The following is a 406523-nucleotide window of genomic DNA, read 5'->3' as shown; positions in this document are numbered from 1 at the left end:
CATATAAATATTTACTTGAGCTTCGGATGAATATTTTTGTATACATGTAATTTTATATTGTCTTTATACCGAACCATCGGCCTCATCATATCAAAATTACAATTTTTGAACAATTTAACTGTAGATCATCTTACCCGACTGCGAAAGAAGGGTTACGTTTTCGAATCACTCTTCGATGTGCACATCGTAAAGCGTATACTGTCGCTTAGTTTTCAATGTTTATGGTAATTTAAATTCGAATAAGGTAAAAATTAGATATGTACTCGTCTATTCGACGCTGGTATGCTAAGTAACTTATAATATAGACGTAAGGATTTATATACTTACAGTAGAGAGTGGATTATCCGGATTTGAAGTATACGGGTATTCTATATCCGGATACTGAGGCGGTTAATCGCGTATCCACTGTAATAGTAAATTGTTGAAGTTATATTCGCTTCCTTGTGCTCAAAGTCTAATACGGTCTAATTACTTCGGTGTATATTATGTAATGCGCGGTCGCGATCATGGATACAAAATTTCATGGAAATGTAGTACATAATGCGTCTGACAACTAAACGACGGTACATGTTTAAATTGTATATTTCTTTGATAATTTTACACGTATCCATGTCAGTGACGGTGCACCGATATAACTTCTTAGATTATTCATTTACATATTAAATTATTTAATTGTAGTTTGTGGTGTTCAATCTCATAATAATATAATTGTTTAACATTGTACTAAACGTTTAATATATCGATGTACTTAGGTAGCTCAATTCCATATTTAGATAAATAATTTTGATGAGTGCTGTTGATTTTAAAATAACTTTCTTTAATTATAATAATTCGCCTCTTTCAGGTTCGTTATGCTAAGGACATAAGAATGAACCTTATTGAAATTCCCAGATAAAATAACTCTTAAGGCTGTGAATATACGCGCTGGAATTTTGGAGGCGCAAGGAAATTTACTATATTAATATATTATGTACACTTCCAATGCTTAGTTATATTTTTTCCGGAATTTTGGAATTCCGACGCGTGTAGTCCCAGCCTAACAGTAAGTATTTAACAAATAACACTGTTTTGTTTTAACTCAATAGTTAAAACAGTAACAAAATACCATTTAAACTTTAAAACTATTTATAAATTCTACGTATGACTTGAATGGAAAAATAGTTAAGCGAAAGCGTTAAGGAAATCAACAACACAAGAGTCTAAATTTATATTTTCAAATTTTATTAAGTATTTAAATTGTGTGTGTAAAATCGTATGATAATATGCAACCGTATTTTAGTTTTTAAATTTTTAATAATAGCAAGTTTTAAAAATTATTTGACCCTAAATGGAACTTTTCACTTCATTTTATTTGGGATCAAAAGAAAACGTTTTATCGCCATCCAGTAAGGCGATTATTAAAAAAAAACGAAATTTAAAAATACCTTTTCCTAACTTAACAAAATTATTAATTATTAAATATAATATTAATGTTGTTATAAAATAATAAAATAAGATTTTAATTATCTATTATGAACACAGTATCAATATATTATAATGTGAGGCTTATGACTTATCCCAATTTAGTTGTGCTTGAGATTAGAAGTACTTACCGACTAATTATTTTGCTATAGTTTATACACTATACAGGATTTTACAAAATGAGCAATGTAGGCAAAATCTGCACCTATAGAAGATAGAAAGCAATACTAACAACAGTGGCGTAATTATAACATCCGGGCCCCGTGGTAAATTAATGGGTATCAGTAATATCAGTAAAAATCGTCACGTTAATAATATTAAAACAATGTATAAAAAATGTCTGACCTCACGGCCTTTCGGGCCGGGGCCCTTTTGGGTCGAGGGCCCGTGGCATTTTGCCAGCCCTGCCACCCTATAGGTACCTTAATATAGTTACGCCACTGAATACTGAACTGGAGGCCTACCACGAAACCGTTTTGAGACTCAAACAATCGAACGAGAATGCCGCGTCCTGCTCTAACAACGTCGTTTCGCATTTGTTAGAGCAGGACGCGGCATTCTCGTTCGATTGTTTGACTCTCAAAACGGTTTGGTGGTACGGGCCCTGAACTGAAACTTTAATAATGCACAGCTGAACTGCATTATATTTTTTTCGTAAAATGAATTTCTCTGTTTATGAACTGGTAAAAAAAAACACACCCTAATCTTTTACTAAATCCCAGTATTAATTGCTATGCTTTAATGACAGGGCTAACCTAACCAAACTTAGAAAAATGTTCTGAGTAAAGTCGATAAAAAATATTTTAAAATTTCTATAATACATAACTAATTAATAATAATTATTGAAATAATAATAATAATTGTTCTCAAATAAAACCATTGCTAGGTACTTCTAATCTCAATTTCAATTTATTTGCCATTTTCGTTTAATTTGGTCATGTAATATATAAGGTTCTCAGGGCTGGTCCCTGTCTGAATGACGAGTTAAAGTTGTTGTGAATTTTATATGCTAAATGATTATTTAGGTATAAGAACCAACTAATATAATAACAATTACCTACAACACTAAACGCGCAAACGCTTCATAGGCCTGGAGATATTGACACAAAATTCTTGGTCATTTGTACCAGTATGGCGGTTTCAGGGCCCGATCTTAGGGGGGGGCGAGTCGGGCATTTGCCCAGAGCGGCAAAAATGAGGGGCGGTGAAATTGACTTATTCCTATCTTCCAACCTAGCCAAGTTTGAGAATTTTACCAGCTAACCTTTAGTTTGGTAGTGGAAATATTTGAGTATTTTACTTAAATATTCCTCCCATTTTCCCCCAACATGTTTCCTGTATATGTAAAGGGCAGCGAAAATGATCTTTGCCCGGAGCGGCTAAATGGCTAGATCAGGCCGATAATTCACGATGCCGCGTTTTTAGCAAATAGCAAAGCAATAATACTTAGCATGCTGTGACATCAAAATTAGCATGTTAATGAAATTAATAGAAAATAGCATTAATTCCCATTACTACTGTATGATCATAAATAGGAGCCTGATAATGCCATACCTGTGGGAGGTAGCGAATATGAACAATATTATTTCAAAATCCTAAGATTTTGTCAGTAATTTCAAACGGTTTTTCAAGTATTAAAATTAACGTATTCGCGTCGGTATGGCGGGCTGTAAGCCGCACCCGACAAGTATGGCATTACGCTTTCGCCTACTTATTTTTTTTCGACTATCTGAAAATACAAGCATTTTGTGGAACAAATCGTTCAACACTCGTTATATTTTATCCGACACGTTCGATTAACGCCCACGCATTTGGGCTGCCAGTGCGAGCGCTATGACCATCATTTTCCTTTTTGCCCTTACGCAATTATACCCCTGTAAAATCGCCATACTGGTACAAATGACCAAGAATTTTGTGTCAGTATCTTCAGGCCTATCAAGCACAGTCAAACATGATACATGGTATAAAATAGAAGCCATAAATATTTTTATCGTGTTTGTGTCTAATCTGAGTGTTTAGCCATAATATTGCATTCGCTAGTTTCGAAAGCGAAGTTAGATGTCAAAAATGTATGGGTATCAAATACGCATCGCTATTAGCTAATAATATTATGTCATGGCGCTTGCAACACGGTATGTCAAATCCCATATTTTCGATACCTATCTAACTTCGCTATCGAAACTGGCGAATGAAATATTATGATTATGCACTTTGACCTACACAATAATAATCTTGGTGTCAACGCATGTAAAAAATAATATGACTGTGCAGTGTGCGTGTTGATTTTTGAAATATATATTTTTAGTTACTGACGTACCTATATTGCAATTCTGTTGATGTATGTAATGTTTAGAAGCACAAATTATTATGTATCGTTACAACCCATGTAAAAATCTGTAAAATTACTATAAACATAACATATGTATTAAGAGCTAGATATTCTTAGCTCAAAATTCAACTCTGTTGATAAAAACTTAAAAATACTGCACTTTTGATTGCAGTGTTATGTAACAAAATTACTAAAAAAAACACCTTGTTGCTGGGATTGTACCTAGTTATTTTTTAAGTTGTAAGTATAAAGATCTTGCGTTATTGTATCTGGTAGTGAAAACCTTGTATGTTCTGTTCGTACCGCTAAGAATGACATTGTTGTGTTGTACAAATAAATACATACATACTGACAATATATTGTTTTAATTACTACTTTCGCTAGCCCTCGTAACTAAGATCTTTACATCTCCTACCCCTATTACTAGACCTATATTCAATTTCATTGAACTAATGCATATTTCTAGTAGAACTTGGCCTAGGAAACCGTATTTCACCCTTATCATCAAATAAAAGCTTATGATTGATAAATAAAGTCGATTTGAAAATATGATTTTATGAAAATAGGATTTGTACTGACGAAAACGCTTTTGCGGTACTTCCGATTTGGATGTGACGTCATCAGACTTGTAATTTAATATCTTTTATTTATCGCACTCGTTATATGTAAGTTTATTTGTACATAAATAATAAGAAGAGCCTAGAAAGATTTCTAAAATATATTGTCTTGAATAATTCAAATAAAGCATCAGTTTTATATATTATCTCCATTTATTGTAGACGGGAAATGAAATGGCCAAAACTTTTCTCCAAAAGTTTTCAACATTACAAATGGTTTCTAATTTCTTATTAAATTGTTTTATAATTTTTGGCCACTTTTAGAGTCGTACATTTAGCACATAAAAAAATTTTCAATAAAGAGTGTCTAAAATACAAAAAGTATGACGTCACACTATGGCGGACAGTGTTTTCGGCGCCATTTATAAGGCATATTTTTCAATCAACATTTTTATGGGTTTCTACTGTGTAAAATATTAAAATATTAGTTTTTTTTTGTGAAAATGAATGATTAAGAAGCGATTAGCATGAATAAAAAAATTAGGTCAAGTAGCCTATTCACAAAAAATGAAACAAATCAATGAATCAATGACAGTCACTAGAAAAATGATCGAATTTATAAATGTTTGAAAAAACTAATGGGCTACCTATAATTTGTCAATTCACAAGAATTAAAACAAAATAGAGAGGGGGTAACTACAAGAAAAATCTAAAAATTAGTGAGTGGGACGAAAAAACTTAATGCAAACACCTCTTCATACTTTGTGCTCCTGGTACTTCAATACTACAAAGGATCATCAAATCGACATATTTTATCCTTATTCCTTGCTACCTGTTTGCTACCAGTTACCACTTTTGAAAATTTTAGCGGAGGAAATTTTTGGGCGTCTTAACTCTTATCAAAATGAAGCTACTCACAAAAAAATAGCTAAGAGACAGACTACAGACTTTTAGTCGGCCGATAGTTTGGTCGAAAGCTTAATCAGTACGAAGATGTATGAAGGTGCGCATACTAAACGATATTGTATCAGCCGATAATAAGTAATGTACTGAAACCCCAACCCGATCAAACTATCGGCCGATAGAAAGTCTGCAGTCTGCGGGGGCTCTACGGCTCTAATAGTAATCAGATGAAAAAAATATTCTAGGGAACCTGAACTATCAGAATTTAGTTTAAAAAATATTAAGAACAAATTACAACAAATACTTGGACTTCCATATTATCATTCCAAAGAGCATGATTTAAACAAATAAAAGTAAATCCACTAATTCCATCATAAAACATTTTATTATAAACAATAATTCTTATAAAACATATTTTACAGACTGTTCGGGACGTAGATTGAAACAATGTAAAAATTCAACCATAAGGAATAGAACAAGTTTAAAATTATACATTTATTAAAGATAATATACAATCTCTGTTATAATTTTGATATTGTATATTAAATATAATATGACATATTATACAACTTTGGGTACTCATTAAAATATTTTTTTTTCAAATATCTGTAGTATCGGTTCCTAAAATTATCATAGCGCTCGGCAAAAAAAGTTTAAGAGCATCCCTCTTACCATCTCATACTCATACCTCTTTTGCATACTATTTGATTGGTTTGAGAAGAATGCAAATTATTGCCAAGTCGTCAAAAACAAGTGACAACACACGATATAAAGAACATTCCGCATAATATCGAAAGTTGTTTTAAGTGAAAATTTTTACATGTGTCCAAATATTGTTATTTATAAATAAGTTATGAAAACGGCGAACTGTTGCTATTTGCCCTATAATAAATTAGGAACCGGCACCAATTATACATTATACTCCCTTAACTAACAAACTCTTTCAAAGACTGATCAACCGTACATTTCATTAAAATATATCAAACTAAAATGATTTAACCATGAAAAAAATTGATGTCACGGATATTAAAAACAAAATGGCTAAATAAAAACAGATCCAAAAATAAAATTAGCCGAATGACATTTCCGTTAAGCAGCATATTGAAGGTAAAAAGAGAGTGTAAAAAGAACGCTAATAGAGAGAAACTACTTCTATTTGGCCCCTTCTATTTTAGAGATCTGAAAACGTTAACGCAACGAATTAAGACTTTTATGTTAAATTCGTTACGGCAAAAAACACGGCCTATGGAATGAAATCGGAGGGGTGAGCATGACTTTTCGATACGTATTCGTAGCGATATCGAAAATTATTTGTATGAATATATAATGTTCTTTCTTTTTACCCCTCCGTACAAACTTTGCGCACAGACTTTTAACCGATGGAATTAAAATTAAACAAAGACAAAAACAGAAAGAAAAAGTATTAAACAGTTACGAATTTCAAATTATTACGAATTGGAATATGAAAGATTATAATTTTTTAAAACGAGAAATGATAATTTTGCCGTGCACACGTTGAAACGTAAGTACTAAACTCCCTGTTATTTCAATTTTACCAACTTAAAGATCTACATCGTCTTAGGGTCAGTCACACATAAACGCGGCGATGTTAGTTGATGATCGCATGCAATAGAACAAGAATCAGCGCCGCGTCTAAATGTCACTTGAAATATATCAATCACTTGGCGATTTTCCTGGTAATTTTTTAGGTGATTATAATATCAAGGATCAATCGAGTAAGAAAAAGCAGAGTGTTTAGTCAAAATGCATTTGCTAGTTTCGATAGCGAAGTTAGATAATATCAAATAAATATTATATTATGGGATTTGACATAACGCATCGCAAGCGCCATGACACTTAGCGAAGTTAGGTGTAAAAAATTTATGGAATTTGACATCTAACTTCGCTATCGAAAGTAGCGAATGAATTTTGATTGTGCACTGATCCTTTGTCAGTGGGTTTTCATACGCAACAATATTAATTCATCGTGAGTTTATCATAAAAAAATAATCATTAATAACCTGCTTCTTTAAATATCTCGGTAACAAAATGTACCACAGATTAAAAATCACCCAAGTAGGAAAAATATGCCATAAAATTAAATAGTAATTTGTATTTTCGTAGTTCACGAACGATATGAAACATTGTATTTTTATCGGTGGTACATAACTTCTAACTATTAACGATATTTTAAAAAGCATTCGTAATTAAGAATTTTTACATTATAATTTCAAATGCAAATAAAAATAGTAATTTCTACGAATTTACCAACATTCTTTAGTCACTCAGTTCAGTCTATTCATTTAGCCCGGCCGCACATTATCCGAATTTCTGATCAGAAAAATTCGGACGCCCCGCTCAGAATTCTGATAGAGTGAGGGGTCCACAACAAAATGTATGAGTGCGTTCCGACGGGCGTCTTAATATTTCTGATCAGAAATTTCGGATAATGTGCGGCCGGGCTTAACATAACCACAGCATGACATATCGAAAATCCATAACAGTAGTTTTCATTTAGATTAATATAATTTTGTGAACACCCGAACAAAGGCAAGCTAGTCTTCAATCAGTCGCAAATGGACGATATCATAACTTAAGGCTCAAATTAGAGGAAAGACGTCACAGCACACATCTCAACTCGGAAAGGGATCGTCACCGTATCGCCTTTCGCCTCGCCGTCAACCAGGCTTCAACTTAACGTATGCACGTAACCAAAGCCTGTACTCGGCTACGTCTAGGCGACGCCTCGCTTACGGCTTGCCGACCGCTGTCCCCTTCCGAGGCGAGGCGATTACGTTACGGTTCCGCTTAGTGTGCGTTGCAGTAGGGAGTTTCATACAAACAATATTGAACGGCTCGAGGCGATACGGTGCCGATCCCTTTCCGGGTTGATATGTGTGCTGTGACCTTTAAGGTGATCGCACATTTATCGGCACGCACGCGCCGAACGCGTCGCATTTTAGAATTCGTTGTATGAAATGATGTGAAACCTCGCACAATCATCCGCACTGTACGCGCCACATTTCGTGTACTATGCGGTTATTATAACGCCTCTAGCTTGAGAGCGTGGCTCTTGACTCAGTGGTCGTGGGTTCGATTCCCGCGTTGGAAACATGTTATTTCCAGGTTTGGTTAGGACAATGCAGGCTGATCATCTGATTGTCTGACAAGTAAGATGATCCATGCGTCGGATGGGCATGTAAAAAGTCGGTCCTGCTTCTGATCTCTCGCCGGTCGTGTCGGTCTTCCGTCCCACTGGGTTATGAGAGTAAAGGAATAGAGAGTGCTCTTGTGTACTGCGCACACACTTGGGCACTATAAAAACCGGCCACCGTCACCGAAACCGGTGTGGGGAGTTTACTATGCGGTGCGTTGCTATCAGCTTAAGGATTTTTATAAAACCAACGTGTTTTGCGGATGATAATAAAGACCGTAAAGTTTTTGGTAAGGTCATTATCACACTGACGGTCATATTGACCGCGAAAAAGCAGCTGAAAGATCTTTTGTTCCACACATCAAACGGCAATTATATAGCATTTCCCTAGGCTCTGAGGGCTCAAAAATCACTTCAGGCGCAACAGTCTTAAAAAAGGGTTATTTCCATACAAAAACATGAAGATGCACACATTTAAACAAATATTTTGTATAGCAATAGTCTATCTTTAGAGTATCGTGCCTAAAGTGAGCGTGGGCTTAAGTTATGATACCGAACGCTTTGAGCATAAATGCACGTCATTCGCTCGACCCCTATTTTATACCATAAACCTTTAAATATGTTACTCTTTATTTGGAGAAACAGGTACTAGGTGGTCCACGCGAGTGAATTTAATCGTTGTTAAAAAATCGGTAACACACAATACAAGCGAGACGGATAAACTATATTGCCATCTTACTTGTACGATTAGCATACAAGTGAGATGGCAATATAGTTTATCCGTGTCGCTTACTTATACATTTACCCAAGTTATCAAAGAAAGAGCTTATAAAATAACAAAAATTTCTCAAATCAGTTCTTGTAATTTAGTCAGGGATCCCTAGAACATTTTTTTCTATTACTGTGAAGCAAATTTTTTGTGAGTAGCTTCATTTTGATAAGACGAACAACAATTTTATCTGCGAAAAATCTCGAAAGTGGTAGCTAACAGAGATAGAAAGGATTTCATACTTTCATTTGATGGATTCAAAATATGGATTGTTCTATTTGTAGAACAATGTTACTCTTGAATTTATTATATTAATTCATCAAGTCCCATACGGTCACCGGTGTTCCACGATCGATGGGTTAAACTATTAACCTATCAATATATAAAAATCAGATGGTTAGGGGTCCGTTTTAGGGTTCTGTAATCAAAACTTGGTTGACTATGAAGCTACTCACAAAAAATTAGCTAAAAGCTAAAAAATAGTAATAAAAAAAATTGTTCTAGGGATCCCTGACTATAAGCTTTATGTCTAAGAAAATTATATTCACTCTTGCGAACCTGACAATAATATAATAAATTCTATAATATTTTTATAATCTAACAACGATACCTACATAAATATTTTAAGGCATCAAAAATATGAACCTTGGAGACAGACACGCTCTGACGTCGAAATTGCAGTCACATTACGGTGCGTCCACATTTGTATCATTTGCGCGATCAGATCTCCGATATCTCCGTCGCGTATCATCGAAGCATGTCAAAATGATACGCGTATCATGATACGCCCCGATCGCTATTAACCGCGTATCTGATACGTGTCGTATCAAATACGCGCGTGATCGGCAGAATGATCTAATAGGCGTCCACACTATAATACGCATACTTGATACGGCGCGATGATACGCGACGGAGATCTGATCGGAGATCTGATCGCGCAAATGATACAAATGTGGACGCACCCTTATTTTGTTCTTGAAAATCTTTAATGCGTAGCATAATTTCCGGTCTGAAGAACTTTAGGACTTGGCTACGAATATCTATATGAATAATATTACTCGAGACATCTTCGAGCAACTTATGAGGACTGTTCATATTGTACAGTTATCTCAAAAATAAAGTGCTGTATCTAGATTTCAGGGCACATTTTACACGCCAGGAGTAAATTATAATCCATACTAGGATAGTTATTCCCAATATAAAAATCTGCCCTTTGGAAAAATTGTTTCGACGAAATTGATTACTGCCCATTTAATCCATTCCAAAAGTACAACCACGTTTATATTGATAGAAAGAGGCTTCGGTTAAAACTATTACTTTGTATCTGCGAGCATTTTTCTTTCAATGTAAAATATACATAAATGTAGAATGGACTAGACTAGCGCACGTCTGCGCAAATGAGCGTCATGTGACGTCATCTCCGTGTACGCTCGTGCTTGCGTGTAAACGTGCGCGCACGTATTAGCGTACATTATAATAATATGCTAGTACGCTCGAGCGTGCGTGTCAACGTGCGCGCACGTACGAGCGTACTTTACCACATGCTTGTAGACTCTAGCGTGCATGTACGCTCAAGCGGACGTCTTAACGTGCGTATACGCACAGGCGTGCGTTTATACGTCTTAACGTACACGTACGCTCGAGCGTGCGTTACGTGCGTCTCAGTGTACGCTCCGTGCTCGCGATCGCTACATAACCAGCTGTTTGTCGCGGCACTGGTCGACCACGTAGCCGGTGAACCGCTTCAGGAACTTGGGGTATTCGCGCTTGTACACCGCGCGCAGCACACCAGCCGGCGCCCAGCCACCGGGGTTCACTGTAACCAACAATTACGATGGTTATAGAATATACTATACAATGATATAGTGGCAGGTTGCTAACAGCTTACATCATATTTTTTAGAGTAAATCAGGAAAATCTTGACAGCTTACAAGGCATACGAACACAATAATTATCGAAATGAATTGAACTTCAAAAAAATAATGTAATGTATAAAATACAAGTCACGTCGCGTCTTACCTGTGCTGCAGTAGGCGATGCTGGTGGTGATGTTGTCTCGCGAGGGCCGCTCGCCCGCCGGCCACTCCGTGCGGCACGCCAGGCACACAGTCACGAACAGACGTATGCACGCGCCAGTGTTCGCCTGGAATGTTATAAAGTTCAGTTAGTGACTCGTGAAACCATAATATATAAGTATAAGAAAACCCCTTGTGGTTTTTGCTTTGTTGAGTATTACTCCAGGCCAGATGCAGAAGATTGTATGAGGTACATAAATGGAACTCGATTGGATGACAGAATAATAAGATGTGATTGGGATGCTGGGTTCATAGAAGGTAGACAATATGGCCGTGGTAAAACTGGTGGACAGGTTCGTGATGAATACCGTACCGACTACGACGGAGGCCGAGGAGGATACGGAAAAATAATAGCCCAAAAAATTGCCCCCAATACATTAGAACGCTGAAAATAATAGTGTATTAAGTGTGAGTTAATTCTACAAGACTGTTACAAATGTAATATTCGGGTTTGCATTCTACCGATCTGAATGTGATTTATAATATTATGGCTCGTTGGTTGGACGTTGTTGGACGTTGATTGATGTGTGACGAATATGTGACAAAACTGCTTCCTCGGCAATCACTAATATTGTGAACGACTTGTCGCCAAGTTATCCAAATCACAACATTCAGAAACCATCGGATTTACCCGCCGGCACTAACCCGCCAGGTTCGTGCCACCGAGCCAGTGAGTGTGTAGACAGCTTATACCACGAGATCGCACATCGATTGGGAGAGCCATGCTTCGGCACGAATGGGCCGGCTCGACCGGAGAAATACCACGTTCTGCGCTGTGTTTCGCCGAGTGAGTGAGTTTACCGGAGGCCCAATCCCCTACCCTATTCCCTTCCCTTACCTCCCCTATTCCCTTCCCTTCCCATACCTACCCTCCCCTATTACCCTATTCCCTATTAACAGGCTGGCAACGCACCTGCAGCTCTTCTGATGCTGCGAGTGTCCATGGCCGACGGAAGTTGCTTTCCATCACGTTTGCTCGTTTGCCCCCTTATTTCATAAAAAAAAATGTAACGATTTACAGTGTAAACTCCATGTAAAGTCACTCTATTTAACGACAAACTCTAAAGCGTCGAAATCAATTGACTTTGGTTGGTTTAGCATACAATGGTACACTCTACATAGCATCACACCCACTCTCAATAACTAATAAAGCATTACAACAATTGAACAATAAAAAGTACCATTTAAATCACTAAAATTAGTAAAAACTGCGCAGCTGTGTACGTTTTTTTGTCGCATTGTTATCCTAGACCGCAATAAACTCGACTTTCGGCATCATGCATACAGAACTTTCTAAGAAATTAGTCCTTTTGTTTACAAATTGAGATTGATTTGCATGTGTATGCTGTTTTAGACCCTAGTCCCTAATTACTAATAATAAGGAGTCATGGATTATTATTAATATTTATTCGTTATCATAATATTCTCAGTTATACATAAAGTTTCGAACTGTAAATATGGTTAGTAAAAGAAAATCAATGTATAATGACGAAAAAGTATTGATTTTTCTTCTCTCCATTTAACAACAACTCCATATAACGTTATAAAATTCACGGTCCCTTCAGTGTCGTTATATAGAGTTTACATTCGGACACAGTTGCTTGAGATCCCAAAAAAAACCTACCGGGAACGTGTCATCAGTAGTGGAGTGGTTGGTGACGGCGTACACGTTGTCGGGCGCGGAGCGCACGTGCGACCAGAACAGCGCGTCCCGCTGCGACGCCGGCCAGATGCGCTTGAACGTCTGGTGGCAGACTAGCGCGTCCGCCGATATCTGCTCCACTATCGTCATCGTTTCTAGAGTCGCTGTAAACATACATGGTAGTTAAAACAAGGCTTTTACCTCTTATTGTAAAGATGTCCCACTCTCGCGCTGTGTGAGGGGGACAGCAATACAATCGATGCTAGATTCGACAACTTTTGTTTTAACGGTAATCCGTATAAAAGTAAACAGTATTATGCACATCGATATAGCGTCAGCAGCGGCAAAACTTGAACGTAACTGGAAATTGTCTTACTGCTCTGTATCGCCATTTTTGCTCTGAGCTTTTATTATTATGTTATTATGGAAGTTATTATATTATTATTATGTAGAAGAGATAGTATCGGCTGTTTGCCGGGAAAATGACTCAGGTACGGACATAAGCCGAGTATCCTGATACATGTGAAATATGTGTTACGATTCGTTCATCATAGGGAAAGATGAAGATGGGTTTTTATTATTATTATTCTTGACTAGAAATTCTGCTCGGCTTCGCCCGCAAACTTAAGGAATTTCACGGACACCGTAGATTTTTTCGCAAAAAATAGCCTAGTATGCCCATTCACGTGTTCTATTCCTCATGTGTGCCAAATATGAAATAACATAAAAATTGCTCCAGTAGTTCTTAAGATAATTAGTAATTTCAAAGAATTTCCCTCGTTTTTTCCACATTTTCCTCTATTTCTTCGTTCCTATTAGTCTTAGCGTAATAAAATATAGCATATAGCCTTCCTCGATAAATGGGCTATCTAACACTGAAAGAATTTTTCAAATCGGACCAGTAGTTCCAGGGACAAGCGCGTTCAAACAAACAAACTATTCCGCATTATAATTATAATATTATATTATAGTATAGATGTAGGCTAGACGCTGTTTTGACCAGCGATCTCCAGCTTTGAGCTACAGAAGTATAAACTATACTCACTCTCCCACTCGTATCTGTATCGGGGGTTGTAGAAGTAGTGGCACATCTCGCGCGCCGACACGCCGCGCACCTTGTGCATCGCCTTCAGCGGATCCATCACCATACCGTCCACTTCCATCTCCCTGGAAATTCAAGGGAATTGTTCAAGTTCGAGTCGGATTGGGGACAAATAATGTGATGTTTAAATGTATACCAAGTAATAAGTAGCAAACTAGGAAAACCATTCGTCTTGAATTTTTTTGGTTACCGTTATGGCAATTATTAATCTGTGAAAGTATTTATCTACAACAAGCAAGAGGATGACAGACAGAAAGAGATTAAGCCAAAAAAGTTATCCTCTGTGTAAACACTTTTAACAATGTTGTTCTTCAGTTAGTTCAGACAATATTAAGGGGAAAATACAATAATTAGACTCGCTTATAACATTATCAAAATACTATTTTGCACGTAAGTGCATATTTGAATGCGTCATCCATTCAAAGCGCTGCTTTATAACTTTTTTTTCTGCGCGCAAACTACGCAGGATAACACGCATTCAGCTTAAGCATAGCATTAATGATATATTTAATCATTTGTTTCAATGATAATGGCCATCATTGGCAATATTCTGTGTGAACATGTAACGGAATTATTTGATCTACTTAACTATCTTTACTATTGTTGGCACAAATCTCAGAGTAATAAAACAAATAATTAATACAAGAATTTTAACACATTAATTAATATTTTTAAACTTAATGGCCTAAATATTAATTATTACCTAATAAAGGCTAATTCTTTTAACCTACTTAGCAAAAACGGGTACTTTTTATTTTCCCAAAGAATAATCCCAGGTAATGAAACATTATTTGGAAACTATGTAACGTTTGTTAAAATTCTTAGAAACCTCTTAACACGCATTTAACCAGTAATTAAATATTAATTATTCTCTAGCCGAATGTAATTACTTTAGTGGTTCATTATCGATTTCCAAGTGGGCAACGTTACTTGTCAAAATTAGGTAAATTACTGGTAAGTTTTACTTAAAATACCCCTAACTAAATCATGTTTTATTTGTGTTCAAAACGAATTTCCACCAAGAACCGACAGTACAATCAATTATATATATTAACTTTGTTTGGTTTGGACTTGCAGGTTCAATCATAAGTCAAAAATCGTTTGGCGAAAAAAAATTACACCTTTGCAGTGGTACGAGTATGGCGGCCATTGGGACCTGTCGGAAAAGTATGGCAAGGTGATTTTCGTGAATGGCCACTCGACGATGATTAGCATAGATTAGCAAAAATTAGCCTGGTACAAATGGTTCAATTTTTTTATTAAAATTAACGTATTCGCGTCGGTATGGCGGGCTGTAAGCCGCACCCGACAAGTATGGCATTACGCTTTCGCCTACTTATATTTTTTTCGACTATCTGAAAATACAAGCATTTTTGTGGGACAAATCGTTCGACACTCGTAATTAATCCGACACGTTCGATTAAAGCCCACGCGTTTGGGCTGCCAGTGCGAGCGCTATGACCATCATTTTCCTGTTTGCCTTTACGTAATTATACCCCTGTAGAACCGCCATACTGGCACAAATGACCAAGAATTTTGTGTCAGTATCTCCAGGCCTAACAGATATGTACCATTGAAGAAATTGATTCATAGGCAGAGTTGACAGACATATTTTGGGCGAAGTAAGTCAGTTCAATATGTTCAATCTGTCGGCTGGATTTGACATACCGCGACTAAATTACATAAGAGTCAATTCCGATAGCAAAGCGACGCGTTTTTAAATTTGTACTGAATTGACAGATTTCGTGAGCGTGAGAGTTGAGACGTGATGACGGGCCTATGTCATTTTGTAGGGTTATGTCAATTTAGTGTTAGTTGTTATCTGTCAGCAGGGTTTGACATACCGTGACCAAATTACATAAGTCTGCCATCTGCCTACGAATCAACTTCTCTGATATATCCTCACCTCCTGTACATCCTCATGTCTCCCTCCTCGGCGAACAGCTGCCAGCCGATCTGTCCCCCCACACCCTCGAACGCCGCAGCCATCTGCTCCGTAGATATCCTGTCGATCTGGAAACAACAGGGAGTATGTTAGAAGGTTCAAGAATCTAGACTTCTTTCAATGACGTCATCAAAACTGGAGTTTGAATATAATGCTAAAGTCACCCCTGAAATCATATCAAAGTGGTTTGTTACCGCTGGTTGGAGGATGCTCGTTAAAAATACTTTAACTAAGTTAATATAACTAGAGATCGCCCAATGGTCGAAATTCGACCTTAATTCAAAGACATTAGGACTTTATCATATATTTTTCAACTCTTGTCTCTGGGACTCAGCTGATCTCAGACTGGCCGTGTAAGCATTGTCTAATAGTATCTAAGATTCAATAAAAAAAACTATAATCCATTTTCAATTTGTCAACTTGTTGTCAACAGACTTCAACCATAAATAAAAGAGTATAATTCGTATGTATAGGCTTGTCACTCAAAAATCTGTCATTTTCCTAGTGTGTGTGTTGTAGTGTGTGTAATATTTTATTTGTTAAAAAAATGTATGATAAAAGCATAATTTCAAAATAATATTAGCTCGATGCACTCCTTCACCATATAAACTATAACTGTGCAAAATTTCATTCACCTACGTTTCCCCATTTTTTGTCAAAAGGGATACAAAGTTTTTGGCTCACGTATATAATACGAATGCTCTGAGTGTGACTTATGGTCACTGTATAGTCGAGCGGTAATTTAGCCGATTAGTAAAAGTTAAATCTAATTATAAAGAATCTACAGTCAAGTACAGAAACCTTGTTCATATAGAACCTACAATAATTTACCATATTATCAAGAAGTTGGACCAGATAATAAAAATAAAACTGTTAGTGGTGTTGTGGGGGCGCTGAGAACGTCATTGGCTTTAAAATGTCATACAGCTAGCATAAAGACGGCTTACTTTATAAATCAATATTTACTTTAAAATATACAGTATATCATTTATGATTCTTTAATCTTTATACATATTTATGTTCGGGTTCTGCACATTTTTTTATGAAATAAGGGGGCAAACGAGCAAACGGGTCATCAGATGGAAAGCAACTTCCGTCGCTCATGGACACTCGCAGCATTAGAAGAGCTACAGGTACGTTTCCGGCCTTTTAAGAGGGAATAGGGTAATAGGGGAGGGTAGGGGTAGGAAGGAAAGGGAATAGGGTAGGGGATTGGGCCTCCGGTAAACTCACTCACTCGGTTTTTCTGTGAGAACGTGGTATTTCTCCGGTCGAGCCGGCCCATCCATGCCGAAGCATGGCTCTCCCACGTCCACATTATACATTCCATCGCCAAAACTCTCAAAACCCCGACTCAATTGTAATTCACGGTGAATCGTAGACCGTGGTTAGCACACCTGGCTGCGTGTAATATTACATTGGCCACGCGTACCGTGGCCGAATCGTTAACGATTTGTTGACGAATGATCGATAACCTGATATAGATTTGTCATATTATTATAGGGAAAGTAGAGATGACTAGATGACGCCCGCAACACCGTCGCGTTGCGCCAAAATACGTTAATCGCGTTGGATCACATTTTTCCGGGATAAAAATTATCTTATGTCCTTACGGGACTCAAAGTTTAAGACCCAATTTCACCAACCTCTGTTTGTTAAATCCTAACAAGGCATTACTTAACGGACCTTGGAAAATTAAACAGACTGTTAAAATACTTATGTCCCACAGTAAAAATTTAACAGCGGATTAGTAAATACAACGTTAAGTGAACAACGAGTGAATAACATTCAATTCGTTCGTTCTTGTTATAAGGCGACGAAATTGCAATGTACAAGTTTAATACGACGTGTTGGCTGCAATGTGTCATTTTCACCTTATTCGTATAATACGTCATCTGGTAGATAATGCGACCAAATTAAAATATCACTGATCGCATACATTTGTTACACTACAATAGTTCTTTTTAATTTACCAGGTTAATAATTATGATCTGTCAAAGCTGAAAACATGAATCATGATACAAACTTTTATTTACTTATTTCGGCTTGGTAATTTTGATACAAGTCAGTGTATTTGCAATGTCAAGGAAAATCCGAGGGCTGAATTTTTGACACAATGAAAATAAATAATTATGCATAACATGAAAAATAATAAATAATATGTAAGGATGTGGCGAAACATGGCGGCAACACTCAAAAGTCAAAACAGATTCTTTTATTGATATTGGATATTGTCTTTAAAAAGTTGTTGTTTTGACTATTATAACGGCCTGTTATATATTTAACGGACCTCCCCAGCAGGAATTAAAATTTAACACCGTGTTAGGCGATTTGACATGACATTAGCGTATGGTGGAACGCTCGATTGCTCTAACAGGCCGTTAACTGATTTAACAAGCCGTTATTTATTTAACATTGCTTGATGAAACTGGGTCTTAATTAATGAACTTTAACAAGCGTTTAGATTAAATTATGACGAGATACAAAATAGTACAATGAAAGTTTGTCGATATTTTCTATGCACAATATAGAAATACATATTATAGTTTATACAGGTGAATAGTACAGTCACGGTAAACAGCTTACAGGCACGTAATAGAACTCCGAACATTTTGTATACAATAATATTATAAATCACGAACTGATGCAGTTTCACCGGTAATGCAATAATTTTATCGGATACTCGTTTCTATAACGTCGGTTCAACATAATTATATATTATTATGTTTTGCTTATAAATTACAAGATGACGCCAGCAACTCCGTTGCGCCACAATTTAGTGCGGGAAACGTAAATTTTTCCGGGACAAAAAATATATATCATAATAATTATACTATATGTCCTTTCCCGGAACTGAAAGTATCTCCATAAAAAAATTAAACAAAATAAGTTCAGCAGTTTGAGCATGAAGAGATAACAGACAGTCAGACAGTGTGTACAAAGACAGACGTGTATATACAAAGAATTTTTGGGGAAAAAAAGGCGTCTCAAAAAAAAATTTTTTTTTCGAGTACTTATGACAATGATTTTTCTGATTAAACGTTACAACTTATAATGTTGCATCATGAAAAAACAATCCAGAAAAAAGATAACATGTTTCTCTAAACTATTTAAAGTATAGAGAATAGCGCTAACAGCTTTTTTGTCGCCTCACAAACCGGTCATGACTCATGGGAACCCACATTAAGTCCCGTTATTTAGAACGGGATCAAATTTTGTCCAGCGGGCAGCGACCAGTTGCAGTATCTTTACATGAAAGACCGCACGACAAAGTTATATTGTGTAATATTAAAATTAAACTATTAACTTTTTGTGGGACGAGTTTTTATTTTTCAGTATACTAACGAGGACAGTTTGTTTTTATCTGGAAAAGTCACATGGCAGATAAAACAGCGATCCTTATATTATCGTTATACGCTGAGTAATTATTATGTACGCTCATTAGTAACAGGGTCTTACCTAAACTAAAGTACAAAAGGAAGTAATAATAATATAGGCTCTAAGTGAGAAGATTTCGTAACCTCTAATAGGATAGACTAGAGCAGGGGTCACCAAATGGCGGACCGCGGTTCGCATCCGGACCGCCGACCTATAATAGGGATGACAAGGTCAAAGATTAGCGAATTTTGTTAATAAAATAAAGAAATCACGATAAAAAATAAGTGTTCCCAAAATTTCAGCTTGATAGCATTTGTTTTTTTTTTTTTGTTCAAAATTCAAAGTTGGATATTCAAGTCGATTTTTTTTCAATTTTTCTTAATATTTGTATACAGTTCGATAACTTAACTTCGATTAAAAGCAACTTTTGTTATGAAACCACTTTCATAAACGCAATATTTAATATAACTGTCGAACAAAGTTGTCTCCCGATGCGTACAAACTACGAAAGACTGACGTCGTACTTTCGTAGCACTTTGTATGGAGCGTTTCGGGCAGGTCTTTTTTATGTGATATTTGAATTGTCATATCTTGGCGAATTTTTAAGCTATCAGAGTCATTCTTTCAACGATGTTTCTATTTTTTAAGTGTCTTTCAATTACCGATAAGAAAAAAAATAGTCATCATGCCTATTGTGTGCGGACCAAGCATGTTCGAAGATGATCTTCGTTCATCTTAGGACTTCAACATCTGCAGAAATTAATTTCAATATCTATAGCTTGCACCAATATTTCACTCCAATCTTCAGACAGATTATTAGCTACAAAAAATGGTTACTTTTCTGATTGATATCTAAAAATACCTTTGTAATTTTCGTAATTACCTTTGTTTAATATTTTTTTTTATATAAAACGTGTGGACCGCGAAGGTAATTTCATGTCTTAAAACGGACCCCGAGGGAACCTAATTGGTGACCCCTGGACTAGAGAGTAGAGAGGTTCAGTATCGTATTATACTAGCGTTACATCATTCTGAGTCACGCTATCTCATTAGATGTAATTACAAATCTCACTTCCTGTGTTTTGACTGTGTCTATTTTGTGTGGACTGTGGAGTTGCGTATTCAGTATTCACTAAATAGTAAGTTGTTTTAGTTTACAATTTACTATTTAGGGAATAAATATAACAATGGTGAATAAATCTGTCTCAAGAATCGTTAAATTATATCTTACGGCAGTAATCAGAGACTTTTTATGAGTATTAAGCTTCAATTTAATGAAGAGTTTGAGAGATATTATGTATACGAGGCATGTATTTTGTCAAAATTTTTATAATTACAGTCAAGTAATTTACATTCGTCTCTGAGTGCGGCAGTATAGGGGCTCTAAAGAAAAAACTTGTCGGTACCACGAACGACTAACGAGAGCAACAATAATTGGTGATGTTGACGACTATCTAGTCATAATCAGGTGACTGGTGACATATTTTAATGTCTGCCTATTTACGAAGTTCAAAATATGATAAGTACGAGTATTATGTTATTGTGACCATAGTCCATATCAAATCAAATCAAATCAAATCAAACCCATCAATCCCCAAGCCACAGCCGGCTGCCGCATAACAATTGAATGAAATCTATTGTGTCTGCGATACTCAATACTCACGATGGAGGTGCTACTAATATACAATGATTTAGCAAACTATTTTAAGCGCTGCTGAGAAAATCATTAGTCGATACCATACACTGGATGACTCACCATATTCTATGAATGAGTACAAGTTTCTCTAGAAATTCATTCATAAGATTATAACGTTAGTTCAGTTGATTGAACTCGCAAGCGTCACAAAAACTAAAATTCATTTCAGTAGTTTGGCAATTCGTCAACGAACATCTCATAATCTCGTCCTAATAGGACAACGTCCCACTTTATTTCCTATTAACTTTTTATTATTATTTTACAGATTTTAATAATGTAGATAAATAAACTAAAATTGTTCGACCAGAAGCAACACCCCAAAGAAACTACTATTAGAGAAATTGATGTACCAGATGGCGGCCCTGCGTTATTTGGGCGGGTTGGGTTAGGTATCAATCTCAGCCGGATCACGACTAACATTAACTTGACAATTGACATAGCCCGACCAACATCCACCATCAATCATTTCTCCAAGGGTACATATAATTCGTACTACACAACCTCTACAGCTATTTTAGCAGAGCTGCAGGGCGATTCAAGATTCCGATCGACACGGATTCGGTAACTTTACCGTGCGGTCATTGGTCAATGCTTAGCGCGGCGAGCGTTTATTGGATGCCACGCAATGAAGTTTCCGAATCAGAGTCGAATTACGCATTGTCAATCAGCGCTCTGGTTCCATTTGCAATTTTGCTGGTTCTCACCTCAGTCCATAGGTTGTGTGCAGTGAGACGGTTGTCGATAGCCGGGGGCGGCAGCTCGACCTGATCACGAGTGTCGCCCAACTCGTCCCGCGTCGCCGGCACGCGAGCACACCGCTCCTCCTCCATCTTGTCGAAGCCCGTCTCCACCGCATCGTAGAACTCGTCGTCGGGTAGCGTGGAGTGCGGCCCTTCCTGTAACAAGAGTATCATGAAGTTTGGGCAGAGATAAGGGGTCATTTGATATCATTAACCCTTGCTTGAGGACCGCCCATGGCGCCGCCAGATAAAAAAGGGCGCTGAAGGCAAAAAAAGGGCGCCAGTTTTTTCAGCACTACCAGCACCCTGGGCGCCGAAAAAATCTCGCTGTTAGTGCTAAAACTGGCACTGCTTGAGGACGTTAACCAGTTGATAGTGTGAGCAACAGCCTACAGTTTCTAAGGATAACAAGATTCCATATTGTTATAATTAAACTTTAAAGGTTAACAACACGCTGAACTTCTACGAATAACGAGCTCCCAAGGAAAGCCTTGAGAGCTCGTTATAAGAGTATCTAAATGCCCTTAGATTCGAGATCTAACGGCATTTACATACTCATATCGTGGCGTATGCAGCAGTTTTGACGTCACTTTCTAATGCAACACCTCATCATGCAGCCAAATCGGTTAGGTAAGCAGCCGCGACCCCGCCACGGTCTCGGCCAAGCCCGCCATTTCTATTCACGCGACGCTAACCCACATTGCGATACTGTCCGTGTTTCGCTAATCAGGTCAACCCTGTTGTAATTGTCTAATCGTTACAAGGACGCCCCGAAAAAGGTCGTGGCGGGCTCAATAAATGGGCTATCAGTAAAGGTTAACACTTTCATAACTTTCTGTAGGCTGGAACAGGTTTTTTGGTATGCGACGAAGACACGGCCCGACAATAAATAGCTTTGCCCAAAACATAATTCTTAGTTAAGAAGATCCTTCAGCTTATCAAAAATGTTGTTGGTCATGTGACTATGACTTCATCACAATAAAATCTGTCATTGGAGTCTGTCACTAAATTGTTACTAAACTGAAACTGTCGTTTCATTGGATTCATACCAATTATACAATTAAAGGATCCTCGCTATAAAATATCACTCGCTATAAAATATAAACGTTATATAAAATGCACACTTGGAATTTTAGGTATTTGTTTTATGAATTTTATTCCATAAATAAAAATTTCATAGCAAAAGATTTCCCCATGATTTGACTAAAATTTAAATGGACAAGAAATAAAATTTAACCCCTTTTAAGTTCGTAGAAGCAAAATTTCTCTAATATAACAGACGTCTACAGAATCATTAGCAGCATAGCCGATAACGCACAGGCTATTAAGGAAATGGATATTGAAAATTAAGTATGTTTTTGAAATAGATAAATATTTCTATGTTCTATTTCTTTGTCTTTGCTACCTTTAAAGCTTTAAATACACAAATTCTCATTGCAGAGTAACAATATTTGTATGTATAATGTAACCAATGCATACGAGAGAAAAATTTTATTTCCCCGTGTAACGAACATTAAATCGACTTAACTTTACAACGAAATTCGCAATCGTCGTAACATCAGTAGCGAGGCCGAGCTTTCCCTATACATTATTGCATCGTCAAAGCTCACTTCTGATGAAAACAACCACGACGCGTTCTGGCAATCACAAAAAGACCATAACGCGAAATTCGTGTCGTGGCTGATATGCTATACGTTTTTCTTGATTTATTCTTGATTGATTAATCGTCCATAGGTATGGAAGATTACATTTGAATTAAGTACTACGCGTACTACAAAATATTTTTTATTTTACTAAATCCCTGCATAACGTGTTTAACATTATTATTTATAAAATATCCATAGTTCCATACATTTCGTACTAATATTATTATTGTCTGTCTGCCTGACTGGTGCACCGCGCAACGCAGTTTTTTTAATTAAGATCAATTACGTCGCGTCTTTATATTAAAAAAAACAACAAACAACAACACGTTTCGCCAGACAGACAGACAGTAATAATATTAGTACGAAATGTATGGAACTATGGATATTTATAAATAATAATGATAAACACGTAATGTGGTGATTTAGAAAAAGAAAAAATAAAATGTAGTACGCGTGGTAATTCAAATATAATCTTAGCAAAGTTATTCTACTGTATGATTATACTGTGACTGTTATCTATTGCAAACTGACGTGCACCACGTATTAGGATTTAGGCTGCGTTTCCACCAGAGATGTGTTGAGAGGAATGTGTTTTTGAGAACCAATAGAAACGCTTCATTTGTCTGACAACATTCAGCGCAGCGATTCTATTGGATCTTAAAAATACATTCCTCGCAAGTCGCAACACATCTATGGTGGAAACGCAGCCTTATTCTGGTATTATGTGATTGACGACACCGAAGACGTTTTGTTTTGATTTTAGAACAATACTTTCATTATCATCAGCCTAGAGACTTCGCTCATTAGCCATATGAACGTATTCAACAGAGCTAGTCTAAATGAATTTTATTTTCCCTTGCTTAATTTAGAATGATGGATGGTTTTCTCCATTTAATTTAAAACGAAATGAAAATTTATTTTAAACATGCAAACGATTTTGCGTATTTCAAGCATGTTTTAGTTGTCGTTTTCTGATGTAAAGCGATAACTTAAATACGACTTATTTATGTATTTCCAAAAAAGTGAATGTCAGTAAAGAAATTATAGTACCAGTGTGGTTTTCTATTAAAGATCTTTGCTACTAAGAGAAGGTTCAACAATAAAAAGGCTCATGGTATGGCATTTTAGTAGTTTCAGTAGGTGATAAACATTGGTTTAGGAGCAACATAAAGTCTAAAAATACTTTCATTCGCGCATCAGTCATGATAAGTCTTTGATCTTTTTATAACCGTCCATCAGAGAGACTATAGATAAAATCACTGCTCGCATTTTATTGTTAGCATAACGTATTTTTAACGGGCATCGACTCACCAAATATTGTCATCACTGCAACTGTTGGTAAGGAACCACAAAAACTCTGATGTGATCTTGGAAAGAGGAGAAACAAGCTAAACCTTCTTGGACAAAATAATAAGAAAGGCAGCACAACTTTTCTTTCTTTTATGTTAGCAAATAAAAAATAACTAGCTGTTTGACCGAGCTTTGCTCGGTATTCGATAAAACACGAATAAAATGACATTTTCTAAATATGATTCCTAGCTAGATCGATTTATCGCCCCCGAATATACTAAATTTCATGAAAATCGTTGGAGCCGATTCCGAGATTCCAATTATATATTTATATACAAGAATTGCTCGTTTAAAGATATAAGATATAGACTTCTTAAAATGAATAAACAATATTAAAGACTACCAACCTTTAACTTGAATATAACGGCGCAAAAAATAGAATGGCAATTTCACTTCGCCAAGCAATAAAGGCTTTGTAAGGTTTCTATAAAAGATCAATTTCTTGGAAATGTACTAAGCACCATTAACAACGGATATAAGCCACCGAATTTAAAAGCGTAATATTTTGGCAACTTAATTAAATTCGAATTAGATTTTTTTACTTATTAATAAGTACTGTAGTACCCACACTGCTGAACCGATTTTGCTGAAATTTGGTATGGAGATACTTGAGCCAGAGAAAGGACAAATGATAATTTAATCAAGAAAAATGTACGGTTCCCGCGCGATGAACGAATTTTGACGCAACAGTCTAGTGAAAAATAATTTATGTGATCCCAGTAAAATGCCTAACAACGAATTCTCAGGAAACGAGTAAAAACTTAACGAATTGTCAAACGCCCTAATTTCCAACAGCTAAACGACTACTATTTGCCTTTCTATGGCAACAGTTAATAGTCAATCACGCATTTGAAGGGTTTGCTGGACAGTCTAGTGGTAATAACGAGTGAAGCCATCTGGGTGGAGCCGCGCCCGGCTCGCGTGCGATACTGACGTCATAGTCCATAGACACACCCCACATGTCAGATTGGACGACTTCATACGCCAGCTGAATTACAGCTGTGACGTGCGAATTCGCAAATTTTCCCTTACAAACAGACGGTATTTCTGTCCATAATAATATTATGTCAGGTTGGACTTCATACGCCAGCTGAATTACAGTTGCGACGTGCTCCCCATCAAAACACACCATCCTTCTGACACTTCGGCCAAGTTGAAAATTATGTCGATAGCAAAGTTAAAAATGAAAAATAGAATATATGAGATTTGACATTAAGTATAGCAAGTGTCACTTACCAATTCTTCACGCTACAACCCATACAACTTCGCTGCTGATGTTATCGTACACAATGGCGTAGTTCGCAGGACCGAAACAAACTTAAATAGACAAGATTTCCATCCATGAAATGGAATCGAAAAAATGGTACAATACAAAACAATGGTACAGCCGTACAATACAAAAACCGTTAACAACAAAACAAAATCAACAGGAATGTGAAAGTGGTTACATAAATGAAAGTACCAATTAGTTTAAAACACGTACAGCTTTGGAAGATAGGCCACTTAAATTAAAAGATTATTAAAAGAACACGATACATCCGGACAAAAAAATATGTAGGATAGGCTAATTAAGGATTGCGACCTTGAAATATCCCGGAAAGCGAATTGGACGACCTTAGTGCAATCGATACGGTGTGATGATGTTGAATACAATACACATCCGCTGTTATTGTTTCAGTCCAGAGATACGGGGGTTATGAACAGAATGAATAATCGGTAGACGCATTTGTAATTCATCATACTCCCGATTGATAACACGTATGACACATGTTATAAATATAAATGTGCCCTCAGTCCCTACTCTTTGATAAAATAACTATGACACTAGCCAACAAGTGATTTTTATTCCTTCTTAGGAAGCTATTTTAAAAGGCTTTGGTCCACCACACATTGCCACCGCTGTATCTCCTGTATCGCCAGGATGATCTCAGAAGATCTCAGGAAGCCCGAGGGACATGCTAAAGCTGTCTTGGGACCCGCAAAGAAATTAATAAAAAGAAGTTAGGAGGAGTAGGAAGTATCCAATTTCTTTAGGAAGCTATCTTTAGAAAGGCTATTAGACAAAAATCGCAAGGAACCGTTGCAAATTAGTGGCCGCCCTAATATCACACCATCACCGTCTTTAAAGCACATCAAATAAGAGAGCAGAGGCAACAATAAATAGACCCTTTAGGACCAGAAAGCGTTAAACCTTAAACCATTCCCATCTCATAATGACCAGGACCCGTACCACCAAACCATTTTGAGACTCAAACAATCGAACGAGAATGCCGCCTGCTCTAACAACGTCTTTTCACGTTTGTTAGAGCAGGACGCAGCATTCTCGTTCGATTGTTTGAGTCTCAAAACGGTTTCATGGTAGGTAATTTCATGTCAGAACAGTAATTTGTTTGTGCAGATTTGAATGTGGAGGTCGTTGCTTAATAACTATAACGTAGTCAATGAAGGTCAAAAAGTTTAATGAAGCATACCGATGAATAAAATTCTTGTCTGGGTATTCGTAATTAGCAGCTTTGTAATAGGTTGTTCATTCGGTTCAATACACCGATTCTAAAATTTTAAAACAACATTAATACAGCTACATTCCTTATCCGATCCAGTAAATTTCATATCCAGGTACAAAATGGAAAATTTTTTGTCAGACTACAGTACTGTCATATCAGTTAAACGCGATTGGCCAAAACCCCAAAAAAAATTAAGAGGATACACCAAGGGCTAGAGAAATGAAAAAAAAGTACGTGTAATATCTATAGCTGTCTCCCTTACCTCAAGCCTATACCGCAGAACGCGATAGAGACAACTGCAGAAAATCAACGATTCGTTGTCCCCTGATTCCTTCTCCAAAACTTAACCGATTTAAGTATTTTTCTCATTAAATATTAAAGAAGGGCTGAGCTGTGTTCCTGTTTTTTTTTTTTTTGTAAAATCTAGCCAAATCTGTTTTCTGGATGTTTGAACACAGCGGAAAATCTGGCCATTTTTTTGGTTTTTGAACGTTCATATCTTATTTAATTATTAAATTATGAAAAAAAGAACACATAGGGACATTGTATTAGTAGCCGTAGATATTCAGGAAAAAAATTATAACTGTACTTGCATTATCCAGGGAGGAAACTGGGGACAACGTTTGTATGGAAAAAAGGGCGGTGTGGACTCCTCTTAACATATTTATTTGTTTCACGTACCGTATATGACTATTTTGCTGTTGTTTATAGATAAAAATAAACTTGATCGAACGAGGAACGAAGCTGAGTAAATGTTGGATCAAAATAGCATAATCGGGGTACAGTTGAATAAACAAACAAAATCGGTAGGGATATAAGTGACGTAAGCTGAACGATTACACATGGCAACTAATTTGGTTCACACGTGGATTTGTTTTCAAGGACGAGCTAAATTTGGTGTGGCTTTGGACCCTTTTTGTAACGTTTTAGTGATTCCTTAATAATTATTCCTTATTGGAAGCCATAAAACATCATTCATATAAGGCTGCACAAAGAAAATGTATGGCTAGCAGTACTAATACACGGACGAATTTAATTAAGTAGATGTAGCTTATGTGGTCCTTTTTAGGGTTCCGTACCTCAAAAGGAAAAAACGGAACCCTTATAGGATCACTTTGTTGTCCGTCTGTCCGTCCGTCCGTCTGTCAAGACCCTTTTTCTCAGGAACGCGTGGAGGTATGAAGCTGAAATTTATATCAATTACTCAGGTTTACTGTCCCTTGAAGCTGTGAAAAAATCAAACTTCTAAGCCAACGCAATCAAAAGATACAGCCGTTTATGCCGCAAATTTTCGACACTTGCAAGGGAATCAAAACCTACAGGGTGCTTCCCGTGAACTCAGAATCTTGAAATTTGGTACGAAGCAACGTCTTATAGCATAGATAAAGGAAAAATTACGAAAACCATAAATTTTTAGTTACATCACATAATATATTTTTTTTTAATAATTTTAAACTTACTACCCATTTCCTCATAAACGCGTAGAGGTATTAAATTGAAATTCATACCAAATACTCAGGTCTATAATACCTTTAAGCTGTAACAAAATCAAACTTCTATGTCAACGCAATCAAAAGAAACAGCAATTTAAGCTGCATATTTTGAAACTCGCAAGTACTCGCAAGGGAATCAAAACCTAAAGGGTACTTCCAGTCGACCTAGAATCTTGAAATTTGGCATGAAGCAACGTTTTATAGCACACATAAAGGAAAAATTCCGAAAACCTTAAATTTTTAGTTACATTACAAAATATATATTTTTTAATAAATATAAACTTATTACTTTTTTCCTCATGAACGCGTAGAGCTATCAAGTTGAAATTCATATCAAATACTTAGATCTAATTGCCTTTAACCCGTGAAAAAAAAAAATCTATAAAAATACCATAGTTATGACTCGATTGTCGTAATGAACGAACTTTGTAAACCTTGCAGGTTTGTACGGAACCCTCGGTGCGCGAGTCCGACTCGCACTTGGCCGGTTTTTTTTGTAACCTTTTGGTAAGTCCTTAAAAGCTCCCTGTTCATTGAAAGACCATTAATACAAGCCTGCAAAAATAAAGTGTAAAATACAAATAATTTAATAAGAAAGCGTAAATTCAACTTTTTAGACGTTTGCGAACCCGTAGTAAATCCATCGTAACCTTGACATTAGGGAAAATATTTCATCCCTGAAAATTGCCCAAGCAATATCGCTAGTCGTGGCGTGGATCGTCGTTTGGGCTGACGTCACAAGCCATCCCTGCCGTAAAAGCACCCTATAAGATAAGGGTGACGCAATTCTGTTGCCACGCTCGAAATTGCTCTGATGGCTTCTTTGACCGGACATCCGATGTCTGTTGCTACCTCACCGCACCTTGATGGCCCTTTCAACCGGACAGCAATTGTTGCTGATTGTTAAAAAAATATAAAACATACCACACACCTACAAAATATCTATGGTTGTATTTGTGATGCGCAGTTCCTAATCAGAGAACGCCTTCCTGAGATAAGAGCTTGCAAATAAACGAATTAACACTATCAACAACATTAAACCAGACCATATCTTATTTTTCAGGACAAACCTCATATTGGCTCATATAAATAAGGCCATAGAGAACCCTAAGAGCCCCCGCAGACTGCAGACTTTTAGTCGGCCGATAGTTTAGTCGAAAGCGTATCAGTTTCAGTACGAAGGTGTATGAAAATGCGCACAATTAACGATTTGTATCGGCCGATAATAATGTAGGTACTGAAACTCCAATTTGGTGAAACTATCGGCCGACTAAAAGTATTTAGTCTGCGGGGGTTCTAAAAGTGTGTACAAAGTACAAAGAATACCTTCCCCACAGCTTATGAATCTATTGATTCGTCGCATCACGCGAGGTTACACTGCTAACAAGTTGACGTGCTCGGTGCCACTTCGATTATAATTTACATAAACGTACGCCTGAATAATATGACTTTTACGAAAGAAAGTGGACGCAATATAATATTGCGTATGGTAACAAACGATGTTATATTAAGTCATTTTATGTTGTTTGTTTATAAAAGCAAAATAAAAGATCGTGGCGTTTACCGTGAATTTATGCATAAGACAAACTTTTTAACAACAAGTAGTGAAGACAAGGATCGTTACGAAATAATCAATCAACTGAACGTGTTAAGGACAGCAGCAAATTATGACATGAATAAAGATACCTGTGCATACCGGTGATGTGAATTCCAAAATGGAATTTAATTAAAATTCCAAACTCGGTTAAGGCATGAAAATTAATAACTTCTTGAATATTGCATTGGAAAATTTAGCATGATTCGTATGTCACCACAAACGACAAAGCCTGAGAACCTCCACATGTCGAAGCAGGTGGAATAGATTTAAAAATTTAACAATTAGTAGATAAGGAACAGGTTCTAGAACCTGCCAGTAGAATGTTAGAAGTCGATGTACCTGATGATAATATAGAAGATTAATAGAATTCTTATTATATGTATACTGCCGAATGCCGATCAAGCAAGAATCGTTACAGGCTGACCTTTAAAACTCGTTTTCAAATCTGGATAACGTTTATAACGATACATAGAAATAATCTACTATAAAACATTTAAGTGACAGAAACATTGAGGCCAAGGGTGCGAATTTCATTCGCCGAAAAGCCATCAACCCTAATGAACACGCATCTGCAATCCATACTAGTATTACAATGCGAAATTGGTCTGTCTGTCTGACCGCTAAACTGATTTTGATGAAATTTTGTAAACAAATACTTTGAGTCCCGTAAAAGGGCGAAGGAGAGTTTTTATCCCCAAAAAATGTATATCCCGCGCGATAACCGAATTTCGACGCATCGGAGTTGCGGGCGTCATATCTAGTTTTAATAAAGCACTTCTTTCCTTAATTACTTTAGCCTTTACTTTGGCTCATAAAATTGTTACTATTGTATGAAATAACATAATGGTTGTAAAGAAATTTCTAAGCAGTCGCTTTCTTAGAATCCATGTGCAAAGACGTGTTTGAAAATAAACCTGTTGGCGTCATGTTAGCTTGCACTGTCTCATTAACTTGAGCTATTTCTAAGAAATTAAGTTTCAAATAAGCAATGGAAATAATTCACTCATGTAATAATAGCAAAGAAGCTGTGTCCTGTGTAAAAGTATATTTCAAATCGACTTCAAAAGGAGAATTATTTATTACTGTTAAACAACATACAAATTATGTTGAAATAATGTCTTTGGTACTTCGATCACTAATATACTTTGGTAGGGTAAAATCTTGTACTATTATCTATTCTGTGGTAAAATGTCTATTTGTCTTCACGAAGTTCAAAAAAAACTTTCGTTTCACGTTTCTGGTTTCAGACTTATAAATGGATTGAAATCTAGACAATGCTTAGACAAATGCTGAAGTCTGAAGAACCTAAGCTTAGACAATGTAAAACCAGGAAATTAGTTTGTTCAGTATTCTTCCAAGTCATTGTAAATACCTGGCCATTCTTAATCTTAAGCACTAAGACCTAAGTACTTAAAACTGTAACAAGATTTGAAAGTAAAGGAGATTTGCATATAATCCAATAGACTTAATTATTATTTAATATTTATTTTCACTAATATTGTTGACAACTTTTTTCTTGTAGAAAAATCAATCAGGAAAAGAGTGGACGGATTACATAATAATAAGCTATAAGCCCATGAACACAAGCAGCACCAACCCCCAGAGTTACAACAAAGATAATAAAATATTAAAGTTGGACGAGTAACCGGACAAATAACTTTACATCGTTACTCGTCCCAATAGGACGAGATCTTATTAGACGAGCAATCAATTTACTTTTTTTTGTATTGGTAAAAACGTTAACCTACACCTCAGCTTATTTTTGGCCATTTGTTCTTCATTAAACTTCAGCAACCTTTCTTTAGTAATCCATACTTTACTAATATTATAAACGCGAAAATGTGTCTGTCAGTAATCTGTTACCTCTTCACGCCCAAACCGCTGAATTGTTTTTGCACTTTGGTATGAGGATACTTTGAGTCCCGGGGAAGGACATAGGGTACTTTACTACTTTATATCCCAGAAAAATGTCCGGTTGACGCGCAATAAAGGAATTTTGGCGCAAAGGAGTTGCGGGCGTCATCTAGAAAGTTAATAACATAAACGCCTCGCAAAGAGTTAATTTTATCATTTTATCTCAAATCAGTTGTACAAAGTCAACACAAGCGATAAACAGGCATTGAAGACGGTTAAATAAATGATAGCATCTTATTTGTTTAAAATAAAATGTACCCAGTGTGTAAGAAGTCTTCAGGGCGTATTAAGTATTATAGGGGGTCGCCTCCTATAAAGTTACTTTGGCATAATTATCAGTTATCACTAAAGGAAAATGTCCATTAATTTTTTCTCAATTTTCAAATATTTTGAATATTGTTAAAAATTGTTGAAAGGTTTGACGCAGCGTCGTATTACTTCCAATAAGGATTTTTAAAATTGCTATATTACGAAATCTAGATAATATATAAAGAAAATATATAATGATTAATAACCAATTTAATTATTTTAATTAGATGAAAAACACAGACTTGGTCCAATTACAATTTTATATGTTCTGCGACAGATGTAACTAAAGGCCACAGCAGATATTTGATAGAGCATTCAAATAGCTAAATTATCTCTAAATATGCTGAATTTGATAAACGTATGATGCGATAACAACAATTAAGTTTTTTAGTTAAAATTTGTTATACAATACTGCACGACTGGTGAGACATTTGCAATACTTAAGGAGTGTATTCGGTACTCGATTCTCATTATAATTATGTAATAAAATTAGGTACATACTTAATTTTTTACCAAATTTCCCTTTAAATAAATGAATCATGGATCCTGAGTGAATTGCGCGGCTAGGCAAGTAGGCATACTATGTGGCCGGCGCGGCGGCGTGCGCCATCGAAAGAAACACCGCGCTGCTACCCTTCCTGAGCGCGGTGTCCGTGCGTTAGGTAAATAATTATTTAACTTTAAGCTACATTTACACAGTAATCAATTGATAATAGATATTATTTTTATATATTTTTTTTTTTCATCTAATATAATAGCCAAATATCATGTCGTCGAGTATTGAAAATGTCTCACCGGTCATGTTGTATAATATATATTTGAAATTAGCCTCTTATTTAATTTATATTATTATTAAGTACTGCAAATTACTGCAATGTTTTCACGCTAGAGGCAGCACCAGCTAGAGTGTGCTAGTGCTAAGTTGCTAACTGCTAGCACTCTGCAGTCTGCTCCGACCCTTACGTAATATTCCCTATTGTTTTTCGGAGATTTTTCATTATACAAGAGGTAAAACAATTAATACTGCACTAGTACTATTACTACTAGACATCAATCAAAATAACTTTTATTAATGTTGTATCTAATTGTTTTCTCCGGCTTAGAACGGCAAGAGAGCGAAGCGAGTAAGCAAAAACTTTTTAATACCACGTAGGTAACATAGAATTTAGATTAATGATTATTGATTAGTCTCCACGTAGCGCGCGGAGACCAATCATTAGGGTGAAGCCAAACGAGCGTAATTTGTGAGTTGTGAGTCGCAGAATTTCTGCCGGCAGAAATTCTACTGCATTCGGTTTCATACAAATGTCCTGTTTGATTCACACGAGCGTAATTTTGTGAGTCATGATTTGTATGAAAAGATATTTACGCGACCGAAATTCTGCGACTCACAACTCACAATTAATTACGCTCGTAATGTATGCTCGTACGCCCTTAATATAAGCCACGTACCTATACCTAACTTGAAAGATCATTGTGCACATCAAGAATACATGGCCGCGTAAAGTTTAAATTGTTTTAAACTTATTTTTTATGTTATGATGTTTGCAATGTTCCTATTTCTAGTGCTCCCAGATAAAAACCAACGGCATTCATTGCTATGCGGATGATAGTACAGGTGATGCTGTATATACCGGCTCCCCTAATATTTCTCGGTAAAATGTCACTGAGAGTCGAAACGAACTTGTGTCTAAGGTGGAGAATTCATTGGAGAAGGTCTCTGAATGGGGTAGACGTAACTTAGTCCAATTCAACCCCACCAAGACACAAGTCTGCGCGTTCACCACTAAAAAGTCACCAATGGTCGTTTATCCTCGTTTCGAGGGCACATCTTTAACCATCTCCCCTAGCATTGAGATACTTGGCGTCAACATATCGAGCGAAGTCCAGTTCCGATATCATCTTGAGGGTAAGGCCAAATTAGCCTCGAAGAAGCTTGGTGTACTTAACAGAGCGAGACAGTACCTACTTCAGTCCGGACCAACGCCTACAACTCTACAAGGCGCAGGTTCGGCCTCATATGGAATATTGTTCTCATCTCTGGGCAGGGGCGCCAAAATACCAACTGCTCCCTCTGGATCGTATCCAACGAAGGGCTGCTCGAATTGTTGACTGCCATAGTGTTTCAAACAGCTTGGACCCCCTGGAATTACGCCGAGATGTAGCTTCACTCTGCATCCTCTATCGGTTGTATCACGGGGAGTGCTCTGAGGAATTGTTCGGAATCATACCACCTGCAACTTTTCGCTATCGTCCCACGCGAAAAACATACCATCCTCATCACCGTGACGAACAAACGGGTCACCTGATGGAAAACAGCTACAGTCGCCCACGGACACTCAGAACATCAGAAGAGGTTTTAGGTGCATCGCTGGCCTTTATCTTGGCTCTCGATAAACAGAGTAAATTACCAAAATATTGGTCTCCTCAGTCATGTCCTACGCGATTAATCATGTGTCAGTCATTTAATGTTAGATTAACGTCAAAATAGCCTGTAAGTCAGTAATCGCGGTGGAATTTACCTGATAAACATTCTGTACGCGCCGTACGTACAGCGGTATGCATTACAAAACCACATGCAAATCAATAGCACTCGTTAAAATTTTCTGGATTATATTTTATACAAATAGAATGACTCTGCTCATGTTATAGAAAAGTTGGATTTTAGAAGCATGTTTATTTAAGTTTGGTATGTTTTGTATTCACTAAAATAAATCACTATATAAGTATTCACTAAAATAGGTTTGACTATTCAAAAAAAGGTAAATAAAAAAATATCAATAAAGGTATAATAGACAAGGTTTGTTATGGTATAATTTATATGCGATTTTTCAAATGATTAGAAAAAGTAAGTATTGAAAAAAATGGTTAGCTCGTAAGTTTCTCTATTTTTATGCATAAAAGCAGAGTTACTAAATTCGGAGATCCAAGCAATCCAGTTTTTTTTTTAAATAATAGGCTGACCATTTTATCAGGTATTCCCGGATTTTTGTAGCCAGTGGTCCATTGACTAGTGAATGAGTAAATCATTTTAGATCATAAAACATTATCTAATTATAAATAAAGATTGTGGGTCTCGCATTCTGGATCCAAATAAAACCGGCTTATGATCTGCTACCGTCTTATGTAGACGGCAGCAGAAGCAAAACAAAATATTATGATACCTCACAAAAATTACATCAACAGAATTACTTTTCGTTGCTGTGAATTCATGAACCAAAATATAAATAATTTGCATAGTAAATAATTACTTAAGAAAATATTACTGATTTATTGCCTTGAGAAGTTTAGTTATACTTTTACTATTACTTATAGTTAAGTGTTAACTCAAATTGAAAAATATATAAAAATCTCTTTACACATTTTAGCCTTTAAGTATAAAATCACAATTTGGGGGTAGTCGCCCTGTAAGCAGCAATTTTAGTGTGTTCCGTATTTTTTTATTCGTTTTTGTACTTAAATTAAGTTAATAAGTGATATTATGTGTTAAAGTTTGTGGAACTTACCTATACTCATTATCCAACAAACTGTTTCCTACTAATTTTGCACTCCATACAATAAATTCTGAAGTCACCGAAAATGGAAGCACATAACCTAGAAACACTGGGCAACTTTTTTGAATCCCGGATGAAAGAATATGAAATGAAGCTGCAGAAAGTTGCTCATGGGTCGAATGTGCACCCAGATGTTGCTTCTTTGTCCAGAGATTTTTCAGATTTTAAAGAGTTGATGTGGCAATTATTTTCTAAGTTCAAATCTGAAGTTCAATATTTAGCACTTGGGCTTGATAGACATGAGATGATAATGAGACGGAAAGTGTTGCTTCTTCATGGTGTGCCAGAAAGTCATAATGAAAAGCTTCCAGAGGTGGTCCATAAGGTTTTTAGTACTGACATGAAGCTACCCAGTTTGTCCAAGGAGAGTTTGAAAGTTTGTCACCGTCTTGGGGCCATCTCAGCAAACAAAACGCGACCTATTTTAGTGCGTTTTAATGAATTCAAGGATAGACAAGCTGTATGGAATTCTAAGACGTCGCTAAAGGGTTCCGGTGTGACAGTTTCGGAATTTTTGACAAAAGTTAGGCATCGTATCTTCACTGCGGCACGAAAACATTTCGGCATTAAAAACTGTTGGTCAGCTGATGGTAAAATTGTCTTAATTCTTCCTGACAAGTCCCGACGTAAAATAGAAACCATGGCAGCTTTCGAGGAAATTCTACGTCAATTCCCTGAGAATACTACTGAAACCGAAGCTCCGGTATCTGATCCAAAATCAAGCAGGACTGCGAGACCAAATAGAAGGCGACAATAAACTTCCAGCAGGGTTTTTGCTTTTGTCATATTTGTTTTGGTGTGAGGCATCTAGTGGTGGTAGTAATAATTTACCATTTTATTAACCATCCTTTTCTAAGATATTTTATCATGTAGCATGTAGGTAATAGCAAAATTACAAATTGTAAACTCAAAATTCAAATTCAAAATTGCGATTTCACTTTTTACATTTGACATTAATAAATAATGATATTTTACAGATGACAGATGGTTGACAAGTGACAGTTGGCATAACTTTTTTTTTTTTAATATTTTTTATATATACTTTTTTAATTTTTTACTGGTGTGACTTGGGACTGCTGTCAAATGTCACAAAAGTTTTTCTGTTTGTAGGTACTTGGTTTATTATAATTGGATTGTTTTCTCTTTGTGTTTTTCTGCGATATTTTTATAATAAAATAGTAATAACGTTTTAAACATTAGCACTTGTATGCCTCATATCTGATTTATTGTTTCTTTTAAGTATTATTGTTAATGCTAACTATATTTTTAGTATTTAGGTAGTGTAAATAATACTGTATGAGTAGTAAGTTCTAAAAAGCTTCTAAACTTTATATCTTATATATTTTTATACTTTTATTATATTTATAATATTATTTAAATTTTCGTTTATATAAATATGGACAGTAGTGATGATCTTAATGATTTAGATTGTAGTTTTGAATCGTGTTCTTCTTCTTGTAGTTTCAAAAGTGCTCACAGCACGTCATCTTCTACGCCTCGTACACTGCATGACGAACTTTCATCAGTATTTCACAACCACAGATCCAATCTCAATGTGGTACATATAAATGCACAAAGCGTTCCCAGTCACTACACTGACATCATGGCATCTTTTAGTGCATCGTTTATTGATGCTATTCTTATTTCGGAATCTTTTCTGAAACCTTCTCTTAAATCTACTCAGTTTTCTCTTCCAGGCTTCGTTCTTGTGCGTAACGATAGAATTGGCAAAGGCGGTGGTGGAGTTGCTGTGTATCTTCGCGCTGATTTTCAATATAAAATAATTGACATGTCTCCTTGTCACTACTCTGTTTCAGCCGAATATCTTGCCCTAGAAATTATATCTCACCATAATAAAATTCTCCTTGTCGTTTTGTATAGCCCAAATATGAATATTGACTACTTTGATTGCCTTGATAAATTTTTGCATGATCATCGTATAGCATACAATCATTTTATAATGATGGGTGATTTTAATACATGTTTAGTCAAAAATGATTCGCGTGCATTTAAGCTTCAGTCACTTTTATCCTCTCATAATCTTCACTTACTTCCAACTAGCACTACCCATCATTTTCCAAATTCCATCCCTTCCCAGTTAGACCTTATGGTTGTTTCCTCGCCCAATAATATTTCCACTCACGGTCAACTTACTGCTCCTTTCTCGTACCATGATCTTATTTACCTTTCGTACAAAATCCGCTCCCCAAAAAGAAAACCTCAATCTATGTTGCTGCGTAGTTTTAGATGTATCGATCAGGATGTATTACAGCGAGATGCTCTAAATTTAAACTGGTCGTCGGTGCTAAGCAGTCAAACTATTGACGCAAAAGTTTATTCATTTAATAAAATTATTTTAGAACTGTATGACCGACACGCTCCACTAAAAATGGTAAAAATAAAACATAATCCTGCTCCCTGGATTTCTGATTCCATCAAGGAGGCAATGGCTGCTAGAGATAAGGCTAAAAGGAAATGTAAGCGCCGGCCTAATGATGCGAATGTTACAAACTACAAAATCTTGCGAAACCAGTGCAATAGTTTGTGCCGTGCTGCTAAACGTCGTTACTTTTATTCACGCCTTGAAAACCGTACATGTGCTGACGCCTGGAAGTTTCTCAGGTCAGTCGGTATAGGGAAAGTTTCCGCTACTTTACCTAATGACCTAGACCTGGACTCACTCAATAACTTTTTTTCTAAGCCACCTGTTTCTCTTGGTCCGACTGTCAAAGATAACACCTTGAAACAAATATCGAAACTACCAAAAGCAGCCCCGTCCTTCTCTTTTTCCAGTGCTTCGGAATCTGACGTAAAAGCTGCAGTCATGGCAATTTCATCTCAAGCCGTTGGTTGTGATAAGTTGTGCTCTAAAATGATAAAAATGATACTTCCCTCTATATTACCAATCCTTACACACATTTTAAACTTCTCCTTATCCTCAAATTCTTTTCCCTCTGCATGGAAACAGGCCAACATTATACCCTTACCTAAGATCTCAAATCCTACATCCTTATCCTCTTTTCGCCCAATTTCTATTTTACCCTTCCTTTCTAAAGTCTTGGAGCACATTGTTCATAAGCAATTATCCGCATTTCTGAATAAAAATAAATTAATAAGTCCCTTACAATCAGGTTTTCGTCCAGGACACAGCACATGTTCAGCATTATTAAAGGTTACTGACGACATACGTTTCGCCATGGAGAACAAATTTCTGACTATCCTCATCCTGCTTGATTTCAGCAATGCTTTTAATTCTATTGATTTTGATATCCTTCTTGCTATCCTAGAATCTCTTAATTTATCTGCTGCGGCATTAGCCTGGTTTGACTCCTACCTTCGTGGCCGATCGCAGCGTGTACAAACAAATGTTACATTTTCAAATTGGTGCAATCTTCTAGCTGGCGTGCCACAAGGAGGAGTGCTGTCCCCTCTTCTTTTCTCCATTTTTATTAATGAAATAACTAAAGTAATTACATCTAAATATCATCTTTATGCAGACGACCTGCAAATTTATGAACATTTTTCTATGGCTGACGCTATGTCTGCAGTAACTTTTATTAATAATAACTTACGTCAAATAAGCGAGTGGGCGAAATCTTTTGGTATTCTTGTTAATCCCGAGAAATCTAAGGCGCTCATCATAGGTAGTAGACGAATGCGTGCGATTCTTGACATACAATCTCTACCACCTATCACACTAAATGATGCACGCATTCCTTTCTCCGAGTCCGCTAAATACTTGGGTGTTACAGTGGATTCTACACTATCCTGGAATGTCAACATTAATGACATCAGTCGAAAGGTCAACTATGTTATTCATCCTCTTAAAGCTATGCAAAACTTTTTACCCATCTCCACCAAAATCACACTCATGCAGAGCATTGTAATGCCTATTATTGACTATGCAGACGTCTGTTATCCTGATGCTACTGAGGAAAATTTAAATAAATTAGAACGCTTACAAAACCTCTGCATTCGGTTTATATTTGGGCTAAAGAAAGAAATTTGACCACATCTCGGACTATCGCAATAAATTACAGTGGCTTCCTATTCGCCAGCGTCGAAACTATAGGACTCTTAGTCTGCTGTTCAAAGTACTTTTCTGTCCTTCTTCCCCCTCCTATCTGCACGATCTTTTTTCTTTTCCTCATCTCCAGGACGAGTCTTGTAGAACTTTTAGACGAACTCTTCTCCAAATTCCTTCTCACCATACTGACTTCTTTTCTTATTCTTTCACAGTTCATGCCGCCAGGCTTTGGAACTCCCTACCACCAGAGATTCGTGAAAGTAAAACTTTGGCACTATTTAAGAAGAGAGTCAGGTTACATTATCTGCGTCAAAACACGTAAAATATATAATATTACTACTGTTATTCCATGTTAAGTTCATCTATAAATTATTTTTATTGTAAGTATATAAATTTTTATTATATTCAATATATGTTATATATAATTATATATGTATATATGTATGTATATAATGATATATACTTCAATATATTTTATATATATTATAATATTATTATATGTTGTATATGTATATACTTTACTATAATATTACTAAATAAAAATAATGTACTAAGTTTATCTTTACTATTAAGTAATAATAATTTAAGCGTGCACACTAATTTTTGCATATTATATTTTTACAATCACTCATTCCTATTTTCAGTCAGGTCTTCTGGAAGACATTCCATTTTGGAATAAGATGTACCTTTGTACAAACATATTTTTAGTTCTAAGCTGGTTTGTTAACTTCTATTTGTGTGTACATAAATTGTAAAATAAAAATAATAAAATAAAATCATAAAACATAATAATATGTTATAAAAGATTAACAGTATTTTGTTATGCGCATTTTAATGTTATTTTAAACGAAAATAGAGCACAATGTGTCGCTGCAACAAAATCAACATGTTACCGATAGCTCACCTGACGCAGATACTTTTTGAACAGTTTGAATTTCATTATGGCACTAATTTCTATACACACTAAAACACAACACAAACTATAAAACCCTCCAAGGTTGAACGGATAACAAAAAATAAGCGGGAAACGAAAAAATTCACGAACGACACGCACGTCCGCCCCGCGGCGCGGCTCACCGCTATATGTTAAATGTTTGCAGTTTGCGGAGAAATTATGGGCGTTTCACGAGAATGCACGCGTCGAGACTCGAGCGTAAAGGTCGCGGCATCGAATCCCGAACCAGTTCACTCATTGATCTATTAATCGGGTCCATAATCATCAAACTGAATCATAACGACGAGAAAATGTTTCTTAGAAATCATCTGATATGTCAAATGTTTTCGATGTTTCATGATTTTTGTAAACATACTTTACGGAAAACACAATCATTCGGCTAAAAATAAATTTAGCAAAAAGAACTTTCGATCTGAGAACTTCTTTCACTTAATAACCTATCCTATACATGCCTATACATATAAATTATAATTGATCCAAACCAGTGCCCATAAATACTACATTGCAGTCTGCAAATAAAATATGTAATTGATAAATTATTTCAAATGGAGGTCTTTTAAACAAATCAAATTAAAACATTGTTAAGGACTGTCTCAGTTTTTTATGAATTTGGGGGTTACTAGTCAAGCCCTGTATTTCTCTTATATTTTATCAGTTTGTAAATTTTTAACATATTACATGATTATAAGAGGAAAGTTGAAAATAATATTTTTATTTTTTCTTCTATTGGTGTAAAAAAATACTCAAGATTTTTTTTATGGACCATAATATTATTCTTGTTTTGGGAATTATAATTATTGCGTTTCGAGACTTCGAAAAACAAATGTATGTACCTACACTTGAATATTTCTATGGAAGAAACTTTCAAATTAAAAAAAATTGCTGGTTAACACACATAAGTTCTAATGTTTTTTAAGCTAGTAAAGATTCTATCTCTATATCTTCCAATCTTCCATTAAAATTTTCTGCCATCAATTCAGGTGTTTATAGTTTATCTATTCTATTAATAATAATTCACTCTTATACACACTCAACACTTACCTCGTGATCCGGTCCAGGTTTTGAAGCGAGTCTTACTTCAGTAAGCTGATTCTTCAGGGCCCTGTAGAAAAATAGCTTGTTTAAAAATGCAATAGCAAATAATTATAGGAATGAAAAATCTACAGTGCTCCCAAAGTGATAATGCGCATAGACATTTTCGTAATTTTTCGGCAACGGTCGTATTTCCCGAGCGTCGGAAGACGTCGCTGCAAACGCTGTTTTAAACTTAACTTTAAGTTTTTCTTAAAGTTAAGTTTAAAACAGCGTTTCATTTTGTTTTTTTTTTTTTTGTTTTCTTGTAAAAAAAATCTGTAGCAAGGAATTTGAGAACTGTCAACCATATCATCTTAAAACGCACAAACTATAGTTTGGTCGAGTTATGTCAAACACCGACGACAGACACCGACTTGCATTGAAGTGACAAAATCTGACCGACCGACATACGAGTATTATAATTATGTCCGTCAACTGCATATGAATCAATGAGGGTTTTCGATGTATGATGTATCATTTGGCACAAGAGCACTGACCTCAATAATTCACTGGACAGGCAATCGCTATCAATAAAATGTTCCTATTTGAAAGTCGCCATATTGGCGCTGATTGCTATGTGAAAGCAGTAGTGAGTGTACTTGGAACTACTATTTTGCAAATGGCGGTTGCAATTTTCTATGTAATTAGTTCGCAGTACGCTCACCGCGGCGCTTCAAATCGGCACAAAAAATAGCTGTCATTTTGTACGGCATAGCCTGTCCAGTGTATTATAGAGGTCAGAGGGGCTAAAATAGTCACATTAACGGCGGTTCCCAATATTTGATCTATCTCTGGTTTGGCCCTACTAGAGATAGAGATAACTCACATTAGACATTAGAGACATATATTTTATGTCAATTGTGAGCTATTCCTATCTCTAGTAGGGCAAAACCAGAGATAGATCAAATATTGGGAACGGCCGTTAGTAATTCCTCTCAATCAATTCAGCAAATGAATTGTCAAAACTGTCAAACTGACAAATGTCAAATCAGCACAAAAATACAGAAATGAATTGCAAGCAGAGTTGCATTTTGTGATTTCAGAAAAATGAATCATATTATGATTCATATCATGATTCTTCAAAGCGACCATTTTAGCCCCGCTGTGCACAAGAGGGACGGTTCACGGTAGGGTATTTCGTGTCGAATGTCGTGTCAGACATATGACAGCTATATCGTAACATGTGGAAGCTATTTCGTGACATATGACAGATGATGATACGATAGAGCCTACATAGCGCCATAAAACCTTCACTCCTTCGATAGTACTACATACATATAGAGCTCCTCCGCCTTCCGCGCCTGCCTGTCGCGGCGTTTCAGTAGCTCTAGTGCGTGCTGCAGTGCCGCGACGCTGGCGCCGCACGTCGCTTTGAACGACGCGCTCGTCGCACGCACCTCCTGCAACTGCTGCTTCACGTCCGCGCCTGAGAGATTTGAATTTTGAAATTGGAATTAAGAATACTGGTCGCCATTTTGACCGCTATATTATTTTGAAATTCGAAATTAGAATAGATGGCCGCCATTTCGGCCGCTATAGATGAATGGTGAGTTTTAAATTTTGAAGTTTAAAATTGGAATAATGGCAGCCATTTTGGCTTGCTTTTACGTGAAAGAAGGATAAAAATATGGAAGTAATAATACAACCTGCACAGCAATTTGTGTCAAAGATCGAAGCAAGCATAGAAGGCACACCAAAAGCTATATCTCTATCTATAGACCTGTCTCTTATCTTCTCTTGTTTATCTCAGTTTTGAAGTCCAAAATTAGAACTTCAAATTGAAAGCCCTAAAATTCGACTCCAAATCCATACATTAACTGACACAACAGCACTTTATTACTCTTTCTCGGAGGCGCATTAATAAATTTGGTATAAATGATTTTATAGAGATTCCTCATAAGGTGCCTATTCTTCTGAATGCAATACAAAACTGATCAGTGCCTGTAGCCAAGATTTTTTCTATATCGCTTCTCTATACATAGAATAGCTCATCAAAATGTATGGAATTCACATTAGACGAGTTGAATGTCAATGTAATATTAACGAAAGCTTATGACACTCTATTTTTTTTGCCCTTGAACAATCAATCTTATCTATTATTTATTGGGTTTTATTTTTCCAAACTCCATTAAGTTAGTCCAAGTTTGCTATATTGGCCTATTATATTGATTTTATAAATAAGCAATAAAGAAAAGGTCTTGGCTAAAGGGCCAGTAATTACCATCAGCAAGTTTGGCAGCATCAATAGTATCTCCATCGTCAATCTGTGGGTACATGGAGATGCAGGTGTCAAAGTACTTCTGGAGCTGCAGGCCCTGCTTGGACAGCAGCTCGCTGTAGGTCTCCAGCTCAGCTATTTTCTCCGTCAGCCTCCTTGAAGTGCGACCTGAAACGTTTCGTAAATTCAATTACTCTGTATACCAATTCTACTATGAAGCTTCGTTATCGTTGCATTAAGGAGTGAGCACACTGAGACGGGCCGTGCCGGGTGCGCGTATCACACACTGTGCCGGAGCGCATCGGCGCGGATTTTTGCTCGGCGGATTTCCGTCAATGCGACACGGCCCGACAAGACCCGCTGCGCCCCGGTAAGACCCGCTGCGCCACGGCAACAGGCGCGCGGATGTGATGCGATGCGGCCCGGCAAGCCTCGGCTCAAAATCCGTCAATGCGTTGCGCGCCGATCCGCCCTGGCACAGTGAGCATTAAGATCCGTCAATGCGATGCGACCCGACCCGGCAATAATGTGCTATAGCGCATTTTGCGCTGCGCTGAGCCCCGATCCGCCCCGACACGCCCCGGCACGCGCCGACAAAGTGTGCGCGAACCCTTAGGAGACTTTTAGCTTAGTTTATCCAGGCTATTGGGACATCCCCGTTTAGAAGTTGCCAGCGACAGAGCGGAGGTGCAAATGTACAGTTAACAGTGATATCATAAAATTTGAAAAATTAATATAATACTAAAAAGAATGTACTGTGTAGTTTACACCGTACATTCATTTTGGTTATAATATGTTAATTTTCACAGATTAACAATTTATTTATCACTCTGTCAGAATATGTAACAATCTTATTTTTTATCCCAGAAGCCAAAATCCATAATACACAGATCCATGGATCTGAAGTGATTTTAATTTTTTTTTCTTTATTGAAAAATCAAACAAAACCTTACTCTATTAGCCCGCCAAACTGCATAGCAGTTTGTCGGCGGGTATGCATGAATTACTAATTTATATATAATATGAAATTAAACTCACCATTTGAGCCTGTTGATTGCAAAGATGTAACTGATCCATGTCTGCGTAATCCACCACCATTTGTGCTGCTGTCCGAACTTGTTCCATAACCTGATTCTGCCTGAAATTTACACAGACTTATTGTAAGCAGAATTGTGATTGTTTTTATGATATCCATATTAATATTATAAATGCGAAAGTGTGTCTGTCTGTTACCTCTACACACCCAAACCGCTGAACCGATTTTGCTGTTGGTATGGAGATTCTTTGAGTCCCGGGAAAGGACATAGGATACTTTTCATCCCGAAAAAATGTATGGTTCCCTCGCTAAAAACTAATTTTGACGCAATGGAGTAAATATTATATAGGTACTCTTGTTTAGTTGTTTAGTTAAAGGATATTGACAGGGTTTGGCCCAAGTGGTGCCCACACGTGGGAGTAGTGCCAACTAGTTCTTCTTGGACTACAATACATTTAAAAAAAATCGGTCACAGGAGTTATTAATTTGAACACATCTTATTTTTTAAGATTTTTCTGGTGTTTAAGGTATTTTTTGTTTAATTAGTTACATTTTCACGCTCAAAAATGCAGACCTAACTCATTCCTGTCATACGTATCGCATAACTCCTTAAACCGGTTTTTTGTATGCTCCGCTCCGATAACAAATACGTACCATGTGCATAATATGGTTTTTGGGGTGGGCTAGGCATCTCGACGCGATATGGTTGCTTTATTCCTAGATAGAATTATAATCGATGACGATAACGACGACTAGTATCTTATTTGTTTTATTGTTATGTTATCTTATGGCTGAAATGATGATGATGATAATAACTGTAATGTAAATGTTGTATAGTATTTTTATAACTATACTATCACAGTACAATAAGTAATAGTCACTGCCACAGCTGTTACCAACTGATTACTTATGTTAATTATTGTAAATATGAATTGATGAATAATATTGATTTATATTAATATATGTCAAACTATAGAAGTGGACGTCCTGTGACTGACATGATGATGTAAAACTGAAGTAATAATTATGCAATAGTTGCTTTTTATTGTCAAATTCATTTTTCGTAAATAAATAATTCACTACAAACAAAAAAATTTTTCTCTTGACCCCTGGGATAGATTTTCGAGCGCTTTAGTTTACAGGTTAGGGTTGGCCTGAGGAACAAAATGCACCATGGCTTCATTGTGGGCAGCACTTGGGCCAACTTCCATATAAGGATCGGCAATGTCCTTTGATTAAAATGTAAAATATGTCAATAAATAAGTACAATGACATATCAATTTTGTTGTATATTAGTAATTTTCAGTTTTTACATTTAGATACTAATAAAAGTAGTAGAGTTACTTAAGTATTTAAATTATACTATTAAAACTAGACCAACTAGTGTAAGGCTAAAAGGAAGAGTAATGCATTCATTTGTACGAAAGAAAGAAAATTATAACGTAAAAGTAAGTTAAGTAGTATTGATTGATTGTAAATACTATCAGGTGATTCAGATAAAAACAAAATTGCTCAGATAAACACCTGACTCACACTTACTTCAGATAAGGGGTATCTTAACCTATAATTGTTATGAGTCAGTACCTATGTAACTTTGTAAAGCAAATATTATTTAATAAGGATTTACATTTTAAAAATATCCTCTGAATAAAAGAAGTTGTTAAATGTAATTTTTTTAACCATGATCTCTAGGGCCTGTAGCACCTCCATCGTGGGTATCGCAGACACAATAGATTTTCAATTGTTATGCGGTACCCGGCTGCTGCTTGCAAAATAACATAAAGTGTATGTGATAGTTGTTACATTTTTTCCACTTTTAAATCGTTAATTTTGAGGAATGTTATTTTTTAACCCTAAAAAATTTTTGTTGTGGCCCATGACACCCAGACCAAAACATGTTTGTCGCCCGCATGAAAAAAAGGTTGGGGACCACTGGGTTAAGGTGATGCTATTTTTTATACAATATATTAGTGCTTAAGTTCTGATTATAAGAAAGTAAATGATGAGATGTTTCAAATAAATGTGTTCTCTACCTCTTTGAAAGGTTTAAAAGTTAAAATATTAAAGGCTCACTACGACATTTGACTAGAAACAAGCTCTTACATACTATGAATAGGATATTATCATAATACTTACTTTAAATGACTCAAGAACATCAATCCACTGCTGCTTCTCTTCTGGATTAGCGGCTCTTAGGTACCAAACACAATCATTCACAGACACATCAAACCTGCAGTCATCAAATTCATGTGGCTGAAAAAAAAACAAAAAAAACCTAAACCATTGGCGTTCAATTGAAATGAAGTACCTATTCATCTTTAGAATTGTAAGCATTTATAAAAACTTAAGGAAGACATTTAGCTACAAGGACAAATTAATTTTATTGTCAATTTAGATTTTAAATGCAAATTGTTTAAACGCTCCCTACCTTGACTTTGGCTTTCTTCAAACATAAGGCCCCGCGACAACCAAGATTACTTTCTAGCTCGCTTTTGTAGTAGGATAAAGTAGAATCTTTCAAAACTATAAATCTATCTTGCCAACCATGAATGTAGTTAGTCCATTTACTCAAATAGCCACGAAGCTCCTGTGTATTATCTTCCAGATCTGAGTTATCACTCACTGTTATGTTTTCTTCCGTCATGATAATCCAATTGTGAATAGTAATTAATATTTACTCGAGACAAACAAAATTATTGTAAATAAACTCGTTACGCCTACAAAAAGTGTTTTGCAGTGTTTTCGTGTTTTCAATTTCGGTTTAGGGTTGCCAAAATTGTGTTAATGATTTTATCACATTCAGGGCCAGAATATACAAAATGAACGGAAGTTTTAAGGGTTAAATTAAGTTTATCAATGATCTAGAAAAATGAGCAAGGAACACTAGTTCCGTAGATTAGAACGTTACTTGTAGCTGTAGCAAAAGATTTAAGATATTATTAACATTTTTCATTTGTCTGTCAATACGTCCTGTACGGACACTACCGTATTTTGGCGAAATTTCGTAGAACTAGTAACACTAGCGTTTACCATAGATAATATTCTTATCATCTGTCCGATCTCCATTGCCTACAGACTAAAAATCCGACGGGTTTTATGAAGAACATGGACTATGGACTCCATAGTCCATAGTCCATAGTATGGAGTATGGACTCGCACTTCTCGCAGGTCGCAGCCCGCAGGCCGGCCGCCATGCAGAGATTGCAGGCCTCGAGCCGCCCTCGACACCATTCACTATCCTGCCGTGACTGCCGTGAATCATGAATAGGCCCTTTTAAGGAACATACTTATCTGTATTGTCTCATAATAGGCCATAGCAATTTGAAGCTTGGGACGATAGGTCCACTGTGATAGACGCATGTGCGGCCGCGGCATAAGACTTACAAAAGAACTTAAAAAACTATTATTTATTATAATCTGTATTGCCAAGTTTCAAAGATCCAATCGATAAAAAATATTTTTTTTTCTATTGGTTGACAAAAATTTAGCGCCAAAAATTTTGCTTTTCTACCAATGAGATTTGAGTTCTAAACGCAAATGCGCAATTTCCGTTCAAAATGGCGGACCATACTGTGTCTATTTCTGTTCCATCAGAAAAACCTCTAAAAGTAGAAAAATGGAAAATAAAACAAGGTGCATCTGTATCAACGGGCCAAATATTATTTTTATACAGTGATTCATCGGGCAAAGATACCGTAATAAAGAAATTCAAAGCGGTGCACGCTGGTACCGTCACATCCATCAAGGTGAAAGAAGGAGACATCGTCGAACCAGGGTAAGTGACGTCACGACATGTTTTTGCCGCAAAAGTTATTTACAATGTATATTTTGCATTTTTAAACAGTAATAAGAGGATTTATCGGCTATAATCTCATAGCCAAACTGTTAAAAACGTAAATTATCAATTTTAATTGATACAAAACCATAAAACAGCTGGTTGAAGTAAATAAACACTGTTGAAATTGCTCATTTCAGAGGATGCATTGGAGAGCTAAAAGTATGCCGACATCCAACTGTTATGGCAGAAATGTGCGCAGAATGTGGTGCAGATCTTCGCGCAGAACAAACCCCCAATTTCGACGTCGCTGTGGTACCAATGGTCCATTCGGTGCCTGAGTTAAAAGTAAGTAAACTTTACCGCCAATTTGTAACTTTCTCTACCTATGAATGTTTACATGATCGAACTGAAGTACCTATATTATACAGTACAAAAAAGAAACGGTGCGAATTCTCGTCATTACCATAACTTACTTAATATAATATTGATAAAACCCAAAAAAAATTTCAGGTGTCTGAGGAGTTGGCACTAAAACTAGGCAGGGAGGATGCTGATCGCTTACTCAAACATAGGAAGTTGGTCTTACTAGTTGATCTTGATCAAACATTAGTTCATACAACGAATGATGATATACCACCAAACTTAAAGGTAAGTACTTATATTATGTATTAGTGTAAACACCGTTATCCTTGAAACCCTCAAATGATTTAGATAAATACATATTATAATAATTTACTTGTAGATAAATTCCAAAATTTTATATAATATTTTGAGAATTAAGTAATGAATTTACTGTGGCCACTAATTCTTGAAATTTTTAGTGAAAATAAAACATTGAGTATAGTGTTTGTGAAGTTCTATGATATGATATTTTGTTGTAATTGCAGGGAGTATTGCACTTCTTCCTCCGTGGTCCCGGCAATCAGGGTAGATGGTGTCACACAAGGCTACGTCCCAGAACCCAAGAGTTTCTTGAATCAGCTGCGAAGAATTACGAGTTACATGTGTGTACATTTGGGGCAAGACAGTATGCTCATGCTGTCGCTGAACTGCTTGACCCTGGGAAGAAGTACTTCTCTCATAGAATACTGTCACGTGATGAATGCTTTGATGCTAGAACTAAATCTGCTAATTTGAAGTGAGTTCCGAAAGTTTTACATCTGATTTTGCACACATAAGTAGAATGCTAAGAAGAGTAAGAAGAACTACTTTTATTGCTGAAGAATGTATGGTTGCTGTGAAAATTCCAATTATATACATAAATTATTGTTATTATTGCACCTGGCAACATTATAAATAATAGCAATACTACTACTAATATAGTTAAGCCAAATGAAACAAAGCCACCTTTTTCACAGATTCTGATTTTTGCAGGGCTCTGTTTCCATGTGGGGACAATATGGTGTGTATCATTGATGATCGAGAGGATGTATGGCGGCATGCAGCTAACCTCATCCATGTCCGTCCATACTCCTTCTTTCAGTCAACGGGGGATATCAATGCACCACCACCGTTTCGTAAGTAGAGATAAGATAAGCCTTTATTCACAACAATTATTTTACATTTACATAAAATTATTTCCTTGTTGGTTGCCTTAAGACATAAGCCTGCTCCAGATTATGCCACATAGTTCTGTCCTTACAATCTCTTCTCCAGTTCTTTGGTAGGTCATCTTCCCACCTTTTACATTGCCTTCCTTGTTTTCTTTTTCCATTCCTTGGGTACCATTCTGTTAGATATTTTGTACACTTTTCTTTGTTCGACCTCATCATATGTCCCGTTTCGTAAGTACATATTAGTAAATGTAAAAAAATAGTAATAGGAGCAGACTCCCTTTGCTGTTAGTTCCTAAATCTAAAACAGGATTTTGATAATATTTTCTTATTGCTATAGAAAGAAGATAATTGTTGGATTGGGATACAAATTACAATTAAAATATTGTTGTAGTTTCGCATGCAATCCAAAAATTAAAATAGTCCTTCTGAAGACTTTCTTTACTTAAGAATTTAAAGATAGACAGTAGGGTTGCTGAGGATTCCTCTTCCGCTTCCTCATAATGAGGAAGTTCCGCAATATTTTGGGTTCCTCAACCGTTACCGCATCCTCATAAATAAAAATAAAAAAATCCTCTTCCGCTATCGCTTCCTCAAAATTTAAGAGGAATTTATGAGGAATTTCACTGCGCATGCGCGTCGCGTATCCAATCATGGCAATGCACTCGGCAGAGCCAGAGAATTGTATCATTCACTCAACTTTTTTTGTGTGCGTGTGTTGTGTATGTTTTTTTTATTATTGCTGAAGGCAGGCAAGGTATCTATTGTGACTCCTTCGCATTAGAGTGCTGTACTCGTAGTACCAACCCAATGCTGCTCATAAATTGAACGATGTGGTTAGGGTTGGTGCCACGAATTTTCTCTGTGGATGAGTATTCGTAGCGACCAAGGTACCTGTTCCTGCTCTGTAGTAGAGCAGGACAGTCAAGGAGAAGGTGTATAGGTGTCTCATCCTCCTCCTCGCAGAATCTGCAAGTCGTTAAGCTACTAACACCTATGTTAAGGTGCTTATTGAGCTTGCAGTGCCCAGTTAGGCTTCTGGTAAGGATTCTTAATTGATTCCTACCCATGGTAAGCACTATTTCTGACAGTTTCTTGTTAAAGCCAGGAATTTGTACCTTGGAGTGTTCAAGGCCAGGGCCTGTAGACAAGTGGCAAAGCAACGCTAACGCTAGCGTTAGCGTTAGCGTTTTGCCACTTGTCTACGGGGGCAGGGGTCTCACCCCATTGCTTTCTGCCTAGTTCGCGAGCCCATTCCTCGAGCACTTGCTTTGTAGTACTGGGAGATATTCCGCAGACCGGTTCTGGGCCATATATGAGACTCTCGGCCCCAAGCCTAGCCAGTTCGTCTGCGGTTTCGTTGCCGGGGACGTTACTGTGGCCCGGGACCCATACTAGGCGTATTTTGTTGTCCATTCCTAGCATGTTAAACGTCTCAATGCATTCCAGAACCAATTTCGACGAAACTTCTGCAGCAGTCAGTGCTTTAAGTGCAGCTTGACTATCAGAAATCAGAAAGGATAAAAATATTTTTGTTAACTAGTGCCATCTCTAGGCTTTCTAGTAAGCAACCGATGATTGCGAAGACCTCAGCCTGAAACACGGTCGCAAACTTCCCCAAACTGGCATGTTTGCCTCTTGGTGGCTTGTCCCCGTAGAATCCGGCTCCCGCACGGTTCTTTCCTTGATCCATCCGTGAACCAAACTATATCGCTAGAGCGAACATCAATTAGGATTTTTCCTTCCCAGTCCTCCCTGGCAGGTATAAGAACCTGATATTGCTTCGAAAAGCTATGACATGTCCATGATGGGTGATTCACGAAGAGACTGTTCCAGCTGCCAAATGGGGTGGAGGCCCAATTCGTCCTGCCCGCCGTCCTGGCCTTGAGAGCCGCCTTTCTGGCCTCTATCTGAACAAGCAGAGGAAGCGGAGTTAGGTTGATCAGGGCATCGAGGGAAGCGGTGGGTGTTGACGAAAGCGCACCCGTGATTATAAGCCATGCCAGTCTCAGGACGCTGTTCAGATTTTTGCGACAGTTTACTTGTTCAGCCTTTTTTGCCACACTACGCAGCCATATGTGGTTATCGGTCTCACTACGGCTGTATAAAGCCATTGTGTGTTACTGAACTCCTGCTAAATTGCTGGACCGATTTTGATGATACTTTATTGTGTGTGTTTTGAGAATGGTTTAGATTCATAGTTTGGTCACTGGAAAATGCCCTTTTAATAATTTTTTGTGAAATGTATGTACCTAGTTATGTACAAACAGGACAAAGACTTTTGGGTTGGGTCCGCAGTCCGCTAGTATTTATAATTTCCTATCATCCTCTTCCTCATCCGCTTCCTCTTCCGCTTCCTCATCCGCATCCTCTTCCTCAAAAAATATCCTCTTCCTCATCCGCATCCTCTAAATTTGCGCGTGACAATTCCTCTTCCTCCTCCTCTTCCTCATAATCACTTCCTCAACAACCCTAATAGACAGATACGAGGATGACACTTATAATTCTTATCTTATATTATATACAGTGTGTAACAAAAATAAGTGATAATACTTTAGGGTGTGAATGTGTTCCTTGTAGAGAGTTCACTGTGAAAGTAGCAGCGCTGAATGACGAAATTTTTTTTTTTCACTTTTGTATGGGCAAGGGCCTGAGCGTCTCGAGTTTCCCCATATAAAAGTAAAAAAAAATTTGAAAGTAGCAGCGCTGAAAGACCAAAATTTTTTTTTACTTTTGTATGGGGAAACTATATATATATATATATAATTGAAATCTCGGAATCGGCTCCAACGATTTTCATGAAATTTAGTATATGTATATTTAGTATATGTATTGGTTTCGGGGGCGATAAATCGATCTAGCTAGGAATAATTTTCAGAAAATGTCTTTTTATTCGTGTTTTATCGATAATCGATAAACAGAAAAATATTACTCTTCCTGACATCTATTGGCGAATGATAATACTATTTTGTAAGCAACTAATTGTTTTAACGACCAGCAGATGGCGTTATTAAGTAACGCGAAGTCAATGAGTGTTCACTATACCGAGCAAAGCTTGGTCATCCAGGTACTGAAATTTATAAGAAGAGCAAGAAGATGGAAAGATTTTACTAAGTGCTTTATTTAATAAATAAAGATTGAGACAGGACTATTGGTCAAATCAGCAGAATGTTTGCTGTCTTTGTCTTATATATACAATTAAAAAGCCATACATATTTTTTTTATTTATTTATATCAGGCTACATACATAGGCCTATACAATATATACCTTAACTAGCTGTTGCCCGCGACTTCGTCCGCGTGGACTTCAGTTTATAGCGCGCGATGTCAACAAAATTGGTGTCAAAAGCTTTTATTAAAAAAAACCCTGGTACCCCTTTAATCAAAACAGCTGTGCAGCGTGTACATAATATTTCATTTTTTAAAATTAAACTTTATATTTTATGCCAAATTTTAAAGCTTATTTAGCCCCCCAATTACACAACTTTACCTATAAACTATTTATCATTGATAGGTTTAAGGTTACGTCACTGTATATAATATAAAGTACTGACTTATTAAATAACGTAAAAAAGAAATAGCAATCGAAAAAAATTAATACTCGAATGTACGATGATTACACTTCTTATAGAAAGATGTTGGGCAAGCGTTAGCGCGATGTAAGAGACAAACGGCGCCATCTAGTATGAATTTTTGGAACTAACTTAATTTGAACAAATTTTCGTATTTTCGCCCCCTTACAACCCTTTTTTCCAGTAAAAAAGTAGCCTATGTCCTTTCTCAGGCTTTAGACTATCTGTATACGAAATTTCATTACAATGGGTTCGGTAGTTTTGGCGTGAAAGCGAGACAGACAGAGATACTTTCGCATTTATAATATTAGTATAGATTCATGAATCCCTAAGCGGCCGCATCCGGCCGCGATAACAATAGGTGAGCTATTGTGTCTCGTTATTCCACAATCGATGGGTTAATGACTAACATACATAAAAATTATATACACTTAATAACTACACTTCATATAAGTGAACATTTCGTTTGCAGTTGAAGAAAAAAGTAAACTAGGCGGTAAAAATGGATCACAAGTTAATAATGATTTACCAACGCTAGATGCTGAGCCCATAATAGAGAAAAATGATACAGAGAGTAAAGAAAATATAGATGTAAAAGTAAACGACGGTGACAATGGTAAGGTAGTGGATAAAGATAAATCAGAGAAATCTGATAAACCAGAAATAACAGAAAAAATTGAAAAATCAGAGAAAGTAGATATACAAGATGCTCCAAAACTGGCGGCCACAGGTCAAGCTTGGATAAAAAATGCAGACGGTGAGCTAGAGGCGGAAGATCCAGATGATTATTTAATATATTTAGAAGATATTCTAAAAAGAATACATAAGTAAGTAGATTTCGAAATGATCATTTACTTTCTCAAGTAAAAGTAAAGTACAGAAATATTTATCGCCTTTTTAATAATAATAATAATAATAATATCTATGGACACTTCACACCACGTCAGTCTGGCCCCATGCTAAGTACTTGAAGGACTTGTGTTATGGGTACCAGACAACGGAAATATATTTAATACTTTTATACTATACATATATTTAAGATTTTTATTATATTATACACATATTTAATAATGTGTATTAAATATGTGTATAATATACCACGACCCAGGAACTTTGAAAAATTTTTGTTCCGTCGGCGGGATTCGAACCCGCGACCCCCGGCTTGAGCTACCAATAGCCCACCAACTGAGCCACAGAGGTCGTCAAAATTGGCCTTTGATACAAGGAATCGTTGTGCAACAAATTTGCTTGTAACATCTAGTTATTTGTGTAACCATTCGTCAAGCCCCATACGCTCACCGGTGAAGGAGAATATCTATTGTGTGTCATTTTCCCATGATCAACGGGTTAAGCTGATGTGTGTGTGACAAATCGTTTGAAGATTCCATCTCAAAAATTGGTCCAGTTTGTTCTTAAAGCAGTTCACAGAGGTTGCCATTACAACACTTTCAGGAAGTCTGTTCCATACCACTTCCACTCGGTTAGGTAAAAAGTGCCTTCTAGGTAATTTCTTGCTGGGATTTTGGCATAATTTTAAAGGACGTCCTCTTATGGCCGTTCCCAATATTTGATATATCTCTGGTTTTGCCCTACTAGAGATAGAAATAGCTAGCATTAGACATTAGAGACATATATTTTATGTCAATTGTTATTATTTATTATTAATTAGATTTTTATTCAGGCATTTCTATGATGTGTATGACAAAATGGGCAAGAAAGAAATACCGGACCTCAAGTTTATCATACCAGAAGTCAAAAGCAAAGTATTGTCCGGAGTTAGTTTGGTATTCAGTGGGTTGGTACCAACGCATCAGAGGTTAGAGACGTCAAGAGCTTATCTCGTCGCTAAAAGCTTGGGTGCTGAAGTAACTCAAGATTTTACGGAGAACTCTACACATTTAGTTGCGGTAAGATCTGGTATGTATTGCAAACATATTTCTCAAATAAATGTTTCTTGTAAATAACGAAAAAGATAGAACCACTTTCAAAATAAAAAAAAATAGGTATTTCTAAATAGGTTAACAAAGTTAATACTTGTTAACCATACGTGGGTGAGCCATGCTTCGGCACGAATGGGCCAGCTCGACCAGAGAAATACCACGTTCTCACAGAAAACCGGCGTGAAACAGCGCTTGCGCTGTGTTTGCCGTTGTGAGTGAGTTTACCGGAGGCCCAATCCCCTACCCTATTCCCATCCCTACCCTCCCCTATTCCCACTTAAAAAGCCGGCAACGCACCTGCAGCTCTTCTGATGCTGCGAGTGTCCATGGGCGACGGAAGTTGCTTTCCATCAGGTGACCCGTTTGCTCGTTTGCCCCCTTATTTCATAAAAAAAAAATACTTTTAGAACGTCGTGTCTACATGAGGCCTAGTGCCTACCACCGGTTCGGGAACTACCCCGCCGAGAAGAACCGGCGTAAGACACTCGCAGGGCACTTTGAAATAAATTTTAAGCAATATCAAAAATCAATGCGTGATTACATTTAGGCAAGTCAGCAAGTTATTCTAAAATGCGTTATTTCCAGGCACAGCTAAAGTAAATGCGAGCAGAAAAATGGTGGAGAGTAAAAAGCTGCAAGTAGTAACACCAGAATGGCTTTGGAGCTGTGCTGAGAGGTGGGAGAGAGTTGATGAGAGGCTATATCCATTGCAGAGAGGGGGACAGGTAATTTTATGTTAAATAAGTAGACTAAGACTTAGGAATAGTACTTGAAAATACATTTTTTTTAGAAATACGAAAGTGGGCTCGATTTAAAAAAAATCGTCGATTCTATTGTAATAATATTATATCTGGCCTGTGATCATGATGTGACCGTCACATAAATATTAATAAAAACATTGTACGAAAAGCAGAACATTTATTTCTATTTGCATTGCATCTTAATTTTTAATCGCATGACGCACCAACCTTATTTGCTTACGAATGCATAATGTCCATACAATGATTTCATAATAGGATGCTGAATATTTGATGTCAAATATTGTACCATCAAGGAAATTAATTCCTAGGCAGTTGACAAACAAACTGTTTTCAGAGCACAGCGCGTCGGCCGCCGGCGCACTGCAGCAGTCCGCCCCCCGCGCCCGCGCCCCGCAAGCGCACGCCGTCCGGCCGCTTCGCTGACACCATCAACCCCTTGCTCGTGTTCTCCAGCGACGACATAGCAGACATGGATAGGGAGGTACTGATCTATAGATGCGTATCAACTTTGTGAGACATAAGCATTCTTGGGTCACGGCAGCAGACCTAAAATGCTCACATTCTGCAATTTCTCTCAAATTCAGAAAGTGTATTATCAAAACGAATTACTAGACAAGAATTGCAAGCAGAGTGACCATTTTGCGGTTTTTAAAAAATTAATTATATTATGATTCATAATATTATGATTCTCCAAAGCGACTGTTTTAGCCCCGCAGATCTCGGTTTTGGCTTGCGAGCAAATGTAGCCCAAAAACCAATATGCGTGGCAGCATGAAACCCATAGTGTGCAGCTCCCACATGGGCCAATACTGGATGCTTTGCTCAAAGTTGATATTTACTTTAAGAGACTGACATTATCAAGAAAATAGTATGAAATGAATAAAGTCCACTTGCTCTGTAGAGAGAAATTGTTACCACTATTTTTTATTTTATTTTATTATTTTACATATGTAGTTATATAGTAATAACCATATTTTTTCTCTTTTTTTTTAACGTGGTGTTTAATAACCATATTTTTTCTCATTTCTAAGGTGGAGGATATATTTAATGAATCAGATGAGAGTTCGTCAGATGACGGCAAAGATCCAGATGACGTTGATGACGAGGAGAATATACCAGAGAACAGGCTTATTAACATAGAAGCAGAAATTAATAACAGTTCACAAGACGGGTGAGCATTTTTAACTATAAAATTTAATACTCACTGACAGGGCCGGATTTCTATTTTTTATGAGTATATAGGCCACTTAACTTTCCTAGCCGCCATCCTAGGATGCTATAGGACGCCGCCGCCCATAGGCCATGGCCTATACTGCCTATACATAAATCCAGAGCTGCTCACCGTTAAAGGGATCTATGCTTTGTATAAAGATTACAGACGGTATTGTTATGCAATTTTTTGTCCCTTTCAAGCAGCTTTTTAGGGTGGGTTGCACCAGAGGCGTGGTTAAAGTTATGGTTATAGTTAAGGCTAACTTTAACTTTAACCTTAACTTTGACCACAGAATTTGACAGATGACAGCTGGTCTGACAAGGCTATAAATAAATGTGGGCGGGGGCGCTGCTGGTTAAGGAAAACTGTCAAAAATGGCGTTTTTGTGATGACAGCGTTAGTTCCTTTTTTCGCCACATTCATCTAAAGCCTTGTCGAGCTCAAGGTTATGGTTAAATATGGCGTCCATTTTTTACTTTAACCAAAGATTTGACATTTTGCATTGTAGTTATGGTTAAAGTTACAGTTATAGTTAAAGTAAGTTGGTGCAACCCATCCTTAATGTTTTAGAAAAGGATATGTCGCAGCCGACTGGTTAAAATAGCCGTTCAATCAAACAGCTAGCCCTTTGACTGAACAACGCCATTCAATCACACGGCTAGCTTTTATATTGAATATTTTAGTCGCTCAAAACGTTCAACACTACAGCTGATTCTAAGTCTAATTGAAGTAGTTCAGCGCGCACCCCACAGTTTTATTTACAATATGGCGTCAACTAGCAGGTGTTTGTGGTTGTTTTTCGGAAAGAAAGTAGTTAATAAAAGTTACAAGTATTATTAAAGAGACAAAAATTGTAGAGGCACATACGAGTGAATCAAAATTTCAACAAATATTCGAGGAGAAATTACGGGATTATGAAATGGATGGACGCAGCCCACCGGAAAGGGGGGTTCGGGGGGTACAGCCCCCCGTCAAAACAAAAACAATCCAGAAAGTCCAAAAGTAGGTTAGGTTAGAACTTAGACCACAACACAGAGGGAGCCGAGCGAGCGTGCTGCGGCAGCAGCCGGCGACCGTCGACAAACAAAAGGGGGGCTCGGGGGGCGCAGCCCCCCGCCAAAACAAAAACAAACACAATCCAGAAAGTCGAAAAGTAGGTTAGGTTAGAACTGTGACTGTGCTGCGGCAGCAGCCGGCGACCGTCACAAAACACGCCTCAGAATTTTTTATTTTTACATATTGCATTAAACTTTTGGTCACCCCTTAAACTTAATCCGAGAATAATCTTTCATTAAATACAAAAAGTTTTCCTATTCTCCCAAATTACATATTAAGCTAATGGTCGCCTTAGTTAATTTGCCATTAAACCAGTTGGCTAAGCGTCGTCTAGCTGTAGTGTTGAACGTTGTAGTCGACAAGTCGGCTAAACGACGTGTAGCCGTGTGATTGAATGGCGTTGTTCAGTCAAAGGGCTAGGCTAGGTAGTTGTTTGATTGAACGGCTATTTAACCAGTCGGCTGCGACAGATATATTACATAATTAGGATACATTTATAACATATTGTATACTTAGTACTGTCTGTAAGAACTGACTTCTGATCTATTAGATCTAGTATTATTATTTATATTTTCTATTTTAAGGTTACCTGGAGATGATGATTCAATGGATTCAAATACAGGTAAATTTTTGAGCATAATTTTAGTATCTAAAGTTAAACTTAAAACAATAAAATGTTTAATTATCATGAATTGTAAAAAAAAAAAATACAATTACACTTTAAAACAAATTGTTTAAACTTGCAGAAGACGGTTTGAGGCCAGCAAAACGACCAAGGCCCTCAACACCTCCTTCAGATGACGATGGACCACCAGACGACGATGATAGCTCATGGAATCTAATGGGTGCTGCACTTGAACGGGAATTCCTAGCGCAGGACTGATGCCTGCAATGTTGTGAACAGATACTAGCTGTATGGTTTTGGAGCAATAAAGCTTTTGTTATATGTTTTAGTTTTATTTCAATGTTAACAAATAATTTATTGTATAGATAGTGCAATCCACGAAGACGCGCCCCACAATTCCTCCTAATCGCTTATACTTTCGTTTCGAGTCTAGATTTTTGCAACATAGACTGTACTACAGCTAGTGCACATCGGTTCGATGATCGAACCGCTGACGGTTCACGAGTCACGACTGATGCTCGCGTCTCTATATTATATAATATATTGTATTATCTATGCGCTCGCGGCTCGGGTGTAACTCTTCGTACCCCGCGATCTCCTCACCCAAAAAATTGGTGGGTGAATCCACATAGTGCAATCCACGAAGGGATTGCACTATCTATATTCAAAATTATAATACAGTTAATATTCCTTGTGCTATTTACGAAAGTTTTATTTTTATCCCACTACCACTGTTATAGTGCCTATGCCCTATAGTGGTACTAAAGGTGGTACTCAACTCTTTTTTTTTTAATCAAATTTTTGACGAGGCTTATAGATGCACTTGGCATATCTCTGCCAGCCTCATAGTATTATTCAAGAAAACATTAAACAAGCTATTGATATTATACAGGTGTAACAAAAATAAGTGATAATACTTTAGGGCGTGTACGTGCTCCTTGTAGAGAGTTCACTGTGAAAGTAGCAGCGCTGAAAGACCAAAAGTTTTTTTCACTTTTGTATGGGGAAACACGTGACGCTCGGGCCCTTGCCCATATAAAAGTGAAAAAAAAATCGTCTTTCAGAGCTGCTGCTTTCACAGTGAACTCTACAAGGAAAACGTACACACCCTAAAGTATTTTCACTTATTTTTGTTACACACTGTATAAGACCATTCTCAAACCCATATGGATCTACGGCATAGAGCTGTGGAGGAGTGCATGCAACTCCGGCATTGCCATTCTGCAAAGACTACAGAACACTATCTTGAAAAGTATAGCTAATGCGCCATGGTTTATCACCAATGAAATACACGAACAACTTGATATGAGAACAGTAAAAGAGGAAATTAAACACGCCTCTACTGCCTATAACTAACGACTCGAAAACCATCCAAATGACTTGGCCAACCAACTATGTTATACCACTGGTAAAACTGAAAGGACTCTCCTGCTCCTGATCATGAAACAACACATTTGCATAAAGTCAAGAGACTGATTGCAAATTAAACCAGAAAAAAAAATCCAGCAACAAGTGCATTATCTTCTGTAACCCTACAGTGAATACAATGAGGGGACTCTTTCTTTCCTATCATATAATTAAAGTTGTTGAGTGGAACATGTCGATCGCATCCTCAATAGCCAATGAGAATATAATCACTATTTTTACTCATAGGTGCAACCAACCTAAACCTAGAAATATTAACGCCCTCAAACCATGGGCTCAAGCAAGGCTTACAATTAAATGTCCTCAGGTACCTTTGGAGGAAGAACAATCAATAAAAAATTTCCTCCACCTATCAATACAAATTTGCTTAGCTATATGAAAAAAATCTGTATATGAGAAGATATATCCCGACCATAACAGATAGCCTCTTTTGCCAGTTGGTTAGCCATCTCGTTGCCTAGTAAACCTATATGGGAGGGTATCCATTGCAGTCTAACTACTAATGTAAGAATATCGTATGCAATAGGTACTCCTCTAGCTCCCGAGATGCAACGAAAAAGGTGCTGAAGTGCGGACATTGAGTCTGATAAAATAACAACCTGACTTAAATCATTATTCTGAGCCACAGATAACCCCTGGGGGTTATCTGTGTTCTGAGCATATCAAAGTACTTCTAGAATTTCAATAAGAATCCTTTCTTTTTTTTTGTTTATTTTAGTTTTATTAGAGTAAGTAGGTATAGAATAGATTTTAAGCCTTATTTTGTGGTGAAGTCACTCATTGGCCCTGGCAGAATACCAGTGCAGCGAGCTAGCTTGCTGCGTATAGCTGAGCCTGGGCCAATTTTGACATCACACAATATATTATGTATTGTAATTTGTAGGTATGGTAGAAATATGCTCTTCAGCTGTAATAATGTTTGATTTACATGTGTTGTGTGGTGATAAAATAAACTTATTCTTATTTCTTTATAGTGGTCACAAATACATTTTAGTATTGATGTTCCAGGCCTAGATCTATCAAACAAAAATAGTATTTCCATATTCATACATCAAACAATTGAGGAGAACATAAAACAATTTGATCAGTATACTGCTTATGAAATAGACTGAATCTAATGGAAAAGTAAATAAATTAAACAATGTTCCTAAAACTACATTTAATTATCTATATATTCTTTAATATCTACACAGTTAAATAGCATATGGATCATTCTCATCGAAAACATGGAACTTTGTGTATGTTGGTTTTGATGTAAAATCTTTTTTCCCGTCCTGCCAGCCTCTTGGAGGTGCCTTCTCATAATCAAAACTAGACTCAAGTTTGCCATACAGCTCTGATTGTTTCTCAATATCCTCACGGTATCTTTCTTTGGCAACTTTTTTACCCGTAATAGGATCAGTTATGTCTCCAAAGGGATATACCACTTCTTTGACTTCATGCGTAATGAGTTTTGTCAGTTTGTGTGGCAAAGATTGTATTAGAACTATATCTCCAGTCTTGCACTTCTTGTCTGGATCATGGCAGTAGTAAAATTCATCTTTTCTGAAGTACTAAAAAGTAAAAAACTTTGGTTTATTCACGTCACAAGTCAGATATAGGCAAAAGTTTTAAACTCATTTAATTTATGATTAAAAAAGTAATATTTGTGTTAACATTAATAAATGTATAACAAATAAATGTGTTATTGATATCTTACCATCAAAAGATTTTCATCTAGTTCTAACCTCTTCACTCTAATTTTTGCTGCATTTTGTTTTACAGTTGGGACGCACTGACCTAGTAACAGAAATTTTTTTGCAGCATCGAGTGCTGTTTTAGACATATTGATAATTTAACGTAATTTAATGGAAGAAAATATTATTATTGGTAAATTCTGAAAAATAACCACAATATCCAATATTTTGTTGACTTTTGACTTGACCAAATATATACTAGTAATCTGTGGATTTTTTTTTTTAATTTATTGGGAGCTGGAAACGAGTCCTTTGCTCAGTGTTGCCAGACGGCCAACTCGGTTTCTCCCCAAGTGTTCCCCGAAATCCCCCCAAAATTCGGGATTTCAAGAAAAATCCCCCCACAAATTATAAAAGAAATTTTTTGTTCATTATGAATGGGAATTTCACAAATGGATACGATGAATGTACACTATTTTGGCAATAGCGTCCAATCTTTACAGAATCAGCATCTTCGCGAGCTCCTTGATCATTTTTATGGTTCCGTAAGTCGTAACCTAAGGGTAAAAACGGGACCATAGTACTTGGATTTCGCCGTCTGTTCCCAGATTTTTTCCTCCAACAATCCCCCCAAAAAATTGTTCCCCCCAATATTCCCCCCATCACCTAAAATAACCCCCAAATTTGGGGGGATTCCCCCCAATCTGGCATCACTGCCTTTGCTCCAAAAAAAATACAATAATAATACAAAATACAACAGATTAAAATTAAAAAAAAGGAATGTCTTTCTTCTATGTTGGTTCTCACCACAGGCTCTCACCAATGTTCACACTAAGCACTATTTACAAAAAAAAAAAAAAAAAAAAACAAAACACTACGGTACCTATTTACAATTATTTTTAAACTTTTTCCATCGTTGAGCATATATAACGGTATAAACATTTGAAGAAATTGTAATTAGACAGTAAATCTTCTGGGCGGCGGGGTACACTTATATCTTCATCTTTACAAATTTTATCTATTTCAGAGCAGAGTAAAATTCTGTCCAGACCTAGTGCTTTGCAATCAAAGATTATATGTTTGAGGTCAGCATCATTTTCTAAGCATTTGGGGCATTTTGCATCATCTAAAATTCTTAATTTATGGAGGTGGGAGGGGACCAAGCAATGTCCAAATCTCATCCTTGTTATTACTGATGTGAATTTTCTTGATTCAAACTGTACAGTGTAATACCATGGGATTGAAAAATCTTTCTTTATGTCACTGTACCATTTACCCTTATTAACCTTTACTATATTCCAGATTCTTTTCCATAGCTTAAACATTTCATCTTTGACAGTCAAAAAGAGGTCTGTAAATGGCACTTTTATGATGTCCTTATGATCCTCATCTGGTGGTCCTCTAGAGGCTGTATCCGCCCTCTCATTTCCAGCAATTCCTCTGTGGGAGGGAACCCATAGAAATTCAATATTAATGTTATTACTGACTAATTCATGTAGAATGTTTTTGATCTTAAAAATTAAATAATTACTTTTGAAACTTAAATTACTATTATCTAGAGCTACTAACACACTTTTACTATCTGATATTACAAGAAAATTATTTACATATGACAAAGTTTTTATATATTGTAATGCCATATAAACAGCATAACATTCGGCTGTGTAGATAGAACACATATTACTGATTATAAAACATTTGGTAACATCCAGAAATTCATCATAATAAGCCGATTTAACCTCATCTATAGTTTTCGACCCATCTGTATAGATTTTGTAAAAGTCTGTTTTCTTTTCTATAAAACTGAGAAAGTCGGTCCTACCATAGATGTCTCCAGTTGTTACCAAATATTTTTTCTCTAGAGAACCTTCAAAGTTGTCATAAATTGGCCATAGATCACTAGAATAAATGTCATTTGTCATATTTAAAACCAACTGTAACAAAGTCGGCTACCCGGCTTTATTTTTAGAGTGGATAATTAACTCTAAAAATAAAAATCAAACTTCGTATATATAAATTCATTTCAAGTTCAAAATTGTCGAAATTCTCTGTTTTTATACTATTTTTATTTTTACTTGACACTGGCAGAATGGTGCATCACTGCATCTATGGGCGCCATTAAATAAGAAGAAGAAGAAGAAGAACAAAGTCGGCATCTGTGGCAAAATCCTTGTAGAAATAATTTGTGATGTTATTACAGAAGAATCTAATAAACTAGTTATTTCCTCAGATACTTTAAGTTTTCTTACAGGAAGTGAGGACTTAATTGCAATCATCTTAACAAAGTATTTCTTAGCTAACATGAGTCGTCTCAAGAATAAAGGAGGAATATAAGTTTCAACTTCCATTGAGTTTATAGGGGTGGATTTCATCGCACCAGTTATAATGCGCAGTGCTTGATTTTGAATGATATCTAACTTTTTTAGAAGACTATTTAAGTTTGTTATCTAAAACTATCTAGAAATTTATGTTCATTTACTAGTGAGATGATTTCATTATTACATTTAACTTGAACATTACATTGACTTTTACCAAAAGTCATAACTGAGCTTTTTGAAGAATTAATATTTAGTTTTAGTTTGTTATTATAATAATTTAACAGTTGCTTAAGAGCTAAATTAATATTGGCCGAGCGTAGTAGACGATTAATACAATAGATAACTATATCATCAGCATATTGTAGAACATTAACACCTAATACTTTTACATAAGTATTTACAAATTTGTGATGTATATAAATTATACAGGATTGGAGACAATATCGCTCCTTGCATTAAGCCTTTATGTGCAAATTTTGGACCATGTAGTATATCATTAAATTTCACATAGACAAGACGGTGATTTAAGAATCTATATATCCAATTTAAAAACCTACCAGGAATCCCCAATTCACTTAAAACCTTAGTAAGTACAGACAAATTAACATTATCATATGCACCTTGCACATCTAAAAATACACAAATTGCATTTGAATGAGCCATTATAGAATTCTTAATATCATTTATAAATGAAACAAAGCCATCAACTGTACTTTTTCCTTTACGGAAACCTAACTGAAAATCTGGTAATATTGAATTAGTTTCTGTAAAATAGTCCAACCTAACTTTTATCATATTTTCAAAAACTTTTCCAATGCATGAAGTGAGTGATATTGGACGGTAAGAATTATGATCATGGATTGGCTTATCTTTTTTCAGAATGGGCAAAACACACTGAGTTTTCCACTCGTCGGGAATAACTTGTTTGGACCATAGGTGATTGTAGATATTAAGAAGAACTGCTTGTGCATTTTTGTGTAAGTTTTTAATCATTAAATATGGAAAATTATCCAGTCCAGGAGTAGAATCTCTTCTTGACATTAAGGAACTATAAATATCATCCCAGCTAAAATCTTTCATAAAGAAGTTGAAATATTCACTATCATTATTACTTTTAAATATATCTTCTAATGAACTTTCACATTCTTCATCATTTGTAAATTTGTCTAAAAATTCTGGTACAAAACTATCACATTTACTATGTATGCTAGAATCTACACGCTTATATTTTTTGATAAAATTCCAAATATACATATCTATTAAATGTAGAGCATAAATTTTGCCAACTTTTTCTCTTTTCCTCTTTTATAATCCTTTTTTTGAGTGCATCTAATCTCTTATAATTTATACAGGGTGTAATAAGACCACTTCCGATAACTTTGGGGTATGATTATACTACATTTTCTGATTACGAATATGTATTTTTTTTTAATTTTTTTTTAATTTTTTTAAATTTTTTATTCTTTATTTTTTTATAATTAAAACCCTTTAAACATGATAATAAACCACATAGAAAAATATTTTAAAATATTTTTTTAATTTTTATTATTTTTACCCCAATAAGCATTTGCAAGCGCGCGGTCAACGTTCTCGTGTTCCGAGTACATACCCGAGAACGTTGACCGCGTTAATCAGCTGTTAGCTCCGCCCTACGCACGCTAAGTCGAAAGGTCGTATGCGACGAATGACGATACACTACTACGAGTTACGACTTACGACAGAACACACAGAAACCCTAATGTATGTCTTTTCAATTTCAAACCCATGAAGGTCACCATGACGTGGAACTTAGAACTCTGACCTCTGACCTCTCATCTAAGCTACTTGCAGTGTTAAGAGTTTAATGGTAGCTCATGTAGAAAACTGTAAGTAACTGTCTGTGCATGTGTAACAACTTACGACAGTATGGCAAACTTCTAAGATTATTAGACTAGTTAAAAAGTTCATCATAAGTAACGAAACCTATGCGGATGAACTGTTTATCCGCAATCGTCACTTATCAATCGAAATAACAGATGATACACGAAAAAACCTCATACATAAAACTGGCAATTAACTTACGTGAAAAATGTTTAGTTCAAGTGTTCTTACTTCTTTATGCATTTTGAAAATAGTCCTTAACACCAAGCAATAAGACCAGTCACCACCAAGAACGTCAAAAAAACTTCTCGTTAACGAAATGTATCACACCACAAAGTATTTTATTACAACTGAAATAATAATCAATTATTAACACTTTACACAATACTACCACGTTTTGATACTTGAAGTAATTGTTAAAAAATCAAACTTATCTCCTAACAACTCTAACAACCTATTACCTCAATGCTCAAATGGCTACTAAATTAAAAAATCTATTTTAATTTTTGAAATAATGTTCGTCGTGTATCGACTTTCGGAAGTAGTCAAAGGACACCGAACCGGCGGCTTGCTTTGATCGCGGCGCCGACAAAGCGCGCCGCTGTGCAGGTGCCCGACGCACGTGTCGCTAATCCATTTCAAGGACAATCTAAGTGTTGTACCCTATAAATTCAATACTATTTAGTCGATATTTAAATTACCATTAAATAATAAAAATTATAACTATTATTTAGTAGATCTCATCTCATTTTTTTAAATTCGATACCTACATTACCGTGATAAAGTGATTGTTATACCGTGGTACGCGTTATGCGCGTCTAAAATACTTTAATACCTAATTAATTAAATAACTTTTAATTATTGTCGCTTTTCTTAATATTGAGTAGGTATTTGTTTATTTTTAGTTTGACAGTAATCAATACGTACTCGTATGTAAAACAATTAATACGATTTATCGATAAAAAAATTATCGATTACTCAAAATATTCACATTGCACAGGGATACATCCCTATTATTTTACAAAGTTTTTTCTTCAATTTTGTTCAGTCGGCTGTCTAACACGCGCCGTGCTGGTGTAGGTACTGTGACGTTTTTGTTTAAGTTTTGTAATTTTACGTTTAGATGTTGTCATATTATTGCTTGTTTTGTGTATTGTTAACTATTTTTTTTTATGTTTGTAATTAATAACGGGCCGTGACAAGATACGTCCGATGAATGTGCGATGCTTTAAGGAACAGGTGAACATCGTCGTCGATAGACGATAGTGCGGTTTAAACAGTGGAATAAAAAGTGTTTAAAGAATTGGAATGTCTCCTGTAATTACTTTTGTTAAGTGTTGAATAACTCTGCAATCTACATCGAGTTAGATGGATCATGGAGCACAGTTCGAACTGCATTTCATAAAAGCAGACAGCTGATCACAGGTCAGTGAACATGTTATCACGTATGTTTTCCATTGATAGGTATTGATAGGTGCAGTAGGTAACTGTGTATGTATTTTTACAGATGTGTAAATCGGATGATGATCGGATGTGAATTATGATTTCTTTTCCTTTTTGGCCGGAAGTAAAAACTGAGTATTTTTGAGTAAAAACCTGAGAAACGGTAATTAATAAATTGTAACATTTTGTTAAATCGTGTAAACTATTGTAATTTAATAATCATTACAATATTGGTGGTTTATTCACTACCTACGGGCTAGGGTATAGGGCACACCACGATCAGCTGTTTTGTCTTAACTCATGACTAGCGCAGAGCCGCGCGCGCGGTATTCGGCGCGGGCGGCGCGGGGGGGCCGGCTCGGCCCGGGGTTTCATTCATCGGCGGCGGGCGATATTATCGCGCATTAACTGCACGTATTATACATTACGTGTTGAAAATTTTGACTATTTTAAAAACTGGCGATTACATGAAAATTTCTTGCACCAATGGATATATCTCATGCCCTATAATAACCCCACGAAGTTATCGGAAGCGGTCTTTTGACACCCTGTATAATTTTCCATACTTAAATTACTTCTATATTTTTCCAAAGCTTCTCTACAATCCTTTACAGCCCTATCACAAATATCATTCCACCACGGAGCAGGTACCTTTTTTTTAAATTTTTTAGATGAATTAGTTATTATAATTTTTGGAACACATTCATCTCTTAAAGTGTTTAGTAGATCACAGAAATGATTATAACTTTCTAAAGGATTTTGTAAATTATATTCAAAATCTTGAAATAGATCTTTTGACATATTAAAGAACTTATCCCAGTTAGCTTTTTTGAATAAATACTTATTTACATTTTTATTTATGTCATATTGCATAGGAGAAGTATTAAGTTTTGTAAAAGTTGGAAAGTGATAACTTCCCAACGGATCGTCACCGACATGCCATTCACAATAGGGAGCCAACTCTGGACTCACTAGTGTAACATCAATTGCAGAAGTGTTATTGTTTGGTCTGCCTACTGTAGTAGCACAACCTGTATTTAAAATACATAAATTATATTCATCTATAACTTCATACAAGTCTCGTCCTCTTGTATTATTTATTGTACAACCAAAAGCTATGTGATGGGCGTTACAATCACCCGATATGATAATAGGTTTAGGAAGATTATTAATTATTCTTTTTAATTTTGTTTTATTAATTTTGTTTCTAGGTGGACTGTAAATGCAAAGGATTGTAATGGAACCTATGCCTGTTTCTATGGTTATGGCAATAGTCTGTATATCTTGATAATTTGGAGTCGGATGCTGCACATACTTTATAGAATTCCTAATAATTATTGCCACTCCTCCGTGTTCATTTGTAGCATTTTTATAAATGAAATTATACCCAGGGAAATGAACCCGAGGACTTGAAGTTTTAAGCCATGTTTCAATTAATAAAGCTATATCTATTTCTTTATCTATTAAGAGTGATTGAAGTAAAGGTTTTTTATTATTTAAACTCTGGATGTTATGCTGTACAATATTAATACTATCCATTACTTATTAAAGTTTTTAATGAATGTTTCTTTAATATGTGTTGTAGTCTTAATCTCATTAGAATTTCCTATACTTACAATAGTGCTTATTATGGCTTCTAAAATTTTTTGATTATTAATAATGTCCTGGGCTGATATCTTTTCTGGAACAATTTTAACATTTTGAGGATTAGCTTTTGTAAGAGGTGGGAAAGATGTTAAATTATTTGTTATGTCTGCATAAGTAGAATTATTAACTCTCAAAGATATGTTTTTCTTAATTTTAGAAGCCTTAATTGGGCACTCCTTAGAAATAGCTAGGTGATTACCTCCACAGTTTTTACATTTTAAAACTTCTGATGTGCATTCTTTATAAGAATGATTCTCTGCACATTTAGAACATGCTTGTTCATTAAAACAATATTTTGCAGAGTGATTGAAAAGTAAGCATTTAAAACATTGTAAAACTGGAGGTATATAATTATGAACCTTATATCTCCATCCATCTAAGAAAATGCATTGTGGTAATACAGTGCCAGAAAAAGTAACAGTAATAGTATTTAACGGAACAAATGTATTATTTTCTTTTTTCATAAACCTACGTACACCAATAATATCAAGATCACTACTTTAATTTCTTTAGGAATGTACCTGACTACCCCAACCCTTTCCACAGAGGCAGCTGGGATATATGCTCTTAAGTTATTCTCTTGTATAAATTGGGCATTGAGGAAATCATTTGCTAGTGCCGCTTGTTTGAATATTATTTTTATTTTGCGGGCGCTTATTCTAGATCTTTCATGGACCCCTTTAGCATTTTTGAAAATTTTTGATAAATTTAGGGGGTTCATATTCCCTATTTTGGTGTCTTTATTGCAATGCTCTACGAAGACTATGAATTCTCCATTGGAGGTAGTATCGGGATATTTTCTTGTGTAAGAAGGCTTTTGAAATGGTTTATACTTATCGCCTGGGCTGTCGAAAATTTTTCTTTTCTTTGATGAAGACGATTTGTAACTACTTGCATCATCTCCATCGCTTTCACCTTGCATTTTGTTTGTTTTTCCTTTTATTTTATGTAAGAAAACTAGCAAATAAAAATTTTAACAAATTTTTGTTCAAAAAAGGCGCCTTCCTCTTCCCGCCAAAAAGAGCAAGTCTCAGTAATCTGTGGACTTGACACAGTGTTGCCAGACGGCCAACTCGGTTTCTCCCCAAGTGTTTCCCGAAATCCCCCCAAAATTCGGGATTTCAAGAAAAATCCCCCCACAAATTATAAAAGAAATTTTTTGTTCATTATAAATGGGAATTTCACAAATGGATACGATGAATGTACACTATTTCTGCAATAGCGTCCAATCTTTACAGAATCAGCATCTTCGCGAGCTCCTTGATCATTTTTATGGTTCCGTAAGTCGTAACCAAAGGGTGAAAACGGGACCATAGTACTTAGATTTCGCCGTCTGTTCCCAGACTTTTTCCTCCAACAATCCCCCCAAAAAATTGTTCTCCCCAATTTTCCCCCCATCACCTAAAAAAACCCCAAATTTGGGGGGATTCCCCCCTATCTGGCATCACTGACTTGACATGGACGGACAGTGGACTTGACAGTTGACATGGATGATGGACTTTACAGTCGATTTTTTAAATTATCCCTTTCTTCTTTTCCTTCTTTTTATTTATAAACAGACCGTCTTAAATAACGGTACCTAAATGATTGAGGGATTTTCCTATATTTTTAATTTCATTGTCAAACAGTTTCCATTTCAGTAACTAGATGGCGTATGGGTAGACAACTATCGGTAATACCAGGGAATACCATCAATAATTGCTACAAAACTGGGCAAAAGAATGTAAAACTTGATATATTTCAATTTGAAAAAGACGCAATAATATTCCAATGAATAGGATAATAAAGTTTATAGGCGTGGGTGCCAGATTTAGTACTGGGAACTACCAAAAGGGATGCGCCACTGCCGGTAGGCAGAAAATGAGAACTCAGGGTGTGGTTTCAGGACTTTACTAACTAAGCAAAGTTGTGGATCAGTGGTACAGTTTGTTACAGTATTTACACTTTACAGTAGGTATATAGTTACTACGATAAATTATTAACACAACGGAAAGACGATGTTGCTTGCGGTGCGAACGTCGTGTGTATTGCGCGGGAGACTGAAAGGTACGTACGCGCAGTCTCACGGCTCGAAATCCACTGAAAACAAAATGGCGGGCGGCGCGTGCCGTCCGTTTTCAAAAAGGGGCGCGGGAGGCGAAAGGGGAGGTGCCGCGTTTACAGCGCATTACCCTGGCACCACACTCACACTCGCAGCATATCTAGCTGGCATGCGTCGTCGGGAGGCCCTCTTGGGCAAGACGCGGTTATTTGTATTAACATGATTTGCTATATACTCCCCCTCTAGTTCAGGTGTACGCCCTCGTTCCTGGACTAGCTGCTCATCAACCTTCTTCGGTCGTCCGCGTTTCTTGACGGGGTTAACTGGTTCAGGCGGAGTATCATCGTTACCAATGAACCGAGTCAAATCTTGAACATGGTACTTCCCTATAATCTCATGAGGCAGCTCCATACGCGCAATGTTGTACGTCGTAGGGCTTATCTTCTTGGCGATGACGTAAGGACCATCACGTCTCGGCATGAACTTTGCAGTGAGTGCCTTTGAACCTTTGCTCAAAAGGTGTGATTTTAGGAGGACCTTATCACCCACTTGAAAGTCCACCTGACGACGCGACTGATCGGCGTATTCTTTCGCCTTATCCTGCTGCTTTTCGACTCTTTCTCTAATCGCCGATAAAGAGTTTAGGAATCGTCGTAAGTAGGGTGTAATTTGTGGGACAAAGTTATCTTTGTCAAGTATGGCACGTTGGTTCATGACGGGCGTCTGGAGGAGGCCTGGAGGCTTGTTATTGCTGGCCTTATATCTTTGGCATTGAACGCAAGCTTTCACGTAGTCAGTTATTATCCTGCGCATTCCAGTGAAGTAATACAGCTGCGATACTTTTCGGTAAGTATTGTCAATTCCAGGATGCCCTGCTACCGCAGAGTCATGACATTGCTTCAAGATGTCTTCCTGTTGGTCAGCTGGAACTACGAGTTGTGGTGATTCACTGTCTGAGTCGGGGTTATACCGGTACAACACTCCTTGATCCATCATATATCCCCGCTCCGTCCAACGCTGGGCTGCGACTTCGTCATTGGCTTCAAGTTCTTTGACAATCTTCTCCAGTTCTGGATCTGCCAGCTGCTCCTGCCTCAACAGATCCGGTTTCTTCACAGGTACGTCTATTATTACAGAGCACATGCCGCATTGATCGCGGGTTTCTCCCGAGCAGATCGGCCTACTTAAGGTGTCGGCCACAACATTTGCTTTACCTGGAGTATACTGGTATTGTATATCAAATGACTGGAGTTTGAGAGCCCATCGCACTAGCCGACCGGTTGGTGATTTTAAAGTCAGCAGCCAGCGGAGTGGTTGGTGATCACTTCCTATTATAACGGGTTGCCCATCGAGGTAGGATCTGAAACGTTCGACTGCCCATACCACCGCCAGAGCTTCACGCTCGGTGGTAGAGTAGTTTTGTTCCGCTGAGGTAAGGAGTCGACTCGCGTACTCAATTGGTCTTTCCTCTTTTTCCTCCCCCTGAAGTAAGACAGCTCCTAATGCGTAATTACTGGCATCCGTTCGTAAAATAAAAGGTCGACTAAAATCAGCTTGAATCAAAATGGGCGCTGAAGTCAGCAACCGCTTGAGTTCATTGAACGCTTGTGATTGAGCTGCGCCCCAAGTCCATGCTTGGTTCTTTCGTGTCAAACGTGTTAGTGGTTCAGCCACTTGGGAAAAGTTAGGAATAAATTTCCTAAACCACGAGCACGTTTGAAGGAAAGTTCTCATGTGCTTGAGATTGGTCGGTTCCTTCATCTCGAGTACAGAACTGACTTTATCATTGTCGATGGAGACGCCTTCCTGTGTGATTATGTGTCCAAGGTACTTTACTTTCTCCCTTGCAAAGACACACTTCTCCCTATTGACACAGAGGTTGTATTCAGTCAGGCGTTCGAAAACGGCCTCGAGGTCTTTGAGATGCTGTTGAAACCCCTCTGAGATTATGAGAAGGTCATCTAAGTAGGCCAATAGAACTACATCCTTTAAAGATGAGCAGGAGCGGAGGCGGTCGATGAGCCGCTGGAATGTGGCAGGCGCGTTCTTGAGGCCGAAGGGCATGCGCTTGAAGCGATATATGCCGAGAGGAGATATGAAGGCCGTCTTATCCCTGTCTTCTTCTCGGACGCTAACTTGCCAGTAACCCGATTTAAGGTCAAGCGTGCTCATGAAGCAGTTCCTTTTTGTTGATTGCAGCAGCTCATCAATCAGCGGCATGGGGTACGTGTCCGACCTGGTAACAGCATTCAGGCGCCTGTAATCTACACAGAACCTGACGCCGCCACGAGCCTTTGGGATCATCAACGCCGGAGCGCACCATGCGGACTCGCACTCTTCAATTATATCTTCCTGCAACATTTTCTCGATTTCTTTTTTCATAACCTCTTTCTTCGCAGGATTCAGACGGTATGGGGGCACTGCTATCGGTGGGTGCTCACCCGTATCTATACGGTGTTCCGCGAATGGCGTAGGCGCTCCCCCTGGACGAAAAATGTGCGCGTGCCTAACGAGGATCTGGGCGAGTTCCTCTCGCTCTGCTGACTCCAGCTGAGTACCCTCGTCATCCCGGAGAACGTCTGTGGAGGCACAAGTAGTGCCACGCGAAGTTGGTTCGAAAAGTAGAGTATGTTTAACACGAGGATTCTTGTCAAAATACCATATTTCTTTGGAGAGATTAATAACGACACCCATAGCCCTAAGGAAATCTATACCCAGCAACGTCTCGTTGTCGCCGGACTCGGGGAAAATAAGAAATGGTATTGTGATGATAACGTGTTCCAACCGGACCTGCAACGTGGTAGTGAGAACGTTCATCTCACGTGCGTGGCCGTCGGCGAGTTTAATCTGCCTCGTCGAAGGCGTGAGCGGGTGGCCTTTACGTAGAAGGAGAGCATATAGCGTGTGACCGGCAATACAATGTTTCGCGGCAGTATCAATTAAAGCTGTACCATTTACTCCCAAAATCTCGATTTTGAAAATGGGACGTAAGTCGCGACGTTTGACGGGACTATCACCGACGCTACATGCCAACAAGTCGTCATCGTCCTTAATACGTACATAATTATCATCATAACAGTATAGTAAATTAACATCATCAGTAAAATTACAATTTTTGACATATTGAGTCGATTTTTCTGAAAAATCTGACTTATTACACCTTTGCAATATACCGTTACATGTACGCTTACCCTTAGCGTTATTTTGAGAAAAAACATTATTGTCGGTGTCAACAAAATTTTGTAAAAAATCAGACTTATTACACTTTTGCAATGTACCGTTACATGTACAAGCACCCTTAGCGTTATTTTGAGAAAAAACATTACTGTCGGTGTCGACATGATTTTGTGAAAAAACTGACTTATCACACTTTAGCAATGTACAGTTACATGTACGCTTACCCTTAGCGTTATTTTGAGAAAAAACATTATTGTCGGTGTCAACATGAATTTGTGAAAAATCAGACTTATCACACTTTACCTGCGGGCAGGTCATCGTAGCGTAATTGAAATTGTCAACAAAAAATGTACTACATTTGCATGCCAAATCGGACTTGTTGCACTTTAGCATTACACCGTTACAACAAGTAAACGGAACGTTATGTGATAAATCTGAGTTACTGCACTTTCCCTCGGGACACATGTGCGAAATTATTACGTCATTAATTTTGTGACTACGAAATTTATAAGAATTTTGTACAAAATCGGTACCGGACTTTTTACATTTCGGTACAGTACCTTTACAAGGCGTAGGTACGTTTTCAATATAACTGGTATACTTGTCGTTAACACTATAGAATTTATTTACGGCATTTTCACTCGCGTTATTAGTGTCTCTGAAAGACTCACCTCTGTTCTCCAACTTTCGGCACTGTTCACGGCGGTGACCGTAGCGCTTGCAGTAGGTACAGTATGGTCGAGCGGGACCCGAGGCGGAGGCCGAGGTCGTCGGGGACGCCCGAAAAGGCGCGTTCACGTCTGGCACGCCGCGCTGTTGCGGCTGCGGCTGCGCGGGTGCGTGCAGGGCTGCGGCAGCGCGGGGCGGCGGCGGCAGCGGCAGCGCGGCGGAGGCCGCGGGCTGCGCGCGCACCGCGGGCACGCCTCGTGTCTGCGCGCCGACAGCGGAGGGGGCCGGGGCGGTGCGGAAAGTACTCGCGCCGGCCGGCGATGGCCTCGCTGTTGATGCTCGTCGCTCCTCTTCTCCCATGGAGTCTTCTATGTTTCTAGCATGTTGTAATAACTCGGCGAATGTAGTAAATTCCTCTCTGCGGAGTCGTTTTCTTATTCGCACGTTTAAAAGGCCGTAAATCATGTCTAATTTAACTTTTTCAGTCAAATCATTCTGTGGTAGCCTTGATAACAGGTATTCTCGATCTGTTGTTCGGTTGCGAATAAGTCGCGGTAAATTCTATGGGGCGGCCGTCGGTCGCCGTAGGCGCTCCGTAGGTTAATTACGACCTCGTCCCATGTAGTCACTTGATTTTTAATGCCCTGCCACCAGGTGGCCGCGTCATGCGTTAGCAACATTGACATACCTTTTATTGCATTACTATCAGTCACGTTGGCACACTCTTTATAGCTTTCTACTGCGTCTATAAATCCTTCTATGGACTCGGTAGGTGCGCCGCTAAACACAGCCTTACAACGCGCAAAATTCCCACTTTCAGTAGGCACCGGCGCGGGAGTCGAGGTCAACGTGCGGTGGCCGAGAACGCTGTCTAGAATTTCCTTTATAGCGTTCGTTTGCGTTCTTTGTAGGCCTTCGAGGAGCATAGAAACACTCTGCTGTGAGAATGTTGCGTCAGCAATGTGAGGGGCGGAGGGGCGGTTGGGAATGCGTGTTGCATCATCACCCTCGGCGTCATTATGCTGGAACTCCTGGTGTTCATGCTGATGCGGAGGTGGCACAGAGGAATGGGGAATGCTTGATGCATCGTCTCTGTTGCCATGTGAAAATAATGGCGCGGGCGCGGCCGCCATCTTTTGCGCGGGAGTCGCGGTTTCTAGCTCCTCGTCGCTGTAGATGTCTTGCGGTTGTTCCGCGTTCACTTTACTTCTTGTACGCGTCATTACTATTATTACGCGGAATTATAACGATGTTTTAGCTAAAACTCACGGAAGAAATAGCCCTATTTACCGATATTCACACCAAATGTCACAGGAATTATACATTTTGGTTTTGACAACATCTTACCTGCACTTGTGCAAGATAACGGATATTTAATGGGTAGTATTTTAACATCAAAAACCCAAATAATACAATTTGGGAAAAAATAATAAAAACCACACCAACAATAAAAAGTAGAAGTTTGAAAGTGACATGCCCGCCGAAACTCTTTCAGTTGTCAGTTTTCAGTTTGACGTGTCAGCGTGTTCCTAATAAATAAATAAAATAAAAACGGGCTTTGGCCCACCACACATTCCCACCACTGTATCTCCTGTGTCGCCAGGATCGACAGCGTGTTCCTAAACTGTTACCAGTTTAGAGGACCAGTTGGTCTCTCTAAGAGTTCACTAGAGGTCGGAGGAGTATAGAGTAAAACTCGATATACTGTGGTGAACTGTAGTGATTTATTTACAAAAATGTGCTGCTTATATACAAAAAAAATGAGATAATTATTATTATTACAAAATGTACACGAAGTTAAAAGGTTGATTTTCATTGGCTATAGCCAATTAGAAAGAGATGTACAGAAAGGGATAAAAACATTTACAAAAATTAGAAAGGGAAAAAAATTGAATAAGAAATAATTACAAGGTAATTATGATTGCCGCGCCAGAAACTGGCCGCGCCGCGGCTCGCGGCGCTGGCATCGCCCGAGTATAAATATGGGCTCTCGCGGCCTGCCCATGACCACGAGCACTGAGGACGTGACTCAGGAGCTCGCAGACTTAGGATACGAGGCCCTTCACGTATCCCGCATTTTCGCCCGTCAGGGCAGACCAGGGTGCACTTTCTTCGCACTCCTGAAACGCACCCCCGGCCTCACCCCCGGCATATTTGAAATCACAGAGCTTCTGAACATGCCGGGCATCAAAGTCGAAGCCTGGAAGAAGAAGGCAGGTCCAGCGCAGTGCTACCGCTGTCAAAAGTTCCGGCACTCAAGCCAGAACTGTCACAGGAAGGTGGCCTACGTTAGATGCGGTGACGAACACGCCGCAAAGGACTGTCCCCTCCCCCCTGATGGAGAGCCCCGTTGCGCGAATTGCAAGGGGCCCCACCCTGCTAATTCCAGAGATTGTGAGGTGTACCAGCGGGAAGCGAATAACAGGTACGCAGGCCCGCTGGCACAGACCGCTCAAACCCAGCCCCCCCTACCCCCCCCCCCCCCCCGCACGAGGGACCCCCCCATACCGGACCAAGAGGTTCCCCCCCTACCGCCAACAGCCACTTCTCTTATGGCCGAGGCCAACCCACCGACTCCTCGCATTGCCCCCATTACCGCGCCTGAAACACAGGAGCGGAAAAAGAAGAAAAGGAAGAAGTCCTCCAAAAGGAGGAAGTCCAAGTCGGGTGGTGCGACTTCCACAGCCGCCACCGACTTAGAATATGAGCCATCTGCTCCACCACCTAATGAGGCGACCTTACTGCCTACCCCCCTGCCACAGCGCACTCCGCGCCCCCCTCGTGCCTCTCGCACCCATGCAGCTAGGTCTGCCACTACAACTACCGAAACAAACTCGGTTAATTTTGCCGCTCTGCCGGCCAATACCCCCTCTCGCCCCCCTCCCCCCAGACGGGAAAGGAGCAGGCAAAGTAGGGGTAATGCAACCTCCTCCATAATGGACACCATACAATCTCTTCTTTCTCTGGCCATGGATACCTATACAAGGATCCAGGCCGACGACGCTATTTCTTCCGCCTTTCTACGGGCGCTCCCTAAGGGACTGACTCTCATTTCCAACCTGGTTTCCCAATGGCTACCACAGCACCCACAGAATTAAAGGTCGTGCACTGGAACGTCCGGGTAGTCCGCGGCAAGGCTGTCCACATAATACATGTCCTAAAAGAATATGATGTGGATATAGCCTTGCTGAGTGAGACCCTCCTGTCCCCTCCGGACCGTTTCAGAGTGCCGGGATACCATGTATACCGGCAGGATTTCCTGGGAGGAGACAGAGTCTGCAGAGGTCTCGCTGTCCTGGTAGGCAGGAGACTTTTGCACCAACTCCTCCCAGCTCCCAACGTTTCCTCCATCTACGCCCTCGGAGTAGAGGTACTTCTAGGCCATACCCGTACGCATATTTACGCGAGCTACAAACCACCCGGAAGGCGTTTAGATATCTCCGACATCACCGGACTCCTATCAGAGGAGCCCACAGTGATTGCCGGAGATCTAAACTGTAAACACCCTGGGTGGGGCTCGCGTACGGCGAACGCGGACGGCCACCGCCTTTTTGCCGACGCCGAGAGGGCCGGGTACTCGGTGGTGGGCACTTACACGCCCACCCACATTCCAGATAACCCAGCCCATCTGCCAGATGTCCTTGATGTGGCTATTGTTAATAACCTGTCCGGGGACATCCATCAGGAGGTACTCGAAGAGGCACACGGCTCGGACCATCTCCCGGTCCTGGCCATCATTTGTGCAGCTCCTGCGAGCATTCCACCGTTGCCTCCGCCCCCTTTTCGTGACTGGGAGAAATTCTCCTCTCAGATGCACGGGACAACGCCTAATTTCCCGGTAGATTCTGTAGAGTCAGTTGATGCTATGACTCTGCAGATCACCGAGGCGATCTCCGCGGCTCTAGATGCGGCAACTCAGCCGCCTCGCCGCAGGTTCAAACGCCCCTCCCTGACTCGCCACGTAGCTGAACTCCTAGCTGAGAAGCGTAAGGCTCGCCGGCTGTGGCAATCAACTCGTTGCCCAACCGCTAAAAACCGGCTCAACCGGCTGAACGAGCAGGTCAGCCAAGCGCTTCATGACCTGAAGGCGGCAGACTGGACCCAGCGCATCCAGGAGGCAGGTGAGGATTGGCCGTCCCTGCATCGCTTCTGCCGTAGCCTTACTAACACAACTCCCCCTGTCAGACCACTTCTGCACCCGGACGGCAACCTTCGATACCGTGCCGAGAACAGAGCAGAGATTCACGCCAACCACCTTGAACGCCAATTTTCTCCACTATCGACCACCGCAACGGACCACGCCCAGGCTGTTTCCGAGGAGGTAAGGGCAGCCCTTCTCTCCCCCCCAGGCCCCCCCAATTTTAGTTTCTCCCCGAGAGAGGTACAGAAGGTACTCTCTCGGTTGAAGCCTCACAAGGCTCCCGGGGCGGATGGTATTTCAAATTCCGCCCTACGCCATCTCCCCTTCAGGACAGTGACCGCCCTGACCCGTCTTTATAACGGGATAGTAAGGACCGGCCACTTCCCTACCGCCTGGAAAAAGGGGATCATAATTACCATTCCCAAGCCCCATAAGGATCTCAAACGGGCCGAGGGCTACAGGCCCATAACCCTCTTATCAACTCTCTCTAAGACCTTTGAGGTCCTTCTCAAAAAACATCTGTCCCCCTATCTTCCTCCTCGAGAGGATCAGTTCGGATTCCGCTCCGGGCTGAGCACAACTCTCCAGCTGGTGCGCGTGGTTAACCATCTTTCCGTTGCGGCCAACAAGAAGGAATCCACGGTCGCAGTTTTTCTCGATATGGAGAAGGCGTTCGACAGCGTGTGGCACGACGGCTTGCTCTGCAAGCTTATCCGAGCAGGTGTCCCCCTCTTCATTGTAAGGCATCTTTCCTTTCCGACCGGACCTTCCAGGTCCGTGTCGACGGGGTCCTCTCAACAGAGCACCCCATCACCGCAGGTGTCCCCCAAGGGGGCGTTCTTTCCCCAGATCTTTACAAGCACTACGGTAGCGATGTGCCTAAAGATCCGGGCACCATAGTGGCGCTGTATGCCGACGATACGGTGTACTTCGCCTCCTCCCTCACGGTAGATCATGTGGCCATCAAGATCCAGAGGACGCTGGACCTCCTCCCAGACTGGCTGAGCAAATGGCGACTGGCTGTCAATGCAGCTAAGTCCCAAGCGCTCGCCGTCACCAGGAGTCGAGGATTTCCGGCCCCCCTGAAGATCGGAGACGCCGAGATCCTGTGGGGCAGAACGGCGAAATATCTGGGGGTAATTATCGACCGCTCCCTTTCCATGACAGCCCAGTGTCAGGCAGCGGTGAACGGAGCCAAGGCAGCGGTAGCCCAGCTGCACCCGGCCTACTCATCACCGCAGATCCCGCTCAACATGCGCATCGCGCTGTACAAATTGTATATTCGCAGCCGCCTCACGTACGCAGCCCCAGCGTGGCACCATCTGCCCTCTGCTTCGCACAAGCGAACGCTACAGAGAGTGCAGAATAAGGTGCTACGCCGAATGGCCGGAGCGCCGTGGTACATGAGGAACGACCTCGCGCCTACCTGAGTTGGCCAACCTGGCGCCGTGGCATGCACGACCGCCGGACCGCCACCGTCTGCCCAGAGACGCCGTCCCAGAGGACATCGCCGATGTTCCGCCCACCAGCCATTGAAGAGGAGGAGATTGTACCGCGGCACCCAGCCGCGGTGCCTACTATCACCGTGGGATCGTTCTCCCCCCTCCTATCCCTGCGCCGGCACTTTACATGTCGGCGTATTTTTCTATTCCGCCTGGGGCCTGACGGCCGCGACAGCCCTATTGTCGTAACCGTCGACCCCATGGCTCAACTTCCCCCCGTCCACCGTAAATAAAAAAGGCCGAGGTTCGGAAGCTTTTCCTCTACCCTTAAAATTTCCCAGGTCGCTTAGATCCGCAGGCGTGATAGCATGGTGTGTGCGGGAGTGGACCCATACACGCTCCCTTGGTCCCGGCCGGGGCCCGCACGCACCATTTGGATAACCTGCTGCGTCTGATGTTCGTTTGTGGCCTGGTCAGGCGTGGTATGGTCTGTTGCTCATGGTCTGGGTTTTTCCGCAAAACGGTATATATAAAATGATATTTTCCCATGCAGAGGGGTATAGCCCCTGGACATGGTTTCCCACCCGGGGCCCCTTCGCGGGACTCGGCGTGTGGGAAGTTACGACGGAGGGCTCTCGCGGGCCGCGAATTCAGTCCGCGCGCGAATTCCATACCAACGTCGTGTCCCTGTCGCTTGCCGCCGCGCCGGTAATAATATTAGTGCCGCCATTTTGTGAAGTTGTTCTGAAGCTCTGCAAACGCCATGAAGACCGTAGCCACGCTGCGAAGATCCCTCGCTCGACGTAGCCTCGATGTGAAACCGCGTAGTGTTGTGTTGCGAAGAATTCTTATTAGAAAAATGCCTTTTTCAAGGCCGGTTCATGTCCGGTATTATTACACGGACAGTTTCTCTCGTCATTGCGAACGTACGTTCTTTGCAGAGCGATTTTCTTCTGTGTTTCAACTTCTATAACGAACGTATACAAAGACGGCGTGCGTTCTTTTCAGAGCGCGTTGTTTTCTTTATTTCAATCGGCGAACGAAACGTAGGTACTGCTACACCCATAAACCTATAATGCTATATTATATTAAGTCTATGGCTACACCAGTATACTGACCTAATAGCTTAGGCCAATGAACGCTTAGGTTTAGGATATTTTGATTTATGTCACACTTGACAGTACACTGATATTTTTTGGAAACACAATCCATATGTAGTCAGTGGTGCCAACCTGCAGATAATTTCAGATCGGTGAAGAACCAATAGAAAATCTAGAAGTGTTTATCCTTACGCCATCTAGTTAAGATTGTTAAAAATAAAATTAAAAAATATAAATGAAAATCCCTCATTGCCTGATGGAAATTGGGAAGTTCAAAAGAAAAATGAGAATGTGTATTTTATGCTTTTCTTAATTTAGTACAGACGTATTAGCTTAGATTTTAAATTATAATATTATTATGAAGATATTGTTTAAGTCTGTTCCACATTATTGATTAAGAGTATATTGATTTATGAGTATAAGTAGCCATGTTCGTTTCATTTTTTCGCAGTTTGGCAGCTGACTGTCAACTTCATAATTGAGTGTCATGTTCTAACAATTTCTGTCAGATTTTAGAACATGACACACTGACACTAATTTTAAACTTTGCGCATGCGCAATGTGCATTGAAAAACGAAACGAACACGACTAGTAAATGTTTCATTTAGCCCACAGATTATTTACGCCTCTAGTACACCGACGACACTGTCACCTGTGGAACGCGAAACGACGGCGAATCGATGGTCTCACCACTTTCACCAGTCACCCGCCACACGACAGTGCGTTTTAATAATAATTTATTGCAGGCAATAAACCTTTTAAAAAATTAAAATATATAAAATTAAAAAAGTTATAGTCTGTCAAAAAGTGAAGAAATTAAAAAGTGGCAGCATCGTAGTCTCATCCCTTTTTTCGTAAGTTGATTTGAAAGGGATGACACCACAATGTTGCCACTTTTTAAATTCTTTGCATCTCGCTCTATTCCTGTTTCGCAGAGTTTTCGCGTTTCGCAGCGTCGCGCGTTGGTGTTAGAGGCGATAACAATTTTTACCAATATATATTACAGAACGAGAAACATTTTTTTCATTTTTATTTTAATGACAAATAAAGAATTAAGAAACACATTAAAAATATAAAATATTATATTATTATACAGTCAATAACAATGTTTCAATACCTTACTCTCATTCAATAACATTTAATATTGTAATATGCACTATAAACTATAAAGTCTTGATTGTAATAAATTGTAGGTAAACAGTTTTAACTCTAATTTAAATTTTATTGGTTTTTAGTTCATAGAAACAAGAAAAGAAGATTTGTTTTATAAACCTATTATAATTATAATTATAGTAAAAGCTAAAAGGTAAGTTATACCTAAAAATATATATTACACATTTCCCATACCCACAAAAGATACATAAATTAAAAAATAATAATATTATATAAAATTAACACTTTTGTTTTTTACATAATATAAGCCATGTGTAATTTTGGTGACTAGTTTTTAGTATATTGGAAGGCATAAATCAATTATGAGGAGGCCAATTTATGCAATGGTTTTACAATAGTTGCCAGTGCAGCTATAGACGAAATTGCACCAAAAGCACCCACAGCACTCGGGCTGAATCTGGTGAAACCCAACGCAGTCAAGGGTATGAAGATGTCACAAGAATTCTTCAATGTATCAATAAAAACATCTTGATGGCAATTAAGAAATGTTTGCATATGCTTTAGTCTTGTGTAGAAATCTGTCTTCAAAGCATTGTTTAGTAAATAAGATGGTCTCAGCAATTTTGAGCTGTTAATATCAAGAATGTGCATTATTTCGTAGACATCTCGGACTAAATTAGCTATGATTGAGAGCAACCAAAATTTATAAGCAGTTGTGTTCCAACTATCTGCATCTGTTTTCAAAAACCCACTTTTTGTGAGCCATACAATGTGATCCGCGAATAGAAATAACCCATGAGCAACTTTACTTAGTGTCATTGATGTCCTTATAATTGGGTCATCTATACTCATTGTATTTAATGCAATATAAAAGATGTCGACACACCTTCCCAATCTTAGAACTGAAAAATTAAAAATTAAGTATATGTAAACTTAGTTTAATGGATAATGTATTATTGATACTAAGTTTTATACCTTTTCTAAAAGTACTGAAAGTATTCTCGAGGCTTTTAATCCTGTCAACAGAGTATTTATTTGCGTGTCGAGACTCTAGTTGATGCCATACAAGACGACTTGTGTACTGTATTAACCTGAAAATATGAAAAGTGTTTAATGTCCTCTATTATTTCTTGTCTATTAAATATTGTGTACCTACTAGTAAACATAAAAAGCATACCTTGCAAGTTTGTCTCTCCCATTTGATTGGTTATTAACTTTTATAATGATATCCATTGGTTTTAAAATATAAATAAATTCTTTTAAATAGTTAATGCTCTCTACAAACCGCAAACACTTATTGGGGTTGTAACTTGTACCAAAGCTACCTACTTAGTAATTATTACAATGTTAATGTAAACAGGAAAATACTACACAAACCTACGACGACTACTACTATAAGTGAAGTGTCTTTCAAGTTAACGTTTTATGTGTCTAATCAATGCACTTTTGTGATGAATATTTTATAAATTAGTTCAGTTTTTATCTTATATTTTAAAATTAAAAACAACGATAACCTTTAGAGTTTAGACTTTGTTTTGACTTTGATTTTGAAATTTGACATTAAAATTATTATCTATGAATTTGACAATAGTTGACGTCATGTTGACGTTGACAAATGTTGACAAAAAACAAGAATCATTCACCGTTCACGTCGGATTTTGGAGGCTGGAAATTTCGCTTCGCTTCGATTCGCTTCGATTAATGTTCGCCGCGCGGGAGACCAATCATTAATCTAAGTGAATCACTATACGAATTGCATGCAAAGTGGAGTTTAAAAATTAATCATTTTATGATTAATTGTATGATTCTCCAAAGCGACCTTTTTAGCCCCGCAGAAGTTTTTACACACAGATGAAACCAATTTCGGTTTCGTTTGACAGCTCGAGATTGTAGGTTTGCACTTTGCGCTAGGTATAAAGCCGGCGCCAGACATGGGCTTCAAAGTTTGAGCAAACTTTGCACAAATAGGAAAATGCCAGCAATTAACTTTGCACAAATAGGTAAATGTCAGTGCCACACTTGGCGAATTTGCGTATTTGATCACATGTCTGGCACCCCCCTATTATTAACTTTATGCCTCCAACTTGGAGGCTGGGGCCTGAGGCACAGATTAAGGTAGGTAACGACAGTATACAAATAAGTCTATGGTATGTATATATATATAGGCTTGGGGACTGGGGTCTGCCCGGTCTGGGCAGTGGGCAGCGTAGCCAACCCCCTCAGTTTTAGCTGTAGATCTACACTTTTCGGAAATCCTCTCAGTTTTCAGTTTACAGCTAGACTTTAGGCCTTTTCGAATTGGGATGTGGTTGGTAACACTGGGTCTGGGGCACGGAGCTCATACAAAAAGGAGCTGGCCTAAGCAACTGTGCACTGTGATTTTCAACTAGGTCCTGACGTCATCATTGTGGGCGGGGCTTAAGTCAGTGCACTTTCAGCGTTTGTCAGGTGCACACGTAACGAGACTCCCAATAAATTGGTGTTTTCTGCGTATTTAACAAGGAAAGGATGAAGTATTGTGTTTTACAATGTCGAAAACACTCAGACAGACGTTCTGATAATATAAATACCATCACATTTCATTTGGAAATAATTTTAAATGTAATTTAAATATAAAAGTTCTAGAACATTTCATCTTTCAGCGTTAATTATACTACTTGACACTAGGTGGCCAAACCTTTGAAAGATAATACAGACGTAAATGCGTATAATTTTGCATAAGTTTATTACAATAATCATACTTGAATACTGAAAACCGTTATACACTTAGTCTTAAACACATTTAATAGCTAAAACCGTGATTATATAGCTTTTATTATTTTATTACTTATAAACCGCCATCTGTCGTCACCTATGATAACTATTTGAAACGTAAAAAATATCCAGGGCCGTAGTACGTCCCATAATATTCAAGACAAAACGACATCTAGTGTAAGATAGTTGAACTAAGTGGTAACATCAACATCGACCTAAGCTAGTAGTTTTGCTTTTAGCCGATAGATGAAATATTGAGAAGTGGGTGGAGCTTGACACCCCCTCACCTCGCAAATGGGGTTGGCAACTGTCAAAGTGGCGCTATAGTAGCTTTCACCTTGTAGTTGTCAAAGTGTATGGAATTATAAGGGAATTTTCGATTAATTTAAATAAATAACATGCCTCAGATGTGTGAAGTCCCGTTTTGTAAAGAAATAGGTGCCCACTATAATTCCCAAAAGATCCTAATATGGCTAAGATGTGGCTGAAAGCTATAATAAGGAAAAACTTTAGGCCCGAAGTTAGGCCCCATAAAAATGTAAACATTTCCATGATTCCGACTTCCAAAACATAAGTATTTATCAGGTATGTTATTATTTTAACTATATTTTGTAAGTAAATCATAATATATAAGTAGACATAGTTTGTTTCCATACATGTTTTTATAATATAAAATTATTATTTTAGGTCTCAAGAATCAACACAGATACACAGATACAGATACTACAGATACCCTGCCCAAAGAGCTACTCATTCATACTAGCTCATACAAAAATAAAAATACTATTAAATTTTTAGTAGGTCCAACCCCAGGTTTCTCAATTGTTCTCAAGGGTACAGCGGAGCAACAAGTGACCGTCAAAATATGATACAGTGAAGTCCTTTAATAGATAATTAGTGTCAAGAAGGAGACTGTATTATAATGGCAAACAGGGGTTTTAATGTTCAATCAAATCAAATAGGTCTTGAATCTTTGCAATAAAAAACATAATATTTACTATTAACATACCTACTTTTTTAAAAGGCAAGTCACAAATAGCAGGGGTTTTGCTAAAACATGACCAGAAGCTTGGAGAGATTGATAGGTTTAACAAAAACATACAAAATTTTACAAACTCTTTTTATGTGCCTTTAGCATCAGAAATATTTTTTACTTGTTTTATGTTATATAAGTTTAGGGAATGTATTGTTGATAATAAAAAGTACAAAATCAATGTATGTTTTATTTATATGATCTTATATTATAACAATGCTTTAATCCAGTTTCATCACATTAATGCTTTATAATTAATATATTACAGATATAGCTGAATAATAAGTTTTTGTTTCTTATAACTAAACTTGGTTTAGTTATAAGAAACAAAAACTTGTTTACAGTTAGATTCCTGTGCTATTCCACTTTTGTGAAGCTTTAAATTTACTTCATATTGCAGCTGCTTCATAGTTTTTTGCAATATCCTTTAATAAAGGTATTTTCCCCCATATTTGAATCCAAATCCTCTTGCTAAAACAAGGTAGGTATCGGGACTCACACAATGCCTTAGCTTCACTTATTTTCTTGTCATCACTAAAAATAGTAATAAAATATTATAGGTGATTATAGGTATTTGATTGAATTGTAATGAAAATATTTGTACTTATGTACGTGGGTTATGTATACTTACCAGCAAAATTACTGTCGTATGTAAGTTTGGGTTACATGAGGTAACAATGAACTAGCATTTATGTCCCGATATGTCCTAACATGAGGAACTTCCATCACATCGTCAATGGACTGATTCTCTGCACTTCCAAAATTGGAATTCCGGTCGTAAAGTTCCAATCTACAAGGTGAAAAAGTTAAGAATAAATAACAACAATAGAAGTTATAATTCAAGCTCCAAATTGAATATTTACTTAATATTGTTACGTAACTTAAAAATATTTGTAAAAAGGTACACATTTTTTCCATTTTTTGGCTATGAGTGCCTAATTTTATTGGAAAAAAATGCAAATCAAATATTTTAGAGGTTATACCTTTCGACTAATTCTGCCCGTCTTCCGTTAAGCGATGCGCCTCTTTTCATTAGTTCAGCTTTTAGCTCACTTACACGCCAAGACGAATACATAATGATTTCAATATAATTAATACAGAAATTATGCAAAACTACTAAATAAAATTGTTGTTGTTGTTTGACAAAATCATTGACAGGTAAAAGCTAAGGTGGCGGCATCTACGAAAAGTTTCGACCGGCCTTCCCCATTGTCACGCGTCGTTTCATAAGGAAACTTGATTACAACACCTCCTCTTAGTATTAGGTCCGTGGTCTGGGGAATCTCTATTGTCTCTCGTTTGTTGGCTTTATGGGCAACGCTCCCTTTGCCTGTCCCGACAGGGACGAATAAAAAAAATAATGTCTCTGGTTTGTGGCTGTATGGGCAACGCTTCCTTTGCCTGTCCCGACCGGGACAAAATAAAAAACAAAATGTCTCTGGTTTGAAGAAAAATATCGGATGTATCGACTATCGGCAAGCCAAAAAGCACTCTCTGTTATTAAAATAAAGTTAAAAATCGCACATAATTTTTAATTGTTTTATTGACATTTGATGGCGAAAATATTAGTTTTCGCCATGTTTCCGGTAGAAGAAAAAAAACATCATTCACCGGATTGGTCACATTGAACTATAGTTAATCGATATCATGAACTAATTGACTTTCTTTCCTGTATCATAATGTGCTTTGAAATAATCGACAAATAGAAATATTCAAGAAAATAAACGCACACTACTTGTATGAAAATAAGCACAAAATGGCCACGCGATGACGGACTAAGACTACATCTATAGTAAATACTTCATCTATGGGTCACACAATGGTCACATCCACAGATGTCACATCAATGGGTCACCGGCGTCCGGAAGGGGGGCCGAGCGGGTGGCGGGACGGGAGGGTCGACCACCGCGTCCGCCATTTTCATCACCATTTTGTTTTGCAGTTCGCAAGTTGAAGTTCGGTGGCCTTGTTTTAAATAATTATCTCAACCTGCGTTATTGCTAGAAACTCGGACTTTTTATGTATAAAATCCGTAGTGGAGTTTTAGTGGTAGCTTTTTTATTTTGTGGTAAGACTATATTAAAAAACTGTTGTGCAGTGGAGTTATTTGTTCTGGAACAAAGCGACATTTTGAAGTGACGTGTTATGTTGTGCATTTCAGATTTTCGTTCACCAAACTGAGCTTTCATGATTGGATTACCGCGTAGCGATAGAGATAGAGATCGTATTACGGTGAAAATTCGTAACATGAAGCGGAGTTCGTCAAGGGACAGTATGCCGCGGTCTAAGCGGACGCGTAGTAGCATAGGGAGGTACGACGATAGCTCTGATGAGCGCATCACTCCCGAGCGCGTTCGCCGCCGGGTCCGTTCGCCGAGCCCCCGGGGCCGGTACGTGTCTCCGCACCGCGACGATTATGTTCGGTCCCGAGAAGTGCGCGAAGACTCTGTGCGACCCTATTACAAGGTTCTGTGTGTGAGTGCTCTACACCCGAAAGCGTCCGATGAAATCGTGAAGGACACCCTATACAGGGAGTACAAAAAGTTCGGGGATTTCAGCATCAAAATATCTCACGAGCTAGACGAGAGAGTGGCTTACGTATGCTTCCGTAGTACGGAGGACGCTAGAGACGCGAAACATGCCAAGCCGAGGATAATAATGTATGACAAAGTTGCAATTGTTGACCCAGTGTATGAACCGGTCCGTTCCGAGTACCGTAGTAGACCGAGAAGTATAACCCCGCCTGACTATGATCGTCCCTACTCCTATGCCTGGTCTCCGGCTCCCGAAAGACGAAGAGCTCCTCCAGATGATCGTGCCTACGGTATTCCACCTACAGTACCTCCCCATCACAGGGACTTCCGTCCTCCCATGCACGAGTATCCAATGGCAGGTCCTCATGGGCCTCCGATGCATCACCGTCCACCTATGCATCATCCACCTCATCCCCATTATATGCCTCGACCGTACATGCCTCGACCGCACCATCCACCATTTGAAAAGCTCGAAAACAAAAAAGATAAGTTTCCTAACTATTTGCACCATGTTCAACCTGAAGATGATCCTTTGGCCACCAGGACATTGTTTGCTGGTAATTTAGAAATAAACATTTCTGATGAGGAGCTTCGTCGCATATTTGGCCGTTATGGTATTGTTGAGGATATTGACATAAAAAGGCCGCCACCCGGCACAGGCAATGCTTTTGCTTTTGTAAGATATCAAACTTTGGATATGGCTCACCGGGCTAAGGTTGAGCTTTCGGGGCAATATATTGGTAAATTCCAATGTAAGATTGGTTATGGTAAAGCAACCCCGACTACAAGAGTTTGGGTAGGTGGTCTTGGGCCTTGGACCTCTGTTGCACAGCTTGAGAGGGAATTCGATAGGTTTGGAGCAATCAAAAAGATTGAGTATGCTAAGGGTGAACCTCATGCGTACATTTTGTATGATTCAATTGATGCTGCACAGGCAGCCGTTAAAGAGATGAGGGGATTCCCACTTGGGGGCCCTGAAAGACGTCTTAGAATTGATTTTGCTGATGTTGGTAATGGTGGAACATACAGGCCCAAACCGTATGTCGCCCCAGTGGGAGAGGAAGGTCGCGCTGGGGAGGCATATGAAGGTTATGAGGGCTATGAAGATGGATATGCTTATGGTAGTGCAGGTTACAGAGGTAGGGGTCGTGGACGTGGCCGAGGCATGTATCGTGGGGTATACCATGGGGCAGGTGACTACCGTGACGATGAATGGAGACGACCAGTAGATGGCGAGTATGATGGCCGTATACGAAGGTCAGGCTCCCGGGAGCCTGGAGTAGATAGGTCGCGATCACGCTCACCCAGACGCCGGTCTCCAGATAGTGACTCAGATGGATCCCCACGAAGGAGTGGTGGAATGTTGGCTTCTGCAAGGACATTGCCTGAAGTAGTACGGAAGGCGACCACTATTTGGAATGGTGCCCTTATATTGAAAAATTCCTTATTTCCTACCAAATTTCACCTTACTGATGGTGACTCTGAGATCATTGATAGTCTGATGAAGGATGAAGATGGCAAAAACCAACTGAGAATTACACAGAGACTCAGATTGGATCAGCCCAAGTTGGATGATGTACAGAAACGCATAGCCACATCGAGTTCTCATGCCATATTCTTGGGAGTCGCTGGATCTACACAATCTATTACAAATGAAGATGCCAGCATACAGACGAGACCTATGCGAAACTTGGTGTCCTATCTCAAGCAAAAGGAAGCAGCCGGTGTAATATCTCTGTTAAATAAGGAGACCGAGGCTACTGGAGTTTTGTACTCGTTCCCCCCGTGTGATTTCTCCACCGACTTGCTAAAGAGGACCTGCCACAATCTTACTGACGACAGTCTCAAAGAGGACCACCTGGTCATAGTAGTGGTTAGGGGTGGCTCGGCTTAAATTATAAACATAAATAAGAATTAGATTAGCATAAGATTTTCTTAAACTTATATTATTTTGATTATACATTTTTATTTTGTATCTTGTGACGTGTAGTGAACTTGTGATGTGTAAATAATTTTTATTTGTGGCCCTAGTTCTTCATGTGAAGTGCTGTTCACAGTTTTGTGTAAATTTATTTGCCAAATCATTCAATAGTTTGCTAGGTAATACAAATGTGTATCACTATATCCAAAATTGTGTAAAATTTGAGTGTATGTGTAGTGTGTGCAAACACAAATAGAATATTATATCTCATGTTGTTGTTTTTTTATACCTCGTGATATGTGAGTGAGTATTGTGAGCTGGTGTTCTTGTAGGCAAAGCCAATGTACTAGAAACATTGATAGTTTACAGTGCCTGCAAATGCAGTGAGCTAGTGCAAATATTCAGTGCTGTGACAAACAGTTGTTTAGTGTAATAGTTGTTTCAGTTTATGAATAAAAACCAAGTTAAAAGTTACAATAGATTGTGAGGTAGTGGCAAAAGTGAATGCACTGAGATCAAGTTTTGGTTCTTTTTCTTTTCATGTGAGTGATTCAAAAGTCAATTTTATTGGTAAGTTGTAGAAGATGAGTTTTATTTACTAGTCTTCCAATAAATAAAATGTTCATGTAACTAACAAATAAGTAATTTTTGATTGCACTAAAAGAAATCCATATTGCCCCAAAAAGTATTCAATTTGTGGTTGAAAAAGTCACAGCAAAGAATAGGTTAATGTTGTTTTTTTTATTATCTTCAACCATTAATTACAAAAATAAAAGTAAAATATGTACGAAAATCACTATTATTTTCTCAAACTTTATATCATTCAAAACTCGATGCTTTATAATTATGAAGTTTTACTTCATACTATCTGTACTCTGTTTCAATTTTTTATAAACAAAGATGAGTAAAGGCAGTTAGAATGCTAAAATGTTTCATCTTGCTTGCATTTCAATTGAATTAAAACTGAGTATAATAACAAAGTGCAGAGCCCTATCCCAGAAAGCAAATTTTGGTGGTCACGTCCATCAAGCCATGAGGATACGACTAGGAAGGATAATCACAAAAATGCTCTGACTTCCTGTAAAAAAAGGATGACATTTAACAGATGGTGAGTGTGGTACATTAGGAGCTCCTTTTAATTAGGGTCATAACTTTAATACCAATTTAATAACCTGTATTGTTACTTGCCTACAATGTCTATATGGGAAACAAAAATCAAAAATGACCACTTGAATGAAGCAGTAAAATCTTTTAACCCTTTATTTTTATGTAAACCCCTTGAAAATAACTATAATGTTCATTTACTTCATGGCCAACACAAGTATTAAAAAAATTTCACTTTTTAAATTTACTAGTTACTAGTACATTGTAACAAGAGTAAATCCTTTAAGATATGTGGTAAACCATGAAGTCTGCCAGAAGATGCATTAACCCTCTTCAGTCAAAGATGGAAATTTACAGGTAAGTAAAATGATTCTTCTTTTTCTTAAGATTAGCTTAGATATATTATATCAAATAACAAAGCAGTTATAAAATATTTTTTAGACAATTATTAATTATTGCTTTCATGTATTTTAATTTGATACACTTTTCTTTTGGTTCTATAGAGCACAAATTATAGCAGAATTAATTGGTTGTTTAAAAGACTGTATAATATTGTGTTAGCAATATAATCAAATAAATGAATATTTAGTTTAATGCTTGTTTTATTTCTGAATAACCTACTTTAAGATCGAGTCCTCGTGGTCCTCAATTTGTAGGTTCTGTAAAACAAGTAAATATTACCATTATATCAAATAATTGGTATGAATCATTTATTCAATAGCATTGTTGATTTATCGTCAGCCAATCAAAACCGCTAGTAAATGAAAAAGCTCCCATCATAAAGTTAATATTATACCTATCCTTTTTTTTTTAACATGGGGAAATGCTTTACGCATCCCCTGCAAATTGGGGATATCGGCCGGGGTATGTGGGACTCCTGCTACCCACTAATATCCTAGCGGAAAATCAATTTCGGTTTCGTTTGACAAATCGAGATTGTTGCTCTATTCCGCTAGGTCAGTGGTCCCCAACCTTTTTTTCACACGGGCCACAAACATGTTTTGATCTTGGTGTCGCGGGCCGCAACAAAAATTTTTGGGGTTAAAAAATATAATATAGTTTGTGCGTTTTAAGATGATATGGGTGACAGTTATATTTTAGAGTTTAATTAGTATAATATCAAAATATCTATTTTTATCTGTTTAACTAGTACGAGTATTGTGTTGATATAATATATATTATATATTCATAATAATAGTGCAAGTTCTATCTGCTGTCTTAATCCTATCTCTCTCCGTAGGGCTGCTGGAAGAGATTTCTATTAGAAATAAGCAGATCCTTTGTGTCGTTTTACTGTGTATATTGTCTTATTGTAATTGTTTCTTGTGCACAATAAATTGTTAAATAAATAAATAAATAAACTTCTCATATTCCTTGCTACGGGTTTTTTTTACAAGGAAACAAAATGTAATAAATTATATTCCATCTACAAAAACAAATGTTTCCTATAATTGTAAATGAATAAAAATAAAAGTTGCTAAATGCTAACTTATTAATATAAAATTATAAATTTTAACTGTGAAAATTATTGTTACGAAAATATTTGAAAAATTTCAGATGCATGAAATGGAACTTATGCCAATAGAGATTGACACTGTTGAATCGAAATCAAATCGATAAAAAGGGTGGCCATTTTAAATCGCCGGCGCCACTCTGAAACGTCAGTACGAAATCGATAATTTCGATTGCAATTCCTTTACGAAGTGATTCGATATTTTTAAATTATCGATTAATTTTCTTAGGTAACTTCCCTACTATTGTCAATTATAATGTGTCACCCATATCATCTTAAAACGCACAAACTATAAAGGGCCCCGAAGACGATCAAACGGTTTGACTCAAACACGTAAATTTTAGTTTGACTCAAACCGATTTGATCGTTTACAAAGCTTGTTTGAACGGTTTGTCAAACATTTACGTGTTTGAAGCATGTTTGATGAAATTTCATATTTTCGTTATGTTTGACGCGCCGTTTGATCGTGTTCCGATCCCGGCTTAGTTTAGTGCTGGATTATGAAGAAGAAAAAGAGAAAGAAGCTGTAGTTTCTAGCACTTTCTGTAGATGTTCCTGGGTAAAACGATATTATGTTAGTCCATACCATTCTTTGGACCAGTCTTTTTTTTTCTCTTCTGACGGAGGACATTAACGCAGGGCCCCCGCAAGGGCTACTGGCGCCTGGGTGCAAAAAAAGGATTTTGGCGCCCCTTTAGGCAAATTTTTTGGGACTTTAGTTTTGGCGCCCCTAAAGATGGCAATTTGGCGCCTCTAGAGGATGGCACCCGTGTGCATTGCACACATTGCACATATGGTAGCGGGGGCCCTGCATTAATGTTATAAACATAAGATAAGAAAATCGCGATCCTCGTTCTAGAATCTAGAGCATCTTCTGCATTACAATTCACAAGACGTGTACTCGACAGCGCGTATTGAATGAAACTGCGCAGTGTCGTTTGACAAACCGTTCAAACCGACATCAAACGGTTGCATCAAACACGTAAGGTTTGAATCAAACCGTTTGATCGTCTCGGGGGCTCTTTACGTTCTTCATAATTTACGATTTAAAAGTGGAAACAATTCACGTGACTAACGCGACTTTACACTGTTTTGCCGGTGGGCGAGAATTTCAATTTTTTAACATCACGCAGGCCACAGATAAAAGTCCCGGCGGTTGGCCCGCATGCGGCCCGCGGGCCGCGAGTTGGGGATAGCTGCGCTAGGTATATTTTATAACTTTATGGCTTCCATCAGAAAACCTTAGAAACTGGGCACTTGTGAATTGTGATCAAGGAATTAGGAAGGCCTAAGGTGTTGGGGATTATAATAAGCACCAAGACTCAAGAGTGCTAAGGTTCACTCGGCGTAACTGGGCGGTAGCGGTCATTGACTCCCTGTCAAAAACTTGTCATTTTCTATAGGGGGGTATTACATTATCATATATATTGGATCATTTCTATGATCATATATAGGATCCAATATATATGATCATTTGATCATATCTGCGTATTACATTATCATATTTCATTGATCCTATTTTACGTCATATGTGGTTTCAATAGCCAATGCAGAGCGCTAACGCTGACAGGTATTGACGTCAGGGTTACTAGATCTCAGAGAATTCGATTTGTCAAAAGACATCGTCATTTTTATATGGCTTGTTTTTTGTTATTTCAGCAAGATTATCGAAGTATATAATTAGAAAAATAATATTTGAAACATATTAACGAACAAGAAATTAAAAACTCTTTTTATATTAAATAACTGGCAACACCTATTTCTATGACCGTATTGAATCCAATCTCTCAGCAAATGTCAAAAATCTATGATCAAGGAAGAAATGAATCATATGTCTATATTACATTATCTAATATCATTGACTCAATGATCTCGGATCCAATATATATGATAATCTAATATCCCCCTTACAAAGCCGCGATTGACAACATCTGACACCTTATTGTCAATCGTGTTTTATATAGGAAATGACAAGTTTTTGACGGGATTTTTCAATGATCGCTACCGCCCAGTTAAGCCGAGTGAACCTTAGTGCGGAACACCAAAGAAGTTTTATCTTCTCTTATGTCGCGAATGTCAATCATGAATCATGATCAGGCGATCTGACTGCTCGTTTCCTGGTTGATACAATTCTATAGTAGGGAGTAGAAGTAAGTACTCGCCTACTTCTACTCTCTACTATAAAAGTATTTGCCACCTACTACTCGGTACGGTTCATGAAGCTAATACAGAGTGGAGCTGGCCTAAGCAACTGTGCACTGTGATTTTCAACTAGGTCCTGACGTCATCATTGTGGGCGGGGCTTAAGTCAGTACACTTTCAGCGTTTGTCAGGTGCACACGTAACGAAACTCCCAATAAATTGGATGCGTTTTTAACAAGGAAAGGATGAAGTATTGTGTTTTACGATGTCGAAAACAATCACACAGACGTTCTGATAATATAAATACCATCACATTTAATTTGGAAATAATTTTAAATGTAATTTAAATATAAAAGTTCTAGAACATTTCAGCTTTCAGCGTTAATTATACTACTTGACACTAGATGGCCAAACCTTTGAAAGATAATACAGACGTAAATGCGTATAATTTTTCATAAGTTTATAACAATAATCATACTTGAATACTGAAAACCGTTATACACTTAGTCTTAAACACATTTAAATAGCTAACACCGTGATTATATAGCTTTTATTATGATATTACTTATAAACCGCCATCTGTCGTCATCTATGATAACTATTTGAATCGTAACAAAATATCCAGGGCAGTAGTACGTCCCATAATATTTAAGACAAAATGACATCTTGTGCAAGATAGTTGAACTACGTAGTAACATCGACCTAAGCTAGTAGTTTTGCTTTTAGCCGATAGATGAAATATTGAGAAGTGGGCGGAGCTCGACACCCCCTCACCCCGCAAATTGTCACGCGTCGTTTCATAAGGAAACTTGATTACAACACCTCTTAGTATTAGCTCCGTGCCCCGTGGTACGGTTCCTACGAGGGGTATGAGAGTTTGCCGGACAGTTCGAGAAGACCATCGACCATCATACGAGAGAAACTTTTTCCAACATTATTATGGGATGGGTAAGGTATGATAGGAAAATGTAAGTATGCTACTTTAAGGCCATCCCCTGATCAAACGACCTTGACCATTTGCCGCGTTGCCGAGATCGCGCGAAAATCCTTTTTTTTTTACTCTTTAACTACTTAAGGACTTTGTGAAAAATTGAAGTATGTACCTATATGTTGTCATTATTGATATAGAAAAAAGGCCAAAATAATCACGTTTGTTGTATGGGAGCCCCCCTAAAATATCAGCTATTTTATTTTGTTTTTAGTATTTGTTAATATGTCGGCAACAGATATACATAATCTATGAAAATTTCAACTCTAGCTATTACCGTTCTTGACTTACAGCCTAGAGACACATAGACAGACGGACAGACAACGACTTCCAAAAAACGAGGTTATGTTCGGCCGTGGATTTTTTTTTTACCCTTTGGGTATGGAACCCTATAAAAAGGACAAGTAGTTCACCTTATGACCTTGCATCGGGACAAAATGTACGGTTCCCATTTAATTATTGTTCAGATCTTACGGCAGCACTTCGTTAAATTTAATTATTTCTTAACTTTAATTATTAGAATAGATTTCGGGTGGGTTGCACCAACTTACTTTATCTTATAACTGTAACTTTAACTACTACAATGCAAAATTTGTTATTAAAGAGGTAAAATTTTTATGTAGTGACTGCTGTAGGCGGCGCGCTCGGCGTTATAAACCGTTTAGTGTTATTTTACCTTTAGTTTTTACGAAATGATCCTTATTTCGTCGACGTTGAGCTCCTATCAGAGATAAAATAAATCCGAACAATGTGTAGTGTAGGTTGTTGACCTGTGACCTACTTAATTTCGCGAACACGTTGACCTCTGTTGACTGCAATATTCTGGAATTAAGATTTTTGAGGTGAAATAATTTAAGCTTACAAACGGCTCACCGAAACGTAACGCTTAGTTTAATTTAGAGGCAAAATGCACTTAGCTATCATTTAGCTATTTACTTGTTATACAGTGGCTCCACAGAAAATGGAACTATATCCATTTCTGTGAGTGGCTCGAATAATCTTAATTCTATTTTAGGGACAAGGTCAAGAACAAAGCATAATGTAGGTATAGTAATAATAGCTGACCCGGTAAACATTGTTTTGCTATATAAGTACCTACGTCAATTATTTTTAGTAAGTATTAATAAGAAAAGTACCTAGATAAAAACCTGTTCTCAGGCCTGACAAATGTACTATCAGAGAAGTTGATTCCTAGGCAGATGGCAGACCTAAGTAATACAAATAAATAAATACAAATACCTACAAAAGTCTTTATTCACCATGATAATTTTACAAACATTTTAACAAATAACGGTCCCCCAAACTAAGCGAGGCCTGTCCTATGGGGGAGTTAAATTGAGTACAGTAAGTATTGCGGCTAGAACAACAGAAACATAAAGAAAACAAACAAAATAACATCCATAACAACAAATCATACTTATTCTTAAAAAATATATATATTTATAAATATAATTATAAATGTGTGTGTATGTGTGTGTGTTTCTGTCTGTGTGTGTGTGTGTGTGTGTGTGTGTGTGTGTGTGTGTGTGTGTGTGTGTGTGTGTGTGTGTGTGCGTGCGTGCGTGCGTGTGCGAGTGGTTATTAAGAGGATACAACAGGGGCTAGAGAAATGAAAAAAAAGTACGTGTAATATCTATAGCTGTCTCCCTTACCTCAAGCCTATACCGCAGAACGCGATAGAGACAACTGCAGAAAATCCAGAAAATCAACGATTCGTTGTCCCCTAGAGGATATCTTATTTAATAATTAAATTATGAAAAAAAAGAAAACATAGGGACATTGTATTAGTGGCCGTAGATATTCAGGAAAAAAATTATAACTCTACTAGCATTATCCAGGGAGGAAACAGGGGACAACGTTTGTATGGAAAAAAGGGCGGTGTGGAATCCTCTTAATTGTACACTTTTATTAGGTTTTCGGCTTCGGTGTATGACCATGACAGCAGTGATTGGGTAAGAACATTTTTAACTTTATGTACAGAGTATAATTTCAAATCAAACAGGTTTATAAGTCTATTATAGATATATGGAGACAGAAAAAATCCAAAGTGGGAGGCGAAAGAAGTGGATACAGGGACATTAGGTACTTTAAAAATTCTTTTTTTAAGCATTTCGTCGTAAGTATGTTGACATTTAACTATAGATTTATGTACTGCTTCAAACACTCTTACTAGATAAAGTTTTCTGACACTTAGGACCTTGGTATCATCGTATAGGCTTTTAGTAGGATATCTTAAGGGCTTCTCCAGTGCTACTTTCAGTACCCCTCTCTGCGCTCTTTCCAGTGAAAGAAGAGCGGAAGATGGACAGCCTCCGCAAACCAGAATGTAATAATTGATAACCGATTGGCATAGAGCGTAGTAGATAGTTTTGAGGGTCTGACCATCGACCACACCTCGTAAGTTCCTCATGACGGCCATTAATTTTCTAACACGCTTGGACGTTTCTGTTGTGTGCTGTTTAAAGGTCATTTGGTGGTCCAGGATAACACCAAGGTAGCGGATGGATTCACTGCGATGGATAGCAGAACAATTATAGCAGTTGATGTTCAGAACGGGATAAGTACACATTGAGAAATGGATTTTTAACTCATTAAGCGAGGAAGGGGCGGAGGCAGCATTTTTGTGAAAACAAAGAAACTTGGTTTTGGAAGTATTAAGGGAGAGGAGATTAAAGTTTAACCAGTTAGATAGAGTAGCCATGCCATCTTCAGCTCTCTTGCGGACTTGCTCCCATGTTGCATCATAAAAAATAATGGCTGTGTCATCTGCGTAACATTGAAGTTTTGCGTTTTTAAGAGATAGGCTTGATATATCATTAATATAAAGAAGAAAAAGCGAGGGACCCAGGATGCTTCCTTGAGGTATGCCATATTGAACAGAACACATGTTACTTTTAACTCCGCTAATTTGAATGAGTTGACTTCTGTTAGACAGATAACTTTCGAACCCATGTAATTGATTGCCTCTTATGCCGTAGCATTCCAGCTTTTTTAATAAAATAGGGATCGAAAGAGAGTCGAATGCCTTGGCAAGATCGAGGAAGACTCCAATGCATTTATGCCCATTATCGAGATTATTAACAACTGAGTTTGTAAGTAAAGCCACAGCATCTTCTGTGGATTTTCCCTGTCTGAAACCGAATTGATTATCCGAGATTATGTTATTCCTTTCTAGAAACGACACCAATCTTTTGTTTATTATACGTTCTAGGAGTTTGGATATATTGGACAAAAGAGAGATAGGGCGGTAATTGGAGGGGTTAGATTTTGTGCCGCTTTTATGTATAGGAAATACAGCCGCCACCTTCCATATTTTTGGAAAAGTTCCTGTTTCTATACTTAAGTTAAATAAAATTGATAAGGGTTCGGCGATGCATTTGCCTAAAACTTTTAGTATTTTGTTATCTATTTCATCGAGACCTGGAGAGCTATTTGGTTTAAGGCTTTTTATAATGTCAATAATTTCATTTGGATCAGTTGGAGCTAAGAAAAATAAATTGGGGAATGATTTGTTTGAAAACCAACTGGATGCAATAGATTCCTGTGTTTTATTGAGGCTATTAAGTATATTTTCTGCTAAAGACTTTCCTACAGATGTAATATGTGAGTTGAGTAACTCTAGCGATTCTTCACTAGTACCACTTATGTCTGTAATATCTAGCAGCGGGTTTTTTTTTATTTTTTTTATGAAATAAGGGGGCAAACGAGCAAACGGGTCACCTGATGGAAAGCAACTTCCGTCGCCCATGGACACTCGCAGCATCAGAAGAGCTGCATGTGCGTTGCCGGCCTTTGAAGAGGGAATAGGGTAATAGGGGAGGGTAGGGAAGGGAAGGGAATAGGGGAGGGTAGGAAAGGGAATTGGGTAGGGGATTGGGCCTCCGGTAAACTCACTCACTCGGCGAAACACAGCGCAAGCGCTGTTTCACGCCGGTTTTCTGTGAGAACGTGGTATTTATCCGGTCGAGCCGGTCCATTCGTGCCGAAGCATGGCTCTCCCACATATACAAGGTTTTTTTTCTATTTCGGTGGGAAACCTGATTTATAGCTTTCCACAAATTTTTAGGGTTACGTTGATTTTCAGCTACCTATGTAATTTTTGTCATGTGAACTTTTCACATTACGTAATATTTTTGTATAAAAAATCCTGTATCTTTTATATATAAGTTTTTTCATTTCATCATTGGGGATGCCTTTTACTATCAAGATGTAATTTATCTTTATGTTTAGCACATCTAATTAGTCCGGGGGTCATCCAGGGCTTAATGGTATACATTTTATGGCTAACGCGCTGTAAAGTTGAGCATTTAGATATAGCAGATTTCAAGGTGTATGTAAAAGTTTCAGCCATTTCATTAATAGAGTTACTGTTCAGTGTGTCAGTCCATGAGACTTCTTTAATTAAGTCTACTAATTATTCGTAATCAATTCGAAGCTTAGTTCTATTTTTAAATATCTTATTAGGCTTTGTTGTGTTTGCTCCGACCATAATGAGGTCGGTCGTGGTCTGTAAGGTCATTTGGGCATGTTACAGATTCTGCTTCTATAGTTGAAGATATAAATATATGGTCGATACATGAATGAGCATGGGTGGGAAGATTAATACAAGAAACAAGGCCATGCTCTGAAAGTAGAGTTAGGTAAGATAAAGAGTTATCACTGTTAATGTCTGAACCTATAATATTAATATTTAAAAGTAATTAATTAATTAATAAGTAATTTGGTCGCATTAAGTCAAACCCGTCCGACTGATTACAGCTAGCATTAAGCCGACCACATCAATGACGTAGGTCCGTCAACTACATAGGAATCAATTATCTCCATGGTACATACAAAATTTCATTAAAATCGCTTGAGCCGTTTTAGAGGAGGAACACTGTGACACGAGAATTTTATATAATATTATTAGAATCTAATGATTAGATGATATAGAACTACGTGGTGTAGTGCTGCAGAGCTCGGCTCTCTCCAAGGTTATGGGTTCGATTCCCATGTCTAAGCAAGAAGTATCGCCTGATTGTCACAAGATATACAAGGCGATCAGTCTACTTTGGTCTAGAGCTCTAGACCCTAGACAGACTAACGGCCGTTCCCAATATTTGATCTATCTCTGGTTTTGCCATACTATAGAGATAGGAATAGCTCACATTAGACATTAGACCCATATATTTTATGTCAATAGGGATGATGACAAGGTCAAAGATTAGCGAATTTTGTTAATAAAATAAAGAAATCACGGTGAAAAATAAGTGTTCCCAAAATTACAGCTCGATAGCATTTTTATTTTTTTTGTTATGCGCCTTCAAAGTTAGATAATCAAGTCGTTTTTTTTTCAATTAAATTTCTTAATATTTGTACTTATACCAATCGATAACTTATACAATTAAAAGCAACTTTTGTTATGAAACCACTTTCATAAACGCAATATTTAATATACCTATCGAACAAAGTTCTCCCCCGATGCGTACAAACTACGAAAGAGTAACGTCAGTCTTTCGTAGCACTTTGTATGGAGCGTTTCGGGCAGGTCTATTTTATGAGATGTTTGAATTGTCATATCTTGGTGAATTTTTAAGCTATCAGAGTCATTCTTTCAGCAATGTTTCTATTTTTTAAGGGTCTTTCAATTACCAATAAGAAAAAAAAATAGTCATCAAGCCTATTGTGAGCTATTCCTATCTCTAGTAGGGCAAAACCAGAGATAGATCAAATATTGGGAATGGCCGTTATACAATATGATAAACCAAGATTATTTGGCTAACAGTAAAATAATAATAATAATATCTATGGACTCTTCACCCCACGTCAGTCGCCCCTTGCTAAGTACCTAATGACTTGTGTTACTGGTACTGGCAGACAACTATACTTTTATAATACTTTTATACTATACATATATTTAAGATTTTTATTATATAATACATATATTTAATACACATCCAGATCCGGGAACATTGAAAATTTTTTGTTCCGTCGGCGGGATTCGAAACCGCGACCCCCGGGTTGAGCTACCAACGCGCTCACCAGTCACCACTGAGCCACAGACTACAGAGGTCGTAAAAAAAAACTTGAGTTTCTAAATTTAACCCATTTCAACATTATTTTGAATTTTTTAATCTGGGATACTACTATACTTAATAAAACAATAACACATTTAACATTCTCCATTTAATAGGTATTAGATACATGAATAAAAACCTACAACAAAAATTACAATATAGCATTTGTCTTTTAGCAAACATTGATATTTTTATTCCTCAATAGTAAATTAGTTTGGCAATTGTTAAAATACAATTACTTAGGTACTTATATACAGACAAAAATGGAATCAGAGATAATGACAATAAGTAATCATCAAAACCCAAGATTAAAATGACCCCTCAACGCCAACTATAACTGTAATTATAAAAAACTTAGGAAAATTTAAAGCCAAGCTATAGAACTCTTATTGTTCAGAGTTCTGCTCTTCATTTCATCAAAACACCACACACCAACGACAAACCAACACATCAATGTGTATAATAGAAAGAAAAAGTATGTAAAACATCAAAGCAAAATAGAGCAATGTGGCTTTGCTCTAAGAATTTGTGAAATAAACAATGTTCTTACTTATATAAAAACAATTTTTAACATGGAAGCTTACCAGCTATGATCATACCAGATAGTATGCAGTGTTGAGCTTTGAGTTTTTCATATAATATCATTGGTGTTGAGATTCTACATTTATTTGACATTCAACCATAGGTGTACCCAGGCAGGAGGGTACACACCCCCCAGAAGATAAAATAAACGTCAATTTTCTTGGCAAGTGGGATTTAAAAATGTGTTACATACTCTGCGCACAAAATTAAGTGTTGAAAACTAAATATCTTTTTTGTTTCACTATACCAGACCGACCATCTTCTCGAAACAGGTATGCTGCCCACCCTAGCTAAAATCCTGGATATGCCCATGCATTCAACTATTACAATTTTAATATATAATTTCTGTAAAATATCAAATTATTGATTGACTATGACTGTTTACATTTTGATGTCATTGCTGATAGTCAGCTAGCACAATAAAATGAAAACTATTTTACAATTTAACAAGTGTTTTAGGAATGGGGACATATTTTAATAAATATTAAATTACATTGTCAAATCAGTGAGAAACAAGAAGTAGTATAAATATTTATAGTACATAAAATTTAAACAATCAACCAACCTGTACTTTTAATACATATTTGTTTCAATATTTATAATAATATTATGACCTAATTTATTGTAGATGTTCAAGTTAAGGATTACTTATATCTTACCTCATCTAACACAATGATTTGCTTACGAACACCACTGAAATATATGCTACAAATACTTAGCAACTTTGTCAACTTTAAGTTTAGCATTTTACAACCTTATTGTCATCACAATGTTCACTGTTCACTTCTTAGTCCCGAGCTTATGACAGTAAAAAGTCTTTTAAGCATTGTGGCAATGGTAGGGATTTCACACATCCATTTTTCACATACTGCAGTATAGCATCTCTGCACACATTTTGCAATGTTTTAACTGAAAAAAGAAATGTGATAAATAAGAAAAATAACATCCAAATACTATTCCTGATGGATTATAGCCAACATAAATTGGTATTAAACATAATATTACACATGATATTTGCAATAATTGAAAAGTTAATTTGGTTTCTAACACTGTACATAAAGTTAAAATGTAGTCTATTGTATTAAAATATATTAAAAGTCTGAAGTACTCACCACCATATAACTGTATTATTTTCACTTGTTTGGTAGTGCCATAAACATCGACCACAGCATGCAGGGGCCCCGTGGTGTATGGTATACCTTTAGTACAAGGTCCTTGTTCTTCACCATTGATGATAAAATGCATTTCAGCCAAATCTGGGTCATTATTATTATTCTTCTTACAAGGAACAAACATAACACCGATTCGACTGCCCGCGTCCATAGGTAGAATACCTTGCGGCGTCCCGTTCTGTGATATGGTTTGCGGTTTAAAAACCAATTTTGAGACGTAGCCTCGGGGGGTTCTTACACTGTGACCGTCTCCTAGTACTGACGGTCTCGGCTCGGAGCGGCGTCTGCCGCTGGCGCCCTGGTTCACCAGCTCTATCAGCACGTTGTTCTGGCACTTGGATATCGGAAATATCCATGACATTCCAGTGTTCGCGAGATCGGGGAGGGCGTATTGAGGTAATCCTCTATCTCCCAGCGCTGCTGTTTGAGGATCTAAAAGCGTTAGGCCCAATCGCATGTGTCCACTCCATCCCCGTTCGGTCTTCTCTATTTCTACTAAAAATATTTCGCCCGGCAGCAAAGGTTTCTCGCTAAACGTCAATCCATGAGCGAAACTCGCTTTTCGGTATGCTACCGTATTATCCTCAAATAAAATTATATTCGATCCGTGGTAGTGGTGAAACCTCGATAACATGTTTATCTTTTATAGATGATACATTTACAATAAGTTTGTTATTGTTTTAATTGTTGATATTGGAATAAATGAAAGCTTGAATTGAAAACTATACAAAGAATTATGTCACTTTAGTCCAACATAAAGATGTTGCATCTTCTGCTTGATATAAAACATACAACAGAGTTCGGTATTTTCTTCTATTTATTTTAATTTTTCTTATTTTCTGAGTTCAAAAATGCAAGGTTTGCTCTATATTGCGATTCTCACTGAACTTTGACATACGATGCCCGATGGTCGATGACAGTGACAAATGTCAACACTCAACAGTATTTTATTTTTTTAGTAGGTACTAGATTTATGCAAAAAGGTTACATACAAGAGTAGTTTTCACTTTTCCATCCTTTGACTCCTGGCTAAGTGGCTACTGCCTACTGGGCAATGATCAAAATATAATATTATGATTAATGGATCTTCAAATTTCAATCATGTTACGACTTACATAAATTATAATGTAGTCACTTGTCGTTAGATGTTGTGACTTGTGAGTTGTGACTCGCAAAGTTGCAATTCACAACTTGTGGCTTTGCGACTAACGGGCTATGGGCTGCACTATTCACGACTCGCAACTCGCAAATCACAAGTCGCAACTCTCAAGTTGCGTTGCGAGTTGCGAGTTGCGACTTGCGACACACCACACACCCCTGCGCATTATATAGTGTCGGCTATACACTCTCGCCGAGACACAGCGAGGCGGCCCGAGTGCGAGAATGTAAATGGGTGCGTTCGCCTCGTCTCGCCTGTCTCGGACCCTCTCAGTCTCGGGAGCAATAATAAACGTCATTAATAGTCATTATCTGTGAGAAATAGAATTTGGATTATAACGATATCTTTCGATGCATGGTGAATGGTGATCAATGATAATTGATCGTAGATACGTTCGTCATTTTTTTAATTTTTATTGTGGAAATATTTGGTAATTACTAATTATTTATAATAGCTCATAGCACAGAGAGCTACGGCAGCTGCAAGAGAAGTGTTTTCGTCCATCTCATAGAGAAAAATAATGGTCCATCTTCTCTGAGTTCATAACTGCGATTGAACTAAGCGATAATGTACGTGATCGCACTCGGGCAAGGGGCTCTCACACGAGACTCTCGCCCGAGAACTCTCTGCGAGAGTGTACAGCCGACATAATATATGACCACGAATGACAAAGGTCAAAGACCTTTGACAAATGTCATTCATTTTAATAAAAATGGCTGTCATTGGAAACTTCATACCTGTTGTCACGCGGAATTTTCGTTTGCCTTTGCGAAATTCTATATTTACAAAGAATTATCGGCAGTATTCCATTCCAGTAACTAAAATTGCTATTCGGTGTTGTAACACACTTGATAGAAAATTACAAGTTGCATCTCCAACCTCCCAAATTAGACTACAGAGAGTTCATAAGTAAGTGTAAACAATGCCCTTTTCTGTACTTTCTTGTGCATAAATGGAATGGTACAATATCTACAAACTTAATTTCATGAAAATGATTATGTTAAGCTAACCATGCGAAGTAATAAAATAGGTAGAACTGCTGATTTTCGTGCATCATCGTATATTTGTGTTTGTTCTATTTTACCGGCTTTGTTGTTGGGAAATTACTTGATAACGGTGTATTATTAACAACTAACATCTATTAATTATTTCTATCATTAATCTAAGATTATCATATTGAGTTTTGAGGAATATCATAATAGAAACCTCTGTTAAACTCGGGTTTCGAGACATGATATACTTAAGCCCATACGATTTCAAGTTATGTCAATATAAATCCGAAGGCCACGAAAGTATCGATTCAGTCGCAATCTAACACCTATAAAGACATGTCCAGGTTTAGGAATAACTGATTTGTTTAAACTTTTTAGAACAATAAAAATTTATCAATAATGCATACTGTTTTAATATTGGTTATTCTTATTAATTTCAGTCAATCTCAAGTAATGGGTCCGCTGAGTCCATTAGATCCATCATCTTTCTCTAGACCAGGTAAATATTTGTAGTAAACTTATATTTATACTTATACTTATATTATATAGATACTTAAACTTTTTAATAGTACATACCTAATAATTATAAGAATTTATTTACCTTTTGGTAAAAATATATATTGACTATTTATATAAGTACTTCAAAATTTTATACCGTATTTTACAGTCTCTAAACATGTAACTAATAATACTGTGTTTTATTAAAGATTAACATTGTTCTTGATTATATTTCAGAGTTAGCTGTTATCAAGCATATTGACTTATCTTTAAAAGTAGACTTTGAGAAGAAAGTTCTTAAAGGCATTGCTAATTTGAAAGTTGAAGTTTTGGATAATATTGAAGAACTGGTAAGAAATATTGATTTTATTATGACTAGAAACAAATTTTTATTACTTATAACTAGTAAATAGAATTATTATAACTTGTGTTACATGTTAAAATATTTAAAAGTTTAAAACTAAATATATTACACACAAATTCAAGTTTTTAGCTTTAATGTTATGGTTATGCCCACTTTAACTTAAGCTAGAAACTTGGATTTTTTCTAAATTTCTTATTTTACCTAATTGCTCTTAGGTTGGGTTGCACCAGAGGCGTGGTTATAGTTAAAGTTAAATATGGCGTCCAAACACCCCATATTCTCATACGACATCTGTCAATTTTTCCAGTTATAGTTAAGGTTAAAGTCAAAGTTAGTTGGTGCAACCCAGTCTTAGTAAGGATTTTGTGGTCCATGTCCAGTTTGTGCCACAATAAAAATGTTATGCTTGTAAACCTCAACGTAACATTTACCAATTTATTGTGTGTTTGTTTATGCAGTCTATGATCCTAAAGATACAACCTTATAAGATGAAATTCAAGTAGCTCAGATAACTATTTATCTTACATTTTACAAGCAGATGTTGATATGGGATTAAAGTTTATCAAATACTGATAAATAGATTTGTAGTGTTAATACAATAGTTTGCTGGATATTTATATATAAATATCACTAGCTAAAAGCCAAGCTTTGTGAGGCTTCATGTTGTCACACCTTGACTGACTTTTTTTTATTTAAATAAATAAATAAATCTTTTCTCAAGTGATAACAATTTGCAATGAAAATGTTTCCTGTAATTATAATTGGTTACCAAGCATAATATTTCAATAATTTGTATAATATACTAATTACAACTAAAGTTCATTGTTATTTGCCATAGCACGACGAATATCGTAATTCCCGTAAAGACCTTATCTTTTTGGTTAATAAAATCATGTAAGTGTAACTCACATACGGTTTTGCTCGATCTAGCAATCACGTAGAGTAAAAACCGCGGCTTGGGCTTTCGTCCACACAATCAGCATTGCTTGAGTTCGAAGGAAATTAGCTACGAATAATAAAAACTAAGGAAGAGACTGTGTCAAAAAATTTGTCAAGCCGGCTCGATTTGAGCCTTCAAACTAGCTCGATGCGAGCCTTCGAGCTGTGAGTTTTGCGGTCCACACTCCACACGGTGGTTTTTGCTCGATTTCGAGTAAAACTATCGAGCAAAACCGCATGTGAGTTACTCAAACTTAATATCCATCGAAATCAGTTTGGTTATTTAAGCGTGAATATGTAAGAGATGGACACACTTTCACATATTTTAAGACATATTATATATAATACAATGTAATATTAATTAACCCAGCTATCCCCAAGCGGCAGCGGGCTGCCACATAACAATTGAAAAACTATTGTGTCTGCGATACCCACAATAGAGGTGTTAACATTGAAACTGTAATCTCTTTCAGGTTTTAGACTCAAGTGACATATCTATAGAGTCAGTAGAATCGGAGGATGGTACTCCACTGAAGTATACTCTGGGTGAGGTGGTACCAAATTATGGTTCCAAGCTGTCTATTACACTTCCGGAACCTGGAGTTTCGGGGCAAAAGTAAGATTCACTGATATTTTTAAGTATCTTTATAGCATACCTATTTGTATAGTGACCCATCTACATTTCGCAAAAGCACATAAATAATAATAACTCCCACACCGGTTTTGGTGACGGTGGCCGGTTTCATTGATAGGCCAGTTATGCAGGAGTGATTTTATAGTGCCCAAGTGTGTGCGCACGAATTGAAAATCGAACCTACGACCTCGAGTCAAGAATCACCCTCTTAACCACTGGACCACGGAGGTGTTACATATATAATGTGGCGACTGGCGAGCACAATTATATAAATAATGTGGTTTTAATTTTTAAATAATGATTATTATTATCATTGATTTGAAAGCAGTTACAAAAACAAGATAGGCCTATAACATTAAATAATATTTGTATGAGGATTTAGGATTGATAAAAATGTAAAATTATAGTATAAATGTAGTTTATAATATTTTTAAAGATTAACTGACGAAAAAGAAGAATCATTGTCAAGTTTTACCGAGATTTGTATAGGGATTCAAGTAAAGGATGTTTTTGATGGTACCACACACAAGCCAGGTGTTGCAATGAGTAGTAAAACCCATGTTTATAATGAATCAATAAAGGATGAAACTTTGAATCCCAAATCAAGTAATGATTCCAAATGTGTTTGTAAAGATTTGTGAGTGTGAGTTGTATTTTGTAGTCAATTTGAGAAATTTAGTAGTCGAATATTTTGTAGGAGTTATAAACATTAAAATAGTTGTAGAAAATATTTGGTTTAAGGCAACACTATAATGTTGTTACACTACACCAGAGCAATGTGAAACGTCACGGGCTCACGGCCAAACATTTTTGTATGAAATCATATTATTAGCTAAACTGCACTACGCGGCAGCAAAACTACACAGCATTACGGTATCACGGCAAGTGAAGTTTCGCGTTGCTCTGCTGCTAGTCTAAGCGATAAGTTGAAAATGGCGAAATATAGAGATAAGGGTCATAAAAATACGTGCGATAGCTCATTAGATTCGGGAAGACGTCTAGAAAAATGTATCGGAAGCGTGTATTAGCACACAAAAAATTGCAAAAGTTATAAGCAAATTAGGTTGCCAAAAAATGGTACTACGTTTTTTGTTAAAAACTCCGAAACTATTAACATTTAAGAAGTTTAAAAAAAAGATTCTTAAAGAGGAGGAAATTTCCATAAGAAAACTCCCGAGTCCCGGAATTCTATCTCTATTATTTATAACCCTAATTTAACGCTGAAAGTAAGCCTCAGCGCGGCATTTTTAGGTAGCGCGCGCGGCTTCAAAACCGAGCACGTCACACTGATTATTTTTTTAAAGGTATTAAATATTAATTTAAAAATTTCAAAAACTTATGGTGTATTCCGAACACTTCAAAGAATTTGCTCCCGTTGGAAATTTGACTTCAAGTTAATTTTTCAACAAATTAGACAAATGTTAACTAACGAAATTTTTTCGAACTTCCGTCCTCATTGTACTTTAAATAAAATCTTAAATAATTTTTGTAAAAATTTTTCACTTCGTGGAGCCCTTGATATAAACATACTTAACAAGATCACGCCATAAAAGTTTAAAAAAAAATAATACTTTGTTTATAATAATTTTTTAACTTCAACAAAAAACTAGAAATCCAAGTAATATTGTCAAAAAAAAATTTGTTTCATTTATTATCACGTAATTGTTTTCATATCAATGAAGGACATGTATTAACTAAAAAAAATTTTTTTTCCGCCATTTGCTAATAAAAAATTTATAAACCAATGGACTATTTCGATGCTTTTAAAAAAATTTTTTTCTTACCTTTATTCTCTTGAAAATATTATGATTTTTAGAAACATTTTTTTTGTTAATAACAATATTTTATTGTTTATAATAGTTTTTTAATATTTCAATAGTTTAAATTATTAGTTTAGAAAAAAAATTCCTCTTAAAAATCATGATTGATCGTCCTCAATATGGTTACAAAAACAAAAATTTTTTTATCAACAATTTCATTGTTTATTAACTTTATAAAAAAATCTGAACTTTTTTATATTCTTTTTCTGAAACTCCTAAAAAATACAAAAACAACGATGTGCAACAAAGTGCAGAATTTTTTTTTGAAAAGGTGCAATAAAAAATCGAAAAAAATAAATTTTCTGCACTTTTTTGTACATCGTTGTTTTGTATTTTTTAGGAGATTCAGAAAAATAATATAAAAAGGTTCAGAATTTTTTTTTCGGAGTTTTTAACAAAAAACGTAATACCATTTTTTTGGCAACCTAATTTGCTTATAACTTTAGCAATTTTTTGTGTGCTAATACACGCTTCCGATACATTTTTCTAGACGTCTTTCCGAATCTAATGAGCTATCGCACGTATTTTTATGACCCTTATCTCTATATTTCGCCATTCTCAACTTATCGCTTAGACTATGCAGTGTAGTTAATAGTTATGCCTAGCACGACTACAGTCTCACTTGTAGAATTGCAATTTCATTTATATTTTATGTTAGCTATAACTTATAATGTTCTTTTATACTAAGGCCGGTATAATAAGACTTAAGATGCGACCCGGTCTCAAGAAGCGGTTCGGTTCAGAGCCTGAACCGTGTCTTGAGACCGAGATGCATCTTGAGTACTGACTATTTATACCGGCCTAAGACTCTTATGTCTGTTTTTTTTTTAGGTTGAACATTAAGATCAAGTACACCACTTCGCCCTCTGCAACTGCTCTGCAATGGCTGGAGCCGAACCAAACTTCTGGAAAGAAACACCCTTACTTGTTCAGCCAATGTCAGGTAATATTTTCTATATTGTTACAGTATAATATCTTCATTTAAACGCTCCGTGAGAAGATCTACTGTCATACAATATTGTATATAGACTTAGCCGGTTCTCATCACCACGATAGTCCCGAAAATTGTGGTATAATACCTATGTAGATTTAATATTCAAAGATTGTCAAACAGATTATAACCAATCTTTTTCAGCCTGCGACGTAGTTATACGTTCAATATTTTGTCACGGCGCCTTTCTTTACCCAGCTATTAGGTACAAAAAGATACATCTATATCTACAGGGTGTAACAAAAACAAGTGATAATACTTTAGGGTGTGTACGTGTTCCCTGTAGAGATTTCACTGTGAAAGTAGCAGCGATGAAAGACCAAAATTTTTTTTCACTTTTGTATGGGCAAGGGCCCGAGCGTCACGAGTTTCCCCATACAAAAGTGAAAAAAATTTTTGGTCTTTCAGCGCTGCTACTTTCACAGTGAACTCTCTACACGGAACACGTACACACCCTAAATTATTATCACTTGTTTTTGTTACACCCTGTATAGTAATATTATAAATGCGAAAGTATCTCTGTCTGTCTGTCTGCCTCGCTTTCACGCCAAAACTACTGAACCGATTGTAATGAAATTTTGTACACAGATAGTCTAAAGCCTGAGAAAGGACATAGGCTACTTTTTAACTGGAAAAGGGGGTTGTAAGGGGGTGAAAATGCGTAAATTTGGTCAAATTAAGTTAGTTCCAAAAACTCAAAATAGATGGCACCAAGAGTCCCCTAGATTGCGCTATTGCTTGCTCATGCGTATTTCTATAAGAGGTGGTACCATGTTACGAGTAAATCAGGTATTTCGATTCTTTTGATTGTTATACACGTTATTAACTAATAACTCACCTGCCAACTTAGATTAGATATCAAATTCAAAAACAACAGCGCCAAAACTACTGAACCGATTGTAATGAAATTTTGTACACAGATAGTCTAAAGCCTGAGAAAGGACGGACGTTTTATTGTTGTTCATTTTGACGGGCTCATTCATGGTTTCAAGGATAACGGTGTTTATACTAACTCACTGTATATAAATGTATATCATAATATATGTACCTACCTATACATATAATAATTATATTATAAATATACATGTAGTAAAAAGAATAATTTCAATATTACAAACGTCCGTTTGTTATATTGAAATTCACTCCAATTTTATTTATTTGTACATATAAATATTTTGCACGTATCATTACATAATAATATAATATTTAAAAAAAAATTGCATCGCAATCGCGTGCATTTGTGACCTTGACATCGGGCACGCCCACGCCGCCGTCTATTCGGTGCGTATGCATGTTACTATAGCAAAGCAAGTTCATTGTAGTTCTGAATAATTATGACAGATGGCGTGCCTGATTTTACGTAATTTAAATCGTAGGCGCAGCGACGCGAAGCGACACAACCTCCCCCTGCAAAGGCGCGCAGCCGTCTGCCGCCCGCGTCCCGCTCTGACCCCTCTCTTCAAAAACAGCTATAAGTTGTCATATCTAATAAAATATTGCATTAAATAAAAAATGTAAGAAAACACATTTGTAAATGACATAAATACTCATAATTTGAGCGAAAATTTCTGGCAATATATTTTGAAACAACAGAATTAACACAATATTTGTGGGAAAATTATTGCGTTCAAATTTTTTTTTTCTCGTAAACTATACTTCTAAATTAGAATTTTTTAAAAAGGAAATGAAGGTCAATAAATTAGCTATCATTACGTATTTTATATTGAGTACTCTCTTTACATTTGAATGAGCAATGAAGGAAAACTCTGCGGGCAATATGGTATTTTCACGTAATGAAGCCCCTTAAGAGGATACACCAGGGGCTAGAGAAATGAAAAAAAAGCACGCGTAATATCTATAGCTGTCTCCCTTACCTCAAGCCTATACCGCAGAACGCGATAGAGACAACTGCAGAAAATCCAGAAAATCAACGATTCGTTGTCCCCTGATTCCTTCTCCAAAACTTAACCGATTTAAGTACTTTTTTCATTAAAGATTAAAAAAAGGCTTGAGCTGTGTTCCTATGTTTTGCTTTTTTTGTATAATCTAGCCAAATCTGTTTTCTGGACGTTTGAACACAGCGGAAAATCTGGCCATTTTTTTGGGTTTTAGAACGTTCATATCTTATTTAATAATTAAATTATGAAAAAAAAGAAAACATAGGGACATCGTATTAGTGGCCGTAGATATTCAGGAAAAAAAATTATAACTCTACTAGCATTATCCAGGGAGGAAACAGGGGACAACGTTTGTATGGAAAAAAGGGCGGTGTGGACTCCTCTTAACCGATGCACCGATTTTGTTATTTACATATTATTACGGAAATATGTATGTGCGTGTAAACATCTAGTATTTTTTATTTTCAGCCAATCCACGCACGCTCCATCGTGCCATGCCAGGACACGCCGGCTGTGAAGTTCACATATACAGCGGAGGTGTCAGCACCTGAAGAGTTTACTGTGCTAATGAGTGCCATTAGAGGAGAGAGTAAAGTGGACAAGACGACGTTTAAACAGCCTGTGCCGATACCGGCGTACCTACTGGCTATAGCCGTCGCTGTGTTGGAGTCCAGGCAGCTTGGGCCCAGGTGAGAGAGATTATGATCGTAGAAAGCAGAAACTTGTTAATCGCTATTATTTTTAAATCAATTGTAGCAAACACAATCAGAGATTTTTAGAATTGAAAGTATCTGAGATGGAATATCTGAAATAACAACAGTGGGCTTCAGTCTGACCTAGTATACCTCGCTCAGTTGCAAAAACTTCCTTGGAGGCTCCGAAGTATACTTCTATATTTAAAAGGACTATACTTGTATAGGTACTTGAGAGCATACTAAAAGTCTGTTCAGATGGAAGATGGATAATCTTTCATCTAAACAGACTTAGTATGTAGCATCAGAGAATTTAATTTTGTTGTATATGGCTGGGTTTGATGTAACGCGACCAAAGTAGGCCAGCAAATTTCTTATGAATGATGATTCATAACGGACGCTCTTTCGCACTCGGAGTACGACTAATAGCTTGAATTAACTTACTTTATTTTATATCCAAAAACTTGCAGGTCCCACGTGTGGTCGGAGAAAGCCGAGATCGAGCGCAGCGCGTTCGAGTTTGCGGAAACTGAGAAGTATTTACAAGCGGCGGAACGGCTGTGCGGGCCGTACGTGTGGACGCAGTATGACCTGCTAGTGCTGCCCCCTTCCTTCCCGTATGGGGGCATGGAGAACCCCTGTTTGACGTTTGTGACCCCTACGCTGTTGGTGAGTTTATACTCTATAGATATAGTGACTTAGAACGGCTGTGCGGGCCGTACGTGTGGACGCAGTATGACCTGCTAGTGCTGCCCCCTTCTTTCCCGTATGGGGGCATGGAGAACCCCTGTCTAACGTTTGTGACCCCTACGCTGTTTGTGAGTTTCGTGATTGATAGATTCTCTAGATCAGTGTTTTTCAACCTGTGGGTCGCGATCACCTGGGGGGTCGCGAAACTTCTGTAGGGGGGTCGCCAGAAGTCAAAAGAACTTTAGTAAAAAACAATAAAGATTAAAAATATTTATTTATTAAGTAAGAGAATTTTAACAAAAGGATATACTTACTCATAATTAATGTATGTTAATACAAACAAATTAACATAAAAATAAATCCTACGACTCATGTTAATGCAAAGGTTGTGCTTGTTTTTGATTAATCAATTTCCTTTCGTGGATCTGTATTTGCTACACCTAGAATCAAATCGTTCCCAAATCTAAGCGATTTCTTATTCTTAAATGCTTTGTAACACATACATGATAAAGAAGCGAAGGGTTGGGGGGGTCGCGAAATATTTTTTCATACCAACGGCCGCGGCGGTCGCATCATGAAAAAGGTTGAAAAACACTGCTCTAGATTCTAGCGGCTAGAACAATATTATGTCATGGCTGAGTTTCTACTAACGATAAAAGAAATAATGCGACCATTGTAACTATGCTCTATTTGAATTGTGACAAAAACTATCCCTTTCCTGGGCCTCAAACACCATACCACCATTTAAATTGGTTGAGCAGTTTGAGTGTGAAGAGGAAGAGATACTTTTGCATTTATAATTTTGGTATGGATAGATTTGTCACGATAATGTATAGGGATCTGCATTTAAAACCGGCAGCAGCAATAAGGTTTATTTTTACGAAATTAAAAGGTTTTTGATTTATTTTTATATTTCAATTGATTTAATGAAAGTTAATTTAAGGTTTACCATTTATGACGTATAAAAAAACTATTTGCTAGATCTCGATCAAACCAATTTTCGTTGGTAGTTTTTATAGTAATGTACATCATATATTATTTTTAGACTTATCATGCCCCTACTTTAGAGGTAAGAGGGGGGGGGGGGGGACACAAATTTTTCCACTTTGGAAGAGTCTCTCTCGCAAACTATTCAGGTTACAAAAACATTATATAAGAAACTTCAGTATGATTTTTAAAGACCTATCCATAGATACCCCACACCCATAGGTTAGATCGAAAAAAAAATTTTTTTTGGTTTCTGGTTTACCATTTATGACGTATAAAAAAAACTACTTGCTAGATCTTGTTCAAACTAATTTTCGTTGGTAGTTTTTATAGTAATGTACATCATATATTTTGTTTAGACTTATCATGTCCCTACTTTAGAAGTTAGAGGGGGGGGACACACATTTTACCACTTTGGAAGAGTCTCTCTCGGAAACTATTCAGGTTAGAAAAAAATGATACTTGAAACCTCAATATGATTTTCAGAGACCTATTAATAGATACCCCACAAGCATAGGTTAGATGAAAAAAAAATTTTTTTGTTTCAGTTGTACCTATGGAGACCCCTAAAACTTTTTTATAATTTTTCCATGTTTGTATCAAAATCTTAAGGCGGTTCACAGATTACATCTACTTACCAAGTTTCAAAAGTATAGCTCGTATAGTTTCGGAAAAGTGGCTGTGACATACGGACGGACAGACAGACAGACAGACAGACAGACATGACGAATCTATAAGGGTTCCGTTTTTTGCCATTTGGCTACGGAACCCTAAAAATGGACTATTATCTACTTAAGTTATACATAATTTATCAGTAATAATATTTATAACATATCTTATACATCTTACTTCAAGAATTTTTCATTTTCAGGCAGGAGACAGGAGTCAGGCTGATGTGATAGTCCATGAGATCATGCACAGCTGGACCGGAAATCTGGTCACAAACAGGAACTTCGAACATTTCTGGCTGAACGAGGGATTCACGGTGTTCCTAGAGAGAAAAGTCGGCGCTTCTCTCATCGAAAACGCCGAGGAGGCGAAAAAGAGCAGAGATTTCCACAGTATTCTTGGTTTGCAGGAGTTGAATGAAACTGTAAGTATTGGAGGTTAAAAGTTGTCTTTTGACTCCATATGCTATAGTATAGCATATGGAGTCAAAAGACAACTTTTCATTGAAAAGTTGAAAAGCAGCTATACAATAGCTATGTCCACACTATGCCCTTTCGTCTTCAATTTTCGTCATCCTTTTTTTTTTTTTTCATAATATGGCGCTCGGCTTTTTAACCATGGCCAGTGTCAAGTAAAATATGGCGGGAAAAAAAATTTTTCGTGAAAAGTTTACAAAATAAGTCGTTTTTTCAGATGATCGTCAAGTCGAAAGTCGTCTAGTAAAAGTCTAAAAAAGTAGTCAGTAAAGTCAACGAGTCAAGTTAGTTGTTTTAGTAAAGTGGTAGACCCTTTACTAAAACTTTCGATGGAGTTTTGGAGGGAACACAAAATGGCACGTTTCTTGAAGTTGTATCACTTGACCACATTTGCCCGCACGACAACGAATATTTAATGGTTAATATTCTACCAACATTACACATTAAAAACCGAAATAACACAATTTTAGGAAAATAATATAAAAACACAACGTCACTCTTTCGTATACCCAGCAAAACTCCGTCATCTTCTTTCATTCATCTTCAACTTTCGTTTTGGCGTCAACGAACGCAACGCCAACATTGTCATTTTTGAAGTTTTGGATACGGTCAGAGAGCATGCGTCGCGGGCATGCCTCACGTTCGCGCCTCACATTCGCTGTTGACTGCGCTATAACGCATGCCCTTGACGAACAGAAAAAGGCACAGTGTGGACAGAGCTATTAGGCGAGACATATCCAACTTCTATAGCGTATGACACGGCTAACGTGTCACGAGAAAATTGTATGCCGCCACTATTAAAAGTTTAAAAAAATGTGCGCCGCAATGAATCGCTTAACATGATAATATGATAAAAATATTTAGGCAGCTTATATGTATAATGTATATCTATGTATTCAATTCTGTCCACTTTTAAATAATATGTTGGACAAAGACAAAGAGACTCTTTATAGTTATCAATTATCATAGTGTAAATCACGGGCGTATATTATATAGCTTTGATAAGGGGGGGTCCCTAACGTAAAAAAGCGGCCAAGTGCGAGTTAGAATCGCCCATGAAGGGTTCCGCAGCAGCAAATAGGCAACGTGTTTAGGAAATCAAAAATATTTTTTTATACATGTACCGTACCGATTTTAATCGGCGAGGTACATATATTATTGTCGAAATTGGACAAGTAAGATGGATAGTAATGGGGGGAGGTCCGGACCCCCAGGACACCCCCCATATTTACGCCCATGGTGTAATGCAAAAATATAATTTTTAAGGTTAAAATATAAGAAGGTTAATAATCTTCTCAGATCTGCGACACTCTCGGAGTTGAGAGTCCACTAACTCGGTTAGTCCCCGACTTAAGTTCCACTCATCCTGATGACGCCTTCTCCAGGGTACCCTACGAGAAGGGCTCACTCTTCCTCCGGTACTTAGAAGATCTAGTAGGAGGTCCCGGTAAGAGTAACTTTTTTTTAATTTTTTTTTAGGTTGATGAGCTAGGAATTGAGAATCCTTTGACTCGTCTAGTCGTTGATCTAAAGGGGATACATCCTGATGACGCGTTTTCGTCTATTCCGTATGAGAAGGGATCGCTGTTTCTGCGGTATTTGGAAGACTTGACCGGTGGGCCGGGTAAGGGGATGTTTAGTTTTTTATTTTTATGAAATAAAGGGGCAAACGAGCAAACGGGTCACCTGATGGAAAGCAACTTCCGTCACCCATAGACACTCGCAGCATCAGAAGTGCTGCTGGTGCGTTGCCGGCCTTTTAAGAGGGAATAGGGTAATAGGTGAGGGGAGGGTAGGGAAGGGAAAAGGGTAGGGGATTGGGCCTCCGGAAAACTCATTCACTCGGCGAAACACAGCACAAGTGCTGTTTCATGCCGGTTTTCTGTGAGCCCGTGGTATTTCTCCGGTCGAGCCGGCCCATTCGTGCCGAAGCATGGCTCTCCCACGTCAAAAGTTAGTTTATAAGTTGTAAGTTTTGATAGTTTTATAATATAAATAAGTTTTGTTTCATTTTTCAGAGGTGTTCGATGACTTCCTTAGATCATACCTGAACAAGTTCGCGAGAAAGTCGCTGGACACGGATCAGTTTAAGGAGCATCTACTGACGTACTTCAAAGACAATAAGAACTTGTCGAATGTGGACTGGAACACGTGGTTACATAAGAGTGGAATGCCGCCCATCATACCTGAGTAAGATTTATACTTACTTCCAATATAATAATGAAAGATAGTTAAATTTAGTATACAAATGTATAATTGAATTTAGGTGTTAAGAGGATATTTTACAATTATTATAATAAACTACCTCTCAAGTCTCAACTACGATAATGCCCGCGTATATCATAGTATCCTAATAAAAAGCTGTACACCTTAATTGAAAATAGTAACAACATCCAAACCATCTATCTACCACCATTCTCAAACTTTTACATTTATAATAGTACTTAGCATTCTTTAAGTTCTTTCATGTGGCAGTATACTCAATAATAATATTTTTTACAGCTACGACACATCAATGACGAAAGCGGTCACCAGTTTACTATCGAAGCTCACCGAAGGCGACGCTGCTCTGGACTACTCCGACGTGAAAGCATTCACACCCCACCAGATGATCAACTTCCTTCAAGAGCTGATAGACAGAGACGCACTGCCTCTAGAAACCCTGAGAGCTCTCGGAGATGTGTACAAAGTGGCAAGCAGCAAGAACGCCGAAATTATATACAGATGGTTAAGACTGTGTATCAAGAGCAAAGACGAGGCTAAACTAAACGAAGTATTCGCGTTTGTTAACCAACAAGGGCGTATGAAGTATGTCAGACCGATCTATAGAGATCTATACGCTTGGGAAGATGTCAGAGAGAAGACTATAGAGAATTTCCTCAAAAACGAGAAATACATGATGCATGTGTCAGCGTATACTTTGAGGAAAGATTTGCATTTGACCCAGTAAATTTTACAATTTTGAATCAATATATTTTTATAGCCGGCATTTTTATGTATTGATGAATACAAATTGTTGAATATACTGTTTTTTTGTACACCACTATCCCCACCCATGAGTAGGAGCCTAGAATTGGCCCACCTACAGGTTTGCCAACACAACGATCCTTCCAGTATTTTATAATTTATACTCAGGATTTTATGAATAATAAAAACTAACGAATATATCTACCTAGCTTTGAACTCTCATATTATAACATCTTCCTTTTTGGAAGTCGGTTAAAAATTAGTACGTTCGATAATGATGAATGAATGCACTTTGAAATTCATGGGCTATGCGTATAAGACCCGGTTGTAAAAAAATATAGGTATGTCAAAACAACTGACAATGACTTATGACATGGAGTTTTGCCGGAAATGTGAAAAAGTGATGTTGTATTTTTGTCTTATTTTCCTAAAATAATTGTGTTAGATGGGTTTTTAATGTGTAATATTGGTAGAATATTAACCATTAAATATTCGTTATCGTGCACAATGTAGGAAAGTGATGCAATATCCAGAAACGTGCTATTTTGTGTTCCCTCCAAAACTCCATCGAAAGTTTCAGTACCTAAAGCGTCTACCACTTTACTGAATCGACTGACTTGACTTCTTGATTGTATGTATTGATTTTTACTTAGACTTACCACTTACGGCCGTTCCCAATATTTGATTTATCTCTGGTTTAGCCCTACTAGAGATAGGAACAACTCACATTAGACATTAGAGACATATATTTTACTAGATGACGCCCGCAACTCCGTTGCGCCAAAACTCATTTATCGCGGCGGAACCGTACATTTTTCGGGATAAAAAGTATCCTATGTCCTTTCCCGGGACTCAAAGTATCTCCATGCAAAATTTCAGCTAAATCGGTCCAGCGGTTTGGGCGTGAAGAAGTAACAGACAGACAGACAGATAGACAGACACACTTTCGCATTTATAATATTAGTATGGATGTCAATTCAATGTTAGCTGCGATCGGTTGTATGTCAAACAAGAGATAGATTGAATATTGGGAACGGCCGTTAGACAATATAGAAAAACGATGCTGAAAATTTTGATATGGAATAATATTATTTTCCCGCCATATATTTTATACTCGACACTGGCCATGGTTATATTATAGCCGAAGTGCCATAAGAAAGAAAAAAAAAAAGACTTTTGACATTTGTATTTGACACTGACACTATTTTATAACCTCAAAAATTGCTAATACAATATTTGGTGCTAATTACTGTTGATTTTTATGTTAAATATCAGTTATTTAATTATTTTTCAATAATTTAACTCGAAAAATTAATTGCAATGTCAGCGGCAAAACGCGTCCAGGTAACTACACAATTTCAATGTTAAATATCTCCGAGTACAGTGTTTTCAAAAACGTTATCCATAATATTTTAAATATCATTTCTTTATAATGTACATATTGGCTATTGCATATTCCAGCAATGGGCGACTTTTGCGCGTACCTGGCATATATTTGACTGCAAATGGCAAGATCCGTATCAATCTGCCGAAGTGATAAAGAAGTATTTGATGGGGAAGCACAAACCTATTTACCACCCCATGAATGACTGTGGAGATGTAGTGGTTTGTATAAACAGTCGGGACATCGCTCTAAGGGGTGACGACTGGCGTCAGCGCGCTTATTTCCACCACACTGGGTACCCTGGTGGAGCATCTTGGACATTGGCTTGGGAGGTCCACAATAAGGATCCTACTATGGTAAATGAGTGTTAATTAGTTATTTCAATATACTTGTTTTGCTAAGTTTTTGTAGCTTTTTCACTTATGCATTTTAAAGTAGTTTATTAGATAATTCAGTACACACTTGACACTCATGTAGGGTTACCAGGTCGCTAAACCGAAAAGCCAGACAAAGCAGCCAGCTTGGCCGGACATTTGTACAAAAATTTGTCTTGCTATCGAATATTTAGAATCTGAACTCTTAGTGTAGGAATATGTACGTAATTTTCTGTTTTATTAAGGACACAATCACAAAAATTATTACAAAAATTAGCAGGTCAGTACGAATATAGACGTTAAGGACAATAAAATAACATTCAATATCAGCGTGCCTTGTACAGTGGTGGTTACGACGCTCATCGCGGTCTTGATAGGGCGAAAATGTATGAAGAAATTTGAGAGAGTTTCTTATTTTTCTTATAAATGAAAATGTTATTTATTTTATATAAAATATTTAGCTATTCGTACAGGGGACTAAATAAGCAACAATTTTTTTGTATATTTACTTTCCTTCGTTCAGTGTATTTAGCTATAATGGTAACTAATCAAACCCTATTTTTTTACCTGAAAATCGCTGATATTTGAGAAAAAATGTGATAGCGTCCTTAAAACAATTTAACATTTTATTAGGTGTAAAACCTTCTAAAATTAGTAGATTTCATATAAAATTATTGATTCTAAGCTCCTTAAAACTCCTCTTAATTTTACCGGACACGCAATTAAAAAGCCTGACTGTGTTCGGCTTTATCCGGACGCCTGGCAACTCATGTAACAAAATTGCGAAAAATACTAAAATTGTACCTTCGGAAAATTGCAGATATTGTGTACATAAAAATGCCAAGCTATATGATATATCATAATAATACAATAAGGTACTGATCAGTCTGTCCTATTATATGAAGTCTGCTGTTCAAAAAAGTACAAAAGCTATAACATAAAATCTGATTAAATTATTTCAGATAATCAAAAAGGCTGTATACAGAGCACTAAAAGGTAACTTGCAAAGACGTCACTCGATGGAAAGGCTTTTGATCTATCCAGGGGAAGATATTCCTCAAGATATAGTTGAAAATGTCACTAACCAAATAAGACAGCTTAGAGAAGTTCCGACGAGACTCGATCACATACCCAAAGAGGAAGTCGAGAAATATCCCAAAGTTATGGAGTACCCGGAAGATTATGTTCTTAAATAAATTATATTGTTATTAGTGTAGATAAGTTTAGTTAATAAAGTTATATGAACAGATTTTTTGCTACTAATTTCTAAAGACTTATGTTTTATAAAATATGTTGTGGTAATAACTTACGATTTTTTAGCTCCTCGTTTTGTAGGTAAAATAAAAAAAATTAAAAACTTAAAACATACTAGCCCTAACATAATTATCTAAACAAACTGTTGTAGAGCTTATTCCAACTAATTACTATAGCTATATATTTTTACTACTTGATAACATAATATTATGCAGTTTTAAACTGTCGGTTTAATAAATATTGAACTTAGTTTAATTTCATCTTAAAATCAGAACTCGCGAATTAAGGCGTACAGTATCTTCGCGAGTTTTTAAAAATAATTGTTGCAAGATAATAACAAAAAAACTTTATTAGGGTACTAATATATTTTAAGTTTAAACAATGTCGTGCGCATCAATGGGTACCCTCACGTTCTTCAAGTCGAACGTGGCTGGAGAATCGACGAATTTCACGAACCTCATCTCAGCATCTTCTAAAGCTGGAAGCTCCGGTGCAAGTACATCAGCTCCGATAGGCTCGGAGTATTCCACTATGTTCACTGGCTCAGGTACAATCTCCTCAGCAGCAAGTACCTCATTAGCTACGTTAGAGGGCTCAGAATATTCCACTATGCTCACTGGCTCAGGTACAATTTCCTCAGCTTGAGGTACAATCTCCTCAGCAGCAGGTTCCTCATTAGCTACGTTAGTGGGCTCAGAATATTCCACTATCTTCACTGGCTCAGGTACAATTTCCTCAGCAGCAGGTACCTCATTAGCGGGCTCAAAATATCCCACTATTTTCACTGGCTCAGGTACAATTTCCTCAGCTTGAGGTACAATCTCCTCAGCAGCAGGTACCTCATTAGCTACGTTAGAGGGCTCAAAATATTCCACTATGTTCACTGGCTCAGGTACAATATCTTCAACTTGAGGGACAACTTCCTGAAGATCAGTTGGTGCAGGAAGCTCAGGCAGATCAACAATTTTGACAGCTTCAGGAGCAATCTCAGAATCAGAAGGTGCATTCGCATTAACTTCTTGGATCTCTGGCATGTCAAGGAACTGGACCTCGCTTATTTTGAAGTTGGGGAGATCTCTCAAGTTCCTCTTGGGAATGGGCAGATCTCTCAAGTTCCTCTCGGGAATGGGCAAATTAGGCATTTGGGGGAGGTCCCTCCACACTGGCATGAAGGATCCAGACCTGAGCATCTCCACTGGAATGGGGATCGGTCCATCGGGAATGATCACCACTTGGGCATTTTGGAGCGGGATGGCGGATGCCACCGCGAACAGCGCGAAACAAATTAAGGCTTTCATTCTGGAAAAGAGTAAAAAATCATGTAAGAGGTGTTTTTGAGATATTATCTATGAAATGTTACAACATGGTTGTATGGTAATATTCCATTCTTCGAGAAGTATCGTCGATTTTAATAATACTCTACTCTCTAGATGTCATGAGGAGAGGGGGAATTACAACTATTGCGCGAGAACCGTACATTTTGCCACAATAAAACTTTCATGTCCTCTCCATTAAGTATCTCAATACCAAATTTTATCAGAATCTGTTTAGCAATGTAGCGCCTAGAGTTACCAGTTAGGCATAATTGCGCATTCATAACATTAGTAGGTAGTACTAGGTATAGGTAGGTTGGTAAAGTTTTTTCGCTAGTACACATTCGTGTCGATTATTTCTAAAAGATAAAGCTATGATTCTTCTAGTTTTCAAACAATAGAAAATTACAGTCTGAACTTGGGTTACACAATCTTAAACAATATTGCGTATAGAACACTCACCTCATATAGTCTCTTGTTTGATGTTATTATTGCACATGGACAAACTCATATTTATAGGCAATCGATTATCTATTGAGAGCCAGATAGCTTATCTTTTAGTCCTTATTAGACCACGTATAGTCTTTAGCCATCTAGAAAGTCTATTCACCTGTTGGAAATTACGTCCACCAATAATGATTGTTTTACCCAGTAGGATTATCTTATACCTACGATAGGATTATAATAAATCAATTTGATATGATGATTGATATAATAAATCAATTCTTTTAAATATTATATAAGTAAGAAGTTATTGTTTTTTAATTATTTTCCGTTACAATAGAATATATTAAGTACTACAATCATGGGCGTACCCAGGTTCTGGGCCAGGGGGGGCAAATTAATAATTTTTAGTTGTTATAGATAAAAGTACTAGATAATATTATACTTAGTAGGGACGATCCAGGGGGGGGGGGGGGGCAGCTGCCCCTAGAGCTTGCTAGATCAATGTTGATTTGACATTTCATGAGAATACAGTTATATATTTTTTATAGAAGACGGAACGGACGGACGGAGACGGATTTTTTTTACCAAAATCACGAATCACGATCCACGTACAATGACTGAGCTTTACTCGGAAATCAAAATTTAATTATCTTGTTGTTTCCTATAGATAGTATAATCTGATTAGGGTAGATAGTGTTAAGTCTATTTACAATATTGATTCAATCTGGTAAAATGGTGATCATAATTTACAATAATTTTATTTATGACCCAAAAATAATGTCTTTTCTCCGCTAGATGTCGTTTCTTTAATTCGATTTTTTGTTGCAATGAGGGTTGTTGAAATTCTATTTGCCACCAGGTGCAGCCATCTGACGTAACAAAACTTTGTTTCTTATGTCAGAGGGCTTAGAGAAGTCGAGAGAGGCAGGAGGCTCATAAGAAAACAAATTTTCTTATAACGTCATTTGATTGAGTCGGTTAAGCAGTTCAAATCGACGTCTTTGGGTTCGGTTTAGACTTAGTGCAGCCGTATAGCCGTCAGGTCTATCATGTCAAACTGCTGTCTGCTGGTGGCAACCCTCATTTATGCGGTCTCTCCACTTTGCCACATGACAGATTAATAATTCAAGCGATTACAAACGTGTAGAGCAGGGGTTCCCAAACTTATTTTGTCTACTGCCCACTTTGAGAACAAATTATGTTTTAGCACCCCCTTTGTTTCAATTTAAAATGAATTCAGATGAAATAAATAACCCCCCCAAGCCTCTACCACCTCTACACAACAACACCCCCATTTTTTTTACAATTTACCCCTTTAAACCTTCAGCGCACACAAGGGGTCGTTATCGCCCACTCTGGGAAAGGCTGGTTTAGTGGAACATATTCGTCTGTTTGCCCATGATCGGCGTCGATTGTTTATGCTACTAACAGCTTAGCAATCATGGTTATTCCATCATGGCTTTACCTGAAGAGTCTTTAGGGTTTCAAACCGAGGACATAGCGCGGACTTTTTAAAAATAGTAATATACAGTAGGTGATAAAATAGTATGACAATAAGTATGTATGATATTTTTATTAGGATAAAAGTACAATTTTCTATTACTCCAAATCAACAGTTAATCATACTTTTGAATCTTTACCGTTTATATATTTGGCATTTTATTTATAAAAATAAAGTACATTAGGCTTAAGCGTGGCCTAATGTATTTTTTAAATAATACGGTCAAAGAGAACATATAAAAATAAAAAAAGTGGAATTTTATAGACATACAAGAGTGTTTTGGCGCGTTAATGAGCATGCCATGTAGATACAGTAAACATGTGTCACTTAGTTTTTATTACGGTCACACGCAAAATTATACTTGGACATTAAAAGACAACCACTATGTGAAACCACTATCTTAGAAATTATTTTATAACATGTCTGTCATTCCTATTTTTTACACACCAAAAAACTCTCATAAGCTACTTGTAAGTCTTAAATTATATGTTATAGAAATAATTTTTAAAGTACCCCATTGAGGTACTAGACACAAAATTTTGAATAATTAAAATATAAATTTTCACACTAGGTATGCATACTTTACAAAACTTATCAAACATATCTTTGACCGCATTATATTAATTATACTTATCTCGATTGGAATACATTTAACATAATATTATAATACCATTACGATACGTATAAACAAAACACTTATAAAAATATGATAGACGATTATAACTGTAATTTATTTTACTTGAAGAAAATTCAATTTGTTTATTTTTAAAATATTGAAGAAATAAGGCTGGACGCACACATGACTCAGACTATGAGATATTATTTTCGTCTTACATTATTACTTAACCGACTTCCAAAAAAGGAGGTTCCATGTTCGGCTGTGAATATATTTTTTATACAGTGAAAATATGTAAGTGAAATATGTTTTTAAATGAAAAAGCGATTATGACTTCACAAAATACACTGGGATTTAAAAGCTAAGTTTTGACATTGCATAGAATATTATCATAATACAGTCCTTATATACAAATGTTTTTTCTTTTGTTGTTTTAAAGACACATAACATTTACAACAATTCCACATAGTTGACACTTATTTTAAAATAATGCAAAAAAAAACAAAAATACACATTGTAAAAAAATGATATTTACTGTTATACTTACTGTCTTATAGATCTTTTAAGCGTTTAAAGTAATATTTGATATTTCTTAAAACTAATTTTATATCGAATGTAAACAATATACTTTTAAATCTCTCTTTAAAAATTTAATACTTTTTTTAATTAACTAACGCCAAAAAGTAAAAATACAACAGAATCAAAATAACCTAAATCATATTTTATATCAATAAAAATATTAATGACTCTACTTCTCAATAATTTTAAGTCATGGAAAAAACCAGCGCGGCGGCCCAATTCTCGTAACAAATCGAGTACGACATACGTATGTGAATCTAACACAATCAGTTATGAGAATTAGGCTCAGTTCCTGTATTATTAAAACACAGCCAGAGATCCTTCGAAGAAAGAGAAGGCTTACATTTTCTTTTCCCAAATGAAAAAAAAAACATCCGTACACTAAATGTTGCTAGACAAGCGTACAAAATTGGAATAAAATACTATAAGCATTCAAAAAATTAAATAAATGTTTTTATACTTTATACAGATGAAAACTTGTTCAATAGTGTACGCCTTCCCTTAGCATAGAAAATTTCAAAAAAGAGAAAGGGAGATCGCAGACGACAGACTTTTCGTGCGATCGAGTCTGCGGCGCCTAGGGAATGCAATCCCGCAAGATAATTTCAATCCCGGTATTTGCGGGACTGAATCATCACAATCCCGCTGTATCCCGGTATTTGCGGGATCTCGCAGGGTGGACATAAACTTGTAAAATAAATCGTTCTAATGACTTTACTTGATATTTTATTCTTAGAAACTCAAATAAAACAAACTTTGTTAGATACTTTTTTTACAAGGGTTTATTAATACTTCATTCTTTAGAATATATAAAAATAAAAAAATAAACTTTTTGTTTGGAAACGGCTACGTAATAATAATAGTTAAAAAAATAAGCTTACATTTTAAACTTTCGCTTTGCATTATAATTACTTTTTAATTGGGACTTAACGCGACTTATTTAAGTAGTAATGCTACTACGAGTACATACCTTTTCTCGACGTTTCGGCCGTGTTGCAACGGCCGTGGTCACGAGGGGACTGATGGTCAGTTAAATAAGTCGCGTTAAGTCCCGATTAAAAAGTTTAATTATAATGCAACGCGACAGTTTAAAATGTTATCTTATTAACCGATACGGGCCGGATATTATTAGAAAAAAAAGAGTCCCCTCGTGACCACGGCCGTTGCAACACGGCCGAAACGTCGAGAAAAAGTATGTACTCGTAGTAGCATTACTACTTAAGTAAGTCGTGGGAGAGCCATGCTTCGGCACGAATGGGCCGGCTCGACCGGATAAATACCACGTTCTCACAGAAAATCGGCGTGAAACAGCGCTTGCGCTGTGTTTCGCCGAGTGAGTGAGTTTACCGGAGGCCCAATCCCCTACCCTATTCCCTTTCCTACCCTCCCCTATTCCCTTCCCTTCCCTACCCTCCCCTATTACCCTATTCCCTCTTAAAAGGCCGGCAACGCACATGCAGCTCTTCTGATGCTGCGAGTGTCCATGGGCGACGGAAGTTGCTTTCCATCAGGTGACCCGAAAAAAAAAAAGTCGCGTTAAGTCCCGATTAAAAAGTTTAATAAAAATAAGCTTATTTATTTTCAGCTTTTATAAAAATTATTCATTTTATCCAAATATACGGAAAATTGTGCTAAAAGACCCCGTTACATACATGCAGCTCAAGCTTATAAAAGTATGTTAAAAAGTTGTGTCTGCCAAACGACTCCTGATATTCGACACAAGGTAGCCGGCAGCTGAAAAAGATGGCTCAGCTTCAACGCTGGTTGCAGGAACATTATTGTCATTGAATTATAGGTAAATTGAAGGCAAATAATTGTTTGGTGGGCTGCTAGTAGCCAGTTCACGCACCTCCGCGCGCACGTATGAATCACGCTTCTTTGTAATCCCGCCAGTCCCGCGGGATCCCGCTAAATTTTCGACCGGGATTAGTCACGCAAAATGCATGCGGGATCCCGGTATTGCATTCCCGCCGGCGCCCATTCAGTCGGCATGGCCCGGCCATGCCGACTGTATGGGCGCCGCAGACTCGATCGCACAAAAAGTCTGTCGTCTGCGATCTCCCAAAATCTTTTTTACAACTAAATCAAACATTATAAATGTTGATCGAGAAAATATTATACTCAATAATTATTATTATTAAGAGCAAAGTCTTCAAATACAAATACTAAACTATAATAACTGTTTAAAATACAAAAAAGTGCGATACTGCCAAACCAAAAAATAGAATATATTGACTTAATATTACCTTACCTAGACAATTCTTATCGAATAATGAATCTATTTAAAAATCTGACTGAATACACAACATACATTTATTTATAGATTCTGATAAGTATTGCACTTTCATAGACAGTTTGGTCATTTTAGTCTATGAATTTTTAAATAAAAGATACTTTCAATAATATTCCGTTTAGTTATTTTACACTAAGTTTTTATGGGAGTAAAATCTTTGTGAAAGGATACTAAAGGCAGAAGTATTTTATAAGCTTAGGATTATCACAAAGAACAATAATATAAATGATCAAAATGCATACAGGGGAAATATGGTTTAAATGTCACAGTTATAACTTATAACATAATATTTAAAACGGTGACTCATAAATCATAATGCATCGGTGAAAACGCTTTTATATTAAATAATACAATATTATGGGTCTATAAAAGATTTAGTGTTTGGTAGCTGTTGGTGAAAACGAACATTATAGTGCCTTAAGAAATTGATATAATATTATGATGGATTTCGTTATGGCAAAATTGACAAGATAATAAAAATATGTTCAAATTAATAAGTTGTAAGGCTCTCTGTGATAATCTTAGCCTTATGTTTTGGAATGAATAAAAACAATATAACGTTAAGCAGTCTTAAGGAGTCTCATTCACAAAACATGGCGCTGCAATATATTTTATATTTTGTTATTTTTATCATAAAACTGACGAGTTGAGATATCGATGGTAAAACACCCAATTATATTTCGAAATTCCTGGCATTTTTAACAAAAATCTAAGGTGTCAATAATATCATGACTACCAACCATTGGCCCTGCATAGAATGGAAATATAAATGTCGAAAATTTTTTTTACAGAAGCGCCATCTATTGTCGAGTGGACGAACCTCAAAACTGTTGTTGCTTTTGGCGAGTTGTCGAGTTTGGCGAAGTTTAGGACTAACTCTGGGAACCTACGTCAGTCTCCCACTCATTTGATGGCGCGCGCCTCCGGCAGAAACGCGTCCCAGTATCGGATGGCCTGAAAATGACGTATATATTACAGTATCACAAGTGGCACATTGAGTTATCCAAGTTTCTAGTAAGATTATTTTAAGTTTCTTGTGAGCCTCATTTTAACACCTCATGAAGTTCAAAAAGGCCCTGATCTAGTCCTAGAATTCACTGGTACATATGCCCGCTAATTATTTTATTTTGTAAACTTTAAGGCGTAGTTGCTGTAATTTTTCATAATTTCATACATAACTTAATATATTTATGATAATAATAATAATAATAATAAATATACTTTATTGTGCACACGTTAAGAAGAAAATTACAACATTTATTAACTAATACAGTGTACTACAATGGCGGCAATGATGACGGCCCTACGAATAATAAAAACTAAGGAAAAGTAACTCCGTCAAAAAACATGCTCCACAATACGTCTTGTCAAAAAATTGTACCTTAGGTACACATTTCAATACATTTGCAATAGGTGGCCTTGAGCGGTACTAGGCTGACGTTACAGTCATGACAGTTCGAAAGGAACCAAATTTAAAACGGTAATATTATGGGCGTTACGTTTCCTTAGTTTTTATTATTCGTAGTGACGGCCTGTAGTACCCGGTAAAGTTTTTTAAGCCTATGTTCGTACCATAAAATGTCATTGTACTTTTTTATGTTTGGTAAAAAAAAACAAAACTCTTACCTGTGCCTGATGCCTCATATGCTCCTCAAGGTACCGCAGCACAGTAGCTCGCAGCTCCTCAACCCGCGCCTCCTCAAACCGTTCCAACTCCTTCTTGATCACGCGAGATATGAGATCGAACTCCGCTTGATTACGCTCCACTTTGGCTTCCCACTGTAGGAATAAAGTTAATTTGATGAAATTTGTTTTAATCACAGACATAGATCAAGATAGATGCCGCATGTGTATGTACTTCGCGTGCCATATCGCGTCCCCAAACGACGAGCAATGCTCGTCTTTCGAAAGTCTATTCTTTAGTCTGCTGTCGGAATCGGACGTCAATCGGAATTTTAAAATGCCTAAATGTCTAAAAGTGCCATATTGAGTTGTAGAAATTCAAATAGAAACGTTGGTCTAGATAATGGACACGTTTCTTATCATCGGCACCACACAGTAGGTAGGAAAAAAGTGGCACGCTCGTTTTCATACAAATGGAGCGACATGTGGTATCTATCTTGATCTATGTCTGTGATTTTAATTATAAATTGTACGACTAGAGATAGCTGACGAATTCAGCTATCTCTTATCGTACATTTTATAATTAAAATATTTTTCATCAATCACTTCAATAGCTTTGGTTTTGAAATGAAACCACAGTTACGTCCCGCTATAATTTTTCAAACTTTTTACTTTTCAGTTTTATATTGTTACGGATACGGACACACACTGCCATCTAAACCGTCAAACCAGCGAAACTTATCGGGGGAACACAAACAACATGAAACTCCTACTCGATACTAGATGGCGTTAGGCTTCCAGAAATATTCCACACTTGTGCGCGCTTGGGTACATCCCAGAAAAAAATGTTCTCGTACAGTCTAGGACTCACCTCGGCCCATATAAATAGCCGCAGGAAGACGAGTCGGAAAAATCAGTTCAGTTCGAGCGATCGTCAAGGCGACTTCGGAGTGAAAACAAGTGATCAATAGTGAGTAAACCAGTGAAACCTACGACTTGGCTACGAACTAGGACAGTGACAGTGCTTTGTGTTAGACCTGCTAGTGATTCATAAGAGTCAGCAGGTCTTTCTCTCCAAATCCTTCGAACCCTAGCACGTAACAATATAATGCTTTATTGTGAATATAATCCCTGACAATGTTTGTATCAAAATCGGTACTGTATTCCTAAAAAACGATTTAACATTGAAGTTTCTATTATAGTGGCTCATAAGTCGTCGGGATAAACATTATTTCAGGCAGTGCCAAATCTAAGGACACTTCTATTTATAAATCCAGGGCTGAAATTAAACAGAGTGTGCCATACCTCAACAATTTCATTGGCGGCTTGTTCAATCTTTTCCTGGCGGTTGGCGAGCTCGGCCTTAGCCTTGTTCTCTCTCCTTTTGGTCAGCTGCATTTGAGCGTGTTGCCAGTTTTGGAATACCTACAAATTAAGTAAAAAATTAATAATAATCTACTTTACTTTCAGATAATATAACAGTAATTAAAATTTATTTTACAACTATAGTCTGTAAAGAAAGTCATGACAGGCGGGAATTTTTTAAAATGAAATAAAAAGTTAGAGAACTTTATATTAATTCGAGATAAAAATGTGCAAGGTGACAATATTAAAAATGTGATAAGCGTTCTCTGTGAAAATACAAAGAAAAATTTTTTAAGCGTGATTACGTTTAGAAAATTTTCCCACCTGTCATGACTTTCTTGACGCACTATAGATATTTCGCATTTACGTTGCACCAAAATTCATTAATCATCGTACAGTTTAACCCGAATAAAAAATATTTCATGTCATTTTTCAGTACTCAATGGAACTCATTAACTATCTAATTCAGAACAGCGGTCAAGGCACAAAAAGACACATTTTCGCATTTATAATATTAGTTACAACTATCTAATTATTATTAGTTTAATATAGATCTATATGGCCCTTTACAGCATATGATTTAAATGTTAAAAAAAAGATATTACAGATTTAAAATTTGCGGGACGTAGCTTTTGCGGCGGTACCAACCAATGCGGGCCACGGGTAGTAATGAATATAAATCAAAACTACTGAATCGATTTTTTAATTTTAATCATTTTTTCAGTGAGTGACATATACTATACTATAATATTTTATAATTTAAAAATAAAATTTAAAAATAAATCATCAATAGATTACGTAATATCATGTAATATCAAAATGTAGTGTAGATTTAAAAATACTAAAAAAACACTTACCTTTACTCTCTCATGGAACACATCCTTGATAGCTCCGATGAGCCCCAGGTTGTCTTTTATGTGTTCAGTCAGCACGTAGAAATCAGTGTTGGACTGTTCATTTCTCAAATGCTCTATCTGCAAAAATATATGTATACTTTATTCATGCTCTGTAAACTGTAATGCTAAGTACTCACATACGGTTTTGCTCGATAGTTTTACTCCAAATCGAGGAATAACCACCGTGTGGTCCGCAAAACTGACAGCTCGAAGGCTCGCTTCGAGCCGGCTCGATGGAATTAAATATGTAATTTCCTTCGATTCGGAGTAAAACTATCGAGCGAAACCATATGTAGTACTTAGTCTAAGAGGGAGGGCTCTGTATAGAGTAAACAAGACAGTGGTACTTTTATAAGTTTACCCTTTTTGAAAAAAAAAAACAAATTACAACCTTTTTTTTACATTACACAACTTGTGCGTGGCGTGAAAGGGGGAGTGCTTATATTGACAGGATGATATTGTGCACTTGGCAAGATGGCGCGTTATTCTGATAGTAGATACTGGCAGGATAATATAAACAGCTAATAGATGATATTAATCTATATATTAATATGCGAGCGAAAAACTTTGGAACCCTTTTTACGAAAAATGCGGAAACGTAGGAGGGTGAAATTTCGCACAGTTGTAGTTTATGTAGAGAAGGAGTGCATCGAGCTAATATTGTATTAAAATTATGCTTTTATCATACATTATTTAAATAAATAAAACATTACACACACTACAACGCGCACACTACCATGTTTTGACTGACAAGCCTATATACACGAATCATACTCTTTTGTTTATGGTTGAAGTCTGTTGTCAAATTAAAAATGGATTGTTGTTTTTTTTATTCAATTTTAAAAGTCGATACTTTAAACGGGGAGCCAAAAAAGAAGATAATTAAATTCAAGGTCGAATTTCGACCATTGGGCGTTCTCTAGTAGTTATAATAACATAAACAGCTGTCACGTGACACTTTATAAGATACAATTTTTACATTTTGCCCACTATCCTTGTAGCACTATACCTTCTCGTGCAGATCAGCCAGATGTGACAGAGCTCTGGACAGCGGTGCGTGCGGATCCGCAGCGGCCGCGGCAGCTAACGCGCGCGCCGCGTCGTGTCCCCTCGCGGCCAGTTCGCGCCGCTCGCCCGCCAGCGCCTCGCACGCGCCGCATAGACGACGAAGCCCCGCCTCTAGAGATTCGACGCGGGCTATGCGCTCCTCGAACCACTGTAAAAGTATTTAATGAGTAAAATATTTGTTGTTATTTATTAATTATTAGTTATTACACATAAAATGTAAGGACATTTAAAAATATATAAATCTCAATGAATCTCACGATAATTTAGCGTAGCATCGCTAGCGTGACAATTTGGTTAGACGATGTAAACGATTAATAGATAAGAGTTCTAAAAAATAGCCCTGTCCAAAGAGAATGCAAAGAGATCAAAGTCATAATATGTTTCCATTTAACTCTAGGTACTGAATTTAAGACATATTGTAATTTGTAAACTGTTACTAAAAATTAGTGAAATCTTTTTATTGCCTCATCTACTATGTATTCCGTTTTTCAAGCTACTACTACAACTTCGGTTTCAGTTGCTGTGAGATTTCCATGACTGTTACAAATAAAATGAACTAAAAACTCACAGGGTCAGACTCGTCCATCTTGTAGGTGATCTTGTTGACTGTCTCCCCCACCTTGTTGAACAGCCGCAGCATGCCCGCGCCGCTCAGCGCTGACGTGCTCGTCGCTTTTGGCAGCTCCGTGTCTGTAGTAGTGTTTATTTAGAGTTGAGACAACGGTAATGAAACCCCAGACAAATAGATATATAAAACATGACAACCTGTTTTTGTAAGGGGTTAAGTGAAGAATAATATTATCGTACAAATTGATGTGTGGACTAAATTAAATTCTAATCCACATCAGTGGCTTTATGAAATATTTAAAGTTATGCGCTCCACGCACTGCGACTGCACGATAGCCGCCATGTTGGATCCGTAACATGTAACAGTTGCAGCAACTCACCGGACTCGAGGAATTTGCGGAAGTCGGGGTCAATGCACAGCACGGGGTGCTGCGCCACCCGGTTGAGAAACCGCGCTCGAGGGCCGCGCGCCGTCGCTCCACGCACTGCGACTGCACGATAGCCGCCATGTTGGATCCGTAACATGTAACAGTTGCAGCAACTCACCGGACTCGAGGAATTTGCGGAAGTCGGGGTCAATGCACAGCACGGGGTGCTGCGCCACCCGGTTGAGAAACCGCTCGAGCGCCGCGCGCCGTCGCTCTACGCACTGCGACTGCACGATAGCCGCCATGTTGGATCCGCAACATGTAACAGTTGCAGCAACTCACCGGACTCGAGGAATTTGCGGAAGTCGGGGTCAATGCACAGCACGGGGTGCTGCGCCACCCGGTTGAGAAACCGCTCGAGCGCCGCGCGCCGTCGCTCCACGCACTGCGACTGCACGATAGCCGCCATGTTGGATCCGTAACATGTAACAGTTGCAGCAACTCACCGGACTCGAGGAATTTGCGGAAGTCGGGGTCAATGCACAGCACGGGGTGCTGCGCCACCCGGTTGAGAAACCGCTCGAGCGCCGCGCGCCGTCGCTCCACGCACTGCGACTGCACGATAGCCGCCATGTTGGATCCGTAACATGTAACAGTTGCAGCAACTCACCGGACTCGAGGAATTTGCGGAAGTCGGGGTCAATGCACAGCACGGGGTGCTGCGCCACCCGGTTGAGAAACCGCTCGAGCGCCGCGCGCCGTCGCTCCACGCACTGCGACTGCACGATAGCCGCCATGTTGGATCCGCAACATGTAACAGTTGCAGCAACTCACCGGACTCGAGTAATTTGCGGAAGTCGGGGTCAATGTACAGCACGGGGTGCTGCGCCACCCGGTTGAGAAACCGCTCGAGCGCCGCGCGCCGTCGCTCCACGCACTGCGACTGCACGATAGCCGCCATGTTGGATCCGCAACATGTAACAGTTGCAGCAACTCACCGGACTCGAGGAATTTGCGGAAGTCGGGGTCAATGCACAGCACGGGGTGCTGCGCCACCCGGTTGAGAAACCGCTCGAGCGCCGCGCGCCGTCGCTCCACGCACTGCGACTGCACGATAGCCGCCATGTTGGATCCGCAACATGTAACAGTTGCAGCAACTCACCGGACTCGAGGAATTTGCGGAAGTCGGGGTCAATGCACAGCACGGGGTGCTGCGCCACCCGGTTGAGGAACCGCTCAAGCGCCGCGCGCCGCCGCTCCACGAACTGCGACTGCACGTTCGCCGCCATGTTGGATCCGTTCGCTGCCTCCGTGGATGGTGTTGACGTCATCTTGAGCTTTGTTGTTCCTGTCAAAAAAGAAATGTTAATAATATCGATACAAAAATTTAAGATTAAGGAAAGCTGCAATATTAGACATACAAAATTACGTAAGCAAGTAGGCAAAGCACATAGAAATTAATAAATTTAAATATTATGCTACTCATCTTTTTCAACGACATTATTGAAATCACACTTTCAATATCATAATTCATGAGCAATAACCAATTTGTAGCATAATAAAAATTATCAAAAAACCAACTGACCCACAATACTCTTCTCAGGCGCTGGTGGTATGATGCGACCGGAGCGTAGATATTTTTCTGTCAGTTTCTCATGTAGCCCGAGGAAGTCACTAAAACGCCTGAGAACAGCAAACTCTTGCTTGCTGAATATCGGCATATTTGTTTTGGTGAGAACTCGGTACGCAACATAAGAACTCATCATGCCTTCACCAATCTTTTGAGGTTCAGTTACTGTTATTATTATATTATTAGCTCTTTCTGTTGCAATCTGAAATAGAAACATTTCTCTACAAAAAACTGAATCGTTATTATTACAACTAATTTCAAACTGTGGAGATACAAGCAATGTTTATTAGACAGTGAAATAAGATATATTCTTAAAATCTGAAATTTGAAACCAACATTTTTATGTATTGTGTAGTATAATATTTCATATACCCAGGGCCGGATTATCATTTTTTATGAGTATAGGCCACTTTAACTTTGCTGCCCCTATGTACGAACTTTGCTGTCATCCTAGGACGCTGCCGCCCACAGGCCATGACCTATACTGCCTATACATAAATCAGGAGCTGCACATACCTCTTCCATGATTGGACTGCCCATGTCGGATGTTGATATCTCCCCGATGTTGGTGTTTTCCAGAGTCTCCCTGACTCCATTCACGTCAGGATCAAGGCTGACTTCCTGTGAAACAAGAATAGATATTTCTGAATATAATCATTTATCTACAACTAGATGACGCCTGCAACTGTGTTGGTGTCTAAACACACTAGGCCGAAGTTACGTGGCGTAAATTGCGCATGATTACGTCCGCAATGTCAAACGCATACAAAATACGGACGGAACGCGACGGAATAGTGTGTCATCGGTAATTTAAAATACATTGCGGGCGTAATCATGCGGAATTTACGCCGCGTAACTTCGGGATAGTATGTTTAGACACTTACGCCAAAAGTTAACTGTTAATCGGGACTCTGGGACCAAGTATTTTCATACCAAATTCCAGAAAAAAAAATTGCGGTTTGGGCGTGAAGAGGTGACTGACAGACAGACACACTTTCACATTTATAATATTGGTATGGACTATGGACGCTACCCCCATTATTTTCTTTTAATATATTACCACAGTGAATAAGTTAGACAATTTTTTCTTTGTCTGATATGATAGAAATAAACTAGAAAACAAAGGCAAAACATCATATTGCTTATCTACTGTGTAATTATTTTTATGAAATAAAAGATTTTCATGTGTATAAAAAACAAAAGTAACATTTTCACTTGAATATTTTAAGGAATTAAGGTATTTTCGCAAGTGCAAAGCTTAAAAGAAAACAAACACTAACACAAAAAATAGGATACATCATGTTAAATGATGCTAAAGATGCACAGCCATATTCTACAGGACTAAACATTTTAAATACATATATTTCTTACTGCCCACAAGATAAACTTTATTAAAGTCAATACAAGATATTTTAATTATCTGAATAAACTCTTTACTTCTACGATAACTCTATCATGATTCATGGATATATTATTTATTATACTTTTGTTTATAACTAAAGGTTTTTGACTATTAAAAAAAAAATTTAAGTGTACAATAACATCAACAAGATAACCTGAGCTGTTGAAAGTAAACTACAAAAGATAGTTAAAGTTGTTTTATTTATTAACTATGTACCTAATTAGTCAAGGTAATTAACATATACATTTAGCTTAATAATTTTTAACTTTCCAAATGTATGATAAAAATCTTAGTAAAAGTTGGCATTTCAAAACAAATTTAATATTGCTTCAATTTCCAAGCGGTCGAATTCGACCGCGAAAACAATAGATTTCCAGGAATCCACAATTGAGGCAATATTATTGTTTAATCCAGCAGTCAGCAACAGGCGGAAATGTCGAATCTCAGACCGCGAAATATTGTAATGTATTTTAAATACAAAGTATTAATTAATACATACATAAGGTATAAGTACCTTAATAAATTAAAATAATATTTTAAGCTACATAGGACAACAGCTGTTTTTTTTGGACCTCGTTAAAATTTTCCCACAGTATCCAGACCCTATTATTGAATCGTGGCCGCTTGGGAGTTGAGTTGTGTTAATTAAGAAAGAAGCAAAAAGTTTTCTAACTACTATAAAGTCTTTATTATTTGTATCTTTGTTTCTTCTTTGGACTACAGTGTTATTAGTGTTCAGTTCTATCAAACTAAAGGCAGTATTATTCTGGAAAGTAACCAAACATGTGTTTTAGATAATAATTTATTTATCTCTAATTCTATTTTACCTTTTTGTTTTAAATTATTAGGAAAATTCTAAATAATTGCATGTATCAAAATAACAATGTTTGTTAAATTTTGTCCAAAAAAAAAAAACTTTATTACAAAATATTATTATGGAAATACGTCGATTAGACCGGTTAAGCGGCTTAACTTGTTAGTTACTGCTATAAACGTTTCTAATAATGTAATTTGTGTAGAAAATGTACATGTAGAATGATTTGTATGTATGTAGCATATTATTTCGAAGGGGCGTCAACTCGAGGGTCGTTGACGCCCCTAATAATTGTTAGCTCGTTCAACGTATACAATAGCATCTAAAGTGATTCTCATAAGATACCTGTACCGCTGAAGCGAATAGATCTTCATCATCCCTGTTTTCACTATTGATTTCAACAGTACTAAACGGAGCTTCTGTGTTTTCCGACATCGTTAATTGATGCACAAATGCTAAATGTCCACACTGTATCGGTTTTATGAGTCTAACAATCTATTCAATTGTAAAAAACAAGATAACTTTCTGAAACGATGACCGAGAAATTCAGATGTAAAATTTGACGTTTGACAAGTGACGTGCAATTGACATAGATTTTTTTGTACAAAACTGGGCGCAAAACAAGTCACTTTGTCCAAAAAATAAAGAGCATGACTATAAAACCCAAAATAAAAATTTGAACCCTACTAAAAGCCCAAACCATTAAAAATCTTCTTTTAAAATATAATATACTCATTTATTATAATCATAATTATACATTAAAATGACGTAGGTATATAAAAAGTATTTGCTAGCTCTTGCCTCTTAAAGAAAAAAACACACGACACGTCAACAGATTGTTGTTGTCAAAATTTGTCAACAAACAAATGTCAAAAACTGGTCAAAACACAAAAACCAAAAAGTCAAAACAAGTAAAAATCCCAAATTTTGTGTGTCCTACTTGCAAAATCCTTTCTAATTTAACACGAATGAATTAATAGAGCAGTAAAATGAATAATACGGAGAAGAAAAATAAGATTCCGGCGGCACCAGTTCTAGTAACCAGTGGTAATCTGCTATCAAATGTAGCTCCGCCGACGCAGCTCCCAAATTTTGTAACAAGTGCGCCAGCGCCAAGTACACAAAATGCTGAAGTAAGTTTCTTTTAATTCTTGTACTTTAGTCGTTTCATTATTCGAAGTTGTTTATCTTCCACACTGACAAGGTGTTAATCTTAGTAAAGTAAACAAAACAAATGATGATTTCAGGCAAGCTCAACAGCAGACAAACAGACTGCACAAGCAAAAGATGCAGAACAGCCTGCACCTGAACCTATGGAGCAATCTCCTCGGACTCCAGAAAACTTCAGGTACCAATTTGGTTTAAGTACTAGAGGCAATTTTGCTTTATACAGTTATACTGTTCATGTTGTATGTTGTATAGATTAAGTTATTTTTTTTTTTTTTTTTTAAAGAAGGCAGGTCACTGTAGCCCTGACGTCACTGCGACCCATGAGGATCTATTAAGTTATTTACATTGTAAATTAAATTTTTTTAAAAGACAAATTTTCCACTTTTTTACTAAAAAGTGGCCCGTGCGAGTTTCTTACGCTGGTTCTTCACGCCGGGTTAGTTCCCGAACTGGTGGTAGGCAACATGTAGTTCAACGTTGTTAAAAAACATTTGATTCAAATTTATTCAGAAATAAAACAATTTTTATTTTATTTTTTATTTTATTTATTTATACAATGTTTTTGCTTATGTCTAGTTTATATGCTAAGAATAAATTTATATGCATTATTTATTCCTATAATTCTATTGGGAAAACTATTTTCAGCCCTGCTATACCATTATGTAAAGGAGAGCCAACAATGCCGCTAAGATCTCCGGAAGACTCTCAGGAGACACTATCTACAGCTTCCTTACCAGTTACACCAGAAACAGATAGAATTGGTAAGTCTTAGAAAGCTATGTAAACTTTTTGTTACAGAAATTAATACCAGATTTAGTTAAATATAAGTCTGGTTGGTTTTATTATAGTAGCTTGAGCAATTTTTAAACTTAAATACTCCATTAGTAAATCAATTTTATTAAAGTAGTATGAAATTTTTTTTTCAAACTCCATTGATAAGAGGCAAAGCATTATTTTAATGGTTCTGTTTATACATAGTCATCTTTAATCTTTCATCTCCCAAGCAGCCTAAGTGGGCCGCGATAACAATAGAATATTATTATACTACAACTATTGTGTCTGGTTTTCCCACGATTGTGTTATTAATAAAAAAAGGACAATTATTGACCTTATTCCAGGTGACATAATGCCTGGAAGTGGTCTTCTGACATGGGTGAAGGGAGCCGTGTCTACTGGCGGTATCCTGCAGCGGGTGGCTGAGAAGGCCAAGTCATCAGTGGACTCCATGATCACTACCTTGGATCCTCAGATGAAGGAGTATTTGAGTAATAACAAACAGAAAAATATTCTTCAAAATCATTGAACTATTATTACTACGTATAGAAAAGATACAGCAAACTTGTTTTTTGCGCTGTGCATTGAAGCTGGAAGGCATCAACTCAAAATGTCACTTCATGTAAAAGTGTCGCCTCTGTCATGGTGATATTGTATTCTAATGGTATTCTATGACTAGTAGTTGGGGCATAAATTTTGTTTGCGTCGTCTTTTCTGTATGTAGTAATAATAGTTTAATGTTAAAAATTAATGTTTACAAAACAGTGTTTATTTCTTTATTCTCACAAACTGTACTGTAAATAGAGAAGAAATATTTTTTTTGTAAAAATAAACTTAATTTTTTTTATGCTTTAGGATCAGGTGGTGATTTACTAGTGGTAGTTGCTTCTGACAAGGATGTCAAGATATCACCTGTGAGAGAAGCATTTCAGACTGTGTTTGGGAAAGCTACTGTTATGTATGTACTATTTACATTGTATAGTCCGTGAAATCCACGAAGACGCGCCCCACCACTTTTTGGGTGAGCATTTTTCCCTTTGACCTTTTCTTTGCTTTTTCTTAATTGGTCTATTTAGTGTAGTGTGAGCGTGCACTCATAGGTAATTAGCGTGTACCGACAACACTCAAACATTGGCGAAAGCTTGCACACATATTATACTATAAACAATTAGGAGGAGTAGTGGTGCGCGTCTTCGTGGATTGCGCGGACTATATACTGTAGCATACATCAATTTAAGCTTGTGTTTTGTATCAATAATTACTATACTATGTTAATCTCAGCTGGCAGCAGCACTTTAAGTGTAGGTTGAAAATAATTTCCTGAGAAACAGTAATCCAAATTTAAACCTGATATGGGCCTGACTTAAATAAAGTAATCCATTATCATAAGTCATGACATTAGGTATTAATTTTAACTGATTCAACGCGCGAGAATCATGCGTCTTTTTATATTAAAAACTAACCTTAGTAGACCTTTCTCCAGTCTCAAAGGATTTGTTTCTAATTTGATAAAAATCTGATTTTAGGTGTTTTGCGCCTGTAATCTGAACCATCATAACATATTTTAGACAGACAAACCTTCCCATTATAATATTAGTATCCATTTCAGAGGCTACGAGGCTCAGAGCGACGTCACCGCGGCACAGCCAGTCAGCTACGCGGCCGCGTACGCTGCGGCGAAACAACGCGTAGCGTATCTGCGGTCCGTCCGCGCGGATCTGCATAACAACGTGCCCGTTGTCGCTATAGAGAGCTATATACAAGAGGCAGTTACAGACAGGTATTGTATAGTACAGAAAAATAGACCGATGAACAAAATATTTGTAGACAGCTATGTACAGACTACAGACTTGCAACATATTACAAATAAATAAATGTTCAATAATTTACTATGTTACCTACTACGGCTGTTTTCGCACAGGGCCTACAGTCAGAATGTAAATTATATATTGTAGAAAACATAAGAGCCAGTCCGCGCACACGGCACGTTGCGTCAGCGTTGCGTCGACGCAACGCTGCCGTTTGACGCCTAGCCGGCCACACGGGCGCTGCGTCATCGCAGCGTTATTACGAAGCAGCAGTCTTAACGTCAACACCCGCTCCCGCTTCGTCTCGAGGGCTACTGTCCGTCATGTGTGCGTTGCGACGACGCAGCGCGCCGTGTGAACACTAAGTTATTTGTATGTAAAACAATACAACAGCAGCGCTGCGTCGACGCAACGCGACGTGTGGACTGGCTCTAACCCCGTATCCTGTCATTTCATCGATGATCTGATCGTGGCTCACAAGTCACAACACACATGATAGGAAAATCTGATCGCGGCTCATGGCGGTGCTTTTCCTATCATGTGTGTTGTGACTTGTGAGCCGCGATCAGATTTTCCTATCATGTGTGTTGTGACTTTATTTAGTTATTACAATTAACTTCCAGATGGTTCGAGCAATCCCTGTTACTCCTCTCGCAGCCGTCGCTCGGCATCGAGCTGCAGCTGGTGTCGCAGGCGACGCCGCTGCCGGCCGCCGCCGCCGCCGCCGCGCGTGCCGCTACGCCCTCCGACTACGCGCACGCGCAGACCGGCTACGGCGTCACCGTCGGCTCCGTCATGGCCGACAGTCTCCAGGTGTGTACTACTGTCGCTCGGCATCGAGCTGCAGCTGGGGTCGCAGGCGGCCGCCCAGGGCGCCACATAAATTTTTTAGCTCTACCAGCTCCCTGAGCGCCGAAGAAGTCTCGCCCAGGGCACTGACAGTGCTAAAGGCGGCACTGGTTATTTGGTCAAGTTTTATTAAGTTAATGTTAGTCGAGGTTTGTCGGCTGAACTTGACCTGACATAACCCGACCGAATTTTATAGGTCATCCTTCTATCTATGAATTTTGTCTGAGCCTGTAGACAAGTGGCAAAGCGCTAACGCTAACGCTAGCGCTACAAAATGTATGCGATTTGACATAAGACATCGCTTCGCTAGCGAATACTAATGTCTAATCCATACATTTTGTAGCGCTAGCGTTAGCTTTAGCGTTTTGCCACTTCTCTACGGGGGCTGATAGTATTATTGAGGATGCAAAGATTCTCAGTGGCGTCTCATCGTCTCGTCTCGTCTCGGTGGTGTGGAAATTGTGAAATGTAAGACCGACACTTTGACAGTTATTTTACGCAATTTATGTCAGTGGTAACTGGTAGGTAGTACGCACCTGCAGGTTATATATTCACTCGTAACGTTTTGTCCAGGTACCGCACACACAGTGGCAAGAAGCGACGTGCGGGGTGTCGCGGCGCGAGCTCCTGCTGCTCGCGGCGCGCTCGATCGCCGGCTCGTACAAGAACTTACTAGCTGTGTCTGCTGCTGAAACTTGAGAGTAGTTGTGTAAGTTTAAAATTCAATTTCACCAAGCATTGTTAAAGTTAATGCTCGAATTAACATCACATTATCTCTTTTCGTCTTTCATATGAATGATAGAGAAGATATGACATTTTAACAAGCTGTTAACACTAATGTACGTTAGGGAAATTGGGCCTAAAGTGATCGCACATTTATCGGCACGCACGTACCAAACGCGTCGCATTTTAGAATTCGTTGTATGAAATGATGTAAAACCTCGCACATTCGTGACGTGAGAGAGCCATGCTTCGGCACGAATGGGCCGGCTCGACCGGAGAAATACCACGTTCTCACAGAAAACCGGCGTGAAACAGCGCTTGCGCTGTGTTTCGCCGAGTGAGTGAGTTTACCGGAGGCCCAATCCCCTACCCTATTCCCTTTCCTGCCCTCTCCTATTCCCTTCCCTTCCCATACCTACCCTCCCCTATTACCCTATTCCCTCTTAAAAGACCGGCAACGCACCTGCAGCTCTTCTGATGCTGCGAGTGTCCATGGGCGACGGAAGTTGCTTTCCATCAGGTGACCCATTTGCTCGTTTGCCCCCTTATTTCATTAAAAAAAAAAATTCGTCCGCACCGTACGCGCCGCATTTCGTGTACTATGCGGTGCGTTTGGCGCGTACGGCGCTGACAAAATATGTGTAGATCGCTAGTTTTCTAAAACATATCCGGGCAGGCCTCTCATAGAAAACAAGAAATGGAACAACAAGAAATTCGGTTATCGCGCGGGAACCGTACATTTTTCCAGGATAAAAAGTATCCTATGTCCTTTCCCGGGACTCAAAGTATCTCCATACCAAATTTCAACAAAATCGGTTCAGTGGCTGGGCCGTGAAGAGGTAACAGACAGACAGACAGACACACTTTTGCATTTATAATATTAGTATGGATGCTTGAACTAATCTATGTACAAATTTTGAAAGCTTAAGACCCAATTTCACCAACCTCTGTTTGTTAAATCCTAACAAGGCATTACTTAACGGACCTTGGAAAATTAAACAGACTGTTAAAATACTTATGTCCCACAGTAAAAATGTAACAGCGGATTAGTAAATGCAATGTTAAGTGAACAACGAGTGAACAACTATCATTTCATTCATTCTTATTATAAGGCGACGAAATTGCAATGTACAAGATTAATACGACATGTTTGCTGCAATGTGTCACTTTATTCCATAGTAGTATAATAGTAGATAACGCGACCAAATTAAAATATCACTGATCGCATAGATTTGTTACGCTATAATAGTTCTTAATTTACTAGGTTAATAATTATTATCTGTCAAAGCTGAAAACATGAATCATAATACAAACTTTTATTTACATATTTCGGTTTGGTAATTTTGATACAAGTTAGTATATTTGCAATGTCAAGGAAAATCCAAAGGCTGAATTTTTAGCAAAGTGAAAATAAATAATTATTCATAACTATGAAAATAATTAATAATAAGGACGTAGCGGAAACATGGCGGAAAGACTCAAAAGTCAAAACAGATTCTTTTATTGATATTGCATGTTAAATTGTCTTTGAAAGTTGTTATATTGACTCATATAACAGCCTGTTAAATATTTAACGGACCTCCATAGCAGGAATTAAATTTAACGCCATGTTAGGTGATTTAACATGACATTAGGGAATGGTGGAACGCTCGATAGCTCTAACAGGCCATTTACTAATTTAACAAGCCATTACATATTTATTTAACATTGCTTGATGAAACTGGGTCTAAATCACTCTCCTCTGTTGGCAAAATTGGAATCCCTTTTTTTTTTATAGAGGTCTTTTTGATTAATTATTCTGTGGGTAATTCAAAGATAAAGATATGATAAATACTGACAATGAACTTTCATTTAGCTTTAGTCATTGTTGAGAAAAATCGATATCGCTGCAGCCAAATTATCAAGGCGTCACCTTAAAGTACGTAACTCAACGGAACTCAAGAGTTTAATGACGATTTAACTTTTGTACGGGGCTTACGTCTAAATCTTCATTTAATTACAGTTTTGTAATTAATATTTGCTTCTGTTAATTACAAATTTACAATTAAATATCCATTGTAACCGTTAACTACGCAAACATTTGATTTTCTTTCTATTTGTTATAAAATAGTTTAATATACTCCTTTATTTTCAGGTGGCCATATTGTTATAAAGACTAAGAAAGAAGATCTACGAAAATATTTTAGTATGATATATCATAATGAATATTAGTTAAATATATTGTATGTTTAAACTTTTACGGTCTTACTACAAAATATTTAAACACCTGTTGAACAGTTGATTAGAGAAAAATTCAGTACAAAATGGTCTCCAAACAACTGTTCAACAGATGTTTAGTTTTTTGTGGTGAGACCGTCAGTTTTTAAGTGAGATAATATTGTATATAAGAAATATAACAATTATAATGAAAATTGTTTTTCTATAACTCTTGAGGTGGGATATGTTATTTTTAGGATTATAATTATTATTTAAAGATGATTATTTTTTACTTATTATCTAAAGATTCTTTTACCATTTTAATTTATTTTTCCGCATATTAGTCCGTGCAATGCTAGGACGTCCGCATAATTTATATCTTATGAGATTACTGCATTATACGGTATACCTAATTTACTTCATACCTGCTACTATTTTTTTCAAAGTTTTTCAATAGCTACTTGCTAGCATGAGGTAGCCTGATGATTTCCACAATCGAACTATAAAACATAATCAGTAAATGAACATAAAAATATTTATCGTAATCGCCGCAAATAAGGTAGTAAAGTATTGTAAAGATATTGAAGATTACGTTTTATTTTAGTATTGGCCGACAATGGCGAGAATTTTTTGCACTGAAGAGAGCAATAGGCCTTAAACCAGGGGTTCCAGGTATCCATTTAAAGTGGATCCAGACGAAACAAAATTACAATATCACCTCCAAAGCCTCTACACTACGCCCCCATTTTTCTGGGTCCTACGCCGCCCTCCTTTAGTCCTTCAGCTCCCACAAGGGGACGTTAACGCCCATTTTGGAGAAGGCTGGACTATTGCAATGTTTTTTCACGCTAAAATGCAATACCAGTATAGACAGTTAAGGGGGCGACTAACCCAAAATTTTCGATTTTATAATTCATTTTTATACTTGAAAATAAACCCTGAATTGTTTCATTTTCTAAAATTAGATACTACATTATATTTCCAAGAATTCGATCTGAGCAAAAACACGATATCTTAAAATTTTCTCGATAGAAAAAAATCATAAAGATGCATCTAATTTTCACAAATTTTTCATTTATTGTCATAACCGTGCATTGAACTAAGTTAAATCGGTTTCTCAGTTATAAAATTTTATAATTGAGAAACCGACCTAGCGGATTTTTAAAATGTTGTATATTTATCGAGTTATTGAGAAAAAACTAATTTGGCGATGAATCCGCGTCGTTCCTTTTCACCTGGCATATAAAAGACGGGCGTGAGTGTGAAGAGAGAAGGACGATGTTTGATTTTTCGGGTTAGTCGCCCTCTTAACAAAAAGTTTTGTTCGACGTTTGACAAAGTTCTGGACGTGTGCAACATGTCGGATTCTGGTCGTATTGTTTACTGTATGTGCTAGTAGCGCGATCTGCTCCGATCTTTGAGTAATAACTAATATGTAACTTCCAATAGTGTTTCAGGTTGAACAAATACATAGACGTCAATGTTAGTCTATGTAAGCACACACAGAAACTTTATATTAAGTCTCTATGTTGGGCTACGATTGATAACACAAATTTAATGTCGACTATGAGCAATCATAATTTAAAGATGTGGCCCATTGGCGGTTGGCCATTACTTTATTTTTCACAGAGATTAGTTCAAAGCGAAGATTTTACGATTTAATTAAGTACCTAAACTATTTTTGCCCTGAACGTCTACAAATTACATATTTTCCATCATCATAGGTAGGTTTAGACATAAAAGACGGTACAGATAGCCACAAGTTCATATTATATATTACTAGCTGTACCGGTGAACTTCGTGTCACTTTAAAACCTTCCCTGGACTTCTACGAATATTTCAAGACTAAAATCAGCCCAATCCGTTCAGCCGTTTTCGAGTTTTAACGTTACTAACACAATTGAAAATATATATTTATATTATAGTATTAGTATGGTTTGAACCTTACCATTTGTTAAGAAGCCCGACATCTCTGATGTCTATCATTGTACTTATGTACTTAGGTACGTATAAATATGGTAATGATGATGTATAATATGGAGAGTGGACATTGGACACATATATTTATTACACATATTCTTAAGAAATAATATGTTAGGTAATTAGGTATATAGCTTATAGGTAACATTAGGAATATTACCTAATATTAGCAAAACATTAGTCTCTGGCTGCAGTCGGGCTTAAATAGCTTGAAACGAAAATAAGACTGATTAATGATCATCTTCTATATATCCTGAGATAGGAAATATCTCAGATAAAATATATGGTAGAAAGTTATCAAATTATGATGCGCCTGTAAAGTTGATTGGATTTCAAGTATAAATGCTCAGATCTTCGGGAACACAGGCATATCGCTTCAACAGAGCTCGGTAAGTAGACGATACACTTAAAATTACTTTTGGACTTTGCCTATCCGAAATCTCTCCGGCCAGAAAGGAAACAATACTGAAAAGTACAATATACAGTGTGTAACAAAAATAAGTGATAATACTTTAGGGTGTGTACGTGTTCCTTGTAGAGAGTTCACTGTGAAAGTAGCAGCGCTGAAAAACGAATTTTTTTTTTCACTTTTGTATGGGCAAGGGCCCGTGCGTCACGAGTTTCCCCATGCAAAAGTGAAAAAAATTTTTGGTCTTTTAGCGCTGCTACTTTCACAGTAAACTCTCTACAAGGAACACGTACATTTCCTAAAGTATTATCACTTATTTTTGTTACACCCTGTAGAGCTAAAAATAAAAAACGAGCGTAGAGTAAATTGCTGCTGCAAGTTCTACCCCGCGTTCCAATTAGCGTTAAAAACGATCAAAACGCTCAAAATAGGAGGCATTTTGAGCGTTTTGATCGTTTTAACGTTAAATGGAACGCGGGGCTAGTGTACTCAATTTTTACCTCTATATAATATGATATCTAAGAATTTCAAAGTTTGTTCGTATAGAATAAGCTCGTAAACTACTGGGCCGGTTATGATAAAATTTGGCACAGACATAGAGTAGACAACGAGCAAGGACGTAGGATACTTTTTATCGCACAAAAACATTCGATTACCACGGCGCGTTGCGTCAGCGTTGCGTCGACACAGCGCTGCCGTTTGACGCATAGCCGGCCACACGGGCGCTGCGCCACCGCAGCGCTAAATTTATTACGAAGCAGTCTTAACGTCAACACCCCCTCCCGCTTTATCTCGGGGGCTGCTGTCCGTCATGTGTGCGTTATTTGTATGAAAAACAACACAACGGCAGCGCTGCGTTGACTCAACGCTGACGCAACGCGCCGTGTGGGCTGGCTATTACGCTGTTTGTCATCGCGGACCCGCTTACATCCCGCTTTCTCCACAGATAACCAATTATGAAATTCCTCGCCGCCTTCGCCGCCATTTTGGCGCTGTCCGCCGCCTCCTCCCGGTCTACCTGGACCCTGCCGGAGATCTCCGCCGCCTTGGAGAACCCCACCACCAACCCCGCCCTGATCCCCTACCTGGAAGCCGCCCTTAACGAGATCATGGCCGCCCTGTGGTCTGGACAGCAAGTTGTAAGTATATAAGTGTCTAAACACACTAGGCCGAAAATACGCGGCCGAAGTTCGGCATGAACCGCATAATTATGCCTGCAAATTGCAATGTATTTTTTTAACTTGCTCTGTATGTAAGTATGTATGTTATGGTGGAATTTTGGGCCTCAATTTTGAATTACTTTCATATATTTAACCGATTGAGCTGACATTTTGCATACGCGTTTAGTTTGGATGACCATGCATGATATGGTATGTGACATCACTCTAAATCCAATATGGCCGACCATCCAAGATGGCGAAATTATTTTCTATGCAGTCCTACAATATTATCTTATATCTTTAAACGAGCGATTCTTGTAATCTCGGAATCGGCTCCAACGACTTTCATGAAATTTAGTATATAGGGGGTTTCGGAGGCGATAACGATCTAACTAGGAATCATTTTTAGAAAATGTCATTTTATCCATGTTGTATCGAATACCGAGCAAAGCTCGGTCAAATTGCTAGTGGATATTAAATGAAAGGGTTTTCTGAGAGTAACTCAAAAACGAATGACATTATTTTCTTCTTTTTAGACTATTTAAATAAAAGCTTTTTTGTTTATAATTTATTATATAAATTATTGATCATACACCATGCCGAAATTACGTCGCGTTATATTGAATGCGTAGCTCATTGCTGACTTAGCGTATTGCATCGAGCCGGCTCGATGTTTCCTTCGAACTTAATTGACGCGAGCCGTCGAGCTTTACTCAAGCGTGTGGACATGACTTCGAGTGGCGCGACTCGCGAGTCGACCTTCTCCTGAACAACTACATCTTTAGCTCGAACGGTTCGGTGAATACTGAACGGCGATCTTACTCGATAGAGTATACTGCCCCCCTAGACAAGTGGCAAAACGCTAACGCTAACGCTAGTGCTAACGCAACAAAATGTATGCGATTTGACATAAGTCATCGCTTCGCTAGCGAATACTAATGTCAAATCCATACATTTTGTAGCGTTAGCGTTAGCGCTAGCGTTAGCGTTTTGCCACTTGTCTACGGGGGCTGTATGGACGAAAGCCCAAGCCGCGGGTTTTGCTCGACGTGATTGCTCCATCGAGTAAAACCGTATGTAAGTAAAAATGGTAAAAGGTATCTTATTCTAATTTTTAAACAGGGAGCCGTAGCTCTACCCCTTCCCGCTGAGATCTCCCCCGCCCCCGCGGTCGTGGAGGAGGCCCCCGCCGCGCCCGTTGCCGCCAGCCCCCTCGTCCAGATCATCATCAACGTCAACCAGCAGGTAAGTTCACAAGTTTTGAGTGAAATGAGTCAAATCAAATCAAAATATTTTTATTCAGAGTATTTTTTTTACAAAAACATTTCCGAACGTCAATACTAAGGTGCCTACCACCCGTTCGGGAACTAACCCGGCGAGAAGAACCGGCGTAAGAAACTCGCACGGGGCCATCTTTTACTAAAAAAATGGAAAGTTACAATTTAAAACATATATAGTGCACCAAGGCTTTAAATAAATATGTCAATGGGCGCTGCTGGCAGAGTAGACAGAATGATATCTATTGTGCTGCTGGTAAAGGAGAACTGTCAATTGACGTTTTTGTATGAACCAAGAGCTTTTCGAATGAAACCCGGTAAAGCTATTGCAGTTAACAGCATACGTCTAGTCGCACGCACACAAACAGCGTGCCGAAGTCTGCCGAACTGAAACGACGTTAGACGAGTGTTATGTTTTTTTCGTTACGGACTTTCTTGATTCAGTCGCCGCGCTGAAAGCCCGCGATAAAAGCTATGCAATAGTTTAACAATGTTGGTGTTCCTTATAATAATTATTTTTAACTCTCTTATAAAATGTTTCAATGGCTACAATTACACCAGTTATAGGTCAGACAAATCTTTATTTCATTTTTAACCGACTTCCAAAAAACGAGGAGGTTATATTATGTTCGGCTGTGGTATTTTTTTTTGTTATTCGTAGCATACAGCGTTTTATTACTATAAACTGTGCAGCCCGATGAAACAAAACACTGCTTTAATAATAAATATATATTCATATTCAGAACACAGTGATTCATTTAGCAATTTTTATTTGATTTTTATTACAAGCGATTGATAACATACTCCAAATCTCTTAAAACTTTACTTTGAAGTCACATCTGAAGTCTGAACTCTAAATATACTCACTTCTTGTAATTTCTGATCCGCCAAATATCTTAAGAGGATACACCAGGGGCGAGAGAAATTGAAAATAGGTATTTGAAAATGTATTGCTGTCTCACCAATCTCAAGTCTCCCACCGCAGAGCGCGATAGAGACAACACGACAAAAGTACTAATAAAAGAACAGAAAATCTTCGATTCGTTGTCCGCTGATTCCTTCTCCAAAACTTAACCGATTTAAGTACTTTTTTCATTAAGAATTAAAACAAGGCTTGAGTTGTGTTCCTATGTTTTATTTTTATATTTTAGCCAGTTTTGTTTTCTGGGTGTTTGAACACAGAGGAAAATCTGGCCTTTTTTTGGGTTTTTGGACGTTCTTATTCTTTTTAATAATAAAATTATGAAAAAAAAGAAAACATAGGGACATGCTAATAGTGGCCATAGATATTCAGGAAAAAATTCATAACTCTACCGGCATTATCCAGGGAGGAAACAGGGGACAACGTTTGTATGCAAAAACGGTGGTGTGGACTCCTCTTAAAGCATTCCGATAAGAACCTACTAGAGAAGAGACGCTAAGTAATGTAATACCGGCCGAGGCTTAAGACGAGAGCACTCTACCGGGTATTAGCTTCAGATCTCGAATTTTCAAACAAGATGTAGCGTGTGTCGAATATAAAGGTTATTTTGTAAAAGGTTTCGATGGAAATCACCCTTTAAGAAAATTGTAAAGGACTATTGTACGATAATAAATTATGAAATTAATTTGTTATAGTCCGTGCAATCCACGAAGACGCGCCCCACTACTCCTCCTAATCGTTTATAGTATATTATGTGTGCAAGCTTTCGCCAATGTTTGAGTGTTATCGGTACACACTAATTACCTGTGAGTGCAAGCGCACACTACAATAAATATACCAATTAAGAAAAAGCGTCACGGTCAAAGGGAAAGATGCTCACCCAAAAAGTGGTGGGGCGCGTCTTCGTGGATTGCACGATTTGCACGGGACTATATCGAACAGTAACATTTTCGGGATAAAAACTATCGTGACTTTATTCAGAATCGGCTCCAAAGCTTGCTCTTTCAACTTCCTCTGACCTCTGCAATCTGCATTCTTATGCAAAGGTAATAGGCAAGTAGATAGACAGAGAGGTGCACTTTCTCATGTACACATAGATGTAGTTTTTAGCAATATTTAAACGTGTTTTTACTTTTTTTAACCAATGATTTTTTTCAGTCCGCTGATGCCGTCGCTCCCACCCCTGTGCCCTCCCCCGCTGCCGTCCCCGAGATCGTCCCCACCCCCGTCGCCGTCGTCGACTCCATCAACCCCACCCCCGTCGTCGTAGTTGATGAGGAGATCGTGCCAACCCCCGTCGTCGTAGTCGAGGAGCCCGCTGAGGAGGTCATCCCCGCTCCCCCCACCATCGACGTCAACCCCGCCCCCGTTGACGTCGTCGAACCCGTCGACGTTAACCCCATCGACGTGATCGCCGTGGCCGCCCCCGAGGTCAACCCCGTCGACATCATGAACCCCATCCCCGTCAATCCCGCTGCCGTTGGTGACATCTGGGTTTAAAGACTACGACTACTTTGCAACGAATAAATGATTTTTGAAGATAACTATTATATTGTTATTAAGAAAAACCCAATGACTATAATTATGTAGGTAATAGGGAATATTATTATTATTATAAGCCTAAACTGTCCCAATGCTGGGCAAAGGCCTCTCCCAAAGATTTCCATCTGTCTGTCTCCTGCGCCACGTTGTTGTCACGGTGTGTCGGGGGACCGCCAAGTAAACTGCGACAAGAGCGACTTTTGCATTTTGTATCGCCATAATAGTCGCTAATTCTCTTCGGGTCGCTGTAAATAGGTGAAATCAAACACATCACATTAGTGGTCCCCCGTACAGTAAGTTGTACCGTGGTTGTAACACAACTTATAAACTTCCATAATAATAATAATAATAGCTCCCACACCGGTTTCGGTGACGGTGGCCGGTTTCATTGAAACCAGGCCAGCTACGCAGGAGTAATTGTTATAGTGACCAAGTGTGTGCGCAGTACACAAGGGCACTCTCTTTTCCTTTACTCTCATAACCCAGTGGGACGGACGACCGACACGACTGGCGAGAGATCAGGCGCAGGACCGACTTTTTACATGCCCATCCGACGCATGGATCATCTTACTTGTCAGACAATCGGGTGATCAGCCTGCATTGTCCTAACCAAACTTGGAAATAACATGTTTCCAACGCGGGAATCGAACCCACAACCTCCGAGTCAAGAGCCGCGCTCTATACCACTAGACCACGGAGGCGACCACGGAGGCCTAAACTTCCATAGATATCTACTAATAAGTATTAAGTACTTAATATGTGAGAGTGTATACTGCCTGTCGGTCTTTTCAATTTCACGCTTAAACCGATTTTGACCCATCAAGCCCCATAAGCTCACCGGTGAGCGAGTCACAATAGAATTCCAAGAATCCACGATCGAAGGATTAATGATGTAGGTTCCTACCCTACTTACATATTACACAATTTTACCCCCAGAAAGAATTACATGGCTATTACTTCCGCTAATAAGAAATCGTCATCGATCTGTCTGTCTGTCTGTCTGTTTCCGCTTCACGCCCAAACCGCTGAACTGATTTTGATGAAAGGTATGAAGATACTTTAAGTCCCGGGAAAGGACATATGATACTTTTTATCCCTGAAAAATTTACGGTTCCCACGCGATAAACGAATTAATTATTGTGCAACGGAGTTGCGGGGACCGGGGTCATCTAGTACTTATTTTATAAATCGTGGCCCAATGCGACGAAAGTTGGCCTTTAAAAGGAGGTAAGTACTATATTATATACCACTCGAGCTATCCTAAATTTGTCAGTGTTAATCCATACACGCAAGTGGGTCGTAATGGGGTGAGATGACACAGGTGTTTTCGCCGATTGGGGTCCATTACACGGTGCAAAGGATCGAATTCCCATGAGATGATGAGGACCCACGGGGTAGCTGAGTACAGAGTGACAAAGCACACAATACGACCCTTGATATAAATATGTAGTACTTTTACAAAAATTTATGTAAAGTTATTTTTTTAATGTATGTAGTTACCATAAGAGAAATTGATTTAAATATGCATTATATAGCAAACTAGTCGGGTTATGTCAATTCAGTATTAGTCGTGAATCGTGATCTGACGTACTGCGACCAAATTACGTAGGTCTGCCATCTGCCTATGAGTCAATTTCATTGAAGCTTTTTCTCTAATTTTCTGCAAGTCACGCAGGAGTATGTTAGGACGAGCACTTTTCAAACAGCCCTCGTGTGGTAGACGTTTCGTGCAGCTCCGCCTGTGTAAATTATGAATTTTACGAAAACCATACATTTTCCCTAGAAAAAAAATAGCCTATGTCCCTCCATGTGGTCTACTGTGCCAAATGACATATAAATTGCTACTGCAATTCGTGGGATAAGCCCATTCAAAAAATCCCCGTTCCTTCGCTCCTATTGGTCGCAGAGTGATGTTGAATTTTACGTTTAAACGCAGTTCATGCAAACCTTCAGAACTGGATATTTTCTCAAGTAACCGCCACCGAAACTCTATAGTTGCTGGGCGTTCTCACCTCTATAGGGGTCATATACATAATACAGGAAAGCTTTTAACTTCAAAATGATGAAAGTCTGACTGTCTCTTTAGTTACCAGGCCTCCTGCATCTTCTCGAGTGCGACTATCATCACTACTCCTTAAAAAACAAAGCCTTTGTATCAGTTGTGGATGATTTATAGGGTGTTTTCAGAGTGGAGTAACCACTCTTTAATTACCTACTGTACAACAACATAACAACAAAGTAATAATAATATTTATTATTATTATTATTACTTTGACGACCTCTGTGGCTCAGTAGTGAGCGCGTTGGTAACTCAAGCCGGGGGTCGCGGGTTCGAATCCCGCCGACGGAACAAAAAAAAGTTTTCAATGGGTCTGGATGTGTATTAAATATGTGTATGATATAATAAAGCCTCAAATATATGTATAGTATAAAAGTATTAAATATATTTCCGTTGTCTGGTACCTGCAACACAAGTCCTTTAGGTACTTAGCACGGGGCCAGACTGACGTGGTGTGAAGCGTCCATAGATATTATATTATATTATTATACTAGCTGTTGCCCGCGACTTCGTCCGCGTGGACTTCAGTTTATAGCGCGTGATGTTAACAAAATTGGTCTCAAAAGCTTTTATAAAAAAACCCTTGTACCCCTTAAATCAATACAGCTGTGCAGTGTGCACACAATAAGTATTTCGTTTTTTTATATTAAACTTTATATTTTATGCCAAATTTTAAAGCTTATTTAGCCCTCCAATTACACAACTTTACCCATAAACTATTTATCATTGATAGATTTAAGGTTACGTCACTGCACAGATAAAGTACTGAGTTATTTAATACCGTAGAATAGATATAACAATCGAAAAAAATCGAAACTTAAATGTAAGATGATACCACGTCTTATAGAAAGACTTTTGAGCAAGCGTCAGCGCGATGTAGAAGACGCACGGCGCCATCTATTATGAACTGTTGGAACTAACTCAATTTGAACAAATTTACGCATTTTCACCCCCTTACAACCCTTTTTTCCAGTAAAAAAGTAGCCTACGTCCTTTCTCAGGCTTTAGACTATATGTATACAAAATTTCATTACAATCGGTTCGGTAGTTTTGGCGTTTGGCGTGAAAGCGAGACTGACAGACAGAGAGACAGACATACAGAGATACTTTTGGCGTTTGGCGTGAAAGCGAGACTGACAGACAGACAGACAGACAGAGATACTTTCGCATTTACAATGTTAGTATAGATTATGTGCACACTGCACAGCTGTTTTTGGGTATTTTGATTAATTAAGGGCCGCGCTACACCGGAATGGCAGCGGCGAGGCGAGCACTTTCAGCGCTGCCATTCCGGTGTAGCGCGGCCCTAAGAGGGGTACCACTTACCAGGGTTTTAAAAAGTTTTTAAATTTGACACACATTTTGTTGACACCGCGCGCTATAAACTAAAGTCCACGCGGACGAAGTCGCGGGCAACAGCTAGTGTTACAATAAAGTAAAAAATAAAACGCCATCTGTTGAATCGTATTAGAACTAAAATGCATGCAATCATTGCATCGATATATTTCTGGATTTTTTATAATATTATACATAAAATATGTTTAAGATTTTTGAAATTTTATTTTAATACACATCCAAGACCCAGGAACATTGAAAACTTTTTGTTCCGCCTGCGGGACTCGAACCCAGGACCCCCGGGATGAGCGCTGGCCACGCGCAATGCGAATTCATTTTCATCGATATTTTCATGGAAATAAGATATTTTCCCACATCAAAATGTAGCCTATGTCCTTTCTCAGACTCTAGAATAACTGTGTACAAAATTTCATTGCAATCGGTTCAGTAGTTTTGGCGTGAAAGCAAGACAGACAGACAGACAGACAGAGATACTTTCGCATTTATAATATTAGTATGGATTATTATTCTTTATTGTGCACACGCTGAAGTAAAATTACAACATTTATTTATTACTAATACAGTGTACCACAATGTATGTAAAGTACCTGGAACAAGATTTAAATACCAGTATGGTTGCCCAAGCACATAAGGCATTCTCACAACATAGTCGGCCTAGTCCAGAGTAATGAGCAGGTCAATACGTCTGGGACCAACTAAGTGTGGGTTTCCTCATGATGTTTTCCTTCACCGTACGAGTGTCCGTAATATTATGTACTTGAGATCTGAAAATGTTTGGTACACGCCTCCACTCGGGATCGAACCAGGGCTTGTACCATGAAACTGTTTTGAGACTCAAACAATCGGACGAGAATGCCGCCTCCTACTCTAACAAACGTGAAATGCCGTTGTAAGAGCGGGACGCGGCATTCTCGTCCGATTGTTTGAGTCTCAAAACAGTTTCGTAGTAGGCCTGCTGCACCCATCGAGTGCGAAGGACGCTCTACAAGTCCCTTACATGGTCACATTTTGACCTAAGTTACTTTATTGCAATAAGAATTAGGAAGCGTTTGCTTTATTGCCATTATCAGAATGTACGTAATTTATGACATATTATAATTATCTACACGTTAAGCCCATCATAATGACGATTCCTATCAATATTTATTGTGCCCAAATCGGTATAAATATCTTACAGTTAGTTATCCTAAGCATAGTTTGAAGAAGCTAGGTAAGTCAACAAGTAGTCCGTCCTAGTCCCTACAAAAAAAAAATACTAGAGCTGTTGTACATTTGTATCTACCTATTCACGAAACCTTTAATTGTTTCTAAAGTCGTAAGTCAACCGCCTATTCTATTAGAATTAGAAATAGTAATTTGTCTTGATTCAACTATTTAAATGCAACATTAATATGGCTTCGCTCTAAGGTCGGATCCTATATTGTTTATGAATTATGAGTATATGTCACTTTAATTTTGCCGCCCCTATGTAGGAACTTTACCACCCCCCCTAGGACGCTGTCTGAGAGACAGTGGTGGCCGTAACCATTGCGAGGCCCCCCGGGTGGAAGGTCTTTGCGAGGCCCCGGGCGGCAGGACTTTACTAGGCTCTTTGCCTTACCAAACAATACCTTGCGAGGCCCCTGCAAAAGCGAGGCCTTGGCTATTGCCCTGTTCGACACCCTCTAGGGCCGCCGATAGGTCCCGGACAACAATATTCTTTACCTCATCGTTCACAGAAAAAAAACAAGATGAAATTCCTCGCCGTCTTCGCCGCCATCCTGGCCCTCACTGCTGGAGCACCAGCCCGCTCCGAGTGGACCCTGGGCCAGATCACCGCCGCCCTAGCTAACCCCAGCACCAACCCCTCTATGGTACCCTACCTGGAGCACGCTCTCAACCAGATCATGGACGCTCTGTACGCTGGTTTCCAGATTGTAAGTAATTTATAAATCGCCTGTCCATCGTTGAGAACTAAACATTTGATTTTAATGCAGTTTGATATTCAATAATTTATAATTGAATAAATTGCGAAAGTAACGTTAACACGGATAGATCTAGTGTAGCTTATGATAAAAATCATAACTCCAATTTCCAAATAGTATTGTAACAACAAAGTGCTTCTTTTTTAAATTTTAGCAAACACAATATTATGTATCAATTTACTATAACTTTATACATAATATTGGCTAGTTTGAGAGATTTTATCTCTCAAGCTATCTATTAGCCAAAACATTAAACTCCAATATCACTCAAAGAAACTATCGTTGTAACAATTTTTTGTCATATCAGGAATCCGTGGCCATCCCTCTCCCCGCTGAGGTGATCTCCCCCGTCCCCGCCGTTGTGGAGGAGGCGGTCATCACCCCCACCCCCGCCGTCGTCGCCGACTCCCCCGCCGCCCCCACCAGCGCCCTCGTCCAGATCATCGTCAACGTTAACAAAGACCAGGTAAGTTGGCGGTAAAACATCAAACTCTACTGTATAGATAAGGATAAAAAATGTATACAGATAAATATTTCAATATTCATAATAAATAATAATCTATTTTATTCCTAGGCCGCCGTTGTCCCCGCCCCCGTCGTCGTCCCCGAGATCAACCCCACCCCCGCCGCCGTCCCCGAGATCGTCCCCACCCCCGTCGCCGTCGTCGACTCCATCAACCCCACCCCCGTCGTCGTGATCGACGAGGCCATCGTGCCAACCCCCGTCGCCGTAGCCGAGGAGCCCGCTGCGGAGATCCCCGTCAACCCCGTCGATGTGATCGAGGTGCTGCCCGCCCCCGCCCCCGCCCCCGTTGACGTTAACCCCATCGACGTGATCGCTGTGGGCGCCCCCGAGGTCAACCCCGTCGACATCATGAACCCCATCCCCGTCAACCCCGCTGCCGTTGGCGACATCTGGGTTTAAACGCCAATCGAATACATAATTTACTACCAACATCTAAGTAAATAAATAATTGATTTTAGTTACTCTGTTGTATGTTTTTTTTAACACTTAATGAGAATTAGTCTTAAATGAGAAATACGAGTCATTAGTATCGAATAATAATCAAATCAAATCATTTAATTCGGGCATCAGAGGCCTATATAACAAATACCTTAAATCTAACATACATTTAATTATGTAATAATTATTTTTTATTTTATTTTATTTTATTTAGGTAACAAACAGCCATTATACAAAAATACTTAAATATAAGTTTACAATCAAGCCTAAAGTACCATTACTTAATATAAAACTAACACATATTATGGTGAATTCGTAGCGTTGAGTCATTAGAACACATTGTGTATTACATACAAAAGTTTAAAGTATATGGTAATATATAATAACACCTTACAATCATCTTACAATATTATATTATTGTACATTAAATGTTTACAACTGTACTTATTTAACATGAGTCCAAAGTTATTGTTTAAATAAATCACGCACTTTTGATTTATATGATAATAAATTGTTGCAAAATATGTCAACAGTGTTTAAATTTTTGTTATAGTGGTCACAAGCACGACGAAGAAAAGAGTTTTTTGAGTAGTTGGTTCGTGAGAGAGGGATATGAAATGTATTCTTCGATCTTGATAAAAAGTTTGGGATTTTAAAAGAAATATGTTCTAATAATGAAGAAGAATCAATATAATTGTGTAATATTTTAAATAAAAATATAGCATCTAAATATTGGCGCCTCATTTGTAATGGTTGCATGTTATGTCTCAATTGGGATGACTTGTAATCACAGAATTTAGTATTAGTTATATAATCTAATGATTTTAGAAATTTATTTTGGATTTTTTCAATTCTTGCAATGTGTATTTCGTATTGAGGGCTCCAAACCATGCTTCCAAATTCTAGAATACTACGTACATATGCATAATATAAAACTTTTAAAGTTTCGGGCTTTTTGAAGGGTTCACCTAGACGCAGAATTAAGCCTAGTTGTTTATATGCTTTCGACACAATAGTGTCTATGTGGTGATTAAAATGAAGTTTGGAGTCAACAATCACACCTAAATCGCGTATTTTATCAACGCGTTTGATTTTGATGTTATCAATCGCATAGTCAAAACAGATAGGGTTATGTCTGCGCGTAAACGAGATAGTGTAACATTTGTCGACATTAAGATAGAGTTGATTAGTCTTACAGTAATATTCAAAGTTATTAACATCCGACTGAAGTTTCGCGCAATCAGAAAGAGACTGTACAATTCTGAAAATTTTTGTGTCATCAGCAAATAAAAGGTGACAGGAATCGTTTAGTGAGCATCCTATATCGTTTATGTACAGCGTGAAAAGAAATGGCCCAAGATGGGATCCTTGTGGAATTCCTGATGGAATTGCAAGGAAACTTGATTGAAAACCTTTAATGGCAACGGCCTGACTCCGATTTTTCAAATAGGATTCAATCCACCTAAGTAGATCACCGTGTATACCGATCCTTGATAACTTGTTTAATAATAAATTATGATTAATTTTATCAAAAGCTTTAGAAAAATCGGTATACACGGCATCTACCTGGCATCCAATATCAAGAGCATTAGAGATAAAATTTGTGTAAGAAACAAGGTTAGTGTTTACACTTCGCCGCGAAGGAAACCATGCTGTTCGATCCCTATATGGTGATGGATTTGGCTTGCAAGTTCATCAGTAATAATTTTTTCTAAAATTTTTCCAAATATATTTAATTTAGAGATGGGTCTATAATTAACGATGTTACTTTTGTTACTACTTCCTTTAGGTATTGGTGTAATAAGAGCTTTTTTCCATATATTTGGGAAGTGACCCTCACTAATTGATTTCTTAAATATGATTGTAAGAGGCAGATACAGTTCTTTATACAGTTTTGTTATTAACATGGGGTGAATATTATCACAGCCTGCACCTTTATGTACATCTAATTGTTTTAAGAGCTTACTAACTAAAGTTTGTGAAATATTAATTGAATTTATATTAACCGGACACATGTTAGATTCATTTAAATCCAAGTTATGATGCATTTGATTACTAGAAACAAATACAGAATTAAAGTAAGTGTTAAACATGTCACAAATTTCATGGGTATCAGCAGAAGATCTGTCACCATATGTCATGTGGGTAGGTATGTTATTTTGTGAAAATTTTGATTTTATAAATGTCCAAAAATATTTAGGAGAAGTTGCAATTTTTTCTTCTGAGTATGAAATAAAGCTATGGTAACATTCATTTTGTAGTATTTTTTCTTTTTTGCGTAAATATATAAACTCTGCTTGGTTACGAAGTTAAAATTACGAAATAAAATTATATAATAAATACCTTAAAACTAACATACATATTTTATATATACTTAAAAACTAACACTGTCACATTTTGCCAGCGTCGTGACTCGCTTCGTTCCGGAGTCTCCCCCGGAACCTCCGATAGACTACATCCATCGGCCAGAACTCCGGCGCCTCGAAAGTCGACAGAAGATTCGTCGGTACTCTCACCACAAAGGAGCTAAAGTTAACCTTGTGGCGAGACTGCAGTCGCTCGACCCTCAGGCGCCTTCTTCTGGATGTAGTCCTCGACGTCCTCGACCTCCATGGACCAGTGCAGTCGGGATATGTACAGGGGAGTCGAGGGGACCTCGCTCCGCAGACGCAGCTTAGGTACATATGGTGCGGTGCCGCGATGGTTGCGGGCGGCGGGCTTCTTCCTCCTCTCCACCAGTATGAAGCCCTCCTCATCGCACCTCCTGCCCTCGTCCTTGCCAAGCCGAGAAGACTCCACCTTGCGGCTCTTCGTAGCCTTGCGGCTCTCATTCACCCCATTAGTTTTCGCCCGCGGGGGAGGTGCGAGGCGACCAGCAACAGTCGCAAAGACTCGGCGTCGGCGCAACCGGGAGGGGAGCGGGGGCGGGGGTGGCAGCGGCGGTGTTCGTTGACCCGTCCGATAATGCTGACGGGATAAACGTGCTCGCTTACGCGCCACAACGAGTAGTGACGGATGCGGCATCAGGTGACCTACATATTGAATTACCACTTTTTAATTGCGATAATTCAATGCGTAAGTCACTGATCGTAGACTCTGATGCCTGCAATCTACCTCGAACTCCGGCCAGCTCCTCCTTCAGGAACCTGATGTCCTTCAGTAGGCTGACGACGTCGACGTGGTCCAATGTGACGGGCGGCAGCTTGTGCAGCTCCTTTGCCACAAAAGCCGGTACCTCATCAGGATCCGTCTGCTTCAGCAGGGAGATGATGTCCTGCACGCTCCTTTCCGTTCCGTCTCTTCGTCGCGACGGCATATTCGCGCTCTGTCCGAGCGTCTCGTACAGCAGCTGCTTGCCCTTGCAAATCTCCTCGCTGGAGAAGGAGGACTTGCAGATCTGCATGATGCTGACCTCATCCATAGTGTTGATGGCGTGCTAGATAAACGCCAGCAACTCGTTGGCCACGAGCGCCATGGTCACGTGCAGCGGCAATGTGCCGCGCGATTCGCAAAAATATTACTTTTGCTGCGTGTGTAACGCGGAGCACGACCGGTCGCTAACTCAACACATTACACACTGAAATAATGGGAAATATTACATTTTCTATTCTTTTGCCACCAAATAACATAGAAGCAGATCCCAGAAGGATCAGACATAACTTACTCTCTGATGGATGAAACCATAGAGAAGTAGTGCCTCATGATCTTAGAATACCTGCGTGTTCAGCAAAATCGGATTAGCGGTCTGGGCGTGAAGAGGTTACAGACAGACAGACATTTTTACACATTATTGAAAAAAGTATGCAAAAATTTTATACGTGGGAGAGCCATGCTTCGGCACGAATGGGCCGGCTCGACCGGATAAATACCACGTTCTCACAGAAAACCGGCGTGAAACAGCGCTTGCGCTGTGTTTCGCCGAGTGAGTGAGTTAACCGGAGGCCCAATCCCCTAACCCCTACCCTATTCCCTTCCCTACCCTCAACTTTTCCCTTCCCTTCCCTTCCCTACCCTCCCCTATTACCCTAATCCCTAGTCCATGTCGATTGTAGAGCTTCACAAATTGGCAGGTATTCTAAGTACATAAGGAACTACCGATAACCAAAGGTTTCATCCATATTGTGATAGTAAGTTATGTCTTATCGCTTGGGATCTGGTTCTAACAGGTAGGTACTTGACTAGTTATATTCCCAAAAATACTCGATTGTATTCATACATAATAATAATATCTACATGTAGCACTACATGTTAGGAATGGGAGGTACAGTCTGGATAATTATGGACAGATAGACAGACGGACAGGCCGAAATATCTTTATGATCGGGTCCCGTTTTTACCCTTTGGGTAAGAAACCATAAGAGGGGAAAATTATCCATCTTTGTTATTATACTATGCTGACACGGACGAAGTCGCAGGCAACAGCTAGTACAAATAAAATATGATTGCAATATTGTTTTCTAAGGTGTTATATTAAAGGTCTACCAGAATCTGATGGCAAAAAGTCAGAAATTAACTGACTCTAGCAATACCGGGGTAATTGGAATAAAACATTTTGATCCTTTTTTTCCCACTTATTTATTTATTTATTTATTTCTTTTCATCTTATAATATACATAACTGTTATACACTTCCTGCAAAACTGCTTACGCAGTTACTTATAGCGACTTATTCAGTGTGTGAATTGTGAAACATGCAAATATAAAAAATTATCCAATGATCAAGAATATTTTTGAAAATCTGCCATCAGCCATCAGATTCTGGTAGACCTATAATTTATAAAATAAAAATAACGCCATTAAAAGCAACAAAGTTATTTTTTAAGCGTCTGATAAAAGTTAGTCCTTGGAAAGCGTCTTACACTACATGATACTAGTTCAGAATAAGATTATAAAAATTATACAGGTTGTAAAGTTAGGTATGGTTCCCCTATTTATTATATAGTTCACTGTAATAGTAGCAGCTCTGAAAGTGCAACTTTTTTCAAACTTTTGCATGGGAAAATTCGTGACGCGGGGCACTCGCCGGTACAAATCACAAAAATAAATTTGCTCTTTCAGCGTTGCTACTTTCACAGTGAACTCTATACAGGGTGTAAAAAAACTAAGTGATAATACTTTAGGGTGTTCCTTGTAGAGTAATCTATCACTTAGTTTTGTTACACCCTGTATGAGGGACATATACACACCCTAAAGTTTTTATATACTTAACTAAGTTTTGTTACACGTTGTATATAAATATTAGCCACGACAAATAAGTAAGGTAAAGTAAAGTAAAGTAAGCTTAATTTTTAGTCAACTTTGTTACCTGGTACCTGGTACACAATACACAAATACACAAGGCACTACTAAGGACCTATGGTTTCATCCATATATGTCTCCTACTGAGATCTGGGTCTTAGGATAAACTTTCTCAAAAATGTCTGGTCCAATTAAGTATATCAAGCATTAATAATATGCAAGTAAATAAAAATATTTGACTTGGCCCTCTAGACGATTAATATTACTGTGCATAATTTTATTGCACAATAAAATTGATCGTTATTATTGAACAATTGATTTCACAATAAGATTGAAAGGCGTTCAATATCAACCATAGACGGTCAATAATATTGCACAATACGTGATATTGCACAATAAAATTGATCGTCTAGAGCAGCTGCGGTCGGCAATCTTTCGGCAGGCAAGGGCCACAAGGTGGCAAAACAAGCTTTTCTAGAAAGTTTTTATTACAAAATGATACAAACAGCTACGTTTTTAAGTTGTAATAACTACTAGCAATATAAGAAAACATTTTTATACTTATAACTTAATCACAAAACATTTATTCACGGGCCGCAAGTAAAACGTTCGCGAGCCGCGTGTTGCCGACCACTGGGCCTAGGAGCCTGCTAAGTCTTCAGTGCAAATGTCCTGCCTGACTCAACTGTCCTTTCCAAGATAATGCACTGTCACATGAGAACCTGTTGAGATTACCGATGTTGCAATTTTACCCGTGTGTGCGAAATTTTCCATGATATCGATAAACATGACATGTCGTAGGCGTGGTCGCGGACTTTGGACTGCAGTTGGTATTTTTAGGTTTATTTAACCGACTTCCAAAAAGGAAGATATATATGGTCGCTGTTAAGCATTTGTGTAACCCAAATTTTTTTGTTAAATTATGAACGCAGTCTTGTTCTAATCTAAAGATGCGTTCATAACTCAATAAGTAATTTTCTTGTGTTATGGAATTTCTGATAGTATGACCTCATGTTTTTCACGGAAGCAATGGACTATCAAATGCTTCTGTATCACGCTGCTTTGGAAGAATAGCGTATTATTACCAAATACTACAAAATTGAGTTTTTAACGCCATTCAACGTAAAATGATCTGTTTTGTATACTCAGTAAAGATCGTATTTCTATAACAATTTTTACGGCCGTGGTGCCACCAAAAGACTGTATCCTTTTGGTCAATTTTGGCCTCATTTTTTTGTAGACAGCGTTGTATCGCAAGTTGTAGAAGTTAGAAGTGAACTCTAGGTTGGTTTTCTGGCATATGGTGATATTACAAAATAATACAGATTTTAAGTGCGCCTTAATCGAGAACACTGCATTATTTCGAGATGTGACACTATTGTATCAAAAAATCTACAAGAACTCTCAGACACTTCTCATAAACAAAGTATCATTTGGGATTACTACGTTGTTGTACAAAAAGTCAGTATCACTTAAACGTACTAAAATTAGTTATTACTGTTTATAACATAAGATAGAGTCGATAGTATTTATACAATCAAAATTAAAACGTTTTTCTAGATAAATTATATCGTGTTTGTAATTGTATTTTTCATATTGTAACTGTATCTGTTAAAAAATATGTTGCATTATTGGTTTTGATACAGTACTTCAGATAAAAAGCAACTCGAAAACGCATTTTTTTTTTAAATCAGATAGCTATTGACTAATCGGAATGAGCTTACAGAACTTAATATTTTAGTGGGTACATAGTGTTTTTTACTTATCAACTCTTCATAATCCAGGCAACTATTTACTAGTTACCTAGATTATAAAGTGACATAGTGATTCATCAACTCACAGCCCCAACCAGTGAACGAATCGGACTGAAATTTGACATGCAGGTAGATCTCTATGACATAAGTGTCCGCTAAGAAAGGCCTTTGATCAATTTTACTCCCAAGAGGATGAAAGTTTGTATTAAACTTGGTCAATTTTAAACCAGTCGGGCTGAGACTTTGATACCTAATTAATAATAATACTTCTTAATGCGAACTAAGCCGCGGGCAAAAGCTTGTTGACTAATATAGACACTGATGGGTCTGAACAAATGTGCTAAATTTCAAAAGTGTATGGATTTATATTTGTGTTTGCATATCTCCGAAACTACAGGTCGGATTTAGAGTATTCTTTTTTGTTGCATTAGGTATTCTTTAAATAATTGAATTCTACAAGTTTCATCAAAATTGGTCTAGTAGTTTCAGATATACTGAATTTTAATTCTTTGTAACGTATAATTTTGAAGTAGGTTTTATCTTTTTAAAATACTTTATCGAATATTTTTTCATGTTTTACGATTATGCTACTGGAAAATCAAGCAGAAGATAGAATGTATCAAACCAAATGCGTGAATCATGATACTATCTCCTTTACGACCTGAAAACAACATTTTAGATGCAGAAGATTTTAGCTGATCTTCTGCAGCTATTGTTCAGGTGACAGCGTTAAGGATCCGTCTAAAGTAAGTAATTATAAATAATGACTTTTATTCAGATTCTAATCATGGTGACTTAAATAGTAAGACACGCGCAAAGCAATTCAATAGAAATAACTTTGCTGAAAATGGCCCTAAAGGTCGACATTTTCTAAAACTATCTATACTATTCTTCGGAACCATAATATACCTCGTTGAGAAATCTTGCGTTTTGGTAGCATATGCTTAGGATGCTTCTCATAAAACCAAAATCACCATATGTTTCTATATAAACTTCGAGGAGTTCCCTCGATTACTCATGGATCCCATCATCAGGTCACCACTTTTGTGAACATAGTACCAAATTGGAGTAAAACCTAATACAACAAAACAAAAATTTCGAAAATCGGTTCACAAACGGCGGAGTAATTGTTGAACATACAAAAAAAATAAAATAAAAAAAAAACTCCACAGCCGAACATATAACCTCCTCCTTTTTGGAAGTCGGTTAAAAAAATACTAGATGACCCTTTGTATCACTTTCCTCCTAATAATAAGCCATTCCTGGACTTCCTGAATATTTTAATACAAAAATTAACCAAAGCCGTTATTGAGTTTTAGCGCGACTATTTTTTGTAGAAATACTTATTTTTGTTATTCGTCATAAAAATAATCGGAACTTCTTAATCCATTACACATCATTCAATATTTATAATACAGTCATAGTTCATCGAAAAGTAACTCCTTCTTTGGCGGGAAATATGCAGTGTTACCATCGACGTCCTTTATAGCCTAGTAAACGAATGCCAAAAATGGGGGTCTGCTTGGAAAAGTCGAAAGCAGAAATTTTAACTTTGGTACTTTGTTTAGAGTAGTTAGGAGATAAACATACTAAAAGTCCTGACCCCTCCCAGGTAGCCCGAGGCAGGGGGGGGGGGGGAGCAAAGAAGTTTATGATGAGTAAGTTTTTTGCTTACTCATCATAAACGGTGCTTCGTACGAAATTCTCTTATACTACATAATAAAAGCTAATTAAATTTTCTACAACTTTGTCCTTTACACTTTGTATCTATCTCTAATCATTGCCTCGGTATGAGCTTCTAAAATTGGCCGAGTGTGTTTTTTAGGGTTTCGTACCCAAAGGGTAAAAACGGGACCCTATACTGAGTTTTTAATGTCTGTCCGTCTTCCTAACCGTCTGTCTATCCATCTATCTGTTAAATATGGGTTGGCTTTAAATTTTGTTTAACAATGCGATCTTGAGCGAGATTTGTTATGGGGACACTTTGAGTCCCGGTAAAGGACACAGGATACTTTTCATCCCGGAAAAATGTGCGCCATAAGAATTTTAGCGCAACGGAGTCGCGAGCATCATCTATATGTAGTATAAAATAAAATCGCATTTGCATCGATTTTATTTAGGAGTGCGATCTCCCTACATACAGTACATCAACAGGATATTTGTTATCTTGCGAATATCACGCGAATAGTACCGACAGTACTGAGTCAATATCGCGGTATCGCCGCTGATAAAATTTGGTAACTTTATCGCTCAAGCCGAGCCCACAAATTAATGTGGAGTATGCATGCGTGCAGAGAGACATAACTTCATACAAAACTAGACGACGCAGCGTGCCGCGTTGAAACCATAGATTTTTCCACAAAAAGCTATACCTACTAAGTATGTCATTTTAAGAAGTCAAAACCATACCAAATTGGTTTAGCGGTTTAGGCTTGAAGAGGTAACAGACAGACAGCCACACTTTAGCATTTATTATGTTAGTTAGATATGTCAAAAATCAAAATTCGTATGATTCTGTATCTTTTTTCCACTTATGACGCCTCCCTTCATATTAATTGTGCAATAGTAACGTATGCATATAGAGTGAAGACTGTGGAGCGTAGTGTTAAAGACTTTACGGTATGCACAATCATTAACATCGATTATGGATTTATGGGCAATGAAATACGAATATTCCCCTTTACACGTTCTGCTGTTAAAACATCCGTACTCCGTACTTTAAAATGAAAAATAGGAAAGCCACCTTAATTATAATTATTGATTCTGATAGATAAAGGGCTTGTTTCAACACTTCCTGATAAAGTGCCGGATAGGCTATTCACAACTTGTTTGACAGATGTTCCATACTCTATCTGTCAAGTTAAGTGGTGGATAGCCTATCCAGCACTTATCAGGAAGTGGTGAAACAGCCCCTTAATCACTTTCTATTTTTTTGTTTCAAGTGGTATTGTAAGTTTTGTAATTTACTGACATAATATCTTCAATAAATAACACTTGAAGAAAGCTTTTCTCGCGAAAAATACTTTATACTTTATTTATAAAATGAAGCTATAATAACATGCTAGTCGAGTTTCGCGTCTACACGCCTATTTACTCACGTCTCTACTATCTCGAGTGGTTGTGGTGATTTATAAAAAGGGCAAAAGTATGTTCGCTGTCAAACGCCACCAGCAGCCCGACATATTAAAATGTAAGTCTATTTTTTGTCCCACTTCGGCAGATGCCGGGAAAAATGATTTATTGTTCGAATATAGAATAGTTTAAACACGGAGGTCGGTAAAAACTTTTTCATTTCCAGCCGGCATTTTGTATTCTTAATTTGAATTTGATTTCGCGGTATTGTTCGAATAGGTTCGAATTTTATTTTCGTCTTTTTGTTTGGTAAGTTTTTAAGCAAAAGCAATCGACACGACTATCTTTTCTGAATTGTTTAAAAAGAATAACAGTTTAATTCTTTATTATTGTAATCAATTTATTACATCTGCCATCATAAAATAATTTACAATATTTTATCACGTACTTAGTTTAGACACATATTTTGTATATTGTTCGATAATAATGTTTTTTATCGCAGTTATTAAAACGTAATCTTGTAAATCCTCCATTGTTTTGGCGGTTGAAAGTTTTTGTAATAGTACTATACTTGTAACAAGTTATAATTAATTAAAAGCCTTGATTAAAACTTAGGTACAAGTTGATAGTATTAAGAAAACAATTGAATGGTTATTGACTTTTTAAACAAAAACTCTGTGGTCATGCCTAAAGAGAATGTCTTATACTACGTAACAGTCACGCCGATTTAAATGTTCCATATTATTGATTATGTACCTATGTATTTTATATAATATTTTGTAGCTTCTGAAGTAGTTCAACCCTGTATTTCAGAAGCTACAAAATATTATAATATCTTATATTCATAGTGATAACTTTATTTTATGTGTAGACCAAAAAATGTATTAAAACATACTCTTCTTTGCCTTATGTCCTCTGTTTATTCTCCAAAAAAGTCACAATAGCTTTATACAAAACTTTAATGTACAGACTAGTTATCCATACCTACTTACTAATATTATAAATACAGAAGTGTCTATCTGTTTACCTTTTCACGCCCAAACTGCTGAACCGACTTTGCTGCTGAACCGAATTTTTTTTATTACTATCAAGCTAACTTGTTAGGGTTCTGTTATAGGGTTCTGTAATCAACAAAACTTGGTTGATTACTGAACCCTAAAATGGAACCCTAACAAGCTGTTTTTTATATTGATAGGGTAGTTATATAATTTAAGAGCATCAATTCAAAGTATGAAATCCTTTCTATCTCTGTTAGCGTAGTCTTACTTTCGAGATTTTTCGCAAATAAAAATGTTGTTCGTCTTATCAAAATGAAGCTACTGACAAATAATTTGCTTGATAGTAATAAAAACAAATTGTTCTAGGGCTCCCGTAAGTAGTAATTTATGTTGGTTTGTTTTAAAAATTAAAACTTAAACCTTAAAAAAACAAATAAGAACCCGTCAACAACTGACTGGCGAAAGTCTTAGTCACTTATTTTTTGTGGGGGGTGGATAGAGTAGAAGTGGGTCCAGACAAATTAGAATTATTACTGAGTATTTAAATTATGACCAAGTCTATGCGACAGTACTAATTCTGCCGAAACAAGAATCTGCCGTAACAAGAATCTGTCGTTACAAAAATCTGTCCAAACCAGAATCTGTCCTAAGACGAACGAGCGTTAGAATTTAGATGTTGAGAAAAAAAAACCATATTATTCTTTACAGATATCAAAATGGCCGTTCCAACCGTAACAGTCAACGAGATCTCCCAAGGCATCCAGGACTACTCCTCCAATGGAAGCGTCAAGAAGGTTCTAGAAGGTATCCTGAACGACTACATGGATCTCCAGTATGCCAAGGAAACTCCATACACCACTGGCCAGCAGATCCTTCCTACTGGCTCCACCATAGAAGATGTCCAGACCAGCATCCAGAGTAATACTGAGAAGAAATTCAATGACATCTTCGTCACCATCTCTGACATCTACAAGAGTGGGGATTTGACCCCCAAATCCAAAAATGATGGTACCTGGGACCCCAAGCTTAAACCTGTTCTAGTGTGTGTGACCCCTAACAAATAATTTAGGTATCTTTAATAATAATTTAAGGGCTAAATACTGATTATTTTTAAGGTTTTCAAAATTTATATAAATCGAATTGACTTAACTTTTTATGTCAACATAAATAAATATTATGTTAAGTTATCATTTGTCTTTTTTATCCAAAAAAGGCGTTACAAATGCGAAACCATTTACTGTCTCATGACAATACGTTATATTGCATCTCGCTCTATTCCTGTTTTGCATTTGTTTCGCCGCAATTTCGCAGCGAACTGCGTCTAAGGACTATACTCCACTCGGGCTAACTAGTCGCTAGCGGTCATTGACTCCCTGTCAAAAACTTGTCATTTTCCATATAAACCGCGATTGACAATGAAGTGTCAGATATTGTCAATCGTGTTAGCCCGAGTGGAGTATAGAGGCGTTAATGACGAATAAAAATATCGAAAGTCCAAACATTAAAGTCCATTCAATTAAAACATACTATAAATACATTAGTACCTACTACCAATTACATTTCAGTTATCACGAAGCAGATATAATATTTTAATGTCGGGTTCGAAAAGCCCAGAAACCTGTAATATCAGGTATATGACAGGATGATACGTCTGGAAGTAAAATATTTATCGTAATGGTTTTATTATACTATAATAACATTGATAAGGCTATAAATATACGAAAATGCAATTTCCTTACATCATTTGGACGTTCTTTCATAGCGTGCAGGTACGTCTTACTTATTTCTTTTTCAAATTTCTTAATAAGACCCTAAGGGTCAATTTATAGTAGCGCAGAGTGTAAGCGAAGCGAAGCGAATTCCCAAAAACTGAACACAGAAAATTTAACCTTAACTCGAGAGCGAAACGCATACATTTCTTCTGCGAGGCTAATCAGCGTTGGTCGGGCGGAGTCACACGAATTCGCGTGTATTGAATTTGTAATGTTCAGTTTGAATAATTCGCTTCGATGCGCTTCGACTCTGTACTAATATAAATTGACTCTAATATTAAATTCAATAGATAACATGCGCGGTGGCATAGTAAAATGGCATCGCACTGCCAAACAACTTGGATTTTCCGGACTTACCTAGCGTATGTACCGTCGAGGAAATTGATTCCTAGGCAGTTGACGGACCTACGTCATGTGGTCGGCTTATGTCAATTCAATGTAAGCTGTGATCGGTCGGTTGGTTTTGAGTTTTGACGTAACGCGACCAAATTACTTAGGTCCGCCATCTGCCTAGGAATCAACTTCTCTGATAGTACTTACCCTGATTGGCGAGGATTTTAGTGTGATGAAAACAAAAGTATGTATTTTGATTCCCAAGACTTAGTAACAGTACATCTATGATTTAAAAAATAACGTTACAGATATGAAAACCTTCATCTTTGCCTTGCTCGTGGCGGCGGCCGTGGCTGTCCCCACACGCAGAGACTCAATGCCAGCAGCAGTTATCACACCAGCGGAAACCTTCCCAGAAGCGGTCATCCTCCCCGGACCAGCGGTTCCCGAAGTGAAACCAGAGATCATCCCAGAACCCGTGATCGTTGCACCCGAAGTTGAAACACCTGAAATAGTCCCAGAGCCCGTTATCGTTGCGCCCGAAATTGAAACACCCGAAATAGTCCCAGAGCCTGTTATCGTTGCGCCCGAAATTGAAACACCCGAAATAGTCCCAGAGCCTGTCATCGTTGCGCCCGAAATTGAAAAACCAGAAATAGTCCCAGAGCCCGTGATCGTTGCACCTGAAATTGAAACACCCGAAATCGTACCAGAACCTGTCATCGTCGTACCCGAAATTGAAAAACCAGAAATAGTACCGGAACCCGTCATCGTTGCGCCTGAAATTGAAAAGCCAGAAATAGTCCCAGAGCCCGTGATTGTTGTTGAGGAAGCTGAAGTGGTACCAGAAATTGTCCCAGCACCAGTTATCGTTGTAGACGAAGCTGCTCCTCAGGTGGGTGAGATATTCAATGATGGTGTAGTCCAGGTGACAGTGAATGCACCACAGGATACCGGAGTGCTGGCGACCCTACAGTCCTGGTTCAGCATGGCCCTTAACTACATTAGCGGCGGAGTACAGACTACACACCAAATTGTTTAAATTTATGACCGAAAATTGTTGTAATAAACAGAGTGCTTAGTCAAAATGCATTCGCAAGTCTTGATAGCAAAGTTAGATGTCAAAAATGGGATTTAATATAACGTATCGCGAAGTGTCGCGGCGCTTGCCATGCATCGCGTCGTATCAAATCCCTAACATTTTTGACATCTAACTACGATGTTGAAACTAGCGAACACATTTTGATTAGGGGACTCGATGAAACCACATTGAACCCAGTTTATTTGGTGTATTATGAGTAACTTTTTACAAATTAACTTGTTTTTCAGAAGTTGACTACAAAAATAACTTGGTATTTACTTCATAATATTATCGCCCTGGATCGTAAAAGGTCCAAAACATTATGAAACACGCCTTAAATTTTCCCCTTAAAAAAACGTTAATAGTAATTATATGCTAGCACTGCATGTATAAACTGCTAATGAAAGGGTGTAGAGAAAAGTAAGTACATAAGAATTTAAACATTAGCGAGATACTGAAAACAATAGAGAAAACATTTTCAACAAAGACTGTGCAAACTAGAGAAAAAAATAGTAAATATAGTAGTCCGCCTGCAGGCTCTGGTCGGCAGGCTGCCTGACCGTCATTGACCATCTAACTATACAAAACTTACAAAATCGTCAGGGGAACTATGAGTGTGCGGTCTTTTCCGACTAACTGCCAGGCGACGGCCTGCCGGCGACCTGAACTGGCAACTTTACTGGCAACAGCAGGTTTTCTGAGGTAAATAAAAAGTCAGAATTTAAAAATGCATTTTTATATTGATTAATGTACCCAAATATTGTTCCTTTTTTTTTTACCTTTTTTTGGATTTCGTATTATCGTCGTAGTATCGGGGTAGCGGGCTTCGTCTAGAATTAGTTAATACGAGACGAAGCCCGCAACCCAGTTGCGCCAAAATTAGTTTCCTGTCCTTGGACTCAAAGTATCTGCACACCAAATTTTATTAAAATCGGTTCAGCAATTTAAGCGTAAAGAGGTAACATACAGACAGATAGGTACACTTTCGCATTTATAATATTAAGGGCAGTTCCATGTAAAAGTCTATTATAAACTAAGAAAATAAATACCTGATTTTGGTATTAAATATACTTAATTATAGTCACAACATTATGGCACTATTAAGATTTTATAGAAGCAACTATTTCTAAGCATTACTTTTCTAGCAAAGCTGCCATTTATGAGAAGATGTCGTGAGATCAGCTGAGTGTGGTTTTGTGTGATGAAGTTCTGACTTAGTTTTTACGCTATCTATTTAAAATTTTTGTCATATTTTGTTGCACACTGATTGTTCACACAGTTAAATACCGATATAGCTTTTGAGATTCGGGAAAATTCATTTTAAAAAGATATAATAGGCTTGTAAGATCACAGTTTCGAGTTGTAGTGTCCGTCACATAAAAAACATTACTTTTGTCTTTAACTGTAGTAAAATTACTTTTACATCAATAAAATTAGAAACTTTCCTACGTGACGCCGTTACTCAAATGATACCGCCATTAAAAATTTGTCATCTTTTTTTATAACACCTAAACTCTAAAAAATATTTTTGTAGTGTCAGTCACAATATAGAGTCGATCACGCCCAAAAGTAGCGTTTTGGTTGTTAGTTTTGGTGATAGATGGCGAAAATAGCTATAGAAAGCAAAGAGAGAGAAGCAGAAAGCTAAATTATTATTTTAAGAACCTGCCGGAACACCTCAAAGTCGAATATAATCCAAAATTTTGCGATGTCTGGAAATGGGAAGCAATTGTCACAAAAATTTGGCAGTAGGATATGAGATTCTTACAGATATCGCAAGAAAATAAGATAAAATTATTGATCTTTAAACTTTATTGAACGTAAGGTAGACCTGCAGAACTGGAAACCTTCTAAAGTAATAGCGACCGAAACTCCATAGTGTCTGGTCGTTCTTACCTCTATAGGGCTTATATAAAGGAAAATTTTTAGCTTAAAAAAATGACGAAAGTCTGCCTATCGCTGCCTCTTGGGTTATTATGTTAATAGTTTTTTAGAACATTTCGTGTTGAGTTATTTTTTGACAAATTATTAGTGATTTAATTTTTGTGATGTTTAAGTTAAAAAAAGCATTTTAATGAATTAACTAATTACTGATTTGCTTTTACATAATTTTAGAGTTCATGTTGTACGTGCTGAGATACATAAATTTTAAGGTGTCATGTAAAACTACCGACTTTTACCTGCCTAAAGTGAGTGTAGTGTCGGTCACGTTTTGGGCTGTAGTGTCGGTCACAATTTCTTTTGCTAATAAATATTTTATAATAGTTTGTTTCATGCACTTTCGATAAAAATACTATATTGGTGTTTAGAAACACTCTCGGAAACGACTTCCTTTTGCATGTAGTGTCGGTCACGTTTATGTTTGACTAAATAAATACTATTTGAAAACAACAGTGTACACCATTTTTTCTGCAAAAGTTAACTTGTTTAATCTGCTACAAAGCCATCTTAAAATTGATATTAACAACATGATAGTAACCATTATATATGACAAAATAAAACGCAAGTCGTATCAAATGTAGAGTCAGTCACATATGGAATTGCCCTTAAGTATGGATTGTTATGCAATAGAGCTATTAGGGTTAATGAACTATTTTAAAGGTAAAATAGAGAAGATCCGTATGTCGGAATCTCGGTCATAAAATACTAGACGTTCCACGCGGCTTCACCCGCGTAAATTAGATATTTCACATACAAATTAGTCCTCGAAAAATTGCCTATGACCCTTCACGTGGTCTATTTATTATCTGTGCCAAATAACCGAAAAATTGCTCCAGTAGTTCGTGAGATAAGCCCTTTCAAATAAGTTCCCCCGTTTTTTCGCATTTTCCTCTATTTTTTCGCTCCTATTAGTCTTAGCGTGATAAAATATAGCCTATATCGTTTCTCGATAAATTGGCTATCTAATACTGTAAGAATTTTTCGAATCGGACCACTAGTTCTTGAGATTAGCTCGTTCAAACAAACAAACTCTTCCGCTTTATAATATTAATAATATATAAATATATAATATACAGGGTGTAACAAAAACAAGTGATAATACTTTAATCAAATCAAATCATTTATTTAATTCAGGCATCAGAGGCCCATATAACAAATACCTTAAATCTAACATACATATAATTATATTATAAATACCTTATTTTATATATACTTAAAAACTAACACTGTCACATTTTGCCGGCGACGTGACTCGCTTCGTTCCGGAGTCTCCCCCGGAACCTCCGATAGACTACATCCATCGGCCAGAACTCCGGCGCCTCGAAAGTCGACAGAAGATTCGTCGGTACTCTCACCACAAAGGAGCTAAAGTTAACCTTGTGGCGAGACTGCAGACGCTCGACCCTCAGGCGCAGTGTCGTCTTCTTCTGGATGTAGTCCACGACATCCTGGACCTCCATGGACCAGTGCAGGCGGGATATGTACAGGGGCGTCGCGGGGACCTCGCTCCGCAGACGCAGCTCAGGTACATATGGTGCGGTGCCGCAATGGTTGCGGGCGGCGGGCTTCTTCCTCCTCTCCACCAGTATGAAGCCCTCCTCATCGCACCTCCTGCCTTCGTCCTTGCCAAGCCGAGAAGATTCCACCTTGCGACTCTTCGTAGCCTTGCGGCTCTCATTCGCCCCATTAGTTTTCGCCCGCGGGGGAGGTGCGGGGCGACCAGCAACAGTCGCAAAGTTTTTCTGAGTCGCCTGAGGACTCGGGGTCGGCGCAACCGGGAGGGGAGCGGGGGCGGGGGCGGCAGCGGCGGTGTTCGTTGACCCGTCCGATGATAATGCTGACGGGCTAAACGTGCTCGCTTGCGCGCCACGACGAGTAGTGACGAATGCGGCATCAGCATCAGGTGACCTACATATTGAATTACCACTTTTTAATTGCGATAATTCAATACGTAAGTCACTGATCGTAGACTCTGATGCCTGCAATCTACCTCGAACTGCGGCCAGCTCCTCCTTCAGGAACCTGATGTCCTTCAGTAGGCTGACGACGTCGACGTGGTCCAATGTGACGGGTGGCAGCTTGTGGAGCTCCTTTGCCACAAAAGCCGGCACCTCATCAGGATCCGTCTGCTTCAGCAGGGAGATGATGTCCTGCACGCTCCTTTCCGTTCCGTCTCTTCGTCGCGACGGCATATTCGCGCTCTGTCCGAGCGTCTCGTATAGCAGCTGCTTGCCCTTGCAAATCTCCTCGCTGGAGAAGGAGGACTTGCAGATCTGCATGATGCTGACCTCGTCCATAGTGTCGATGGCGTGCTGGATAAACGCCAGCAACTCGTTGGCCACGAGCGCCATGGTCACGTGCAGCGGCAATGTGCCGCGCGATTCGCAAAAATATTACTTTTGCTGCGTGTGTAACGCGGAGCACGACCGGTCGCTAACTCGACGCATTACACACTGACTTTAGGGTGTGTACGTGTTCCTTGTATAGAGTTCACTGTGAAAGTAGCAGCGCTGAAAGACCAAAAATTTTTTTCACTTTTGTATGGGGAAACTCGTGACGCTCGGGCCCTTGCCCATACAAAAGTGAAAAAAAATTTTCGTCTTTCAGAGCTGCTACTTTCACAGTGAACTCTCTACAAGGAACACGTACACACCCTAAAGTATTATCACTAGTTTTTGTAACACACTGTATATTATAGTAGGGAAAGAAGTATAGATGTATTAGAGTTTAGACGACGTTCGCAAATCCATTGCGCCGATCGCGCGGGAACCGTACATTCTAACGTAACAAGAACTATCCTATTCCTCAAAGTATCTCCATACTAAACATCTTAATTTCTTTAAGCGGGACGAGTTAACCAACATACGCACTTGCACACTCCTAATATTAGTATTTAGTAACAATAATAAATAATAGATTGAATTTGCTGTAGTTTAACTTCACCGTACCTTTGTGTGCAGTTAAATTAATTATATTATATTTGTATTTGTAATGTTATCAATATGTGCACAATAAAGTATATTTGTTTGTTTGTTTGTACGATGAAATGTGCTGTATAAAGTCGAGCAAACATCGCGTCGTCCAGCTCTTGACCTGGTCTCACTGGAGAATGTTCCTAAGTTTTGCGTAAATAGTATATTCCTGTTTCTCTTTTAATGTTAGTGTCACATCCAACATTATAAATGCGAAAGTGTGTATCTGGCTGTCTGTTCACGGTTAAAGCGCTAAACCGATTTTAATTACATTTTGTGTGGAGTAACTTGAGTCCCAGAAAAAGAAATAGGGTACGTTTTAGCCTGAAAAAATGTGTAGTTACCGCGCGATAACCTTATGTAAAATAAGATAAACTATTGGTGCAATGCATAGATGGGGGCTTCAACTGGTAACAAAATATAACCTCAGACACAGAAATACAAAATTGACCCAAAATAACTTTCAGGCACATGTTAAAATATCGTGTAAAATAAAATTATCCCACTTTATTAAAGTGTTATTTATTCATAATTCAATTAATTTGTTATTTTAAATGAAGTCGAGTTACCAACTATGGTTTATGCTAATGGTCTTGGGGTAAAAAGTTCACGCGTTATGCCTTGAAAAATGCCTGTCAAGAAATTATGGTTTTGTGTAGTACCTAACTAACGACGCAAATAGTGACATTTAATCATTACTATACGTGGGAGAGCCGTGCTTCGGCACGAATGGGCCGGCTCGACCGGATAAATACCACGTTCTCACAGAAAACCGGCGTGAAACAGCGCTTGCGCTGTGTTTCGCCGAGTGAGTGAGTTTACCGGAGGCCCAATCCCCTAACCCCTACCCTATTCCCTTCCCTACCCTCCCCTATTACCCTATTCCCTCTTAAAAGGCCGGCAACGCACTTGCAGCTCTTCTGATGCTGCGAGTGTCCATGGGCGACGGAAGTTGCTTTCCATCAGGGTACCCGTTTGCTCGTTTGCCCCCTTATTTCATAAAAAAATAAAAAAAAAATTGCTTAACTTTAACGACGTGTTTGACAGAAAATGTAACTTATGTTAGAATATTCACAAAATTACAATAAGGCCGGCCATAGACTGACCGCATCTTGCAGTCGAAACTGACTGCAAAATGCGATCGGAATGCGGATGCGGAAAACGTAGTATCTCCATAGCAAATTTCATCAAAATCGGTTTAGGGAAACAGACAGACGGACACATTTATTAATCCGTCGATCGTGGAGTCTTGGAAATCTATTGTTATTCTATTGTGTCTCGCTCACCGGTGAGCTTATGGGGCTTGATGGGTTATAATAGTAGGGAAGTATGAATATTTAATAATTTGAGCTCAATATGCATTGCTGGAACTGCTTGCTCTATGGAATACTTATACTCGTACAGTACAAAAAAATTAAAACAAAGTTTTTACAGCCAATGCGATATTTTCATATATAATAGTAGTTATGCGCTTCGGTAGAATAAACAAACATACAGAAAATACTCCTATATAAATGGTCGCTGTTAAGCATTAGTGTCCTAACCCACAATTTTTTTTGTTGATAAATTTTGAATGCAGTCTTGTTCTAAATCATTTATAGAACATAACTGCATTCATAACTCATAATTTTTATGTGGGTTAGTACACAAATGCTTAACAGCGTCCAAATATTCTCGTGTCACTAACATTGTGACTCGAGAATTTTTATATATGAGAAGATAATGTTTAGTAAAAGAACGGTTTGAATTCGATAGCTTTTGTGCTGAAGTGTGAATAAGACTGCGACCGATTAAACTTATACAGCCGTTCCCTACTTCAAAAGAAGCCGAAGATTTAAAAATTCATTCAATCTTTTCAGTTGAACCAGATATTTTCGAGTGAAAAGCTATACAGAAATTGAAATTTGAAAATATAGCAATGGTGCTTGTAAAGTCGTTACAGCCTTTCGTGTTTTGTGTGGTAAACATACATTTTACCATGTAATCATATTCTATATATTAATATGCGAGCGAAAAACTTTGGATCCCTTTTGACGAAAAATGCGGAAACGTAGGTGATTGAAATTTTGCACAGTTATAGTTAATATGGTGAAGGAGTGCATCGAGCTAATTTTATTTTGAAATTATGCTTTTATCATACCTAAATTTTGAACAAATAAAATATTACTGTATACACTACAACACACACACTACGAGATTTTGATTGACAAGCCTATACACACGAATTGTACTCTTTTATGGTTGAAGTCTGTTATCAAATTGAAAATAGATTTAGTTTTTTTTATTGAATCTTAAATACTGTTAGGCAATTAATACACGGCCAGTTGTCTATTCAAAGTGCAACTGCTTGTTAAATATAGGTCTACCAGAATCTGATGGCAAAAAGTGAGAAAAGAAATTGACTCTAACAATACCGGGGTAATTGGAATAAAATTGAGAATTTGGAAGTAATTGGAATAAATTTGATCCTTTATTTTCCTTATAGCGGCTGATTCTGTGTGTAAAATATGCGAATATAACAATTTATCCAATGATCAAGGATATATTGGAAAATCTGCCATCCTTTGCCATCAGGTCCTGGTAGACCTATAGATCTCTAGGTAAGCTATTTAAATTGGAGTTTTATAAAACTCAAAATTAAATAGCTTAGTTAAAAACGTTGCAGTGTGTCCTGACCCTAGGAGTCAAAGGTTATTTTTAGTAACCATTTGAGCACATAAAGTAAACAGTATTACCGAAGTCGGCGCGTTACTCCAACTTGCCCGCGTTGTGCTCGTTAACAATATAAGAAAGTTGCTCAAACTATTTCTTGTTGCTTTTCCTTTTGTTTCAGCTTTTATGGTAATGCAAGTTTAATTTCTGAAATAGCAACCGTATTAGAAGTTGAACTGTTATCCGACTGAATTAAATAATAATAATATAATATAATATCTATAGACGTGCTAAGTCCCTGAAGGACTTGTGTTACAGGTACCAGACAACGGAAATATATTTAATACTTTTATACTATACATATATTTAAGATTTTTATTATATGATACACATATTTAATACACATCCATGACCCAGGAACTTTGAAAACTTTTTGTTCCGTCGCGTCGGCGGGATTCAAACCCGCGACCCCCGGCTTGAGCTACCAACGCGCTCACCACTGAGCTACAGAGGTCGTCGAAATGAGGGTTATGTGTTTGTGATTTCATTTTTGCTTTGATTTTAAAGGTCATTTAGAGGTGGTTTAGGTCTTACGTAGTCTCTTCACGTTGGCCTGAATCATGATGGACAAATACAGGCGATTACGGATATGTGTACCATCGAGGAAATTTATTCATAGGCAATTGACAGACCCACCTCATTTGTTCGGATCATGTCAATTCAATGATAATTGTGATCTATCGGCTGGGTTTGACATAACGCGACCAAATTACGTAGGTCCTCCATCTGCCTAAGAATCAACTTCTCTGATAGTACATTTTACAGCTTCACTATCATTTGGCAATCATGGTTCAATAACCATGATTGGTTACCTATCATTGTCCTTAAGTAATACAGAGTATACCAAACCAGGTTTTATTAAATCAATATTTGGATTTGTTAATGGACCAATTAGGACTATTTAATTATAATTAATTAACCAATACAATTTATCGTCTATTGAGCCACTAATAATTTGGCTAAAGATTAAAGTGTTTTATATTCGCTTGTTTCAACAAGAGGTCCGGAGTACCGAATAATCCATTAGGTAGCGATATTATCTGTGGCAATTTTTTATAATTTTTCTTATCCTTTTGTTTACAAAAGATGAACTTCTTTGGATGTTTCTTTCGCTGGTCTTTTTTTCTTGTGACTCAAAATATTTGAAACGTTTTCATTTAAAAGTTTTAGGCATCTAAACACACTCTGTCTAGGCCGAAAATACGCGGCTGAAGTTCGCCATGATTACGCCTGCAATGCGCTACGCATACAATATTTAAAAGCGACGTAATTTCGGCATGGTGTGTCATCACTCATTAGCAATTTAAAACACATTGCAGGCGTAATTATGCCAAACTTCGGCCGCGTTTTTTCGGCCTAGTGTGTTTAGACACTTAAACGTAAATGTAGCTCACACAGACCAACATACTTTGGTATATTATAGTATATATTAATATGGCTAATAAAGTATATTTCATATGTTATTTACTTACGAAACATTTATTTATTAAGAAAATAAACAGCCATTATTACTACTTTAATACAATTTAATGCACTAGGTATAAGCTAGATTTTCTCATCATGAACTTTCACAAACTTAGGCATTTCTAGAATAGTATAGCGATTCTCCTATTTTCTGTAATTATACTATTACAATTCTGGATCCGTGCACAATAAACATTAGCTTCAGGGTAGCACAGTATAAATAGATACAGTAGATTTAGGGCAATATCACTCAAATCGAAAAACAAATGGCCTGATTACAGATAATTTCTAAGACCAATTAAAAGGGTGGTACATATTTAATTTAAAGGGTAGTTTATATTTATTTATAATAACTTCGTTAAAAGATTTTGATGATATAAATGTAGAGCTACTCCTTTTAGCCCCCTCTTGGGCTTGGAACTTTTATCTTTTTTTAATCTAATCTAATGCACTCTTAAAAATAATCCTTGTACTAACACATACATTTTTAAATAAGAATTTGTCAATTTTCAAAAAGCTCAAACAAGTTTCAACCTACACAAATACTGTATTCTACGAAATTGTTTTATAATTCAAAATTATTTCCAAGAAATATACTTACCAAGGTATATAATTTAAAGACTCAAGACTTAACAAGACTTAACCTACTGTATATATTTATATTGTGGCACTAGGGACAAGCCCACGCAGGCAGACTTGATGACGGAGATACTATCTAAATTGTATGGAGCATTATCTAAATCTTATTGCTCTGCGAGCGAACCTTTTATGTCTTTTACAAACTTAAAGGCTTATGAAAGTTAAACGCTTAAAAGCAAGTAACAATCTATAATATAATAAATTGTTATACTTAATTGCTTCCGCTAATCTATATAATAAAGCGGAAATATAGAATAGAGCTTAGGAAATTTTGGCTCCTTTTATTGCGTGAAAATGCACGGTTCCTTTGGTGTAATTTGCTCGTAGAAAGTAGGGGGAAGTTGTTACTTGAGACGTTCCCCCTTATTAATATTTAACTCATAACGAGCTATTGCCCGCGGCTTCGCTCGCGTTAAGAAGTATTATTATATACAAACTTTCATCCCCTATTTTAACCCTTTGGGGTTGGAATTTATCAAAATCCTTTCTTAGCAAATGCCTTTGTCATAACATCTACCTGCATGCAAAATTTCAGCCCGATCCGTCCAATGGTTTGGGCTGTGCGTTGATAGATCACCATGTCAGTCAGTCACCTTTGAGTTTTATGTATATAGATGTGAAAGCTACAATATTATAATAAAAATACACCAATAATCTTCGGTATATGAACGTTCCTTTCACAGATAATATATTAATTTCCTATTTTTGTTTTTTATACTCATGATATCAGCTTCCAAAGTAATTCCTTCCAAATTAATTACCAATTTATTTAAATTTAAACATACATTCAGTATCTCCCTAGTATTTACGAATGGCGGTTATTCGAAACACACGCCAATAGATCGACAATTTTATTAACTACATACTGGATGTTTGAATTTTTTTAGGTCAATTTTGAACTAAGATAAGTAAAAAAAAAATAGGATTTTGGCCCGATCTCGGCAACGCGGCAAATGTATGGTCAAGGTCGTTTGCTCAGGGGATGGCCTTAAAATGAATTTTTATTTTCTATGATCATGGCATCACGCGCGAATGACCGAACCGATTTTGATAACATTTGAAGCATAATATATTCAAATGATGAGACTACTAAAGAATAGACGAAATATTTCGTCTATTTTTTAGTAGTCAAACTAGAGTACATACTAGAGTACAAAGGATACATTTAAGTCGTGGTCAGTGGAAAACAGTTAACTATAATATAAAAAGTACCTCAGCAGTTTTAAACAACTTGTTTCACTGAAAATATTTACAGCAAGAAAATCACTTTCGAGTGTCCAGTCCTGCGAGAATAGCGCACGCCAACGCACGACAGCGCACGCACGTCACGCACGCCGCAGTGCTGGTCGATTAGCAATGTCATACTTGATACACAACACCCCGCCCCGAACAATAGCCTTTGAATAAAGGTATTTGTTCAGTCACATAAAGGTGTTTGTTTAATAACAAAGCCTTTTACGGAATTGGAATTCCGATGAAGTCTACTTACTTATTATTTTTAATAAGTATGTTAAGATATGTGAAACTGTATCTGTCTGTCTGTATGTTATATCTTCACGCTTTTATGGCTGAACAAATTTTCAGGAAAAGGATGTGTAGGATTAAGGATAGTTATGTAGCGAAAAAGTAAACTTGATAGACGAATTTCGGAACGAGTTGCAGACGTCATCTAGTCCTAACATTCATAAAGTTAACATTATACCTAGCGGAATAGAGCAACAATCTCGAGCTGTCAAACGAAACCGAAATTGATTTACGTCTGTGTGTGAAAATTTGTTTACGTATACACTTACACAAGCATGATTGAACATAAATTCTGTGAGATTAAATTGTCAACGTGCCGATAAGTGCCGACTGGACGTCAAAAAAGAGTTCTGCTGTCATGTATCACACGCCTCTTTTTACCACGCGGTGTTACTGACATCTCGCTTGCTCAGGCCTTTTTTAATATCTATGGACGCTTCTCTCTTAAACCGCTTAACCGATTCTGATAGGTACTATGTATAGAACAATATCTAGTATAAAATAAACTACTAAAAGAAATTGCTTTCAAGTAATAAGGCCGCCCTTGTGTACATGTCTCATTTATTGTTTCTGTTAATGTAAATTTTACTGAATATGTCTGTGCGCAATAAAGTATATTTGTTTGTTTGTTTGTTTGTACTACTACACTAGTTTGACTATATTTTTATAAGCCGCAGCAATGAATTGGATTTTTATTTTTTGCGTAGCGCCCTGGCGCTGACGTAGCACTTACATACGTCATCGCGTTATCTGCATTGCATTAAAATACGTACTAATATTATACATGTGTGTCTGTCTGTTACCTCTGCAGGCTTAAAAATATAATATTATGTAGTTTTTAGGGTTCAGTACCCAAAGGGTAAAAACGCGGGACCCTATTACTAACACTTTGTTGTCTCCAGGCTCCGGCTGTATCTCAAGAACCGCTATAGATAGAATTCTGAAATTTTCTCAGATTGTGTATATCTGTTGCCGCTATAACAACAAATACTAAAAATAAAATAAAGTTAATATTTCTTATACAAGAAACGTAATTTTTTTAGGCCTTTTGGCTCATAATCAATAATGGTCATACCTAGGCACTTCAAATTAATAATAAAATTAACATAAAGTAAAAATTTAAGGGGGCTCCCATACAAAACACAATTTTCAGCCTATTTTTGTCCTATTGTGGTACGGAACCCTTTGTGCGCGAGTCCGACTCGCACTTGGCCGAAGTCCGCAACTCCGTTGCGCTGACATTCATTTATCGCGCAGGAACCTCAGATACTTTCGCAGCAAAATCTATCCCATACATTTTCTCGTCTCTCAAAGTATCTCCATGCCAAATTTCATCTAAATCGGTTCAGCGGTTTAAGCGTGAAGAACCGACACTCTGTCACATAAATGATATTAGTAAGAATCTATTTTCATTTTTACTCGCACTAGAATGAGTTTTTAAAGATGCATGTCAATTTGTCTGACACATTCAGAAAATAAGACTGCGTTTCCACCAGAGCTGAGCAGAGCTGTATTGCGAGGAATGTGTTTTTGGGAACCAATAGCATCGCCGCGCTGAGCGATGTCATGGCAAAGTCATGTCAATGAAGCGATTCTATTGGTTTCCAAAAACACATTAATCGCAACACAGCGCTCAGTTCTGGTGGAAAGGCAGCAGGTATTTTCAGCTTGAACGGTGTTTCGTTAGACACGGTATATCAATTTTTTAAACTACCTACGTTTAAGTTCGAAAGTTTTCGATCCATTATATTTAGTGACCTAGAAAGGATCGCGAAGGGACTGACCGCATTGTATTCGATCGTGTTAAGTTTTTACTTTCAGCAGCAATCGATAGGCTGTGCGGCCGTCGCGGCTGCAGCAACGACAATTATTGTGCCGCTTGTGTAGCGCGAATTTAGGGCAATGAGAGGCGGCGGCGCGGCACGGTAAGGGGTTGTCAGGTGGGGGAATTCTCCCGTGTTTGTTGCAGGTGGGGAATTTCTCCCGCTTATGTGGCAGGTGCGGAAATCTCCCGTGTTGTGGCGTTTTATTCTAAGGAGAACGTAACTTAACTGAGAAACGCTACTAAGTGGTTCAGCAACAGTGTTAGATTATAATGATGATGATCTGGTATTATTGACATCTAGAAGCTTAGTTGTTTTGGTTGTAAAATACTAAACGTCTTGAGGAGTTTCTTTGAATTTTATTATTTGAATGATGCCAAACGATAAAATTATTTGATTTAGTTGCGTTACCGTCTTGGGAAAGAGTTTTATGAAAGTTTTATATTATGTTGAAGTTTTGATGAAAATAATCTATACATATATATAAAACTCAAAGGTGACTGACTGATTGACATCAACGCGCAGCCCAAACCACTGGACGGATCGGGCTGAAATTTGGCATGCCGGTAGATGTTATAACGTAGGCATCCGCTAAGAAAGGATTTTGATAAATTCCAACCCCAAGGGGTTCAAATAGGGGATGAAAGTTTGTATATAATAATACTACTCAACGCGAGTGAAGCCGCGGGCAAAAGCTCGTATGATATAAAATTAATTGCTTTAAACCACAAAGTTGTTTAGTAATATTTTTGATAATTTGATGTTCGTTGGTATTAAATAAAAAAATGGAGTTATAGTTTTTTCAACAGAAAAATAAATATTTTAATAAACAAATTAATTTTAATATTATACAAAAGTTCCACATAATATAAAGTTAAATATGCCAGTAAGATCTCATAATATAAAAGTAATATAAATACTTAAAACTTTATCTTTAGTTAAACAAAATGTTATAAAAAACTTCATATTGTTATATCTAGACCTAAATTAATGAATAAATAGCTAAAAAGCATATAACAATTTGTACTTTCAAACATATAATAACTAAATGCTGAATAGATAACAAAATACACAAATGTAATACTAAAAAAATCCAACTACCCTTACAAATTTTATGGGAGATTTGATTCCCTTCGCTGGCAACATTCGCCCTCCGTGCGTCGTACCCGGGTCAGTCGACGCTCCGCCCCGCGCCGGCCGCCCGCGATCACGATGTGTCACCTCGGTGACCTATTTGTGTATGTGAACTAGTACACTAGCGACAGTGCAAGTGAGGGATTTCACATGGAGTGTAGCGTAAGTGTCTTTGTGCTATAACCGGCGAAGTGAACCGCATGGGTGGCATAGAGGCTTGAAATCGTACGTGAGACACACTTTTTATTATACTTTTAGTAATAAAACTGTAAAGTATTACATGTTAACCGTCTAAGGGTCAATCAGACCGCGACGCGACGCGTAGATGTATTTCTAAATTTGGATGGATTTGACAGATTTGCAAGACGTCTCACACTCACAAAATCAGTACAAAATTAGAAATGCATCTACGCGTCGCGTTGCGGTCTGAGTTGACCCTAAATTCAAATCACGAATCGAGGCACAAAACTTACTATAAAATGTCAAAATTTGTGTAAAGTTCCGTGCCTCGTTATTTCGAATATACCTTACTTAGTTGTAGTTCATGAATATAGCTATAAGATAGTTTTAACCTCCTAACAACGGAACCCTAAAAAGCACATGCGCTAAAAATATTCTTTGTGTCGAATGTCGATATATAATTATAAAATCCCAATCCCCTACTCTATTCCCCTCTCTTCCCTCCCCTATTCCCTTCCCTTCCTTACTATATTAACCTATTCCCTCTTAAAAGGCCGGCAACGCACTTGCAGCTCTTCTGATGCTGCGAGTGTCCATGGGCGACGGAAGTTGCTTTCCATCAGGTAACCCGTTTGCTCGTTTGCCCCCTTATTTCATAAAAAAAAAAAAAAAAGAAAATTCTTATCTATAGTTCAGTAGTTCATTTCTCATTTCGCTTTAACCCAGAAACACTTAAATCACAGTTGATACTATATAAGCCATTGACATGACATAGTACATACTATATCTACCGCAACTATCTATATATTTATATAATATAGCTATATGCATATATATATATTGCTATATGCATACATTATATATAGCTATAAAGTATGTAGAATAGTCAAGTAACACGTTTAAAGTTCCACCAAATATAGCGATGACGTGTGTAAGATTATAAGCCGCACACGTGAATAATTTAAATTACTGTAGAAACAGACGGACAAAAATTCAGCTCAAATATATAAATAGGAAATTGATAGGAAATAGGAATCAATTTCCCCCAATAGTAAGTCATGATATTACATAAACAAATATTATTACAAATGACACTCTGAGAACTTATTAATAACAATCGAATCAGTTAATTGTTGCTACTTTCGAACAAGCAAAACATATTATGACTGCCTGAATAGCCCTTTCTTTATGCTTCTTTTGGCTATGAGGGTATTCGTGCTAGAACTTAATTCCATCATTTATATGCGTTATACATAAGCTATAAACCCTTATAGAGCTTTTGTCGAAGAAAAGTCCTTTTATGTCACTTTGACCCTAATAAAAAAGACGCACTATAATCATTCAAATTAAATTGCTTCTGCTATATCGAGGGTAAAGATTTTGGGAAATATAAACTATGTTATGGTGTATCTTTTAAATTATAAAGTTTACTTTTCGAAATTTAAATGTTAAGTAAGTAAGGTAAAAGCACTAATGGCAGACGCTTTAAGGAAACATAGAACATTTGAATGCTGTAAAATATATATTTATGAAAATAAAGGATTGATAACTTCTTCCATGTTTTCAGTAACTCTTACAAAATAAAACTATTATATTTATTCACTGACAAATCAATTAAAAAATATATTATTGGTCTTTTTGTAAACTTAGTTATAACAACTAATAGATGACATCACAGAAAACGAACATCACTAATAGTAGACACCAATATGAACTAATAGTTGACATAGAACATTACATTACATTTAAATTTTTTTCTATTATGAGGTCTTTATTTGCCGTTTTTTCAAAACATTTCATTTACTTCATCATAGTAACTACATGCATATGAAATATTATCCACGTTGTCTCCAGATTCTATCCATTCTTCTTCCATACTAAAACTATCTTTCCTTTTATTTTTATTTTTCATATATTTTTTCCTAGCAAATTTATTTTCAGTCATTAGTCTCCATGCTTCTCTTGCCTCTTCTTTTTTCTTCTTTCTTTTCTTAGCTCTTCTTTTTACTGCTAAAAGACTAAAGCAATCGATTTTTAGATCAGTTCAAGGTCTAATATGTCCATTTTTAGGTACAGTAGTTCTAATTTGTTAGTTTGTTAATAGAATTATATTTTCAGAGAATAGTGATGATATTTGCAGTAGAATAAACTACAAAATAACTTTAGTATGTATTGCAAAATGATGATATGAATTCCATGTCATCTATTAGGTTTTTTACATTTTCAAGAACTAATAGTAGACACCCTTTATATTGTTAGGGAAAATGGATAAAAAATCATAAATAAACATTAATTAGTGTATACAACATGACCATTAATCCAATGAAATCAATAGTAATTACAAAAATCAAATAAATGTATTCAAAACTTACGTGCAAAATTTCGCCTTCCTTAACCTATTTGCTAAGAAACTGCCGAGCGCGTGTTGACGTGGTCACATTATTTACGAAAACTGATCCCATTTTAAAATTTTGTTCCCGAAGGCGTCCCAAATATATTTTTTCACATCAACTTGAGAGCTTGAAAAGCTTATAAAATTTATAGTGTTGAGAAAAAATTTGAGTAATTCTTATTTTTTATGGTATTTTTGTCGTAAGTGTCATCTATTAGTTCCGAGTCTACTATTAGTGCTTTTACCTTATTTCAAAAGAACCAAAAACGAATTCGGGATTCGAAAGTTGAAATGTACTTTAACCAAATTTGAATTTTGAAATAAAAGAGGCCCAGGCTTAGCATAGTCATCAATCACCGTAGAAGCGGTTTCTTTCTACGTAAGAATAGACAAAGTGACAGATAGACAAAGGTAATCCCAAGGTAATCCGCCATTTTATCACTAAAATCTGTCAGTATGTCGATTCTTTCCCGTTTCTAACATTGTTATGCTAAAGCTGTAATTAAACGCTTACTGCGTACCGCGTACGTAAATTATGTGTTTGGTGAACAGGCTACTTATATATTCCAAATTTAACTATTCAGCTACCGCTACTTATTTCTTTTTACATAATGTGACTGAAATATTCTAGCATTTCTAGTAATACATAATATTATTAATTATACTATATTATCATCTAGCGAAATGTCAAATCCCATACATTTTAATAACTTTGTAGCGTAAATTAAATCTAGTCATAGTTCTAAATGTGTTGAAGACATTCACTTAGTGGTTACTGTATTTGTTTTAAGCACTAGAAGGCTAAGCGATTTTCACTGTTCGTATGCTCTTAGAATGTTGCATTTACTTTACGGCTATAGGAAGTATTTTAACAGTGGAAATCTCTTTAAAATGCATTCAGAATAATAAAACCTTTTTATGGGTACAGATGATAAAATAATATAAAATGGTATGTCCATAAAATTGTTTGAGCAAAATCAAATATTTTGAAAACATGAGATGTTTAAAAAAAAACATTTCAACAAAAAACTACATTTTGATGAAAAAATACCTTATTATTTTTATAATATAGGTAAAAGAAAAATATTACCTCATTCTAGCGCAGTAGGTTAAAACATTGGATACGAAACAGCTATCGCTATTAAGCTCGGATTACAACTAAAAGCTTGTAATTGAAGGTAGAGGGCAAAGCTTCATGTGCTTTAGCCGACTAATCCGAAGCTTATTATAAGCTTCTATTGAGCTTTCGCTTCATGACCGAAACAAACTTTAGTTATTGTATTTTTCTCCTGTTTTTATTGGCCAAAACACTTTCGGTTTATTAGGCATGAGGAGGTATTCATTAGTAACTTCCAAACATAAAGCATAATTTTTATTATTAAAATATTGATTTAGGCTATTGTATTTGTACTAACAGTGTCATAATCCCCGCGTCCCATTTGATGTTAAAAACGATCAAAACGCTCAAAATAGGAGGCATTTTGAGCGTTTTGATAGTTTTTAACATCAAATGGAACGCGTTACGCGGGGGCTATATATTGTTGAACCATATTTTCAAATAATTTACTGACGTAGCTTTGACGTGATGACGTCACGTCGAGCGTAGTACTAGCATATTATGTCGTAGCAGTGCTACGGTCGAACGTAGCTGCGTAGACACGCCTTAGCAGTGCTACGTCATATGGCATACCTTAGCTTTGGGTACAACCAGCGCGCGACGTCTGTTAGCATTGTTGTGGCATTGTTTGTTTTTGTCTTCTCTTTCATTTGTATCAATAAAGATAGAGAGAGGAGAGATATCATGGTGTTTAAAATAAACATTTACAAACCTAACTAGTTTTTGCCCGCAGCCCAGCTCAAATACTCTGTCCCACCGGATACGGAAAAAAATATATACAAAAGGTGCCTGTAACGTTACATTACAAGCGAATGCCCCGGATGAGGGACCTTAAACTATAACCATACAAAATTTTGTAAAAATCTCTAGTTTTTCCCAGTCCAAGTATAGCTTATAGTACATAAAATGACTTGGCATTTATATAACCATGCAACTTGTTATATAATACTGTCATGGTACAGTAACATATCTTATATCTTTAAACGAGCAATTCTTGTATATTATATATTTATAATTGGAATCTCGGAATCGGCTCCAACGATTTTCATGAAATTTAGTATATAAGGGGTTTCGGGGACGATAAATCGATCTAGCTAGGAATCATTTTTAGAAAATGTCATTTTATTCGTGTTTTATCGAATACCGAGCAAAGCTCGGTCAAATAGCTAGTATATCTTTAAACGAGCAATTCTTGTATATATATATTTTATAATTGGAATCTCGGAATCGGCTCCAACGATTTTCATGAAATTTAGTTTATAGGGGGTTTCGGGGACGATAAATCGATCTAGCTAGGAATCATTTTTAGAAAATGTCAATTTATTTGTGTTTTATCGAATACCGAGCAAAGCCCGGTCAAATAGCTAGTTATAGTATATCTCTGAACATTCTCCCAACTTCCTGTTTCCGGTATGTGTTCTGTCACAAGCGAACTCCCTGATTATGAACAAAATTAAACATAACAAATTCAGCTTTAACTCAAGAGCGTAAGGCACACATTTGACATTACTTTGAGAAGTAAGCTGCTTCGATAATACAAGTAAGTACATGCATGTCTCCGAGGGATATACGTGGGAGAGCCATGCTCCGGCACGGATGGGCCGGCTCGACCGGAGAAATACCACGTTCTCACAGAAAACCGGCGTGAAACAGCGCTTGCGCTGTGTTTCGCCTATATATAGCTAGTTATAGTATATCTCTGAACATTGTCCCAACTTCCTGTTTCCGGTCTGTGTTCTGCCACAAGCGAACTCCCTGATTGTGATACATCGAAGTATCTTGTAGACTCACTTGTATTGCAAGTTGTTTTTAAATTCTATTACATATTGTTAGATTGAAGTATGTACCGCGCACCTTTTATCATGTAGCAAATACCATAGTGGCCCATCGTCCGTTTTGTTGCTGTATCTTATATCTTTAAACGAGCAATTCTTGTATATATATATATATTACAAGAATTGCTCGTTTATTTCGGGTGTGATAAATCGATCTATCTAGGAGTCATTTTTAGAAAATGTAATTTTATTCGTGTTTTATCGAATACCGAGCAAAGCTAATGGCTAGTCAAATGGCTAGTGATAGTCTTTAAAAGAGGCAGATTCTAACCTATTATAAAATATTTAATATATTCTATATAATAAAAAATATATAACGTGGGAGAGCCATGCTTCGGCATGAATGGGCCGGCTCGACCGGAGAAATACCACGTTCTCACAGAAAACCGTTGTGAAACAGCGCTTGCGCTGTGTTTCGCCGAGTGAGTGAGTTTACCGGGGGCCCAATCCCCTACCCTATTCCCTTCCCCACCCTCCCCTATTCCCTTCCCTTCCCTTCCTTTCCCTACCCTCCCCTATTACCCTATTTAGTCTTAAAAGGCCGGCAACGCACCTGCAGCTCTTCTGATGCTGCGAGTGTCCATGGGCAACTGAAGTTGCTTTCCATCAGGTGACCCGTTTGCTCGTTTGCCCCTTATTTCATAAAACTATGTTTGATTAGTTTCAATATGGACGCTTTTAAATGAGCAAACTCTTATCTTCTTGATTCATATACCGACTGTAGTTAATAGGTTCCAAAATAGAATATAAGATATACTTCAACACTTCAATATCACCAAAAGAAATTAAATTATCTACTACTAATATTTGTGACAATCTAATAAATATATCCGTCTCTATTGTGTATCGGGGTTATTGTTTGCGCGAGCGAGTCGGACATAACTCCTAAGTCCGTTTGCCCACCGTCACCGTCACCGGGGCGGCATCGACAAGTACACACTTCACTTCCGTAAAACAAAAGTGAATCTGACTTTTTATAAATGTGAATCTGACGTTTTACAAACGTGAATCTGACGTGTTATAGACTAACACCCGGTTTCTGAAAGGCTGATCAATTGACAGGTGACAGCTGATCCAACAAGGTTATAAATGCACGTGGGCAGGGGCGCTGCTGGTAAAGAACTGTCAAAAATGGCGGTTTTTGTATGATGCCAGCGTTAGTTCCTTTTTTCGCCACATGCATTTAAGACCTTGTCGAGCTCTATTGTTATGGTTAAATATGGCGTCTTGATGGCCTCCATTTTTAACTTTAACCAAAGATTTGACATTTCGCATTGTAGTTAAAGTTAAATTTAAAGTTAGTTGGTGCAAAACAGTCTTAGTTTACTTAGTTATTATTACTTGCGGCCGTTCCCAATATTCAATCTATCTCTGGTTTTGCCCTACTAGAGATAGAAATATCTCACAATTGCCATAAAATATAATATGTCACTAATGTCTAATGTGAGCTATTCCTATCTCTAGTAGGGCAAAACCAGAGATAGATCAAATATTGGGAACGGCCGTTAGTTAGTTCTATGGAAGTGAGATGTCGCGTCGTTGTCACCACACGACGTGTGACACGTCACATTAGTGCGGCTTCGCCTGTATTTGAATGTTTGTCGGTGACGGTGGCGATGAACAACCGGCGTAACTCCCTAAATAATATATCGTCCGAACACAAGTATTTCCAAAGGTAATATCCAAGTGCTCAAGTATTTATAAGGGAGGGAAGTGGCCGGCGAAAGTATCCCGGCTCGCACCGCGCTGCAGCTAAATATATTTTATTCACTTTAATTTATAAGTTCTGCGGATCAAAAAGTTTTCGAGCATTTTCTTAAGGGTTGTCATAACTAAGTTAGTAATTACTATAAAGCGATAATATCAACATTTATGTAAAAGCTATTTGTATATTTAATCGCATAATAGATGATAATCTATATCTATATAATTCTATATCTATAATCTATATATCTTAATATATATATTTCTTGTGTGCGTGTGTATGTGACTGAACTCCTCCTAAACGACTGGACCAATTTTGATGAAATTTTTTGTGTGTGTTCGTGGAGATTCGAGAATGGTTTAGATTTACAGTTTGGTCTACTGGAAAATGTTTTTTCAATTAATTTCTTATTTATAAGGAGTTGTTGATTTTGGAATGTTTTACATTAGATCCGGCGGACGGCGCTATCATCGCATTCAATATTATTCTATTTCAATTTTAGTTTGTCCTGACAGATGGTGCTACGATTAATTTGAAAAAAATTTTGTTATTCAATTCATGTGCTGATTAAAATATTAAATAAATAACACATAGGCTACAATTTTAACCAACTTTCAAAATGGGGGAGGTGTTATGTTCGTTTTCTTATATTCAACGATTACTCCGCCGTTTGTTAACCGATTTTCAAAATTTTTTTTTGGTATATAGGGTATCATCCCAATTTGGTATTATATTCAGAAAAGTGGTGATCTGATGAAGGATCCATAAGTAATCGAGGGAACTCCTCAAAACTTATAGGGAAACATATGGTGACTTCGGTTTCGTGAGAAGTATTCTAAGCATATGCTACCAACAAGTAAGATTTTGCACCGAGATATACCTGGTATACCGTGGTTCGGAAGGTGCTGAGGTAACTCCTGATTCTTTATAGATACAAGTTTGGGAGTTTCGGCGTTGTTTTAAGAACAGAAAGCATATGCTACTATGCAAATTACATTCTTCATCATCATCATCATCATCATCACTACCATATTATACCATTTCATAGTCTTTTAGATCGAGACTCGAGTTTGTCAAGCGATAATTAAAAAAAATCTATATCTACCTAATATTATAAACCTGAAGAGTATGTTTGCTTGAACGCGTCAATCTCAGAAACTACAGGTCCGATTTAAAAACTTATCTCAGTGTTAGATAGATCATTTATCGAGTAAGACTCATCATTTATCGAGAAGGTTATATTATATTATTACTCTAAGACTAATACGACAGAAGAAACTCAGGAAAATGTGGGAAAAACGGGGGAAATATTTTTTATGGGAAAATGTACCTACGGATTCTGTAAAATTTCTAATTTACGCGGGCGAAGCCGCGCGGGACATCTAGTATATTATAAAACGCAAAGGTGACTGACTGATTGACATAGTGATCTATCAACGCACAGCCCAAACCACTAGACGGATCGGGCTGAAATTTGGCATGCAGGTAGATGTTATGACGTAGGCATCCGCTAAGAAAGGATTTTGATAAATTCCAACCCCAAGGGGTTCAAATAGGGGATGAAAGTTTGTATATAATAATACTTCTTAACGCGAGCGAAGCCGCGGGCAAAAGCTCGTAATATATAAAACTCAAAGGTGACTGACTGACATGGTGATCTATCAACGCACAGCCCAAACCACTGGACCGATCGGGCTGAAATTTGGTATGCAGGTAGATATTATGACGTAGGCATCCGCTAAGAAAGGATTTTGAACAATTCCACCTCCAAGGGGTTAAAATAGGGGATGAAAGTTTGTACTTACATAATAATACTTTTTAACGCGAGCGAAGCTGCGGGCAAAAGCTCGTATATTTATATTTATCTATTAAGGCTTAGGCGATTATATAAGAAAGCTTTCTACTACTTTGATGGCATTTTCTTGTAAACATAATAAACAGAAATTTCTATTCGATATGACGCTGTAAATAAGGTAAAAAAAAAATAAGGTCAATCAGTACAATTTTTAATATGCCAAGCAGATATTAAATATCGAAATTACTTCACATAAAGCAAGTTTTTTAACTAACACTGTTGTAATTCAAAACTTTTTCTTTATGTAATCTTTTTTATTGCACCAAAAGGACCGCCTTTGCTGTAGAAAAATCGTAGAAGCAATAAATTTCAGTTTAACAATTTATAAAGATTGTTCAGTGTTAATGTTCCCAACGGTGTCGAAATACCGTCGCAGTGCAGTTCTGCAGTTCTGATATTCGCATTCATTAATATATTTCACTTATTGCAGTCATAACAGTTGTGCTGTCATTTTGTATATTGTGATATTCGAAAAACGAAGTCCGGAAAATCGTTGTTCAATTAATGAGTTACCAGATTCAAAACTCAAATTTAGGATGTAAGTATGTAACAGATAACATAATTTAAGGAATTTAAAAAGCCCTTGAAATTGTTCAGCGTGTGATGATGAATTATGGCTATTTTCTCGGTTTCGGAGTTTTAGCTTTAAAAAAAACAATCTAGATCAAAAACTCGTCTGGATGATACGGACACACACACACACACACACACACAAATAGACATTCAAACTTATAATACCCCTCTTTTTGTCGGGGGTCAAAAATCTCTTACGTTACGTTACGTTACGTTACGTTACGTTCGACCAGCGCGAGTTCAAGATTTTATAAACAGTTCAAAAAGGCACAAGTCACAACGCTTTTATAGAAGTTTTCACTTCAATGTTAACACACTATACAATGCTAGACTTTGTCTGATACGTTGGAGTTACTCGACGGACAGACAAGGAGCAAGCATAGAATAGCTTACTGCGTAACTTTTTACCAGAAGGCACCCGTTGCGTCAAAATTCTTTTATGCCTAATCCATATATTATTACTGGATACAAAGTATCATATGTACGCGGAAATCAAAGTACTTATCTCCATTCTTACCAAATTTTAGCAATATCGGTTCAGCGGTTTCAGCGTAAAGAAGAAACAGACAGACATTCGAATTCATAGTATTAGTATTTATATAAATTGTCAACACGCAGCAAGAATGGGGATACTTATTTTAATCAGGTCAGGAGTGCAGCGTCCCAAAGGCTTCGTCTTACGTATAATTACTCGTCCCACACCACGACTCGTTCCACATTATCAACTCGTCCCACACTACCGACTCGTCCCACTTCCACTTCCCACTTGTGAACAATGGGTGTATTGCGACGTATTCCTTGATTAAACATCTGCATTTAATGGTCCCTAGTTCTCTTTAACCGGTGCGAATTCTTACTTATATTATAAATACGAAAGTTTGTCTGTCTGTCACCCTTAACGGCTAAACTGAATGAGATGAAATGTATAGAGATATTTAGTGAAAAACGATAGTTTTAGCTGTGACAAGAGAGGATCATATAGTGCAACATAGTTTCTCGTGTCTATGCCGAATTTCCATACGGAATTATTTTACCATACGGAAATTCCGTCGCGTTAAAGGCTGCCTTCACATTAAATCACGAGTAGTGCGGCAGCCGCGCGACTTCTATACTAAAACGAGCCGCGCGGCTCGTTTTAACTTTTAGCACTACTCTTTTTTTTTTATGAAATAAGGGGGCAAACGAGCAAACGAGTCACCTGATGGAAAGCAACTTCCGTTGCCCATGGACACTCGCAGCATCAGAAGAGCTGCAGGTGCGTTGCCGGCCTTCTAAGGGGTAATAGGGGAGGGTAGGGAAGGGAATAGGGGAGGGTATGGAAGGGAATAAGGGAGGGTACGGAAGGAAATAAGGGAGGGTAGGGAAAGGAAAAGGGTAGGGGATTGGGCCTCCGGTAAACTCACTTACTCGGCGAAACACAGCGGAAGCGCTGTTTCACGCCGGTTTTCTGTGAGGACGTGGTATTTCTCCGGTCGAGCCGGCACATTCGTGCCGAAGCATGGCTCTCCCTCGCGACTTAATGTGAAGGCAGCCTTATTGTATGCGTTTGACATTGCTGACGTAATCATGCGGAATTTCCGCCGTGAAAATCGGTGTGTTTAGACACACACTGATGTTGTATTCAGTTACTTAGCGAATATTCAAGATCCGTTGTTTTTGTCTGCCATGAAACTTTTCAATATAAGGTTTGCCGGTTGTTGCCTGGCATATTTGAAAAGTCAAATGGCAGACAAAGTCTAAAGACAGCTAAAGATCAGGAATAACTTTACAAACTATACAATTCACTGGCCACCTGCTGCTACAGTCATTACATATAAAACATAGTATAAGATCTACATCGTTAAACGTAAGGAATAATAAAAATTACCTAGTATTTATATTATGTTACGTTCACTTTTTATTGTAACTTGTCATATAACAGTATAAGAAGTGTGTTTAAAATACTGTGTCATCTATACGCGAGCGAAAAACTTTGGATCGCTTTTGACGAAAAATGCGGAAACGTAGGTGAATGAAACTTTGCACAGCTATCGAGCTAATATTATTTTGAAATTATGCTTTTATCATACATTTTTTTAACAAATAAAACATTACACACACTACAACACACACACTAGGAGATTTTGATTGACAAGCCTATACACACGAATTAAATACTCTTTTATTCATGGTTGAAGTCTGTTGTCAAATTAAAAATGGATTGTTGTTTTTTTATCAAATCTGAAATAATCAATACTTTAAACGGGGAACCAAAAGAAGAAGAAGAAAGTCAATATTTTGGTAATAGAATATTATAGGTCTACCAGGATCTGATGGCAAAAAGTGAGAAAAGGAATTGAGTCTAGCAATACCGGGGTGATTGGAATAAAATATTTTGATCCTTTTTTTTCCTTATAGAGACTGATTCTGCGTGTGTGAAATTTTTGGAAAATCTTCCATCAAAATTTGCCTTCAGATCATGGTATAATAGCATTGAAACTTATAATTATGGTCGAATTTTTAACATTGGGCGATCTCTTATTCTCTTAATCCTTTTCACAGGTATTTCAATAATAAACAGGTCTACATTTTAAGTTTTTATTTCCATTTAATAAAGTAAAAGTGCATAATATTACAGCACTTTAACTTTCAATCAACACTAAATTTACATAAAAATTCCCAAAGCAAAAACTTAGATTATTTAAGATTGAATGAAATTTGTAATTAAATTACTTAATTAAAATGATAAAGATATATAGGCATAAGTTAATTACTTTGTGCTCTTGTTTACTGGGCGATCATCTATAAATTACAAATCTGTGTAATTCATACCGATACGGGAAGTAAATAACATCCCCGGGGCCCGGCTCGAGACCCGGGTTAATGAAATCCGGGCCAGAAATAACTGGAGACGGGAACCGTAAATAAAGTCAGGGTTATGTCTGAACTAGTCTTAACGGGAACCAGATTTTTATCCGAAGCAGGGGTATGATTTAATATTAAGTATCTGTTTTGTTTTTCTTCGTTATTGTCATAAATCATGTAATATACTACTTGATGAATAGATGATGCCTGAAACTCCGTTGTATATTTTGAACTTTCCTTAGTCTATGGTTGCACCAAAATTAGTTTATCACGTGATAACCGTACATTTTTCCGGGGAAAAAACGGGTACATTTTCCCTTGTCCTTTTTTCGAACTCAAAGTATCTCCATACTAACAGGCGTGAAGACAGACAGACAGACAGACATACTTTCGCATTTATGATTTTAGTATTGAAGTATGGATCTTTTGTTTTTTTCATAATCATTTTCCGATGTTAATTTTTAGGTTTCCGTACCCGAAGGGTAAAAACAGGACACTATTTCTAAGACTTCGATGTCTCAAAACCGCTATAGCTAGATTTCTGAAATTTTCACAGATTGTGTATATCTGTTGCCGCTATAACAACAAATATTAAAAACAAAATACCTATAAATTAACTATTTAAGGGGGGCTGTCATAAGACAAACGTAATTTTTTTGCTATTCTCTCTCTCTCAATTGCATATAATTATGTACTTTAATAATCAATATTAAAATAAAATAAATAAATAAATAATCCCGTACGAAAAATACATCTTTTACCAATTTTTGCTCTACGGACGCACGGAATGCATGGACCTTCGTGTGCGAGTTGGACCATTTTATTAATACCTTTGGCTAGTACTTACCAAATTACAACAAGTAATAAGTTTTAAAAGTATTAACCTGACTACGTAATCCTACACAAAATAAAAATATATAAATAGTCTATGACGTGACCCGTGGGCCGTGGCATCATTTAAGGTGACGCCGCGTTAAAGTAAAAAATCGTTTTCGATATGTTTTAGATCGCTTGTTCTCTATGAGAGGCCGGGACAAGGCCAAACAAGAAATGGAAAGGGCGTAAGCGACAAAATGGTTTTTGTCGCGTAATTTAAAAACCATATATTAAATATATATTTCATATAAGCTATGGGCAAATTATAGTGTATGCTTCAACTAATCTATATTTTTAATATATACTTGAACTAATCTATATTTATAATCTATATTTTGGAAGCTTAAATCGGTCTCCTCTGTTGGCAAAATTAGAATCCCTGTTTTTATAGAGGTATTTTTGATTAATTAGTATGTGTTATAAAAGTCGACCAATCGTGTTATGCTATAGGTAATTCAAAGACAAAGACATGATGAATACTGACAATGAACTTTAATTTCTTAGCTTTAGCCATTGTTGAGAAAAATCGATATCGCTGCAGCCAAATTATCAATGCGTCACCTTAATGATGGCGCGGCCGACGTCATAGGCTATATAAGTAATCTATTAAAACCTCATTACTTAAAATCGGGCCAGTAGTATAACCGTTACAAAGACATAACCCTTTGTCTTGGCCACAGTCTTGGCTTTTTAGGGTTCCGTAGCCAAATGGCAAAAACGGAAGGGGCATGATAATTCTAAAAAAAATATATGATGTACATTACTATAAAAAACTACCAACTAAAATTAGTTTGAACGAGATCTAGCAAGTAGTTTTTTTTTATACGTCATAAATGGTAAACCTTAATTTAACTTTCATTAAATCAACTGACCTAAAAAAATAAATCAAAAACCTTTTAATTTAATAGAAATAAACCTTATTGCTGCTGCGGAACCCTTCATGAGCGAGTCCAACTCGCACTTGGCCGGTTTTTTATTTATTTTATTTAACACATGAAATAATTATTTTATCAACACATTTATTTTACACATGCAACATAATATAATGATACAATTAGTTTAACATAGAAAGACGATACAAAGGAAAGGCCCTTTACCCAAGAAATTTTCTTTATGGCTTCTTTATAGAATCGTCGATCAAAATGTTTACAATTGTAATTTACTTTAATAAGTATTTCTTTAATATGACTTGATGTTTGACTCGTCTTATGTCAATTCCATACATTTTGATCGGCGATTCTAATATATAAAAAGAAGCGATAAAAAAGGTCTTGGATACAGGCTCTGCTTATTTCCAAAATACATTTTAGTAAGCTTCGCCTTAATCGGTAAAGTAGACTCGAAATTTAACGACTTGCAGAATTTCCAGTAGCGATGCTAAAAGAATTCTCGGTATTCTGTACTGGGCAATTAATCTTGTGAAGTAACATAGTCCATTGACGTCCACTCTCAATGATATTGGAGTTTTATACTGTGGTGGACTTTATAAAGTCGAGCAAAATTGGGTGAAACAGAAGTGCATACATTTTCAAGTACAGAATATAGTTTAGTGAGAGACAGAAACTTAGTAATAGGGTCCTAAACTTTTTGTATATTCTGAGAAGTTTATTCCTAGGCGGATCTACAAAATTTTAAAATAAATTGTTCAATAAAAATATTGTTCAATATTATTGTAGGTTTAGGGGCTGCCTTACGTTAAGAGTACAATATTATTGTTGTTGTTAGTTTATTAAACTCCCACCATCCTTTTTCTTAATAAATTACAAATCTTGGATCGTTGTTCAAAAAAAGGGAAAACTCAAAATTAGGTTGTTTATTATGGACGTAAAATAGCTCGATAAAGTTTCCTTTTTTTTATTGAAAGCTTGCTTGCGCTTACCTAAAACGTATTACCCTACCCCAATATTGCCCGATTAGAATGTCACACGTGTGACTTTAGGGGAGGGGGGCCAGGCCCCATTGTTTATATCCAAACCAACTAGCGATAGATAGAATATAGCCACGATTAAATTACCATGGTCTTAACCAGACCAGTTATAGCTTAGACCCTTTCGAAAAAAAAGTATTACCCTAATAATAGAGATGATTCTTTATTATATTGCTAAATTACTATGTTTATTTCTCAATGCTCTTTATACATTTCCGTATCAGCGGGGCTGAGGTTAGCGAAATCACAAGACTCATTTCGTCTGAACGCGCAATGTTTACCGCCTCACTGCCTCGATTCAGCGTAATGGGTATTGGGGTAAAGCGTCCATTACATAGTCCTGCATTTCATGTAAAGCTGAAAGTTTGTATAAGTTATGGATATGTCGCAGTCATTACTCTGTGATTCGATTGAATGACTACCGCATTCATTGATTGATACCATTCAATTGAATGAATAAGGGACAACTGGGTAAGACGTCGCATTTATAATTAAAAAGTGTTAGGATTTCCTGTAATAATTGTTATATTAATAAAAAATTAGCCAGAAGGTATACTTTCACCAAGACATTCAAATCTTTATGTTTATTTATAAAAGACTTACAAATTAATCTATCCGAACGTAGAGATTTCCCTTTTCATTTACAATAAAAAGAAACAGACTGTATAAAGTGCAGCATGTAGTCAGCCCTTAAGCTATTTTTATGACGTCATATTACTGATTCCGAACGAAATGTTTATCAGGGGAAATCCCGCGTTGCGTGCGCCCATAGATTAACGATTAGTTTCGTAGGCCAAAAACCTTAGTAATCCCTTTACATTGCCCAGATTTTATACACGATTATAATAAACTTAAAAAGTCGTAATTTGAAAAACACTTTGCTATATTTTTAACCAACGCGACGCCGTGCTGGGTTAAATATTTTGTCTTACCTCCTTTGTTGTTACTAAGTAAATAGAATGAGATAATAATAAAAAGAGTGAGATAGTAATATGATTAAGCTTAGAGAAATTGGTGCTGAGTATATCTACTCAAGGAAACAAAATAACATTTAAATTTTTATGGTAGATTTTTTTCAAAATGGCGCTAACAATGAAATGAATGAATGAAGGGGAAAAAGGAATGATTTTGAAACCTTTAGACTGGGTTGCACCAGAGGCGTGGTTAATGTTATTTTTATAGTTAAATATGACGTCCTCTAGCTTTAACCTTAACTTTCACCGGAGAAATTCACGTATGAGCATAGGTAAGGACGCCATATTTAACTTTAACCAAAGATTTCACATTTTGCACTGTAGTTAAAGTTACAGTTAAAGTTATGGTGCAACCCAGTCTTAATGTTAATAAGCACTTACTACTGCTGGTACTATACGATAATACGTTAGGCGTATGCGATATGCATCCCGACCGCTGGGCGAAGATATCGACGGAGTGGGTACCTGAAGATGGAAGATGCAACCGTGGCCGGCCTAGGAAAAGATGGCGTGATGAGCTGGAGGAGTACCAGCCGGGCTGGCCAACGGTGGTGCTGGAGCGAGACAAGTGGAAGACCCTGAGGGCGGCCTTTGCCCAGCAGTGGGATAGTACAGGCTAACAAAAAAATCATTAAATGTCTCTAAATGGGGTCGTTACTATTCTAATATTATACTTTTAACACATTTAGTATCAATGGATCGTGTATATCGATTTCCCGGTCTAATGGTGACTTCTGACATTCACTGGGAAGTGGACCGTTATTTTAGGTAGCCCTGAACTTTGTACTTTATAAGTAAAACTCATTTTTAATACATCATTTTATAGGATGTTTGATTGTGGTACATTATGGTTTTTTCATCTTTATTACTCAATTTAAAAATATCCTTGATCATTGGATAAATTTTTATATTTGCATGTTTAACACAGAATCAGCCGCTAAAAGAAGAAAAAAGGGTCAAAATTTTTTATTCCAAATAAATTAACTCTAGCAATACCGGGGGTAATGCTAGAGTCAATTTATTTTCTCACTTTTTGGCATCACATTCTCGTAGGTACTTCATTAAAATCGGTTCAACAGTTTAAGCTTGAAGAGGTAACAACCGGACACAGAGATAGACAGGTACACACAATAATGTCGTTTGCTTATCTACTTTGTAATTAACACGTTTAGACGCTGAACTAAATAATATAAAATTTGGTTTAAAGGGGTGCAGGGGGGTGAGCCAAAAGATTTTGGGCCACCCCCCAGGTAAGTTTTATAGCGACAATATTTTTTTTTTTGCGCAGGGGAAACCCATCATGGGTGCCCCGGGTTGGGGATGTGCCTCAGTTAGCTGAAGCACCCCGGGGGTATGTGAGACTCTTACTCACTAAAACCACCTGCGGTTCGCCTTCAGCCGCAAAAAGGAGGGATATCCCGGATCTAACAAGCTTACAATATTTTGGTCCCATTTATTATTTACTAGCTGTCCCGGTGAACTTCGTGTCACTTTAAAACCTTCCCTGGATTTCTACGAATATTTTAAGACTAAAATCAGCCCAATCCGTTCAGCCGTTTTCGAGTTTTAGCGCGACTAACACATTTGAAATTCCATTTTTATATATAAGAAGACTAGCTGTCCCGGTGAACTTCGTGTTACTTTAAAACCTTCCCTGGATTTCTACGAATATTTTAAGACTAAAATCAGCCCAATCCGTTCAGCCGTTTTCGAGTTTTAGCGCGACTAACACACTTGAAAATCCATTTTTATGTATAAGATAATATTTCTGTATATTACCCGTGAATTTCTGCTTGGATTACTCTGTTAAAAGTAAAACAGAACTGAACTGTGTTTTTCACTGTCATTTGACAAGTTAACATATCGTCCAATTTCCGGCAGTCGTTATCGGTTTAAATAACATACCATTTATTAAATTACTCACAAAACAAATAGTTAACAAAATGGCGTCGTTATCTTTTGGACATAAATATCCATTGAGCTAAATGCGAAAATGTAATTGTCGACTGTTAACTCATTTTCACTTAGACCGCTGAACTGATTTTAATGCAATTTCGTATGGAGTACCATGAATGCCGGGAAAGGACATAAGTTTTTTATACTGAAAATGTACGGTACTCGCGCAATGAACAAAAGAAAATTGCAGGTATTGTCTAGTTCCTACCTGAACTGCTACCGAGTCATTTTTAGACGCTGTTAAGCATATTTTGTGTATCATCTCACAAAAAATTACGTATTGAGATATGAATGCATTAGATAATTCTTTAGATAATTTCTAGAATAACACTGCATTCATAACTCAACAGTCAACACCAATTTTTTGTGGGTTAATAAAACAAATGCTTAACGGCGACCATTATATAATATAGATTCTCTATGTAAACATAATATTATTACGTGTCGGTCTTCCGTCCCACTTAGTTATGAGAGTAAAGGAATAGAGAGTGCTCTTGTGTACTGCGCACACACTTGGGCACTATAAAATTACTCCTGCGTAGCTGGCCTGGTTTCAATGAAACAGGCCCCGTCACCGAAAACCGGTGTGGGAGCTATTATTAATATTCAACATGACGAGAACATTTAAAAACGCATCGCATTGCCTCTTCACCTGATCCTATTGCGGTAAACTTTATCCATCATCAATTCTCCGTCGGAAGACAACATCTCGATGTTTCCCGTGACGTACCGCAGAGAGAAACTTGTTGTTTGCAGACACTTTCGGCCGAACTGTCCAAAGAGGAAGATAAAATTATTGTCATTGCCTTAAATCTATGTTCCTGTAAAAATAAAAACTATTTACTAATAAATGTGAAAACACATCGAATAGTCTGTTTGTTTCTGTCTGTCATTTTTATTAGTAACTAGATGTCCCGCGCGGCTTCGCCCGCGTAAATTAGGATTTTTACAGAAACCGTACATTTTCCCATAAAAAATATTTCCCCCGTTTTTCCCACATTTTCCTGAGTTTCTTAGGTCGTATTAGTCTTAGCTTGATAATATAATAATAGCCTATAGTCTTACTCGATAAATGATCTATCTAACACTGAGATAAGTTTTTAAATCGGACCTGTAGTTCCTGAGATTGACGCGTTCAAGCAAACATACTCTTCAGGTTTATAATATTAGGTAGAGTTTTTTTATTATCACTTGACAAACTCGAGTCTCGATCTAAAAGACTATGAAATGGTATAATATGGTAGTGATGATGATGATGATGATGATGATGAATGTAATTTGCATAGTAGCATATGCTTTGTGTTCTTAAAACAACGCTGAAACTCCCAAACTTGTATCTATAAAGAATCAGGAGTTTCCTCAGCAACTTCCGAACCACGGTATACCAGGTATATCTCGGTGCAAAATCTTACTTGTTGGTATCATATGCTTAGAATACTTCTCACGGAACCGAAGTCACCACATGTTTCCCTATAAGTTTTGAGGAGTTCCCTCGGTTACTTATGGATCCTTCATCAGGTCACCACTTTTGTGAATATAATAGCAAATTGGGATGATACCCTATGTACCAAAAGAAAAATTATGAAAATCGGTGAACAAACGGCGGAGTAATCGTTGAATATAAGAAAACGAACATAACACCTCTCCCATTTTAAAAGTCGGTAAAAATTGTAGCCTATGTGTTATTCTGATGTATAAGCTATATTATTGTAAAGTTTCATTAAAATCTACACATCCTCACATCCATACATCCATACATCTAAACAAACTTTCGCCTTTATAATATTAGTAGGAGTAGGATGTAAAGACTTTTTTTAATGCTTATTTCTCTGTTCCATGTGCGTTTATTATTTCGTGTAAACCGTACATTTTTACGGGATAAAAGACGTATCCTATGCCCTCTCCCGGGTCTTAAAGTATCTCCGTACCAAACAGCTAAATCAGTTTAGCGGTTTGGGTGTGAAGAAGTAACAAACAAACAGATAGACAGATAGATTTTACTATGAGTTCTATTTCCTGTATTCCAAAGACAATAAAAGTTACGTCTGTAAAACGTATTTCGTTGTTAATTTAGATAATGTATCTCCATTTTGAAAGCCTTTTACGGAATATTTGAAAATGCTTCATAGTTTTTCGCCTTTTACTCGTGTTTCCGCAACAGTTTGCAAGATAAAAGCAACCTATTTCAATTATATTAGCAAAAATACTTCCTTTGTATGTTCCGTATAAAAATAGATAGAGGTATTTCCGATAGAAAGATCGTCATAATACTATGACGTCACTATATCTGTAACTTCATTTTACCGAACCTCCTTTAAAGAGCACAGACTTTTTAAAGCGGAGGGAGAAGAGAGAGAGAACTATATATATATATATATATATATATATATATATATATATATATATATATATATATATACAAGATAGTATATATTAGTAACTAGAGGACACCCGCAACTCCGTTGCGCCATAATTTGTTTATCGCGCTGGAACCGTACATTTTCCGGGATAAAAACTATCCTATGTTCTTTCCCAGGACTCAAGGTATCTCCATGCTAAAGGGGTATAAAGATTTTTGTATGGAGCCTGGCTGACCTACTTTCCGCCATTGTGTTTTTTTGCGTCCACGATTATTTTTTTCAAAAATGGATAGCTAACATCAATACAAGCAAAAAATAATCTTGAACAAAACCGCGTAAAGTGTCAGATTCGAAGATTTGAGCTGCCAAAGTTGCAATATCTTAAATTGGTAAAACTTTGGCAGCTCATATCTTCGAAATGTGACACCTTACGTGGTTTTGTCCAAGATTATTTTTTGTTTGTATTGATGTTAGCTATCCATTTTTGAAAAAAATATTCGTGAACGCGAAAAAACACAATAGCTGTACGGTAGGTCGGCCAAAATCTTCGTACCCCTTTCAGCAAAATCGGATCAGTGTAGCAGATTAAGCGTAAAGAGGTAACAGACAGACAGACACACGTTCGCATTTGGATTTGCTACTGATTCGTTTTTACTTATCTCGGCTCTACCAGAATGCAGCCTGTTGTTTTTCTCTTTCATTCCAACCCCACATTGATGATGATGAAGTGAACTACCACGTGTGTATGCAAGCTTAATGTGCTCATCGATTTGTGCCATACCTGAGGGTCACTCAGCTGAATACCTTCACTGAATCGACATTTCGACTCATTCGTAGAATAAAGCCCGCCATTTTTTTTGAGTTCAAAGAAGAAGAATGATTTAGAATTTTTGGTATAATATATTGCAACAACTAAACTAAAAACTATAAATGTTAAGTCTTACCAATTCTGAGTGAACTTTAAAAGCCTCTACTGTAAATGATACTCTTTTCTGCAGATGCAATTATTATTTATTTAGTTATATAATAATTTATGTATACATAACCAGTTAACATAGAAAAACTTAAAACTAGAGATACATTTTAGTACAAAGGTACTACTTATTCCAAATTGGAATCTCTTCCAGTAGACCTGTTACAGAAGGGGTTTTACGGATGAGTCAACCTCGCAATTAAAAATTTAGTGTCCAAAGTAAGGAAAACTTTATCTATTCCCATTTGATGGATTAATCCACAACAGTGAGAGATCTTTGACAGGAGCTAATTTTCACATAACCGACTGTCGTGCAATCGTCCTTGTTAGACTATCAGGCAATTAGCCAACATTGTCCTAACTGAACTTTATGCCAAAATTTATGTTTTCTCAAAGCAGGAATTGAACAGCAGCGCCTATGAATACACGTGCAATCGGTGTAAGACTAAAGGCCGTTCCCAATATTTGATCTATCTCTGGTTTGGCCCTACTAGAGATAGGAATAGCTCACATTAGACATTAGAGACATATATTTTATGTCAATTGTGAGCTATTCCTATCTCTAGTAGGGCAAAACCAGAGATAGATCAAATATTGGGAACGGCCGTAAGTGTCTAAACACACTAAGCCGAAGTTACACGGCAGGAATTCCGCATGATATTTTAAAATACCGATGACACACTATTTCGTCGCGTTCCGTTCGTATATTGTATGCGTTTGACATTGCGGCCGTAAACATGCGGAATTTACGCCGCGTAACTTCGGCCTAGTGTGTTTAGACTTTAGACACTAAAATGAGTCTTAACGTCTATGAAATAATATATGAGGAATTGTGCGACACAAAACGTTGAGTGTTTTGCTTCGCATATTATAAACAGTATATTTTGTAGTATAATTTTGTCGTTAGTATTCCAGTTATTAGTTCGCCAGTCCATCGATCGCGGGTCGTTAACCTCGCTAAGATGGTCGTTAGAGAACCAAAATGATGATTACTTTGTAAATGTGGATGTAAGGTAGATTATGAATATTTTTTGGCTTCGTTTGGGCCATAAACCTATTAAGTCTATGCTTAATAAATTTTGAGTGATGTGGTTTGTCTTAATTTCTTCGGTTTGTAATCTTTCGGTATACCAATGCCTTGGCACTTTTTAGGGTTCCTATTTCTGAGACTTCGATATCTGTCCGTCTTTCTGTCTGTCTGTCTCCAGGCTGTATCTCAAGAACCGCTATAGCTAGATTTCTAAAATTTTAACAGATTGTAAATTTCTGTTGCCGCTATAACAAAAAATACTAAAAACAAAATAAAATTAATATTTAAGGGGGGCTCCCATACAAAAACACTTTTTTCCCTACTTTTGATACTTTATAACGGTACGGAACCCTTCGTGCGCGAGTCCGATCGCACTTGGCCGATTTTTTAAAGTAAATACAATGGACCTAAAAGAAATCAGACTTCATAGCCACAAATTACACTTGTTGTTTTCCGCCAATCTTTTTCTTAAAAATTTGTTAATCGTTAATCTTTACCTTACTTATATTATCAAAGTTTTCGTTTTATCAGTTTCAGAAACTCATTTTCTCATTTCATATAATATAATATGTACTTATTGTAGAAGTTTCACCATTTTTCACTTTTCCCGGGTAACCCCTTAAATAGCGTAATATCGGAAATATATTTTGCGATATTGCATATTATTGTAAAATGCAGATGTAGGATCCAGGCGAGGAAACAGGTCAGCTGCTTGGCCCACATTACACTTGACGTGCCGGGACCTGGATCGATCATCTCCTACTTGAAGAGCTGTAATATTTAAGTGCTAATTCCTGTTGCATTTTCGTAGGTATGTTTGTTACTAGAGGTATCGCGTGACTTCGCTTGTGCAGTATACATTTTCTGCGTTAAAAATCATCACAATATATCTTTTCCCGTTGTCTGCTGTATGTTTTTACCGATTGAATTGGTCTATTTTGTAGTTTCGTAACTTATTTATTGCAAACAATCATTTTTTTAAATTATTAGTGTAGACAACGGTAAGGGTTTCCTGCAACTTTATTGTTTAGTACTAGCTAAAAGCCGAGCTTTATGAGCGCTTGCGTCGTTTTTCTGCGTGGTAATAAAATTAATAGTAACCAAACCTTGACTGGCCGATGATTACACATCTACATATAATTAAAAGTTAATATGTTAAAGCACAAATCAAAAGGCGTGATAGTTTTTCCGTAAAGTGTACCACAAAAGTGCTCGTTGTGTACTAGGGCAGAGGTTCCCAAACTGGGCACCGAGGCGCCGTGGAAAGGGAAGAAGGGCGCCGTGAGTCTATCCTCTATCATTATCCAAAACCACAATATATATTATAAAATAAAATTATAATATTATTTATGCAAAGCAGGCAGATTACAGATTATTACATATTTTGACGTGGGAGAGCCATGCTTTGGCACGAATGGGCCGGCTCGACCGGAGAGATACCACGTCCTCTCAGAAAACCGGCGTGAAACAGCGCTTCCGCTGTGTTTCGCCGAGTAAGTGAGTTTACCGGAGGCCCAATCCCCTACCCTTTTCCTTTCCCTACCCTCCCCTATTTCCTTCCGTACCCTCCCCTATTCCCTTCCGTACCCACCCCTATTCCCTTCCGTACCCTCCCCTATTCCCTTCCCTACCCTCCCCTATTACCCCTTAGAAGGCCGGCAACGCACCTGCAGCTCTTCTGATGCTGCGAGTGTCCATGGGCGACGGAAGTTGCTTACCATCAGGTGACCCGTTTGCTCGTTTGCCCCCTTTTTTCATAAAAAAATCTGCTTAACCTATATTCATTAAAGGTGTTTATATTTTTGTAATAGCTACGTAGAGTAGAGTGCCGTAACAAAATATTATGACGTGTAACTGCACCGCAGGCTGAAAAAGATTGGGAGCCCCTGTACTAGGGCTTGCTTTGCCGATTAGTTTGGGGGACCGCACATTGTTTCAAATTTTATCTTATGTCTTTTCCCGCGACTCAAATATATGTCTATACCAAATTATTTTCATCACTATAACTTATTGAACACTATCAATCAAATATATTCCTTCCTTAAAATGTGTAATAGAATATATGAAAGCCTCGGTGTTAAACAAAGAATTTACCTGCAAAATGAAACTCATTAGGTCTGTATTATGTTAATTTGAGGTTAGGAAGTAAGTCTAATTAGAATCGTGTAAATGCGTGCGCAGAGCTAATCGATATGGCGTGCTCTCTCGTCTCCCCTCACTTATTCCTTTGTTAAATATGAGTTAAGGAAGGTCGAATAACTAAACTAGTATAAAATTAATTTATACAAATATTAAATGCTTACTTGCTAATAAAAATTACAAAGGTCTTTAAGGCCCCCGTAATGGCTACTGGCGCCTGTGTGCAAAAAAGGACTTTGGCGCCCCTTTAGGCAAATTTTTTGGGACCTTGGTTTTGGCGCTCCTAAAGATGGCAATTTGGCGCCCCTAGAGGATGGCGCCCGTGTGCATTGCACATATGGTAGCGGGCGCCCTGGGTCTTCTAGTCTTTATCATACTAAAACGATGGCAAACAAATACAGCGAACTTTGAATTGTCATAAGCTGTTTATCTTTATGAGTAAAAGAGCAGATAAAATTGTCTCGAAAAGACAATAGGACAGTATTAATGCAGAAATAAACAAGGTTGCCGTGTCATAAACGAATGGTTTCGCGAACGAAGCTGATAACAAGGCCCTTTAGCCAAGACCTTTTTGTCGCTTCTCCATAGAGTCGCCGATCAAAATATTGTATGGAATTGACATTAGTCGAGTCGAACGTCAACGTCATTTTAACGAACGCTCCATACATTTTGATCAGCGATTCTATAAAGAAGCGATAATAAAGAGGTCTTGGCTTGTTCGTTATAATGTCTACTGTCTAAAGTAATTATTTTAGAAAACATTTCCATTTACCTTTCCTCTAAAACAGTAGAATGCCAACATTTTTGCGACATTCTACAAAACCAAAATCAGTTTATTTTTGTGACCTTGCTTGTGGGTTTTAACCCTCAATAATGTAATATATTCAACCCTTACACCACCTGTTAGCGACGTCCGATGCGGTCGATACGACCCCCGCATAATTGAACCCGCAGAGCAACATCATTATGTCTGTCATATAAACTATATGAAAAATAACTTGTTATTAAGAAAACATTCATATTAATACCTATGTTATAAATGCGAAAGTGTGTCTGTCTGTCTGTTACCTCTTCATAAAATTCACAGGCTCAAACCGCTAAAATTTAGTTGGACCTTAGGACTACGAGTCCCGCGAAAGGATATAGGATACTTTTTATCCCGGAAAAATGTACGGTTCCCGCGGTATACAATTTTTCATACAACGGAGTTGCGTGCGTCATCAGGGCATTAGACTGTTTTTTGTTACGGACTTCGTTGCAAGGGAGTTGCCGGTGTGATCTAGTATAAATTATTTTGTTTTAGTCTGTTTTCTTAAGTTTTTTGACAGTTGTTTATTCAACAGCCTTGTTGAGGTGACGTAAGCCAATCAAAAGCGGTAGTAACAAGGTAAACTTTATTCAATAAACCTTAGAAAGTGGGCAAATATACATTCAATTTAATAAACAAAGTTTGATCAAGGTAATTTATCGTAGGCTAACTTGATACCATAAAGTTAATATACCTAGCGGAATAGAGAAATAAAGCACAATAGACATAAGGACCAGTAGTTCGACTGCAAAGAGACGGACAGGTTTCAATATCTGTCAAATTCGTCGGGTTTCACTAGGATTATAAGCGGGATGTGCCTCGCGCAGGCTGATATAATTGATTTTTTAATGTTTAAAATAAAGATTTCAAAATTGGATTCTGACAATTTTAATCGCATGTGCCAAAACACAAACAACAATACGACCAAAGAGGAACACGTCCATCGAATATGTCATATTTTTAAATTCGTAGGTAACAAGTTAACAACCCTAGCGACGATTTTCGTCATAATACGTCAAATTTAAAAATTTCAACATCAGTTCTAAGTCGGCATACTCTATCATTCTGTCTACTCTGAATAAAGGCCTGAGCAAGAGAGATGTCACTATCAGTAACACTGCGTGGTAAAAAGAGACGTGTGATACATGACAGCAGCACTCTTTTTTTGACATTCAGTCGACACGTGCCGTACGTTGACAATTTAATCTCAAGAAATCATGTTCAATCATGCATGTGTAAGTGTATACGTACGCATATTTTTCACACAGATGAAAACCAATTTCGGTTTCGTTTGACAGCTCGAGATTGTTGCTCTATTCCGCTAGGTATATTAACTTTATGGTCACGACTCACGACGCCGTCACGATTTTGGAAAAGTTTCAATTCTGACACGTGCATTCTATAAGTACATTGTAAACGGTCTTTTTTGTTTCATAATAGCCCCAAACTCATATTATGTTTTGCAGATCTTTTTATCCAGCTATCAAAGGTTTTGGGCGTTAAATTGAAAGCCTTACCAGCTTTTAGGGTGTGCTTGCTTTGACACCATCACGAAAAGTAAATTACATGGCGGCGAGCCATTTCCGCACCAGTTAGCGGCGGTAAATATTATTACAGGCGCTTTTGTAGATCAGTTGCTAGTGTAGATCGCGCATAGCTTTAAGATTTGTAGGGGTACCTACTGGCCCTTTAGCCAAAATGCTTTCTTTATCGCTTCTTTATAGAATCGCCAAAATGGATGAAATTGATATAAGCGTTCGTTAATAAATGATGTTGAAGTTCGACTCATCTAATGTCAATTCTATAAATATTGATCGGTGATTCTATAAAGAAAACGTTTTGGCTACAGACTCTGGAAGGACCAATAGGTACATGGATACAATATCTCAAGATAACGTACTATATCAGGTTAAATATAATATACCAGCATTGACTTATATAGGAAGTAACAGACAGACACACTTGCAATAAAATGGTAATTTTAAATTCAAAGTCGTCTACGTTTGTAAAAATTAAAAGATATTATGTTTAAAAGTACCTAGAGCTGAAAGTAATAATCACTTTATATAAAAGTGAACACTATCCAGTAAAACTTAAAAGCACTAACGCAGTTCCTAATTCAATATAAGTCTAGAATCTAGACATAAAGCGGTGCACTAGGTCAATTACAAAGTTTAGACAGCTTATAGTCTCCTAAACTAATATCAGAACACCACATTATTCTTCATTGACATAAAGTAATGGCATTGCAGTGGGACTGATGACTCAAGTTGAGAAAGCAGCTTCGTATGTTGAGTTATCTTTAGACTACAATTATTTCAGTTAATACAGTTAGAAGCAATTTACAGTCGCTATATTAAAACTAGGGTTTTATTGGGTATTCTAGGAACAATAAAATGACACAGTGAAGAATATGCTTCGACTCCCAAGCGGCCACATGCGGCCGCGATAACAATAGATAAGCTATTGTGTCTGGTTTTTTCCACGATCGAGGTATTAAAAACATAATGGGCTATTTTAAGAGGTGAACAATGATGCTAAAGAAGTTTTCACTTCAAATAACAAGCTACTGTGGGCTTTGCTCTTATACCACTTGCATACTTTGACAAGAACTATTTGAACAAGAACATATTTTAACAAGAATTATTTGTTTAAAAAACTCGCTTAAAATATAACTTAATACCAGATAAAAGATTTATTACGTCATAAAAGTGTTATATCAAAAATACGTACGTACGAAAATTCTTATTTCTAGACCAGTAACCTCCCAACCTTCTTACAATATTAAAAAGGGTCTATTAAGTAAGGTAGCGTAGATAAATAAAGACGCAGAATTGATTGGACCAATGTTCTGGGGTCGGTTGAGGTTTGTTTGTTACATAGGAAGGTTTTATAGATTGATATTTTTGTTCATTGTCTTACCTTACTAGTAAACAAATGTTAAATAATATATTTGTTCGGTGCAACCGTACAAAGTTCAAAATAGTCAACAATTTATCCATTTCACATGCGCGCTCATTTTAGATATAGTTTAAGTATAAGTTCAGTTACCGCAAAACCGTCATGCCTTGCGGACTAGTGTAACATTAGCACAGCATTAGCATTTTATAGCAATATACAACTTAGCATTAGCATCTATAGTTTTGTTAAACATCTAACAGCTTCTCAAGGTGTACCTCGTACAATGTGTTTTTCCTTACTGTGAAGTATTTTTGAGAACGCCAGATCAGGCAACATTTTTTCATTCAGGCAAAGTTATTTAAGGTATTTTTACTTCAGGGTTAAGGGTCACTTCACGTTGCAACTTGACGAAGTGATGCGATGTATTTTTGAATGAGTAATTCAAAACTGAACTTTACTTTCCTCATAACAAGATACACATTGTATTGACAGACTTATCACTCACTAGCTATCCGCTAAGAAAGGATTTTGATCAATTCCACCTTCAAGGGGTTAAAATACGGGATGAAAGTTTGTATATAATGAATAATAATACTTCTTAACGCGAGCGAAGTCACGGGAAAAAGCTCGTGTGAGTATATAATCTCAAACGCAAAGACGTTTATACAGAAAAGTACAAAGGAAACGCGAGTATATTTGAGCCGATCTTGTGAGGAAAAATTTCGGATAATCCAGCTTTTAATGATTATTAGATTGGCTATTTTGGTATAAGCTCTATCCATTTTTATTATAGATTCTATAAAAAAGCTTATGATTATTTTTATTATATATTTTTGGGTAATCCAAGCTTGTAATCATCACTAAAAATTGCTTTCTTCTTTGATAAAAGTAGCCTGAATCTTTTTACTCCCCTACTAATAGGCCTGTATGTGTATTTGTGTAATTGTGTAAGCTTATGTAAATATATATTTTTCTTTTTTATGAAATAAGGGGGCAAACGAGCAAACGGGTCACCTGATGGAAAGCAACTTCCGTCGCCCATAGATCGCAGCATCAGAAGAGCTGCAGGTGCGTTGCCGGCCTTTTAAGAGGGAATAGGGTAATAGGGGAGGGTAGGGAAGGAAATAGGAGAGCGCAGGGAAGGAAAAAGGGTAGGGGATGGGGCCTCCGGTAAACTCACTCACTCGGCGAAACACCGATTGGATATATAGTCCCAGGACTCCCAGGATAGATTTAACATTTCCATTTCCTTTGCTACGAACATCAACATGAGGTGCTACGAAGTCAGAGTAGACAGAATTATAGAGTATGCCGACTTAGAACTGATGTTGAAATTTTTAAATTTGACGTATTATGACGGAAATCGTCGCTAGGGTTGTTAACTTTTTATCTACGAATTTAAAAATATGACATATTCGATGGACGTGTTCCTCTTTGGTCGTATTGTTGTTTGTGTTTTGGCACATGCGATTAAAATTGTCAGAATCCAATTTTGAAATCTTTATTTTAAATATTTAAAAATAAATTATCTCAGCCAGCGCGAGGCACATTCCGTTCATAATCCTAGTGAAACCCGACGAATTTGACAAATATTGAAACCTGTCCGCTTCTTTGCAGTCGAACTACTGGTAGTTATGTCTATTGTGACGAAGTGCTACGCTACATCGCGGTGTGCTACGAAGCTCTACGAATTATTGCCGCGTGCTAAGAAACGTTACCGAGAATTTGTAAAGGCGATTTACGTGGAGAATTACTACAGTAAAGTGTAACAAAACTAAGTGATAATACTTCAGGGTGTGTATGTGTTCCTTGTATAGAGTTCACTGTAAAAGTAGCAGCACTGAAAGAGCAATTTTTTTGTGATTTGTATGGGCAAGCGCCCGCGCGTCATGATTGTTTCCATACAAAGATGAAAAAAAAGTTACTCTTCAGAGCTGCTACTTTCACAGTGAATTCTCTACCGGGAACACATACACACCCTGAAGTATTATCACTTAGTTTTGTTACACCTTATTGTAGTAATTCTCCACGTAAATCGCCTTTACAAATTCTCGGTAACGTTTTGTTACACCCTTTATAATTTACTATTCATTTTATTAAAATATAGTGAATATAGTGATATGCAAATATTAATTATGTTATTATACAGTAACTATAAATTTTCTTGAAGTGAGCACTTCTTTTGTGGCGTTATGCGCTTTTTTCGGGATGTTTAATTTCGTAAAATGTAAAAATTATTTAAAGACTGCCAACGCAGGAGAGAAAACGCAGGAGAGATTTTTTTCAAACAAGCCTGTTTCTACTATTTCGTTTACGCGGGGTTCTTATTTCTGATGTAATTTATTTTCGGATTTTTCTAAGATGAATTTGCCTAAAATCCATACTAATATTATAAATGCGAAAGTGTGTCTGTCTGTCTGTTTGTCTGTCTGTCTGTCTGTCAGCAGTTTGGGCGTGAAGAGGTACTTCACGCCCAAACCGCTGAACCAATTTTGATGAAATTTGGTATTGGGATACTTTGAGAGCCGAGAAAGGACATAGGATATTTTTTTATCCCGGAAAAATGTACATTCCGCCGCGATGAACGAATTTTGGCGCAACGGAGTTGCGGGCGTCATCTAGTAGTTAATGCATAAAAAGCACGTACCAATTTACAACTATACACAATACAATACTAAAACTCGTCCCACAGGAGTTCTGCAATATTGCGGATGCATTGAGATTGGCCCTCGGCGGGACTGTAATTTAATTATTAACACTACCCGATATCGATAGTTCTCGGGTATTCTGTGGTAAAATGCACTTAGTTCTAGGGAAAGTGTACCATGACGAGGAGAGGCTATTCTAAATTTGTATGGATTTGACAGGTTTCAATTGCGTCAGACGACATGCAAGTCTGTTAATTAAATAGTTTAGAAATACAACTACGCTTTTGAATTGACCCTAAGTATTAATTGTTTAATAAAAAAATCGGTTTCGAATGGCTTCCATCGCATCGACTAGTCATTTTGAAATGTTAATAATAGAACTGGCTAAGTACGATTCGGATTTAACAAAGGTATATTTGCAATATGATTTAAGAATATCTATATATCGCACGCTGAGAACGAAAGTGACCGATATCAAAATTTTGGTTAAATGAGTTAAATATACAGAATGACTTAAAAAAGTACAATCTATCATACTTAAAATAGAAAACTGGCTAATTATGGTAAGAAAAGGATAGAGCTATATTTCGGTCTCTTTGTCACTCAAGCATTCTCGCCCCCGCGCCCGAATCAAAGTGACGAAATCAGTGTTGCACCGTGAGTTGTCGTAGCAGGACGTTACAAGTTTAGTACCGCAGTGACCGATTACGCCTTGAGTCTGTTTATTTGTCAATGTTGGAGGTAAGTTACGTTACAATTTATATTCATAAACTGACCGATTTAGATTTAGGTCCCTTTTATGTTTTGTGTATTAGCAATTCCAGTGGCATATGTCAAATTTGGTCACCTATTTATTAAGAAATTAGTCTAAGTGATGGTCCCATTTTGAAACAGGTCTGTTTAGTTATAAGTATACTCTTAAATATTTTGTGCTATTCAAAAGAAAGTCTGTTTAATATTTTCAAGTTTGTTTTTCAATAGGCACATCCAGTAATAGTGCAATTCATTACTTTTTTCAGTGTTTAATGTTTTCTACTGAGTCAGCTATCCCAAAAGCTAAAAATGAAAAGAAGCGCTTTAATTCTTCAAATGGTGGAGGATAGACAGCAAAATGAGGTAATTTGGGATACTATTTATTTATGCTTCGTTTTTTGTCAGTAGTTATGTTTATTGTTAGTAAAAGAATTTAATATTATACTTGCTTGCAGAATCTTAAAGAGGCTTTGGAAATCGACAAAGAAAACATACCATCTAGTCTTTCAATCATCGAAAATACATCTCCACGTCTGGGCCAAGAACATCAGATAATACAAAACCCAAGCAAAAAATGAAATCCTTTAAATGTAAGTTATTAATTTCAATGTAAGACATGGGTCATTAACATCAACTTTTCTATCTTATGATAAAATGTTAAATTATTTATGTTTCAGGAGCCTGAAAGAGCTTGTCAAGAAATAAATACAGAACCAGACATTACTGACAAAACTTCGGAAACTACAGATGCTGTCCAACCACGTTCAAGAAGTTCCAGTACGAGCAGTTCTTCATCCTCAAGTAGTAGCAGTACTTCATCATCTTCAAGTACTTCAGTTACAAGTGAATTTCAAAATACAACTATTCCTGGTCCTAGTACCAGCAAGACTAGCTAGACCTCAAACAGGTAACCCACGTTTATACGCTCAATCACCAATACACCCAAATGAAAGTGATGTGGATCTAAGTGACTCTGATCCAACATACCGTGCTGTAAATTCTAATCAAAGAAGTAGACGTGTTTCCAGTACTAGCTCTTCATCTTCTGATTCTTCGGGTCAACCGCAACCCTCAAAAAGTAGGAAGCGTAAAAGGAACCCTGGTAACTGGAAACAGAATCAGACAAAAATATCACGAAACTCCGGAAAAAGTTACAGGTCTTTGTCCAAATCAAAAAAAAAACATTCCAGCTAAGCATGTGAAAGGAACATGTACGAGCAAGTGTAGACTTAAATGTTTTGATAACATAAAAGAGGATGAGAGGTCTAATCTGTTTAAAGCCTATTGGGGATTGTCAAATTTGGAACTACAGCGTGCTTTTATTAGATTTTGCATGATAGAAGTGCAACCTAGGTACAGGTATTCAAATGCTCAAAATTTACTATAAAATGCCTTTTATTTTATAGTAAATGGCAAAAAGATCCATGTTTGCAAATTGTTTTTCATAAACACTTTGGCCATAACGGACAGACAGTTGAGAACCGTTAAGAGTAAAACCAATAGCCATGGTATCGTAGAGCCTGAGGGTAGAGGAAAGCATGACAACAAAAAGAGGGTAGACCCTGAATTGCTCCAAAGCATCAGGAAACACATAGAGTCCATACCGAGGGTAGAATCTCACTATTTAAGAGCTACTTCAAGTAGGGAGTACATATCTGACAGCAAAACTATAAGGGACCTCTGGACTGATTTTAACAATGATCAAAAAGAAAAAAGTCTGCCACAGTGCGACTATTGGTTATACTTGAACACTTTTAACAAAGACTTCAATATAAGTTTTTTTCAGCCGAAAAAAGACAGGTGTGAAACGTGTGTCGCGTACGAACTTCCTCCCGAAAGTAACAAAACACTGCTCAAGCCGAACTATGATAAACACCTCCAAGAAAAAGAGCTTTGTCGCCAAGAAAAACGGATAGACCGACGAAACATTGACGAGACCCACATTTGCGCAATTTATGATTTTACAGTCCGTCATGTTATGTCCCAGTCCAAGTTATTTTTACTATTCTTCAAAAATAAACTGTCTTGATTTCACAATAACAGAATTAAAAAATGGGGTAGAGGATAAAAAGTCTTACGGAGATGTTTACTGTTATTTTTGGGACGAGACCCAGGGACAAAGGGCAGCCAATGAAATAGGCTCATGTATTTTTGATTACTTACGAACTCTTAGCGCAAAAAACGCAGATAAAAAGTAACTTTTTATTTTGACAACTGCACTGGCCAGAACAAAAATAAAGTTATAGCTAGTTTATATTCATACGTTGTTGCTCATTTTGGTAACATCGAAAGTATAACCCATAAGTATCTAATAAAAGGGCACACCCAAAATGAAGCAGATAATGTGCATAGTTTGATTGAAAAAGAAATTAAGAAGAACGAAAAAGCAGGGCCTATATACATACCAGTTCAATTTGCTACCTTGATCAAAAGCACTCGGAAGTCTGGACAACCTTTCATAGTCAAAGAAGTTAATTATGAATTCTTCTTAAATCTCAAACTACTTCAGGAGCAGTGGGGATACAACTTTAAGGAAAACCTCCATAAAGAAACAGTTTTGTGGAATGATCTTAAAGTACTTAAATTTGATAAGGCGGAGATGTTTCACTTTTATTACAAAACATCATACTCCGATGAGATTTTTTCTCAAATTGACATGAGGAATAAACGTATAAAAATGATGGGTTTCAAAGAAATTGTACTTGAACAGCTATATGAGCATGCACTTGAGTTAAAAGAAAATAAAAGAAAAGATCTCAAAGATTTAGTCAGAAAAAATTTAATACCTACTATTTACGCCAGTTTTTATAATACTTTGTGAGTAACTAAACTTAAAAATAATAATAAATAACATGGATACATACGAGTATTAAGTGCTTATTATTTGGAGTAATATTAAAATATAAAATTTAAAGTGGTATTACTATGTCATACTCAAAAAGCAAAGTCTGAATTAGTGTATTAAGCAGAGTTTAATTAAAATGATTTGATGACTATGACTACAAGACTGTTTAAACTGATAAGTTAGTGCTAATAATACAATTAATTTAAGAATTACTTATCTAAACCAGTGAAAACAGTAGGTAGGTACTCATTGTTTTGTTTATCTGAGTTAGTGTATTAAGCAGAGTTTAATTAAAATTATTTGATTTGGTAATACAACCGAATAGTAATTACAAAACTGTACTAAGTACTATGTTAGACTGATAAGTTAGTGCTAATAACGGCATATTGTTGAATTCGATAAATACTTTATTGTTGTTACAGAAATATTATCGTGATAGATGTTACCTATGTTATATTTAGGAATTACTATCGAAACCAGTGAAAGCATGGTTTGGTTAATGTTGTCAATTGTTTAGCCTTGTTTCCTACCAATTTTTGATACGATTTTGATATTATTTTGTTTAGTGTGATGATTACAGGTTCCTATTTTGTCTAAGAAGTGATTTAATAAATGCCATTTAACTCTACTTCAATGTCTTATTCGGGTCTTTTGAGAAAATATACAAAATCATAAGAGGGAAACTGACAGATTTTTAGAAATAACCTTTTTTTCTTAAGCAATATTATAAATGAACAGACCTTTACCTAAAAAGGTCAGTAGACATAAAGAAACTTCTAATACTAAAGTGACCTATTTTTCCGAGTTTTTTTTCAAGCGCTATTTTATATAGGAAAATAATATTATTTGGCAAAAAATATTTTGTATATCTAAAGCTATTATGTCAAACAATATAATGCAAAAGAAATTTATAACTTTCGTAATCATGTTTTAGTGTAATCGTAAAATGAACAGAAAATGCTTAGTCCCACAGACACATTTTCGTCTTTTCCCAAAAATTGCCAATTTCGAGTTGAGTCACTTTCGTTCTCAGCGTGCGATATATAAAACTCAAAGGTGACTGACTGACTGATTGACATAGTGAACTATCAACGCACAGCCCAAACCACTGGACGGATCGGGCTGAAATTTGGCATGCAGGTAGATGTTATGACGTAGGCATCCGCTAAGAAAGGATTTTGATAAATTCCAACCCCAAGGGGTTCAAATAGGGGATGAAAGTTCGTATATAATAATACTTCTTAACGCGAGCGAAGCCGCGGGCAAAAGCTCGTCTGTAATAAGCGCTGATCACGATTAATGAATAATAGTAAATGGACGTGCGATAGCCCGACCAAATAACGTAGATCGGCCAACTATACTAATCATCTAATTCTTCTAATGGTATATAATTTCTGAAAATTTTGTTATGGCTTCCCAAATACATCATATTATATATAACATATTTTAATCGTGATCTAGCCAAGGATCTTAAGATCTAAATATATGGCAACATTAAGTATTGATGGCCTTTAACAGAGTTTTTGCTATGCTTCTAGATATAATCGTCAATGTCATATAAATTAGAATAGTATCACTTTCTTTAGGATTAGTCTTTTGATAGTTAATTATTTTTGTGCTGAGTTTATGTCTAGTTAAATTTTTTTAGTTCTATTTGTTTTTGTGTTTCCTTGTCTTTCACTAAGTAAACACCAATATGTTAAATAATAATAATATCTATGGACGCTTTACACCACGTCAGTCTGGCCCCGTGCTAAGTACCTGAAGGACTTGTGTTACGGGTACCAGCCAACGGAAATATATTTAATACTTTTATACTACTTATACATAATAAATTTAAGATTTTTATTATATCATACACATAATATAAGTACTTTAATACACATCCGTGACTCAGGAACATTGAAAACTTTTTGTTCCGTCGGCGGGATTCGAACCCGGGACCCCCGGCTCGAGCTACCAACAGCCCACAAACTGAGCCACAGAGGTCGTCATAAGTCAATATTGTTACTTTCAATACTGGTGTAGCTAGTTGTAATTGAAGCTCAGTCTAAATGCTGCGTGTTGTTGATGTTATGTTACTGTATGTTATGCTGTGGTCTGTAACTGTACCGTAATAAATTAATAAATAAATAATACTCGAAGCTCATAACCCTTCTAACTATAATCTAGCGCCATGAGCAATAAATAAGTGGACATGAAACATAACTTACAGTAAATTGGTCCAGATTGTATGGAACCGTTATTATTGAGACTACTCTCAGCGGGATATATTGTGGTCATCATTATACCATTGCATCCCACTGAGATGGTGAAATAGGGGAAAAAATTAAGAGCTACAGTTTTTTTTTGTTAAAAACTTAGCTTTGTTAACATAATGGTCAAAACTAAATTGGAGTAGCTAATATAGCTACTAGTATGTGAAATTTGTTGCCTTACTGCTCCGTAAAGCCCGTCACAGACTTAGCTATAATATATATAAATATACCGTACTATAATATATATTATAGTAGCTCTACCAGAAATATATATTATAGCTGAATGTGCGGTCACGCGAAAATTAGTATAGAAAATATATAGTAATATGCCCAGCTATAAAAATATTAATATATATTATTATAGCTAAGTCTGTGACGGGCTTAACGGTTGGACATACTTTCATACATTTTTGAACAATTTTAGTGGGCTAATCTAGTAGGTGCTAGAGTCATCAACAATTTTCATAACCGAAACATCATATGCAAAACAACGTCACCGGGTCAGCTAGTACACAAGACGTAGCTATTTTTATAGTTAACTACCAAGTACTAAACCATGTAAAAACTAAACCCTTTAGCGGCGAGTTATTTAAGTGAGAACCTAGCAAGCGACTGAGCTCTAAGGGGGTAAGGGGGAAAAAGGCGGAGGGGTAGGGTTGCCAGGTCGCCAAACCTAATAATAATAATATTTATGGACGCTTTACATTACGTCACTCTTGATCCGTGGTAAGTACCTGAAGGTTTTACGGGTACCAGACCACGGAAATATATTTAAGTTTTTTATTATTATGATACACATATTCAATAAACATCCATGACACAGGAACATTGAAAACTTTTTGTTCTGTCAGGGGGATTTGAACACGCGACCGGCTTTAGATACCAAACACTCAACCACTGAGCCACAGGGGTCGTCATATGTATAAGCCGGACATTTGTATAAGGCTTGGACACCCCGTTAGTAAATATATCATTATCAGTTTGTCAATAGGTTTGGCATCGCGCGTATTTTTGCATTAGTTTTTTTTATGAATTAAGGGGACAAACGAGCAAACGGGTCACCTGATGGAAAGCAACTTCCGTCGCCCATGGACGCTCGCAGCATCAGAAGAGCTGCAGGTGCATTGCCGGCCTTTTAAGAGGGAATAGAGGAGGGTAGGGATGGGAAGGGAATAGGGGAGGGTAGGGAAGGGAATAGGGCAGGGGATTGGGCCTCCGATAAACTCACTCACTCGGCGAAACACAGCGCAAGCGCTGTTTCACGCCGGTTTTCTGTGAGAGCGTGGTATTTCTCCGGTCGAGCCGGCCCATACTTGCCGAAGCATGGCTCTCCCACGTTTAGTTATAAGTGGGATATTCGCATAAAACGTATGTATTGTTAGGTGTTTATAAAATATAAATAATAACACTTAAAGTAGTTTTACTCGTAATGTAATGTATAATCATGTTTAAGAGGATTCCACACCGCCGTTTTTCCATACAAACGCTCTCCCCTGTTTCCTCCCTGGATAATGCCGGTAGAGTTATGATTTTTTTCCTGAATATCTATGGCCACTATTAGCATGTCCCTATGTTTTCTTTTTTTTCATAATTTTATTAATAAAAAAGATAAGGACGTCCAAAAACCCAAAAAAAATGGCCAGATTTTTCTCTGTGTTCAAACACCCAGAAAACAAAACTGGCTAAAATATACAAAAAAAATAAAACATAGGAACACAGCTCAAGCCTTGCTTTAATTCTTAATGAAAAAAGTATTTAAATCGGTTAAGTTTTGGAGAAGGAATCAGCGGACAACGAATCGAAGATTTTCTGTTCTTTTATTAGAACTTTTGTCGTGTTGTCTTTATCGCGCTCTGCGGTGGGAGACTTGAGATTGGTGAGACAGCAATACATTTTCAAATACCTATTTTCAATTTCTCTCGCCCCTGGTGTATCCTCTTAACACTTTACAAAAGACAATGATGACGCCATCTTGACAGTACACGCGTCGCGCAATAGTGATGTTCCCTGACAATAGTGAAGGGCATCTACACTCATAACAACGTACAACAAAAGCCAGACTCCATTAAATTTTGGCCGGACCTAAAAGTCCGGCTTTGTCCGGCAGCCCTATAGGGGGCAAGAGAGGGGGATAGGGGGGCGATCGATCGCTGACGTCTACGTTAGCCGCATATTAAAAACACATTATTGTAGTCGATTGTAAAATTATTGTAATTAAGATACTCGTTAGTACACGTGGTGAAGACACATAGGTTCTGGTGGATGACATTGCAACGTGGTTATGCGATGCATTTATAAATGAAACAAAATTGGACTTTATTTTCTGTCCAAGAAGATACACATTGAATTGACGGAACGCGGTGTTTCTGCCTCCAATTTTGAAGGGGCTATTTAAAAATGCAATTTTTTATTTATTTGTTTTAATTTATACTGACCCTTAGAAATACTTACTATAAACTGGCTATACTTTTGAAATTTTTGCAAAATTTCAGGCATTGCTAACCCATTATTTAGTCAGTTGGAAAGGAAAGGTTTTGGCCGGTTATGGTAAGAGTATTAGTGTCACAATATAAGGATCATACAGTACTTAACTCGCGTCATGACATTGAAATAAAATATTGCTTAATACAGAGAAAAATTTCACGCGCAACAAGCTTGGGTCAAATATTGATTTTTACGTGGGGGAGCCATGCTACGGCACGAATGGGCCGGCTCGACCGGAGAAATACCACGTTCTCACAGAAAACCGGCGTGAAACTGCGCTTGCGCTGTGTTTCGCCGAGTGAGTGAGTTTACCGGAGGCCCAATACCCAACCATATTCCCTTCCCTATTCCCTTCCCTGCCCATCCCTACCCTCCCCTATTACCCTATTCCCTCTTAAAAGGCCGGCAACGCACCTGCAGCTCTTCTGATGCTGCGAGTGTCCATGGGCGACGGAAGTTGCTTTCCATCAGGTGACCCGTTTGCCCCCTTTTTCATTAAAAAAAGTTGACCTCTGCCCTACTTTGCCAAGACTCTTCCACATTAATTATTCAACAAATCCATGCATCTTTTAAACCCATAAAACTAGATCGAAACTTAGTTCTGGAATTTGTCGAAACTAGATTTATGAACTGAAAATTTTATGATATTATAATATAATATATTATTACGCGAGCCCTAGAACAAATTATTTTTTGATTACTATCAAGCTAATTTTTTGTGTTATTCATCTTATCAATACGAGTTTTAGCTCTCGCACTATTCTACGAGACCCCGGTCTAACTTAGAAATTAATCTGTAGAAAAAACCGACTTCCCAGGTTTCCTCTGCAACGTTTCAAAATTTAACATGAATTATTTATTCAGTCCTACAATCAGGGCAGGAATTATATTTTTATGAGTATAGGCCAATTTAATTTTGTACTACCGCTACCGCCATACCGCCGCCATCCTAGGACGTTGCCGCCCCCCATAGGACTGCCTATACATAAATCCAGTGCTACTTACAAGACACCTCACTTAAAATCCGCGACATCTTCCACGTCATTTTTCAAAGCCATATTTGAGTGTTTGATATGCCCTCGATCTAAACGGGGATCGACAAAGGCGGCAAATCGCTTTCCGATAGCTAACAAGACCTAGCCCGCCGAGTGGCCCCGTCAAAGAGATATTATGTTGATAAATCGCCCGTGCCCTTCACATCGAAATATGTAGCAGTATCGAGCAGGTTGTAGCGTTTAATTATCGCTCAATACGTATAAAATGTTCTTTATGTATGGGTATATAGAATCGTCGTTCTAAATACATCAAGAAAAGGATATAGGATTTGACGATCTCTGTGGCTCAGTTGGGGGGTTTTTGGTAGCTCAAGCCGGGGGTCGCGGGTTCGAATCCCGCCGAGGGAACAAAAAGTTCTCAAAGTTCCTGGGTCATGGATTGTGTATTAAATATGTGTATTATATAAATCTTAAATATAATATGTATAGTATAAAAGTATTAAATTATATTTCCGTTGTCTGGTACCTGTAACACAATTTGTCCTTCAGGTACTTAGCACGGGGCCAGACTGACGTGGTGTGAAGTGTCCATAGATATTATTATATATATATATATATTATTATTATTATATATTACGCTAGATCAAGTTTTTTTTTACTGTCTATGCTGACTGAAAAACAAAAAGACGTGAGCAGCATGTCGGATTTAAAACCTAAAATATTTTTGGGAAGCCGATGATGATGATGATTAATCAACGGTACATGCATTGTTGTTGCATGTAAAATGCCACAAAGCTATGCCCTCGATATCCACAATTGATATTGCACTGTAGTGTATCTACGTAGGGCTGCCGCTTGCTCGAAAACTGCCAAAGTGTATACCAAGCATTGTGAGAAGATAATCGCAAACGCGACAACCCTAGACGTAGCCGTTGTGTCCATAATGAAACGCAGGGCTACCACCAACAAGTTTCCACATGAGCACGAACCAGTGAGTGAAAATGTTTTTTTTTTATGAAATAAGGGGGCAGACGAGCAAACGGGTCACCTGATGGAAAGCAACTTCCGTAGCCCATGGACACTCGCAGCATCAGAAGAGCTGCAGGTGCGTTGCCGGCCTTTTAAGAGGGAATAGGATAATGGGGGAGGGTAGGGATGGGAAGGGAAGGGAAAAGGGGAGGATAGGGAAGGGAATTGGGCCTCCGGTAAACTCACTCACGGCGAAACACAGCGCAAGCGCTGTTTCACGCCGGTTTTCTGTGAGAACGTGGTATTTCTCCGGTCGAGCCGGCCCATTCGTGCCGAAGCATGGCTCTCCCACATATGGTAAATGTTGCACGATTGATAACCCTAGAGCACAGCCGTTGTGCCGATAATGAATGCTCTAGATTCCAGAGCTTTCCACGATTGGAAACATGACTGGAGAAAAATCCGATTCAAGTTTGATTCAAGATTGTTCCTATTTAATTAGAATCCAAGAAGTTTGTTGGATTTTTAAGTATGTGGTCTAGATAAAATTTAACTATTCATACTTCTATACTAATATTTAAATTCAAATATGTGTCTGTCTGGCTGTTACCTCTTCACGCCTGAGGCGCTAAACCGATTTTGCTGAAATTTCATATGGAGATACTTTGATTCCCAGGATAGCACACAGCATACTTTTTATTCCGGAAAAATGTATGGTTCCCGCGCGATAAACGGATTTTGGCGCAACGGAGTTGCGGGTATCATCTAGTAACTGATATTTACTTAGCTTGGGGGTGAGCCAAGATCTTTTCGTTTTCGCTTCGTTATAGAATCGGCGATCAAAATGTATGGAATTGACATAAGACGAGTCGAACGACAACGTCATATTAACGAACGCTTATGTCAATTCCATATATTTTGATCGGCGATTCTATAACGAAGCGAAAACGAAAAGATTTTGGCTCACCCCCCTTGTCTTGTTTGTATCCACATCCGAATAAAATACAAACTTTTCAAGGTTTTGCCATAATCGTGGCATGATCGTTAATTTATTTAACAGGGCAATAAAATTTTTACCTTTCAGAATACGTTAAGTTTAAATTCAGTAATGGCCTACTGACCTGAAACTGAGACGGAGAACTTGTTTTATGTAATGCTTAATTTTTAATCGTGAACTATTTTTAGAGTTATGTTCTTTCGAGCTTAAATTCTCTTTCTCTCAACGAAATGTTTTAAGCGGTCTTTTAGTAGACCGAATCCAGGAAAAGACCTGTCACATTTACACAGATTTCGCTCAAATTCGGTTCGAAAGATTCGAATTCCGTGAAATGATTTATTATAATATACATTTACGTATGTATATGATACCTTGATACTTATATATGCTAACTGTTATAAATACAAAGTTTGTAAAGATGATTAGATTGAAGTTAATGTGAAAGAATTGGATATGAAAGTGAAAGGGACAGAGAAAATCCTTGTGTATTGTGCACACACTAGGGCTCTATGACACAGCTGGCTTGGATTCAATACAACCGGTGATCGAAATAAAATCTGTTTGAGGAAAGAGACTGCAAGCAAAAGCTGCTTACGTGACATTATAAAACTATCAAAACAATAAAGTATCAACATTTATTGACGTACAATAGTCAATAAAGTTATTCGAAGTAGCCTTTGATCAAAGTCAAAGTGCAACAAGCCCGCGTTGGTGTTGGCGTGGGGCCAACCCGAGCCGGGGTCCCGGGGCCGCTAGCGGGGGCCTAAAACGTCCAGAAGCCAGTCAAATCACGTCCACAGCCTCACGTACAGCGCTATAAAACGGCTTATGAACGATTATGTTCTAGGTCTTTCTTACGGCTTTTTCTGTTTTTTATTTTATTTTGAAACAGTGGATATATTTATTATTTACAAGCTGTCCCGGTGAACTTCGTGTCACTAAAAAACCTTCCCTGGACTTCTACGAAATATTTAATATTTTTAATATTTTAAGACTAAAATTAGCCCAATCCGTTCAGCCGTTCTCGAGTTTTGCGCTTAGCAACACATTCAGCGACTCATTTTTATATTATAGATTATACTTGCGCTTTTGTAGAGTTATCTGTTAGCCAAATACTTAATATACACACGGGTCGCCGGTCGGTCTGTATGTTACCTCTTCACGCACAAACTGCTGAACCGATTTAGCTGAAATTTGATATCATACTTTGAGTCCTGGGAAAGAACATAGGATACTTTTTATCCCGGAAAAATGTACGGTTCCCGCGCGATAAACGAATTTCTATGCAACGAAGTTTCTGGAATCAGTAGTTATTGAATAAATGCTCAGGGGCGTAGCTACCGCCATATATGCCGTATCAATTATACGGGACCCCCGGGCCACAAAGGCCCCCAACGTGCTTTAGGGAAAAATAATGGAAACTTTTATTAAATTCACAAAATATGTGAAAAATAAAAAAGGCAACCTTTCCTAAAGGTCCCCAAACATATTTTATATGGGGCCCCGCTGAGGAAAGCTACGCTTCTGTAAATGCTAGATATTTTTTAAATTGAAATACAGTTATTATTTTAGTGCTTGTAAACTTGCAAAAAACCTTTTCAATATTAACATTCATATAATAATAATGGACAAATTTTATGATAAAGCCCCCAAAAACGATCAAAGTTAGAATTTTCTTTAATGTCTACAATCACGACACTGAAATAACTTAATAACGTACTAAATCATCTTAATAGCATAATTTGACTCAACGTGACTTTAAATTTGCTATAAAATGTATAAATAATTATATACAAGACATTTTTAGGTACACAGTAAACGTAGATGGGTAGTTATAGTGCATCAAATATGTTTTTCTTTCGACAAGACCTTTATTTTCAATGGCATTAAACATGATTTTCCTAGACATCATTCTGCAATAATATTTAAAATACTCTGTTCAATTTATTTGTGTACGTAGTTTTTATTGCTGCTTTAAAGGTGTGTTCCGAAATTTAACTCGGTATACCAGTTACTGCTCATGAATGACGTCGTATATCGACGCACTATTTCTGGTTTGTTCTAAGTCTTTAACTATAAATTAAATGGTTTCATACAATGAATTCACTAGTCATTCAATCAAATAGCAGATTCAACCAGATGACTGCGATATATGTAACATATTACATACCAATATCCATCAAAATCGGTTTGTGGTTCAAGCTCAGAACATTACTTCTAAAATCTGTGGGTTCAAGTATAAAGATGTTACGTACTCTAAGTCAGTATCGGTTGTATACCCAACTATACACTTGTAAACTGGATTTATCGCTTAGTCTCAGTCCAGAGGAATGACTGCTCGTTTAGAACCGGCTCTCAGAGCTGCAGGAAATGGCCTCCTATTACAGTACCAGCGCTTAAAGTATTTGTTACAGTCTCTTGTTGTGAGCGCTGTAATGTAACCATGAAAAGATCTTTGATAGTTGAGAAAACGATCAAAATGATGTTATAATGCCCCTCCATCATAACCGTGACTGCAAACATTATTCTGATAATGATTTATTAGGTTTACGCCGGTGTTAGGCATAAATGACTTATACGGATTTTATCATTTATTGTTTCCGACGTTTCGGTTGTTTTCCAGGAGAAGCGGTCACTGGTGGAGGAATGATTGATTCAGCTGTTTATATAATAATGCACATGGACGTATAATATATGCCCTTTTACGTTCATGTTCGCGTACACTTGTCCATCATAAGACAAAGACGCATAAGAAGAGACGATTGAAGCCTAATTTTTAGGCTATTTTTGTGTTTTAGGCTACTTTTGTGTAGCTGCAACTGAAACTTTAAACAACAAGCTATTTGGAACTTAGAGGATCCAAATCTTCGGCCTCAAAAATTGTTTTCGAAGTGGACTGAAATTGTAACAAAGAGATAATATTACTAAACTAAAAAGCAACGTTCCGAGTGCACCTGTTGAGAAGTGCTTTAAAGTAAAAGGATTTATTTCATTTAATTCCTGCACTTTCATGTGAAATTTAATGTCGTAGTACTATAGTGATTTTGATAAAACAGTTTAAAGATTTCAAACCAATGATGTTTTATTTTTTATAATAGAATATCATAGTTTAAAACTATATTCATTTTGAGTTCATCTTCACTTACAACTCAGTCAATTTTAGCCATAAGTTTATGCTTGGTTTTTTCATACGTACAATAAAATATTGGCATCTTCTTGTTTTAAAGTACTACAAATTCGTTTACGTCACAACAGAAAACTTTTCTTTTAGTGAAATATAATTTGTGGAATGTTTGAAAATGCCAACCTCTGGGCAAACAGTCAACAATCGTTCTCCATTACGTGCGGAATGAACAATTGATTGACTACGCCAATGTTTGTATGAACTTTCCCAAACGCCCACGTCTACGTCGTCAGTATCCCTTTAGCCAAGACTTTTTCTTTATCGTTCTTTCACAGAAGCGCCGATTAAAATGTATGGAATTCTTTTGGATAATGGCTCCTTGGTGAGTTGCCGATGTCAGAGTGAGTGGCGAGAATGTATGGAATTGACAAAAGCGTTCGATAATGTGAAGTTGACGTTCGACACGTCTAATGTCAGTTCTATACATTTTGATCGGCGATTCTATAAAGAAGCGATAAAAAAAGTCTTGGCTAGGGGCTCTGGAATTATGGATTTATTTGTATTGTCTTGAACAACAACGTTTTTTTATGTCTCACATAGAGGCAGGCTCTTAAAGTACCGATCCGGTCAACGCGGCAAGGGAATTTGCGGCATGGCTCTTTATGGCAGGTATTACACGCATCAATATTATCACGAGTCCGTGATAATATTGATGGTGTAATAGGCCGAATCGCAGTATCACAGTACACTTGTGATTTGTGAATCGCGTGATACTAGGATCATGATAATATTGATGCGTGTAATATCTGCCTATGAGGTAGGCTCTACGTTTCTACTGACAATGGTTTAGCGACCCATGCTGGTACCACTTTGTAGATCTGAAAGTGTTACTTTTGACTTCCATATTTCTATGAAAAATGCCCCATCATGATTTTGCCCACCACATTCAAAAAACTCTTAGCGCGGAAGCGCCTCCTACAGTGAACTCTACAGGGACAAACAAACCATACTATCGCTCATTTCTGTACCACGTTGTAGATTACGCGTTTACATCTCAGTGTCCTGTAGCACCGTCATTGATTTAGTTCAATGAAGTGAGTAGTGACACTTTTACAGTGAACTTCTACATACAAACCATGTTATCGCTCACTTCTGTACCACGTTGTAGATTACGCGTTTACTTCTCAGTGTCCAGTAGCACCGTCATTGATTTAGTTCAATGGAGTGACGTCACGGCGACTCGGCGCCGCGGGTCGATATTCGCCGGGTGGGAAATGTTTTGCTTCTCACGCTATATTCATAAGCCGCCGGTCGATGAGATATACTATGGTCTACCTGAAACAGTTTTAGCTGGACCATAGTATGAAGCTATTTGGTGTTTGTTTGGACTTAAAACCGAGGAAAAGGAATTGTACGGTTTATACAACATTTTTTTTTCTGGGGAATTTGAGAAAAAGAGGTAATTTTTTAGTAGAGGAATCTTTTAGTGACATAATATTATTGCCACAATAATGGTGACTTTCGATTTAAAAAAAAATCGAGTTAGACTCGCGCACGAAATAGGAAATTATGTGTTTTTATATGGGAGCCCCCTTTTATTAATAATTTTATTTAAAATGTATTATTAATAATTATTAAAGTACAAATAATCTAAATAGATTTTCTTCTTATTTGTAAGAAGAAATTCCCAATCACGTTTACTATTAACTCGCTGGCTGCTTGACTATTCAGAGTTTTTAAAATTCACAGAAAAAAAATTACAGTTGTGTCCACAAAACATGCTAACTACAGTAGGAGACCTAAATAGCCTTAAAATCCTTAGGGCGCGATCAGACATCCGCGTGTTCTGCGATACTATAGCGTATGGGAAAACACGCGTTCAGCACGCGCTGAACCCGCGCAGAGCCCGAGCGCGTGTTTTCCCATGCGCTTATAGTACAACCCGCGCAGAACACGCGCACGTCTGATCGCGTCCTTATGGCTATTTTTCTAAGGTTTCTTTTTGTAAAGTAGATTTTATATGCTCAGTGGAGCTTGGGTAATGCAGTTTTTCCGTTGCCATCCCCGGTCGCTTTCCGTTAGATAATCACTGGATAGGAAGGAAGTATTAACAGGAGGTGTTAATAGCTTCTGGGTCTGGGGATAGTTTATAAATAATATACAGAAAATAGACTACAGCTTGACTACTAAAGAGCTGAGGTTTAAAAAGATTATAATATTGTGTTCACATTTGGGATTTTACATAAAATTACTGTACAATGTATGTCTGAGAATTATTATTAATAAAGTGGCATTATAGTTTGAGGCAAGCATTCCCCAAATAGCAAATACCTACTAAATGTTTTTTTTTTAATATTTTGAGTTATACACTTTACAATAACTGAAAAATACAATAGATATGAAATTAAAAACCGTAATGCTGAAATAAACTTGTATGATTTTAAAATCTTTCTTTTTGAGTTCGTTTGTAACAAGTGGTTCGAACGAACCACAATTCGACGTCGAACAATAAATCTGTAACATTCCGAGACGAGCGCGAATGATGGCGGAACAATTTTAATAACGGTTGACGAGTCTACTTGTTGAATGCTTTCCTCGTTGTTATTACAAAATAAGTAAATCATTATTATTGACTATTCACGGTTTATTTACGAATTTATATGTTACATTGGCTATTAACATATATACATATTTCATTTATTATTATTTAATTTGATTTATTTTAATTTCCACAGTGTTGTTACAATAATAATAACGTCTTCGGTCATATGTTCAATTTTTCCAACTGGTAACACACCACGCGCGAGTCAACCCGTGCCGTCAACAAGTGCCGTTCGTTCGTTCGTTCCCGAGTTCGACAGGAATTTATATAAGTATATTTAATTAGTACTTTTTATTTGGCCTTAAAACTATAACAATCAACAATGCGGTTGAAGAGAGAAAAAAAAATATCCACAGCCGAACATATAACCTCCTCCTTTTTGGAAGTCAGTTAAAAAACAGGCAAAAATCTTAAAATCAAGCATTAGTCGTAAAAGTGCTACTGAATAATGATTTTTTTTTATATTTTTAAAATAAACGTTCTTCTTCTCTTACTTCCTCTAATTCTTTCTCACTCTTACTATTTCTAAACTCTTCGGTTATTATTATTAGCACTGGTGAAATTGGGCCTAAATCACACAGGATTCTTTACAATGAACGGTTCAGTGATCTTCAATGATTTGCTAATGAAGATAATTGTCGCGCCAATTACGTTAATGAGCCCTCTGCGTTCTATGGCCCATTGATCTTTGATTCACGAAGATTCTAGAGTTCTTAGATATTATAATATTATGTTCGAGGAATTTCTTAAAAAGTTCCATAACAGAGATGTTTAATGCCTTTGTGGTCCAGTGGTTTAGAGTGTGGCTCATGACTTGGGTTCAATTCTCTTGACTTGGTCGTGGGTTCGATTCCCGCGTTGGACAAATGTTATTTCCAGGTTTGATTAGGACAATGCAGGCTGATCATCTGATTGGCTGACAAGATAATTCATGCGTCGGATGGGCATGTAAAAAGTTGGTCCTGCGCCTGATCTCTCGCCAGTCGTGTCTGTCTTCCGCTCCACTGGGTTATTAGAGTAAAGAAATAGAGAGTTGCCTAGCCGCGTAATTCACTCAGGATCCATGATTCATTTATTTGAAGGGAATTTTGGTAAAAAATTAAGTATGTACCTAATTTTATTACATAATTATAATGAGAATCGAGTACCGAGTACTCTCCTTAAGTATTGCAAATGTCTCACCAGCCATGCAGTACATCAAGAACATAATATTCATTAATACGTAAGTAAATATTCATTATCTTTCTTCTTGTGTGGTGAGAAAGGTTCAGTTTTGATCGTTTCATTTAAAAATATGACCGGCACTCCTTCCGTCAAAACGCCACGTAAACATATCAACGTTTACTTGTTGGACGTGATCATATCACACATCTCTAAAAAACGCGGCTCCGCTGCGGTACCCCAATGCAATGGAGCAATGTACCATCTAGTAGAATAGAGCTCGCTGGATAGTCCGCGCAATCCAGGAAGACGCGCCCCACTACTCCTCCTAATCGTTTATAGTATATATTTATGTGTGCAAGCTTTCGCTTATGTTTGAGTGTAATCGGTACACACTAATTACCTATGAGTGCACGCGCACACTACAATAAATAGACCAATTAAGAAAAAGCGTCACGGTCAAAGAGAAAAATGCTCACCCGAAAAGTGGTGGGGCGCGTCTTCGTGGATTGCACGGACTATAATATTGAAACATTCTCTACGTAAAGGCGAAGTAATCTACGAGATGTATTTATTGTGCAGGCTCCCCTTCGAGATCTGGCCAATCTTCTTTAAAACTTCGCCAGTTGTGTTTTAAAACTTGTATTACAAATCTTTTGTGTGGCCAGCTTTGTTTTTCAGGTGCATTATTAATATTTTACTTGGTAAGTATACGAGTAACATTTAAAATGTGTTTCAAATAGTTGAATATTTACACCAAGCATGAAAAAACATTCATACTGCATGCATTTTTAATTTGGTGACTGTTGTGTCTTGTCACTAAGGGTTGATTCAGACCGCAACGCGACGCGTAGATGCATTTCTAAATTAGTATGGATTTGACAGATTCGCAAGACGTCTGACGCAATTGAAATCTGTCAAATCTATACAAGTTAAATATGAATCTACGCGTCGCGTTGCAGTCTAAATCAACCCTTAGGGTCAATTCAGACCGCAACGCGACGAAGCGAGGCGAGACGCGGCGCGGCATTTTGTATGGATTTGACAGATTTCAATTTTGTGAGACGTCTTGCGAATCTGTCAAATCCATACAGATCATACAGATTCAGAAATGCATATCTAACAGTCGCGTTGCAGTCTGAATCAACCCTAAAAAGTTGAATCAATTTTAATACATTTTTGGCAAATACTTTGAGTTCTGGGGACTGACATAGAATAGTTTTTATCGCAGAAGTTACGGTTCGCTCGATAAACGAATTTCAGTGCACTGAAGTTGCTGGCATTCTATATTCAAACTAATTGACCGGTAAACTTCGTATCACTTTCCTTCTAATAAAAACCCTAAGATAAATGATTGGTCTCGCGCGCGCGCTCGGCTAGATACCGCGCTGTATAGAAAACACAGATTCCCGAATGCGGCACCTCAATATTGTAGTGTGTGTAAAATAATGCACAAATATTGTTGTGTGGGTAGATAATCGGGTTGCCAGATACGTGACTGGTGCCCAATCAATGGGGAAAAATTAGTTGCTGTGGTCTTGTAATTTATTATTATTGTATAGTAAGTGCTGATTTTTTAATCACCAGATAAACTTAACCATTGGAATAAAGTCCATTCGAAAAGAATGCGATAAAATAACAACGTTGTTTAGGTCAACGAAATATAATGGGTACAATATTGATGAGAAAACAATACAAAAACAATGGTAGGAAGTTTAACGAAAGTTAAGAGTGAGTCATAAAAAAGCAAATGTTAAATTTGTTTTCTCATTTGTTACTGTATTGTGTACTTACATAAAATATAAACTGTATTTAAGATTTTTATTATAATATGATACTCATAATTCATTTTTATTAATACACATTCATGATCCAGGAACTTTGAAAACTTTTTGTTCCGTTGGCGGGATTCGAACCAGCTACCCAAGCTAGAGATTTTAATGCGCTCATCCACTCAGCCACTATCTATATAAAAAAAAAAATAAGATATAATAAATAAATAAATAAAAATCACAATCTCAGAAAAAATTGGGAATTTTTAGTTTATGGTAATTGGCAACACTGAACATCAAGCGGTATTCCGATCCGAATTTTCAGGTTTATATTATTTTTCTGTGTTTATGACGATTTATATAATATTGACTGATGGTATGTGATGCCAGTACCTTTCTTGTTTCTTGTAGTGTTATTATTGCATAGTCTCACTACGCAAACTGGCATTTTGCTACGGACGTAACTTAAAATTTCGAAAATTATCGACTTCGACCTCACCCGAAGCCTGCGGCGCGACTGGCGCGCTTACGCCTTATCAGGCGTATGATTTGTTGCCGCATTTTTCAAGTACTCCGACGGTATCTAGTCGTAGGGCGAGCGCGAGACCATTCATCTAAGTAAAAACCTTTCCTGGACTTCCACAAATATTTCAAGACTAAAATTAGCCAAATCTCGGCAGCAGAAGACTAACAAAAATTGGAATTATTTTTTATTTATCTTATTTACTTATAGAAGATTAAAGTATATCCACGCAAACAAGTGTCACAATGAACCACCTGTACAGAGATGTAGACAAATTATACGAACCGAGTTTTGTGTATTACAAGTGTAATTAGCCAAGTTTTGGGCGATGATCCGCCATTTTATGTTACAAGCGCCATTTTGAATGAGTCGACAGTTTCGTAACAATTAGCTTCCTCTTAGGGGCGATTAAAACAATTTAGTCGTTTTATCATTATGAAAGAACATTATGTTTTGTAATTAGCTATTCTTTAATACAGCTAAGCAAAACTTTGTACCAGTCATTAAATATTGAAGGAGGCCTTGCGGCTTAATGTTATTACTTAATCATGAGGTGTAGAAACTAAAATAATTAATACTCGGCCCTATATTACGACGAGGGTGAAATAAGAAATTGTACCTAGTCAAATAAAAAACCTTTGATACATCTAATCAGTACATGGTATAAAACAACAAAGTCACTTTTTCTGTCCTCATGTCCCTTTGTTCCCTTTAATCTTTAAAACTACGCAACGGATTTTGATCCGGTTTTCTTTAATAGATAGACTGATTAAAGAGGAAGGTTTATAAGCATTTATTTTACAAGCTGTTATTTTTGAGGTTTCTAATTTGACGTCGTAAATAATTACATTTTTTCCGCTTACATTGCAAACGCAGGCTGAACCCTACGAGATTTATATCAAAATAATGTACTAAGTAAGTATTATACACAATGTAAAGCTCTACAGAAAAGTCCGCGATGGTATATGTCTATCTCTTATGGATATCCCACAATAACAGTTTTTTGTCATTTACTTTTTATCACAAATAATGGCTTATTTTGGATGCGATTTTAAGCAATACGGCATTTATCCTTATTTAATTAAATACTTTAAATACATTTAATATCGATCTATATGGCTCTTTACAGCATCTAATTTACATGAATATTTTCGAAGATATTACAGATTTTAAAATTACGGGACGTAGCTTTTGCGGCAGTACCGACCAATGCGGGCCACGGGTAGTAATGACTATAAATCAAAACTATTGAATCGATTTTAATCATTTTTTCAGTGACAATAGTCAAAATACTAGCGACCCACCCCGGTTTCGCATGGGTATAAAATATACCCATGCGAAACCGGGGTGGGTCGCTAGTATTTTAATAAAGACAATAATGCCTTTCACACCGGTTTTTGTGACGGTGGCCAGTTTCATTTATAACAGGCCAGCTAGGCAGGCGCTTTTTCGTAGTGCCCAATTATTTACCTACGTAGTATTAGTACACAAGAGCAGTCTCTGATCCTTTACTCTCATAACCCAGTAGCCGTCCTACTGATATGAAGACCGATACGACTGGTGAGAGATCGGCGCAGTTTTTACATGAGATTATCATACATGCCTGTATTGCCCTAAAAACTTATGAACATTTTTTTGTCTGACGCGGAACTCGAATCGAAGTCGGGATTGAACATAGCTGGGCACCGTTAATCAAATAGTTAACTTCATTAATCGTTAATCCGTTAAAAAAAGTTAGATTCGTTAAACGTTAATGCGTTGCATTTCAACAAACGACAACGAAGACAAATTAAAACAAAAAAACGCAAGTTAACGTTAATCGTTAATCCGTTAATATGTGTAATATTGCCTTGTTATGACTAATATCATTGTTTTAGTGTACATACAAAACCTGTTGGTTTAGGTTCTGGAAGTTAACAGGTTAGGGACAAAACAAAATACTTTTATAATTATTGTATTTTACCTTTTTTATGAAATAAGGGGGCAAACGAGTAAACGGGTCACCTGATAGAAAGCAACTTCCGTCGCCCATGGGCACACGCAACATCAGAAGAGTTGCAGGTGCGTTGCCGGCCTTTAAAGAGGGAATAGGATTACAGGGTAGGGGAGGTAAGGAAGGGAAGGGAAGTGTAGGGAATTGGGCTTCCGGTAAACTCACTCATTCGGCGAAACAGTTACAACTGTCAACCTGTTTTCGCGCCGCGCCGCTGTGCCGTGCGGTAAATAGTAGGCAGTGGATTAACGAATAACGGACTTCTGCATATTAACGGAAGTTAACGAGTCCGTTAATATTATTAAAAGTTAACTTAAAAGTTAATCCGTTAATCAAATTGGTAACGATTACCGGATTAACGAGTTAATGCCCAGCTATGGGATTGAATCTACAACCTTCCGGTCAAGAGCCTCGCTATAAACCAGTGAACAAAGAAGGTATAATATTAAAGCTTCGTGAATGACATAACACGTAAAACGTGTATTAATTTCCATCCATGCGAAATTTATGCGAAAGCCCATATTATGAAGGTAACTAGTAATCGGAGGTGACGCGCGAACAAATTGGAAGCTCGTTTGGCATCCCCCAATTATAATCCCCTAATCTGAGCGTCGGAACTCGAAACCCAGTGTGGGATTACACGTACTAGGCCGAATGTCATGCGTCGAATTTCGGTTCGAATGTTCGCAATATGCTCAGATTTTTAAAATAACGAGACCATTTTTCCAAAGTATTTTGAATCGGTGAAATGCAGAGGATCAATTTTGGAATTTCTCGCCGAATATCGAATAAAAATTAAAAAGACAAAATAGCATAATGAGATAATATGACGTTAAAATTCTTTAGCGTCGATGTGCATTTTTTAGGTTCCGTACCCAAAGGATAAAAACGGGACCCTATTATTAAAACTTCGATGTCTGTCTGTCCCTCTGTCTGTCTTCAGGCCTCAAGAACGGTGATAGCTAGAGAGTTGAAATTTTGACAGAACATGTATTTTTGTTGACGCTATCATAACAAACAAAAACAAAATAAAACTAATATTTAAGGGGAGTTCCCATACAACAAACGTGATTTTGTGGGCTTTTTTGCTTGTATTCAATAATGGTAACAGTTAGGTACTTGAAATACATAATTCTTAATTTTAATTGTACTTTAATAATTAATAATAAAATTAAAATAATATAAATGTTTAAGGGGGCTCTCATACAAAAAACACATTTTTTACCAACTTTCTCTATATAACAGTACGGAACCCTTCGTGCGCGAGTGCGACTCGCACTTGGCCGATTATTGGACTCGGTAAATAACGTTAAACTTTGTATCAGGACGTACGTGACCTAATCGAATAGTCGTAAGGGAAGAAACAATATCTCCTTTTCCATCGCTCGTTGAAAATTTATGCGTGCTTCGAAATATCCATACTAATATTATAAATGCGAAAGTGTGTCTGTATGTAACCTCTTCATACCCAAACCGCTTTTTTTTATGAAATAAGGAGGTTAACGAGCAAACGGGTCACCTGATGGAAAGCAACTTCCGTCGCCCATGGACACTCGCAGCATCAGAAGAGCTGCAGGTGCGCTCGCTGCAACTACTGTTGACTGGTGACTTGCCGGGTGACTAAAATCGACCCGTTAGTCACCCGTGTAAATCGACCATAAAAATGTAACCCATTGCCTTTATTAGTGAAAATAAAATACACAGGTACCGTATAAATAAAATGTCGCAAGTAATATGATCACCTACAATTTGGCCGATCTTTATGTCGGGGCTCCGGTCCCGGGCGGCGGGCGGCTCCCTCGAGGCATGTTCATTGTTTCATTACATTTATTTTATCGATGTATCGGATATGGAATTATTTTTTGTATATTTTGTTAAAATAGTAAACATTTCTTGTTTGCAAGTTCAGTCATTAAAATATGCATTATGTAACATTAGTCTATAGTCTATATATACAAAGCAAAGGACTTTCTTAATTTCACTAAAATTCGGACTTATTAATTACTTGACTGTTACTAACGGCTCTATTAAAAATATTTTTTTTGGTTTTGTTGTTTACCGGCACTCCCGGAGAGCATATCGCCGTTGCGATTAGTATAGTAATCCACATAACCAACCAACCAACATAAGACCAGAAACTGTTTCTATAAAGATATTATAATTTCTCTCAACTTCCGCCCTTTATTTACAAGTTTTGATTAATGTCAGGGAATGAGTTGAATTCATCTGTAAAGTTAAAATTAAGTCTTCAATGTAATAAAACTGCGTTTAATATTATGGATGCCCTGTTTACAACTTTGTTGAGAGTTACGCGGATCTTTAACCGAATTGACAGATATGCTTCGTTGATGGAATGGTTTTCCATGATTCCCAAATCGATATTCAAAGAGAAAACACTGTACTTTTGTTTTAGGGTTTGCTTGCTTTGATCTGGTTTTTATATTACTTAAACAATTTCAAAATCTTAAAAAAATATTCTTAAGCTGGATATTGCCAATTTTTTAAACCTATATTGTCTTATTTATCTATATAGATTAATTGATTGATATAAGATTATAAGCATATATTATATACCTTTTTTAAAATATCATTTTTTTTTATTCAAAGAAGGAAACAGTTTTTGATATAATAATCTATCCAAAAATATAAAGAAGCGTTAAAAAAGCGACTAAAAACAGCAGAGTTTAAAATCAAAACAAACATACTTTCTGGAAGTCTGTATAATCTAGCCAAATAAGGAGCGCCGAAGATCCACGTAGATCCACGTTTGATATGCGTCCGTGCGGGGATCTATAACAAATTGCTTTCCGATACCCAACTACGGAGACTATCTATGTCAACATTTGTTTAGAATACTGCAACCGGATTTCGGTATATTTTGGTGGATAATCGAATTGAGGACTTACCCAATTACAGGGCCCCCGTAAGGGCTACTACTGGCGCCTGTGTGCAAAAAAAGGATTTTGGCGCCCGGCCCCTTTAGCTAGATTTTTTGGGACCTTGGTTTTGGGGCCCCTAAAGATGGCAATTTGACGCCCCTATAGGATGGCGCCCGTGTGCATTGCACACATTGCACATATGGTAGCGGGGGCCCTGCCCAAATACACACGAAGGAATTGATTTATTTAATTGACATGAAAGACTTACAAGTTACAAGTTATAGCTAAGTAATTTCAACGTGTATTAAAAGATAAAACATACGTGTATTATTTCTATAGCTTAAAGCAAGCCTCATTTGAGGGTTAACTTAATTATTATTATTAGTAAATATACTTATTTATAGTATCCTTAAGCTTATAGCTCAATACAGAACAATAGCATAGAAAAGATGAAAAATCAGCCAAGTTCGAGTCGGACTCGCGCACGCAGGGTTCCGTACCGTTATAGAGCAAAAATAGGCCAAAAATTGTGTTTTTTGTATGGGAGCTCCCCTAACATTTTTATTTTATTTTAATATTATAATTAAATATTAAATTACACAATTTTGTGAAAAAATTCAAATGCCTACCCGTTGCCATAATTGATGTAGATTGCTCTACTAAAACTCTAAAAGGCCGAAACTATCACGTTTGTTGTAGAGGAGCCCTCCTTAAACATTTTTTTTAGGATTTGTTGTTATATTATAGCGGCAACAGAAATACACAATCTGTGAAAATTTCAGAAATCAGACACAGACAGACGGACAGACATCGAAGTCTAATAGGGTCCCGTTTTTACCCTTGGGTACGGAACCCTAAAAATCAGCTTTACCACCCTTCATAAAATTCCGCCTACAATTCGAAATATCGAAGCCTACAAAAGCAAGTTTGTCTTGTATCTTAATAATTTGAGAATTCGCAAAATTCAAGTATTGAGGTCAGAGGTATCCTCTGTAAGGCACGTAGCCACTTGACACCGCGCCCTCCACTGAAGAGCCCTCTCGCGAGTCAACACGCGCCAGCCCCCCGCTAAATACTCAGCCCGCAATGGATCGACCACAATTTGTTAACTTCGAGAGCCGCATTCGGTTATAGAGTGCACTCTAGTTATGAACTGATAGTACTGAAAGTTGGGGACATTGTTTAATTATATTATATTCGACTAGATTTGTAGTCAAACAGCCTTCGTCTGTAGTCAAAGTTAATACAAAAGATTTACATTGTATAGGGACATTGTTTAATTATATTATATTCGACTAGATTTGTAGTCAAACAGCCTTCGTCTGTAGTCAAAGTTAATACAAAAGATTTACATTGTATAGGGACATTGTTTAATTATATTATATTTGACTAGATTTGTAGTCAAACAGCCTTCGTCTGTAGTCAAAGTTAATACAAAAGATTTACATTGTATAGGGACATTGTTTAATTATATTATATTCGACTAGATTTGTAGTCAAACAGCCTTCGTCTGTAGTCAAAGTTAATACAAAAGATTTACATTGTATAGGGACATTGTTTAATTATATTATATTTGACTAGATTTGTAGTCAAACAGCCTTCGTCTGTAGTCAAAGTTAATACAAAAGATTTACATTGTATAGGGACATTGTTTAATTATATTATATTTGACTAGATTTGTAGTCAAACAGCCTTCGTCTGTAGTCAAAGTTAATACAAAAGATTTACATTGTATAGGGACATTGTTTAATTATATTATATTCGACTAGATTTGTAGTCAAACAGCCTTCGTCTGTAGTCAAAGTTAATACAAAAGATTTACATTGTATAGGGACATTGTTTAATTATATTATATTTGACTAGATTTGTAGTCAAACAGCCTTCGTCTGTAGTCAAAGTTAATACAAAAGATTTACATTGTATAGGGACATTGTTTAATTATATTATATTTGACTAGATTTGTAGTCAAACAGCCTTCGTCTGTAGTCAAAGTTAATACAAAATATTTACATTGTATATCTACGTCGAATTGCATTGTAGATACCGAGATACCGTAAAGTTGGCTTTCCGATCTTTTGTCAAGCGACCGCGATCGGAAAACCATCAACACCACAAAAAATTTGATTCAAATTTACTCAGAAATAAAACATTTTATATTTATTTGAATCATATTATATTCAAATAAATAAAAAATGTTTTATTTCTCAGTAAAGAATAAAAATTTTTCAGAATGTCTACCTGATGCCTACCACCGGTTCGGGAACTACCCCGGCGAGAAGAACCGGCGTAAGAAACTCGCACTTTTAACTAAAAAAGTGAGAGAAAAATTGTTCTTTTTAAAATAAAGTTTACAATTCTGTAACTTGATATTATTATATACAATATCAACATAAGATTGCAGTTAGTTATTAAGAAAAGGTGTAAAGATTTCGATTGTATTAATGTAACACTACCAAATAACGTAGAAATTCACCATCGGCCTATTAATAGATTCATTGAATCAACAAGACTAGATTGTTCTAAAAATATTTAGCTTGTGTCTAAAATAATATATATACAAGCAAAGTATTAGTAAATTAAATTAGCAGAAAATATCATGTCAATCTGTAAAGATTGATGCAATATTTTGCCGCTACAACAAAAGAGTCAGTATTGTAAAAGAACAATGAAAGAATGAATTTTGCAGCCTCGATTCTGAAACAATGTAGGCAGTTATAATAAAGTATCAAGGCAATCGAAATATTGTTTGTAGTAAGATGAAAATGTGGTAAATTTTATCGAAATCGATATTTTTTAAGTGAAAGCTACTTTAGCGACGTTGAGAAATATTTTGTTATATATTATATTATGGGGAAAACCTATCTCGAACGCCTCCGTGGTCTAGTGGTATAGAGCGCGGCTCTTGGCTCGGAGGTAGTGGGTTCGATTACTGCGTTGGGAACATGTTATTTCCAAGTTTGGTTAGGACAGTGCAGGCTGATCACCTGATTGTCTGATAAGTAAGATGATCCATGCGTCGGATGGGCATGTAAAAAGTCGGTCCAGCGCCTGATCTCTCACCTGTCGTGTCGGTCTTCCGTCTCACTGGGTTATGAGAGTAAAGGAATAGAGAGTGTTCTTGTGTACTGCGCACACACTTGGGCACTATAAAATTACTCCTGCGTAGCTGGCCTGGTTTCAATGAAACCGGCCACCGTCACCGAAACCGGTGTGGGAGCTATTATTATTATTATTATTATGGGGAAAATATATTATTTATGCTCGCGTCCGCGTCAACATACGGCTGTCAGACTATAAGATATTTTGTAAGACGGAGGGAAGGTTGACCTCAGGCGCTCTATTATAGGCGAGGCTATAGGCGCTCTAGAGATACACCCAGCTGTCTTTTGATCGCGCAGCCAAAAAGTATGTTTAAAAATATTATTGCAGTCTATTCAATATGGGCCAAGATGTCTGAAATAAATGGTAAATAAATAAACAAATAAAAATATTCAGTTCTTAAAAGTAGAAACAAAGATTCCTCTCGAATCTTTGTACCATTGCATCGAGGAAATTGATTTTTAGGCAGTTGACGGACATACGTCATTTGGTAGGCTTAGGTCAAGTCGATGTTAGCTGTGGTCAGTCGGATGGGTTTGATGTAACGCGACCAAATTACTTAGGCCCGTCATCTGCCTATGAATTTTGATAGTAAGTACATTTATTCAGAAAGTATAAAATGAACGTGTGTAATACATTGCGCAGCCGGGCCGCGGGTCGCTTTTATAAACTTTGAAATTAATAAGCAGGCTTTAATTAATGCAGCAGTAATCCGTGAGATGGCGCGTTGTGTAAATATGATAAGTGATAGCACGGCTTTACTAAATTAATCCCCTACTTAATTACTGAAGTAAATAATAGTTTAATATGTGTATATTTGCACAGTGTACAGTAAATATATCCATTCTAACATTATTAACATTAAATATTGTTTTAACATTAAATTGTGTATTATTAAGATGAGAAATAAATTATTATTATTATTATTATTATTATTATTATAAATGTGAAAGTGTGACTGTCTTTCCGTCTGTCTGTTACCTCTTCAGTCTTCACGCCCAAACCGCTAAACCGATTTTGCTGAAATTTGGTATGGAGATACTTTGAGTCCCGGGAAAGGACATGGTATACTTCTTTTCCCGGAAAAAATGCAGGCGACATGTATATTGTATAATGTATATGTACGCAAGCATTTAAATAGGATTTGTCACACAGCACACTGGTTAAAACCCTGTGCAGCATTTTTATCTTTAGAGTATCTGCACATCAAATTTCATCAAATCGGTTCAGTGGTTTAAGCGTGAACAGATAGACAGACAGACAAACAGACACATTGACAATACACTTTTGCATTTGTAATATTATCATGGAATTTACAGTTGGCTCTTCGCTTTTGGTCATAACTTTTAACATCTAAGCTTTCATTTTATCATGTTTTATGTCAAAATACTTGCGTTTTGAGTACCTCATAAAATACTTTTATGAATAAAATTTTAGAAAGTATAACACTTTAATTTATGTGTCTTACGGTTTTTGTTCGTGCATCGCTCAGTACTATTAGAGTTAACAACTTAAAATTGAATATATCAGTCGTATTTAACATGTTATTTGTGAGTTTTATAAGCCGGTTACGGAACCCGAATATTACGGAATTAAAATAACGTTATGATTATTATCACCAGATAAATGGAATGCGACAAGCGGCCATTGCAAACTTATGGATAGTACCTTATTTCATAAGTAGGAGATGATATAGAGTACCTAAGAGTTACCCACATCATACTAAGTATTACATTATTAATTATTTTTACATTTATCAACAAAGAAAAAACTTATTATAACATGAAAAAGTAACCAACATTCCGGTATCCAGTGAAACATATTTATCATGCTGCGAGTTTAAAAAGATTAAAACATTTCTGCTAGTTTAAAAATATCATAATATCATACGGCTTATTTCCCAGTAGGCGACGTGCAAATATAACTAAGGCGTACATTATACATCTGCATAATATTATATTATGGTAACTAATGACAACCACTGTACATCATTATCGTTATCCACTAATTACTAATATTATAAATGCAAAAGTGTGTATGTCTGTCTGTTGCCTCTTCACGCCCAAACCGCCGAACCGATTTTGCTATTTGGTATTGATGGATACTACGAGTCCCGGGAAAGGACATAGGATACTTTTATCCCGGAAAAATGACGGTTCCCGCAGTGATGCCAGATTGGGGGAATCCCCCCAAATTTGGGGGTTTTTTTGGTGATGGGGGGAAAATTGGGGGGAACAATTTTTTGGGGGGATTGTTGGAGGAAAAAATCTGGGAACAGACGGCGAAATCTAAGTACTATGGGCCCGTTTTTACCCTTTGGTTACGACTTACGGAGCAATAAAAACGATCAAGGATCTCGCGAAGATGCTGATTCTATAAAGATTGGACGCTATTGCAGAAAAAGTGTACATTCATCGTATCCATTTGTGAAATTCCCATTCATAATGAACAAAATTTTTCTTTTATAATTTGTGCGGGGATTTTTCTTGAAATCCCGAATTTTGGGGGGATTTCGGGGAACACTTGGGGAGAAACCGAGTTGGCCGTCTGGAAACACTGGGTTCCCGGGCGATCCACGGATTTTGACAGAACGGAGTTACGGACGTCATCTCGTATATTACTTGCCAGTTGCCTTACATGAAAAGTAATCAAAGAAGATTTTTAACGAAAATTAAAGATTTGATTCTTATAACCTATCTCATCACAAAAACGAGACGCTCTTATACAAGTTGTACGAGTAACAAAACTTGTTCATATTCATATCCTTTACGAGCTTTTGCTCGCGGCTTCGCTCGCGTTAAGAAGTATTATTACATACAAACTTTCATCCCTTATTTGAACCCCTTGGGGTTGCAATTTATCAAAATCCTTTCTTAGCGGATGCCTACGTCATAACATCTACCTGCATGCCAAATTTCAGCCCGATCCGTCCAGTGGTTAGGGCTGTACGTTGATAGATCACTATGTCAAACAGTCAGTCAGTCACCTTTGAGTTTTATGTATACAGGGTGCAATTAAACCTACCTGCCAAATTTTTTTTGGGGCTTAGGTAGTATTAGGTGAGTCCATTAAACCAAAAAAACAGGGTGTTAATTTTTTTACAATAACATATTTTATCCCAAAAAAAAATCGACGCACAATGGTCACTTCATAAGTTAATAATAATAATTGCGATATTGCGACCGAGCTAGTACATCGCGCCGCACAGATATCCAGTCGAGACCGGTTATGCGTAGGGGTAAAGCGGGGGTGACGAGCGGGGTAGGAGGCGGGAGGCCCGCCGCCCGCCGGTCGCCGGCGACCGATTAGTACCACGCGCGTAGTTGTATAGCTAATGCCGGCTCTTGATATAGGCGAACGCGTTGGCCAACGCGTCTGCAGACGCGTTGGCAGTGCGCTTGCAACGGCGTTTGTGAGTAATCCACACATAGGAAGGTCGTTCAGTATACTTTGGATCGCGCCAATGTGCGGACGGATTCAAAATGGACTCTATCGCTAACAGCTGCAGCTGTTTATTTATTCACAGCTTATAATTACTTTGTAAATGTGGACAAGAAAAAGTTTTTAAAGAGTATTCTGGAAATAAATAAATAAAAGGCGAGAAAACGTAACAAACAAAGAAATAAACTCACTTTTACATAATATTTTATAATATTAAAATAATATAAGTAATTATTTTATTACCTACTTATTATTTATTAAATTATTACATACAAAAATTATTACATATTATAATAATTATCATAATTATAACTCCGGGCAAACTGATCGCGCGGCCTATGTGTGGATGGAGCGCGAAGCTTGCGACAAATGTCCTTTGATCTTTTGCCGACATTTCCGACCCGCGCGGCAAGCTCGCAGATGCGTCGGCCAACGTCTAAATACCTACGGCCAACGCGCGAACGCCCGTTCTACACATTGGGCCAACGCGTCTGCAGACGCGTTGGCCAACGCGTTCGCCTATATCAAGAGCCGGCATAACACGTAATTATTTTGTTTGTCATGGCGCCCCCGGCCCCCGCGCTTTAATTAGTGTATGTTACAATGTACCCTAACCACGATCGAGTGTTATGAAATGTGGAGGCATAGGTGGAGGTGCTACATTTTGAGTGGCGAAAGTTTACGCGGAACCCAGAGACTGTACGAGCAAGAAAGCGTTCCTCGTCTTCGTAACAGCTGATTGATGATTCTCGAATGCAGCAGCTGTACCCTGAATCTGAATCGCGAGACAATCAAAGACTCGGATTATGGACAGTTCGCACTTCGCAACACCTGCACACGCCTAGCCAGCCTCGAAGACATGCCTCTGACGAGGTTAAAAGTGACAAAGTTGTACTCAACAAACTTTTAATGTGCAAAAAGCGCTAGACTTTGCCTAGAGCAAAACGGATTGCAGTTTGAACTCGTTTGAACTATGCTAAGTGTAGACAAGATGGATAAAAGTGACAAAGTTGTGCTTAACAAACTTTTAAAGTAACAAACTTTTAAAGACAATGTGCAAAAAGCGCTAGACTTTGCCTAGAGCAAAACGGATTGCAGTTTGAACTCGTTTGAACTATGCTAAGTGTAGACAATAAGATTTAGAGGTGGGTTGTTTTGATTTTTATTTTTTAACTAGATGTCCCGCGCGGCTTCGCCCGCGTAAATTAGAAATTTTACAGAATCCGTAGGTATATTTTCCCATAAAAAATATTTCCCCCGTTTTTCCCACATTTTCCTGAGTTTCTTCTGTCGTATTAGTCTTAGAGTAATAATATAATATAACCTCGATAAATGATGAGTCTTACTCGATAAATGATCTATCTAACACTGAGATAAGTTTTTAAATCGGACCTGTAGTTTCTGAGATTGACGCGTTCAAGCAAACATACTCTTCAGGTTTATAATATTAGGTAGATATAGATTTTTTTTAATTATCGCTTGACAAACTCGAGTCTCGATCTAAAAGACTATGATATGGTAGTGATGATGATGATGATGATGATGAAGAATGTAATTTGCATAGTAGCATATGCTTTCTGTTCTTAAAACAACGCCGAAACTCCCAAACTTGTATCTATAAAGAATCAGGAATTCTCTCAGCACCTTCCGAACCACAGTATACCAGGTATATCTCGGTGCAAAATCTTACTTGTTGGTAGCATATGCTTAGAATACTTCTCACGAAACCGAAGTCACCCTATAAGTTTTGAGGAGTTCCCTCGATTACTTATGGATCCTTCATCAGATCATCACTTTTCTGAATATAATACCAAATTGGGATGATACCCTATATACCAAAAGAAAAATTTTGAAAGTCGGTTAACCAACGGCGGAGTAATCGTTGAATATAAGAAAACGAACATAACACCTCCCCCATTTTGAAAGTCGGTTAAAATTGTAGCCTATGTGTTATTTATTTAATATTTTAATCAGCACATGAATTGAATAACAAAATTTTTTTCAAATTAATCGTAGCACCATCTGTCAGGACAAACTAAAATTGAAATAGAATAATATTGAATGCGATGATAACGCCGTCCGCCGGACCTATGTGAAGTTAGCAACCGAGTTCAAGGTAAATGATTTTTATATATGTCATTCGATTGTACCCGGATTGTACCCGATTGTACCGCAATTAAAATCGTTTGTACCTCAATAGGGTAGAAATGGGGGGGTGGTAAAATTTGCTTAGCAACTGACATAAAGATACCGGAATTTCAATGATGCCATCTGGAAGAGTATCGTTTGTACCGGATTGTACCCGTTTTTAAAGTTAATTTTTTTTTTATTTTACGAAAAAAAAAACAAAAAAAAATTTTTCCCTAAAAATAAGGCTTTGTATGGAGTAGAAGGAAAGAAAGTATATAAAGCAGTTCAAATGTGTAAAAGAAGTTATTTTTTGAGGTAGATTCGTTCGGTCTTGACGAATTTTCCAATATCTTACTATAAAAGTCGGAGTTATATTTTGCAGCTTTTGTCGTTTGTACCTCGCCAAAACAGAAAGATTATAAAAGAAGATACTATTCACTTTAAGTTCACACAAACTTTTTGAGGTACTCACGATTTTACATATAGTAACAACGTCAGAGATTCGATCGGTCGTGACGAATTTTCGAATATCTTACTATAAAACTCGGAGTCATATTTTGCAACTTTTATCGTTTGTACCTCGCCAAAACCGAAAGATTATAAAAGAAGATACTATTCACTTCATATTTACACAAAAAAATTAGAGGTACAAACGATTTTTCATATAGTAACAACGTCAGAGATTCGATCGGTCTTGACGAATTTTCCAATATCTTACTATAAAACTAAGAGTTAAATTTTGCAACTTCTATCGTTTGTACCTCGCCAAAGCTGAAAGATTATAAAAGAAGATACTATTCAATTCATATTTACACAAAAAAATTTGAGGTACAAACGATTTTCATATAGTAACAACGTCGGAGATTCGATCGGTCTTGACGAATTTTCGAATATCTTACTATAAAACTCGGAGTCATATTTTGCAACTTTTGTCGTTTGTACCTCGCCAAAACCGAAAGATTATAAAAGAAGATACTATTCACTTCATATTTACACTAAAAAATTTGAGGTACAAACGATTTTTCATATAGTAACAACGTCAGAGATTCGATCGGTCTTGACGAATTTTCGAATATCTTACTATAAAATTCGGAGTCATATTTTGCAACTTCTATCGTTTGTACCTCGCCAAAACCGAAAGATTATAAAAGAAGATACTATTCAATTCATATTTAAACAAAAGAATTTGAGATACAAACGATTTTTCATATAGTAACAACGTCAGAGATTCGATCAGTCTTGAAGAATTTTCGAATATCTTACTATAAAACTCGGAGTCATATTTTGCAACTTTTATCGTTTGTACCTCGCCAAAGCCGAAAGATTATAAAAGAAGATACTATTCACTTCATACTTACACAAAAATTTTTGAGGTACAAACGATTTTTCATATAGTAACAACGTCAGAGATTCGATCGGTCGTGACGAATTTTCGAATATCTTACTATAAAACTAAGAGTTAAATTTTGCAACTTCTATCGTTTGTACGACGCAAAAACCGAAAGATTATAAAAGAAGATTCTATTCACTTCATATTAACGAAAAAAAATTATAGGTAAAAACGATTTTTCATATAGTAACAACGTCAGAGATTCTATCGGTCTTGACGACATTTCGAATATCTTACTATAAAACTAAGAGTTAAATTTTGCAACTTCTATCGTTTGTACCTCGCGAAAACCGAAAGATTGTAAAAGAAGATTCTATTCACTTCATATTAACGAAAAAAAATTATAGGTAAAAACGATTTTTCATATAGTAACAACGTCAGAGATTCTATCGGTCTTGACGAATTTTCGAATATCTTACTATAAATCTCGGAGTCATATTTTGCAACTTTTATCGTTTGTACCTCGCCAAAGCCGAAAGATTATAAAAGAAGATACTATTCACTTCATACTTACACAAAAATTTTTGAGGTACAAACGATTTTTCATATAGTAACAACGTCAGAGATTCGATCGGTCGTGACGAATTTTCGAATATCTTACTATAAAACTAAGAGTTAAATTTTGCAACTTCTATCGTTTGTACCTCGCGAAAACCGAAAGATTGTAAAAGAAGATTCTATTCACTTCATATTAACGAAAAAAAATTATAGGTAAAAACGATTTTTCATATAGTAACAACGTCAGAGATTCTATCGGTCTTGACGACATTTCGAATATCTTACTATAAAACTAAGAGTTAAATTTTGCAACTTCTATCGTTTGTACCTCGCGAAAACCGAAAGATTGTAAAAGAAGATTCTATTCACTTCATATTAACGAAAAAAAATTATAGGTAAAAACGATTTTTCATATAGTAACAACGTCAGAGATTCTATCGGTCTTGACGACATTTCGAATATCTTACTATAAAACTAAGAGTTAAATTTTGCAACTTCTATCGTTTGTACCTCGCGAAAACCGAAAGATTGTAAAAGAAGATTCTATTCACTTCATATTAACGAAAAAAAATTATAGGTACAAACGATTTTTCATATAGTAACAACGTCAGAGATTCGATCGGTCTTGACGAATTTTCGAATATCTTACTATAAAACTAAGAGTTAAATTTTGCAACTTCTATCGTTTGTACCTCGCGAAAACCGAAAGATTATAAAAGAATATTCTATTCACTTCATATTTACACAAAAAAATTTGAGGTACAAACGATTTTTCATAAAGTAACAACGTCAGAGATTCGATCGGTCGTGACGAATTTTCGAATATCTTACTATAAAACTAAGAGTTAAATTTTGCAACTTCTATCGTTTGTACCTCGCAAAAACCGAAAGATTATAAAATAATATTATATTCACTTCATATTTACACAAAAAAATTTGAGGTACAAACGATTTTACATAAAGTGACAACGTCAGAGATTCGATCGGTCGTGACGAATTTTCGAATATCTTACTATAAAACTAAGAGTTAAATTTTGCAACTTCTATCATTTGTACCTCGCAAAAACCGAAAGATTATAAAAGAATATTATATTCACTTCATATTTACATAAAAAAATTTGAGGTACAAACGATTTTTCATAAAGTAACAACGTCAGAGATTCGATCGGTCGTGACGAATTTTCGAATATCTTACTATAAAACTAAGAGTTAAATTTTGCAACTTCTATCGTTTGTACGACGCAAAAACCGAAAGATTATAAAAGAATATTATATTCACTTCATACTTACACAAAAAAATTTGAGGTACAAACGATTTTTTATATAGTAACAACGTCAGAGATTCGATCGGTCTTGACGAATTTTCGAATATCTTACTATAAATCTCGGAGTCATATTTTGCAATTTTTATCGTTTGTACCTCGCCAAAGCCGAAAGATTATAAAAGAAGATACTATTCACTTCATACTTACACAAAAATTTTTGAGGTACAAACGATTTTTCATATAGTAACAACGTCAGAGATTCGATCGGTCGTGACGAATTTTCGAATATCTTACTATAAAACTAAGAGTTAAATTTTGCAACTTCTATCGTTTGTACCTCGCAAAAACCGAAAGATTATAAAAGAATATTATATTCACTTCATATTTACACAAAAAAATTTGAGGTACAAACGATTTTTCATAAAGTAACAACGTCAGAGATTCGATCGGTCGTGACGAATTTTCGAATATCTTACTATAAAACTAAGAGTTAAATTTTGCAACTTCTATCGTTTGTACCTCGCAAAAACCGAAAGATTATAAAAGAATATTATATTCACTTCATACTTATACAAAAAAATTTGAGGTACAAACGATTTTTTATATAGTAACAACGTCAGAGATTCGATCGGTCTTGACGAATTTTCGAATATCTTACTATAAAACTCGGAGTCATATTTTGCAATTTTTTTCGTTTGTACCTCGCCAAAACCGAAAGATTATAAAAGAAGATACTATTCACTTCATATTTGCACAAAAAAATTTGAGGTACAAACGATTTTTCATATAGTAACAACGTCAGAGATTCGATCGGTCTTGACGAATTTTCCAATATCTTACTATAAAACTAAGAGTTAAATTTTGCAACTTCTATCGTTTGTACCTCGCGAAAACCGAAAGATTGTAAAAGAAGATTCTATTCACTTCATATTAACGAAAAAAAATTATAGGTAAAAACGATTTTTCATATAGTAACAACGTCAGAGATTCTATCGGTCTTGACGACATTTCGAATATCTTACTCTAAAACCCGGAGTCAAATTTTGCAATTTTTATCATTTGGACCTCGCCAAAACCGAAGGATTATAAAAGAAGATACTATTCACTTCATACTTATACAAAAAAATTTGAGGTACAAACGATTTTTCACATAGTAACAACGTCAGAGATTCGATCGGTCTTGACGAATTTTCGAATATCTTACTATAAAACTAAGAGTTAAATTTTGCAACTTCTATCGTTTGTACCTCGCAAAAACCGAAAGATTATAAAAGAATATTATATTCACTTCATATTTACATAAAAAAATTTGAGGTACAAACGATTTTTCATAAAGTAACAACGTCAGAGATTCGATCGGTCGTGACGAATTTTCGAATATCTTACTATAAAACTAAGAGTTAAATTTTGCAACTTCTATCGTTTGTACGACGCAAAAACCGAAAGATTATAAAAGAATATTATATTCACTTCATACTTACACAAAAAAATTTGAGGTACAAACGATTTTTTATATAGTAACAACGTCAGAGATTCGATCGGTCTTGACGAATTTTCGAATATCTTACTATAAATCTCGGAGTCATATTTTGCAATTTTTATCGTTTGTACCTCGCCAAAGCCGAAAGATTATAAAAGAAGATACTATTCACTTCATACTTACACAAAAATTTTTGAGGTACAAACGATTTTTCATATAGTAACAACGTCAGAGATTCGATCGGTCGTGACGAATTTTCGAATATCTTACTATAAAACTAAGAGTTAAATTTTGCAACTTCTATCGTTTGTACCTCGCAAAAACCGAAAGATTATAAAAGAATATTATATTCACTTCATATTTACACAAAAAAATTTGAGGTACAAACGATTTTTCATAAAGTAACAACGTCAGAGATTCGATCGGTCGTGACGAATTTTCGAATATCTTACTATAAAACTAAGAGTTAAATTTTGCAACTTCTATCGTTTGTACCTCGCAAAAACCGAAAGATTATAAAAGAATATTATATTCACTTCATACTTATACAAAAAAATTTGAGGTACAAACGATTTTTTATATAGTAACAACGTCAGAGATTCGATCGGTCTTGACGAATTTTCGAATATCTTACTATAAAACTCGGAGTCAAATTTTGCAACTTTTATCGTTTGTACCTCGCCAAAGCCGAAAGATTATAAAAGAAGATACTATTCACTTCATACTTACACAAAAATTTTTGAGGTACAAACGATTTTTCATATAGTAACAACGTCAGAGATTCGATCGGTCGTGACGAATTTTCGAATATCTTACTATAAAACTCGGAGTCATATTTTGCAACTTTTATCGTTTGTACCTCGCGAAAACCGAAAGATTATAAAAGAAGATTCTACTTACTTCATACTAACAAAAAAAAATTGTAGGTAAAAACGATTTTTCATATAGTAACAACGTCAGAGATTCTATCGGTCTTGACGACATTTCGAATATCTTACTATAAAACTAAGAGTTAAATTTTGCAACTTCTATCGTTTGTACCTCGCGAAAACCGAAAGATTGTAAAAGAAGATTCTATTCACTTCATATTAACGAAAAAAAATTATAGGTAAAAACGATTTTTCATATAGTAACAACGTCAGAGATTCTATCGGTCTTGACGAATTTTCGAATATCTTACTATAAATCTCGGAGTCATATTTTGCAACTTTTATCGTTTGTACCTCGCCAAAGCCGAAAGATTATAAAAGAAGATACTATTCACTTCATACTTACACAAAAATTTTTGAGGTACAAACGATTTTTCATATAGTAACAACGTCAGAGATTCGATCGGTCGTGACGAATTTTCGAATATCTTACTATAAAACTAAGAGTTAAATTTTGCAACTTCTATCGTTTGTACCTCGCCAAAACCGAAAGATTATAAAAGAAGATACTATTCACTTCATATTTCCACAAAAAAATTTGAGGTACAAACGATTTTTCATATAGTAACAACGTCAGAGATTCGATCGGTCTTGACGAATTTTCGAATATCTTACTATAAAACTCGGAGTCATATTTTGCAACTTTTTTCGTTTGTACCTCGCCAAAACCGAAAGATTATAAAAGAAGATACTATTCACTTCATATTTGCACAAAAAAATTTGAGGTACAAACGATTTTTCATATAGTAACAACGTCAGAGATTCGATCGGTCGTGACGAATTTTCGAATATCTTACTATAAAACTAAGAGTTAAATTTTGCAACTTCTATCGTTTGTACCTCGCCAAAACCGAAAGATTATAAAAGAAGATACTATTCACTTCATATTTGCACAAAAAAATTTGAGGTACAAACGATTTTTCATATAGTAACAACGTCAGAGATTCGATCGGTCTTGACGAATTTTCGAATATCTTACTATAAAACTCGGAGTCATATTTTGCAACTTTTTTCGTTTGTACCTCGCCAAAACCGAAAGATTATAAAAGAAGATACTATTCACTTCACATTTGCACAAAAAAATTTGAGGTACAAACGATTTTTCATATAGTAACAACGTCAGAGATTCGATCGGTCTTGACGAATTTTCGAATATCTTACTATAAAACTCGGAGTCATATTTTACAACTTCTATCGTTTGTACCTCGCCAAAACCGAAAGATTATAAAAGAAGATACTATTCACTTCATATTTAAACAAAAGAATTTGAGGTACAAACGATTTTTCATATAGTAACAACGTCAGAGATTCGATCGGTCTTGAAGAATTTTCGAATATCTTACTATAAAACTCGGAGTCAAATTTTGCAACTTTTATCGTTTGTACCTCGCCAAAACCGAAAGATTACAAAAGAAGATATTATTCACTTCATATTTACACAAAAAAAATTGAGGTACAAACGATTTTTCATATAGTAACAACGTCAGAGATTCGATCGGTCTTGACGAATTTTCCAATATCTTACTATAAAACTAAGAGTTAAATTTTGCAACTTCTATCGTTTGTACCTCGCGAAAACCGAAAGATTATAAAAGAATATTCTATTTACTTCATATTTACATAAAAAAATTTGAGGTACAAACGATTTTTCATAAAGTAACAACGTCAGAGATTCGATCGGTCGTGACGAATTTTCGAATATCTTACTATAAAACTAAGAGTTAAATTTTGCAACTTCTATCGTTTGTACCTCGCCAAAACCGAAAGATTATAAAAGAAGATACTATTCACTTCATATTTGCACAAAAAAATTTGAGGTACAAACGATTTTTCATATAGTAACAACGTCAGAGATTCGATCGGTCTTGACGAATTTTCGAATATCTTACTATAAAACTCGGAGTCATATTTTGCAATTTTTTTCGTTTGTACCTCGCCAAAACCGAAAGATTATAAAAGAAGATACTATTCACTTCATATTTGCACAAAAAAATTTGAGGTACAAACGATTTTTCATATAGTAACAACGTCAGAGATTCGATCGTTCTTGACGAATTTTCGAATATCTTACTATAAAACTCGGAGTCATATTTTGCAACTTCTATCGTTTGTACCTCGCCAAAACCGAAAGATTATAAAAGAAGATACTATTCACTTCATATTTGCACAAAAAAATTTGAGGTACAAACGATTTTTCATATAGTAACAACGTCAGAGATTCGATCGGTCTTGACGAATTTTCGAATATCTTACTATAAAACTCGGAGTCATATTTTGCAATTTTTTTCGTTTGTACCTCGCCAAAACCGAAAGATTATAAAAGAAGATACTATTCACTTCATATTTGCACAAAAAAATTTGAGGTACAAACGATTTTTCATATAGTAACAACGTCAGAGATTCGATCGGTCTTGACGAATTTTCCAATATCTTACTATAAAACTAAGAGTTAAATTTTGCAACTTCTATCGTTTGTACCTCGCGAAAACCGAAAGATTGTAAAAGAAGATTCTATTCACTTCATATTAACGAAAAAAAATTATAGGTAAAAACGATTTTTCATATAGTAACAACGTCAGAGATTCTATCGGTCTTGACGACATTTCGAATATCTTACTCTAAAACCCGGAGTCAAATTTTGCAATTTTTATCATTTGGACCTCGCCAAAACCGAAGGATTATAAAAGAAGATACTATTCACTTCATACTTATACAAAAAAATTTGAGGTACAAACGATTTTTCACATAGTAACAACGTCAGAGATTCGATCGGTCTTGACGAATTTTCCTGTATCTTACTATGAAACTCGGAGTTAAATTTTGTAACTTTTATCGTTTGTACCTTGACAAATCAGAAAGATTATTAAAGAAAATACTATCCGCTTTATATTCACACAATTTTTTTTTTTAAATAAACGATTTTTCACATAGTAACAACGTCAGAGATTCGATCGGTCTTGACGAATTTTCCTATATCTTACTATGAAACTCGGAGTTAAATTTTGTAACTTTTATCGTTTGTACCTCGACAAAACAGAAAGATTATTAAACAAAATACTATCCACCATATATTCACTTAATTTGTTTTTTAAAACAATTTATTTTTCATATAGTAACAACGTCAGAGATTCGATCGGTCTTGACGAATTTTCCTATATCTTACTATGAAACTCGGAGTTAAATTTTGTAACTTTTATCGATTGTACCTCGCCAAAACAGAAACATTATTGAAGAAGATACTATCCACTTTATATTCACACAATTTTTTTTAAAAACAAACGATTTTTCATATAGTAACAACGTTAGAGATTCGATCGGTCTTGACGAATTTCCCTGTATCTTACTATGAAACTCGGAGTCATATTTTGCAATTTCTATCGTTTGTACCTCGCGAAAACCAAAAGATTATAAAAGAAGATTCTATTTACTTCATACTAACAAAAAAAAATTATAGGTAAAAACGATTTTTCATATAGTAACAACGTCAGAGATTCTATCGGTCTTGACGACATTTCGAATATCTTACTATAAAACTAAGAGTTAAATTTTGCAATTTCTATCGTTTGTACCTCGCGAAAACCAAAAGATTATAAAAGAAGATTCTATTTACTTCATACTAACAAAAAAAAATTATAGGTAAAAACGATTTTTCATATAGTAACAACGTCAGAGATTCTATCGGTCTTGACGACATTTCGAATATCTTACTATAAAACTAAGAGTTAAATTTTGCAACTTCTATCGTTTGTACCTCGCGAAAACCGAAAGATTGTAAAAGAAGATTCTATTCACTTCATATTAACGAAAAAAAATTATAGGTAAAAACGATTTTTCATATAGTAACAACGTCAGAGATTCTATCGGTCTTGACGAATTTTCGAATATCTTACTATAAATCTCGGAGTCATATTTTGCAACTTTTATCGTTTGTACCTCGCCAAAGCCGAAAGATTATAAAAGAAGATACTATTCACTTCATACTTACACAAAAATTTTTGAGGTACAAACGATTTTTCATATAGTAACAACGTCAGAGATTCGATCGGTCGTGACGAATTTTCGAATATCTTACTATAAAACTAAGAGTTAAATTTTGCAACTTCTATCGTTTGTACCCTCGCCAAAACCGAAAGATTATAAAAGAAGATTCTATTCACTTCATATTAACGAAAAAAAATTATAGGTAAAAACGATTTTTCATATAGTAACAACGTCAGAGATTCTATCGGTCTTGACGAATTTTCGAATATCTTACTATAAATCTCGGAGTCATATTTTGCAACTTTTATCGTTTGTACCTCGCCAAAGTATATACAAGTATAGTAAATACAAGCTTTACAATATATATTTTTTTGTATGCTGGTGTTTCACTCAGCAAATATTTAAAAAGGCTAGACACATTAGTAGAGCAATCAAGGACTTCTTTTTCAATTTTTGCATAATTTTTTTTTATAAAATAAGAGGGCAAACGAGCAAACGGCTCACCTGATGGAAAGCAACTACCGTCGCCCATGGACACTCGCAATATCAGAAGAGCTGCACTTTGTTTTTCCTTTTTGTTAAGAATTTATTTTATGTTTATATACCATTCTGTTTCCTTATGACATTAGTGTTCTTTAATAATCTTTCTGTTTTGTCGAGGTACAAACGATAAAAGTTACAAAATTTAACTCCGAGTTTCATAGTAAGATACAGGGAAATTCGTCAAGACCGATCGAATCTCTAACGTTGTTACTATATGAAAAATCGTTTGTTTTTAAAAAAAATTGTGTGAATATAAAGTGGATAGTATCTTCTTCAATAATGTTTCTGTTTTGGCGAGGTACAATCGATAAAAGTTACAAAATTTAACTCCGAGTTTCATAGTAAGATATAGGAAAATTCGTCAAGACCGATCGAATCTCTGACGTTGTTACTATATGAAAAATAAATTGTTTTAAAAAACAAATTAAGTGAATATATGGTGGATAGTATTTTGTTTAATAATCTTTCTGTTTTGTCGAGGTACAAACGATAAAAGTTACAAAATTTAACTCCGAGTTTCATAGTAAGATATAGGAAAATTCGTCAAGACCGATCGAATCTCTGACGTTGTTACTATGTGAAAAATCGTTTATATAAAAAAAAATTTGTGTGAATATAAAGCGGATAGTATTTTCTTTAATAATCTTTCTGATTTGTCAAGGTACAAACGATAAAAGTTACAAAATTTAACTCCGAGTTTCATAGTAAGATACAGGAAAATTCGTCAAGACCGATCGAATCTCTGACGTTGTAACTATATGAAAAATCGTTTGTACCTCAAATTTTTTTGTATAAGTATGAAGTGAATAGTATCGTCTTTTATAATCCTTCGGTTTTGGCGAGGTCCAAATGATAAAAATTGCAAAATTTGACTCCGGGTTTTAGAGTAAGATATTCGAAATGTCGTCAAGACCGATAGAATCTCTGACGTTGTTACTATATGAAAAATCGTTTTTACCTATAATTTTTTTTCGTTAATATGAAGTGAATAGAATCTTCTTTTACAATCTTTCGGTTTTCGCGAGGTACAAACGATAGAAGTTGCAAAATTTAACTCTTAGTTTTATAGTAAGATATTCGAAAATTCGTCACGACCGATCGAATCTCTGACGTTGTTACTTTATGAAAAATCGTTTGTACCTCAAATTTTTTTGAGTAAATATAAAGTGAATATAATATTCTTTTATAATCTTTCGGTTTTTGCGAGGTACAAACGATAGAAGTTGCAAAATTTAACTCTTAGTTTTATAGTAAGATATTCGAAAATTCGTCACGACCGATCGAATCTCTGACGTTGTTACTTTATGAAAAATCGTTTGTACCTCAAATTTTTTTATGTAAATATGAAGTAAATAGAATATTCTTTTATAATCTTTCGGTTTTCGCGAGGTACAAACGATAGAAGTTGCAAAATTTAACTCTTAGTTTTATAGTAAGATATTGGAAAATTCGTCAAGACCGATCGAATCTCTGACGTTGTTACTATATGAAAAATCGTTTGTACCTCAAATTCTTTTGTTTAAATATGAAGTGAATAGTATCTTCTTTTATAATCTTTCGGTTTTGGCGAGGTACAAACGATAGAAGTTGCAAAATATGACTCCGAGTTTTATAGTAAGATATTCGAAAATTCGTCAAGACCGATCGAATCTCTGACGTTGTTACTATATGAAAAATCGTTTGTACCTCAAATTTTTTTGTGCAAATATGAAGTGAATAGTATCTTCTTTTATAATCTTTCGGTTTTGGCGAGGTACAAACGAAAAAAGTTGCAAAATATGACTCCGAGTTTTATAGTAAGATATTCGAAAATTCGTCAAGACCGATCGAATCTCTGACGTTGTTACTATATGAAAAATCGTTTGTACCTCAAATTTTTTTGTGCAAATATGAAGTGAATAGTATCTTCTTTTATAATCTTTCGGTTTTGGCGAGGTACAAACGATAGAAGTTGCAAAATATGACTCCGAGTTTTATAGTAAGATATTCGAAAATTCGTCAAGAACGATCGAATCTCTGACGTTGTTACTATATGAAAAATCGTTTGTACCTCAAATTTTTTTGTGCAAATATGAAGTGAATAGTATCTTCTTTTATAATCTTTCGGTTTTGGCGAGGTACAAACGAAAAAAATTGCAAAATATGACTCCGAGTTTTATAGTAAGATATTCGAAAATTCGTCAAGACCGATCGAATCTCTGACGTTGTTACTATATGAAAAATCGTTTGTACCTCAAATTTTTTGTGCAAATATGAAGTGAATAGTATCTTCTTTTATAATCTTTCGGTTTTGGCGAGGTACAAACGATAGAAGTTGCAAAATTTAACTCTTAGTTTTATAGTAAGATATTCGAAAATTCGTCACGACCGATCGAATCTCTGACGTTGTTACTTTATGAAAAATCGTTTGTACCTCAAATTTTTTTGTATAAGTATGAAGTGAATATAATATTCTTTTATAATCTTTCGGTTTTTGCGAGGTACAAACGATAGAAGTTGCAAAATTTAACTCTTAGTTTTATAGTAAGATATTCGAAAATTCGTCACGACTGATCGAATCTCTGACGTTGTTACTTTATGAAAAATCGTTTGTACCTCAAATTTTTTTGTGTAAATATGAAGTGAATAGTATCTTCTTTTATAGTCTTTCGGTTTTGGCGAGGTACAAACGATAAAAGTTGCAAAATTTGACTCCGAGTTTTATAGTAAAGTATTCGAAATGTCGTCAAGACCGATAGAATCTCTGACGTTGTTACTATATGAAAAATCGTTTTTACCTATAATTTTTTTTCGTTAATATGAAGTGAATAGAATCTTCTTTTACAATCTTTCGGTTTTCGCGAGGTACAAACGATAGAAATTGCAAAATTTAACTCTTAGTTTTATAGTAAGATATTCGAAAATTCGTCACGACCGATCGAATCTCTGACGTTGTTACTTTATGAAAAATCGTTTGTACCTCAAATTTTTTTGTGTAAATATGAAGTGAATATAATATTCTTATATAATCTTTCGGTTTTTGCGAGGTACAAACGATAGAAGTTGCAAAATTTAACTCTTAGTTTTATAGTAAGATATTCGAAAATTCGTCACGACCGATCGAATCTCTGACGTTGTTACTTTATGAAAAATCGTTTGTACCTCAAATTTTTTTGTGTAAATATGAAGTGAATAGTATTTTCTTTTATAGTCTTTCAGTTTTGGCGAGGTACAAACGATAAAAGTTGCAAAATTTGACTCCGAGTTTTATAGTAAAGTATTCGAAATGTCGTCAAGACCGATAGAATCTCTGACGTTGTTACTATATGAAAAATCGTTTTTACCTATAATTTTTTTTCGTTAATATGAAGTGAATAGAATCTTCTTTTACAATCTTTCGGTTTTCGCGAGGTACAAACGATAGAAATTGCAAAATTTAACTCTTAGTTTTATAGTAAGATATTCGAAAATTCGTCACGACCGATCGAATCTCTGACGTTGTTACTTTATGAGAAATCGTTTGTACCTCAAATTTTTTTATGTAAATATGAAGTAAATAGAATATTCTTTTATAATCTTTCGGTTTTCGCGAGGTACAAACGATAGAAGTTGCAAAATTTAACTCTTAGTTTTATAGTAAGATATTGGAAAATTCGTCAAGACCGATCGAATCTCTGACGTTGTTACTATATGAAAAATCGTTTGTACCTCAAATTTTTTTGTGTAAATATGAAGTGAATAATATCTTCTTTTGTAATCTTTCGGTTTTGGCGAGGTACAAACGATAAAAGTTGCAAAATTTGACTCCGAGTTTTATAGTAAGATATTCGAAAATTCTTCAAGACCGATCGAATCTCTGACGTTGTTACTATATGAAAAATCGTTTGTACCTCAAATTTTTTTGTGGAAATATGAAGTGAATAGTATTTTCTTTTATAATCTTTCGGTTTTGGCGAGGTCCAAATGATAAAAATTGCAAAATTTGACTCCGGGTTTTAGAGTAAGATATTCGAAATGTCGTCAAGACCGATAGAATCTCTGACGTTGTTACTATATGAAAAATCGTTTTTACCTATAATTTTTTTTCGTTAATATGAAGTGAATAGAATCTTCTTTTACAATCTTTCGGTTTTCGCGAGGTACAAACGATAGAAGTTGCAAAATTTAACTCTTAGTTTTATAGTAAGATATTCGAAATGTCGTCAAGACCGATAGAATCTCTGACGTTGTTACTATATGAAAAATCGTTTTTACCTCAAATTTTTTTGAGGAAATATGAAGTGAATAGTATTTTCTTTTATAATCTTTCAGTTTTGGCGAGGTACAAACGATAAAAGTTGCAAAATTTGACTCCGAGTTTTATAGTAAGGTATTCGAAATGTCGTCAAGACCGATAGAATCTCTGACGTTGTTACTATATGTAAAATCGTTTTTACCTATAATTTTTTTTCGTTAATATGAAGTGAATAGAATTTTCTTTTACAATCTTTCGGTTTTCGCGAGGTACAAACGATAGAAGTTGCAAAATTTAACTCTTAGTTTTATAGTAAGATATTCGAAATGTCGTCAAGACCGATAGAATCTCTGACGTTGTTACTATATGAAAAATCGTTTTTATCTATAATTTTTTTTTGTTAGTATGAAGTAAGTAGAATATTCTTTTATAATCTTTCGGTTTTTGCGAGGTACAAACGATAGAAGTTGCAAAATTTAACTCTTAGTTTTATAGTAAGATATTCGAAATGTCGTCAAGACCGATAGAATCTCTGACGTTGTTACTATATGAAAAATCGTTTGTACCTCAAATTTTTTTGTGTAAATATGAAGTGAATAATATCTTCTTTTGTAATCTTTCGGTTTTGGCGAGGTACAAACTATAAAAGTTGCATAATTTGACTCCGAGTTTTATAGTAAGATATTCGAAAATTCTTCAAGACCGATCGAATCTCTGACGTTGTTACTATATGAAAAATCGTTTGTACCTCAAATTCTTTTGTTTAAATATGAAGTGAATAGTATCTTCTTTTATAATCTTTCGGTTTTGGCGAGGTACAAACGATAAAAGTTGCAAAATATGACTCCGAGTTTTATAGTAAGATATTCGAAAATTCGTCAAGACCGATCGAATCTCCGACGTTGTTACTATATGAAAATCGTTTGTACCTCAAATGTTTTTGTGTAAATATGAATTGAATAGTATCTTCTTTTATAATCTTTCAGCTTTGGCGAGGTACAAACGATAGAAGTTGCAAAATTTAACTCTTAGTTTTATAGTAAGATATTCGAAAATTCGTCACGACCGATCGAATCTCTGACGTTGTTACTTTATGAAAAATCGTTTGTACCTCAAATTTTTTTATGTAAATATGAAGTAAATAGAATATTCTTTTATAATCTTTCGGTTTTCGCGAGGTACAAACGATAGAAGTTGCAAAATTTAACTCTTAGTTTTATAGTAAGATATTGGAAAATTCGTCAAGACCGATCGAATCTCTGACGTTGTTACTATATGAAAAATCGTTTGTACCTCAAATTCTTTTGTTTAAATATGAAGTGAATAGTATCTTCTTTTATAATCTTTCGGTTTTGGCGAGGTACAAACGATAGAAGTTGCAAAATATGACTCCGAGTTTTATAGTAAGATATTCGAAAATTCGTCAAGACCGATCGAATCTCTGACGTTGTTACTATATGAAAAATCGTTTGTACCTCAAATTTTTTTGTGCAAATATGAAGTGAATAGTATCTTCTTTTATAATCTTTCGGTTTTGGCGAGGTACAAACGATAAAAGTTGCAAAATATGACTCCGAGTTTTATAGTAAGATATTCGAAAATTCGTCACGACCGATCGAATCTCTGACGTTGTTACTATATGAAAAATCGTTTGTACCTCTAATTTTTTTGTGTAAGTATGAAGTGAATAGTATCTTCTTTTATAATCTTTCGGTTTTGGCGAGGTACAAACGATAAAAGTTGCAAAATATGACTCCGAGTTTTATAGTAAGATATTCGAAAATTCGTCACGACCGATCGAATCTCTGACGTTGTTACTATATGAAAAATCGTTTGTACCTCTAATTTTTTTGTGTAAATATGAAGTGAATAGTATCTTCTTTTATAATCTTTCGGTTTTGGCGAGGTACAAACGATAAAAGTTGCAAAATATGACTCCGAGTTTTATAGTAAGATATTCGAAAATTCGTCACGACCGATCGAATCTCTGACGTTGTTACTATATGAAAAATCGTTTGTACCTCTAATTTTTTTGTGTAAATATGAAGTGAATAGTATCTTCTTTTATAATCTTTCAGTTTTGGCGAGGTACAAACGATAAAAGTTGCAAAATATGACTCCGAGTTTTATAGTAAGATATTCGAAAATTCGTCACGACCGATCGAATCTCTGACGTTGTTACTATATGTAAAATCGTTAGTACCTCAAAAAGTTTGTGTGAATTTAAAGTGAATAGTATCTTCTTTTATAATCTTTCTGTTTTGGCGAGGTACAAATGACAAAAGCTGCAAAATATAACTCCGACTTTTATAGTAAGATATTGGAAAATTCGTCAAGACCGAACGAATCTACCTCAAAAAATAACTTCTTTTACACATTTGAACTGCTTTATATACTTTCTTTCCTTCTACTTCATACAAAGCCTTATTTTTAGGGAAAAATTTTTTTTTGTTTTTTTTTTCGTAAAATAAAAAAAAAAATTAACTTTAAAAACGGGTACAATCCGGTACAAACGATACTCTTCCAGATGGCATCATTGAAATTCCGGTATCTTTATGTCAGTTGCTAAGCAAATTTTACCACCCCCCCATTTCTACCCTATTGAGGTACAAACGATTTTAATTGCGGTACAATCGGGTACAATCCGGGTACAATCGAATGACATATATAAAAATCATTTACCTTGAACTCGGTTGCTAACTTCACATAGGTGTCCGCCGGATCTAATGTAAAACATTCCAAAATCAACAACTCCTTATAAATAAGAAATTAATTGAAAAAACATTTTCCAGTAGACCAAACTGTAAATCTAAACCATTCTCGAATCTCCACGAACACACACAAAAAATTTCATCAAAATTGGCCAAGATAAGATAAATCCGTTCAGCCGTTCTCGAGTTTTAGCGAGACTAACGAACAGCAATTGATTTTTATATATATATAGATTTATCTTTCGATTTCTATATAGTCTTATTAAAAAAATAATCGGACAGAGTAACAACTTAAGTTAGCTAAAATAAAAAAATAATCGGACAGAGTAACAACTGAAGTTAGCTAAAATTGTGTTTATTTATGTACTATGTATTTTGAGACTATGCAATTTTGTCGCGTTCGCGATTCACTTTCACTTTTGTTGAGTTTCAGAACGCGATATTAGGTCCTCCAACGCGCACGCGAATTTGAACTTTATGCAGCGGTAATAAATTACAAATTGACTCTCCATTTTATTTAGAAAACGTTTGTATGGGAAATAGAAAAATGCTGTTTTGAGGATTTTCCCGGCAATTATTCGAATTTTTCTCACCTTTTAAACCTTCCCTAGACCTCCACGAATAATTCAAGACCAAGATAAGATAAATCCGTTCAGCCGTTCTCGAGTTTTAGCGAGACTAACGAACAGCAATTGATTTTTATATATATAGATTAGTTGTACTGTGTACATAAGTCAATTGAATTTTTAAATACGCCTAAATGCAAAGGATGTGGTTTAGATTTATTATAAATTTCTAAAGTGCTTATTTTTCGTAATTAAAAAGTTGTAATTTTCGATTCTTTTGATGTGTATCAATTAATTTTATTCTAAATATACCTGTCTACGTCCTTTACATTTGACGGTCCTAAGTTCGTCAAAGTATGAAGAACTTGTACTATTATCTATTCTGTGGTATGAAGGGAAAATTCGCAACTTATGATAATAACAAGAATGCAGTGACGGATTAGCCCTTAATCAAATTAAGCAATTGCCTAGGGCATCACGTCTGAGGGGGCACCAGAAGAGTAAAGGTTCAAAGACCGATTCTAGTTGCTAGATACGAATAGGGGGGCCCACAGGCATGGATTGCTTAGGGCATCAAGTAGTCTTAATCCGTCACTGCAAGAATGTCAATGGAAGGGCAGGGCGGGGCCGGGCCGCGCATGTGTCCATATTTTGTGGTGTTTGGTAGGATAACTTTCGGAGGCTATTTCTCAAAATTGTTGTACTGAGTGATTATAAAAGAAGAAATACGTGTATTTTTATTTTTAACAAGGATCAATATATCCAAATTTGGCAGGAAGGTTAAATTGCACCCTGTATACAGGGTGTAACAAAAACAAGTGATAATACTTTAGGATGTGTACGTGTTCCTTGTAGAGAGTTCACTGTGAAAGTAGCAGCCCTGAAAGACCAACTTTTTTTTTCACTTTTGTATGGGGAAACTCGTGACGCTCGGGCCCTTGCCCATACAAAAGTGAAAAAATTTTTTCGTCTTTCAGCGCTGCTACTTTCACAGTGAAGTCTCTACAAGGAACACGTACACACCCTAAAGTATTATCACTTACTTTTTAGTAAAGTATTATCACTTAGTTTCTTGATAATAATAAGAGCATGTGGACTTTATAGATTTTGTTGTAATAAAGTACCACGCGATAAAAGAATTTTGCGCGTTTTATTATTCTGTCTCTCACCGTCGAGTCGCGTGGTGAAGACAGCTAGTCTCTGGAATATTCTCAGAGATTTGCAGTATTTTTGGAATATTCTCAGTGGATTCGGAGTATTTCTGGAATATTCCCGCGTCGTCGGCTTCCCGCGGCATCCGCGTGGATTACCGGGATAGAATAGTCTGGATGTAATGGGGACGTTGTAAAACTACGACTGTATTACCTTACCTACGATTTAGATTGTTAAGATGGCGCCGAGCGAGTTTGTTACGCCGGTTCCCGAATGTTTTTTGTCCAGGTTAATTAGTTCCTGATCCGGTGGCACGTCACCAATTAGTAAGTCAATTCAGAAATAATTGTTTATTGTTACTCAGAATAAATTATAAAAGTTATTTTTTGCAAGGGCCGCCGGCCGGTCTTTTAAGGCGGGGATTAATCTCAATCCAAAACGATAACCTTTCACACAACCAAAGACCAAGCGTATACGCATCGCAATAAGATTCATTTTAGCTTAGCATAAAACTGTAGTTACTAAGGGCGGATCTTCTCTAATTTTCATGTTTTTTTTTTAAATATCTTTGGAAATAAATATTAAGAAATAAAATTGTTCGGTTCAGAAGATTTTAATATAGATTTACTAACAATTTATCCAGATAAAATGAATAATTGTCCTAGTTAATACTTATATTTCGATGAAATAGATTTTTGTCGGAGGTGAGTTTGTAAATTATTTACAGCCAAAGTATTACGTTTTATTAAAATGTTTATGGTTTAAGGTACTTATTTTAAATATTGTGCTTTATATCTCATATTTATTACATTTTTGTTATTATATTGGAACTAGGTAAACCGGGAGTCACGGAATAACAAATTGGGGTTTATCCTCGCCCTAAGAGGGAATACGCTCTTTTCTTGAAGGTTTAAAAGTCGTAATGATCCAAAAAACTACAAGCTGATAACAAATTGAAATGTCAATAGTAGATGGACGGACGTCTCATCAATAAACACCCTAAGTAAAGCATTATACAGTCTAATCTTACTAATAATACATTTTAAACTACCCTCACCCCTTTCTATATCAGTTAAACCCAAGTTAAGCTGTCTCGATGCTTCCGTTTTGTGACATTATCTAACTGACTTAAACAGGCGCAACAGTTTGGTTATCGCCACCGATTCTTTAGCGATAAGGAGTCCATTATTCACGTTTTACAGTGAAAAATACTGCCTTCAGTAAACGTCTCCTGTATGTAAAGTTAAGCCTTTGTTCAGTTAGGGTTGATTCAGACCGCAACGTGACGCGTTGATGCATTTGAGTCATTTCTAAAATAGTATGGATTTGACAGATTCGCAAGACGTCTGATGTAATTGAAAACTGTCAAATCCATATAAATTTAGAAATGCATAGCTAGGCGTCGCGTTGCGGTCTGAATCAACCCTTAAACGTGTCAATTAAGGGTCAGTTCATATTATAGCAACGTGATATGCGATGCAATGAAAAGCAATGGATTGCACACGTGCTGATGCGATGCGATGGTTTTTTAAATGAGCCGTTAAAACTGAACTCTATTCACTTCACACGAAGATACATCCTTTCCCGTGACTAACTTTTCATCAAAATCGAACTATATCAGTTAATATAACCAGTAGTAAAGATATAACCAGTAGATTTATTAATTAGATATATAAATGATTGGACACGATTTATGAACCAGTCCTTCCGTGGAGAGATAATATTATACTCTCTGAGAAATTAGGTTAAAAAACTTAGCTACAACTTTCTTATTTCCAAAACATTTTTAATTAAAAACACAATTTATTCTGTCTACGGTATGACAAATATTTAAAATACCCCGTAAAAGGGTTAAATCCGAACAAACGGGGTATGAGGAATACCTGTTTAAATTGCCTCTATAATGGCGTCGCGGAATTCTGGTCACGTTCTACTCTTAATATTGTCGGAAGATAAATAGCGATTCGCTGCGATTGAAATACATCGCAGTAGAAGGACTGGTGTGACCGGACCTTTAAAACTAAGGGTTAACTTAAAATACTTATAATTGAACTCGAACTTAAAAAAAGTCTTCAATTTACAATTAAGCGAATATATGACATAAGGCTCATGAATATTGAGAAGCCGTAAGCTTTTGTTGACAAGACTTGTAATTTACGCTCTTAACTATGCTTAGCCTCTTGGCCTACTGACTAGCGTCCTATACTTTGCAAATATCATATTATATTGATCCACAGACTCCACTTAATTAAAAGGAAAACTTAGGATTAAAATTTAAAAACTCCATTAATATTTTCAGCCTTTTTTTTATTTTTTTATTAAGAAATAAGGGGGCAAACGAGCAAACGGGTCACCTGATGGAAAGCAACTTCCGTCGCCCATGGACACTCGCAGCATCAGAAGAGCTGCAGGTGCGTTGCCGGCCTTTTAAGAGTTTAAGAGGGAATAGGGTTTAGGGTATTAGGGGAGGGTAGGGATGGGAAGGGAAGGGAATAGGGGAGGATAGGGAAGGGAATTGGGCCTCGGGTAAACTCACTCACTCGGCGAAACACAGCGCAAGCGCTTTTTCACGCCGGTTTTCTGTGAGAACGTGGTATTTCTCCGGTCAAGCCTGCCCATTCGTGCCGAAGAAAGGCTCACCTACGTATAAAGCCTGGTGGCGCCTCCATGTGTTTCAGCCCCAAATGCACGCCTCGTGCAGTTAGATTGAATTTTGCAATATTATGTATCGTAAGTCGTAACTAGTAAAGTGCTGATTTGAATTACTCTCTTCATCAAGCCCCATACGGTCACCGGTGACCGAGACACAATAGAAATTCTATTGTGTCTCGATTTTCCACGATGACGTTCCATCGACCGGTTAAAAATACAGCTGCGCCAGGCCTCGCTGTGACCCCATCCTAAGCGTTTAGTGACTGTAACAAAGTTTGACAGTACGTTTGTTTCCGCCTCCACTACTAGATCCACTGCAGAAAAACTGAACCATTTAAAACCGGAGCTTTTAAAACTCATTTTACGAAGCTTTTTGAAATGTGCTCATTTGATATAGAAAGTTTCGTAGCTCTGAAATTATAATGCAGCTTTTGCCGGAAAATGTATTAAAGCCTAAATAAATATGATAAGCGAGAAGGAAAATAAATGTTTGAATAAACTTAATTTATGTATAGCAGAGTAAATAAGTCGAACAACTTTTGTGTGAAATTTGTATTCTTATATTATGACTAGCGACACGCCCCGGCGTCGCATAAGTATAAAATATATAGCCACTGAAAAAATGATTAAAATCGATAGCCTATGATCCTTCACGTGGTCTACTTCCTACCTTTGCCAAATAACATAAAAATTGCTCCAGTAGTTAGCGAGAAAAGCCCTTTCAAATACTTTCCCCCGTTTTTTCCACATTCTCCTATTAGTTTTAGCATGATAAAATATAGCCTATAGCCTTCCTCAATAAATGGGCTATCTAACACTGAAATCATTTTTCAAATCGGACCAGTAGTTCCTGAGATTAGCGCGTTCAAATTAGCCCTATAAAATAATTTTCCCCGTTTCTTCTACATTTTCCTCTATTTCTTCGCTCCTATTAGTCTTAGCATGATATAATGTAGCCTATAACCTTTCTCGATAAATGGACTATCTAACACTGAAAAAGTCATCAAAATCCGTTGCGTAGTTTTAAAGATTAAAGGGAACATGAGGGGAAAAAAGCTACTTTGTTTTATAATATATATAGATATAGATAGATATAATATGTATAGAATATACATTATACATGTAAAACATAGAAAATGCTCGCGGCAACTGCAGCACATTCTGTCGCGGTATAAAAGCACATCCTAACCACAATTTCATAAAAGTTCTCTTAATAAAAAAAACCTTTGAAATTCTTTCTTTGGTTTCACCTTTTTAACCGACTTCGAAAAAAGAGTTTTATATTCGGATGTTTTTGTAAGACATTTTTATTGATATTTTGCGGTTGTGTGTATCTTTTTAACCCCCGACAAAAAAGAGGGGTGTTATAAGTTTGACGTGTCTGTCTGTCTGTCTGCCTGTCTGTCTGTTTGTCTGTGTGTGTATCTGTCCGTGGCAACGTAGCATCCAAACGGGTGGACCGATTTTGATCTAGTTTTTTTTGTTTGAAAGCTGACATGATCGAGAGTGTTCTTATCTATAATTTATCATCATCAGGCCGCTGAGTGCTGGACAATGAGTGTTTATCTGGTTCATGAAAGGCCGTTAGCAACTTGTAGTCGTTTGATGGGTTTTACATTTCATTATAGTTCATGACATTTGTGAATATACAATATACGTATACACATATTAATGGAAAGTTGACCTGGTACTGCAGCATCACCTGGTAATCAATAGGATATCCAACTCCTCGCCGACTTAGAGCAGAGGTTTCGTGTTTGGGCTCATTTTAATTGCGACAACCAGTAAGAAGTAGGTAGACAGTAAATATTTACATGCTGCTGCTGCAGCATCACCTGGATTCTATAGGAACCGAGCTTCGTATCTATGAACCCAAAGTGGAGGTTTCATGTTTGGGCTCATATTAACGGCCTCATCGAAAAGGACATTGATAGATGGTAATAATGAGAATATGATGCTGTTGATAGAAATTATTCTGCACTATAACCAACACAAGATTAAAAAGTATGAAATAAAATTAAATTAAGAAATTTAAAAAAACCCCCGCCAAACAACTTTAAAAAGTAATGAAATAATATTTACTGCCTTTAAGTTCAAATAATTCCTAACTTGTGTAAAGTACTCGTAATATTTTAGTCCATAATTGATGTCAAGGTGTGTCGGGAGACCGCTAAATATGTAGATGTTTGATTTCACATAACATTATAGTTTAAGGATCAGTTCACAGCGAACTGAATCGAGATAATCAGGTGCAGCGACTTGGCGGTTGTAGCCTGTAGGTTGTAGTTTCCTTGGCGGTCGAGTCCCCCGACACACCTTGACAACAATTATGGACTAAAATATTACTTTACACAAGTTAGGAATTATTTGAACTCAAAGGCAGTAAATATTATTTCATTACTTTTTAAAGTTGTTTGGCGGGGGTTTTTTTAAATTTCTTAATTTAATTTTATTTCATACTTTTTTCTATAGTAAAAGATTCGCAATCGCTGCGTCGCGTCTCTATGTTGCATAACCTTATTCAAAGCGGGCCAAATTCCAGCGTTTGTGTTATGACTTATGAATGAGTAAAGAGTTTTTGCGGTGTATTAATATTGCATTAAGCACTTACCGCCCGAACTACGTGAAGCTTCATTGTTTGAGTTTCAACTATGATGGTTGGGTGAAGATTATAGTTTCTAGTTTGATACAAGCATAGCCTGTTTGTGTTAAGAAAGCAGTATGTGATTATATAACAATTTGATCTCAAACTGCATAAACATAAAGAGCTGTCGTTTGTGAGTTTGACGTTGTAATATCTGGATCAGAAGAAGCGATAAAAAAATCTTTCACTAAGAAAGCCTTGTTTTTGTGAGTGTTATTTAAGGCTATTAGATTTTTGAAAAATAGTTATTTCAAAATGGCCATAAATAGCTTAATAAGATTTTCTGTGCTCCTAGCAAATCTTAACTTGTTTAAAATAAAGACAATTATTAGATCATACTAGAATTATTACGGTCGGACTCTGTGATATTTAACAATGATTAAACTTAAATTCAATATTTCGTAGCGATAAAATTCTCGCGTATAAAAAGTACCTATTGTTTCTCGGGAGTCGGGACTTAAAGCATCCCTATAGGTACTAAATTTTAGCAAAATCGGTTCTGCGGTTTGGGCGTGAACAGACAGACAGAAAGACAGACAGACACACTTTCATATCTATAATATTAGTATGGATATATATTTAAGTAAATGATAGAGAAGTTCTTATCTACATGTAAGTATATTATGCTTATTTTAGCAGCATCTACAATGTACATAAATTCAATTCCTATCTTTGAAAACATTTAATATCTTCAAAATGATTTCGAATGGAGCCGTTTCATAACCGTATTTCACGGCGACTCTGTCATGTCAGCGAGCTACAATATTTTCCTTTAAAATATTTTCTGGTTCAGAGAGCGAGTGTCTCCGAGTGACAATGGCTTTGTTCAGATAATATTTAAGTATCGATCACTATGGCAGAGGAATTTATCAGGATAATGGAAAATAAACTTTATTAGCTACAGCTGATAGATTCTCGTGGTGTTTTAAGAGTTTTGCGGGGTTCCGATATTGTTTTAGCGACAATCGATCTTTTAATATGTTATCCATGACTTAAAATACGAGCAGTTCGTTAATCGCACGCGGAAACATATTATTTCCAAGTTTGGTTAGGACGATGCAGGCTGATCACCTGATTGTCTGACAAGTAAGATGATCCTTGCATGCATGTAATGCATGTAAAAAGTAGGTCCTGCGCCGGTTATGAGAGTGAAAGGAATAGAGAGTGCTCTTGTGTACTGCGCACACACTTGGGCACTATAAAATTACTACTGCGTAACAGGCCTGGTTTCAATGAAACTTTCCACCGTCACCGAAACCGGTGTGGGGAGTATTATTATTATGACGCGGGAATCGTACATTTTTCCAGGATAAAACTATTCTGTGTATGTAGGCTCAAAGTACCCTCATACCCACCAAAAACTCAGTATTATATTATGAAAAGATATTAATATTAAAGTACCTAACTTTTACGTTGTTCTACTTCCTGAAAAGTCTTTAATAATTTAAAACCCCTAATTGTTGGCTGAATCCTTTCAAGGGAAGAAATTATACAGGATTAAGTACATTATAGCTCTGCCCATTTTAAAGCGGTCCTTTAGAGGGTTCACACGTCATTAAATGTAGGGTTTTTGTGAGCAGAGATAGATTATGTGAGGTAATTAGAAATTCTATAAAAAGTATGTTTTGAATTGATACAACTGGTTAGACAAGTTATTTAATATTTCAATGTAGGTAATTTCTCATACTCACGTACCTATGTATGAGAAATAAAACTCCTAAACTAACCACGCAGAAATAAGTACAGGCATCTGCTTCCATATAATGAGAATGAGATACATTGTGCTGGTTCGACGACGATGCTGGCGCACGATCATTTAAAATGACCTACCTGCTTAAAATATTACGATCTTCTACTCGACTATTCCCTTCCCTTCCCATCCCTACCCTCCCCTATTACCCTATTCCCTCTTAAAAGGCCGGCAACGCACATGCAGCTCTTCTGATGCTGCGAGTGTCCATGGGCGACGGATGTTGCTTTCCATCAGGTGACCCGTTTGCTCGTTTCCCCCTTATTTCATAAAAAAAGACAAATGTACAGCGGACTAACTTATGCTGTAATCCTCCATTTCGGTATCGAATTAGTTTTGTTTAGGTTTCTGTATATACATTATACAATGTATTATACAATTATAGCTGTAGAATGATGGGCTCCAGCCTAGCCGACCATACCACCTCGCTGGTCTGAAAATCTTCCTTTATGGCGATACTCTTATTTCTTACCTAAAATGTATGAACTGACTGACTGACTGTCTCTTATTTATTGCAGGTGTAGCGATGGCGTCCCCGGTCTGAGGCTCGGCCATGGGCCCGACGTGATGGAGGAGGACGAACGGCGCCTGTCGTTCCCGCCGCCGGCGCCGCTCAACTCGCCCGGCGAGGAGATCGACGGCTCGCGCCTGCTCGGCGAGATCGTCCGCACGCTCGAGGCCACCAATCCCGAGGCCGCGGCGCCGCTGGTGGCCTCGCAGTCGCGCGACGAGCTGGCCTCGCCCGCGCCGCGCCGGGAGGAGCTCCGCATCCCGCTCGATGTCACGTTCTCGGAGAGCGTGCGGTGCGAGCCGCGGGCGGTGGTCACGCCGTTCACTCGGGAGTCGGCCAAACGGGCCGGCAGCCGGGGGGCCCAACTGGTGCGCGAGTTCGGTTTTATGCCGCGGCGGCGACTCAGCGTGGAGGACGGCGCGCGGCTCCCTCGCAAATACGAGCCCTTCCCCCCTAAGCTGTACGGCCGACCGCTCGAGGAGATCGACAACTTCATTTACGATGAGGTCAGTCTACTTACCTGATTATATTATTATATTAGAAAGGTGAGATCTCACCTAACGATTGCAGCTGGCCGATGCCCCACGTCATTGCCGAATATTATTTGTACGAAACAGCAAACACGCGACGTCGCGACCCGTCACACGAAACGTAAAGTGTCGCGTCTTCACTCCGCAGCATAGTAGTGTCGCCTAGTGCGGTCTTGCTTAGCGTAAAGTTGCGTAATTATTGCCCTAGTCAATACTGTATTGGGCGCATGTTTTCCTAAACAAGAAATTCTAATGTTAGAATTTCTTGTTTAAGAAAACATGCGCTCTATAATTGGACGCGGCTGTTAAGCATTCGTCGTACTAAATAACCCACAAAAAAATTAAGTATTGAGTTATGAATGCAGTTATATCTTTAGATGATTTAGAACAAGACTGTATTTAAAATTTAACAACAAAAAAATTGTGGGTTAGGATTTGTGCTTAATAGCAACCAATTGACGTTTTATTTTTGACTATTATTTACTACTTTACATAACTATTTACTCATAAGTCATAACGATCGGCTACACACAGAGAGCAAAATACAAAATTTCGCACTTCTATACTTTTTACACAAACATATTAACTTATAAACATTTCCATCATATCTACTGAATTATTCTCTATGTCATGATCGACAAGGAAGAGCTAAATCCAATATTCTAGTTACGACTCCATTGCGCGAAGTTGAATCAGGGGCATCCACCGGGATCCTGTATTGACAGGAAGCTTTCCCAGTCTTTGTTGCTTGGGGCCATGTTGCTTTCAAGGGTCAATTCAGACCGCAATGCGACGAGGCGAGGCGAGGCGCGGCGCGGCATAAATTTGTATGGATTTGACAGATTTCAGTTGAATGAGACGTCTTGCGAATCTGTCGAATCCATATAAATTTATAAATGCATCTACGCGTTGCGTTGCGGTCTGAATTAACCCTAATTATTGATTTATATATTGGCCTATAATATATTATGTAGTTTGATACAAAAGGTATAATAGGAATCATGTAGGTGGGCATTTTCAAAAAAATGTGTACCCCTGGTTTTTACCTTGTCCCTTGACTTCGCTACAGATTATTTGTAAAAAATTACATATTAACATTTTGTAATTTTAATGTAGGAGCAAAAACAAGTTTTCTTTTATTAAAATACATTCACGTTTGTATAAAATTTTATTTAGTATGAGATTTATAAGGGTTTTTAAGTACCAAAACCTATTAAATTCACCTGTCCCCTTCCCAGAAGTTGTAACAAAATCTTTAATAACTATTTTTTTTCTTAAAGTAAGTTACTTAAAAAACATATGTTAGATTCCTAAATACTTAATGTATCAATTGTTATTTCTTGTTATTGAAAAATCTAACATAATTTAACTACAAATTAATTAAAATTATAATCATGAAAAAACAACCCGGCCGGAATGTTCGGTTTAGTGACCGTTTTTTTTAGTTTTATAAACATACTACAAAAATATTTTCGGCACTAAATGATAGCACTATATTTCATTGTACATCGAGAAACTTCAATTTGAATTTAGTAGTTAAAAATCTGCTACAAGACGCGGACGCAGGTTGGATGGTTCTTCAGGAACGGTTTATTTGTTCAGATAAGTGACCATATTTTGTAAGCATTATTATACTTTCTCCAACTGTTTTTACTGTTGACACGTTGCAAAATTAGCTTAGTATTTAGTAAAAAAAATGAAATTGTGATAACTATTATCGGTTATTTACAAACACTTTAAAAGTAAAAGAAAGTAATATTACGTGACTTCCGACTTGTGACTTTTCGTATGGTCACATATAATGGAACGGACAAGTCACAACAGGCGGAAAGCATAAGGCTTAGTTCACATTTTAAATAAATTATTTTTTTATTCACAGATTTTATTAAGAAAATTGGTGATTTTTAAACTGGTACGATTAACGTACAAATATATTTTTTATTACTTATGTGTTAAGGTGACGCCGCGTTAAAGTAAAAAACCGTTTTGGATATGTTTTAGATTGCTAGTTTTCTTTGCATCTAGACATCGGATTATATGTGTCGTAGGATGATTTGATAAATCCGTGTTTTCGCGAAATCCCTAGAATTTTCGCGAAAATTCGATTTATCAAATCATCCTACGATGTCGTAGGATGATTTGATAAATCGAATTTTCGCGAAAATTCTAGGGATTTCGCGAAAACACGGATTTATCAAATCATCCTACGACATATGCATTGCATACTTGCATATGCAAATGCATATTATAATGTCACTTTTTAGGCGATAGTGCATATTTTGGCAATTTTGCATATTTCGGTAGTTTAACTTCTATGGGCATTAAGATGGCAATCGGAAAATGTTGGTAGACAATTATTATTGGCGTATAATAAATAAATAAAAACTAAAAAGGCTTTATTTCAAGAAATTAAAAATTTTGATTTTATGAAATTATAAAAATTGGCGCTTTTATTAATGTCACTACCGGAAAAGTCTTAAAAATAATAATAAATTTTAATATTAAGTTACTTTTGATTGATTGATTAAATACTGACAATGAACTTTAATTTTTTAGCTTTAGTCATTGCTGAGAAAAATCGATATCGCTACAGCCAAATTATAAAGGCGTCGACTTTACTTAACAATAACAAATATACTATTTAAAATTTAAGTAAGTACCTAAAAGTTTTTTTTTTTTAATAATTTTGATTTTATTTCCACTACTTTTCTATCAGTAAAGTTGAAAATCATTTTGTGTCGTTGATATTTGCAGATTTATAATAACTAGACATCAGATTATATGCATTTGCATACTTGCATATGCAAATGCATATAATGTCACTTTTTAGGCGATAGTGCATATTTCGGTAGTTTAACTTCCATGGGCATTAAGATTGCAATCGGAAAATGTTGGTAGAAAATTATTATTGGTGTATAACAAATAAATAAAAAGTCTTTATTTCAAGAAATTAAAAATCCTGGATTTTATGAAATTATAAAAATTGGCGCTTTTATTAATGTCACTACCGGAAAAGTCTTCAAAAAAATAATAAATTTTAATATTAAGTGACTTTTGATTGTGCATATTTTGTGCATATTTCGACCATTTTTCGTGCATATTTGCATGAATATTTCGGCACTTTGATCGTGCATATAATCCGATGTCATTAATAAGTTAGGAATTCGTAGACATGTGAACACATCTTTATGATTATGAGATGTTCGTCCCTCTAATTAATGAAGTTAAATCTATGAAATCAAAGATTTTTTTACTTTTATAAGTAGTGCAACAATAAAAATGTTTAAAGAAAAGGTTTTTGTGTTATAAAAACTTCTTTATATATATTAAATATTACTTACTCATGTAAAAAAATGAAAAATAACCTAGTGGATAGGTCACATAGTCACACTATGGATTAAAAATAATTGCTACTCTTGTTGATCCTTGAAATTATCAAATTTTTTTTTAATAAACAATTAAATATGCATTTCATTAGATTAAATTAACGAAGAAATCCATTTATTGCTGTATTTTTTTGTATTAAATTATATTTTACATTTAGTCGCACAACGGAATCTGTTTCGTCGAAAATTCGATTTTGTTTCAATAATATCAGAATAATATAACGTTTTCAGCGTTCTTTTTTACTTATTCCATTAGTTCAATATTTTTCCTTGTATATGACATTCAAATAAAGGTAAATAAATGACCTTAAAAAATATAGACATATTTTTGCAAGGGTACACGTTTTTTTGAAAATGCCCAGGTAATATAGGTAGTGAAACCCTAAAGTGATAAGAGTAACGTTTTATTTGGTTGGATGGGCTATATTATAATATGATTTTGGGACATTTCTAATAGAAACTTAAGAGGAGTCCACATTTCCGCTGTGTTCAAACATCCAGAAAACAGATTTGGCTAGATTATGCAAAAAAAAAAAAAAAACATAGGAACACAGCTCAAGCCTTTCTTTAATCTTTAATGAAAAAATCACTTAAATCGGTTAAGTTTTGGAGAAGGATCAGGGGACAACGAATCGTTGATTTTCTGCAGTTGTCTCTATCGCGTTCTGCGGTATAGGCTCAAGCCTATAAGGTAAGGGAGATAGCTATAGATATTACACGTACTTAATTATTAAGAAACAGAAGACAGAAGTAACTTTTTCAGCGCTGTTAATTTTACTGTTAACTCCATTAAAGGGACACATACACATGTACACAATACGTGCACAATATAAACTGCATGCAGTTTGGCGAGTTACTAAAAAAAGAAAAAATATGTTTGGCCTCTATAAAGTTTTTTATTATTATTATATTTTTATTTAAAGTATTATTCTCATGTAACACCTTGTAAATTGTGAGCTGTTGTGATCGAACTGTGCAGTAATGCCGTCGATATCTAATCGGGTAAAATATTAAAGAAAGTCTTTTTAGCTGTTGAAATTTTATGTTGTGCGTACCTCTAGGTTTATCATAAAGTTTTTTCGCAGGCCTTTCTAGCTTTGATTCGGGTAGGCTTAATCATAAGAGTAGCTGATATCTGTTTTTAACATAAAACCTCACTCAAAAAACTGGAATAGCAATAATATTAAAAGGCCGTAAATAAATTATTCCTTCGTATAAATTAAAAACATTCAGAACCTACATGATGAATAAAGAGAAGGCTTTATTCGAATCCTTTTCAACAGATTACACAGAAACGGGGGTATTCGTAAATTGTTTTATTCGCTCCCCTCGTTATATTATGCGGATCTACATAATTTGGTTGTGTTATGTCAAAGCCAGCAATATGGGTTCCTTTTTCTTGGAACTCAAAATATCTCATTTGAAAATGTTATCGTAAACATATTTTGAGCGGTTTAAGTGTGTGAACAAGTAACGGACAGATACACATTGTCCTTAGTATATTGGAGTACAGAAGTTATAATTATACACGATATAATGAAAACGAATTCGGAAATCGCATACGGAAAACCTGTGTATGCGGCCGGCTTTAGATATAGCTATCATAAATTATTCCGTCATCTCAGAATAAACAAAAAGTCGTCCACATATACAACTTTATTTGTTCGGGTCTAAGTACCTCCTTTTTACAATTTTAGACGCATTGGAGAAAATGTGCCCAATTCCAAGTGTGAACCGTCGTTGGCTGTACGTGACGGGACTCAGCAATGGGCTTTTGGGGCACTTTTGGGCACTGTTGGGGCACAAATCAAAGAAAAGCTAAAAGCGATTACTGATTAACATTTTGCCATCGACGTGCTATACGCGGCGATCGCGCGAGGCGACCAATAATTAATCGAAGCGAATCACTATATGAATTGCACGAAAAGTGGAGTTTAAAAATGAATCATATTATGATTCAATATATGATTCTCCAAAGCGACCATTTTAACCCCGCTGATTTGACATTTGTCAGTTTGACAGTTTTGACAATTCATTTGCTGAATTGATTGAGAGGAATCGCTAAAGCCTAAATGTGACCATTTTAGCCCCGCAGTCCTTTACCTGTATTTGCTAATATTTTAGTGGAGGTATTAAATGCAACATCCCTAGATATTATACGCCGTACTCAATCTGTTATCACCAGAGACAATCAATGTAGCGAGTCGCGGGGCTCTGAATATTAAGGGTGGCTGGCGGCTATCCGAATCGTTGGGCATAATCGAAATTATAAAGAAGACAGATTAATAAATTGTTGAAATGAAAATGTTAAAGATAAGTCTTTATTATCAGATTTGAATTTTGATACGATCTGTTTGGAGGCGGCTCCACGTTGGAACTGATCGACTTATGTTTGTTCCCAATTGATTCATAGGCAGTTGACAGACCTATGTCATTTGATCGAGTTATGTCAATTCAATATGTCGTGACCTGTGGGCTGGGTTTGACATAACGTGACTTTACATTGGTCCGCCATCTGCCTCTGAATCAACTTCTCTGATAGTACAAGTGATCATAAACATGTGGAAATTAGAGGGCGTATTTGTTTATAATTTCCCATGATCAGTAACGATTATCTTTACTTTATCTAAACTATTTTGCGTGGTGTGACTCGTAGCACCTCCATGTGGGTATCGCAGGCACAATAGATTTTCAATTGTGCGGCAGCCAGCTGCCGCTTCGGGATTGATGGGTTAAAATGTGATATTTTGACACCCAAAAAAGGATGTATTGTCTTATGAATTGTCCCATGTTGGTGTCTGATGACATTTCTAAAAATAATTAATGTATCGCTTGCCTCAGGGTTCCGCGGAGCACATTTTCAGAATGGCGGCTATACATTAGCTTTGGAACATGGTGACTATCATGGTTAGCTATCACGGCGATAGCTAACCATGATAGTCACCAACCATCGTAAAAAACTACGTCGCGACATCGTAATGTGCCACGATACACGGCACGGCGTCGCGTCGTAGAAACTCACGATGCGTTCCTGTGTCAGTGCCACAGTTGTTATTCAAAATTCAAAGATGTAGCATCGTGAGTTTCTAAGACGCGACGTCGTGCCGTGTATCGTGGCACATTACGATGTCGCGAAGTAGTTTTTTTACGATGCTCGTCGTAGATTCCCACGACGCGACGCCGCATCTTAAAACGACGCCACATCGTGACACGACTTCGTATCGTGTTTATGTGTCCCGGTCCTTACATCTAATGCGTTTGCTAGACATCATCTACGCCAATTTAAACCAAATATGGTCAAAATAGCTACACATTTTTTTTTTAATGAAATAAGGGGGCAAACGAGCAAACGGGTCACCTGATGGAAAGCAACTTCCGTCGCCCATGGACACTCGCAGCATCAGAAGAGCTAGGGATGGGAAGGGAAGGGAATAGGGGAGGGTAGGAAGGGAATAGGGTAGGGGATTGGGCCTCCGGTAAACTCACTCACTCGGCGAAACACAGCGCAAGCGCTGTTTCACGCCGGTTTTCTGTGAGAACGTGGTATTTCTCCGGTCGAGCCGGCCCATTCGTGCCGAAGCATGGCTCTCCCACGTATTATACATCAACCAAGAAGTGTTCTGACGCGCTTTTTGCCTCTACTTTCTTGGTGGTGGAGGTGTCAAATAGTAAGGTGAAACGATCAATAAAATATCAATAAGCTATTTGGCATAGCTCCAGTTATTGAAACTTTGCGGATTAAATTGAAAAAAGCTATATGACAACGTGCCATACTTGGTGCCAAATTTAATTAATATACTATTATGCAGATTGAACTTTTTGCACACACCTAGCGGCTACAAGGATCTTATTGCACTAAGATGAAATTGTCATGCTTACAGGCCTGTATTTAATTTGGTTAGTGATTAGTGCAGGTGGTTATTGCAGGTGATTAGTACTCAGAAGAAAGTAAGTGTAGACAGCGACTGATCAGTGCGAGTCCTTTACTTTCTCCTAATCTCTAATCACCTGCACTTATCACCTGCACTCGCATAAATCAAAGTGAATACAGGCCTAGTAATTATTATCCATGTACTATACCTAGTCGTAAAAACGTAAAAGAGAAGGTCAGCCTAGAAGTGGTATGTAACTTTTCTGCCATTTACAAACCAAATAAAATAAGCAGTAATTTCTTCTTGTCCTCAAAGATATTTTACGGATGAATAAAATTTAATCTATTACTTTTTTGCACAAAAATTGTCTACAAATTAAACACAAATGGAAAAAACGACACTTAATCGTAATCGTTTCTCAACCAAAAGACACTTAAACGTAAATAGCCCGAAACCAGAAAACATTTATTAATGAACCGTTAAAGTAAAACAAACCAGATGATAACACCAGCGTAGTCAGTATAGATAAATAAATAACGTTTTAGGGTTCCGTAGCCAAAGGATAAAAACGGTACCCTATTACCAAGACTTCGATGTCTGTCCGTCTGTCTGTCTCCAGGCCATAAAGTTAATATACCTTATTAAACTTCATGCTCCAGGCTGAATTTTAAGAACAGTGACAGATAGTCGAAACTTAACAGATTTCACACTTTATGTATTTCTGTTGTTGCTGTAACAACAAATACTAAAAATAAAAGGATGTCTTATACAAAAACCTACTTTTGCTCTATAATGATACGGGACTCAATTGAGCGAGTCCAACTCGTACTTGGCTGATTTTTTCTAATCCTACCTACAGCTGGCAGAGTGCCAAGTTGGTAATAAATAACGAGATTGCAGGGCGCGAAACTGTTATGTCCTTACAAAATAATGTTCAGTATATTCTGTAACTTTTATGTGGAAAACTATCGAGAAAATTTTTGTACTAGATAAAAATATAATAAATAAGTCATTGCATTATCCATACTAATTATATAAATGTGAAAGTGTGTCTGTTTGCCTGTCTGTCTTTCTAATCCTCTTCACACCCAAACCGCAGAACCGATTTTGCTGAAATTTGGTTTGGAGATACTTCCGAGTCCCGGGAAAATGTACGGTTTCTGCGCGATAAATGAATTTCAGCGCAAAAGCTATCTACAGAGGAAATAATATGTACCATCATAGGGATTGATTCATAGACAGATGGTGGACATACGTTATTTGGTCGGGTTTTGTTACGTAAATCGCGATCTGTGCTGAATGTGACATAATGCGACCAAATATCGTAGGTCCGCTTACTGCCTTTGAATTAATTTCTCTGATAGTTTAAAGACTGATCGACCGAAAAGAAGTACTAACTGATTGGACTCAGTAATTAGCTCTGCTGTATCAGCCCGCCAAACTTTATTGAAAACTTGTACCGACTGCAGAACAGTTCTGTTTATATTCTCAAAAGTTGTGCTTACTCGATACAACTGTGTTCAGTGTTACGTCGTCGGGACTTAAGTAGAATCTGAGAATATAAAATAGAGTTTAAATTTTATAGAAAAGTATTAAGGCATATTCGCGTGAGAGTGAGAGAGTGAAAGTTGTTTTGATGATGAACGAATATAACTGAATTAATGAAATGAACGAATATAATCCGTCTGTGACTGCATAATCGACGTGATTGTGACAGCTACACACATATTTTTATCCATCATAATGTATCCGCCCTACGTGGAGAGGGCCAAGAGGGTGACCGGCCCGTCATGGAGGGTCATGTGTTAGATAGATCCGAGACACTCTCCGTTCAACCGCTGATGGCAAACCGCAGATGGTTTTATTAAGTCGGCGGGCGCTTCTCATTGGCAAGCCCCACATAGCCCCGGGGTGATTCAGCTTAATTGAGGCACATCCTTAACCCGTGGCAAGCGTAGAAGAACGTTTCCTCAGCTAATTAAAAAAGGTAAGGTAAGGGCCTTACATTTTCATAAAATATACTTTTCATGTTGTATTTAAAGTGTTTATAAATCCGCTGACTGTACCATGCTTAGCACGGCAATTCAAATGCGTCCGATGTACAGCGAGTGTGAAACAGTTGGACTACATCCAAGTGTTTACACTTATTAATTTTTCACCAACCGATCGGAGCAATCGTGCTTGAATTTTTAAAATTTTATCTACTGCAAGCAAGTACCTATATCATCAAACGAATTGCTATCTATATGCTATAGAATTAAATTTAAATTCTAATTGTATAACTTTGTCATTGTCAAGAAACTTAATAAAGGAGTGAACTCACTGAGACGGGCCGTGCCGGGGCTCAGCGTGCCGGGGCTCATCGCAAAAATCCGCCTCCATACAATTTGTATAGAAGCGGATGCGCGTATCGCACACTGTGTCGGGCGCAGCGGATTTTCGCTTCCACACAAATTGTATGGAGGCGGATTTTTGCGATGAGCCCCAGCACGCTGAGCCCCGGCACGGCCCGTCTCAGTGTGCTCACTCCTTTAGGCCACTTATTTACAAAATCAACAGATTTTTAAAGCTACAAATGGGGCCTTTTTAGGTCTCTTCTGTAACTTACTCTAGAGAGTACTCTAGAGTAACTACTTACGTACTCTTTTTAAACTTTCGCGTTGCATTATAATTAAACTTTTTAATCGGGACTTAACATTACTACTTAAATAAGTCGCGTTAAGTCCCGATTAAAAAGTTTAATTACTTACGTACTCTCTAGAGTAATTATGAGGTGAGTTACTTTACATCCTTAGTCCTTACCAATATTATGTTATAATAAATGTGAAAGTATGTCTGCCTGTCTGTTACCTTTTCACACTTAAGCCTCAGCTGAATCGATTTCAACTACTAACTTATAAAATGTTTAAAACAATTTTGCCACTAGACTCATAGCTTAAAATATAAGAAAATATAAGCAAATAGCTGTTACTCACCCAACCTTCAAATATTCCATTGTAGCGTTTTTAAATTGGCAGAATGATTATACATTCTAAAGTGGCGGTCGGACACTCGATATTACCACTGGTTGCATTTTAGCGGTCGCGTCGGCACAATACAGTCGAGGATACTTGTCACAAGTTCTCGCTTGATACTTTGCTTGATACTTTTTGTTGCATAAATGTCGCAGGCAGCTCTGGATTTATGTACAGGCAGTATAGGCCATGGCCTATGGGCGGCAGGGTCCTAAGGCATCCTAGGGGGACGGCAGAGTTCGTACATAGGGGAGGCAAAATTAAACTGGCCTATACTCATTGAAATATAAATCTGGCCCTGCTCGCAGGAAAAAGATAGAAAATGAAAAAAACTGGCGATTACGGGCGTGAAGAGTGTGCGTACAGTCTACAGATGCGCAATCATGGTGGTGATCATAGTAGTCAATCATGGCCCAATGTGCCTCGGTCTGCCCCGCTACCATGAGCTCTTGTCGCAGTATTACTTTAATATTACTCTCAGATTTGGCACAAACAAAATACATCGTTTTGTTTAAATAAATAGAGATCATGTTTGTTTATACGAAATTCAAAAGTAATATTAAAGTAATACTGCTTTAAGAGCTCATGGTAGGCCCCTGATGTAGCTTGCAACTTCGTTTTGGCTGTCACAACAAAAATCTGTCATAGTACGTCCTTTGACATTCCTCAAAGTGTCTCCATCAGACAGACAGAACAAACTTTTGCGTTAAGTGTACCAATAAGTATGCATTTAAGGAGTGAGCACACTGAGACGGGCCGTGCCGGGGCACAGCGTGCCGGGGCTCATCGCAAGATCGCGGAAATCCGCTGCGCCCCGACACAGTGTGCGATACGCGCATCCGCTTCCATACAAATTGTATGGAGGCGGATTCTTGCGATGAGCCCCGGCACGCTGAGCCCCGGCACGGCCCGTCTTAGTATGCTCACTCCTTTAGAGTAACATTTGAAACAAGTATAATTTTAACAGCGCTGTTAATTGGTTTACATTTTGACCCCAACCTTAGTAAGTAAACAGATGAAATACTTGTCAAAAAAGTCGAAAACCAGGCTGAACAAAACCATTTTAATTTTCTACGTAAAACAAGCCTATAGCCTTAGTTTCTGAATATTCTGTGAATTGAAAAAAAGTAGGGGCTAAGTTTGCAACATCTATGGCGAGTCATATGTACCTATACAACTTCTATGGTATTACACGGCTAGTTTAACGAGTCACGAGAAAATTGTATGCCGCCACTACTAAAAGTTTTCAAAAATGTGTGCCGCATTGAATCGGTTAATGCTTTTATTTATGTCGCAATTATTAAACAGGAAGTTGTATTTAAAATTTTCATTCTCCAATTGTGCTCATTAAACCAATTATTGTGTCGATGACGTTTCATAATGGCATTAACCACATGACGTCACGCGTGGGAATGAAAATAAAAGTAATCGCTCCCAGATACATTTGTATTCGTTCATTTGAACGAATGAAAAACATGTTTGCGAAATCTTTTCAATATGGCGCCGAAAATAACTCCTCGCGTTCGTATTTATCTTTGATTAAAATATGCAATATAAAAACAAAAGGGTTTATTGTATGACTTAATATTATTATGATGTTATGTTTGTCATGGGCAGATTGGGTTTTGTGTGTCTATGTTTGCCCATAAATCATATTGAACGAATACAAGCGACGTGTAGTATATTCGTCGCAATATTTGTCGAAGACGATTGCTCAATATCGTCATTGATTGGTGGTCTATTATGTTTTATGAACCAATATGAAAAGGTGGCTTCCTTGTTGTTTATTGCTCAATTAAGATAATGACATAAATAAAGTTGCAAATTATTTGATAAAGTTGGTTTCTTGTGTTTTTCTGCAAAAAAACTGACTTATTTTAAAATAGGTCAACCTACTTTATAGTAATCAACCTGGCAACACTGAATGTTTTTAAACCGAAAAAGTACCCAAAAATATACTTGCACTGAGCCAAAGAACTGAGCTTTAACATTACCAAAAATGAATTTAAAAAAGCTCCCGAGTATTTGAGCTTTTGAATGGGAAATAGGTGAGGAGCTTTTAGCTCATGTAGCACATGATAGTTCATTCTGTATTCTGTCTCAGCCGTGAGTGTGAAAGCTATTGGAATTCATATTTTGAGACGGAAACTATTGTTGAGACAGATTTTGTAGAAGATGTAGATTTTGTCACATGTTACTCAAAATACTTATCAGGTTTGTGGTCACGTAGACCTCGTGTAGCTAATGACTTAGATGGATTTAATGACTACATAACATTATATTAGTTTTAGTTATGAACTCCGCAAATTTAATGTAAAAAAATCATTAAATTAAAGTTAAGTTTTTTTCATATTTTGAGACGGAAACTATTGTTGAAATAGATTTAGTAGAAGATGTAGATTTTGTCACATGTTACTCAAAATACTTATCAGGTTTGAGGTCACATGGACCTCATGTGGCTAATGACTTAGATGAATTTAATGACTCCATAACATTAGTTTTAGTTACTAACTTCGTAGATTTTCTGTAAAACATTTCATTAAATTAAAATTAAGTAATTTTTTTCTGGGTGCGGTCATCAGCACGACCTACTGCTTAAGCAAAAGCTTCTAATTTCTGATTCCAGTGAGAAAATACAACCTCAGTTCATAATATATTACCTTCCTAAATTTTATTACACTTCGTCATGAAATAACTAACTCTCTTTTGTATAGGGAGGCAAAATGCGCATAATACAAAAAAATGCTTTGTTGAGATTATTATAACTATTATTATAAATAGATTTTAAAATAAATACTTCCATACTAATATTATTAAAGCGTGTCTGTCTGTCTGCAACCTCGTCACGCCCAAAACTCTGAAGCAATTTTGCTGAAATTTTGTCTAAAGATACTTTGAGTCCCGGGAGATGACAAAGGTTACAGCTTTTAACCCGGAAAAACATATTCTTTCACGCGCGATTAATGTATTTTGACGCAACGGAGTTGCGGGCGTCATCTAGTCTAAAAATATGCCCAGAAGCGTTGTTACATTTTACTAGAATAAATTATTTTATTATATTTTTAAAACAATTTATTGTGCACAAGGAACAATTACAAAATGACAATAAACACAGTAAAACGACACAAAGGATCTGCTTATTTCTAATAGAAATCTCTTCCAGCAATTTTTTAATTTTATTAAGAATTTAGCACGAATTTTCCCTAAGTTTCTACCTGGCTTGTGTAAGTTCACGGAAGCACGTTCGACAAACAGCCTTTACTATGTTACATGCACTGCTGCACACTGAATACTGCAGTTCTTAATTAATTTAAATAACCTACGTACCTGGAATTAACTATTAACGTAAGTAGATAGTTTCAAGTTTGTTTGCGGTCCATGAAAAAGAAACCATTATAATTTCCGTGACTTAATATTTCTGCATCTTAAATTTTATCAAAATTGGTTCGTGCATGCATGTGCACGTGCATGTTTGAACACAATTTTGCTAGCGCATGCTTCTCGCATGAAAAGATGTAAGACTGACTTATCTACCACATGCATGCGCAATCCCCATTCTTGCCGAGATCGTCGTCGTACCGCGTCCCCTGTCACTGACGCGTAGGTTTGTTCTAAGCTTTATTTTTATAATACCTATACAGTGTGTAACAAAAATAAGTGATAATACTTTAGGGTGTGTACGTGTTCCTTGTAGAGAGTTCACTGTGAAAGTGCAGCTCTGAAAGACCAAACATTTTTTTCACTTTTGTATGGGCAAGGGCCCGAGCGTCACGAGTTTTCCCATACAAAAGTGAAAAAAAAAATTTATTCTTTCAGCGCTGCTTCTTTCACAGTGAACTCTGTACAAGGAACACGTACACACCCTAAAGTATTATCACTTATTTTTGTTACACCCTGTATAAAATTCTCGTGTCACAGTTAGGCCGCGTACTCCTCCGAAACGGCTTTACTGATTTTAACCAAATTTTATATGCATATTCAGTGGGTCTGAGAATAGGCTACTGGGTACTTTTTATATTGATAAGTGCATTTCTTGAATAAATAATAGTAAATTATTACAACTCGAGACTGACGGCGACCATTGTTTGTGCGACGGGATACCGATGGACGTTGCCACGGTGACATACTTATTTAGTCACTTCAATAAAATAACATGGGCGAAATACTTTATATAGCAAAGAAACGTTTGCCGGGACAGCTAGTATTATAATTTGGTTTACGCGCCAAAACATCCGGTGAATCTAAGGATAGTTTAAATTTCAAAAAACGTACATATATCTAGTAAAATCTAAAATACTATAGTTTCTACTATGTAAGTATATTTATGAAGTTACGCGTTTAATATTATAATACAATATTAAGATTTATGTGCACGGACTTCGTGGTAATACACTGTAAAATTTATTACATTAATATATTCTCAGAGAGAAGCATATTTTGCTTCTGTGAAGCTTTCCATAGAGCTGGTGAGACTATAAAATTGCTGTTTCGTAGTAAACATTTATTTTTTGAGTTATAAGTTATAGTAAACTAAACACTTAAGAAATAAACTAAGAAATAAAAGAGAAAATTGTTACGCTTATTCAAATTAAAAAATATTAAGCACAAATAAAAGAACACAGGTTTCACCGGCAAAAATTAAAACAAAACATCTGGCAACGATTTATTTTCAGGCATACGTTTTCGGGGCGCGAAACTAGAAGTAGTTCTTCCTCTCCTACACCTTCATCTTACTCAATCATTCAATCAATTAGTAGGCCTACTACGAAACCGTTTTGAGACTCAAAAAATCGTACGAGAATGCCGCGTCCTGCTATAACAAACGTGAAATGACGTTGTTAGAGCAGGACGTGACATTCTCATCCGATTGTTTGAGTCTCAAAACCGTTTCGTGGTACGGGCCCAGGTTACATGACCCAGACAAGAGTGTATCATGTCCCAACTAGTTTTTACTTTAAAACTGTGTACGATAATAAATTATCATATTAACAAATTAAAATGTACAAAAACTCCTTTACTGTTAGTGACACCGAGCAACACTTCAATTTAAACTTTAGTTAAACTCACAAAGTTTCAATAGCTGAGAAAATTGAAAAGTGAGTCGGTTGTATTTCATCCGGATGTGGAATGCCAACTTGATGCAAACATTTTAAAAGCATTCAGTTTGTGCCAACTGCCAAGCCGCCAGTAAATACTGGCAAGTCGATTTAACATACTTTTGTGGCTAAACGGATGGAGATATCTAACTATATTAATAAAAATGAATTTTAATTTTGATAGTCTACCTAAAACTCGAAAACAGCCGAACCTATTAACTATATAAATAAAAATGAATTTTAATTTTAATAGTCTACCCAAAACTCGAAAACAGCCGAACCTATTTGGTTGATTTTCTTGTTTTGAAATATTCGTGGTCCAAAGAAATTTTATCAGTGAAAGATTATAATGAAAAAGGTATTTTACTATAGATTTTAAGACGTAAAGATTTTGAAGTGGCAAGCGTTAAGATAGGTAGGCCGTAGGCATGTTGTGAATTGTCACACAAATGTAAGACCAGGGTTTTTCTAACTTTTTACGCAACTTTTTTTACAAACGGATTTTAATCTAATTTGGCATGACCGTAGTTTTATACGTGGGAGAGCCATGCTTCGGCACGAATGGGCCAGCTCGACCGGAGAAATACCACGTTCTCACAGAAAACGGGCGTGAAACAGCGCTAGCGCTGTGTTTCGCCGAGTGAGTGAGTTTACCGGAGGCCCAATCCCTACCCTATTCCCTTCCCTACCCTCCCCTATTCCCTTCCCATCCCTACCCTCCCCTATTACCCTATTCCATCTTAAAATGCCGGCAACGCACCTGCAGCTCTTCTACTGCTGCGAGCGTCCATGGGCGACGGAAGTTGCTTTCCATCATCAGATGACCCGTTTGATCGTATGCCCCCTTATTTCATTTAAAAAAAAAGCTTATACTCCGAATGACACTAAGGCTTCTTTATAGTGAAAAGTACAGTGTTCATGTGGGTTATATTATAACTAGGCTAGCCTGTACATTATAATAAGGAACTTTCTCCAAATTTCGTAGGATACTGCTATATGGTACAAAATATTTATCCCAATACACATTTGTGTCAGTGAAGTGGTATTGTTTTGTGTAAATCGTCAGTTTGTATCGGAACAGTCGTTAATGTTTACGACTGTAATAATTATCTGTTACTCGTAAAGACCACTGTAACACCAACACATCCATTGGTGTTACAGTGAAGTGTGGACTCCATTCCAAATTCCAATCTAAATGTTCACAAAAAACGGACTAAAGGGGCAGACAACACGTAATATTTAAATTGGAAATATTATAATTAACACTAATAAATTTCCATTATTTACATTAAAATCATACAGAAAAGCCTAATAATCGACCAAGTGCGAGTCGTACTCGCGCACGAAGGGTTCCGTACTGTTATAGAGAAAAAATAGGCCAAAAATTGTGTTTTTTGTATGGGAGCACCCTTACTTATTTATTTTATATAAATATTATTATTGATTATTAAAGTACACATATATTTAAGGCCTTTGTGAAAATTTCAAGTGCCTACCTTATCATTATTGATTACGAGCAAAATTTCTGAATAGATTTGTAACAAATGCTTTCAGAACGTTGAAACTAGTGGTGCCTGCCACCGGTGCGGGAACTATCCCGGCGAGAAGAACCGGCGTACGGCGAAATTCATTACGTATAAGTAATTTTAGTGCAAATATCTACTTATAAGTCATTAAAGCTACTGGGAAGATGCAAAATTTATTTTAAGAAACAATTAGAGCCTCAGAAAACACTGATTGTAAGGCTAAAACATAATCAACAGATACTATCTATTTTGCTAGGAAAGTGTACGATACCCGCGGGATTTATATCATACGAAGTCGCAAAAACATGCATAAAACCTTACAAATACCTGTAAGTAGTGCATTCTAGGTATTGAGGTCAGAGCATGAATAGGGCGGGCGGGACGTCGCACCGCGACACTTTCTGTCACTTCAGCCTTTGTAGCTTTATAATGTCAATGTTATACAAAAAAGTTGCTGTATTATAGTAGGCAAGGAAATATACAACAATAAAACGCTTGTATTTCGTGTTTGACTAGTCTTATAGTCTGTAGATCTTATTTATATCTTATTTAAAAAGTACGTAATATTAAGGGACGTGTAGGTTTAATGCGTCTGGCACTGAGCAACTACCTCGCGCTTATCTTTAAGTGACATTTTACAAAATGGAAGAATAAGTTCCAGCCCACGACTTAGGCTGCGTTTCCACCAGAGCTGAGCGAAGCTGTGTTGCGAGGAATGTGTTTTTGAGAACCAATAGCATCGCCGCGCTGAGCGATGTCATGGCAAAGTCATGTCAATGAAGCGATTCTATTGGTTTTCAAAAACACATCCCCCGCAACACAGCTCCACTCAGCTCTGGTAGAAACGCAGCCTAAGTCGTGCCGGAACTTATTCTTTCATTCTGTAAAATGTTACATAAAGATAAGCGCGAGGTAGTTGCTGAGTGCCAGACGCACAGCTCTGGTGGAAAGGCAGCTTTAAGGAGCCTTGAAGGATTGCATTCAACTTTTTAATGACGTCGACAATCTTGCAAAATGTATGTTCGAACTTAACTAAAGAACAATAGAGTCAAAATGTCACCCAGGCACTGTCAGCGACCGAACACACCATCTTGATTCTGTTCTTTATTTAGTACCCGCTGTTTAATCAAGAGGCTGACAGCCGCCGGATGGCGAGTGATTAATTAAGTGATTAACGATTTGTAAGCGGCGATCGGTGTCAAAACGTCCGCGCTAAATACCAAAGCCGGGCTTACGTCGAAACATTTCGGTACAAAATGTTTAGAAGATTTAAAATTTACAAAACGTAACTTCTTAATAACTAGAAACCTTTACACTCATATCACATAAATGTAATATTTTTGCGAAGTTATTGAATGTGTGTTTATTACTTTTCTAAAGTTACTGAACGCATTTGGGCATAACGGTTCTGAATTTTTAGCTTATACGAAATATGCTCTACAAAACATACTAGAGGAGTCACGAAAACTTCATGTTTTTGTGTAAAAAGCAACGATTTTGGGCCCGGCCCGCCAAGCGTAATTAGACGGAGCATACTACAACACAACAGTCGAGTCGCTCTAAGTATACTGATGAATTTAAACGTTTTCCTGAATGATCTCGAAACAAAAAGAGTTCTTAACGAATAAAAACGAGGGCAGAGTTAACAGAAACACTGAAACTTTGATTACAGGGAAAACGCACTCAACGCTGAATAGCGAGCTAGACTAATAATGCATTCATATGGAGGCATTTAGAGCGAAATTATATGTACATTCAGAGCGTTTGATGCCAATGCGTATAAATTAAGTATACTAGTTAATGGAATCAGGCGTTACTTTGCGGAAATCCATAGTTTAAATTTAGTTTGTTATTATTTTTAGCAATATTCCGCGAAAACAAATTCCATCTTTAAGTAAATGAGTGAGTGTACGCATAGGCATGCGTACAGCACCTCACACGGATTTGCCAACATTATTGCTTGTGTGGTGGTGGTGTTTGCAAGTTCTTGCATTCGAGTGTACGCATAGGCAGTGTGGGAGGAGGGAGGTGCTGTACGCATAGTATGCGTACACTCACTCATTTACTTAAATATGGAATTTGCTTTCGCGGAATATTGCTAAAAATAATAACAAACTAAATTTAATTAAGTATACGTTTGAAAAGTACAGGTTTAATGCCATGAATGTGGAAGTATGTTTTTTTATGAAATAAGGGGGCAAACGAGTAAACGGGTCACCCGATGGAAAGCAACTTCCGTTGCCAGCCACTCGCAGCATCAGAAGAGCTACAGGTGCGTTGCGGGTCTTTTAAAAGGGAATAGGGTAATAAGGTAGGAGAGGGTAGGGGAGGGAAGATTGGATAGGGGATTGGGCCTCCGGTAAACTCACTCATTCGGCGAAACACAGCACAAGCGCTGTTTCACGCCGGTTTTCTGTGTGCCCGTGGTATTTCTCTGGTCGAGCCGGCCCATTCGTGCCGAAGCACCACTCCCACGTCTATAAATGTTTTGTTATTTTCACTATTAAGCCGCTAAACCGATTTGAATTGGTATGGAGATATAAGATAGTTGTTTGATTGAATAGTCTTAATTTGCTTTGATTTTTGTAGACTTTATAACACATAAAAATAAAACAATTTCCAAAAATATTTTGTACCTAATTATTACCTATCGGACTCCATGAACAATTACGAGAAATCTACGTCCACCGCGTAGGCGTATAGACTCGAAATTAAAATATTAAAGCTTTTCTTTGAACGAAACTAGGACGCCTCCATTACGGCGATGTTTCTGAACAAAACTGCGAATTAGAGCGACCATTGTACGGTTCCTCTGAATATTCAAATTGGTATCACTCGAAAAAATCGCATTTCAACCGCCAATATTGAAGATGACAAAAGGTTAGCTTTGCTTAATTGTTAGGCTGGATTATATACGTCCGTGCGTACGTATAACTAATAATTTGATAGCTACAAAATGATAATAAAAAAATACACCTATAATCTTCAGTATATGAACGTTCCTTTCATTGTTATTAATTTCCTATTTTTGTTTATTATACTCCTGATATCAGCTTCCAAAGTACCAATTTATTAAAATTCAAGCATACATTCAGTATCTCCCTAGTATTTACAACAAATTACTTTTATTTGAAACACACGCCAATAGATCGACAGTTTCATTTACTACATATCGCTCGTTTTTTTAGGTCAATTTTGAACTAAGATACGTAAAAAAATAGGATTTATGGTGCGATCTCAGCAACGCGGCAAATGTATGGTCAAGTTCGTTTGCTCGGGGGACGGTCTTAATATTTGTTATACTTTACATGCAACGTAATATACTTCGTTATACCTACATACATTTTATGAATAAATAAACATTAAAGGGGCTTTAAAACTACTAGAACGATTGTGATAAAAATGGCACGAATCGAGTTCGCGGAGCCGCGCAACATTATTTTATCATTATTTATTATTATTATTAATCCATTTTCGCGCCCAAAACAAAGATTAAACTTTTTAAGAACATACTTAGATCATACGGTGAAGACATCTCACCAGCCAGCTGCAGAAAGTTTTTTCTTCTAAGAGTAATTTTCAAGTCTAGTAACCTCTTTTGCCCTCAGTCAGTGTAATTAATTGTCACATCAAGAGGTGGCTTCTAACCTTGTTAGTCTGCCACACGAGCCAACTCATTAGAAACCTTATCACCGAGGTGTAGAGTTCATTTTCCGGTTAGCACTTATGTGGTATATGAGGGTATGTAGATACAGAATTGAGGCATGCAAGTTTTATGCACTGCAGTAGAAGACTGCCCCGGGTCATTGGCGCATTAGTATAGTGGTCTTATACATATAAGTATACTGACTCTATATCACTATTTACTTAATATTACTCGTATGTTATTAATTTAGTAATGTGTTGCTTACAATTTCGTTTGCAATAAAATGGCGTAGGGCTGAAAATAATAATAATAATATCTATGGAAGCTTCACACTACGTCAGTCTGGCCCCGTGCTAAGTGGTTGAAGGACTTATGTTACGGGTGCTAGAGAACTATACATATATTTAATATTTTTATTATATTATAAAAATATTTAATACACATCCAGACCCGGGAACATTGAAAACTTTTTGTTCCCTCGGCGGGATTCGAACCCGCGACCCCCGGCTTGAGCTACCAAAAACCCCCCAACTGAGCCACAGAGGTCGTCAAATCCTATATCCTTTTCTTGATGTATTTAGAACGACGATTCTATATACCTATACATAAAGAACATTTTATACGTATTGAGCGATAATTAAACGCTACAACCTGCTCGATACTGCTACATATTTCGATGTGAAGGGCACGGGCGATTTATCAACATAATATCTCTTTGACGGGGCCACTCAGCGGGCTAGGTCTTGTTAGCTATCGGAAAGCGATTTGCCAAATTTGCTACAGAGGTCGTCAAAAAAAAATTCTTCATTAGCTAACATATTTTCACTATTTAAGAGGGCGACTAACCCAAAAAATCAAACGTCGTCCTTCACTTTTCACACTCACGCCCGTCCTTCATTATGCCAGGTGAAAAAGGACGACGCGGATTCATCGCCAAATTAGTTTTTTCTCAATAACTCGACAAATATACAACATTTTAAAATCCGCTAGGTCGATCTCTCAATGACAGAATTTTATACAATGTGTTAAAAAATTAACTTAGTTCAATGCACGGTTATGGCAATAAATGAAAAATTCGTGAAAATTAGACGCATCTTTGTAATTTTTTTCTATCGAGAAAATTTCAAGATATCGTGTTTTTGCTCAGGTCGAACACTCGGAAATATAATGTAGTATCTAATTTTAGAAAATGAAACATCCGGGGCTTATTTTCAAGTATAAAAATGAATTATAAAATCGACACTTTAGGGTTAGTCGCCCCCTTAAAAGGCTGTAATTCGTGAAAAAGACTATTCATATTAAACACTGTTAGTCCATCTTTCTAGCTTAATAGGTCAACCAACTTAAATTAGAAATGTAGATTTGAGTCCTGGGACATTTTTATACTTACTAAAAATTTAACAGCGCTACCACATTAAAACCAGAAGGGGCTTAGTTTATGTTTGTTCATTATTTATAACAGAAAAATATTCAATTATAATAAAAAGCAACATTTAATAAAGATTTGATTTAAAATAACACGTTTTTTGCCATTTTTATAGTGGACTACATATTATATAGTCCACGCGACCACTTACGTTAGTTTTAGGGGTGCGACCACTCCAGGGTTAAATTAATTGGAGCAATTTGAAATGAGGTGCAAAACAACATTCATATACAGCATGACTGGTGAGACATGATCAATACTTAAGGAGAGTACTCGGTACTCGATTCTCATTATAATTATGTAATAAAATTAGGTACTTAATTATTGACCAAATTTCCCTTTAAATAAAAGAATCATGCACACTTAGTAAATTACTATGCGGCCGGCGCTACATTTACTTTTATTTTATTGTAATTTTTTTTCAACTAATATAATAGCCAAATATCACGTCCTCGAGTATTGAACACAATGATATTCTATGTTACTCACGTAACTAGATTGGAAGTTTTCGGTAGCAACGCGTTGCCACTTCGAAGATGCCTGCAGGCATATCTCACATACATAATGACATAACGAATATATGACTTGATATTGTCTTTTGAACAAAAAAGTGGTTACGCATTTCTGAGAATCTTTTGTAAGACATTGCTACTCTAGTATTTTAGAAACTCATTGATTGAACATGTCTCACCAGTCATGCTGTTTAAAATGTCAAAATTCGTATGAAACTCTATTCCTCGTCATTTCGATTATACTAAAGTATAAGTATAACTTTAAAAGTAGGTGAGAAGTCAACATATTGACTTTATAGTTGCGACACTTAATCCTTTAGCATATTTGCTTTATTAGGACCGGACCCTTTTCAAGATCAAATAACCCCAAACATATCGCTTTCGCTGCGTATACTGTACCCTCGAGCCTGCATACATTTATATTTTCGAAATATACATTTTGTGTATAAATATACAATGTCTTGAGAATTAATGAGAGAACAGGTCATATTTTAAGATACCAGTTGAATGACTTTTGTTTCTTATGCTAGTTGGACAAAATCTTTGATGATTATGATGTGCGGCCAATCATCGTCATCATCAAACAATCATCACCAATAAGAGTGCACATATTAATGTGCCACCCTTAACGGGCCCTAGACGATTAATTTTATTGCGCAGTATATTGTGGCAGTATCACACACTATATTATGTTTTGACAAACTTATTTGACAAAAGATTGAAAGGTATGCACGATCAATACTAACCATAGACGGTCAAGAATATTGCACAATATGTGATATTGCACATTAAAATTATTATTTTTTTACTATACTCTGACCACTTAAAGCGTGACTCTCGTAGCATACATTTAGTATGCTACGACGGTTGCGCTTAAACTGGTCGCAACATAGATATTCATCGCAATCTAACAAGTTAACAACAAACCGTAGCACTTGTCGTAGCACCGCTACGTAGGTGCTACGAAGTGCTACGACGAGGATTCCCGCTTTGATACTTGTGCTATCGAAATCAGTTGGTATTTTCAAAGCGTACTAAATTCAAAGAAACAATTATTTATAAACATCATTGTTCGTTTTATTTCGTGTTAATTACAATAAATTTGGTTGCATGTCAGTTGCTAATAATGTGTTGCTTGTCTTTTTATTTATTTCACACTCAAATAGCGCTTTCGGCATCTCAAACTGCCACGGGGCAGGGCAGGCAGGGCAGGCCAAATGGATACGGAAATAGCCGAACAATACCGATGATCCACGAAGCAAGCACACTTAGTACTAGTGAAATACGTAGTTTTCATTCTTAATTTAATTCTTTTTCGGCTATATTCGTATCTATTCAGCCCGCCCTGCCTACCCTGCCCCGGGCAGTTGTAGATGTCAAAAACGTTATAAATTATTCTACAAAGACGATGACATAATATCACATACCGGCGTGAAACTGCGCTTGCGCTGTGTTTCGCCGAGTGAGTGAGTTTACCGGAGGCCCAATCCCCTACCCTATTCCCTTTCCTACCCTCCCCTATTCCCTTCCCTTCTCTAACCTCCCCTATTACCTGATTCCCTCTTAAAAGGCCGGCAACGCACATGCAGCTCTTCTGATGCCGCGAGTGTCCATGGGCGACGGAAGTTGCTTTCCATCAGGTGACCCGTTTGCTCGTTTGCCCCCTTATTTCATAAAAAAAAAACATACATATAAGTGTACATATATTTTTTAAATAAGTAAATTATAACTAAATATCCCCTGTAATATCAGTATTCAATATATAACACCATAAGATTTTAAATAATAATTCTATAAAACTTATCCCGACAACTTATGACCAGTGTTAAATATATAAATTATTGTCAATAAAATTAAAATTAACAGTACTAACAAATTCTCGGAAGACCTGTCCTTTAATGCTACAGAAATGTAAATTTTATCACGAAAATATCTTTGCTTATCAATCTACCCTACTTGTAATCCTTGCCACGTTCCACGGAGGGAGCTCGAGTATTTTTGTATTCGAGGAAAGTTATTGACATAGTCATATTATGTACTTCATAGTTGAACGAGTACAAATATTTTCGTGCATTTCTGAAATTGTTTGTATGAGTTTTATGTGTACTATATTATATAAATAAAATAAAAGTCGGAAAAAATATTAATAACATTTGGGTGTAAGAATGAAAATAAATTTTACTTGTATATACGAGTAAATGATAGTAGTAAAAAAAAGTAAAAACGTGTCTATCGGTGACGATCATAAAGTAGCATCCTATCAAGACAAGATAACTAGGTACGAGATAACTGACTTATAACGTGTAAAAAATCTATTACATGTATTTCGTTTTCATATTAGCTGTAGATCTTAATATTACACAATACATTAAATTAATTTTTATTTAAATTAAGGAAAATTATATACTTTCTACTCCTCTTATCTTCTTCTGATTAAATTCGTGGTGGGTCCCAAGACAGCTTTAGCATGTCCCTCGGGCTCCCTGAGTTCATATCAAAGGGTTTTCGTGGTTGGATACCGCTGTCGATCCTGGCGACACAGGAGATACAGTGGTGGAAATGTGTGGTGGGCTAAAGCCCGTTTAAAAAAAACATTAAATAAAGTATTTCTTTACGTCTTATGTAACATCAGAAAAAAACTACAGCCAATCTTCAAAGGAACATTACCCACAAAATAAAAAAGGTTGTCAGTCGTCGGCGTTTCCATTTAATTTATTTACGGAAAGGAATGGCAACAAAACAAAGTGGTCCATAATTGGATGTAAACGCGAGTTAGAATTGTATCCTGGGGCTCGATTCTCTCTCTTCGAATATCACGACTTATGGCGACAACTAAGAGCCAGTCCACACGGCATGTTGCGTTGCGTTGCGTTGTCGTAACGCAAATATTTTGACGCATAGCCGGCCACACGGGCGCTGCGCCATCGCAGCGTAATAATGATGCAGTCTTAACACTGACCTCCAATATACAAGTACGCTTGGGTATCATAAGATACCCAACTTTTTTTTGTGCCTACTTGAAGCGGAATCAGCGCCCCCAATGAGGGGGAAGAGAACTAAATCTGACGTAACTTGCAAATGGCCGCTTAATCGCTATTGATTGTAGAAACTAGTATTAGTTCCAAGTACTCCCACTACTGCTATCAGCGCCAATATGGCGAGTTTCAACTTCATCATCGTCATTCTTACGTCAGATTTAGTTATCTTCCCCCGCATTGGGGAGGGTATCATAAGTCCAGCGTACTTGTATAATGGAGGTCAGTGAGTCTTAACGTCTACACCTCTTCTCTCACCCTCTAACCTAACCTAACCCCCTCCCGCTTCGTCTCGGGGGCTGCTGTCCGTCATGTGTGCGTTGCGACGACGCAGCGCGCCGTACAAACACCTTGGTTATTTGTATGCAAAAGCGCTGCGTCGACGCAACGCGCCGTGTAGACTGGCTCTTATACTTAGTTGGTTAGCACGCCGACGCTACGCGGAAGTCGTATTCAAATCCCGGAAAGGGAACAAAAAGTTTTCACTATTTGTATTGTGTGTAGTATATCTGGCAAGAAAATTATCAAAACATTTTCTGTTGTCCTATAACCTATAACACAAGTTCTTAGAGAACTTATTACACCAAGCCAGACTAACGTGGTGTCAAGCGTGCCTAGATATGGCTACACTGACTATCTTACGCACAGGGTCAAGCGCGAGTGAGTCAGCCTGTGACTTTCGAGGCTGAGAATTGTGCCCCAAGTAAAAGACAGGCTTATCCAGGGATGAGACGGTTTCACCCCTGGGACCAAGTTAACCGTAGAGTTAACAACAGAAGGAGATGTTATCGTTTGATATTTGAATTAGCTTTTTCCTGAAGCGAATTTCTCTTTCATATTTTTAAGAAAATATTTTTTAAGTATTTTTATTTTTATGCCATTATACTATTATTTTTTTAAATATCTTACGTACTTTTATAAAGAGTATGTAAGGTTTTTTAACGATAATTATATTCTCAGTTGTTTGCAAACCATGTATGTTTCAATCATAATACGTTTTTCGTTTGAAAAGTTTTGCCTAATATTTAATTAACTTTTACAGAGTATAACAAAACAAAGCAATATATGTTTAAATTAATACTAGCTGTCCCGGCAAATGTTTCTTTGCCATATAAAGTATTTCGCCCGTATTATTTTATTGAAGTGACTAAATAAGTATGTCATCATGGCAACGTCGATCGCTATCCCATCGCACAAACAATGGTCGCCGTCAGTCTCGAGTTGTAATAATTTACTATTATTTATTCAACAAATGCACTTATCAATATAAAAAGTACCCAGTAGCCGATTCTCAGACCTACTGAATATGCATATAAAATTTGGTTAAAATCAGTAAAGTCGTTTCGGAGGAGAACGCGGCCTAACATTGTGACACGAGAATTTTATATATAAGATTCTCATACTTTTCATTATAATATCATTAATCAATTACCTGTATTCCGCAAAATTGCAAGAATTATCACCGATCACGTTCCATATTGCTGTAACCATTAAATTGAGTCCCACACAACAATTCATAACGGTTTATTGACAATGAAACTCCCGTAAAAGTGTATTAAAAACGTTTGTACGTTTTGTTACATCTGTGGCTCGTTACCATGCGACTCTTCCACATTAGCCCATGTATGGACCAATTTAAAACGTGTAGGTACTAGAGGTACATAATATTCTTTGATTTACCGAGATCGCTGTCATTTGAGCGTACATTAATTTGCAATCATGGCTATTTATCAAGAACAATGTAAAAGAAGCCTTTATAGATTAATAAAGAGAAACTGATGAACAGCTGTATAGCTATAAGCTGCTATATTATGTCTCACTGTGCAGATTGTGTAAGTGTCCCTTATATTTTCATAGAAATAGCAACGATGAAAGAGCATTTTTTGTGATTTGTGCCGTACAAATCACAAAAAATACTCTAAAACAAGCGCGTCATGAATTTGCCCATACAAAAGTTTTAAAAAAGTTACTCTTTCGCTGCGCTGCCACTTTCACAGCGAATACCCATACACCCTTAAGTATTAGCACTTTGTTTTGTTACACCCTGTATAGTGACCTTACAATTTCACTGCTACAAGCATGGTGTATACCTTTACTAGTACTAGGCATGTAACATTGTACGGTTGTCGTCATTGACAGCTTACATTTCGACTGTCTCGTTTTATTTCCATGAAAAATATAGCCATCTCTTTTGCTCCTACAAAACATGAAAAGCATGGCCTACGCGATTCCGTGACGTCACCTACGACCAACTCGATTCACAGAATGTTCTAGAACAAAACAAAAGAACACGCAGAACGTTCCATCAAGACGACGACATGAAAACTTGATTACTCGGAATCAACGACAGGAAAACAACAACACGTTTTTGAATAATACCGATATTAACTCGAAGAACATACGTATTGCTGTAATATTTTTTTATTTAATTAGAGGGCAAACGAGCAAACGGGTCAAAACTTTTTGTTCCGTCGGCGGGATTCGAACCTGCGACCCCCGGCTTAAGCTACTAATGCGTTCACCCACTGACCCACAGAAGTGGTCTTTATTTATTATTCGGACAACAGATGAATGGACACCGGATAACAGAACACTTAATACGGCTTACTATAAAGTTCTTACTCTGTACGTACCTAAGTGTAACATATATTTTTTGGGGTCTGTACAGGACGTATACAAGATAACTGAAACGATCGCGTCAAATTTTGGCCCAAGGGTGTCGTAACATTCATATTTTCCCCTTGAATTAATAATAAAAAGAATTTACGAACCAACGATATTCCGGGTAAAGTAATCGCTGAAACTTAAGTTTTTGTACATTAAACATACATTACTTGCTAACACAACATTTAAAGATTAAAATATTTTTAGTTAATGAAAAGATTGAAGTCCAGTAAAAGCCTACTTATGTAATAGCTGGTCTACGTTTTTTTTTATGAAATAAGGGGGCCAACGAGCAACCTGATGGAAAGCAACTTCCGTCGCCCATGGACACTCGCAGCATCAGAAGGGCTGCAGGTGCGTTGCCGGCCTTTTAAGAGGGAATAGGGTAATAGGGGAGGGTAGGGATGGGAAGGGAAGGGAATAGGGTAGGGGATTGGGCCTCCGGTAAACTCACTCACTCGGCGAAATACAGCGCAAGCGCTGTTTCACGCCGGTTTTCTGTGAGAACCTGGTATTTCTCCGGTCGAGCCAGCCCATTCGTGCTGAAGCATGGCTCTTCCACGTCTATAACTACGGTAAACTTCATATAACTTCGATAATAAATAAAATTGTCGTTTTTAGAAGGTATTTTAGTCGCAATTTTTCCCACTATTTTCTCACCGTATAAACCTGACTTAAATTCACCAAATTGGTTCATATGCTCTCGAGTTAGCGAGACTAACAAAATTGAAGATTCATTTTTATTAATATAGATTATAACAAACTATCTAGTTTCTTTTTCTATTAAGTCTAGATTAATCTCACAGAAATAAAATGAAATAAGATATGGGTCGATAGATATGAATTTCCCCATTTAATTGGTAATGTACACGCAGCGATAGTTCCCGACTTCCCGATAAGTTTGTTTACGGAGTCCAGCTGATATTTCACCAACAGATTAAATTTAAACTTTGCACTGGGACGTTTTGTTTTTTAAAACTAACTGATAAAAATTCCAGAATAACTTGTGGTGTTAGCTAAGTAGCATAACGTTTAATAAATTTAATTAAATAATATACCTCCTGTATATACTTATTTACGTCCAAAAAGTCCAAATGTACGGAATAAAAAGATATAAATCAACGTCATGATTTTTTTCTAATTGTTCCTGAAGGTTTTTGACAGTTGGTACTCTTTTTAATAGCGTTGTTGGTTCGTAGTGTTTTAGCTAATTAAACACGCTTTTGATGTTATAAACTTTTGTGGAGAAACTCAAAAACTGGGCATGAGCCATACAGAATTACATAAATTAACTATAATATATATATTAACCAAAAAAAAAATACTCCTAGGAAAGCATCGATGACACAGCGTTTAACCTTATTTACGTTCCTTTGTTTACGTCCTTTCTTCCCTCCGACTCGGTTAACGATGTCTAAGTCATATTTTCACTTTATCTGAGTAATGATGGCAACACTGGCAGCCATTATGACGCACTTCCTGCCATTGATAATAAACGCGCGATATTGTGTTCGATTTTTAAAAATCAACACTACCCGCCACAGATGTGATGTGATAAAAGCGTGGAATTTTTGAAAATCGAAATCTTTGTTTATTTTTAAATTACAAGGCTAGTACTAGTATTTTGCTCTGATAATTTGACTATCCTTTGTTCTTTCCTTTATTTTTCTAAGGGCTGTTTTTACTGCGGAACCCCGGAAGGTGAGAGCAAAGTGGAATGCAAATATGCAGGCAATTTACATTTTATAGGAGCAAGGTCTACTCAGATTTCTTTTTCAAAGTTAAATCGATTCCAAAGTCCCAATCTGCATATTTATAAGTAAAATAAAATGCGGATAAACTTTCGCAAACTATTATAGGTGGTTGATATTCATTTATTCAACAATCTAATGTAATAGAAAAATCGGTCATCTGTGAAACGGAAGTTTCAAAGTTTCATCGCTTCTCTCACATTAATAATGAAATTAATTTGTAATATAGGATCAATTTAAGCAAGGTAATACAGTATATTTCCCGCCACTTTATTTGCAAAAAAATTCGGGAGTGCCGGCTGATTTTCTTTTTTTTTTTTTTTTCTTGTTTCCCCCGTACGTTATATGGGCCAATTATCTGCCTCTCTTTTCTTATTACATTGTTATTTTTTTAAAATATGCACACTTTTATATTGTTACAAGCTATTTTTATTTTTTACAAGTTTCTTTTAACTTCTATGCTTTTACATATTTTATACATTCAACTACCTACTGCATCGCGTTACATGATTTTGTTTTTGATTAACATTTCTCATCTTTTTTGTTACTTATGCATTACATTGAATACATTCTTTGTTCTCTATAATTACATACCATTTATCACACTAAGTTTTACTAATTATATAATAATAAATTTACATATTAAACACTAACTTCCTTAACATAAGTTATTATAACAGAACAGTGCCGGCTGATTTGAAAACTATACAGCAAAGGCATACATTTTCACCGCACGGTATAGGAAGAGAGGGACGTTACTTCCCGCCGTGCCGTACCGGCAGTCTACTTTCCCTACATCTCATAAATCTGTCAAAAAAGTTATGGATAAGCCTATCCAGCTCACTTGATCTGGAAGTGGTGAAACAGGCCCTAAAAGATAAAAGATACTACAATACTAATATAATGAATGAATGAATGAATGAAGAGTTTAACATTTTTAAGCATCCAAAAACTGTTTATCTTTTAGTATTGTAGTATCTTTTATCTTGTATCTTTTAGGGCCTGTTTCACCACTTCCAGATCAAGTGAGCTGGATAGGCTTTTCACAACCTTTTTTGACAGATTCTCCATACTTCATCTTTCAAGGTGAAACATGCCCTCAGTATTTTACATAAAGTTAATATACCTAGCGGAATAGAGCAACAATCTCGAGCTGTCAAACTAAACAGAAAATGGTTTCATCCGTGTGTAAAAATATGTGTACGAATACACTTGCATGATTGAACATGAAATCTATGAGATTAAATTGTCAACGTGCGGCACGTGCCGACTGGACGTCAAAAAAAGAGTGCTGCTGTCATGTATCACACGTCTCTTTTTACCACGCAGTGTTACTGATAGTGACATCTCTCTTGCTCAGGCCTTTGTTTCTCTATTCCGCTAGGTATATTAACTTTATGGTATGGTTGAGTGTCATGGTGATGATGATGATGATGATGATGATTGTAGCGTGAACCCGGCACCCGCAGCTTGCGGTTCATTAGACCGCTCGGCGTGACGTCACTCGCACGTGACGTCACACACAGATTCAATTCACTCCGACCCGATATCATCAACAAGCATCATCATTAGCCAACGTCATCTATCAATGCTAATATTAAAAATGCGAATGTGTCTGTGGGTAACACCCTTCACGCCCAAACAGCTAAATCGATTTTGCTGAAATTTGGTATCTAATATTAATACAGTAGACCGGCGTTAATCCGACAAACGTTTTTCACGGCCGTGTCGGACTAGCGGATTTGTCGGATTATAGAGTACTCCATACATTTTTATAAATTACAATACCTTGAATTCAAAATGTTAAGGTTTTATGTGAACTACAAATCATTTTTGTCAAGCTAGGTACTTATCAGCAAGCTGTGACCGTAACCGTTGGATGAATTGTAACAAAAAAATTTCGTACCTAATTTTATTTAGGCAAAATAATGTTTAATGTACTTAACCAGTAATAGGCATGTCGGATTACAACGGCGACAGGGGCCGGATTAACGGGTGTCTACTTAATAAATAGATGACGCCCGCAACTCCGTTGCGCTAATATTTGTTTATCGCGCGGGAACCATACATTTTTCCAGGATAAAAAGTATCTTAAGTCCTTTCTGAGGACTCAAAGTATATCCATACCAAATTTCAGCAAAATTGGTTCAGCGTCTTGGGCGTGAAGAGGTATAACATACAGACAGACACACTTTCACATTTATATAATAAAAAATATAGTAATTAGTATGGATAAACTGGAAACGTGATTTTCTGTCTGTCACAGCTAAATAGCTCACGAGATAACGTCCTCAGATTAAAAGCTTAGAAACCTTATGTTATTAGTATTACCTAAATTTCTGAAATCCTTAAAAAAACCGGTCAAGAAACAAGTTTCTGTACATATTTACTTAACTTTTTAATGGCATTATCTAGACCAGGGGTCGGCAAGTAATTTTTTGTGGGGTCCGGATATTGTGGGAATTTTTTACGAGGTCCAAAAAAAACACACTTATCCTGTGTAGCTTAAAATTATTATTTTAATTAATAAATATAGTATATACGTGTCTAATATATATACGTGGAAGAGCCATGCTTCGGCACGAATGGGCCGGCTTGACCGGAGAAATACCACGTTCTCACAGAAAACCGGCGTGAAACAGCGCTTGCGCTGTGTTTCGCCGAGTGAGTGAGTTTACCGGAGGCCCAATCCCCTACACTATTCCCTTCCCTACCCTCCCCCATTCCCTTCCCATCCCATCCTTACCCTCCCCTATTACCCTATTCCCTCTTAAAAGGCCGGCAACGCACCTGCAGCTCTTCTGATGCTGCGAGTGTCCATGGGCGACGGAAGTTGCTTTCCATCAGGTGACCCGTTTGCTAGTTTGCCCCATATTTCATAAAAAAAATTAAAAAAAAAATCTATGTATTAATTGATACTTGGTATAAAATACATTACAATATTTCGCGGTACGAGATTCGCCCTTTCGCAGTCCGCCTGTTGCCTACCGCTGATCTAGACTCAACTCAAGGTAAGAACAAAACTTATATAATAAGAAACACAAGTTTCTGCACAAAATACTTCAATATTTTATGAAAAGGAGTGAACACAAAAGTCACAATTCGTATTTACTACGAAAGTGGTAGTCAAATGGCCTCAAATCTTTCTAGAAAGAAATCTCGGCTTAAAACGAGGTTAGCTTTACATCTTCGAGATGAATTTTACAGTGACAAAGAGAGAAAGAATTGAGAATATTTATTACAATTCGTTTTGCATAAAATAGAAAAGAAACTGTATAAATGGGTATTGGAGAAATGATAGATTTTGCCTTACCTTATAAACCTTAATATTTTCTTATCCACACTTATATCCGTACTAATATTACAAATGCGAAAGTGTGTCTGTCTGTTACCTCTTCACGCCCAAACCGCTGAACCGATTTTGCTGAAATTCAGTATGGAGATACTATGAGTCCCGGAAAAAGACAAAGGATACTTTTTATCCCGGAAAAATGTACGGTTCCCGCGCGATAAACAAATTTTTGCGCAACGGAGTTGCTAGTGACGTCTAGTCTTAAATTTTAAATATATCTGTGTGTCCGCCTTTACGCTGGAGCCGCAAAGCTTATTTTAATGAAATATGATATAAACGTCCTTGAAATACAGGAAAAGGTTTTACACAAGAAAATGTACGGTTTCCTTTGATCATAGACGAATATACTATAAAGTTCCTAATCGCTTGTATTGGATCATGAATCACCATATTGGATAATGTCTTCTGACCAATACAACAATGGCAACGTTGCCATATTTCATAAAAAATACGTATTTTTTATGAAATAAGGGGGCAAACGAGCGAACGGGTCACCTGATGGAAAGCAACTTCCGTCGCCCATGGACACTCGCAGCAGCAGAAGAGCTGCAGGTGCGTTGCCGGCCTTTTAAGAGGGAATAGGGGAGGGTAAGGAAGGGAATAGAGAAGGGTAGGGAAGGGAATAGGGTAGGGGATGGGACCTCCGGTAAACTCACTCACTCGGCGAATCACAGCGCAAGCGCTGTTTCACGCCGGTTTTCTGTGAGCCCATGGTATTTCTCCGGTCGAGCCGGCCCATTCGTGCGGAAGCATGGCTCTACCACGTAAAGGGCATAATACTTATACAGGATGTAACAAAACTAAGTGATAATATTATCTATCTTAAGAGTGTGCCCCCTATATTATAGAGTTCACAGAAATATTCATGACGCTTGCTTATATAAATCACACAAAAAAATTGCTCTTTCAGCTCTGCTACTTCTAAGTAAACTATCATACAAAAGTGAAAAAAAAATTCGTCTTTCAGAGCTGCTACTTTCACAGTGAACTTATTTTTGTTACACACTGTATAGGGGACTCATATACATCCTTAAGTATTATCACTTAGTTTTGTTACACCCTGTATATCCCTATAATGATCTCATCGCTCATTTTCATCACATCAACCCACAAATAGCGGTATCACTCATTAAATATGACCGACCTGATCCGAATGGATGCCACTCCATTACTTATATTATAATAATTTATAACCGTAATAATTGAGTGGTAATCCATACTATATAATATGTATTACTAGCTGTTGCCCGCGTGGACTTCAGTTAATAGCGCGCGATGTCAACAAAATTGGTGTCAAAAGCTTTTACAAAAAACTCTGGTACCCCTTAAATCAAAACAGCTGTGCAATGTGCACATAATATTTCATTTTTTTTTAATTAAACTTTATATTTTATGCCAAATTTTAAAGCTTATTTACCCCCCCAAATACACAACTTTACCCAAAAACTATTTATCATTGATAGGTAATAGGTTTAAGGTTACGTCACTGCATAGATGAAGTACTGAGTTATTTAATAACGTAAAATAGAAAATATAACAATCGAAAAAAATCGAAACCTGAATGTAAGTTGATACCACCTCTTATAGAAAGAAGTTTGAGCAAGCGTCAGCGCGATGTAGGAGACGCACGGCGCCATCTATTATGAATTTTTGGAACTAACTTAATTTGAACAAATTTACGCATTTTCACATCCTTATAACCCCTTTGTCCAGTAAAAAAGTAGCCTATGTCCTTTCTCAGGCTTTAGACGCTATCTGTGTACAAAATTTCAATACAATCGGTTCGGTAGTTTTGGCGTGAAAGCGAGACAGACAGACAGACAGACAGAGATACTTTCGCATTTATAATATTAGTATAGATAAACGCCAAAGTCTGTCCGTCTATCTGTCTGTCTGTTACCTCTTTACGCCCAAACCGCTGAACCGATTTTGCTGTTTGTTGTAGAAATACTTTAAGTCCCGGGAAAGGACATAGAATACTTTTTATCCCAGAAAATAACGGTTCCCGCACGATAAACAAATTTTGGCGCAACAGAATTGCGGGCGTCATCTAGTATTTTATAACATAAACTAGCTGACCCGGCAAACTGTTTTTCCATATAACTTGTTTTTCCATATAAATTACTATCAATATAAAAAGTAGACAAAAACCTATTCTTTTTTTTATTTATTTATTTAGAACGCGTTTCCACTGACGCGGAGCGGAGCGGAGAAGAGAGGAGCTTAGCGGTGCCCGAATTGACCAATCGTGATATTCCAGCGGAATGACAGCGAAGCGGAGCGAAGATTTCGAGCATGGTGATTGGTCAATTCGGCACCGCTAAGCTCCGCTCCGCGTCAGTGGAAACGCGGCCTTATTCTCAGGCCTAATGTACATACAAAATTACAATAAAATCGGTTTAGCCGTTTTGGATGAGTTCGCACACAAACACACATGAGAATTTTATAACTCCGTTGCGCCAAAAATTTTTTATCGCGTGGGAATCATAAAATTTTCCGGGATAATAACTATCCTATGTCCTTTTCCGGGACTTACAGTATGTCCACCAAACAGCCAGATCAGTTCAGTCGTTTCGGCGAAGATTTAACAGACAGACAGACACACTTTCACATTTATAATATTAGTAAGTATGGATATGGATCTATTCAATCAATAGCAAAAGCCGCCCTCAAACTTTAAATATGGAACAAGTTGACAAAAATAGTCCAGGCGCTGGCGTAAGAACGTCGACCTTAACCGCTAATATTAATGTTACATAACCTCAGAGGTCTCTCGGCCCACTTGATGTTCTGACCTCCCGGTATGAATGCCTCACGACTCTCGCTTCGGTTTATGTCAAGATGTTTACCTTATCTTTTCCCTTTACGGCAAGTGCTTTGAGTAAATTCTTAAGATACTTTTATCTGATGTTTTCGCTTATGAAATTCTTTTTGGGGTTAAATTGTTTGGATGTTACGCTATGTGTTTTTATTATTTTGATTGTACGTTATAATTAATTTGTGGCGGTACCCACAATTCGCCTAACATTCCTGCATCGCGCTATCGAAGTTTTCTGAGCGCGTCGGTATATATACGACAGCTGCTGAAATGTATCACGTGGGCTTCGGCCTGACCGAGCACAACACCTCGCTCGGTCGGAAGATCTTCCTTTGGCCACACACATTATCCCACAAATTAAATAAACTAGCGTCCCGGCAAGCGTTGTTTTGCCATATGAAGTATTTCGCCCATATTATTTTATCGAAGTGACTAAATAAGTATGGTACTATGGCAACGTCCATCGCTATCCCGCCGCACTAACAACGGTCGCCGTCAGTCTCGAGTTGTAATAATTTATTATTATTTATTCAACAAATGTACTTATCAATATAAAATATAGCTAGTAGCCGATTCTCAGACCTACTGAATATGCAAATAAAATTTGGTAAAAATCAGTAAAGCCGATTCGGAGGAGTACGGTAACTAACATTGTGACACGAGAATTTTATATATTATGTTACGCTTAAAGACCTAAAACGCTCAGTGAGCGAAAAAATGGCTCACAATGCGTTGTGGTTGTGGCGGTACCCACAATTCGCCTAACATTCCTGCATCGCGCTATCGAAGTTTTCTGAGCGCGTCGGTATATATACGACAGCTGTGATGTATTACGTGGGCTTCGGCCTGACCGAGCATAACACCTCGCTCGGTCGGAAGATCTTCCTTTGGCCACCACACGCTTATCTTATTCCCACATTGGTGACCCTCGACAGAACACGCCTCCTTCATCATCATCACTCCCCGCCCCTCCGCACCGCGCCACCCAGCATCGCCTCATCGGGTACATCGTCCACTAGCCGCAATGTACCGCGGCCTGGGCGACTCCGCATCGGCATCATCGGGCTTTCTCACTACACCGACCGGTCAGCAAGCAGAGCACATCTCTCCTGGTCAGCACTTAACATCGGCCCCGCACGGCAGCTATCCGACTCACTGGATCCCGTGCAGCAGCTTACAGTTCCGACTCACTGGAACTCACTGGCACTGGTGACTCAAGCGACAAGACTTTAAGATTCGACCTCCGGTCTTCGGGGGGGAGTGATGTGGCGGTACCCACAATTCGCCTAACATTCCTGCATCGCGCTATCGAAGTTTTCTGAGCGCGTCGGTATATATACGACAGCTGTGATGTATTACGTGAGCTTCGGCCTGACCGGGCATAAGACCTCGCTCGGTCGGAAAATCTTCCTTTGGCCACCACACGCTTATCTTATTCCCACATGGTCATAGTGAAACGGCCACGACGCGTTCTGGTAATCACAGAAATACCACATAGCGAAAGTCGTGTCGTGGCTGACGTGCTATTCGACCACAACGCGTTGTGGTAATCGATAAAAGCCATGACGCGTTCTGAGCATTTAAAACAGCCCCAACGCGAATCCGTGTTTTGGCCCTAATGAAAACGGCCACGATGCGTTATGAAACCAGGCCAGTTACGCAGGAGTAATTTTATAGCGCCCAAGTATGTGAGCAATACACAAGAGCATTATTCTTTACTCTCATAACCCAATGGAGCGGAAGACCGACATAACTGGCGAGAGATCAGAAGGATCAGATCCTTCCCGGGTCACAAAATATCTCCATACCAAATTCTAGCTAAATCGGTTCAGCGGTTTGGGCGAGAAGAGGTAGCAGACAGACAGACACACTTTCGCATTTATAATTAAATAAATAAATTAAATAATATTTATCTATGGATTTTAATAATAGATTTTTATTATTTTGGTTCTACATTCGAACTACTTAAGTGATTATTAGTTTCCGCATTTCCTAGGGACTGCATAAAAATTGCCGCAGTAAAATTAACAAGGGGTATAAGTAAGCCTAGTAAAATAAGTTTAATGACACAATAAATGTCAAGTATTTAAACTGGGTCGAGCCATCACAATTTCCACTGCAATATTTTCGAATGTATGAACTCCATAATTGCAAACTAGGTAGCGAGTTGAATAACATTCTGGCTTAATTATTATTTATAGTAATTGAACTAACTATCGCGATGTATAATACTTATTAGCGAATTGTGAATATAATATTATAATAATTATTGATAACAGATTAATATATGTCAGTCAGTACAAATATTTTAAGATGATTTTAAGTATGATCCTGATTTTTTTTATTTAATTAATGTGTACAGTTTTTGATAAGTTTTTATAAAGCGTTGTTGAAAGATTGTCTGTTTTTTATACAATAAGGGGCAAACAAGCAAACGGATCATCTAATGGAAAACAACTACCGTCGCCTATGGATACTCGCAACATCAGAATAGTTGCAGGTGCATTGCCGGCCTTTTAATAGGAAATAAGCTATCTTATTAAAGGTTTTCAGGTGGTATTGCCCCAAAAATACTGTTGGCGATAGTTTGATCCAGAGTTTTATAGTGTGCGGCAGAAAGTTACGCGAAAAATGCACGGTGGGAGACTGCCACTCATCAAGGTGATGAGGGTGCAGGTGGTGTATTTTTGGTGTAACTCAATCAATTAAAGCGCTAACTTATCCATTCACAAGCGCTTTCATCGCCTGAACTAGATAAACTCATGTCAAAAATCTTGAAAATCGAGCATAAGTCTTGCATTAAATAGTAGTAGAGTAGTTACATCATTGAAAGCAAAATTCAATTCCGTAGTTGCTACAATAAATCGATGTGAAGATCGAATGGAGGAATTGACAGCGGCTATATCATCGCAAGAGTCCCGTATAAGGATGGCCGAAGAAGCTGCAGCAAAAGTAGCTGAACTAGAAAAGGCGAATGAATTTCTACAGGCACAAATAAACTATTTATCCCAAGTTAGGCTGGACAAGGAAATAGAAGTGTCTGGTATCCCAGAGATACCCAATGAAAACCCGTACCTTCTAGCTCTTACTATTGCCACTGCAGCCGGCTCCAAATTGACCGAGTCTGACATCGAACACATAAATCGTGCAGGTCCACCCAGAAATTGCACAAACACCCCCGGCGTCGCTCGCCCCTTGGTAATTCGTTTTTGCCGCCGCATGACCAGAGACAACTTCTTAAAATCTGCTAGAGCTCAACGATTGTCCACACAAGATCTAAATATCGAAGGATCCCCTAAAAAATCTACTTTGGCGAAAGATTGACTCCAGCTAATCGATACTTATTTCGTGAATGTAGAGCACGATTCAAGGAAGCTGGCTACAAATTTTGCTGGACAAAAAGAGGAACAATTTTTGCCAAAAAAGAGGAAGGAGCCCAAGTTTCTGCAATTAGATCTCTGGATGATATTAGCCGGATTCTGGGTGAGAAACAGCCCAGCTTGGCACAAGACTTCAAGAAATATTTATTTAAGTTTATTTAATTTAAATTTTTTGGCCTTTATTATTGTATTAATTATTGTTATTATAAATGCGCTTTTTACATAATTCACTTCATTTACACAAACACTACTCACATATTAAAAATTACACTGCATCTTTATCTCTCTCTTAATTATCGACAAATAATTCACGAAATACAGACGCCTAGCAGGCAGGTACAAAATGATGTATCAATTATCAATATTTATTATTATACTTATGGTTATCTATATGAAAATGGCCGGTCTTGATATTTTGAATTATATTGATACAATGGTTACACCCTGCCACATTATTGAATATCCGGAGCACTATGGTAAAGTTTTTATAACAAACATAACTTGCAAATTTTGACGTTCAACATTAGGAGTCTACAACAAAATTTCGACAGGTTTCTGGTGGCTTTTGCACGTTTTGGCATGCCTTTTGATATAATGGTTTTAACTGAGTGTTGGCTGTATGCTGGATCTATTATACCACAAATAGAAGGATATTTCTCTTATAGGTCTAATCAATGCAATAATAGAGCCGGCGGCATCGTTACCTATATAAGTAACAAAACCTGAAGTTACAGATCCACAAATTGATGGAGCTGACTCTTTTTGTATTTCTGTTAAATCAAATTTTCTGTTCTAGCTATTTACAGATCGCCATACTTTACCAATTCGGATCCCTTTTTAACCTCTCTTGCAACTTCAGTTCTGTCCATTGTAAATACCCTGTGCGTAGTGGTAGTAGGAGATATAAATATAGATATATGCTTTAACGAAAGCACTCAGTTGGAAGATGGAAGTAATCGATATCTCTGTTAGCAGAATTAAATTTAGTTCCTACTGTAATGAAACTCAACACGCGCCAACTCTTGCCTAGATCTCATAAACGTAACCTCTAAGTTTAAGGCTGAATCTGTTATTTGCAAAACAGATATCATAGACCATGAATTCGTTATTGCTGGAATTACCCATAAAATCCCTTGCGCTACCGAAAAAAGGCGGCTGCGCATAAAAATTGACTACCCGTCTATTATAGCGGACCTTGAAAAGGTGGACTGGAATGATGTTCTTACATTAACTAAAGTAGATGACGCAGTAAAAGCATTTAGTGGAAAACTTTCAAGTATAATTAATAAACATTCATCTACCGTGCCAATCAGCCGCTCTAAATTCACGTTTAAGCCTTGGATGACACCGGGCCTTATCAGATGCTCAAAGCATAGAGATTCCTTGCATGCCAAAGTGCGTGCAAATCCAAATGACATTACGACTAAATTAATTTACACACGATACAGAAAGTTAAACAAAAACACGAAGAGTTAGAGTTAGACAAAAATAAAAAAAAACCGAGAAGGCTTTGGGATACAATTAAAAACATAACTTACACAAATACAATCAATAGACATCCAGTAGAACTTACCGTAACTAAACCTAACCTAATGGAATCTCGTGATCATTGCAACACCTTTTTTTCTAAAGTTGGACAAAATCTCGCAAATAAAATACTAACAGTTACTCGTAATAAGGAAAATGAAGAGTTGCTGGCATCCAAAGTTAAAATAACCAACTCACCTACACAGTCCCTCTTCTTCCAACCAACAGACGAAAGTGAAGTGGATTCAATTATTAAGATTCTAAAAATGGACAGTGCCCCAGGCTTAGACGGAATTACTAACCAAATACTAAAATCTATTAAAAGTCATATCATTACCCCACTCACTTTCATTTGCAACCTCAGTTTGACAGAGGGATTTTTTTCCTTCAATGTGGAAAACAGCTGCTGTTACGCCTGTTTACAAAAATGGTAGTAGATCAGATCCTAGTAACTATAGACCGATTTCTCTGCTGTGCTCATTCTCAAAAATTTTAGAAAAATTTGTTCACAAACGTCTTATTAGCTTCATAGACCAAAATAATTTACTATCCGACAAACAATTCGGTTTCCGCGCTAATAAATCTACAGAAGACGCAATGAGGTTATTGACAAATACTATTTCAGGACATCTTGACGAGAAACGGATATGTATTGGCGCATTTATAGACCTTGCTAAGGCGTTCGACACAATCTCTATTAAAATTCTAATACGCAAGTTAGAGTTATTAGGTATAAGAGGAAACGCCTTAGCATGGTTCAATCGATCACAATGTGTGAAAATCAACCAACATAAAAGTAATTTACAGAATATCAACTTTGGCATACCACAAGGTAGTGTCTTGGGCCCTACACTTTTTATTTTATATATTAACGACATATTTAATACAAGTCTCCATAGAACCGATATAATATGTTACGCTGATGACACAGCAATAATTTTTAACGGGAACAATTGGACTGAGGTAGTTAAAACCGCTGAAAACGCACTTAAAATAATCGCTAGGTGGCTCCAAGACAACCTACTTACATTGAGTGTCCCAAAGTCAAAACTCTTATTTTTTCATAAAACTAGAACATCAGCTCCTCCTGCAAATCTCAACGTTAAAATACATACATGTCCTATAGAGAGTGAGCAGATAGTGGAGTGTAACTGTGGCAGCTAAGTAGAGCTAATTCAATAAAATACCTAGGTGTTACGGTTGATGAAAAACTAGATTTTCAGGAACATATTGTTAACACTGCCAAAAGAATCCGGAAACTTATTTACATTTTTAAAAACTTACGTACCTCTGCTACTTTGAACTTACTGAAAACGGTTTATACATCAATTTGCGAGTCGGTAGTATCTTACTGCATACCAATTTGGGGAGGAGCAGCTACCACTAAAATTATAGTTTTGGAAAGAGCACAGCGGTCCATATTGAAAGTGATATTGAAGAAGCCTATCTGGTATTCTACAGCAAATGTATACAAAGATATAGATGTACCTACTGTTCGTGCTCTTTTTATACTCCGCGTTATTGTCAAAGAACATCGTGCTGTCCTCAAATCTCCATACTACGAATCATTGCGCAAACAAGAATATTAAAGCTACCGCTACCACGGATAACTTCTAGTTTCGCTAGAAGATTTGGTCCATATTTACACCCTTTCATATATAATAAAGTAAACAGGAAATGCACTATACAAAACAGCTCATTAAAAGAAGTAAAAGAAAAAGTAACGCGATGGCTAAAAGCTTTAGATTATGACGAAAAAGAACAAATATTAAAAGAGATATAATAGATAGAACTAATCACATAAACATAAACACACACACACACACACACACACACACACACACACACACACACACACACACACACACACACACACATACACACACACACATACACACACAACACAGCTCGGTAATGATATTTAATAATTTTAGTAACTTTGTTTTTATTTTTAATTAAGATACTATTCTGGTGATCTGCAGGACAGGCTCAGCCTAGTGCTGACATCAAAGAAACTCGGCACTAAAACGTCTGTAATCTTAAAATAATATAATGTACCTGTAAAAATATTTTGTAGCAGATGTATTGTTGTTTTCAATAAATTATTATTATTATTATATTATAAAATAAAGTCGCTTTATTCCGTCATGTCCCTTTGGTCCCTTTAATCTTTAAAACTACACAACGGATTTTGATGATTCTTTCAGTGTTAGATAGCCCATTTATCGAGTAAGGCTATAGGCTATATTTTATCACGCTAAGACCAATAGGAGCGAAGAAATAGAGGAAAATGTAGAAAAAAACGGGGAAAATTATTTGAAAGGGCTAACTTAAACGCGCTAATCTCAGCAACTACTGGTCCGATTTCAAAAATTCTTTCAGTGTTAGATAGCCCATTTATTAAGGAAGGCTATAGGCTATATCTTATCACGCTAAGACTAGTAGGAGAATGTGGAAAAAATGGGGGAAATTATTTGAAAGGGCTTATCTCGCGAACTACTGGAGCAATTTTTATGTTATTTGTCACAGATAAGAAGTAGACCACGTGAATGATCACAGGCTATCGATTTTATTAGTTTTTTCAGTGGCTTTATATATTTTAATATAATTATATTAAATATATAGCCACTGAAATAAGTATTAATTAAATAAATCAAGACAATTTGCTAGAAAGAAATACTGCAACATAGATATAGTCGTATGAAATAACTTTCGTCGCCTGGACTATGCTAAGTCACGCTAGGACTTAAAGCTAGTGAAGATATACTAACTTTCGGTGAAGTAATAATTCTTTCCAAACATTTCCTTAAGTTCAAAAATTGAATACGTGGGTAGATTCAGAATTTGTTTCACGATTCTTTTCATACTTTATACTTCATGTTCTTTTAAAATAATATGTTGATTGGGATCGTCCGTAAATAAAATCCACTAGATGACGCCGCAACTCCGTTGTGCCAAAATTAATTTATCGCATGGGAACCGTACATTTATAGGGTTCCGTACCCAAAGGGTAAAAACGGGATCCTATTAGTGAGACTTCGATGTCTGTCTGTCTGTCTGTCTCCAGGCCGTATCTCAAGAACCGCTATAGTAGACTTCTGAAATTTTCACAGATTGTATATAATATATTATACAATCTGTGAAAATTTCAATATCTGTTGCCGCTATAACAACAAATACAAAAAACAAAATAATATTAATATTTAAGGGGGGCTCCCATACAACAAACGTGATTTTTTTATAATGGCAAGAGGTAGGCACTTGAATTTTTCACACATTCTTTTTTTATATGTGTACTTTAATATTTAATAATAATATTAAATAAAAATTTATGAGGCTCCCATACAAAAACCCAATTTTTAGCCAATTTTTGCTATATAACAGTACGGAACCCTTCGTAAACGAGTCCGACTTGCACTTGGCATTTTTACATTTCAATTACCGCTGAAATATTCGAAGAGCAAAAATAACGGGCACTTTACAATGTCCGTGATTCGGAAAATGAAAATGATTGGAAGTCCATTGTAAGCCCTATATTGTTCAGATCAGTTACATTTTGAGGTCGAATCCCAATGCTGGAGCATTCATTCTTTTGTTTTGCCTTTATTTATAATTTATGCAAGATACTTTCTTCCATACTTAATATTTAATATTATACTGTCTGTCTGTTATCTCTTCACGTCAAAACCGTTGAACCGATTAAGCTGAAATGGAGATACTTAATTGAGTCCCGGAAAATAACATACGATACTATTTACTATTTATCCTGGAAAACGGTTCTAGTGCGATTTAACGAATTTTGGTGCGACTGAGTTACGGGCTTCATTTACGACGATAAAAAGGGTGGGTTGCACCAGAGGCTTAGTTATAGTTAAGGTTAAGGTTATCGTCAAATATGGCGTCCATTTTTACTAGGAATTTGACAGCACTCACCGATTGGCATAAAATTTGGTATAGAAATGCCAAATCCCAAGAAGAATTGTTTTTATTCCGGTAATGTATACCACAATGCCTATTTAATGTATATACGAAACCTATTTACAGCCTATAAAGTTGGTAACAAAGTCTGTAAGTAGGTTGTAAAGTAGTAGTAAACATTTGCCTCCCTCACACAAGCTCTACAGGTGACGTAAACTTTGTTCCCACAGAACTCCTGTTATCTATTTAATTATTGTTATACAGGCCATACACGTACAGTGATATTTGGTTACCTGTTGCATAATTTCATAAGGTATGACTTAAGATAAGATATTTTACTTGAAACTTCGTTGCGCCGAAAAATTCGTTTATTATTGCATGTTTTTTTTTAAACCACCAGGAGGTTTAGAAACGTACCCCAATTTTTGGTTCAATAATTATAAGTCGACAGAGCCCCGCTAAGCGGGGCTTCTATTTCTAGGTGGTTCACAAAATAATAACTACGAAGGTTAGGGCGGGAGCTTCACTGCGCTACGCTCCCGCCTTGGCCATCTAACCTAACCCAATCAAGTTGTATTGGGCCAACATAGCTATTAATTACCTAAAAATTATAATATACTTTTCTTATACAATACTTTTGGAATGATAAATTATCATTCCTCAATCACCACAGCCTTAAGATGGCTTGAAAACACTAAGTTAGTATGTAAGTAAACACCAGAAAACATAAGACCTTATCTCAAGATTACGATAGTTTCAAATGCGAATTTCTCCTAAACGGAGGGGTTTTCCGGGGGTGGAAGTGGTACGGAGAGGTTTATCTCACCCAAAACATCCTTCCTCAACTCATCTGACCGCCAAAAAAAAAATGGGGTAGATTTGTAATTAGCCAATTACCAACTAAAATTAATGCTTTCCCGGGACTCAAAAGTCCGAATCTTTAAAAACTTAAACGGAAGGTAACAGACTGGCAGACATAACATCGTATTTATAATTGTTAAAATGTATAGTAATGCATAATGCATAATATGCCGAACCACGCAAGGCATATTCTCAATATCGTCGGCCTGTCTAAATGAATTAACTGGTAAATACGTTTGCGACCAACCATATATTATGTGGGTTTCCGTACGGGTTTCCTCTCTTCAGTGAATGTATACTTTATGTACTTTAAACCTGAAATGTATCATGTCAAGGCGGAGCAGCGGATCTCATTATTGAGAGCTGGATTTGCGTCCGTGGGATACGGCCCGAGCCAACTCGCTGCGCTTGTCAACATGTATATTGTATATGTGCTATAGTGGCCCGGAATAGTTATGCGAACCTTTAGGCTGCGTTTTCACTGAAGCGGAGCGGAGCTTAGCGGTGCCCAAATTGACCAATCGTGCTATTCCAGCGGAATGACAGCGAAGATCTTCGCTCCGCTTCGCTGTCATTCCGCTGGAACAGCACGATTGGTCAATTCGGGCACCGCTAAGCTCCGCTCCGCTTCAGTGGAAATACGGCCTTAGTACCCGCCACCCACATCTCACGAATCAATCATTCAACCAATAATTTCTTTGCAGACGTTCTGCGTGGTCTCCAAGCGGTTCCGCAAGAACTACATCCACCGTTTCACGGCGACGCGCTCGCTGTTCTGGTGGTCTCCGTGGTCGCCGGTCCGGCGCGCCTGCGTCTACCTCTCCACTAACCAGTACTTCGATTATTTCGTCATGGCCACCATACTGCTCAACTGCGTCTTCCTCGCCATGTCGGAGACCATCGAAGAGGCTGAGTGAGTATTTCCTTACTACCTTTTAGAATACCTTCCTCACCGATTTCGGTGACTGTGGCCGATTCCGTATTAGCAGCAGTAGACTTAACATGGTCATCATAGAAACGGTTTCTTTCTATGGAAGAATAAACAAAGGTGCCTACCACACGTGCATGCTTGACCACAGTTTTGCTGGCGCATGCTTCTCGCATGAAAAAACGGAAGACTGACTTATCTACCACACGGCACAGTTATGCATGCGCAAGCCACATTCTTGCCAAGATCGACGGCGTACAAACAACTTGGCTTGAACACTGAACGTCCAACCAGACAAGTTTGTACACGAAGGCTTGCCAGAATTTCAAGCTAGTTTAAAAACCGTCAGGCTAAACTTTGGGGCTTGCGCTTACTACCGTTTTACCAAGTGTTTTCAGTGTACATGCACGTGTGGTAGGCGCCAAAGTGACAGATTGACAACTAGAAAATCCGCCATTTTGTCACTAAAATCTGTCAGCACGACCATACTATTCCGTTTCCAATGTTGTTATTTTTAAAGTGCCCAAGTGCCTATACACAAGTCGTTAGCCAGTGGGGTGGATAACCGACACGACTTTTCATATGCCCATCCGACGCATGGACTATATTTCTTGCCAGAAAATCAGGAAATCATCCTGCATTCATAACCAATCAATAGCAAAGCTGACGAAAAAGCGCATAGTTGCCAACAGCATTTGCATTTAATATTACTTGAAATAATATTATTTTGTTTTAGGTAGTTTTTTTGTTTTAGGTAGTTTGTAGGTAGCAGTTACTGTTAACTGTAAAGCTTGATCTAGCTGCCTAGCAGATTTGCCGCTTTCTTGATCCATAGGAGACAATATAAGCTTTTTATTCGAGAAGAAGAAAGACTTTGTTTGGTAAAACATCAGATACAAACAAATATCACAATATAGTTAATAGAATCAGGCGTTACTTTACGGAAATCCATAGCTTGGTGTGAACTCTACGAACAACGTTGTCAAGTCAAGACTTTACGGACGTTGTTCGTAGAGTCCACAACCTGAGGACGCTCCGGTGTTGGGGCGAAACGCGCGTCGAGGTTTTCAACCTGCATGGTGGTGAGGGGCCTTGCACGGATTTGCCAACATTATTGCTTGTGTGGTGGTGGTGTTGGCAGGTTCTTGTATGCGAGTGTACACATAGGCAGTGTGGGAGAGGAGGGAGGTGATGTACGCATGCCTATGCGTACACTCACTCATTTACTTAAAGTTTGAGGTTTATTTCGCTGAATATTGCTAAAAATAATATCAAACTAAATTTTAAATATCACACTTTTTAAAGCAACATTTTGCCAAATTGGTGTCTACTCAGCATATTAGTTCCTCTTACGCTGATTTTCAGTAAGCACCATATTTTTTATACCTTCTGTACTGATATTTGCTAACGCCCAGTATTATGTAACTTCAATCAATATTTGTCTGTGTTTATTAATTAATCCGGTTTAAGCGCCGTTAAATATTTAACTGAGGTGGTCGTACAATTAGCGTCCGCAACTGCTAGTAAACTCATTAACCGGTAATTGTGCTTTCATTAAATAACTTTACCAACATTTTGAAACGAGTTTGTTATTAAATTAATTTTTTACAATCCGTTTCCAAGGGACAGATTTCAAATTTTCATATGAAATAACGAAATGAAAATGATATTCATTTCATTTAATTTCGTAGGTTTGTAGACAAAGAATATTGTGAGTGAAATATTAAGCCTCATTCGAAATATGTCCTTAAATGAATGAATGAATGAATTGCCTTACGCAGATTGTAGCTTAAAATGTATCAAGTTTACGTCAAAATTTTCATGGTAAAGCGAAATAGTCACTAAATCCTTGAGTGCCGCCGTAAGCATTAAACTTTTCCGTGCTCACAAGTTCATACTCAATATTTCTTCAAATAGACGCAATACACTCTATCGATAAAACATCCCAAGTTATATACAAACATCGCGAGAGCCCAATCCATCAACCCTCTCATATCATACAACATATCATACAAATAGAGCAAGAGCCCGTGAGGGCCAGACCTTCGTCTTTTTATAAAACCTGAAAGTTCTTCTGTGTATATCCCCAATACAGGTAAGAATGATCCCCACCCATGAAACCTGGGTAGTGGTGGCTTTGGCAGGTAATAGGTAGCAAAGGTGTAAAAAATTCCGCCTCAAATTTATCAATTTATAAAACTCAATTTCTTTATATTTTATTCATAATAATATTAAAACTCGCGTTGCTCATTGCCAGACACTTAGTATGGTTACAACCCCCTGCCGGACACCCCTAAACTATTATAATTTGTAATTATACTTACGTTATATTATAAAAGCTAAATTTTACATATGTTTTTTGGAGAACTATTTAATAATGTTTCCTTAGTAGCCGGACAGTTTCGAGGGTTCTATCGTCCTGCCAGACGTATTGAATGTGTACAATACTTGTGAGCGCGAGGAGCATATATAGCAACGGGTGCGAGTGAAATAGAGTGTTCGGTCTATTGCGATCCTTTACTGCACATCTCAGTAGATGATCTCAAAAAATTAGAAAAAAGATTACTAGATAATTCGGAGTAAACAACAGTTTGTTTACTCCGAATTATCTAGTAATCTTTTTTCTAATTTTTTGAGAAATTTGATTGAATAAAATTATTACAGTCTGAGCAATAAATTTTTAAAACAATATTCTGTAAAATTTTACAATAAAATATCAATCATATCAAAAATCTAGTAACTCAATTCATATTATTTCTAAATTTTATGAAGTTTATTATATTTAATTCAACTGAAATTTCAAAGTCATCAAAATCTTATTGTTTATTATACGGAAGAACAATTTTTTTGTTAATAAAAAATTTAGAGGAAAATGAATTTATTTAAATCAAATATTTAATCTTCTTCATTGTCATCGTAGTTGATATCTTCATTTTCGTCGTCACTGCTACTCCACTCTCTAGATTCATCGTTATCAACATCGTCTTCTTCGCCTGCTTCTGCAATAGTAAAATAAAACCAAGTTAATTTAATTTTAATTAGTCACAAATTAATGTGAAATAATTTAACATAATTATTATATACCTGATACGGTTTTAAGCGATTCACTGACATAATTCGGTAGTTGATCCCCTTCAAACCATTTAAACTGGTAGTGGTCATCTTCCAAAATGGTTTGAAGGGGATCAACTACCGAATTATGTCAGTGAATCGCTTAAAACCGTATCAGGTATATAATAATTATGTTAAATTATTTCACATTAATTTGTGACTAATTAAAATTAAATTAACTTGGTTTAATTTTACTATTGCAGAAGCAGGCGAAGAAGACGATGTTGATAACGATGAATCTAGGGAGTGGAGTAGCAGTGACGACGAAAATGAAGATATCAACTACGATGACAATGAAGAAGATTAAATATTTGATTTAAATAAATTCATTTTTCTCTAAATTTTTTATTAACAAAAAAATTGTTCTTCCGTATAATAAACAATAAGATTTTGATGACTTTGAAATTTCAGTTGAATTAAATATAATAAACTTCATAAAATTTAGAAATAATATGAATTGAGTTACTAGATTTTTGTTAAGATTGATATTTTATTGTAAAATTTTACAGAATATTGTTTTAAAAATTTATTGCTCAGACTGTAATAATTTTATTCAATCAAATTTCTCAAAAAATTAGAAAAAAGATTACTAGATAATTCGGAGTAAACAACAGTAGATGTGCAGTAAAGGATCGCAATAGACCGAACACTCTATTTCACTCGCACCCGTTGCTATATATACTCCTCGCGCTCACAAGTATTGTACACATTCAATACGTCTGGCAGGACGATAGAACCCTCGAAACTGTCCGGCTACTAAGGAAACATTATTAAATAGTTCTCCAAAAAACATATGTAAAATTTAGCTTTTATAATATAACGTAAGTATAATTACAAATTATAATAGTTTAGGGGTGTCCAGCAGGGGGTTGTAACCATACTAAGTGTCTGGCAATGAGCAACGCGAGTTTTAATATTATTATGAATAAAATATAAAGAAATTGAGTTTTATAAATTGATAAATTTGAGGCGGAATTTTTTACACCTTTGCTACCTATTACCTGCCAAAGCCACCACTACCCAGGTTTCATGGGTGGGGATCATTCTTACCTGTATTGGGGATATACACAGAAGAACTTTCAGGTTTTATAAAAAGACGAAGGTCTGGCCCTCACGGGCTCTTGGACTAAAATATACAAACATCATACAAATACATACACCGCCCGAAGACATTCGTGAATTATGGAAATGTGATGTGTTGTGATTTCTCGTAATGGATGAATCGGTTTATCGTTACTTTTGATCGACGATGCATGGATCGTAAAGAAACTTAAAACGTACAGAATAAAATTGCATTTTATATGTACATATTTTGTGAAGATGCGATTTGATTTTGGTTAGTTATTAGTTAAGTTGGACTGATTTTGGTGGTATTTGGCACAATACCAGAGAACTTTTATCGATATCTATATATATAAAAATCAATTGCTGTTCGTTAAATAAATAAATAAATAAAAAGCCTTTTTATTTGCTCCAAATACTAATTTAAATTACATAATATTTTAAATTTGCAATTATGATGAAAAATTTCGTTTACTACATTCCATGGATATCATATTCTACATCAATTTAATAGCATATTTAATTATTAATGTTAAAAGTACAATTATTGTTTGTATTTGCAATTATAAAATTTTATCATTAGCAATGTCACAAAATATAACAATCAAATGTCTAAATTAATATTTCTAATATAATTATCTATTATGTTACATAGTGATTTATTTGTTTGGAACCCCCGTTTGGGTAAAGGCCTCCTCCAAATTTGACCACCACTCCCTGTCTTGTGCCACATCTATCCAGTGTCTGCCGGCCACTGCTCGTACGCTGTCTGCCCATCGTTTGTGGGGACGTCCTGGTCGGCGTTTCCCTGATCTAGGTCCGTGCCATGCAGAAACCGACTTTGTCCACCTGCCGTCTTTGTATCGTGCAATATGTCCTGCCCACCTCCATTTGAGTTTTAGTGCGTGATCTCTGATATCCCGTAGTTGGGTCTGATCTCTAATGAAAGTGTTTCTGTACTTATCACTTAGCTTTATCCCAAGTAGACTTCGTTCCATGGCTCTTTGGCAGATTTGGATCTTTTTCGTATTTTGTTCAGTAAGAGACCATGTTTGGCAAGCATAAGTTAGTGTTGGTAGAATACACGCATCCATAAGATCTTTTTTATATTTTATTGGCATTTTGGACTTAAAAATATGCTTAAGGCTCCAGTAGCGGTTCCATGCAATAGACATCCTTCTCTCAATTTCTTTACCATCTGTATCGTGAAATGATATTAGTTTTCCCAGATAAATATATTCTGCGACGTAGGCAATTTCATGGTCGTCTATTTTTACCTGCTTCTCTACATAGTTAGTCATTATTTTTGTTTTTTCAAAGTTGATTTCTAAGCCGACTTCTTTACTATTTCGATGCAGAGTATTGAGCATTTCCTCTATCTCTGATGCATCGTTTGAAAAAATCACGATGTCGTCTGCGAATCTCAGGTGACTTAGATATTTGTTGTTTATGTTTATGCCAGATTCAGCCCAATTCACCTGCTGTAAGATGAGTTCCAGTACGGCTATAAAAATTTTTGGAGATAGAGGGTCACCTTGTCTTGTGCCTCTACATATCTCAAAGTACGGCCCAGTCCTGTCAAGTTTGATTCGACTTTTACAATTGTTATAGATGTTCATGATTATGTGGATATATGTCTCGTCAATTCCATGATATTGTAGAGCACTAGCAATCGATTGGTGCGAAATAGTGTCGAATGCTTTCTGATAGTCGACGAAAGCCAGATATAGAGGCGTATTAAATTCTTTATGTTTTTCGACGACTTGACTAATAACTTGAATATGGTCTATTGTTGAGAATCCAGACCTGAAACCCGCCTGCTCTACTGGCTGTTTGCTATCGATTTTTGGTCCAATTCTTGCCAGGATACATTGAGAGAACAGCTTATACAGAGAAGACATCAAACTAATTGGTCTGTAGTTTGTTATGTTCGCAGGGTCTCCTTTTTTGTAGAGTAGTACTATATCTGACAATGTCCATTGTATTGGGACAACTTTTTCTTTAAGGATATTGTTAAATATATGTGTTATTATATCAGCCAGTACCTCTACACCTACTTTTAGGGACTCATTGGAAATAGAGTCTGAACCTGGGCTCTTGTGGTTCTTTAGGCGTTTAATAGCCAGCTGTATTTCATTGGCTGTAAACTTGTTTACCGTGTTTGAGTCTTTGTCGGTCAAGTTTGCTTCTGTACTCTCCTTTTGTCTACTCTTGTATAATTTTTTGTAGAAGTTGGTCGCAATAGAAATAAGCTCCTCTCTATTTCCAGTGTATTTTTCAGGGTCTTTTAATTTTGGTATCCATTGTTTGTTATTGTTAAGCGATTTCTGACATCTTTTAATCCCCCGTGTTTTTTCTATGCATTCCTCGTATTTTTTTAATTTGAATTGGTCATACTCGTCCTGTATTTTTAATGTTATGTTTTTGTACAAAAATTTTAATTCTAGTTTTTCTTTGCTTGTTTTGTTATTTAAAATTCTCAGATGTTGTCTTCTTCGAATAAGTTGCTTAGTTTCAGCTGAAATATCAAAGTTTTCGTTTAATTTTGTGCTCTTGCATTCATTAAGGCTGGCTATAATTGAATGTTCAAGGACATTGTAGAGCTGGGAAGTAGGCATGTTCATATTTGTATCTCTACTTAGTTTTTGTTTGAGTAGCTGCTGGTAATTAGACTTTTCTTCGTCTGTGATTAGTTTAGATATTTGTCTGGAAAAATATTTTCTACTCTTCTTTTTTTCTTTTAGTTCAAGAGTGCCTCTTAAAAGTCTGTGGTCCGATGGGTAGGATATGTTTCTTAAAACTTCTATGTTGGTAAAATTCATGTTTGATAGTATGTAATCTATTTCATTTTTAGTACAGCCATCGGGAGATAGCCACGTCCATCTTTGATTTGCCTTCTTCTTGAACTTTGTGTTTATGATTGTAAGATCCTCTTCCATTGCAAATAATTTAAGTCTATCACCTCTTTCGTTTGCTAGTCCCGAGCCATAAGGACCTATAAATTTACATAATGTATGTTTTTGGATACCCACTTTTGCGTTGAAGTCTCCAAGTATAATTATATTTTTGCTCGCTTTTTGACATGCTCTAGTGACATCGTGGTAGAAGTTATTTAATTCTATATCGGTGCTTTGCTCTGTGGGTGCGTATACTTGTATAAGTGAAATTATCAAATGTTGGAATTAAAAAACGCACTGCTCAAAGTGAAATGGGATATTATTGGGCTGTCTGAGATAAGAAGAGAAGGCTGTTCGTTAGTCTCGCTAAAACTCGAGAACGGCTGAACGGATTTATCTTATCTTGGTCTTGAATTATTCGTGGAGGTCTAGGGAAGGTTTAAAAGGTGAGAAAAATTTTGGATGTGTGGCGGTACCCACAAATCGCCTAATATTCCTGCATCGCGCTATGGAAGTTTTCTGAGCGCGTCGGTATATATACGACAGCTGAAATGTATCACGTGGGCTTCGGCCTGACCGAGCATAACACCTCGCTCGGTCGGAAGATCTTCCTTTAGCGTCGCCACGCATTATCCCACAGATGTATAGATGCATGGATGTATATGTAGATGTATGGATGTTTGTTACTCTTTCACGCAAAAAGTACTGAACGGATTTTAATGAAACTTTACAATAATATAGCTTAAACATCATAATAACACATAGGCTACAATTTTAACCGACTTTCAAAATGGGGGAGGTGTTATGTTCGTTTTCTTATGTTCAACGATTACTCCGTCGTTTGTTAACCGATTTTCAAAATTTTTCTTTTGGGTATCATCATAAATATAGGGTATCATCCCAATTCGGTATTATATTCACAAAAGTGGTGATCTGATGAAGGATCCATAAGTAAACGAGGGAACTCCTCAAAAATTATAGGGAAATATGTGGTGACTTCGGTTTCGTGAGAAGTATTCTAAGCATATGCTACCAACAAGTAAGATTTTGAACCGAGGTATACCTGGTATACCGTGGTTCGGAAGGTGCTGAGAGAACTCCTGATTCTTTATAGATACAAGTTTGGGAGTTTCGGCGTTGTTTTAAGAACGGAAAGCATATGCTTCTATGCAAATTACATTCATCATCAACATCGTCATCATCATCACTACCATATTATACCATGTTATTGGTAAGTACTTTTCATAGTCTTTTAGATCGAGACTCGAGTTTGTCAAGCGATAATTTAAAAAAATCTATACCTACCTAATATTATAAACCTGAAGAGTATGTTTACTTGAACGGAATCGGAGGAACTACAGATCCGATTTAAAAACTTATTTCAGTGTTAGATAGCTCATTTATCGAGTAAGAACTAAGACTATAGGCTAAGACTAATACGACCGAAGAAACTCAGGAAAATGTGGGAAAAACGGGGGAAATATTAGAAATTACGAACTACTGGAGCAATTTTTATGGCAATATTTGGCACAGATATAGAGTAGACCAAGTGAAGGGAGTAGAGACATAAGAGCTATTTTTATGGGAAAATGTACGGTTTCCGTAAAATTCCTAATTTACGCGGGCGAAGCCGCGCGGGACATCTAGTCTATATATATAAAACTCAAAGGTGACTGACTGACATGGTGATCTATCAACGCACAGCCTAAACCACTGGACCGATCGGGCTGAAATTTGGCATGCAGGTAGCTGTTATGACGTAGACATCCGCTAAGAAAGGATTTTCATCAATTCTATCCCCAAGGGGTTAAAATAGGGGATGAAAGTTTGTATATAATAATACTTCTTAACGCGAGCGAAGCCGCGGGCGAAAGCTCGTAAGTAATAAAGTTGAGGCGAAGGTTGTAGGTTAGTGTTAGTCTTGGCAAAATGTACGGTGCCGTGAGATTACCTACCTACCGATGTCATGGCTACATAGTTTTAACTTTTAAGTACATATTTGCAGCTTTTTTTTAGTTTTGTACCAAAGACTACACAAAAACAGAACTTATAAACAATTTCCTTAGCATCCTGGGAATCTATAATCTATATCTTCTTATCTTCTTATATATAAAAATGGATTTTCAAATGTGTTAGTCGCGCTAAAAGTCGAAAACGGCTGAACGGATTGGGCTGATTTTAGTCTTAAAATATTCGTAGAAGTCCAGGGAAGGTTTTAAAGTAACACGAAGTTCACCGGAAAAGCTAGTATAATATAAAACTACAAGTACTCGATACAGATAAGGTTTTATTTCGGTTCCTTGTAGTACACCGTAATCTACAAACTAATCTCTTCTTTACTCCACAGTTATAAAGTTTAGTTTCCTCTACCTTAGCAGATAATTGACGCTTCAGTAGCTAACGATGGGATTGACAGCTAGCCGTTACTGTTAACTCACTTGTTTGCCGTTGATTTCACCGTTAAAGCGGTACTTTAGTTAGTGTCTTACTTACAGGCTATTTTAATGGCTTTGTGAAATGCCTACGCTTTTCCCGTAACGTAAAAAGTATTTTCATACGTGGGAGAGCCATGCTTCGACACGAATGGGCCGCCTCGAGCGGATAAATACCACGTTCTCACAGAAAACCGGCGTGAAACAGCGCTTGCGCTATGTTTCGCTGAGGGAGTGAGTTTACCGGAGGCCCAATCCCCTACCCTATTCCCTTTCCTACCCTCCCCTATTCCCTTCCCTTCCCTACCCTCCCCTATTCCCTCTTAAAAGGCCGGCAACGCACATGCAGCTCTTCTGATGCTGCGAGTGTACATGGGCGACGGAAGTTGCTTTCCATCAGGTGACCCGTATGCTCGTTGGCCCCCTTATTTCATTAAAAAAAAAACTTCTACAAAAAAAACTGTTTTGCTAATGGCAATATAGTTAATGGCAGTTTATGTGTGTTCGTTTTGATCAGAGTTTTATAAATGACTAGATGACGCCCGCAACTCCGTTGCGCCAAAATCCGTTAATCGCGCGGGAACCGTACGTTTTTCGGGATGAAAAGTATCCTATGTCCTATCCCGGGAGTCAAAGTATCTTCGTGCTAAATTTTAGCCAAATCAGTTCAGCGGCTTAGGCGGTTAGCAAGTAATAGACAGCCAGACACACCGTCGCATAAATTTTAATATTAAGTATAGTATGGATGTGAAAATAAAGTATCGTAGCCTGGGAAGATCTGTATAATGTACCTTTCTTTTGAGATTAATATTTGCATAGTGGGCTCATAGTTTTTATATATACATAAATTTTGGTTATTCAACGTTATCTTGAAGAATTATCTTCTTCTTATACATATATAAAGTTCTCGTGTCACAAATCACAATGTTAGGCCGCGTACTCCTCCGAAACGGCTTTACTGATTTTAACCAAATTTTATATGCATATTCACTGGGTCTAAGAATCGGCTACCTGGTACTTTTTATATTGATAAGTGCATAATTTTGTTGAATAAATAATAGTAAATTATTACAACTCGAGACTGACGGCGACCATTGTTTGTGCGACAGGATAGCGATCGACGTTGCCATGGTGACATACTTATTTAGTCACTTCAATAAAATAATACGGGCGAAATACTTTATATGGCAAAGAAACGTTTGCCGAAACAGCTAGTAATTTATGAGTCATTGCTTTCTAAAGTGTAAACTACTGACTTAATCTTCTTAATTGAGGTCTAAAAATAGTAAGTTAAGAAAATTACTGCATTAAGGAAAATCTTTTCCTCTAGGGTTAATTATTTAATAAAAAATCTCCTTGTTACGGTAAGATACTAAAAGTTAATGTTACTTTTACATACTTCCTATGAATTGGCAAGAATTCTAAGCTAAGTGGCAGATAAACAGGCAAATTAACATTTTACAGCTCAAGCTTCATTAAGTTGAGACTTTCAAAACTTCTGGTTTCAGAATAGACCTCATTTCATTTGTTTTGTGGAAAGAATCATTTGTTGTCTTTATATAGTGCTTCGTATTTACCCGCCAGTTGTTTGTATGGAGTTTTGGAAGAAAAAATTGCTGGAGAATTAAAAACTATACGATGCTAATATAAAATATTAAGGGCCTATTTCACCACTTCCTGATGAGGCTGTCCACCAATTAACTTGACAGATCAAGTATGGAGAATCTGTCAAAAAAGTTGTGAATAGCCTATTAGGCACTTTATCAGAAAGTGTGTTTCACCACTTCCTGATAAGGCTATCCACCAATTAACTTGACAGATCAAGTATCGAGAATCTGTCAAAAAAGTTGTGAATAGCCTATTAGGCACTTTATCAGAAAGTGGTTAAACAGGCCCTAATAATAATAATTAAACGTACTGACAAAATATCTTCAATCACATTATTCATATTATGTATTGGCTGAAATGTAAAAGTATGTTTATTTGTTATTTCTTTTTTAAGTGCCTATAGTGTATACTCTATACTATATCCCACTACTGGGCAAAGGCCTCCCTCATAGTTATCAATCAGTCTCACCTCCAACACATTCTTGACACAAAAAAAATTAACGGATTTTAAATAAATTTGGCGTAGTGGTAGTTGAGGCTCTAGATATACTAGATAATACATAAGCTACTTTTTATCTCAATTTTAAACTGTTGAAGGTTGAACATAGCGAAATGAATACTTAATATAAATCTACATAATTATTTTACCATATCTAAGTCTTCGCGTTTTTTTTTTATGAAATAAGGGAGCAAACGAGCAAACGGGTCACCTGATGAAAAGCAACTTCCGTCGCCCATGGACACTCGCAGCATCAAAAGAGCTGCAGGTGCGTTGCCGGCCTTTTAAGGGGGAATAGGGTAATAGGGGAGGGTAGGGATGGGAAGGGAAGGGAATAGGGGAGGGAAGGGATTAGGGTAGGGGATTGGGCCTCCGGTAAACTCACTCACTCGGCGAAACACAGCGCAAGCGCTGTTTGACACCGGTTTTCTGTGAGAACGTGGTATTTATCCGGTCGAGCCGGCCCATTCCTGCCGAAGCATGGCTCTTCCACGTATATTTCATACCATCATTAATAGCTAGGTTTTTCCACTTACTACTCTAAGGAGCTTTTGCCGAATTTCGATATTGTAAGACGAAGGATGAAATCTGAGAGATTATATTATAATGAAGGTAGATTATGGTAATTAGGGTCGGCATCGGAGAAGGGTCGGGAGATGAAAAGGTGTTATCAATAATAAACGAATATTTTTGTGAATATCTAATAACCTATTAGCGTTACAAAGAATATTTAGGCTGTTAGGAAATAAAATCAAATCATTTATTTCAGGCATCAGAGGCCCATATAACAAATACCTTAAATTATAAAATACATATTAATTATATAATAAATACCTTAAAACTAACATACACATCTAGGTATATATTTATATAAAAAAAGGGACAGATTGACACAGTGATCTGGATCTGGATCTGGTTGAAATTTGGCATGCAGGTAGATGTTATGACGTAGGCACATGCTAAGAAAGGATTTTGATAAATTCCAACCCCAAGGAGTTCAAATAGTTTTATAAGTTAAGTTTGTATATAATAATACTTCTTAACGCGTGCGAAGCCGCGGGCAATAGTGTACGCTATAAACTCTTTCTTAAGTTTCGTATAAATTTTTCTAAGATTACTTTATCAGTCAGTCTGTCCGTCTATCTGCCTGTCTTTTAAGTTTTTTATAGTGTCTAGAGCGCGTAGCTTTATAGGTTAGTAGAAAAATACGGGAGCCCTAGAACAACCAAGTTTTGTTGATTACAGAACCCTATAACGGAACCCTAACGAGCTGATTTTTGTATATTGATTGGTTAATAGTTATAAAATTTTAAAGTAACATTGTTCTACAAATAGAACAATCCATATTTTAGGACCATCAAGTCAAAGTATGAAATCCTTTCTATTTCTGTTAGCTACCCACTTTCAAAAATTTTCGCAGATAAAAATGTTGTTCTTCTTATCAAATTGAAGATACATACAAAAAATCAGCTTGATAGTAATCAGAACAATTTGTTTTAGGGCTCTCGTACTATAATTATTTTTTAATTAATTCACTTTTCGTTAAAAATCGTACCGATTGTTTACAATGAAAATGTAGCCAAAGCGCTTGTTTTTAAACTAACTATTACTAACAATTGAAAACATCAACATGATTAAAAATTAAGACTACTAACGCACTCAACGGAGATGAATTAACAATAAAAAAATCAATTAACACTTCATTTAATTGAAGTTTAATCATAATGTCCCTGAGTGCGGTCGTTAGCGTAACTACTTAACCAATGAATCAAATTACGAAATCACCTGAGCTTTCAACTTGTTTACTTTAAGTTTTGGTGCAGTGGCGATTCGCTAATATTCTGAAAGTTTGTTGGCTGAACGCCCAACTGCTATAATTCCTGACAACTTGTCAACCGAACATAAATAAGCACTGTTCTAGGTGAAATAACTTTTATTTCATATGAAATTTGATATAAAATGTTTCATATCTAAACTCTTATATGTTTTCTTAATAAGAGCAAATAATGTTCAAGTATTGAACTGTCTTTTGTATTGAGGAGACCCCAGAAACTTTCCGATTTTTATAAAGTCTGAACTCTGAGTAGACTTGGAGAAAATAATTCTTATTGAAACAAAACGTAAACGTGGTTTGTCCGTCGAAAAATATTTCAATTTCATAACTTACCAAGCTTTACTGCGGCGTTATAAACAAGACAGCAGAAACAATACTAAACTTTTATTCATTTTGATGTTTTTTATGGGTCGTAACGAAGGTGAAATGGGGAATTAGAGCGTTAGATCGTTAGTCCACTGCCTCCCTCACCGACACGTCACCGGCAAAAATCCAATAAGATGCCGGTTTTATGACCTAGGACCTAAGCTATAGGTTTCATTTTGCTCTTAGCCACTGCAAAGCAGCGGACGCTAGACCAATGTCGGTAGAAAATGAAACCTGCAGCCTAGATAGCACAGGCATTTCAGAAAGAAGTTCGTTATCGCGCGTTGCGAAAGGTGGTTAGACGGAAAAAATTAAGACCAAAATTTGTAACGACACTTTTTGCTAAACATTGTAAGCCGTGAGGCGTGCGCGTGTTTCTCTGTCTCTCTGTCTCTCTCTCTCTCTCTCTCTTCTCTCTCTCTCTCTTTCTCTCATAGTAATCAAATTCGTTCCATTTTTGCCGGTGACTTGGTGATGGTGACGGTGAACAAACGGCCTTATTATGAAAATTGAATAACGGCACGGACAGGTGGGTGTTATCGCAACAGGTCTATCGATCAGTGGCAGGAAACGGAAGTCAGCTTCCGACGTTGACGGTAGCTTTTTGATTTATACTAACTAGACCTAGCTATAATTCTGATAAAGGAACAATAATATGACATGTGTTCGGCAATATATTTAAATAAGCCGGCTAACCCAACGCCTATTGTTAATCTGGGATATTATTCATTATTATTATTAATCATTTACTGATATGTAGAATTAGTTGAAGTTAGGGTAGGTAGAGTTAGCCCTTGTAAATTCAGAAGCTTGGCTCTACATGAGATCTGATATCTTTGTCAAAGAGCAAACCTTAGGCGATCGTCTCGGCGACATTTTAGATGAAATGTTTTTGGTGGGATGAGGGTTTAAACAGATAGCTAGAGCTGACAATAATCCTTATAACTAAGTAAAGTGCCCACTATAATATTAAATTGCAGCCATCTATTGAAAATAGCCAATGAATTCGTTGCGAGATCGTTCATAAATGTCGCAGATGCCTATTCGTTCTCGTGGCATCGGTAAGTTGTTGTAACTATTTTTGTGTCCTAGTCTTACATATACAGAGGTAGAAGTTATTTACTTACTCTTCCCTATGTATACTGAACGGCATTTCTTGGACACAGAATAAGTAGTGTAAGTTTTACGTTTTACGTACGTGTAATAAAAGAACGAAAAACCAGTGAAATTTTACTCGACTGTGACGATTAATTGAGCAGCCTAGATGGCCAATTTGCTGGCAAATTTTACAAAGTGGCGGAAACATTTAAACATTATATTTCCGTTAAAGTTCACGATCCTGTGATGTTGTTAGCCAGGATCGTGAACTTTGGAAAGAGAGAGGGGAGGCCTTTGCCCAGCAGTGGGACACTGTAGGCTGATAATAATAATAATAATTTACGTTAAAAAAGTGATCACATAAATGGACGTTCCTTTTGCACTGATTTAATTTCTGTGTGTCCGCAAAAATTTATCACAGTTCCAAGTTTAAAATATGGCTTAGGCTGTCCAATTTTAGGGACACTGGACTGTCCGAATGTCCAATAACTCACAACTGTCTGGTCCATACTACACTTGTTATATACCCTATTTTATAAGGGCTCATTCAAATCTCCATTAGAATATTTTACATCTTGATATTCTAATTAAGCAGAAACCCGACCGAGAAACATTAATTCACTCCTTCAGTGGAATTCGAACCCACAACCCCGGACGTCTTTACATCTCCACTGAGCCACAGAGGTCGAAAATCCCGGTTCTTTACGACCGGCGTTTTCAGTGCGGCCGGCCTAATATTTGGGCAGCACGTTGTCTTGGTGATATTGATTATTTAATTTATAAGCCAATAATTTAGAGGCACGACTCCCGCCTCTACGGCGTACTTTACAATCTTTTTAATCTTATTATAACTTTTTTAATTGAGTCCGAGGCACTAGATACCTTTGGTGTAAGTCCTTTTTAACGAAAATCTTTTGCACAATATTAATGTCTTTGCTCTACAGCTTTTTTTCTTAACATGAAACTTTTACTTATTTAAAAAAACGTATTAATTTAAAATTATTAGTCTTTGTTAATACATTTTTTTAACTGATATTGATACAAAGAAAAATAAGTATTCGGAATTACGTACACCTACATGGTACAAGCAACAAGTGAATCCTGCTAATTGTAATCAAAGCAGCAAAGGCAATATTTTGCGAAATCATTATAATTTATTTCCCCTAACGAGGGTAATGTGTAATTTTCCCCAAAAGCCGGGAGCTTCAGGTGGTGCTAACGAGATCGATATACAAACAACTTACCCGCCGTAAAGCGCGCTTGTTAGGCGAAATCGCTTGTGTATGGCAACCCTGACAAATATTATTATGATTTAGGCAAGATGGTAGGAGGTTCAGAGAATAAGTGTCCAAACCATAAAGTTAATATACCTAGCGGAGTAGAGCAACAATCTCGAGCTGTCAAACGAAACCAAAATTGGTTTTCATATGTGTGAAAAATATGTGTACGTTTACACTTACACAAGCATGATTGAACATGAATTCTATGAGATTAAATAGTCAACGTGCGGCACGTGCCGACTGGACATCAATAAAAGAGTGCTGCTGTCATGTATCACACGTCTCTTTTTACCACGCAGTGTTACTGATAGTGACATCTCTCTTGCTCAGGCCTTTGTTTCTCTATTCCGCTAGGTATATTAACTTTATGGTCTAAACACACTAGGCCGAAAATACGCGGTCGAAGTTCGGCATGAACGCCTACAATGCGCTACGCATACAATATAACGCGACGTAATTTCGGCATGGTGTGTCATCGGTAATTTAAAATAAATTGCAGGCGTAATGATGCCGAACTTCAGCCGCGTATTTTCGGCTTAGTGTGTTTAGACGCTAATAATACTTATCAAGAAAGTGATACACTTTATGGTCTAAACACACTAGGCTGAAAATACGCGGTCGAAGTTCGGCATGAACGCCTACAATGCGCTACGCATACAATATAACGCGACGTAATTTCGGCATGGTGTGTCATCGGTAATTTAAAATAAATTGCAGGCGTAATGATGCCGAACTTCAGCCGCGTATTTTCGGCTTAGTGTGTTTAGACGCTAATAATTCTTATCAAGAAAGTGATACATTAGCTATTAAGCTTAGGTATCTTTTTGCGTTTAGAGAAAACATTAAAAGCTAAATGACATGCCAGGATTAACATTATTGTTACGTGCTAGGGTTCGAGGATTTGGAGAGAAAGACCTGGTGACTCTCTTGAAGACTTTATTAACACTGCACTAAACACTAGGTCACAACACTTAGCACTAAGTCCAAACACTAATCACTAGGTCCAATCACTAAGCACTATCACTGTCCTAGGTCGTAGCCAAGTCGCAGGTTTCACTGGTTCACTCACTATTGATCACTTGTGTTCACTCCGAAATCGCCTTGATGATCGCTCGAACCAAACTGACTTGCCGGGTCTGCCTGTGGCTCTTTTTATATGGCGAGACGAATTCCAGAAATTTCCCGATTTCACGTAAACAAGTAAACAACCGTGGGAAATTTCTAGTAGGCTCGGGAATGTGCCACAATAAAACTGCCGTCCTTGCGATAAGTGCAGTAAGTTGAATTTAATTTAGACCTTATGGACTCAGTCATAAGGTCTAAATTCAAACACGCTAACAAATAAAGGGTAAACACGTAAACAAACATTGGACCTTTTTAGAAGGTTCGAGTATGTACTTGCGCACCACGTGTCCGTATACCATGTACCGTAACACTACTCCCCTCTTAGAGATGCTCGTCCCGAGCATCATTGTTACTGCCATGGTATCGCGCCAGACGGTCTATGTGTACCACTTTGAATGTCCCTCTTGGTTGCTTTTGAATCCTGTAAGTCACATCATTCAATCGGGTAACCACTTTGTATGGGCCGTCCCACTTGGTCTGCAACTTTGGAGATTTGCCTTTTCGGCGAGTTGGGTTATGCAGCCACACCAGTGACCCTTCTTCGAAGCCGCTTGTATTCGATTTCCGGTCGTATCTGGTCTTCATGTTCTCACTTGACTGTAACCCATTTTCCCGAACCATGGCGTGTATATAGCGCATCTTTTCCCTTAAATCGCAGACATAATCTGGTACGGTCTTTGGTTCTTCCGGTGATCCTTCTGTCAAAAGGTCTACTGGTACTCGTAGTTCTCTACCGTAATTGACATACGCCGGGGTAGCTTTTATGCTCTCATGCTCGGCGGTACGGTACGACAGAAGGAAGAGTGGTATATACTTGTCCCAGTCCTTTTGTTTGTCATCTACCAATTTCGCCAAATGCCTCTCAAGGGTCTGGTTAAATCTCTCAACCATTCCATCAGACTGTGGATGGTACGCGGTGGTCCTCGTCTTATGCATTCCCAAAATTCTGCACACTTCCTGGAAGACCTGCGATTCGAAATTCCTGCCCTGATCGGAATGGATTTCTAGAGGCACACCAAAGCGAGATATTACTTCTTCGACTAGCTTAGAAGCAACTGTTGTAGCTTCCTGGTTTGGTATGGCGAACACTTCGGGCCATTTGGTGAAGTAATCCATGACAACCATAAAATACTTGTTTCCTGATTCCGTTACAGGAAATGGCCCAGCTACGTCAACTGCGATTCGTTCCCATGGTGCGCCAACGTTATACAAGCGCAGGCTCCCACGGCTCCTTGTCTGTGGTCCCTTCACTGCAGCGCAAGTAGTACATTTGCGGCACCAATCCTGTACATCGTCTCGACAATGCAACCAGTAGAATCGTTCTCGCACTTTTGTTAACGTCCTCTTTACTCCTAGATGACCTCCTGATACGCCATCATGCATTTCACGGAGAACATCCGGTACTCTCGTACTTGGGACAACTATCTGAAGATGGAACTCTCTGCCGTTGGTCTTCTCCCATTTCCGGTAGAGTATTCCGTTTTGAAGTATCAGACTGTCCCATTGCGCCCAGTACGCCTTAGTGACAGCGCCAGTGGGTGCAACCTCACTCCAGATTGGTTTTTCATCACCCCGTTTCTTCCATGTGATGATATGCCGAAGGTCGTCATCTGTTTCTTGAGCCTCCCTCATAGCATCATTCTCCCATGGGCCCAAAGGACTTGTTTTCGTTAACTTTAATGTTACTTCATTAGATTCCTGCTTAACACAATGTTTGCAGTCTTCCGAACACGGCCTTCGCGAAAGTGCGTCGGCATTCCCATGTGCCTTTCCGCTGCGGTGTTCCGTCTTGAAGTCATACTCCTGGAGTTGTTCAATCCATCGAGCTACTTGGCCTTCTGGGTTCTTGAATTGTAGTAGCCACTTCAAGGCTGCGTGATCAGTTCGCAGTAAAAAGTGTCTGCCGATGAGATACTTGCTGAAATGTTGTAGCGTCTTTACGACAGCCAAGAGTTCTCTTCTTGTCACACAGTAGTTTCTCTCTGGCTTAGATAAAGATTTGCTGAAATATGCAATTACAACTTCTCTTTCACCCTGTTTTTGAGATAACACCCCTCCAATGGCCGTGTTGCTTGCGTCCGTGTCGACTATAAACTGACCTTCAGGTTGTGGATACCCCAGGATTGGTGTTTCACACAGATGTTTCTTTAGTTTCTGAAAAGAATCTTCGGAAGTCTCGTCCCAAATAAACTGTCGTTTATCTTCTGTCAGTCGATGTAATGGCTTGGCTATCTCTGAGAATCCCTTAACAAAACGCCTGTAGTAGGAGCATAGGCCGAGAAATGCCCGCACTTCGGTTTTGTTCTTAGGGGTTGGCCAATTTTGGACTGCTTCTAGTTTCTCCGGGTCCGTCTGAATTCCATCACTGGAGATAACATGGCCGAGATAGTTCACCTTACTCCTGAATAAACGACACTTTTTCGGATTCAACTTTAATTTGGCTCCCTCTATTTTGGCGAAAACTCGTTCTAAGTTTCGCAAATGGTCTTCGAAGTCGCGGCCAACAATGATGACGTCGTCCAAGTAGACTAAGCAAGCCTCTCCAACTAAGCCTGCCAGTACCCACTCCATGAGTCGCTCAAATGTGGCAGGTGCGTTGCACAATCCAAAGGGCATGACGTTAAACTGCCATAAACCTTTACCGGTGGAGAAAGCTGTCTTCTCTTTGTCTTTTGGATCAATTTCCACCTGCCAGTATCCAGATTTCAGGTCCAGGGTCGAGAACCATTTCATGCCACTCAAGGTATCCAGAGTGTCGTCAATTCGAGGTAATGGATAACTGTCCTTCTTGGTGACATCATTGAGACGTCTGTAGTCCACACAAAATCTTGTACTGCCATCTTTCTTCTTCACTAATACAACCGGTGAGCACCACGGACTTGCAGACGGTTCAATGATCTTATGCCTTCTCATGTCCTCCAAAAGGCCTTCAACTTCTTTTTCCTTTGCAATGGGTATCCGTCTTGCTCGTTGACGAATTGGGTTCTCGCTTCCGGTATCTATCCTGTGCTGAACCATCGACGTTCTTCCAAGGTCGCCTTCCTGACTGGAGAAGATATTCGCGTGGCGTTGTAAAAACTTCTTAGCTTTCATGCCCTGCGAATAAGTCAGATTACTCTTGCAGTCATCGAGTAGCTCAGTCACTATTCCATAGTTGCTGGTGTTTGCTGAGTCTGAGCCTGTGATCGAATTACACTTTCTCATCCAGACAACTTCCTCGCACTTTCCAATGACATCACCTTTGTTCAAGCAGAACTCGCGATCACCAAGATTCAAAACTCTGACCACAGCGTTACTGCTTCCACTAACAAGGGTTCTTGCCGTCATCAATTTATGCGCTGATGTCTTGGTAGGTGTGTCTTCGATTAACACGCATCTGTTTGACTTCTTCTTTCCAGCTGGCGGTAGTTTCACCAGCACCCGAGCTTCCGCACGTCCAGGTATTATGACTTTCTTTACACATTCAACTTTCCCGCAGGCGCCTCCAAGGATGAAAATTTCTTCTTCGCCACACTTGAACACTCCGTCGGCGACATTAATTCTGCAGTTGTGCTTCTTCATGAAATCCAAACCCAAGATGCAATCATCCATAATCTCAGCCACGATAACGTCATGAGGGTATGAGGATCCCCCTACATTAATCGTAACTGACATTTCTCCCAGGACGGGTATTGGCTGACCGGAGGCAGTAAGCAGCCGACAGTTAATTCTCCTCTTGTGTCTTCTCGCGGCTTTTACCAGATTTGGGTTCACTATCGTTCTAGAGGCTCCTGTATCTAGAGTCATTTTGCAATCCGTCCTGTTAATAGTCCCCTGAATCACAAGACTGTTCCCGCTGCATGCTTGGGAGATAACAGTTATCGGGGCTTCCTCCGTGTCAGCCAGCACTCGCCCCTTAGTCCTGGCTTTTATTCGTTTCCCTGATCCCGGGCAGGGAACGAGGCCCCTTGCTTTTGCAGCTCCTCCATTTGTTCCAGACGTTCCTCGAGCATTTTCATCCTTGCCATTTGGGTCTCTTTCTGCGGGCAGTTAAGCTGAAGATGGCCCCTCTCGCCGCACTTGTAGCACATGGCTCCAGAACTTCTCTTCGTAGGAGCCTTAACCTCCTTGACTTCCTCAGAGACCTCGCGGATCTTATATGTCTGCCGTATGTCACGCCGAACAGCCTCGACCTCTAAAGCATGCGCCAATGCTTCCTTAAGCGAGGTGTGGTGACGTAGCCTCACTGCAGCTCTGACCTCCAGGTCCCTGATTCCGTCGACAAATGCTTGCACAATATTCGTGTCGACCATCTTGGCGTCAGCTCCTGGGTGTGCCTTCTTGACGAGTTTTTCAATTTCCAACGCCCATTGTTGTAGTCCTTCTCCTGGGCGTTGGACTCTGTCACGCAGTTGGGCACGGAACACGTGCTCCAGGTGTCGCTCCCCGTATCTGGATTCAAGTGCCTCCATCAGGTCTTTAAACCCATTTCCTGTATGGGCTTCTAGGACCGACAAAGCTTGCCCTCTGAGCGCAACTGTGAGAGCGGTCAGGCATTGTTCATCATTCCATCCGTTGGCAGAAGCAACCGTCTGGAATTGCTGACGATAAGCGTTCCAAGAAGTAGTACCGTCGTATGGTGGCACTTTAACTCTTGGTCCTTGTACCACTACGGAAGTTCCACTAGACGTCGCGATTCCTGTGGTTTCCACGCGCACTTTCCACCTCTGTAGTTCTGTGAGGCCAGTTTTCACATTTTCCATATCCACTCCTAACCCCGTAACTCGTTCGTCCATTACGTCGACATCTTTTCGAAGCTTAACCACCGTGTCACTGACATCCTTTATAGCTCCAAGCGCTTTTTCTTGGAGGTATTTTTGTTGCTCTTGTGATTCTCGAATCGCTCTGATTTCAGCACCGAGCTTGCGTTCTTGTGACTCTTGCAACGCGCCGAGCTTGCGTTCTTGTAACTCTTGCAAAGCGCCGAGCTTGCGTTCTTGTAACTCTTGCAAAGCGCCGAGCTTGCGATCATGTGACTCTTGTGACTCTTGCAACGCGCTGAGCTTACGGTCTTGTGCCTCTTGCAAAGCACCGAGCTTGCGGTCTTGTGCCTCTTGCAAAGCCTGAATCAACTCAATTATGCTTTCCAATTGAAGAGCCATTTGAGGGGCTGCAGAAGCTACGGGCGAGTCAAGGTGGGTAGAGCCAGTGGTCGTGTCTCGGTGGGCTGGGCCAGTGGGCGTGGCCTGAGTGGGCGGGGCCAGAGTGGGCGTGGCCTGGTAGGCGGAGCCAGTGGGCGTGGCCACGCCTAAAGTGGGCGGAGCCTGGGGGGCGTGGCCTGTGGGAGGGGCGTTACCCAAAGTGGGCGGAGCCTGGTGGGCGTGGTCAGTGGGCGTGTCCCGGTGGGCGGAGCCAGCGGGCGTGGCTTCAGCCAAAATGGGCGGAGCCTGGTGGGCGTGGCCAGTGGGCGGAGCCATGTGGGCGGGGCCAGTGGGTGGGGCCTGTCCCTCAGTGGGCGGAGCTTGGTCCCCAGTGGGTGTGGCCTCCGCAACTCCTCTCTCGGAGTCAATGGCAGCAGCTCGCTGCGCCCTTGTCCTGACACTCCCTTTGAAGTCCTCTCTCGGAGTCAATGGCATCTCCAAATCGCACTTCTGACACCAGTTGTTACGTGCTAGGGTTCGAGGATTTGGAGAGAAAGACCTGGTGACTCTCTTGAAGACTTTATTAACACTGCACTAAACACTAGGTCACAACACTTAGCACTAAGTCCAAACACTAATCACTAGGTCCAATCACTAAGCACTATCACTGTCCTAGGTCGTAGCCAAGTCGCAGGTTTCACTGGTTCACTCACTATTGATCACTTGTGTTCACTCCGAAATCGCCTTGATGATCGCTCGAACCAAACTGACTTGCCGGGTCTGCCTGTGGCTCTTTTTATATGGCGAGACGAATTCCAGAAATTTCCCGATTTCACGTAAACAAGTAAACAACCGTGGGAAATTTCTAGTAGGCTCGGGAATGTGCCACAATAAAACTGCCGTCCTTGCGATAAGTGCAGTAAGTTGAATTTAATTTAGACCTTATGGACTCAGTCATAAGGTCTAAATTCAAACACGCTAACAAATAAAGGGTAAACACGTAAACAAACATTGGACCTTTTTAGAAGGTTCGAGTATGTACTTGCGCACCACGTGTCCGTATACCATGTACCGTAACATTATCATGACATAATTCCTGACCAAATAAAGTAGGTTCAGGACATAAAGTTAATATACCTAGCGGAATGGAGAAATAAAGGCCTGAGCAAGAGAGATGTCACTATCAGTAATACTGCGTGGTAAAAAGAGACGTATGATACATGACAGCAGCACTCTTTTTTGACGTCCAGTCGGCACCGCACGTTGACAATTTAATCTCATAGAAATCATGTTCAATCATGCTTGTGTAAGTGTATACGTACGCATAATATTTTTACACACAGATGAAACCAATTTCGGTTTCGTTTGACAGCTCGAGATTGTTGCTCTATTCCGCTAGGTATATTAACTTTATGGTTTACGATCTGCCTTTGAGTTATTTTCTCTGGTAATACATACTAAACTAAGCTGTAAAACATTATTTTACGTGTAAAGTTCAAATGTACGTTCCGTAAGTCAAACAAAACAGCAAACTCAGTTAAAATGCATACTTAATGGCCGACATTTTACATTTACCGGCTCCGGACCGAATCGCTTTAAATTTGAGAAATGAAATAATATTTTTCACGTGGAACGTTTTAAGATGTCCGCTTCTGTAGTTAATGTGATTTGTAGACGACTTTAAATTTAAAATTTGGTATGTAAATACCATCATATCATGAACTAAAAAAACGCAAGAAGGTTGTTATGTTAATAATGGTTAATCTAATAATGTACAAAATTTCGTAAGTTTTCCGGATGTAATTGGTATATCTTCTATACATATTATAAAACAAAGTCGCTTTTTTCCCTCATGTCCCTTTGTTCCCTTTAATCTTTAAAACTACGCAACGGACTTTGATGATTCTTTCAGTGTTAGATAGCCCATTTATTGAGGAAGGATATAGGCTATATTTGGTCACGCTAAGACTAATAGGAGAATGTGGGGAAAAACGGGAGAAATTATTTGAAAGGGCTTATCTCGCGAGCTACTGGAGCAATTTTTATATTATTTGGCACAGATAAGAAGTAGACCACGTCCTTCAATCATTTTTTCAGTGGATATATATTTTATACCCGTGCGAGGGTCGCTAGTTTAAGAATAAGAATAATCTGTGTGTATCTAATTACTAAAGGTTAACTACCAAACAATAATCAAAACTTAAAAACTATAATAACCTGACTACGCAAATTTAAAAAAAAAATACATATAGAAGGTAGTATCTTTCTGGCACTTTGGAAACGTCAATTGACAAACAAAGACAGCGGACCTTTAGGCTTGCCGCATACCTATAAATAGTTTTTCGTATGCGATTTCCGAATTCGTTTTCCGTATTCCGAATGCATAGTATTATTAGTTTTCCGTATTCCGAAAGCATGGTATCATTAGAACTGCCTCACACGTTATTTTTTCTCCGAACTGAACGAATTCCACACGTACGATACAAGTGCAAGACGGCGCGTTCGCGCGTGAATCAAAAATCAGTCAAGTGCGTGTCGGACTCGCACACGATGGGTTTCGTACCGTTAGAGCGTAAATAGGGAAAAATTGTGTTTTTTGTATGGGAGCCCCCTTAATTATTTATTTTATTTTCATTTTATTATTCAATATTAAAATATTCATAATATAATTGAGGATTTTGTGAAAACTTGAATTCATTATTTTGTTTTTAGTATTTGTTGTTATAGCGGCACCTGAAATACAGTCTGTGAAAAAAATTCAGAAGTCTAGCTATAACAGTTCTTGAGTTACAGACAGACGGACAGACATCGAGGTCTCAGTAACAGGGTCCCGTTTTTACCTCTTGGGTACGGAACCCTAAAAAACTTACCGTGTTTACGCTAGTCTCACGGGATTCCGATACCGAAATAAATCATTAGGTATTATTTGTTCCTTTTGATTTGTCATGATCAATAAAGTATGAAAATTCAAAGAGCCACGAAGCTCTTTTATGCTCTCAAATTGGAGCAGACGGAACGATGAAGTGTAAAATTGTCTCCCGATCCACTGAGACTGATGAAAAAGTGACAATAGTTCCAATTAAATTGAAGACGTGAGTGAATGAAGTGGGTAACTAACATTTTTAACATAAGCTGCTATGTTAAAAATGTTAGTTGCCCTAACTCATTTTCCTTTATAATTTTAACAAACCTACTGCCTACTTCATTATCGGGCTTATATATCTGGTTATACTTATAATCCACATTTTTAGGGTTCCGTAGTCAACAAACCCTTATAGTTTCGGTCTGTCCGTCCGTCTGTCTGTCCGCGGTTTTGCTCAGAGACTATAGAACCTACGGAGCTGTGATTCGGCATGAATGCACATATTATAGATGCCTGGGGGCATGGGGATGATTTTTTTTCGCGCACACCCCATCGTGTGGGGTGTCGTTGGATAGGTTTTTAAAAAATATTACGTTTTTAAAAAGTATTCATACATCATTTTTCGATTTAGGGATCCATTTGTGAAAATATGAAATTTTAAAGTGAAAAAGTTCACGGGAGTAGAAAATATGCTGAATTTGAAAGGAAAACTATCACGGCTAAGAAGACTTCATAAGTTTTTTAGTAATAGTCGATCAACTAAAAAACTGTATTCGGCGAAGTATAATGAACTTTTCGTTCAAATTCCTTTGAATGTAATGATGTTATTAGTAGTGTAAAACACGTTATAAATGTTACAAAAATTATCAAAAAGTAGCGGTACTACCGCGGAAGTCGGAACCCTAAATTGCGCGTGGCCCGACATGCATTTGGCCGGTTTTTTTTTTTATTTCAAATAATTTTCCCGGGTCAAAAGCCTTCATTTATGCAAAAAAATGTCAATTTTCAAATTGCTAGTTACCAACTTCCTCAACTCATGTCTTCAATTCCAACAGACAGTCGAATTTATTGCCTATTGAGGTTAATTAACAAACATTTCACGCCAGTTAAAGTTTGAAGAAATGGTATCCGTTGTTGTGGTGAGGTATTTTAGCTAAAGAAAGCGATGTTTCAATCTGTTAGTATTTAACTTCGAGTTTTGTAGTATTGTGAGCGTTGATTTATATGTACGCTACGCTAGTAACAAGTCAATGATTATTAGCTGTTTAAATTATTGTAGTAAATAAATAAATAAATAAATAAACGTTTATTCAATAAAAATTTGAACAATACACAAAGTACCTACATTTAAAATAAAAAGAAGGAAATACGACCCAATACAAACAATCAAGATTTTTGATAACTAACTGGATAAAACAAAAGTAAGTAAATGTAAATATAAAAAAATACGAAATACGAAATATTTTAGGTATTCGCGTGGTACATTTTCTGCAGGAGTAAAGTTGCAGGCAACACCTCTCTAGTACACAAAATTATCGTGTCCCCGTCGTGGATATTTGTCGCCAAAGTCATCCGAAACGGCTGGGCCGAATTCGATGATTTTTTATGCTTATCGGGAGGGTTTGAAAATGAGCCAACAATTTACTTTACTTTTCGAACGTTTACAAAATAAAGTGATTCGTATTTTATTAATATCTTCGAACCCATACGAAAACTAACGCCGAACCTTACCTAAGGGGCGATTTCACCAAAGAAATGGAACGCGTTCAAAGCACTCTGAACCGTTTCAAAACGTATAAACGCGATTATAACATCGAAATGCATTTCACCAGCATAAACTGAACGCGTTCACAGCAAATCCGAGTTTTATCTTCTGAACGACCAAAGTCCGAAGTTTAAGAGGTTACACCAGGGGCGAGAGAAATTGAAAATAGGTATTTGAAAATGTATTGCTGTCTCACCAATCTCAAGTCTCCCACCGCAGAGCGCGATAGAGACAACACGACAAAAGTTCTAATAAAAGAACAGAAAATCTTCGATTCGTTGTCCGCTGATTCCTTCTCCAAAACTTAACCGATTTAAGTACTTTTTTCATTAAGAATTAAAGCAAGGTTTGAGCTGTGTTCCAATGTTTTATTTTTTTTGTATATTCTAGCCAGTTTTATTTTCTGGGTGTTTGAACACAGAGGAAAATCTGGCCATTTTTTTGGGTTTTTGGACGTTCTTATCTTATTAAATAATAAAATTATGAAAAAAAATAAAACATAGGGACATGCTAATAGTGGAAATAGATATTCTGGAATAAAATCATAACTCTACCGGCATTATCCAGGGAGGAAGGAGGAGGAGGGAAAACGGCGGTGTGAATTCCTCTTAACGTCATAAAACCCGTTCAAGCCCTGTCATGGCGGAACGAAAAACATAGACAAAATAAATGTCAAGATGGCAGTTTTGACACATACGTTTGTTAGTTTATGTATTGTTTCTTGCTATTTTGTAGTTAAATTAACGTGAAAAGGCTTTAAAATGATGAAAACATGTAAAATAATCGCGTGACGTCAGGTAAACTTAGATTTAATAATCGCGATCAAAAGAAGTTTGTGAAATCCAATCGAAACAAAACGAGATTTACGTGGCAGCATGAACGCGTTCAATGGGAACTAAGTTTTATAAAACTAAGTTTTATGTGTATTTGGTGAAATCCCACCTTAGATATCGAAGTTCAAACTCCCGTAAAATTAAATCATTCTTAATTGATTGAACCTGTAATTAGGCTGCTTCATATCATTAATCTGACGTTACGTAGCATGCAAGCACGTCGTTTTCGTGAGCATAAGGCCAAAGCATAAACAAGGTATTTATAATCAAAATTTTAACATTGTTATTTTACATTGAAACTAGATGTTGCTAGTAATTTAACACCCGGCTGTCGCATAACAATTGAAAATCTATTGTGTCTGCTATTCCTACCGGTCGAGATATTAATTTATGTCGCGGATTCATTTAACCGAGATGAATTCTATTGTATGTTATAAATTATAATTTATTGTCGGAACTCTCTCTTTTGTCAAAAAGGCTCTCCATATCAAATTTAAATCCAAATCGGTTCAGTAGTTTAAGCGTGAAGACGTACGTACATACACTTCGCAGTTATAATAATAAACAAAAAAAATCTCTACCTCTTTTCAACTCCAAAAAGATACAGACTAGAAGATTGTGCTAGAAGCGAAATACTCTTAACGTTATTAAAAAGAAACAATTTGAATTAAGAACACTTTTATAGTACGTTATATTATGAGCTGTACTCGCAAGAACGTGTGAATATTTAATAATCTGCTCACGAAATACTAGACAGAAATATGCTGAAGTTCTTAAGAATTATGTACACAGAATGACTAATAGTAGTGTAATGCAGGTAAAGTTTCACAAGTCTGAAACTATATAATACTTGAGACCCTAGCACATGGCGACTTTTTGTAGCGATGCAACCGCGCGTTTGCTAAAAACGATGCATCGCTACGAACGCTCGTCACACGCATTTGCAACGCGCTTCTGTAGCGTTGCTAACGCACTACCAACGCGCGTTCGTATCACTACTGTAGCGATACAAAGACGTGACTGTCAGGGCTCGGGCGACAGCAGGGAGCAATCGCCTTGTGCTAGGGCCCTTAGATTTAATAAGGATAGTGTTCGCGCCCTTAGCGCAAACAACAGTGCGACTGTGTTCGCGGCCTTAGCGGGCCCTGGCGGGGCGCCCGGGGCGCGGCTCGCGGACCCCTTTCACCTCACGCTGCGCGGGCGCAGCTACCTCTCTTCATCGGGCCGACTCGACAGCTAGTCGTTACCAATTGCTTATTAACTTATATAGAAATATCATAATATACACGTCATATACAGTCCGCTTTTCATTAGAAGATACCCACGCTATCAGATAGAATGTGATTTGAACATTCTATCCTTATTAAATCTAAGATACATCTCGTCATTTTGTTTAAATCTATAATTATTTTTAAATATTATTACTGTTTCTGGATTCTGGGACTCACTAATTTTAAAAATAAATGCTGCAGCAATAAAAAAATTATGCATTACATTCGATTCATGGCTTTTCAACTATGAAATGCCTCGATTGTACCAACGAAAATTTAGCCAGGTGTAGGGTCTGTTGCCTCTTTTTAAGAAGTTGGTTCAAGATTAATTTGATGTCGCAAAGAAAATGTGTTGGATAAGCCTCTGCTTAGGTTCTCTATCCTCCCTTTAATTACAGACTGATTTGTAAACTCTTTCCAGATACATTTTCCTGGCGATCTACACGGCGGAGATGATAATAAAGTGCATCGCGAAAGGCTTCATATTAAACAAGTATACGTACCTGCGGAACCCGTGGAACTGGCTGGACTTCGTGGTGATAACGTCGGGCTACGCAACCATAGGCATGGAGGTGGGCAACCTGGCCGGTTTGCGGACGTTTCGGGTGCTGCGCGCGCTGAAAACCGTCTCGATTATGCCAGGTATGTCCGCCATATTTAAAATTAAGACGTTCGTTTTGCTTAAAGTTGAAAATCAGAAATTTGATAGTAATATTATATTGAGCTGATATAATGCTGCTGAATCAACACAAATATCAAAATCAAAATCTAAAAAGAGTAAGAAGAAATATACGTTTGATTCTTTGCTTTTTTAAGTTTGACCCAGTTTTGGAGTCCAAATTACTATTATTGTCAATTTAAAAGTAACTTAGCTTTAATGCAATAAAGTCGTAATTCCTTTCATAAAATTGGACGTTAAGTCCAAATATCTGTGGTCTGTGGACACAGCTTTCTACCCTAAAAGTCGTTACTCAGAATCACCAATTAAAACGACATGAGCGTACCTTCAAAAAATATTTCAAAGAATATAACGGCAATAGCAGCGAATTAAAAGAAAATAAAGGCGGAATGGAAATTTAGGTGCTCGTTCGAAATTGGAAGTCGGAAGTGCGCACGGCATTGTCGTTGTCAGACATATTCGAGTCGGAAGTGGGTGTATGTGCCTTGTGCCTAATTGAATTGATATGTTGGAGTTTTGGTCAAATGTTTTTATCAAACTCCGAATATATCTAGAAATAATAATTAAGGAAATGTGAAAAGATGGCATCAACCGTTTTGATTTTGATTGGAAATTGGCAACAATAATGCCGTTGTTTACTCTGAAATTATAATGAAGGATATATTCACTTACTAAACTGCCAAAATCATAAACCAAGAAGCTTGGTTTCATCATAATCGGTAAGACAGTGTACAACATTCAACCTTTAGTACTTATATTTAAACCTTCAAGTAGAAACGACTATTGTTGTCAAGTTGCAATCACTGTCGATAGCCACTGGCAACACTGCTGGCATCGTGCCAGCTACCTGCAGGAAATGTTGCCTACTTAATTAAATGCTTAACTTGAGTATTTAATAACACCGTGTTGAGTAAATTCTTGTTTTTGATAATAGTAGATTGTAGTAGTACATCAGTTTTAACAACCGCAATACTTATTTCAATTTAATGGTGAGTTTGGCAAATATTGTTTCATGGAGTTTGTTGAAGTCATTAGTGAGCTTAAGTTAAGAAGTAATTTATGGATGTCAACAACGCTAACACTTGACATATTTAAGACTATTAAATTAACATAAGAATAAAACAAGACTATACTATCTATAATATCTAAAATCTTACTGTTTTTCTAATAAGGCGAATAGGAATGAATTAATCTCTCTAAGTGCAGCCGTAAGAAGTTTTACAGAGCTTTTAGAATTAGAGGAAAGAATTTTCAAATCTTAAAACTTAGCTCGTATATTAAACAGCACCCTTAAAATTAAATTAATTTTGACGATAACTTATCTCTCACCACGGATACCCCTCCAGGGGTTGGGTAAATAAAAGTTAGTTACCTCAGTCAAGTTATGACAACCTTGACGGGGCCCTAGGGAGACCTGACACTTGCGGTTTAAAGTGATAAGCCTTGAAAGAGGCCTGTTGGCTTAACAATTCGATTGAGGGTAGTCGGCTTAAATCCTGTTGAGATAAAATTTGTTCCCGAAATTTATGCCTAAAATTAGTTTATCGCTCAGGAACTGTATATTTTTTCGGGATGAAAAATATCTCCAAACCAAACAGATAAATCGGTTCAGTGGTTTAGGCGTGAACAAGTAACAGACAGACAGACATACTTTAGCATTTATAATATTAGTATGGATTAGAGTACTATAAAGTCATTCCCGAAACTTTAATTGCAGAAAAAATAGTTTATGACGCAATTAAGCACCATTAAAACTATCCTATAATTCCCTTTCCGGTAACTAACTTAAATTATTCATACCTAATTCTGTCAAAACCAGTTGAGCGGTTTAAGCCTCAAGATTCAAGAAGTAATATGTTACAGACAAACAGAAATAAAAGGCTCACTATTGACGAGGTTTAAACAAACTAAACCGTAAACTATTATCATAAATGCTATCAGATTCCGTTCAGTCGGTTTCGAGAGGGTCACATCATCCATCCCCAAAATACTAGGATATTATCGACGGTTAAACAACAAACTGAACACAGCAACACAATACTTATCTGGATTAGTCGCTTGCGGTGAGGTATTTGGGGCTCATTTGGTAGTCAATTGATAATAGATTAGCCGCTGAACAGTTCGGTCTGTCTGTCGGTAATATGTGGTAAATTATTTGGCGTCTGTCTTTGCTTAAATTGTAATAGATTAAATTAAGAACACGATATAGGAATCTTCTATTTAAATCTTTGTCGCAACTGGCACATTATATTTTTATATATTATGTATTTCGAATTAACCACTTTAATCAAAAAATTTCGGTAAGAATTTTTTCCGGAATTTCAAATTGAACGTTTAAAAACTTATATTAATATTTCTAGTAAAAGCCAAGACGGCGGGGCTAAAATGGTCGCTTTAGAGAATCACATTATATCATTCATTTTTTTTAAATCGCAAAATGCAAGTCTGCTTGCAATTCATGTCTACAACTCGCCAAGTCTTTAAATGAACATGTCGAGGAACGGAACTAACGCTGCCATCATACAAAAACGTCATTTTTGACAGTTCTCCTTTACGAGCAGCGCCACCGCCCACGTTCATATTTAACCTTGTCGCACTGTAGTAATTCGTACTAATTTGACAGACAGTAATGACAATTCATTTGCTGAATTGATTGAGAGGAATTGCTAAATGTGACCATTTTAGCCCTGCTGATCAAACGAACGCGTTGCGCATACTCTTCTTGCGCTCCTCTTTAGACGTGGGAGAGCCATGCTTCGGAACGAATGGGCCGGCTCGACCGGAGAAATACCACGTTCTCACAGAAAACCGGCGTGAAACAGCGATTGCGCTGTGTTTCGCCGAGTGAGTGAGTTTACCGGGGGCCCAATCCCCTACCCTATTCCCTTCCCTACCCTCCCCTATTCCCTTCCCATCCCATCCTTACCCTCCCCTATTACCCTATTCCCTCTTAAAAGGCCGGCAACGCACCTGCAGCTCTTCTGATGTTGCGAGTGTCCATGGGCGACGAAAGTTGCTTTCCATCAGGTGACCCGTTTGCTCGTTTGCCCCCTTATTTCATAAAAAAACATGTTAATCTTTTTTGTGTGATGTGTATAAATTTACAATCCATAGACTTTAATACGTATTATAAATGTCAAAGTGTGTCTATCTGTTACCTCTTTACGGCCAATCCGCTGAATCGATTTTGCTGAAATTTGGTATGGAGATACTTTAAGTCCCGGGAAAGGACGTAGGATAATTTTTATCCCGAAAAAAATGTGCGGTTCCTGCGCGATAAACAAACAAACAAACGGAGTTGCGGCTGTCATCTAGTTACAAAATAAAACACTTATTAACATAATATAGTACAATATAGGTGACCTTCGACACCATAATGTCAATTATCTCAATATACCTCACATATATAATATATTATCTTAACATAATATAATATATTAGTATGCGGAAGACAGCCGCGGCCCGCCAGGATCAGCTGAGTTCATTGACCCCGTCGATTTTATGGCGTTATAACGTAAAGTAATATTTATATGTTATTGGATCGTATCGTTATGATATACGATATGTAATAGTCCAATAAGCTTAAGGAAAAAAGATGATATTTTAGCTTTATTCAGTATTCCGTGATCGTATAAGTCTGGTTCTATAAACTGAAAAATATAGAAGTTGACGTTAAGTTTGTGTAATAAATGTGGCCAAAAACAAAATATATAATTAAATTTCACATTACAATTATTTTTAGTTATTTCGTTGTTCAAAAATTTCCGTTGATGCTTTACTGTAGGTTCTCTGAGATATTTTATATTTTTACTGATTTGACATTAATTCCATACATTTATTGTCATATGTCGTTAAATTGTCTCTGAATGCGACCGTTATTTACGTAGCGTGTCGTAGCAAACCGCGTAGACGTGCTACGGAGGTGCTGCGGAGGTGCTACGATGATGCTACGCGAGTCTACGCGTCTAATGTATTTTTTTTTTATGAAATAAGGGGGCAAACGAGCAAATGGGTCACCTGATGGAAAGCAACTTCCGTCGCCCATGGACACTCGCAGCGTCAGAAGAGCTGCAGGTGCGTTGCCGGCCTTTTAAGTGGGAAAAGGGTAATAGGGGAGGGTAGGGATGGGAAGGGAATAGGGGAGGGTAGGGAAGGGAATAGGGTAGGGGATTAGGCCTCCGGTAAACTCACTCACTCAGCGAAATACAGCGTAAGCGCTGTTTCACGCCGGTTTTCTGTGAGAACGTGGTATTTCTCCGGTCGAGCCGGCCCATTCGTGCCGAAGCATGGCTCTCCCACGTATAAAAGTATACTCGTATTCGGATTTTGGATTGTTTCTAAAATTGTTAAAGCATCAATGTAGGGAGATATTCAAGTAGGTGTACGTAGAATTTATGATATTGTAATAATGTAGACTACATTTTGCTCGCGACTGTAATATTATTTGTGTTTAATACCCTGTATATCCCTTAGTTTTATATCTCTTAAATGATTTCTAATGTCCACGGATTTGATTGAATTGTGCAAAATGTCTAAATATCAAGTACAAAATAGATATCGCAAAAATTCTCAAACAAATTCCAATTCCTCAGGCCTCAAGACCATCATCAACGCGCTGCTGCACTCCTTCAAACAGCTGGCGGAGGTGATGACGCTGACCATCTTCTGCCTCATGGTGTTCGCGCTGTTCGCGCTGCAGGTGTATATGGGAGAGCTGCGCAACAAGTGCGTGCAGGACCTCCAGCTGCCCCCGGGAGAGAACTTCACCGACGACTTGTGGTCGCAGTGAGTACCCTCGTTCAAGCAGCTAAAAGAAGCAAGCAGCAAAAAGTACAGCTGAAAAGTATTTTGTCTCATCACTATATTGTTGATAGTTATGATGTACATCTAATGCGTAAAGCTGATTCTCCTTATAGGGAATTTAATAAAACCACGAATTAGAAAAACTATGGTGCATCGGAGCGTTCAATAAGTTGAGTGTCACTTCGCGTGCGACTTGCGTGCGGCTTTAGTTGCGACTAGGTTGCGACTGTGTGCGACTGGGTCCCGGCCCGCAGGGAGTCGGGCTAAGGGCCTGAACCTTTTCCTGTGGGAACGCTCTTTCAGCACCTAATCTTTATTTATCGAAAGTATACAAATCACAAAGTGTTAGCAGTATTTTAAAACCAATACAAAGAGCTTATTATTAAACTTAAGTATAGACCATACATTCAGCAGCCAACACTGTTTCTTACACAGAACTAATTCTAATAAATTATCATAACTTATGGCCTATGGTGTAGTGCGTCGCCTACACTCCTGATTGTGAAATGTGTGGAAAGCCAGAAGATGTGAAACACGTTTTGATGGAATGTGTCCGATATATTCATAAAAGAAATGAGATATTTAATTCAAATGAATATGGGTATCTTTAATGTTATAAGTAAGTTTTAAGTTGATAAGATGGCATTGACATAGCCACTATGTGTGCTAAAATCCCTAAATAAAAAGAGATTAAAAAAAATCACTATCAAACACTTCTGTCAGAAACTCTTTTTTCTTGTTAAAAATGTAAACGAGTATGAGGAGGATTATACTCGAACTGGCAGCGTCACTAAAATGAAATTCTAAACTTTCCTTCACTTGCTTAGTATCTGAAAATTAAGATCCCTGTCAACTTTTTTTACGCCGAAATGTCCCACCATATATTTCAACAACTGCATCTCCTGTGTCTCCAGGATAAACAGTGGTAACCGACGAAAAACCCTTTGATATGACCCCAACCCATTTATTAAGATTTATGATAAGCTTACTTTAACTTTAGTAATATTCCAACTTAAGCTGCACTGTTTTGTAATTAATTGTCTCCATGCGCCAGAGGTTGCTTGGAAGAAATCGCTTCATAGCGATAAAGCCGCCTTTGTGCTCATGCTGAGTTCTTGTAACTTCTTTATTATGTTTGTACATTTTGAGCACAATAAAGCATATTCATTCATTCATTCAACCCAAGGCCACGTTAAATATCTCATCTCTCCTTCCAGATGGATCAAAGACCCGTCCCATTGGATGGTGAACGAGGAGGAGATCCCCATCATCTGCGGCAACCTGACGGGGGCCCGGCACTGTCCTGCGCGGTACACCTGCCTCTGCGTGGGCCCCAACCCCAACCACGGGTACACCAACTTCGACAACTTCCTCTGGTCCATGCTGACCACCTTCCAACTCATCACCCTGGACTATTGGGAGAATGTGTATAATATGGTGAGTTTCAGCCTTTAGACTTAGGTTACGCAGCCAGTCTGGCATCAGTTCAGTCCATCAGTCTGATCCAGACTAACGGAAGAATAATCGTGTAGCCGTTTGATTGACAGATTGATCATTTTTTATTATGTACTTTCCGCGAGAGCAATGCGATAGCAATTATTGCGCGATAATTGCTCCAAAATCGCAATTTCGTATCACGTTATTCACGTATCAGCCAAAACAATACGATTGCTATCGATCACTATACAGTATACATGGACACCATTGTTTGTGACATTCATGACACCCAGCAATCTCTCGCGCGATTATTGCTAGTGGATTGTTGATCGCTACTTTTACGTGATAAGGTAGCCGGTCATCATTCTGGCGTCAGTCTCAGACTGATGGACTAAACTGATGCCAGACTGACCGTGTAATAAACGAGTAATTCTCTTGAAATCACGATTAGTATTGACTTGCCAAAACTCGACCAAATTATGGAGATTTGCCATCTGCCACGGTTTCATTTTTTTTTGTTTAAAAAAATTATTTTAAACTATTATTATGAGTGTGCAAGGGATTTCAAATAGTTTATTGATTCAGAGTTTAATGTCACTACAGTTTAATTAATTGGTAGTCAGCTTGTTTTGTTGTTATTTAATACTAAGGCTTATGATTTTATGCATTTAAATTGCGTCATCTTCAAGCACATAGAATTAAATTAATCCTAAATGATAAAATACCTGTATAGATTGATCCATAGACAAAATAATTTGCCTCCAAAATAAATTCTAACATAACATACCAACGTAAACTAACAAAGGAATCTTGTTACTCACATTAATCAGTATAAGAGGTTTTAAAAACAGAATATTCGAAGAAATCCTATATGCTCAGAATCCTAATCACGAATCCAATATAAGAAAAGGTATTTATGTTGGTAGACGTGTTTTTATTATAAATTGCTTAATTTTATTCCTGCTTATATAAGCTTCCTTTTCTCTGGATTTAATGAAAGTCTATTTACAGCTACAGAAATTTACTTTCAAACTAGGCTAATTTAAATTTGGTTTCTTGTAATTAAGGTATCAAAAAGTTAAAGCTTAAGTTATTTGTTAGCAGCTGTTGGAATCTATTCAGAATAATAATTAACAATTTCTAATTCCTCAATTATTATCAGGCACAGTGATAAAAGAAACATAAGGAATATTACATGTCTATAACATTTAATATTAAACTTTAGTATACTGTGATTTGGCAAAAAGTGATTTATCCTAAGAGGGAAACCATAGCACTTACGCCTAAATTTTGTAGATCGGCGTCCCTCAACTAAATATAATATGTAGGTAGGTCTTCAAAATTGCCGATAGGAATGGAGTTATATAGGATCCTACACCATCTGACCCTTGTAATGCAAATCAAAATGGGTTTCCTCATATTCCTTACAATATAACTTTGAAACTCCCACCCTTATTAGTATACAGTCCCTCTGAAATGCAGCCTTTTCACGAGAATCGTAATTACTAATTACCTGCTTGTTGTTTTGGGGTTTCTGTTTGTAAGTCGTATACTTTAAATGCAATTTCAAGAAGTCTGATATGTACTAAAGCCATTTTGTCCGTTTGCGTTCATTTTCTGTAAACTAATTCAAATAAAATGCCACTTTATGATATAGGCTATAGGTTCCATTATTCTTCTGACATGGGTCTAGCCACCCATGCCTCCTCTGCTTTGTGACGTAGAGGAAAATAATCTCGTTCTTTGTGTTTCGTATATAATATGTAAAATTTTATGAAACGAATTGTTACCAATTTTAATATATTTTATTCATCCATCAAACTGTAATGTCCTATATATAACAACAAAGATGTTTAGCTCTATAAAGTCATTTGAGTCCATTACGTCAGTAGTTCAAATTCAAACTAAATTAGACTATAAGTGATGGTGGGCTCCTAAATTAATTACGAAAGGACTAGGGTAGTAGGATAATGAGGAGCACTTAGTTGTGGAATTTTGTCACGAAGGTTTACTATAGCTTGCAATGATAAATGGATGGACTGGGGTTACATAAAGAGTAGTTTTTGAAAGAAATACGAGATAAATTTGATTATTTTATGCAACGTTAATGCATCTTAGTTTTTTGTTAGAGTTCAGTCTGTTTCTTATCAAACTACCTCTACAAAACGTTATGTATTTTCATAAAATGATTAAAAAGCGTTGAACGCGTTCAGTTGGTAAAGTAAAAATTCTGCCGTTTAAGGTTTGTTTCTTGTAAATAAGACAGGTATTTTGCTGTTTGATAGGAAACGGACCGAGTCTAAGGAAATAAATTAAATATTAATCAAGAACGAGTCGAGACACGGCTCATAAAGGGTTCCATAGTTATTGAGAACTTAAATTGTTACAAGCGTGAAATCATAAGGGTTCCTTGTAGTTACTACGGAATCTTAAAAAACGATACTACATGAGTAATTAGTTAAAATATTATAGGACTTAAGTCCATAAGGGCGGATTCGACCAAACTGGAGTAAAATTTTAATCGGGTATAACTGTCTCTAAGAGTAAGCTGGTTTTGCGTTTTTCCAACTTCTAATCCAAGAATGAGGTAAATATTTACACGGGCTATTTTGGTGGAGTAAATATTAAACTGAGAATAGTTGCACAACAACAGTATATATCAACAGGGTTCAACTGTCACGGTCGGTGTCATTGTGAACTATAATTGACATTTTATTTCATACTCTTTGAGTAACTTGGTAAAATACAAACGATAATACCCTAGAGTAAATTAAAGGAGTAAAATTATTCCCATGATAGTTATACTCGTGTAACTTCAAGTTTGGTCGAATCGGGCTAAATCTCATTTCTTTCAAAATAGATTTAAAACAGAACATTTGCTTTGTTAAATCATCTCTAAGAAGCGTCTTCATCTTTGTTTTCACACAGCAAATTTTCAAGAAAACTGCATTCTTAGAAAATATTTTTCATATTCTCCGTTTAATTATCTGAGATAAGTAAAAAAACGAACAAAAGCACAATCGAATCTTACAACAATGCACGCGATTTACGAGACAAAAGTTGGTCATAATAAAAGCTATATTTTAAAAAGTGAACAAAACGTTTAATAGAAAGAATTCATGCCGCCCGTTGAGAAAAGACATTACACATAAGTACAACGATAAAAGTATTAAAGTATTAAAGTCTCGAAAATTAGGTGGAGTTTTGCGGGAAGTTTGAGTTTAAAGTATCTTTACGTGGAACTGACATACCATTGTGGATTAAGATCCCTGCTCACTGTGTGATATCAATGATTGCAACAATGAGAAGCTGTTTGTATTGAAAATCTGTTTGGTAGTTGAAGTATGAGAAATAACAAATAGATACTATAATATTAATATGTACACTCAAACTTTCGCATATTTTGTTATCTATATACTTAATATTTAAAATGGATTTTCAATTGTGTTAGTAATACTAAAACCAGAAAACGGCTGAACAGATTGGGCTAATTTTAGTCTTAAAACATTCGTAGAAGTCCAGGGAAGGTTTTAAAGTGACACGAAGTTCACCGGGACAGCTAGTCTTCTTCTTATATATAAAAATGGATTTTCAAATGTGTTAGACGCGCTAAGACTCGAAAACAGCTGAACGGATTGGGCTGATTTTAGTCTTAAAATATTCGCAGAAGTCCAGGGAAGGTTTTAAAGTGACACGAAGTTCACCGGGACAGCTAGTAAGTAATAAAAACATAATAATTGTTATAAACCAGAAGACGCACATAACTCCGTTGCCCAAAAATTCGTTTATCATAGAAACTGTATATGTTCCATGATAAATAATATCTTTTTGTCCTTTCCGGAGACCCAAACCTTTCAGCAAAATCGGCTCAATTCAATTCAATTCGTTTATTTGCTATAAAGTAGTAAATACAATAGGTGGTAACGATCATTTTCTTAAGAACTAACACCTTAGCGTTTAATTGGGGTGAAGAAGTAATAGACAGACAGACAGACACACTTTCGCATTAATAACATACTCATAAGTATGGATGATTCTTTGATTAACAATATATATGTTACATATTGTTATGTTTAAACATTAAATATTTATCAAAAGTTGGTTATTAATATTCATTTTTAAAAATAAATTACACAATTAAAATATGAAAATGGTCCTTGATTAATTACTGGACTCGAAACTGTCATGACATCTCGTCGGTTTTAAATTAAAAATAATGATTATGAAGTACAAGTGAGTCGTTATAGCGACCCATTTTATTCTTATTTGATGTGGCAGAATGAATTCATTAATTTAAATTTTAAACATAAGAATGACAAACTATCTACGTTTTCAAAATGGCAGGGGAGATTTTCGAAATTCAAAAATGATATTTTTTTAAGAAGGCAAAACTATAGAAACTAGCCAGTGTAGCCGGTAACTAATTCATCTGCGAAAAAAAAATGTTTTCGAAAAAAACGAAGGTAGTCATAATATTATTTACACGTTTTCGTCTTAAATGCTGTACATTTATTGTACTGCTAGACTTAAATAGTCTTTATGAGATTAGAAATCATTAAAAGTGGAACAAAGAATTTTTCGTACATGCCCATTCCCATGCTTAAGTAATTATATAATCGGCCAAGTGCGAGTCGGACTCGCGCACGAAGGGTTCCGTACCATTATTAGGCTAAAAATTGTGTTTTTTGTATGAGAGCCCCCGTTATTTTTTTTATTTTATTTATTTATTTATTTTATTTTAATATTATTACTTATTAAATATTAAAGTACATATATAACCAAGGACTTTGAGAAAAATTCAAGTACCTACCTGTTGCCATTATTGATTACGAGCAAAAAAGGCCAAAAAATCACGTTTGTTGTATGGGAGCCCCCCTTAAATATTAATTTTATTTTGTTTTTAGTATTTGTTGTTATAGCGGCAATAGATATAGATATTCTGTGAAAATTTCAACTCTCTAGCTATTACCGTTCTTGAGTTACAGCCTGGAGACAGACAGACGGACAGACAGACGGACAGACAGACGGACAGGCAGACGGACAGACAGACGGACAGACAGACGGACAGACATCGAAGTCTCAATAATAGGGTCCGTTTTTACCCTTTGGGTACGGAACCCTAATAAAAAAGGGTAGTTCCTTGAGAGCTGTTAAAAATTTGACAACTACGAATAAACTACCCTCAGTTTTGTCAACTCTTTATGGCCAAGACCTATGACGTGTCATAGCGTTTTCGGTATCTAGAACTGCCCTGGGGCAGGGGAGGCCGAATGGATACGAAAACAGCCGAAGTATAAATTACTACGTAAACGACATATTACTAGTACTAAGTGTAAGTGCACTAAGTTCGTGGATCACCGGTTTTTTTCGGCTAATTTCGTATCCGTTCGGCCTATCCTGCTTCGGGACAGTTCTAGATGCCGAAAAAAAAAGTCCATACTAATATTATAAATGCAAAAGCGTGCCTGTCTGTCTGTCTGTTACCTCTTCACGCTCAAACCGCTGAACCGACTTTGCTGAAATTTGGCATGGAGATACTTTGAGTCCCGGGTAAGGACATAGGATAGTTTTCATCCCGGAAAAATGTACGGTTCCCGCGCGATAAACGACTTTTGGCGCAACGGAGTTGCGGGTATCATCTAGTAATTAATATAATTGATTGTTTGTCTGCAGGTGCTGTCATCATGTGGGCCGATGTCGGTGTCATTCTTCACAGTGGTGGTGTTCTTTGGGTCCTTCTACCTCATCAACCTGATGCTGGCCGTAGTCGCTCTCAGCTACGAAGAGGAGTCGCAGATCACACAGGAGGTAAGATAAATCCCCGATTGATTGTAATCCAATGTTAATATGGCTCCGATAAAGTCCGGATGCCACGAAATGAAATAACGGTTTAGAAACTCCTATGCAAGAAAACTATGTAAAAACAATACTCTAAGGACCTGTTTCTCCACTTCCTGGTAAGTGCCGTATAGGCTATCCATCACTTAACTTGAAAGATAGAGTATGGAGAATCTGTCAAAAAAGTTGTGGATAGTCTATCCGGCACTTCATCTGGAAGTGGTGAAACGGGCCCTAAATCTATTTTTATGCATCCTTGACGCAGTGTTTACAGTCCTATTAAATTTTATGAGAATTTACTCTTTATTTTGATAGGAAACGGACTGAAACAAAGTAGGAACAAAGCATTAACGTAGCAATTAAATAACAGAACTGGAGTATTATAGTTCTACATAGGCATAAGACATCGTGCTGCACCTCGCACCGTAGACCAACCCTTATATAAAAAAAATATAAGGTTCTTTTTAAATATCAACAGTATAAAAAAAAATCTAACGAAATCCATCCCACAGGAACGCAAGAAGGACCTAAACGAGCACCGCGACGATTCCACCTTCAGCTTCGACCCCACCTCTCTGGCAGTGCGCACACTCGCTAGAGACTCCAAGAAGAGGATAGACGCTCGGAAGGGCCTGCTGCTGGCGTCATACTCGCGGAAACGAACGAGGCGACGCAAACGGGGGAAGAGCACTATACATCATGGAACAGCTGTTAATGTGCCGACAGATAAGTGAGTTTCTGTTTTGCTAGCGTATAGCGGCTGACTTTTTTTATAAAATAAGGGGGCAAACGAGCAAACGGGTCACCTGATGGAAAGCAACTACCGTCGCCCATGGACACTCGCAACATTAGAACAGCTGCAGGTGTGTCGCTGGCCTTTTAAGAGTGAATACGCTCTTTTCTTGAAGGTTTGCAGGTCGTATTGGTCCGGGAATACTGCTGGTGACCGTTCGTTCGTTATCTATACTAATAATTATAAATGAAACTAGCTGTCCCGGTGAACTTCGTGTCACTTTAAAACCTTCCCTGGACTTCTACGAATGTTTTAAGACTAAAATTAGCCCAATCCGTTCAGCCGTTTTCGAGTTTTAGGGTTACTAACACAATTGAAAATCCATTTTTATATATATAGATGTGTCTGTCAGTTTATGCACCATACCGATTTTGATGATTTTTTCCCTGAATTTAGTAGTTTCTCCCGCGATATACGAATTTTCTCTAGTCTACGTTGTCAAGTCTAGCACAACCACACTTTCGCATTTATATTATTTTCACAAATTTAAAAGTAGTCATAAATTGTGTATACCTTTGTATGATTCTCGTTATTATATTGTCCAGTAGGACATAATAATTATCACGAGCATATTAGAGAGAGAATATTTTAGAATCTAAAATAAAATTTAAACAAGAAAGTATTACTAGTACTATCAAAATTTCAGATAGTAACAAGTATTTATTACTTCCTAAGATAGTAATAAATAATAACACCTGGGTGAATTTCAACAAATGACCTTTTTTTTATCATATCGGTGAACTTTTTTATTTATACATATTTTATATACTTTTCAGGTTTTATGTATTCTTTAGGATACAAAATGTTCCCAAATTTAATATCATTAACGTATCATTTAAGACTAAGGAGAAAATTCAGTTTGAATTCTGGTTTCCACCGATATGATAAACCGGCACCGATTTTTATTTCTGTGCACCGATATGATAAGCTTAACCACCGAAATGACATACTAATCCAGCGATGTGATAATATTATTTTTATAATATTATATTTATGTATTTATTTTGATCAAGAACAGGGTGCTTAAAATAAAATTAAAATATTTTTAAAATGTTTTACAATGTTTGAGTGGATTTCAACAACTTGAATTTTTATATAATTTTGGTGGAAATTTTTGTTTCCACCAAAGTTGGAGATTAGGTGTTTACGGGAAACTGGTACGACAACCACCACCTAGACGAGTTAGCTTATGACAGAATGAGGTGAATGGCGTATTATTTATGCTTCAAGAATCAATGGTATTTTGTAAAAATAATGTTTTACACACCCTCTTACCCACCAAAATTTACCCACCAAAATTTGAATTTGCAAGAAAAATAATAATTTAAAAAAATCGCGCATTAAAGCTATAGCACATTAACTTAACTATAAACAAACCAAAACTCTACCGATATTCAAAATAACAACATGATATTATTGCCACAAGTAGGATAATTTGAGTACACCAAAATTGCATAAAATCGAGGGTTTTGTGATAAAACGGTTTTCTTTCATTTCTGGCTGGAAACTGGTACGATCCAGCCCACAGCCACCTCCTAAACGGGTTAGCGTGTGGCTGAATGTAGCATGGTAAGAATAAATGGCGTATTTTTTATGCTTAAGAGATCAATGGTATTTTTTAGAAACAACGTTTAATTTTTTGGAAAATAATAATTATTAAAAAAATAATAATAAAGATAGGCCCAAATTATAAGCGTTATGTTTTACTTTTAAAATCAAAAATGAAAACGATATCTTCAAAAAATATAGCTTTCAGCCTTGCCGCGCAAAAAAGCGGTTTGGGAAATCCAGTCATTTGATGTAGGGATATAGAATAAATAAAATAATAAAATTTATCATCGTTGCCTTTATTAAAATGAACTAGATCACATCTAGTTCATTTTAATAAAGGAAAATAAAGTAAAAACTTTAAATGGCCCATACATCCTTACATCCATTCATTTTTACCATCATGCGCATTTGTAATTTCTTTGTATACTTAACGAAATGCCACTAGATCAACCCATATGATAAAACAATTCACCGATATGGTAAAATTATCAACCGATATGATAAAGCAATCCACCGATGTGACAAAACTGTGCGTTGGTCATGATTCCAAACACCGATGTTAGATTTAAGACACCGTTTCGTTTTTTCTTATAATTTCGGTGTAAATTATCATATCGGTGGTTAAAATGACCACCGATTACACCGATATGAGAGCAGCGACGTGAGAAAAAACGCACTTTTCAGGAAATTTTAAAAAATGCATTATATCTAAGATAAATTTGGTTACAGATAATAAAGCTTAATCACTTAATACATTCATTAGAACCAAACAACAATTTTAAAACTATTAATTACATTTAAAAAATTCAATCGCCGATATTATAAAATAATTGCCCGAGAACATTTTAATGGCATACCTACTTATATTGTTGGCACGAATATGCAGCGGTTTGACGAAAAATATGTCTTGACTGCATGGAAGCACACACTAAGGAGTAAATTAAAATTGGGGTGGGGAGACTGTCCGACTCGTCGATGAAAAGTAATGCTCAAATTTCTTTTATCCAGCGATATGAGGAAAATTCTCAGGACAAGTACATTTGTGCCTCTAAGTAACTGTAATCGTTAATTATGTAATAAAATATGGTATACAATAATAGATTAACTAATATTGTACGAAATAATATAAGTTATACCCTTAAATTATTCATATTTTCTAGTACGTAAGCGTTTTTGTTTGTAAAAAAAGTAGAGGGACAGCACCGATTTGATAAAAATAGATCTTCAAGTTATTTATTTCTACCCTTGTAATAGTCCTAGGCATATTATATTTTTGCCACAATCCTATAGCTACCCATTGAATAGTAAAACAAATAATTTACAACAATATTCCCTTTTTTTAATAGTAATTTCAACGAAGACAAAAAAAAAGCCGTTTGGGAAATTCACCCACCTGTGTTTTTCTAAAATGAAGATTCATTTTGCGTGGAAGCTAACCTACATAATGGTATAATTATAGTTTGTGTTGATAAATTGCTGACTGTGGTAATTTTATCCAATGCGTCAAATGCCCTCATGGCAGTGAAAACCGCAGAAACGTGCACAAATAATTATTCCTAAGCTTCATGCACAATATAGATATTATGTATCGCATTATAATACAGTATCTGCCGGTGGACAACGGCCCTACACCCTAATCTGACGTGGGAGGAGAAATACCACGGACTCACAGAAAACCGGCGTGAAACAGCGTTTGCGCTGTGTTTCGCCGGGTGAGTGAGTTTACCGGAGGCCCAATCCCTTACCCTTTTCCCTTACCTACCCTCTCCCTTACCTTACCCTCTCCTATTTCCTTCCCTACCCTCCCCTATTCCCTATTACCTTATTCCCTCTTAAAAGGCCGGCAACGCACCTGCAGCTCTTCTGATGCTGCTAGTGTCCATGGGCGACGGAAGTTGCTTTCCATCAGGTGACCCGTTTGCTCGTTTGCCCCCTTATTTCATAAAAATAAAAATAAAACACCCTTCTTCGAAAGTCGCAAAATGAAATTACGTTTTTTCGATCAATATTTCGCTGACATCTTGTGAAACAAGATTATGGGAGTGATTGAAAGAAGCAAATGTCGGGGACCTAAGTAGTTTGGTTGCGTTACGACAAACCCAGCGGACAGATCACAATTAACATTGAATTGTAATATTCGACCAAATAACGTTGGTCTGTCAATTGCATAGGAATTAACTTCCTCGATGGTACAATAGTCAAAATCATTAAACGTATAATTAAACGACGAAAATGGGGTTCAATTTTGACGTGCCTGTGTTTGTTATATAATTTTAAAGACCAATTTTGATATTGTTCACTTTCTTTCATTCCATTCGCAAGTCGCTCACTGTTTGACTATTTAGGGGTTACATAATACAATTATTAATTTTAGAATACGAAATAACCTAACAAAAAATATTTGAATCCAATTCATACGTCTCACATGAAAAAAACTATTTCTGCGTCCAGATTTAGGTACATTTATGTAACACGCGAAGGTCACCTAAAACAACGGGCAATATAATAAGTATACTATCTGAATATTTGAAGCCATCTGGGCTATTCATTAAACTTTGAACAAGTCGTAGTACTAAAACTAACTCGCCCTTTAAACCGTTTTTAACCCGTTATTGTTTAACCTTTAAACAATAACGAGTTAAACGTATTTAATAGCGGGTTATAAATACCCAAGTTGGAAAGTTTTCGGCAATATTTGAAGTTTAAACGTAATACCGCCCGCATTGCACCAAACCCATGGGCATTTTTTATTCACAGCGGCGTTATTTGCAATTTTCATACATTGTTTAACATTGAATGTGCTTTTACACGGGCCTTCCGAGTATGACTAAGACTTTTATAATTAACTAGCTGAGCTGGCAATGTTGTTTCGCCATAGTATATGAGCATACACGTTTAAATACTCTTCACTTCAAGAGGAATCTCTTTTAAAAAATCATAAGTTCCTTTCAAGTAAGTAAGGAACTTTATGTATAAAATATTTTCTCGCTTAAAATTTAATTCAACAAATTTTTTTTTTTTATGAAATAAGGGGGCAAACGAGCAAACGGGTCACCTGATGGAAAGCATCTTCCGTCGCCCATGGACACTCGCAGGATCAGAAGAGCTGCAGGTGCGTTGCCGGCCTTTTAAGAGGGAATAGGGTAATAGGGGAGGGGAGGGATGGGAGGGGAAGGGAATAAGGGAGGGTAAGGAAGGGAAGGGTTGGGGATTGGGCCTCCGGTAAACTCACTCACTCGGCGAAACACAGCGCAAGCGCTGTTTCACGCCGGTTTTCTGTGAGAACGTGGTATTTCTACGGTCGAGCCGGCCCATTCGTGCCGAAGCACGGCTCTTTCACGTATAAAATGTAAATGGAAGTACTACTTCAGTTGTATTAATATTTGAAGGTTTTCAATTATTATTTACACCCCATATATTGGCTAAAACTAAAATCACCGGAACTAGTGTACTAGTAGCTCGGAATTACAAAATATGTTTCAGAGTTGGAACAGAATTCAATATCGGATAAACATTGAGACCGCAACGTCAAATGTTGAGCTAAATTATTGTGGCCACAACGTGTATTAGTCTTGAGCTGTATGTTTGACTATCCAAATTGAATCTGCATCTACGTATTACAATGTTATATATTATTATTATGAATGTATTTCAGTCTATTTGTCTAAGGGAAGAAGATACTTTGAGTCCCAGGAAAGGACAGTTTTTATCCTGGATTAATGGATAGTTCTCATGTCATAAACGAGTTTTTGTGTTTTAGTTACATCAAGTCAAGAAATAAAATTATTGATCTACTAGCTGTCCCGGCAAACGTTGCTTTGCCATACTCGTAATATAAAGTATTTCGCTCATATTATTAATTTATTGAAGTGACTAAATAAGTATGTCGCCATGGCAATGTCGATCGCTATCCCGTCACACAAACAATAGTCACCGTCAGTCTCCAGTTGCAATAATTTACTATTATTTATTCAACAAAATGCACTTATCAATATATAAAGTACCCAGTAGCCGATTATCAGACCTACTGAATAGGCATATAAAATTTGGTAAAATCAGTAAAGCTGTTTCGGAGGAGTTCGCTGCCTAACATTGTGACACGAGAATTTTATATATAAGATAATAATCAGCGAACAATTATAAACCGACTTCCAAGGTAAGAAAAATATGCTATAGCTGCAATAGAAAATATACACAATTTGTGACAGAAACCTAGCTATCGTATATACAGCTTGGAGACTGACAGACAGACGGACAGTTATCTTAGTAATAGGATCCCATTTTTACCCTTTGAGTACCCTAAAAAATAATATTCCTATAGCAATTAAAACTAAACTTTATTCCCTACACAAGAAGACACACTGAATTGACTTGTCGCGCTATTGAGCTGCGTTTCTAAATAGTGTTACTTTGCAATATAAACTGACCCTAACTGCTAACTACCTCAAGGTTCTACTGTAACTACAAAACTCCTTGAACCCGCGTCTTCGCTTGTTAAACCTAGGGGAAGTTCTAGTCTTAGCATTAATTAAGGAAATACCGTGTAAAATGGAGTTTAGAGCAGCCGCGACAGCTAGAAATTAATGCACCGAGTTCCTGAATACGATGAAATATAACGCTCAGCTGCAGGTGCAAAAACAAAATGGCTGAATAGTTTGAAGTTTTCATCCATCATATCTAAATTTAAAATATGTAACACTTTTTGTTTTTGTGCAACTAATTATATTATCATTATATTGATTGAAATATTGATTCAAAAAGGAACTATAAATGCTACCTCTAGCCAAAAAATATCAAGGTTTCTAAAGTGATATCTCGTAAAGTAAATCATCATTACACCTGTGCGAAAACAGGACTTAACTTTGTCACATAACTGACAAAGATATCGAACCTTGAATAGTCTGAATCTTTATAAGTAAGGATAGATCTACGAATAATAAAGATAGATTGAATCATCAAAAGCGTTGGCCAAACAAAATATCGGCGATAAATCCCACACACTCTCGCTGTCGGTGCCAAAATCTATCGAACTCGTGTCAAATTGCACTCATTGACTGACACCGCCAAATTGGCTTAACTATGACTGTGCTGAGTGCTGACTATTTTTTTGCATAAAAAAGTTCAGTTTATTTCCTCCATAGTCATATTTTATGCAATAATCTTTTAATCATTGACGAAAATTAGTATGGAGGTCAGTTCCGAGAAAGTACATAACATCTATACATCTATACATATAAATAAAATTGGAGTGTCTGTTTGTAATATTACAGATAGACGGTACATACACCAAAATAATAATTTTTAGAATTTTTGTCTGTCTGTATGTCTGTCTGTTTGTTCCCGCTAATCTCCGAAATGGCTGGACCGATTTAAACGGGACTTTTATTGGCAGATAGCTGATGTAACAAGGAGTAACTTAGGCAACTTTTTAACCGACTTCCAAAAAGGAGTAGGATATTTTTTCTTTTTTTATGTTTTACCTATGTATTTTACTACGCCTTTTGTGGACCGATTTTCAAAATTATTCTGTTGTTGTATAAGATATGGTCCAAATTAGATACCATGTTCATAAAAATAGTGATCTGATGATGTAATCCATGAGAAATCGAGGGGACTCCTTGAAATTTATATGGAAACATAGCGTGATTTGAATTTTTTGAGAAGGACTTCAAGCATACACTACCAAAAAATAGGAATTTGCACTGAAGTATACCCTGGTTCTTTTTGAATTTGAATACTTATAGACTGATATAATATGTTCTGGAATTTCGGTGTTGTTTCAACAACTAAAAGCATATTACCTAATATGATGTATCAATTATATTATTCATCATCATCATCACTATAATTATGACATGCATCGTCACATTATGACCTTATTAACGGTATTTCTCATAGTCTTTTACTTCAGAACGCGTGCCTTTATTATTATTCCTCCGTTTGTTGACTGATTTTTAAAATTCTTTTGTTAAATTGTTGCTGTATGGGGTATAACCTGAATTTGGTACCATGCTTACGAAAGTGGTGATCTGATTGAAACTCCTGAGTCCAGGATCTTTTTTGGGACACACATAGACACCTCAACTATGTCTTTGATCAATCTTCATATTTTTTTAGTCGGTACCAGCTAAGTTCAGCGGCATTGTATAGCGAGCGTTTTTTTTGTAGATCTAGAAAAGGGGAATATTTCCTCCCTATATTATTTTGTTATGTCACATCTCATAGGGCATTAGGCAGCGTTTTCGTCAAAAGATGGCTTAATTTTTTCCAACACCTCTGACAAATGTTAATATTTTTTACTAAAATGCACATAGAAATTTGACAAATTATAAGCCTGAACCTCCCGAGGAATCATTATGTCGACTTTTTTTTTATGAAATAAGGGGGCAAACGAGCAAACGGGTCACCTGATGGAAAGCAACTTCCGTCGCAATGGACACTCGCAGCATCAGAAGAGCTGCAGGTGCGTTGCCGGCCTTTTGAGAGGGAATAGGGTAATAGGAGAGGGTAGGGATGGGAAGGGAAGGGAATAGGGGAGGATAGGGAAGGGAATTGGGCCTCCGGTAAACTCACTCGCTCGGCGAAACACAGCGCAAGCGCTGTTTCACGCCGGTTTTCTGTGAGAACGTGGTATTTCTCCGGTCGAGCCGACCCATTCGTGCCAATGTAAAAGTGAAATTGTGAAAAGTGCATAAAAATCCGTGAATAAAGGCATTGATTGTATGGAAGCTTCCTTCAAATATTTACGTTACTTTCTTTATAATGAAGTTTTAGTGGCAACTGGCAATAGAAAAACGTAGTTTATGAAAATGCCAACTATCTAGCTAGCGCGGTTCTTGAGATACAGCCTAGAGACGGACATACAGACAGGCTGCTGCTGTCTTTGTAATAGAGTAGAAAATTTTCTGTCTTTGTTATCCAACTTATCACATTTTGTTGACGCGGACGAAGTCGCGGGTAACAGCTAGTAATATATAAAGTACGTAATAATAATATAACTAGAATATGTTTTATGTAGTTAACCGACTTCCAAAAAGGAGGAGCTTATATGTTCGTCTGTAAGTATATTTTTTTTGTATGTTCAACCATAACTTCGCCGTTTGTGGACCGATTTTCATGATTCTTTTGTTGTTGTATAGGGTTGAATCAGAATTTGGTACCAGTACTCAATTTTCGTTCTATGTCAAGTATCTCAGTTCTGGGCTGGTACCGACTTCAAACGAATAAAAATTGAGTACAGAATTCGTTGAGATAATTTAGTCGAATTTTGAAAAAGGCACTAATGAAGAATAATAATTATTTCATACTTTTTAGGTCATTTTATAAGAATATTGTTTCTTCATTGGAAGTCGGGTTCAAATTTTTGTTAAAAAATAATTTATCCATACTAACTTATAAATGCAGTATGTCTGCATGTCGGTCTATCTGCTTGTCTGTCTGTCTGTTACCTCTTCACGCCCAAACTGCTGAACCGATTTAGCTGAAGGGTATAGAGATACTTTGAGTCCCGGGAAAGGAAATAGAATATTTTTTATCTCGAAAAAATGTACGGTTCCCGTGAGACAAATGAATTTTGGCGCAACGGAGTTGCGGGCATCATCATCGCGAAGCTGATTAAAATCACAATTCAATTAGCAATACCTGAAGGCTTTCATTATGGAGTCAGTCGTTAGCACCGAAAACCCCAGAGATTAATATCTAACGATCTATAGATCCTTAACCCAATTCCGAGATTAAATCTAATTATTCATAGTGTAAATTACTATATTAAATTCGCGACTTCGTTAAGGAAATCCGGGAAGCCGCACATTTTGCGGATATTGAAAGTAGCCCATGGTAAATCATTATCCTAACTGTTGTGCCTATTTGTAAGTTTAGTTAAGTTTTTTGGTCACTCTTAAAACCCATATTATTAAACAAAACAATCAACAGGACACGCGTGGACGCAGTACCGAGTGCACGTGTGCATTGTTGCTCGCGTTAAAACCGGTTAGCTATACGATTGCGTTCGGTTCGTTGTTTTGATAGCTAATAAACTTTGTGTGTGATCGAGCGCAGTGTTTTTTCACAATGCGCTTATCTTATCTACTGGACTATAATCATGAATGGAAATAACAAGATGTTTTTTTTTTAATGAAAGAAGGGGGCAAACGAGCAAACGGGTCACCTGGTGGAAAGCAACTTCCGTCGCCCATGGACACTCGCAGCATCAGAAGAGCTGCAGGTGCGTTGCCGGCCTTTTAAGAGGGAATAGGGTAATAGGGGAGGGTAGGGATGGGAAGGGAAGGGAATAGGGGAGGGTAGGGAAGGGAATAGGGTAGGGGATTGGGCCTCCGGTAAACTCACTCACTCGGTGAAACACAGCGCAAGCGCTGTTTCACGCCGATTTTCTGTGAGAACGTGGTATTTCTCCGGTTGAACCGGCCCATTCGTGCCGAAGCATGGCTCTCCCACGTATAAAAGATAAGTGAGGAACACGATTTAAATGAAATTATGAGCCAATGTGACGAGTTGATAAGGAGTAATGAGTGTTTGTCGGTGGTGGAAAATAATGGAGATAATAGTATAAATAGATTGGAATGTGATACGATTATGAGTTGTGAAACTGAGGAGACAAGGTCAAATCTTTGAAAAGAAATAGACTTTTAGATGTAGAAGAGTTATGGACGACAGTTGGAAGAAAGGGTAAAAGGTTTGCGAGATCGACTAATGCAGATGATTTTACTAGAATACCAGATGAGTTCGTAGAAGTATGTTTGTCATCATCGGAGAGGATGCCTAAACAATTTATGTTGGCGAAAAAGTTGAAAGAAGCTGGAATAAACGATATATCCAGGGTTAAATACGTCAATCCTTTTAAGGTTTTGATTTTGTTCAAAAATGATTATAGTGCCGAAAAGCTTGTGACCTGGAAAAGTTTCAATGAAAATGGCCTAAAATGTCAGCGGTCGTTGGATTTATGTCCGTCATTTGGCGTTATTAACGGGATTGATGCACAATTAACAACTGAAGAAATATTAGAGGGATTGGACTGTGAAATGATGATATTAGGTATTAAAAGACTGAAGCGCAAGAATACTTTAGATGGGCACTGGGAAGACAGTGAGTCAGTGCGAGTTTGTTTCAAAGGAACTTCTACACCAAAGTATATATATGTTTTTGACATTCGTACTGAAGTTCATACTTACGTACCTTCAGTAACGCAATGCTCGCGATGTTGGCGTTACGGTCATTTAATAAAGTTATGTTCGTCAACTAAAATTATTTGCCCAAAATGTGGAGATGACCATGCGAATTGTGATACCACACGATTTAAGTGCAACAACTGTGGAGGCACTGGCACTGTCCAAATTTTGTCCTGTATATAAAAAGGAGAAACAGATTCGAGATATCATGGCGGAACAAAATTGTTCTTACAGACAGGCGTACATGACATTCTCGGCGAATTATCAGATGTCTCACTCGCAACCTTCGCCTATTATTGAGTCTGAAAGCAGCCATAAGGTAACTACAGCAGCTGAGGTATATAATATAGAAGCCGTAGAGGACCAAGAAAGTAATAACGAAATAGAGTCAATAGAAGATGATAGACAGACGTATGCAAGCGTCACGAAAAGGAATAAAAAGAAAATAAAAGTTAAAAGGCAACAAAAACATGAAGAAATGATAGTAGAAGAAAGTCTTGACCTAGAACGTTTGGAGGAAGAGAACGAAGAGGAAAGAAAAAAAAAGAAGGAGAAAAGAAGTAATGAGGGTGAAGGCTGGTGGAAGCATTTATTTTTTATTGTGAGTAGAATTTAAGTATCTTATGTTGTAATTTTATAGTTGTTTCATAGGGGTGGCATCGTCAGTCACCGACAAAACCCCTTTAATAAATAGATTTAAAAAAAAAACAATACGGAAGAATTTCGTTTATTTTTACTGAATGAAAACGTACAATGTCCTTGCGACATTCACGGAACTGCGGACAAAAACTTATATTACACACATAAATCACAAATTGGCGTATTTCAAATTAAAATGCCCCGTAAATGTTACACCTTCCGAACAAACGGAAAACAAAGTTGATACGTAAATACGCTTTGGGGAGTTCGTACTTTATATACAAAAGCGAAATTGTAGGGATTTCAACGAGCTCATAATATGTGGATAATTTATTTTGCCCTGAAGTAATTATTATATAGCTGTGTGTTCTAGCTAAAATTTACTACCAGTTTGGACTTTGTCCAAAATATTCTAGTACCTATGTTGATTTCACATTTTAATGGAAAGAGCCGATGCGTTTTTAATGAGCCATTCAAAACTGAACTTTATTTACTATACCAGAAGATACACATCAAATTGACAGACTTGCCAGGTAATGCCTGTTGTATGTGAACTGACCATTATGTTAAAAATGTGTAGTTATTAAGACTATTTACAAAAGCTACGGATATATAGGAATAAAGCTATGGATAAAACATTTTTTTTGTTTATCAATGTATCCTGCCTGCAGTTATGTTGCAGTCGGATAGCATAATACACTGTATTAAACAGGGTTCAATTAAACCTTTTCGCCAACTTTTGATATATTGATCCTTGTTAAAAATAAAAATACACGTATTTTTTCTTTTTTAATCACTCAGTACTAAAATGTTGAGAAATAGCTTCCGAAAGTTATCAAAAAAAAAAAACACTACAATTAATGGACACTACAAATCGCCCGCGCCTACTAATATATTATATTCTGTGCCCGCGCATGACATGCCACCGCGCGCGCGCCTCCGCCCACGTCACCCCCGCTCAAACCCACCGCCGCGAGTGACCGTTCAGCAACGATTTTAAATGGGATAAAATATGTCATTAAAAAAATAACACCCATTTTTTTTGGTGTTATTTCATAATAAGGTTGAAGAACACTGCTGTAGGGTACTGTCATAACATGTCCCAAATAAAAAAAAATTATCACATGTATGTGGTGTTTCAGACAGGAGAGTCGGTCGCGGTCGCGGTCGGTGACGCCTAGCGGGTCGCCGCCTCCCCTTCCCGCGCCGCCCGCGGCGCCGCCCCCCGCACACACCCTGCATCCTGATAACGCTTTGGGTAAGTACAGACTGTATGATGATAGGAGTAGAATTGAGTAATATCATTTAAGATGGAAAAATTAAGAAAGAAGCCAAACGAGCGTAATTTGTGAGTTGTGAGTCGCAAAATTTCGGTCGCGTAAATATCTTTTCATACAAATCATGACTCACAAAATTAGGCTCGTGTGAATCAAACAGGACTTTTGTATGAAACTGAATGCAGCAGTAATTGTTAAAGTCGAGGCTACAAATTTACAGCGATAAATATATAATTCCAGGTCGTGGCGCGCTCAGCGTGGCGGGTCGGCAGTTGAGCGACCACAGCAACAACCGTGAGTCGTCGCTCGACGACTCCGGCGTCGTCGACGACCACGACGAGGAGCACACGTCCGACGACCAAGCGCCGCACCCCCATCGCCGGTTACTGCCGCCACAGCCGCATCCGACCACGCTGGCGCTTAAACCGGTGAGTCTTCGACGAGTTACGTTTACGACGAGGAGCACACGTCCGACGACCAAGCGCCACACCCTTATCGTCGGTTACTGCCGCCCCAGCCGCATCCGACCACGTTGGCGCTCACACCGGTGAGTCTTCGACGAGTTACGTTTACGACGAGGGGCACACGTCCGACGACTAGACGCCCACCCCCATCGCCGATTACTGCCTACTAGTCTGACGTTAAAGACACTGGAAGCACAAGATGAAAACGGAAATGACAACGACAAAAAAAATAAAGCCCTTGAGCCAAGCTACATAATATGAGGCAAATGTCGTCTTTATTTTAGTGAACGCTTTAATTTCATTTATTTTGATCGGCGAGTCTTGGCTAATGTCAAGGAGTAATAGTTTTCGTAATATTCTTAAATTGACACTACCCTTCCATTGACAAAATATATAAATACCATGCCTGTTTATCACATCAGAAACATAACCTAACAAGACCTACCGCAAACTAACGTTGAAAATATTATAATTTCAGGAACCAAAAAAGCCAGAAATAACCGAGAAGCCCAATCCAAAAACAGAAATAAAAGCTGAGAAGTCGAAAAAGAATGACAAGGGCATGCAAGAGAAGTATCCACTTAATCCGGACTATCTCAATCAGATCGTGGTGCTAGGTAAAACATTTGATTACATTTGATTATATTTTGAGCAATCGACTGTAATGTTATCAAAGAACACTTCATTATTTTTTTAAATATTGTGATCAAAAATTAAAAATCGCATAAGTACAAAAAATTCAAAACTTATTTCTTTGTATAAATAGGAGTTTTGTGGCGATTATTATTCTCTGTTTCAATGAATACAATTTAATTTTTGATCAGATTCAATATTACAAATTTGAAAGCAATTCAACACCACATTGGCACGACTTTAGACTCTCGCAGGCTGTAGAAATTATGTATGAAATAAAGAAAGAATAATTTATGTACGTAATAAATTATGAAATCATGTTTTCTACTTGTGATGTATTAAAAAAATTATAAGCTGATGTAATCTAAGTATGACTTCCACTTAAAACATAATAATTTTGAATAAAGTATAGACCTGTTCTGAGCTTTGATAAATTAATATCTTTAATTCGTTTAACCTGACTAAAGGTATACAGTATTCAATAGTAAATTCAAGTTTTATAAAGTATTGATGAAATTTATATTTTATCTGTATTTTAAATTGGAACGATCAGTCTATAGTTTGCGCGAGTCTTAACACTTCAGCACGATATCAAATGCAATAATTTTAAACGAATGCTTTGCAGAACAACTTTTTATAATGCATTCTAATTAAAAACAATATTTTCAATTGAGTTTTTGCAAAGAAGTGCATGGCACAAACATAAAAATGTATCTAATTTGTTTTAGCTTTACTCTCGTATTTAAAAATATTGTATAATTAGCTTTTAATGTACAACACTACGTTACCCCCACCGATTTCTTCACTTCTGATGTACAGAATGCACAATGCAATTTTTGTTTACCGTATCTCTGTATTTATTTGTCTATGCCAGCTTTAGTAGCTAGTATATGTTCGTGATACTCTAAGTATATAACAGTCTACGTATAATGCGAAGCTACTAAAGTTGTATTTTTAGGTTACGTGGAGACAATTTTCTCTGCTAATTAACTCTCCTTCCTCTTCTAAGTTTTAATAGTGTAATGAGAGCTAGTTTAGTGGCTGACACTGTAGCTCCACCAGGTGATAACACTCGCTTCTACCCTCATTAATATCGTCAGGGGCGGACTGGCCATACAAGCGACAAGACCTCCCTCCGCCGGAACCGACGAAAATTAATGAGCTCAGTATATTGGCAGCCACGCACAAAGCTCATTTGGGCGATTTTGAGCAAAATTGCACTTATTTCACAGGTCAGTACACACCGACGACGCTTCCGCCCCCAGTCCACCCCTGTTCCTCACGGGAAGACTGCAGGGTAACGGTTGAATCGCATTCCAGTTGGGACCAGCTACCAGGAGGACAGAACCCCCAGATTTAAACGCTCTAGCCGGCCCCTAGACGAGCAATTTTATTGTCAATACCACGTGTTGCGTAATATTATTAACCGACTAGGGTTGATTATTATCAACCATAGGCGAGCATCGCGCGCCTTCAATCTAATTGTCAAATTAACTATTCAATAAAATTGAAGCGTGAGATTTACAATAAAATTGCTCATCTAAGGGCCTGCTAACAGTTGTGCTCAGAGAGTGATACCTTGACTGACTTGAATTTAATGAAGATTTTGATACTTCATACTATGTCAACGCTTCATTAAATTAAAGTTAAGTGATCATTAAATGAATCTAAGTACCGAAAGTAATATGTAAACAAGTTTAAAATAAGCGGCTGTGTGCTACCAAGAGTCATAAGTCCATATGACTATTATGGAAAAATTTAAAGATTTTTCTTGTCCTCCTGATTGCTATTCTTTTGGTTTTGCACTATAAAAACATTTTCATTGTGCCATTGATATGTTACAACATATCTATGGTCGTAATCACTGTTTATACCACTAATCAAACCAAAACTTCAATGCGATTCAACATCAAATTCAATTTCTATTTTCAAATCAATTGGTATTTCCTGCGTTTTTCTCAGTCCTTTCCGCTTCGCATGTTTTTCACTTCTAACTTTGCAACGCTTCGTTTGATATGCTTCTGCTTCGCGCGTGTTTGATGGTTTGGTCATCAAAGTTGATTGATTGATTAACGTTGACCGCAGATGAGCTGGTGGACAGGAACTGTGAGTGCTGCGTTACCTGTTGCATCGACTACGAAGGCTGGCTGCAGTTTCAGAACGGACTTTATGGGATAGTCAAGGATCCGTTGTTCGAATTGTTCATAACGACGTGCATAGTTCTTAATACTCTGTTCCTCGCGCTAGAACACCACGGTATGAGTGAGAACGTGAGACAAGCTTTGGATATAGGAAATAAGGTGGGTAATATTTACAATTTCTTTTTTATGAAATAATGGGGCAAACGAGCAAACGGGTCACCCTGATGGAAAGCAACTTCCGTCGCCCATGGACACTCGCAGTATCAGAAGAGCTGCAGGTGCGTTGCCGGCCTTTTAAGAGGGAATAGGGTAATAGGGGAGGGTAGGGATGGGAAGGGAAGGGAATAGGGGAGGGTAGGGAAGGGAATAGGGTAGGGGATTGGGCCTCCGGTAAACTCACTCACTCGGCGAAACACAGCGCAAGCGCTGTTTCACGCCGGTTTTCTGTGAGAACGTGGTATTTCTCCGGTCGAGCCGGCCCATTCGTGCCGAAGCATGGCTCTCCCACGTATAATAATATAATAATAAACCATAATAAGGAACCATAATCTTATCTTATATCTTTAAACGAGCAATTCTTGTATATATATATATATATATATATATATATATATATATATATATATATATATATATATATATATATATATATATATAACTAGCTGTTGCCCGCGACTTCGTCCGCGTGGACTTTAGTTTATAGCGCGCGGTGTCAACAAAATTTGTGTCAAATTTAAAAACTTTTTAAAACCCTAGTAAGTGGTACCCCTCTTAGGGCCGCGCTACACCTACACTACACCTATCGGTACAGTAGTTTTGGCGTGAAAGCGAGACAGACAGACAGACAGACAGACTGACAGAGATACTTTCGCATTTATAATTGTAGTATGGAATTAGTATGGATTGGAATCTCGGAATCGGCTCCAACGATTTTCATAAAATTTACTATACAGGATGTAACAAAAATAATTGATAATACTTTAGGGTATGTACGTGTTCCTTGTAGAGAGTTCACTGTGAAAGTAGCAGCGCTGAAAGACGAAAAATTTTTTTCACTTTTGTATGGACAAGGGCGCGAGCGTCACGAGTTTCCCCATACAAAAGTGAAAAAAAAATTTGGTCTTTCAGCGCTGCTACTTTCACAGTGAACTCTCTACAAGGAACACGTACACACCCTAAAGTATTATCACTTATTTTTGTTACACCCTGTATAGGGGGTTTCGGGGGCGATAAATCGATCTAGCTATATATATATATATATATATATATATATATATATATATATATATATATATATATATATATATATATATATATATATATATATATATATATATATATATATATATATATATATATATATATATATATATATATATATATATATATATATATATATATATATATATATATATATATATATATATATATATATATATATATATATATATATAATTGGAATCTCGGAATCGGCTCCAACGATTTTCATGAAATTTAGTATATAGGGGGTTTCGGGGGCGATAAAGCTAGGAATAATTTTTAGAAAATGTCATTTTATTCGTGTTTTATCGAATACCGAGCAATGCTTGGTCAAATAGCTAGTAATAAATAATATCATGTCACTGCTTTGACTCTGATCTTTCTAACTGCTGCAAAATTCATGAAGAAGCTCATCATAAATAACTAAGCTAGGCTGCTTCGGTTTCTTAGACTACTCAAAATTGCAGGCTCTCTATTAGATTTAAACGCTTTATATAGGACAAATCATATTTACTTTTTTTAAATGAAATAAGAGGGCAAACGAGCAAACGGGTCACCTGATGGAAAGCAACTTCCGTCGCCCATGGACACTCGCAGCATCAGAAGAGCTGCAGGTGCGTTTGCCGGCCTTTTGAGAGGGAATAGGGTAATAGGGGAGAGTAGGGATGGGTAGGGGAAAGTAGGGTAGGGGATTGGGCCTCCGGTAAACTCACTCACGCCGGTTTTCTGTGAGAACGTGGTATTTCTCCGGTCGAGCCGGCCCATTCGTGCCGAAGCATGGCTCTCCCACGTATAAACTTACTTAGCCGTACCTGAGATAAATCCATTAGCCTTGTAGAATAAATGTTGTTTTCGTAATATGCTTCATCTACCATTTCAATTTTCAGGTTTTCACATCAATATTTACGTTGGAATGTATAATGAAAGTGATGGCAATGAGTAAGGATTTTTTTGCGTGCGGCTGGAACATTTTTGATCTGATCATAGTCTCTGCGAGTCTTCTTGACCTTATATTTGAGTTGGTCGATGGTCTATCGGTGTTGAGAGGCCTACGATTGGTGAGTTCTGCTATTTATTGATTATTAACTTAACTTTTTATTTAAATAACAATTAAAATAAATATTGAATTATTAAATTTCAGTGTGTATTTTTTATATTGATAAATAGTTTCTTGTCTGTCTGTGCCTGTACTCACATGTGTACTGTGTATTATGATCGTAGAATTTGGGAGATAGTAAAACGTAATTAACTATTAAAATTGTTATTTCCAAGCTGTAATCTCTCTTATTGTATGATCTGTAACAATAGCGTCTATTACGTAGAATGTGATATTATTGTTGCAAACTAAATTTATAGCTTCAAATATAAATTTTGGCAATTAAACTTTTATAGATTTAATTAATTGTCCTTTACACCAGTTTCAGTTTGTAAAAGCTAGCTTTCTTTAATTAATACCTATTCAGTTGTGTTTATAATACAGTTTAGAAATAAAGGAATATAACCTAAGTTAGTAACAACACTTAACAATAGATTAATCAGGTGGTTACCAGGGGACATCTGAACCAGTTTGGGCTGCCAAATATTTGTTGAAATATCATGCCTTATCATTTTTGCACAAACAAAAAACAGAAGAGATTTAATACGATATTAATTAACAATTAATTTCAAACCAGACTAGCACATGTGGACCTTATAAACTACATCTTCTGATTTAGATATCGTAAAAACAATCCTCCAAATTCAAACTTTTCTTAACCGATCTTTTTACTTAATAGACGCTATATATCTCGCACTTTTCATATACTCTTTCACGGTTCCAGCTGCGAGTGTTAAAGTTAGCTCAATCGTGGACGACAATGAAGGTGCTACTCAGTATTATCATATCGACCATCGGCGCGCTGGGTAACTTGACATTCGTGTTAGTTATAGTTATATACATATTCGCTGTTATTGGCATGCAATTGTTTTCCAAGTCGTACACGCCCGAGAAGTTCGATCCGGACCCCATACCCAGGTAATTATGAAAATTATACGAGCGAAGTTGGCCGAGGTTAGCCAAAAAGTGTTTCGAAGCTAGCTCGCTTCGCCGCGCTTAGAGAGCTTACCGACGAACGGCACTTGTCGACGGCATGCGTCGACGGCAGTCGACAAGGGTAAAAAAATCAATGAAAAAAAAATCTAGCGACTGCCGTCAACGCGTGCCGTGGACAAGTGACGTTCGTCTTTGAGAAGCCTTAGTTCGGAAAGAAGCCTTCGCTCGCTTCGGTTTGTCAAACGTTGTTACTTCGGCCTACTTCGTAAGTAAAGTGGAGATATTTAATGAGGCAATACTGACATTTTGCCACAAATGTTACAATAACGATTAATCTTTTAAACTGCACGTTAAAATGTCACTATTTGCCTGCGCAAAGTATTACAACTTAATTTAAAAATATTATTATTAAAATATAAACTAGATTTATTAATCTGACTTTAAACTTTTGATCTTAAAATAATAGTACAATATAAAATAAAATGACGAAGAAGATCATATTTATATTCATTCATAAAATGTAACTTTAATCGCTGACAATAAAATATCAAACATTTCAAATTCTTTCTTGCCTGTGACAGATTTTCTAGAGAATATATTTTACTTCTTTTCAGATGGAACTTCAATGATTTTTTTCATTCATTTATGATGATATTTCGAATACTCTGTGGAGAGTGGATAGAGCCTCTCTGGGACTGTATGAGAGCGGAGCAGGCGAGCGGGGCTGAGAGTTGTTTCTTTATTTTTTTACCCGCACTAGTGATGGGAAACTTCATGGTCCTCAACCTCTTTCTTGCCTTGTTACTCAATAGTTTTAATAGTGAAGAGCTTAAGAATAGGAAAGAGGTAAGACTTTACAACTGCTATTTTTTAATGACATATAATAAAAACGTAAGAATTCTTGAATAAAATAGAAAGGAATCACAAAAAATTCTTGGAAAAAAATGTGTTTCACACAACGTCTTAAATACGATTACAAATGACTTTTCAGGAAGTGGGCGAAGATTCCAAACTAGCAAAGAGCTTCGATAGAATACGTTCAATAGTTCGTAAGAAAGGGTTTCTAATATCGAAGAGCAAAGAGACTGAGAAGAAGACGAAACTAGAGGAGCTAGTGAACGAATTCATGATACAGCATCGAGCTATGAAGGAGGCTAATAAGGCAGCCGAACCCACCTTCACCACGCCCATACAGGAGACAGTGATGTTCCCTCACGATAATATATACAGTCATAGCTATCAGGAGGCTTTGAACAGGTAAGAAATAATGATTTAAAAGGAGATTACTCGCGCTTCATGCAACTTTGGGCCTAAAGCTTTGGCTGAAAAAAAATCAAGACTCAATAGTAAGTATAATTATTATGTTTTACAATGAGCATTTAAATACTTATGTTTTGAAACCATTATTAACTAATAAATTGAGTAAACATGGAAATCGATTACATAAGTTGTTTATTGTAAAAATTAAGTTATATCTAAAACTATTCCCCGTATAGGCTATAGGAAATTAATGATTAACAGTCATTTAATTGTTCATAATATTATACTCGTATTTGAGTGTGAAATTCTAATGCAATTAAATAATTATTTTAAAATACCCAAAGCTGAAATTAAAACGTCCATTTATTTCCGTAGGCCGATATCCGTAGGTTCGGACTTCGCGTACCCTCCTATGTACCACGGTACTTTCAACCACGGCAGCCAGGAGACACTGAAAGATGTGAGGGACCTCGCTATAGAACATAAGATAACTAGCATAAGGGAGGATTCGAAGGAGAACCTGGATGAAACATCCTCGACCGAGCAGGTGGTTGCCCAGAGGTTGCTCAACCAGATGTCTTCGGGGTACCATACGCAACCTTCGGATTCTAGAGGTAAGAATTGAATGTAGTAAAGACTTTTGGTAGGACAAATTCAGAATGAATTTTCAAAATGGCTTAATAGGCAAAATATTGGATATATAATATTAAATATATATGTCGTAGGATTATTTGATAAATCGAATTATCGCGAAAACTCTAGGGATTTCGCACAAACACGGATAATTAGATAATGCTGTTTATATTTTTCAATTAAAAAAAAAAGTTAGGTTTTTTGAGAAAACGCGAATTGCCTTATTACCTTTTGTCAGTAAGGTTGAAAAATGTAATCACCATTGTCTAACTTTCCGTGTTTTCGCGAAGTCCCTAAAATTTTTGCGATAATTCGATTTATCAAATCATCCTACGACATATATACTCGGTTCCAATAAATCTAAAACTGCAGCATTAGATTTTCCTCTGATTTCTTTACCTATATTTTACCTATATTATTATGATTGTATGTTATACCAAATTCAATACTAACCTCTGAATGATTTTATTAATTAATTTGGTGTCAATCACTCAGCAATGATCCGGAAAACATAGGCTACAAAAAATTGGTATCTCTTTTAATTGTAGACGAGAATGAGCATTACGAAATGGCGCAGCTATCGAGTCGGACGACGCCCGAGAAACACAAGTATGATACCACGAAGATGATGTCCAAAGAGAGACTGCCAAGGCCGGGGGAAGAGGACATGAAGCACCCCTGGCAGACCCTGGTGTCTTATGTGGATGAGCTGACAGTGGGAGGAAGGAAGAACTCCAAGGGCCAGTATACAGATGCGATGGGAAAGTTCCCAGGGTTCGGGAAGAGGAAGGAACCAAAAGTGCCTCAAGATTGTTTTCCTAAGCAGTGTTATAAAAGGTAAGACAATATCAGTTTTTCGTCAGCTGTTGGTCGGATCAAATAAATGGTATTGTCGGAAAAAATATGGTTACCAACTTTCAGCAATAACTTCAAGCTTTTGTCAAGCTAAGTTACTTTTGAATTACCTCAAGTTGTTATAAAATGATATAATTTATGCCAAATTATACTTTTACGGCCATTCCCAATATTTGTTCTATATCTGGTTTTGCCCTACTAGAGATAGTAATAGCTCACAATTGACATAAAATATATGTCTCTAATGTCTAATGTGAGCTATTCCTATCTCTAGTAGGGCCAAACCAGAGATAGAATAATAAAAGAGATAGAATAGTAAATGTCTTTTCAAACGTATCAGAAAAAGTCAGCATAGACTCGCTAAAGCTTAAAAAAAGAAAGAAAATCAAAGTGAGAACAGAAAGCTATATATTTACTTTTATTCTTCTTCTTCTTCTTCTTAGTTCATTCCCACTTTACGTAGGATCGGCTCTCCTAGTCCATTTGCGCCAAGAAATTCTATCTTGGGTTGTCGATTTAGGCAATTTATTTACAGCTATAAGTGCTGTGGTCAGATTTATTTACTTTCATTAATTGATCTTGTTTCAGATGTTTCTGTTGGGACGCATGCATCCGAACGAAGCTCGGTCAGCGATGGATGTTCATCCGTACCTTCATCCTTCGTTACGTCGACACTCCCGCTTTCGAGTGGTTCGTCCTCGTCCTCATCTTCGCTTCCAGCATCACCCTCTGCTTCGAAGACATCCACTTGGAGAAGAACAAACCCCTCAAGAAGATATTGTACTGGACCAACCTCAGTTTCTGCATGATCTTCGTCGTTGAGATGTTGTTTAAGTGGGTGGCGTTGGGGTTTTATAGATACTTCACGAGTTTTTGGACGTTGCTGGATTTTACTATAGTTTTTGTGAGTATTCAGTCTTATAGACATGACATTTGTTATGTTTTCACCTAATAATTACTTAAAACAGATTTCGTATGATATTAGCACAATAGAAAGAACAAACGTATTAGCTCTGGATTAACATTTTACTTTTGAGCTTTCAACATTTATTATTATTGATATGAAAGCATAACTATACCCACAATTTTTATCTGCAACTTCACCATTGCATAAAAATATGTACTTTTTATCAATGCCATTGTAGTTTTACTTATCAACTCAAGAGTAAATTTGGTGTTCTGTTTAGTGACTGAGCTTTGCGATATATTATATTTAATCAAACTTATATTAACAGTTTTTGTACTTTCAGGTTTCCGTGTTTAGTTTATTAATAGAAGAGAATGAGAACTTAAAGGTGTTGAGGTCGTTGCGAACTTTAAGGGCATTGAGGCCCTTACGAGCGATATCAAGGTGGCAGGGTATGAGGATAGTGGTTAACGCCCTTATGTACGCGATACCCAGCATTTTCAATGTGCTCCTAGTGTGTCTGGTGTTTTGGTTGATATTCTCCATAATGGGTGTCCAGTTTTTTGGCGGGAAGTTTTTTAAATGTGTGGATGAAGAGGGAGAGTTGCTACCTTTAGAAGTAAGTTTAAATTATTTTCTCTTATTAGATTAATACTATTTTAAATAAAGTACGAAACATTTTTCAGTTAAAAAAAGGCGTCATTTAAATATCGCCAAATGCAAAATTGCGCAAATTGCTTTTTTGTAAGCTTGGCATTTGATCCCACGTATGGTTTTTGCTTTTATTCTTGTTGTCGTTGTTGTTGATAATGATGATGATGATGTTGCTAAAAATTATGATGAAATTTAATATACTTAACATTTTCATTACAGATAGTTAACGATAAATGGGAGTGCTACTACAATAACTTCTCGTGGATCAACTCTAAGATATCCTTCGACCACGTAGGGATAGCGTACTTGGCGCTGTTCCAAGTAGCCACATTTGAGGGTTGGATGGAGGTGATGGCTGATGCTGTAGATGCGAGAGGAGTGGATCTCCAGCCGGCCAGGGAAGCGAATATATACGCGTACATCTACTTCGTCATATTTATAGTTTGCGGATCATTCTTCACACTCAACCTGTTCATAGGAGTCATCATTGATAATTTTAATATGCTTAAGAAAAAGGTTGGTATTTTAATTAGTAAAATGGTTGCAATTTTTTATGTATGTTTTTTATGTTTTTGTTCGTTACTAAATTGTTGTAAAACTATCAACGTCGCAATGATTCTGAATCGCAGTATCGAACTTCGAATTCATAACTGCACCTCGGCCTGACCACTAAACCCTACTGTTTTGTCACTCAGATAACAAAATCACCCAGCAAACAGAAACATGAATAAACGACCTTAAAATCTCTTCATATTCTATTTGTCACTGGCTAATATTTTGCCTTTTATGTTTTTAGTACGAAGGTGGTGTCCTTGAGATGTTTCTAACGGAGAGCCAGAAGCACTACTACACAGCGATGAAGAAACTCGGTAGAAAAAAGCCGCAAAAAGTGATAAAACGCCCCAGAAACCAGTTCTTAGCGATGTTCTATGATTTGTCTAATTCTAGAAGATTTGAAATCGCCATATTTGTTTTGATATTTCTGAACATGCTGACGATGGGCATAGAACACTATGACCAGCCGCACTCAGTGTTCTTTATATTAGAAGTTAGTAACGCGTTTTTTACAACGGTGTTTGGTTTAGGTGAGTAATTTTTCATATTACATTAATTGTATGTACATGATATGAATATAGATTCTATACATAGCTATATTGTAATTATTTTAAATGCAAACTAGTTAAAAGCTACTTTTAATTTGCTGGTAATGTTTATAACGTTGGAGACTCATGCTTCGGCACGAATAGGCCGGCTCGACCGGAGCAATACCACGGGCTCACAGAAAACCGGCGTGAAACAGCGCTTGCGCTGTGTTTCGCCGAGTGAGTGAGTTTACCGGAGGCCCAATCCCCTACCCTATTCCCTTCCCTACCCTCCCCTATTCCCTTCCCTTCCCTTTTCTACCCTCCCCTACCCTATTACCCTATTCCCTCTTGAAAGGCCGGCAACGCATCTGCAGCTCTTATGATGCTGGGAGTGTCCATGGGCGACGGAAGTTGCTTTCCATCAGGTGACCCGTTTGCTCGTTTGCCCCCTTATTTCATAAAAAAAATGTTTAACCGTTTGCCAGAAGGCCCTTACCCTTAAAAGCAAATCACCAATGTAATAATCCTCCTTCCAGAAGCGATAGTGAAAATCGTCGGTCTCCGGTACCACTACTTCACGGTGCCGTGGAACGTGTTCGACTTCCTGCTGGTGCTGGCCTCCATCCTCGGCATCGTGATGGAGGACATCATGATCGACCTGCCCATCTCGCCCACGCTGCTGCGCGTCGTGCGCGTCTTCCGCATCGGGAGGATATTAAGACTGATTAAAGTGAGTATCATGATAATCAGAAGGTACAATCAAAATGTGTCCTTGCATAAAATATTATATTATCATAATATTGTATAACGCGTACGGAACGTACGGTAGTTAGCGCTGCTACGTAGTGTGTAGCGCTGCTACGTGCAGCGTGTAGCGCTGCTACGTGCGGCGTGTAGCGCTGCTACGTACGGCGTGTAGCGCTGCTACGTACGGCGTGTAGCGCTGCTACGTACGGCGTGTAGCGCTGCTACGTACGGCGTGTAGCGCTGCTACGTACGGCGTGTAGCGCTGCTACGTACGGCGTGTAGCGCTGCTACGTACGGCGTGTAGCGCTGCTACGTACGGCGTGTAGCGCTGCTACGTACGGCGTGTAGCGCTGCTACGTACAGCGTGTAGCGCTGCTACGTACAGCGTGTAGCGCTGCTACGTACAGCGTGTAGCGCTGCTACGTACAGCGTGTAGCGCTGCTACGTACAGCGTGTAGCGCTGCTACGTACAGCGTGTAGCGCTGCTACGTACAGCGTGTAGCGCTGCTACGTACAGCGTGTAGCGCTGCTACGTACTGTGTGTAGCGAGGCTACGTACAGTGTGTAGCACTGCTACGTACAACGTGTAGCGCTGCTATGTACAACAGTAAATAGACGTAGCGCTAAGACTACCTACAGCCTACTATTAACGAACAAACGCTGCATTCTGCACGTTTTATTCGGTAGCTTTGATTTTTTTACCTTTCAAGACAAATTTTTTATTACTTTCCAGGCCGCAAAAGGCATAAGGAAGCTGCTGTTCGCATTGGTAGTGTCGTTGCCAGCACTCTTCAACATCGGGGCTCTGCTGGCGCTCATCACGTTTATCTACGCCATCATCGGCATGTCGGTGTTTGGCCATGTCAAAGAACAGGGGGCGTTGGATGACATTGTCAACTTCCAGACCTTCGGAAGGAGCATGCAGCTGCTTTTTCGGTGAGACTTAGAAAATGCCAAGGAATTTGAGCGCATTAATGATATGAGTATATGTAGCATAATATGCTTTAGTATATAGTGCAAAGCATCCACTTTTTAAGTAAACACCGAAAAAAAACATCAATTTCATTTAAAGTCTAAATGTGGCGGAAACTCTTGGTTTTACGTTCGATGTTAAATTTCAAATGTGTCTAACTTTCAAAGATAATACAGTAACAACATTCTCTTTCAGTTTGATGACGTCAGCGGGATGGAACGATGTTCTAGAATCTCTCATGATCCAGCCACCGGACTGCACGCTGGGTGACTCGGGTCATTCCAACGGCAACTGCGGCAGCCCCCTCCTGGCCATCACGTACTTCACCTCCTTCATCATCATCAGCTACATGATAGTCATTAATATGTACATAGCCATTATACTCGAGAACTTCAATCAGGCGCATCAGGAGGAGGAGATTGGTATCGTGGAGGATGATCTGGAGATGTTCTATATCAGGTGGTCGAAGTAAGTTGATGAGACATTTTATTGAATCTATACTGGCGTACCTAACTAAACCTTATAATATGTTTTACGTCATAGTCCATATGAACACAGAAGGCCTAACCAATTATTGAGTTTTAAGCATGCTAGCGAAAGACTATTTGTAAACGATTTCTTAATAGAGTGATTTTCTTTCATTTCTTATTCTGAAAAAATATTAATTTGAATGTATTGTTCGCAGGTATGATCCACATGCAACACAATTTATAAGTTTTGCTCAATTATCAGATTTTATAGCTTCCTTAGACCCACCGTTGGGTATTTCTAAACCAAATACAGTAGCGTTAGTAAGTTTTAATCTACCCATCGCTAGAGGCAATAAAATACATTGTTTAGATATACTACATGCGCTAGTCAAGCATGTATTAGGTCATGTAGAAGAGACAGAAACGTTCAGACAGCTACAGGAGCAGATGGACATTAAGTTTAAGAAACAGTTCCCTACGAGGAAAGAATTAGAAATAGTTTCGTCTACTAGAATATGGAAGAGGCAGGATAAAGGCGCTAGAACTATACAGCGGGCGTGGAGAGAATATTTAAAGTAAGTGAATGTAACATATTCAATCAAGAAATAGTAGTTATTAATTCTAATTAAAATAAAACTAATTAAAAGGAAATGTAAGCGGATTAATAAATTCCAAAACCAAAAAACACGAGCCAAGATATCTAATAAATTTCGGTGTTCACTAATATTTTGCGTGTTACTTTAAATAATGTTACAATACTAAGAGATGAAACGTTTGCAGGCGAAAGAATCGTAGTCCCTCACAAGAGGAGGAGAGTACGAAATGGTCGCCGGGTACGGGTTGGGGTGGGAGGCTGAGCGCGCTCTTACACGTGCGCAGGGGGTCACATGCCTCCAGTCGTAAGTCTTCGAGAGCGTCCGACGCCTCCGACATCAGCGAAATCGGTGGAGCCTGGTTGAATCTACCGCTGCTGTTGCTACCGGGAGCGGCGCCGGGGGAACAGGTATTACTACCATTAGTAAAAAGTATTTCGATAGAAAGAATAAGACACTAAATTCACAGGCAATAGCGTTAATTTGCTGGAAAAAACCGGCACCGACTCTAGTGAGGCTTTTGACACGACTCATCATGCATGAAATGAAACCAAAATTGAAATTCAAAATGCAAGCTAATCGAGGATAGAATTAGCTCATGCATACTTTATATTCATAGCCGAGTGGGTCGGAATCGGCACCGCCGCGGAGAAGATCGGCGTACGGTTTGCCATTTTTTCTGCGCCACCAAGATGCGGTTGACGAAGATGGCACTCTGAAACGCGCAGGTTCATATGTAAAGTTTTGCTTTCTGTGTCTTTTTCTTATAGATATAGTATATTAAATTATACATTCAGTTTTTTGGCATTAAAATAACTTAAAAATATATCGTGAAATTTAATTTGAAACGTAATTTATTTTAATTAGATTATTGGTGTATAATGGTGTTTTACAATAATCAATTTTTATTATTACCTACTATTGCAAAAATACGTAACGAAGTTTTCAGTCTGATTTCCTTAAAATATTAATATGTTTAATAAACTTTATCAATAAATACTTTAATAAATATAGATCCAAAAATATCCCTTGCGCTACCCCGAACAGCCAGCCAAACTGGCTGGCTTGCGTGTTAATGAAACTTTATTTTATATTGAATTTTCACCCCAGCTGAATGTATAATTTAAGCCAAAGCCGGCAATAAATATTATAAATATTAAATGTACCCTAATATCTACTATCTAATATATCTTTCTTCCTCCAAAACTGAGCAATTATAATTTAATCTATGAAAACTTATTTAACTTTTTACATTAAGCTATAAGCTGGCTAAGCTTAATCTTTATAATAATTTTATATTATCGCCAAATATTTAGCATAAATTCATTTTAAACACATTTAAGGTGGTTAAATGTTTGTCGATAAAAAGTGTTATTAACTTAAGCATAATAAAATTCACTACAGATTTGTCTATGGAAGAAGTTTACCCAAGACCATGGTTCATTCTGTGAGGTTTAAAATTGCATAGATTATTTGCAGATGATAGAAATAGAATAGAAATAAAATGAATTTGTGCGTAATAACTAATACCAACCAATATTATATTTACTAACCTATATTTGATGTGTAGCGCGAAAAACATGTCAAGTATGTATGTTCATACCTATATCGCTTACCTAAAGGCATTCTTACATTGAAAGTGATCAATTTAGAGTTCAGTTCCATATTTTATACGCGTACGCCCGAACGCGCGGTTTGGCGGCCACACAGCGACATCACAAGCAATTGTATGTAAAGCGACCGAGCCGCTATTTAAATAAATCGTTACATACTATTGCTTGTGATCTCGTCTGTAGCGGCCAAAACAGGCGTTGACGAAGACGCATATAAATCCACTCTTCTAGTCTTACTATAGTGCGTCGCAATCCCACAATACTTGTACCAATGCGACCGCTATACTTGAGACTTAAACTTGATTTGACATTTTCAATGATGAGAAACAACCTCTTGATTGCATGGTACTGCTTTTAGGGTCCGTATTAATAAAAACCCCTACTACTATGACTGAAGGTTTTACCATTCTTTTATAAGAATTGTATAATATTTTACATCTTGCATGTCGCTTCTTTTGTCTTTGAAATGTGCTTGTACGATTTAACATCCGTTTACTGCATGTTAATGTGGTTTAAATTGTTAGTAAATTGTGTAACTATGTTAGTATCTAATTGGCAAAATTGTTAAGGTACCTACAATCTACATGTAGATAATCTTTTAACTTTGTTGACAAAAGCGAGATTTAGGAATAAGATGTCAAAGTAATTTTTGATAAAATATAATCCTGCTAGCTAAGGCTGGTTCTTCTGTAGAGGCGAGACGTAGTATGTATAATAGGTAGACATTTAGATCGTCCTACAAAATGTAACAGGTAAGTTAAATTTATAGAAATATTTATAGAATCCAATGCTGCCGAAACCTTCGGTATGTTCTCAGATCTTTACACTCTTTTAAATTTTGATGCAGCCTAGTAAATGTGCTGTTCCTCTATAATGATACTACAAGCGACCTTATAAAGGCAACTTTATCAGCAACGAATTTATATTAATGTGTTCTTCTTATCACATCTATACGACTTTTGAAAATTACAAAAAAGCAGCTGCACAACTCATAAGGTAAAAACCATGATAGTTGATGATTTAAATTAAAAATTCAGTCCTCAAAGATAACGAGAGTATGTTTATTGGATTTAACACAAGTTTAACACAAGAAATACTAGTAGTCACAATCTATAGTGAAGAGATGTCAAAACATCTCAAATCATTTCTCGGTAAATGTTAAAATAATTATATTTATTTATGTAACATGTAAGTTGTTTTCCGATTATTTTTTATTAACATAATAATTACATACATAGATTTAATCATTTTGTAAGTATGTAAGTAGAGTTTAAAGTATTTCAGAATTATTTTGAAGCGTAGCGTAAGTCTTATTTAGTTTAACTGTTGATTTATTACATAGTAAAGTTCAAATCATTATTTAGTTTTGTGAAGCGAGTATATTGCATATACAGTTGTATAGGCGAGAAACATTTTGTAAATACAAGTTTAATTTTGTAGCAGAAATTGATATTCGCGGCTTGTAAAATACATAGCATTTATTTTACTTGAGCCATCATTTCCCCACAAACATCAGGGTACTTAGTCATCTTGCATTCGATAATTCCGACAGCGAAGTCAGGATTAGGATTTATAGGATTTCACATAAAGTATCGCAGTCACTCAGCGAAGCGTTATGTCGAATGCCATTCAGAATATCTAACTTCCCTGTCGACATTGTGAATGCAATTTGTCTAAGAACACAGTTTCTTCACGGTTTGTAAAATAGATAAGCCTAATAGTATCCTCCATCGGTTTCACGATAAATACGGTAGAATGATTGAGACCGCCCTTTGCAGGAGTTTCCATATAAATCGATGGTAATGATGATGATCGATGACCGCCCTTTGCAGGTTCACTTAGGTGTTCACTGAACTCGCGGCCGCCGTCGGCGAAGCGCAAAGCGCCGAGGACTCCGTCTCCTCACGCCAGCTCCGCCGTCAGCATCCTCGTCACGGAGGCGTCCCCCGACAACCCCCCGCCTCCGGAAGACCCCCCGCCGCCAGACAATCCTCCACCCCCCGCCACCGTCGTCCGCGTGCTCGTCCATCGGGAAAGCGACGAGCAGCCCAGCTGATGAACCCAAACTCTGGCGACTGCCAACCAATAGTGAGTGTCAAATCAATCGAATATTGTGTTCACACGCACGCAGTGATGGATAGGTCCGCGCTTCTCGATAATGCCCAAGGGCGCCGTGGATGCCTCAGAACATCTAGAAATAATGGGTGCCGAACACTGAAAATGGACATCAACGTGTCAGCTTTCAGGCTGCGTTTTCACCAGAGATGTGTTGCGAGGAATGTGTTTTTAAGATCCAATAGCATCGCCGCGCTGAGCGATGTCACGTCAATGAAGCGACTCTATTGGTTCTTAAAAACACATTCCTCGCAACACATCTCTGGTGGAAACGCAGCCTGAAAACTGACACGTTGATGTCTATTCTCAGTGTTCGGCACCCATTATCTCTAGATCCTCTTAAGCATCTACTGTAAAGCTGAACTTAGCTGTGTTGCAAGAACGTGTAAATAAGTTTTTAAAACACCAATAGAATCCCTTAATTTGCCCGACCTCGCGCAGCGCAGCGATTATATTGAATATTTAAAAACATTGCAACGCATACTTTAGCTCCGGTTGGAACGTACACTCAGGGATCGACGTTTCATTTTATATTTTATCAAACATAGTCAAGTAAGCAGGACGTTTATGGGTTATCAAGGGTGACCTCTTTTCACCACTTTTTTAAGCATCGAACGAGCATGAGCATCCACGAGGTCTAGCCGGCGCCCCTGGCAGAGGTTGTTTGCGAAGCGTCTCCATAGATAATTTGTCTCCGCTTCGCTACGCTCACTCGCGCTTCGAACTACGGAGCCCAGACAAATAATTCTATGAAATTACAGTATACTTATCAGCGTATGTGATCTCAATATAGTTTAGTATAGATCCTACGAAGGAACCGACAAATAAAAAACTTCCATATTGCAATAAATTAAGGTGCAATTTTCACTACAGTTTGAGAATCGCTTAGCTTTCGCTTATAGATCGCAGATTAGTTTAACACAAGTGCCCTCTTTAGCGTAGTGTTATATAATTTGTACTGTAAATATTGTTAAGGCGTCGACTGCTGTATTCACGCTACCATCGCTATCGACTTAAGTTTACAAGCGTTGGAACTAAGGATGGCCGCGTAAACACTTTTTCCGTATTCGTTATCCGTATTCGGAAATCCGAATGCATGGAATCAGTAGAAAATACATTATGCACACGTTCGCTTTTTTCCGAACGGATTTCATGCGTATGTTTCAAGTGCAAGCCGGCGCGTTCACGCGTGAAAAAAACGTTTGCGCTAGTCTCATGGCGGCTCTCGACATAGGCGAACGCGTTGGCCAACGCGTCTGCAGACGCGTTGGCCCAATGTGTAGAACGGGCGTTCGCGCGTTGGCCAACGTCTAAATACCTACGGCCAACGCGCGAACGCCCGTTCTACACATTGGGCCAACGCGTCTGCAGACGCGTTGGCCAACGCGTTCGCCTATGTCGAGAGCCGCCATCACGGAATTCCAAATCGAAATTCCACATAAGGAAATCGAATACGGAAAACGTGTATACGTCGGGCCTTAAGTAACTTCACTTATTACGTAGAAAGAGAAGCTCATAGGCAGTTAGCCTGAAATAAAGACATTATTTAACGTTGATTGTTAATTTGTATATTGAAAGTATAGTTATAAATTCAAAACTCCTCTGTACGTAGGTAAAATATAAAATTTATTATGCCGAATTGTTTTAAGATTGTAAAACTCCCTTTTAAAATCGGTTATTTAAAGATTTGGGTCGGTTACTTGTATACTTGTTATGTTTAACTATGGATAAGTTTACCATCATGATTGCGCAGCTGTCTGCATTAATCACTAAGCACAGCACAAATAATACCTACTAACCTAACTATAGGCAATTGCAAACTTGTGTTTGCAATTTCCTATAATAGTTGTCAATAATTTATTAACCCTCTAGAAGGCATAGTCAACGTAGAGAAGCCATATGTTTGAAGGCAAAGTATTTAAATAAAAAAAATCTTAACATGAACAGAACTAAAACGATCCCTTCGAAAAGTTACTGATCTTAAAAAGGGTTTTATCAAATGGTTGTGTCTGTTTCCTTTAAGTTATAGAGTAACTGCCAAGTTGATGTGATTATTTAAAAAAATACAGTTTAAAAGCTTGTTAACCTAGGCTTAAGTTAAACTTGGTTTACTTAACGCCCATTAATTATATTTGTTAATAAATTAATTAAGTTTTGTTTTATGCACAAATGTTTAAAGCTATTTAATAAACTACTCCGATTTTGCTATTTTAATCCAAAATTGGTACAGATTCGAATTAGTCCGGACTAATCCTATCAATCAAACAAGAGCAAAATATTATTCTCATTCATATCAACGACCGATTGACCAATCAGATCGCGCTTGATTGGTTTAATTTTTATGTGAATAGGATTTATTTGAATTACTGCAAGGTTTTCACGCGAGAGGCAGTATCTGCATAGACAGTAAATAAAAAGTTTTTCGAACAACGTTTCTGTCAAATATTCTGATGTAACGAGTACAACACGTCGGATTTTAGTCGGATTATTTACTGTATGTGATAGTGGTGCCCTGTGCTAACCTTCGTGTAATATTACTACTATTGTATCATTCCGAGACTGCACCGAATCTGTATTGTCATAGCAGAATCGACCTAACAATTTCACTATTGTCAATTACTTTACCGACTTAGGGTTGATTCAGATAGCAACGCGACGCGTAGATTCATTTCTAAAATATGGTTTTGACAGATTCGCAAGCGTCTCACGCAATTGAAATCTGTCAAATCCATACAAAATGCCGCGCCACGCCTCGCCTCGTCTCGTCGCGTTGCGGTCTGAATTTACCGACTTAAGTCGACTACCTCTCACGTCCAAATTTGGTTGCATATACATAATATAATGTATTATTAGCTAAGGCTCGATATATATGAGTACGCCCGAACGCGCGGTTTAGTAAATGGAAGCGCGACCGCCCGATATTATCATCTATATAATATTAATACGCGAGCGAAAAACATTGGATACCTTTGACGAAAAATGCAGAAACGTAGGTGAATGATATTTTGCATAGTTATAGTTTATATGGTGAAGGGGTGCATCGAGCTAATATAATTTTGAAATTATGCTTTTATCATACATTTTTTTAACAAATAAAACATTACACACACTACAACGCACACACTACAACGCGCACACTAACCATCTTATTGAATGACAAGCCTAGAAAATACGAATTATACTCTTTTGTTTATGGTTGAGTCTCTTGTCAAGTTAAAAATGGATTGTTGTTTTTTTTTTTTTAAATCTGAAATAGTCAATACTTTAAACGGGGAGCCAAAAGAAGAAGATAATTAAATTACAGGTCGAATTTCGACCATTGGGCGATCTCTAGTTTAAGTTAATCGTTACATCAACTATTGCTTGTGAGTTGTGATCTTGCGATGTAGACTGTAGTGGGGGAAACGCGCGTTCGCGTGGA

The 406523-nt window shown here is 37.2% G+C and overlaps 16 protein-coding genes, 1 long non-coding RNA gene and 1 pseudogene across 22 annotated transcripts; 9 read left to right on the top strand and 9 right to left on the bottom strand.

The window, feature by feature from the left end:
• Positions 1 to 10105: 10105 nt before the first annotated feature.
• On the bottom strand, positions 10106 to 48196 carry LOC121737123 (ceramide transfer protein). Its single transcript, XM_042128679.1, has 12 exons — positions 47857 to 48196; positions 47565 to 47681; positions 45431 to 45530; positions 44396 to 44560; positions 43450 to 43600; positions 42142 to 42202; positions 21716 to 21907; positions 15899 to 16005; positions 13936 to 14057; positions 12873 to 13054; positions 11193 to 11316; positions 10106 to 10989 (listed from the first exon to the last, which is right to left on the bottom strand). The coding sequence occupies exons 1-12, from the start codon at positions 48070 to 48072 to the stop codon at positions 10862 to 10864; spliced, it is 1665 nt and encodes a 554-aa protein (XP_041984613.1). The 5' UTR covers positions 48073 to 48196; the 3' UTR covers positions 10106 to 10861.
• On the top strand, positions 11368 to 11736 carry LOC121737189 (nuclear cap-binding protein subunit 2-like; the record flags this gene model as incomplete). The annotated part of the gene is made up of 1 exon (XM_042128784.1): positions 11368 to 11736. A coding segment is annotated over one exon (270 nt), but the record flags the coding sequence as incomplete, so codon positions are not given.
• Positions 48197 to 48952: 756 nt separating the features above from the next.
• Positions 48953 to 60248, top strand: LOC121736995 (RNA polymerase II subunit A C-terminal domain phosphatase). The gene is made up of 12 exons (XM_042128496.1): positions 48953 to 49203; positions 49404 to 49551; positions 49717 to 49854; positions 50094 to 50344; positions 50581 to 50723; positions 54804 to 55158; positions 56013 to 56248; positions 56857 to 56996; positions 57367 to 57513; positions 58064 to 58203; positions 59886 to 59923; positions 60048 to 60248. The coding sequence occupies exons 1-12, from the start codon at positions 48986 to 48988 to the stop codon at positions 60182 to 60184; spliced, it is 2091 nt and encodes a 696-aa protein (XP_041984430.1). The 5' UTR covers positions 48953 to 48985; the 3' UTR covers positions 60185 to 60248.
• Positions 60249 to 62495: 2247 nt separating this feature from the next.
• On the bottom strand, positions 62496 to 63251 carry LOC121737003 (28S ribosomal protein S17, mitochondrial). Its single transcript, XM_042128506.1, has 2 exons — positions 63051 to 63251; positions 62496 to 62904 (listed from the first exon to the last, which is right to left on the bottom strand). Exons 1-2 carry the CDS (start codon positions 63174 to 63176, stop codon positions 62545 to 62547), a joined length of 486 nt encoding a protein of 161 aa, XP_041984440.1. The 5' UTR covers positions 63177 to 63251; the 3' UTR covers positions 62496 to 62544.
• A 6760-nt stretch (positions 63252 to 70011) lies between these two features.
• On the bottom strand, positions 70012 to 71248 carry LOC121736998 (annotated as a pseudogene).
• Positions 71249 to 72462: 1214 nt separating this feature from the next.
• On the bottom strand, positions 72463 to 77405 carry LOC121737401. The gene is given in 3 exon segments (XM_042129075.1): positions 72463 to 75473; positions 76185 to 76724; positions 76727 to 77405. Coding segments are annotated over 3 exon segments (4230 nt in total).
• Positions 77406 to 84305: 6900 nt separating this feature from the next.
• Positions 84306 to 85481, bottom strand: LOC121737001 (peroxisomal membrane protein 11B). Its single transcript, XM_042128503.1, has 3 exons — positions 85156 to 85481; positions 84954 to 85069; positions 84306 to 84880 (listed from the first exon to the last, which is right to left on the bottom strand). The coding sequence occupies exons 1-3, from the start codon at positions 85209 to 85211 to the stop codon at positions 84339 to 84341; spliced, it is 714 nt and encodes a 237-aa protein (XP_041984437.1). The 5' UTR covers positions 85212 to 85481; the 3' UTR covers positions 84306 to 84338.
• A 2461-nt stretch (positions 85482 to 87942) lies between these two features.
• Positions 87943 to 88968, bottom strand: LOC121737005. Its single transcript, XR_006037090.1, has 3 exons — positions 88749 to 88968; positions 88397 to 88555; positions 87943 to 88299 (listed from the first exon to the last, which is right to left on the bottom strand). It is a non-coding gene; the product is annotated as an uncharacterized LOC121737005 (long non-coding RNA).
• A 719-nt stretch (positions 88969 to 89687) lies between these two features.
• On the top strand, positions 89688 to 92490 carry LOC121736992 (RNA-binding protein spenito). The gene is made up of 2 exons (XM_042128493.1): positions 89688 to 89833; positions 89927 to 92490. Exon 2 carries the CDS (start codon positions 89953 to 89955, stop codon positions 92191 to 92193), a length of 2241 nt encoding a protein of 746 aa, XP_041984427.1. The 5' UTR covers positions 89688 to 89833; positions 89927 to 89952; the 3' UTR covers positions 92194 to 92490.
• Positions 92491 to 104115: 11625 nt separating this feature from the next.
• Positions 104116 to 106670, bottom strand: LOC121737000 (neuralized-like protein 2). Its single transcript, XM_042128502.1, has 2 exons — positions 105718 to 106670; positions 104116 to 105514 (listed from the first exon to the last, which is right to left on the bottom strand). Exons 1-2 carry the CDS (start codon positions 106409 to 106411, stop codon positions 105405 to 105407), a joined length of 804 nt encoding a protein of 267 aa, XP_041984436.1. The 5' UTR covers positions 106412 to 106670; the 3' UTR covers positions 104116 to 105404.
• Positions 106671 to 107648: 978 nt separating this feature from the next.
• Positions 107649 to 121607, top strand: LOC121736994 (leukotriene A-4 hydrolase). Of its 2 annotated transcripts, none has more exons than XM_042128495.1 (11): positions 107649 to 107845; positions 108369 to 108427; positions 108664 to 108776; positions 110203 to 110345; positions 113015 to 113126; positions 115541 to 115761; positions 116235 to 116433; positions 118313 to 118534; positions 120066 to 120210; positions 120605 to 120776; positions 121089 to 121607. In XM_042128495.1, exons 1-11 carry the CDS (start codon positions 107649 to 107651, stop codon positions 121534 to 121536), a joined length of 2031 nt encoding a protein of 676 aa, XP_041984429.1. In that variant the 3' UTR covers positions 121537 to 121607. The 2 variants fall into 2 exon arrangements, with proteins under 2 accessions (XP_041984429.1, XP_041984428.1); XM_042128494.1 differs by lacking the exon at positions 120066 to 120210 and adding an exon at positions 119886 to 120033.
• Positions 121608 to 122749: 1142 nt separating this feature from the next.
• LOC121737002 (39S ribosomal protein L13, mitochondrial) lies at positions 122750 to 124560 on the top strand. Its single transcript, XM_042128504.1, has 3 exons — positions 122750 to 122897; positions 123015 to 123293; positions 124274 to 124560. The coding sequence occupies exons 1-3, from the start codon at positions 122874 to 122876 to the stop codon at positions 124505 to 124507; spliced, it is 537 nt and encodes a 178-aa protein (XP_041984438.1). The 5' UTR covers positions 122750 to 122873; the 3' UTR covers positions 124508 to 124560.
• Positions 124561 to 124896: 336 nt separating this feature from the next.
• LOC121736999 (periaxin-like) lies at positions 124897 to 126404 on the bottom strand. Of its 2 annotated transcripts, XM_042128501.1 has the most exons (3): positions 126346 to 126404; positions 125405 to 125867; positions 124897 to 125221 (listed from the first exon to the last, which is right to left on the bottom strand). In XM_042128501.1, exons 1-3 carry the CDS (start codon positions 126387 to 126389, stop codon positions 124940 to 124942), a joined length of 789 nt encoding a protein of 262 aa, XP_041984435.1. In that variant the 5' UTR covers positions 126390 to 126404; the 3' UTR covers positions 124897 to 124939. The 2 variants fall into 2 exon arrangements, with proteins under 2 accessions (XP_041984435.1, XP_041984434.1); XM_042128500.1 differs by having other exon boundaries at positions 124897 to 125867.
• A 5220-nt stretch (positions 126405 to 131624) lies between these two features.
• On the bottom strand, positions 131625 to 141603 carry LOC121736996 (sorting nexin-2). Its single transcript, XM_042128497.1, has 10 exons — positions 141393 to 141603; positions 139348 to 139452; positions 138787 to 139033; positions 138364 to 138549; positions 136835 to 136956; positions 136208 to 136414; positions 135160 to 135276; positions 134243 to 134362; positions 132941 to 133093; positions 131625 to 132268 (listed from the first exon to the last, which is right to left on the bottom strand). Exons 1-10 carry the CDS (start codon positions 141480 to 141482, stop codon positions 132218 to 132220), a joined length of 1398 nt encoding a protein of 465 aa, XP_041984431.1. The 5' UTR covers positions 141483 to 141603; the 3' UTR covers positions 131625 to 132217.
• Positions 141604 to 141934: 331 nt separating this feature from the next.
• On the top strand, positions 141935 to 148544 carry LOC121736997 (protein PRRC1-like). The gene is made up of 9 exons (XM_042128499.1): positions 141935 to 142180; positions 142295 to 142395; positions 142863 to 142978; positions 143336 to 143482; positions 143847 to 143949; positions 144601 to 144771; positions 145423 to 145612; positions 146222 to 146357; positions 148506 to 148544. Exons 1-8 carry the CDS (start codon positions 142037 to 142039, stop codon positions 146345 to 146347), a joined length of 1098 nt encoding a protein of 365 aa, XP_041984433.1. The 5' UTR covers positions 141935 to 142036; the 3' UTR covers positions 146348 to 146357; positions 148506 to 148544.
• Positions 148545 to 151906: 3362 nt separating this feature from the next.
• LOC121737400 (calphotin-like) lies at positions 151907 to 176408 on the top strand. The gene is made up of 9 exons (XM_042129073.1): positions 151907 to 152095; positions 153239 to 153361; positions 155474 to 155794; positions 160991 to 161188; positions 161544 to 161702; positions 161811 to 162155; positions 173628 to 173634; positions 173970 to 174269; positions 175675 to 176408. The coding sequence occupies exons 1-9, from the start codon at positions 151913 to 151915 to the stop codon at positions 176406 to 176408; spliced, it is 2370 nt and encodes a 789-aa protein (XP_041985007.1). The 5' UTR covers positions 151907 to 151912.
• Positions 172344 to 174347, top strand: LOC121737004. 2 transcript variants are annotated; one of them, XM_042128508.1, is made up of 3 exons: positions 172344 to 172381; positions 173935 to 173936; positions 173970 to 174347. In XM_042128508.1, the coding sequence occupies exon 3, from the start codon at positions 173978 to 173980 to the stop codon at positions 174323 to 174325; it is 348 nt and encodes a 115-aa protein (XP_041984442.1). In that variant the 5' UTR covers positions 172344 to 172381; positions 173935 to 173936; positions 173970 to 173977; the 3' UTR covers positions 174326 to 174347. The 2 variants fall into 2 exon arrangements, with proteins under 2 accessions (XP_041984442.1, XP_041984441.1); XM_042128507.1 differs by lacking the exon at positions 173935 to 173936 and having other exon boundaries at positions 172373 to 172381.
• A 14309-nt stretch (positions 176409 to 190717) lies between the features above and the next one.
• On the top strand, positions 190718 to 404219 carry LOC121736991 (sodium channel protein 60E). 3 transcript variants are annotated; one of them, XM_042128490.1, is made up of 31 exons: positions 190718 to 190881; positions 282067 to 282565; positions 329078 to 329286; positions 358887 to 359107; positions 363737 to 363929; positions 365165 to 365384; positions 371058 to 371192; positions 371735 to 371952; positions 384533 to 384648; positions 384908 to 385095; positions 385610 to 385748; positions 386865 to 386996; positions 387850 to 388064; positions 390053 to 390223; positions 390986 to 391179; positions 391812 to 392043; positions 392189 to 392454; positions 392833 to 393071; positions 393639 to 393927; positions 394534 to 394849; positions 395196 to 395471; positions 395726 to 396022; positions 396303 to 396591; positions 397128 to 397321; positions 398072 to 398274; positions 398507 to 398779; positions 398997 to 399356; positions 399562 to 399784; positions 399994 to 400102; positions 402820 to 403075; positions 403711 to 404219. In XM_042128490.1, the coding sequence occupies exons 2-30, from the start codon at positions 282116 to 282118 to the stop codon at positions 403041 to 403043; spliced, it is 6591 nt and encodes a 2196-aa protein (XP_041984424.1). In that variant the 5' UTR covers positions 190718 to 190881; positions 282067 to 282115; the 3' UTR covers positions 403044 to 403075; positions 403711 to 404219. The 3 variants fall into 3 exon arrangements, with proteins under 3 accessions (XP_041984424.1, XP_041984425.1, XP_041984426.1); XM_042128491.1 differs by lacking the exon at positions 403711 to 404219 and having other exon boundaries at positions 399994 to 400110; positions 402820 to 402966; XM_042128492.1 differs by lacking the exons at positions 386865 to 386996; positions 398997 to 399356; positions 399562 to 399784; ... (1 more) ...; positions 402820 to 403075; positions 403711 to 404219 and having other exon boundaries at positions 398507 to 398783.
• The last annotated feature ends 2304 nt before the right edge of the window (positions 404220 to 406523 follow it).

This window comes from Aricia agestis, chromosome 20 (genome assembly GCF_905147365.1).
Source record: "Aricia agestis chromosome 20, ilAriAges1.1, whole genome shotgun sequence".
NCBI lineage: Eukaryota > Metazoa > Arthropoda > Insecta > Lepidoptera > Lycaenidae > Aricia > Aricia agestis.
Note: the sequence above shows the minus strand (reverse complement) of the source record. Positions and strands in the feature narration are given on the sequence as shown.

Coding starts and splice junctions, on each gene's coding strand:
- LOC121737000 (XM_042128502.1), bottom strand. CDS start 106,411: ATGTTATCGAGGTTTCACCACTACCACGGATCGAATATAATTTTATTT. Junction 105,515..105,717: donor AATAATACAGTTATATGGTG/GTGAGTACTTCA, acceptor TTCTTTTTTCAG/TTAAAACATTGCAAAATGTG.
- LOC121737123 (XM_042128679.1), bottom strand. CDS start 48,072: ATGACGGAAGAAAACATAACAGTGAGTGATAACTCAGATCTGGAAGAT. Junction 43,601..44,395: donor TGCTGCCAAACTTGCTGATG/GTAATTACTGGC, acceptor CAAATCTCTCAG/GCGCGGACGTGAAGCAGCAG. Junction 42,203..43,449: donor AAGGCGGAGGAGCTCTATAT/GTATGTAGTACT, acceptor ATTTTTCTACAG/GGCCCTGAAGAATCAGCTTA.
- LOC121736992 (XM_042128493.1), top strand. CDS start 89,953: ATGATTGGATTACCGCGTAGCGATAGAGATAGAGATCGTATTACGGTG.
- LOC121737002 (XM_042128504.1), top strand. CDS start 122,874: ATGTCAGCGGCAAAACGCGTCCAG. Junction 122,898..123,014: donor CAGCGGCAAAACGCGTCCAG/GTAACTACACAA, acceptor TGCATATTCCAG/CAATGGGCGACTTTTGCGCG. Junction 123,294..124,273: donor ACAATAAGGATCCTACTATG/GTAAATGAGTGT, acceptor AAATTATTTCAG/ATAATCAAAAAGGCTGTATA.
- LOC121736996 (XM_042128497.1), bottom strand. CDS start 141,482: ATGTCGGAAAACACAGAAGCTCCGTTTAGTACTGTTGAAATCAATAGT. Junction 139,034..139,347: donor GCAGTCCAATCATGGAAGAG/GTATGTGCAGCT, acceptor TTTCTATTTCAG/ATTGCAACAGAAAGAGCTAA. Junction 133,094..134,242: donor CCGCCAATGAAATTGTTGAG/GTATGGCACACT, acceptor TTATTCCTACAG/TGGGAAGCCAAAGTGGAGCG.
- LOC121737004 (XM_042128508.1), top strand. CDS start 173,978: ATGGCCGTTCCAACCGTAACAGTCAACGAGATCTCCCAAGGCATCCAG.
- LOC121736999 (XM_042128500.1), bottom strand. CDS start 126,389: ATGAGTTTGTCCATGTGCAATAATAACATCAAACAAGAGACTAT. Junction 125,868..126,345: donor AACATCAAACAAGAGACTAT/ATGAGGTGAGTG, acceptor TTTACTCTTTTC/CAGAATGAAAGCCTTAATTT.
- LOC121737001 (XM_042128503.1), bottom strand. CDS start 85,211: ATGGATATCATTATAAAAGTTAATAACCAATCAAATGGGAGAGACAAA. Junction 85,070..85,155: donor GGGAGAGACAAACTTGCAAG/GTATGCTTTTTA, acceptor TCATATTTTCAG/GTTAATACAGTACACAAGTC. Junction 84,881..84,953: donor TTTCAGTACTTTTAGAAAAG/GTATAAAACTTA, acceptor TTAATTTTTCAG/TTCTAAGATTGGGAAGGTGT.
- LOC121736991 (XM_042128490.1), top strand. CDS start 282,116: ATGGAGGAGGACGAACGGCGCCTGTCGTTCCCGCCGCCGGCGCCGCTC. Junction 388,065..390,052: donor CTTTGGATATAGGAAATAAG/GTGGGTAATATT, acceptor TTCAATTTTCAG/GTTTTCACATCAATATTTAC. Junction 392,044..392,188: donor AGCTTAAGAATAGGAAAGAG/GTAAGACTTTAC, acceptor ATGACTTTTCAG/GAAGTGGGCGAAGATTCCAA.
- LOC121737400 (XM_042129073.1), top strand. CDS start 151,913: ATGAAATTCCTCGCCGCCTTCGCCGCCATTTTGGCGCTGTCCGCCGCC. Junction 161,189..161,543: donor TGTACGCTGGTTTCCAGATT/GTAAGTAATTTA, acceptor TTGTCATATCAG/GAATCCGTGGCCATCCCTCT. Junction 161,703..161,810: donor TCAACGTTAACAAAGACCAG/GTAAGTTGGCGG, acceptor TTTTATTCCTAG/GCCGCCGTTGTCCCCGCCCC.
- LOC121736997 (XM_042128499.1), top strand. CDS start 142,037: ATGAATAATACGGAGAAGAAAAATAAGATTCCGGCGGCACCAGTTCTA. Junction 142,979..143,335: donor ACCAGAAACAGATAGAATTG/GTAAGTCTTAGA, acceptor ACCTTATTCCAG/GTGACATAATGCCTGGAAGT. Junction 144,772..145,422: donor CAAGAGGCAGTTACAGACAG/GTATTGTATAGT, acceptor ATTAACTTCCAG/ATGGTTCGAGCAATCCCTGT.
- LOC121737003 (XM_042128506.1), bottom strand. CDS start 63,176: ATGTCTAAAACAGCACTCGATGCTGCAAAAAAATTTCTGTTACTAGGT. Junction 62,905..63,050: donor TAGATGAAAATCTTTTGATG/GTAAGATATCAA, acceptor TTTACTTTTTAG/TACTTCAGAAAAGATGAATT.
- LOC121736994 (XM_042128494.1), top strand. CDS start 107,649: ATGGCTGTCATTGGAAACTTCATACCTGTTGTCACGCGGAATTTTCGT. Junction 108,428..108,663: donor ATCATCTTTCTCTAGACCAG/GTAAATATTTGT, acceptor ATTATATTTCAG/AGTTAGCTGTTATCAAGCAT. Junction 108,777..110,202: donor TGGATAATATTGAAGAACTG/GTAAGAAATATT, acceptor AATCTCTTTCAG/GTTTTAGACTCAAGTGACAT.
- LOC121736995 (XM_042128496.1), top strand. CDS start 48,986: ATGGCGGACCATACTGTGTCTATTTCTGTTCCATCAGAAAAACCTCTA. Junction 50,345..50,580: donor ACTAAATCTGCTAATTTGAA/GTGAGTTCCGAA, acceptor TGATTTTTGCAG/GGCTCTGTTTCCATGTGGGG. Junction 58,204..59,885: donor AATAACAGTTCACAAGACGG/GTGAGCATTTTT, acceptor TTCTATTTTAAG/GTTACCTGGAGATGATGATT.